The sequence below is a fragment of the Typopeltis vanoorti genome, chromosome 20 (genome assembly GCF_054136105.1).
Source record: "Typopeltis vanoorti isolate ZY-2024b chromosome 20, IOZ_Tvanoo_1.0, whole genome shotgun sequence".
In the NCBI taxonomy this organism is placed as follows: Eukaryota; Metazoa; Arthropoda; class Arachnida; order Uropygi; family Thelyphonidae; genus Typopeltis; species Typopeltis vanoorti.
Genome location: NC_143568.1, coordinates 6,525,254 through 7,010,003, shown reverse-complemented (window position 1 = coordinate 7,010,003; position 484,750 = coordinate 6,525,254). Strand labels below are relative to the sequence as shown.

The 484,750-nt window shown below is 35.9% G+C and overlaps 3 protein-coding genes across 5 annotated transcripts; 2 read left to right on the top strand and 1 right to left on the bottom strand.

The window, feature by feature from the left end:
* Positions 1-21,767: 21,767 nt before the first annotated feature.
* Positions 21,768-225,586, top strand: IFT52 (intraflagellar transport 52). Its single transcript, XM_090410486.1, has 13 exons — positions 21,768-21,838; positions 41,952-42,009; positions 42,122-42,246; positions 47,514-47,601; positions 64,561-64,690; positions 88,297-88,438; positions 107,012-107,138; positions 112,620-112,706; positions 126,236-126,304; positions 164,251-164,405; positions 187,039-187,126; positions 214,005-214,259; positions 225,404-225,586. Exons 3-13 carry the CDS (start codon positions 42,122-42,124, stop codon positions 225,446-225,448), a joined length of 1,311 nt encoding a protein of 436 aa, XP_090266612.1. The 5' UTR covers positions 21,768-21,838; positions 41,952-42,009; the 3' UTR covers positions 225,449-225,586.
* Positions 225,444-364,847, bottom strand: LOC150095212 (coiled-coil domain-containing protein 25). Its single transcript, XM_090410487.1, has 8 exons — positions 364,701-364,847; positions 355,074-355,121; positions 354,848-354,939; positions 334,233-334,308; positions 314,054-314,157; positions 285,770-285,972; positions 252,779-252,824; positions 225,444-225,606 (listed from the first exon to the last, which is right to left on the bottom strand). The coding sequence occupies exons 1-8, from the start codon at positions 364,723-364,725 to the stop codon at positions 225,574-225,576; spliced, it is 627 nt and encodes a 208-aa protein (XP_090266613.1). The 5' UTR covers positions 364,726-364,847; the 3' UTR covers positions 225,444-225,573.
* Positions 364,466-448,957, top strand: LOC150095211 (uncharacterized). 3 transcript variants are annotated; one of them, XM_090410482.1, is made up of 9 exons: positions 364,466-364,605; positions 368,448-368,502; positions 379,621-380,570; positions 385,415-385,487; positions 397,703-397,916; positions 408,861-408,979; positions 418,797-418,911; positions 438,196-438,410; positions 448,709-448,957. In XM_090410482.1, the coding sequence occupies exons 2-9, from the start codon at positions 368,456-368,458 to the stop codon at positions 448,839-448,841; spliced, it is 1,866 nt and encodes a 621-aa protein (XP_090266608.1). In that variant the 5' UTR covers positions 364,466-364,605; positions 368,448-368,455; the 3' UTR covers positions 448,842-448,957. The 3 variants fall into 3 exon arrangements, with proteins under 3 accessions (XP_090266608.1, XP_090266607.1, XP_090266609.1); XM_090410481.1 differs by lacking the exon at positions 364,466-364,605 and adding an exon at positions 364,910-365,049; XM_090410483.1 differs by lacking the exons at positions 364,466-364,605; positions 408,861-408,979; positions 418,797-418,911 and adding an exon at positions 364,927-365,049.
* Positions 448,958-484,750: the final 35,793 nt, after the last annotated feature.

Here is a 484,750-nt window from a genome sequence, read left to right as displayed (position 1 = left end):
TTCCCTCCATAGTTGTTTCTTTTTTTGCAGCTCAAGCTTAATGGTGTTATTCATCCATTTAACCCCTACTTGATTTATTATTCGGACTCTAGGTATACAGTCAGCCTTTGCTTCATGCAAGCACTTCTTAACTACCTCCCATGCACTATCAACTTCTAGTCCTTGCAGTTGTACATGCCATGGCACTGAGCCAATCAAACTCCTAAGCTTGTCATACTTTCCAGCCCGATAAATCCACATGTACCCTGTCTTAATTGAAAATTCTACACCTTTAGCCACCTCCCAAGTCAAGACCCTATGATCACTTTCACCGATTGGTGGCAATGTGGTCATATTTGTTACAGCCAAATCCTCAAATGTAATTACTAGGTCAAGCACTCTCTGACCCCTAGTATTTTCCATTACATGCTGTCGCAGATAGTTATCCCTTAATAACCGTATAAAATCCAATTCCTTCCTCCCGTGTGTCCTCTCCTCACTCCAATCAATGTGACCATAGTTGAAATCTCCCATAATAATCACCCTCCTTCCACTCATTTCTTCTATTTGCTTGTGCATACTGTCACCACCATCTTTTCCATCACCTGGTCTATAGCAGCACCCAATTGTATATTTAGTTCTGCTAGCCACAATCTCACACCAAATGGCCTCAAATGTGCTCTTTTCTCTATCCTGCAATTCAACTTCTATTCTCCTTGGCTGTAGCTCATCAGCTATCATCAACAATACTTCTCCTAATTTTAAATACTAAATTCTTGCTGTATCATTGCAGGTTAATGTTTTCTGGTTATTTAAAATGGGATGTAGCTATAATGTACGTTTCCCCCTTCTTCTTTACACCAGAACTCTGTCAAGAACAATAATGGTTGACCCACTTGGTGTTATTTTGGCATATTATTTGAATTGTAATATAACTTGCTTAAATGTATATGATTATACGTGTGTGCTGCAGATTCCACTGCTAGATCAGCTTGTACTTTTTTGATGTACTGTTTGAATCACCACATACTGACTATACTGTTTATAAGATCAGGCTAATTTCGTAGCCATCATTGCAAGAATCACTGACAAACAAATTATATAATATTAAACCAAAAAAAAAAAATCGCTCACAGTGTAATCACTGTAGAAACAGAGGAGATCTAGTCAAGCTATATGCACTCAGGTAGATGTTATCAGACTCGAACTGAATAACACTTAATTTTTCACAAAGAATTATTATTATTATTTTGGGCGACTCCAGGAGTCCTTAGACTCATCGAGGGAGGCCCTTAACATCATGTCCACACAACTATGCGATTACATTCTCACAGTATCTATCATACCTTGCCTCGTTCTCCATCATAGCACCCACAACAGACTCTGGCAGCTTATTCCACTCATTTGCCACTCTAAAAGTAAATAACCCAGCTCTAACACCCCTGCTAACCACTCTTGCCCAGCTTCTATAGCTGTCCCCTAGTTCTTCCACCACCCGTCCTGATCTCAAAAATATCCTCTGATTAATCCTATAGAATCCCTTTTAGCAATTTGAATGTCTCAATCATATCTCCCCTTTTCCGCCTATCAACTAGTTTCTGCAACCCACAAATCTTCAACCTGTTCTCATATGGTTCATTCCATAGACCTGTTATCATCTTAGTCACTCACCTCTGGATCCTCTCCACCTGCTCCCCATCAAGAAGGAACCGAGGTGACCAAATCTGGGCACAGTAGTCGAGATGACGTCTTATCAAGGCTCGGTACAAGGTACAATAACTTGCTTGTCTCTGCTCATCAAGGTATTTTTCAACAACCAAGTGAGTTGATGAGCTAATTTAGCTACTTTTGCAATGTGCCCCTAAACTTCATCTCCCTATCCACCAACACTCCCAAGTCCCTGGCCTCATCAATCTCTTGGAATACAGTTCCACCAATGTGGTATACTGCTGCTAATCTTTTCACCTCCAAAATGCATAACCTTACATTTTATCACATTAAATTGAAGTCCATTCTCCTTATCCCAGAACTCCAATCTATCTTAGTCATCCTGCAAGACTTTGACATCTTCTGCATTCACTATTGCCCTACCCAACTTTACATCATCAGCGAACAAATGAATTGTTCCACTTAGATCCTTCCCTATATCGTTAATGAACAGATTAAACAGCAGTGGTCCAAGAACAGAACCCTGCGGCACACCACTAGTCACAGGCCGTCTTTTGGGCTCTACTCCTGAATAAACCACTCTTTGATATCTCTCCATCAACCAACCACCTATCCATCTCACAAACCCTATATCCATTCCCATATGTTGTGGTTTACAGATTAGTATTCCATGTGGTATCCTGTCAAATGCCTTTTCCAGGTCCAGCAGTATCACTGTAAACCCATTTCCCTTATCCAGTTCAGCCGTCACCTTGTTACAAAACTTGAGCAAGTTACTGAAGCATGATCTACCCTTCACAAAGCCATGCTGTCTCCTGTACACTATCTCATTTTCATCAATCCATTCCTGTATTTTTCCCTTGACTACTTTCTCCAAGATCTTGACAACGACTCCTTATATGCTAATCGGTCGGTAATTTGCAACCGTAGTCTTGGATCCTCCTTTATGCAGTGAAACTATTTTCCCCTCTTTCCACAGCTTCGGGACTAAACCAGACCTGAAACTCAGATTAAACAACATGGTCAAGTGCACTGATAATTCCTTAGCTGCTTCATGCAAGACCCGTGCCGGTATACCATCCAATCCCACAGATGTGTTCACATTAAGGTTCTGTAATAGACTAGTCACCTCCACTTCATTCATCACTATTCCCATATCAACTAATGGTTCCTTCATTTTTTCAATGTCACCACCTGGATGATATGCTTTTGCAAAGTGCGCGCTCAGTAACTCAACTATATCGACTGATTCAGTGACCTCCTTACCATTGTCATTCCTTAAAATCATTTTGCCATGTACAGTTTTTTCTTGCTTGCAGCATATTGAAAGAACTGTTTGGGATTCTCTTTTGCTTGCATAGCTAGTTTCCTTTCATAATCCGATTTTGCTTTTTTTACCACACTCGTTACCTTTCTGGCCTGCACTTTGTACCGTTCGTGTGCCTGCAGGTCACCCCTTTCTTTAAATTCCCTCCACAGCTGTTTCTTTTTTTGCAGCTCAAGCTTAATGGTGTTATTCATCCATTTAACCCCTACTTGTTTTACTATTCAGACCCTAGGTATACAATCAGCCATAACCTCCTGTAAATGCTCCTTGACCACTTCCCATGCTCTATCGACGTCCAGCCCTTCCAGTTGTACATGCCATGGCACTGATCCAAGCAATCTCCTAAGCTTGTCATACTTGCCAGCACGGTAATTCCACATATACCCTGTCTTAATCGAAAATTCCACACCTTTAGCCACCTCCCAGGTCAAGACCTTATGATCACTCTCACCAATAGGTGGCAACATGGTCATATTCATTACAGTCAAATTCTCAGATGCTATTACCAAGTCAAGCACTCTCACACCCCTAGTATTTTCAATTACATGCTGTATCAGATAGTTATCCCTTAATAATTGAATAAAATCTTTTTCCTTCCTCATATTTGTCCTCTCCTCCTCCTAATCAATGTTATCATAGTAGAAATCCCCCATAATAATTACCCTCCTTCAACTCATTTCATCAATTTCCCTATGCATACTATCTCCGCCATCTATTCCATCACCTGGTCTATAGCAGCATCCAACTGTATATTTTATTCTGCCAGTCTCAATCTTGCACCAAATAGCCTCAAATGAGCTCCTTTCACTATCCTGCGATACAACTTCAATTCTCCTTGGCTGCAGTTCATCAGCTATCATCAATAATACCCCTCCCCCCATTTTATTCTCTCTGTCCCTCTTAAACACACTATAACCTACACATTCTGTCCCACTAACTATATCATCTTCCGTCAGCCATGTTTCACTAATGCCAATAACCTGTGGCCAGGAAGAGCCAATCAAGGCCAAAAATTCTTCCTTCTTGTTCCTGATACTCCTGGCATTAGTATACATGAAATGCAGTAATCCCTTAGTCCCACCCCTATATTGATGCGTTATTCTAAATGACCCATTCCCATTTTTTGTCCATAGTGCTGGCTTGGGTACATTATATACATTCTTACACTCATCTGTCTCACTGATGTCTGCATATTCATTCCCCCCCCCCTCCTTGGTAGTTCTAGTTTCTCTGGTTTTGCACATCCATTTTCACTTCATTCAGCAACACTCTTTCCAGTCTCCGCACACCAAGTCCATTCAAACTCATTCCACACGTCCACGAATTCCACACCACACCGTCTGCATAACCTGTGCATAATGTCATTTGCGATTATGGCCCTCCTTCTAAACTCCTCTCTGTCATACCGCGGCAACAGACTAACCATTCTAACTCTGTCACTCTTTTCTTTCGCTACCTTTAACAATACTTTCAAGTCCTCTCTCATAAAAAATTTATCAACTTTCAATTTGAATTAATTTATACAAACACATTTGATTATAAATTATTTTTTTATTGAGTTGCTGCATTGCTTAACTTAATTTTTGTACATGCATATTTACTTAATTTATATCTTTCTGACTATTTGATACTTTGTATACTACTATATCCTTTGCTATGGTGCATTATAGCCTTTGCTGTCCTTGCACCAATAAGCCATAAACCAGCCATATTAATGACCTTAATGCCAGCCTGGTTGACCAAGTGGTTAGCATATCTACTCTCCAGCCAAAAGAATGCAGGTTTGAATCCCACTGTAGGCATGGATGTTTGTAATTGTCTTTGAAAATACAGGTATGGTGGTGGCTAGTAAATGGCATTGGTGTAGATGATGATGGTAGTTACGGTTAGCTGTAGTTGGTGGATTGAGTGGTGGAAACAGAGTTGTGGAATGGGTGCCCTCCCTCAATGAGTCTTTGGACTCCTTGGAGGCATCACATAATAATAAATAATCATCAAATTCCTGACATATACCCTCAAGAGATGTATAGGCTATTATTATTCAGGCCTCCATGGAGTCAAAAGACTCATCACGGGAGGTCCTTCCTAGGAAACAGTCTATCAAGACTCATCGCAGGAGGTCCCTCCTAGGAAACACAGTCTATCATATTCATTGACCGTTCTCGCTCTCGCCACTCTTATCAGGCAATGCATTCCACGGTTCAACCACCCTCCATGCAAAGAAATGGCAAAAAAACCACTCCTCACCCTCTTGCTTACAGCTTTCTTTCATAACTTCCAGGGATGGCCCCTTGTCATCACTCATTCCTGCATTCAACCAAGTGAAACAACTCCCCAGTCTCAACCCTGTCACCATCTCTCAACAGTTTAAAAGTCTCAATCATATCATCTTTCTTTCTATCTACCAAACTCTGCAGTCCACATTCCCTCAGCCGATCTTCATAGCTAACATTATACAGTCCTGACACCATCTTTGTTATCTGCTTCTGTATCCTTTCCACAGTTAATTTATCCTTTTCAAAACCTGGGGACCAAACCTGAGAACAATAGCCTAAGTGTGATCTGATCAGGGTCTTATACAATGGAATGATAACTCTTTTATCTCTGCAGTCAGTGTCCTTCTCAGTATTGCAGCAATCCTCTGTTACCATCACCATTTGCCATATGTCCCCTGAATTTCAGTTTTCTATTGATCATCGCCCCAAGATCTCATGTCTCCCCTACTTCCTCCAGTACATCTCCTCAAATAGAGTATGAAGTGTCCCATCGATGTGTCCCAAATCTCAAGACCTTACATTTTGCTGCATTAAACCAACACCCTCATTCATTTGCCCATCTGTCTAGCTAATTCAAATCCTCTTGCAGGGCTACCACATCTGTACTATTACTAATAAACCTTCCCAGCTTCACATCATCCCCAAACAACTGAATATCCCCTTGCAATCCACTGACAGTGTCATTAATATAAAGGTTAAACAATATAGGTCTCAGTACTGAGCCCTGTGGGACCCCTATTTGTAACCTTCTGCCTCCTTGAAACTTCCCCACCATGCACAACTCTGATACCTATCGGACAGCCAATCCTGAATCCAGTTGACCAACCTGACACCCAAACCCCATGTGCTGCAACTTAAATATCAGCTTATCATGTGGCACCCTGTCAAATGCTTTCGCTAAATCCAAGAAAATGGCAGTATATGCTTTTCTCTCATTTACTGCTTTTGTAACTTTATTATAAAAGGCTAGCATATTACTAGAACAAGAGTGCACCTTAACAAATCCATGTTGACTCTCACAGATAACATTACCCTCATCTTCCCAATGCTGTATATGGTCCCTCATTAATTTCTCAAAGTTCTTAGTAGTTACCGATGACATACAAACTGGTCTATAATTAGACACTTCCAGTCTGCTACCACCTTTTTGCAATGGGACTATCTTACCTTCATTCCATTCCCTGGGCACCCTTCCTGTAGCCAGGTCCAAGGAGCTGTCAGTTCTTTAGCACATTCTCTCAAAACTCATGGTGAAATACCATCCAGTACCAAAGCTTTACTGACATCCAGAGTACTCAGTATGTGGATCACACTCTTCTCCTGCACCTCTACATCTCGAACCTGCCCTATCCCTCTAGTATTAAAATTTACTACTTTAGGATGAAATACTCCAATAAAGTGTTCGTTTAACAATTTCACGTTGTCTTCTGCATCAGTCACTCTATTCTCATTTTTATCCCACAATGTCATTCTTCCACAATCATTTCTCCTCCTACTGGCCACATAGCTAAAAAATTCCTTAGGATTTTCTTTGGATCTTAGGGCCAATCTCTTTTAATATTCCAGTTTCACCTTCTTTACCATACTAGTCACTCTCCTGACCTGTGTCTTATATTCTTCATTCATCTGCTCTTTACCTAGCTCTTTATATCTCTTCCATTGACACTTTTTCACATGCAGTTCCTGTTTAATATTGTTTGTCATCCATTTTACACCAAATTGTGTCCCCTTTTTCACTTGTTAAATACAGCTTACTATTGCTGCTAACAAATATTCCTTCACAATTTCCCAAGCACTATTGTGTAGTGTCTTAATGACTCCATATTGTTGTGGGGGGGGGATCGTTGGTGAATGTATCTAAACTGAGGAAAACAAGGTTCCATCAGGCTGGCAGGTGACTAGTGTGGCTAAGAAAGGAAGCAATTGTTTTTTTTCTTCTTCCAGGGTGAACTTGATTCTGGAGTGTTTGGTTGTTTAAGTGTGTTAGGAAGGAGAGGAGTGCATCTGAGCCATGTGGCCAAATAGCGAACACATCATCAACATAGCGAAGCCATATGGTTGGTTTTTGTGTCGCAGAGTTTAAGGCTTTCTCTTCAAAAGTCTCCATATAAAAGTTGACCAAGGGTGGGGAGAGTGGATAACCCATTGCTGTCCCCTCTATTTGTTTGTAGAATTTTCTTTGACAAACAAAATAGCCCGAGTTCATTATGAACTGAAATAGGGCTGTGATATCAGGAGGAAATTTAGCTTGGATTAGCTAAGGATTCTTTGAGTGGGACATTTGTGAATAGGGAGGAGACATCAAAACTGACCATTATGTCAGTGTGTTTGAGTGTAAGGTTTTCAATGCTGGCTTTGAAGTGGGCTGAGTTTTTTTGTGTGTGAAGATGTGTTGCCAGTATAGTGTGTGTGGACTTTGGCCAAATGTTTAGCTAGTTTGTATGTGGGGGAATCAAGCCATCCACTATGAGACGTAATGGCACATTTTCTTTATGTATTTTTGGGAGTCCATATATACGGGGGGGGGGGGTTAAACGGTTTTAATTTGTTAGTGACTTCTGCAGGCCAAGAAGTGACTTAAGGAGCTTGTGGAGTTTTCTAATTTGTGAGTTGGTGGGATTGTACTCAATAGGGAGGTAAGTAGTCCGATCTAACAATAAAGTATTCAGCTTACCCATGTAATACTTTTGGTTAAGCAATACTGTGGCGTTCTCTTTATCCACTTTGGTGATTATTATTTCCTTGTTTTTCTTTAATTCTTGCAGAGATTTAATTTCCTTATTGGGCATGTTGGTTTTTGGTGGTTTTGATTTGGTCAGAACACAGGCCACATCCAGTTTAATATCGTTGGCTACATGGTTTGGAAGTTTCAAATAATAATAATAATAATAATAATAATATATATATATATATATATATATATATATATATATATGGGAATAAATTTTTAACTTGGGTATATTGTATATTAGGATAACCAAGCAATTTTATATGCTTGGTTATTTTAGCTCCTAATCCCAAGTATGCAAACAATTAAGTTTGCACCTGAAACAAAGTTCAAGTCTAAAGATGGTACAACACCAGGGCAACTCATTGTAAAGGTGGTTAAAGCTTTGATCACTATTCTTAGTATTTTCCCATAATGTAAAGCACATCTCACTAGAAGATGTATACTGCAATGCATTATGGGTGGGGTCACTACCCAGACCGGTTTCGACCTTTTTTGAGGTCTCCTCAGTGAGTAGCTAGACCCTAAATACCAAGGTTTTAGTAATACAAAGCCTTATCAACTTTACCTATATAAGTTGCAACCGGGCTGGGTAGTGACCCCCGCCCATAATGCATTGCAGTATACATCTTCTAGTGAGATGTGCTTTACATTATGGGAAAATACTAAGAATAGTGATCAAAGCTTTAACCACCTTTACAATGAGTTGCCCTGGTGTTGTACCATCTTTAGACTTGAACTTTGTTTCAGGCGCAAACTTAATTGTTTGCATACTTGGGATTAGGAGCTAAAATAACCAATCATATAAAATTGCTTGGTTATCCTAATATATATATATATATATATATATATATATATATTGCTTACACTTGGATAAAGGAAGAAACCAAGAATATAATTTCTTGGCATTTTTAATTTATAGAGTAACCAAGTGAAAAAACTTTCAACAGGAATATCCATGGTTCAGTTTTCGTAAATATGATGCGCTTTGGTTGGAAAGACATGACTTCATATCCTGTCTAGGACACACATAACCATAAGGACATTTATTTGAAAGTTAGCTGTCTTCATATGAAAGTGGCAGGGATTTCCTCTCCTGTAAACTCAATCCTTTCATCTCACAAAACATGCAAACTAGCTAGATGACCTCAAGCAGTTCAAGGTACTGAGATAAACAACTTGCGATTTGCAAGTTGTTTATATATACCAGTGGTGTTCAACCTTTTTTTTTACAACACAAGCTACTTTTCTATAATAAGTTATTTGGCGATCTACTCTTATATAGATCACGTTCCCCCAACCTGATATCTGATTATGCACAAATAAACAACTAAAAAAAATACACAACTAAAAACTTTATTTGTGTATTTAAAAATTTATTTATCACTTTTAATTATTTTAATACAACAAAAAAAAAAAACCAAATATATTGGAATAAAATATTTATTTCTCTATTTTGGAAAACCAGAGTTAGAAAAAACAACAGATTGATTACAAACTCACAAGTTACATGAAATGCTGGTTGATTAAAAAAAAAAAAAAGTTAACGTGAATTTGGCATTGTTTCGTCCGCGCAATATTTTCATGGTCAAGTTGATATGAAGAAGTGGCCAATCGCAGACAATCATCCAAATGATCATTTGAAATTTGGTTTCTTAAGTGATTTTTTATGACAATCATATTTGAAAAAGTGGATTCTCACAAGTATGTCGATCCGAAATGCAACAGAATTTTTCGCACAATATCAATTAATATTGGGAATTTTTCATGTGCATACTTCCAAATGACTTCATTGCTCATTGATTTTAAATGTAACCTATTCTGAATGTTTATTATTTCAAGTTCTACTTCAGCTTGGTTTATATCAAAGAGCCCACTAATTTTATTTGAAATTTCTGTGATGTTCAAGTGTTCTTGAAATAGATTATTGATAATTATTATTATTAAACAAGACCTCATGGAGTCAAAGACTCATCTAGGAGGTCCTTTTATCTCGCACACATCTTATCATACCGCGTCTTAAACACATTCAAACTCCTTGCAGACACCACACTCTCAGGCAAGGCATTCCAATCACTCACAACTCTGCACGGAAAAAACCTGCCTCTCACTCTCCTACTCACACCCTCTTTATACAGTTTCCAGGGATGACCTCTAGTTTTCCCCTGATCTCCCACTATTCTCTGTAGAACTTCTCCACCATTGATCCTATAACAACCCCTTACCAACTTGTAGGTCTCAATCATATCTCCCCTCTTCCTTCTCTCCACTGGACTCTGCAAATTACATCTTTTCAATCTTTCCTCATACTCGACATTCCAGAGTTCAGAAACTACCTTAGTCAGTCGCCTTTGGACCCTTTTCAACATCTCTTCATCCTTCTGAAAACCAGGTGACCAAATCTGGGCATAATAGTCCATGTGTGGCCTAATCAAAGCCTTATACAATGGAACAAGAATCTCCCTACTTCTACACGTCGGTGTCCTCCGCATCATTCCCAGAAGTCTTTGTGTTGTCTTCACAATTTTGGCGATGTGTCCCCTAAATTTTAGATCCTTATCCACTATCACCCCCAGATCTCTTATTTCCTCTACTTCCAACAATATATTCTCACCAAGCATAAATTCTGCATCCCATCTTTGTTTTCCAAATTTTAAGACCTTACATTTTGCAACATTGAACTCACATCCCCATTTGCTTGCCCAATCACTCAATTTATTCAAGTCTTCTTGCAAGGCCACAACATCTTCATTACTCTTTATGGTTCATCTGGTTCATCCCAACTTTGCATCATCTGCAAACAACTGAATATCTCCATCCAAATCTTCGCCAATATCATTAATATACAAGTTAAATAGTAATGGCCCTAAAACAGACCCCTGAGGCACTCCACTAGTGACTTTCCTTTTCCTGGATATTGCACCCCCATACACAACTTGTTGATACCTCTCAGATAGCCAGTCTCCAATCCAATGCACTAATCTAATATCCAACCCCATCTGCTCTACTTTGACTGTCAACTTATCATGAGGTACTCTATCAAAAGCTTTTGTGAAATCCAAGTATATTACTGTGTATCCTTCTCCTCTGTCCAAGGAAGCAGTCACTTTATTGTAATAAGTAAGTAGATTACTAAAACATGACCTCCCTTTAGCAAATCCATGCTGTCCATCAAAGATTATACCATTGTTGTCAACCCAACTCTGGATCCTAGTTCTCACAAGCTTCTCCAACAACTTAACCACAACACCTGACACAAAGATAGGCCTATAGTTTGATGCTTGAGTTCTATAAAGATACAATCATTTCGGTTTTATTAAAATCTTTAAATCTTGAATTTATTTCTTCCTCAACTAATTCTATTTCGTGAATAAATTCTTTTAAATCATAGCGAAGCATTTCTTGATTTTGTTCAAAAAATTTTAATAAATATGGGAGATGTCTAAATTTGCAGTCATTTATATTTTTCTTTAATAAAAGTAAGTATTGTTGTTAAGTTTTTATTGAACTTAACATGTCAATTAAATTTTTATTTCTACCTTGTAACTCTAAATTTAAATTGCTTAATTTCGTACAGAAATCTACTAAAAATAATAAGTGTAACAACCATCTTTTATCACTCAACTGTGGATAAATATCTGCTGTTTCATCAAGAAAATTTTTTATATCGTTTAATACAAGAAATCTTTCTAAAAATTGACTTCTGCTGAGGTAGCGAACATTATTGTACAACAGAAGTTCCCTATCATCATCTGCCTGTAATTTATATAACTGCCATTGCAGGGCTTTTCCTCGAACAGAATTTACAATTTTAAATGTAATATCCTTTACTGCACAGTACTTGTTGGTGGATAATACGGTGGTATGTTAATATATCTGGATATTTGTCATCATTTTTACATAATGAAATGAAGGCTGATTTATTACCTATCATTGCAGGAGACCCATCAGTAGTAATAGACACAAGTTTAAAAAGCAGAAGTTTGTGTTGTTTCACAAATTCATGAAATGCCAAAAAAATGTCTTCTCCCCTAGTCCTTCACAATAATGGTACAATTTTCAAAAGTTCTTCTTTACTTGAATAATCTTGAAATGCCATGCAAATAAATACCATTAACTGAGCAGTATCATTGAAGTCGTTTGATTCATCAAATTGTAATGAAAACACAACACACTGGTGAATGTCTGACCTGGCCCTGGAAACTGTTCTCCAGCAATTGGAACTCTTCCTTTCTGCAATTTGAAAGCTTGTCTGTGGCCTAGAAGTAGTCTCTCTCTAGCGATGTTTTTCCCACCTTTTTTTTTTTCGTTGTTCCCGCGAGGAGTTTCCCGCTTCCAGAAGCTCCTTTCTGGAAGCGGGAAACTCCTCTCTCAAGCAATATGGATCCAGGCAGTCTCTCTGATGGCTACTCTGGACTGGGCAACCTCCTCTCTGACAGCAATTCTGGAACCGGGATCCCTTCTGCTTGCTTCAGTCCCTTTTTATTAGGCCTCTTTTGAGACCTCGCATGAAGTTTGGCAACCCGCAAAGAATCGGTATGAGTCTTTCATCGTAAGTTTCAAGTTCGACATGCCTTTTGCTCTCCTCCACTTTCTTTTGATCGTAAGTTGCTGGCCATCGGAAAGTTGTTTGAACTCTTTCTGACTGACTTTGGAGATATTTACACTTAGAGCCTGCAAGCCTTTCTCATACATACAAGTTTCAATAACAATCTTTCTAATGCCACCATGTACAGCTTTGGCGACAAAAACATTGCCTTTGTTTTTAACACTCTAACATATTCTTATTAAAGCAGTATATACAGTTAACTTAAAAAGAGTTATTTACAAAAACATCTAATACAAACTATACAGAGACAAACAAAGCTTATTTTTTACAATATTCACATGGGACTTAACCTAAGTAAAATATTGATGTAATGTGCTTTGGAATATTTAAGCTACAATCGAGTTTTTACACTTTGCTTATAATCGTATTCACTCGGCTCGCTTTGACTTCTACTTATCCAAATTAATTCATTTACCTGGACTTATAAGAAAATTACTGATTTGACAATTTGAATGAAAAATAAATAAACAATAGCAATACACTTAAAGTGAATTAAAAATAATACAAAATAATGATAAATAAAATATGTTTTCAGTTTTAATTAAATTTGTAACTAAGGAGGAATACACAAGAGATCGACCAAAAATCGCTCCGCAATCGACGGGTTGAACACCCTTGATATATGCTGATGTCATAATCCAAGGTTGCTTTGACTGTAATTCAAAACAACCTAATCCAACCATGAAATTCGCTTATCAAACTTGAAGAAATGAAAAGACTTGCTATTAGCAGTGGCCTTTTTATGTCACTCCCACCCACAAAAGGTTTATTTATAAGCTTATAGTACATTCATACTGTGGGTGAGCCAAGGATTTTTTTTGTTTTTTTTTATTTGTTTATATATATATATATATATATATATTCAGTATATAATTTTTTTTTTTTTTTTTTTGGTTGGAAGTTTTTTTTTTTCTTTTTGCAACAAGTGCCCTGGTGTTGTACCACCTTACCCCAGTCCTGAAGATACTTTCAGGTGCAAACTTTGTTTGCTCACACTTGGATAAAGGATTAAACTAAATTTATTATAATCTAGAAACCTTGTTTTAGAGACCAAACATGAAACTTTTTTTTTGAGCTTCTTTCAGGTCACTAATAAGCTGGATAGTAGTTCTCACATTGGATGATGAAATTCATTGTTCACCTAAACACAAACATCCACATCAACAGTGGGGTTCAAACGTTCAAGCGCTTCCGTGATGCAATCGGAAGAATGATGGTACGTTGCGCCCTTCAATTGGAAAAGGCCTAAGGTTGAGTCTCATTATGATGGGAGGAATCTTTATATGGACTTTTTCAATCGAAGGTGAGTTAGCTGATCTCATACTGAGGTAGCAGGGTTTTTTCTTCCGGAAACTTGGGTTTTTCATCCCGCTTACAGACAAATCGGCCTTTCAGTTTACAGACAAATTTACAGACAAAAAATACTAGTTGTGGTGGTTGGCAGTAGATGGCGCTGATGTAGATGATTGGTAGTAGAGGTTCAATGTAGTGGTGGAGATGGAGAGTTGTACAATAGGTGTCCTCCCGCGATGAGTCTTCGGACTCCTTGGAGGTGTCACGAATAATAATAATAATAATAAACCCATAGCCTGTTGGTTGGAGAGCAGATATGCTAACCACTCTGCCAATCAGGCCAGCCAACAAATTTCAGACCCAATAATAGAATAACAGATAATTATTACTATTATTACAGCAACCTATATGCAGTCAGTAGACTCATCATGAAAAGCCCCCTTAATCAGCAACATCTGTCTTATTGAAATGTTGAAATCCTTATCTTCTGTTGAACTTTTCTTAACATTTTAATCAGATCTACTTTCAAATATACTGCAGATGTCAACTTTTATGGTAATTTAGACTATAACCTTGTCTTTGCCCACACAGTATGTTTTCTCCATTGATCTTGTTATTCATTTCCTATGGGGTTCTTCCCCATTCCCTTAGGATGCGTTGAGCCCTCCAAATGCGAGGGATTAAGTATGTATTTTATGACTGTAGATCAGTGTGTATTCACGGGGCCAGTTTTCCTGTTCTAAGGGATGAAAAACCTGAGTTTCCAGATGAGATAAACCCTCTACCTCCTATGAGACCGACTAACTCGCCTTTAGTAAAAGAGACCAGATAAATGTTCCTCACCTCATGGACGGGAATTGAGCCTAGGTCTTTCTGACCAAAGGACTTCTTCTTCTATACTGGCTGAGCTACGGATTTTGATCCTCTAATGATGCAAAATGGAATGAACTCCATGATTTCTCCTTTCATTGGTTTTTCATTACTGTGTCTGTTCACTTGATCCAAGCAAGATAGAAATTTTCATTTCTATATTGCTCTGATAGAATAACATAATTGTAACTGTAATGAAGGCTCTTTATTCCCCCCCCCCCCACACACACACCTATTCTATTCAAGCTTAGTCTTTGTTTAAGTATGGTTCTCAATGTACTAAGGTGGTGGAAGAAAAAATTCTGCATATCATTAGTGACTACGTCCAAAACTTGGCATTCAACCTGCTGCTTGTAATAGCTGAGGGGAGGGAAACATCGATAAATCAAATCTGGTCTCCTCCTTAAATGCTCTTTGTGTCTTCTGGTGACCTGAAAAGAGCCATTTAATGCAACTTATGCCCTTCTCTGCTTTTGTGTCTTGCACACATCCAGATATTACCATTATAACATGTGGGTGTGGGAGAATGAGGTCATTCATGGGAATTTTATAAAGGACATGAGAAGGAAGTGAAAAATGTTTTTCTTTGCATGGCAAGTACTGAATTTTCAAGGCAAGGTATGACTGAGTTTTTGGCTTCCTACAAAGAGACTTCTGACTCCCTGGATGCCCGGAAAATATTACTAACATCACCTGAAAATAATTTTAATTTCCTGTATCATTCTTCTCAACTTTTGCACAGTGTCTACAGAAAATTTCTTTCTCACTGTTATCAAGAATCCTTTATTTCATATTTCCTCTTATGTTTCATAAGAAACAGAAAATCAGAAGTTTCATAGTTCATTTATATCTTTATAATTCATATTCATCTGACAACTATTTTATAGCATGAAAACAAACGCATTCAGTCCATTCCACATGTGTGTGTGTGTGTGTGTGTGTGAACGCATAAGGTAAAGTGTGTGCATGCACGCACACATGAGAAAGAGAGAGGTCCACTTACCCTCACTTTTTTAGAAATTAACGGAGAAGATCAACAGCCAATTTCTTTACATCCTTGAAACCTACTGATTGATCACCATCAATTTTGATTATTCCAAACCTTTGGATACATGGCATGTATCCAAAGGCTTGGAAAAACACAACAGAGATCCACTTACCAAGCTATCCTTTTTATGACATTCCATCTTTTTGTTGTCACTTTCCTTTCTGGTTATTTGCTACATGTCATAGATGTTTCATTCTGATTTCCCACCAGTGCTGAAGTATTCCATGGCTCTGTACTTTCACTTATCTCTATTTCTGACAAACCATGTAACGTTCATTTATTCTGGCTTTCAGTATTGTCCATAACTAATGGGCTAAACTTTAATCTCCTTGCTTTATTCCATTTGGATGAGAAAAGTATTGTGAATTGTAATAACATCAAAATGAAGACCTGTGTTATTTCTCACAATAAACACTCATCTACTTGTTACTTTGATAATACTCAGATATCAAAGGCTAGATCACATTTCTTGCACATCTTCAAGAAATTTGATATCCTTTTTCCACTCAAGACACTGCTTCTCTCTTGTAAATCTGCTAATATGATTTTCAAAAACACTAGCTGTGTTTGACCTATGCTAAGGAAACTGTTTAAATTTTTTTTTTGTTTTGTTGCTCTTTTTATTTTATTATTATTATAGTAATTCCTGATTAGTGCGTCATTTTTTTTTATACCCAAATTCGAGTGCGATACTAAAATTCGATAAGTGTACTTATATACTGTGTTTCCCCGAAAATAAGATTGGGTCTTATATTAATTTTTGCTCCAAAAGATGCATTTGGGCTTATTTTCAGGGGCTGTCTTATTTTTTCATGTACAACAATCTACATTTATTCATGTCTGATTGGTCATTCGGAAATAAGTCTGGCTTTTGGACGAGAGGTAAATGCCTATGTAAATAGATGAATTTATCTCTCGTCCAAAAGCCACCTGCTTGGGTATTTACAAATACTTAATTATAATTTATATTATCATTTGTAAATACGTGCTCCATTAATGTCAATAATATTATTTATTTATATTTAATTATATATCAGTATTATTATTTTATAATTCAACATTCGTCGTGTGTTGCAACGGACGTTCTAAATGCGTCCGTCTGGCTGACGATCTTAACTGGGGCTTATTTTTGGGGTAGGGCTTATATTACGAGCATCCTGAAAAATCATGCTAGGGCTTATTTTCAGGGAAATACGGTACATCTTAAAAATAAATGTTACAGATTTTAAAAATTTTTGATCTATACATTTTTTATGGCTAACTATTTTAAAATTTCACTTACCAGGATGAAATAATTTAATTACCGATTTGAAACATTTTACGAAGTTATTTTTTAGTGGCATACTACACTATTTCCATGTATACTGTGTTCCAAATTTATGTCGTCTGCTTTACATAGCATTTTGCTGATCATATCTCATGTAGTTGTTTTCCTTATTTTTTTTAAAATTATTTTCCTAACCTTTAATCATGAGTAAGAGATTTAGTTAGCAAAAAATAGAAGTGTGAAAATAATTCAAAAAGTAATCTGATTGGAATAAAAAACTTCCAAGATAGGACAAGAACACAAAAATGGGCGAATCAACTGCTGAATATAAAAGAGAAAGGTAAAGCTGCTTTAAATTCATCATGCATGCACTTGAAATCAAAGTATTATAATGATTGAATTAGAGAGACTTCTTTTTACATGGATCGAAGATTGTAACCAAAACCGATCCTGCTAAACACTGGCCTTATTAAATCAAAAGCATTGTTTCTTTGTAACTTGGAAAGAAAGGGCTATCAATGATGGAAAAGAATTCCACTTTAGTGCTAGGTGATTTGAGCATTTCAAAAAAAGAAATAGCCTACATAAAGTTCTAATCACAGGCAAAGCTGCAAGTGCAGATAAGGAGATATCCAGAGATTTTGAAGAAAATTGTGTAAGAAGGAGACTATTGTGATCAACAAATATTTAATGTCGGTGAAACTGGCTTTTTTTTTTTTTTTTTTTTTTTTTTGGAATTGAATGCCTTCCAAGACTTTACTAGCCAAATCGGAGAAATCTCAGCCTGGTTATAAAGTAGCAAAGTTGAATCACATTACTGCTAGCAATATGCGAGCTGTTTGGAAGCACATTCTTCCACATTGCAAATGATTTAATCACTCGCAAGCCCAAAGAGGTTTCACGGAAACAATTTGAAAATAGTTTTTGTACAATCTAAGTTATTAAGCAGCAATGCATAGAGACTGACCCTGGTGAAGAGAGAACCAGTAAAATTTGCAGAAGAGGCAATAGGGCCATACCGTCAATTGTATGAAAAAAAGAAACAGAATGCCTGCCAAACTACATTTCCTCAATTCTTGGTTTAGAAGAGCAGAATAATAAATTTATATTCTGAATATGTTTTATTATCTTTCAGCTTCATGGTTTTCCTTTAACTAGGCCCTGAGACATATCCTAATTCTTTTATAAAAAAAATTAGGGGATAAAAAAGAAATCTGAGGAACGAATTATACATTTTCTCATCATCATCATCAAATTCCTGCCATGTACCCTCAAGGGGTGTACAGGATACGATAGTACTACACGAAAAATTTACATCATTACTAACTTCCTATCTACAATTTTCCTCCAAATCAGTCTGTTATTTGTCAAGACTCCAACATTACCAGATCTTATATTTCTATCGTCTAAGGCACTTTGTACCGTATCAATCCACCTATATCTTGGTCATTTTCCTGCCAACTTGGCAGAGAACACTTGTTTTGCTAATCTTTCCTCGCCCATTCTGTTTAAGTGACCATACCACCTAAGATTAGCTCTGCTAACGCATTCCTGGATGCTGACAATGTCAAGTTCTTTCCTTATGTTCTTGTTTTAAATATGATGTTGCCATTGATGCCATCTGTTCATGCCACTAATCTTTCTCAGGATTCTCATATGTCCAGTCTCTAGTCTTTGGTCAAGTGTTTTACTTCTGACACAGCTCTCAGATCAATAAGTTAAAACTGGTTTGAACACTGTCTTGTATACAGCTAATTTAGTGTTCCGACTAATTTCTCTCTTATTCCATATGAATTTATTCAATTGACTTCTTACCATACCAGCTTTATTGATTCTGTTGTCTATTTCCATATTTAATTTACCATCTTCACTAAAAATCGTGCTTAATAGCTGAAATGTTTTACTTGTTCCAAAGGTTCTCCATTCACAACACAGTTGACATTTTCAATGATTCTGCCTATTTTCATTGTCTTTGTCTTTTTATTGCTGACCATCATACCATATTTATTACAACAGTTATTCAATTTAGTTAGAGAATCTTGCAGACTTGTAGTGGATTTATTTAGAAGTATAACATCTTCCACATAAAGCGAAGAGTTGACATTACCATCTCCAGTTCTGATATCATTTTTAATAAGACTTTCCTTCATAATGTAATCCATATAGATAATGAATAACAGAAGGGATAATTTACATCATTGTCTCACACCAGATTTAACATTAAACCAACTTTCTGTACTTCCTTCAATTCTAACTGCTGACTTGCCACTCAAATAAAGACTAAGTATTGCTTGATATAATGCCCCATTGACACCATATAACTGTAGCATATTGAATAGCTTCTCTCTTGGCACCTTGTCATATGCCTTTAATAAATCGACAAAACTTAAATCCTTGAAGATCTTTGTTATATTCCGATGCTTTCTCGAGTATTTGTCGTAAAGTGAAGATCTGATCCTGACAGCCTCTATTTGACCTGAATCCAGCTTGTTCTTCACCAAGCTTTTCTTCCACAATTCTTCTCAACCATTTCTCAAGTATACTTTCATATATCTTACCAGGAACACTCAATATGGATATTCCTCTGTAATTCTCGCATTCAGTTTTATTTCCCTTTTTTTATATATAGGTTCTATGAGAGCCCTACTCCGATCATTGGAAATTCGTCCCTCTGTCCAGGCATTCTGAACTATGCAGTGCAACCACTGTAAGACTTTTATACCACCATACTTCAGCATTTCTGGTTGAATATCATCTCCTGCTGCCTTTCCACATTTCAAGCCTTTGATGGCTTTTTCTACTTGATGTATGGATATGTATTCCTGACTGCATGCCTGGTCAGTGTTTTTTACCACTGTGCTGTCATCACTGCTTGTTTCATTTAGCAGTTTTTGAAAGTAATTACTCCATACTTCAAGGATATCTTTTCTCCCGTTTTCATTTCACCTTTATCATCTCTCTCTCTAACTCCTTTTACAGCACTCTTTCCTCCATTCTTAAGCTTCTTCAACAACCTCCAGAATATTTTGTCACCTTCTTGATATTTATTTTCTATGTTCTTGCCAAAGTCCTCATATGACTTTTGTTTAGCTAGTTTTACACACTGTTTAGCTTTCTTACATTTGTCTCTGTATTCTCTAAGAGCACAAGCTGACTTATTTGCCATTAACTTTTGATATGCTTTCTTCTTCTTTTCCTTCACTGCTTCTTTAACTTCCTGTGTCCACCATGGAGTTGTAATTTTGCTATCCTTGCAGACAACTTCACCACATGCCTCTCTAGCTGAATCAATCAGGGTTTTCTTCAAGGCTTGCCACTGAATCTCCAAGGTTTGGTTCCTGTTCTCAAACTCTTTCATTTTTCCTTCAATAATCGTTGTGTCTTTTAGTCTACAGTTCACATCTGAGAGCTGCTCAACTTTTATTTGCTTTAAAACTTTCTTACATGTTATTCTTTTCAATATCAAATTCAATTTTATCCTGCTCAAGACTAAATAGTGATCACTTTTAATTTAAAATCCTCTGTACACTCTGGTGTCGTGCACCAGGGAGTGTACAGAGGATAAAAACATCACTATCAACAATAACATATTCAATGAGACTTTTCTTATTCCTTGCCTCTTCTCTCCATGTGAATTTGTGCACATTTTTATGTTGGAACATTGTGTTAGTAATAACCAGTCTATCTCCTGAGCAGAAATCCAACAGGTATTTGCTATTATTATTAGCTTTGCTCTTTTCTCCAAATTTTCCCAAAACATTTTTGTATGTCTAACAATCACTTCCTACTCTGCTATTTAGATCCCCAACAAGGACCAACTTTTCCTTTTTCATTGTATCAGTAGCTTTCTCTAGAGCCTCAAAAAATTCCTCCACTTCAACCTTAGTAGAGCCTTCTGTGGGACCATAGGCACAAATAAGTATCATTGCCCAGTTCCCCATTCTGATATTTGCCCAAATCATTCTACTTGACACTGCCTGCCATTCAAGAAGATGAGCCTTGTATTTTGTGTTGAATACTATGGCTACTCCTTTTCCTTGATTGTCATTGCCTGAATATAAAATTTTGTATTTATTGCTCAGAAAGATCTCACCAGTTTTTGTCTTTTTTGTTTCAGTCACCCTTATTATGTCGATCTGGTACTTATCTAAATCCTCCGCTAGCTCCATTTCTTTGCCATTTAAGCTTCTTATGTTGATAGTACCGATCTTTAAATCTGATGTTGAGTTGGGGTGTGTTTTCAGATTTGTTCCAGTAGCTGACTTTTCGCTGTTTGCCCTGGTTCCCTGGCGAAAACAACTGGGCCCTTGTTTAACCGGGATACAATTTGGTCGGCTAAGTTCCCAAATTGCCAGCCCATCCTCGTTCGTTCAGTATCCAGGTAGATACCCAACAGGGTGCAACACAACAAGGTGAGGATCGGACACTAGGTCAGAAGCCCTGGTCGGTTCTCTGCACTCCTTTAAAGGCTATGTGGAGGTCTCCTCTCAGTTAGTGCATTTTCAATTAATGCGCCTGTTTTAAAGAACGCATTAGGTGCATTAATCGAGGAATTGCTATATTTAGAATAAGTGCTTAACTTTTTGAGATATAAGCATTGTTCTGTAGTATATATATTTTTTTTCTGTTTAATTTTTTTTGGAACGTGGGAGAGGTAGAGGGATTGGATTACCATTGGTAGTGAAAATTTCAAAATGCATCCTTAAAGCAGAGCAAGTCACCAGTGAAAAGGTTGGACTCAAAGATAGTTTTGTTCTGGATTTTTACTTCTGGGTATGTTGCAAAAACTATTTTTATTATGTATGTATATGCCAAATTAAAAAAAAATATATGAAAGATTTGTGAACAGAGAAGATGAATAAAAATATTGAGAGTATTAGGGTGTGTAAAAAAGTGCATGATAAATGAGAACACCATAACTAAAAGTAACCAACAAATGGATGTATTGCTATTTAATCTTGAAGCATGCCAAATAACGATTTGTATAAAACACCTATGTTTTATGCACAGTGACAGACAGATCACTTACGCATTGCATGGAAAGAATGGCTGCCCATTAGATTGGTAATAGTTGGTGGCACAAATGACTTGGAAGATGAAAAAAATGTAGGAAGTGATTTAAGAAAATTGTGAGAAGTGAAGAATAATAGTGTTGTTGGTAAAGTGGTTACTGTATTGCCCAGATATGATAATGGTGAATTGAGGAGGAGAGTAGAGATAATGAATGTTAGATGGCTTAATTGTGTGAGCCATTGAGAGTGTAGATTGTGAATACACAGAGGTAATTTTGAATAAATGTTGGAATAATTTAAGGTAGATGGACTTGACTGCATTCGAATGGATTTATTGGACATTCGAAGCAGCTACTGTTTGCTCAGATTGCAGAGATGCAATATTATTATTGCACAGGCAACTCCATGTAGACTCATCAAAGCCTCATCCAATATTTGTGCAATAGCTATAATATATAGCTTTGAACTTTCACATTCATGGCACTCACAAGACTGGCAATATGGAACTCTGGCAACCTATTCCACTCATCCACCACTCTCCAAGGAAAAAAATTTACTCCTCATGCCCTTGCTCAACTTCCAAGGATGGTCCTCTAGTTGCCCCACCACCAGACCCCTTTTCTACCCATCAACCAATTTCTGTAACTCTGGCAATATGGAACTCTGGCAACCTATTCCACTCATCCACCACTCTCCAAGGAAAAAAATTTACTCCTCATGCCCTTGCTCAACTTCCAAGGATGGTCCTCTAGTTGCCCCACCACCAGACCCCTTTTCTACCCATCAACCAATTTCTGTAACTCGCAAATCTTCAAGCATTCCCTATAAGATCTATTCCATAGAGCTGCTACCATCTTGGTCATTTGCCTCTGGATCCTCTCCACCTCTTCTCATCCCCAAGAAACCTAGTTGACCAGATCTGTGCACAGTATTCAAGATGGGGTCTTATCGGCCTTATAAAAAGCTATAATAACTTACTTATCTCGGTCTGCCCCATCTGAAACAAGTAATCGGATGAGCTGTTTTAGCCACTTTTGCAGTGTCTTCTAAACTTCGCTCACTGTCTACCAACCCTCCCAAATCCCTGGCTTCATTAATTTCTAAGAGTACAGTTCCATCAGTATGGTACACAGCTGGTAATTTTTTTCCACCCCAAAATGAAGAATTTTGCACTTTATCACATTAAACTGATATCCATTTTCTTTTTCGCATATTGCCAGTCTCTCTTTAAATCATCCTGAAAATTTCAATGTAATTTTAACTATTGCTTTACCTAATTTTGCATCACCTGCACACAACTAAATACTTCTTCTCAGATCATTTCCTATATCATTAATGTACAAATTAAATAGTAGTGACCCAAGTCCAGAGCCAGTCCATGTTGCCCTTTATATTATCTCATTCGATCTATTCCTGGATTTTTGTCTTAACCAATTTCCCCAGTAGCTTCTTACTGGACTCTACTTCTTAATAAACTACTTTCTGGTATCTCTCCATCCAGTCTTGCACTCAGGATTTAATTGATGGGTGGGGGGGCGAGTTGAGTAGATGATTTTAGAATATACACTATACATTGCATATGACCTATTACTGAGCATCTGCAATGATTGCCAATACATGAAACCCGTGATCTCCTCAGGTCCGGCTCGGGCAAACGAAGTAGCGCTTGGTCTGCCTGAGTACTATCTCTTCACCTTGTGTTCACAGTGGCCATGATTCCTGAGAGCTATAGGGTATTTCCACCTTATGGCTAACTTCTAAGTAGTATAGAAATAGAAAACACAACATAAATAAAGATATTAATTTTAATTAGAAAAAGATTTTTGGAAAATTTTCTAGTGTTTTTTTTTTTTTTTTGGTGGAGGGCCTGTGCCCCCCCCCCAGGTGCACCACTGTCTCTGTTAACTATCCTCTTATCCACTTCACTAACTTTGTCCGTCTTCATAAGATGCATTTATTTATCAGAATTAATACGCTATTCTGATATGTCAAAAGCCTTTGCAAAAGTCCAGCAGTATCATTGTATATCCATTGCCTTTATCCACCTCTGCTGTCATTGTATTATAAAAAGTAAGTTACTGAGGCATGACTTCCCCTTCACAAAATTTTCTTCCATATAGTATCCCATTCCTGGACTTTTCCCTTAACCAACTTCTCCAGTACCTTGACCAAAACTCTGGTCAAGGTACTGGAGGTAACATAATCACTCTCACCAATTCGTGGCAATATGGTCACCTTGGTTGCAGACAAAGGTTACCATATTGCCTTCATAACATTTTTGACACACTTTTTTGCCACTTGCTTTCAATCTCAAGTTAATTCACCTGTGACAATTAGTGCATTTTGCAAAAACATTGCACGTCCTCACAAAGTCGCTCAGGTTGAATTCATTGAACAGTGATGCTTTGGACAGCATTATTCCACTTTGCATTGGTACTATGTACCATGCTGTGTAACTTATGACACAAAATAATTTATATTTCATGACAAAATTAACTTGTCTAATTAACCCTACAATATAATGTACGTCCAATACAATTTCTAACTCGTATTGCTAGGTTTTTAAAACAATTTAGCCATCAGGAGCATTCTAAACATAGGAGCTGCTACTTGTCCACTTTCTTGACTGGTATGTGACAAAGATCAAAACCAGTCAATTATTCCCTAATAAAAGTAGCACTGCTACCCCACCAACTACTAGATCGAGGGAAAACACTGATGACTCAACAAAGGTCAAAACCAGTAAGTCTTGTCTTGTCAGATGTCATCTCCTTCCAGGAGGTTGACTACCATGAGCTTCCACCATGTACTGTTTTGTGCTTCACTTTTGCATTCTTCATAGGACAAAAAGGTCCCTTCCTTAATATTTCTTATCCAATCTGTTCTTTGTCTTCCTATTCATTTTCCTTGTATCATTCCTTCTAGAAGTGTTTTTTTGTAGGGATTCATGCCTTAGTATGTGACCAAGGTTGATGGTTTTCAACAGACTCCTATCTTCTCCGATCATCTCTAATATTTCTAAATTAGTTTTTCTTAGTCCTATGGACTGTAAGAATTCTTCTGAGGATCCACATCTCAAAGGCTTTTAGTTTACTTTCGCAATATTTTGATATTATCCAGGTTTCTGCTCCATATAGCAGTATTGACCGTACGTAGTATTTGAACAGCCTAATTCTTGTTTTTGTGTGAATTTCCCTTGAGGTCGTAATGTTTTTCATGCTAATGAAGTTTGATCTAGCAATTTCTATTCTTAATATTTCCTTATCACACTTTCCATTCTGTGTAATTAGTTGACCCAAATATATATAACTCTCTACTTGATCTAAATTATTTCCTCTGATCTTAATATTTATATCAGGTATTTTCCCTTTTTCTCTTGTGTTACCAGCATGGTTTTGGATTTTTTGAAGTTGAAATAAAGTCCATATTTTTCACTTAGCTTCAGTGTCTCTTCTAGTAGGTTTTGAAGATCTTTTTTATTTTCAGTTAGCAGTACCGTATCATCTGCATATCTTAAATTGTTTATATTCCTGCCTCCTATGTGACTCCTTTAAATTCTTCTAATTGCTATTTTCAGTATATAGGTTAAACAATATAGGAGGAAGAACACAGCCTTGTCTGACACCCTTCTTTATGGGAATTCCTCCAAGATTTCTCTTGATATTTTTATTGAGGCAGTTTGCTCTCAATATAGATTTATCAGTAATTTGGTATCTTTACCATCTACTCCTAATTTTCTGATGCATTTGATTGGTTGTTCATGTTGTATATTGTCAAAGGCCTTTGTGTAGTCAATAAAACATAAGTAGACTTCTTTGTGCTTCTCTAGATATCTTTCTATAATAGTTCTAATGTTGAAGAGTCCTTCTCTAGTTCCTTTATTTTCCTGAAAACCTGTGTTTCATTAATTTCCATTTTGATTGTATGTTTATTTCTTTCTAAGATGATATATAACATAACTTTTGCTATCTGACTGATCAGACTGATTGTTCTGTTTTCTTCACAATTTTTTAGGTATTGGTAGGAACATTGAGTGCTTTAAATCTTTTGGCAGGTATCCAGCTTATTTTGTATATTTTTTTTACATATGTCAGTCAGTGATCTTATAGCTTTATCATCTAAAGTAGGGATGCAGAACCCGCGGGCTGCATGCGGCCCTCCGTTGATTTGCTGGCAGCCCACTTCACCGTGTATCATTGCAACTTTAACAAGTTGCACAATAGGTAATTTTTAAAAATGGTATATGCGCAAAGCAAAGTAGCTGTGACGTCATGATTGCCTGTCTACTTACTATAATCGGTTAGTAATAATGTTAACAATTTGTCATGAGTATTTTGTTTTCGTAAGTGCGGTTGCTACAATTAATTATCACCCCTAGGAAACGGTAAAAAATAAATTCTACAATGGATGAAGCAGGGCCCAGTAGGAAATGCAAACTACAGGATGAAAAACGGCAGTTTCAGGATAGCTGGACCAAAAAATATGGGTTTGTGCAGTCATTTAATAATATCGTGTGCTTGATTTGCAAAAGTGCTGTAGCCATATCAAAAGAATACAATACAAGGATACACTATGAAAGCCTGCATTCCGCATTTTAAAATCTACCCGAAGAACTACGTAAACAAAAAATTTTATTTTTGAAACGAGAATTGACATATCAGCAATTTTACAAGTTTACAAAACCTATTCAAGATTCGGAAATCACAACAGAAATAAGTTTTGAAATATCTTGCCTTATAGCAAAAAGGTGCCGACCATTTACAGACGGAGATTTTGTTAGATTGCCTTGAGATAGCTGCTAAAAGAATTTGTCTTGAATCAGCCAAAAATGTTGAGAAAATTTAGTTAAACAGGATGACTGTGCAAAGAAGAATTACTGCAATGTCGGAAAATGTAAAGGACCAATTAACATCTTATTAAAAGAAATTTGCTTATTTTTCATTAGCTATTGATGAATCAACTGACATTACTTCCACAGCACAGTTGTTAATATTTGCACGTCGAATAACGCAAGAGTTTGAGCTAAGTGAGGAGCTGATTGGAATGAGTTCATTGTCAGATCAAACGAAAGGTAATGACATATTCACTGGAACATGTCATTACCTTTTGGAACAGGGTTCCAAAATTGATTTAGATCCGACAAAATTATCAGCTATTATGACTGATGGAGCTCCTTCCATGATAGGAGCTAATTCTGGATTGGTAACATTATTGAAACAGCATTTGGGACGGCATGATGATGAGGTGATACATTTCTGCTGTGTAATCCGCCAGTGTTCCTTAAGAAACTTGGATTTGAACATGTCAAAAGTTGTGGTTTCAACAATTAATTATATAAAATCCCGTGGCCTTAACACCGACAATTTAAAAAGTTTCTTGAAGACATTGAAAGTGAATATGGTGACTTAATTTTTTACACAGAAGTGAGGTGGCTAAGTCGTGGACAAACATTGGAGTGGTTGCTAAATTTAATTGATGAAATTGAATTCTTCATGACTGAAAAAAAACAAAAACTTCCCTGAAATAAAAAATCCGGATTGGTTATGTGACTTAGCCTTTCTGGTTGACATTACTAATCATTTAAATACGTTAAATATGCGACTTCAGGGCAAAGATCAATTGGTTACTCAAATTTACGGCCACATTTTGTCTTTTCAGTGCAAGTTAAATCAATTTCAAATCCAACTGAAGTCAGGGAATTGCATCCATTTTCCTAATTATAAGAAAGTTTCTGAAAAGTTCAATGTCAACTTCAAAACTGTGTATGTTGAAAAGATTGATAACTTGATATCGGCCTTCAAGGATTGGTTTTCTGATTTGAAAAAAGTGAAACCGTTGCTAGATTTATTTAGCAATCATTTTGCCCGAAAATGCACCTGAATCAGCACAGCTTGAACTCATCGACATTCAAAACGATGAGAGCCTGTGAAATAAATTTAACGAAGGCAATTTATTAAACTTCTATCGTTGTGTCGATAAAAACAATTATAAATGGTTGCTAGATAATGCATTAAAATGTGCAAGCCTCTTTGGCTCTACATATATTTGTGAACAAACTTTTTCAGTCATGAATATTAACAAATCGAAAAATAGGAACCGCTTGACTGATGAAAATTTAGAATCAATTTTGCGGTTGGCTACTACAAAACTCGAACCAAATGTCAAATCCATACAATGTCACACATCGGATTAAATTCACTTACTTTTTATTACCTTTTTTGTAACAATTATGATAGGTATAAATAAAATAAACAATATATGGTAGATAACGTGCAAGTTTTTTTTTGGCGGCCCTCCCATAAGTAACAGTGGAACTATGCGGCCCTCGGCCTTAACAAGTTTGTGCATCCCTGATCTAAAATCTTTAGATATTCTGCCATAATTCCATCCATTCCTGGAGCTTTTCCTGCTCTCAGTTTCCTAATTGCATTTCTTACTTCCCAGGTAAGAATAGTATGCCCTCTAAATCTTGCATTGGCTTATCTATTCTATCATGATTGTAGAGTTCCTTTTGAATAATCTACCCATCTATCCCTTATTTTGTCTTTCTCCATTAAGATGTTTCCACTGGTATCTTCAATGCAATGAGAGCCTACCCTTTTGCAAGATTTGCTAGTTAGCTCTTTAACTTTTTCAAGAGATTCTCTGGTTTTGTGCTTTTTGTTCAGAAGTTCAATTTCCTTGCATTTGTTGTTGAGCCATAGTTCTTTTGAAATCCTAAATTCTTTCCTAGGATGGGCTGGCAATTTGGGATTTAGCCGACCAAATTGTATTCTTATTGGTTAAACCAAAATAAAAAATGATGGTACAACATGACAAAATTTCATGCCGGCTGAGGCGTCGCCCGGTTAAACAAGGTCCCCGTTGTTTTCGCCAGGGAACCAGGGCGAACAGCGAAAAGTCAGCTACTGGAACAAATCTGAAAACAAACCCCAACTCAACATCACCAGAGTTAAACATCGGTACTATCAACGTAAGAAGCCTGAATGGCAAAGAAATGGAGCTAGCTGAGGAATTAGATAAGTACCAGATCGACATAATAGGGGTGACTGAAACAAAAAAGACCAAAACTGGTGAGATCTTTCTGAGCAATAAATACAAAATGTTATATTCAGGCAATGACAATCAAGGAAAAGAAGGAGTAGCTATAGTATTCAACACAAAATACGAGGCTAATCTTCTTGAATGGCAGTCAGTCTCAAGTAGAGTAATGTGGGCAAATATGAGAATGGGGAACTGGACAATGAGACTTATTTGTGCCTATGGTCCCACAGAAGGCTCTACTAAGGTAGAAGTGGAGGAATTTTTTGAGGCTTTAGAAAAAGCAACTGACACAATGAAAAAGGAAAAGTTGGTCCTTGTTGTGGATCTAAATAGCAGAGTAGGAAATGATTGTGAGACATACAAAAATATTTTGGGAAAATTTGGAGAAAAGAGCAAAGCTAATAATAATGGCAAATATCTGTTGGATTTCTGCTCAGGACATGGACTGGTTATTACTAACACCATGTTCCAACATAAAAATGTGCACAAATTCACATGGAGAGAAGAGGCTAGGAATAAGAAAAGTCTCATTGACTATGTTTACGATGGTATTTCGCCACGAGTTTTGAGAGAATGTGCTAGGGAATTGACAGTACCTTTAACGTGGCTTTTCAATGAAAGTCTGGCTTTGGCAAAGGTGCCCAGGGAATGGAAGGAAGGTAAGATAGTGCCATTGCATAAGGGTGGTAACAGACTGGAAGTGTCTAATTATAGGCCAGTCTGTGTGTCATCAGTAGTTGTTAAGATCTTGGAGAAAGTAGTGAGGGACCGTGTACAGCATTGGGCAGATGAGGGTAATGTTATCTGTGAGAATCAACATGGATTTGTGAAAGGACGCTCTTGTTTTAGCAATATGCTAGCCTTTTATAATAAAGTTACAAGAACATTAGATGAGGGAAAGGCATATACTGCAATTTTCTTAGACTTCGCGAAGGCATTTGACAGGGTGCCACATGATAAGCCGATATTTAAGTTGCAGCACATGGATCTGGATGTCAGATTGGTCAACTGGATTCAGGATTGGCTGTCTGATAGGTATCAGAGAGTTGTGTATGGTGGAGCAGTTTCCAGGAGGCAGAGGGTTACAAGTGGGGTCCCACAGGGCTCAGTACTAGGACCTATATTGTTTAACCTTTATATCAATGACATAGTCAGTGGATTGCAGGGGGATATTCAGTTGTTTGCAGATGATGCGAAGCTGGGAAGGATTATTAGTAATCGTGCAGATGTGGTAGCCCTGCAAGAGGATTTAAATAAGCTACATAGATGGGCAAATGAATGGGGATATCAGTTTAATGCAGCAAAATGTAAGGTCTTGAGGTTTGGGAAACATCGATGGGATGCTGCATACTCTATGGGAGGAGTTATACTGGAGGAAGTAGGGGAGACAAGAGATCTGGGGTTGATGATTGATAGAAACCTGAAGTTTAGGGGACATATTGCAAAGGTGGTGAAGGTAACACAGAGGATTGCTGCTATTATGAGAAGGACACTGACCTGCAGAGATAAGAGGGTTATCATTCCGTTGTATAAGTCTCTGATCAGACCACACTTGGACTATTGTTCTCAGATTTGGTCCCCAGGATTTGAATGGGATAAATAAACTGTGGAAAGGACACAAAGACGGATGACAAAGATGGTTTCAGGACTGTACAAGGATAGTTATGAGGATCGGCTGAGAGAATGTGGACTGCAGAGTTTGGTGGATAGAAGAAGGAGAGGTGATATGATTGAGACTTTTAAACTGTTGAGAGGTGGTTACAGGGTTGACACTGGAGAGTTCTTTTACTTGGTTGATCAGCGGGAAAGAGTGATGACAAGAGGCCATCCCTGGAAGTTACGAAAGGAAACTGTGAGCAGGAGGGTAAGGAGTGGTTTCTTTGTGTGGAGGGTGGTTGAGCCGTGGAATGCATTGCCTGATGGAGTGGTGGGAGCGAGAACGGTCAGTGAGTTTAAAGAGTGGTATGATAGACTTTGTGTTTCTCAGGGGGGGACCTCCCCTCAGTGAGTCTTGACAGACTTTGTCTTAGGAAGGACCTCCCTCGATGAGTCTTTTGACTCCTTGGAGGCCTGAATAATAATAATAAAATAATAATAATAATAATGTTATTGTTGATAGTGATGTTTTCTCCCTGGTGCAGGACACCAGAGTGTACAGAGGATTTGAAATTGGAAGTGATCACTATTTAGTCTTGAGCAGGATAAAATTGAATTTCATATTGAAAAGAATAACATGTAAGAAAGTTTTAAAGCGAATAAAAGTTGAGCAGCTCTCAGATGTGAACTGTAGACTAAAATACAGAAAGATTATTGAAAAGAAAATGAAAGACTTTGAGAACAGGAATCAAACCTTGGAGATTCAGTGGCAAACTCTGAAGAAAACATTGATTGATTCTGCCAGAGAGGCATGTGGTGAGGTTGTGTGCAAGGATAAAAAAATCGGAACTCCCTAGTGGACACAGGAAGTTAAAGAGGCAGTGAAGGAAAAGAAGAAAGCATATCAAAAGTTCCTGGCAAATAAGTCAGCTTTTACTCTTACAGAATACAGAGACAAATGTAAGGAAGCTAAACAGTGTGTAAAACTAGCTAAACAAAAGTCATGGGAGGACTTTGGCAAGAATATAGAAAATAAATATCAAGAAGGTGGCAAAATATTCTGGAGGTTGTTGAAGAAGCTTAGGAATGGAGGAAAGAGTGCTGTAAAAGGAGTTAGAGATGATAAAAGTGACATGAAAACTGGAGAAAAAGATATCCTTGAAGTATGGAGTAATTACTTTGAAAAACTGCTAAATGAAACAAGCAGTGATGACAGCACAGTGATAAAAAAAAAACACTGACCAGGCATGCAGTCAGGAATACATATCCATACTTGAAGTAGAAAAAGCCATCAAAGGCTTGAAATGTGGAAAGGCAGCAGGAGTAGATGATATTTGACCAGAAATGCTGAAGTATGGTGGTAGAAAAGTCTTACAGTGGCTGCACTGCATAGTTCAGAAAGCCTGGACAGAGGGACGAATTCCCGATGATTGGAGTAGAGCTCTCATAGTACATATATATAAAAAGGGAAATATAACTGAATGTGAGAATTACAGAGGTATTTCCCTACTGAGTGTTCCTGGCAAGATCTATGCAAGTATACTTGAGAAACGGTTGAGAAGAATTGTGGAAGAAAAGCTTGGTGAAGAACAAGCTGGATTCAGGTCAAATAGAGGCTGTCAGGATCAGATCTTCACTTTACGACAAATAGTCGAGAAAGCATGGGAATACAACAAAGATCTGTATTTAAGTTTTGTCGATTTGGAAAAGGCATATGACAAGGTGCCAAGAGAGAAGCTATTCAATACGCTGCAATTATATGGTGTCAATGGGGCATTATATCAAGCAATACTTAGTCTTTATTTGAGTTGTAAGTCAGCAGTTAGAATTGAAGGAAGTACAGGAAGATGGTTTAATGTTAAATCTGGTGTGAGACAAGGATGTACATTATCCCCTCTGTTATTCATTATCTATATGGATCACATTATGAAGGAATGTGGTATTAAACCTGATATCAAAATTGGAGATGTTAATGTCAGCTCTTTGCTTTATGCGGATGATGTTATACTTCTAAATAAATCCGCTACAAGTCTGCAAGATTCTCTGACTGAATTGAATAGCTGTTGTAATAGATATGGTATGAAGGTCAGCAATACAAAGACGATGAAAATAGGCAGAATCATTGAAAATGTCAACTGTGTTGTGAATGGAGAACCTGTGGAACAAGTAAAACATTTCAGCTACTTAGGCACGATTTTTAGTGAAGATGGTAAATTAAATATAGAAATAGACAACAGAATCAGCAAAACTGGTATGGTGGGAAGTCAATTGAATAAATTCATATGGAATAAGAAAGAAATTAGTCGGAACACTTAATTAGCTGTATACAAGAGAGTGTTCAAACCAGTTTTAACTTACGGATCTGAGAGCTGGGTCAGAAGTAAAACACTTGGCCAAAGACTAGAGATCGCAGATATGAGAGTCCTGAGAAAGATTAGAGGCGTGAACAGATGGCATCAATGGCAATATCATATTAAAAACGAGGATATTAGGAAAGAACTTGACATTGTCAACATCCAGGAATGGGTTAGCAGAGCTAATCTCAGGTGGTATGGTCACTTAAATAGAATGGGAGAGGAAAGATTAGCAAAACAAGTGTTCTCTGCCAGGTTGGCAGGAAAACGACCCAGAGGACGACCAAGATATAGATGGATTGATACGGTACAAAGTGCCTTAGACGATAGAAATATAAGATCTGATAATGTTGGAGTCTTGACAAGTAACAGACTGATTTGGAGGAAAATTGTAGATAGGAAGTTAGTAATGTAATTTTTTCATGTAGTACTGTCATATCCTGTACACCTCTTGAGGGTACATGGCAGGAATTTGATGATGATGATGAAATTCTTTCCTGATCTCCTTGTTTAAGTTCTTGTATTCAGGATGATTTTTGTTTCTTTCTTTCCTCCATCATTTTCAGTATTTTGTCATTCATCCAGGGTTTACTCATCTTCTCAAATTTGGAAATTGTTTATTTTACTGCCTTTTTTTTATGCCATCTTTAAATTTCTGCCATCTATCGTCAGTCTCATCTTTAGGGTAAGGATACTTGGTGGAATCAGGAACATTAATAGCAGTGGATAGTGCCAGTTCCTTTAAAAATTTATCTTATATTTCTTGATTTTTAAGGGAGCCAAGATCATTTAAGGGTTGTGGTCTGATCCAATATCAGCTCCTGGGTATGTTTTGACTTGTAAGATGTTATTTTGGAATCATTTTTTAATCATTATATAGTCAATCTGATTCCTACAGCTGTCTCTGGGACTTTTCTATGTGTAAAGTCTTCTAGGAGGGTGGCTAAATAAAGTATTTGCTATTACCAGATTGTTTTCTTCACAGAACTGTATTAACCTTTCTCCTCTTGGATTTCTATGTTCCAAGCCCTGGTTTCCCATGCAGTAAGGATACTTGGTGGAACCGGTAAGTATTGACTCTATAATTCAGTACATTCTTAAATACCTAAGGGTATTTAAGAATGTCCATACAGTGCGTTCTGAAATGCACAGCACACTCTCTTAGGTATTTAAGAATGTCCTGCATTATAGACCAAGAAGAAGATGGATGAGAGGGAGAAAGTGTTATGACAGTGCAGAGTGATGTGATTGAGAATGAAAAAGAATATGAAAAGTTATAGTAAGAGAATTGAAATGAAGGTTGGGGCGGGGGGTAAAAAAAACTAGATTGATGAGGGATGATGTTGGTGCAGTGGCCTCAAAGTGTGGGATTGTTCTGTGTCTGTATATTAACACAGGGAGTATCAGATATAAGGGAGTTGATTTTGTTGCATTGATAGGCATTTTGTGTGTCAAATATAATTGGCATCCTTGGTCAGATAAACTTGTAAGAACAGAAATGGAGGGATATAGAATTTTCTGGAAGGATAGGATTGAGAAAATTGGCAGTAGGGAGGGGATACTGTTAATGATAACAGAAAACTTTCCCTTAAGTGGTAGTGGTGGAAAATTGTAATGTATGTTAGTTTTCAGGGCAATTTATTATGAGGTTGAAATCTAATGGGATGTTTATTAGCCTGGGAATGTAGGGATGTTAATTGTGAAATGTTTATAGGAATTCATAGTAAAAAAAAAAAAAAAAAAAGCATTCTTGATGAAAATTTTTAATTATTGGATTGGAAGAGATGGGATATGAAACAAGGAACTGAATTTTGGTTTCTGAGGGATAATTACCTTTAGAAGCATATGATGGGGGGGGGTGAGGGAAATGAGGTTTTAGTCTCTCATGAATTGTTTCTAAATTTGATATCTGTACTGTCACGTTGTAAGTGATCATGAGCCACTATTTTTGCAGGTAGTCAAGCTGGGGAAAGGTTACTTTCAGGAGAGGATGTGTAAAATGATAAAGCAAGTGATTATGGGAAGTTGTGTAATCAACATTCATTGATACAGTTGATCAGTTGCTGAGAAAATAAGCTTATGTGGTATGGGAATTGATTGCATGATATGCAGTTCCTAAGGATGCTTTTGGTTCCTAAGGAGCAGAAAGAAAGTAAAATAGTGCTGCTTCACAAGCATGGTTCTGGAACAGAAGTCTGATTATCGATCAGTGTGTATATTTTCAGTTGTAATTAGGGTATTGGTGAAGTTGGTTTGAAACAAAATACAGGATTTGACGAACATAGGATTAAGTTCTCTATGATGGTCAACATGGGTTTGTGAAAGTAGCACTCTCATCACATTTTAGGATAAGGTGATGAATGTGTTGAATAAGGGACTCATATACAGCAATATTCTTGGGGCTTGCAAAGCATTTGATAGATTGCTACATACTCGTAAGTTATTGCACAGTCTAGAAATGTGGATAATAGATTGGCTCTCTGCAATATAAGCAAGTATTTGTTTGGTTGGTGTGTGCGCACACACACAGAATATAGTTGGGAATGTCTGAGGAAAGAAACAAACTCACTTATTTGTCCAAGCAATATTCTTAGCTTGGACAAATAAGTGAGTTTGTTGTTTTAATGTTAATTAATGCCAAGGTGTGTTGCACTTGGGAGTGCAGAGATACAAGACTGTGTACCATGCTGGTGGATCTGTGCTTCCGGAAGTTGATGAGATTTAGCATCTGGAAGTGATTGGTTGCAGTGACCTAGAGTTCATATTGGCATAATGCAAGTATTTCAAAGACTATCGTGATAGCAGTAAATGCACTGTAATTCATTTAATATTGAGACTTGAAGATTCTCTTTGGTTGAAATGATCTGGATTTGAAACTCATCTAGTATGTCAAGAACCTTCATAAAATTTTGTAACTGGAGACAAGTTATCCAGTTTCATACAGAGAATGGGGTTTTCTTTACTAGAAACTCAAGATATTTCATCTTGCAGAACAGGCAGCCTTGCCTGAAAAACACTGGCAATCAGTAGTCATAATATACAGACTTCACATCCTTAGTTGCATCAGCTGTAATTCCAAATGGCAATAGCAACTTTGATAATGATCACACTGACAAGAAAGGAATTGGGAAGAGATTTTGTTTTGTCATTATGTAAAGCATTGATCAGATCACACAAGGACTGTTGTGCCCAGATTTGGTCACCAAGTTTCCATTGCAATGTTGAAACTTTGGAAAGGGTCCAGAAATGAGCAACTCGAGTATTATCAGAACTCTGGAATATAGGTTATGGGAAGATGTCGAGGGAATATAGCAAAGTTATATGGTGGATAAGCAGAAAAGAGGAGAAATGATGTTTTAGCAATGCAGGTTTACTGGATGAATACAAATGGAATTATACATAGTGGAAAGTGAGAAGCCATCCCTTGAGACAGTCCGTAAAATGAAGAAAAAAGTGGGAAGTAGTTTTTTACATGGAGAGTAGTGGATGAGTGGATAGCATTGCCTGAATGTGTTGAGTGCTAAAGTGCAAATGGGTGAAAGGCTCAGCTCATATGCTGCTTGTTTTGTGATATTTGTGAGAGTTTACACTACAGAGGTAATAGTAGTAATATGTTTTTCACATTTGAGTTGATGCATCAAAATATTCTCTAAAATATTCTTGATGATGTGACTAGATAAGATGGTGAGAAGTTCCTGGTTCGTACAGAAGAGATTCATCATAGAAGATGAACATAGCAGAATAAGAGATCATTTGTAATTGTGTAAGGAGGATGCAGGGAAGTGAGGAGCAGGCCTTTTTACTTGAAGAAAGCAGTGAATGAGTGGAATGCATTGCTTGGGTGTTGTGTGTGGTGAGTGCAGAAAGTAAATTGGTTTAAGGCATTGTGATAATGAGGATCTTTCACAATGAATTGACTGCTTAAGTCCTGATAATAAAAAATGATGGAACTTTGCTCTCTTATCTATTTTTTAAAATGCTATAATTAAAAATGTTTATTTTAGCATGAGATTTTCACTGATTTACCTTAACTCAAGCAGTGTTTTTTGTTTGTTTTGCTGGTATACATAGGATTACCAAATTTACAAATCTCATAGCTGAGAATGCATATGTGATGTCAATATAGATAAAGTAAGCAAATAACATTTTAATATATCCAGAAATTTCCTTTTAGTAGCAAAAGCTTTATTTTAATTGGCTAAAATTATAACTGAGATTTAGTTGAACTTAAAGGGATAAAATATAAGGAGTATTGTATTTCAGGGAGAATAGGATAAGTGGAAGCAGCATGAGAACTGCAAACAAAAGAAGTTTATCAAGAAGGTTGGCACATTTCAGATTATCTGGTGTGACATAGTACAGTTTTTCTTACTGGCATTTAACTTCAACTATGGGAGACAGATTGAAAGAACAGTTACTGGAAAGAAATGAGCAGTGAAACTGCTAATAGCATCTGAAGATTTGGCTATAAACCAGGAAACCATTTTGCAACCAAATGAAGAAAGCGATTACACAGTTTTGACATGGGAGATGGCTAAGCATGTTGAATTTCTGTTTAAGAAGGCATATATCTAGAACTAAACTTGGATAAAGATTAAACAAAGTATATAATTTATAGTATAACCAAGTGGAGAAACTTCCAAAAACTCATCCTCCATCTTTTCATATACCTCTGTTCTTTGGAACCGCTTTCCACATTTCCTCAAAGATACTACACATGTTAATATTTTTTTGGAACAACCTTCAATTATTCCAGATACATAACAGGTTCCTAGTTTCTTTTTTAGTCCACACATAGTACTAATGTACTGTAAAGATATCTCTTGTATGGAGTTTACTCTGATTATATACAGTATAATAATAATTATACTGTATATAGGGGAGTGAGAGGCAGGTTTTTTTTGTGCAGAGTTGTGAATGATTGGAATGCCTTGCCTGAGAGTGTGGTGTCTGCAAGGAGTTTGAGTGTGTTTAAGACACGGTATGATGAGATGTGTGTGTGATAAAAGGCCCTCCCAGATGAGTCTTTGACTCCGTGAGGTCTTGGGGCGATAATAATTATTATTAAGTGATCTATGGAGTATGAAGACTTATTGTGGATGGCCAACACTAACCATCATTCACACAATGCCTATCATACTTCTCCTTAAACTCGTTCACTGACGAAGCACACAACTGTATCTGGCAGTCCATTCTCCTCTTCTAAAAAAACTCTTATGTGTTTCTATAATATTCACTCTTTTCTACCTATCCATATTTTTTACCTAGATATGTTCAATCTATACTTAATAGGAAGAATTTTACAGACAATCGCAATCCTGGTCACTTTTTTTTTTTTTTACTACTTCCTTATTCCCAATAACCCTAGATGAAGCTAAATCATTCTTATAAAGGACTGTTTCCATATTCCTGCTTATTAGTTTGTGTTTTGGTATCTAAGTGATCTTTTGAGCTATTTTTCCCACTCTAGCAATATAATAATATAATCTCTGAATTTCATCAGAAAGATGATCAGCAAGTTCATGAGCAGTACAAAGCACAAGCAAGAAAAGTGACCAGCATGAAAACATAACCAGATAATGAGAATAAATCAGCCTAAGCAGACCAGAGTTCTTTTAGTATGTAGTGACTAAATGTAAAAATGCTTAAGAGCAGATAACTTTAGTGAATACATGCAGATGGTATGAAAGTTGACAGAACCAGCAAAATCTACAAATCACTAAATATCCCCTAATCTCATCAGTTCTTGCAATCCAGTTCCATCAATATAACACACAACTTGTAATCTCCTCATTCCAAAGTGCATAGTCATATACTTTTGCACATTGCACTGCCAACCATTATCCTTTGGCTACACTATCAACCTCAGGATCTCTTCACCATTAACTATTATCTTCTCCAGTTTAGCATAATCAACAAATAGCTGACTCTCAATATAGCAAACATCATTATAACAAACTACCAAAAAAAAAGTCTAGACTAAAATCCCATAGGCACTGTACTAAAGAAATTCACTACAGTGTACTATCTCCAATAACAATTTCTGTAATTCTTACAAATTTGTTCCAGTGAGAGTCAATAACTGAATGCTGCCTCTCCTATCATTCTTGATGTCAAGAGATGCTCTTTGGCGCACTACTTGTGAGTGTCCTTTTCCTTGATTCTGCTCCACTCCATTATATACTACTCTTTAATGTTTATTTCTCTACCACTCTCTTATCTATATCACCATGAACTACTCATCTCTGTTTACTCTGAGTCTGTGTAGCTCATTTAGTATTGACAATGCCCTTTTGTTGGAAAGATCTGGCTTCAAATCGCATGAAAAAAATCAAGAATCTTCATAAGGATATTTCAGAAACTTCATTAAGGATATACTCATATGAAGATAGGAGGAATTTTTCCTCCTGGAAACTTGAGTTTTTTTCATTGTGTAAATTGACCAGAAGAACACATAAAATTAACAGATATAATACACTGGCCTCAGTTGTTTCAGCCATACCAATAGCTGCTTGCTCCAGTTTATATAATAAAGTTTAGTGCCATATTCTGTTAAATACATTTGCAAAGTTAAGTAATGTCATTTTGTTGCTGTTTCCTTTATTCAATTTTAAAGAAAATAAAGAAAAGAAAATTACCAATGTAAGACCAATCTTCAAAGTTTGGTGTTTCTTAGGAGTATAATATTCCTCTCTATCCATTCCTGAATGTTGTCCGTTATGAACTTTTCCAGTAATTTAACTACCACCCCTGATATACTGATCAATCTATAATTTGTTGGTTTTCATACCATCTGTATGCAATGATTTGAGTGATATTCACTCAATTATTTTTACATTTAGTCATTACATAGTGAAAGAACTTGGGTCTGCTTAGGCTGATTTATTTTCATTACCTGTTTTGCCTTCCTTATCATGCTGGTCACTCTTTTTGCCTCTGTTTTGCACTCCTTGTGAACTTGCTGATCATCTTTGATATTTCTTACCTGAAACACTGCAAACCATTTCTCATACACTTCTAATATGCTTCCCTTGTTTTATCTTTATGCTAAAGCGTAGTTCCTAAGCACCTCCTAAGTTTCTCATAAATTTTTTTGTTGTTGTTGTTCCCACCCATGAAAGTTTATTTGCTGCACACCTGTAGTACATTTTGTAGCACGGACAGGCTAGGGATATATCAGTGGGGTCTCGTGCTCATTTCTTGATGGTTATGCAACCTGCACTACAAAATTCTCATTAATTTTTTAACCATATGATTGCATTTTTATCGATGTGTGAAAATTCTGAGACTGTATTGCACATCAGCGCTCATCTTAATTGGTCTAGTGCAATTAATTGTAGGATGAGAAGAGGAAAAGAGGTTTTTTTTTTTGCAAAGTATAAATAACTAACTAATAAACAGCCACTAATACATTTAGTAGTTCAGTTAAAAACTATAGGGAGAGGCTAATCCAGTGAAATAATAATGTTGATCGGGTGATTTATTTAGGCAATGCAGGAATACATGCGGGTTGATGGAGCAACAAATCATCTCATAAATTTGTTGTGCATGTTATGTGTATTTCTCTGGTTATGTATATTTTGCTTGGTTTTCTAAGAATTTTCTTTTGTTTACTGAGACTCAGTATACATTTTATGCAATAATAGAATACATAATATCTGATAATTATCAGAATTAGCCACACTTTCGGGAATCCTACATTCATTAGTTGTTGTTTTTTTTTAGTGTCAGCGGCTCTTCTGTCTTATCAATCTCGCATATTCTGGTATTTTGTTGTAGACTAAAAGCTTCTTATAATACACAGAAGTATTCATTTTTATTCAGGAATAGATAAATTTTTACTGTTTGTTTCTGAAGACTAAAATAAAAACGTCTCTATACCGTTAAAAAAAAAAAAAAAAAAAAAAAAACTTTCCAACCTCGATAGATGCTATACTGCACAAGTAAGAAAAAACAATTAGCTTTGTTTATCACTAAATACAGTAAGCAGATATTTAATATCTGTGTACTATATTTAGGAACAATTAGTGTAAGACAACTAGAACAATACACTTAGTGCAAAAAATGCATCCAGCATAACTCCCGTGGGATATGCTGGATGCATGTGAATAGAACAGATTTTTTGTAGCACTAAACATAACACCTAATTAAACACATTTCTCCTAACATCTGCTTTCAAATTTTCAGTTCCAGAAAATATGTGTAGGAGATGTTTGTAATACTTCCCCTGGATACAGAAAGCACTGCATAATACACATAGATAGCACATGTGTATTCTCTACATAGCCGAAAAAGAACACTCGACTGTAGCAGTGGAGCTCAGAATCGACGTGAGAAATTCTGCTTACTTATAAATTTCCTCAAATGCAACCTGAAGTTGATTTTCTTGCACATGAATTTTAATAGGCGATGCACTGGTTTCCTGGCAGATTCTTCAGAAAATAGTACTTTCAGTTAATTTTTCAAGCGAATGTAGTCAAAAACTGGGCCATAGAAATCCTTTAAGTTTTCTAAAATACCATCAGGAAACACCTTTCTTTGCATACTGACCATATCTTTCACTACAAAAGAGTTGAAAAAATTCAAGTTCTGAAAGTGAAGAGTATATTTCTTCCATTTCCAGGCACATGCAGTCAACTATTCCCTGGTATAATATATTATGTATATGAGAATGAAGGTAAATTCTCATCATGGAAATCCTCTGAGCTCCTGTTTGTAAGATGTAATCAATTTTTTTTTTTTTTTTTTTTTTTTCTGTAAGTGAAATTTAAACAACACATTAATTCTAAACTCTGAAGAATGAGTCCAAAAAAGTTCCAATTTGACGTTATTAATATGCATACAAAGTGTAATTAAGTCATTCTTATTTTCAATTTGTAGCTTCCAAATTTTTGAAAAGACAACCATTGTTCACCTATTTGGTTATAAAATAACAAAGGTACTAATTATTCTTTCTTTTAATAATTCTATATGCAAAGTAAGCTTTTTTGACTTATTAAAAATTTACATTTATTGTTCCAGTAATGCATTTTAAGTGTTTAATTTTATAGATGGTTGACAACAAAGAAAGGAGTAATACTATTATTTTCAATTCTTCAAAGAATGAACTATTTAATGTAAATGAAGGTTACAAAACCTTGAATAGAAGGCTCAAGAACAGTTTTAAAGTGCTCAGGTAAATTAATCACTTGGCATTTATATTTATAAAATACTTAGTATCTTTAAATATTAAACACATTTTTATTTTATTTTGTATCTCAACACATGGCAAGTTGCAGCAATGTATAGGCAAGGATTATTGGAGAAGACTTATTGATATTTTTCTTCATGGGCTAGAGATTGTAGTTATTATTATTCAGACCTCCATGGAGTCAAAAGACTCATCGTGGGAGGTTGAGAGATCTTGAGGAAGGCTTACTGCTCTCGTCAAGAAGAGAAAGAACAGATACAATAGAATGAAAGAGAAAACGAGAAGTAGGTTTGCAGTAAAAGATGACCGCTGCTTGTGTTTTAACAAATTTTAATGAAAAGTGGAGAAGTGACAGATGCTAGACATAAAAACAAACAAAAAAAAAAAAACAGACAATCTGTGATATCTGGTTGAAGTGAGTCATTGAGTGAGAAATCCTCACTACGTTGAACTTACCTCTTCTGGATAACATCAGTGTGGTTAACAAAGGTGTCAGAACAAGGTTTTTTGCCTGGAGGGTGGTGAATGAGTGGAATTCATTGCCTGACTTAGTTGTGAGCTCTTCGTCTGTAAATGAATTCAAGAAGAGATATGACAGATATTGTTTTGCTAGTTTGGGTCTCCCGCGATGAGTCTACTGACTCCATGGAGATACCCGTAATAATAATAATCAAGAATTTTTAGAGGTTTTTTGGTGCATCATCATGAACAATATTTATAAGGTTGGACAGATTTGAGAGTTATAGGATGTTACTTTTCACCTATTGTTTCATATCAGGATAGGTGAAAAAAAGCATCATACTCTGAATCGACCAACACTTTTAGATGCTGAGGAAACTGCTACCAGGAAAGCCTGGAGGTAAATGCCACATACAGATTTTAAGAAGAACTCTGATTTGTGTGTTACCCAAAAGTAGGGAAAGGTGAATTGAGATCCTCATGTCAAAAAAAGAGGGCAGAGTTGCATTTTTGTAGCATTGAAGGTGACTAGATATCTTCACCCATTAAAAAATGATATGAAAGGCTGTTTCATGCACTCAAAGATCTTGAAATAATGAAATGTGGGATCAAGCAGAGAGAAGACTTGGTAATTAATTATAGGAGGAGGAAGAATGGCAGTTTGCTGAGCAGGTCTTGATACCAGACTCAAATGCTCTGGAAATATTAAAAGCAATAGTACATTTGTTTAAGTTAAGGGATATTACATCCCATATCGTTTCTTAGCCGAATAAGAAACTCAGAGTTTCATGCCAAATATAGTAGAAACTATATAAAGTTCGGCGATTCCAAGCGTAAGCAACCTGGATACTGCAGCAACTGACCCTTAAGGTAGTGCAAGCTGAGGCAACTCATGTCAAAGGTGGAGCAAGCTCCGATCACTATTCTTGATATTTACCCATAATGTGAACTTAGCTACTAGGAGCTGTATTACTGTTCTACATTATGAGAGAAGGTCACTACCCAGACCGGTTTCAACCTTTATTGAGGTCTCATCAGTGAGTAGGGACCTAGTTAATATCAAGTTTGTAGTGAACAGAACTTACAACCCTTCTATGAGTATTGCCGAGAGGTGTCCCAATAAATTATTAGATATATGAAGAGCCAAAGGCTTCAATTCGGTGACATATGACTTGTTTAAGTTAAGGGATGTTACATCCCATATCATTTCTTATATCCTATTTATATCCCGTTTCTTATCCCATATCGTAACTTAAACAAGTCATATGTCGCCGAATTGAAGCCTTTGGCTCTTCATATATCTAATAATTTATTAGGACACCTCTCGGCAATACTCATAGAAGGGTTGTAAGTTCTGTTCGCTACAAACTTGATATTAACTATGTCTACCTACTCACTGATGAGACCTCAATAAAGGTTTAAACCGGTCTGGGTAGTGACCTTCTCTCATAATGTAGAACAGTAATACAGCTCCTAGGAGCTAAGTTCACATTATGGGTAAATATCAAGAATAGCGACCGGAGCTTACTCCACCTTTGACATGAGTTGCCTCAGCTTGCACTACCTTAAGGGTCAGTTGCTGCAGTATCCAGGTATTTGCTTACGCTTGGAATTGCTGAACTTTATATAGTTTCTACTATATTTGGCTAAGAAACGATATGGGATGTAATATCCCTTAACTTAAACAAGTCATATGTCGCCGAATTGAAGCCTTTGGCTCTTCATATATATAGCAATAGTACAATTTCTCACAACATTTTTTGGCTTGTGTCCACGGTTGGCATAGACTTAAGTGTTCTTTCATCAGTATATTATCTGTGCATCAAACAAAAAAACTGTTCATTTATTTTTCTACACAGATAAATATTGTCTATCAATTGAGTGTAGGAAAGTATTAGTGACTAGTTAATGACACTAATGTTCAGAATTGTTCTGTTACTCTATCTGGTAAACTTGTGTAATCTTAACCGCGATAAAGACAGTGTTGCATTTGTTTCGGTGTTGATTTCCATATATATATATATATATATAAACTGAATCCATTTTGGTTATCACTTAAGTACTGTCCAAGTGTGAATACCATGCAATAGCTACATAAAACATATCATTATCAAAGTGATGCCTACTCCATTAGTCTGGCTTGATAACTAGCAATGAAATGGTATACACATTGAACATGGTAGATTTCAGCTTTGTGTGGTCTAATGTGTATTTTTTATGAGAGTCCACTTCTGAAAGGTTAAAAACCTGTAGTATACAAATACTGTAGATGGATGTAATGTGTTAGGTAGTCTGAGACTCCTCCACTAGCGATAAAAATACTTTGTCTCCAGATATCATTATGGTGGTTTCATGCCAGGATGAAATTCATCTACCACCCAGAGAAGATATAGTTAGTTCTTTTGTATGATATAAAAAAATTGTAAAGAACAGAAGTAAAAGTTATAGGAATGCAATTTTGGTGTGCAGTGCATTTTAAACCATCATGTATGAGATAAAGGCCAATGAAGACAAAATTTTGTTGTATAAAAGGAAAATGTAGTTTGCATGTATATTGGCAAATTAGCTCAGGGAACACACAGGACAGTCAATTATAATGGGGAAACTAATTATGTGGACACTGTATACTGGCAGGAAGAAAGCTAACATAGAGAAGAGATTTGAATGTATGCAGCTGCTCATCATCAAATTCCTAACGTACACCTCAAGGGGTGTACAGGATATTATTATAGTACTGCCTTCCTATCAACAGTTTTTTTTTTCTCCAAATTAATCTGTTACCTGTCAAACTCCAACATTATCAAATCTTATATTTCTGTCTGCTAAGGCACTTTTTACTGTGTCAATCCACCTATATCTTGGTCTTCCTCTGGGTCTTTTTCCTGCCAACCTGGCAGCAAAAACTTGTTTTGCTAATCTTTCCTCTCATTCTGTTTAGGTGACCATCACTTGAGATTAGCACTTCTAACACATTCCTGGATGCACAATCTCAAGTTCTTTCTAATATCCTCATTTTTAATATGAGGATATTAGGAAAGATACGTTCATGCCCCTAATCTTTCTCAGGACTCTCATATCTGTAAAGTTTTATTTTTAACCCGGCTCTCAGATCTATAAGTTTAAAATTGGTTTGAACAGTGTCTTGTATACAGCTAATTTAGTGTTTTGGCTAATTTCTCTCTTATTCCATATAAATTTATTCAGATGACTTCCTACCATACCAGCTTTGTTGATTTTGTTGTCTATTTTCATATTTAATTTACCATGGGACACATCGATGGGATGCTGCATGCTCTATGAGAGGAGTTAAACTGGAGGAAGTAGGAGAAACAAGAGATCTGGGTTTGATGATTGATAGAAACCTGAAATTTAGGGGACGTATTGCAAAGGTAGTGAAGGTGACATAGAGGATTGCTGCAATAATGAGAAGGACACTGACCTGCAGAGATAAAATAGTTATCATTCCGTTTTATAAGACTCTGATCAGACCACACTTAGACTATTGTTCTCAAATCTGGTCCCCAGGATTTGAAGGGGATAAATTAACTGTGTAAAGGGTACAAAGGTGGATAACAAAGATGGTGTCGGGACTGTACAATGTTAGTTATGAGGATCGGCTGAGGGAGTGTGGACTGCAGAGTTTGGTAGATAGAAGGAGGAGGGGTGATATGATTGAGACTTTTAAACTGTTGAGAGGTGGTTACAGAGTTGACACTGGGGAGTTCTTTCACTTGGTTGAACAGCGAGAAAGAGGGTGAGGAGTGGTTTCTTTGCATGGAGGGTGGTTGAACCATGGAATGCATTGCCTGATGGAGTGGTGAGAGTGAGAACGGTCAATGCATTTAAGGAGTGGTATGATAGACTTTGTGTTTCCTAGGAGGGACCTCCCTCGATGAGTCTTGATAGACTTGTGTTTCTTAGAAAGGACCTCCCACGATGAGTCTTTTGACTCCATAAAGGCCTGAATAATAATAATAATAATCTTCACTAAAAAGTAGCTGAAATGTTTGCTTGTTCTATATATTCTCTATTGATGATACAGTTGATATTTCCAATGTTTCTGCCTATTTTCATTGTTTTGTTATTGCTGATTTTCATACTGAATTTATTATAACAGTTATTCAACTTAGTGAGGGAATCTTGTAGATTTGTATTGGATTTATTTAAAAGTATAACATTATCTGCATAAAGTAAAGAACTGAGATTAACATCTCCACTTTTGATATCGGCTTAATACCACTTTCCTTCATAATGTGATCCATTTAGATAATGAAAAAGAGAAGGGATAATGTACATCCTTGTTTGACACCAGATTTAACTTCTTCCTTACTCCCTTCAGTTCTAACTGCTGACGTACAACTCAAAGACAAGTATTGCTTGATATAATGCCCCCTTGATACTACTATATAACTGCAGTGTTTTAAATAGCTTTTCTCTTGGCACCTTGTCATATGTCTTTTGCAGGTCTACAAAACTTAAATACCGATCTTTGTTATATTCCTACAATTTCTCAACTATTTGTAAAGTGAAAATTGTCATGACAGCCTCTATTTGGTCTGAATCCAGCTTTTTCTTCACTAGGCGAAAGACCCTGCTACCTCCATATGAGATGAGCCAAATCGCTTTCATGCTACTACATAAACTAATACTTAATTATATATGCAATAAAAACCAGTTTCTCTCATTATCTCCTAAAATAAATATACTAAAGATTAAATATTGTTGTATATTTCAGTTATTATGTTGATCATCACTTTTGTAGGAAATTCCTCTTATATTTTTTTTTTTATTAGCAACAAAGAAGAATTATCTGCACAAGTGCTTGCACAAGCAGCAGTCTTTGTACTACCTGGTCCAAGAGAAAAATTTACTGAAACAGAGGTAGCCTAAATTAAAGTTTACTGTTATATATATATAAATGTGTGTGTGTGTGTGTGTGTTAGTCCTAAAAATAGCTTATTTCTCTCCCCATTCAGCATGTTTGTGGCTAGTGGGATGTTGTCATACAACTAGTGAATCCATAACATTGATGATGAAATGCATTACCAAATATACATGATGGGTGCAAAACAAGTAATCTTAATGGGTAATTTAAGTTATATGAAGATTGATGGGGAAGCGGTGAAATCCGAAGAGAAATGAAATGGGATTTATTGCACTATTGTGAGATAACTTCCTAAAAAAAAATCCTATAACAGAAGGAACTTTTTTTTATGTTGGGCCAATAGGTTGGTTCATCAACTTATAATGCATTAGTACCATATATAAGAAGAGAATTGGGAAAACGAAGAACTTGTCTACATTGACTTTTGAAGGCCTGTGCATTGTATTTCTTGGGTAACACATGGGAGGAAAGACTGTTTCACAATACAGCAGCAGTAAGAATGTAGGAGAAGGAAGTGAAACTTATTCTATGATTATGGAGTTTGACTGTGAAGGGATGTTGGTGGTAGCTGCATGTGTTTCAGTGGATTTGAGAGCAAGGAGGAATTATTGATGATAGTTCTGATGAACATTTCCCATGGAAATATTTATAGGAAATGTATGTAATAGATACTTCTCACCTGTGTGAGAGTAGTTCGAATGAGTTGGTAATCATTAATCAGTCTGATTGCTCTCTTCTGGATTTCATTGAGTATTTTTAGAAAGCTCTTAGGTGCACCTACCCAGATGTGCAAGCAGCATTTCATGGATGTGCAAATTTGTGATTTGCACAGGGTTAGTAGCTGTTTGGGAGTAAAGTAATGTCCTGAACAAAAGAAGAATCCTAATTTTTTGGATGCTAAGGAGGCAATGGTTGTAATGTGTTTGTACCAAGATAGTCTTGATGTAAAAGTAAACTCAAGGGGGTGGGGAGAGAGCTCTTCTTGCATAGACATTTGGGTGTTCTCAAAGGTAAGGCTGAGTTAATAGTTCTTTTTTGTGGGAAATAAGGCTGAACTGTTTTGCAGGTGTTGAAATTGACAAGGTTTCCTAAGAAGCCCATGCCGAAGAATGGCTTAATCAGAATTTAGGCTTTCAGAGATTGTTGCTCATATGAGTTTGGTACAATGTTTAGCAAATGAGAAGGAATGTAGTGTACTGTCATTGACAAAACTGTGTATTGTGGTCACCTGGAACACGTCATTGAGATATAAGAGGAAACAAGGTGGGTGAGAGGGCAGAACCTTGTAGGACTCCAGCATTAGTTGTATAGTTCGAAGATAGGAACCATCAGCCATCACATGCAATGTATGTCCAGTGAGAAAACTGGAAAAATAGTTGCAGAAGTCACAGGACAGACACTGAACGATCGATGCTTACAATTTGGCTCTTGTGCCAGACCTGGTCGAAAGCCTTGGAGAGTACAACCATTTGGTAGTTATATAACTTTTCCATGGTGCTTATCTAGAGGTATGGCATAGGTGTGATAATAATCAACTAATAAACAATGCCATACTGGCATTGTTTATTAGTTGATTACTTTCAAGATAGTATGGAAATTGACTGTTGATGGTTATCTCCATTACTTTAGAGAGGACTGAGTTGAGTGAGATTTGGGCGATAGCTTGATTGTAAGGATATCTATCACCCTTCTTTGGAATTGGTTAGACATGGACTAGATACCGGTGGAGTAAGAGAACATAAAGAGATAACATGAATAGTAGTGAACTGTGGAGCACAAATCTTCAAGATAATAGGAGGAATACTCTTGGAATCTGGTAGACCAAATCTGGGCACAATAATCCAGATGTGGTCTTATAAAGAGATAAAAATGACTTCCTTATCCTTGCATATCAAGGTAAGGATAAGGAAGCTTTCACATCACAATTATCCTCTGAGTTGTATTTGCAACTTTTGACCTTTGACCATAAATTTCCTATCGCCTTTATGCCAAGATCCCTAGCCTCATCAGTATCTTGTAGCATAAGATACCAATGAGGGATGCTATAATATAACGTTGGAAATCTCATCGCACCAAAGTGCATAACTTTATACTTACTAGCATTAAACTGATAGCCATTTTCATTTGCCCAAATTTCCAGCCTGTTCAAATCATTTTGTAAGTGCTGGATATTAGTAGCATCCCTGATTGCCCTGCCTATCTACATCATTACCAAACAATTGCATGTCTCCTGCTAGATCCTTCCTAATGTCATTAATGTATAGATTGAACAACAATGGCCCAAGAACTGGTCCATGAGGTTCACCACTATTCACCTTATATCTTACAGATTCACACCCACTCTATACCACTTTTTGAAATCTGTCTGTCAACCATTGACTGATCCAATTCAAGAGTTTATATTCCGATCCTATATTTTCCAGTTTATGCAACAGCTTTTCGTGTGGTATCCTATCAAATGCCTTAGCAAAATCCAATATTATCATAGTGTTATAATTCCCTTTCCCTTTATCCAGCTCTGGCAGTAACATTCATATAAAATATGAACAAATTGGTAAAGCATGACCTTCCTTCAGTAAACCCATGCTGCTCCTTGCAGTGTATGGCTTGTTTGTCTACCCATTTCTGTATGCGAGTTCTTACCAACGTCTCTAAAATCTTCACTGCCACACCAGATATACTGACCTATCAGTATCTCTGGTGCGGTATCTGATACTGACCTATCAGTAGTTAGACGCATCAGTTTTTGCACCACCCTTGTACAATGGAACTATCATATATTCCTTTCATTCCTGTGGTATTATTCCTGAGCTGAGACTCAAGTTATACAAACATGTGAAAGGCCTAGCCAATTTAGCTAACTATTCCTTTAGCAAACGTACTGATGTTTCATCTGTTGAAATATCGGCACGTTTGACAAATTCTTATCCAGATTATGCAATAACTCTTGTTATTGCATAACCTGGTACCACCCTTGTACAATGGAACTATCATACATTCCTTTCATTCCTGTGGTATTATTCCTGAGCTGAGACTCAAGTTATACAAGCATGTGAAAGGCCTAGCAATTTAGCTGAATATTCCTTTAGCAAGCATGCTGATGGTCCATCTGTTGGAATATCAGCACGTTTGACAAATTCTTATCCAGGTTATGCAATAACTCTTCATCTAATGAAGTAAGTATTGTGCACCATACACCTAATTGATATATCTTAGCAAAGTGAGCACTCATTAATTGAAAAATCTCATTAATTTCTGACACTAGAGTACCATCTGCATTCAATAATGGTATTGAATGCAGATGGTACTCTGAATGCTTCTGCGTTCATTCTTTCTTTTGCTTGCGGCATAATGATAAAATTATTTTGGATTGCCTTAAGCTTGCATAGCCAATTTCTTTTCATAATCCAGTTTAATTTTCCATGCAATACTCGTTATTTTTCTGGCCTGAGCTTTATATACTTCATAACTCCTCTCACTCTTATTCTCACGATGTTCTTTCCAATCATGTTCTTTCTTGTGGAACCCCTTTGTTTAATAAGGTTGCACATCCATTTCATTCCCAACCTATTTATTCTTTGAACACTAGGGATACATTCAGATATCCCTCATTTAAGAATAAAGATAGTATTCTCCTATGTTGATCATAATTTCCAGCTTTTGTAGTTCAGCATGTAACCTATTCTAATGGGAACATCAATATTATTAGATACTTCCCCAGAAAGCAAAGCATGATCACTTGCCATCTGGTTGTAAAATGCCATATTCTTAACGGATCCCTTTCTGATGCTATGAGCAAATCCATCACTTTGTCCTCGAGTTCCTTCTTTCACATACTGCTTGAGAAAGTTTTGTTTTGCAACAATTCAATGAATTCCTCTTCATTTTTATCATGAGTTTTCTCTTCTACCCAATCAATGTTTTGAAAATTAAAGTCTCCTATAATTTCACTCGTTTAGTACCCATAATGCTAAATTGGCAATTCATTTCTTGTCCCCTGCAATTGAGTCACCAGGTCTGTAGCTACAACCTACCATATATTTCATTTTGTTAGCCTAAACGTCACACCAGATAGGCTCAAACTCACTGGTACATGGAACATTGTTACCATTTGTTACCATCATTATCTTCTTGCATTTCTACCCTAACTGGACTTAAGTCATCTAATATCAATAGTAGTACTCCTCCTTCTCTCCTATTTCTTCTGTCATTCCTAAAAATAGTATACCCATTACACTCGATCTCAGTTGCCATATCTGATTCTGATAGGTTTTACCAATTTATTTATTTCATATGGAGTTCTCCCCCTTTCCTCTCCATCATAGGACAGGTTGATCCCTCGTAATGATGACTGTAGATCTGTGTGCGTGTTCACAGGGCTGGTTTGCTTGTTCTGAGGGATGAAACCAGTTTCCAGATGCAGATGAAATAAACCCTCTACCTCTGTATGAGACCAGCTAACTTCCCCTTAGTCGAAAGAGACCAGATGAAGGTTCCTTACGTCATTGATGAGAATCGAGCCCTGGTCTTTTTGACCAAGGAGTCTATACCAACTGAGCTATGGAGTCTCTTGGTTTCACTAATGCCAACAGTCTTAGGCTACATCGTATTCAATAAAGCAATGAACTCAACCCCTTTGTTTCTGATGCTCCTGGCTTTTGTGTATAGAAATAACAAATTACCACCTAGCATATTCTTATAATTAGATATGCAATCTATTTGACCTTGTTTTAGAACTTTCTCTTTTACCTAGCCAGATGCATAGACCATGTTCAAAGCCATTCATATCGTTATCACGTTTGCATACCATAGGTGAACTTTCATACACATTATTTCCATTCCTCTCTTGAGGAACTAGTTTCCCTGACTTTATTAAGTCTCAATACTATAAGCAATATTTCCAGGCTCCTGATGCCAAATGAATTTGAAAGCAGGCCGTCCCTCTTATACAAATATTTTCTGCCATCAAGCACATTCCACAAAAAAAATCGCATCCATTTCTTCTGCACATGAAATCATTTGCTATCATTGCCCTTCTTAACTTAGTACTGTCGTATCTGAGTAGCAAACCTACAATTTTTACTCTCATATTTCTTTCTCGCTTTTTCCAACAGCCTTTCATATCCTTTCTCATACTGTATTTGTCACTACTTAAATTATTAGTACCTACCAGAACTACCATCTCTTAATTTTCTTTTCTGTTTTTCAATGATGCTTGTCATATTTTTTAAAAACTTTTGTCCCTGGGAAACTAGAAGTAGTGACTCCTACAGCAAATGCACATTTTGAGATTGAATCACCATACCATATCACCTCTTTATTTCATTGATTTTAACTGACTTTCCTTGTTGTTGTTGTTATTAATATTATGATTACCAAATTCAGTGCTTTCCTGCCTCTTCTTGTTTTGACCCTTTTATGTAAGTTTCATTAAATGTTTTACCACTTTTTCTAATTCTCTGGTTAATTTTCTAATTTCTTTTAATAGTGATATTCCAATGTCAGATTATCATCAGTGCGGCAACGTTTTTCTTCACCAGGACAAACATTCACTTCAGTAGTAAGAACTTTAACTTGATCTTTAGACACTGCCCTGCTGTGACAAACTTTCGGTGTCATTCTTAAGAGTAGTACAAACTAATATTTTTACAATTAAAAGTAAAAGACTGGTTATATTCCACTAATTAGAGTCCCACCCACGGGTCTGTGAGGTGTGGAAATACCTTCTGAATATGAATGCTGTGCCAAACAAAGCAATCTTTTGCAGCTGCCCAGTTTCTAATCCATCTAACTCGAGTGCTTCTAGATGTTTTTTTCAATGTTTTGGGGATGGCGCCTAAAGCACCTATTATGGGAACAACTTTCGTTTTCTTTTGCCAAATTTGTTCAACTTTGACTTGCAACTCACGATACTTTTAATTTTTTCAGTTTCGTTTTTGTCAATTCGGCTGTCCCCTGGTGCTAATGTTTCGATAAACTGAACGCCCTTGTTTTCACTTTTTTCAATCACTGTTATATCGGGTATATTACGTTCCAAGCTTTTATCAGTCTGGATCCCTGAGTAGTTTAGGTTTTTCATTCTCAATCACTTTTTGGTTAACTTTATCCTTCCAATAGTCTTTAGATACTTTTAAGCCCATACTTTTTTTTTATATAAATGCCAGTGAATTATCTTAACTTCATTATCATCTGATTTTGCTGCACTCACTTATAATGTGGTCTACCGTTTCTGCGCAGTAAATGCGCAATTTGTATTTACTGTCTTCTTGAATTTTTTGTATTTTGCCTTCATAACATTGGTTTTAATAGTCTGTTCTTGTTCTGCAAAAATTACAGACTCTATTTCTTTCTTTAGTGTTCCATTTCTCAACCATTGCCAGGTCAAGTTGCTGTCAGTGCTGTCCTCTATGCTGTGAAGGTATTTTCCATGCAATGCTTTATTTTTCCATCTTTCAGTTCTCACTTTTACTTGATTAGTCTTATATTCCAATTTTGTTTCCATGGTTTAAATAAACCCTCTTTCCTTACCTCAATTAGAAATTTTTCCATTGTTTGCTGCAGATAATCATTCAGATTTCGTTTTTCTTTAGTTTTACTTGTAATAATCTTCTGCCTCCTTTTTTGCATGATAGGTAGAGCCTATCAATGTCACTGCAAGGATTGAGGGTGTAAAAATAATCATAATTTAAAATTATGAATATTTTTACAAATTGTTAGTAAATTATTAGTTTTGGTTTCATAATACGTATTGTCGGCACTTGCGATGTGCCCATTATTGATGTTATTTTGTTAAAATGAAATGTAAAGCATTTAAAAAAATTTTGTACTTACTGGATTTGGATAGTTGTTGTGTTTTATAAAGACATTTTCATTATATTTTGACAAAAATAACATCAATAATGAGCACATCGCTTAAGAACGCAGACTGCAGGAATTTCGTTCTACTGAAGTTTTAATATGGGGTTTAATGGAGAGGTAGGTAGCACCTTAGTATCGATGTCAGCTGCTGATCTCAGGGTCAGGATGTTGGGCTCTGGTCCTCACATACACTCAACTCTTACTTATGGCTCCAAGAAGTTGGTAGTGCACACCAGCGGTCACACCCTGGTAAACCGCCTTGGCTGGTGGACTAAACTAAGTGAGGGTATCAGCAATATAGAACCCTGTAAATAGGGAATGTCACCTTTTATGTGCATGAAGTCTGGAATTGCCAAGATGGCAAAAGAATCAACACTGACTGATCAAGGGCATGACAGCAAGATATGCAGCACATCGAGGGCACACTCCTGACATCTAAGGGACTTGTGGCCAGCCATCGTGGAAGAGATTGGAGCCTCACCACATATTTATCCATTGTCAACCATGAAACACACCATGTCACAATATGAAGTTAGAGATGTGGTTGAGACCCCTGCAATTGCTCTTATAACTACAGGGAAGAAGAGCTTGAAACTGGGAATTGTAAGTCAAGAACTACTAAGGCAGTGTATGAAGATAATATCCCAAACCCTCCAGGGAGGATATTCTCAGATGTCCCTTGTCTGAAAACTAGGAGCAATCTCTTGAAAATAGTAACATGGAACGTCAGAACTCTACAAAGCAGGCAAATTAGATAACCTACTCCAGGAATTAGAAGTGTTGAAGGCCGATATTGCAGGTATCAGTGAAGTGAGGTGGACAGATACAGGCATAAAAAATCACACTATAATCTACTCTGGCAGTGACTTACTCCTTAATAGAGTAGTAGTATTGCAAAATCTCTACAGGGATATTGGCCCATAAATGACAGAATTATAACAGCCAAAATAACTGCACAACCATTCAACCTGTATATTATCCAAGCATATGTGCCAACTCAAGATCACCAGATGACGAGTTGGAACAATTTTATGAAGACATCCAAACTGTAATCTCCAGTGCTAAGTCAGATGATGTTATTATAATGATGGGCAACCTAAATGCAAAAGTGGGCTCAGAAAAAATCTCATTTTGCATGGGAAACCAAGGCCTTGGAATCAGAAATGAAAGAGGTGAAAGATTAATTCAATTCTGTGAAATCAATGACCTAATAATTGCCAACACACTGATTAAACATCCTCCCAGAAGACTATATACCTGGAAAAGCCCTGGGGACATCTATAGAACCCAAATTGACTATATAATAATAAGCAATATTATATATTGCTTATTATTATATCAGACCATAACCCAATGATTAGAAAAATCAAAATAAAACATAAGATACCAAGCCAACTATTCATAAGAGAAACTTATAATTCAGACTCACTTAACAACCAAGAAGTTAAAGACTGCTTTATAAAAGAATTCACAAAATCCCTTAATAAGTCTGACACCACAACTCGCACAGAAAATAGAACACCAATTGATGAAATTAACATGAACTGGCAAACATTCAAGAATAGCATCAATGAAGCAGCCAAAAATACACTCCCACAATTAAAAAGGAAAAGAAATAAACCTTGGATGAATGAAAAAATATTGATGTTGATGGAACAAAGAAAAAAGTTAAAGAACAAACCTGAATATAAAAACATGAATAAAGAAATAAAAAAAAAAAAGAATGTAGGAAAGCCAAAGAGGAATGGATTAAATATAAATGTATAGATATAGAAAACCTTGATAGAAAACACAGAAGCAGAGAAATGCATGAAAAGATCAGAGAAATGACAATAGGACAAACACAGCAAACCATGCAAGTGTCATTAGAGACTCAAGAGACCATATTCTAATGGATAAAAAAGAAATCATGGAAAGATGGATTGAATACACAAGGAAATTATATGAACAACAAAGAAATGATATTCAGACTGATTTAGAAGGACCATCTATTTTACTCTATGAAGTTGAAAATACCGTCAGAAAACTAAAACCACATAAAACTGCAGAAATAGATAACATTTTGGCAGAATTGTTGAGGGCTCTCGACGAAGGAAGACTGAATTTTCTAACAAAATTATGCAATAAAATATACGAGACTGGATTTCTACCCAAAGATATTAATCGCTAAATTTTCATTCCAATCCCAAAAAAACAAAAGCTACAAGATGTGAAGAGTTCAGGACAATCAGCCTTATCAGTCAAGTATCAAAAGTCCTATATGTTATTCTTGAAAGAAATAAACGAAAAATAAACATAGCAATAAATGATACACAAAGTGGCTTCAAGGAAAATGTAGGTACAAGAAAAGGTATTTTCAACGTCAGAACCATCATAGAAAGATATCTAGAAAAACAAAAAGATATGTACCTCTGCTTCATATATTACAAAAAGGCATTCAACAATGTCCAACATGAACAATTAATTGAAATCCTTTCAAAAATAGGCATGGATAGAAAAGACATTAGGCTATTAACTAATCTTTACTGGGAACAGACTGCATCTTTGAGAATAAATAGAGATACCTCAGAAGAATTCCCAGTTCAGAAAGGTGTGAGACATGGCTGTGTCTTTTCTCTGATTCTCTTTAACCTGTACACAGAAGAAATATCTAATAAAATTACTAACCTCAAAGGAATCACTGTGGTGGGCAGAAATATTAATAACCTAAGATATGCAGATGACACGGTTCTTCTAGCTGAAAACAAATATGACCTCAAAACTCTTATAGATGAAACCCTCAAGTATAGTGAACAGTATGGCCTCAGTTTAAACTTTAAAAAGACAAAAATCATGGTAATTTCAAGAGAAAAGAAAATGCCAAAAACATGCATCAATATAAAAGGAAATAAATTAGAAGGTGCAAAAATATATATACCTCGGACACTTGATCACAGAGAATGGCAGGACAGAAGATGAAATTAGAAAAAGGATTGAAATTGCAAGGTCAACTTTCAATAGTATGAAAAATCTACTAACATCTAGAGAATTAAATCTGAAAAGAAGACTAAGAATCTCCAATTGCTACATATGGTCTACATTATTATATGGAGTAGAGACATGGACACTCTCCAATCTGAGTGTGAAAAAAACTGGAGGCCTTTGAAATGTGGATGTTCCGAAGAATATCATGGAAAGACAAATGAAGAGGTACTAGAGATGGCAAGCATAAATAGGAGCCTGATGAAAGAAATTAAAAAGAGAAAAGTCAGATATTTTGGACATATTCTGAGACACAACTGCCTACAGAGGACACTTCTCGAAGGAACTGTTGAGGGAAAGAGGAAGACAAAGACTGGAGTGGATGAAAAATACAGAAGACTGGATCTATCTCTCATGTGAGGAATGCAGCAGAGAGGTGCAGAATAGGACACGGTGGAGACACATGGTAGTCAATCTCCTGGAGGGAGAAGACTCCTGACAGGACAGGAAGTTTTAACAGCTGACAGAGATAGAGCGTTCGGCATCAGAGTAATCAGAAAAACAAGGGAGAGCTAATGGAAGTTTAAGAACGCAGCCCAGAGGAATTTTGTTCTTATGAAGTTTTAGTTTTATGTGACAGTCGGAAGAATGTTAATACTAGATTCCGAAAGGAATTCCAAAAATGAACATTTTTTTGTTGTTATGAAAACAAGGTGTTTAGTCTTGTAGACATGATTAAGTGTATGTTAAACAATCTGGTAATAGAATGAGTCAGAGAATAGGTGATTTTAATGTTTTTGGATAAGAGATATCAGCAAATGTTTTAATACTCTCAATAAAGGGAATGTATTTAAGAACATTTTGGCTTTGCCCAATAATTTATTACGAAGTATAATTAACAAATGGAAATCTGACTATTTTCCTAAATCTCTAATCTTTTCTGCATATCTAAAAAATGTTTCTATGCTTTCATGACTCATCTGAGAATGAAGGAATTGCAAAGGTTGGATTAATTAACTTAAATTCCTTATCTTTAACTGAAGAAACTTCACTACTAGAATTACCCCCTTCACTGCATTGACTTAATCCTCATCATACATAACTAACTTTAATTCAAATTGCCTCAAGCCATATGTCTGCGATTTATTCAGTCCCTTATGCTCTTCAGTCAGGCAAATTTTGTTTTTTTGACTGTGCCAGCCCCAGACGAAATTTCCAAGAATGAGGGATTGAAACGTGGAATAACAGCAAATGAAAGCTCTCGTAACTTAAACAGAAGCTTCAAATTATCTTGCTCAACACTTAAGCTACTCGTGGCAATTTCTTATCAGCACACAGATTTTTTTTTTTTTGGAGATAGTGCATCAACGAGTATCAGATCAGTGTGTTGTTTACAAGTCATTTATTCTAACCCAGAATTGCATGTACATTTGAGAGAAATAATTACTTATTACTACCTTTCCTAATCTACCTAAATCTTGATTATCATTCACTATTTTATAAATGCAATACTCTACAACAGCGTTCAGACACAGTATTCTACATAATTAAGACAACACTTAATTCATACCTTTACACAGTTGCATATACCCATAGCACAAGAGTATCAACATATTACAGTTACTCTCAGATCCTTTTGCAAACAGTCCACTGTGTTCAGTGAAAGTTCTATTAGGATATCTCATTCCTTTGTCTTGATTAGGACGATTCTTGTTCTCTCTAGGACATTGCAGAAATACATCTCATCCTTGATGGAGTCACTGTGCGAATTCTGAATAATGCCCTTTCTTTCTCTATCTTTGTAGTTAATGATGAAACTATTCTATTGGAAAGACTCCTCTGACTTCTTTTCCATAGGTTCCTGGCCACAGGTCCAAAGACTCTAGGAACACTCAGGAACTCCGTTTCCTACTACTCACCACGTTGCTTAAATCTCCTTTCCTGTTCTTTGTCTTTACCTCTGCAATTTTCACACCTATCCACAGGAATATCTACATCACTTTTGCATGTCTTTACCAAAGTCTTTGTTCTTGATGATTTTCATCTTTCACGAGTCTCTGCGATCCTTTTATTCCATATATTTGAATTCCATATATCTGAATTCCATATATTTCCGGGATTTCAGAATTTCAAGAATTCTGAAGAAATATGATTTAACAGCCACTTATATCCCTATTCACAAAATATCCACCTGTTTCCCCTCTTCTAAAGAATAAATGCTGAACTGTGTCTCTGCCTGGTGTATATCAAGTTCCTTGTAAGTGCAATCTGTCGTACTTTGGACAAATAGGATGCTCTATAGAAAAAAAGAATACAAGAACATCAATCATACATTCTTCGTAACAAATCCGATAGACAAGCCGCAACATTCACTTGTCCAAGGATTCTCCATTGCTTCCACGAGACCTCAATAAAAGTCAAAACCGGTCTGGGTAGTGGCCCTTCCCTTAATGCATAGCATTATACATCTCCTCAAGGAGATGTGCTTTGCATTGTGGGAGATACTAAGACAAGGAGTGATGTGAGAGCTTGGTCCACCTTTATCACAAGTTGCCTCAATCCTGAAGATACTTCAGGTGCAAACTTTGTTTGCTTACACTTGGATAAAGGATTAAACTAAATTTATCATAGTCTAACCAAGTGGAAAAAACTTCCAACATCTTTCTCTGAATCCAGAGTAATTTAATAATAAGGTGAGACACCTTTTGGCAACTTGTGTAGGTAAAGATGACTTCTCCATTGCTTCCACCTTGGTATCACCACCTCTGTGTGGTCTGGCTCCCACTGACGAGACCTCAATAAAGGTTGAAACCGGTCCGGGTGGTGTCCCTTCCCTTAATGCATAGCATTATACATCTCTGCAAGGAGATGTGCTTTGCATTGTGGGAGATGCTAAGACAAGGAGTGATGAGAGCTTGGTGCACTTTTACCACAAGTTGCCTTAGTCCTGAGGATACTTCAGGCGCAAACTTTGCTTGCTTACACTTGGATAAAGGATTAAACTAAATTTATTATATCTCCTTCTACACAGATGTTGTTATCAATTCGAACACCTATGCAAAGAGAGTGCTGAGGCCTTACTTCAACGCCCTAATTTGAATCGAAATAAACTGTATATCCTTGTCAAAAATATGGAAAAGTTTAATCCGAATAACACACTGAAAGTTTTTTTAATTAGGACTTTTTAATTCTTACATTAGTCTAATGTTATCTTTAATTGAATTTATAAATTAAGATTGTTACATGAAATTGTGAATTAATACCTATAATTTATTCATCACTGATGAAATTTACCTCTTTAATACTTAGCAATGTAACATCACGTTGCTCGTTCTACTTTTGAATGATCAATTTTTTGTATTCCACCTTTAAAAAATGTTCCTATCAAGCCACTGAGGGATGGTCTGTAAGTTTCAGACTGAAATATTTGGCAAACATTAAAATATTCTTGTGTTAGCGTGTTTATAATTCTTAATTAAGTCTTTTCGTTTGGCTACCGGTAGGATCTGAAGTGATGAGCCTGTAAGTTGAATAGTTGTGGAGTAACAGTGACATTTTTCTCTCGTATTCTGTTCTATCTTGAATAACTACAGCCATCCCTTTCTCAGCTTTCATAATAATTAGGTTCTTGTTAGTTTTCAGTGCTTTTAGTTCAGAGTAAGATATATTCCACTGAGGAGGATTGGCATTAAAAAGAATTTTTGCACATTCAAATCTTTTCCTGTTAGCTGTTTTCTGGGGTAAGGATCGAATATTTATGCTATGAAAGAATTCTATTATGGGGGGTACCTTATTCAGAGCAATGGCGAAATTATGCCCTTTAATTAGATTATTCAAAATTAGGGATAGCAATGCAGAGGCAAGCAAATGTCATGTTGTTACAGGAGGACTTGAATAGATTGCATGAATGGGCAGGTAAGTGGAACTGTCAGTTCAATGGTGCAAAATGTAAGGCTTTGAAATTTGGTAAGCAGTGATTGGATGCAAAGTATATGCTTGGTGGGGGAAACTTTTAAAGGAAGTAGAGGCAGATTAGAGATCTGCGAGTAGGAATGAATAAGCATCTGAAATTCACAGCCACATTGCATATGTTGTGAAGACATCAGATGAATGCAATGATGCAGAGGACCCTGATATGCAGAAATAAAAGACATTATGATGATATTGTATAAAACTTTGATCAGGCCTCGTGGATTATTGTTAGACAGGGTACAGTGCAGATTCACAAAAGTGGTCTTTGGAATGTGGAGTATGAGAACAGATTGGAGAATGTAAATTGCAAGGCCTCATGAATAGGAGAAGTGGGGAGGGATGTGATTGTGACATATGTTACTCAGGAGTTGTTATTGGGTTGACATGTAAGAGATTTTTCATAGAATGGGGGTGGAATAAAACAAGGGGTCATCCATTGAAACTGTATAAGTAGGGTGTGGGGAAGGGAATCAGGAGTAGGTTCTTCACATGAGTGGTTTGTGAGTGGAATGCTTTGCCTGAGTGTGTTGTGAATATAGACACACTGATCTTCACTCAGAATACAAAGAACAATACGCTTAGAGATGTTTTGAAGCTTCTAATATCATCCACGATGTGATTCGATGATTGATTGTTCATCATCAATGTGGAATCGCCACTTCTCTCATCTTCTACTGACTTCCTTCAATCATGAAATTGCAACTACCACCTGAAGACATTATATTGGTTTAGAGCATCATTTCTATATGCTTTTGTACCATTTCTAGGGTTTCTGTACTAAAAAAGCCCACTTTAAAACACAATTTAATTGTGGTTCATAACTCTGACATACAAAGAAAGCACTTTTCACTTCACGTCATAACTCCTGCACTATTGAATGTTAACTGACCTCACACTTAGCACATTTGTCAACTCACTCCAGTAGTGTACATGCAAAAATTGAAATCCTAAAACTTATATGATGGACTGCACTGTGTACATTATTGGATATATACATGGGATAAACTGCAGAGGAAAACAGAATCGACAAATCTAAAATGACTTTTTTAAGAACCAAATAGCACTAGAGCTTTCTGATCCCTTGCCAAAGCTGTGGGATGCAACTTCTCTCCTTCCAGGTTTCTAATTTTCTCTTATTGTGATGGTTCAATAGTAACATCTTCTAAAGATAAGACGGATCTCTTGGCAATCTGCCTTGCCTTGTATAGATAACCAAGGCAGATCTCCTCCAACCATTTCACAAACTATCCATGGTATACCTCGTCGGAAATTTTGCTAGAAGGACATCGGAAAAATATTCAGTTGCCTTGACACTAATAATTTTCCCAGCTATGGTATTCCTTCAGTTTTACTAAAAGCACTTTCATCCATCTTGTATTATATCTTCAATCTGTCATACTCTCCTTGCATCTATCCAACAGCTTGGAAGCAATCCTTTATCCAGCCTGTTCCCAAATATGGAAATAAAAGTCAACCTTCAAGCTAATTGGCATATTGCTCTGATCTCGGTACTCTCAACAATAATGGAAAATGTCATCAACAACTAATTGCTTCACAGCTTGGAGACTTACCTATTACTTACAGATCACAAATATGCATTCTGCCATTCTCTTCACAGCAGCTCGCCTAATCCATCTTACCTGCCTTTGGACATAGGCCATGGAAAAGTTCAAGAGACATTCCAGTGGTCACTCTTGTTATTTTCAAGGCATTCAATTGAGTCTGGCATTGTGGCCTTCTTACTAAGGTACTGTCTTATGGTATTCCTTCTTCCTTTTGTGAAAGAATTGTTTGTTAGCGTCCATTTCTGGTAATTAATTGCAGCATCAAATTTTACAGTCAGTGCTGGCACACCCCAGGGTCTGTAGTTTGACCTATAGTCTTCCGCTTACACATCAATGATCTTTCCTCCCCTCCCCATCCATGACACCCAGTCCTGTTCATAGATTTGCTGATGCGAGTACTTTTTCATTTTCAAAACCTTATAGTACTTAGGCAATTCATACTTCAAAATCATCTTTAACAAATGCCTTAAATACTGCTTTCCTTCTCATTTTCTGATGGGATGAGGATAACTTGGTGAATTTTTATGCTACCATAACACAATCCTGATTTCCAGGAAGAAAGACCATTAGTTACTCTCCCTCACTTTTGGCAATATTCATCTTGCCAACAAGGATCAGTTTTCTCTTCTCGAGTTGACTTTCACATCTTAGCCTTTCATGCCACGTGCACATCTGATCCATAGACTCTTCGAACTCCGAACAGTACTTCTCTTCTGCTCATCACTTGTTACTTTATAAAGCTCAAATCTTCTTAGCCTTAGAATACTGTTCCCACAATTGGGGGGGGGGGTGCACTTCAGAATGCTTGATTGTATTCAGAAGTTAGCTGTTCTCTTAATTGATACCCCCTCCTTCAGTGACTCTTCAGTCGCTTTCCCACATATACTTTTTTTCTACATTATTTCTTTTCTATAGGTATTTCCATTAGTGCTGCTCCACTGAACTGGCTGAAGCTCTCTCTCTACTTGCTTCTAACCATTCACAAACATGTGCAACTACTGGTGAACACTCATACACAGTTCAACTCCAAACCAAATTTGAATCCTCAGCCTTCATTTCCTACACCTCTGCTCTTTGGAACAGTCTTCCCCTCATACTGTTTTCCCTGGTGATTACAATCTGCTCAACTTCAAGAAACATGTCAGCAAATCCTTTGCTTTTTCTTTGCCCACATATAACACTTTTTTATGTGTGCTGATATTTAAAAAAAAAGTTACATGACCTGTTTAGCTGAAAACTGTTAGCAAAATACTAGCAATAAAGTCTGAATTGTTTTTAAGTTTTCTTGTACACATGCAACATCACATTGGGGTAAAATGAATATTTAAAAAAAAAAAAAAATCTTCTCAGAGCTACATGTAGAATATGACTTTGTTTCATGTAGTAATAAATGAACATATTGTTATGGTGTGCACCGTTTAGTTATTTCAATAAACTAGCTGAGAATTTGCTTATATAATGAAACTTAAAATATCAATTTTTCATTGAAAGATTTGTTTATTAGCTTTATAAAATGCAGTATAAGTTTAGATAAACTAATTTACTTAGTTATACTATATATTAATTTCTATGAAAATTAATTTTCATCTCTGCTTTTAGTTTAACCACATGAGACAGTTTATTGAATCAGGAGGGAGCATTTGTGTACTTATGGGAGAAGGCGGAGAAAAGAGATTTCAAACTAATATAAATTTCCTTTTAGAAGAATATGGAATTATGGTGAATAATGGTGAGTGGCTGTTATAATATTTGAAGAAATATGTTTTGGTTTAATTTTTACTTATGAACATTTATTAATTTTAACAATACATTTTAGTTATTTAGGCATCTTAGCTAGGTTTTTGTTTTTTTATATTTTTATAATAAAAAGAAAAGATTTAATATATCAGTACAGTGAATGAATAGGAAGTATCTTTGAGTGATTAGGTCTGTTAGCTTTGTAGATTGATTTTTTGCCCTCTTGGGACTGCAATGTTTGAGAAAATACATATAAAGAAGGTAGAGGTGATCAGTGAAGTGTGTGTGGAGAAAGAGGATTGGTATTGTACTATAGTAATTTCATTATCATCAGATCTCCACAGTCACAAGACCCATTGTGTATGGGGGGGGGGGATCCTCATTGATTATTTACCATGTTATTTTACATTGCATTCCATAACCGGTGTCTTGAAACTAATCTCCAGTGAGATGGTGAAGATCTGTATTTAAGAGGATGTTATGCACTGTTTTGCTATCATTCATTAATACCGAAAAAAAACAACTTATTTCTCAGAAGGAGGATCTACTAACCCCTTTTTCTACCATTTGAAAATACCCAGATCTCTTAGTTATTTATTCCTCTTTACTCCATTGGGAGCATAGGGTCTTGACCATATATCTCCATCTGACTGTTTTGTTCTCTCTTTATCTGTATCCAGATCTTTCCAATCTTTCTGAGATCTTCTTCTACTTCTCCCTGCTAGTGTATCTTCGATCTACCTCTCTTCCTCTTTCCTTGTGAATTTCACTCTAATGCTTGTTTGACTTTGTCTTTTTTCCAGTTTTCTTAGTACATGTCGTATCCATCTCCATTTTCTCTGATTGATGTCATACATTATTGGTTTATGTTTAGTTTTTTTGACATAACTCTTTATTGTATATTTTTTCTTGCCATTTTATTTGTGGAATTCTTTTAAAACATTTATTTACAAAGTATTGCAGTTTTTTATAATTGCTTTTTTGTCGACGTTTCTGATGCATAGAGTAGAATTGATTTCATATTAAAAACCTGATTTTGTTTTTTCAACCCTATTTGCTTAGATCTCCATATTTTCCCTAACATGTTAAAACTTCTCTGTGCTCTCTGTATCTTGGATTTTATATCTTTCTCTGCTCCTCCCTGTTTATTTATTGTTGATCCTAAGTACCATCCAGTACTATGTCTTTTTGTTTATTATTATTACATAACACTTCCAGTGAGTCCAAAGACTCATCGATGGAGAGCACCTACTCTACAACTCTCCATCTCCACCACTCCACTAACCACAACTATCTTCATCTACACCAGCGCCATCTACTGCCGACCACCACCTCTATTTTCACAAATCGCAAGCATCCATGTACATTGCGGGATTTGAACCTGAAGCCTTTTGGCTGTAGAGCAGATACGCTAACCACTTGACCAACCAGGCCTGCCGAGATTTCATTTGTAATGAAAGTAAATATTATTTATTTTCGTTATTTTTGTTTTCATTTTATTAATTCTTAATCCAACAGCCAGGGCTTCTTCATTGATTTATATTGTTTTTGTCTTCATATGTTGTTATATGTGCTAGTAAACATATATCATCTGCAAAATCCAGTTTGTGTAGCTGTTCTATTCTATTTCACTGTATTCTTTTTGTGTTTTTCATGGCATTTCTTATAACCTATTCTACAACAACAAGAAATGTTGTTGGGGAGAGAATATAGCTCTGTCTAACTGCTGTTTTAATTTCAAACTTTTCTGTAAGTTCTCCATTGTGTATGATTTGTATTTTATTTTTCATAATTTTTTTTACTATGTTGATAATTTTACATAGTACAGGAAAACCCTGCTTAACAGAGTTTTCCTGTACTACACAGCTACAGTTTGTGTAGCTGTTCTATTCTATTTCACTGTATTCTTTTTGTGTTTTTCATGGCATTTCTCATAACCTAGTCTACAACAACAAGAAATATTGTTGGGGAGAGAATGTAGCTCTGTCTAACTGCTGTTTTAATTTCAAACTTTTCTGTAAGTTCTCCATTGTGTATGATTTGTATTTTATTTTTCATAATTATTTTTACTATGTTGATAATTTTACATAGTACAGGAAAACCCTGCTTAACGTGAATTCAATATGTGTGATAATCAGTTTACGTGATTGAGTGAAATGATACTGTTTCCTGCTATACGCGAGTGATCCATCAGTTAACGCTATTTTTTTTTTATGTAATGCATTTTGTTGCCAATCTGCAGCAAGCGGAAAAGCTGGAAGTCATTAAGAGACATGAAAGTAGTGCTAGTAATACAATGATTGTGCAAGACTTGGGATACAGTGAGTCTACCATTTGGACTATATTAAATAAGAACAAAGAATACAAAAAACAAGGAAAAGTTGCTACTGCTTCTTTAAGTATGCAGATCACCCGAAATGGAAACCATTTACTGATCGAGATGGAGCATCTTCTATCACTCTGGATTGAGGATTATAACTCAAAAAGAATACATCTTAGTACAGGGAATATTCAGGCAAAAGCTCTGTGTTTTTACCTCATTGAAAGAGACCAAATTTCATGGTTCGACTGTTTTGACCATTTTAAAAATTGAACTGGACTGTATAACATAAGAATAACTGTGGAATCTGCTAATGCTGATGAAGATTCTGCGGCCAAGTTTCCTGAAGAATTGCAAAGGATAATTCAGGAGGGTGATTATGATGATCATCAAATATTCAATGTCAACGAAACTGGTCTCTTTTGAAAGCATGTGGCAACAAAAACTTTCCTAGCTAATATTGAGGTATCTCAACCAGGATACAAAGTATCTAAAGATCGTCTTATGTTTTTATTAGGAGACAATGCAAAAAGCAATTTTAAATTCAAGCCTATGTTAGTTTATTCATGTGCAAAATCCAAGATCTAACGTTATTGAAGAAATTATCACAGTTGGAAAAGAACTTGGATTTAATGAACTGGATAATAAAACTGTGAGAAACTTGCTCAATTCCATTCAGAATAGTTAAGCGAGCATGATCTCCTTGAACTAGAAGAACAGTGTCCATATGAAGAAGAAAAGAAGTGCGAACAAGAAGAGAATGTTACGACTAAGAAGCTAACTACGAAAGAACTTGAGCTAGTTTTCAATCACATTGAGTATGCTAAGGAAATTTTTTTTTGATGCTGATCCTGATATGAAACGAAGCTTTGAAGTCTGCCAAAATTTTGATAAACCATTCGCCATCTATTGCAAATTGCATGACAAGATGAAAAAGTCGAGCACGATTCAAACATCTTTACTTAATTCTTTTTTTTTTTTAAAAAGTACCTCAATCAAATGTTTAGACATTAAATAAAAATTGAAGCAATTGATTTTTATTAACTTGGATGATTTTATCCTCTAATATAGCTTATACTCTAATTTTTTTTATTCTTCGAAATTTACACTAACTGATGGATGAATTAATATTATTCCTATTGTTTATTGTATTTGCTTAATGTGATTTTGTTTAGCACACATTAATTGATGGATTAATTAATCGCGTTAAGCGAAGTTTGCCTGTATACCATAATATGACATTAATTTCCATATTGCTTCTCTGTCAAAAGCTTTCTCAAAATCAACAAAGTTGATATAAATATTTGACTGCCATTATATTGATTGTTCTATCATTATTCATAATGTTGCTATTTGATCTATACATCACCTGTTGGTTCTAAATCCTTGTATTTCTCTTAGGTTTCGGTCTGTTTTTTTTCTGATATTAATCTTGTTAGTATTTTACTTGGTGTGTTTAATAATGATATTCCTCTAATTATTGCAATCAATTAAATCTCCTTTTTTGGTATTTTGATTAGTAACCCAATATTCCATTCATCTGGCCATTCTTCCTGCATCCATATTTGATTAAGAAATGGATAGAGTATATTCACCATAAAATCTATATCTGCTTATAATAATTCATTTTGTTTATCACCTATACCAGCTGCTTCTCCATTTTTACATTTTTTTAGTGCTTTTTGTATTTCACTTTTTATTTCTTTGGTATCTATTTTTAATATATTTTGTTTTCTTTGGCATTTGGATTTCTTTTTCAGGTTTTGCTCCATTCATTATCTCTGAAGTATTCTACCATCTTTCTATTTTATTATTACTGTTTATTTGATTTCCTTATTTGTCTTTTATAATATCTCTTCTTCTTTTCTTATCTGTCATTGTTCTTGTAATATTATATAAGGTTTTAGTATCACCTGTTTATTATCTGCAAATTCTGCTTTATTAATGGATTTTCAATAAACTCATCTTTTCTTTCATTTTTCTTAATCTCTTTATATATTTCTTATAAGTTGTTATTCTTATCTTGTATTATTTTTTCTTAATTTCTTTTCTTTCTTTAATTATGAGTTTCATGTGTGAAGATGTCCATTCTTTGTCTTTTCTTCTATGCACTTCTAGTATTTATTCTGTGGCTCAATGGTATATGTTATTGATACCAGTCCATATTTCTTCAATGCTTCTGAATTCATAATGTTTATTCTGTTTGGTCAGAATAACTTCATAACTATCTTTAACCTCTACTGCATATTTTCTTTTAGTTTCCATATTTTTGAGTTCGTTAATGTTATACTTTCTATTTTTTCCTATTCTTTTTGTTCATTAATCTTACTTTAATTTCTCCTATTACTAAAAAAAATGGTCTGTATAAGCATGTGCTCCTCTCATTGATCTCACGTTCAAAAGAGATTCTCTCCAATTTCTTTGTATCATAAATGATACAAAGAAAAGATTAAAAATGGATACTCCTATTACTAATTTATTTGCAATGCAGAAATCCAATAACATTTCTCCATTTTCATTTATATTTCCTATACCTTTTTTTCCCATTATCATTTCTCTATCTGTACAATCATTTCCTATTTTAGTATTTAGATCCCCCATTACTATAATTATATCTCTAGGATTTGTCATCTATTGCTTTTTTTAATTTATCATAAAATGCATATTTTTCTTTTTCATTTGCATTATTAGTTGGTGCATATTATTAAGAGATACCTCCAGGGAGTCAGGAACTTATCAAGGGAGGCCACATACTACACACACCAGCTGCTTGCACTTGCAACATCCAATGGCAATCCATTCCAATCTTGCACCACCTCTGAAAGTAAAATCTAGCCCTCACACCCTTCTTAGCAGCCTTCATTTTCAGCCTCCAAGGATGCCGTCCTTTCCCCACCCTCTATAAATTGAAAAATTTCATTTTAAATCCTGTATAACCCTTTCAGAAGTTTGTAAGTCTCAATCATACCTCCCTCTTTCTCCTGTTTGCTAGTGTCTGCAGTCTACAAATTCTCAATCTGTCTTCATAATCAGCTTCCACAATCCTGGTATCATTTTTAACACTCTCCTTTGCACTCTCTCCAATATATCAGAATCACAATGGAAACCAGGAGACAACAACAGTCCAAGTGAGGTCTTATCAATGCCTTGTAAAGAGGCAAAATAACATCCTTATCTTTTGGGTTGTATTTGCAATCTGTGTAAAATGACCCCTGAACTTCAAATTCCTATCTACTAACACTGCAAGATCCCTAATCTCATCAGTTTTTCTAGCATAATCCCACCAATATAATACGACATTAGATATCTAATCACGCCAAAGTGAATGACTTTACATTTACTGACATTGAAGTGACATCCTTTTTCCCATTCCCACAATTCCTGCCTATTCAAATCATTCTGCAAGTACTGTATATCAGCAGCATTCCTGATTACCTAACCTATCTTGGCATTATCATCAGCAAATAGCTGTATGTTGCTTGTTAAATCCTTCCCAATATCATTAATGTACAGATTGAATAACAGTGGACCAAGCACTGATCCTTGTGCATATTTTTCTTTTTCATTTGCATTATTAGTTAATGCACACCACTAGTTACCTTAAATCTTGCAGACTCGCATCCCCCTATAGTCAGCCATCCTCTAATCCATGCTAATATTTTATAATCTAAACCCATATTCTCCGATTTATTCTACCATGCTGTATTCTGTCAAAAGCCTTAACAAAATCCAAAAGTATCATAGAATGTAAGAAAGTTGCTAAAACAGGCCCTTCCCTTAGAAACCCATGTTGCTCATTGCAAAGTAGAGATTCACTGAATATGACCCATTAACCAAATTTTCCAAAATCTTCGCCACTACTTCTGAGATACTAATCAATAGTTGGATACATTGGTCTTTGCACAACCCTTGTGCAATGGAATTACCATACTATCTTTCCATTCCTGCAGAATCTTCCCTGTTCTAAGACTCATATTAAACAGCAGCCTGATGAAAGGAATAGCTGGTTCAGGTGACCACTCTTTTAGCACATCTGCTGATATCCAATCGGTCCCTTGCCGAATTCTTATTCAGTTTATACAACAGCTCTAATCCCTTGTCCTCCTACACCTGAGTTTCTTCATCTAGTGAAGAGATAGCAGTGAGCTCAATGTTGCATACACCAGGTTAATAGCTTTTTAACAAAATGGGTTGTTCAACTCATTAGTTGAACAACCTCTTCTACATCTGTAATCATCACACCATCTGTATTTAGAAGAGTTATTCCTTCTTTTACTTGCAGCATATCGATAAAATTTTTGATTGCAGAATAGCACATAGAGCCAGTTTCTTTCCATACTCAGATTTTGCTTTTCGTACAACAGTTAACTATTCTAGCTTGCTGCTTATAACTTTCATAACAGACATCATCCTTATTCACACGGTATTCCTTCCACATCATCCTTTTCTTATGAATCTCTTGCTTAATAAGATTGTAATCCATTTGACTCCTACCTTATTTATTCTTTGAACTCTCAGGACACGTTCTGATAGTGCATCACTTAAGTATTGTTTAAATGCTTCCCATGCACTGTTGATATTCTTTCCATCCAGAAACCGATCCCATTCCACTGAATTCATTATACTTCTCAATTGATCATAATTTCCTGCTTTGTAGTTCAGCATGTAACATTTTCTGAATGGAACGTTCACAAACTTAGTCACTTCCCAATTGAGCAGTGCATGATCATGTCACCAAACTGGAAGCAGAATAGTTGCATCTTTAACTTTAATATACATCTATAATTGTCACTTGATAGAATCTTGTTATAACTTGTTCTTTATGCATCTTTCTGTAATTCATTCACATTCAATAATTGCATCTCTTACTTTACTGGACATCGTTATTGCCACTCCTTTTGCATGTGTTCTACCCTCATCTATGTTTCCTGCATATATTATTGTTTCTTCTGAACTCGACTGGATCGATCTCTGTCCATTCCATCTTGTCTTGCTTATTCCCAATATTTCAATTTTGTAGTCTTTCGTTTCTTTGGCTATATTGGCTACTTTTGATGTTTCATACATAGTTCTCACATTCCAACATTCATATTGTTTTTTTTTGTTTTTTTTTGCTCGAAATAGTTTCTCTTTTGGTTTTTGTGTCTTGCTAAAATTTTCTGTTGTATTCCTCAATTCCCTATTCTCCATAAGAGTTTTCGTTAGAGAATGTCATTCTCAACAGTTTTTCTTCATTTAGTATTACATTTTGGTCAGATGTTTCTGTGGTCCTGGTTTCTGTAGCAAAGCATTTTTTACAAGGATGGTTGCTAGCGCTTTGATCAACCCTCACCTATTTACCTGGACTTGACACTGGCATCATGTGGTATAGCCACATCATGGCTAGCTTCCCAGATCTCTAGACAACATTATATTTCTCATTTTCTGATTTATACCTTTTCTGTCTTTTCTGGAATAAACACATTGTATTAGTAGCTTCCTTATCCATCCTCTGGTGTTATCTTATCTATTCAAGACACTACTTCTCACTTGTATACTTGCTTACCCTATAGAAATCCTTATCTACCAAACTTCAGCATACTATTTTCACATTTGAATTGGCGCACCTAAAATTGTTTGTGCTATCTAGACAGGGTAGTGTGGTTAATAGGTTAACCACAAAGTTAACTCTTTGTACGTCATTTGTAATTGCCTTCTCATAGATTGGTTTCTGCCCTGTACATTTTTGGTATTTTTACAGGCACTATTCTGCTGAACTGATTTCCATTCCTCTATGCCTTCTACTGGTTGATATGTTCATACTCTCTTAAACAGACATCACATCCTCCCATTATTTCATTCTTGCAATTTTATAATAGCCAGCATCAAAAAATCCTAATATTATGTTAATTATTGTTTGTCAGACCTTCAATTCTCTTCTCATCCAGTGGTTGTTTCATTGCATCAAGCCTTGATGCAGTTTAACAACAACAATCTGTTCATGTAGTTGTCTCTTCGTTACTTATGATTATCTGCTGTCTTGTTTCTTTACAAATCTTATTTCTCTAAATTTCATTGCCATGTCCAGTATCACTTCTAGTTCTTAGATGTTTTTTGCCTCTTCAGTATATCTCCACAAATAAAATATTTACATAGTTTTCCACTCTTGCATATGAAATTATCAGCCTAACAGTGTTGAAACACTAGCCTCATCGACCTACATTACCATACTGTATCCTGTTTTTGAATTCGCTTCGTAGGTCACAAAATTATTATTCTTTAAGCCTCTTTCATTTTGCATCATCCACAAATTGAATACTTCATGTTAAGCCACTGATAATCATGAACATATAATGTAAGCAGTATATTGATCCACTCGTATCATCCTGTGCCAATGCTGTTACCTATCACAGTCACTCTGCAGTCCACTAATGTCTGTTATCTAATCTTTTCCTCAAAACTAAATGTTGTATGTCTTATAAAACAATAATGGATATTCATTATTCTAATAAAATCTGACTTTTAGTGTACTACCTCTACTAGAGAATCTACAAATAAACTTAGTCTGGTGTTAATGCTTATACATTCATTTCTAACTGTAGTGTTTAAGGAAATTACAACACAAACAACTAATATTAACAATTGATATAAATTAAGTGGTTATTAAATCCAACATAATTTCAGAGCCGAATACAGAAACTATAAAAGTTTTGTATTGAAAGTTGAAGTTGACCAGAGAGCTTGCGGGAATACACACAGCGCCATACTGCGAGTTGCCCTAGCAGAGCCTAATAGCAAGTATGCATGCCAAAGTGCCCGTATATTCGCCTCCTATTGGTCCATTGATAAGGTTTCACTGGTTTCTGTTTGGGTTCCAGACCAGTGAAACCTTATCAAAATGGACTAATAGGAGGCGAATGTATGGACACTTCGGCATGAATGCTTGCTTGCTATTAGGTTCGGCTAGGGCAACTTGCAGTATGGCGGTGAGTGTATCCTGCAAGCTCTCTGGTCAACTTTCAATACGAAACTTTTATAGTTTCTGTATTCGGCTCTGAAATTATGTTGGATTTAATATCCACTTAATTTATATAATTTGCATCACTGAATTGAAGCCTTTTGGCTATTTATTTTAGTAAAAACTACAATTGAATTTATTAATATTTCTAGTATTTTGTCAAAGTTAAATTGCATCATCAGGGGACACAGTACAGGATATGTGCATGCAGGCACTACACTGAGTAATGAAGCTCAAGTGACATAATGCCCCTTATTGGGCAAAAATGTGGCTGTTGAACTGAAGTATGGAGGATGAGAGCTTCTCAACTTTGGGACAGTTTCATGCGACCAAATTTGTTGAGATTTAAATAGTTCCTTAAGTAGAAGCAGATTCAAAGAATAGTCTTTTGTATTTATATTTGCTGTGGTAAAGGAGAGTGGTCTTCTTCTTCCAGCATATCCTTTGGCAGGTGTCCAAAGCATCATCATCAGCAAGTCCCAAGTGGTGGTATGGGTGGAATTCCACTGGAAACAGATATAACCCTTATGTTCAGCAGTTCTGATGTTGGTCGTGCTGCCTGTTTGATCATAGGATAGTTTACAACTTCAAGGGAGCTGGTCATGATCATGCACTCTGCTTTCTCCCTGCCTGGCTAACTACTTCATGGAGACCTTCGAAGAGAAATCCTTAAACTCTATCCTCACATGTTCACTGTTTGGTTATGCTTTGTTGATGATGTGTTCTCCATTTCACCAATACCCTCAACATTTTTTTACATATGTAAACACTCATCATCCCAGCATTTATTTTCTTTTTCTAAGGTGAACTGAATGCTGGGATGTTGAGTAACACTTTAATTATATGCCAGCCTGATGAAACCCTAGCATTCTCTGTTTACTGAAAATCTACATAGACTGGTAGATACGTTCCCAAACAGTCTCTCCCCCCCTCCTAACTGTTTGTGATTATTAAAACTGTATAACATGACTAAATTAGTTCAGATAACAGCGTCCTCTCCACTTAACTTGACAACATTCACAAAACCAATGACTACAATTCCCATCATAAAAAAAAAAAAACACTTTCCTCCCCTCTCCAGAACAGATACCACACTGAAGCTATCACCATTCCATATATCCAGATCATATCTGAAAAACTACTTAAAATCCTGGGGGGGGGGGGGAGAACAACAGCAACCTTACAATCACACTATGGACTAGCCACAGTCCTAGATCTGCCAAGTCCCTTTGCAAGATTAAAATGGAAAATTCAGAAGCACTGATTAAAATACAAAATGATTTAACAGATCCTTTTTCCAGTAACTAAGGATCAAAACAGGATAATCTAGCTACAATACTTTTTAACTTAGCTTTGGAATACGTGTATCCAGTCGTTTCCAGTAGTTACTAAAGGCACTCTTAACAAATTAGTGCAGATTGTAGTATATACAGATGACATTAACATGTCAAGAACCAAACAGAAACAGGATGAGCCTTAAGTCTAATACAAAGTATCCTGTCATTAATAGGATTATAACTAAGAAGGGGTCTCTTGCCTGAATTGCCTTCAGTATCACAACTACTTCGTGATGCTTTGAGTCGCCTCCTAAATAAACAACTTGCTTACCATCCTTACTTTTGAAGTGACCTCCATTCCACCTGGCATCTGTAATTCCTATGATATCAATTTTATACCTCTCTATCTCTTTACAGACAATATGAAGAGTACCTGTCTGTAGACACCCATGCATCCATGTGCCTATGTAAAGTTTATCTCTAAGATTAATCCCATACCTTCTGTATTCCTGATTCACAATATCACTGACTTTTGTTGGAGACTGCAATATACTTCTTGAACAGGACCCTCTGCTTAAGCACTGAACGTTTCCCTGATTATTCTGCACAACAACTGATGAGTGTTATTGTAGGGCACAACCATATTAGGATTTTGGATGACGTCACTGGAAGAAATAAAAGTAGGGTTGCAGAGGCCCTTTTCACATATCCTAGAGATTTTGGTCCCAGTTCATCCTATGTTGGCCATGTGAGTTAGGATTTCAGCCTACTAGCTGAGGCCAATGCCTGAGAGAGAAGGCAGACTCCTACTAGATAAGATGAAAGCAAAATAGGAAAGATTTATCCCTAACCCTTGAATACTCTAATAGCATTGTGTGTGGGGGGGAGCAAGAATAAAAGAAAGGGGGGAGGGGCAGTCTACAGATAATATAACATATGTATAATACAGGACGTAAGGCATGGTCCAGCATTAGGTACCTCGGCTTTGCCACTACTGTACTCACTAAAGTGAGCCCTTGAGGGTTGATAGATATAGATAACTAATAATAAATAGCAGCTGTATGCATTGGTACCTCAATAAATAATAATAGGGAGGGGACTAATCCATCATAATGTATATTAGGAGATTCATTGAGGTGGCAGGAATACATGTGGGTTGATTGAGCAGCATATCATCTTGTACAATTTGTTATTCTTGTTATGGATATTTATTTCTATATTTTATTTATATTTTACTTTGTTTTCTAAAAATTTCCTTTTAATCACTGATCATCAGTAACCACTTTTTACCTACATAAATAATTCCCATCATCGTCAGAATAATGTCTGCGCAGTTAGCCTAGTGGCTATGCGCTTTGCAACCATATGCCTGGGGAAGGAGTGTCCTGGGTTCGATTTCTGTCGCCAACATGAGGAGATTAAGGATCTTCCTCAGCCATAGCCAAGTTAGCCGGTCTTGGGCATGAACAGCAGGGTTTTTCCCCCCAGTTTATCTGGGGTTTTTCATCCCGCAAGCAGGCAAACTGGCCCCGTGAACACACGGATCTACAGCCATAAATACTTAACCTTCTCATGAGGGGGCTCAACTCGTCCCAGTAGGGATGGGGGAGAAAAGAGAGGAAACTCTATATGAATAAATAAATAATCAGAATAATTATCCACTAATTTGAGAATACTACATTCATTACTTTTTTCTTATTATCACTGGATCTTCTGTGTTATCAATAAGAGATATCTCACATATGTTAGTCTTTTGCTGGCAATTCATAGATGCAGTCTACTTCTTATAATGCATAGCAGGATTCATTATTATTCAGGAACATGTCTCTCTTTTTCAAAGAATGGAATGAAAATGTTTATATAGAAAATAAAAAATCCTCAACAGAAACTATTCCAGAATCAAAAAAAAAAAAAAAACAAGTAGTTTTCTTGTATCACTTTATTCAGTAGAGATATATAGTTTGTACTATATTTAGCAACAATTAGTATAATTGCCTCCACTTCACTGATTTACATAAAATAGGAACATGGAATATAAGAAGTGTGTATCAAGGAAAAACCAGAACTGGTAAAGAAAGAAAATGGGAAGAACTCGAGTTAAGATTTTAGGAATCATTGAACTGAGATGGATGGGAATGGGTCCCTTTGATACTGATGTACTCCTAATTTTTTAGGAAATGACAACGTAAAGTAAATTATTAATTATAAAAGCTTTAATTAATAACTACCTATATATCAGCAATGTTACATTGCCATCTTTAGGGATCACAAAACAATGATATGTGCATGCAGGCACTCACACTAAGTAAATGAGGTTGAAGAAAGGCAACTGAAGTTGGTCTTACAATCCTCAAAGGCCCCTTATTGATAGCTGAAGTTAAATTGAAATTAAGGGATGAGAATAAATAAAAACAGTATCAGATTTTATTTGAATCTTATAAATGAAGATTTTTTCTTTTTTTTTCTTCTTCACCATAGCTCAGGCCAATAATAGTTGTAACGGTTGGTCAGTAACTTTAATGTACCATTAAAGTTACTGATCAACCATTACATGGTAAATTTACCATGTAGATTGTACTGCAGCTTGTTTCCCTGTATATAGTATATATGCTCCAGAAGATGACCTTGATATAAAGGTCAAAACGTCGAATGTGGATTTTGGTTTATATTAAACTAAAGTTTTACTCAAACACAGTAGTTGTCTCCATAATTTTCCAAAATATATTATAAATGAAGTATTTAAAGTAGAAGTCAGAAAGAAATTAAAATCTTTTGGAGAAGACAAGAAGAGAATTATTATCTGACCTTCATGGATTATATTGTTATCGTGGGAGGCACACACTATTGCACACAATGCTTATCCAACTGTGCTTTAAACTGATTCAATGTGTCTACAATCACAATACACTCAGGCAATGCATTCCACTCACCAACCACTCTCAATGCAAAGAACCTGCTCTTCACTCCTCTGCTCACACCCTCCTTAAACAGTTTCCAGTAATGGCCTCTCTCCCATTCTATGAAAAATCTCTTTCATATCAACCGAATAACAATCCCTGACTAGCTTATGTCTCAATCATATCTCCCCTCTTTCTCCTATTCACGAGGCTCTGCAACTTACATTCTCTCAATCTGTCCTCGTACTCCACATTCCAAAGACCACTGACTGCCTTTGTGAATCTTCTCTGGATTCTAACATATGCTTGTCACGATAAAAACCCGGTGACTAAATCTTTGCACAATAATCCTTATGAGGTCTGATCAAGGCCTTATACAATGGAATCATAACCTCTCTATTTCAGCTTGTCAGGGTCCTTTGCATCATCATTGCCATTACCTGATGTGATGTCTCCACAACTTGTGCAATGTGGTCCCTGAATTTCAGGTCCTTGTCTACCATCACTCCTAGATCTCTCATTTCCTCTACTTCCTTTAAAGTTTCCCCACCAAGTATACACTTGCTGGGGAAATCAAGTATACACAATCTTTGCATCCTATCGTTGCTTACCAAATCTCTAAACTTTACACTTTGCAACATTGACCTGACAGTTCCACTTACTTGCCCATTTATACAATCTATTCAAGTCCTCTTGTAAGGCCATAACATCATCTTGACTCTGCATTGCTCTCCCCAGTTTTGCATCATCTGCAAATAGCTGCATATTGCTAGTTAAAATTAGAACTGTTGGAAGAAACAATGTACAGTCATTGAAGCAGCAAGAAGGCTCTAAAGCAAAAAGAAATAAAGATTGGAAGTAATTGTCAGAAGAATCTATTTATATAGCAGAGGAAAGAAGAAAAAAATGAAACTTCACATAATCAAAGAAAGAGTTAGACAACTGAGTGCAGATTTTCAGAGACAGACAAAGAAAGATAAGGAAAAACATCTAAACAAAATGTGTAAGGAAATTGAAGAAAGCAATGTTATAATTATAGCAAGAGTTCTGCTTAGAAAAATAAATGATGTTACAGGGAAGTTTATCCTTGGATTATAAGTTATAAAATGTAATTCAGGTAAGTGTTTGATGGGAGCAGTGAAAAAAAAAGACAGAATATGTAGAAGATTTGTACAAGAAAGTTAATATTGAAGCAAAGTTTGTTGAGAAAACCCATGATAATGAAAATTGAAGTGATATCAGCAATAGTTGCCAAAAGGAAAAGCTCCTGGGGATGAAACAGTGAATATCATCACTGAAATTTGTCAGGTTTGGAAGAAAATGTACAGGCCTAGAGATTGGAAAACATCAGTATTCACCCCAATTCCAAAAAAACAAGTCAAATCAGAGATTGTGAGAATTATAGAACCATCACTTTAATTTTACATGTAAGTAAAGTTATGCTCAGAATCAACAGAAAAATCAAAAACTATGGCCTTTAAAGGACAAGATCCAGCAAGAACTAAAACAGTAATAGATAAAAAGATCTTAGAACAGGTGAATTCATTTATCTACCTAGGATGTGTGATCACATATGAAAATGAAAAAGATATAAATGTAAAAGTTGCAAAATATTTAAAAATAACAGGTGTAATTAACTCTATATTTAAACCAAACCTAGTTCAAAAACAAACCAGACTAAAAGTATACAATACATTAGCCCTACCGGTCTTAATGTATGGAAGCGAAATCTGGACAATAAAACAAAAAGACAAAGATTAACAACAGCAGAAATGAAGTTTATGAGAAAAACTGCAAAGTATACCCTATTTGATCACAAAAGAAATGAAGAAATTATGAAAGAATTAAACCAAAAACCAGTAATAGAAAAAATTAAAAACTATAAACATAAATGGATGGAACACGTTCAAAGAATGAAAAGAGAAAGATTACCAAAACAAGCCTTAAAGTACAAGCCATTAGGAAAAAGAAAACCAGGACGTCCTCTTAAACGATTCAACGATGACTTCTAAGGCCAAACAGGCCATGCTAGGCCTAAATCCTTGATATGCATGATGATGATGATGAGTAAAGTTATGCTGAAAGTGATCCAACAAAGGCTGGAGCCATAAGCAAATAGAGAAATGCCACAAGAACAGATAGGCATTGGGAGAGGTAGAGGAAGTAAAGACCAATTAGCAAACCTGAGATGGATTATGGAAAGAAAAAGAGAATTCCAAAAGGAAGTAGTCATCTGTTTTATAAGATTATAAGAAAGATTTTCATTGTGTGGAATAAATGAGATTAATGTGGAATACCTACATATCTGATTCTCTTGATAATATAGCTGTGTTACAACCAAGAAGTTTCAGTAAAAACGGTCTTTGGAGAAACAGTGTTGGAGTAGAAAAAGAGATGCTGCAGGGTTATATACTTTCATCCTATCTTTAATATTTATAGTGAATATACACACATGGACAAAGAAATTAGTGCACCAAGAAGGAAGCATAGGATTCAACTGAAATTTCATTGGTGTAATGATACAGGTGAGTGATGCACATGATGGCAAAAACAGAGCTGAAGGACAATTACAAAGGGATCTTTGGTATGCAATCCGGTCATCATCAATAGCGCGTTGCACCACCTCATGTGGCGTTACATGCTGCAATACGGTCTGGCATGGTGGCGAACAGTCGTCTGATGTTGTCCTGTGGCAGACTGGCCCACGTGTTGGATGCTGTGCTCCAAATCCCAGATATTGCGGCACGGTGGGAGTTGGTGTTTCAGCTGCTCCCAAACATGCTCGATAGGGGCCATGGAAGTGTCTGTACATGACGTAGGCAGGCCTGGGCAACCCGAGCCATGTGAGGATGGGTGTTATCCTGCTGGTATAGCGCTCCTGGTATCCCAGCCAGGAATGGGAGGACTTGGGGCCGTGGGATGTCGTCCACATACCGCTGCCCTGTCAATGCTCCATGTACCACTACGAGAGGCGATTGGCTATCATAGGCTATGGCTCCCCAGATAATACCTGCAGTGCGGGAGGTGTGGCGCTCGATAGCGAGGTCGGGATTGTGTCCTTGATCAGGGGATCCTCCATACCCGGACATGATGATCATCCATCCCCGAGAAGAAGCGGCACTCATCGCTGAAGACCACATGTCACCAGTCTGTGGCGTTCCACGTTGCTCTTGCCTGGCACTACTGCAGACGGAGTCGGCAATGGTGCAGTGTTAATGGGAGCACACATAAGGGGCACTGGAATCGTAGATTCGCCTCCACGAGCTGTCGGGAAATGGTTTGTGAACACAGAGCCCCTACATCTGCCTGTATAGTGGACTGGGTCACCATGGGATCCCTACGTGCTTGCCGCATGATCCTTCGATCCTCTCTAGCATTGGTCCTCCTGATCCAACCGGTGCCGCTTTGCCGTGTGGCAGTGCTGGAATGTGTCCACAGCTCCCAACACTGTTGTGCGGTATGGTCAGAATGGTTCATGTGCACGCCTATACGGTGCACCGACCACCCTCCAGTTTTCAGGCCAATGATCATGCCTCTGTCAAAGTTCGTAATTTGCTTAAATCGACATCTCTAGCATCTACCTGGCATTATTGTCACTCTGTACTCTAGCTTGCATCGGCCAGTGCTTTTCGCTTTAATCGGCTATCTACTACACGCCTTTATAAGGCTGCTGGTTCATGCTTGCAGCACCACTTCAGGGTGTGTGGGCATGCGCAATCACACCAAACTTGGATCATTTGCATACCACCTAGCACTCTAGCTATTTGTCTAGTTTCGCCGTTGTACCATGTTTTCTTCCAGGTGCGCTAATTTCTTTGTCTGTGTGTGTATTATGAGAATGGCTCACTTAGACAAAGATCCAACTGAAATTAAAATTTGTGGCAGAAAAATAAATAATTTAAGATATGCAAACAATACAATCCTTATAGCAGAAACTAAGGAAGATGTGGAGCAGTTGATTCTATTGATTAAGAGGAAAACTAACAAAGTTGGCTTAATTTAAACATTAGCAAAACCAAAGTGATGACTTCTGGTAGTTTAAATGAATTTATAATAGAGAGAGAGAGATCTAAAATAGAATTCATTGAAAGTTATGATTTATTGGGTCCAGAATCAAAAATGGTGATAAATATGAAAATGGAATTAAAAGAAGGATAGTCATGGGAAAAAAAAAAGCTATGCTAAACCTGACAAAAATTATGAAAAATAGAGGTGAGAGTAAGACCACGAAAGTTAGAATTGTCAAAGCAATGGAATTTCCACTAGTGATTTATGGATGTGAAAGCTGGATTATTAAGAAGAAAGATGGAAGCGAATAGATTCATTTGAATTATGGGTGTGGTGGAGCTATTAATAATCCCATGGACTGCAAGAATAACCAATAAGATTTTAGAGAATTTTATAAAGACAGAATGCTCCTTGGAGGTGATGATTGCTAAACAGAAGTTGATGTACTTTGGATATATTATTCAAGCTGATTCAAGAATCATTGGTAAAGGCAGCTATGTTTGTGAAGATTGAGGGAATGAGAAGAAGAGGAAGACCACTAAAGAGTTGGATGGACAACATAAAAAGAACTTGCCAACTTGAACTTGCATTTGCTGAAAGAAAGGACAAGAGGCCAAGCTGGATGGAGTGCTTTTGTTCACAAGATCACCAAGAGTCAGAAACGACTTGATGGCACATAACAAGTGTAATTAGAAACAACTTGAAGTACCCTTCAGAATATAAACCATATTCCCTCCCACAAACGCTATTGTTATGTCTGTTTGTTCTATGTTGTCTTTGCTATGGTTGTTGTTTGTTCGTGGCCCCCCCCTCGCTCAAATTCTTTTCCTAAAATTTTCTCTAAGCTTTGTCTATCAAATACTATGTAGGGCCCTTAGATTACCTACTCTCTAACTTGTGTGAGGCACCCCCCCCCGCCTTTTCTCAGAAGAATTTATATACTGCGCCAGCCTGAGCATATTTGAGTACAGAGTATATCTTAACCTAGGGAGGGTCACAGAAATTAGATGCCACCAATGTGGTTACAACTGATCAGAGGCTGTAGGTACAGTCGTAGCCCTTCCTTCTTAACTTACTTTGGGTATTCCCGTGTGCATATACAGATTAACAGGTTTGTAATTTTTATGAGTGGTAAGAGTCGTATACATGGTCAGATCACACACATATGATACTATAAAACATATTTAATGAATTCAAAAGTAATACAAGACATAAACATAATGTAAGCAGCACTAAGTTAAAATCATCTAAAGTTTCACTCACTCTCTCATACTTTGAATATACAATTTCTCATTTACATAGAATGTTTCCTTCAAATGGTTAAAATACTATATACAATTGATCAGGTGCTCGTTAGGCACAAAACACATCTTGTTTTCTTTTCGTATGGGTTAAACATTGGTTCTTAACAAATTCACGATTCTCGGACAGTCAGTTTAATGAGATTTAAAATGTTCTATAATCTGTTTAATCTTCAATGTTCATTTTTCGTTCTGAAACAAAATTTCTTCTGTTCACAATCATCCTAATGTTTAAGGGATAAAGAATATGTAAAGTACTTATCTATGCTGCACAGGTTTTCGGGGTTCCTTACGTCCTTCCTTCGTAGTGGAAAACTTTGTTGTTCAAGGTCTGCTACCACGTGGGTACCATGTGTATTCTTAGAGTCTTGCGCTCGCTTCTTCAAGAATTACATTGGTGCATTTTCTTTGCCGATGGCCCGCAAATTTATCTGCCGTACTCTGTTGCAATGCCTTGCCAGGACTTACGGTAGTCAACTCCAGGAACGTAGGAGTTGGACATCGTTGACCACTGAGGAGCACATGGAGAGAAAACCGGAACAAACATCTGGGGTGATCCAGATCTGTGTTGCTGCTTATATTCTCCCTTTCCAGCGCTCTCTTTTTGAGTTAGATTTTGCATATTCGGCATTTCGATTCGTCCCCGACTGGGTGACCTCATCGCACCGCCATACAGGGCTTTCCATTTTTGGGAACGCATGCCTCTAGATATTTTTCACGAACTAGCACCCATGGGCGCTTACAATATTACGGTGGCATTTGAACGACCTTTGCCCTTTCTTAGGCAGTGTACTGACATTCTTGCATGTGTAGTTATAAATCACTAGTAATCATCTTTACACATATTCTTTGATTATTTTACATTTACAATTCTAATTTAGATCTATCAAAACTTATACTAAATATTTCTTTCATCTTATTGATCATGATATTAATTCTTCTATGACATGAACTTAATTGCTGAAAAGATAAGTATGCTCTTTTAGTGGGGCATATTCTGTTAGATTCTGGATGGGTGACTTCATTGTAAGTGAGGTTGCCCACTTCAGATCTAACACTATGCTACATGCATGCAAGATGAACAGTTTTATTGTGGCATCAAAGACAGTAACTAAATACATTTGTCCTAACATCCTGTTTCAAATTTTCAATGCAGAAATACCTGGTAACAACTATTTCTAATAGTAATCATTGGGTACAGAAAGCAAATAATTTGTGTAAAGCAATTTTATAAAGCAAGTAAAGACATATATGCATATGTTACTGAAATCATTTCAAATTGCATTTGAGATGTTTGATATCATTGACAGTTTGCAAATACTAATTTTACAAATAAAATTCTAACAAAAAAATTGCAATTAAAATATGCCTGTTGGACCTAGATGCAATACCCATATACTAAAGCAAGTTTCCACAAGCACTGTCAGCATGTGTGGATGCTGCCTGACATAAGTGTGTTAACTGATGACATTCTTACACACTCTAGTCACTTTCTTATAGATGCTCTACTTCTACCTTATGATACTTTTATTGGTATATTATGGATGCTGTTCCACTGAACACAACCATCATTTCTTCACCTTTGTAAACACACAAGGAACTACTAACCAACATTCTTTCATTGTCTGACTTCAAACATACAGAACCAACTTCTCATCTGTCTTTTCATTCCATTTAGCAGTGTGAAGGAGGTTATTCTTTGGAACAACCTTCCTTACACTAGTTTTCTTAGGACTGTAACATCCAGTTGTGCAGAACATATCAACAAGGTCTTTTTTACTTAACCACTTGCCCACACTCAGCACACTTGTGCTTTGAGTTTTACAGTGTGTGTGTGTGTGTGTGTGTGTGTGTGTGTGTGTGTGTGTGTGTGTGGATAGCAAGTAAGGTTTATAAAATTAATTGTAAATGGTGTTTCCTTATAGGACTCTGCAATCTATGTTCAAGTTATTTTCTCTCTCTGAATGCAGTGTTATCAATATTCTATGCACAAAGATTTGTTTGCTAAATATCCAACTTATTTTCTTTATGCTTGTGTTCAAATAAGATATACAGGAAAACCTTGCTGAACGCAAATTGGATATGTGTGATAATCAGTTAGCGCTATTGAGTGAAATGGTACTATTTCCCGCTTTAAGCGAGTGATTAATCAGTTAACGCAATTTTTTTACATTATACAAAATTTTAATTAAGCGATTTTTTTATTGCCAGTCTTCATCAAGCAGCATAATTGTCAATGTAGTAGGCAGTTGCTGGCGACACTTAGCAGTTGACTCAAAGCTATCATCGCAAGCATTCGTGCAAACTCTCTTCTCTTGCACAATCACTTATCCTTCATTTTATTATAATGTAGTTACCTGTAAGGCTTTATTATATTCAATCACTGATATGGAAAAGAGAAAGACTGATAACAAAAGTGACAGTAATAAAAAGAGAAGAAAAGTAATTATGTTAGAGGAAAAACTGGAAGTCATAAAGAGACGTGAAAGTGGTGCTAGTAATACTATGATTGTGCAAGATCTGGGATACGAGTCTACAGTTCGGACTATATTAAATAAGAGTAATATGAAGAACAAGGAAAAGTTGCTAATGCTATAAGTACAAGGAATTTTCAGTCAAATGCTCTCTATATTTTTACATCATTGAAAGAGACCAAATTTCAAGAGGAGTGTGAAAGCTTTACTGAGATTTTAGGATGGTTTGACCTTTTTAAAAATTAAGCTGGACTATATAACATAAGAATAACTGGAATCTGCTAATGCTGATGAAGATTCTGTGGCCAAGTTTCCTGAATAATTGCAAAGGATAATTCAGGAGGGTGATTATGACGATCATCAAATATTCAATGTCAACGAAACTGGGCTCTTTTGAAAGCATATGGCAACAGAAACTTTCCTAGCTAATACTGAAGTATCTCAACCAGAATAAAAAGTATCTAAAGATCACCTTATGCATTTATTAGGAGGCAATGCAGAAAGCGATGTTAAACTCAAGCCTATGTTAGTTTATTCATGTGCAAAATCCAAGATCTAACGTTATTGAAGAAATTAGCACAGTTGGAAAAGAACTTGGATTTAATGAACTGGATAATAAAACTGTGAGAAACTTTCTCAATTCCATTCAGAATAGTTAAGCGAGCATGATCTCCTTGAACTAGAAGAACAGTGTCCATATGAAGAAGAAAAGAAGTGCGAACAAGAAGAGAATGTTATAACTAAGAAGCTAACTGCAAATGAATTTGAGCTAGTTTTCAATCGCATTGAACATGCTAAGGAAATTTTCTTTCATGCTGCTCATGATATGAAACGAAGCTTTGAAGCCCGCTGAAATCTTGATAAAGCGATTTCCAGACTATCACAAATTTCATGACAAGATGAAAAAGTCAAGCACTATTCAAACATCTTTACTTAATTGTTTTTGTAAAAAAAAAAAAAAAAAAAAAAAAAAAAGTAGCTCAATCAAACGTTTAAACATTAAATAAAAATTGAAGCAATTGATTTTTATAAACTTTCATGATTTTATTCTCTATTATGGCTTATACTATAATTTTTTTTTTTTTTTCAGATTTGTGATAGCCGATGGATGAATTATAATTATTGTTTATTGCATTTGCTTAATGCAATTTCACTTAGTGCGCATTAATTGCATTATGCGAGGCTTTCCTGTATGTAGTATATTGTAGTTGAAATAATATAAGATAAAAAAAATTAAACTTTTTGAATTTCATATTATTTTCGTAGACAGGCTTATAAGTTGGTTATGCATTACTAAATCACCTAAGGAATTGACAACGTAGATACCAATATAAATTAAATTACACTTTAATAAATAAAATATTTCTGATATTTCGGCAATGTCACATTGCCATCTTCAAAAGGAACTCAAAAAAAGCACATGCACGTAGGTACTACAACACAGTAACTGAGAATGAAGTGATGAAACTGATGTTCTCCTAAAAGTCCTGATGGTGCCCCGTAGCAGGCTTAGTAGATGTTCTTGGCTATTGGGCTGAAGGTTTGCTGATGAAAACCTCCAAAATTTGGGGCAGTCTCATACAACCAAGTTTGTTTAGGTTTGGAGAGTTTCTTAGGGCTGAGGGTGATTCCATAAATAGTCTTTCGAATTTGTATTTACTACGGTGTATTACTGTAGCTTTCTTCCACCGTATTCTGTGGCGTGTATCGAGAGCATGGTCTGCAAGACCAGAAAGGCTGTACTTGTGAAAACGGATGTAGTCTTTGTGTACCGAAATTCTGATATTTGCTGTCCTGCCTGTTTGACCAAAGTAAGAGAGTTTACAGCTGCAAGGGACTTTGTATACACCAGGTAGGTCTAGGGGAAGTGGTTGGTCTTTAGTGGAGTGGATAAGGGATGCTAATTTTCTGTATACGGTCTGTAACAGGAGGTCAAGTCATGTTTCTTTAAGATTTTGGTAATTTTTTCCGAGGTGCCTCGGATGTAGGGAATGGTGATGGATTTAGAGTAATCCTTGTTGTGGGGGGGGGGGAGGCTGTGGTTTGTAGGTTTCAATATTTTTTGGATTTTTTTTGGGGGGGGGGGGGGTAGCCATTGGCTGAGAAACTGTTGAGGATGTGATTTAGTTCAGTGGTGCCGTTGTCAATTCCTTAAGTGATTTAGTAATTCATTTTATTTTGCAAATAAGTGCTAATGACATTATCAGTTTGTAGTGCCTTTTTGTTATAAATAACTTGCAATAGTGTTCACTTTTGATTGAAATAAATACAGCAGTGCTATTTTTTTCAATGAGAAATCTGTTTTTATTTGTTTTTTTATATAGATGCTGTGGTCCGAACTGTGTATTACAAATATTTTCATCCCAAAGAAGCTTTAGTATCAAATGGAGTTTTAAATAGAGCTATTAGTCAAGCAGCTGGCAAAATGATACCTGGTCAAGGATTTGGAGAAACAAATAATGCCCAGTGAGCTTATTGAATTATGAATTTTATTTCAATTTCAAAAAAAAAAAAAATGAAGATATGGCTCATCTGAGAATCAGGCCATGTCAACATATTTATCTATATAGATTATGATAAAATTTTGTTTATCAATAGCATGCTTTGAAGAAAGTAGCCATGCAAAGTTTCTAGATCTGTCTGCTATATCTTATAAATTGGGTACTGCCATTTGTTTTAAGCATTACAAAATCTGTAAACTGTTGTCTGAAAATTGTCAAGTTCAAAAATTGCTTACTCTCTTTTCTCTCCTATAATTCTTGTCAGATCACTCTTGTACCATTACTTGAGATTAGCGTACTTTTTTTTTATGAGATAAGTGTCATGAGAGAATGAAGACAAATTTTATACTTATACATTTGACTTTCATTTATATAGTGTGTGTGTGTGTGTGTGTGTGTGTGTGTGTGTGTGTGGTGTGTGTATTTTTTTTAAAACTTGTTTAGATGAATGAAAGGAGTAATGAAACAGGTTTTCAAGTTTGGAAATAAACTTTGAAGCACTAGAAAACCTTGTACATTTCACTGTACAGATGTGCCTACTCCTCATAGATATTTCATACTGTATCCCAGCATTGGACTGCCTACTGGCTCAGTATGAATATGTTAGTAATGAATAAGTATTAATGTTTAAGAGTTATAATTAACCCCAGAAGGAAATCATCATCATTATTATTATGTGACACCTCCAGGGAGTCCAAAGACTAGTCGTGGGGGGGGGGGGGGGTGGGGGGGGGGGGGGGTGGGGGGGGGGGGGGGTGGGGGGGGGGGGGGGTGGGGGGGGGGGGGGGTGGGGGGGGGGGGGGGTGGGGGGGGGGGGGGGTGGGGGGGGGGGGGGGTGGGGGGGGGGGGGGGTGGGGGGGGGGGGGGGTGGGGGGGGGGGGGGGTGGGGGGGGGGGGGGGTGGGGGGGGGGGGGGGTGGGGGGGGGGGGGGGTGGGGGGGGGGGGGGGTGGGGGGGGGGGGGGGTGGGGGGGGGGGGGGGTGGGGGGGGGGGGGGGTGGGGGGGGGGGGGGGTGGGGGGGGGGGGGGGTGGGGGGGGGGGGGGGTGGGGGGGGGGGGGGGTGGGGGGGGGGGGGGGTGGGGGGGGGGGGGGGTGGGGGGGGGGGGGGGTGGGGGGGGGGGGGGGTGGGGGGGGGGGGGGGTGGGGGGGGGGGGGGGTGGGGGGGGGGGGGGGTGGGGGGGGGGGGGGGTGGGGGGGGGGGGGGGTGGGGGTATTGTCAATATAGCAGTTCTGCAGTGTGGCTGCTAAATGGTACATGATGAGATGGAATAATGGTAAAGCATCAGGATTCTTCCTGATTAGCTAGTAATCCTAGCTACTGCCACTTTACCAGATCATGACTGGAAGGAGTCATAGTAGATTTGTTTGTAGGGTTATCTTTTGATATCATGCATGAACCAAATACCCAGTGATTCTTGTGTGGGAAAGATATATTAGCTTTTGCACCTTCTCTTCTCCAGGTTGCATGTCCCTGTTCTGTAACGTTTTTGACATTACTGACCATAAAAATTATGATTAAAAAAATACAATAACACTGTAGATTAGGGAAAAAAATTCCCAAAAATTTAAACAAAATATGATACCCCTTCAAATATTTTCTTGTCTGCTTCATTTTGCTGTTTGTAGCTTTAAACCAAATGTCAGTGATTTGACTTAATAACAAGTTTGGTTATGATGAAGCTAAGTTGTAAACAGCTTAAGTTGTGAAGGTAAACAGCCAGTCCTGTTACTTCTCATTGAACCTCAACAATTACTGTCCACTTCAACTATCCAAATAATATTTTATATGATTTGATTGTTTCAGCAAAAAAAAAGTCAATACTTCTGCATTATCTGACATTTCATGTTCAGAAAATGCCAATCCTGAAATCCCCTCTTTGATCTACTCTGCCTCAAAAATTTCTTTTCCAAAATTTCTTTGTTGCATTCATTTATCATTTTACTCCTGATTTCTTTGATTATCTTTGGAGCTTAATTTTCTACAATCTGTCCAACCCGTGGTTTCTAGGGATTCTAATGCGCACAATTTAAAGTGGCTTTTCCCCAACTCTGCTCAATGCCCTCTCTAACCAGCTACTCTTGGAAAGATTTAGTTTCAGATCTCATCTAGAATTCAAGAAACCTTTATCAGGATTTTTCAAAGGAAGTTGAGTTATCCAATTCTCATACAAAGTATGAGGTCCCCCCCCCCCCCCCCGACTTGTATTTTTTTTTTTTTTTATTCCCAAAAATGGGTTCAGAAAACACATGCAATTAATAGATGTATCCTGCAGGCCTCATAACCTTAGTCATGCCAGCAGTAATCCTAAAAAATCATTCAATGCAATTGATCAAGTTGGAAAATTGCTATTTATTTGTTCTTAACTTTTGATGATCTTATGAACATTGGCTCTCCAACTCTCTCATCTCTTCCTTTAGTAGTTGTAATTCCATATTGCTAAGTTTCTTTGTTATCCATCCAACTCTTTCACAATCTTCCTCTTCTTCTCATACCCTCAGCCTTCTTCAATATAATTCCTTTTTCCAAAGAATGCAGCAAGTTCAGTAAGTGTGAAGTTAAAAGTAGTGGTTCTTTAATTATCACAATTTCTGGAATTTCTGACATTTTACTTTTTTTTTTTTTTGCAGGGGGGAATAAATACTGATGTTTTCCAATCTTAGGCCAGTAATATTTCTGCCATATCTATTGATAGATTTCAGATAATATATTCACTACTTTGTCCATAGCGGCTCTTAGCAGTTACACTGATGTACCATTTTCCTTTTGGAAAATTTCCTGGTACTGCTTACCCATATCACTTTACTTTTTGTTATCATTGGTTCCTCAATAAATTCTCCTTCAACATTAATATTTTTCTTATACAAATCCTCTATACACTTGTTATTCTAGTATTAAAACATGTCCTATTCAAGTATGGAGCTGGGATTGATTCATCATTCAAATCCTCTTCTATATTTCTACAGTTTTGTCTTTCTTTCTTGACAGTTCCTGCCATTATTGTTGTCATTCCTAACTTACTATAATTTTCTCTCACTCTGCATAATTTAATTTAATGCATACATCCACATTTTCATGTAGCCATGAAAATGTGGATGTATGCATTAGTGTCCAATTCACTTTCTTATTAAACAACAATTTCTCCAAATACCTAACACCCAAACTTATATGTAATCTATCCTTCAAGTGCAAATCTTTTTGACCATCAGAATCATCCCTTACTGCACATCTCTATCAATTTTTATGCAGTCTACTCATAGATGCATTTTGCAATCACAGCTTTCCACTTCAACTTACTTCTGTCATTCTGTGTCAGAACTTAGTAGTGATATTTTTTTTGCCTCACTAACAACTCTTTTGTATCTTCTTTGCATACCAGATTTATCCCTTTGAAATTATTTATTCCAGCTAAAAATATCATACCATCTAATCATTCTATTTGCTTATATATATATATATATATATATATATATATATATATATATATATATATATATATATATATATATATATATATATATATATATATATATATATATACACACACACACACACACACACACAGGGTGTTCGGGATAAATTTGACAGTTTCGTAAGGAAAAAGAAAATCTTCTTTGTATCTATTAAATTTAATGAATTGACAAAAAAACATTACAGGCAGAGTTAATTACAATACTATCAACAAGATTTACTCAAAATAACCACCATTAGCATCAATCACAGCTTCAATTCTGCTTCGGAACCTCGAACAAGCTGATGCTACAGTCTCCCTGGGAAGGGCCGCAAAAACTGTTTTAATTTTATCCATTAACTGGGCTTTTGTATTACTGGAAGTGCGATTGGTGTCTTTTTCAACTGCGCCCCATACAAAATAATCCATGGGGTTAAGGTCTGGGGAGTTTGGAGGCCAAACATTTGGACTGGTGAAGTCGTAGAAATTTTCAGACAACCATTTTTGACTTTTCCCAGAGGTGTGGCAAGGGGCCGAATCCTGCTGCCATACATACGGCCTACCATTGGCTACCCTTGTTATCCAGGGCTTGACTACAGTTAGCAACTCCACGAACAAAGCCCGAATTCCAATGCCAGGGTTCTTCAACACCTGTTCCTGCAGATTTGCGAGGAATTCTGCTGTACGAACGCAATCAGATCGTCTGCTAGGGATCTTTCTTCTTGCTACATCCTCGTAGTCACCATTGCAAGTCTCTAGTTCATGCCTGATTGTTTTTACTGTATTCAGGGAGCATTGGGCAGCAGTCGTAATATCCTTATTTTGATGGCGGGCACGAATCATCATGATACAAGTTATTCTCTTCCATGATTCAGGTGGGTTCCAGCTATCCATCCTTTCTGACATCTTGTATATGAATGAAGAAGGGTCCAAACTTTTAAATGAAGAGAAGTGTGTGTGTTAATACATGTAACTTACGGAAAAATATAATTAATTATAAATATGTCAAATTTATCCCTAACACCCTGTATATATATATATATATATATATATATATATATATATATATATATATATATATATATATCTCTTCGATCATGTCACAAATCTCTGCTCTTGTTTATTATACCATATAATTCAGGAGAGCTGGTAAGAAGATTGAATCTTAGATGAACAGACTAGAAGTTCATTTTATCAGTCTGTGTATAAAAAAAAAAAAAAGGTGGGAGTAACATTAAACAGATTTCTTTTTTGAATATCCCAGACAAGATTTCTGGAATGAAATCTTAATCTTGGCTGGAAATTTCCAGACAAGATTTCAAGAGTTCTGCAACTATACTTGAAAAAAAATATCATTTCCAGCTATGGTATAAATGGAATTTTCAGAAACCATCAGGTATTAGATATTAAACTGTGTGATGCCTGTTCCTTAAGAGGAATAATGAAATCTCTGTGGTAATAGTACCACTAGGCATTTAAGAAAAGTCTGGTTTTTCATGTGTCATAAGGTGTCAAGAAAAAAAAAAAACTATTTAAAAACACTAAAATCTTATGGTATAAATGGAATTTTCTCCAACCATCAGGTATTAGATATTAAACTGTGTGATGCCTGTTCCTTAAGAAGAATAATGAAATCTCTGTGATAATAGTACCATTAGGCATTAAACTTGCTTTGTCACATAGTGTAGAACTGCCATTTGCTTGAAGTGGCTAAAACTATATTGGACTCCATAGCAAACACTTGGTTTACTCTTGCTACACACACTTCTTCTGGCAGGAAAGATGATTCTTTTCATCGGAGTTATTAAGACATCATTGAGAGAACAGCATTTCTTCTCTTCAAGGGTACATCTTTAAAATGGTTATTATACTTGGTTATTCAGTGATGTAATCAACTTCACTGATAGATAACAATGAGTTATCAACTCATCGCTACCTATAAACCCATCAACCAAATTTGCACTTGCTACTTTCTCCCAAAGACAAACTCTCACCAATGATGCTACATGGTGTATACAAAGTACCATGTTTGTATAAATTGTCTTACTATGGACAGACAGGAAGATCTATAAAGAAACATCTCTGAACATCAAGACCACATCCTTCTCATCAAACCCCATAAATCTGGCTTTGCACAACATGGAATTGAAAACGTAATTCAATAGAATAACACTAAGCTGTTATATAATCTATATATAAACATGATGACTGAAACCGGGAACATTGAATATATAAGAAAAATATGGTCAAATCATTTTAAGACTATCTTCCACCAAGGAAACAAAACTACAATGCCAACAATAGAAGAAAATAATGATCATCCAAAAATTTTACAAGGAGAAGTTAGATATGCAATAAAACAGATGAAAAACAATAAAGCACCAGGCATTGATACTATCCCTACTGAACTGTGGTCATATGGAGGCAGCATATCAATAGAATATTAATATGCTTTTTTGGGGGAAAGGGGAAGGGTTTACTTATGGGAAAACTGGGGCAGAGGATAGTAAAAATAGCCAATGTGTTTAAAATAAGGGACACTCCTAAACAAAAACAGGCTATAATAGCTGTAATAATGATAGTGTTTAAGAGGAGTAGCATGGGAATTTTTTCAGAAACGATACCTAATGAATGTTTATATAAAGAAAGTGCTGAAGCCTTACTTCATAGACCTAATCTTAATTGAAACGACTGTCTCACTGTTCCAAAAGTTTGGAAAATTGTTATCCTCAATTGTATTAAATAAAATTGGCTGTTATATTTTAATTTAAGTAGTTTTAATTTTAAATTAGTTTTAAGCTATAAATATGCAACTGTATATGTAGAGAGAGAGATTCCAATCTAAGCACATGGACTATAATTCAGTTCGTATTGTTGCTCAAATTGTACTGACGTCTTATGATATATAAGATGAAATATTTACTTAATAAAACTTATTTACCATGGCATACACGTTGCTTTATAGTTATTCTACAAAATCCCAGATAAAAACATTAAACAGGCTTCTAAAAATTGTCGCATATTGGCCTCCTGAAGTTTTTTTTTTAAATTCAAATGTTTTAGTTCCTCACACTGTCCCCCCCCCCCCCCCGATATATGGATTGCCAAAAATTCATAAATGTAGTTGCACTCTGTCCTATAGTAAGTGTTACTGATCCCCCCCCCCCTTTTAAATTAGCAAAACATCTAGCAAAATCGTTAGTTCTACTTATTGGCCACACTAAAAAAATTCCACACATTTCAAATCTTTAATCAAGAATTTAGTTTTAAACAATGATGATGTCATTGAGGAGGCATCTCAAATAAGGATCTGCAAGGGAAGGATGTTCATAGTGCATGGGAGATAGTAAAGGGATATCTGGAAGAAGCAATATCACATTATATACCTAAGGTCAGGAGGGTAAATTCAGTTAGAGTTAGATGGATAAGTAGTATCATTAAGCATGAGCTGCAAAAAAAAAAAAAAAATGTTGTGGAGGGTATATAAAACAAAAGATAACCAGCCAACTCATGAACAGTACAAAGATGAGGTTAAAAGGAGGCGCTAGTGGGTCAAGCGCTACGAACGTGTTTTGAAGAGCTCCTGATTCAGATAAGTTTTACTAGGAATAATTAAGTATATATGCGTAAATGTTTAAGTAAGAGCAGCTGTAAACGTTGTATGCTACCGATATTATTAGTGTGGGTTTATTTTTCTTGCTTAAACTAAATACGAAAACGTTAATATTAGACCTAGTAACCTGCAGAGAAAAAAAAAAATGGCGGCGGCATTGTCATTCAATGATTTTAATTTGGATTTCAGTCGGTTCGTTAAGTGTGAGGTCTGTTATATGTATTCCTTCGACTACATAAATGATTTGTGGATGTTTAGTGCGGATGGAAGAAGGGTGTGTTCAAAATGTGACCTGAACGAGGAATTGATGAATGCGAATATGAAGTTGATGACAGAAAGTGCTAGTACCGATTGTGTCGTGAGTGCACATTTGAAAGAGGAGGATGGCGAGAAAGACAGGAGAAAAAATGTTAAAAAATCAGGAAAAAAGAAAAAGAGCGATTTGACAACCGTAACGGATGTTAAAAGGGACGAAAGTGAGGCGGAAAGAAACGAAATTGAGAGAACGAATGAAAGTAGAAATGGCGCGGTGCAGAAATCGCAAGTAAAAAAAATCGAAAGAATGAATGATAGCGAAAAAAGAATGAATGATAGCGAAAAAAGAATGACTGATGGCGAAAGTTGGACGCATGTTGGAACGAAAGTACTGAACCAAAGAAAGATGAATGACAGTAAAAGTGAGAAGAATGATAGCGAAAGTTGAACGCATGTTAGTCCGAAAGTACGGAAACAAAGGAAGATATGTGAGAGTGAAAGTGAGAAGAATGATAGTGAAAGTTGGACGTATGTTGGACCGAAAGTACGGAAACAAAGAAGGATGAATGAGAGGGAAAGTGAGAAGAGGGGGTCGAGAGTTAGAAAGTTAGAAAGATTTAATGATAGAGTGAATGTGTCGCGAGGTTCAGAAGGTGAATTGGATTGGATGAAGCAAGAAATGAAATGGATGCGGAATGAAATTAAGAGAATTCAGGTCAAAACTATTAAAATAAATCATGATGGCATGAAAGAGATAACAAAAGATGAGCGAGTGGCGTTGTATGGCGACTCCATTATTAAAGGTGTGCTAGAGGATAAAATGCACAAGGTATGTTTTCCAGGCAGTAAAATGAGTACAGTGATTGAAGCATTGAATATGAGGTGGGAACGAGCAAAAGAGTTAATTGTATTAATTGGTACGAATGATTTGAGAGAGAACAAAGAGCATGTCAAAATGAATGTCAGAAGACTGCTTGGAAAGATAAAGGAGAATAGTGTGACAGGAAGGGTGGTCAGTGTGTTGCCTAGGTGTGATTATGGTGAAATGAGGCGGAGAGCAAGGATTATGAATGATATTCTGGCTGAAATGTGTGAGGAGATGGGAGTACAGTTTGTTAATGTGTGGAATGAGTTTGAGGGACGAAGTGAGCTGTATGGGAGCGATGGACTGCATTTGAGTGGTTATGGTGTGAGTCGCTTGGAGAGACTGCTGCTGGAAGGTAGAGAAGTGAATAGAGAGAATGAATCAGATCGAGAGGGGAGTGATGTGGAAGAGCAGGAGAGTAAGACAGGAGAGATTGAAGGAGTGGAAATGAATGTGAAAGTGAGTGGTATGAGTATACAAAATGAGAGAATGGGTGTGCAAGAGGAGCAGGGAAACGGCGAGGCTCAGGGTGGACAGGGATACACAGCGTGAGAAAGGTGGATGCTCCAAGAGGAGGTGAGAGAATGTGTAGGAAGGAAAGTAATGGGATGATCAGGGATCAAAAGGAAACAGATGGAATTGCAAAGGGTTCTAAAATGAAGAAGCAGAAAGGGAAATGGCCCCAGTCCAGCATGGAGAGATCACATTGAGTGAGTGGTATCAGTGGAACTAGCTGTAGATCCAGAAATGAGTTGTTGTGTTTGTATACCAATGCTAGAAGTATAAGAAACAAGGCGGATGAAATGGTTGCACTAATTGCGTCTGTGCACCCAGAGATTGTCGGAATAAGTGAGACATGGTTAGATGAGGATGACATCCTGACAGGAATAGAGATGGAAAGGTATGATGTGTTTCGTGAGGATAGAAGGGGTAAAAAGGGAGGGGGAGTGCTATTGATGATAGAGAAAGAGTTATGTCCATACAAGGTAGAGATGCAAGAGGGAAATGGGGCCAGTGGTTTTGAGGCAGTATGGTGTGAGATAGAGGTGAATAGAATCAAATACTTGGTGGGATGTTGTTATAGACCTGGTAATGTGGATGGTGGTGATAGTGAAATGTATAGTCAAATAAGCCAAGCAAATAAGAAAAGGGTGATCATTATGGGTGATTTTAATTATGGCAATATAGACTGGAATGAAGAGATAGCAACTGGAAGTAAAGAAAATGAGTTTCTTGAGTTTTTGAGGGATAACTACCTCAGACAGTATGTAACAGAGGGCACAAGAGGATTAAGGGTCTTGGATTTGGTCATCTCATCGGAGGATGTAATTATCAATGAGGTATCAAATCATCCACCAATTGGTGAAAGTGACCATGAGGTAATTACTTGGGTGGTTGCCAGCAGTGCAAGGACCCCTGTGAAAAAAGGGTATATGTGGAACTACAAGGGGGGTGATTATGAAGAGCTCAGGAGACAGCTTGCAGGTGTAGCATGGAATGCGGAGTTAGCTGGAAAAGAGATCAATGCAGCTTGGGGGATTTTCAAAAAATATTTAGTGGATGCAATGTCTAAATGTATACCACGGGTGAGAAGGTTAAATAAGTTAGGTGTGAGATGGATGAATAAAGAGATTAAGCATGCAATACAGAGAAAAAGGGCATTGTGGAGGCAGCATAAGAGAAGTGGAAGTAACCAATTTCATGAGTTCTACAAAGACCAGGCAAGGAGAGTGACTTGGTTGGTGAGAGTAGCTAAAGAGAGGTATGAACAGCAGTTAGCTAATGAAGCTAAAAAGAATCCTAGGGAGTTCTTTCGATATGTAGCCAGCAAAAGAAAGAATGATTATGGAAGGATGACATTGATTGGAGGAAATGGTATAAAGACAGCTGTTGCAGAATGTGTGGTGGAGATACTTAATGAGCAGTTCATAAAGATCTTTCAATCTTGTGAATGTGACTTCATGGAGAGATTAAGAGCAGTTGATGATGGGGAGGAGAGACTGACTGTAAGTGAGCAAGAGGTGTTTGGGGAGTTGAGTAAACTAGATGTAAATAAGGCTGTGGGACTTGATAATATATCACCGCGCATTCTGAAGGAATGTGCCAGAGAGTTGACACCTGCCTTGACATATTTTTTTAATACGAGTCTTGCACTTGGTCAAGTCCCTAAAGAGTGGAAGGAGGGCAAGATTGTGCCACTTCATAAAGGAGGTGATCGAACTCAAGCATCAAACTATAGGCCTATCTGTGTGTCAGGTGTTGTGGTTAAGTTGTTGGAGAAGCTTGTGAGAACTAGGATCCAGAGTTGGGTTGACAACAATGGTATAATCTTTGATGGACAGCATGGATTTGCTAAAGGGAGGACGTGTTTTAGTAATCTACTTACTTATTACAATAAAGTGACTGCTTCCTTGGACAGAGGAGAAGGATACACAGTAATATACTTGGATTTTGCAAAAGCTTTTGATAGAGTACCTCATGATAAGTTGACAGTCAAACTAGAGCAGATGGGGTTGGATATTAGATTAGTGCATTGGATTGGAGACTGGCTATCTGATAGGTATCAACAAGTTGTGTATCGGGGTGCAATATCCAGGAAAAGGAAAGTCACTAGTGGAGTGCCTCAGGGATCTGTTTTAGGGCCATTACTATTTAACTTGTATATTAATGATATTGGCGAAGATTTGGATGGAGATATTCAGTTGTTTGCAGATGATGCAAAGTTGGGACGAACCATAAAGAGTAGTGAAGATGTTGTGGCCTTGCAAGAAGACTTGAATAAATTGAGTGATTGGGCAAGCAAATGGGGATGTGAGTTCAATGTTGCAAAATGTAACGTTTTAAAATTTGGAAAACAAAGATGGGATGCAGAATTTATGCTTGGTGAGAATATATTGTTGGAAGTAGAGGAAATATGAGATCTGGGAGTGATAGTGGATAAGGATCTAAAATTTAGGGGACACATCGCCAAAATTGTGAAGACAACACAAAGACTTCTGGGAATGATGAGGAGGACACTGACGTGTAGAAGTAGGGAGATTCTTGTTCCATTGTATAAGGCTTTGATTAGGCCACACATGGACTATTGTGCCCAGATTTGGTCACCTGGTTTTCAGAAGGATGAAGAGATGTTGGAAAGGGTCCAAAGGCGACTGACTAAGGTAGTCTCTGACCTCTGGAATGTCGAGTATGAGGAAAGATTGAAAAGATGTAATTTGCAGAGTCTAGTGGAGAGAAGGAAGAGGGGAGATATGATAGAGACCTACAAGTTGGTAAGGGGTTGTTATAGGATCAATGGTGGAGAAGTTCTACAGAGAATAGTGGGAGATCAGGGGAGAACCAGAGGTCATACCTGGAAACTGTATAAAGAGGGTGTGAGTAGGAGAGTGAGAGGCAGGTTTTTTTCGTGCAGAGTTGTGAATGATTGGAATGCCTTGCCTGAGAGTGTGGTGTCTGCAGGGAGTTTGAATGTGTTTAAGACCCGGTATGATGAGATGTGTGTGAGATAAAAGGACCTCCTAGATGAGTCTTTGACTCCATGAGGTCTTGTTTAATAATAATAATAATAATAAAAAAAAAATGTGACCAGCAGCGGTAAGAAAGGCAAAATCAGATTATGAGAAGAAATTAGCCAAAGAGGCAAAAGGAAATCCCAAAGAGTTTTTTGGTATGTAGCAAGTAAGAGGAAATATAACTATGGAGGTATAACTTTAATGAATGCAGATTGTAGAGAGGTAACAGATGTAGACAAAATTGTTGAGCTACTGAATGACATTTTTGGAAGGGTCCTTAGTACCTCTTATTCATTAACAGAAGTTGATGAATTGGAGGTACTTAGGGTATTGTCACTATAGTAAAAACAGTTGTCACTTAACTATGCTTTAAAAGTAGTCATTGCCTAAGCATCCTGTATGGACTAGTATTTTTTTTTTTTTTTTTTTTAATATTTTTTTTTTTAACCTCACTGAGCTCCATGCCACATGGTCAAACAGTAGTGTGACCATGGAAAGGAGGAGTAAAAGTCACATCCCACTTGGCATTGCTGTAATGCCAGAGTGAATGTCTGAAAGATGTTCCACCTGAGATGAAACTTGGATGAGATTGTGATTTGAATTACTAAGAGGTGTCACCTGAACAAGAGTACCTGGAAGGAGGACTATTTAAGAAGAGATTAAGTGTGTTGAGTGAGAAGAGGATTCTCAGGATTTCTGGTTGGAAGCTGAAGATGTGTTTTATGACACTGCTTACAGCAAAAATCTGTCTCACTTTCAGCTTGGTCAATGAAAATCATAAAAGGGAGCCATTTAGAATTGTGGACATTTAATTCACCAAGAAAGACAAGTTTGCTGTTTGTAAATTATGACCAAATGAAATTGTGCTTTGAAGATAGGAAGTTAGAGATCGGAATGATTTTCAGAATTGGGAGAACAGAAAAGGCAGCAGATGAATGAAACAAAATGTGGCAAAGAAATCTTAAGCCATAGGAGGTTGAAAAGGTGAGATTCTAAGTTAGATATTCTTTTGCAAACCATGTCAGAATGTACAAAGAAATAAGTACCTCCATTATGGCAGAAGAAGTCATAAAGATTGTAATTTGGACATTTAAAATGGGCTGTGATTGATTTAGCAGAAATTTGAGGTTCACTTGGAAACAGAATATCAGGTTCGAATGATTGAAGGTAGTGATGCACCTAATTTAAGTTATTGTTGATGGATGTTGGTAAAGTGCATATGAAAGTTTTTTTTTGTTTTGTTTTTTTAAATTTTTGAGTATATTTTATTTTCATTATTTATTTATTTATTGGAAGAGGAAAGTTTATTTTAACTTAACACTATACTTATTCAGGTTGAGTTTCATATTTATTGTTACAAAAGGTGAAGAGAAAAAGAAGGGGAACATGCAGTGGGAGATCAATACTCTAGAACATATTTCCTATACAGAGTAACCACTTTTCAAACCACATGGCTACAATAGTACTCCTTGAATACCATTACACAGCCTCCCTCCAGGCATGACTTGGCAGTGAGATTATGAGCCAATTCACCAGGATGCCTCCTAAAATCCTCATGACCATCTGGTTTGGTCCTGTGTGCTAACCGACATACAGCAGTAAAGCAGTTTATTGCTTTACTGCTGTACCCTCGAAGGTGGAAGAGGTATTGGATCTCAGCAGTATGTTTTGCATGTCCATGATGGGCATCACTCACACTACCATGTTGAAAGTTGAGGTGGTGGGTTGTCTAGGAACCAAACACGGCAATAACCAGATAATGAAAGTCATCTACTATCTCCCTTCGCTGCATAAAACTTGCTGTTTCCAGAGCCCTTTTAGTAGAAACAGGCCATACCATGGCAAGGCTGGGTTACCTTGACCTGGAGAGACTATATATTGCACATCATTGATCCATAATGGTCAATGATGTGCAAAATAATGTTTTATCCTTAATAAAACACATCAAGCTTATTTATATAAATACTAGATCCATTCTTTATGACATAGACTAATGTATAAAGTGCCTTGTGCATGTTTCTTAGAAAGCTAGAGAGATCTCTGTACATCTGTTTAAGAGTACACGAGAATACATTCACTTAATCATTAAGGCAAGTCATAACCAGCATTCCACACTTTGGATACACCTTTAGGATTAAAAAAAAAAAAATCAAAAGTTAGGGAAACTAGTTTTGGAATCAGCAGCAGTGAAATGCTTCTAGAACCTCCAGTATGTATAGCTGCATGAATGTATCTAAAATTTTGGAGACAGTCATATTATTAACCATTTCCAACCCAACAGCTGCAAACTTCTCCTTTTAACCAATATTAGAAGGTGCCAAAAGAGTATTTTATTTCATTACAGTTTGAATGCTTTCCAACAGTCATTATGGTCTGTTTTCTATGAGAAGTTGTTTATACTCTCTAAACATGCTGGTTTAAAATCCAGTGAAATATCAGCAACTATCAATATTAATGGATATAGCAGTTGCATATAGAAGAAAATTTGTGATCATCCCTAATAAAAACCATATTTTTATTGTGTTCATGCTGGGAAATGTCATGCTATACTAGTTTATATAATGAGAAAATACAGTGGAATGCGTTAATTATTATTATTACGGGTATCTCCATGGAGTTAGTAGACTCATCGTGGGAGACCCAAACTATCAAAACAATATGTATCATATCTCTTCTTGAATTCATTTACAGACGAAGAACTCACAACTAAGTCAGGTAATGCATTTTACTCATTCACCACCCTCCAGGCAAAAAACCTCGTTCTCACACCCTTATTAACCACACTTTTCCTTAATTTCCAGGGATGATCTCTTGTTCTTCCATCACTATCACACAGCTGAAACATTTTCCCTGCATCAATCTTATAAAAACCTGTTAGTAATTCAAATATTTCTATCATATCCCCTCTTCTCCACCTATCAACCAACCTCTGCAATCCACAAACTCTCAATCTATCAATGTAGAGAAAATGGTTAATGCCAGACTTCTCTGGTATTTAGAAAGCAACAGTCTTCTTTCCACTACACACTGTGGTTTTCGTAGCCACCGATCAACTTTAGACCATTTAGTTTTGTTAGAAACTTGTATAAGAGATGAATTTCTGAAGCGAGAACATCTTGTCTCTGTTTTTTTTTTTGACATGGAAAAAGCTTATGACACAACCTGGAGATATGGCATATTAAAAGACCTCTATAACCTAGGTCTCAAAGGACACCCCCCCCTCCTGTATTTATTAAAAACTTTCTGTCCAGGCGAACTTTCCAAGTCAGAGTGGGACATACGCTATCTCGACCATATCTTCAAGAATAAGGTGTTCCCCAAGGCTCTGTCTTAAGTGTAATAACCCTTTTTGCTATTAAAATCAATTCAATCATTGAACAGCTTCCTCCCACTGTAGACAATGCTCTATATGTTGATGACTTCACAATCTACTGTCACTCACGTAACATGAGGGTAATTGAAAGACAACTTCAGCAACAATTGATCATGTCTCCCCGTGGGCTCTTAATAATGGGTTTAAGTTTTCAACAGAAAAAACTGTCTGTGTACACTTCTGTCGAAAACACACTCATCACCCAGATCCTGAACTAAGAATGGGACCTACTGTTATTCCAGTAACTACAGAAACCAAGTTCTTGGGACTCATTTTTGACAGAAAACTTACATTTCTAGCACACATTCGTCAACTAAGAGAAAAGTGCAAAAGAACTTTGAACTTCCTTCGCACTCTATCCTCTACTGGGTGGGGTGCTGATCAAGCTTTGAACTTATACGTTCAAAGCTGGATTATGGGTTCCAAGTCTATGGTTCGGCAAGATAGAGTAACCTACGATGGTTGGATTCCATCCATCATCAGGATATACGGATAACTACTGGTGCCTTTCGCACCTCACCCACTCCAAGTCTCTATGTAGAAGCAAATGAACCGCCTCTATCACTTCGACGGAAACAGTTGTCTCTTAATTACGCCCTAAAAATAAAATCTCTCCCAGATCACCCTACATGGAATAGTATCTTCTCTCTGCATTGGGAAGCTCAATATCGCACACATCAAACTGCTGTACATCCTTTTGGTATGCATATTAAAGAAACTGTGCAAGCTGTTAGTATAAATGTTGACAACATTAACTACACTAAACAGCATTCCTCCATGGCAGGTTTGCACACCATCCGGCAACCTCTCACTTGTCAGCTACAGAAATCTTATACCCCATCATCCATTTACCTGCAATTGTTTAATGCACACAGAGCAGCACATGCTGATTTCTTACCCATCTACTCTGATGGTTCAAGAACAAACACAGCAGTACAGCCAACACCTCTGTTGGCTGTACTGCTGTGTTTTCTGATATTATCTCAAATCAGATCCCACCTGACTGCAGTAATTATACAGCAGAGTTGCACGCCATTCAGCTTGCACTTGTGCATATAAAAGAAAACTGCTACCAAAAGTGTATAATTTATACAGACTCATTGAGCTCTTTGCAGGCTATCTCCTCTCCTATGTATAATCCTCATCCAGTACTTTATGAAGTGCTACCCCTGCTTCACAAAATGAAAATCCTTAATTTCGATGTTCAGTTCTGCTGGATTCCCAGCCACATCGGAATGAAAGGAAATGAGGCTGCAGCTGCTAAATCAGCCCATACCTTCTCCACATACTATTTGACAGTTCCATATACAGACTACAGACAACTTATAAGATCAAAGCTAATTGCTCAGTAGGAGTTAACATGGCAAGAAACATCAACAAACAAATTATATAACATTAAACCTGAAATTAAACACTGGCATTCTAGTCAACGTACAAAGAGAAGGGAGGAGGTTGTCTTTGCTAGGCTCCACATAGGTCACAGTCACCTTATGCATTTGCATTTAGTGAGAGCTGATGACCCTCCCATATGTGGAAAATGCAGCACAAATCTCACTATTCATCATATTCTGGTAGATTGTCAAAAATTTACATGAGAGAGGAATGAAATTTTTACCTATCTAACCAAGCCATATACACTCAGGGAAATGCTAGCAGACTCAGGCAAATTGCATGATCTTTTTAATTTTTTAGAAAGAATTAATTTGTACAAACACATTTGACCGTCAATTTGTTTAGATGTAAATACTTTTGCTTATAGCAAAAGTATTTACGTATTTACTGAACTTTTATACATATATTATTTATTAGGTTAAATCTGACCAATTATGTATTACCTTGGGCCTTGATCTTGTATATTTGTATCACCCTGCTGTAATTTTGTTAATATGTAAATACCATAATGCTAAACTTAAATTTTCTGCATCAATGCTGTATAATAATTCCTTTCTGATTCTTTAAGTATTGGTATAATAATGTTTATTGTAATCTTACTAGATGTAGACACTGCTTTCCTTGACTTATTTTGTATATACATATGTTAAGCTCTAGTTATCTATGTATGTACTGCTGAAACCTCTGCAGTAATTTTGTTTATATGTAGATACTGCATCACTTAACATACATTTTGTGTATGCATCTTATTTACTACTTTATTTTTCAAATAATCATGTAGTGCTGTAGGACATCTTACCTATTTGTGTATTTTCTAGTAATTCTGTTTATATGTATCCTAAATTCCATTTTTACTGCATTGCTAAATTTAATTTTCATCCATGCATATTATATAATAATCCCTTTTTACCTATTTTTGTGCTGCTATAAAGGCATCTGTTATAATTTTACATATATGTAGATACAGCATTCCTTGGCTTAGTGTTTCATATATTATGTATTAACTATTTTTGCACTACTGTAATAACCTCTGACCTTGTGTGTTGCTGTGCCTCTGCAACAGTTCTGTTTACCTAGATATGCTGCTTTATGAAACTAGATCCTTGTACGGACATATTGTTAACAATTCTCTGTAAATGCTAATGTAAATGCTACCCTTTAGTATGGCACAGTATGACTTTTGTAGTTTTTGTGCCAAATAAACTATAAACCAACCAACCTCTTCTATTCAGAAGCTCTCAATCTTTCAATGTAGGGAGCATTTTTTACATCACTCACCAACTTAGTCATTCTCCTCTGAACCCTCTCCACAACCTCCTCATCTCCAAGGAATCCAGGTGACCAGACTTGAGCACAGTAATCCAAATGTGGAAGTATCAACATGTTATAAAGGGAAATAATAACCTCTTTATCCCGGGATGTTAGTGTGTTCCTTAATAACCAAGTAATGCTATGTGCAATCTTGGACACCTTAGCAATGTGTCCCCTGAACTTCGTCTCCCTATCCACGAACACCCCTAAGTCCCTAGCCTTATCAATCTCATGGCGTCCGTTCCATTAATGTAGTACACAGCTGGTAATCTTTAATCCCAAAATGCATAATTTTACACTTTTCCACATTGAACTGACATCCATTTCCTTTTGCCCATTTTGCCAGCTTATTTAAATCATCCTGCAAACTCTCAACATCAGCTTGATTTTTTATTGCACTACCCAACTTTGCATCATCAAGAAATGGCTTAAAGCCATTTCCTATATCACTTATGTACAAATTAAACAACGTTAATATTTCAGTGATCTATAATGATTGTTTTAAAAAGTATTTTATGAAATATTTTTTGTAACTATAATATATTTTATAAAATATATTATAAAAAGTTATATTAAATAAATAACAATTTAATAATTCAATACGACATTTTATGAATTAAAGTATTTTGTCATTTTTAGTGTTGATTTTAGAGCTGCAGCATGTAATAGATTGTCTGATTAATTAAAGTGGTTAATTCATCTTTGCGTGCAAAGTATAATTATTTCTTGATCATCAAGTTGATATATGTATACTACTACTTAATTACAGAGCACTTGCTTTCCTGTATCCATTTGGAGCCACATTAAATGTTGCAAAACCAGCAGTTGCTGTTCTCTCTACAGGAAGTGTGGCATTTCCACTTAATCGACCAGTTTGTGCTCTCCATGTTAATCAAGTAAATCAGTTTATCAAATATTAAGCTGTCAATGTTTTTATATTATATATATATGTATATAGAGTACTTTATGTGATGCAGGTAGCTTTCTTGATAAATATTTAAAAAAAAGATTTTTTTTAAAAAAATTTCTTTTTTGTTTTCTTTATATTAACCTCATACATGAGACTGATAATTAAGGGGGTAAAAAAAAGACTAATATGTTCTAAGGGCGCATTAGTATCTCTATCTGTGTGTGTGTGTGCACATGTAATTATGGGTTATGAAAAGTTGATGTAACCTATTTGTGGCCTAGAATAGCTGTAGATTTATACACCTTGAGTTAACTAGGTGAGAATGCTCTTCCAGGGAGTAGAAGTTGATGAAATGAAAGAAGGGGACTTTGAGTTTTAAGGATACTTATGTTTGAAACATAATGGATTTAATTCGCATATTGAGCAAGATGAAAAGCTAGTTTTAACATTAATTGTAATACATTTTTGTTCTGAATAATAAAAATAGACAGAGCAGAAATAGTGCATAATAATCAGTGAGGCAAGTGCTATCTGCAGAATCACTGCTGAAATTAGGATGATGAAAAATGCCTCCAAACTTTTTTTGAAATTTTTTTCCCATATTTGCAACTGCTTTATAATAGCTTGGTATTATTCCATGCTATGCTAATTGATTTATATGGTTTCACAGGTTGGTAACTCTTGATGATCCTGTAATGTTTCTTCCATAGAATGGGTAGTTTGACAAAAATAAAAAATTTCAGATGTACATGAGACCTGCACTAATATCCCCCCCCCCCCCCCCGAAGTACATTTTGACCAACTCAACTGAATGCAGGAAGTTTGATAATATGTTGATGGATTTGATCATGACTCTAAGTTGAAATCTCAAGATCTCTGCATTCAGCACAGATAAACACATAATGTATGGTGGGACTTCTTGCCCACATTAATACTCAAGAAGATTTCTGTCTTTTTGAGCCTTAGTATGGATAGGATTATACTCATCTATAATTCTTTGGGGCTGAAGTAAAGTTTCCATATTTTTTATTTATTTTCTGTCTGTAGAACAAAGACGGATATTTTCTTGAAAAATGATGCACTGAATTTGTTCCATCTTCGTTTGGCCAAAGTGCATTTTACATTTAGCAACATTGAAGTAACATCCCCATTGTTTAGCCAAAAGTAACAACCTTTTAGAGTCCTGTTGTTAAAAAAAAAAAAAAAAAAAAGTCACATCAAAGTTTCCTGATGTCCTTTTTATGAAGATTTGTTCAGCTGTGTGCTGATGATTTTGTATCATCAGCAAACAGTTGCATTCCCTTAAAGTATATCATCTGTATATAAATTAAACAATAGCAGTCCCAGAATAGAGCCCAGTTGTACCTCATGTGTCACCTTTCTCTTTCAGGATTATTCATCCCCATCCTGCTGAATTTAAACAAAAGTCTGCTATATGGTATTTTGTCAAATGGTAAAAAAATTCAGAAAAATCACTATATAAGCATCTCTTTTGGAAATACATTTGTCATCCTATTTTAAAATGAAACCAAGTTACTGAAGTGATACTTCCCCATAATAAATCGTGGTTGTTTTCTTGAAAGATTCCTATTTTCAACAATCATGCTTTATATTCTAATCAGTCTCTCTGACACCTTACACCTGATATACACAATTGTACATAAAGACAATAATCAATAAAAATTAATCATTATAATAATTATCTATAAATTATCTCAATAATTAATGCTTAGATATTTTGAAAAGGTGCTTAAATTTGACAGTATCTGAATGTCCCCATAGAGGAGTTCAAAGAACAAATGTTGTGGGAGTGAAATGGATGTGCAATCTTAAGCAAGAAATCCCTAAGAAGATGATGGGGAAGAAATATTGACAATAAGAGTGAGAGGAGTTATGAAATATATAAAGTGCAGGTCTGAGAAGTTACAGGCATTGTATGGAAAGCTAAATTGGTTTATGAAAAGAAATTGACTATGGAGGCTAAAGCAACCCAAAAGAATTTTATCATTATGTTGAAGAAATAATGAAAGTGGAAGAATAACTTGAGTGTCCATTTGTGTCAGAAATAGATTGTTCAAATAATGAATACTTCACTAAGATCTATCAATCGGGTGTACTTAATATGGCATCCAGTGCTGCTACTACATTGGATGAAAAGATGGTAGTGTGTGAGAATGATTCTAGAGTGCTTATACATAACTGGGATAAGAATATGGCAGTAGTGACATATGGGATCAGCACATGTTTAGGAATGTTTAGCCAAATATGCTTGGCTCTTGATATGTTTGTATAACTTGATTCTCAGCTCAGGAATGGAATGTATGATAGCTCTGTTGTACAAGGGTAATAAAAACCATTATCTTACTACTGACCTGTCACTATCTTTGGAGTGGTGGTGGAGATTTTAGAGAAGTCAGTAAGAATTGCATACAGGAATGGGTTGACACAGAAGCTTTACTTTGCAAAGAACATGATAGATTTACTCAAGGGAGGTCATGTTTTAGCAATTTGCTTGTATTTTATAATAATGTTATGGGCAAGTTGGTTAAAGGGAATGGATACACTGTGATACTATTAAACTGTGTTAAGGCATTTAATAAGATACCACATTGATAGGCTGTTACATAAACTGGAGAATATTTGAGTGTGTAATATAAACTATTGATAAGTGAGTGACTGAGAGACAGGTATCAAGCATAATATGGGAGGAGGGTGACTCTGCCAGATTTAAAGTGACCAGTCCTTGGGCCATTGTTCAATCTCTTCATTACTAATATTGGGAGAGACCTGACAGAAGATGTTTAATTGTAAGTGAAGGTTTCTGTGGTTTAGAAGTTCATAAGGCATATTCAAGTAATTGGACCACATTTTTTTTTTTTTTTTTTTTTTATTAAGCTAAAAGCACAATAAAGAAATAAAACCTGACAAGTTTCGTAAGTCGTTTGACTTGCATCTTCAGGGGTAAAAGGTAACTGAAAGTTAAAACAACAAAAAAGAGATTCAAATTTCATATTATACAGTTGTAGCTGTCTGTAGTTGTAGATGTTTAATTGTTTGCTGATGGTGCAAAGATAAACAAGGCAATCAAGGATGTTTCTTGATATACAGTACTTACAAAATGATTTGAATAGGCTGGAAGTGTGGGTTAATGATAATGGTTTCACTGTAACGTTATGCACTTTGGCATGATTAGATTTCCAACAGCATTTTACAAGAAACTGATGAGGTTAGGAATCTTGAAGTTATGGTGGAAAGGAATTTAAAGATTACATTGCAAAAATTACAAATACAACTCCTTATAATAAAACATGATAAGGAAATCAGTTTTCCTTACGACCACACCTGGACTACTGTATGCAGATTGTCTCTGGGGTTCAGAGGGGATCTGGAAATGGCACAAAGATTTCAGAATTATGAAATATAGATTATGAGGACAGATTGGGAATATGTAGATTTCAGACACTGGCAAAGAAGAGAAAGAGGGGTATGCCAGTAGCTTATAGAGGCTATAAACTTCTGAAAGGGTGTTATTGTTTATCAGATGATTATATTTTTCATTATGTGAAAGTTTGGAGAGGACAGGGCAGGAAGAAACTATAGAAGTTAAGTTTATGTGCAGTTTAAAAAAAAAAAAAAAAGGATTAAGAGCTGGATTAAGCTCTCTCTCTCTCTCTCTCTCTCACAGAACAGTGAGTGACTGAATGGAACAGTTTGTCTGGTGAAAGAGTGAGTGCATCTAGTGGGAATGAGCAATAGCACATTTTCTTTATGGATTTCCATATCCATAAACAAAATGTGCCATTATAAATTAGCCAAAACATTTAATTTGGCTACATTAAAAAAAAACTTGGCTCACTTTAAAGCCAGTATAGAAAACCTCATACTTCAAGACATTGACATAATGGTCAGTTTTGATGTCTCTTCTTTATTCACTAATGTCATACTCAAAGATAGCTTAGATCTCATGCAAGCCGTATATCCTCGGGATATATCAGTCCTATTTCAGTTCACCACACACTCGGGCTATTTCATTTGACAAGGAAAAATTCTACAAACAGATAGAACGGACAGCAATGGGTTCTCCACCCTGTCCAACTTCTTCATGGTCTCCATGAAGAAAAAGCCTTAAACCCTGCCCCACATAAACCCACTGTCTGGCTACGTAATGTGGATGGTGTGTTCTGGATTTGGCCACATGGCCTGGATACACCCGACAACTTCTTAATACATCTAAACAAAGAACATCCCAGGATCCAGTTTATCTTAGAAAAAGAAAACAACAGCTTCCCATTCCCAGACACTTTGATTACATGCTAAAAGAATTTTATCATTATTTTAGCTTAATGGATCTCTGCATTCTCTGTTTACAGAAAACCTACACATATAGGCAGATGCATTCACCAGCAGTTGCACTCCTCCACTCTCACAACAATATGGAATTATAAAAACCCTTTATAACAGGGCAAAATTAATCGTTTCTGATAAGTGCCCTAACTACTGATCCTGACAATATCCTTAAGACTTCTTGGCCAATGGTTGCAACCCCCAAAATATATTAAAACCCTGTAACTGCTATTCCCTTGCCTTGCCCTTCAGAGCAGAGATTACTCAAAATCTATTACCATTCCATGTATCTCCAGGATACATCTGAAAAATTAGCAAAAATCCTAAGGAAATACAATCTCATAACCACTTACAGGTCGCATAAGAAACTGGCATCTTTTATCTGCTCCACTGAAGACCAGCCACATCCCATAGACCTGCCAGGAGTATACCAGGTCCCTTGCAGTTGCAAACTGTTTTACTACAGCCAAACAGGCAGAACAGCCAATATCAGGATATCTGAACACGAAGATTACATCTGGTTCCACCAATACAGCTACTCTGGACTTGCTGACAATGCTTTGGACACCCACCACAGGATATGCTAGAAGAAAGTCGCTCTATTACACTGCAGTAAATATATATATATATATATATATATATATGAAAGGCTATTCCTCGAATCTGCTTCAGCCCTGAAAAATTTTTCAAACCTCAACAAATTTGTGAGCATGAGACTGCCCAAAATTTGGGAAGCATACATCCTAGGATCTTCAGCCCAACAAGACTACCTAGTTTTAGCCCACTAGAAGGCACTATTTTAGAACCTTAGTCCCAACTTTTGTTGCCTTTCTTCAGCCTAGTTTGTCCAATGTTAGTGCCTCCATGCACATATCATTGTTTTTTGTGATCCCTGATGATGGCAATGTAGCTTTGCCAAAATATAGGAAATTATTAACTGAAGTTTTTTATAATTAATATTTTAATATATGTTATTTTCTGAAAAATTAATGATTATATCTGCAGCCATTACTTGGTTTCTGAGCACCTGGAGGTGATCCAGATGTCACATGAATCACTGCATTTATTTAAGAATGATATCTAATTCTGTATTTGTATATCATCTATACTTTTTTTTTCCCAGAAATCTGGAGGGAAATTAGCAGTAATTGGTTCTGCTCATATGTTTTCAGATCAGTATATTGACAAAGAGGAAAATAATAAGATTAAAGTAAGTGCAGTTTTCTTTATAGTTTATTTACCTTTATGTAGTGTACAATGACCTCTGTAGGTTTGACAGTTTAGGTTTAGAATGATTTTAGAAAATCGAAGTCAGGCTAGCAATTGCTTTGACAAGAAGATATGTAATTAATAATGCCATGACACAGTTGTCGCTTATTCTTATTTATCTATAATGTGATGGTCACAACACTGGTTATGATAAATTGTAATTGGCTATGTATAAAACCAGGAAATCATTTGCATTCACTAAATTGCTGAAATTGGACAAATTCTAAATTAAAGAAGGAAATTTCTTAAAAAAACTTGATAAAAGTAATACAATAAAAGAAATTGAGTAAAAGTTAATGAAAATTTTTATAATAACAATGATAGAAACAAGCTTATGATATTTCTCTTCAGAAATATCAGAAGTCAGACTCAGCAGATAATTGCAGACTGTGTCGTGTCGACTTTTCCTTAAAATTACCTTTTCTTAACTCTTAATACACCATTGGCCATACCTCTGACTAGAATGAAACTGAGGTCTTGTGAGACAAAGAATTGCAAATGGCAGATGCCAACTTCTTTGTCTCAACTCTGGCTCTATCTCCCTTTTCAAACTCAGAGAAATTTATTTGTTTTAGCTGCGCCACTCTGAATCCTAGGATATACTGAAAATTATGACCAGGGAGTTAGAAAAAAGTCAGCGTTCACTCTTCTCAGTAAAGTTTTGTAACTTGCAATCGTGACCTTAACTTAAACTGTTTCCTGCCTTTATGTGGTTCGTTTTACTTTGTAAGCAAGTGCAGTAGTTCTAGACACAGGGCAGACAAATTTCATAATAATAACAAAACAATTTAATTACACTGATTATATCATACAAATGCAGTTATATAAGCTTGGTTAAATCATTCAATTAGAATACACATGTAAATCATCACACTCTCGTGCACATAGTTAAATAAAACACTCTTGAAATTTCATGTCTCAGAATACTAAATCTAAATTATATATCACAGAATACTAAATGTTAAAGCTTCTATCACAGAATACTAATTCTTAATTTTCAGTTACTTAGTCTCATCTCGCTATTAATTTCACATAAGATTGCTTTCTAGATTTCCCTTAACAGTCCTATCCAATTTACATTTTAGATCTTTCCCAAGATCTGAACAAACTTAAATAATTCTCTTACAAACACATATTACAAAACATTGACATATTCTCTTTTTTTATAATTGGCCACAGTTCTAGGAATGTCTTTCAATACACACACTTCAGATCTTCACTTCTAATTCACTAAATAGTAGATATAAAGTTCACCTTACCGGTTTACAGCATTTTCTCTCTGGGCCACTTCAGAATTCTTTCATCAGACTATTACCTTGACTTTCTCTCTGTTACTTCAATTGGAATTCTTCACTCTTGTTTTCCACCATTAAAATCTGCTGGGCTTTCTTTTGTCTCCGACTGGTAGTTTCTCTTTGTCATGCGATCATATTCTCCAATTATGAAGGGAACCACGTGGAGCCTCACTACCAGCCGGACGATCCATGGCACAGGAATCAGCAGCAAGAAAATGTCTCCAAAAGCCTCGTGCGTAGCGAGACTCACTTTTAAACTATGCGCCGTTTCCTTCTGTCGTCATCCGTGCATGCATCATACGCTCCTTGCTTCTCCCAGCACATAGCGCCACTCGCGGCAAACTACTAAAACTCTCGGAACTTTACATTGAATGAAGGGGGGGGGGAGCATCGTTCTACACAACAGATATACCGAAGTTGGCCATTTCATATTTGGTATAGTATTTTGATTTTCTCTTTTCCAGCAAATGGTTAGTTGTTCACATACAAATTTCCGACTAAGTAACTACTATATTTTTTAAACACTGAAATTCCACAATACTAAAATAAAATTGTACAAGACTTAATTATAATTTTATACATGTTCCTTGATTTCTGGTAGATTATTAGTTTTCTTATTTAAGCGATAATAATGTTATGTCTTCCAACATAACAACAGCATTATTATAATACTATCTTTTTATTAATATTCAGCTAGTAGTTGTGAACATTCCTATGAAATCTATTATTAACAATTACTGCATCTCTGCATGAATAGTACTAATAAAGATGGTGAATTGGAAGCACTTAGGATATTGCATAATCTCAATGCAAATATAGCCATGAGATTAGGTGGGATGTCTGTTTACATATTAGGAGAATGTACAAAGGAATTGGCATTGCCTCTGACTAGGTTTAAGTCTCAGCTCTGGGAAAGTTCCAAAGCAGTGAGAGGAATGCAAAATAATTTTGTTATATAAAGGAGGCCTATAGAATGAAATAGAAAATTATAGACACTTCAGTCACTGGTGGTGGTAAAGGTATTTAAATAGTTGGAAAGAAAGAATTCAGGACACCACATGGATAAAAATGTGATAGTCTTTATTGGGGGGGGGAGAGCACAGCTTTGTGAAGAATAGGTCATGCCTTAGTAATTTGCTCACTTTTTATAAGAGAATTATAGCTTAAGTTGGATAAAGGGGAAATGGCTACATGTTGATACTAATGGATTTTGCAAAGGTGTTTGACAGAATACTCATTCGAACTTATTATACAAATTGGAGCAAATAGAGTAGATGTAAAGCCAAAGTGTAATCTAGTATTATAGAGGAACAAAATATGGAAGAAAGCATGGAACTAGTGGTGTGCCACAGGGATTTTGTGCTCAGATGTCTGATGTTTAATTTGTATAGAAATGATACAGGAAATAATTTGAATAGAAATATTCAGCTGTTTGTTGATTATACAAATTAGAATACCTAATTTTGTATTTTAAGCAACTGACACAATGAAAAAGGAAAAGTTGGTCCTTGTTGGGGATCTAAATAGCAGAGTAGGAAATGATTGTGAGACATACAAAAATATTTTGGGAAAATTTGGAGAAAAGAACAAAGTTAATAATAATGGCAAATACCTGTTGGATTTCTGCTCAGGACATGGACTCGTTATTATTAACACAATGTTCCAACATTAATATGTGCACATATTTATGTTGGAAAGAAGAGGCAAGGAATAAGAAAAGTCTCGTTGACCATGTTATTGTTGATAGTGATGTTTTCCCATTGGTTTTCCCTCTGTACACTCTGTACTAAGAGTGTACAGAGGATTTGAAATTGGAAGTGATTAGGATAAAATTGAATTTCCTACTGAAAACAAGAACATGTAAGAAAGTTTTAAAGTGAATAAAAGTTGTGCAGCTCTCAGATGTGAACTGTAGACTAAAATACACAAACATTATTCAAGAAAAAATGAGAGTTTGAGAACAGAAACCAAACCTTGGAGAGTCAGTGGCAGTTCCTGAAGAAAACATTGATTCAGCCAGAGAGGCATGTGGTTAGGTTGTCTGCAAGGATAGAAAAATTAGAATGCCATGGTGGACACAGGAAGTTAAAGAGGCAGTGAAGGGAAAAGAAGAAAACATATCAAAAGTTCCTGAAAATAAGTCAGCTTGTGCTCTTAGAGAATACAGAGACAAATGTAAGAAAGCTAAACAAAAGTCATGAGAAGGCTTTGGTAAGAACATAGAAAATAAATATCAAGAAGGTGGCAAAATATTCTGGAGGTTGTTGAAAAAGCTCAGAAATGAAGGAAAGAATGCTGTGAAAGGAATTAGAGATGATAAAGGTGACATGAAAACTGGTGAAAAAGATATCCTTGATGTATGGAGTGATTACTTGGAAAAAGTGCTAAATGAAACAATCAGTGATGACAGCACAGTAGTAAAAAACACTCAACAGACATGCAATCAGGAATACATATCCATACTTGAAGTAAAAAAAGCCATCAAAGGCTTGAAATGTGGAAAGGCAGCAGGAGTAGATGATATTCGACCAGAAATGCTCAAGTATCGAGGTATAAAAGTCTTACAGTGGCTGCACTGCATAGTTCAGAAGACCTGGACGGAGGGACGAATTCCAGTTGAATGGAGTAGAGCTCTCAGAGTACCCATATATAAAAAAGTGAAATAAAACTGAATTTGAGAATTACAGAGGTATATCCCTATTATTATGTTGGAGGTTTAATGGACTTTTTACAGCACTCACAAAGAATTAAAATAGAATTTAATACTTCCTATATTTCGTCCTAGTCACTAGGACATCTACGGGGATTACAAAGACAATTAATGTAACATGCACACAAAAACTTACAATACTAAGCCCAACCACGTGGGTGACAATAAAGTCCTATCTAGGTGGAGCGCCCTCTAAGGGCAGTTGTAGGTGGCCTGGAATGTAAGGTGGGACCTCTGGCGATGACTGTTTCCCAAATCTTCGGAAGCTTAATGCAACCGTATTTGTTAAGATTTGGTTGGTTTTTGAGAGCTGCTGCTGCTTCTAAGAAAAGTCTCTCTTTCTTGAATTTGCTGTGGTGGAGCATTTTCCACCACAGCAAGGAGCCAATGGCGGCGTTCGTCACTGCGAGGGCGGCACGAGAAGAGGCGATTTGCTCGCGTAGTAATGCTAGTATACGCGTAGTATACAAACGTGCCAGCTTAGCATTACTACGCGAGCAAATCGCCTCTTCTCGTGCCGCCCTCGCAGTGACGAACGCCGCCATTGGCTCCTTACAAGCGGAGCTCTCCACCGTTCTTAACCCTGAACTCTGGTCGATTCTCTCTGACATTTCGGAAACTTCCGCACAGAGAGAATTTCAGAAAATAAAAAACAAACACGTCAAGAAATACAACAGCCTGGTTAAAGACAAACCACAACCACAAATTCAACCACTCCAGACAGTAATAAACCTCTCGTCCAAAAGGCTCAACGATTATGCCGTCAGCGCCCTTTGCCTCGGCCGTAATTTTGCCGTCGCCCCGAGAGAAGTGCCGGTGCTCGATGTTATGGTTAACGTCGAACGGGGGATCGGTCGCTTACCGTCGGAAGTAGCCAACAACATCAGACTCGACGTAGCCAACATCCTCGTTCACTCGTCGCCTCCAAAAAGTAACTTATCTTATTCCCAAAGCATGGCTCTCCAGAAACTACGCAAAGAAAAAAGTATCGTCATCACCAGAGCGGATAAAGGTAATGCCACAGTTGTCCTTAATACCAGCGAATACAATCGTAAAATGAACATTATCCTCCGCGATCGCGCTACCTACATCCTGCTAGAACACGACCCCACAAAAACGCAAGTTAAGAAATTAAAAATCTTACTTAAAAAAGTAACCTCCTGGCCCCCCGACGTCACGAAAAAACTTAAACCTTTCCGCTCCCGTCCCCCCCGAATATACGGTCTACCAAAAATCCACAAACCTAATTCCCCACTCAGGCCTATAGTAGATGCCACCAATGCACCGTGTTACAGACTGTCTAAACAGCTGGCCAACTCTCTGTCCCCCCTCACCGGAAATTCAGCTTCCTATATAAAAAAACTCTACTCACTTTAAAGCCCTCACAGAAAATTTAACCTTGAATAATAGACATATTAGTAAGCTTTGATATCTCCTCCTTGTTTACTAATATTCCCTTAACTGACACTTTATCTCTCTTAGAAAACGTTTTTCCCCCTGACATCTTAGATCTCTTTTCCTTTGCCATCAACTCTGGGTATTTTGCTTGGAATAACAAAATCTACAAGCAGATAGAGGGAACCGCCATGGGCTCCCCCCTCTCACCCCCCCTTGCCAATTTCTATATGGAAGATTTCGAAAAACGAGCCATAGACTCAGCCCCACTCAAACCTTCTATCTGGCTAAGATATGTAGATGATGTGTTCTCTATTTGGCCTCATGGCCCAGACACGTTAGATTCCTTCCTTGGTCATCTCAATAGCCTACATCCAAGAATCCAGTTTACTATGGAAAAGGAAAAGAACAATTGTTTACCCTTCCTAGACACCTTAGTCACGCGCCTGCCTAATGATACACTTGCCTTCACTGTATACAGAAAACCCACACACACAGGCAGATACATTCACAAACTCTCCCACCACCACCCCTCACAACAATATGGCATCATTAAAACCCTTACCAAGAGAGCCCACAATCTTTGTTCCAGTGGAACCGCCCTCACTACTGAGCTTAACCACATACACAGAACTTTCCTCTCCAATGGCTACAGCGAACACAGTATCAAAAAAATAATCAATTCCTCCCCCATTCCTCGTCCCTCTCATCAACAAGAATTTAAAAATGCCATCACCATACCCTACATCCGTGGCACTTCGGAAAAAATAGCTAAGATACTAAAAAAGTATAACCTACACACAGCATATAAGCCCTACCGCAAACTGGCTACCCTTATCCGTTCTACGAAAGATCAGCTCCCTCCTCTCTCTCTGCCTGGAGTTTACAAAGTACCCTGTTCCTGTAAGCTTGCGTACTTTGGACAGACAGGCAGATCAGCATCCATCCGCCTAGAGGAACACAAGTCGTACATCGTTAAACACAACTATGGCCATTCAGGCTTGGCTGACCATGTTTTGGACACCACCCACAGAGTATCATGGAAAAAAACCACCATGCTCCACCACAGCAAATTCAAGAAAGAGAGACTTTTCTTAGAAGCAGCAGCAGCTCTCAAAAACCAACCAAATCTTAACAAATACGGTTGCATTAAGCTTCCGAAGATTTGGGAAACAGTCATCGCCAGAGGTCCCACCTTACATTCCAGGCCACCTACAACTGCCCTTAGAGGGCGCTCCACCTAGATAGGACTTTATTGTCACCCACGTGGTTGGGCTTAGTATTGTAAGTTTTTGTGTGCATGTTACATTAATTGTCTTTGTAATCCCCGTAGATGTCCTAGTGACTAGGACGAAATATAGGAAGTATTAAATTCTATTTTAATTCTTTGTGAGTGCTGTAAAAAGTCCATTAAACCTCCAACATAATGTCCTCACAGCACTTAAGCCTCTACACAAGAGGTATATCCCTACTGAGCATTCCTGGTAAGATTTATTCAAGTATACTTGAGAAACGGTTGATAAGGATTCTGGAAGGGAAGCTTGGTGAAGAACAAACTGGATTCAGGTCAAACAGAGGCTGTCAGCATCATATTTTCACTTTAAAACAGGTAGTTGAGAAATCATGGGAATATAACAAAGATCTGTATTTAAATTATTTGGACAATAGATCAAGTGTTAACTAAAATATTTATTAAACCTACTAGTTTCACCAAACTTTAGCTGTTGGCATCTTCAGGGTACAAGCACTTAGGTTAAAAAAACATTACACAAATATGAATAACTGTAAAATTCTAATGATTATAGTTGCAAACGCATTATTCTAACGATTGTTTTTGCAACTATAATTGGTGAAACTAGTAGGTTTAATAAATATTTTAGTTAACACTTGATCTATTGTCCAAATAATTACTCTAGTTAGATGATCAAGAAAATAAATATTCATTATGATCTGTATTTAAGTTTTGTAGATCTGGAAAAGACATATGACAAGGTGCCAAGAGAGAAGCTATTCGAAATGCTACAGTTATATGGTGTCAAGTATCATGCAATACTTAGTCTTTATTTGAGTTTTAAGTCAGCAGTTAAAATTGAAGTTCAGGAAGATGGTTTAATGTTAAATCTGGTGGTGTGAGACAAGGATGTACATTATCCCCTCTGTTATTCATTATCTATATGGATCACATTACGAAGGAAAGTGGTATTAAACCTGATATCAAAATTAGAGATGTTAATCTCAGCTCTTTACTCTATGCAGATGATGTTATACTTCTAAATAAATATGCTACAAGTCTGCAAGATTCTCTGACTAAATTGAATAACTGTTGTAATAGATATGGTACGAAAGTCAGAAATAACAAGACAAAGGCAAGGAAAATAGGCAGAAGCATTGAAAATATCAACTGCATTTTGAATGGAGAACCTATATAACAAGTAAAACATTTCAGCTACTTAGGCACGATTTTTAGTAAAGATGGTAAATTAAATATGGAAATAGACAACAGATTCAACAAAGCTGGTATGGTAGGAAGTCAACTGAATAAATTTATATGGAATAAGAGAGAAATTAGTCAAAACACTAAATTAGCAGTATACAAAACAGTGTTCAAAAAAATTTTAACTTATGGATCTGAGAACTGGGTTAGAAATAAAACACACTTGACCAAAGAATACAGACCACAGATATAAGTCTTGAGAAAGATTAGAGGGGCGAACAGATAGCATCAGTGGCAATGTCATATTAAAAAGAAGGATATTAGGAAAGAATCTGATATTGTTAGCATCCAGGAATGTATTAGCAGAGCTAATCTTGGGTGTTAATCAGGTCACGTAATCAAAATTGGAGAGGAAAGATTAGTAAAATGAGTGTTCTCTGCCAGGTTGGCAAGAAAAAGACCCAGAGGATTACCAAGATATAGGTGGATTGGTACAGTAAAAAGTACCTTAGAAGATAGAAATTTAAGATTTGATAATGTTGAAGTCTTGACTGGTAACAGATTAATTTGGAGGAAAATTGTAGATAGGAAGTTAGTAATGGTATAAGTTTCACGTAGTACTATCATATATTGTACACCCCTTGAGGGTACATGTCAGGAATTTGATGATGATGAATTTATATTTCTAATTTACTAGTCAGTTTTGTGAACATATTGAATAAATTTCATGGACAAATTGAGCTGTAGAAATGAAATGGGATACATTATTTAAATTAAGGGGATATTAAATCCCATATTGTTTTAAAACCGAATAAGAAACACAAAGATTGGAATCAAAGAGTTTCATGCCGAATATAGTAACTATAAATGTATCGGCGACTACTAACGTAAGCTAAAGCACGTAGTTCAAGTACGTAGTACAAACTAGGGCAACTCATTGCAGAGGTGGAGAAAGTTCTGATTGCTATTCTTAGTATTTTCCATAATGTAAAACCCATCTCCTAGGAGATGTATGATGTTATACATTATGGTGGGAGGTCACTACCCAGACCAGTTTAGATCGTTATTGAGATCTCATCAGCGAGTAACTAGACCAAAGTATAATACTAAGGGTATAAGGGTAAATAATTTATGGGTGCACCTTTTTGACAACTCGTATAGCAGAGTATATAAGTTCTTTTCGCTATACCCTTAGTATTATACTTTGGTCTAGCTACTCACTGATGAGATCTCAATAAAGATCGAAACCGGTCTGGGTAGTGACCTCCCACCATAATGTATGACATCATACATCTCCTAGGAGATGGGTTTTGCATTATGGAAAATACTAAGAATAGCGATCAGAACTTTCTCCACCTTTGCAACTAGTTGCCCTAGTTTGTGCTACGTACTTGAACTACGTGCTTTAGCTTACGTTAGTAGTCGCCGATACGTTTATAGTTACTATATTTAGCATGAAACTCTTTGATTTCAATCTTTGAGTTTCTTATTCGGTTTTAAAACAACGTGGGATTTTATATTCCCTTAATTTAAATAATGTTTTACATTGCTGAAATGAAGCCTATTGGCTCTTTACTTTAAATAATGAAATGGGATACATTTAAATGAATTTGGTATAAGACAGTTTGAGAAAATTGTTGCTCCAAGAGAGAGTAATGACTGAAGTGAATGGAAGCAAGAGCAGGAAAGTAGTAGGAGAGTTTGTGAATGGAGTGGTGAAGAGAATAAGAGAGAAGGAACACAAGAGAAAGAAATGTGTGTGTGGGGAGGGGTTGACATGCTTATGAAATCCCATGATCAAGGATCATTGTTATAGGATATAAAATATTTTGTCCTCATTGACTAATTTAAAGGTACAGTAGATCTCTTATGTATGCTTCCCACAGTTGATTTAATATCAGACCTTGGTTTTTAATACACTGGGTTGGACATTGTATCATCTCACTAACCTCTTTAAATTTGCATACATAAGTATTCAATTCTATGTATGGGATTGTGGTGATGCATTGCCCAATAATATGGTGAGTGTGGAGATAGCGAATGCATTTAGGTCACAGTATGATGAGGTGTGTGTGTGTGGAGAAAGTGACCTTTTTCAGTGAGTCCCTTGACTCCATTGAGGTCTGATTATGATAATAATTAAGGCAATCTAGAGAACTTGCAGGATGAAGTAAATAAGTTGACATTATGGGCACAAGATAATAGATGTCGGTTTAATGTGGAAAAGTGTAAAGTTATGCATTTTGGTGAAAAGATTGGAAGCTGTATACATTAATGGAACTGTAATCTAGGAAATCGAAAAAGGGATTTTGGTGGATAGAAAATTGCAGTTCATAAGGCATATTGCAGTGGATCATGGTAGCTTCGAAGTTTACTTGGTTTGTGAAGAACACATACCAACAAGTAGAGATAAGGAAGTTATCATTTTTCTTTATAAGTCCTAGATATGCCACATCAGGATTTATTGAGCACTGGTCTGGTCACTTGGGAAGGAGGAAGTGCTGGAGAGAATATAGATGTGAGTCACCAAGATATTGAAAACTTAGTGAATAGAAGGAAGGAGGGGACATCATTGAGACATTTCAGTTGGTAAGATGTAATTATTTGATTAATGTAGATGAGATTTTTCATAGAATGGGTGGAAATAGTTTGCAAAATGCTCTCTATAACAATAGATTGAGACTTTGTTGGTTGCAAAAGTCCATTAATAGGTGGAAAAGAGGAGATATGATAAGCGTTTAAGTTATTAAAATGGTTTTAAAATACTGAAGAAATTTTTCAGTGCTGAGCTAGAGTAGGCAGAACAAGGAATTATTCCTGGAACTTTAATAAGAGTGTGGTTAGTAATGGTATGATGACTGGATTTTTCACGTGGAGAGTAGTGAACAATTGGGATAGCCTGCCAGTATTTTGTGAGTCCATTCAATCTATATGAATGCATTAAAAGAGAGGCAGGATAGATATTGTGTGGATAGTATGAGCCTTCTTACTCGATGGAGGTTTCCATGAACATGAATAATTGGTGTGTGTGTGGAAGCATCCTTCATACAGGCATGTATATTTGTACTTGTACTGGAATGCCAATATATGCTTCTAATTAAACATCATATAACTTAGGCTTCAAATATTAGGTTTAAAGTGAAATTGCTTCTAGTCATTTGCAACTTTTTCAGAAATTAGGATTCAGCTGCATCATCTAAGATGGGCTATTTCATTAGATGTCAATGCAATTAACAATTTAAATTAACAAATTAATAATTCAAAATTCATATTATAGTATCAGGTCATCCCAAAAGTAATGTCATTTTTAGCATTAAGTTTTTGAAGGGATATAAAAGATAAATCACTTGCTAATTTAATCAAGTATATATTTTCCATTTGAATCAGTAACACTCTTCTGAAAGCTTCAATAATGCTTTCTATAGTATTCAGGAGGTTTTGAGGCAAAGAAGTTGATTAGTCACAATTTCAGTGTCTCAAATGTATGTATTGTTTTTCATTAATGAAATGTTGCAAACTTTGAAATTGCTCTATAAGTGGTAATCAGAAGGGGCAAGATCAGGGGAATATGGAGGATGTGGAAGCTTTCCCAGCCAAGTTTCTCAATCTTGGTACAGGTGATTCTTGCACTATGATGGTGTGCATTATCATGATGAAAAACAACACCCTTTCAATTAACCAGAGAACACCTCTTTTCTTTCAGTTTTTCATTTAATCAATCGAATTGTTCGCAGTATATTTTCACCTTCTTTAACTTCACCGGAAGTTAAAGAGGCAGTGAAGGAAAAGAAAAAAGCATATCAAAAGTTCCTGGTGAATAAGTCACCTTGTGCTCTTTGAGAATATAGATACAAATGTAAGAAAGCTAAACGCTGTGTAAAACTAGCTAAACAAGACTTTGGTAAGAACATAGAAAATGAATATCAGGAAGGTTGCAAAATATTCTAGGGCACTGTTGAAAAAGCTCAGAAATGGAGGAAAGATTGGTGTAAAAGGAATTAGAGATGATAAAGGTGACATGAAAACTGGAGAAGAAGATATCCTCCATGTATGGAGCAATTACTTTGAAAAATTGCTAAATGAAACAAGCAGTGACAGCATTGTGGTAAAAAAAAACACTCAACAGGCATACAATCAGGAATACATATCCATACTTGAAGTACAAGAAGCCATCAAAAGCCTGAAATGTGGAAAGGCAGCAGGAGTAGATGATATTCGACCAGAAATGCTCAAGTATTGAGGTATAAAAGTCTTACAGTGGCTGCACTGCATAGTTCAGAAGACCTGGACAGAGGGATGAATTCCAGTTGATTGGAGTAGAGCTCTCAGAGTACCCATATATAAAAAAGGGAAATAAAACTGAATTTGAGAATCACGGAGGTATATCCCTACTGAGCATTCCTGGTAAGATTTATTCAAGTAAACTTGAGAAACGGTTGAGAAGGATTCTGGAAGGGAAGCTTGGTGAAGAACAAGCTGGATTCAGGTCAAACAGATGCTGTCAGCATCATATTTTCACTTTACAACAAATAGTTGAAATTGTGGGGGAAAAACCAAAGAACTATATTTAAGTTTTGTAGACCTCCAAAAGGCATACATTAAGATGCCAAGAGAAAGACTATTCAAAGCACTACAGTTATATAGTGTCAATGGGACATTATATCACTCAATGCTTAGTCTTTATTCTAGTTGTAAGTCAGCATTTAGAATTGAAGGAAGTACAGGAAGGTGGTTTAATGTTAAATCTGCTGTCAGACAAAGATGTACATTATCCTATCTGTTATTCATTATCTATATGGATCACATTATCAAAGAAAGTGGTATTAAACCCGATATAAAAATTGGAGATGTTAATATCAGCTCTTTGCTTTATGCAGATGATGTTATCCTTCTAAATAAATCTGCTGCAAGTCTTCAAGATTCCCTGACTAAATTGAATAACTGTTGTAATAGATATGGTACGAAAGTCAGAAATAACAAGACAAAGGCAAGGAAAATAGGCAGAAGCATTGAAAATATGAACTGCATCATGAATGGAGGACATATAGAACAAGTTAAACATTTCAGCTGAATTTTTTAACTTATGCAGAATTACATAAGTTAAAAAATTCAGCTAAAATGTAACAGTAATACACAATTATGATTAGGAGCAGCATACTTGACAAGTAGGTGATAATAGCAAATTTTGTGAGTCTGTAGAGATTTGAGATGTACCTAGTGCGATGAGAATGCTGAAAGAAAAAGTTTTTTGACATGGAGAACATGAAATAATTGCTGGGAAAAGTGAAAAAGAAGAGCATGGGAGTCTTTAATGCAGAGTGGATTTTTCATTTCATTCTAAATTAAGTACTGAGAGAGAGAGAGATGATTATATTATTCATCTTGGTATCAGATTGTTTCAGATGAGTCTCAGTGCATTATACTCATGTCTCAAATGCATATTTTTACATAGTAAGTGAACCTTTTATGTTGCTTGCTTGGATTGTTATATTTTGGCAAGTGCATCGTGCGATGTCATGTGAATATTTTCCAATATTTAACTTATTCTTGTGGAGATCTATTTCTCTAATTTATTTTAAAAATAACCATTAGAGATTTAGCAATGTCACAAAGATACCAATTAAATTACTTTACAGGATGTGATATTCCAATTTCTGACCAGTGATGATATCAAATTAAATGCAATAGATGCTGAAGATCCTGAGGTAAGATTTTAATTATCAATTTTATATTTATTTGTGCATTTATTATAAAATATGTAAAATTTTCAATAATCAAATAGGAATAAGTTAAGCTATTCAGATTGTTGAATTTTGTAGATGAATTCAAAATACAAGGAATGATACTTTCTTTACAGTAGAAATTTTTTGAGACATCGTCAAAGGTCTTCTTCACTGAACCCAGTGAAGGACTGTTGCCCATTCTATAAAAACCACTCGAATTATGTGAGCGGCAACCTCATTCCATTGATATATGTTTTAGGTGAGCAGAGATACATCACCTGAAAGTTAAGAAATCATCATGTTTATTAGACTTTGACAAGTTTCCTGAATTTGGTGATCAGAAGTTACAAGATATTTTCTATAGAACAGAATGCTTTACAGTTTTCTCTATATTTCAACCAAATACAGCAAGCATTACTAAACTTGACCAGCTTAGCTATTTCTGACAAGTGGTATAACTGTGTCACTCTCCATACACTTGGTATACCCCAAGTGTGTGGAAATTGACAGATCAAAAGAACCTACACTGAAGAAACAAACTAATACAATAATGAACAACATGGAAATATTTTCTTTCCATTAGCCTTGCCTATTTTATTCTAATTCTTCTGATAGTATGATTTTGCTTTATTTGTTCATGTTTTTGGACATGAACTTAAATTGTAAACTTCTTTAAAATTTTCAAATTCAGGTCTGTAGAAATTAGCCTAATTAATAGAAAGACCAATATACAAATCTTTTTGATTTTGTTTGGAAAAGTCATTAAAATAGATTAGAATCCTCATTAGTCATTCACTATTGATGGGGCATGCACAAAAAGGTCATTTCTAATATAAGTTATTCATTTTTATTATTGTAAATTATTTGATCACTTAACATTAAAATTGAGTTATATTCTTTTGGTTTATTATTCGACCATAAATATTAAAAGATTGACACAATTGTCCACAAGTAACACCAGCTATTCTGTCTGGCTTCTTCAGTACAATAATGAACAGTCTAGATGGCCATACAAAGCATAAGGTACATTCTTTTGAAAAACTATTATGTAAGAAAGCGAGAATGTTAAATCATCTAATCTTCTTAAAAAGATGTAGACAGTTCAATATCATTCCTAAGTTCTTAACTATCAAAGAGCAGATAAAATTAATAAGAGCTAAACAGATTTACTTTAAGGCTTCTTTAGCATTACTCTGTGAGAGAATCCAGCACGTCAGATATGTACTTAGTAAAATAGACCTCCAATGCTTAGAACTTTTCGAAGACATCTCTAATAACATAGATAGCAACGTTTTGGAATATTCTTGACTGCATGGTTCATAATAGTTTTAACAAAGGTTTTCTAGCCAGTAAAGAATCGTAAATTAATAAATTCAATAGACTCTATGGACACCAAAACCTAATATAACTCCTGCTGAAAAGCGTGCTCTCTCAAACCTAAAAAAAGAACAAAAATATACACAACGCAAGACTGTGTTTCCCGGATGAAAAAGTTATTTTCAACTTTTCGGACTACACATTATCAAAACCAGAATATGATATTCTAAAAAAAGGTTTCAACTTTGCTATCGTTTCAAATTACATTCCAAAGATTGATTTCATAAGCAACATAGAAAATGGACTTTCTTCATTCTCGAAAACAGTAGCAAATGATATTTGTATAAAAAGCACCGTCATCCTTTCAACCTCAAAACCATCAAAACCTAATATAACTCCTGCTGAAAAGCGTGCTCTCTCAAACCTAAAAAAGAATAAAAATATCATCATCCTAAAGGCAGATAAAGGCAATTCGACAGTTATTTTGAACACCAAAGACTATCTAATGAAGATCACTGATTTAGTTTCAGACACTGCAACCTATTGCATATTGAATGTAGATCCAACTACAAAAAATCAAAACAAGACTAATGTCCTATTATGTAATATGATGAGGTGGCCTTCGGAATTACAACCAAGTCTGAAGTCTCTACACCCATCGACGCCACGCTTATATGGTGCACCAAAAGTGCACAAAGTTGGTGTTCTGCTCCGCCCAATTGTCGACAGTAGAAATTCTCCGACATATCTACTAGCTAAATATCTAACCGGTCTTTTGAAAGATAATATAAAGAAATTGGATTCCTTCATAAAGAACTCTAAGCATTTCACGGAAAAATTAAAAGGCATCACCATCTTAAATGCAGACATACTTGCAAGTCTTGACGTAGTGTCGTTATTCACAAACATAACTGTTGAAGAAGTTATCAAGAACATAGAAAATCTCTATCCACATGACATAGTTCAGCTCTTTTGCCATATCCTCAAATCAAATTATTTTAAAGTAAACAATACTATTTATGAACAACTTGATGGCTTAGCCATGGGCAGTCCCTTGTCACCTCCCTGCGCTGATTTGTTTATGGAAAAATTAGAAGCTGATATCCTGTCCAAAGTAAATCCTAAGCTGTTGATTTGTGGAGATACGTAGATGATATATTCAGTATTTGGAAAGACACAGAAAACACCTTATTTGAGTTCCTTACAAAAATAAATTCCTTCCACCAGAAAATAAAGTTCACTTTAGAGCTGGAAAAGAACAATCAATTACTTTTTCTAGATACACTAATAAAGAAACAAGAGAATGGACAAATCCAACTCGCAATATATCGAAAACCTACAGACACTAGACGTTACCTACATTTCTAATCAGCTTACCATTATGCACAAAAACTCAGCACTATACATATGCTTAAAAATAGAGCGACCAATATTATCTCAGAAGAAAAAGATCTCCTCCTTGATAAACTCACTCTCATTTCTCAAACATTAGTAAACAATGGTCATCCACAAAATATAATCCAAAAGATTCTTCATAGGAAATCCACAGCAACTACCTCCTGTCACACAATATGCATCATATATCACCATCCTTTATGCAGGATCTGTTTCAACAAAAAAATAGCCACTCATGAGGTCTTTCAACGTCAGAGTTGCTCTTAAACCTGTCAAAACTATACGACACATCTTAAGATCTCCTAAGGACAGTAATGCCTTTTACAAATACACAGGTGTATACAACATCCCATGTTCCTGTGGGTTAAATTATATAGGCCAAACTTCAAGAAGCCTAGAAATTCGAAAAAAAGAACATATACGAGATGATAACAACAATAGAACAGACACTTCAGGATTAGCCCATCATTTTTTGATGTCTCACTACTCCATTGATTGGGATAACAGCTCCATGCCTTATATAGAAGAGGATTTTAGATGTAGAAACTTCAAAGAAGCTGCAGTTATACTCCAGACAAGAGATAATCTAAACAGAAATCAAGGTATGATACTGAAAGACATCTGGAAAAGCCTAATAAATTCACTTACCTTACCAGAATTTTATTTTGCAAAAAACTATACAGCACACTCAACAAACAATGACTGAGACTCCATGCTCATTCTTATGATGTTATGTGTCAGTTTTAATTTTACTTGATTTGACTGTGCTACTCCATTCTTTTTTTTCACTAGTAGTCAGTATTGTACTGATTTTCTTGTCTTGAAGAAGCCAGACAGAATAGCTGGCGAAACTTGTTGACAATTGTATAGATCTTTTAATATTTATGGTCGATTAATAAACCAAAAGAATATAACTCAATTTTTATTCATTTTTGTTATTTATCTTGCAGGGGCATACTTATGGAGAATATAAATATGGAAATTATAGTTTTTCATTTTGTCCAATGTTTAAGTCAGAGAAATTATATCAAAATGATATTTTAGTGACTGCTTATTGTGAAAATCATTTAATACGCCTATGAATTCATCTGGTATGAAAATTTGAAGATAAAGATATTTTAGATATCTGGGGTAATTACTTTGAAAAATTACTAAATAAAACAAGAAGTGATAGAAAATATTTTAGAGGAATGCAATCAGGAATACACGAGGTAGGGAAAACTCATCAAAAACCTAAAATGTGACAGGCAGCTGAAGTATATGATAGTCAACCAGAAATCTTCAAATATGGTATAAAAGCATTGCACTGGCTACATTGTATGATTCAGAAGGCCTGGTCAGGTGGTTGAATTTCAGATGATTGGTGCAGAACTCTAATAGTTCCTATCTATACAAAAAGAAATGAAACTAAATGTGAGAATTAGAGGAATTTCCCTACTGAGTATTCCAGGTAAAATTTATGTGAGGATACTTGTGTGAGAAGGCTAAAATTGTGGAAGGGAAGCTTGGAGAAGAACAAGCTAAGTTCAGGGCAAATGGTGATTGTCAAATCAGATTATCACCCTTAGATAAAACATTGGCCAGTGGAAGTGGTATTTGCATCCTCTGTGCTTGGCTGCCTGAAGAAAGATTTAAGATTAATTCTACTCACTGACTAGAGGAACTTTTTCTAAGTCTTTCTTTGACTGGTTCCCAGTGATGGTATCAGTGATAGAACCATGATGGTTCTCATTAAAAATGAGAGTATTAGGATATAGCTTGACATTCAACAATGTGTGAACACAACAGCTAATCTCAGGAAGTATGGTCACTTAAACATAATGTGAGAGGAAATATTATCAAAACAGGTGTTTGATGTCAGGATGCCAAGAAAAAAGCACCCAGAGAAAGCCCAAGAGCTGAATAGATCAATGATGATTTCAGTTTTTATCATATGGAATAGAGGGAGATGATCATCAATGTTTCTGATATGTACCTTAAAGAGATGTACAGGATAGATAGTACTGTATGAAAAGTTGACATCCTTATTACCTTCCAGTCACCAGTTTTCTTTCAACCTGAACTTCCAGAGTTCAAAGAAGATCTTGGATGTTGTGATTTCTTCCCACAGCATTTTGAACTACAGAAATGCTGAAATACACTATTTACACTAAATACACTCCACTTTGTTTTATTTTTCAATTATGACTAATGCCCATTTACATGATGCTGCATTTGTGCACAAGACTGTTTTGGTGACATTATGCTGCCATGAAACAACTGATATGCAGTATTTGTGAACTCAGTTTATTTATGATGTTGCCCAATGAATTATAAACTCTTTGAAACTATTATGAGCATACCTGAGTCATCCATGTTAGGTATCAGACCACTGTCTTATAGTGAATCACTTTTTTTTTTTTTTCACTTGTAGAAGGTACATAACTGACGTAAATAAAGCATTTATTTACATCAGTTATGCCAGTGAAATATTTAGCATAATTTTTGCAAGCAAAAAAGAAATGGGTAACTGTAATAACTACAGTATGTAAAAGTTGCAACATCATTGGGTGAATAACTCCTGAATAGATAAGTGATATTTTGAGTAATAATTGGTCAATTTGCATAGTATTTACATAGTATTGTTTACTTTTAGTATTTTAGCATGTCTGGGTGATTTCTGTGTGTTTGTTTTGAGTATTTTAATAGTAAATTGATAAATGAGATTATCTGTGCACATGGCTCCCATAAAGAGGAATACAAAGATGCCTTCCAGGTCACCATATTTGTCTAAAAATTTTAACTTAAAGGGTACCATTCAGCGTACCATTTGCGAAACGTATGCATTAAGGCGAGCGGTTGGAGTCTGGTTAAACAACGATAGTGGAGTGAATGTGCAAAAAGTGTAAAGAATGTGAGGATTTTAAGAGTGTTTCAAGTCGTGTGAGTCATTGTCAAAAGTGAGAATCTAGATAACAGTGATATGCGCGGTATGAATGGTGATATTTGTGAGGTAGTACCTGATAGTGGTGAGAGTGGCGTTGAAAGTGAGAATGAAGATAAACATACAGAACGATTGAATGAATCATCGGAGAATAAAAAAATGATGACACTGACGCAATGAGTGAGATCGCTCTGCTACGTGGAGCGATACATAGGGCAAATCAGCAGCTGGAGCGTTGGCAAAAATGTTTACCAAGCGTACTGACTAATAATAGACAAAATTATGATAGAAAAAATAAGGGTATGATAGTGAGTGTAAACAAAATGAAAGAGCGAGGTGTTGTATGGAGATTCCTTAGTAAGAGGTGTGTTAGTGGAGAGAATAACAAAATCGTACCAACCTGGTGTGAACATTAAGAATGTAAGCGAGTCAATTAGAATGCAAAAGCAGCGGGTGAAAGAATTGATAGTGGTAGCAGGTACAAATGATTTGAAAGGAAACAAAATGGCTATGAGTGATGATGAAGGAATTGCTTGAGGTAGCAAAAAGAGAAGAGTGAGAGAGTTAGGATGGTGAGTCTGTTGCCACAGTATGACAGTGAAGAGTATAGAAGGAGGGCTATAATTGCTAATGACTTTATGCATGAATTATGCAGTATGAGTGGTGTGGAATTTGTGGATGTGTGGAATGAGTTCGATGGGCGAAAGGATTTATATAAAATGGATGGTTTACACTTGAATGGATTTGGTGTACAGAGACTTGAAAAGGTGTTGTCGAATGTAGTGGAAGTGAATGTGCAGAATCAGGGAAAATAAAGTTATTAAGGTGGGGGGGAAAGTAGATATGCAGACTTTAGGGAGACAGTTGAGTGTGTGAATGTGTGTAATATGCCTAAGCGAGTAGGAAAGACCACGATTCAGAATGGGATAGTTAGTATGAGGCATCAAAATAGGGATGGGACAAATCGGCTTCTGCAATTCATGTATACTAATGCCAGAAGTATTAGGAACAAGAAGGAAGAATTTCTGGCCTTCGATGGCACTACCAGACCACAGGTTATTGGCATTAGTGAAACATGGCTGACAGAAGATGACACAGCTAGTGGGATTGAATGTGAGGGGTATGGTGTGTTCAGGAGTGACAGGGAGAATAAAATGGAGGGGGGGAGTGTTATTGATTATAGCTGATGAGCTACAGCCAAGAAGAATAGAAGTGGAACTGCAGGATAGAGAAAAGAGCACATTTGAGGCTATTTGGTGTGAGATTGAAATTAGCAGAACAAAATATACAGTTGGGTGCTGCTATAGACCAGGTGATGGAATAGATGGCGGAGATAGTATGCATAAGCAAATAGAAGAAATGAGCGGAAGGAGGGTAATTATTATGGGAGATTTCAACTACAGTAACATTCATTTGGAAGGAGGAGAGGACACTTGTGAGTAAGGAATTGGATTTTATGCAGTTATTAAGGGATAACTATCTGTGAAAGCATGTAATTGAAAATACTAGGGGTCAAAGAGAGTGCTTGACCTAGTAATTGCATCTGAGGATTTGACTGTAACGAATGTGACCACATTCCCACCAATTGGTGAGAGTGATCATAGGGTCTTGACTTGGGAGGTGGCTAAAGGTGTGGAATTTACAATTAAGACAGGGTACATGTGGAATTATTGGGCTGGTAAGTATGACAAGCTTAGGAGTTTGATTGGTTCGGTGCCATAGCATGTACAACTGCAAAGGCTAGAAGTTGATAGCGCATGGGTGGCAGTTAAGAAGTGTTTGCATGAAGCAATGGCTGACTGTATACCTAGAGTCCGAATAATAAATCAAGTAGGGGTTAAATGGATGAATAACACCATTAAGCTTGAGCTGCAAAAAAAGAAACAACTATGGGAGGAATTTAAGGAGAAAGGTGACCTGCAGGCACATGAACAGTATAATGTGCAGGCCAGAAGGGTAACGAGTGTGGTAAGAAAAGCAAAAAAGGATTATGAAAGAACATTGGCCATGCAACCTAAAGAGAATCCCAAACAGTTTTTTCAATATGTTGCAAGTAAAAAAAAAAATGTCTATGGCAGAATGATTTTAAAGAATGCCGATGGTAGGGAGGTAACCGAATCAGTTGATATAGTTGAATTACTGAGCAAGCACTTTGCAAGAATATATCATCCAGGTGGTGACATTGCAGAAATGAATGAACCAATAGATTATACGTAACTGGTCATTAGTTTACGGAATTAACAACACATATAAAGTATATTAATTAAAGGTAACTTTAATGAATAACTTCTATATTTCGGCAATGTCACATTGCCATCTTCAGGAACATAAAGATATGGTATGTGCACTCAGGAACTAACACAAAGCAAATGAGGAAGAAAGCAAGAAACTAATATTGTTCCTAAAGTCCTAATGGTGCCCTCTTGTGAGCTAATTTGGTAGTCTTGGCAGTTGGGCTGAAGTTCTCATAATGAAAGTCTCCCAAATTTGGGGCAGTTTCATGCACCCAAATTTGTTGAGGTTAGGAACGTTTTTTAGAGCTGCTGAAGATTCTTTGAATAATCTTTCGTATTTAAACTTGCTGCGATGAATTATTTTTGTTTTCTTCCAACGAATTTTATGGTGGGTATCTAAGGCATGGTCTGCCAGCCCAGAGCGGCTGTACTGGTGAAACCAGATGTAGTCTTGGTGTTCTGAAATCCCGATATTTGTTGTTCTGCCTGTTTGGCCAAAGTAGGATAATTTGCAGCTGCAAGGGACCTGGTATACACCAGGTAGGTCTAGGGGAAGTGGTTGGTCTTTGGTAGTGCGGATAAGGGATGCCAACTTTTTATATGGTCTGTAACAGGAAGTAAGGTCATATTTTTTGAGGATATTGGTTATTTTCTCAGAGGTGCCCTGGATGTAGGGGATGGTGATAGACTTGGTGTAATCTTTATTGTGGAGGGGGGTTGTGGTTTACAGGTTTTAGTATTTTTTGGATTTTTTTGGGGTTATAGCCATTGGCTAAGAAAGTGTTGCGGATGTGGTTTAGTTCATTAGCAGGGCCTTGTCATCTGAGCAGATTAATTTTGCCCTGTTATATAGTGTTTTTATCACCCCATATTGTTGTGAGGGGGGGGGGATTGTTGGTGAATGTATCTGCCAGTGTGGGTGGGTTTTCTGTAAACAGAGAAAACCAAAGATCCATCAAGCTGGCGGGTGATTAAAGTGTCTAGGAAGGGGAGGGTGTTGTTTTCCTCTTTTTCTAAGGTGAACTGGACTCTGGGGTGTTGGTTGTTTAAGTGTGTTAGGAAGGAGTGGAGTGTGGGTGAGCCATGTGGCCAAATAGCAAACACATCATCCACATAACGAAGCCAAATAGTGGGTTTTTGTGGGGCGGAGTTTAAGGCTTTCTCTTCAAATGTCTCCATAAAGAAATCGGCCAAGGGTGGGAAAAGTGGTGAACCCATGGCTGTCCCCTCTATCTGTTTGTAGAACTTTCCTTGCCAAACAAAATAGCCTGAGTTCATTGTGAACTGAAATAGGGCTGAGATATCGGGAGGAAATTTGGCTTGGATGAGCTCAAGGGTTTCTTTGAGTGGGACATTAGTGAATAGGGAGGAGACGTCAAAACTGACCATTATGTCAGTGTGTTGGAGTGTGAGGTTTTCTATACTGGCTTTAAAGTGGGCAGAGTTTTTTATGTGTGATGGTGTGTTGCCAGTGTAGTGTGTGAGCATTTTGGCTAAATGTTTGGCTAATTTATATGTGGGGGAATCAATGCCATCCACTATGGGACGCAATGGCACATTTTGTTTATGTATTTTTGGGAGTCCATATAATCGGGGGGGGGGGTGGGGGTCTAGAGTTATAAGGTTTGAGTTTGTTGGTGATTTCCACAGGCCAAGATGTGACTTTCTTAAGGAGTCTGTGGATAGTTCTAATCTGAGAGCTGGTCGGATTATATTCAATGGGGAGGTAAGTAGTACGGTCTAGTACTAAAGAATTTAGCTTACCTTTGTAGTCTTTTTGATTGAGTACCACAGTGGCGCTTCCCTTATCAGCTTTGGTGATTACTATATTTTTGTTGTTTTTTCAATTCTTGTAGGGCTGTATATTCGTTTTTGGATAAGTTGGATTTTAGAGGTTTGGCTTTAGTGAGAACACCGACCACATCCCGTCTTACGTTGTTGGCGATATGGTTAGGCAGGTTGCGAATTCCACGCTCTATTTGGACCATGAAGATTCCTAGACACTTTAATCACCCGCCAGCTTGATGGATCTTTGGTTTTCTCTGTTTACAGAAAACCCACCCACACTGGCAGATACATTCACCAACAATCCCCCCCCCCTCACAACAATATGGGGTGATAAAAACACTATATAACAGGGCAAAATTAATCTGCTCAGATGACAAGGCCCTGACTAATGAACTAAACCACATCCTCAACACTTTCTTAGCCAATGGCTATAACCCCCAAAAAATACTAAAACCTGTAAACCACAACCCCCCCTCCCCCCCTCCACAATAAAGATTACACCAAGTCTATCACCATCCCCTACATCCAGGGCACCTCTGAGAAAATAACCAATATCCTCAAAAAATATGACCTTACTTCCTGTTACAGACCATATAAAAAGTTGGCATCACTTATCCACACTACCAAAGACCAACCACTTCCCCTAGACCTACCTGGTGTATACCAGGTCCCTTGCAGCTGCAAATTGTCCTACTTTGGCCAAACAGGCAGAACAGCAAATATCAGGATTTCAGAACACCAAGACTACATCCGATTTCACCAGTACAGCCGCTCTGGGCTGGCAGACCATGCCTTAGATACCCACCATAAAATTCATTGGAAGAAAACAAAAATAATTCATCGCAGCAAGTTTAAATACGAAAGATTATTCAAAGAATCTTCAGCAGCTCTAAAAAAACGTTCCTAACCTCAACAAATTTGGGTGCATGAAACTGCCCCAAATTCGGGAGACTTTCATTATGAGAACTTCAGCCCAACTGCCAAGACTACCAAATTAGCCCGCAAGAGGGCACCATTAGGACTTTAGGAACAATATTAGTTTCTTGCTTTCTTCCTCATTTGCTTTGTGTTAGTTCCTGAGTGCACATACCATATCTTTATGTTCCTGAAGATGGCAATGTGACATTGCCGAAATATAGAAGTTATTCATTAAAGTTACCTTTAATTAATATACTTTATATGCGTTGTTAATTCTGTAAACTAATTACTAGTTATGTCTAACCAACGTATAAGTCTTACTACCAGAATAGATTATACGGGAATTGTGGTGAATGAAGTGGAGGTGAGTAGTCTATTGCAAAACCTCGATGTCAATAAGTTTGTGGGATTGGATGGTATACCACCTCGTGTCGTACGTGAAGCGGCTAAAGAATTATCAGTACCCTTGACCTTGTTGTTTAATTTGAGTCTCGGGTCTGGGTTAGTCCCGAGGGGGTGGAAAGAGAGGAAAATAGTTCCACTGCATAAAGGAGGTTCCAAGACTGCTGATGTAAATTGTCAACCGATTAGCATATCAGGAATCATTGTCAAAGTCTTGGAGAAATTAGTCAAGAGAAGAATATGAAAATAGGATACTGTATGGGGGACAACATGGTTTTGTGAAGGTAGATCATCCCTCAGTAACTTGCTCACGTTTTATAACACAGTGATGGCTGAACTGGATAAGTAATGGGTTTACAGTGATTCTACTGGACCTTGCCAAGGCCTTTGACAGGATACCATATGTTACTCTAATCAGTAAACTGGAGCAGATCGGGATGGATATAGGGTTGGTGAGATGGACAGGAGGGTGGTTGATGGAGAGATACCGGAGAGTGGTTTATTCAGGAGTTGAGTCCAAAAGACAGCTTGCGACTAGTGGTTTGCCGCAGAGTTCTGTTCTTGAAACACTACTATTCAATTTGTTCATTAACGATATAAGAAAGGATCTGAGAGGAAGTGTTCACTTGTTTGCTGATGATGCAAAGTTGGGTAGAGCAATTGTGAGTGCACAGGATGTCAAAATTTTGCAAGATGATTTGAATAGTTTGGAGGACTGGGCTAAGGAAAATGGATGTCAATTTAATGTGGCAAAGTGTAAGGTTATGCATTTTGGGTTTAAAAGATTAGCAGCAGTATATCACATTGGTGGAACTGAACTCCAGGAGATTTAGGAGGCCAGGGATTTGGGAGTGTTGGTGGATAGGGAGTTGAAGTTTAGGGGGCACATCGCAAAAGTGGCTAAATCAGCTCATCAAATCACTTGGCTTCTGCAAAATACTTTAACAAGTTATTATTTCTCTGTATCGAGCCTTGATAGGATCCCATCTGGACTACTGTGCCCAGATATGGGCACTAGGGTTTCTTCTTGATGGGGAAGAGGTGGAGAGGATCCAGAGAAAAGTGACCAAGATAATAGCAGGTCTGCAGAATGAACCTTATGAGAACAGGTTGAAGATTTGTGGGTTGCAAAAATTGGTTGATAGGTGGAAAAGGGGTGATATGATTGAGACATTCAAATTACTGAAGGGTTTCTATAGGATTAATCCAGAAGATATTTTTGAGAATACGACTGGTGGTGGGAGGACTAGGGGCCATACATGGAAGCTGTGCGAGAATGTGATTTAAGGAGCCTGTGAAGTTTTCTAATTTGTGAGTTGGGGGGATTGTATTCGATAGGGAGATAAGTAGCCCGATCTAATAGAATAGCATTAAGCTTACCTGTGTAGTCTTTTTGGTTCAGTACTACAGTTGCATTTCCCTTATCTGCTTTGGTGATAACTAATTATTTATTATTCCTCATTTCCTGTAGAGCTTTATATTCCTTGTTGGGTATGTTGGTTTTTGGTGGTCTTGCTTTGGAGAGGACACAAGCTACGTCCAATCTTACACTGTTGGCGATTTGATGTGGAAGGTGGCGAATTCCTCGTTTGATCTGGATCATAATATCCTCACTAGGTATTTTTCTGGGAGCAATGGGGAAGTTGTGGCCACATGAAAGCGCATTGAGTGCTCCAAGGTGACTGAAGAAAGGTTGATTACGGTGTTGGTAGCAAGTTTTGGATTGACGGTAGACTTCTTTTTTAATTTTTTTTAATTTTTTCATCTGTTGGCCTCGTATTTTTTCAAATTCTTTGTCTGCAGTGGTACCTGAGACGTCATGTAAAATTGACCAAAGTTCGTGATTTAAATGCATGAAAGCTCATCTTTGAAGGCACGAATAGCTTCGTTAATGTCCACTAAGAGAAACTGTGTGGCGATGATTTGTTTGCGAAGCAACGCGTAGCTAGTGCGGTTATATATACGGAGAACTTTTTGTGAGACAAAACGGTGCTTGAATTTTACACAGTGCAGGATTACCATATTATCCCGGCAGTGTTTCAGGAAAGTTAGATGATTTAATTGTCTAGACAGCTTCAACTTCATTTTACCGTATTGGCGGGCCTTCCGTGCGATCGTATCTTTGTCGATGATGTTGATTCTCATAGACAGGCTTATACGTTGGTTATGCATTACAAAATCACTTAAGGAATTGAACAATGTAGATACGAATATACATTCAATTACACTTTAATAAATATTTCCGATATTTTGGCAATGTCATGTTGCCATCTTCGAAAGGAACTTACAAAAAAAGCACGTGCACGTAGGCAATACAACACAGTAACTGAGAGTGAAGAGATGAAGCTTTTGTTCTCCTAAAAGTCCTGATGGTGCCCTCTAGCGGGCTAAGTAGGTGTTCTTGGCCATTGCGCTGAAGGTCTGCTGATGTAAGCCTCCCAAATTTGGGGCAGTTACCCACCCATACAGGCAGATATATTCACCAACAATCCCACCACCAGCACCCCTCACAACGATATGGAGTGGTGAAAACACTATACAACAGGGATAAACTAATCTGTTCTAACGACATAGCCCTAAACACTTTCTCAGCCAATGGCTACCTCCTCCCCCCCAAAAAAAATCCAAAAAATATTAAAACCTACAAACTACAGCCCCCCCCTCTACACAAGGATTACTCTAAATCCATCACCATTCCCTACATCCGAGGCACCTTGGAAAAAATTTCCCAAATCTTAAAAAAACATGACCTGACCATCTGTTACAGGCCTTACAGAAAATTGGCATCCCTTCTCTGCTCCACTAAAGACCAACCACTTCCCCTAGACCTACCTGGTGTATACCAAGTCCCTTGCAGTTGTAAACTGTCGTACTTTGGCCAAAAAGGCAGGACAGCGAATATCAGAATTTCTGAACACAAGGACTACATCTGGTTTCACAAGTACAGCCATTCTGGTCTTGCAGACCATGCTCTGGATACACGCCACAGAATATGGTGGAAGAAAGCTACAGTAATACACCGTAGCAAATACAAATTCGAAAAACTATGTATGGAATCAGCCTCAGCCCTAAGAAACTCCCCAAACCTCAACAAATTTGGTTGTATGCGACTGCTCCAAATTTGGGAGGCATACATCAGACAATCATCCTTCAGCCAAACAGCCAAGAACACCTACTTAGCATTCTAGAGGGCACCATCTGGACTTTTAGGAGAACAATAGCTTCATCTCTTCATTCTCAGTTACTGTATTGTATTGCCTACCTGCACGTGCCTTTTTTTTTTTGCAAGTTCCTTTTGAAGATGATAACGTGACGTTGCCGAAATATCAGATATTTATTAAAGAGTAATTTAATTTATATTCGTATCTACGTTGTTCAATTCCTTAAGTGATTTAGTAATTTTTTCTTAACTTACATGAATTACCTGAATTAAATAAAAATATATTTTTTTGTCTATTTCCATATGTTATCTATTTCCATAATTAATTTACCATCTTCACTAAAAATCGAGCCTAAGTAGCTGAAATGTTTTACTTGTTCCACAGGTTCACAATGCAGTTGACATTTTCAATGATTCTGCCTATTTTCAATGTCTTTGTCTTTTTATTGCTGACCTTCATATCATATCTATTACAACAGTTATTCAATTTAGTCAGAGAATCTTGCAGACTTGTAGCAGATTTATTTAGAAGTATAACATCGTCCGCATAAAGCAAAGAGCTGACATTAACATCTCCAATTTTGATATCATGTTTAATACCACTTTCCTTCATAATGTGATCCATATAGATAATGAATAACAGAGGGGATAATGTACATCCTTATCTCACACTAGATATAACATTAAACCATCTTCCTGTACTTCAATTCTAACTGCTGACTTACAACTCAAATAAAGACTAGGTATCGCTTGATATAATGCCCCATTGACACCATATAACTGCAGCGTATTGAATAGCTTCTCTCTTGGCACCTTGTCATATGCCTTTTACAAATCGACAAAACTTAAATACAGATCTTTGTTATATTCCCATGATTTCTCCACTATTTGTCGTAAAGTGAAGATCTGATCCTGACAGCCTCTATTTGACCTGAATCCATCTCGTTCTTCACCAAGCTTTTCTTCCACAATTCTTCTCAACCGTTTCTCAAGTATACTTGCATATATCTTACCAGGAGCATTCATTAGGAATATACCTCTGTAATTCTCACATTCAGTTTTATTTCCCTTTTTATATATGGGTACTATAAGAGCTCTACTCCAATCATCGGGAATTCGTCCCTCTGTTCAGGCATTTTGAACTATGCAGTGCAGCCACTGTAAGACTTTTATACTACCACATTTCAGCATTTCTGGTTAAATATCAACTACTCCTGCTGCCTTTCCACATTTTCAAGCCTTTGATGGCTTTTTCTACTTCAAATATGGATATGTATTAGTGAATACATGTCTGGTCAGTGTTTTTTATCACTGTGCTGTCATCAATGCTTGTTTCATTTAGCAAATTTTCAAAGTAATTACTCCATACTTCAAAGGATATCTTTTCCTCCCATTTTCATTTCACCTTTATCATCTCTCTAACTCCTTTTACAGCACTCTTTCCTCCATTTCTAAGCTTCTTCAACAACTTCCAGAATATCTTACCACCTTCTTGATATTTATTTTCTATATTCTTGCCAAAGTCCTCCCATGACTTTTGTTTAGCTAGTTTTACACGCTGTTTAGGTTTCTTGCATTTGTCCCTGTATTCTCTAAGATCACAAGCTGACTTATTTGCCAAGAACTTTTGATATGCTTTCTTCTTTTCCTTCACTGCCTCTTTAACTTCTTGTGTCCACTATGGAGTTCTAATTTTTGCTATCCTTGCAGACAACTTCACCACATGCCTCTCTAGCTGAATCAATCAGGGTTTTCTTCGAGGCTTGCCACCGAATCTCCAAGGTTTGGTTCCTGTTCTCGAACTCTTTCATTTTTTCTTCAGTAATCTTTGTGTATTTTAGTCTACAGTTCACATCTGAGAGCTGCTCAACTTTTATTCGCTTTAAAACTTTCTTACATTTCATTCTTTTCAATATGAAATTCAATTTTATCCTGCTCAAGTCTAAAAAGTGATCACTTCCAATTTCAAATCCTCTGTACACTCTGGTGTCCTTCACCAGGGAGATAACATCACTATCAACAATAACATAGTCAATGAGACTTTTCTTATTCCTAGCCTCTTGTCTCCATGTGAATTTGTGCACATTTTTATGTTGGTACATGGTGTTAGTAATAACCAGTCCATGTCCTGAGCAGAAATCCAACAGATATTTGCCATTATTATTAGCTTTTCTTTTTTCTCCAAATTTTCCCAAAACAGTTTTGTATGTCTGACAATCACTTCCTACTCTGCTATTTAGATCCCTAACAAGGACCAACTTTTCCTTTTTCATTGTGTCAGTAGCTTTCTCTAGAACCTCAAAAAATTCCTCCACTTCTACCTTAGTAGAGCCTTCTGTGGGACCATAGGCACAAATGAGTCTCATTGTCTAGTTCCCCATTGTGATATTTGCCCAAATCACTCTACTTGACACTGCTTGCCATTCAAGAAGATTAGCCTTGGATTTTGTGTTGAAATACTATGGCTACTCCTTTTCCTTGATTGCCATTGCCTGAATATAACATTTTATATTTATTGCTCAGAAAGATCTCTCCAGTTTTTGTCTTTTTTGTTTCAGTCACCCCTATTATGTTGATCTGGTACTTATCTAATTCATCCACTGGCTCCATTTCTTTGCCATTCAGGCTTCTTAATTTGATAGTACCGATCTTTAACTCTGGTGATGTTGAGTTGGAGTGTGTTTTCAGATTTGTTCCAGTAGCTGACTTTTTGCTGTTCGCCCTCGTTCCCTGGTGAAAACAATGGGGGCCTTGTTTAACCGGGTGACGCCTTAGCTGGCATTAAATTTTGTCATGTTGTACCATCATTTTGTATTTTGGTTTAACCAATAGGAATACAATTTGGTCGGGTAAATCCCAAATTGCCAACCCATCCTCATTCGTTCAGTATCCAGGTAGATACCCAACAGGGTGTACCCTTAAAAATAAAAATAAAAAAAATTTCGGAACCTAACCCGACTTTTTCTATGTGATCTGATTCTCGCATAATGCGATTTATATAATGCAGCATTTTTATGGAACCTGACATCCGCGTTATACGAGGGTTACCTGTATTTCAAAAAAGAATTTGTATTGTGTTAATTTTTTTTTTTTTTTTTTTGTCACCAAGTGAACTATTATTTAATTCTTTATATTTGCAGTGTATGTTATATTGTATTTAGCTACATCTATACCCAAGTTATGCAATTTTTTGCACCTCATGAATTAAATATTTTTGTAGGTTAATATTCAAAAATGGTATAGCATGGTTTCATAATATAATACCATGATTTTCTTGTTGAATTCAATGAAAATATTGTGGTACCTCTGCTCACTCCTACCATAAACTAAACTTTCTGCCTATATATTTTTTTTTTTTTTAATAATTATAAAGTCATGAAATGCTAAAAATAGAAGTACTTATCCCATTACACAAGAGAGATTTTTAAAAAAGGTCGTAAAATGGTAAACGTGTATATTAATTTATTGTCTTTTCTTGAAGAAAGAAACATGCAGTTTTCTCGTGGAAAGTTTATTTTTCACTTGGTTAGAGTATAATAAATTTAGTTTAATCCTTTATCCAAGTGTGAGCAAACAACGTTTGCACCTGAAAGTATCCTCAAGACTGGGGTAGGGTGGTACAACATGAGGGCACTCCTTGCAAAGGTGGATCAAGCTACCAACTTCCTATCTCAGTATCTCCCATAATGCAAAACACATCTCCTTGCGGATATGTCTAATGTTATGCATTAAGGGAAGGGCCACAACCCAGACTAGTTTTGACCTTTATTGAGATCTCTTCAGTGGGAGCCAGGCCCAAGTGGAGATACCAGGCAGAAGCATTAGCAGGTCATCTCTACCTATAGGAGTTGCCAAATGGTGTGCCACACTTTTTTAATAAATTACTCTGGATTTAGAGAAAGCTGTTGAAAGTTTATTTTACGCTTGGTTGGAGTATAATAAATTTAGTTTAATCCTTTATCCAAGTGTGAGCAAACAAAGTTTGCTCCTGAAAGTATCTTCAGGCGGTAAGGTGGTACAACAATCAAGTGAATGTGACTTCATGGAGAGATTGAGAGTAGTTGATGATGGGGGAAGAGAGACTGACTGTAAAGGAGCAAGAGGTGTATGGGGAGTTGAGTAAACTAGTTGAGTACCACCTTACCCCAGTCCTAAAGATACTTTCAGGTGCAAACTTTGTTTGCTCGCACTTGGATAAAGGATTAAACTAAATTTATTATGCAGTTTTTTCACTGATGATTATTCTTGACTTTTTTTTCCACCTTTTTGATTATTTCTTTGATTGTATCATCCCATATCTTCACTTTTTCCTGTTTATTGAATTTCTTGGTCTTTTCTAAGTTTTCATTTACTGTTGTATTTAGTATCATTTTTATATTAAACCATTCTGTTTAATATAATGGCAGGAATTTGATGATGATGATGATGTTTAATATAAATTTATTTATATTAAACAGAATTTATTTATTTTAATATTTATTTATTCAATATTTATTTTAATATAAAAATATTTAGATTTCATTTTGTTTTATTTTATCTAAATATTGGTTAACTCTTTGTTCATATAGTCATTGTATATTTGTGTTCTTTTTTTGTTCTTGTTGTTTGTAGCTATTTATCTGGTAATATTAATTTTATTTTAACGAGGAAGTGGTCACTACTTATTTCATATCCTCTCTGAACTCTAACATCTAAGGAGCAATTTGTCTTTTCATTTAAGATATAATCTGATGTTGATTTCCATCCTTTTGCTGCCCAAGTATATTTATGTATGTCTTTATGTTTATAGAAAGAATTCATTATTTTAAGGTTATTAGAAACTACAAAGTTGACCATTTTTTTACCATTCCTGTTTAGAGTATGTTCTCCATATATTCCTATATTATTATTAATTTTCCTGTTTCCAATTCTTGCATTCAAGTCGTCTTCTAATATTACATAATCATTTTTATTTATTTTATTTTATATATATTTTGTAACCAATTATAAAATTCAATATTATCTTCTCTTCATTCTTCTGGGGCATATAAACCAATTAAATAAGCTCTATCTCGGCTCTTAACATTGTTTTTATGTTCCAAGTTGCCTCTCAAATAGAAACTATATGAGTGGCAACTTGGAATGTAAGAACAATGTTTACAGCTGGTAAATTAGAGAACTTGAAGAAAAAAATGGATAAGAATAAATTGGATGTGGTTGGTCTTAAGTGAAGTTAGATGGGAAGATATAGGAGATTTTGAAAGTGATGGTTACAGAATTATATAATCCTGTAGAACACAAGGGAAAAATAGAATAGCATTTGTGTTGAATGAAAAGGTTAAAAATTCAGTACAAAAAAAAACTATATATAAAAGTGGCAACATGATCATGATTGAACTTGAAAGCAAAGCCTGTGGACATAATGTTTATACAGATATATATGCTCACAAGTGACCATGATGAAAATGAAGTTTCACCCACCACTACATTCCAGTATCCTATCTGGATGGGAGACTGGAATGCAGTGGTAGGTGAAAAGGTAGAGAAGGGAATAACAAGAAGATATGGCCTTGAGAGCCAAAAGACATAGTTTTGTAAAAGACACAAAACAATTATTGGAAATACTTGGTTCAAACTTCCAAAGAGAAGAAAATATACATGGAAAATGCCAGGAGATATTGGAAGATACCAGATTGATTATATGATAATACAAAACAGGTATAGAAACAGTGTGAAAAGGATATTAACATATCCAGGAGCTGATATTGATTCAGACCGTAATGTTACTTGTTATGGAATTAAGAATATGATTTAAGAAAATAAATAAAGGTAAAAGCAGGAAAAGGTGGAACCTAGAAAAACTCAAAGGAGATGCAGGTAAGAAATTCAGAGAAGAACTGAAAAATAAAATAAGAAACAAAGAAGGTATCATTATCTATATGGATCACATTATGAAGGAATGTGGTATTAAACCTGATATCAAAATTGGAGATGTTAATGTCAGCTCTTTGCTTTATGCGGATGATGTTATACTTCTAAATAAATCCGCTACAAGTCTGCAAGATTCTCTGACTAAATTGAATAGCTGTTGTAATAGATATGGTATGAAGGTCAGCAATGAAAAGACAAAGACAATGAAAATAGGCAGAATCATTGAAAATGTCAACTGTGTTGTGAATGGAGAACCTGTGGAACAAGTAAAACATTTCAGCTACTTAGGCACGATTTTTACTGAAGATGGTAAATTAAATATAGAAATAGACAACAGAATCAGCAAAGCTGGTATGGTGGGAAGTCAATTGAATAAATTCATATGGAATAAGAAAGAAATTAGTCGGAACACTAAATTAGCTGTATACAAGACAGTGTTCAAACCAGTTTTGACTTATGGATCTGAGAGCTTGGTCAGAAATAAAACACTTGACCAAAGACTAGAGACCACAGATATGAGAGTCCTGAGAAAGATTAGAGGCATGAACAGATGGCATCAATGGCAATATCATATTAAAAATGAGGATATTAGGAAAGAACTTGACATTGTCAGCATCCAGGAATGCGTTAGCAGAGCTAATCTCAGGTGGTATGGTCACTTAAATAGAATGGGAGAGGAAAGATTAGCAAAACAAGTGTTCTCTGCCAGGTTGGCAGGAAAACGACCCAGAGGAAGACCAAGATATAGGTGGATTGATACGGTACAAAGTGCCTTAGACGATAGAAATATAAGATCTGATAATGTTGGAGTCTTGACAAGTAACAGACTGATTTGGAGGAAAATTGTAGATAGGAAGTTAGTAATGATGTAATTTTTTCATGTAGTACTGTCATATCCTGTACACCCCTTGAGGGTACATGGCAGAAATTTGATGATGACAGAGAAGATATACCTGAAGAGACTATTGATGTTATGCAAAATGGAAATCGACTGAAAAACTTGATACATGAAACAGCCTCTGAAGAGGTTTTATGGAAAGGAAAAGAATTAAGAAGCCATGGATTACAAATGAAATAAGAAAAATGGAGGAAAGAAAAATGTAAACACTGAAGAGGGAAAATACAAAGTGTTAAATAATGAACTGATAAGAAAAGCTGATAAAGCAAGACAGGAATGATTACAAGAAGAGTGTGAAGTAATTGAAAAATGGATAAAAGGGGTGATATGATAAAATGTTTGAAAAAGCAAAAGAACTTAGAAATATTAAAAAAAAAAAAAAAGCATAAGAAATCTGTCCTTAGAAGATAAGCGAGGAAAATTAATTTATGATATTGAAATACAAAGTTGAAAGATGGAAGGAATACATTGAAGAACTTTATGCAAAAAATGAAAGACCGACAGAAATTGAATTAGAAGAGCAAAATGAAATCTCAACAGATGAAAGAGGGCCTGAAATACTAAAGAGAGAGTAGAAACAGTAATTAAGGAATTAAAAAGTGGAAAGATGGAAGGAGTGGAATACCTAGTGAAGCTTAAAACAACCGGAGGACAAAAGTATAACAGAAACATGGAAACTATGCAACCTCATTTACAAAACAGGTGTTGTGACGTCTTTCTTCTCAGTTGTGTGTTCTGGCTGTTGACTGACTCCACTTTTGAACACAAAGAAAATTTATTTTTAACTGCGCCACTCTGCATTCACATCTGTATGAAGAATACTGTGGAATCAATCATCAGCAAGCACAATGTTATATAATCTAATTCAGATTGAAACTCTCCTTAAATTATATAGCAGTCGTGGTTCTCTAGTCTTATATTACTTTCTCATTAAATAGGGTTCCCGCTTAGATTCGAACTATTAAATGAGCAGTGCAATGAAATGAAATCAGGCAAGCACAAGATTCAAAACAAAAGGAAACATTTAATACATTAACACATGAAATTACATTAATCCAAGAAGTTCTAAACATGAATAATATGATCATGAAATGAACAAGTTCTTATTGAGACAATAACTTCACTGTAGAGTACACTGAGCATGATTAGATTTTTAACATATAGACTTCTACCCTTCTTATTGTTAAAAGCTTCTAAGCACAAATATTTTTTTAGACAAGGTTAACTATTCAATATGCTTCAAATGTTGACTCTGTTTAGCTTTTCAGGATATATAAAGCACACTTCGCTAAATACACACACCAAGGAATTTCTAAAGTCCTATCAATCTATTACTGTAATTCTTAGTAAATCGGTCGCTAACTTATATCACGTTCTCTTGGAACAAGCTTCACGGAATCCTACGTTCAGAACTGAACTGTTATTATGGCAGTACGCTTCCCTTTTAGTATATTCACAAAAACATAGAAAGGATTTCCTTACCGGAACAATTGGTATACTTTGCCTATTATCACTGGTTCTCAAAAACACTTCTTTGCTTCTTAATAGCTTTCTCTTTCAGCTCACATTAGTATGAAAGAATCTTGGTTTTAGTAGCGGTTTGGTTTGCTCAGGAACACATGCCTCCTTGCTCTAAATTAGCTATCCTTCGGGTTTCCTTGGCAATCCTTGTCATGCCTCTTGTCCTTCACTATTACTGGACGAGGAAATAGAATTCCAGATACGAAGAAGAGCCAAAAAAAGATAAGTTAAACGACAGGGAGCTCCCCTTGTCTCTTCCACTCGGTTCCACTAGTTCCCGTTTCTTTCTCCTTTCTATATCAACAGCACGTCTCTTCTCTCTCATTTTTGCGCCAAAATCTGGTTCGTGTTGGCTTTGTTAACACAGCATAACAACTAGTGCCAAAATGTACTCTGGTGGATAACTTTTTAATTTCTCACAGCACTCAATTTCTGTTATGCTGGCTACGTCCTTGACAATGGTTTACACAAACTGTTTAAGTTCTGAGTTTTTGTGCACAGTTTACATAGGATATATACACTCTGCAAAGAATTAGCACAAGATAAATAACAACTATTAGAATATATATTTATTTTATAATTATGGAATATACAACAATAAGTAATAATTTGATGTTTATCTGATGAGCAAATTTGGCTTAGTGAATAGCAGATCATGTTAAATCCTGAATTAAACACTATTATATCATAATTCTCTTCATTCAGAATTTAACGCAGGAGAATGGCATAAAGATTTCAGAATATTCTTATACCAATTGAAAAGAAAAGCAATCTTACTAAGTGCAGTGAGTACAGAACTATAAGCATACTCTTGCATGCCTCTAAAGTACTGTTAAGAATATTAAATCGATGATTGAATAATACAGTGCAGTATTTTCTGGGGAATGATCAATTTAGATTTAGAAAAGACAGAGGAACTAGAGATGCAATTGGAGTAATGAGGACCATATGCAAAAGCAACATAGAAGTAAATAAAGATGTTTATATATGTTTCGTTGACCTTGAAAAAGCGTTTGACATGGTGAAATGAGAAAAGCTGATGAAAGTGTTACGCAAAATAGGTTCAGATTGGAGAGACTGAAGGTTAATAGCTGAATTATATGAAGCAGACTGCCATAATAAAGACAAAAGTAGGAAAAACTAAATGTGTGATTGGCAGAAGTGTATGACAGTGATGCTGCTTGTCATGGGCGCTCTTCAATATATTTGCAGAAGACAGAAGCATTTTATGAAGAGAAAGGAGGAATCACTATTGGAGTAAGAACAATACAAAATATTAGATTCACATATGATCAAATAATATTAGTTAATACTGAAGATGAACTACAGCAACTAATGCAAACATTTGAAAGTATATGCAATGCAAGAAATATGGTATGAAAATGAACCCAAAGAAAACAAAAGTGAGAGTCTCCAGGAAACCAGGAAGTGTCAAGGTGATGAATGGAGAAAGTGTAGAGCAAGTGAGACAATACAACTACCTTGGTAGTATAACACAAGAAAATGGAAAATGTGACATGGAAATAAAAGCAAGAATTAACAAAGAAAAATATGCATTTTATAGCAAGAAAAAATTTGTTTTTTAATAAAAATGAATAAAAATTTAAAGAAAAGGCTTATTAAGTGTTATATTTGGAGTATGACCTTGTATAGGTTAGAAACATGGACAATTGGGAAGAAAGAAGCTGAATTGTTGGAGGCATTTGAAATGTGGTTATGGAAAAAATAAAGTGGACTGAAAAAATTACTAATGAAGTATTACGAAGAGTTGAAGAAAGGAATATACTAAAGACCATAAGACAAAGAAAGCATAACTGGATAGGACATGCATTAAGAGGAGACAGCCTACTGAAGAGAATGATAGAAGGGAAAATTGAAGGAAAGTGACCAAGAGGAAAGAGGCGACTAATGATGCTTGATGATATAATGGTCACAAGAGGATATCAAGAAATGAAGGAGGAAGCAGGAGAAAGAGAATTTGCTTATATATACCGTTGGCCCTGTCAAGAGACAGAACACTAATGATGATGAACCTCTATCTTTTTTTATTCTAGCTCCTATTATTCTTTCATTCCATAATTTATAATGTTTTAACTGTTTTGAAACGGAATTATGAATCCAAATCATAACATCTGCTTGTGCTCTTTGATCTCTGTCAACTCCACTATATATTATTATCCAGGCCTCCATGGAGTCAAAAGACTCATCGAGGTCCCTCCTAGGAAACACAGCCTATCATACCACTCCTTAAACGCATTCACCATTCTCACTCTCACCACTCCATCAGGCAATGCATTCCATGGTTCAATCGCCCTCCATGCAAAGAAACCACTCCTCACCCTCTTTCTCACAGTTTCCTTTCGTAACTTCCAGGGATGGCCCCTTGTCATGATTCCTTCCTGCTGTTCAACCAAGCGAAAGAACTCCCCAGTGTCAACTCTGTAACCACCTCTCAACAGTTTAAAAGTCTCAATCATATCACCTCACCACCTTCTATCCACCAATCTCTGCAGTCTACACTCCTTCAGCCGATCCTCATAACTAACATTGCACAGTCCTGACACCATCTTTGTTATCCACCTTTGTATACCCTTTCCACAATTAATTTATCCCCTTTGCAATACGTCCCCTAAATTTCAGGTTTCTATCAGTCATCAACCCCCACATCTCTTGTCTCCCCTACTTCCTCCAGCATAACTCCTCATTATTTTCAGTTCTCATGATTCCTTTTATTTTATTTATTTTTATTTGTTTCAGTGATTACTGCTATTTGAAAATTTCTTTCATTTAATATTTGGTCTAATCTAATTATATTTCTTTATATGCTGTTCCTCTTACATTCCAGTTTGCTATATGTATTATATTTTGTTTCCATTTTCGTTTTACCTTTTCTATTCCAGGGTCATTTTCCATAGATTCATTTCGATTACCTTTCTCTGTTGGCTTAGAAGTAGATTAATGTTCTCCATGCCAGGGGTCTAGCCTGGCGATAGATAGTCCACTGGTAAAGCTGCTATCTTAAGGTTTCTGACCTAGCCTTTTTCTAAATTTAAATCTTTCCCCTTCATTATATCCTATTCCTCCTATTCCATAGGAGGAATAGGGTATGCTGAAGGGGAAAGTAGATTATAGAGTGGGACATATAGGCCACAAATGGGAAGACTCCATAGCCTTTGAATACTCTAATAGCATAAGGGTCATAAAATAAGAAGAATTAGCTGATAAGGCCTTATAGGAAAGATTAAATTGAGTGGATCTTCCTCAAAGCAGAGGAAGAGGATAGATCCAGCTAGGGGACCATGGGAGTGCCACTTCCCTTACGATCAAGATGATTGCCCTGTTGGTCCACGAGCCCTTATTCAATATATTAAACCACCCCCACCATATCTGGGCTCCCCTATCTCCCTCCCAGGAGATGCACTATAAAGGTTACTAGGTCCCCTGAAAGACACATTATCCCAAGACCCCATGGAGTCAGACTCATTTAGGAGGCCCCTTTTGTCATACATGCAGCTCATCATAATCCGTCTTAAACACAGTCAAATTCTCTGCAGACACCATGCTCTCAGGCAATGCATTCCAATCATTCACAGCTCTCCATACAAAAACCTGCTTCTCACTCCCCTGCACACACACCCTTCTTATATAGCTTCCAGGGATGACCTCTTGTTCTCTCATCATTTTATGAAAAACCTCTTCAACGTTAATCTTATAACAACCCTTACTAACTTGTATGTCTCTATCATATCATCTCTCTTCTTCCTATCCATTAGACCCCCTGCAAATTGTATTAATAAAACCTTTCTTCATATTCAACATTTCAGTGACCAGAAACTACTTTGGTCAATGATCTCTGGATCCTCTTCATCCTTTAGAAAACCAAATCTTTGCATAGTAATCCATATGTGGCCTAATCAGAGCCTATGCAATGGAACCAGAATCTCCTTACTTCTATAAGTTGGTGTCCTCTGCATCATTATCACAAATCATTTAATTTTCTTCACAATTTTGGCAATGTGTCTTCTAAATTTCAGATCCTTATCTGAAATAATTTCAGAATGGGATCTGAAAATTATTTTCAAATTATTTCAGACCCCAAGATCTCTTATTTCCTCCACCTCCAACAATATATATATATCCCCACCAAGAGTAAATTCTACATCCCATTTTTGTTTTCGAAATTTTAAAACCTTACATTTTGCAACAACTGGCATACCCATTCACTCAGTCAATTCAAGTATTCTTGTAAGGCCACATCTGCTCTATTCCTCAGTTTGTCCGAACTTTGCTTCATCTGTAAAAAATGAATATTCCCATTCAGATCTTCCCTAAATCATTATCATACAGGTTAAATGCCAATGGCCCTAAAAACAGGCCCCTGAGGCACACACTATATTGGTGTTATAGATGTTCAGAGCAGGGACATTTGCAAAAAATTGTCCTAGAAATTTATCTAGAATCACTAACTCATGTGATAGGAAAACCCATTCTTTTAAAAACACAGAATGCATGAATACTGTTCAGGTTGCATCAGATGTGAGTAAGAAACCTTTTACCAGTTTGGTTAGCTATCCTTGTAAGACTTTAATTATCTTAAATAGAGTTAACAGAGAATCATTAAATTCAATTAAATCAGAATTGCAGCATTTCCATGTAAAGTACTATTAGACACTGATGCTCATATTTCAGTGGTTACTTGGCAATTCTTTTTGCTTTTGAAAGAACTGATACATTGACCTGTGTGTCTTAGACATACAGGTCAATCTAAAGGGTATTTTTAATCAAGAGTTGCCTGTTACTCAGATAAATTCTGTAGATATATTCTTTCCTGATTTTTCTCTTACTGTGACACATGAATTATTAATTTCAAATGCTATATCAAATAATATATTCCATGTTGTCTTAGGAGAAGAATTCTTATTTTTGCATAAATATTGTTGTGATTATTCTTCTGGAATAATTTCATTACATGGAATTGAATTTTGTAAGGAGTCCACTAAGGTGTTCTACTGAAACATCAGTATACTGTCATACTAAGGATGAAACTGATGTTTATCACCTGATGAATGAAGGGTTGCACACAGATGAGAAACTCTTCCTGATGCTTTTGAATAAGGATTGCTTTTATACCAATTTTAATGTGCCACCTTTAAGTGCTTCTAAAAAAAAAAAAAAAAGGCTAGTAAATCTACAGGATTTACAGATGAAATTTAGGATTACTAATTCCATAACAATTGCTCTGCAGGATGATCCATTTTGGGGACCTATATACATAATGACCCAGAAAGGATTGATATATGATGGTTTTGTGGCTTGTAATCCAACCAGGTTAATTTTGAGTTAAGAAGGAACACACTATAAAGGATAAGAATGTGAGAAGTAATTGCAGAATAGTAGCTCCATCTAAAATGATTCCATGGATAATGAAAAACTATCATTCATGTAGTTTTAGAAGATCATTTAGGATTTGGTAAATCCATACAACATAATAAAAAAATGTTATTTTTGACTAGGACTTCACAGAGATGTGAAACAGTTATTTCAGTGTTACTATTCTTGTCAGCTGAGAAATCCTTTTAAGGATAAGGCTCCTTTGCAAACAGTTCAAATGCCTGTCAGATCTTTTGAGCATGTTTCAGATGATATATTTGATCTTGTACCTCAATCAGAAAGAGGAAATAAGCAATATATTTTTGGTGGTTGATATATTAACTAGATATCCAGAAGCTTTTGCTGTTCAAGAACAAATGGCAGATACTTTAGCAAAATATCTTATTAATGAATTATACACCCTCTGTCCAAAAATAAACCGAACTTTTCGAAAATAGAACAAGCTAGTGGTGCCACCTGTTGTATCTCTTTTGTTCTCGAAAGTGGCAACCTTCATTAGTGTTGTCAACTGTTTCTGACATTTGTTTCATTAGAAGCAGACTTATAGTACCAAGAGTGACAGTGTGTTTTGACGAACGATCGGAAAATGAATTTCAAACAGAGCTGTGATTGACTTTTGTGTTAAACTTGGTAAAAATTTTACCAAAACGCATCAAATGCTTCAAAAAGCATATGGTGATAAATGCTTATCCCATACTCAAGTTCACGAGTGGTTTAAGCGATTTCAAAGTGGTCGTGAGACACTTGAGGATGACAAAAAGCCATCCAAAAACTGGACTGAGCGAAGTTAACATCCAAAAAGTGCGCGATTTCATCAAAGAAAACCCAAAATTGTCCATGAGATTGATTGAAGATGAATTGGGGATTCCAAAATCAACTGCGCACAACATTCGTAAATTGAATTCGTGATTTGTTCCCCATAAGTTGACAGATGACCAAAAAATGTATTGAATTGAACACTTCAAAGACCTCATTAAAACTGCTCGTAAGGACTCAAACTTCCTTGAAACTAACATTACTGGTGATGAAATGTGGTGTTTTTCAGTATAAGCCCGAAACAAAGTGCCGAGTGGAGACCACCAGAAGAGGGGCATCCGATAAAAAGTCGCTTGGAGAAGTCAAAAGTAAAGACAATGCTGATTTGTTTCTACTATTCCAAGGGCATTATTCAGAAAGAATTCGTTCCACCTGGCCAAACAGTCAATGGTGAGTTTTTATCTCGAAGTTTTGAAGCAATTGATAGCGAGAATTCGTCGAATACGGCATGGATATCATGATGCAGGCAGCTGGTCACTTTTTCACGATAATGCACCGTCTCGTTGTTCGAACATTGCTAGACAGATTTTGCTCAAAATCTGTCTCGCAATGTCCTGTACTCGCTGTATTCACCTGATTTAGCACTCGGTGATTTCTTTCTCTTCCCCCGACTTTATTTGCCAATGAAAGGAAAGCGATACGACACCATTGAAAACATTCAAGCGGCAGTAACCAGGACCCTCAACAGTATCCCAAAAAATGATATTAAAAAACTCATTTAACGAATTAATTGACTGTGCCAAACGCTGTATTGAAGCTGAGGGAAAGTATATTGATTGGAATAAATGATTTGAATAATTATAATTGGCCTGTGGTTTATTTTCTATCAAAAGTTAGGTTTCTTTTTGGACAGAGGGTGTATGTGGGTACAGTTGTCCAGAAACACTGACAGACAGAGGACCAAACTTTATCTCTGAATTGTTAGTCCAAGTTTGTAAGATGTTGCATGTAAAGAAATTGTCCACAACAGCTTACAGACCCCATGTAAATGGTCTTTGTGAGAATAATAAATAATAAATCTTGAATAATGTTTGTGTATATAAGTGTGCAGTCCACATCTGAAAGCTTGCTCAAATTTGATTCATTTTAAAACTTTTCTTACACACACTTCTTTTCAATAAGAAATTTGGTTCCATCCTGCTCAAAACTCAATAGTTATCACTTCCAATTTCAGATCCTCTGTACAGTGTTGTCCTGTACTAGTGGGAAAACACACACACTTCTACAATAACGTGGCCAATGAGACTTCTTCTTGTACCTTCTGTCTAATTATCTGAATGTTTGCACATTTTTATGTTACAACATAATGTTAATAATAATTTGGTGTTTTTTTTTTTTAAATATTAATTGTTACTTACCAAAATTTTCTCTAAATTTTTTCAAAACATTTTTGTATGCCTAGTAATCATTTCCTACTCTGCTGTTTATATCGCCTATAACAGTGGTGTTCAATCTTTTTTGCAATGCGAGCTACTTTTCTATACTAAGTTATTCGATGATCTAATCTCTTATATAGATCACGTTCCTCCAACCTGATATCTGATTATGCACAACTATGCAGTTAAATGTGCTCACTCACCTCGGAGGACCCACTCTCCCAGCCCAAAAATTTTAATACAACAAATAAAACAAATATATGGGAATAAAATATTTATTTCTCTATTTTGGAAAACCAAAGTTAGAAAAAACAACAGATTGATTACAAACTCACAAGTTACAGGAAATGCTGGTTGATTTAAAAAAAAAAAAAAAAAAAAAAAAAAACTTAATGTGAAATTTGGATTGTTTGGACCTAGTAATATTTTCATAATCAGGTTGATACGAGGAAGTGGCCAATCGCAGACAATCATCCAAATGATCATTTGTAATTTAGTTTCTTAATTTATTTTTTATGACATTCATATTTGAAAAACGGATTCTGACAAGTATGTCGATCCGAAACACTACAGAGTTTTTTGCCTAATATCAGTTAATATTGTAAATTTTTCATGTGTATACTTCCAAATGACTTCATTGTTTATTGATTTTAAATGTAAACTATTCTGAATGTTTACATTTTTATTTATGATGAAATTGTGATGAAATGAAATTTCTGTGATGTTCAAGTTTTCTTGAAATGGATTATTGATAAAAGATACAATCATTTCAGTTTTATTAAAATCTTTAAATCTTGAATTTATTTTTTCCTCAACTAATTCTATTTCACGAATAAATTCTTTTAAATCACAGCGAAGCATTTCTTGATTTTGTTCAAAAAATTTTAATAACTGGGAGATGTCTAAATTCACGCTAATTTATATTTTTCTATAATTAAAATTTAATAAAAGTAAGTATTGTTGGAAACTTTTTATTGAACTTAACATGTCAATTAAATTTTTATCTCTACCTTGTAACTCTAAATTTAAATTGCTTAATTTTGTACAGAAATCTACTAAAAATGATAAGTGTAACAACCATCTTTTCACTCAATTGTGGATAAATATCTCCTTTTGTATCAATAAAATTTTTATATCGTTAATTAATACAAGAAATCTTTCTAAATAACTTCTGCTGAGCCAGCGAACATTATTGTACAACAGAAGTTTCCTCTCATCATCTGCCTGTAATTTAAATAACTGCCATTGCAGGGCTTTTCCTCAAACATAATTTACAATTTTAAATGTAATATCCAAAACATCTTTTGTGTTTAATCTTTTACTACACAGTACTTGTTGGTGGATAATACAGTGGTACATTAAAATATCTGGATATTTGTTATCGTTTTTACATAATGAAATGAAGCCTGATTTATTACCTATCATTGCAGGAGCACCATCAGTAGTAATAGACACAAGTTTAAAAAACAGAAGTTTGTGTTGTTTCACAAATTCATCAAATGCCAAAAAAATGTCTTCTTCCATAGTCCTTCTCAATAATGGTACAATTTTCAAAAGTTCTTCTTTACTTGAATAATCTTGAAATACCATGCAAATAAATACCATTAACTGAGCTGTATCAGTGAAGTCGTTTGATTCATCAAATTGTAATGAAAGCACAATACACTGGTGTTTGAATACTCAATCTGAATACTCAGTTAATGTCTAACATTAACTTGAGTATTCAGATTGGCACTTAAAATTTCAACTCTTCTCATAACCATTGTTCTGGAAAGTTGTAAATCTTTAATATTCGAAATGATTTCATTTTTATTTTTAAAATCAAAAAATGAAGATTCTGTTACTGCAAGAAACAATTCTTTTATTAACTCTCCATCAGTAAAAGGCTTTTTTTGCTTTTGCTAATAAATGAGACACTTTCAAAGATGCAATAGTGGCTGATATTGGTTTATTTATTACTTTTGAAATCATATTTTGTTGTCCAGAAAGTCTTGCCTTTAAATTTATAATTTTTGATTCGCGTATTTCGGAATTTTTGTGAAATCTTCATATTTTACATGTAGCGATCGAAACTGTCTCTCAATATTACCTCTTTCTGGAATTGCTACAGATGAATTACAAATCAAACAACAACACTTTCCATTTACCATTGTAAAGAAATAATCCATTTTCCATTCCTTGTGAAAATGATACATCTTCGATTTCTTTGATACACTCATGATTATCCTCAAATTAAAAAAAAAAAAAAAAACACTTTTAAATATTTTATTAAAATAAAAAATGTTTAGAACTTATCAGTTAGCAAATTAATTACAAAATAATGGTAAATCCAACGATAAATTTAGAGCAACTGAAACTCAACTGAAATTCTAACGGTGGGAAGTGTGTGATGTAGTTACGAGTAAACACGATTATAAACGAAACGCATGAGATGTGCTTTTCTTATAATTGTATTCACTTGACTAGCTGTTTGACTTCCACTGATCCAAATTAATTTGTTTACCCGGACTTATAAGAAAACTACTAATTTGACAATTTTAACGAAAAATAAATAAACAATAGCAATGCACTTAAAGAGAATTAAAAAATTATACAAAATAATGATAAATAAAATATTATGTTTTCAGTTTTGATTAAATTTGTAAGTAAGGAGGAATAATCAAGAGATCGACCAAAAATTGCTCCACGATCGCCGGGTTGAACACCACTGTCCTATAAGGACTAACTTTTTCTTTTTCATTGCCGACTGCCTTCCCTATAACGAGATAGAATGATATGAATTCCTCTACTTCTTCCTTATAGAACTTCTATAGGACCATAGGCGAAAGTGTCATTGTCCAGTTCACCATTCTGATATTTGCCAATATCACTCTATTGCCTGCCATTCATGAAGATTGTCTTCATATTATTGTTGAATCCTATAGGTTCCCTTCCTTTTTGCTGTTTATTATTTTTTGAATATATTATTATTATCCAGGCCTCCATGGAGTCAAAAGACTCGTCGTGGGAGGTCGTTTCTAGGAAATGCAAAGTTTATCATACCACTCCTTGAACCCATTGACCGTTCCCGCTCCAACCACTCTCTCAGGCAATGCATTCCAAGGTTCAACCACCCTCCATGCAAAGAAACCACTCCTTGCCCTCTTGCGCACAGCCTCCTCCTTTCGTAACTTCCAGGGATGGCCCCTTGTCATTGCTCCTTTCTGCCTTTCCACTAAGTGAAAGAACTCTCCAGTGTCTATCCTGTAACTGCCTCTCAACAGTTTAAAAGTCTCAATCATATCACTTCTCGTTCTATCCACCATACTCTGCAGTCCACATTCCCTCAGTTGATCCTCATAACTTATATTGTACAGTCCTGAAACCATCTTTGTTATCTGCCTCTGTACCCTTTCCACAGTTAATTTATCCCCTTCAAATCCTGGGGACCAAATCTGAGAACAATAGGCTAAGTGTGGTCTGATCAGAGTCTTATACAATGAAATAACTCTTTTATCTCTGCAGGTCATCGTCTTTCTCAGTATTGCAGCAATTTTCTGAGTTACCCTCACCATCTTTGCAATATGCTCCCTGAATTTCAGCTTTCTATCAATCATCACCCCCAGATCTCTTGTCTCCCCTACCTCCCATCAATAGATTCCAAACCTCAAGACTTTACATTTTGCTGCATTGAACCGATACCCCATTTATTTGCCCATCTGTCTAGTTTATTCAAATCCTGTTGCAGGGCTGCCACATCTGCACTATTACTGATAACCCTTCCCAGCTTCACATCATCTGCAAACAACTGTGTCCCCTTGCAATCCATTGACAATATCATTGATATAAAGGTTGAACAATATTGGTCCCAGTACTGAGCCCTGTGGAACCCCACTTGTAACCTTCTGCATCCTTGATATTCCCCCACCATACACAACTCTCTGATACCTATTAGTCAGCCAATCCTGAATCCATTTGACTAACCTGACATTTAAACCCATGGCATCAATAGCAATATCATATTAAAAACGAGGATATTAGGAAAGAACTCGATATTGTCAGCATCCAGTAATGTGTTAGCAGAACCAATCTCCGGTGGTATGGTCACTTAAACGGAATGGGTGAGGAAAGATTAGCAAAACAAGTGTTCTCTGCCAGGTTGCCAGGAAAATGACCCAGAGGAAGACCAAGATATAGGTGGATTGATACAGTACAAAGTGCCTTAGACAATAGAAATATAAGATCTGATAATGTTGGAGTCTTGACAAGTAACAGACTGATTTGGAGGAAAATTGTAGATAGGATGTTAGTAATGATGTAAATTTTTCATGTAGTGCTATCATATCCTGTACACTCCTTGAGGGTACATGTCGGGAATTTGATGATGATCCTGCTGCTGCAACTTAAATATCAGCTTATCATGTGGCACCCTGTCAAATGCCTTTTGCGAAATCCAAAAAAATGGCATTATATGCCTTTCCCCTCATCAACTGCTCTTGTCACTTTATTATAAAAGGCAATCATATTACTAAAGCAAGAGCACCCCTTAACACTGTTGATTCTCACAGATAACATTACCCTCATCTTCCCAACACTGTATGTAGTCCATCACTAATTTCTCCAAGACCTTAACAACTACTGATGACACACAAACAGGCCTATAATTAGACACTTCCAGTCTGCTACCACCCTTATGCAGCAGCAGCACTATCTTACCTTCCTTCCATTCCCTGGGTACCTTTCCCGCAGACAGGTCAACAGAACTGTCAGTTTGTGTTGGAGGCTTAATGGAAAGTATACAGCACTCAGAAAGGATTAACATAGGTTTAATACTTCCAATATTTCATCCTAGTCACTAGGACATCTTCAGGGATTACAAAAACAACTAATGTAATATGAACAAAAATATCATACAATACTAAGCCCAACCATGTGGGTGACATTAAAGTCCTATCTAGGTGGAGCATCCTCTAAGGGCGGTTGTAGGTGGCTTGGAATGTAAAGTGGGACCTCTGGTGATGAGTGTTTCCCAAATCTTCAGAAGCTTAATGCATCCGTATTTATTAAGATTTGGTTGATTTCTGAGAGCTGCTGCTGCTTCTAAGAATAGTCTCTCTTTCTTGAATTTGCTGTGGTGGAGTATGATGGTTTTCTTCCAAGAGACCCTGTGGGTGGTGTACAAGACATGGTCAGCCAAGCCTGACTGATCATAGTTGTGTTTTTACAGATGTAAGACTTGTGTTCCTCCGGGTGGATTAATGCTGATCTGTTTGTCTGTCCAAAGTACACCAGCTTACAGGAACAGGGTACTTTGTAAACTCCAGGCAGAGAGAGAGGAGGGAGCTGATCTTTAGTAGAACGGATAAGGGTAGCAAGTTTGTGGTGGGGCTTATATGCTGTGTGTGTGTAGGTTGTACTTTTTTAGAATCTTGGCTATTTTTTTGGATGTGCCATGGATGTAGGGTATGGTGATGGCATTTTTAAACTCTTGTTGAAGAGAAGGGCGGGGAGTTGGGGAGGAACTGATTATTTTTTTTGATACTGTGATCGCTGTAGCCATTGGAGAGGAAAGTGCTGTATATATGGTTAAGCTCAGTAGTGAGAGCAGTTCCACTGAAACAAAGATTGTGGGCTCTCTTGGTAAGAGTTTTAACAAGGTGACTAGGACGAAATATAGGAAGCATTAAACCTATGTTAATCCTTTCCGAGTGCTGTATACTTTCCATTAAGCCTCCAACATGATGTCCTCACAGCACTTAAGCCTCTACACACGGAGAGCTGTCAGTTCTTTAGTACATTCTCTCAAAACCTGTGGTGAAATACCATCCAGTCCAACAGCTTTACTGGTATCCAGAGTACTCAACATTTGGAACACACACCCTCCTCTAAACCCTGAACCTGTCCTATCCCTGTAGTATTAAAACCTCCTCCAGGATGAAATAATCCAATAAAGTGCTCATTGAACAACACCACTATGTCCTCTGGATCAGTTGCTCTATTCCCATTTTTATCTCGCAGTGTCATTCTTCCACAGTCATTTCTCCACCTTCTGGCCACATAGCTAAAAAATTCCCTAGGATTTTCTTTGGATCTTAGTGCTAATCTCTTCTCATATTCCAGATTTGCCTTCCTCACCATTCTGGTCACTCTCCTGGCCTGTGTCTTATATTCTTCATGTATCTGTCCTCTACCTCTCTCCTTATCTCTTCCATAATCTATTTTTCAACTATAGTTCCTGTTTGATATTATCGTTTGTCATCCACTTTACACCAAATTGTGTCTTCTTTTTCACCCATGGAATACAGCTCACTATTGCTGCTAACAAATATTCTTTCCAAATTTCCCAAGCACTAATGATATACATATTGTATTTGTTATTTAGAAATCAGCTATCAACCATTATGAATTTTGATGCAATAATAAACAATGGGGGAATACTGATTAAAATCAAGATCTAGATGGCCTGAAGTCAGTGATTTTCTAGAAGATTAAAATGTAAGCTCTGATAATATTGGAGATGTTACTTACTGATTACTTTGGAAGAAAATTCGTAATTGGGAACTGGATAAGTACCAGATCAAACAGTACCAGTTTTAACTTACAGATCTGAGAGCTTTGTTAGAAATAAAACACTTAATCAAAAACTGGATACTGCAGATATGAGTTTTTTGAGTAAAATTAAGGGAATGAACACATCATCAATGGCAGAACCATATTAAAAAATTAACATATGAGGAAGGAACATGACATTGTTAGTATTCATGAATGTGTGGGCATAGCTAATCTAAAGGTATAATCACTTAAAGAGAATGAGAGAGAAAGATTAATACAACTACCTTTTGCTAGGATGGCAGTTAAAAAAAAAAAAAAAAAAAAAGAGAGCATTATTTAGATCAATTGAAACAGAAGTTCCTTAGAAAACTGAAAGTTAAGATATGACTCTATTAGTCCTCACAGGTAATAGATTAATTGGAAGGAAAATTGTTGATATGAAGTTAGTAATGTTTTGAATTTTTTTTAGTACTACCATAATATTCTTGTGATTGACATGTACCTGTTAAGTGCTATAGCTTCTGCAACCTGTATGGGATAAAAAAAAAAATTGATCTTTATTACTATATCAGATTTGCTAAGGGTGAAAAAAATGTTGTAAATTCTGTTCTTAGTTATACCACCTACTTGAATCTCTACAGGCACTTAACATCTCTAACCATAAAATGACCTAAATTTGCTTGCAAATATGTAGTAAATTATATGTTTGGTTTGGTTCTGCACAATGTCAACACTAAACATAGGATGGTCCTTTGAAAACGTGTAGTGTATCTGTTGAAGCCAATTTTTAGCTTCAATGCTTTGCGATTCTCTAACATTGACTTAGTTTTAAACAGAATGATGCTGAAATTGTATACGTTTTTATCCCAAATAGGTGCAATTAATTCCTTAACTAGAATGGGTTTGTGTGTTAAACTTCATTTTGTTCAAGTCCAACATGAACAGATCTTTGTCTATTATACTTGTCATCTCTAGCTTATGATACCTGTCTTGAATAGGTAATCTCATTTTTATGTGTTATTTCTGTATGCTACTGTTTCATCATGGTTTCACTGAAAATGGATGGGGAGATTCTGTCAGAAATATCTAATTTTTAATTATCAATAAATATTTTTCTGTGTTTACATCTTTCTGCAGTAAGCCTTGTCCAAACTTTGGAAATTCATAAAATACATCCATCATTCTTAAATGCTAGTTCATGCAATAAATACTTATTGTATAAACTAGCATTATTGTAGTGATGAGTATTCTACTTGGCAATATTTTTAAGCTGTTTAGATGAGGGTTTATAATTATAATATGTATATGTAATAACAATCACTTATGCAAAAAACTTTGTTTTTTCCAGATATCAGATTATTTCATGATACCATCCATTGGAAAGCTCTCAGAACAACCTTTTAGTTCTCTTCAAGAAAGTGAAGAAATTCCTACTGATTACACAAAACTGTTTGATACAAAATTATTTCAGCTTGACAACAGCGTTCTACCTAAAGTAATTAAGTAAGTAGAAATTGTGACTGCAAAAAAAGTCATAAAATTTTGTAGTTATGTTATTTATTATCATTTCATAAATTAATATTATTCACTTCACTGGTGAGAATAGAAATATTCTGCATTTTGTGAACATGTATTAGTCAAAAAAAAAAAAAAAATCATTATGGGATTTTGGAAATATTATTATTACGGGCGATTCCAGGGAGTCCTTAGACTCATCAAGGGAGGCCCTAAATCATGTCAACACAGCTATACGACATTCTCACAGTATCTATCATACCTTGCCTTGAACTCGCTCACTGTCATAGCACCCACAACAGACTCTGGCAGCTTATTCCACTCATTTACCACTCTAAAAGTAAATAACCCAGCTCTAACACCCTTGCTAACCACACTCTTGCCCAGCTTCCATAGGTGTCCCCTAGTTCTCCCACCACCAGTCCTGATCTCAAAAATATCCTCAGAATTAATCTTATAGAAACCCTTTAACAATTTGAATGTTTCAATCATATCTCCCCTTTTCTGCCTATCAACTAATTTCTGCAACCCACAAATCTTCAACCTGTTCTCATAAGGTTCATTCCATAGACTTGCTATCATCTTGGTCACTCGCCTCTGGATCCTCTCCACCTCCCCATCAAGAAGAAACCTAGGTGACCAAATCTGGGCACAGTAGTCGAGATGAGGTCTTATCAAGGCTCGGTACAGAGGTACAATAACTTGCTTGTCTCTGCTCGTCAAAGTATTTTTCAACAACCAAGTGAGTTGATGAGCTGATTTAGCCACTTTTTCAATGTGCCCCCTAAACTTCATCTCCCTATCCAACAACACTCCCAAGTCCCTGGCCTCATCAATCTCCTGGAGTACAGTTCCACCAATGTGCTATACTGCTGCTAATTTTTTCACCCCAAAATGCATAACCTTACATTTTGTCACATTAAATTGACATCCATTCTCCTTAGCCCAGAACTCCAATCTATCCAAGTCGTCCTGCAAGATTTTGACATTCTTCTGCATTCACTATTGCCCTACCCAACTTTGCATCATCAGCAAACGAATGAACTGTTCCTCTTAGATCCTTCCCTATATCGTTAATGAACAAATTAAACAGCAGTGGTCCACGAACAGAACCCGGCGGCACACCACTAGTCACAGCAGTCTTTTGGACTCTACTCCTGAATAAATTACTCTCTGATATCTCTCTATCAACCACCCACCTATCCATCTCACCAACCCTATATCCATTCCCATATGTTGTAGTTTACGGATTAGAATTCCATGTGGTATCCTGTCAAATGCCTTAGTCAGGTCCAACAGTATCACTGTAAACCCATTTACCTTATCCAGTTCAGCCGTCACTGTATTATAAAACTTGAGCAAGTTACTGAGGCATGATCTACCCTTCACAAAGCCATGCTATCCCCTGTACAGTATCTCATTTTCATCAATCCATTCCTGTATTTTTTCCTTGATTACTTTCTCCAGGATCTTGACAACAACTTCTGATATGCTGATTGGTCGGTAATTTGCAACCATAGTCTTGGATCCTGCTTTATGCAGCGGAACTATTTTCCCCTCTTTTCATGCCTTTGGGATTGAACCAGACCCTAGACTCAGATTAAACAACATGGTCAAGGGCACTGATAATTCTTTAGCTGCTTCATGTAAGACGTACCAGTATACCATCCAATTCCACAGATGTATTAACATTAAGATTCTGTAATAGACTATTCACCTCCACTTCATTCATCACAATTCCCATATAAACTAATGGTTCCTTCATTTTTTCAATGTCACCACCTGGATGATATGTTCTTGCAAAGTGCTCGCTCAGTAGTTCCACTATATCGACTGATTCAGTGACCTCCTTACCATCGTCATTCCTTAAAATCATTCTGCCGTGTACAGTTTTTTTTTGCTTGCAGCATATTGAAAGAACTGTTTGGGATTCTCTTTAGCTTGCATAACTAGTTTCCTTTCATAATCCGCTTTTGCTTTTTTTACCACACTCGTTACCCTTCTGGCCTGTGCTTTATACCATTCGTGTGCCTGCAGGTCACCTTTCTCTTTAAATTTCCTCCACAGTTTCTTTGTTTTGCAGCTCAAGCTTAATGGTGTTATTCATCCATTTAACCCCTACTTGTTTTACTATTCGGACCCTAGGTATACAATCGGCCATAACCTCCTGTAAATGCTCACTGACCACTTCCCATGCTCTATCGACATCCAGCCCTTGCAGTTTTACATGCCATGGCACTGATCCAAGCAGTCTCCTAAGCTTGTCATACTTGCCAGCACGGTAATTCCACATATACTCTGTCTTAATCGAAAATTCCACACCTTTAGCCACCTCCCAGGTCTTAGAGGCTATTTGGTGTGACCTTATGATCACTCTCACCAATAGGTGGCAACATGGTCGTATTCATTACAGTCAAATTCTCAGATGCTATTACCAGGTCAAGCACTCTCAAACCCCTAGTATTTTCCATTACATGCTGTCTCAGATAGTTATCCCTTAATAATTGAATAAAATCCATTTCCTTCTTCACATGTGTCCTCTCCTCCTTCCAATCAATGTTACCATAGTTGAAATTCCCCATAATAATTACCCTCCTTCCACTCATTTCATCAATTTGTTTATGCATACTATCTCCACCATCTATTCCATCACCTGGTCTATGGCAACCCCCGAACTGCATATTTTTGTTCTGCCAGTCTCAATCTCACACTAAATAGCCTCAAATGAGCTGTTTTCACTATCCTGCAATACAACTTCAATTCTCCTTGGTTGCAGTTCATCAGCTATCATCAATAACACTCCCCCCCCCCCATTTTATTCTCTCTGTCCCTCTTAAACACACTATAACCTATACATTCTATCCCACTAACTATATCATCTTCCTTCAGCCATGTTTCACTAATGCCAATAACCTGTGGCCAGGAAGAGCCAATCAAGGCCAAAAATTCTTCCTTCTTGTTCCTAATACTCCTGGCATTAGTATACATGAAATGCAGAGGTCCCTTTGTCCCACCCCTATCTTGATGCATTATTCTAACTATCCCATTTCAATTTCTTCTTAGTACTGGCTCGGGTACATTATATACATTCTTACACTCAACTGTCTCACTGATGTCCGCATAGCCACTTCCCTCCCATCTTGGTAGTTCTAGTTTCCATGGTTCTGCACATTCACTTCCACTACATTCGACAACACCTTTTCAAGTCTCATACACCAAATCAATTCAAATGTAAACCATCCATCTTGTATAAATCCATGCACCCATCAAACTCATTCCACACGACACTGTCTGCATAACCTGCGCATAAAGTCATTTGCGATTATGGCCCTCCTTCTAAACTCCTCTCTGTCATACAGCGGCAACAGACTCACCATCCTAACTCTGTCACTCTTTTCTTTCACTACCTTTAACAATACTTTCAAGTCCTCTCTCATAAAAAATTTATCTCCTTTCAATTCATTCGTACCTGCCACAACTATCAATTCTCTCACCCTCTGTTTTTGCGCTCTAATAATCTCACTTACATCCTTAAATTTCGCACCCGGTAAGTACAATTTAGTTAAACTCCCATCTATCACTCCTCTTAATAACGAGTCACCATACAACACTCTTTTCTTCATTTCAGAAACTCTTTCACACTTATGCTTTTTTTCCTTTCAAACACATGTTTATTTCCATTAGCCGAGACACTCTGGAAAGAGTTTTGCAGGTGCTCCAAATGCTGCTGCACACTGTGTATCACTGTGTGCAACCTAGCGATCTCACTCCCTACAAATAATTCCTAGTTTTTTTCATCATTTAAACCATTTTCTCTCTGTATAGTTGCTTTCACTCTCTCTTTGATCACCACTCTCATTGCCATCTTATACAACATCGCAATTCCCTATCAAACCACTATTTTCACTTGCATTCTGGCTTTTTTCAACCATAACTATCTCACGACCTGACAAATACCTCAAATCCTCGCTTTGCTTACACTTTCTGCACATTCTCCCACCACTATCACTTTCCATCTAAACTTCAGCCTCCTTCAGGAATGCATACATCCCACACACACATCACATTGGACAAACTCCCTCACATTACAGTTTTTGAACAAAGGCATCATATTTTTGGATGCCATTATCTTGCGTCGCATTGGTGCCATGTGCTATTCTATGAAACGTATCATTAAAATACTAAGTTAAATAAAACGGAATTCACACCAAAATCACACAGACACAACAAGCTACCAAAAATAAACAATACTACGTTAAGATTTAAACCAATATTCCAATTTTCACTCAAAATTATACTTGGCTTTTGGGAGCTCTCTGAAAACACTACACCAACTTCGATTAATTTAGAGTTTTTGATTGAATATAGCTTTATATTCATATAGCTTCATAAAATATCTCTTGTTGCTTTATAGCAACATCAGATTACCTTTCATATTTAAAAAAAAAAAAAAAAAAATTTAGCGATGGCCAGTTTTGAATATATAAAAGGAAAGAATAAGCTTTAGTTTTATTATATACATAAAGATTTTACTAATGTTTTATATAAAAGAAATCTTTGCATAGTTATGGCCATTCATAAACTATTTAATTATGATTATTAGTATCAAGCAAGTAAAAGAGACTCACCTCAAATTTAGTTTTCATTTCTGTAACCTAAGAAACTTGAAAGAGAGAAGAAATATTGAATTTTCCGATGAGATTTTCATGCTAGTAAAGAACTGCAGCCTTGTTTACAAACAAGCGATGATTTTGCTTTTGTCTCATTATTATGTTATTTTCTACACCATGTAGTGTGCTTGCACAAAGTTTATATTTCTAAAGAGAAGGTTATTATACTGATATACTGCATTCCTATTGAGTTTTCTACCACTGTGCTGAAACTGCTTGCTTCATTTAACTGTCATTCAAAGTAATTACTACAGATATCTAGAATATCTTGATCTTCAGTTTTCATGTCACCTTTATCATCTCTTATTCCTTTTACAGTACTTTTTTCTCCATTTTGAAGCTTTTTCAATAGCCCCTATACAATATCTCTATGCAGTGATTGTGCATCATTTTTTTCGATACTCAAATTCGATTGTGCGCCGATATACATCGTAAAAATAAATTTTACAGATTTAAAAAATTTTCTATCTATACATTTTTATGGCTAACTATTTTAAAATATCACTCACCAGAATTTAAATCTGTAACTAAATGAAATAATTTAGTTACCTATTTAAAGCATTTTACAAAGCTATTTTTAATGGCATACTACACAATGTATACCAGGGTTTCCCAAAGTGTGTTCCACAAGAAGTTCCTGGAATTTGTCATTTTAATTTTCTAAGCATTTTTATGAATAAATATTTTATAGTGGAAATTTTCTGAGGAGAATAATATTCGAGAATATGTCAAAAAGCTTGGACCCAGAACTCCTAATAACATTTGTGTATCGTTAATTTTCACACATCGAAACCTTTCAACATTTGGGAAAGAGAATACAGCTGTTTATGATCGGTCATAAAAATTGCCTGCAAGCAGATTATAACAATCGGCAGCGTATAATATTTTTCATACAAGCGAAGTTTTTAAGCAGCAATGCAGAGGCTGACCCTGATGAATAGAGAAGCAGTAAAATTTGCATTAGAGTAGAAGCAATAGGGCCATACCGTCAGCTGTATGAAAAAAAGAAACAAAATGCCAGCAAACTACGTTAGCTCAATTCTCTGTTAGGAAGCAGAATAATTAAATATATTCAGAATATAAATTTTAAGTCTTTCAGCTTCATGATTTTTCTTTAACTAGTCCCTGAGACATACCTTAATTCTTTTATTAAAAAAATTACGGTTCAAAAAAGAAATTGAAGGAACGAATTATACTTTTTCCCATAGATTATTATATTTGATTAGTGCGTTTTCGATTAATGTGCTGCATGTTTTAAAGAATGCATTAGGCGCACTAATCGAGGGATTGCTGTATATATATATTTTGTCATACTTGCACACGTACACCTGCACATGTGGATATTTATAAAAATAATATCATTATGATCATTTATATATAAAATTTATTAATCAAAAACCAGTACATTTGTATACATATATGTTTATTATTATTATTATTCAGGCCTCCAAGGAGTCAAAAGACTCATCGAGGGAGGTCCTTCCTAAGACATAAAGTCTGTCAAGACTCATCGAGGGGAGGTCCCCCCCTAAGAAACACAAAGTCTATCATACCACTCTTTAAACTCACTGACCGTTCTCGCTCCCACCACTCCATCAGGCAATGCATTCCACAGCTCAACCACCCTCCACACAAAGAAACCACTCCTTACCCTCTTGCTCACAGTTTCCTTTCGTAACTTCCAGGGATGGCCTCTTGTCATCACTCCTTCCTGCTGATCAACCAAGCGAAAGAACTCCCCAGTGTCAACCCTGTAACCACCTCTCAACAGTTTAAAAGTCTCAATCATATCACCTCTCCTTCTTCTATCCACCAAACTCTGCAGTCCACATTCTCTCAGCCGATCCTCATAACTATCCTTGTACAGTCCGGAAACCATCTTTGTCATCTGTCTTTGCATCCTTTCCACAGTTAATTTATCCCCTTCAAATCCTGGGGACCAAATCTGAGAACAATAGTCCAAGTGTGGTCTGATCAGAGACTTATACAACGGAATGATAACCCTCTTATCTCTGCAGGTCAGTGTCCTTCTCATAATAGCAGCAATCCTCTGTGTTACCTTCACCACCTTTTCAATATGTCCCCTAAACTTCAGGTTTCTATCAATTATCAACCCCAGATCTCTTGTCTCCCCTACTTCCTCCAGTATAACTCCTCCCATAGAGTATGCAGCATCCCATCGATGTTTCCCAAACCTCAAGACCTTACATTTTGCTGCATTAAACTGACATCCCCATTCATTTGCCCATCTATCTAGCTTATTTAAATCCTCTTGCAGGGCTACCACATCTGCACTATTACTAATAATCCTTCCCAGCTTCGCATCATCTGCAAACAACTGAATATCCTCCTGCAATCCACTGGCTATGTCATTGATATAAAGGTTAAACAATATAGGTCGTAGTACTGAGCCCTGTGGGACCCCACTTGTAACCCTCTGCCTCCTGGAAACTGCTCCACTATACACAACTCTCTGATACCTATCAGACAGCCAATCGTGAATCCAGTTGACCAATCTGACATCCAGACCCATGTGCTGCAACTTAAATATCAGCTTATCATGTGGCACCCTGTCAAATGCCTTCGCCAAGTCTAAGAAAATTGCAGTATATGCCTTTCCCTCATCTAATGTTCTTGTAACTTTATTATAAAGGCTAGCATATTGCTAAAACAAGAGCGTCCTTTCACAAATCCATGTTGATTCTCACAGATAACATTACCCTCATCTGCCCAATGCTGTATACGGTCCCTCACTACTTTCTCCAAGATCTTAACAACTACTGATGACACACAGACTGGCCTATAATTAGACATTTCCAGTCTGTTACCACCCTTATGCAATGGCACTATCTTACCTTCCTTCCATTCCCTGGGCACCTTTGCCAAAGCCAGACTTTCATTGAAAAGCCAGGTTAAAGGTACTGTCAATTCCCTAGCACATTCTCTCAAAACTCATGGCGAAATACCATCCAGTCCCACAGCTTTACTGACATCCAGAGTACTCAGTATCTGAAACACACTCTCCTCCTGTACCTCCAGACCTCGAACCAGTCCTATCCCTCTAGCATTAAAACTGACTCCTCTAGGATGAAATACTCTAATAAAGTGTTCATTGAACAATTCCACTATGTCCTCTGCATCAGTCACTCTATTCCCATTTTTATCCCACAATATCATTCTTCCACAGTCATTTCTCCTCCTACTGGCTACATAGCTAAAAATTTCCCTAGGATTTTCTTTGGATCTTAGGGCCAATCTCCTCTCATATTCCAGTTTCGCTTTCCTTACCACACTAGTCACTCTTCTGGCCTGTGTTTTATATTCCTCATGCATCTCTTCACCTGTCTCCTTATATCTCTTCCATAGCCTCTTTTTCGCATGCAGTTCCTGTTTAATATTGTTTGTCATCCACTTTACTCCAAATTGCGTCCTCTTCTTCACTCGTGGTATACAACTTACCATTGCTGATAACAAATATTCTTTCACAATTTCCCACGCACTGGTGATATCCCGGCCTTCCAATTCCTCCCTCCATGAAACTTCCCGAAGTTGACGTCTAAGACTATTATAATCACCTGCCTTATAATTCCACATAAGTTCCCGTCTCTTTGATACTCCTGCATGTCTATTCATTTTCCAAGTCAACACCATATGGTCACTCTCTCCAACTGGTGGGAGAGACGTCAACTCAGTTATTATCAACTCTTCTGACGCTATAACCAAATCCAAAACTTTTGAACCTCTTGTTCCCTCTGTTACATGTTGCCTAAGACATTTGTCCCTCAAGAATTCTAGAAATTCCATTCCCCTATTGCTACATGCATCTTCCTCTCTCCAATTTATACTACTGAAGTTAAAATCTCCCATAACAATCATTCTTCTTGCACTTGCCAAACTTAGCTGTCTAAACATCTCCTGGTCCCCATCCTCTGTGCTCCTGGGTCTGTAGCAACACCCCACTAAATATCCTGTCTTGCCTACCTCTACCTCACACCATACGCTCTCAAAATCATTTGTCTCACTTCCTTCCAAATTCTCCATTCTTAGAGGACATAGGTCATCACTTATCATAAGCAGCACCCCACCACCACGGTTTCCCCTCCTAACCTGACAAAAAATGCTATACCCAGCGACTTCTATTCCTGTTGTTATATCCCCTTCTGTCAACCACGTCTCAGTGATCGCAATAATTTTTGGCCAGGCTGATGCTATCTGCGCCAACAATTCCTCTCCCTTATTCTGGATACTCCTAGCATTAGTATAAAGCTTATAAATGCCATTGTTTCTATACCCAGCATTATCCCTTCTAGACTCCACTGGGCTCAGTGTTACCTGACATTGTCTCCCTTCTTCCAAGTATCCATTCCCACAAGAGGCCACCCCTGCTATCATCCTCCCTGGGACACACTGGCTCGTTCAGAACAGCAATCTCTCCAGATGCCTACGTCCTTCCTCATTCAAATGTAAACGGTCTCTCGCATACAACTCCTCTCTTTCCTCAAACGCACTCCAAGCATCCACATATATCAGTCCTCTCTTGTCACACATTCTCGCTATTATGCCATTCAATATCACCGCTCTTCTGCTCAGCTCATCATTATCATACCTAGGCAACACGCACACTATTTTTCTTCTCTCTGTCTTCTTCCGTACAGTCTCAAGCAAAAATCTCATATCTCTTGCTGCCCGACTTACATTACCACTCAAGTCATTCATTCCTACCATCACAATCATCTCATCCACCATTTCACCTCTCTTAATTGCCATAGCCACCCTTTCTATTGTTCCTCCTGGCAAACACTCCTCACGCATCCTATCTTGAACACCACGGATCATTGAGTCGCCATACATTATACCTCTTACCATTCCCTCGCTCCTATTCTTTCCATTCTCTCCTCTTCTTTCATTCCCATACATCTCTCTCATTCCCTCTCTTCTACTGTTTCCATTCTCTCATCGTCTAGCACTCCCATACATCTCTCTCATTCCCTCTCTCCTACTGTTTCCATTTTCTCCACTTCTAGCACTTTCATATCCCTCTCTCATTCTGTCTCTCCTACTACTGTTTCCATCCGCTCGTCTTCTAGCATTCCCATACCTCTCTCTCATTCCATCTCTCCTACCGTTTCCATTCTCTCCTCTTCTAGCACTTCCATATCTCTCTCTCATTCCGTCTCTCCTACTGTTTCCATCCTCTCGTCTGCTAGCATTCCCATACCTCTCTCTCATTCCCTCTCTTCTACTGTTTCCATTCTCTCCTCTTCTAGCACCCCCATACCTCTCACTCATACTCCCTAAATTCTCTCTCTCTCCTACTCTGATTTGCCTTGCATTTATCTCTTCCATTCTCCTAATCTTATCTTTCATTCTTCTGCTCTCATTCACAAGACATTTCACCTCCTCTTTCAAGTCATCTATCTCCTTCTTCAGGTCAGTCACTCTTAATCTAAATTCACTCTCCCAAACAAAACCATTTCCTAAACTTCCACAGTCACTCACACCTTCCACACTATCAACTATTATTTTCTCATTCTCTCCTCTCATACTACTTGTCTTTCTACATTCATTCCCCGTTCCTGGAGCAACAAAGTCGGATATCGATATATCTAATGTACTTATTTCCTCCAACTGCCTGCATTTTGTGCACATACACTCTCCACTCTCTTTAACAAGCCACATATGTAATTCCCGAGATGCATACATGCCGCAAGTACTGCATGCCACAAAGTCCCTTATGATATTGCTAATAATTGAGTTCTTAAATGGCGGAAGACTTGGCGTTACGCCACTTGCGACTACTGCTGAATCCACCATCATTCCTTACTGCCGAGTAGCGTAATCTTTAATAATAATTCAATTAATAAATAAGAGGGAAAAAAAGTACAAACATCAGAACATTTAAGTACTAAATATAATTAAATAAAATGAAATATAACTAAATACAGTAACTTAGCTTCGTTTTGTCTTCCACCGTTACGTGTTCGATTCCGACATTTGTTTACTCCTAATATCTGTATAGCAAGAAAATTATTACATCTTAAATGCAAAAATTATGAAAAATTAATCTTTCGGGCTTTTGCTTTGGCAAAGTTTTGAATTAATTCATCTATATTGATTGTAGATGCAATTTCATACTCTATAGATATTATTGCTAGACCAGTGAGCCGTTCCTGAGTCATCGTAGAGCGAGTGCAAGTTTTAATTTCGAGAAACTCCTTTCTGAACTTGCTATCGATACTGGCAATGTCGAAAAATTCTGAGCAATAAACACATATGGAACACTATTTTCTAAATTATTTTTGCATATGTATGACAGGACATCTAATGAAGTATTTTCTGGAATTCACCTTGCTATTATTTGTAATTCACTACATAAATCTGTTCCATCAATATCTCTAGAATTATCATTCTAGAGATAATTTTTTCAATAAATAATTTTCCAATATCAAACATTTTTTAAGCAGTTCTGCTGAAGTAATTTTTTGAAATTCATATATATTTAAAAGAAAACCAAACTTTTCGTTAATTGTAGACATGTGCTTGAATTTTTCATCAACAGATGCAATCGCGGTATCAATAATTGGAAAATAAAAATCTACCTTAAATTTTTGTTTAAAATCTGTTATGAATTCATCCTCTGCTTCTCTAAGTCTAACTGTTTCTTGTTCAAAATTAGGCATTACATCTAAGACCTCGGTTTTTTTTTCTGCATCTGTTAACATCTTTTCAAATTCATCCTCATTTCGGATTTTCATTAAGAAATTCTTTGTATCATTAATACAATTTATGGCACCATTTATATCAAGGCTTATATTTTGAAGTTGTTTACTTGCAAAGTTTATTTCAAAAAGTATATTATTCCACATTGCTAAGGATGTGATAAATTTGAACTTCCTTAAAGTTTAAGAGTCTTGCATCTAATTTCATGGTATTTCCACTTAATTTACATAAACTATCATCTTGAGATATTTCTTGCAGTGCTTCATAAACATCGGACAAATTATATCTTAGGGGCTTTAATGAGTCCATTTTACATCACCTTTCATATTACTGGCGTTATCGTATCCTTGACCTCGTAAAATTTGTATTGGTAATGAAAATTTGTCTAGAGTTCCTAGTATTTCATTTGATAAAAATTCTCCAGTGGTATTTTTTATTTCTATTAATCCCAAAAAAGTGTTCTTTTATAGAAACCATGCTATTACTAGTGTCTACGAATTGAAGTACTATGCTCATTTGTTCCGTGTGACCAATGTCAGACATACAGTCAATAATTATGGAAAAATATTTTGTGGCAACAACAGATTCTAAAATTTTTTTTATCGCATTGGCGAAGATGTTTATTATTTCATTTTGAATATCTTTTCCAAGATAATGCACATATTTATCTTTTATTCTTTGAAGATGATCATTCATTATTGGATCAAGCTTGGCTAGAAATTCGACAAATTTCAAAAATTTCTGTTTCCATGCAAAAACAATGTTCAGTTGTTCCTCGAAATGATGAATTTTAAATAGCTAACGTCTCAACTAAAGAAAAGAGTCGTTCTAATAATTGCACCCAATGTTTCTCCTCTTTTCTAATAACTATCAAGTTCTCTTCATCAATGGTTTTCTTTTCTTTTCGAATTTCTAATTCTTTCCAGTTATGGTAATTTTCAACGTGTCTTTGACTTTTTTTCATGTGCAGCTAAAATAGAAGCATTTTTCCAGTCCCTCAATCCAGAATCAGCACGGTTAATCTGCCATTGATCAAATAATAAACAGCAGAAGCAAAATGCAGAATCCGTGGATTTTGAATACAATAACCACAAACGCTGCATTGTCTCACCGTTAAATTGTCTTAGAGTATAATGAGTCATTGAAAATCTTCTATTATTGTTATCTTTCGGAAAATCAAAATTATGAGTCTGTTCAGATCCATGTTCAACTAATAGTTGATGTAATTGATTGATATTGGAAAATTTTACAGGACACCAAGTTGCTGGATCATTATAATTTAAATTTGTAAAATCAAATCTTTTTATGATTGGATCTGTAGAACAACCAGCTTCAGAATCAACAATACTCATATGATCCGTAGATTTCTCCTTTGATGTTTTAATCCAATTTTTGGTATCTGTAGAATTCTCCTCCAATTCACTAATTGAATCTATAGACGAATTATCCAATGCATAATCTTGAAGATTTTCTTCTTGTATGCGATTACGATCTTCTCGGTAAAGATATTTTAAAAATGCACCTTCTTGTTTTTTCCAACTTTCTTCCTTTTCTGCTTTATGTTTGCAATATTGAAAACCCGTTTTTTTTTTTTTTATCCATTTTCAAAATCCAGTAACTGAAATATTTATAAATAAAAATAAACTTAATTATAAAAAATATGGACTTTAAACTATTCAGTAATTCGCAAATAAATTTTTATAATTTACTTAATGAAGTATTTATCAATTATATATACCTTATAAGTTATAACTATGTAATTTATCTATCATGCATTTACAGGGTGTTCGGGATAAATTTGACATATTTATAATTAATTATATTTTTCCGTAAGTTACATGTATTAACACACACTTCTCTTCATTTAAAAGTTTGGACCCTTCTTCATTCATATACAAGATGTCAGAAAGGATGGATAGCTGGAACCCACCTGAATCATGGAAGAGAATAACTTGTATCATGATGATTCGTGCCCGCCATCAAAATAAGGATATTACGACTGCTGCCCAATGCTCCCTGAATACAGTAAAAACAATCAGGCATGAACTAGAGACTTGCAATGGTGACTACGAGGATGTAGCAAGAAGAAAGATCCCTAGCAGACGATCTGATTGCGTTCGTACAGCAGAATTCCTCGCAAATCTGCAGGAACAGGTGTTGAAGAACCCTGGCATTGGAATTCGGGCTTTGTTCGTGGAGTTGCTAACTGTAGTCAAGCCCTGGATAACAAGGGTAGCCAATGGTAGGCCGTATGTATGGCAGCAGGATTCGGCCCCTTGCCACACCTCTGGGAAAAGTCAAAAATGGTTGTCTGAAAATTTCTACGACTTCACCAGTCCAAATGTTTGGCCTCCAAACTCCCCAGACCTTAACCCCATGGATTATTTTGTATGGGGCGCAGTTGAAAAAGACACCAATCGCACTTCCAGTAATACAAAAGCCCAGTTAATGGATAAAATTAAAACAGTTTTTGCGGCCCTTCCCAGGGAGACTGTAGCATCAGCTTGTTCGAGGTTCCGAAGCAGAATTGAAGCTGTGATCGATGCTAATGGTGGTTATTTTGAGTAAATCTTGTTGATAGTATTGTAATTAACTCTGCCTGTAATGTTTTTTTGTCAATTCATTAAATTTAATAGATACAAAGAAGATTTTCTTTTTCCTTACGAAACTGTCAAATTTATCCCGAACACCCTGTATAATCTAATAATTCAATAATATTGTTTTCTATGAACATAATTGACAAATTTCTCAAATGCATCTGACTTAATGAATTCTGTAAATATTTTTAACATGTTAAGTACAGAAAATGAGCATTCACAGCTAGCATTACAAACAGGCAGTGTCCAGGGCTGCATTTATACTTTTGGAGACCCTGGGCTCAACATCATTATGAGGTCTCAAAAATAAGCACTTTTTTTAGTTTATTGAAAATAAAAGTCAATATTTCCATGGTAACTAATTTTAATAACACGATACAACATTGGTATTTTTTGGTATGCACAAAAAAATCAATAACTAAAAGTTTTTTTTCTGGCTTTCATTTTAGCAAATATATCTATAATGTCATCATAATTAATTGAGTCCATTATATCTGATTCAGTGCATAATAACGCAGGTCACTTGTTTTATTTTGGTGCAAGTTGCTTCTTAAATAATTGTATAAGGATAAAAGTTTTTTTTTTTTAAAAAAAAGTAAAGAATTTAAATGCAATCAAATTAAGCTTGCTAATCAAGGTAAAAATAGGAACTTTATCAACTGTAAAGTTCAGATATTCTCACTAAATAAAAATTTTGAATTTACGGTAATAAAAATTGTAGCAAAAATCCATTATATTTATGGAATTACAACATGGATCTAAATATAAATATAAAACGTTTCAGTTTGCAGTAGCATGCACAGTATGCCTCCCTGGTTGACAGAATGGTTAACGTATCTGCTTTTCAACCATCCAACTTTTAGGTGAAAGGTAAATTTTGCCACCTAGTGTGAGACCACCTTACTTACTGAAAGCCTGGGATTCACATAAAAAGCATATAATATAGATATATAGGATTAATTCAGATCCAACTTTATCGCACAATTATTAAGATTTATTCAACTCCAGATTTGATTTTTTTAAGTTGCAGTAATAAGCATAATAATTCCAGCTTTAGTTAAAATGTAGAAGCAATCAATAGTAACGATAACTTGCTATGCTCGCTAACGTCCACATTTTTACTCTACATTTTACCCTAAAATAACTAGAATCTTGATGCACAAAAAAATGAACTGAAAAATCAATTTAATTTCTAAATAATAATAACCTTGAAAATCAAATGTTGTGATATAGAAATTTCTCTTACCTGCTAATTAATACAAATAGCAGCAGCACACAAGAAAAAACTCTGTTGTCTCAGAAACATGTTTCAAAATGATGGCAAGTTCAATACTCAGCGATCTGTTTCTTTCCTAACAGGATTCTGGAAAATCACAGGGTGAAATATTCTTAAGAAAGTTTTGGATTAAATTGACCATATATTTAATCTCTGGATTAAACTGCTAAGTCAGTAATTGGTCAACACAAGTCAAACATTTAGTAAGAAAAAATTTCAAGAGAAGGAGATTGGAATTTAGTAATATTGATAAGAACAATAGTCCAGATATTTAGAAGCAAAAACCATCTATGACAAAATAAAGCCAGTTTATTTAATTAAAAACACAAAAATACAACCAATTTATTAAATATATCTTTATAGAGTTCATAATTAAAAGGGGATTTTTAAAACAAAACTGGCTAAGTTATGTTGAATTATATCTGTTTGCAAATATACTCAAAATCCCTTTGACCTAATAAAAATGTAGAATGCTGATGAAACTTCATCAGCATTCTATCTGTTAAAATGCAATTTCCCCCCCCCCGCTGCCGTTAACGGTATTTGACCTACGATATCCTACGATATTTGACCCTTTTTTGCTGCACAATTAATTTATTTTACGAATTTATTGTACAAAGTACGAATTTCACATGTGCGAAAATAATCAAAACGTTTGTTTACATTGGAAATATTCTGTCAAATAATTAATTTTTTAAATAACATTTATTGAAATAAATATGACATTTTGCTTTCTTTCCTTGCAAAATAAAATTATATGGGTCGCACATTTCAATTTTAGGAATGATTTTTTTTTTTTTTTTTATTTAATGAACAACAAACGATGTTAAACTCCATTACTCTGGGTTTCCAATTGTTAGTCTTTTTAATATCAAAAATTTGTATCCAATGGTATTTTATCAGAGATGTTTTGTCTTTTGCTTAAAACTGCAACAGTACAATTACCTTGGAAAAATAACGAATTCAAACAAAAAGAAAGTGCACGTTATCTAGCAGTATTTTGTGTGTGTGTGTGGTGATAATTTTGAGAAGGGGTGGTTGAGTTAGCTATTAAAGGCGAATTAATTCTGTTACGAAAATTTTGGAAATAAAATTTCATTTTGACGCATGCACCTACACATGTTTCGAAGGATAAAGTGTAGGGAAAATATCACTACTTCAAAACTGCCGCATAATACCGAAAATATGTACATAACAGTTGACTTCATGACTGCCGTTTATTTCGATTTGCAGGGAGTGATTGGGGGAAACCAAGAAAGTTAAAATGCAAAAACCTACAGATTACATTTATAAAAATTATGCATTACATGATGTGATTCAAGATTTACATATGATTCTCTATAAAGCAAAATTTAAAAGTGCGAACCTTCGCGCAATCTGTGAACTAACCTTCGAACTAAGATTATGAATAAAAAAGAACATAATTTGGAACAGATGGAGGCTGTATTCATTTTTAGATTCAAATTTTTATGAATTTATAAAATAATTGTTTGACAAAAATAATTATCTTCAATCAAGTTCTGGGAGAATTTTAAAATGATTAGGTGATTTAAGGTGATTATTTAATGTGTTATTTAAGGTGATTAAAATAATTAGCCAAAAAATTGATAGTGACATTGATCTTCCATAGTGATACAATATGAAGTGAAGAAAGTATGAAAGGATTTCTTATTTTCCGCTGGCATTAAAAACTATAATTATACGATAAAAACAAGCAGCAAAATGAATATAACTCATAGGTATTTAGTCCGATATAACTTAGATTCTGGTTACCGATCAAACGTCAAGCTGCTACATATGCCAAGTAATCTAGTTAAGCGTTCTTATCCAGGTTTGCTGTGTCCAGCAAAGAAATGGTACGCTTGCTTACATGAATTTTATGGAATACAAGAGTTCCTGTTAGTTTTATATGTAGCAAAATCTGGTGCCCCAAAGTCTTGATGCCCATAGGCGATTGCCTAGGTTCGCCTAATGATAAAACTGGCCCTGGCTTACAGACAATCTCACCACATGCCTCTCTTATTTATCTGTGTATTTTATATATATTTCCCTCTTTATGTATATTATTATTCTCTCTATATACTTATGAGGTGAAATATTATATAAATTTCTTTTACTAACAATTATTTTTATTTTGACTCTGAGTGTCCCTATATGTTATTATATTTGCACAAAGAGTTCACTCCAATTGGTGCAATGACTTTAACTCACTCTTTCAGAATCCAACTAATCATTGACTCAATACCAAATACAAAATAAACACATTTAATAAAACTAAAACAATATATATACACTTCTAGTAATAATACATAACTATAACTACAGATTATATGGATCCAAGGCCTTATTTAAAAAATATAAACTTACTCTTAAGACAACACTTTTTTTCTTTCACAATCACAAAAAAAATGTTCATAGTCTTTTTCTCTTTCTGTTAAGGCTCTTTTCCAGAAGTTACAAGGCTCTGTACTTCATTTTCAGGATCCTTTTCATCAATCAATATAACACACATGAAGTCTTCTTGACTATATCCTGTTTTCCTTTTAGTAGTAATACTCATCAGATCAGGCACCTTTAATACCTAAAAATCTTCTTAATCAATATATTTTCTAAACTTTCACTTTCAGGCATTCTTAATACTTATAAAACTTCCTTATCAATATTTTCTCTAAGAAAAACATTCACTTTAGAATGTAAGCAACAAGTTCTCCTTTCATTCACAATACTAAATTGACAGTCTTAACTTATTTCACCATAAAAACTTAGTTTCAAGATTTCCTTTTATTCATTACTTATTTCTCCTTGAAACCTATTATTTTTACTATTCCCTTTTCGGAATACACTATGAAATTTCTTCCGACTGCCACACACACTAAAAAAAATCAAGTTCCTTCCAACTTGAATATATCTCGGCCAGTTTATAAAACTCAGTTTCAAGATTTCCTTTTATTTCTTTACTTATTCCTTCTTGAAATCTATTATTTTCACTATTCCTTTTTTGGAATACATTATGAAATTTCCTTTTGACTGCCGCACAAAAAAATCAAGTTCCTTCCAACTTGAATATATCTCGGCCAGTGTTCTAAAAAACTTCCGAACGCTCTCTTGTTTACAACTGTAACTTGGATACGCAACGCTTTCCTAGTCAGCTGTCAATCACACATCAAGTTCTCTCTGGGAGCATGCGCACTCTACAAAAGTCAGAAACTACGCACTACAATAAAATGGCTGACTCGCTGTATCCATCAGCGCTAAGAGAAAGTCTTTCACAAAACACAAAATTCAACATTTTAAAATACAACAAACTTTCTTATAAGTAACACAAATAATCAGTTTAGTAAGTACTTCAATATTTTTACTTCTTTACATGTTACTTTTAATATAACATTTTCATAACGAGCACATCACAAGTGCAGACACTGTGTGTATGAAAACAAAAACTAACAAGCATAATTAATACGTAAAAATATTCAGAATTTTTAATATGATTATTTTTACACCTCTCTGGTGAAGCATTTAATGTTTTCTTCAGGATTTGTCACTGAATCTTCAAGGTGTTCTTTTTTCAAAACTGTTTAATTTTTTCTTCAACGATTTATGTATTTGAGTCTACAGTTCACCTCTGAAAGCTGCTCAACCTTTATTTGTTTTGAAACTTACTTATACACTCTTTTTTTCAATATGAAATTCAGTTTTATCCTGCTCAAAACTAAAATAGTGATCACTTCCTGTTTCAAATCCTCTGTATACTCATGTTCTGAACCATTCAGAAAACATCACTATTAACTATAACAAAGTCAATGAGACTTTTATTTCTTGCATCTTCTCTCCACGTGAATTTTGGAACATTTTTATATTGGAACATGGAGTTTGTAATAATTAATCCATGTCCTGAACAGAATCCATTAGTCATTTATCATTAGCTTTGTGCTTTTCTCCAAATTTTCCCAAAACATTTATATATATCTGTTAATCATTTCCTATTCTGCTTTTTCATTGTGTCAGTCTTTTCTAATGCCTCAAAAAATTCTTACATTTCTTTCTTGGTTGAACCTTCTGTGGAACCATAAGCACAAAGAAGTCTCATTGTCCATTTCCCCATTCTGATATTTGCCCACATCACTGTAGTTGATATTGGCTGCCATTGAAGATTATCCTAATATTTAGTGTTGAATACTATAGCTCTCCCTTTTTCATGATTGTTATTGCCTGAACACCTTTTGTATTTGTCTCTTAAAAAGATCACAGAAATGAAATATAGGATTGATTAAACCTGTTTAATAATATGTGCTCAATTTATTCTATTAAACCTTATGTGTTACATAATTTAACTCAGAGCTTGTATTCCTAGAAGATAATAAAATAGTGTTTTATGAAATGGTGAAATGCTTAGTTTGTAGTATTTTATTCTTGAATTATTAATATATTTTTGTAAATAAGACGCCTTTGAGACTTTAATATTGATATTCTTACTGTATGCATTTGACATCTGTATAATTTTAGCAAAATTTATTATGTATGAAGTGTGTGGCCTTTTGAGGAAAATCTGTGAAGTGATATGTGGCCTTCCCTTTGCCTAAAGGTTCTCTACCCCTGTTCCTGTGAGATCTGAACAGATATTATACTGTCTGTGAAGACAGTAGAAGATCCCACTAGAGCTTCTAATTTTGAACATCTGTATAGGCAGGCAGGCACAAAATCAAAGTATTCCATTTTATGTGCTTGAAAGAGCTATTAGTAGACAACAGGAAGAATAAAATGTTTGGGTAGCTGTAGAAAGAAAAACTGCATGGTGGTATATATTGAATGCCCCATAATGGTAGTGTATTTGATGACATCTGTGCAGTATTGTCTACCCCAATATCTAGAGCTTCTAAGAGTGCTTTTGTTCAAAAACCATAAGGTCTTAAGGATCTAATCAGTGTTGTACAGATTCTTCCACCATGGGCATAAAACAGTTGGTCATGTGGAATGATCTGACAGGGATTTTATGTTGGTAAATCAGTACAGAGAACTGTTGATGATAATGCAACAAGAATGGTTTGTTTGCCATGTGTTTAATTATTTACATGTGCTGTATTTATTCCATTAAACTTGTAATGAGTTCAAAACAGCAGGTATGTCTAAATAGTCAATTGATTTAACGAAGTACATAACTTAATGGCTTATTTGAGATTGCTTATTGCTGGATAAGAAGTAGATATTTAGTTTCAGCATTGTTGTCTTTAGTTTTAGTTGGTCTTCTAGGTGAGTGTCATTTGTGATCTCAAACACGTTCTTAATTAGAACCATGTATGAAAATGTTGATTCACAACAGTCTTTTGTGCCAAAACAAGACAGCATACATTGAGCATAGTGATGCATTTTTGGATTTTGGATACAGCATTTTTCTATATTTCCATGAGATCTTTCTTACTGTTAGAGATTTGAGAATATTGTCATTGCAGAGCTCAATCAGCTCTATTTTTAAATTTTCAGGTGCACTATAGATAACAACCAGATGTGGTTGGAAAGTGAGTTTTAGTGTGTGATCATGTTTCTCGAAATCTTTAAACCTATCATTGTATTTTTCAATCAATGAGTCTAAGACACTGCTGTATTCATTAGTGTCACATATTCTTAAGATTTTATTAGTGCATCATTCAACTATATTTGCTAGGTCACAAAAATGTTAAACTGAAATTACAGGTTTGAAAAGAAGAGTTTTGAAGAAAAAAAAAGTCAGCTCCTTCCTAAATGCTTGAATGTTTTGCATATTTCATATATTGATTTAGTTTTACCTTGTAGATAAACATTTAGCTGAATTTGTTTTGACATTAAGTCACATAAAAAAATGCAGCATTTCTGTAGAAATCCTCTTTAGAAAGTTCACAAGGTTTAATTTGGTCCATGTAAAAAATTTGTAATTTGTTTTCTTAGAATGTAATATCCAGACTTAATAATTTCCTCATCAATTTGAAGCACATTGTGAAACTGGCATTGCCTTGAAGCATTTGCTCGAATATAGTTAACAATATCAATAACTTTCCTCAATGTGTCTTTTAAAAGAGTAGATTTGCCACAAAGATTTTTGTTTATCTAATAGACAATGAAATGAAATCAGGTTAATAGAATTTTGTATTTCAATTTGTAGCAATGCAACAAATCCTTCATGTTTTCCTTGCATAGAAGAAGCACCATCTGCGAGTTCACTTACTAAACACAAATTAAGCTTTGCTATTCAGCATTATCTTTAAAGGTATTAAGAATGTCATTTCCATTTGTTCTCCCCATCACAGACAGTAGTCCAATTAGTAGCTTCTCATAACATTGAAAATCTGCAGTTAAAATGTGAATAAAATAAAAGTGATACCGATTCAGTAATACCAGTGGACTCATCTAGGACAATCAAAAAATAAGTCTGTAGATCTCCTGATGATATCACTCAGATTCTGCTCCCTTATATTAAAGAGATTTCTAATGTATAGCTAAAGTTCTAAAACCTCTTAATATTGTAGTATGCTTTCTTCCTGTCAGGAAGATTTCTAGTTTCCTTCACTTAAAGACAAGCTTTGTCTACTCAAACTTCCAGGTGCCTACTAGATCTCATGCTCCTGTGGTTTGTCTTACTTTGGATAGTCTAGCAGATCTGTAGTGAAGAACACAAAGCTTACATCCAGTGCCATGATTGAAGTACACAATCCTATTTATTTTTCATGTGCCTCTAGCATCAGTCAGCTATTTCTGCCTCATGCCAGGCATGAACTTCGTGTTTGGTGTTTATTGCATCTATTGTAGTATGCCTAAAATATTGTTGCATGTCCCCTTTCTAGGAGAGCAATGGGATACACTTCCATTCTGTTAAGTTTTCACTGTTATCTTCCAATTGGACCCATTTAGCTGATTTTTGTTTGCAATCCCATACTTGTCTGACTCCTGCCATAATGGTTTGCTATATCCACATCATTATCTAAGTATTATGGTGAATTCTGTTTAGCATGGAATGTGGCTAATATTTTGGTCACAGTGTGCATAATTCTCTGACTATTTACTGATTATTTTTTGTTTGCAAGATGTGTTACCAGTTTCATGTAAATTTTAAGAATTGCCATCACTGGTTCTAACAGACCCTTAAGTACCACCTTGCAGGCATATTTGGATTTTGTAACCAGTTTTCAGAATAAGTTTACTATTCTGTTATTTGAAAATGACTTGGCCACTACTCTGTGTGTGTGTGTGTGTGTGTGTGTGTGTGTGTGTGTGTGTGTGTGTGTGTGTGTGTGTGTGTGTGTGTGTGTGTGTTGGGGGGAGGGTATTTTATTTTTTTTTATGCATCTCTGTTTTGTTTCTGCTGCTAACTTTAATATTTTGTAATATAGAGCTGTTGAAGAGTTGAATATGAAGCATGAACCTTTGAGACTTATCAGCCCACAATTTGAAACTCCTTTGCCTTTGCTGCAGCCTGCTGTAAGTATATTAAGTTAATTATAATAAATCTATTTTTTAGACATTAAAGATGTGCTAGATTTATTAAATCTGGTCTATACATTAAATTCAATAAGAATTTAATGTATAGAGAACCTCCCCCCTCACAGGATATATTTTTGCAGTACTTAATTTTTTTTTTATTATTATTTATGTGGATATCTCCTTGGAATCGAATGACTCATCACTGTTATTTGCACAGTACCTATCATACCTCTCCTTAAACTCATTCACCATTGGGACACACAACTCCCTCTGGCAATCCATTTCACTCATTCACTGCACTCTAAGTAAAGAACCTAATCCACACACTTAGACACCTTCCAGGTTTGACCCCTTGGTCTCCCCCTTACTCCTCGTGTACTGAAAAATTTCTTTTGTGTCAATCTTATACAATCATAACCTATAAGTTTCTATCATAATCCTTCTCTGCCTATTTGCTAAACAACCCACACACCTTCAGTTGATATAGGGATATAGTCTCTGAATCCTCTCTACCACTTCCTGATCCAGAAGAAACTGAGGTGACCAAATCTATGCACAGTAGTCAACATGTGGCCGAATCAGAGCCTTATAAACAGACATAATAACCTCCCTATCTTTACTGTCAGTGTGTTCTTCAACATCCAAGTAATCCTCTTGAGTTATTTTGACAGCCATCAATTTCCTGTAACCTGGTACCATCAGTATGATAAAATGTATGTAATCTTTTCATTCTGAAATGTGCATTACCTTACATTTTGCAACATTAAATTGACAACAATTGTCCTTTGGCATACTACAAATTTATTTAAATCATCCTACAGGATATATACATTTTATTCCCCAGTTTTGTAACAGCAGCAAACAACTGAATTCCCCCTCCCCTCAGATCTTCTGCTACATCATTAATGTAAAAATTAAAGTAGTGGACCTATTACAGAGTCCTAGGTCATCCCTCTAGTTGCCCTCATTCACCTTGATCCCACTCCACTATACACCATCCTCTGATGTCTGTCTATGCCACCAGCCCCATATTCATTCCCATTTACTCCAACTTATGTAATAGTTTTCCATGCAATGTTCTACCAAATACCTTTTGCAAAGTCCAACAGTATCATGATGGAGCCATTTCCTTTATACAATTCTGCTGTTACCTTATTATAAAATATGAATTAATTACTAATTCAGGACTTACTTTTTACAAGGCCATGCTTTTCCCTGGTAGATAATGATATTCCTATCCACCCATTCCTGAATTTTAACTTTAACCAAACTTTTCCAATACTTTAACCACCACTCCAGAGATACTAATTGGTCTCTAATTTGCTACTTCTGTCTTGAAGCTGCTTTTACGTAATGTAACTATCTTACCCTCTTTACACTCCCTTGGAACCTTGCCAGAGCTGAGACTGAAATTAAACAACTTTGTCAGAGGCACTGCCAGTTCTCTTGCATTCTCGTAGCATGTAGGTTGACATGTCATCCAATCTCACTGCTGTATTCACATTGATGTTTTTCAATATACTGAGTACCTCCAGTTCATCTACCTTGATTCTCATCTGCAAAATTGGGCCTGGCTCCCACTGAATCAGAGCCTTATAAACAGACATAATAACCTCCCTATCTTTACTGTCAGTGTGTTCTTCAACATCCAAGTAATCCTCTTGAGTTATTTTGACAGCCATCAATTTCCTGTAACCTGGTACCATCAGTATGATAAAATGTATGTAATCTTTTCATTCTGAAATGTGCATTACCTTACATTTTGCAACATTAAATTGACAACAATTGTCCTTTGCCCATACTACAAATTTATTTAAATCATCCTACAGGATATATACATTTTATTCCCCAGTTTTGTAACAGCAGCAAACAACTGAATTCCCCCTCCCCTCAGATCTTCTGCTACATCATTAATGTAAAAATTAAAGTAGTGGACCTATTACAGAGTCCTAGGTCATCCCTCTAGTTGCCCTCATTCACCTTGATCCCACTCCACTATACACCATCCTCTGATGTCTGTCTATGCCACCAGCCCCATATTCATTCCCATTTACTCCAACTTATGTAATAGTTTTCCATGCAATGTTCTACCAAATACCTTTTGCAAAGTCCAACAGTATCATGATGGAGCCATTTCCTTTATACAATTCTGCTCTTACCTTATTATAAAATATGAATTAATTACTAATTCAGGACTTACTTTTTACAAGGCCATGCTTTTCCCTGGTAGATAATGATATTCCTATCCACCCATTCCTGAATTTTAACTTTAACCAAACTTTTCCAATACTTTAACCACCACTCCAGAGATACTAATTGGTCTCTAATTTGCTACTTCTGTCTTGAAGCTGCTTTTACGTAATGTAACTATCTTACCCTCTTTACACTCCCTTGGAACCTTGCCAGAGCTGAGACTGAAATTAAACAACTTTGTCAGAGGCACTGCCAGTTCTCTTGCATTCTCGTAGCATGTAGGTTGACATGTCATCCAATCTCACTGCTGTATTCACATTGATGTTTTTCAATATACTGAGTACCTCCAGTTCATCTACCTTGATTCTCATCTGCAAAATTGGGCCTGGCTCCCACTGAAGAGACCTCAATAAAGGTCGAAACTAGTCTGGGTAGTGGCCCTTCCCTTAATGCATAACATTATACATATCTGCAAGGAGATGTGTTTTGCATTATGGGTGATACTGAGATAGGAGTGTTGTTAGCTTGCTCCACCTTTGCAATGAGTCACCCGGTGTTGTACTACCCAGTCCTGAAGATACTTTCAGGCGCAAACTTTGTTTGCTCACACTTGGATAAAGGATTAAACTAAATTTATTATCTGTAAAGCATGTGTGTCTCATTATTTGGGCTTATTGTCATTTGTAAAAGCAACCTTTTGACAAGTATCTCACTAAACATCAGTTAGGATTGACTTTGAAGGGTGGAGTAAGAATAGAGGACTAAAGCACTTGACACCATAAGATTCATGCAGTATGAATTATGAAAATTAACAACTTAGGAAAATAATGCATCTGACAATTCAGGGTTTTTGTTAAGTCATTTAGGAATAAATATCAATAAGGAACTAGCCCATTATGGTAAAGGCATAAACAAATAATTCATCAGTCTTATTAAACTAAATTAATAAGACTGCAGTCTTTCTTTCTCTATTGAAAATACTCAGAAATTACAAAATGATATATTAGGTTGTATTCCTGTTATGATATTTTATTGGAGGTTTACAAAAGCATAGTCAAGGGCTGGGCTAGTTGTCAGTTTTCTTGGCTGCACTAGATAGCGAGACAACAACTGACTACATCCTGGAAAGCTTCCCAGTCATTCTTATTAGAATGACTGTGAAGTTTTCTACACCTTCAGCTTTTTCTCAAATCAGAATTTAGTTTGATGTTGGCAAACATTCTATTTCACTCAATATTATAATCATGATCTTGCCAGGGCACAGATTTGTTTTCATTCTCACTTCAGGTTTTTCCTGAAGATGATGCCAAAATAGATAGCTGAATATTTGTGAAATTAATCTTCTTATTCTCATTATTAAAGTTCTTTTTCAGTAGAGAGAGAGAGCTGTACAGGTCAACATGCAGTGGAGAGATTATGAGAACTGTGTAGCTGTAATAGTGTCAGAACATTTCATGACAAAACATTTCGATGAAATTTTATCCTTCAGACAATTTTCAATTATTTTTAGCTTAAATACAAAGTCTTTCAAAAAGAATGACCCGATTTCAAATAATTTTATTTATTATATAATTTGATATATAATAATTGTATATCAAACTCTGGGCAAAGGCCATTCCCATGGTACAAGTCACATTCATTTGTGTTTTGTGGTTACAGAGATATAAAATTTTCAAATCGGGACATTCTGATCTTTGACTTTGAAACACCCTGTATAATAGTATCTCTTTAACATCCAGGAAACTTTTCTTTTTGCTCTACATGTTACTTTATCTCTGGATACCCTCTCCTTCTCTAGAAATCATAAATCCTTACTCAATCATAGTGTGCTGGTCTCATATATTAGATGATTTTTTTTTTTCCTTGCTAAGAGCTCTTTCCAAAAATTTGTGATTCATTGCAGGGGAGGGCACTTTCTTTAACTTAATGATACACTCTCACTGATTGTGATTCTCAGATGCATTTTCTCACATTTCATCTGGCATTTTTCCTACAGAATGAAAACAAACCTACACTCAGACCATTCCTAAGAAAGGTTATAAAAGTCACCCAATAAACTACTCACCGATTGCTCTCACTTCTGTTTTTTACAAACTATGGGAAAGGTCATCAATTTTCTGGATCAGCTGTGGATCTATCACTATGGATCCACAGCTGATCTTGCATTTACCATCAACCTGTGGACCCAAGTCAGGAAAACGTGTATAGAAACTTATATGGTTCCTCTCAACAATTTCAAGGCATTTGATCAGGTCAGGCAGACCATAGAATGGTATCTGAAATACCTAGTTATTTAGATTAGTAATATCTGGTTATTGAAATATCTCCTATTTAGATTAGTAATAAACTTTCTTATGTCAATATGTTCATATGAGATGAATTTGATTGCCTGTCAGTGTGGCTTCACACTGGTGGGCGATAAAATTCATTTGAAATTTGAAGTGGTTGAAAAAAGTCTGTTTGGTCTCTAGTTCAAGATTTCTAGGCTATATATAAGTAAATAATAATAATAAATTTAAAAAGATTTTATCTATTCCATAGATATGATTTAAGAAGTGTTATTGTTAAGCGATCAGTGTTAATTGCAATAAATCTGTATAGCCAATTGTTAAATGAAAGAAAAAAAAGCATAAACAATCAACTTTAGATTCATATTTTAAAGTGTCATGATGTTATCTTTGTTTAGTATGTAATATTAACTTTTTATTTAATAAAGCTTTTCTTTTTTTTCAAATAAAAGCCTTTCATTTTCTTTACGTACAAACATATTCTTATTATGGCCATAGTATTTTTACCTCTGAGAATGAAGTTTTGCTTAACAAAGTAATCTTGTGGAATGCATCCTCTTCGTTAATCGAGGTATACCTGTATACTTGGTTTAATCCTTTATCCAAGTGTAAGCAAACAAAGTTTGCGCCTGAAGTATTTTCAGGACTGGGGAAACTGCAGACATAATGCTATGCATTATGGGGAAGGGTGACTACAGAGACCGGTTTTGACCTTTATTGAGGTCTCTACAGTGTGAGCCAGACCCAAAGGTGATACTATGGTTGAAGTAATACAGAATTCATATTTTTCATATATGAATTGCCAAAAGATGTTACACTTTATTATTAAATTACTCTGGATTAGAGAAAGTTCTTGGAAGTTTTTTCACTTGGTTATACTATAAATTAAAGATACCACAAAATTATATACTTGGTTTAATCCTTTATTCAAGTGTAAGCAAACAAAGCTTGCGCCTGAAGTATTTTCAGGACTGGGCAACTCGTATAAGGAAGCTAAGACTTCGCATACTAAAGCAAGTGATGGGGATTTGTATATAGCAAAGATTGGGTTGGGTGTAAAATAGCATCTTAAATGAAAAAGATTGCTCAGTTTTTTGGATGCTGAGAAAGCTATTGATGTGATATGTTTATGCCAGGAAACACTGGAGGTAAATAATTTCAAGCATAGAGAGATCTGATCATTTCTGCTGAGTTGTGTATTACTTTTTATATTGTGTATTACTATTACTGAGTTGTGTTTTACTCTTTCCTTGCAAAAGATCTTTTTCAAGAAAAGAGGCTGGACTGGCATTTAAGGCAACCAGATTGCCATCACACCTATCGAAAAATAGTATGTAGATCAATGTTAAAGGCACTTGTTGTAGATGATCATGATATCTGGGATATCTGAGCACTGCCTGGTTTGTCAAATGAGTAGGATGAATTGAGAGTGCTGTGGATAGGATTAGTGGTGATTGAGAGTAGGTCATTTATGGTCATGAGAAAGAGGGTAAGTCATAGGACAGAGTCCTGAGGTACATGTGCATTGGTAGTGAATCTCAAAGAAAAGGAGCCATCAATTATGACATGCAGTGATTGACCAGAGAAGAAATGAGCAACCCAGATCAAACAAAGGATTGGCAGTTTGTTTAGCAGGCATCAATGCCAGACACAATCAAAAACTCTGGAAATATCAAGAGTTGACAGCACATGTTCAGAGGTTGCTGATGTAAGCTAAGAGGTCTGCTGTGGATCTTGAATGGTGGAATCCATACTATTGCTGATTAACTGGTTAGCCTCTAGGTAATAGAGAATTTGCCCATTGATGACTTGCTCAATTATTTTGGACAAGACTGAGCTGATGGCACTTACTTCATAATGCATTTTCACAATACATTTAGGAAATGTTTACACGTATATAATAAAATAAAAGTTACTTTCCTTTTTATATTATTTATTAATTTATTCGAAATTAGTGACCATTAAAAATTTCAAAAAAAAAAGTTGGATAATCTGATATCGGTGGGCTTATGGACCCAATAATAGTAAAGCCAGTGTTTTTTTTCTGGTGTAACACAGCGGAACAGCGTTCCAGCACCTATTTTTTTACAGTTTTTTCAAAAGTAATTTTTGAAATAATGTTCGCGCATACATAACACACATGTGCACGCCATTAGCATCTATGGACGACGTGTGATTGACAACATGCGGAAGATTTCCGGTAAAACACTTATTTATCAAAAAAATATCTTTATTGAATTGACGTAAATTTAACGTCATTATTTTCATATCCTTTTAGCTTTTTTTTTTTTTACTTTTTAGTGTAGAAGTCTGACCCAAGTTTGAAAATGAAAAAGATTTCCAATTACTTCTCAATCACCAGCCCCATTAATAAAAAGCCCAGAATAATAACAGACATGAAAAAATATGGAAATTATTATTATATCGGGCAACTCCAAGGAGTCGACAGAATCATCGAGAGAGGCCCTAACATCATGTCAAGAACAACTATTCGACATTCACACAGTTTCTATCATACCTCGCCTTCAATTCATTCACAGGCATAGCACCTACAACAGACTCTGGCAACTTATTCCACTCATTCACCACTCTCCCAGTAAAAAAAACTAGTTCTAACACCCCTGCTAACCACACTCTTGCCCAGCTTCCATGTATGGCTCCTAGTTCTCCCACCACCGATCCTATTCTCAGAAATATCTTCTGGATTAATCCTATAGAAACCCTTCAGTAATTTGAATGTCTCAATCATATCACCCCTTTTCTGCCTATCAACCAATTTTTGTAACCCACAAATCTTCAACCTGTTCTCATAAGGTTCATTCCACAGACCTGCTATCATCTTGGTCACTTGTCTCTGGATCCTCTCCACCTCCTCCCCATCAAGAAGAAACCTTGGTGCCCATATCTGAGCACAGTAGTCTAGATGGGGTCTTATCAAGGCTAGATATAGAGGAACAATAACTTGTTTGTCTCTGCTTGTTAAAGTATTTTTCAGCAACCAAGTGATTTGATTAGCTGTTTTGGCCACTTTTGCAATGTGCCCCCTAAACTTCATCTCCCTATCCACCAACACTCCCAAGTCCCTGGCCTGATCAATCTCCTGGAGTACAGTTCCACCAATGTGATATACTGCTGCTAATCTTTTCACTCCAAAATGCATAACCTTACACTTTGCCACATTAAATCGCCATCTATTTTCCCTAGTCCAGTCCTCCAAACTATCCAAATCATCTTGCAAAATTTTGACATCCTGTACACTCGCAATTGCTCAACCGAGCTTTGCATCATCAGCAAACAAGTGAACACTTCCTCTCAGATCCTTTCCTATATCGTTAATGAACAAATTAAACAGCAGTGGTCCAAGAACAAAACCCTGCGGCACAGCACTAGTCACAAGCCGTCTTTTGGGCTCCACTCCTGAATAAATCACTTTCTGGTATCTCTCCATCAACCACTCTCCTATCCATCTCACCAACCCTATATCCATCCCCATCTCCTCCAGTTTACTGATTAGAGTAACATGTGGTATCCTGTCAAAGGCCTTGGCAAGGTCCAGTAGAATCACTGTAAACCCATTACCCTTATCCAGTTTAGCCGTCACTGTGTTATAAAACGTGAGCAAGTTACTGAGGCATGATCTACCCTTCACAAAACCAGGTTGTCCTCCATACAGTATCCCATTTTCATCTGTCCAGTCTTGTATTCTTCTCTTGACTAATTTCTATAAGACCTTATTCTTGTTGAGAGGCTTATACGCTGGTTAGACATAATAACTAATATTTAAGGAATTGACAGCGTATACTGGAAATATAGATTAAATAAACTTTAATATACACTTTCCGATATTTCGGCGAACGTTACGTTGCCATCTTCTTGGGAACTTACTAAAAAGACACGTGCACACAAGTACTAATACAACAAATGAGACTGAGGCTAGGACGCTAGCGTTTTCCTAAAGTCCTGATGGTGCCCCCTGGCGGGCTATATTGGTAGTTCTTGGCCTTTGGGCTGAAGTTCTTTTGATAAAAGTTTCCCAAATTTGGGGCAGTTTCATGCATCCAAATTTGTTGAGGTTTGGCATGTTCCTAAGGGCCGAGGCTGATTCCATGAATAGTCTTTCATACTTGAACTTGCTGCGGTGTATTACTGTGGCTTTCTTCCATCTTATTCTGTGGCGAGTATCCAGAGCGTGGTCTGCAAGCCCAGAGTGGCTGTACTGGTGAAATCGGATGTAATCCTTGTGTTCTGAGATTCTGATATTTGCTGTCCTGCCTGTTTGGCCAAAGTAGGACAGTTTACAGCTGCAAGGGACCTGGTATACACCAGGTAGGTCTAGGGGAAGTGGTTGGTCTTTGGTGGAGCGGATAAGGGATGCCAGTTTTCTATGTGGTCTAGTCATGTTTTTTTAAGATTTTATTGATTTTTTCTGAGGTGCCTCTGATGTAGGGAATAGTGATGGATTTAGAGTAATCTTTTTTGTGAAGGGAAGGGGGTGGTGGGTTGTGGATAACTGGGTTAAGTATTTTTTGGATTTTTTGGAGGGGGTAGCCGTTGGCTGAGAAAGTGTCACGGATGTGATTTAGTTCAGTGGTTAGGGCTTGATTATTAGAACAGATTATTTTTGCCCTGTTGAATAATGTTTTAATAACTCCATATTGTTGTGAGGGGGGGGGATTGTTGGTGAATGTATCTGCCTGTATGGGTGGGTTTTCTATAAACTGAGAAAACCAAGGTACCATCAGGTTGGCGGGTGACTAGTGTGTCTAGGAAGGGGAGGTTATTGTTTTCCTCTTTTTCCAGGGTGAATTTGATTCTAGGGTGTTGGTTGTTCAAGTGTGTTAGGAAGGAGAGGAGTGAATCCGGGCCATGTGGCCAAATAGCGAAAACATCATCAACATAGCGAAGCCATATGGTAGGTTTTTGTGGGGCTGAGTTTAAGGCTTTCTCTTCAAACATCTCCATGAAGAAGTTGGCCAAGGGTGGGGAAAGTGGTGAACCCATGGCTGTCCCCTCTATCTGTTTGTAGAATTTTTCCTGCCAAACGAAATAGCCTGAGTTCATTGTAAACTGAAATAGGGCTGAGATATCGGGAGGAAATTTAGCTTGGATTAGCTCTAAGGTTTCTTTGAGAGGGACATTCGTGAATAGGGAGGAGACATCAAAACTGACCATTATGTCATTGTGTTGGAGTGTAAGGTTTCCTATACTGGCTTTGAAGTGGGCTGAGTTTTTTATGTGTGATGGTGTATTGCCAGTATAGTGTGAGAGCGCTTTGGCTAAATGCTTGGCTAGTTTGTAAGTGGGGGAATCAATGCCATCCACTATGGGACGTAATGGCATATTTTCTTTGTGTATTTTTGGGAGCCCATATATGCAGGGGGGTCTAGAGTTATAGGGTTTTAGTCTGTTAGTAATCTCCACAGGCCAAGAAGTGACCTTCTTAAGGAGCCTATGGAGTTTTCTAATTTGTGAGTTGGTGGGATTGTAATTAATGGGGAGGTAAGTGGAACGATCTCATAATAAAGCTTTGAGCTTACCTGTGTAATCTTTAAGATTAAGTACCACAGTGGCGTTTCCCTTATCCGCTTTGGTGATCACTATATTTTTGTTTCTTTTCAATTCTTGTAGTGCCTTGTATTCACTACTGGATATGTTGGATTTTGGAGGTTTTGCTTTGTTGAGAACACAGGCTACATCCAATCTGATATCGTTGGCGATGTGGTTGGGCAGTTGGCGAATCCCGCGTTCAATTTGAATCATTAATTCCTCGGCCGGTAATTTCCTAGGAGCAATGGCGAAGTTGTGACCACGTGACAGAGCGTGGAGTGCTTCTGGCCCTAAGGTAGCTGACGATAGGTTAACCACAGTGTTGGTTTGTAGTTTGGGCGCCGAGTTCTTTGTTAATTTATCAAACTTGTTGATATGTCGGCTTCGTACTCGTTCAAATTCTTTTTTAGCTGCCGTACATGAGACGTCATGTAGTACCGACCAAAGCTTGTGATTCAGCGTATGTGAAAGCTCGTTTTCCAGCGTTTACAACCGCGCTAGCCAGGCATTACTTCGGGAGCAAATTACCGCTACACGCGGTTCCCTAGCCGATATAAACATCGCTATAACAACGCTGGAAAACGAGCTTTCACATACGCTGAATCACGAGCTTTGGTCGGTACTACATGACGTCTCGTGTACGGCAGCTAAAAAAGAATTTGAACGAGTACGAAGCCGACATATCAACAAGTTTGATAAATTAACAAAGAACTCGGCGCCCAAACTACAAACCAACACTGTGGTTAACCTATCGTCAGCTTCCTTAAAGCCAGAAGCACTCCACGCTCTGTCACGTGGTCACAACTTCGCCATTGCTCCTAGGAAATTACCGGCCGAGGAATTAATGATTCAAATTGAACGCGGGATTCGCCAACTGCCCAACCACATCGCCAACGATATCAGATTGGATGTAGCCTGTGTTCTCAACAAAGCAAAACCTCCAAAATCCAACATATCCAGTAGTGAATACAAGGCACTACAAGAATTGAAAAGAAACAAAAATATAGTGATCACCAAAGCGGATAAGGGAAACGCCACTGTGGTACTTAATCTTAAAGATTACACAGGTAAGCTCAAAGCTTTATTATTAGATCGTTCCACTTACCTCCCCATTAATTACAATCCCACCAACTCACAAATTAGAAAACTCCATAGGCTCCTTAAGAAGGGTCACTTCTTGGCCTGTGGAGATTACTAACAGACTAAAACCCTATAACTCTAGACCCCCCTGCATATATGGGCTCCCAAAAATACACAAAGAAAATATGCCATTACGTCCCATAGTGGATGGCATTGATTCCCCCACTTACAAACTAGCCAAGCATTTAGCCAAAGCGCTCTCACACTATACTGGCAATACACCATCACACATAAAAAAACTCAGCCCACTTCAAAGCCAGTATAGGAAACCTTACACTCCAACACAATGACATAATGGTCAGTTTTGATGTCTCCTCCCTATTCACGAATGTCCCTCTCAAAGAAACCTTAGAGCTAATCCAAGCTAAATTTCCTCCCGATATCTCAGCCCTATTTCAGTTTACAATGAACTCAGGCTATTTCGTTTGGCAGGAAAAATTCTACAAACAGATAGAGGGGACAGCCATGGGTTCACCACTTTCCCCACCCTTGGCCAACTTCTTCATGGAGATGTTTGAAGAGAAAGCCTTAAACTCAGCCCCACAAAAACCTACCATATGGCTTTGCTATGTTGATGATGTTTTCGCTATTTGGCCACATGGCCCGGATTCACTCCTCTCCTTCCTAACACACTTGAACAACCAACACCCTAGAATCAAATTCACCCTGGAAAAAGAGGAAAACAATAACCTCCCCTTCCTAGACACACTAGTCACCCGCCAACCTGATGGTACCTTGGTTTTCTCAGTTTATAGAAAACCCACCCATACAGGCAGATACATTCACCAACAATCCCACCCCCCCCTCACAACAATATGGAGTTATTAAAACATTATTCAACAGGGCAAAAATAATCTGTTCTAATAATCAAGCCCTAACCACTGAACTAAATCACATCCGTGACACTTTCTCAGCCAACGGCTACCCCCTCCAAAAAATCCAAAAAATACTTAACCCAGTTATCCACAACCCACCACCCCCTTCCCTTCACAAAAAAGATTACTCTAAATCCATCACTATTCCCTACATCAGAGGCACCTCAGAAAAAATCAATAAAATCTTAAAAAAACATGACTAGACCACATAGAAAACTGGCATCCCTTATCCGCTCCACCAAAGACCAACCACTTCCCCTAGACCTACCTGGTGTATACCAGGTCCCTTGCAGCTGTAAACTGTCCTACTTTGGCCAAACAGGCAGGACAGCAAATATCAGAATCTCAGAACACAAGGATTACATCCGATTTCACCAGTACAGCCACTCTGGGCTTGCAGACCACGCTCTGGATACTCGCCACAGAATAAGATGGAAGAAAGCCACAGTAATACACCGCAGCAAGTTCAAGTATGAAAGACTATTCATGGAATCAGCCTCGGCCCTTAGGAACATGCCAAACCTCAACAAATTTGGATGCATGAAACTGCCCCAAATTTGGGAAACTTTTATCAAAAGAACTTCAGCCCAAAGGCCAAGAACTACCAATATAGCCCGCCAGGGGGCACCATCAGGACTTTAGGAAAACGCTAGCGTCCTAGCCTCAGTCTCATTTGTTGTATTAGTACTTGTGTGCACGTGTCTTTTTAGTAAGTTCCCAAGAAGATGGCAACGTAACGTTCGCCGAAATAACGGAAAGTGTATATTAAAGTTTATTTAATCTATATTTCCAGTATACGCTGTCAATTCCTTAAATATTAGTTATTATAAGACCTTGACAACGATGCCTATGCTAATCGGTCAGTAATTTACAACAGCAGTCTTGGAACCTCCTTTATGCAGTGGAACTATTTTCCCCTCTTTCCACCCCCTCGGAACTAACCCAGACCCGAGACTCAAATTAAACATGGTCAAGGGTACTGAGAGTTCTTTAGCCGCTTCACGTACAACACGAGCTGGTATACCATCCGATCCCACAGATGTATTGACATTGAGGTTTTGCAATAGACTACTCACCTCCACTTCATTCACCACAATTCTCGTATAATCTATTGGTTCATTTATTTCTGCAATGTCACCACCTGGAAGATATATTCTTGCAAAATGCTCACTCAGTAATTCAACTATACCAGCTGAGTTGGTTACTTTCCTACCATCGGCATTCTTTAAAATCATTCTACCATATACATTTTTTCTTTTACTTGCAACATATCAAAAAAACTGTTTAGGATTCTCCTTAGCCTGCGTGGCCAATGTTCTTTCATAATCCTTTTTTGCTTTTCTTACCACACTCGTTACCCTTCTGGCCTGCGCATTATAATGTTCATGTGCCTGCAGGTCACCTTTCTCCTTAAATTCCTCCCATAGTTGTTTCTTTTTTTGCAGCTCAAGCTTAATGGTGTTATTCATCCATTTAACCCCTACTTGATTTATTATTCGGACTCTAGGTATACAGTCAGCCATTGCTTCATGCAAACACTTCTTTACCGCCTCCCATGCACTATCAATTTCTAGCCCTTGCAGTTGTACATGCCATGGCACTGAACCAATCAAACTCCTAAGCTTGTCGTATTTACCAGCCCGATAATTCCACATGTACACCGTCTGAATTGTAAAATCTACACCTTTAGTCACCTCCCAAGTCAAAGACACTTATGATCACTCTCACCAATTGGTGGCAACGTGGTCACATTCGTTACAGCCAAATCCTCAGATGCGATTACCAGGTCAAGCACTCTCCGGCCCCTAGTATTTTCCATTACATGCTGTCGCAGATAGTTATCCCTTAATAACCGCATAAAATCCAATTTCTTCCTCCTATGTGTCCTCTCCTTCCAATCAATGCTACCATAGTTGAAATCTCCCAAAATAATTACCCTCCTTCCACTCATTTCTTCTATTTGCTTATGCATACTATCTCCATCATCTGTTCCATCACCTGGTCTATAGCAGCACCCAACTGCATATTTAGTTCTGCTAATTTCAATCTCACACTAAATACCCTCAAATGTGCTCTTTTCTCTATCCTGCAGTTCCACTTCGCTTCTTCTTGGCTGTAGCTCATCAGTTATCATCAATAACACTCGACCCCCCATTTTATTCTCCCTGTCACTCCTGAACACACCATACCCCTCACATTCAATCCCACTAGCTGTATCATCTTCTGTCAGCCATGTGTCACTAATGCCAATAACTTGTGGTCTGGAAGTGCCAACCAAGGCCAAAAATTCTTCTCTCTTGTTCCTAATACTTCTGGCATTTCTATACATGAATTGAAGAAGCCGATTTGTCCCATCCCCATTTTGATGCCTTATACTAACTATCCCATTCTGATTCGTGGTCTTTTCCACTCGCTTGGGCACATTTAAACACTCAACTGTCTCCCTAAAATCTGCAAATCTACCCCCCCACCTTAATAACTCTAGTTTCCCTGGTTCTGTAACTTCACTTCCACCACATTCGACAACATCTTTTCAAGTCTCCACACACCAAATCAAATTTAATCCATTCAAATTTAATCCATCCATTTTGTACAAATCCTTTTGCCCATCAAATTCATTCCGCACATCCACAAATTCCACACCACTCATCAAACATAATTCATGCATAAAGTCATTAGCAATTATGGCCCTCCTTCTATACTCTTCACTGTCATGCCGTGGCAACAGACTCGATCATAACTCTCTCCCTCTTTTCTTTTGCCACCTCACGCAATTCCTTCACATTGTCACTCATAGCCTTTGTATTTTCAAATCATTTGTACCCACCACCACTATCAATTCCTTCACCCGCTGTTTTTGCATCCTAATCGACTCGCTTACATTTTTTATGGTCGCACCGGGTTGGTACAATTTTGTTAAACTCTCAACTAACACACCTTGTTAATGATTGTTGTCAACATTTCAGTTGCTGGTTTACACTATGTATCACTCAGCGTAATAAAGCTATTTCACTCATTGCATGTGTCGTCATTTTTATTTTCCGATGATTCATTCAATCGTTCTGTATGCTTAACTTCATTCACTCTATCAACGCCACTCTCGCAGCTATCAGGTACTACCTCGCCAATATCTCATTCATACCTCGAATATCACTGTTATCTAGTTCCTCACTTTCAACAATGATATTACTCACACGACCTGAAACATTCTTTAAATCATCACATTCTTTACACTTTTTGCACATACAATCGTGTATGTGCAAAAAGTTGCATACATTTCGCAAACGGAATACTAAATCATCTTTTAAATCGGTTTTCAGGCAAATATGGTGATCTGGACGCCATCTTTGTGTTCCTCTTTATGGGAGCCATGAGCACAGATAATCGATCTATCAGTTTACTGTTAAAATATTAAAAAAACACGCAAAAATCACCCAGACACGTTAAACTACTAAAGTAAACAATACTATGTAATATGTAATACTTAATATATACTTAATTATTCCTAGAATAAATTATCTCAATTAGGAGCTCTTCTTAGACACGTTCACAGCACTTGGCTCACTAGTGTCCAAATAATGGTGCCAGTTGATGTTTTCGAATCATCTCAAGCTAATCTTGAGGAGCAAGGCCAAACTGAAAATGACTGGCCGAATTACTGGACATTAGATCAAAAAAATGAATGGATGTATATTTGCAAAAAGAAAGTTGGCTGTACGCCTTGCAGAAAAATTAGACCCTTTTTAATTGAAACAAAGATGGGAATGAAAATTTCCAAAGAATTGGCCGACAATGAGATTACATATTCTGGCAAAGATAGGAAGCTACAGATGAGCTCATTTTGAAAAAAAATGTTCGATCACAGAGAATCTGCTGCACACAAAGCAGTGTTAAAAATTGTCTGAAGCCGAAAAAAATATTCTTGAAAAGTTTTTTTTAAATCATTATCTCTTGAAAAAGAAATAACCGCAAAAAGTTTTCGAACTGCATGTAAAGTAGCAAAGGAAAACCAATCATTCCATAATTTTGAAAGCGAAATTGATCTGCAAGAACTGAACAGAATTGAAGTGGGTCATATTCTTCATTCAACAAATGCATGTATTAATATTGTGAATCATATAAGTGAAGAAATAAGAAAAAATGTGTTTAAAGAAGTCGTTCAATCCAAAAATATAATTTCATTGATAACTGATGAATCAACAACAATAAGCAATAAAACCATTCTCATAGTGTATATTTGATGCGGTATTGCGAAGGTGTTGGAATTAATTCACCGATAAATTTATTTTTGGACTTGATCCTTGAAAACGTAATGGCAAAAAGTGTATTTGATTCCTTACTCCAATGTTTTAACTATTATAGGAAGACAGAAGATTATTTTAAAAAATATTTAGTTTCTCTAGCATGCGATGGTGCTGTAAATGTGGAGTCAGAAAAATTCCTTCTATTATAGTTTGGCATTGTGCTAATCACAGACTAGAATTATCAGTGCTGTAAAGGAAATTTCAGGAATCAATAGATTCAAATCATTGATAAACTTTGTCCTATACCATGCTTTGCCAAAAAACAGTAGAGAGAGTTGCATTTATGTGCAGAATCACTAGAGGTTGAGCTGCTGAAAATTGGAAGAATTTTAAATACTTGATGGATGTCATCTAGTTTCCATTCAGTTTTGGCTGTATGGAATAATTTTGAATCTCTAGTGCATCATTTTGAAGATGCGATGCATGATCCTAGGAGAGATAAAAATGATAAATGTATTTATGATGGCTTAAGAAGAAAAATAACATCTACAGACTTTTTATTGGATCTAGGATTTATGTGTGACGCTCTCCAAGAATTGTCTGAATTAAGTTTGGACCTGCAAGACAGTGACATGAACCTTTACAAGGCAAATCAAAAAATAAATGCACTTGTATAAGTTTTTGCAGAAAGAAGACAGAATTTTGGACCATATTATAGATGTGCTGCAGCTGCTATATGCGATCTGCGCTTTTGTGGAGTTTTACTTCATGAAAAAGCTCCAAAAAATAATCCTCCTATTGACCCAAAAATATTTTACATCAAATTGAGAGTCAATTGTAAAAAGGTTGCTTGATAGCAAAGATGTTGAGCTAGCACTTTAGGCTCGCATGCTTGATCAAAAACATTGGCCTGAAGATATTGATGCTCAGCTAACATTCAGAGAGGCAGAAATTAGAAATTTGTCAATCAGACTGCAACTAAATGAAAGAGAAATGATTTGTGGATTCAGTGAATACATTCTCGATAAGACATACCCAGAAAAACTGTTGTGTTTGGTACATGCTCTGAATACCATTCCCATTTCATCAAATGAATGTGAACACAGATTTTCACAGATGAATTTAATTATCACTCCAACAAGAGCTTTGTTGAAGACTAAAAGTCTTCAACGAAGACTTTTCGATCTTTCAAAGTATGACTTTTCGATCCTTCAAAGTATGTTGATCTGTGGTTACTTAGAGGATGACATTCGGCTTTAGATATTAAGAGCAAAGAAAGGAGTCAAGACGATTTGTTCGACGAGAATTGGACAAAACTTTGGAAAACACTATGAACTGCTCTTAAATTATATAATGTTTTTACAAATTTACTTTACTAGGTCAAGAACTCTCTTCCCCCTAGTATTTTCCATTACATGCTGTCGCAGATAGTTGTCCCTTAATAACCGCATAAAATCCAATTCCTTCCTCCCATGTGCCCTCTCCTCTTTCTAGTCAATGTTACCATAATTGAAATCACCCATAATAATTACCCTCCTTCCACTCATTTCTTCTATTTGCCTATGCATACTATCCCCACCATCTATTCCATCACCTGGTCTATAGCAGCACCCAATTCTATATTTTGTTCTGCTAGACTCTATCTCACACCAAATAGCCTCAAATGTGCTCTTTTCTCTATCCTGCAGTTCAACTTCTATACTCCTTGGCTGCAACTCATCAGCTATCAATAACACTCCTCCCCCCCTTTTTATTCACCCTGTCACTCCTGAACACGCTATACCCGTTGCATTCAATCCCACTAGCTTTATCATCTTCTGTCAGCCATGTTTCACTAATACCAACAACCTGTGGCCCGGAAGTACCAACCAAGGCCAAATACTCCTCCTTCTTGTTCCTAATACTCCTGGCATTAGTGTACATGAATTGCAGAAGCCCATTAGTCTCATCTCTACTTTGATGCCTTATACTAACTATCCCATTCTGATTTGTTGTCCTTCATACTCGCTCAGGCATATTATACTCATTCATACACTCAACTGCCTCCCTAAAGTCTGCATATCTACTCCCCCCCCTTAATAAATCTAGTTTCCCTGAGTCTGTCCATCCACTTCATTCATCAACACTTTTTCAAGCCTCCGTACACCAATTCCATTCAAATGTAACCCATCCATCTTATATAAATCCTTTCGCCCATCGAACTTGCTCCACACATCCACAAATTCCACACCACTCTCCATGCATAACCCATGCATAAAGTCATTGGCAATTATGGCCCTCCTTCTAAACACTTCACTGTCATACCGCAGCAAAATACTCGCCATCCTAACTCCCTCACTCTTCTCTTTTGCTAACTCAAGTGATTCTCTCACATCCTCTATCATTTCCATTTTGTCTTCTTTCAAATCATTTGTTCCTGCCACGATTATCATCTCTTTCACCCTCTGTTTTTGCACTCGAATAGATTCGCTGACGTCCTTTATGTTCACACCCAGCTGGTACAATTTCGTCAAACTCTCAACTATCACGCCTCTTAATAGCGAATCTCCATACAGCACTCGCTCCTTCATTTTATTTACAATTATGAACATTCTATTATTTTTAATAACAGACTTTCACCGTTTATTAGTCGGTACGTTCAGCACACATTTTTCCATACGCTCCAGTTGCTGCTTTGCTTTGTGTATCGCTCCGCTCAACCGAGCGATTTCACTATTTGCATCTATCTCACCATATCAGTTAAATCATCCATTCGTTCTATATTTCTACCTTCATTTACACTTTCAACAACACTCTCACACCTATCTGGTACTACCTCGCAATTCCTTATCACATCGCTAATTTCTATATTCTGACTATCTTTAACGATATCACTCTCGCCACACGAAACACACTTGAGATCCTCATTCTCCTTACACTTTCTGCACATATTAATTCCACTATCACCATCTAACCAGACTCCCACCACTCTTCGCAAAGCATACATCTCACAGACAGCACATTGCAAAAACTCCTTTATATCAAAACTCTTAAACAAACATGGCGACCTGGCAGCCTTTTTTTAAATTGGTGCCATATGTATGCTATTTTATCTTAAAAATAATAATTAAAATAACACAGACTGCAACTAAAAACACACAAAAATCGCACAGACACACCAAGAAACAAAAAGCAAACAGTACTGTGTAAAATTCTAGTAAAATTGCCAATGATAACATAAAATACTACTAATCTTTTCAAGAGCTCTCGACAAGCCGACGATCATATCAGTGTGATACCTACTGTCTCCTATATGATAGACATAATGATGTGGGATCTCTTACACACAATAGGCTACAAGGCCTAGAGCACATAAATGCCACATGTTGCACTGTGATCATCATGAGCACAGCAATCTGTTGATCTTTTGAAGAGCTGGAGGCTGTTGTTGTAGTAGAATACTTTATGAGGAAAACTGTTCCAAAGAACCAACATAGATGGAATGAAAAAAAGTAACAAGTTTAGTGAGTCATCAAATAAACTGTTAAAAGGATGTTGGACAGCTGTTGCTTGTGTTACTGTAGATTTGACAAAAATAGAGACATAATGGATGCCAGTTCAGATGAACATTGCCCATGTGGAGATATCTGTAGCAGAGGCACAATGCAGAACCTGCATCAGAAAGTACTTAAGAGAGTTGGTGAGAGAGTGAACCATTGATCAACTAAACTGCCTTCTTCTGAGTAGCATCAGAAATGTTTATAGGGGCTACACCACCCCAAATATGAGAACAGTATTCCAAGAGGGAGTGGATTTTGGATTTATACGGATACAGTAGCAACAAATGAAAAGTAATGTCTTAACCAAATGGGGGAAGGTGGAGGCCAAGGATGCTAAAAAGTAATGCAATTAACCCAGAAAAGGCTAGGATTAAGTGAGTCTGGGAAGAAAGAAAAATTGGTCATGTTTAGCTATTTCTTCTATTTAAAAAAATATATAAGTATTGCACCCTTGATGATGTAAGTCTAAAGACCAAGGAATCTTGTCAGTTTTTTTTTTTTTTTTAAATAGTTTAATAAATCTAATTCTTGTTAACAAGCTAGTGATCTATAGTATACTGGAAGTCAAAGGAACATTTGGTGAACTATAGAAATACTATATATTATCTAAAAGCATAGGTAAGTCTTTATGGCTTAAAGTAAAAGTGCTAGAGAATATTTTTTACAATTACACACCAAACAAAGGACCTTCATCAACAGACTGATTTTTCTAGTTCACTGTAGGGATAATAATATTATATCTAAGATCATTAGACTTGACCATACATTGGATTCAAAGAAAGCAGATAACACTATTAAAAGAAAGAATTGTAGTTACCAGAAATACAAAAATTTATTATGATACATTCTTCTTGCACACAGAATTAGTGGTGTTGCTACACAGACTTATGAGACAACAAAGGCAGGGTTCCAGAAATCCACTTGCCCACTCGACACGGACAAGTTGTCAGAGACTGGTGGCGAGTGAAATTTTAGCCTAATTCTGAATGCTCAAAATATATTGCCATATTTTCTTCCTGTAATTTACACATTTTTCATCTTTTTCATTTTAAAACATCTCATTCATTATCAAATTATTTGATCACAGTTCACTTCCAATGAATATAAAATTAATTTCAACAAGTTATAGTACCTTATGTAATTAATAAGTTAATTCCTTCATAGACTGTCTCTGCCAAAAGTTAGTGTACATGAAGATATTTTCAATGATATATCTCACTGCTGTTTCCAAAAGTTGAAGTAATTCCAATCTATGACAATACATGTTACTAGTTATCTCTCACCCTCTGTTATAAACTTTGTCTACTCTGCATCTGCAGATTAATTTTGAAATAAATAATCAAGTATTCTCAAACAACATTTTAATTTGCATAACCTACTAGTCATCACCATTCTTATAAAAATCAAAAATATTATTCAACAAAAAGAATTAATTTAAGGAAACCGACCAACTGTAATACAAAAACAAATTTATATTCTTATTCTTTAGCCCTAAACAGGTATGCAGTTGCAATGTAGTATTGTATTGTTTTGTTTAATGTATTGATGTAAGCTTATTTTGCATGAATTAGCTTAGTCTAATTACATACTTGAACATTTTACATTATTAATAAAGCTTTGGCTGTTTAATACTTGTTGAAGGACCACGGTTATCTTGCAAAAATAACCGTGGTCCTTCAAAAGGAGACTGCATCACATTATTAATATGACATATTAATAATGTGATCCAAGACAAATGGCTCAAGGAATTCAAGTGGTTTTGCTATGAGCACGATGTATAAACAATATCCTGGGACTGATGAGAAAAATTCTAGATTGTTACAAAATTTTCGAGAATGCAAAATGGATCCTTTCAAAATTAAGGGTACATGAAACGTTCGATTTTCACAAAAATTAAAAATAAAAAAATACTGTGATATAGATGGCTAGAAATCACCAAGAAAACACACCTTTCAAAGAAAGATGGTTTCTGAAATATTTGAATATTTTGAAAATTGGAAAAAAAAAATAAAAAAATAAAAATTGGAGATGTTAATCTCAGCTCTTTACTGTATGCAAATTATGTTATACTTCTAAATAAATCTGCTACAAGTCTGCAAGATTCCTTGACTAAATTGAATAACTGTTGTAATAGATTTGGTATAAAGGTCAGCAATAACAAGACAATGAAAATAGGCAGAAGCATTGAAAATATCAACTACATTTTGAATGGAGAACCTATATAACAAGTAAAACATTTCAGCTACTTAGGCACGATTTTTAGTAAAGATGGTAAATTAAATATGGAAATAGACAACAGATTCAACAGGTATGGTAGGAAGTCAACTGAATAAATTTATATGGAATAAGAGAGAAATTAGTCAAAACACTAAATTAGCTGTATACAAGACAGTGATCAAACCAATTTTAATTTATGGATCTGAGAGCTGGGTTTGGACGCTTGACCAAAGACTAGAGACCGCAGATATGAGAGTCCTGAGAAAGATTATAGGCGTAAACAGATGGCATCAATGGCAATGTCATATTAAAAAGAAGGATATTAGGAAAGAACTTAATATTGTTAGCATTCAGGAATGTGTTAGCAGAGCTAATCTCAGATAGTATGATCACTTGAACAGAATGGGAGAGGAAAGATTAGCAAAACAAGTGTTCTTTGCCAGATTGGCAGGAAAAAAGATCCAGAGGAAGATCAAGATACAGGTGGATTGATACAGTAAAAAAGTGCCTTAGAAGATAGAAATATAACATCTGATAATGTTGAAGTCTTGACAGGTAACAGATTGATTTGGAGGAAAATGGTTTGTCGATTGGTAGAACCTCTGCTACTAATAGCACATGCAAAAAGTTAAGCAAGTTTGAGCGCTGTTAGTAGTTGAAAGGGTTCAATCGTTCAATGCTGTTGGCACACTTTCCCTCGATGAGTCTTTAGACTCCCTGGAGGTGTCACATAATAATAAAAAAAAAATTGTAGATAGGAAGTTAGTGGTGTAAGTCTTTCATGTAGTACTATGATATCCTGATATATATGACATATTCCTGATATGTACTCCCTCTGAGGGTTCATATCAGGAATATGATTGAATATTTGAAAATATCAGGTGTTCAAATTAGAAATATTTGAACACTTGAAATGTCTTTTTAATATAGCCCATTATAAAGCAAAATTTAATAAACCAGTTTAAAAACTTCAAAAGGCTCAGTAGTCAAATTATTGACATAATTGTGAAATGTAAAGAATTTGTCAGTTGTTGATGTCTCAGAAGACTGGTAATTGGTCAGCAGCCATTTGTAACAGAAGTAGCATTTACCATGCTGTGTGTGTTGGGGGGGGGGGAGAAAAATGGAGTAGTGGCAAAATTAAAGAGGTATGCCAGCTATTACAAATTATTTCACCTAATTTGAATTTGCAGTTTTAAATTCTATTAAAGATGTCAATGTCCCTTTCTTGCTGAAATTGAAACAGTGGCCTGCATGCGCGCACACTATTTACCATAATTCTTAGTATAGCTGAGTGAAAATATTTTGTGACTAGTAGATATAAGTGGAATTTCTGGAGCCCTGATCATAGGCATACTAACAACCAACAAGCTATATCATTTTTTAATAGAAAGAACTATTATATAAGCAAAATGGATATTAGATCCAGCATTATTTTAAAGCCAAATGTAGAAACTATGAAAGTTTCATGAGTTGACCAGAGAGCTTGCAGGGCTTATGACATAGGCACTGCCCAAGCATCTATATATTTGCCTTTTATTAGTCCATTTTGGTAAGGTTTCACTGCCCTGACAGCTGTTTCGAACTGTTTGTCTTTAGAGACCAGGCAGAAACCTTTAACAAGCAAAAACTTGAAAGAAAAAAAGAACCATAATTTAAACAAGCAGTTCAACTGGCTAAAACATGAAAAAGAAAAACACACAAAACATCCATGTTGATGTTTAGTGGAATAAAAATGACATATAAAGCTAATCAGTAACTAAATTTATTTGGCTAATTAAATTACTCTGCCAATATTTTTGCCTTGGTCTCCAAGGCATCTTTGCTGGCACAAAGAGAGGTATCGAGCACATGCATGCAGGCACACTATTAGGAAGGCAAATACAGACTGATCGTAACATTAAGTGCCTGTAGTCCTAACTGGTGCAGTGAATGGCACTTGTTAGGTCTTAAAATGTGAATCTCCCAGTTTTTTGGCAGTGTGATTAAACCAAATTTGTTTAAAATTGGGGAAAAGTTGTAATGCTGTGGTAGATTTTTAGAAGTAGTCTCTCTTATTTAAATCTGTTTCTGTATAGAAGGGAGGTTTTCTTCCATTGGATCCAGTGATCTGTATCTACATGGTCTGCCACTCTGGAACAACTGTAGTAGTCTAGATGAAGAATGTAGTTTGTATGTTCTTCCAGGTGGCAGTTCTTTCTGTTTTTTCTGCAAGCTTAAATTCTTCAGAAGCATGGGATACTGTGGACCCCAGGATGGTTCAGATAGTGGTGAGGATTTGTGAGCAGATAAAGATAGCTAATTTCTGGTAAGGCCGGAAGGACATCTCTATGTTATGCTTTTTAACCCCCCAACCGGCCAAGATATGTACATCCAGATAAATCTGGATACAATTCAGTAACATATATTGAATAACATTGATAGGAAGTGCAAGTTGGTCTCACTATTTCATTCACCTTGGCCGGTAGAGAGGTTAAGAATGTCGGCAACATTTTCTGAGGTACCCCCAGATGTAGGAAATGGCAATGGAAATTTTTTATTGTTTTTATTTTTTTTTACTTTAATTTATTATTATTATTTTTTTTTTGAGCAGGGGGATTGGCAGAAAACTGGTTTTCTTAATGTGTGTGTGTGTGTGGGGGGGGGAGCCATTAGCTGACAATGTGATTAATTTCAGTAGAAAGGCTATTGTGGTCTGAGCAGTGTTTCTACCTCTGCTAAGGTTCTTATAAACAAATCTGCTGGACAGATTTCTGTATACTGAAATAAGGATCCATTTGGTAGCCAGGTAACTAACGTGTCAAGGAAGGGCAGACAGTTATCGTTTTCTTTCTTTTCAATGGTGAAATAGCTCCTCAAGTGTTGGTTGTGCCAAAAACATCTTTAATGTATCATCATCACCTAGCCAAATGGAGAACACGTCATAGCATAACTAACTTGTGGGTTTGAGAGGGGAGGAATTTAGAGTTGTGTTTTCAAAATGTTCGATGTAAAGATTGGTAAGGGCTATTTCATCTGGCAAGCAAAAACCCATAAGCAGATTAAAGGCACAGCCAATAGCTGTCCATCATTCATGTGAGACATTTAGAGCATTGTGTAATATACATGTTGATTTGCTTTGCACATAACTATCATATAGTAAAGCTCAAAGGCATGTGAATGCAAAGTAAAAATAATGATAAACTTGCAGATTGGTTATAGGTGTGGTTTTTGGCACTGAACATAGACTTTATTCAGGTAAATTAAGAGGAGAGAGAGAGATAGTGCACATTGTTTTTAAACAATAATCAAATTCTAAATGTCTGGACCATAGAGTTTGCTAAACATTGTATCTTTTATGAGCCCCAAGAAAAAATTTGCATGAATTCTGCATAAAATTTAAAGATATGGATTCCACGTTGAAGATTTCTGAGGCTGACTTTTGCTCTTGCTAGATGTGTTTAGTTCTTTACTGGAATACTCACGGAACTTTGTCAGCTCATCTCATTAATTGTTGTTATAGAGTTCATGTTTCAGATGGAATTGTTTGGTATATTCAGGATTCAATGAGTGTGAAAAGTGTAATGTTGTAGATGAATTGTTTTACTATCATATGCTTTTCTTAACTAATGTACTACAACTGAAATCTGAATAAATATTGTTTATTTATGCTAATTAAATATTTCAATGACTCCAAACAACTAAACATTTATTATTATAATTAATTCATGGTATAATTTGAAGGAACGAGTTAGTAGTTCTCAGATATGATCTAGGACTGTGGCCATCGTAACAGTTTCTGCTGATGTGTAAAAAATAATAAAATAAAATAAATAAAATGAAGACTTAAATTTCTGACAACTTATAAAGGAATTCAAAATTTTACAGATCATTTTCAAAGTGCACTATGCATTTATCTTGGACCATAATTCAAGTGGCAAGGATAATGTCACATACTCCTAGCAGTGGAAGGAAATTATGGGCTTCAGCCATTCCCTTAAATAGCATCATATTCTTCTTATCAGAAGAACTCTTTTGGCTCAAGGATCAAAATTTCCTGCTCCTAACATGTACATTTTAAAATTAAAAGGCTAAGACTCAAAGAAAGTCCACTTTGCATTCATGCCTACTGACATACAATTGAATTTTGTACATTGAAATGTTGCAAATATTTGACATAAATTCAAAGCATACATTCTTATGTGCAGCAGTTTTTCTTCCAGTGTAATGATATGCAATGACTCGCACTTGTGTGAATGACTATATAGATTCACTTTACTCTTTAGAGAAACTTGTGACATTGATTATGAATTATACACACGTTTACACAAGAATATTTTAATATTTGCCAAATATTTCAGTCTGAAAATAACAGACTATCTTCAGTGGCTATATAGATTCACTGCTTTGGACTCCATTACACAATCCAGACATTCCATTTGGTTTAATTCTCTTCCTAAAACTGAAGGAACATTGAGACATCACTGCTGGCTTTGCTAATCACTAATACAGTCTGGAGATGTGGTTGTTCAGTTTTGTGTGAAACCATCATTGTTATGTTGGCAGGAGAAAATGAATTAGAGGTGATTATAGAAGAACATCTAAATTTTCAAAGTAGTGCCTGTTTTTGCTTCAGTAAAATATTTATTCTCATTACTAGGAGTGGGGAGATTAGGTGGCATCACTTTTCATTATGCTTGCATAAACACAATGGCCCCAAAATTTTTATTTAAGATAGTAGTGGTCCATAAAGTCCAACAGTGTGAGAGTTATAGTCCAACATTCTGAGAACTACTGGCCTCCTATAATTTTTCTTTTTTTCCTAATGTTACCATTACACATTTTTATTTCAGGTTTTTCCACCTTCTTTTCGTGAGTTGACTAAACCAGCTTTAGAACTTTTTGATCTTGATGAGGCATTTAGTTCTGAAAAAGCAAGATTAGCACAACTCACCAATAAATGCACAGATGCAGACCTTGAATACTATGCACGTGAATGTGGTGAAATTCTAGGAATATCGAATAGACTACCAGTGACAAAGCGTGATGCCAAACATATTTTAGAATATGTGTTTTCACAAGTAGTAGAGTTTAAGAAATTAAATCAGGTATGTGTGCTTGGCTACCATAGATTTTTTTTTCTCTGTTCACTTTTGGAATGTTAGTAATTGCTCACACATATCTGTGCTATTGAATGGGTAGCATATGTCAAGATCCAAATTTTTGTAGGAAATACATGTATATGAATATTGTAAGTCTGTATCAGAAACTATCTTAGTATTTTTACACTAAAAACTAAGAATAGCATGTTAAAAATTAAAAGTATGCATTTGTGTTTTACATGTTATACTTTTTCTGTAATGTCTGACAACCATTAGAATCTAAAAAATAATTGGGGAAAGAGATTAAAAAAAAGATGGGCAGAATATGAGGTTCCCAAAATTTGAATTAAAGATAATCATTTCTGAAGGTTGATCATTTGTGTATGGCTCATCTTCAAATAGATTCTGGTGTTTGAATTATGTGCTCTCCATATGACCAGACTATTGCAAGTCCATTACATTTATGAAGATTCCATGTTAGAGTAACAACTTTAAATATAAACCAAGATGATTAGGCAACATTGCAACTCTCATATTAAGTTAATCATTTGGAGTACATGTACTTATAAAAAGGGATAAGTCTTTAAGAATAGCATGTTAAAAATGAAAGGCAAGCATCGATATTTTATGTCCTAGTTTTCCTGTACTGTTTGACAACCATTAGCATCTTTAAAAAAAAATAATCGGGAGGGAGATTAAAAGATGTGCAGATAACACAGTATGACAGTGTTGCAATCTGAGAAACTAGTAAAAATAATAATAATATCATTAAATAAATAACCACAAAGCTCAAGTCCTGTTATTGATATGACTACTCAATTTCAATCATATTATCCTACAGTTAAAAATGTTGGTAAATGCTAACAGCATTAATGTAGCTTAATCAGTTGAAAGAGCTCAGGTTATTAAATTATTGCAGAGGAGGGGATTGCCAGAGACCTACAATCCTAACTTCTAACCTGTTGGAAACAGAGATTAAGTGGGTCGAATTGTGTGCTGTCATTACTAGATAAGGTAACTGATTAGAACTCTACAGGTATCTTTAAATTTGCATTCATACCAAGTTTTGGTACATTGTAAGAAACAGATGTGTTTCTAGTTAATTCAGTTAGTGTCCAGCACATGCAGAAAGGCCTAATTTTCCATAATTATTAAATTTAAAGTCATTTGTGTTCCTCTTTTCAGATTGGAATTGCATCCTATTTCACACACACACACACACACACATATATATATATATATATATATAATAAAAAAGGTTTAATGACTATTACCGAGAGAAAAGATGACAAGATATATTTAAAAAAAGATACTACTAGTTTACTAGTTTCGTTACATGAACATCCTCAGGTATCACATTCAAAGAAGTATATAAAAAATTACAGAGACTTAAAATTGTACTAACAGAACAAGTATAAAAAACAGTAGCATGTTTGAAAAAAATGCAAGTATGAGTTCCAAACAAACGAATACTATGCGCTGTCGCGAGTGCGCCAGTACTGAACAGAAGCAACGTGTGCGTCAGAGAGATTGTAACTCAGGCTGTTGTTGATATGAGAGGAATCTAGAGAAATTTCCCTAGATTCAACAATCTTTCTTTCGAGTTCATCGTAGCACACATGGATGTTAGCAGTTTGAGTCCAGTTTACAATGTGCTGGCGGCCTTCGTCTGAGTTATCTGAAAAGAGAACATGGCTAGAGAGAGCGCTAGCTCTAGTCCTGTTATAGGAGATATCTCTACGGTGTTCATCCAAACGTAGAAGGATGGATTTAGCAGTCTGTCCACAGTATGGCTTTCCGCAATCACATAAAATCTTGTATACTCCTGGAAACTGAGTAGGAAGATGTTTAACAGCTTCAAATACAACTACAACGTTTTAATGCTAATTATGTATAAAGACTGTCTATGTTGTTCATAGTCTTTTAACCCTCAATGTTTAGTGTTTTTTCTTTTATAATGTCACCTGAAGAAGGCTGTTACAGGCCGAAACTAGTAGTGTGTTTATATTAAAACCTTTTTAATTAAATCTCGGTTCTAGTCATTCAATTTTTTTCATAAAAATATATTATATATATATATAAAAACAGATTTTTTTTCAAATTAATTCTCAACCCTCCCCCCCCACTTTTTCCAAAACCCCGTTCCCTTTTAACACCCTAACAGAAGAAGTATGCACATCGCAGAAAGAAGACAGCTAACAACATCCAAAAAAAAGGAATGTGCGAATTTTCTTCCTCTATTATTCTGCATATACAGGGTGTTCGGGATAAATTTGACATATTTATAATTAATTATATTTTTCCGTAAGTTACATGTATTAACACACACTTCTCTTCATTTAAAAGTTTGGACCCTTCTTCATTCATATACAAGATGTCAGAAAGGATGGATAGCTGGAACCCACCTGAATCATGGAAGAGAATAACTTGTATCATGATGATTCGTGCCCGCCATCAAAATAAGGATATTACGACTGCTGCCCAATGCTCCCTGAATACAGTAAAAACAATCAGGCATGAACTAGAGACTTGCAATGGTGACTACGAGGATGTAGCAAGAAGAAAGATCCCTAGCAGACGATCTGATTGCGTTCGTACAGCAGAATTCCTCGCAAATCTGCAGGAACAGGTGTTGAAGAACCCTGGCATTGGAATTCGGGCTTTGTTCGTGGAGTTGCTAACTGTAGTCAAGCCCTGGATAACAAGGGTAGCCAATGGTAGGCCGTATGTATGGCAGCAGGATTCGGCCCCTTGCCACACCTCTGGGAAAAGTCAAAAATGGTTGTCTGAAAATTTCTACGACTTCACCAGTCCAAATGTTTGGCCTCCAAACTCCCCAGACCTTAACCCCATGGATTATTTTGTATGGGGCGCAGTTGAAAAAGACACCAATCGCACTTCCAGTAATACAAAAGCCCAGTTAATGGATAAAATTAAAACAGTTTTTGCGGCCCTTCCCAGGGAGACTGTAGCATCAGCTTGTTCGAGGTTCCGAAGCAGAATTGAAGCTGTGATCGATGCTAATGGTGGTTATTTTGAGTAAATCTTGTTGATAGTATTGTAATTAACTCTGCCTGTAATGTTTTTTTGTCAGTTCATTAAATTTAATAGATACAAAGAAGATTTTCTTTTTCCTTACGAAACTGTCAAATTTATCCCGAACACCCTGTATTTGTCTCTAAAATACATCTGTAATGCTCTAAGAATTCTGGAGTAAAAAGCCAATGACCTTTAAAAAAGGGCACTGCTAAATGAAAGTAGGCAAAATAGCCATAAAAATAATTTTGTAAGAGGAGTAACATGGGAATTTTCTCAGAAATAATACCTGTATTTTTTATGTTCTTCTAGACAGATGTTATTACATCTCCCAGTTTGATCACAATAAATTGCAGGAACTTTGTAAACATCTGGAACTGATAGAGTTACTTTTTCTGAGGCATCCAATATAAGAAACAATGATAGCAGTGCTATAGTCAACATGTTGAGAGAAACAGTTAATTTGCTGACCTTTTTTGGACAGGAAAGTGGCAGATAAAGGAGAGTTCAGCAGTAAGATCAGCTTCAGTAGAACAGAGATTGAAGGCTTTTATTAACAAGGGTTTTGATAACACCATATTGTTGAGAGGGGAGATGAAGAGAAATTTGTGTATTTATCTACCTATGTGGATGGGTTTTCTGTAAACTGAGAAAGAAATATTTTCTATAGTGAGCTGGATTATGGGGTACTGTCTGTTGAAATGGAGGAGAAAGGAGTCTAACATGTCAGCCATGTTGCTAGATAGAGAATACATCATCAATGTATCTTAACCAGATAATGATTTCAGAATAGCAGCATCAAGAGCAAGTTTTTCAAAATGCTCCATATAATAATTAGCTAGAGAGGGGAAGAGCCTATTGCTTTACCCACAATCTGTTCATAAATAGTATCTTTCCAAGCCAGAATGAATGGTAAAATTAAAAAGTCAGTGATATCTAGAAGCAAAACAAGTTTAGTAAATTTAAAGTTTTAGAAACAGGGATTAAAAAAAAGGGAAGCGACATCAAAGTTAACCATGATATTTTCTTACACTAATTTTGGATTAAAGATTTGAAATGAATGGAATTTTTAATATAGGAAGAATGACATGTAAGTGGGATAAGGAGTTGGCTAATTTAAAAGAGGGAGAGTCAGTAGCATCTACCATGGGGGGGAGAGAGATGGTTACTGGGTTTATGAATTTTTGGCAGTTTGTATATATGGAGAGAGAGAGAGAAACTGAAGTTTTATTTTTCTTCTTCTTACAGGAGGCAAGATATGACGTTTTATAGCAGCTTTTTAATGTTTTCTTCTGAGAATTAGTAGGATCATAATCTAGTGGTTTCTAAGTAATGCAGTCTCTCAGCAAAAAATTCATATTCCGATTATATTCACTGGCATTGATGACCATAGTAGAATTACCCTTGTTGGCTCTTATTATTATGCTACTGTCTTTGTGTAATTTACACACAGAGGAGTTGGCTGTTAGAAAGATTTCTTGTACGCATTGAAGCTTGAGAAAGAATGTTTGCTATGTCAAGCCTGATATTGGCAATGGTAGGAGGCAAGTTGCAAATACCATATTTTATGTGCAGCATGAAGGCTGCTGGCATCCTTGGCCCTCCTCATATATATTCAATGTACCTCAGAAATGGCTGACTTTGCAGCTGGAAAAAAAAAAAGATCTTTGCAGATTGTTATATTTCTTAATCTTAATGTGTTTCTCTTTAAGTTTTAAAAATTCTTTGTGCCAATTTATCCTGATATATTAAAGAGCGCAGTCCAAAATTCAGGATTAAGAATTAATAAGTTTTGCTTGGAGAGAGTTAATGGTGGCATTAACAGAGTAGCACCAATCTGTGTTTGCAGTAAAGCAAATTATTTATATATGAGCTGCATTTATTCCATTAAACATCATAATGAATTGAATCCAGCAGATAAGTCTAAATGGTCTATTGTTAAACCTACAATTCTTAAATAAAAATATCAATGTCAAATGAGTAGATTGAATGCAGAGTACTGCCATCACTAAAGCTGTCAGTAAGATTCATGGTGACTGATAGGTCGTTTATGAATGGTAGAAAAAGAGTATGCAATACTTTTTTTATTGCATTGGTGGCAAAGGTTGAAAAGAGGGAGTCATCCACCGTGATGTGTAGTTAATGATCTGAGAGAAAGCTCAATACCAATTACAAAGGGTGGAAGGTAGACCAAATGATGGTAATTTTAGCATGTCTCAATGCCAGAAAGTCTGGAAATGCCAACTCATTTTTCTGAACATTTTTTGGCTCGTCGATTGGTTGGTGATGTAGGCTAAGAAGTTAGCTGTGGACCTTGCAAGGTGGAATGCATCTGGTGGACCCCAGATAGTGGAGTAGAGGATTGAATTAATGGCAATTGGTCAGTAGTCTGGTGGTGGATTTCAGTTTCCCTTTTTTTGGAACAGAGCAGGAAGTCAGGTCTATCTTTGGGTGCTGTAACAGTGGTGCTTTCTGGATTTTATTTCATGTGCAAACTACAGAAAATGTAAGAGCATACATATAAATGATTAAACGCATACATTTAAAGAAATAGACATTAAAAGAATTGGGATTAAAAGCATACATTAAAAGACAAAAATGCCACTTGCATGAAATATTAAGTAAAAACATAATGTCAAATTTCACTCATCCAGTAATTAATATAATTTAAAGCTGTTTCATTACACTGCATTAAATCTTCTCGGGTACATATATTATTAATGTCTATTAAGCACCGTTGCAGAAGATGGTCCATGGTTTGTGTTTCACCACATGAGCAGATGTCATTGTCTGTGTAGCCCCATCTGGCTATATTCTGCTTTGATCTCCCTATTATATTACAGAATGAGGTCATTCAGTCTCTTCCATCTTTACCGGTCAAGATGTAAGCCAGAAGGAAGAGATTCATTTAAGTTCAGAGCCTCTGGAGATTGTTCTTGCCACATAGTTAACCTTGTAGCGTTTATGGAATCAACCAACGGTTCCACTGAGTGAATAAAACTTTTCCTTGATCTTAGCCTCTTATGTACTGCAACATGTCCATACGAAGGATGCTGTTCATCATTTAGTTGTTTCCGCTCATATCTACTCTGTGTAGTCCTTCTGATGTGAGGAGGTGCAAAACCAGAAGTGAGTATAGATGGTCAGTTTTTGTAGGCTTAAGGCAGCCGGTAATGTGTCGACATGTTTCATTAAGAACCTTATCAATAAATTTGACATGTGATGATCTTTCCCAAACAGGGCTAGCATACTCAGCTGTCGAAAAGCAGAGTGCCAGTGCAGAGGTGTGCAGTACTTGTGGATTTGCACCCCACCGAGATGATGTTAATTGGCGCAGAATATTATTACGTGTTTGAGTTTTAGCTACTGTCTTCTCTATGTGTCGCTTATAATTTAGGGTCCTATCTAGTGTAACACCTAGGTAAGTTGGATTTGGATAATTGACCAATTTCACACCATTCCATTCTATATTCAACTCTCTCTTTGCCTCCCTATTATTGAGATGGAAAAGACACATTTGAGTTTTACTGGGATTTGGTTTCAGTTGATTTTCCTTATAGTAAACTGTAAACCCTTGTGTGAGCAAACAGCTCACACAAGGGTTTCTAGCTCTTGTATGAGCTGCTTTTCAATATCATCAAAGGATTTTGCTTGATAAGCTATTGCCCGGTCATCTGCATATAAGGTTCTTGACCGTGGGTTTATAGGTTGGTCATTAGTATATATATTGAAGAGGAGGGAAGATATAGCACACTTCCCTGAGGTAGACTATTTGGATACGCTATCTGCTTTTTTCCTTGAAAATCAACAAAGAATCTTCTGCTGAACAGCAGCGACCTAAATATCTTCACTAACCGATAGCTGTCATGCTATAAATTCTGACTATAAGCTTTCTAAGATTTAGTGTGTCATATGCTGCTGTCAAATCTATAAATACGGCTCCTGTTGCTAACCCCTTTCAAAGCCATCCTCAATAAACTGTGTTAAGTTTAATACTTGTCCAGTGCATGATCTTCCTGGTCTAAATTCTGCCTGTTCTTTTATCAGCACTTTCTCTATTTCTGGACTTAGTCTGTTCAAGATTAAGCTCTCATACAGCTTCAGTGTTGTGCATAGAAGAGCTATAGGCCTGTAGTTCTTTGGATCCTCAGCAGGTTTACCCGGTTTCAGGAATAGTTATTACTTTCGTTTACCTCTATATGCTGGGTATTTTAGCAAATTCCAACAAAAGTTAAAAAATTTTAACCACTCTGTTGTCTTTTCTCCCAGATTCCTTAGTATCTCATTTCGGATATCATCTATAATAAATTTAGTTTAATCGTTTATCTAAGTGTGTGCAAACAAAGTTTGTGCCTGAAAGTATCTTCAGGACTGGGATAAAGTGGTACAACACCGGGCGACGACTCCTTGCAAAGGTGGAGCAAGCTACCAACACTCCTATCTCAGTATCTCCCATAATGCAAAACACATCTCCTTGCAGATATGCATTAAGGGAAGGGCCACTACCCAGACTAGTTTCGACCTTTTTTTGAGACCTCAATATTGAAGTAGTGGCCCTTCCCTTAATGCATAACGTTATACATATCTGCAAGGAGATGTGTGTTGCATTATGGGAGATACTGAGATAGGAGTGTTGGTAGCTTGCTCCACCTTTGCAAGGAGTCGCCCGGTGTTGTACCACTTTATCCCAGTCCTGAAGATACTTTCAGGCGCACACTTTGTTTTGCACACACTTGGATAAAGGATTAAACTAAATTTATTATAGTCTGACCAAGTGAAAATTAAACTTTAGATATCATCTATACCGGCAGCTTTTCCTGGTTTTAAGGGATTTTCTACTTCCTCTTTGGTAAATGGTGCTTCGAATAGATTCTCTGAATCCCTAACTTTTCTAATATAATCTCTAGGTATTTTTCCTTCGGTACTTGGTTTACCATTCAGAGATAGCCGAATTGCAATTTGGTTTGCATTTATATTAACTTTGGTTGCTGCTGTTGTGGGGTCACCAGATAATTTTTTGAGTAACAGCCAGGCTTTTCTGCTACTGTGTTTCATATCTAAGCTTTAAATATTCTCTGCCCAATGTTGACTTCTTTTTTTCAAACAATGCTGATATAAGTTCCTTTCCTGCATCAATTATTTCTGATGAAAATGGATCTTTATCATATAGGTCATAATATCTTTCATATATTTCCAAGTTGTGCTCTGTAAAACCTGGAATGTAATGTGCTACAACCGCTTTGGGATGTGCCTGGTAGCAGAGTCTAATAACTTTGAACTTTCCATAATTTTCTGGTCTGGGCGAAATGTCGGTCAGGTTTATGTCTAATTCTCTTAAACTGTTCTCAGTTAGCTTTTTTAAAATTAAAGCATCTTTCTTCTAAAAAGTGGGATCTCCTTAAGTCAGACTGGTGGGAAAACTTGCAGCATTATTGGTCTATGTTGTGAACTTGGGATTGGTGCAAGTACCTGTTTGATGCACAGATTAGCTATTCTATTACTAACAATGCTTTCTGGATAAAAGATATGAAGTACGGGTTAGTAGAAAGACATTGTATCCATTTGGATAGGAGGCAAGTTTTCTGCTGTTGGTCTTTATGAAGTCAATTTAGACTTACTGATGACTGTTTAGAATTTGTGTGCTTCAGCACACAGGATGAATATGAAGCTGGGGGCTCTGGTATTCTGGCTGTTGAACCAGTGCTTCAAAAGTGGGTAGAATGGAGAATGAAAACCTCCATGCCAACGAGGATCATTTTTGTGCCTTTCTCTGTACAGGTATTTGTATCATATGAGTGGAAGCAATAGGAAAGGAAGGGTAGAGATTTCAGAGGTCATCCCACTTAGTATCGTTATAGTGCCAAAGGATATTTATTTATTCGTATGGAGTTTCCTCCCTTTTTTCTCCCGCGTCCCTATTGGGGTGAGTTGAGCCCCCTCATGGGGGGGGGGGGGGTGTAAGTATTTATGGCTGTAGATCCGTGTGTGTTCACTGGGCCGGTTCGCCTGCTTGCGAGATGAAAAATGCCAGATAAACTGGAAGAAAAAACCCTACTGCCCATACTCAAGACCGGCTAACTTGGCTATGGCTGAGGAAGATCCTCAAATTCCTCGCGTCTTCGATGGGAATCGAACCTGGGACACTCCTTCCCCCAGTCATATGGTTGTGAAGCGCACAGCCACTAATCTAACTGCGCAAAGGTTGAGGTTAGGAAAAGGGCATTCAGTGAGAGATCAGATATTCACAATATTGTGTTTAAGTTAGCAAGAGGAGAGGCGATTTCTGTGATCTATCTGGAAGGAGAACTGGTTAAAGAGAGAGAGGAATAGTTGTCAGGGATTGCAATAGGTAGATGTATAATTTGCAGTAGGTCACTGCTTATAGCAAAGTCTTCTGCATCTCATCTACCTTGGTCAAAAAAAGGAGAGCCAAATGGAGTTGTGGATCATAGTTATCTCGAAAGATTACTTCATTATTTGGATAGCAGGATTTTAGAGCTACACAAAGATATCAGTGGTTTGGAAATGAGTAAATGTAGCAGATAAATATTACTACCAGAATATACTGATTGGTAAATGCTACAATGATTAAATACTTGTTTAGCATATATAGCACAATATATATATATATATTTTTTTTTTATACAAGGGTGGTCTGAAAAGTTCTCGGCCCAACAATGAAAAAACTAATTTATAATTTCAAAATTATTTTTATTTTTCAACGTAATCTCCCTTAAGACTAATACGTTTATTCCAGTGATGCTCCAGCACCATTATCCTATCCCTGTAGTGGTTTTCGGTAAGATCTGCAAAATATCTTCTACAGCTGCACTCACCTTTTGATTCTAAGAAAAATGCTGACTAGCAAGGAAGTTTTAGTTTTCGGAAGAGATAAAGTCGGAGGGAGCCAAATCTGGGGAATAGGGTGGATGTTCCAACAATTCATAGTGTAGATCCCTTAATTTTCCCATTGCCAAAACACCTTTGTGGGCAGGTGCATTGTCCTGATGAAAGATGATTTTTTTCCTTCTGGTCTTTTTTCACCTAGTCTGGTTAAAAGATTGGAATAATATTCTCCAGTTATTGTTTTACCCTTTTCAAGATAAACTGCCTTTAGCATCCCAAAATACTGATGCCATGACTTTTCCTGCTGATAGAACCAACTTTGTCTTCTTTGGCCTGAACAACCGGCTTCTCTCCAGTTTTGCTTGCTGTTTGGATTCCGTTGTGTAATAATTAATCCAAGTCTTGTTACACCATAGTAATAATTCGATGCACAAAATCAGTTTTATTCTTGTTAAAATGCTCAAAGCACTGTTCAGAGATTTTCATGCAAGTGCATTTTTGATCTGCTCTGAGCAAGCATGGCACCCATCTTGTGTAAAGCTTTTTCACATGCAATTCTTCATGCAAAATATATCCTGCACATTCTTTTGAAATGCTTAGTCTCAGCAATTTTACGCACTTTGTTACACTTTTTGGATGTCCTTCACGTGGATCATCTTCAAGGCTGGTACGGCCATGTTTTTAAACTTGGCAGCCCATTTCTTAATTGTCGAAAATAAAGGAGAAGAATGCCCATAAACTTTTATAAACTGCTTTTGGCATTAAACCTTCTTTTACAAAGAATTTTATAACCACTCGATACTGAATTTTATCTATTGCAAGGGCTACAGACAACACTTTTGCTTCAGCCAACTGTATAAAACAAACTACTTAATAGAATGGATGCTTACGACAGATGTACCAACTTAGAAAAAAAAAATCTCTTGCCGATAGTGTTGCCATCTGTGGTTGAGAGCGAGAACTTTTCACACCACCCTTGTACAAGTGGAATGTTATCATCTGCTTTTTTTTTTAAATGAAATAAATACTGATTGAGAGTATAATGTGCAGGTTGCTAACACTGATTTATTAGATACTGGTAATTAAGTTAATTGTATTATTTTGTTTTGATAATTTTTTTTTATGAAATAAAAACTACTTGTTACCAAATCACTATAGTGATTGCCAGTATAATAGGCAGGTTGCTGATTCACTAGATTGTAGTAATTGTGTTACTATTTTGTTTTGATATATATGAATTTAAAATACTTAAACTTTTCTCGTTATAGGAACAAGATGCGAACGTGGAAGTAATGAATGACACTGGAGCATGATCAACACAATTTATTGCCTCTTCTCAATGTACATTCTTTTTCAACTTTATTTATTATGAAGACATGAATTGCCTCTGTACAGAATTTTTGAATATTGTATTGTTGCCCATTTATGTAATAAAATGTTACATGAAGTCATCAGAATCGTAGTCGTTTTCCTATAATTAAAAAAAAGAAACACTTAACCCTACAAAGTACATATTTAAACTAGATGAAAAATTAGTTTAATAACCACAGCTCTACTGGATTTGAAGTCTATAGAAACTCACCTAAGCTATGAACCAAACTTAAGATGGTCTAAATTACAGTATTGAGGTCATTCACTTACCAGATGATTATGTATTAGTTATAACCCATGAGAAGCTTCTCATTAATAAAAACATTGTTTTTATTATCAGTTTAAAAAACTCATACAGGGATGGAGTGATATGCAAATTAATGTGACAATGTACATATCACTCACCCAATCTCTGCAGATGGTATTTTAAATTGATAATAAACACACAACAGCATTGATATTTCTAATTTTCAATGTTACTTTTAAAAAAAAATATTTGTGTTAGAGAAGATGAACAACAAACTGTAGTGACGTGAATCTGCTGTGTTGCCAAATTAGGGTATATTATGGGGGAAGAAGAAGATCCATGGAATCCTGATATACTCAACTTGCTAGCTACTACAGTAATATAGACGATTGTCCAAATTGGTAGAGAAATCTGCAATTTCACTCAAGAAAACACATCATTTATATAAACCTGTGGGCTCGATTATGTAAATCTGATCTCACAGGTATTATCCTTTTACCTATGCTACAGCAGCAACTGAAATAAAATGAGTACTAAACTTAAAAAAAAAAAATTTACAATGCATGACATGATATTTGGAAACATACATGATGTACCAATCAAGGATCATTAATGTTAAAGCAAGTTTGCTTTAAACATTTTTTAATTATAAAGTTATGTGCTGGTATTTAAAATTAAATACTTGGCATATAGGATCTTAAATGAACAAAAACAAAATATAGAACAGACAAAAACCAAGGAAATCTTGTCAGCTACGTTCTATCTAGATTACATTTATAAAGGAAAGTAACAATTTTTATGGATTACTTTGTCAATTTAATTGTAACAGATTTTACTTGTTTTGAACTGAATGAAATATCATTAGGTTTAAGTTCTGATTAAAGATCATGCTAAATGTTTAACTTGAAAAATAAGATTTATATATGGGAATTGTTATAATGCACTCAAAATTAATGTGCTCCAATCAAAAAGAAACTCGCTTTCTAGGTACATACAAGTTCAATAACTGTAATAAATGATATTATATATAAAAATGCCATTATGAAACTTAACAGTAATAAAAAAATATTCAAGAGAAATGCAAACAGGAGTACATGGCAATATTTGAGATAGAAAAAGGCATCAAAAACTTGAAATGTAGAAAGGCTGCAGTAGACTAGAAAATCAAATAATGAGGTATAAAAGTTTTGCATTGGCTACTCTGCATCATTCAGGGGACTCAGAAGGTTAGTTTCCAGATGATTGGAGTAGAGCTCTCATAGCTCCCATCTATAAAAAGGGGAATAAAGCTGAATATGAGAATTACAGAGGAATTTCTCTACTACTAAGTGTTCAAGATACGATTTATGCAAGAAAATTTGTGGACTAGAAACATGAAGATCAAGCTGGGTTCAAGCCAAACAAAGGTTATCAAGATCAGATATTTTTAAATAGTTGAAAAATCATCAGAATGTAAGAAAGATCTGTACTTCTAAAAGTAGAACTGGAAAAAAGGCATATGACAAGATGCCCAGCAAAAGAGCTTTTCAGAATATTAAAATTATATATTGGGAAAATGGAACATTAAAGAGAAAACAGGTAGCCCATAAGTCACATAGGAGTTTAAAATGTGAATAACTTAATTTTTTCATTTTATTTTAGGTATTCTAAGGAACATTGTGAAATTAATCATGCAAAAGTTTGCAATCAAAAAATGAACCAAAATCACACAATTTCACAAAGATCTACAGTTAATTGGGAATAACTCTCTAGATTGGATGGCTTCCAACTTCTTTCTATAGGGTGTAAGTGAACAAGTCCCAGACAATCCAACAGCTGAATGAAAACATTCACATAGAAATTAGGGTGCTGCACCCAGAAACATTAACAGGTGTTATGGAACATTGAGCAGAAAGAGCCCCATCTTTCTAAAGCCAAAAATAGAAGGCATTTGTGTAATGTGGTTTTTCCTAATAAAAGAAACCTACAGGTTCTGTATTTCATTATGACAAAAAAAAAAATAAATAAAAAATATTAAACGTTTCCCTTTGTGACTTAGGAATCACTATAGAAGAAGAAAAAAAAAAGATCAGAACCTAGCTATTTGATTTTTAGTGAAGAGGACAAATCTAGAAATAAAGCTGGCATAGAGGAAGCCAGCTGAATAAATCTATATTAGAATGAGAGAGAAATTATCCGAAACACTATACTAGCAGTATATAAGACAGCATTCAAACGAGTTTTAAGGTAAGTATCTGAGTTGGTTTAGAAAGGAGAAAAATTAGTAGCTTGAACAGATGGCATCAATAGCAGAATCATTGAAAAATGAAGATAATAGTAAGGAACTTGATAATGTTAGCATTCAGGAATGTGTGAGCAGGGCTAATCTAACATAATATGGTAACTTAAATAAAAAGGGAGAAGAAAGTTGGCAAAAAAGGTGTATTTGATGACAGGTAAAAATACCCAAAGGAGGACCAAGTGGCTAACGAATAATAGACTAATGTGGAGGAAATCTGTTTATACGATATTATTAATAATGTAACTTTAACATGTTCATGCTGTACAGTATCTGCATGTGCCTTACCACATGCATCTTGCTTCGGCAGGTGACTTTCAGAAAGTTTATATCACATAGTAGTTGCTACTTTTTTTTGGTGAGTGCAAACTGTCTTAATGATAACGAAAATCTCAAATGCAAGTCAAACTAATTTTAATTTATGTACATCTTTATTTGCTTTATATAAATCATTTCCTATCTGCACCCGATGACAGCGTTATAAACAGATATTACATGAAATAGGATATTAGAACAAATGTATTTAGTTAGATGTCATGTTTATGCTACATTAGAAGCATAGTACATTACATAAAGAATTAGATAAAATTTTAAAAATATAGAAATTGCAGTTCTTAAAGGAACAAAAGAAACAGCTAATTACAGTATCATATATATAGTGGAGTGGACAGACAAATACATACAAAAGCTGGTGTAATGATTTGGATCCATAAATCAAAGCAAAAATAACTCATTATACATATGGGAATGAAAGAATATTAGAAGTGCAATTAAAATTAAATAAAGAAAATTTAACAGTTGTTGGAGTGTATGTCCCTGAAGAAAATTATTTTTTACAGAGTTATAAGGAATATATGAAAAATTAAATAAAACAGACCATATAATTATAGCCAGAGATCTTAATGCCAGAATAAAAATGAAAAAAAATTAATAATATACAAAAATTTGGAGAACCAACAGTCAACAAAAATGGAAAGCGACTCATTGATTATATATAATTTAAAAATAATGAATATATTTTACAGACATAAAAATATACATGGTGTGCAAGAGAACAAAAATCAATAATAGACTACTTTATAAGCAAATGAAAAAAGCAGCAAACCTCTTCCTAAATGTTAAAGTCAGAAGAGGGCTAGAAATCTACACCGATCACTAGTGCAGGCAAAACTAAGGAGGTTTCCACCAAACTGGTTAAAAAAAAAATTAATTACAAAGTAAGACTACTAAATGATTAAAGTATAAGAAATTTATATACCAACAGAGGATTAACAACTACTTAGAAAAAATACATTGAGAAAGAATGGAATTATATAAAAGAAATTATTTAATCAGTAGCATATGAAAGTCTAGGAATACACAAAAAATATAAAATTACATATATATGAAACAATGAAATAAAAACAATTGAAAATAAAAAGCTGGATTTTCAAAGATAGTTAAGTGACAAAAAACAAGTAATAGCCGAAAGAGAGAGAAAGCTAGGAAAAATTTGTATCATATCTAGAAAATGACAAACAAAATAAGACCCAATGCATACACTAAAACACATGAATGCAGATATAAAAAACTGCAAATACAAATTGTGAAATAGATGTAAAAGAATTCTGGGATTACTTTACAGATCTTTGGATGGATAATACTAGCATAAAAAAAATTACACCAGAAACTTACAAAATAAATGATATTTAACATTTAAATGATATAATAACAATGACAGAATTAAAGGACAACCTAAATAAAACAAAAAATGTCAAATCAGCAGGAGAAGATGGGATAAACACCAAACTGTATAAATTTGCTGGGAAAAATTTTCAAGGATTATTAAAATTTTTAAATAAAATATGGACAAATACCAATAGAATGGAATACAAGTATAGTAATACTTATATTTAAAAATGGGGATAAAACAGAGGCTAATTACAGAGGTATTAGTTTATTGAATACATGCTACAAAATATATAGTAGAACACTTGATGAAAAACTGAAAATACACAGTGAAAAAATATTAGAATGTCAAAATGGATTTAGAAAAGGATGCAGCTTTCTGTTGAAAAATAATTATAGATAAAAAAAAAGAAGAGAATTTAATTTAGAAACTCATCTTTTGTTTATAGATTATGAAAAAACATTTGACAAAGTAAAAAAGATATTAGCTGTCCTGCCTGAAAATAGAAAATCGGCATCCCTTATCATCTCCACTAAAGACCTACCTGGTGTATACCAGGTCCCTTGCAACTGTAAGCTGTCCTACTTTGGCCAAACACACAGGACAGTGAATATCAGAATTTCGAAACACAAGGACTACATCCATTTTCACCAGTACAGCCACTCTGGGCTTGCAGACCATGCTTTGGCTACATGCCACAGAATACAGTGGAAGAAAACCACAGTAATACACCACAACAAGTTTAAATTTGAAAGACTATTCATAGAAACAGCCTCAGCCCTAAGAAACATGCCAAACCTCAACAAATTTGGATGCATGAGACTGCCCCAAATTTGGGAGACGTACATCATAAGAACTTCAGCCCAATGACCAAGAATACCTAATACCTAATTCCTCTCTTCGACCTCATTTTGCTGTTGTTAGTGCTGCGTGCACGTGTCTTAATCTTATGTTCCCATGAAGATGGCAACGTGACGCTGCCGAAATATAGGAAGTATATATTAAAGTTTATTTTAATTTATATTCCAGTTTACTGTTTGATATATTACAAAGAATAAATATACCTAATATTTTACTACATGCAATACTGAATACACACACACACACACACAAAGATAATGAAATAAATGAAAAAAAAAAACAATATAAACCAATATAAAACAATATATCTGAAAAACAATATAAACCAAGGAGTAAGACAGGGATGCCCTCTGTCTCCGACACTTTTCAATATTTACATTAATGAAATATTAATACAGTGGAACATCTTAAACAATGCAGGTATAGAAATTTCCCAGAAAATAAATACACTATTATTTGCAGATGATCAGGTAATAATAACATAAGGAAGACAATTTACAAAGAGCAATATATAATTTAGAACAGTTTGATGGTACAACATGACAACATTTCATGGCGTCACCCGGTAAAACAAGCCCCCCCCCTTGTTTTCGCCAGGGAACCAGGGCAAACAGCGAAAAGTCAGCTACTGCAACAAATCTGAAAACACACCCCAACTCAACATCACCAGAGTTAAAGATCGGTACTATCAAATTAAGAAGCCTGAATGGCAAAGAAATGGAGCCAGTGGAGGAATTAGATAAGTACCAGATCGACATAATAGGGGTGACTGAAACAAAAAAGACAAAAACTGGAGAGATCTTTCTGAGCAATAAATATAAAATGTTATATTCAGGCAATGGCAATCAAGGAAAAGGAGTAGCCATAGTATTCAACACAAAATACGAGCTAATCTTCTTGAATGGCAAGCAGTCTCAAGTAGAGTGATGTGGGCAAATATCAGAATGGGGAACTCGACAATGAGACTTATTTGTGCCTATGGTCCCACAGAAGGTTACTATGGTAGAAGTGGAGGAATTTTTTGAGCCTTTAGAAAAAACAACTGACACAATGAAATAGGAAAAGTTGGTCCTTGTTGGGGATCTAAATAGCAGAGTAGAAAATGACTGTCAGACACACAAAAATATTTTGTGAAAATTAGGAGAAAAGAGCAAAACTAATAATAATGACAAATATCTGTTGGATTTCTGCTCAGGACATGGACTGGTTATTACTAATACCATGTTCCAACATAAAAATGTGCACAAATTCACATGGAGAGAAGAGGCAAGGAATAAGAAAAGTCTCATTGAGTATGTTATTGTTGATAGTGATGTTTTCCCCCTGGTGTAGGACACCAGAGTGTACAGAGGATTTGAAATTGGAAGTGATCACTATTTAGTCTTGAGCAGGATAAAACTGAATTTCATATTGAAAAGAATGACATGTAAGAAAGTTTTAAAGCGAATAAAAGTTGAGCAGTTCTCAGATGTGAACTATAGACTAAAATACACAAAGATTATTGAAGAAAAAATGAAAGAGTTTGAGAATAGGAACCAAACCTTGGAGATTCAGGTTTGGTTCCTATTCATTGATCCATAATTTAAAGGTTTAAATGACACGAGGTAGTCCGCGAAAGCTAATGCAATAAAAGCCTTACGAAATCAAATGCCTTTAATAATACAACTTCTTAATGTAATGTGTGATGGACAAAAACAAGTTACAGTAGACTATGTAACAAATGCTCGAATGTTGCTAAAATTATTAACAAAATTTAATTTTGTCGCACTATTAATATTTTGGGATACAATATTAGGAAAGATAAATAAAGTAAATTTACTTTTACAAGGAAAAAACCACAGTCGAAAATGCTGCGAAAATGATAAAAGCTCTAAAAAATGAAATTCCACAGTATGGAAATGATTTTTTCGATTCGCTTCACAATTCGGCAAAAAGTTTAGCTGAAACAATAAATATTGAAACTTGCATTCCAGAAAAGAGATGGCGCAAAATAAAAAATATGCCTGGTAAGAAAGCTACTGATGATTTGTTTGTCATGAATAAAACTGCATTACTAAAAAAAGAAATGTATCAAGTTTTAGATCTAATATACTCATACAACTCAATGATAGATTTACTGCTTTACAAGAGCAAGCGACTTCAGTTTTTAAATGGACACGCTTTAAAAATTATGAAGCTAGATGATCTCAAACAATGCGCAGCTGACCTGGCATTGAAATATAATAGCGACTTAGATGCTCCAGAATTTGTATGTGAAATTGAGTTTCAAATATCAAGCCATGGGAGGTTTTGAAAATTTAGGCAATATCGACGCTTTTCAAATCTTGCAAAAAAATTACGAACTCTCATTACTAAACACGTATCCAAATCTAGACATAGCATTAAGAAGTTTCATAACAATGCCTGTAACAACAGCTTCCTGGGAACGTTCATTTAGCAATTGAAAATTGTACCTTCGTTCTTCTCTTGGACAAGAGCGATTGACAAACATGTCTATAATATCAATTGAAAAAGATATTACAAAAACATTAAATTATGACGATATAATAGATGTATTTGCAAATGAAAAAGCTAGAAAAATTTCTTTATAAAATATGCTGAACTTATTTATGTTTTTATTATATTATTTTATATTATACCTATGTCATGTATTTCTTTAATTTATTTGTCACTGAATATAAATAAAAATTTGTCCTTATTTAATAGATTATTTATTTATACAAATACATAATTGGATTTACAGGCAACTCATTTTGATGGGGTTAATAGCAAGTATTTATCATATTGCATTTAGTAAAATTTAACATGTTACATTTAAATTTTTCAAAATTTTTGTCATTTTTGGGTTGGGGGGGGGATGCAAGTTAGATAATCGCCACAGGCGCTTCATACCCTCATTACGGCACTGTGCAATGGTATCCAGGTGAAATGGCTGTGAGAAGGGAACAGAAAGCATTGGAAAGTGGCACTGTGATAGGTTCCTATGTTGTAGGCCTATTCGGCAGATTATTGACAAATTTGGCCATCCCAAATCAACAATCACTGATACCATACTGAAATGGAAGCCCAGGTAGTCAACTCACTGGATGTGACTATAGATGTTATGAAAAATATGTTAAAACTGCTGTTCATTGTCTGACACAATGGATGCGAGGTTCCAGGCATCGACTGGAACACGAATCTGCACAAAAACATTCAGAACTGAGCCTCACAAGTTGGTTTCTATGGTGGGACCGCAATATGTAAACCTCACATTACCTGAACCAACATGCAGTATTGTCTTCAGTTGTGTAAAGAGCATGTACAGTGGGACATGAAAGCTTCAAAAGCTAGATTATGGAGTGATGATAGCTTTGTTCAATCCAAAATATTTCCTTAAGGATGTTGAACCTTATTGTAATTATAACATAGTGAATTGCACTACATCCTCTATCAAGCAGATGGGATGGGTGTTGGTGTTGCGGATACCCGGTCAACATCTCTTACCAGAGTACATTACCCAACTATGAAATTCGGAAGTGGTGGTGTGATAGCATGGTTCAGTTTATCTAGGTGCAATGCTTTTTATTTTGTGGCATTTCTATGTAACTAATCAACATCTAGTTCAGCAAGACAATGCACCATGTCATAACGCTGCTGCTGTAACCACATAGTTTGTGGACATGAACAGCACCACACTTGACTGGCCTTTGCAAGCCCTGATCTCAACCCTATTGAATATCTGTGGGACAAACTGAAGAAGTCAAGGGACATCTACCTCACAACAGTCCAGGACCTCATATTACACATACAACATAATCAATGCCAACAGTTTGACCACACTCAATGTTGTTGCAAGGCAGAATATTGGTGAGGAAATGCAGAGACAAGCATGCAACTGGTTCTTGTGAAAACTAAAAACACAGCCAGAGAAATGTGTTAATTGTGGGGGTCCACAAACTGCCAACTACAGGAGCTGCTCATTTGTTCCACTTAACCAGAGATCTGAACTTATGCATAACATGAATCACTGAACAAAAAATCCACCACTGAAACAAATACTCCCCCATCAAGCTATACTCTTTTCATAACTTCCACTAGAGAAAACCAACACAGAAGTCACAACCTCCTAAAATACCAAATAATGTCCAATATATATAAATAATCCAACAATACACATGCATGGCAAACAAACTCCATGCAAGAAGCCAAAGAAATCATCCTCAATGGCAAGCCAAAACAGAAGGCCCATATCACTAGTTATCAATTGGAATGTCAATGACTTGAAGAATAAAATTCTAGAACCACAGGATTGTATTACCATACTAAATCAGGCAGACATCATTCTTATCAATGAAACACATATTCATTCATCCAACAAACTGAAAATCAGGAACTATCTCTTATTGTAAGGACAGACTGGATGTCAGGGACAGGCCCGATGACATACTAGATAGCAATACTGAAAAATGTAGCTCGCAACTACTATACAGGGTGGTTCAAAATTCCACATACAAACTTTGAGGGGAGGTAGAGAACACCAAAATCAACCATATTCACATAGTAAAGCATGACCAGAAATGCCACCCGAAAGTGATAGGTGGCGCTGTTCGCCAGCGCTCCAGGTGAGCAATTGGGACTTCCGCATTCAAGCTTTTCACATCGTACGAAGAACATGCGTTGTTTACGAACACTCAGATGGCAGACATGTTTAACCTGTCCATTACCGTCAGCTAACCCGTAAACGAGGTTACGGGTTAACTGACAGTAATGGACAAGCCACTGTACGAATGTATCGCGAAAGGTACCCAAACAGACGTGTACCACATCACCAAATGTTTGCGCATTTGCATCAGAATTTGTGCGACTATGGATCATTCAGGGATCGCAGGCATGATAGTGGGCGGCCACAATCGACGTGAAATCCACCGTGGACAATAATCTAGAGACAAGCACACGTGCCGTTGCCTCTGCTATAGGAGTATCTCGATCCAGTGTACCGTGCGTTTTGCACTCTGAGTCCTTACATCCATTTCATCTGCAATGGGTCCAGTTACTGATGGCCGAAGATTATCCTCGACGTGTGGAATTCGTGCAGTGGTTTCTGCAGAAAATTGCCATAGACCTGGATTTTCCAACTTGTGTTTTGTTCACGGATGAAGCTTCATTTACCCGTGAAGGGGTCTTCAATCACCACAATGCTCATGTGTGTGCCCATGAGAACCCACAAGGTGTGCGATGACATGCTGCACAACAACTCTTCGCCATTAATGTATGGGCAGGTATCGGCACTGACTGTTTAGTCAGCCCATACCTGTTACCACCCAGACTGGGCTCCTAGACGTATCGGACCTTTCTGGAAGAAGTTCTGCTGGATTTACTGAATAATGTTCCAATGACTGTGCTTCAGTATTTGGACAGGTCCTTTGGGGCTTGATGGATTGGGCATGGTGGACCTGTCGCATGGCCCCCCACACTCACCTGATTTATCGAACATTGATTTCTTTCTGTGGGGGGACCCTTAAAGCCATGGTGTACGAAATGCCTGTTGCCTCTAACATGGACCTCATGGCAAGAATCAGCATCGCCGCTGCTAATATCCGGGGAACTCCAGATATTTTCAAAAATGTATGGCAATCAATGCGTTGTCGGTGTCAGGCATGCATCACTGCTAATGGTCGTAACTTTGAGCACCTGATGTGAAACCATATTATGTATCCAACTACTACTGAACAGTTCAGTTATGCCTAATAAAGGTTTTTACACTACTTACTGCCTTGTGTTATTTCTGTATCTTTGTGTCCCTGTTAGTACCTTCTGGTGACGTTTCCTGTCATGCTTTCCTATGTGAATATGGTTGATTTTGATGTTCTCTACTTCCCCTCAAAGTTTGTACGTTGAATTTTGAACCACCCTGTATATTATATACATATACAAATGACCTCAGATCATAATCCAATTAGACACCACACATAATTTCACTGTACACAACACTACTGCCATCAGCTGGAACCAACTTCCTGCACCTTTCAAGAAAAGCTTGGACCAGTCCTGTGCATAATTACAGTTGAAGAAATAGACTACAATGACACCCCTCCTCCAAATCAGCTTCTAATTAAGATGCTAGTACCACAAAACTATGATCCCTGATCAAGCATTTAACAGGATCACAAATTTGGTTTGCTACCCACTAAAGGACATCCACAACAAGCAATGGAATATAAAACTTCAACACCTAAATACCAAAGGCCAATCCCTCTTGAAAACAACAGAAGTGCTCCGAATTAGCCACAGGCCCCTTCCTCCAACCAGTAGAGAATGAGGATTTGCATACAGTGATGCTAACAAAGCTGAAAACATTGCAGATAGCCTAGGAAAAAAACAATGCAATGACAACTACAACTATGCAAATCTAAATTTCATAGGACAAGGTACACAGTTGTGTTCACAGAGAAATCAGAAATGCTGACCTAATTTTCCCTAGACCTGTGTTTCCAGCTAAGGTGCACCAAATCATCAGAAAATTAAATACCAAAAAAAGCACCATGACCAGACAGGATCGCTAAACAAATTTATTCAAATTCCTCCCCACAAAGGCATCGTGCATCTTGTATTATATTGCAGTATTATCGCATGTGTAGTATTACATTATACATGCAATGCTACATTACTTTTCCTATATGCTGGAAAGTAGTTCTCAAGCCATGAAACGAGATGCAATTCCCTCAAAACTGTTCTGTCAGGTGTCTTCTCCCTCCAGGAGATTGACTACCATGCATCTCCACCTTGTCCTATTCTGCACCTCTCTGCTGCATTCCTCATATGAGAAATAGGTCCAGTCTTCTATATTTTTCTTCCACTCCAGTCTTTGTCTTCCTCTCTTTCCCTCAACAGTTCCTTTGAGAAGTGTCCTTTGTAGGCAGTTATGTCTCAGAATATGTCCAAAATATCTGACTTTTCTCTTTTTAATTTCTTTCATCAGGCTTCTGTTTACGCCTGCCATCTCTAGTACCTCTTCATTTGTCTTTTTCTCTTTCCATGATATTCTCATAATTCTTTGCAGCATCCACATTTCAAAGGCCTCCAGTTTTTTCACACTCAGATTGGAGAGTGTCCATGTCTCTACTCCATATAATAATGTAGATCATATGTAGCATTTGGAGATTCTTAGTCTTGTTTTCAGATTTAATTCATTAGATGTTAGTAGATTTTTCATACTGTTGAAAGTTGACCTTGCAATTTCAATCCTTTTTCTAATTTCATCTTCTGTCCTGCCATTCTCTGTGATCAAGTGTCCGAGGTATATGTATTTTTGCACCTGTTCTAATTTATTTCCTTTTATATTGATGCATATTTTTGGTTTTTTCTTTTCTCTTGAAATTATCATGATTTTTGTCTTTATAAAGTTGAAACTGAGGCCATACTGTTCGCTATACTTGAGGGTTTCATCTATAAGAGTTTTGAGGTCTCAAAATTACCATCCATTTAGCTACTTTCTTGCATAGGCAAAGTCACAGAACATGCAATCCTCTTGCAGCAGCATAAAATGCACAAATTATTATAGATGAACAGTTAGATTCAGGAAAGGCCATTCTACAACACATCGGATTTACAGCATTGATGAACACATCAACCAAGCATTCATATGGCAACAACACTCCAGTGCAATCTTCTTGGATGTGTCCAAAGCATTTGACAAGATGGCTCTATGGTCTACTTTATAAACTATTCTAAGCAAAATTCCCAACTGATGATATGATCATCATAGCCAGATCACTTCATCTGCAACTAGTTACCAAGCAACTCCAAATTTCCGCCAAAACTTGAAAAATGGTTTGCCAAGTGGCGAATCTCCATCAATCTCAATGCTCAAGTCCAGCAATGGTTTGAGCAATCAGCAAATACAGTTATTATGACTCTATATATGCTTAAAAAGACAGCTTACTTTACTCCAACAGAGTAAATTATTTAGAAGCAAATCAATATCGATATAGCATCTTCAACCCTCAGAAAAGGCCAAGCTGCTGTAGCACTAGCTGCCACTAAGTGGGAGATGAGTTTCATTGCCCAGCATAACATTTGCTTATTGGAGATTTGAAGCAAACAAACTGTTTGATCCAAAGTTTTTGTTCAATATTTATTTTTTCCTGAAAGTTTCTTATAACGTGCAATGTGAGCTGCATTTTCAGAGTTAAGCTGCACAATATAAAGACCAAATATTTATTTTAGAGAGTACAGTTCAGAAATAATTAATTCACAAATTGGCTGCTATATAAAACACTGGACTGAACCTATTGGCAATGCTTTAGCAGGATTCTGTTCTGTGTGCTAGAAGAAAGTAGTATATATCTAAGAAATACCATCAAATATATGTTTGTATAGAAGCTGCATATATTTCTCTGTAAGTACAACTCCATATGGAAGAAAACTCCTTTCCTCCATATTCCTCTCTATTTCAGTTCATTATAAACAATGACCATGAAAATCAAGCAAAAAGAAAGATGACATACAAGAGATGCAAATTACAAAATGTTCCAGATTCACTATGCACATATTGTCTCAATTCCAATCTGCTAAATCATGATCAACAGCTAGATTTAGCTGTTGATCATGATTTAAGTGCTACTCATCTCACTTTTCACAATTTACATGCATATTTAAAACTTACTATCTCTTCATGATCTTCTTTGGCTATAATCTTTTTACCTTATTCTGTCAAATTATTTTGCTGTTTCTATTCTCTGCCAATATCACCAATCCCTCTGAATTTTTCCAGTCCTACTAACAAATTCATCTTTCTTGGAAATTTTAGTGTTCAAGACTCAAACTTGGCTTTCCAACTGTACGCTTCAGCCCATTTCCTACCACTGATACACAAATTGTTAACATGCCTAACACAATCAAATGACTCATCATAAATATTACTAGAATCACCTATGTTTAATTTTAATGTCTTCATTTCTAACCCCCCCCCCAGCTAAGTCATTGTGAATACAGTTATAGAAAAACATTAAAAAGAACAACAATTCAATTGAAAGTGTGTGATATTATGTGCACTACTGGCTACAGGAGAACAGCTCCCTCTGCATTAATACATATTCAAGATAAATTACAATAAATTAATTTAGTTAATAAATTCTTCTTCCTCTTGTGCCTTTTCCCACCTATTTGGGGTCAGCTTTCTACATGATGCAACTTTACACATGCAATCCCAACTGACCTGGCACAGAGCCTGGTAGTGGGTGTTTGCAGGGGCAGTTTGGCCTGTTCTGAGGGATGAAAAAACAGTTTCCAGGAAGGGGAAAAAACCCTCTACCTCCATATGAGACTGGCTAACTCACCTTTAGTCGAAAAAAGACCAGAAATGATAAATAACAGTGAAGATAATGTACACCCTTATCTCACACATTGATATTTTAATATCGAATCATCTATCTCCCTGTGCCTCCTATAATTCTAACTGCTGACTTACAACTGAAATGTATACAATGTATTGTGTGTGTGTGTGTGTGTGAAAATAAGTGAAACAAAAGTTTCATGAAACTAGTTTCTTACTCTATGTAATACTTTGTTTTTATGGAATAATACCAAAAATAATTTTCCTAGCATGTCCTTTCAACAGCTTTTCTCTTGGCACCTATTTCCACAAAAATTTCTTAACACAGAAAAAAAAGAACCAAAAGTTACAATAGCTGAAAAAAAATTCAGCTATTGTAAAAATGGCTACAATAGAACATTAATAATAATAATATAAAATAAAAAAAAATCCTCAATCCTATCTCAGCCTCCAAAACAATCAGATGAACAGAAAAACAAGACTTTAGAGGAGCAATGATTCTCCCATACATACAATCAGCCACATCTGCCACTAACCAGGTGTCTAAAAGATCAGCTGTAGTTGTGGTTTACACTGCATAGGAAGACAGAAATGTTTGGAGAGGTATACCAATCAAAACACTTCAAGCAGTTTGAGAACAAAAGAAGGCACAGATCAGGATTGGCATCACATACAACTGAAACGAAACATTAAGTATTATGGCAACAAATAAAAATGCTCCATACAGGTTACTGTTTGTTGTTTTTCTCAAGAGCATTCAAAAAGTCAGTTGAAATGATGAAATATCCTTTACAAAAAACAAGGGATGATTTTACATCATCCCTTGGTGTTCACTAATTCACGACACCCACATATTTACCAGTAGTAGTATACATCAGTCCATGAATGAATAAAATAACATACCAAATGGACACTTTCCATGTTACTAATGTTCAAATATTTTGCTATAGTTATTAGCTGTTATTACCTGCTTTCTTTCTTTTTTTTTTTTTTTTTTACTTTATTCACATAATTATCCCGATGATGTGAAACAAATATTTCATGAGAGTAGTTTCTTAATCCATGTAATACTTTATTTTTATGGAATAATAACAAAAATCACATTCCTAGCATGTTCTTTCTCCACAGAAACTAATGCAATGACAACAAAATTAAGAAACAGATTCTCGTTATATTCCCATTATTTCTCAACTATGTCTTGAAGTGAAAATGTGATCTTGACAGCCTATAATTGGTCTGAACCCAGCTTGTTCTTCTCCAAATTTCTCTTCCATAATTTCCTTAGCTTCTTCTCAAGAATTCTTGCATTAATCTTAGCAGATAAATTCCACTGTAATCCTTATATTCAGTTTTATTTTTGTTTCTAGAAGCAGGTAATATGGGAGCTCTACTCCAATCATTATGAATGCAAACATATGCATATAACTTCTGGATATAACAGTGCAGCAAATGTAGAACTTTTATACTTCTGTATTTGGGTATTTCTGGTTGAATATCATCTACTCCAGCTGCCCTTCCACATTTGATGATTTTTATGACTTTAACTTCTAGGATTGATATTCTTGATTGCATTCTTCTTGCATATTTTCTATCAATGTCTCTTACTCTGTTTAATTTAACAGTCTTTTAATTACTCCAGACATCAAGAATATCTTTATCTTCAGTTTTCATGTTATCTTTATCATATTGGATTACTTTTATAGTACTATTTCTTCTATTTCTAAGCTTCTTCAATAGCATCTAGAACATTTGGCCACCTTCTTGATATTTATCTTCTGTACTCTTACCAAATTCTTCCTGTGACTTTTGTTTAGCTGCTGTTACACATTTGGGTTTCTTACATTCTTCTCTGTAATCTCTCAAAGCACATGTGTATACAAACTTTTGATATATGCGGTCTTATTTTCCACAAATGCCTCTAACTTCCTGAATCCACCATGTAATGCTGGTTTTTCTATCCCTACAGAAAACTTCACTACATGCTTCGAAGGCTGAATCAGTCAATGTTTTGTTCAGGGTATGCCACTGAGTCCCCAAGGTTTGATTCTTGTTGCAAACTCTTTCAGTTTTTCTTAAAACTGAAAGAGTTTTCTTTTTCTTTTTTTTATTTGTATATTTGGGTACAGAGCTTCATTTTCTTTTCAACATGATATTCAATTTTATCCTGCTCAAAACTAAATGTTCGCTTCCTATTTCAAATCATCTGCATAATCTCATGTTCTGAAAACAGAACAAAAACCGGTGTTGACACAATACTGCATTTATTGTAAAATCAATAAGGAGTTGGCCCACCTTTGGCCACAATTACATTATGCACTCTCCTTGGCACACTTTCAATGAGATGCCAGTAACTAGTTGCAGGTATATTTTTCCATTCCTCCTGCAAAGCAGTGATCAGTTCAGACACAGAAGTTGGACGTGTCATTCTAACTCAAATCCGACATTCAGATTCATCCCAAAGGGCCTCTATAGGATTGAGGTTGGGACCTCGAGCTTGCCACTCCAAATTCTAGGAAGCACGCCATTGTCTAGAATGTTCCAGCACTTCTTGACATTCATGTTTCCATCCACAACCACCAACAGTCCGAGTCCATACCACGAGGAACATCCCCAGACCATGACACTGCCACCACCAAATTTAACAGTTGGGATGACATGCCCAGCAATGAACATCGAATTTAAAAACTGTGTAGTGTGATTCGACCCAGCCAAGGTGTAGGAGTCGAGAAAAGACACCGTTGAAGCCTTGCCGGTCCCAAGCCTAGAGAAAGGGGGAGGGTTAGCAAGGGGGCCAACCACCCCTCCTGTAAAAATACCTCTGGTTATGAAACAAGCATCACAGACGCCTCGGAATTCAGACGCTTTTACGACAATGATTATTAATCGTTTTGGGACCTGGAACATACCGTTACGTCTTCACTTTTCATAATTTATCTATTTTATTCACTCTATAGGGCCTCAAAGGTTATCTACTAACTTGATTCCTGTGAGACGTCCCCTTTTTAACTCAGGCAAATTTGTCTGATTAATTGCTGTGCCAGCCTAAGTCTAAGGATAGAAGTATCTTATCCTAAGGAAAGTTCACAGAGATCAAGTGTCACCAATATTATTAAATTAGATCAGGGAGCTGTGGATACCTTAGCTTTGCAGTCGTAGCCCTTTTCTCTTAATTTTCTTTGGGTATTCCCTGCATGCATATTTTTGATATTTTAATGAGTGGTGACACTTGATCTCTGTGAACTTTCCTTAGGATAAGATACTTCTATCCTTAGACTTAGGCTGGCGCAGCAAATTAATCAAACAAATTTGCCTGAGTTAAAAAGGGGATGTCTCACAGGAATCGAGTTAGTAGATATCCTTTGAGGCCCTATAGAGTGAATAAAATAGATAAATTACGAAAAGTGAAGACATAAAAATACGCAGTTAGATGAAAGAAGGTGCTCTTTTTAATGTGACGAATGTCTTACGACAGTATAAAATTGGACTGTGTGCTGTACAAGAGGTGCGTTGGCCAGGTCAATGCACCTCTTGTTATTATGCAGCTCGACCCGCAATCAGGGGTATACGCTTTACTGTGGTGATGACAGATGACAAAGAGTCCTCGGAACTGCATTTTTAGTTATGATAAATTTTTGTGATTTTAGATTTTAAACCTGTTAACAATCAGCAGTGCACTATTAGAGTTAAGGGACGCTTTCAAAATGTATCTATTGTGAACTGTTATGTGCCTATGGAGGAGAGCTCGGAGGAAGCTAAAGATTGTTTTTATGAAGTGCTTGAGCATACCTGTGCTAATCTACTGTCTTATGACGTCAAGTTAGTGGTGGAAGATTTCAATGCAAAGCTGGGAAGAGAGCGTGCATGGCGCCCTTTCATGGGTAGTGAGAGTCTACATGAGGAATGCAACGATAACGGGACCAGACTTCTGAGTTTCGCCTCAGCCATGGGATGCTTTGTAAAGAGCACTACGTTCGTGCATAAAGACGTCCACAAGCAGATCTGGAGATCGCCAGAAAGTAAAACAGCTAACCAAATAGACCATGAACTAGTGTATTGGCGTCACCACAGCTCCATTTCGGACACGAGGAGTTTCAGAGGAGCAGACAGAGATAGCAACCACTACCTGTTAGCCTAAGATTTCAGGCACAGAATCGTGGTTCAGAAGCCTTCGTGTCCTACCACATTACCTGTATGGGACGTGGACAAGTTGAAAACAGCAGAAGGCAAGCAAGCTTTCCAGTTAGAGCTGCAGAATCGTTTTGAGGAACTACAGGAGGAGAGTGATCCAGATGGGATGTGGAATACCATCAAAGATACGATCGTGTCAGCTGCCTCGAGAACTGTGGGAAAGAGAAAGAGAAGAAGAAAAGCATGGTTTAATAGAGTATGAAGAAGCTGTAGCGAAATGAAGGGAAGCACTATTGAACTATCTAGCAGACAGCAGGAAGAAGGCTGCATATGAGAGGATGAGAAGAGTGGTGAATGCAGGAAAAAGCAAAAATATCTTAATGAGAAGGTGGCCAGTATAGAGAGAAATAGGGTGACGAATAATGGGCAGGAAATGTATCGGACGATCAAAACCATGCGAGGCCCAGACACAAGCAGCAACCATAAGAGATGAGAGTGGAAATCTTCTAACAAACTCAAAAGATGCCCTCGTTCAGTGGCGTAAATATTTTGAGAACTTGCTAAATGTCAATGTTAGAATGGCAATACCGGAGAACCATACTCCTTACTAACTGCTGAACCACATATTGAAGAGCCGATGCTTAGTGAGATTACTCGTGCTGTCTGCATGCTGAAAAATAATAAGGCTCCAGGAGTGGACTGCATTCCAACGGAGCTTATGAAGAATGGCAGGGACGTCCTGCTGGAGCAGTTGCACTGGCTCATCTTGTTGCTCTGGCGAGAAGAACGGCTGCCGGACAAGTGGAAGGAGTCGCTCATCACCCCTGTATAGAAGAAAGGAGATAAGTCTCAATGCGACAACTATAGGGGTACCTCACCGTTGATGACTGGCTACAAGGTGCTGTCTAACATCATGTTAATGTGCCTCACACCATATGCAAAAGAGTGTCTTGGTGACTACCAGATGTGCTTTAGGAGGAACCGTTCTACAACAGACCACCTCTTCACGCTGCACCAAGTTTTTTAAAAGTGCTGGGAATATAACCGGGAAGTCCATAATATTTTCATACTTTTCTAAAGCCTATGACTCAATTATATGTTGAAAAATGTGGCAGGTGTTAGAAGAACTGGGAATTCCTCAAAAACTTCGAAAAATGGTGCAGTGTGTGTGTGTGTGGCTGGTTCGAGAGCAAGAGTGAAAGCAGAAGGTGACCTGTCGGACCCGTTTCAAGTACAGACTGGCATGAAGCAGGGTGATGGGCTTTCTCCGATTCTCTTCAATTTAGTGCTGGAAAAAGTAATTAGAAGTACACAGCAAGTGGTGGGTGGAGTTGACATGGGGGTGCAAGTCAGGATGCTTGGCTATGCGGACGACCTGAACATCATGGCACATCAACGAGACGACGCAGTGGCATTGGTTACTGCCATTGAGGAAGCTGCAGAAGACGTTGGCCTGAAGATAAATGCCGAGAAGATGAAGTACCTTTTCATGAGTTGCCATGCTGCTCAATATCTAGAGGAAGCTGCTCAGTTTGCGAGGGTGACGGAATTTAGATACCTGGGGTCTATCGTGACTGAAGACAAAGTCTAAGCCGATGTCGAGAGTTGGGTGGTGGCCTACTACCAAGTGCATCCCCTTTTTGCCTCGCGTATACTGTCTTGGACTAAAAAGGTGAGCATACAAGCCTCTGATTAGACCGGTTCTCCTCTATGGTACTGAAGCATGGACTCTCATGGTGAGGCAAGCCTACCTGAGAGTATTTGAGAACAAGTTGCTGCGACATATCTATGGAGAGGTCATGGCAGAGCCTGGTGTCATGGAAGGAGTCTAGAGGAGGCGGGCTAATGCTACCATACATGCTTTGTACAACTCAGCAGACGTCTTGATGGAGCTGCGAGCCCATCAAGCATCTTCAGTGGCTGGGGCCCCTGCATCGTATGGGCGCCGAAAGGACTGTGAAGCAAGTGTGGGAGGCCTGACCCCGAACAGGGAGGTCACCAGGGAGACCAAGAAGGAGATGGGCAGATCAAGAGGAGGACCTGCAGGTTGTCGGGCTGGAGACCGAAACGCGGCGAATAGTAGCAGAGGACCATGCCCAGTGGCGTCACATGGTACTTTAGGCCAAAAGTCCCACCAGGCTGATAGTGCCTAGATAAGTCAAAGTAAGTCAAGTAGCGTGATTTGTCACTCGATACCACATTTCCACTAGTCTATTTTCCATCGATGATGCTCTTTGCACAAAGCAAGTTGCTTACTGGCATTCATACAAGTTATTAACGGCTTATATGCAGCAGCTCGGCCGTGGATATTTAACTTGTGCAGTTTCTTACAAACTGTCTTTATGCATACATTCACCCCTGTTGACTGCTGCAATTCCTTGTTGATTTGTGCAGAGGAATGATGGCACACACGGATGCCACATTTCAGAGCAGTCTTGTCCCTTTCCATCAATTTACATAGCCTTCCTGAATGTTTCTTAAGACTACCATCTTGGTAGTCTTAAGTCCCTCACATTTCCATTTACTGATAATGTCTTGAGCAGATGACAGTGGGTGTTGCAATTTTTCTGCAATCACAAGTGCAGACAGGTTGCTGATATGACACCCTATAATAACACCTTGTTGGAAGTCAGTGAGCATAAACATACGTGGCTATGTCTCACTAGTAGACAATATACAGTACTGTATGATGTTAAAGGAGCTCACCCACAGTTTTAAAGGAATTCTGACACAAGTGATCTATTGCAATGTTCTATTTTTGTTGCAAAATGGGGTACCCAGACACTTTTTTCCACATAGGATATATGCCTGGTATTAATTTCCCACTTTGCCGTTTGTATCTCCAACAAAGACCTTTTTTTTTTCTTTTCCTGTGGGACTATAGGTAGAAATAAGTTGCTATCCAATTTTCCATTTTGATGTTTGCCCACATCACTACTTGATACTGCCTACCATCCATAAAGATTATAATCTTAAGTTTAGTGTTGTAATATAGCTATTCTTTCCTTTTCTTGATCATTACTGACTGAATGTAACATCTTGGATTTGCACTTAGAAGAATCATGAAATTTTGGTAGTACCAATTATATTGACTCAGTACTTCTTCCGGTTCCACTTCTTTTCCATTGAGACCTCTTATGCTGATGCCGTGTCCCTTATTCAAACCATGATTTTCTAAGACGTGTGCAAAGGCTGTTCAAGAGAAGAATAAAAATATATTGTAATTGTTATTCACTGAAGTTCTCACAGTCTATATTATAATTCAAAATATCAGGAAACAAATTATCAACATATCCAAATATGATTATGAAAGGGGCAAATGCAGGAAACTTGCATCAAATTCCCATTGCAACCATTCTTTCCATGCTTTATCACTGGAAAGCATGGTCATAGCTAGTGGCCCTAAATTTTGACCACCTCTCTTTCCATCTTTTTTTACATGAGGATTTCTATGCATCATTACACACAAACCAAAATCTGAATTTTTACTTCTCCTCCCATTCATACATTTCTGACTCACAGAAATTTCTTCGATTCTTCATCAGAAAAATCTTACCTAGTCTGGATATTTAAAAAAAGAAAGGCCTTTTCCAGATATTTTGACAATTGGTACTCTAAAATATCTCCTATTTCACTGGTGTGTATTCTTGAAGTTTTTGAATTAGTCTATATCCAACTCATGAAGGGCATTTTTACTATTAAATTGTTGTTCTATTACAGCCACTTCAATTTTTTGTCATGTAGTATACAAATTCATTCAACTTTTATGCTACTTGGAAACCTCAGAAATAATCAACAGCCACAAATATAATGCTACTGCCCACCTTGGGATAAATACGATCAAATCGTTTGGAAAAATGTCAAGTGGCTTATTTGATATGTTATTATATGTCATCTGGATTGTAAAACTATCTCTCCATATTTTCTATCATCACATGTAATATGATGATAGTCAAGTGATTTATCCTCAATTGTAATTTTGCTAGGGATGCTACAGGACTGTTCTATCACCCAATCTATAGTTTTTACTAATGACTCAATTAATAAACCTCGGCTCTTTATTTAGTAATTTCTGATAAACTTTTTTTTTTTTATTTCACCAGTAGCAATACTCACAATCTACTTATATCTCACAAAAAATAGTTCTTTTCTTCTAGTCTTAGCAGTGACAATTTCCAATCATCTTACTTTCTTAAAATAAAAGAATTACTTCTTAGGATAACTAATGTTTTGTGCCATAAGCAGATTAAAAGCATTGCCTTGTTAACATCCAAAAATTTTGTTCTATCTCTTGTCTCAAGTGGTATTAGGCTTTTCTGACCAGCTAGCTCGATGCAAATTGCAAAGCCAGTGAATACTGTTAACTGAAAATAAAAATAATAAATTTAGTTTAATTCTTTATCCAAGTGTGAGCAAAACTGACAACTAGCCCAGCCCTTGACTATGCTTTTGTAAACCTCCAATAAAACATCATAACAGAATACAACCACTAATATATCATTTTGTATTTTGTTATTTCTGAGTATTTTGAAAGAAAGACTGCGGTCTTATTAATTTAGTTTAATAAGACTGATGCATTCTTTGTTAATGCCTTTACCATAATGGGCTAGATCCTTATTGATATTTATTCCTAAATGACTCGACAAAAACCCTGAATTGTCGGATGCATTATTTTCCTAAGTTGTTAATTTTCATAATTCATACTGCATGAATCTTATGGTGTCAAGTGCTTTAGTCCTCTATTCTTACTCCACCCTTCAAAGTCAATCCTAACTGATGTTTAGTGAGATACTTGTCAAAAGGTTGCTTTTACAAATGACAATAAACCCAAATAATGAGATGCACATGCTTTACAGATAATAAATAACAGATAATAACATCACTCCTATCTCAGCATCTCCCATAATGTACAACACTTGGATAAAGGATTAAACTAAATTTATTATAGTCTAACCAAGTGAAAAATAAACTTTCAATATCTTTCTTTAAATCCAGAGTAATTTAATAAAAAAGGTGGCACACCGTTTGGCAACTCCTATAGGTAGAGATGACCTTGCTAATGCTTTTGCCTGGTATCTCCACTTCGGCCAGGCTCCAGCTGAAGAGACCTCAATAAAGGTCGAAACTAGTCTGGGTAGTTGCCCTTCCCTTAATGCATAACATTATACATATCATACAAGGAGATGTGTTTTGCATTATGGGAGATACTGAGATAGGAGTGATGTTATCTTGCTCCACCTTTGCAACAAGTTGCCTGGTGTTGTACCACCTTACCCCAGTCCTGAAGATACTTTCAGGTGCAAACTTTGTTTGCTCACACTTGGATAAAGGATTAAACTAAATTTATTATAGTCTAACCAAGTGAAAAATAAACTTTCAAGAAAATAAAAATACTTAACTCAGTACAAAAGAAACAATTAGGTTGGTTACTCACACATCTTTCAGCAATTCGTGCCAGTATCTTTTTAATACAGATTCAGATTCTGCTGCTTACATTTTTATGAAATTTCCAGAATCACTGTTCATCAGTATTTACATTCATAACAGCCCCACTCTCCTTTAAATTTGTCAAGATGTACAGTAGCTATTCAATACTCAATAAGAGTTTATATATTTCCTAAAGAGTATGATTAGTAAGTTTTCGAATCAAGTGCTAGTAAACATCTTTCTCCCCTCCACTGTGCTAGCATACTAGATTGAATGACTGTGTGGGAGTCCAATTAAAAAAAAAGTTCAGTTTCTAATTTAAAATTTCACATTTCCTTTTAAATAGTACAGTGCTGCTTGTAACAGAATTGTGTTCCAAGCAATTAATCTATATAAGGCAGTAGTTGCAAATATTAGATGGAGCTGCCCTTCGACCATATGTGTGCCAACCTCCTTTTACATTTGCCAACATGGCACCACAGCTCTGAGTTGTGGTTGTTGGACAGGATTCGATTAAAAATATATCCACCTATATTAAAAGAAATGAACAATTTTGAGGTACAGATTATGAAATGTGCTAAAATTCCATTTGGTATAAGTGAATGTTTTTGAATTTTGGTTGCTTGTAATGGTGAGCTTCATATAACACTGCTACTAGCCAGGATTTTTTTCTCTAATTAGCGTAATTAGTGTTATTCCTATAGTGATCTTTTCATTGTACAGTCACAAAAGAAGCTGCATATAGCTACCTGTTATTTCATTGGCACGTATTCTGAACATGAGAGAAATACATCACTGTGAATCAGATGAAAAAAGAAAGAAAAAAAAAAAATCACTTCACCATTCATGATCTCAGCAAACAAATGACATCGCTACTATTTTACAATTAGCAAAACCAGAACCTTTTTTCACATGGGATCTCAACTGCTGATCTCAAAACTATGGTCCACTGCAGTTCAACTTTTGCATTTGGACATCCCACATCAGAGAATATCCAACCAAGGATCAATCATGTGTCCCCTCTCTCAAAAACTAATCCCAACAAATAAACCAAACAAAGCACAATATACAAACCATGGCAGAATCCCTAAAAAAAAAAAAAACTTTCATCCATGACAAACTTCAACATAAATGACATCCATGATTACTTACAGATGGGGTGCTAAAAGGTCAACGCTGTATAAATGAGAGTAGACCTCCACATTGCCTTTAAAGGAAAGCGGAGAACTGACTAGAGCTTCTGATCTAATGTCCAATCCTCACCTTCTTGTGGTGCATCCTGTTAGGTATCTACCTGTAAACTGAATGAATGAGGATTGCCTGGCAATTTTGGATTTAGCCAACCAAATTGTATTCTTATTGGCTTAAACCAAAATACAAAATGATGGTACAACATGACAGAATTTCATGCTGGCTGGGACATAACACGATTAAACAAGGTCCCTATTGTTTTCACCAAGGAACCAGGTCGAACAGCGAAAAGTCAGCTACTGGAAGAAAAGCGAAAACACACCCCAACTCAACATCACCAGAGTTAAAGATCGATATTATCAACACAAGAAGCCTGAATGGCAAAGAAATGGAGCTAGCTGAGGAATTGGATAAGTACTAGATCGATATAATAGAGGTGACTGGAAAAAAAAAAAAAAAAAAAACTGGTGAGATCTTTTTGAGCAATAAATACGAAATATTATATTCAGGCAATGACAATCAAGGTAAAGAAGGAGTAGCCATAGTATTCAACACTAAACATGAGGCTAATCTTCTTGAATGGCAGGCAGTCTCAAGTAGAGTGATGTGGGCAAATATCAGAATAGGGAACTGGACAATGAGACTTATTTGTGCCTATGGTCCCACAGAAGGTTCTACTAAGATAGAAGTGGAGAAATTTTTTGAGGCTTTAGAGAAAGCAACTGACACAATGAAAAAGGAAAAGTTGGTCCTTATTGGAGATCTAAATAGCAGAATAAGAAATGATTGTCAGACATACAAAAATGTTCTGGGAAAATTTGGAGAAAAGAGCAAAGCTAATAATAATGGCAAATATCTGTTGGATTTCTGCTCAGAACATGGGCTGGTTATTACTAACACTGTGTTCCAACATAAAAATGTGCACAAATTCACATAGAGAGAAGAGGCAAGGAATAAGAAAAGTCTCATCGACTATGTTATTGTTGATAGTGATATTTTCTCTCTGGTGCAGGACACTATAGTGAACAGAGGATTTGAAATTGGAAGTGATCACCATTTAAGTCTTGAGCAAGATAAAATTGAATTTCATATTGAAAAGGACATGTAAGAAAGTTTTAAAGCAAATAAAAATTCAGCAGCTTTCAGATGTGAACTGTAGACTAAAATATACAAACGTTATTCAAGAAAAAACGAAAGAGTTTAAGAACAGGAACCAAACCTTGGAGATTCAGTGGCAAGCCCTGAAGAAAACACTGATTGATTCAGCCAGAGAGGCATGTGGTGAGGTTGTCTGCAAGGATTGAAAAATCAGAACTCCATGTTGGACATAGGAAGTTAAAGAGGCAGTGAAAGAAAAGAAGAAAGCATATCTCATGACACCTTCTTTATCTCCTCTAACTACTGTAGATAAAGCAAATCACCTTCCAACTATATAAAAATAAATAAATAAACCACCCGCTGTATGTCTCCTCTGGCCTTTCGCCAGAGGAGATGAAGAAATCCTGAGTAGCTTAGATGACAATAGGTCGGCCAGGCGTGATGTTATCCTTCCAACTGTGCTCAACATTTACACAAAATTAACATCCATCCTTTGAATGAATTTATGGTTTTTACAGTCTTTTATGACCATTCTAACATCTACTCTGACTCTTACACAACTGAAATAACTTATTTTATGCAACATCAGAGAGTGTCAAATAAGAACTTTAGATTTTTTGTAAGTTACAATTTAAATTGTTTCACTCAATCATTGTGTATAAACTGTAACATTGTTTTGCTTTGAGGATGCCGATTTGAAATCCAGCAAAATATAAGTCGATAATCCAATCAATAGCCTTTTATAATTTAGTACTTTGTTTGGTATTTGTAATACTGTTAAAAAAGTTACATCAATACTAATAATGTCACTACCAGTCTGTTTTCTGCAATAACTTTGGAAAGCAGTTAGATTTCATCAGATCCCCCACATTTATCCTAATTATGTTCGATATTTTTTACATTCCACAGAATGTTTTTTTTTTTTTTTACTTTAAATAGGTTGTCCAATTCATTCAGAACCATGTGTTTCACTTCAATGGTTTTATTTATTTCTTTATATTTTTTCCCTTTAGTTATTACTTTTAATTCATTGTTAAAAGAAATAAGACATACATACCTGATTAGACTGCATGTTCTCAGATTTCATAAGTGATGAATAATTCCTATTAAAAAAAAATAGTATGCGTATGCGTGTATATATATATATAAAATTAAAATTTAACTGACTAGAAACTGAGAAAGTATAAAAAAAAACTTTAATAAATCGTGAATAGTTTCATCGGTGTTCCGACTTCTTCAGGTGAGTAAGAAATAACATAAGACATAAAAATAACAAGGTAAAAAACATAGACTTTCCAGCTTAATAAAAAAAGCAGAATAGTAACAGTCATATTTGAATAGGTGACCACGTGCTACTGTTGACATGAGTTGAATGTGTGTGACAGCTAATTATAGAGCGCCACTGTTGGATTACTGCGCTATGGGAATCAGGCAAATTGTAGCTTAGATTGCTGTTCAACTTATTCATTCAACTTACCTGAAAGTTGAATGAATTAAGCCTCTTTCCACTTTGAAATGTTATACTAATGAATGTTACAAATGATATTGTATCTTTATATAGTTTTTGTTATAAATTAAGATATTTCAGAAATCAAATGTTTTGAGGTCTAATATTGCCATTAATTTTTTCCTATCTGTGGAATCAAACAGTTGGCTGCAATCTATACAACAATAATATTAACACCAGCTAATAATACTGTGTAATATAAATGTCATGAAGATCTACAGCACATCTTCCAATCCTTAATCCCTTGTATTCTATATATATATATATATATATATATATATATATATATTTAACTGAAGTTTTCTAATTTCATTTATAAATGAGAATATACTGCAAGATAAAGAGATGGTCTAACTGAGTATTTGAGTTCATTACATCAGCATCAATAAACTTCGTTTCTCAAATAAATCTGTAATTCTATATTGACTAAAAAAGCCTTTATCTTTACTAAATGAGAAAAATAATTATACAAAATGCTGACTTTATCCATCAATAATTTGTACATGTACAAGCTACTCTTCAACTCTGCTGTATCAACACATTAGCACACCCAAATTCATCACCTGCTGTGTGCAATGCATTATACAGCAATTTGTTTTTCCATTATTTCAGTAGCCTTTCTGGCCCAGATGATGTGAGCTTATCTCCAAAATAATATCTATTTTCTGACCTGAAAGTGCAGAGTCGTTTAATCAAATGCCTATATCCTCCCAGAAGACAATATTATACATGTTCTCATTACAAATTTAACATAAATAACATCACATTTGCTTACAGCAGCACCAGCTATACATTAATTCTGTATTTTAATCATTTTTGCAATATCTGTCATCATCATCAAATACATCAAATTCCTGATAAGTATCCTCAAGGGATGTACAGGCTAGTATGATAATAATAATAATAATGTAAATTCTTCATATAGTGCTAATTTGCTAACAAAATTTCTCCCAAACTAGCGTATCATCTGCCAGAGCTCAAGTATCATCAGATCTTATGTCTTCTAAAGCACTTCTTAATGCATCAATCCACCTTAATCTTCCACTCAATATTTTTCCTGCAATCAAACACCTGTTTTGCCAACCTTTCCTTTACTATTCCATTTAAGTGATCATATCCACAGAGATTAGCTCTACTCAAAAGTTCTGAATGCTAACACTCTCAAGTTCTTTCCTAATATCTTCATCTTTAATATGATTCTGCCATTGATGCAATCAACTCTTCCCTAATTTTTTTTTTTTTATAACTCTCATATCTGTGTTCTCCAGTCTTTAATTAAATGTTTTATTTCTAACTCAGCTCCCAGATCCAAAAGAGAAAACTGGTATGAATTAAACTTGACAAGAAACTATATTCTTGTTTAATCCTTTATCCAAATTTGAGCACACAAAGTTTGCACATGAAGTAGTTTTTTGGTTTGAAAACTGTCTTGTATACAGATAGTTTACTGTTTTGACTGATTTATTCGTATTCCATAAAAATTTATTTAGTTGACTCTTCACAATAGCAGCTTTGCTTATTCGATTGTCTATTTCATATTTAGCTTGCACTAGAAATTATGCTTGCTGAAATGTTTTATTTGCTCTGTAGGTTTCGTATTCAGGATGCACTTGTGTTTTTAATGTTCCTGCTTATTTTCATAGTTTGCTTTTTACAGCTGATCTTATTATCAAATCTGTTAAGCAATTATTCAATTTAGTTATGGAATAACTAAATTGAATAATTGCTGAAGACTTGTAAAGGATTTATTTAAAAGGATAACATCTGCATTAAAGCAAAGAGAGCTAAGTTAGATATCTTCAATTTTGGTATCAAGCATTATTCCACTTTCTTTTATAACGTAATCCACATAAATGAAGAACAAGATTCAAAAAGTGTTGCACCCTTGTTGTATACCCGATTTTATATGAAACCATCTTCCTGTATTTCTTTCAATTCTAACTGCTAACCTTATAACTTAAACATAGACTATGCGATTGCTTTGTATAATGCTTTACAAATGTTTTGAAAATAAGCCTCTTGGCACATTGTCATATGTCTTTTCCAGCACTAGAAAACTTAAATCCTTATAATATTTCAATGATTTTGAGCATTTCTAGTGTTCTATTGCACTCTCCAGCTGCCTTTCACATTTTAGGTTTTGACTGCCTTTTCTACCTCAGGTGCTGATATGCATTCCTGATTGCATACCTCTCGATTGCATATTTTCTTACACTGTTCTGTCACCTCATTTCGTTTAATGATCTTTCACAGTAATTACACAGACATCCAGAATAACTGTCCTTAGTTTTGATATCACCTTTATCAACTGATTCCTTTCGATTTCTGAGTTTTTTATCAATAGTTCAAACATTTTGCCATCTTCCTGATATTTATCTCTATATTCTTAAAGTCATTCTGTGACTTTTGTTTAGCTACTTTTTACATGTTGTTTTTCTTTCTTACATTTTTCTCTATATACTCTCCTGGAGAACTTGCTGAATTTAGCCTTATAATTGATTTTGCAATGAAAAAAGCTTTGCAAGGGAAGGGCTAGGCCTACACGGTTGAAAAATCTTAGCTACATGTATCCAAATCAAACAAAAGTTACTGAAAATATCCTTGATATGTGAAAATATAAAGAGAAATTTAAAATATTTTCCACTGATGTTTTTAGCAAGTTGGTATGCTCTGCAGAAATCAGAACTAAGTCATTAAAAGCAGGAAAATATAAGAATATCTACCATAGTAGGATCCAAGTTTGACTACTCAAAAATCGCTGCTTAAGAAGTCAAGTTCAAAACCAATACTGTGATCAATGGCTTTGCACAGAGATATGGTGTATTACCAAATAAAAAGGAAGATAGCACAAAGGACAAAATGAAAATAATGCCTCCCATTTTTCTGTTTATTTTTCTTTTGATTCAAGCATAGCAGAAAGCATTACACATCACACAAAGTGTATAGTCTCCAATCCCCCCCCCCAGTGAAAAGTGCAAAAAAGTCACATGAACACAGAACATGATTAATTCAAATTGGCAGCTGTTATGGGAGTATTGTAGGAAGCAGAGAGTGGTGACTGAATTCCATACTGTTGAAGATGCAAATCCATAGAAATGCAAACCTGCCTAAAAACAATGTATGGAGATGGTACTTCTGAGCAGACAGTGAAAAAGGGACAAGCGTGGCATTAATGTGCTGATCAAGTAAGGATAATTACATAATTCTCAAATTGTGCAATAGCTGATAACACAAAACCAGCAGTGGTAATGATGACCATCATTATAGATCTTAGCTACAAGATCTGCACACAATGGATCCCAAAAATGCTGAGCAATGAACAAAAACAAGTCAGGAAAGTCATCTGTATGGAACTTCTTTACCACTTAGAGAATAGAGGAGAAGTTCTCCTGTCCCACATAGTCACAGGTGATGACACAGGGTTCACAATTACAACCCTGAAATGAAGGGAGTCAACGAGCATCATCTCAGATCACCGCACAAGAAAAAATTCAAAACACAAAGTCATGGCAACTATGTTCTAGGGCAAAGATGGGGCCTTGCTTGTGGACTTTTCTGAAGAGACTCCACAATCAATTCAGAACAATAACAAGGAGATAAATCGAAGAAACTCAGCCTTAGAGTCTCGCCCACTAGAAATAAAACTGAGGTTGTCTTCCACGACACTGTTCTCACACAAGCTTGTGCACAAGAATGCAATGGCAACATTTCATTGGACTGATCTTTCCCATATCTCCAGATCTGGTATCCTCTGAAAACCACCTGTTTGGCCTGAAGGATGCACCCAAAGGATACCATTTTGTAGACAATGAGCAGCTAAAGCAAGTCTTCGTGAAGTAGAATTCTCTGTCAGAATTCTGAAAGAGTAAAGTATGCCATTCAATTAGGAATGCCAAATGTATAAGGAATGATAGATTACTGAAAAATGACTGAATACTCAACAATGATGGAAGATTAATCCATATAAAAGCCACTGCCAAATAAATTGTGCTTTCTAAGAAAAAAAATAAATCAAAATAAATATATAGCATTACTTTTGTACTATTATTATTATTACGTGACACCACCAAGGAGTCCAAAGCCTCATCGAGGTAGGACACCTACTTCAAACTCTCCTTCTCCACCACTTGATGCACCAACTACAGCAAACTGACACTACCATCATCACCTACACCAATGCCCACCAGTATTTTTTTTTTGTCTGTAAATTGCATGTGTTCTTGAGGCCGATGAAAAACCCAAATTTATGGGAGTAAAAACCCTGCTACCTCTGTATGAAGTCAGCTAACTAACCTTCAACTGAAAAAGCCTATATAAAGATTCCTCTCGTTGCAACAAGAATCAAACTTGGACTTTTTCCAATTGAAGAGCACAACGTACAGTCATTCTTCCAATTGCTACAGAGACGATTGGCACTTGAGCACTATCCCTCAACATCTTTGGAGTTACTTGATGAAAGTAACATGCATTATCTGTAAACACTTGGAGTACTTTCCTGAACGTTGAATGGCTACTTTTCACTATAAAAAGACTCATGTGGCAAAATTTGTGAACCTGCTAAACAAACATCCTCACAGATGCCAAAGAAGAAAAAAACTTCTAGCTATTTTCAGATTTACAATTATAAATCAGTAATTAATTTGATGAAGTTAACAAAATTTTATTACCTTATTCAACTATATTAGGAATGGTGCTAAAGCACCATTCCTAATATTAAGTTCTCCTGAAAAGCTGCTACTTTATTTGCAACTCTCCAGAAGAACTTAAATAAGCTGGATATATGTGAGTGAGTGAATTAATGGAGATACCACTATAATGTTGCTAAGCTTTTTGAACTCCAAGATCTACAGATGCATATTCTGTTAGTGAAACTGTACTGAAAGTGGAGGCAAGGAATCTTGGAATAATGGTGGATAGAGAAAGCAAAAATGGATGCAGCAGTCAATCACATAAAATTTTGATCAGGTCATATTTACTCAATTGCACTAAGATACTGTTCACAGGAATATGTAACAATTTAGAGTAGGTGATTTTAAAAAAAAATGATATCAGAACTGGAATGGCATCTATGTGGATAGATTGAGGACATATACAGTTTTAGAAGATTAATATTATTGAGACATACGCTGTCTCCAGTATCTATGGTAGATACTGGAGAGAATGTTTAAAGAATATAAACAAAGTGAAGCAACAAGGGAGCCATCTTCTGAAAATGCACAAGAGTGGGGAATAAGGAAATAAGAAGTTTTTTGGCATGGAAAGTGGAAGGTATAAAAGTGAATGAATGAGCAAGGATTGGCAACATGCTTTAGCAACATTTCTCATTTAGACAATAATAAAAACAAAGAAAAGAAAGCAAAGAAATAGGATGCTGCAGTCACATCTAATTCCAAGGACAGAAAAACTAACACTATTCATCTTCACATGTAATTTCTTATGAAAACGAGTCTTAAGTATTTTGTGAAATATATATCTATTAAGAATAATTTCTTAATGTTGGGATTCGTGGATATTTGTTTGTCATATAAGAGATTAACAAAACAAGACTAACAGTGTACTATTATTTTTGTGGCTATTTAGCCTATTTTTGTTTAGGAGTACCCCTTTTTTTTTATAAATGTCATTGGCTTTTTTACTCAAATTTTAGGACATTACTGATGTTTTATATGGGCAGATATATATGAAGAATATATAGGAAGAAAAAAACTGGACATACCTTTGTGGGATGTTGTTGGCTGTCTTTTTTTTTAGTGGCATCCCGGTGTATGGCTGAATGTGTGTGTGTGGGGGGGGGGGCAGTTGGAAAAGTGGGGTTTGAGAGATGTTGGAGAATTATTGGTGAGGCAAGAGGTATGTGAACTTTTTTGAACCTTTTTTAAAAAACCCATTTTTTTATATATTTTTTAAATTATTAAAGGTGGGCAGGAATACTTTGAGATGGGGGTGAACACTAAATTTTCTATGTTCACCCCCAAAAATTTCTATTATATGTTCATCCCCATCCCAAAGTATTCTCTACCCACCTTTAATAATTTAAAAAATATAAAACCCGGGTTTTTCAAAAAAGTTCACATACCTCTTGTCTCACCAATAATTCTCCAACATCTTTCAATGTCACTTTTCCGACCCCCCCCCTTCGGCATTCAGTCATACTTCCTTCCTTCAACAATGCATGTATATCACCATATGCTGGGATGCCACTGAAAAAGAACACAGCCAGCAACATCCCACAAAGGTATGTCCAGTTTTTTCTTCGTATATATTTTTCATACTTCTGTCCATATAAAACATCAGTAATGCCCTAAAATTTGAGTAAAAAGCCAATGACATTATAAAAAAGGGGTACTCATAAACAAAAATAGGCTAAATAGCCATAAAAATAATATTTACTTAGAGGAATAACATGGGAATTTTCCCAGAAATAATACCTATATATTAACAGCGTACTTTTTTTTTTAATTCTATAACTCTATGATTTTAACCATACAGTGGTGCCTTGGTTAACGATGGTAATCCATTCCAGGATTACCGTCGTTATCCAAGGCGCGATTCCCCATAAGATTTAAATGAAAATCGATTAATTTGTTCCAGCTCCAAAGAAGAAAAAGAAAATTGATGTAGAAAAACTGAAAGACCCGAACATAAATAAGAGTGCCAAGACACAGCTTAACCTGCGATTACAACAGATTAACATAGAAGAAAATAAAAGTGTGGAATCTCTTCGGAATAGCTTAAAGAATGCCATCGTAACAACAAGTATTGAAGAAGTAGGTTATGTGAATAATATAAAACAACAGGAATGGATGACAGATGAGATTCTTTCTCTTATTGATACAAGAAGAATGTACAAAAACAAAGACCTAGCCAGGTATACAGAAACACATAACATCATCAAGAAAAAAATAAAAGAAGCCAAGGAAAATTGGATGAAAAATTTATGTACTGAAATTGAACTGCTTCAGAAGAAACATGATAATTTCAATCTGTATAAGAAAATCAACGAAATTTCCGAAAAACTGAGGAAAAAGCAAATAGTCTCTCTAAGAGACGAAAATGGAAAAATAGTTCTAGAAGAAGAGAATAAAGCACAGATTTGGATAAAATATGTAACAAAACTTTTCAATGATACTAGACAGAAGCCTATAAATATAAAAGATAACATTCAAGGACCAGCAATCATGAAATGCGAAATAAAGAATGCTATACGAAGAAGTAAAACAGGAAAAGCCAGTGGACCAGATGGTGTGCAAACAGAATTTTTAAAATTAATAGAACCAGATAACATCAAACTTCTTGAAAAACTATTTAATGAAATATATGAAAGTGATGAATTTCCATCGGATTGGCTCAAATCTACATTTATAACTATCCCAAAGAAACCCAAAGCGAATTCCTGTGGTGACTTCCGACTTATTAGTCTAATGAGCCAAACATTAAAAATATTTTTGAAAGTAATTCAGAATCGCATTTATAGAAAAAGTGAAGAAACTCTAAGTGAAACACAATTCGGCTTTCGGAATGGTTTTGGTACTAGAGAGGCCCTTTTCTGTACCCAAATATTGATACAAAAATGCATAGAAAAACAGAAATCTGTCTTTATGTGTTTCATAGATTTTGAAAAAGCATTCGACAAAGTCAGACACACTAACTTAATAGAAGTCCTTCAACAAACAAGGCTTGACGAACAAGACATAAGACTAATAACAAATCTGTATTGGAATCAGTCAGCTACCGTTCAATTAGACAACATTACCACCAGTGATATTAACATCAAAAGAGGAGTGAGACAAGGATGTGTGCTCTCACCACTCCTGTTCAACATATACGCAGAGGTAATCTTTAAAAAAGCATTGGAAGAATGTCCAGAGGGAATCACAATAAATGGAAAGATTGTTAACAACCTACGATATGCAGATGACACCGTGCTAATTGCAGATAACATTATGGATCTCCAAAAACTCATTGACAGAGTATACATAGAAAGCTAAAGAATGGGAATAAATATAAACATCAACAAGACAAAATACATGCTCATCAGCAAACATCCAGCCTCATCAATGAAACTGACACTCAATGGGAAAAATATTGATCAAGTGTCAAGATATAAATATCTTGGTTGTTGGCTTAATGAACGGTGGGATCCAGAAATAGATATAAAGACAAGGATTGAAGTTGCACGGCAGTCCTTCATGAAAATGAGAACACTATTCTGCAATAAAGACCTAAACATGGAAGTCAGATGCCGAATGCTGAAATGTTACGTGTGGTCTATTCTGCTCTATGGAGTTGAAACATGGACATTGAAGGCGACAACCATCAAGAAAATCGAAGCCTTTGAGATGTGGCTATACAGAAGAATGCTAAAGATATCATGGACAGAAAAAATTACAAATGAAGAGGTCTTAAAATCCATTGGCAAAGCTAAACATCTTGTACAAATAATCAAGAAACGAAAAACATCATATCTTGGCCACATCATGAGAAACAGCAAACACCAACTTCTACAAACTATTTTGGTAGGAAGAATTGATGGCAAAGGAACTAGAGGAAGAAAAAGAATATCATTGTTTGACAACATCAAGACGTGGACAAGAAAGAGCAGTGCACAACTGCTCAGATTAGCACAAGACCGCAGTTTGTTCGCCAAGATGGTCGCTGACCTTCGATAGAAGATAGCACAATAAGAAGAAGAAGAAGTTCCAGCTCCTCCCCACAACCATAGTACATATTAAAAATGCAGATAAAACTCATTTAAAATGTCATAAAAATATGGTAAATATAATTTATTTATTATACAGTACAGTATATGTATTTGCTACAAAAAAATTAACATTAATAAAATGAATTGTTCATGAAAACAGTTTTTAATTATCAATTTTCACCAGAAGGACAATTGGGCTCACTTCGGAGTTTGACAAATGGACCTGTAAAAAAAACATGTCTAGGGTTGTTTGCTTCTGTCTCTTTTTTAAAATGTTTCTAAAAAACTGCATGGACTTTTCATTAAATAGATCTGCAGTTCTAATAACCTCAGATTTGTTTGGATTCCATTTCATAACAACATTTTGAACTTCCTCCCACTTTGCCAAAACATTTTTGATTTCATCAGTCATAATCTGTTCTTTCTCTCCATCCTCATCTTCAGATGAAATTTTCATTTCCTTTTCTTCACATTGCTGCTTGAAAAGTTCTTTTAGCTCGTCAGTAGTCAGATCTTGGTCATGCATCTCCAATAATTCTTCAACATCTTCTTCCTCTACTTCCAAGTTAAGATCATGAGCAGTTGCCACAATATCCTTTACCAATTTGTATCCTTCATCTGAAGTTTCTTCATTACCAAAGGAAGGACACCATTTCCTCCATGCTGCTTTGAGACATTTCATTGTTACTTCTTGCCAAGCCTTTACAATTAGCCTAATTGCTATGACAATGTTGAATTCTTCTTTCCAAAATTTTCTTAGGTTATGTTGGTAGCCTCGCACATTTCAAAGCACATGGTAAAAAGTGCCCTTATGTAAAGTTTTTTAAAATTTGCAATTATCAGCTGATCCATAGTTGAATCAGAGATGTAGTCTTGGGAGGAAGAAAAATCACCTTGATAAAATCTAATTCCTCTGGTAGCTCTTCTTGTATGCCCGTTGGATGGCCAGGTGCATTATCAAGATTAAAATGGCTTTTAGAGGCAGATTGTTTTGCTCAAGATAGGCTTTGACAGTTTGTGTTTTTTCTTCTTTTGTGATATGTCCTGTTGGGCATTTTCTTCCAAAATAACCCAGTCTCATCACAATTGAAGACTTGAGGTAGGTATTCTCCTTCTTCTAAAATTCTTGTAAAGCTATTGACAACTTTATCTGCTGCTGCTTTGTCAGCACTAGCTGCCTCTCCATGTCTGACCACACTATGAATTCCTGTTCTTTTTTTAAAGTTGTCAAACCAACCTCTGCTACCTTTGAAATCATCATCATCTACCTCAGAACTTGATCCCAAAGTCTTCTTTTTCAAATCTTGATAAATCTATTTAGCTTTCTGACAGATTGCATTTTGAGATGTAGTATCACCCACCATTTCTCTTTCTTTGATCCAAATTAGTAATAGATTTTCCATTTGCTCAAAAAGAAGTCCTCTGACATTCAACCTTGAAGTTCCCTTAGCAACCTTAGCTACCATAAGTTCTTCTTTCTTAGCCAAAATGGTTGATATTGTAGAATGACTGGTTTCATATATTCGAGCTAGCTGCATAACTTTCACACCTTCATAATGTTTTGCTATTATTTCTTTCTTCTGTTCAATAGAGAAAATTTTTCTGTTTTTTTTTCCCACACTAGCTTTCTTTTTGGGACCCATTTTGTCACACGGTAAAAAATGTACTCAATAATAAAAAAAAAAGATACGCAAAATATGGTATTATTACAAATTGTACAACACTAAGACAAGGGATACAAAGAACATATCGCCACCTGAAAATAAAAATTCAAAAAAAAAAACTTTTTGAAATAAAAGTTAACAGTTAAATTCGAAACCTGCAATTTTTGACTTAGTGCATTTTGCTTGTAAGGTGACGATATTAGATACAGCACTTACCGTAACATACACTGATTAGCAGCTTATAGATACAACGATTATTATACAGATGAGATTTGATTTTGCCTTTTGATGGCGAATGAACAGTGACACGCACCTGCCGATTTATTGTCTATATGAACCAACACATAAAAAATAAATGCTTAAATACTCATTTTCATCATAAAATGCATTTATAACCACAAATTTTAAAATAAAGCACAGTATACTACAAGAAAAGTAACAATAAACGGAAAATGTAAACAGCTGGCTATGATGGGTCAAACATATCTGAGCTTCACAGCTATGCTGCGTGGCTGTTCTCTATTCGACAATGTCTTCCCGCGCGTGACTGAGTGCGACCGGAAAATTCCGGTTTTTTAGATCGGATAGAGGTTCACATAATCGAGGGTTGTTAACCAAGTACGTTGTTATCTGAGACGTTGTTAACCAAGGCACCACTGTATCATATACCTATACAACTTTAACAGTCTGCAGTAGAAATACATTTTACAGTATAGTTTGGGTTCAGAAATACTGTCCTAATCTACTCAACCATCAAATTTTGCTGACTTGTCCACTATCTGCAGATAAGTAAGAAAGTAACACTTTACATTCATCAAATGACAGAGCAATCCTGATGATATGCATCAAACACATGATTGATTCAAAAGGCCTGCACCCACCAAGCAGCACTTCAAGAATGTTAATACACACTGTATGATGACTTCATGAAATGTGCATGTAGAGCAGTATGACAACCCCCCACAATCTATGTCTCTGAATACCGTTTTAGTTTCATGAATACACTAAACTCACTGTAGCAAACATAGGTTCGGTCTTTAATTTAGGGAGAAAAAATTGATCCCACCAAACTTTGTTCTCAGGAAATGAAGAAAGTGAGAGAAAACACAGCAAAGGAAATGGAAGGAAACAGAATACAAAGGATTGTTTGATTTTGTGATTAGTGTACATTCTTGTACACAGCTAGTTTAGTGTTTTAACAAATTTCTCTCTTATTCCAGATTTTCATACCAAATTTATTACAGCAATTATTCAATTCAGTTGAGTAATCCTGCAGCCTTGTAGTAATGGATTTATTTAAAAGTATAATATCATCTGGATACAGTAAAGATCTGAGATTAACATCACCAATTTTGATATCAGGATTAATGCCATTTTCTTTTATACCTATTATCATACATGATACACATAGGATCACAGTAGAGATTTAGCAGCAAACTATCTTCTGTACTTCCTTGAATTTTAACTACTGACTTACTGGACTACTTGATATAATGTCCCATTCACACCATATAACTGTAGCATTTTGAACAGTTTTTTGCTTGGCATCTTGTCATATGCCTTTTCTAGGATCTATGAAACTTAAACACAGGACCTTGTTATATTCTCATTTTTCAACTCTGGCTTAGAGTGAAATCTGATCCTAGAAACTTCTATTTGGCCTCAACCCAGCTTGTTCTTCTCCAGGTTTTCCCTTCCACAATTTTTCTTAGCGTTTTCTATCAGAACACTCAGTATAGAAATTCCCTGCAATACTCACTCAGTTTTATTTCTCTTTTTATAGATTGGTACTATGAGAAATCTACTTGAGTCATCTGGAATTCTATCCTCTGACCAAGTCTTCTAAATTATGCAATGTAGCCACTGTAAAACTTTTATACCTCCATATTTCAACATTTCTGGTAGAATGTCATCTACTCCAGTTACCTTTCGACATTTCAGGTTTTTGATGGCTTTATCTACCTCAAATACTGATATGTACTCCTGACTGCAATCCTCTTGAATGTTTTCTGCCATAGTACTATTATTTCTTGTTTAATTTAGCAATCTTTCAAAGTAATCACTCCAGACATCTAGCATATCTATCTTCAGTCTTCATGGCACCTTTATCATCTGTTTCCTTTTACAGTAATCTTTCCTCCATTTCTAAGTTTTTTCAATAGCCTCCAGAATATTTTGCCATATTCCTGATGTTTATTTTCTCTGTTCTTTCCAAAGTCTACCAACAAGGCTGTTTGACTATTTCTGCATAGTGCTTTGCTTACTTACATTTTTTCAATGTATTCTCTCTCTCTCTCAGAGAGAAAAAGTTGACTTAATTGCTACAACTTTTTGATACTCTATCTTCTTTTCTTTGACCACCTCTTTCTGTAACCATTATGGAATTCCAATTTTTCTATCTTTGCAGGCAAACCTCATCACATGCATTTCTCACTGAATCAATCACAATTTTCTTTAGGGTCTACCACTAATCTGAAAAGTTTGGTTCTTGTTTTCAAATTTCCATTTTTTTTCCCCTTGAATAATCATATATTTGTATAAACTGAGTATATAATTCAACTGTGAAAGTTACTCAACTTTTGATTCGTTTTAAAACATTTTTTATATTGAATTTTTTCTATTGAATATGATATTCAATTTTTATTCTACTTAAAACTAAAATGGTGATTAAATATAATTTCAAATCCACTATATACTCATGTCCTGAATCAGCATGAAGATACTACTATCAACATAGTGAATAATATTTTCTTATTTCTGATATCTTCTATCCATCTGAATTTCTCCATATCTTTACGTTGGAACAAGATATTAGTAATGACTAGTCCATGTCGTGAACAAAAATATCAGCAAGTACTTATCATTATTATAATTTCTGCTATTTTCTCAAGATTGTCTCAAAACATTTATCTCTCTGGTAATCACTTTCTCCAACAAGGATCAATCTTTCCATTTTTCTTTGATGCCTTCTCTAATGCAACAAGAAATTCCTCCAAATCTTCTGTGCTGAACTATAGCTATTGTTAAATTATAATATTTTACATAAATATAAAGCGCTAATAAGCTTCATATCGGCAATGAAAACATTACTTAAATTAAGGGGATATTAAATCCCACATAGTTTTAAAACCGAATAAGAAACTCAAAGATTGGAATCAGAGAGTTTCTTGCCGAATATAGTTAACTATAAAGTATCGGCGGCACTAGCGTTAGCAAATGCAAGTGATCCTAGTATACGTAGTACAATACCAGGGCAGCTCGTTGCAAAGGTGGAGAAGTTCAGATTGCTATTCTTAGGTATTTTCCATAATGTAAAAACACATTTCCTAGGAAATGTATGCTGTTATTACATTATGGAGGGAGGTCACTACCCAGACCGGTTTCAGCCTTTATTGAGGCTTCATCAGTGAGTAGCTAGACCTGATAATACCAAAGTGTATAGCGAAAAGAACTTATACTCTGCGAACGAGTTATCCAAACAGGTGCAACCATTAAGTTACATAAAGTATTGTACTACGTACTAGGATCACTTGCATTTGCTAACGCTAGTGCCGCCGATACTTTATAGTTTACTATATTCGGCAAGAAACTCTCCGATTCCAATCTTTGAGTTTCTTATTCGGTTTTAAAACTATGTGGGATTTAATATCCCCTTAATTTAAGTAATATAATATTTTATTATAATATAATTTTTTATTTGACATAGATTATGCCATTGTTATATTCTATTATATCTATTATCAACCTGGTATTTCCATCAACTGCACCTTTATTATTCTTTACACGTGCAGCTTAGGCCTAACTCACATCTTCTACTTTACTCAGTCATAACAATCTGCTAAAGATAGATCTCTCTCTCTCTCTCTCTCTCTCTCTATTAATCCCTAATAATCTTCTTTGTGTTCCTGCTGCTCGTGAATGACCTTTGTTATTAGTCTATCCAGGATAACAACTCTCACACTGTGAAATTAGAAAAATTTATTTGTTTATCAACTGTGCCATTCTAATTTGTAAATAGAGCTTGAGAATTATTGTATGGAACATAGCCAAGATCAAATTTAATACACAATCTCTTATACCTAGTCGTGGCAATTTTTTTTAATCAAACAAGCTCGCAGGTTTGCTAATTCTGTTTTGGAGACAGTACATTGGCAATAGATCAGGCAAGATAAATACACAAACAAAACAATTTATTTTGATCTTAGAATGAAACTACAAATCACAATGTAAGAGGGGGAAAATCTCTTTCTCAACCTAGTCATAGACACATTTAGTGCAACATACAATTAACTTTCTCTTACATAACACTTGCTTGACCTTTTATATTATTAACTCATCTAAATTTAACATACAGTTATTCCTTATGTACTAACATTGCTAATCTCCATTCATTCTATATACAAAACTTGCATTCGTTTCCCTTCATTAACAAAACTGGTTACTTAACTAATTATTAACAATTTTCTCTAAGCACTATCATTACATACATAAAATCCAACAGTAAGCTTTAAAAACATTAACAAAACTTATGCTTGCTTACAATATACTTCACCAATACAGTTCAGTTAACATGAACAATTCTTCAGACTTGTTCATGTCCATATTGACTGTTAACTCAAGATATGGCAGTTCTTGACACTTGTAGTTGCCAGGAATTTTAGATAGATTCTTCCATGGAAAACAGGAATTGAACTGCCAATGTCTTCCGCTACACCCATGGATAGCTGCACGCTTCGAGCACATCGCTGGAATCTGGCTGGGGTTCTTGAAGGCAAGGCCATATTAACAAAATACAGTCTTGCCTTCACCACTACCCTGTCCAGAAAAAGGGACCAATACCAGAAACCTCCAAACTCAGGAAAGACAGCAATCGAGTGACCAGTGAGGATCTTCCAAATCCTATGTTCTCTATATTCCTATCTTTTCGAGCCCTTTCAGCACCCTTAAATATCTTGCCTCATTCTCTGTAACCACATAATTGTTGCCAAGATCACCCACTGGCACAGTGCCATCACAATGGCAGGCACCGTGCAAGACATAAAATCGTGGGTACATATGTTCGCAAGATCTTACGAACGTCTGTTTATGCACAGTCATTGATATAATCTCCACTAATTCTCTTTCCTTCATTTTACAAACAACTTAGTAAAGCATATTTTTATGGACATACAATTCCTACATAATGTCATATAATTTTTTCAACAATTATAAAAATGGAAACTTCTGTAAAATCGAACTCAAAAAATTAAATATTTAATTTCTTGCAAGAGATTTTATACTACTCCTTTTCACTGACTGTTAATACTTTAAAATACCAATGTCAATCTGGTATTTATTCAATTCTTCAGCTAGTTTCATTTCTTTTCCACTGATACCTCTTATGTCATCATCATCAAATTCCTGCCATGTACCCTCAAGGGGTGTACACAATATGATAGTACTACATGAAAAAATTTACATCATTACTAACTTCCTATCTACAATTTTCCTCCAAATCAGTCTGTTACTTGTCAAAACTCTATTATCAGATCTTATATTTCTATCATCTAAGGCACTTTGTACCATATCAATCCACCTATATCTTGGTCTTCCTCTGGGTCGTTTTACTGCCAACCTGGCAGAGAACACTTGTTTTGCTAATCTTTCCTCACCCATTCTGCTGTTTAAGTGACCATATCACCAGCTTAGCTCTGCTAACGCATTCCTGGATGCTGACAATGTCAAGTTCTTTCCTAATATCCTTGTTTTTAATATGATATTGCCATTGATGCCATCTGTTTACGCCTATAATCTTTCTCAGGACTCTCATATCTGCGGTCTCTAGTCTTTGGTCAAGCGTTTTACTTCTGACCCAGCTCTCAGATCCATAAATTAAAATTGGTTTGAGCACTGTCTTGTATACAGCTAATTTAGTGTTCTGACTAATTTCTCTCTTATTCCATATGAATTTATTCAATTGACTTCCTACCATACCAGCTTTCTTGATTCTGTTGTCTATCTCCATAATTAGTTTACCATTTTCACTTAAAAGCGTGCGTAAGTTGCAGAAATGTTTTACTTGTTCCATAGGTTCTCCATTCACAACACAGTTGACATTTTCAATGATTCTGCCTATTTTCATTGTCTTTGTCTTTTTATTGCTGACCTTCATACTCTTGTGACCTATTCTTCTTATTCTATTCTATTAACCTTCTTATACTTTATATCCTGCCGGCTGCACTATTTATGTTGTGTCCCATTTTACGATTTTTATTCTATTTTATAATTTCCGCTTATCTATGTACTTCTATTATCTACGCACGAGATATCACCAAAATTCTACTAATACTTAAATTATTTCTCCCCTTAGTACCCCTAATATTTGTATTTATACTGCGCCTTTTGGGATATTTAGTTTAAGATATTATATTCAAAAACAAGGAGAAAGAACTCAAATATGTCCGAAAGTGAAACAATGTTGCAGTCGTGACACTTTATCTCATTTCTTAACATTAATTTCCCGCGTGATTAGGTTCGTAATTTTTCAAGTGGTGCATTGGACAGCAATTTCAGACAACTCTTTTATCATTGAATAAAGGTTTATTAAATTCCTCAACATGGTACAAATCAATTTTTTGTGATTACTCAATTTAATGCTAAACTAAATACTTACAAACTAACATTAGCTTATTACAAGTAAATAGGCTATGATCCTATAATGAGTATTACGATCATGCTGCCATACACATTCAATACATAAATTCATTTGACATGGACAAATAAGATTAATTCACACTATTTAACTATTCAAACTTAAGTAGATTAACTAAACCTCTTACTACACTAACACATATTTAGTATTAGTAGAATTTTGGTGATATCTCGTGCGTAGATAATAGAAAAACATAGATAAGCGGAAATTATAAAATAGAATAAAAATCTTAAAATGGGACACAACATAAATGGCGCAGCCGGTTGGATATAAAGTATAAGAAGGTTAATAGAATAGAATAAGAAGAATAGGTCACAACATAAATGGTGCAGTTGACAGGATGTAGTTTAGCTAATTAAATCTTAATTATGAGCTGTTTACAACAAGTTGGTTTTGGTAGCAGATCAGACAACTAAGAGGTAGAAATTTAGTTAAGTTTTGTTGAGAATTTTAGAGAGTTAACTAGTGTAAATTGGATGCAAGTATGAATGAACCCTCCAGTAGTTTAAGCATGGACAACAGCGAATTTTTTCGTTATATTAACCCACAGCAGGTGTTCCCACAATTTTCGGGCGAGGAGACTGATGACGTTCTAAATTTTTTTAGTTACATAGAAGAGCTTAGAAGAGTTGGAGGATGGACTGATTTTCAGTTGCTAGTCCTACTCCGAAGTAAACTGGTGGGAAAGGCTAAAGCTTTCCTGTATTCTTCCCCCATTCTCAAGGAAACCCTGGATTACTCCCGATTTAAGACAATCCTAATTTCTGAGTTCTCAAAACTGGGAAGCTTAGGACCTAACTTATGGAAGCTCCAGAGGTGCTCTCAGAAGGAAAAGGAAAGTGTGGCTGAGTTCCATAACAGGTTACTGACGATAGCTAGTACCCTAAGTGTCTGTAGTGAAGAGAAACCTCACTTGGACTGGGCCATTTTTCAACAATTCAGACAGGGAGTCAAACCTGAGTTGAAGGAAACCGCATTCGATAAGAGATTATCCAATTTAAGAGAATGTTACGATGCTGTAAAGGAACGCGAACAATTGCTCGGAGACCTCCGTCCCGCACATGTTCATGAGTCAATAAACATAGTTGAAGAGAAGGGCAATTCTGAAAAGGGGCAAGAACATAATAAAGAGAGCAAGACTACTAATGATCAAAAGGATAGTGAGGGAGAAAGAGAAAAGTCAGTCAACGTTAATCAAGTAACTGAAAATGAATTAAGCATCCATAAACAAGTAGGACTAACAGACATAGACGTACGTTCTATAATAAAACAAGAGTGGAACAGTTACAACAGCCCTTAATAGACCGTCTTGATGCTGCACTGAAGCAGCTGGCGGCAGTAACGGAAAGGTCCTCTAAATCAGATATATCTCAGACAGAGAGGACTAATGAGATGGTAAGACAAGAGGTCGAACAATTACAACAGCCGATGATGAACCGTCTTGATGCTGTACTGAAACAGCTGGCGGCAGTCACAGATAAGACTTCGAAATCATCTATCCCTCAATCAGAAAAGATTAATGAATTAATCAGACTAGAAGTAGAAACATTTCAACAGCCTATGTTGAACTGTCTGGATGATGTAATGCAAAAGTTGGCGGCAGTGACAGAAAGGAAACCCGAAGTGTGTCTACCCCAAACACAGAGAAATAATGAAGAAGGAGACAGAAGGGAGCCTCCTAGATGCTTTAATTGTAACAAGATAGGGCACCTAGCTCGTAACTGTTTTAGTAATAGGAGACCCTCCATGAAAAATAATAGAAATGAGTCGAAGTTTGGGCGAACTCCTCATAATTATGAAGATAGGCAAAGAAATCATGAACAACAAAGAAAGTCGAAAATGATAATTAAGGGTAAGATACAAGGTTTGCATTGTGATATAATGCTAGATACGGGTTCCCAGGCCTCTGTCATAACGGAACATTATTTTCAAGGAATAAAATCCCGTGTATGGCGAGGCATTTCTAAATTAAAGAGACCGATCAGATTATCGGGGATATCGACCTCAAATGTTTATGTAAATAAGAAGGTTAGAGTGAAAATATACTTACCTGAGTTTAATATGTATGTTTGGTAGGAGTTGTTGGTCCTCCCTAGGACATCTCGCCCAAGCTCACAAATCATCTTGGGAATAAGATTTCTAGAGAAGTATAATTTCTCATGCAACTTTTCTCGTAATGAAATGTTCCTTATGGGAAGAAAGCAGTCAGGTAAAGAGAGAAATAATAAGGGAAGGAAGGTTAGGGAATCACACCAAGGCAGGATGAAGAATGAGACTAACATCGTACAACGTGTACAGTCTAAGAGGGATAATGAAGTATGTATTGATAACCAGACTGATTCTTCATTAACTTCAACATCCGAAGACAACAGCCAGACGGAGACTTACCTCATAACTAATGTCAAAGTAGTAGATAATCAAAGTGTAGAGGAAAGGAAATTAGGAGAAAGTAGTCAGGAAAAAATCGCTGTGAACTTAATTGAGAGATTTGAAAGATCTAGAGGTTACTTTAAATACTCAAGGTGGAACATGAACAGGAGACGTGAAGTAAATGTACAATCTAAGTGGCAGTTTATTTATGCCGACTTCTTATGTTTTATATTCAAGCTTAGAAGGGCAATAAGTGAGTTATTAGTTTGGGATTTACCTCTTGCTATGAAGGCTGCACACATACTCACAGATTGTGCAAGATTTGTGAATAATTCAAATGAAAATGGAATTAGGTCCAATACATTACAAGATAGTAGTGTAGTAAAATGTGTTCAGAAGGATAAGGCACAGAGTAACATGAAATACATATTAAGTTCGACAGAGATAAGAGAAGGATGCACAGCCAGTGACAGAAGAAAAAAGTATGTCCAATCTAGATATGACCTAAGGCCTAGAGAGAATGGAAAGTTCATCCCCAGAAAGAACCGTATATAAGAGAAAAGGAACACTTCAAAAAAAAAAAAAAAAGGAAAAATTTCTCTTAAAGAAATTTTTTGTTTAAAGGGGAGACCTTTGTTACACCTGATATCTTAAGAATGTAGAATTCTCAGCTATCATGGTGTAACATGAAGAATAAATAAAATAAATTAAAAACCCAGCATAAAAGATAATAGTTGAATTAATTGAAAGATTCTTGCATCCAATAAAATATATAAAAAAAAATAAAGGTTTTTGTTAAACTAACTAACAAAAGAAAGAATATATTAATATTGTGATATGATTTAAATGAGAAAAGTTAAATAAATAAGACAGAAAAGGATTAGTCAGAAGAGATGGTATGTGAGAGGCTAGAGATTAAGTTATTAAGTAAGTTCATAGAAAATTTTTGGAAAGGGGATTAAATTAGAGGCTAGCAAAGGAAAACAATAGACTATCACTCAGGGCTGATTCCCGGATTGAGACATCATTACGGGCTTGCCGATCAAAGGACATTTGGCAGAAAAACGCCACCCTAATTGGTCGGTGAAGTAAAAACAAGTAGGGGTGGAGAAAAGAAGTTAGAAAAAGTGCCGTTAGGAGAACAGGTATAAAAGGGTTGGAACCCCCCCCCCCCCCCATGAGGCTTTTTTGGTTTTGGTTTTGATTCCGTTCCAGGAGAGTCCTTCGTGAGCTCTTTCGTAGGAATTTCACGGTGTTTTCCTGAGTGGCGAGATAGGGGTTATATCTCCACGTCACAACACAAAACAAAAGTGGGCAGAATTTCGGTTCCATATTTCCTATGTGAGATGCGAAGAATGCCATATAGTCGAGGAAAAGAAAGCATATTCTTTGTGTTCCAACTTCAGTGACAACTACGAAAAACGGAGAACTGTAAAGAAATAGATGTCCATGTCGCGAGTTGCACAGCCAATATATAGATGATTCAGAGTGTGTCTAAGCATAGTCCAACTCAAAAGGGAACATAGGAGAAGCAGATTATCGGTGAGGTTATATCAAGATAGTTCAATCAGAAGAAGAAGGTAAAGGCCCATATGAAAAACCCAAGAAAGAAAGGTACTGTAAAATATATCTAATGTTAACTAAAATTTGTCTGTGATAAGTATCATTATTCTAATACGGAACTGTTGAAGTGACCAAGCAAAATTTATACTAGGACTTTAGTATCTGACAGAACATATTAAAAGTAAGCTGACCAGTGTTAATGTTATGTGAAAATTTAAGTGTCCTGAGAATTTTGCATGTCTATTGTAATGTATTGGAAAGTTAAAATGTCATAGTTGTGTGTTGGTGCAGAAAAAGGTTTAGTTAATCTACTTAAGTTTGAATAATACTAGTTATGTGTTAGTTTATCTTAATTTGTCCATGTCAAATGAATTTACGTGTTGAATGTGTATGGCAGCATGATCGTAATACTAGTTATGTGTTAGTGCAGTAAATGGTTTAGTTAATCTGCTTAAATTTGAACAGTTGAATAATATGAATTAAGTAATTACGTGTCCTGAGAATTTTGCATGTCTATTGTAAAGTATAGGAAAGTTGAAATGTCGTAGTTGTGTGTTAGTGCAGTAAAAGGTTCAGTTAATCTACTTAAGTTTGAATAGTTCAATAGTGTGAATTAATCTTATTTGTCCATGTCAAGTGAATTTATGTGTTGAATTGTTATGGCGGCATGATCGTAATACTCATTATAGGATCATAGCCTAATAACTTGTAATAAGCTAATGTTAGTTTGTAAGTATTTAGTTTAGCATTAAATTGAGTAATCATAAAAAATTGAATTGTACCATGTTGAGGAATTTAATAAACCTTTGTTCAATGATAAAAGAGTTGTCTGAAATTGCTGTCCAATGCACCACTTGAAAAATACGAACCTAATCACAAGGGAAATTAATGTTAAGAAACGAGATAAAGTATCACGACTGTAACATTGTTTCACTTTCAGACATATTTGAGTTCTTCCTCCTTGTTTTTGAATATAATATCTTAAACTAAATATCCCAAAAGATGCAGTATAAATACAAATATTAGGGGTACTAAGGGGAGAAATAATTTAAGTATTAGTAGAATTTTTGGTGATATCTTGTGCGTAGATAATAGAAGAACATAGATAAGCGGAAATTATAAAATAGAATAAAAATGGGACACAACAATACCATATCTATTACAAAAGTTATTCAATTTAGTCAGAGAATCTTGCAGACCTGTAGCGGATATATTTAGAAGTATAACATCGTCCACATAAAGCAAAGAGCCGACATTAACATTTCCAATTTTGATATCATGTTTAATACCACTTTCCTTCATAATGTGATCCATATAGATAATGAATAAAAGAGGGGATAATGTACATCCTTGTCTCACTCTGGATTTAACATTTAACCATCTTCCTGTACTTCCTTCAATTCTAACTGCTGACTTACAACTCAAATAAAGACTAAGTATTGCTTGATATAATGCCTCATTGACACCATATAACTGTAGCGTATTGAATAGCTTCTCTCTTTGTACCTTGTCATATGCCTTTTTCAAATAGACGAAACTTAAATACAAATCTTTGCTATATTCCCATGATTTCTCCACTATTTGTCGTAAAGTGAAGATCTGATCCTGACAGCCTCTATTTGACCTAAATCCAGATCGTTCTTCACCAAGCTTTTCTTCCACAATTCTTCTCAACAGTTTCTCAAGTATACTTGCATATATCTTACCAGGAACACTCGGTAGGGAAATACCTCTGTAATTCTCACTTTCAGTTTTATTTCCCTTTTTATATATAGGTACTATGAGAGCTCTACTCCAAACATCTGGAATTTGTCCCTCTGTCCTAGCCTTCTGAACTCCGGATTTAACATTAAACCATCTTCCATTGTAAGACTTTTATACCTCCATACGTGAGCATTTCTGGTCAAATATCAATTACTCCTGCTGCCTTTCCACATTTCAGGCTTTTGATGGCTTTTTCTACTTCGAGTAATGATAAGTATTTTATGTATTCCTGACGGCATGCCTGGTCAGTGTTTTTTACCACTGTGCTGTCATCACTGCTTGTTTCACTTAGCAATTTTTCAAAGTAATTACTCCATACGTCAAAGATATCTTTTTCTCCTGTCACTTTTATCATTTCTAATTCCTTTTATAGCACTCTTTTCTTTATTCCTAAGCTTCTTCAACAACCTCCAGAATATTTTGCCACCTTCTTGATATTTATTTTCTATGTTCTTGCCAAAGTCCTCCCATGACTTTTGTTTAGCTAGTTTTACACACTGTTTATTACATTTGTCTCTATATTCTCTAAGAGCACAAGCTGACTTATTTGCCAGGAACTTCTGATATGCTTTCTTCTTTTCCTTCACTGCCTCTTTAACTTCCTGAGTCCATCATGGAGTTCTAATTTTTCTATCCTTGCAGACAACTTCACCACATACCTCTCTAGCTGAATCAATCAGGGAGTTCTTCAAGGCTTGCATCCTGTTCTCAAACTCTTTCATTTTTCCTTGAATAATTTTTGTGTATTTTAGTCTACAGTTCACATCTGAGAGCTGGTCAACTTTTATTTGCTTTAAAACTTTCTAACATTCAATATGAAATTCAATTTTATCCTGCTCAAGATTAAATAGTGATCACTTCCAATTTGAAATCCTCTGTACACTCTGGTGTCCTGCACCAGGGAGAAAATATCACCATCAACAATAACATAGTCAATGAGACTTTTCTTATTCCTTGCCTCTTCTCTCCATGTGAATTTGTGCACATTTTTATGTTGGAACATGTTGTTAGTAATAACCAGTCCATGTCCTGAGCAGAAATCCAACAGATATTTGCCATTATTATTAGCTTTGCTCTTTTCTCGAAATTTTTCCAAAATATTTTTGTATGTCTGACAATCATTTCTTACTCTGCTATTTAGATCCCCAACAAGGACCAACTTTTCCTTTTACATTGTGTCAGTAGCTTTCTCTAGAGCATCAAAAAATTCCTCCACTTCTACGTTGGTAGAACCTTCTGTGGGACCATAGGCACAAATAAGTCTCATTGTCCAGTTCCCCATTCATATATTGGCCACATCACTAGACTGCCTGCCATTTGAGAAGATTAGCCTCGTATTTAGTGTTGAATACTATGGCTACTCCTTCTTTTCCTTGATTGTCATTGCCTGACTATAACATTTTGTATTTATTGCTCAGAAAGATCTCACCAGTTTGTCTTTTCTGTTTCAGTCACCCCTATTATGTCGATCTGGTACTTATCTAATTCCTCAGCTAGCTCCATTTCTTTGCCATTCAGGCTTCTTGTGTTGATAGTATCGATCTTTAACTCTGGTGATGTTGAGTTAGGGTGTGTTTTCAGATTTCTTCCAGTAGCTGACTTTTCACTGTTTGCCCTGGTTCCCTGGTGAAAACAATAGGGGCCTTGTTTAACCGGGCGATGCCCCAGCCGACATGAAATTTTGTTATGTTATACCATCATTTTGTATTTTGGTTTAACCAATAAGAATACAATTTGGTTGGCTAAATCCCAAATTGCCAGCCCATTCTCATTTGTTCAGTATCCAGGTAGATACCCAACAGGGTGCACCACAAGAAGGTGAAGATAGGACATTAGGTCAGAAGCCCAGGTCAGTTCTCTGCATTCCTTTAAAGGCTATGTGGAGGTCTCCTCTCAGTTATATAGCTTTGACCCTTAAGCACTCCTCTTATGTTGATGGTACCAATCTTAAACTCTGCTGATGCTGAAGTGGGGTTGTTCCAGTAGTTGACGATTCACAGTTTGCTCTGGTTCCGATGGAAATAAAGAAAGTTTCATTTAACCAGATGATGGCCCCAGCTGGCATAAATTTCTATCATGTTGTAGCATCAATTTATTTTTGTTTCAACAAAAAATTAGAATTGCAATATACAGTGATCAGTCTTTTATGTAGCTTATTTTATTCCAGCAATACCTTTCCTTTCAAACCAAAGGACACATCACATTATTCCAAATATGCCTGTAGAGGAACTCTGCAGAGTTCACTAGATTTTCTTCTCCACTTGTTTCTTTTATGTTTGCATTTTCAATATTAACACACCAGTTATCTATCAAAATGCATAAGTTACTAGACACACGATTATTTATCTGTTAACACTTGTCAGTGTTAACAGATAAATAATCGTGTGTCTAGTAACTTATGCATGTCATCTATATTTTGTCTGAGAGCTGTCTGAAGAATCGATTGTGGTTACTATTGTAGCGATAGGACTGGTTAACCCATATTACTCTCGTGAGCTAACGCGTGTAAACTAATTGTGTTTAATTAAGGTATTGTATCATAATATTGTGTTCAGACAGATGAGAAATTTTAGTCAATTGTTAACATTTGCGAGGATATCCTTTTATCGTATGTGTGGAGTCTTTTGTGACGGCATTATCACCCTTCCCACATAGAATTTTATAACCCATCATTTGTGTTTTGCTAGTTGCTTTGTATTGCCTCAGCTTAGTATTGAATTAAGTATTAATGATTTTTAATGTATTATATTGTGCTTATGTATAATAAACTTTTGCTCATTGAAAACTCAGTTGTCTGAAATTGCCATTCAATGCACCGCTTGTAATAACGTACAAATCTAGCCGCGCGGAGGGGGGGTTAAGTTGCGAATTCAAGGTCACGACTGCATAATTGTTTCACACACCTAAACATATTTAAGAAATTGCTTCTTGTTTTGATTTTCTTTCATAAACTAAATGTTTTAGGATACTAAGGGGAGCAAGAGCTTAGATACTGTGTATTTGGGCACATATAGTAAGAAATTTGTTACAAACAAGAAAAAATATAAACTTGTAAGAGGAATTAACAATTATAGGACGGTAAAAGGGGGACACACAACAACAGCAATTTTTTAAATAGAACTAAAAATGGTCAGGACACAGGGTCCTTTAAGTTCCAGTAGGTCTAGGACTCAAAGTGTTAATGAGTAGTGTTTGACAAGGAAATGACAAGCAGACGAATATAGCTGGCTTACTGAGTGTGCAAGGGTCTATCATCCAGGTGAAGAAACTGCAGTGACAGACATGACAGGAACTGATGCAGAAACAGAGGTTCATGAATTGAAAGTACTTGCCAAATCTCGGTGCAAATATGGCCATGAGATTAGATGGGATATTAGTCACTATATTATGAAATTGAGCAAAGGAATCACATTGTCCCTAACTAGGGAAACTTGGAGCCTCAGCTCTGGTAAAGTCCAAAGGAAGCTGAAGGAAGAAAAAAATAGTGATGAAAGAAAAAAAATGATAAAATGATGACAAAGGACAAAAAAATGACCACTCAGCATCACTCTTTTCCTCAAACTCCTGCATTGATGATCAATGGAAATTGCCTCCTACAATACTGGATTCCAAGTACCACATGCCTCCTATAGTTTGACAAAAAGACATTGAAAATTACTAAATAACTTTGACACTAAAACATCTCCTGGTCTTGATGGCATCTCTCCATTTGTTCTCGAACATTGTGCTCTAGAGCTAACACTTGTTTCTGTATCATTTCTAAAGATCTAATGTACACAGCTGGTACTTATCCCAACATGTAGAATATCAATAACATATCCAGCTTATTCCTAAAAAGGCAGATAGAAGTCTACCATCAACCTGCCAATACTTAAGTCTTCTTCAAAATAATGGAGAAAATCATTAATGCCAACTTCTCCATCACCTCGAGGTCCTCAATCAATCAACAGCCAACAGTATAGATTCCACCATTTACGATCCACTACTGACCTCTTAGCTTACACCACCCACTAATGGACATATGCAATGAAAAAGTTTGGCAAAACTTGAACATTTCCAGAGATTTTGATCACATCTGACATTGAGGCCTACAACAAACAGCCATCCATTGATCAACCTGTCATCCTCTGTAACCAGATTGCTACTCTCTCATTCACTGCATCTCATGGTTGATTGCTTCCTCTCTTCCAGCTTCACCACCAACTGGCAAACCATCATTTGTCCACTTTCTGTTGCACCTGCTGCCCAACATCCCTTTTACTATGCAACTGCAAACACATAACTTGCTTTTCTTCTTCCTTTTTTATTTCATCTACTTCTGTCCTCTGGAAAAGCCTACTGCAAGAAGTATTTCCAAACCAACTACAACCTGCAACTCTTCAAAAAGAATGTCAAACTTCTGAGTCTTCACCTGCACTCCACACATGGCACTGATGTGTTTATAGGTCCTTTGACCTGTCTTGTATGGGATCAATATAATATTATATATATATATATATATATTTTTTTTTTTTTACTTCATTACGATCAGTACAGATTCGAGAAATAGTTTACCATTTTTCAAAGACTACTGTTTGTATTTTTACGTTTTCCTTATTTCAGGTGCTACTGAAATATTAAAAACATTAAAGTTTTCAGTAGCACCACTATTCAGTTTGTAGTCTATCATTCTAGAATTCAGCCATTTCTTTTGTTTTGTTTTTATATTTTCTGTATCTCGATTCCAGTTACATAGTCCTCTTTTCTGTTCCATCTTTGCATTATTAATATAGGTAATTAACAGTAGCAACCTATAAAGCAACAATTTTGCAACTTTGATTATAGGTATTTTCCATATATTTTTAGTCATCATGACTAAAATCAAATGTTTGCAATTACCGTATTTTTTTTTAATATCTGATCCACACACGAAAGGCTATAAGACCTATAGCAAATTAGTGCAATGTGTGGGCAAGAGGAATAGAGGAAAGGCAGGATCTGTTCACATTTTGCTTGAGCAGCTGTGGGTTGTAACCTTTGGGGAAGGCAGGGATGGGAGAGACTGTTCCAAAGGACAGAAGTAGATGGACTGAAAGAGGAGGCAGTGAAGTTGGTTTGGTGAGTTTCAAGATGAACTGTAAAAGGGTGCTGGTTAGCAGTGGCTCTTGTTATAATGATTTTGGAGGAATTAATAGTGGCCGATTCAGCAGAGCACTTTCCATGAAAACATCTGTAGAATAAGCACAAGGCAGAAACTAAATGTCTGTGTGTGTGTGTGAGAGAGAGAGAGAGAGAAAAAGAGAGTTTGAAGGGGGTTTGTGAGAAAGGGATCATTAATTAGCCGGATTGCCCTCCTCTGGATAGAATCAAGCAATCTTATAGAGGATTTTGGTGCACCATCCCAAATAAGGGAGCAGTATTTTATGGCTGGATGGATTTGGGCTTTGTTATAGAGCTAGCAGCTAAGAGGGTGTGAAGTAGTGTCTTGTGTGAAAAAGTACACAAAAGGTTTTTGGCAGCTGCAGAAGCTATAGTTGAAATATGGTTGTACCAGGAAAGATCAGAGGTGCACATCAGCCGAAGAAGAGAAATCTGATTGTGTTTGGATATCTCAGTATTACAAAAGGTAAGTGGAAGGATGCAAGCATTTTCTTGCAAGAGATCACAGACAAAACTGAGTTTTGATGGCACTGAAGTTCACAAAGTTGACCTTGTTTCACTGGGATTTAGCTGGCGATCTGAGTTCAGGTCCCTGGTCATGGTAGATATAGTAATCAGAATTCCACAGAATATCAACTTTTTAACTTTTGCACACACAAAATAACTTCTATTTCAAGAAAGAACCTTATAAAAGGGAGTGACTTGGGCAATTTAAAGTATTTTTCATATTTTCCTTCTATCTATTTTCATGTGAGACTAACATGAGGGCACTGGACACCCAGAATGGTTTGAAGACTTGTGTTTATTTCTGTGAGCTTGCTCTTTTTTGCTAGTCATCTTTTTTAATGATCTGATTCTGTGGATAGCATCAAGGTATAGTCTACCAGACCTGACTGTCCAGTTGTAGATGTCTTTTTTTTGCATTCCACTGACCAGTATCCATTCTTCCAAATGGATACTGGTCAATCTTCCAATGTGCCTTTTATACGTGCACCAGGCTGCTGCTATTCTATGCATTGGAAAATGCCAAAAAAAAGAAACCTAAAAAAATATAAATCAATCTATGCACTGCTTTCAAACAACACTTCAAACTGACTGCTCCCCTAAAGATTTATATGCCTTCCTCTTGCATATAAATTTCACAGCCAGAACTATGGACATTCACATCAAGCAGACTGCACCTCACACAGAATCAAATGGGAGAAAATTGCTATTCTTATTCATGTCTGTCTGTGTTCACTGGGCATCTACAGATGCCGTATGGTCACTCCGATGCTCGATGATGTTCCACACTAGGCTTCGCCATGTAGTCCTGTTGTGTGCCCTTCTGGCAGCCTCAACTCTCTGAAGATCAGTCACTCCACACACGCCATCCATCCATCTCATTGAAGGTCTACCCCTGCCTCTTTTTCCAGGAACTTTACCTTCTATTACTGTTCTGAGAAGTCCTCCTCCCATCCTTTCTATGTGTCCAAAATATTTTAACTTTCTTCTGTCAATATCCTTAAGGAGCCTTAAAGTTCTACTAATCTTTTCTAACACCCATTCATTTGTACTCCTTTCAGTGTATGATATCCTCAACAGCCTTCTGTAACACCACATCTCAAAAGCAGATATCCGTTTCTTATCTGACTTCTTTAGGTTCCAAGTCTCGCATCCATAAGTCGTTGTTGGAAAAACAACTGCATCTAAAATCCTCAACTTTGTTCCCATGGAGATAGATCCATCCTTCCAGATTTTAGACAGGTCTCTGACTGTTGTTTTAGCCATTCCTAACCATTTTCTGACATCTTCTGAACAGCAATTCTTCACATTAATGGATCCCAGGTACTCAAACTTGCTAACTTCCTCAATTCTTTCTCCATTAAGATACATTTGTTTCTCAAGAGCTCCTGTTTGTTTTTCCTTTGAGAACCATGATCTTTGTCTTGCTAGAATTGAGTTGAAGTCCTCTATTATTACTGATCTTGTTAACTTTGTCAAGAATTAGTCCTAGTGCTTCCATGTCATTACAAAGGAGTACTGCATCATCAGCGTACCTCAGATTACTGATCAATCTACCTCCTTTCGTAATTCCTGTCCTGAGCTCATCCAATGCTTCACGCATGATGTCCTCTGCATATATATACTAAACAAGTGAGGAGAAAGTAAACATCCTTGTCTAACTCCTTTTCCAACTTGAATCCAGTCAGTCAATCCAACACCTGTTCTTATTGTAACTTCTTGTTCCTTATACAAGTTGGCTATCAACCTGATAGTGTGTTGAGGAAAACCCATTCTTTTCATTACTTCCCACAGTTTCACATGCTCAACACAGTCAAAAGCTTTAGAGTAGTCTAAGAAACACATTACCAGAGGGAGTCTGAATTCTTTATATTTTTCTATGATCTGTCTAAGGCAAATCTCTGGTGCCCCTACCTTTCCTAAAACCTGCTTGTTCCTCAGGCATCTCTGCCTCAATTTTGGCCTCAATCCTATTTAGCATGATCTTTAATAAAATTTTGCTTGCATGAGATATCAAACTAATAGTTCTATAATTCTTGCATGCCTTCATATCACCTTTCTTGTGTAGTGGTATGAAAACTGACTTCTTCCAGTCTCTAGGCCATGATCCTGTCTCCCATATCCTTGTAATCAATCTATGAAATGCTCTTATCCCTCCATCCCCTGTGGCTTTAATTAACTCTGCTGGGATTTCATCTGCACCTGGGGGCCTTATTGCTGTTGAGCTGCTTAACTGCTCTTTCAACTTCATGCCTAATTGGAGGAGGTTCCAAATTAAAATTTTCTTGGTGGGAGGACTCCACATTTTCTTTATCCACTCTGCTGTACAGTTCCTCACAGTATTCTTTCCATCTGTTTTTGATTTCCAACTCTTCTGTTAGTAATGATCTATTCCTGTCTTTGATGACATTCAATTTAGGCTTGAACTTGTGCTTTAAGTCACAAACTAAATAAAACATCCTTTTATAATTATGCCTTCTCATCTGGAACTCTATTTCTTCACATTTATTAGTATAGAACTTTTCCTTATCCTGCTTGATGGCTCTTCTGATTTCTCTATATAATCTCTTCTATTCTTCAGTCTCTGTGTTTTTCCAACCGCCTTGTTTTGATTAGTTCCCATGTTGAATCTGATATCCATGGGTCTGTTGGTTTTCTTATTGGGCTCAGATACGTCTTTGCTGTATCCTGTATTATCATCTTGACTCCTTCCCAAAGCATTTCTGGTGAGATTTCCTCATTGGTCTCCAAAAAATCATCCAGCCGAGTTGATGTTTCTTCTGTGAATCCACTAGGAATTACTCTAACATCCAATCTAGTGGAATGTGCCTGACCTGGAAGTTTTCGGAGTCTTAGTCTTACTTTGGCTCTTACCAGCTGATGGTCAGTACCACAATCTGCTCCAGGACAAGTATGCACATTCTTATTCATAGCAATTTTAAATGTGAGAAGTGTTTTAACACTTGCATCTACCCTTAAGAAACCAACCCAATTTAAATAAATATGGGAAACTAATTCTTAACCATTCTTGAAATTGAATTGTAACAGCCACAGAAGCAACCCAAAGAAATCAACCCAAAGAAAAGTGAAATTTAATAGACAGTCTATTAAATTTCTTTGATTCATGCCAAAGTTTTGGGAACCCTTCATCATTTATTATTGAGGGAAAAGAAATCAGATAGCCAGGATTTTGCTCTTGAGCCAAAGTGAGTAAGAAAGTCAAAGGATTCTATCAATGCTAGGAGTTTTACCTGTTTTAGTTAGAAATAAAAAAAATAAAATAATTAATTAAGCAGTTTTATTATGAGTTCACTGAAGTTCTCCTTGTAAGACTGGTATGAGACCAATATTTAGTTATATGTGAAGAAATAATTCTTTATCCCCCACCACCACAAAAGGATAGTATATACAATAAAATAAATTCCTAAACACCAATACTAAACAAGTGATTTACAATTAATTCCACAATTGTCTACCTCGAATCCATGTGCTCTCCAGCGAATTTGTCTCTGCTTATGATTAAAAGTCCTGCAAATGCTGTGGGACCAATTTATTCATCTGTAGTATCATATTATAAATGATTCTCAAACTGTATATGGGATTTGAATCTGAATTTTTCTCACCAAATGACATATCATTCTGATGGTGCTAACTGATATGCTAATGGTAAACAAAAACTATGATTAACAGAACCAAATTAGAACAGTCCATAGCACTCTAAGGTTTTTCTTAGGCTGAGAAGGAGAGAGGAGGAAAATTACTAAATTCTGTGAACTTAGTAACAGAATATTATGTGAAATAAGAGAAACAATTTATTTTAGTAATCATATCTTAATAATTTACGATAAAGATATGTTTTTGTTTGTATAATATTAAAAATGTATATATGAAAATGAAGATAAAACAAATATATGAAAATATATGAAATATATGAAAATATATGAAATATATGAAAATGAAGATAAAATAAATTTAGACTAATATCCTGAATTTTACAATTACATGAACATCTCATCAAATCCTTACCTCATAAAAGACACAGAGGTATATATATATAAATATCTTAAATGCAAATACTTCTTTACTCCTCAGATAAGAATCCACTTCAGAAATTCTTATATTCCAATAAATGTGCAATAACTTACCTTAATTCTTCTAATGCGTGTTTCTCTTTAGCTTCTTGCTTCTCCTTTTCTTTTTGTGCTTTTTGCTTCATCTTTTCATCATCTCTATCTTTTTTGTCTCTTTCTTCCCTTTCCCTCCTAAAATCTACAGTTTTCTCTGTTTTTGTCTTGTTTAGTCGATTTACAATTTCATTAATCCTCTTTTCAACCCGCATGATTCGGACCTAAGATTATTAAAAAAAAAAAAAAAAACCTTAAAACAGAATTTCTCAATTTTGGGATAGGAGATCCAATATAAAATTTCATTCCTTTTGCAAGACCTCCACCAAAAAATATCCTACCCTTGCAAGTTTATATCACAGCAATAACATATATGAAACACTTAATGCAGGCATTTAAAATTTCTATATATTATTTATATTCAATGATACTACAACACTGAATGTTTATATAATTAACACACACACACACATTTACTAAAGGTGAAATTTTTAATTTTTAAAAAACTAAGTCGATGAAAAAATTTCCCTAGTAGTAATGACAAAACCAATGACAGGAGAGCTCGCAAACCCATAGTTGAGAAACAATGCTTTATGATATTAACTCGTTTAGAATTACACCATCTAGTCAGAAAATATTACATTAGCTCATTCAATTTCAATGAAGCTTTCTGGATGGAAAGACCTGGATTTGAAACTTGTCTAGGATGCAAAAGAACCATTATTAAGGATTTTCAATTGAATGCAAGTCAGTCTCAGATGGATTTAAGCACTTAAGGTTATGAAAATCTAGGTAGATAGGTACTGGAATTTAAGGATATATAAGTACCACAGATGCACCTATGTCCAGGTGAAATGGCTGCAAGAAGAGAACTGACAGAGTTTGAAAGTGGCGCTGTAATAGGATGCAATGTTGTAAGCCTACCTGTTCAGCGACAAATTGGGCCATCCCAAGTCAGCAATCAGTGATACTATACTGAGATGAAAGTTCAGGGAATCAAATGCAAGTACTACCCGCAGTGAACAACCATAGGTCCACTGTGGGTAGTATGTGACCATAGGATGCTACGAAGAATAATATGTAGAAACCGACATTCATCAGCTGGTACGTTGAATGTGGAATCCTAGGCATCAACTGGAACATGAATCTGCACAAAAGCATTCAGAACTGAGGCTCACAACATGGGTTTCCATGGTAGGACCTCAATATGCAAGCACCACATTACCCAAACCAACATGCGCAGTCTTCAGTGGTGCAAAGAGCATGCACAGTGGAATGTGGAAGCTTGGAAAGCTGTGTTACAGAGTGACGAATCATGATATACACCCTCTACCAAACACATGGACAAATGTGGATGTGGGAGATGTGGGTGAACATCTCTTACCAGAATGTATAACCCCAAGTGCAAAATTTGGAGGTGGCAGTGTGATGGGATGGTCCTGCTTTTCCTTGTTTGGCCTCAGACATCTCTGTTTGCCATGAACAACATTCTGGATAATGCAATGCTTCCCACTTTGCAGTTTCTATAGAACTGATCACTGTCTCTTTCAGCAAGACAATGCACCATGTCATAAGGCTGCTATTGTAACTGCATGGTCTGTGGACATGAATGCCACCACAATTGACTGGCCTCCTCTCACCCTAATCTCAACTCTATTAAACATCTGTGAGATGAAATGAAGCATTGGGTGATGTCAATGGACATCTACCCCACAACAGTTCAGGACCTCGTTGCATTCTTACAGGAAGAATAGTCCACAATTCCCATTGTTCGCTATCATATTCTTGTGGAAAGAATGCCCCAGATTGCTGCAGTCATCACAGCAAAAAGAGGTCCTACATCTTATTAAAGTGGGCGCCATGGCTGTTTGTTCCTCACACTATGGTGTCCGTTAACTTCAAGCAGTGTGTGTGTGTGTGTGTGTGTGTTAAATTTTGCAAGACTCCATTATAGCTGTGCTTTTAACTGCTGATTTATCCTTCTGACACTAGAAATGTGGCACAGCTATCTTCATAAAATCTTTGAAGAGAGTTATTTCTTTTTCCTTTACCACCTTGGCAAATTTTGAGCGATCCTCAGCCACTCTGAACAGTCTCTAAGAGCTCATGCCAGTCAACTGCCAGCCAAGATTTTCTTCGTCTTCCTTGTCCTCTTCTTCCATTTATCTTCTCTTTTATAATCAATTGAAATATCTTATATTTTTCATTTCGAAGTAGGTGACCAAGATATGCCATTTTCCTTCTTTTTATGGTAGCTAAAAGTTCACGTGATTTCTTCATTTGTTCCAGTACTTGATTGGATGTTTTTGTGTCCATGGGATTTTTAACATTCATCCATATAACCACATTTCAAAGGCTTCAAGTGTTTTTTTTATTGATGTCTACAAGGTCCAAGTTTCTGCACCATACAGCAGTACAGACTATGCATAGCATTTAATCATGTGTACTCGAAGCTCTAAATTTAAATTGCAGTTACACTGGTCTCCACAGAGCCCTGATCTCAATCCTATTGAACATTGTGAGATGAAATGAAGAATTGGGTGAGGTCAATGGACATCTATCCCATAACAGTTCAGGACCTCGTTACATTCTTAAAGCAAGAATTGTTGATTTCATCAGGAGAAAATTTTTTCTTGCCATTTCAATTCTAACTTCTATTTCCATTTCTGGATTGCATTCTTCATTTAACCGGCATCTGAGATATTTAAACTTTGTCACTCTTTCTATTTCTATTCACTTTCACCTACTGGAGGTAACTGTCAAGTCATTTATGGTTACCTCCTCTAATATTACCATGAAATCCAATACTATGGATCTGTTAGCAACTTGTTCATTTTAAGATAATATGTGTTTCAGACATGCTAGAAGTTCAACCTGTATATGTTACAACAATGATTAATTTATCCCTAATCTCTAAACATCAAATATTTTGAAAAGAAAAATTCATTTCATCCTCGGTGATATTAAGGTAAGAACATGCAGCATTTCTTTAAGTCTTCTAAGGCAAGGGCTGCATGCCATAAATAATGTGCTCCATTGTTCAGATCCTTTTAAATGGACCAAAAACACACTCTCATGCGTAAAATATATAACACTTGTAAATCACATGCGCACGCACACACACTCATCCCCTGTGTGTGTGATGGAAAAAAAATTGTTTAAATGACAAAAATTTTCCACACCTTTCTCATAGATAACCAACAATTCAAGTTAGGGAAGAGTAAACAGCTTCAGAAGGTAAGCAGGGTTTGGTGAGATGGTGTCCTAATTTTCTCTATATATATAGCAGCCAGTCCGTGTGGTTAGCCTAGTGGCTGTGCGCTTCGCAACCATATGCCTGGGGAAGGAGTGTCCTGGGTTTCCATTCCTGTTGGAGACATGAGTAGTTTAAAGATCTTTCTCAGCCATAGCCAAGTTAGCTGGTCTTGTGTATGGACAGCAGGGTTTTTCCCATAGTTTATCCTGGGGTTTTTCTTCCCACAAAGCAGGTAAACCGGCCCTGTGAACACATGCTTTGACAGACATGGGATACTACCGGGAATAAAGTGCAACCAACCTATTCCACGGGATTATCAGTTAAAAGCTTACGCGATAAAATGTGTAGGCCTGTGCGAAAGATTAACATACGATACAACCAGTTTGACCAAAACAAGAAGGAATGGGGGGGAATATACTCACGTGATAACATAGTAAAAGAAGAAAAGCTTATATGTCCTTGTTACAGGAAGTGAAATATTGTGTTAAATTATGGTATTAATGAGGAAAACAAAGTTTACTAAAAATACGAACTCCAAAATTATATTTCAGACAAACTGTCCATCATCAGTAATATACTTAATATATCTTAAATATTTACATGTAAAGGTAGGTTGCAGATCTGTTGTATAGAGCTGACAAGGATGACTACAGAAGAAACAGTACGTAGAAAGGCCAGGAAGGGAAATTTATTTTCTTATTCCACAAATGAAGACTGATTTTTGAAAGAAGGTAATCATTTCACATCTGAATGAGGTCCAACATTGATAAACAAAAAAACATCATCTAACTTTTCAACAGTAGCTTAGCTTGTATTCTATTCTAGATTGACTTTATCTAATAATTAAGTTTCTTTATCCAGCTCTTAGTTGGAATGTGGCAGGATCACCTAATTCATTTTTTACATCAGCCTATCCAATATCTTAATGCCATGGGTGGAATAACAATCAGATAATCTGCATACTCTAGTCTAGAAACCAAACATGGAACTTTTTTTTTGAGCACTAACTTGCCTCCATGGTTGATAAACGAAGTGATTACCATGATATCTGGAAGAAGGTACTTTGGAGGCAGCACAAGATGAATAATGGTAATAATCAGTTGCATGAAGAGTATGGAGAGCAGGTCAGAGAAATGTCTCAGTTGGTAAGGACAAAAAGCACAGTATGGTCGGAAATTGGCAAATCAGGTCAAGAACAGACATCATGAGTTTTTTCAATATATGGCAAGTAGAAAGAAGAATGACTAATGGTAAGATGCTGTTAATGGAAGGAAGTGGGAGATTGATGATTGCTGCAGAGGACATAGTCAAGGTATTCAGTGAGAAGTTCATCAGGATGTTTCATCCTCAGTGCGAATCAGAAGCTAAAGTATAGAGAATGAAATGAGAGAAGACTTAATGGTGAGTAAGCAAGAGGTATATGAGGAGTTAAATAAGCTAGATGTCAATAAGGCAATAGGACTTGATGACATATCACTACATGTCTTAAGATAAGTATCAGCAAGTTTTGTATGAGGACACTATCTCAAAAGAGGAGAGTGATGAGGAATCAAGCAGATGCCATGGCCTTACAAGAGGAGTTGAATAGATTGTATGAGGGAACAAGAGAAGGGAATCCAGAGGAGACGGACTAAGATCATAACTGGTCTTTGGGATATGATGACACATTGAAGTAATGCAGTTTGCAAAGCCTTGTGAATAGAAGGAAGAGGGGGATATGACTGAGACATTTAAGTTGGTAAAGGGTTGTTATTACAAGGTTAATGTGGGAAAAATTTTTTGTAGAATGGTGGATGGGGTTAGAACAAGGGAACATGCCTGGAAGTTGTATAAGGAGGGTGCAAGAAGGGACATATACAGCAGGTCAAGGAGAGTGGTTGGTCAGTGGAATGCCTTGCCTGACATTGTGGTGAATGCAGACATTGAGTTAAAGCACAGTTTGATGAGCATTGTATATAACAGTGTTTGCCTCTTGCGATGGATCTTGAGTCCATGGAGGTCTGGTGTTAAATATTACACAGAAGTGCCTGTGCAGCCCAGTGGAAGTGGCATGTGCTGTCCATAGTGCTAGAATGCCCAAAGAAAGAGCAGTGAAAGTTATATTCTAGTCGCTGACTAGTGGAACTTTTACTAAGCTTTTTTTGACCAGTTCCTGAGTTAGCCGATCTCTGGCATGGGCAAGTGGTTTTTTCCTCCCAGAAACTCTGATTTTAATTTCCGTAAACTCAAGTGAATCAACTGTAGAAAACCCACACTATTTTCAGACAGTAAAACACAGCGGGAGGATTAGGGACCATGAAATGGCAGCACTTCTTAGTCATCTCTCTTCACAGGATGCCATGTATAATTAGTGATAGTCTTGGGGCAGCTATCTCTGGCTACTGGTGGAGACTGAACTTCCCCCTCAGTCTCTAAAAGTTAGATAGCACAAAAATGGTCTTGCCTACTCTCCCTATATTGGAATAAAAAGGCATTAGCTGATTTTTTTTTTTAAATAATAAAATCTAATATCAACAAATCGCTGCATGCACTATGAATGTGCCAACCAACAATAGGTTGTGGGTTCAAATGTCAAGCATGGAATGGATGTTTACAAATGTATTAAGTTAAAGATAAAATTCATCACCTGGTGTAAGACCATCAACCTACTTGCTGGAAGCATGATGTGGCGTGAAAAAGTTCTAGGGAAGAGTTTCTGTTTATCCAACCCTCATTCCCACTTATGATGCTAATCTGCTGAAATAAACCTAATCAGGCTTCAAATAAGCCTGATTAGGTTTATTTCAAGAATGAGATTATTATCATTTAAAGAAAAGAGGGAGAGACACATTTCTGAACGTGACAGAAAAGACTGAACATAAAAGTTCATAAAACAGCAATAGCTACGACTATACAAGCGAACAGCCATGTAATTATTTCAGCAGATTATGAGAAAAAGCCAATTCTAAATTACACGAAAAATATATGTATGAGTTATAATATATATATATATATATATATACACATGAAACTTTATTTCAATAAAAAACTTAATGCTATTCAACTTTTTTTCCCCTTCATTCCTTGCTAACCTAACAATACATTTAAATAAAATAAAAAATAAATAAAAAAAATTCAGCAACCTTTATTTCTGGATAATGAAAACGAAATACCATTAGCAATTTCATGAAATGCACTGTACCTTAAAGTAACATAAGTAATTAGGATATCAAATACCTAACTGAGTCAGGGAAACATGATCATGTTATCTGCAAGGAAAGAAAAAAAATATGAACAGCTGGACACAAATTGATTCATGAAAAGAAGAAATAATACAGAAAACATCTTGCTAGTAATTCAGTATATGCATTTAGAGAATATGGAAAAAAATGTAAGAAAAGGTAGGTTATGTGCAAAAGTAGTATACTAAGAGTCATGGGAAGATTTTAAAAAGAATACAGAAGATAAATATCATGAAAGTGGAAAAATGTTTTGAAGACAATTGCAAAAGCTAAGAAATGGAGAAAAGATGCCACAAAAGGCATCTCAGTGAGATTCAAAAAAGTACATCTACATGGCTGGTGTAATTAATTTGAAAAATTGTTAAATTAAATGACAAAGTGATGGAACAGTGATAGGATGTACCCAGCAGGAATACAGTATAACCAGAATACATTTCAATACTAGAATCTTGTAGCCTCTGTAGCTTAGATGGTAACAATAATACCATGTTTTTATCTCCTCTAGTGGAAAGACCTGGGTTCAAAAAATTCCATCTACCATTAGGTTGTCTGTCTTTGCAAAAACAAAAGACAGACAACCTAATGTTTTTTTTGTGTGTGAAGGTGAAGAAATCAAGCTTATACAGAAACAGCAGAGTTCTTCACAGAAACACAAGTTTTTCATCTTGCAAGACATGGCCTGCAATTTGTATTGCAGTTGACAGATGTAGCAGTCTATGCAGACTGGATTAACTGTTCAATCATAGCTTTAAATAATTTCTATGAAGCAAAGCTACTTGGCCCTGACAAGCCAATGTGCCTAATACATGAAGAGAAAGATGATACAAAGTAGAAAAACCTGAAATCTGTAAAGGCAGCTGGAGTGAAATGTCTGAAATGCTTAAATATTCAGCCTATGCTGCATAATTCAAATTCTGGATGATCAGAGTAATGCTCTTATTGCACCAATTTATAAAAATGGGATATATACAAGGTGTGTTCAAAAAAAAAAGACTGAACTTTTGCTCATTTTACATTTTAAGCACTGTCCCCTCTACTGTCAATACACCATTCCCAATGTTTCTTCCATTGTTGGAATGCTTCCTAGAACACACTTTCTGTGATGGCATGCAGTTCTCTTATTGCATTTTCCTGAATATCCCTCTATGGTTTGGAAACAACATCCTTTCAGAGTGGTTTTAAGTTTAGTATAACTCTTTATTTACCATCTGACTAAGTGGTACAAATTCATAATGGACAACACCTTTCCAATCAAAAAACAACCAACCAACCTCGCCTTGATCTTTGACCAACTCATCCATGCTTTTTTTTTGCTTGAGGAGACCTTTCCCCACTCGCTGCGACGATTATATCTTGATTTCAATAACATAGCCATAAACCAAGGGTCGGCAACCATTTTGGATTGAAGAGCCATTTTTAAAATTATATCTATTAAAAAAAAATTAGGGAGCCGCACGCAGTGATGAGCAACCAATAGTCCGTGGGTTGTATGCAACCCTCTCAGGTTTTTTGTGCAGTCCATGGTGTTCGTTTTGTACGGCAGAATTAGTATTTTAATTAAAAATCTATTTTATGAATGTTGATTTTTACATGTGGATTTATTTGTGCAGATTAAAAAATTAAAATATAGCTAAATAATGGAAAATAAATTAATTCTTTCTTATCAAAGAAAAAATTCTTTATGCGGATCAAACAGAGTATTTGATTTACTATTTAATTGCTCATCACTACTTTAAATTTAGAAACTGCATTGAAAAATATTATAATTAAATTAGTTATTCAGTTTTTTTTTTTTTTTTTTTTTTTTTTTTACAGTAACACGTTATCATACTTATAAAACACAGGGGCGGCATGTCACACAAAATTATATATTTTTAAATATTAAAACAAAGATTTGCTCCTCCTTACAAAAACATATGTATAAAATCCAATAACATGTCTATTTCTTTATTTTTTTTTTTTTAATTTAAAATATCTTCTTAGTGCGACTTTTGCTGTTGAACTTCTTGGGATAGTTTCTCAATATGCGGCGAATACACCATAATTTTCATTTTCAAACATGACAAAAGACTCATGTTGTTTAGTAGGTTTCTCAACTTACTTTTAATAAAAATCTTATTAGAAAATATTTGCTCACAGAAATATGTCAATCCGAAAATCGATAGAAGTCCAAATGCATATGTTTGAAATCACCGAATGTAAGTGTCCAGTAAACAATTGCACGTGTCAAATACAATCTGATCTTGCTTTTTAAGATCTTCTATTTCAGACCACATTTTTGTATTGCAAAGGTAGATCCAGGTCAGCTTTAAGATTTCTAAATTTTGAATTCCATAAATCATGTGTTTTCAGGTCCTCTAACTGAAGTTGAACTGCAGCCTCATCAATTCCAGCAAAAGGTGAAAAATTTAATTTGGCAGGATTAATTTCAAGTGGTCGTAATAAAAATAACATAGTTGCCTTGTTCTTCCTAAATTCCTCAAATCTCCCATTAAATGCAGATCCCATATTTACCACAATTTCTTTGTAGTAAATATGGGATCTGAAAAAGGTTAAATTTATGGAATTATTTTCAGCTTGTTATTGTTGATATTTCTTCAATGTAGGAAAATGTAATAATGTGCCTTTTTCCAAGTCTGTCGCAAACAAATATAATTTTTGTTCAAACGAAATCACTTCTAAAAGCAAACTGCTGTATTTCCCTTTCCCTGTAGTTTCTTATTTACTGCGTTTAAATGAGAAGTCATATCCACATAAAGTAGAATTTTTGTAAACTGTAAATAGAATGTAAAGAAGGATTATTGCGTATGATTTCAAAGAGTTCAAACATGAAAGTATTAAATTTTTCAGCATCACATGTACTATTTTCAATTGTAAAACATCCTTGACTTAATGTAAAATGTCCTTAATTTATTGCAAATGCCAAATTTAGGGGTTTTAGTTTCTAATTTAATAAATAACATTCATTTTGCATTACTCAAAAATAGATTGCTTTATAACGAAAAGAGCCGCAATTATTCATTCAGAGCCTCATGCGGCTCCGGAACCACAGGTTGCCATAAACCTACATCTCATCTCCTGCTATGATGTTCATAAGAAAGTTTTCATTACCATTTGCATTGGCAAGCAGTTACTGATTTCAACACAGTTCTCTTTCTGATCGTCAGTCAACAAATGCACACAAATTTTGCAGATTATGCAATACATCTGAAGTTTTTCAGTAAAACTGCAAACTGAAGCAATTGAAACATCTCTGTAAAATTTGTACCAAGTCTGAAGCAAATGTTCTTCAAGCTCTTTCATTGTCACTAATTTGACGAACAGTTTGTGCATGTGCCCACTTCAACGGATATAACTCGATGACTATGCTCATAGCAGAATGGGGCAAATGGTAGTTTGTTGTCAAAACCTGCCGCTAGGTGCACTCAGTAGCCGTAGTGCGCTATTTAATAAGTTCGGTCTTTTTGCGAAACCCCCCCCCCTATAAAACAATGTAAGAATACAAAAAATGTCTCCAGAGAGATTTTACTTTTAAGAATGACTGTCTGAAACTAGGTAAGTTTAAGACAGTTGTTATTGATAAGATTTAGTGTATGGGCTTCACAACTTTCTTGATATAGTTCTTAAACTAAAAAACTAACTGGTGTAGAAATAGTGAATAAAGTGTAGATAGCCAAATCAGACCATGATGTTCTAGACAAGCCTCAACTGAAAACATCCTATCTGCTTGTATTAACAAAGCTGCACAAGCATGGAATTCTATGAACTCATCATCAAATTCCTGCCATGTACCCTCAAGGGGTGTACAGGATATGACAGTACTACATGAAAAAATTACATCATTACTAACTTCCTATCTACAATTTTCCTCCAAATCAGTCTGTTACTTGTCAAGACTCCAACATTATCAGATCTTATATTTCTATCGTCTAAGGCACTATGAACTCTAGGACAAGAAATTAGGGGATATTTATCTTTCGGAGGGTCTAGGAAGGAATTTAATTTCCAAATGGAATTTGGAATTCCAGATACAAATTCTAGATGAAAAGAAACTAGAAGATCGATTTGGTGAAGAAGTTTCACAATTTTTTCAAACACTCCCTTCATACATGGAATGGAAATTCAAGAAACCAATCCTAAAAGAGAATTTGAATGCAGATCATAATTATTATTTTATTCATAATTTTGGTGTTGTGTCCATTGGAGATGGATGTAGCTCTGATAAAAGACAGTTCTCTATTTCAAAGTGAACAAGTAAAACATAGTTTATTAAGTGCATGATGAAACAAAGTTTTAATAACACCATCTTTCTAACAGCAGTGTAAAATCTTGTATAGAAGGAATTTTTGATACAAAATCTTTATATACTGATTTTACTGGAGAACGAAAATCCATACAAAATACTTGTACAGGTATCCCTTGCTTGGCGCTGTTTTGCTTAACGTGGGATTTGATTAACGCTGCAAAACTAATTGTGGCAATCCCTTGATATACGCAGAAAGAGTTTTGATTAATGCGCCTTTAACCCTGTGGAAATCTCAGCTGATCTGACAGATACATGCAAAATGCTTAATATAAATACTCTTACAAAATTCAGGGTATAGCTTGGAGGTCATGAGTAGCTGTGCATTCATATGTTATATTCCGCACTGTTTTTTTGCTGTCAGTTTGGTTTAACACATGTTATGTAACGGTTTGTGATATTTGATAGTAAATTGTATGAGAGCTATCCCGACCTCCAATATCAGTATAGTATGGTTTAGTTGTTTTTATTCTTTGTTCAATAATTTCTAGATTGTAACTGAAAATAAATAAACCATCATGTATTACTGAAATATAGCCAAAGGCTTATTTATCATATATGTCCTCTAGGAGATGTGCTTTACATTATGGAAAATACTAAGAAAAGTGATCTGGAGCTTATTCCACCTTTACTACGAGTCACCCATAAGGTTGCTTATGCTTGTCCACCGAAACTTTTAGTTTCTATATATTCAACACGAAACTCTTGTAGTTTCTATATTCGGCTATGAAATAATGGCAGATTCAATATCCACTTAATTTGTACCATCATGTATTATATTTGCAGTGTTTTTTCTTTATGTTTTATTGCTTGTTTGCCGAGGTCTGGAAAGTAATTTTGCTTATCGTAGAATTTATGCCGATAAGAAAAAACTAAAACTGTTCAAATGACTCTTCATAACTTCTTTTGATAAAAAAATTGCAGTAAATAATGTAAGTACAAGTATTTATTAAACATTTACTTTGCATTCATTTTTATGTTTCCTAAAAGAGTACAACATAAAACGAATTCTTAATACAGTAATCGATCACAGACGACTTGATTAACGCAATTTCAACATACGCGGTGACATCAAGGGATTAATTAACAGCGTTAACAGACGGATATCTATAGTTAATATTTTTTCAACAGTGTATTATGTCAGATGGTAAATTAATATTCGTGTGTAGAGGCTTAAGTGCTGTGAGGACATCATGTTGGAAGCTTAATGGATTTTTTTACAACACTCAAAAAGAATTAAAATAGAATTTAATACTTCCTATATTTCGTCCCAGTGACTAGGACATCTATGGGGATTACAAAAACAATTAAGGTAACATGCACACAAATATCATACAATACTAAGCCCAACCACGTGGGTGACACTAAAGTCTTATCTAGGTGGAGCACCCTCTAAGGGCGGTAGTAGGTGGCCTGGAATGTAAGGTGGGAACTCTGGTGATGAGTGTTTCCCAAATCTTCAGAAGCTTAATGCAACCATATTTATTAAGATTTGGTTGGTTTCTGAGAGCTGCTACTGCTCCTAAGAAAAGTCTCTCTCTCTTTCTTGAATTTGCTGTGGTGGAGCATGGTGGTTTTCTTCCATGATACCCTGTGGGTGATGTCCAAAACATGGTCTGCCAAGCCTGAATGGTCATAGTTGTGTTTACAGATGTAAGACTTGTGTTCATCCAGGCAGATGGATGCTGATCTGCCTGTCTGTCCAAAGTACGCCAGCTTACAGGAACAGGGTACTTTGTAAACTCCAGGCAGAGAGAGAGGAGGGAGCTGATCTTTCGTAGAACGGATAAGGATAGCAAGTTTGCGGTGGGGCTTATATGCTGTGTGTAGGTTGTACTATATTAGTATCGTGGCTATTTTTTCGGATGTGCCACAAAGTTCAAGGTTAAGAACGGTGGAGAGCTCTCCACCGTTCTTAACCCTGAACTTTGGTCGATTCTCTCTGGAATTTCGGAAACTTCCGCACAGAGAGAATTTCAAAAAATAAAAAATAAACACGTCAAGAAATATAGCAACCTAGTCAAAGACAAACCACAACCACAAATTCAACCGCTCCAGACAGTAGTAAACCTCTCTTTCAAAAGGCTCAACGACGATTCCGTCAGCGCCCTTTGCCTCGGTCGTAATTTTGCTGTCGCTCCGAAGGAAGTGCCGGTGCTCGATGTAATGGTTAACATCGAACGCTTACCGTCGGAGATAGCCAACAACATCAGACTTGAAGTAGCCAACATCCTCGCTCATTCTTCGCCTCCAAAAAGTAACTTATCATATGCCCAAAGCACAGCTCTCCTGAAACTATGGAAAGAAAAAAGTATCGTCATCACCAGAGCAGATAAGGGTAATGCCACAGTCATTCTTAATACCAGTGAATACAATATCGTAAAATGAACATTATCCTCCGCGATCGCACTACCTACATCCCGCTAGAACACGACCCCACAAAAACACAAGTTAAGAAACTAAAAATCTTACTCAAAAAAAGTAACCTCCTGGCCCCCTGACGTCACGAAAAAACTTAAACCTTTCTGCTCCCAGCCCCCCTGAATATACGGTTTACCAAAAATCCACAAACCCAATTCCCCACTCTGACCTATAGTAGATGCCACCAATGCACCTTGCTACAGACTGTCTAAACAGCTGGCCAACTCTCTGAACCCCCTCTCACCGGAAGGTCCACTTCCTATATAAAAAACTTGACCCACTTTAAAGCCCTCGCAGAAAATTTAACCCTAAGTAATGCAGACATATTGGTAAGCTTTGATATCTCCTCTTCGTTTACCAATATTCCCTTAACTGACACCTTATCTCTCTTAGAAAACGTTTTTCCCTCTGACATCTTAGATCTCTTTTCCTTTGCCTTTAACTCTGGGTATTTCTCTTGGAAGAACAAAATCTACAAGCAGATAGAGGGAACCGCCATGGGTTCTCCCCTCTCACCCCCCCCTTGCCAATTTCTATATGGAAGATTTCGAAAAACGAGCCATAGACTCAGCCCCACTCAAACCTTCTACCTGGCTAAGATATGCAGATGATGTGTTCTCTATTTGGCCTCATGTTCCAGACACGTTAGACTCCTTCCTCAGTCATCTCAATAGCCTACATCCACGAATACAGTTTACTATGGAAAAGAACAATTGTTTACCCTTCCTAGACACCTTAGTCACACGCCAGCCTAATGATACACTTGCCTTCACTGTATACAGAAAACCCACACACACACAGGCAGATACATTCACAAACTCTCCCACCACCACCCCTCTCAACAATATGGCATTATTAAAACTCTTACCAAGAGAGCCCACAATCTTTGTTCCAGTGGAACTGCCCTCACTACTGAGCTTAACCACATACACAGCACTTTCCTCTCCAATGGCTATAGCAAACACAGCATCAAAAAAATAATCAGTTCCTCCCCCATTCCCTGTCCTTCTCGTGAACAAGATTTTAAAAATGCCATCGGCATACCCTACATCTGCGGCATCCGAAAAAATAGCCAAGATACTAAAAAAGTACAACCTACACACAGCATATAAGCCCCACCGCAAACTTATCCGTTCTACGAAAGATCAGCTCCCTCCTCTCTCTCTGCATGGAGTTTACAAAGTACCCCGTTCCTGTAAGCTGGCATACTTTGGACAGACAAGCAGATCAGCATCCATCCACCTGGAGGAACACAAGTCTTACATCTGTAAACACAACTATGGCCATTCAGGCTTGGCAGACCATGTTTTGGACTACCCACAGGGTATCATGGAAGAAAACCACCATGCTCCACCACAGCAAATTCAAGAAAGAGAGAGAGACTTTTCTTAGAAGCAGTAGATTCAAATTCAAGAAAGAGACTTTTCTTAGAAGCAGTAGCAGCTCTCAGAAACCAACCAAATCTTAATAAATACGGTTGCATTAAGCTTTCGAAGATTTGGGAAACACTCATCACCAGAGGTCCCACCTTGCATTCAAGGCCACCTACTACTGCCCTTAGAGGGTGCTCCACCTAGATAGGACTTTACTGTCACCCACGTATTGTATGATATTTGTGTGCATGTTACATTAATTGTTTTTGTAATCCCAGTAGATGTCCTAGTGACTAGGATGAAATATAGGAAATATTAAATTCTATTTTAATTCTTTTTGAGTGTTGTAAAAAATCCATTAAGCCTCCAATATGAGGTAAATTAATAGATGTTTAATTAACAATTTTTTTCTTTATATAATATGGTAATATATTAGAATGAGCTGTTAAATTATGTAACCGCCCAAATTGTAAAACAAAAAAATGACTCAAACGGGATTAAGAATGAGGCTATCGCTACTCGTGAAGGTCAACGAAATACGGGGTTTCCCCACCTTAACTCAGCAAACTCAGGATGGCTGGAAAAACCTCTAAGAAAATCCGGGCGATGGAAACGATAGGAGTTCCAAGGTCAGCAGAGCAGAATAAAAGGGGGATGAATCGACGAAAAAGAGGCTCTTTTTCAGTTCCAGCTCTCGCTACGAGAAGTTCCAGTGTGCCCAGAAGTTCTATGGACAAGGATCCATATCCCGCTGACAGAAATCCAACGATGAAGGAGATTCGTTTTAGCAGTAAAGACTAACTGTTCCAGAATTCCAGCCTCTAAAGTTCCTGACAAACTCCATTTGGAAATATCATCGATATCGCAAAAAGTGCCCGTCAGTGAATATTACCGGAAGGTGGAAAAAAGTGTCAATGATCTCAAGGATGTAGTATATGGAACTGGATGACTAATTAGCAAGTAAGACTTTTGTGTAGCACTTTCCTAGGTGTGAAATTCATGGCAAAGATTACCGATTTTTTTGTTTGTTAACTTTAAGGGCCATAGTAAAGACAGACGGCCGCTTGTTATAGCAATTGTGAAGTAGTTAGCAGAGTAACGAGGAATTAGTTAATGTTGATATATGTGAGAGGTTTAGTATGCTAAATAATCTTTATAAATTATAATTTACAAATATGTTTTCCCATGTATACCTGAGTTTGTCTGAGTAAGAGATTGAATTTTACCACTCACGAAAATATCGAACCTATGTTTAGAGGAAAAAAGGGGAATTTAAGATTGTCAATGCCATGACTGTATACTGAGAACCCAATCTACCTAACTACTTAATCTATATAAGGTATTACTTGAATTCTGGGAAAGTTTCTTCAGATAAGAATTTCTAGCCTAGAATTCTGACTGGCGCAGCATAAACAAATAAATTTCGTCAGAGCTCGAAGAGAGAAATGGCCCCAGAAAGTCAGTTTAGAAGCCAGATCTCAGTAGGCACAAGGAGAACAATAGAGGTAAAATACGTAAGAAAACAACGACGTAACATAATACTGTGTTCTTGAAGAATGCCAGTGGAGACCCCTAATAAATGCAATTAAAAAAAAAAGCCAAGCGAGATGGCTGGGACACCAGCTTAGACATTCACCTTCTCCTACATTCAATGCTCTTGCTCTCTGCAGAGCAACTAATGGACACAGAAGATGAAGAAAACACTGGCAATATATAAGCAAACCTTTTTTGAAGATGATGCTCAGGCACCTTCTAACATTTACCATTTGGAACGAAACAGAGGAGCTTGTCTCGTTTTCATCTAAAAGAATATCTCCATGAGTTTTTGTTATGCGAATATTTCTGTATATATATTAAAATTAACAGCAGAAGAGTTACCTGTAGGCAAGCCAGTGACTTAGAAAGTTGCCCAACAGTTAGCTAAGTGTTTTTTTTTTTTTTTTTTTTAGGGAGGGGAGTCTACTATCAATTACAGCTTAAGGGGTATTGTATTTATGAATTTTAGGGGCCCCAAATATGTGGTGATTTAATATCTTTTTTTCCAATAATTTATTTATTTATTTTTTTCTTTTGAGACATAGCAGAGTCCCAATCAGTAATTTGGTAAGCCATTTATAAAATCTCACATTTTTATTTATTATTTATTTTTGTAGTCTTAACGATTTAAAATAACAGGTGTAATTACCTGTATCTATTTTTTTTTTTTTTTTTAAGGGCAGATATTTGATCAGCATGCTTGCTATACCGATTTGAAAATTATACTAGCTATTGTACGAAGCAGATTGTGTATATCCGATATCCCTTCTCTATTACACAACAGAAAAGTTAATACTGCAACTAAGAGCACTAGCAGCTTCTGGTAAGAATGCCCATGAAAATAAATTTATATCCAAGTGATGTGATGAAGTTGCAGTTTGAGCATAGTACACTGTTGGAAGAATTCAAAATTCTCCCATACCTCCATTTTACTTTTATGTGTGTGTGTATATCCCCCCCCCACACACATACACACACCGAAGCTTTTGGTATGTGATCTAAGACAGACAACAGTTCAAGATTTAAGATGTTTATCAGTTCATAAAAGGCAATAGCTATATTTTGGTAAGCTCTTTGTGAGTAGCACGAATTTACTCACATGAATACAATATGCTTTAGGTGAATGAAACTTTTCCTCTAGTTTTAGGAAAAAAAAGAATCCTATATTTATTCTTGTATTGTTTTAAGAATACTAACCTACCGTCTTGTCAATTTAGTTTCCACTTATCAAATAGTTACTTTGTATATATTATCATTCCCAGGAGGATCATCAGCCTTGTCCTATTCTATCTTAATTTACACTCATGGGTAAACCTAAACATTTTACTGTGCAGTCATTCGGAAATGAAATCCTACAGAATAGGTTGGTTACTCCTTATTCCTGGAGGTGTCCTATGTCTGTTAAACCGTTTGTTCACGGGGCCAGTTTGCCTGTTCTGAAGGATGAAAAACCAGAGTTTCTGAGTGAAAAAACCTCCTACTTCTGTATGAGACCGGCTAACTCACCTTTAGTCGAAAGAGACCAGATAAAAGTTCCTCACGTCACTGATGGGAATCGAACCCAGGTCTTTCTGACCAAAGGGCTTCATCTATACTGACTGAGTTACAGAGGCTCTATCAGTCTTGTAGGTATTAAAACACAAATAATACATCATAAAAAGATACTTATTAACTGGCTTATATTTCACTAGATTTCAATCTAGCAGATTTTAGATCTTAAGATCCACTTCTATACAACATAACATTAAGACTTAGTCTTCCATCCATTACTATTTCAACAGTTTTATTTCCTGTATTCATTGTCATGTTGATTATAATAAGCAGCTGTGATCTGAAGGTGCTAATTTGAAATCCAATGAAATATATGCCAGTTAATAAATATCTTTTAATGATTTATTATTTTTTTGCATTTGAAATACCATTAGAAATAAAAAAAAAAAAAGTGAATAATGACTAATACTAAGCCTGTCTACAGGAGAAAAGGTAATGAAAATTGGATGACTAAATAATGTGTTATGCACAACACAAAAAAAAAAAAAAAAAAAACAGCAATGCCTTAGAAACTTTCATGCAGATGCATATAAACATCACTTACACAGCATTTATGCAAAATACTTTGTCACATTCATCACCATGTGTTCAAAGGAACTATATAAGACTGCTGATCAGTGGCAACTTGCCCATAAGGGCTGCACCCCCCCCCCCTCCAGTATAAAATGAAAGTTTGTTTTATTATCGCCGTTCTTAAATTTTTATATATTTAAATTATTTTCTTGTTTGTAATACAGTATCGCTTGATAGTATTTTATATAATTCATTTTGTACAAATACTTGGATTTTGCAAGTCAATGTGCTTTGTGGGCTAGGGCTAGTATCAGTACTGGCTAGTGCTACCACGGCTGATGGTCAGTAATCTTCAGTGCTGATAACAATGGGAAAAACAAAGGATCTTTTGGAGTTCAATAAAGGGTTTACTGTGGGTGCTCATCTAGCTGGACCCATGATTTTGAAAACAGCAGAGCTGACTGGTTTCTTAAAAAGTGAGATATCCTAGGTGCTTAATCAGCAGCAAGATAACTCACGTTACTTGTCTAAAAAGCATAACTGTGGTCTAAGACAGTCTATTAGGAACGAGATCAGTTATCTGAGAAGTCTTGTACAGACAAATAGAACTTCCTGTGTGCAGCAATTGACTGAAGCATTTAATGACATGCCGTTCCTGACCCATATATTACTGAACTATGTACAGGGAGTAGAAGAGGATCAGGTGCATGCCTATATGGAAACCTATTTCTGTGAAGAACTGGAAAGTTTATCTAGAGTAGTGTTAGGAACACTGTGACTGGACACTAAAAAAAAAGTGATGTAGTCCAATGGGTCACAGTACACCTTGTTCTGTACCGACAGTAGGCAGAGAGTTTGGCAGAAGCCTCATGAAGAAATGGATCCAGCTTGCCTTGTAAATGCAACTCAAGGGTCTGGAGGCTGTGTCGTGGCATGGAGTATATTCTGTTGGTATAAAACGGGTACCCTGACATTGCTGGAATGTCCGGTGTCCTCCAAAGAATAACTGAAGATTGTTGCCAATTAAGTCATTCCTGCAATATTGACTTTTTACCTAGTAGGTTATATTTTTTTCATGGATGATAATGCTACTGTTCGGCAGTGGTTCAGCAAGCATGAAAGGTACTTCCACCATCTTCCCTGGCCATCACAAGAGCTCAGATGTGAACTCCACTGAAATGTATGGGATATGTTTAAAAAAAAAAAACAGATCCAGGAGCAAAGTCCTCTTCCATCAAATATGAGCCAGATCCACAACACTGTGGAATCTATGCTAAACTAAATATGTGCTTCAATTCAAACTAAACGAGGTCCAAACATGGTATTAAATAAAAGCTTATAATTCAGTGGCTTGTATATATATATTAAATTTATGATCAAATCTGTTTGTGTAAATTCATGTTTTGCAAAAAGTTAAAACTTTATGCACTTTGTCCTAGTGCATCAGTCTATCAGATAAGTAAAAACTACTTCTTAAGTGAAGTGATCTCCCTCCACAAGAACATGGAACATGGCAAGTTGAGTGTTACTTTGTTCACATATAGGTGAGGCATCAGTCCCTCAATAGATAAGAATGTATTGAAGTCTGCTGAATGGAGAGATGAAGTATTGGTAGGCTAGACTATTTTACTTTACTCTTATTAACTGTCAGTAGAAAGTTTTACTGTTGGTTACAATTAAAAATTAAGAGTGCATTGTGTATGTTAAAATGGCTGATGGAAGATTTGGAGTATGTGACTTTCTTACCTGGCACAGCATGAGACTACATGGTACAAATCTGCTATGGAGGAATACTATCAAGTTCCATGAATTCGATGTCAAAATCCATGCTAGTAGCTGGCATAATCTTTCATAGGTATAACAAACTAACAAATGACAGACTAATGTGCAAAATACTAAACTTCACAACACAGGGAAAAACATATTAGTTCATGCTTACACAATGCCTATTTTTAAGATAGTTAAGTGACAATTGTTTCTGTCAAAGTAACAGAGCTGATTCGATTACTTCAATGTAAAGACTTTGAATGGGCAATGTGCACCAGTAGCACTTTGTGGAACATGAACAACTGCAAGATAAAGCAAAGAACACTAATCAGCACACCATTTTAGAAGATGGTGTATGAAGAATATTTGATGCTCTCTTGCACTTTTTAATATTAGTTTACTGATTATGGATATTATTTCTGGGAAAACTCCCATGTTACTCCTCTTAACAACTATTATATTTACAGCTATTTTGCCTGCTTCTGTTTAGGAGTGCCCCTGTTTAAATGTCATTGGCTTTTTACTCACGGATTCTTAGGGCATTGTAGATGTATATTTACCAATATATGTAGTATATTTACAAATATATGTAGCATAAAGGAAGAGAAATTTACACATACTTTTTTCTGGGTGTTGTGGCTTTTCTTCTTTCTGTGATGTCCAAACTACTGTGTGTGTGTGGGGGGGGGGGGGGTAGGCAATGTGGGAGAATTAAATAGAAATGGAAAAAACCCGGGTTTTTTGAATAATATATATATACACATACATATATATTATATTATTAGGGATGGACAGAGCATTTTTTTATATTTATATAGGGTGGGAAAGGGTGAATAGAAATGGAAAAAACCCGGGTTTTTTGAATAATATATATATACACATACATATATATTATATTATTAGGGATGGACAGAGCATTTTTTTATATTTATATAGGGTGGGAAAGTATTGAGAACCCATAAAGAGATAAAATCAATTGCTTGTTGAAGACATCTTTCAATGACCCTCATGTTACAAGAATAACAGAAAATTGTAATTCTTGTAACATATAGTACTACCTACAGAGTGAAGAAAGTTCATACTTTGATGACAAAACGTATCATGCTTGTGTAATAGCTTGTGTTGGAACTTTTCTGGATTTTGGGAAGGTAATGGTAACTGACTTATTTCATGGACCTGGAACCTCCTCCTCCTCAGTAAGTATTCTGTTGTAAAGTAAAAGAAGCTAATCCATAGAAAATCTTGAGAGACATTTTATCATCACAGTGGATACCATCAACCCCTTCAGCACTAGCATGAGAGAGAGCGAGTCTTTTCAGTTCTTCCTTAATGAATGTCTGATTGTATGGCTCTAGCTCATATGTAGACAAGTTAAGCCACTCTTTCTCTTATCATTCTTTCAATATCAAAAATTCAGGACAATGCTGTAGCTGGAATTCTAGCAAAGCTTCCTCATACTGCTTTGGTTCAACAGTGATGCATCCAGTATGTTCCAGGGTAAACAAACGGTGTGCTCTATTACGTAGCTTCCATTTTCTGAATTTTATCCTATACAACTTTTGTGCTGGTTGCATAACTGATAAATGAAATCAACTCAATCCAGAAAGTTGGTAAGCATATGAAAGAATGTATGTCTACTATTAAAAAGAGAGAGGTCATTATAGACTGGCATCTATTCAACAGTCAAGAATCAACCATTCATGTTGCCACTAACCCATAGAGTATTATGGCAACTAAAAATCAACCATAAGAAGTATGGGCTAAAGCAGTCCCAATATGAGATTAAGGTCAATCTGAGTTTACTTTGAATCCAATGTTAAATAAATGGAACATACTGTAATAAGAAATCCCACTGAGATGTGGATGGCTACCACTTCCACAGTGGTGTTAAGTAACACTAAAAAAAAGGAGTATGACTTCTCAAAAGGACAGCACCTTCTCCATGAGCATGTCCATTTATAGTTTCGTTCTTATGTAAAGCAGTTATCTGCATTAAGATGGAGCCCTCACCGAGTTTGCAATGTCTCTTGCAAACAGAAACAGATAGGTTTATGTTTCAGCAGAAGAACCTTGATATCATTGACAGTTGCAGAATCCATGAGAGTTCCACTGTAAGATTTTTCCTATTCTTTTAGAATTTGTAGAACAATCCGATTTCCAAGAAGTAAAGGGCAGCCAGGGTTCATCTCTTTCTCTGGAAAAAATGTTTAACACATCATCTGAAATGTCAGAGTTAGTTCTTGTTACTTTACATTTGGGGAATACAGAAGTATCCATTTTTTTCTGTGGTGAGCATGTGGTGATTTTTCTTCTAGTGATGCTCTTGTTATAATTTTCTTGAGAAGTGGATTCTCATTCACTGGAATCATTTTAGTTCTTTCAGAAGTAAGACTGTAATAGGTCAGGCAATTACTGCATGCCAATGAAAAGTATTCACAATTATATACTTCAGGTATACTGAAATTATCAAATTATGAAATTATCAATATAGACATACAGTTTTATATTGCTTTGGCATTTTCTTAAATTCCCCTTCTCAATGCAAAATGATGTTAGGAAGGTTCTAGTGGCTTGCTTCCTCTTTGCATCCTGATATGAGATATTTTGTTCATTTATTATCTTTTGTATATCTCTTTTCTATCCTTCTACTTTGTCATGAGAGTAGGCTGGATAGTACTTCCTCAACTGACACAGGTTGCATCGCAGAGCAAGATTTACCATCAGGCACAGATGTTACAAACATCACAGCCAATTTGAGAATGTTCATATTTTTGAAGCAACTTAGTGAATTAGATATGCAGAGCCTAAAAGGACAATGGAGATCCTGCTTTTACCAGTGTTGGAGGTTTAGATGTATCAAAAGTAAGGATGACATTCTTGAAAATCCTTACATATCACTCCTTGATCTTTAAGCTCTAAACATACCTCTTCATCCATAACATGAAGCCTTAAGAATAGCTGAGTGTTTTTATGGGATGTTATCATAACTGCTATTCTTCCCCTCCCAATTCACTGATGTTGCTTATTGTTTTTCTGAGTGTTGCTGACATGTTTCAAGCAAGAATATTACCTGAATGTAGATATTCACTGGAACTGGCTGTTTTGGGAGATCCTGCTAGTATCCTAACTTTTCTTGAATAAAGAAGAGAAGTCACATTTTTCCCCATTAGCTTTTCACCTGGCATGGATAATGAGAAAAACTGTGGCACCAGACATCTCTGCAAACCGAGTCATACATTGATGTCCACTATCTGACAAGCAATAAGCATGCTCAGAAATGGAATGCCAGGATAACCCAGGAAACTATTCCAACACTGCAGCAAGACTTGGGTCCTCTCCCTAGATCATGAAGAAAGAATTACTGCAACACCATTGAGCCTTGCAGGCAAAGCCCAATCCAAATGATCTTGCCAAGCTATTCAGAAACTTTCTGTATTGCAGAAGCAGGTACCAAAGTAATGCAATACTACCATGATGTGTTTCAGTGTTGATGGATTTTGTTACATTGCATGCCAAACACAGCAGCAAAGCAGTAGATTCGAGTTATGTTGATCTAGAACAGTGGTCTCCAAACGTTTTGCCGTGAGGGCCACATTGGGTACTTTAGCACTGTTCAGCGGGCCATAGTAAAAAAAAAAAAAACTCTAGAACTAGATATACGAGTTTTATTGAAAGCAGATAAAAACTGATTACAGAGTATGTGAGATTAAATTATCATATATTAATGACAACGAACACTATCAGCAAATTCTCATATTTTTATCACAAATTATAATAAAACCATTAATGTGAATGACGTAACTGTGTTTGTGTTTTTTAAATCTTATTAAACTCAGGTTCAAATTTTGAAGTGCTAATTTTACAAGTAGCGATTTCAAATGTTCATGAGATAAATTTGCCCTGTATTTTGACTTGATATATTTCATTCGGGAAAAGTTGTTCATAAAGATACGTTGTCCCAAAAATAAAGATAAATTTACAAATAAATCTCTTCAAATTTTCTTGTAAAATTCAAATTTTTTTTTTCTTCGTTAGTCCATTTTAACTGACCTTTTACAATCAGAAAGGCCGTAACTTGGATTACGGTTACTTTTTGCTATTAGAGAATATATTTTGAACACAATTTTAATTAATGCATTTGAAATCTATCAACACCCCATGTTTTTTTTGCAGATTCTTATTGAAAAATTAGTCCAATTGGCAGGCCGGATAAAATCATATCGCAGGCCACATCTGATCTGTGAGCCGTAGTTTAGAGACCCCTGATCTAGAACATAGTAAAAAAAATTTTTTTTTAAAAATCAGGAGAAGTAGAGTTAAGTATACAAGAACTACAGAAAAATAGGGAGAATGAAAGGGTCAGTACTATCAATGGGAGGTCCCTTCTGCCACAAACATGTATCCACATGAAGAGAAACGAGTTAAAAAAAAAAATTGATGAATAAAGAATGAGATCACAGATACGAGTTTGAAAGGCAAATCGTGGGAATAACATAGATATCATGTATGGTAAACCTATTAAAAAATAAGGATATTAGGATAGGAACTGACATTAATAATGTTCAAGAATGCTGTTTCAAGAAAAATTAGTGGAGTGAACAGATAGAGTTCTGAGAAAAAAAAATGACGGGAGAGAACTGATGGCATCAATGACAAATCATATTAAAAATATGAATTAGGAAGGAATTTGACATTAGCATTAAGGAATATGATTGGCTCTATTCAGAGAATAGAACCAATCTTAAACAGATTGGAAAAGACAATGTTAGCAAAACTGATGTGTGATGCAAGGATAGTAAGAAAATGACCAAAATTTAGGTGAAGTGATGAAGCAAGGAGTGTCTGAGAAAACCAAAATATAGCAGATGACAATACTAGCATCCTGGCATACAAAAGATTGAACTGGAAAAATACTATGACAGAAAGTTTGTAATAATGTAAACTTTTCATGCAGTACTATCATAGTATTCTGCATTTCCCTTGGGGTACATATATCAGAAATAAGACGAATGCAAAACTAGAGCAAATGCATAATGAACAGGTCACTTCAACAAAATGAGAGATGAAAAAAAAAAGTAACTAAAAATAGGAACAACTGAAAACATAATCTGCATCATGAATGGAGAACCTACAGAACAAGTAAAACATTACAGCTACTCAGGCACAATTTTTAGTGAAGATGGCAAACTAAACATGGAAATAGAAAACCAAATTAGGAAAGCTATGGTGGGGCATCAAGTGAATAAATTTATGTGAATAAGAGAAATCTGTCAAATGCTATATACAGGACAGTGTTCAAACCAATTCTTTCTTATGGATCTGAGAGATGGGTTAGAATTAAAACATTTACATGGGTTATAAACATATCAAAGAATAGAGACCACAGATATAAGAGGGGTTGGAGAAAAATTCAGAGAATAAACAGAAATCATCAATGGCAGCATCATATTAAAAAAAAAAAGAATATTAGAAAAAGCCCCCGATTGTTAGCATTCAGGAACGTGTTAGCAGAGATAATCTCATGTCTTATGGTCACTTAAACAGAATCAAAGAGAAAAGGTTAGCAAAACTTTTTTTTTTTTAAGGATGGCAGGAAAGACCAAGATTTAGGTGGATGGATGTAGAATGAAGTTTCTTAGAATACTGAAATATTATTCCAAGGAGGGAGGGAGAAAGAGAGAGAGATCTGATTCGGTCTAGAGATTTTTTTTTATATTACTCTGTAGGATAGGCAAGTTCCCTTTTGCAAGATAAAAATGCAAGACTGCATTTTGGCAGCAAGGTGACAAGGTTATCCTTACCCCACTAAAAGATGGTATGGAGATTACTGTTTCACGCACTGGCTGCAGATGATGAGTTTAGAGATGTTTGAGCTCTACATGTCTTGCTAAATGAGTAGAATAAATATTGCACTACTGTCAGCAAAGCTATGGATAAAAAAGTGATTGAAAGTAGATTATTTATATGTAAGGGAAGGAGGATAGAAGACAAAACAAACCCTTGAGGCACTCCTACACTGGTAGAAAAGCTTGAAGCCATCCATCATGACACAGAATGACCAGAGAGAAAGCTTACTAACCATTTACAAGGGTCTACTGGAAAATCGAAGGATGACAATTTCCTGAACAGGAATTCAAAAACTTTTCCATGTCATATTGTCCAGTGATCGGTGATGTAGACTAAAATGTTGGATTAGAATGACAGAATCTAGGCTTCGAGGCAGCAGAGAAGTTCAATGTTGATGACTTTTCTCCATTATTCTGGAGAGGATTGAAGTGATACATGCATGCTTCAGGTGTCTTTTTTGCTGTAAACCATAGGAGGTATTATGGTGCTCAGTTTCTCGAATCGCAGTTATATCTTCAGGCACAGCAACAGTGGTGTCATCCAAAGGAAAAAGAGAAGTACAGGTGAATGGCAAATGAGTTGTATCCAATGACTTTTACAAGAGAGGACACAGATGTCATTTGAACAGGAGGCAAGTTTTTTTGCTGTTGACGATTTGGATTTGATAATGGTTGTTTTATATAATGATGTGATTTTGTTTATATACACTATCCAAAATTTATGAAAAAAGGAGTGCAGAGAACTCTCAAAAAGAGTCCTGAGATATTCCAGTACTGTTGGACAAGTGCAGAGGATATAGACATCCATCCACTTTCTCACACATTATGATATAGAAGAAATAGGATATTGTTTAAGTGAAGCAGAGGAGACCAAAGGACTGTAGCTTGCTCAATAAGCATAGTGTATTGGAAACATCAGCATAGACAGCTCCAGATAACCAAACCTCTCGGTTTGGTTATCTGGAGCAACATCCAGAGCCAGATGACACAAGGAGGGTCTCCTGCAAAATACCTGTGGCAAGATCCATACTAGAAATTAGTGATCAAGTGAGCAGCTTCGAGCAGTGCAAAAGTTCAATGTTGATGGTATTTCTCCATTGTTTTGGAAATAGCTGTACTGAAAGCAATCACTTTGTAGATTTGCTCTTGCTTTTGGGATAATCTAAATATTGGTCAATTTACAAGCTAAAAGGGTATGATAACAAGGTGATTAGGATTTATTAAAGGTATACAATACGGATTAGTTCTACACACAGGTTTTATGTACAACCCGCATTTTGAACAGCAGCCATTTGGGTCTCTGAATTTGCTCTAGATATCTCTTTCAGGAAATAAGTATAAAGGTAAGAGATTTTTCTCATTCATCAATGCATAAGAGAAGCATGATGAATGAGAAGGCATGATCAAGCTATAAATCTACGAGTGGCTGGATGTTTGCCAAATCATTCTTGGAGATCTTTAATTTACCTTTTGCTGATGTTGCAGAAGTCATCATCATCATACGTAACAAGGATTTAGGCCTAGTATGGCCTGTTTCGGCCTTAGAAATCATCGTTGAATCGTTTAAGAGGACGTCCTGGTTTTCTTTTTCCTAATGGCTTGTACTTTAAGGCTTGTTTTGGTAATCTTTCTGTTTTCATTCTTTGAACGTGTTCCATCCAACTATGTTTGCAGAAGTTATTGACCTATATTAATCCCACATGTGGGCTAAGTATTAGATCATTTAAGAACTGTGTTCTAGAAATCAAACATGATCTTTTCTACACTATTTCAGTATCCACATAAGCAAAGTGATTGTTTCATACTAGGCGGTGAACACCATTTATCACTTCAAGGCTTTCACAAACATTCATACAACAAGAGAATTCAAAACAACATTTTATTGGTTGCAAAATAGAGATACAATTCCCTCAAAATCCTAGGCTAGCATATCAGTATGCCACCAATCAAAAGGTCATATTTTGATTTCTGAGCATTTTTTTTTTATAACTATTGTGTCTTGGTACACAATAAGAAGAAAAATGAATTATTCGGTACAAATATGTTCATTTTTTAAGTTGCCATATTCCTCTTGGATTTGCCTTGCCAGTAATAAACTCTTAAAAACACATGCAGCCGCCTCTAACTATGACAGATGCGTTAAAGATGACCGGAACACTGAGCAAATAGTTGGCTATAGCAATTATTTTAGCATAGCATTGTGCCTAATGAGACCTTACTCTGAGTTTTCATTATTATATTGATAATAATGAACAACATCTCTTCTCTCTCCTTATCACAATAACCTAGAGATACTGAAAGTGTGTGAATCAGACTGAGAAAAATATGACACCCTTTAAAGTACTGCTATTAACAATTTGTTTTCTAGTTCAAAGGACAGTATTACATGATATAATGAAAGTGAAGCTATAATTGCACTGAATGCAACTGTTTAAATACTTCCATATGCATTTACCAATATGTACAATAGAGAGAACCTGCTAGATAGTAAAAATTCAGAGATCATAAAAAAGCTCACCTCTTTTTGATTATGAAAACCGACTTGTCCGATTTCCATGTTTTGTGTTTTTTTCAAATTGCTCCAAGCAGTATACACAATATCTACATTATTCATTTTATTTCCTAAAGGAATAATTAAAAATAAATTGAAAATGTCTGATTAAACAACAGAACCAACAAGGCATCGTAACTTTAATAAAATGCATCTTTTCATACTTTATTCTTTAGTGTTACATAGTTATTAAGCTTTATATGTTATTCAGCAAATTCTGAGTAGGTTTCCAAATCTTAATTAATCATGAATTTTCAAACAAAAAGGATCACATACAATCTATTTGGAGTTGTGCCTGAAAATATTTCAATATTTTCTCTTTATTCATTCTTTCTCAGGTTTCTTGTGAAAACAAAAAATATAAGCAACTAATGAAACCACTTTCCGATATTAAGATTAAGATTAACCAATATTTAATATTTGTGTCAAAACATGTGCGTGTGTCACACACACACACAGATTGGCCAGTTCATTATGTTTATTTACCTAACAAAGATGCAAATGCTTCTCCTCTCTGTAATCATTAGAAAAGCCTTGATTGGTCAAGAGATGGACTGAACCCTTTGCCAAAATCATTCCATAGGTCTGCTAGCCCAAGTGAATGCAACTACATCCTATAATTGCCTCAGGCTGAAAAACAGTAGATCTCAATCACAAACAAAAGACATTCAATTCATTACATCCTTCAGATGCTCAAATGGATCTGAAGGATGTAATGGATCTCAAATAAGATCCAGTGAGTGAGCAAGAGTGAAATATTGTGTTTTTCCTATGCATGTTTCCATGCATAAGAAAATCATGTCACATCATCACCAATGCAGCTGGATCCATTAATTTTATCATAACAGGCTTCCCCTCCTCAAATGTCATGCTTATACATTGAGAAACAGTAGCTACTTCTTTTTAGTAAATAAGAGTGGAACATGGTGAGATTTGGTTGGAGACCTATTCTATGTTCAGCATTTTCTTCTAATCATGTAAGAACTAGAGCAAGCACTGGTTGCTTTAGTTATACTGTTCAACTTCAAACATAGTGAAAGAACTTCTCATCTTCCTTCATAACATCTACTTATGTTCTTTAGAGCAATCTCCCCCATACTGTTTTTTCCATTAAGTACAACCTCCAACTCTTTCATTTCGTACTGTTGTGTTATTAATCACATTACCTTTCCTGTTCAAGGTTGTGACATATATATAGAATTGTGAATGGGCTAAGGATTAGATAATTCTGAAATTCTATCCACTTGATCAACCATGCTGTCCTTTAGTTGCTATATATTCCCACCTGTTAATTCCAATGCAGTCTGCAATCCAATATGCTTGAGAGACCATTAATGTATTGCAGTGGAATACATTAATAAATTGTACTCTGTTAGTCAGCACATTTCTTGTAATTCCCTCCCCCTGCAACACACACATACTAGCCTATTACATCGAGAAGGTGTCTTTAGTTACAGAGATGCCAATGCTGGATGTTTTGCCTAATCACGTTTGGTACACTTTCGACTGCATAAACATCCTAATCATATCACACTCAAAGTTCCAGCAAAAAATAAGATACCCATGGGAAAAATGATATCTTCCTAATTAAAGGAAATGGCAGAACTATTAGGGAGTCAGTGGCCTTCCTTGCCTGGTGAAATGTCACAACATTGATTAAAACTTCTGAAGGGTTGGTATTGTGTCACATTTCCAGAACAGTAATGTTCCAGCATCTATTCCTCATCCTCTCCATCTTCTTACACATACTGCAATAACTTTCAGAGCATGGCAAACATACTGAAACTAACCAAAATTGGTAACCTATCTAAAGACTTCCTGAGAAACTAACACATAATCCTGATACCACCAGTCTGATAGACCAACTATGTCTAAAGGAATTACAAATAATATGCGTCTAATAATCTTTGATCTCAAGTTCCTTATGCCATATGCTGCTTTTGAATGTAAATTGCCAGAAAGAAAGTTGTCATGCAACAGCTCAATAAATTCAGCTTTATTCTTTCTATGAGATGTGCTGAATGAGTTCCTACTGAAGTTCATGAATTCTCTCCATATAGCTGTATTAATGGTCTTCCACTGTCATAGAAGGACACTGGAATGTCCAGGTCTCCTGTGGATCTGGACATTTCAGTGAATTGCATCCCAAAGTTCAATAAAAGTTCATATAATCTGGCATTCGCATTTTCACCACATCCTCAAAATGTGCCAGCAGTACTTCCTGGGAATTCCAAAAGACTAAGCATAAGCTTTCCCACTGATGGCCTTACTCAGGAGTGAACTGCTACATGTGAAACACTTCTCACCATAAACAGGATACAGCTCTTTGTTATTAACGACTGCACTACAGTTTTCCTCTTCTTTTGTTATTTTCTAGTTTTAATATAAAATGCAATTTTATACAGTATTTCCCATATGATTACTCTCAACAGCTGCATTTTCTGATGTGACTGACATCATTTGCGAGGAAAGTCGCTTCACGAATCATGAAAATTGAGTACTTTTACAGTCTACATTACAGATCTTAAAAAACAGCATTGGTTCTAAGAGAGTTAAGCTGAGTCTTTTCAAAGTTTGCTATACAAGAGGGAGGGGTCTGAAAAGTTTTAATAATCACAAGAAAGAACATACGAGGAAATAAGAATATAAGAACATAAGTTACCTTCATAACTCTGCTACTAGCATGTTCTTTCTTGTGGTTATATCAGTTGCTTTACTATAATTTGGTTTTAGATGTTCATCAAAACTCCCCCCCCCCCCCATAGTAATGTTCAATTAAAGCATGGATCCGTCATAGTTTACTTATCATAGTTTACTTTTTTTCAATGGAAAATAGAAGATTATATTTAAACAATTGAATTTGAAACCAAATGCCAAGAAATAAATTCTGTGATGCTCTTTTACACTATTGTGTATAGAAACATGAAACTTACAATACAACACACCCAGCAAAACAGAACAACAACAACAAAAAAAAAAACATGGATCTAACATGAAAACAGAATGGACTGGTTACTTTCAATAGTCTTTAATTCATTCTTAAAATGACTGCCAGAAAAACCAACTACAAAACTAACTAGCTCTATTATGGGCACAGGATGATCTATTGAGACAACTGTCAGAAGTATTGACAATTTAAAGCAGGGGTTTTCAACCTTTCAGACAGTGCGGGTCGCATTAAAAATTTCAATGAAGCCAGTGGGCAACTAAGCTATACTGTGGTATTTAGAATTGTAAGATGCTTTCAGATCACAAGGAACGCTGTGCATTTGATACTTTACATAAAATCCTATAAAAATAAACAAACTCAGGTTCATGATAAGTAAACAATTAATACTCGAAAAAAGATAATTTAATGAAGAAAACATTCCTTTTTTACAATGTCAATGGGAAACGTGGCAATGCTTTTCCTTGACCAGCTTGTCGATGTCGGCATCAATGTTGGAAGTTGCTATGCACAGAGTATTCTCAAGATGTTGGTCCATAATCTGAGTTCTTGTCTTGGACTTTACATGCTTTATTCCGGAGAAGAACTGCTCACATAAGTATGCGCTTCCTAATGAAGCGCACATCTTCAAAGCATACCAGCGAAGATTAGAGAATGTGTCCTCAGAAATGTAGTCTTTGTAAAATGTAAGCAAGGGCACACTGAATAATTTTATTCTCAAAGAAGAGTTGTTTTGGAGTTCAAGCAGCTCCATTTGTACTGAGCCTGGAATTTCGGCAGCGTTGACACTGAATGGCATTGAAAATAAATCTAAAGAAGACTTTTGGTTACGAAAATCACTAAATCTCTCTTCGAACTCATTTCGCAACATGGCTAATTTTGTAGCGTATTCATCAAGAGACGAATAGTTGGACCAAGCAAGAAGCTGAAAATGAGAAGTCTTTTTTTTGCGAGTTGTGCTTCCCAAAGTTTGAGCTTGGCCATAAACAGAACGTGCACCAGTTGATCTTTGGATTGTAGCCACACATTTAGGTCATTCATATGCAACGAGATGTTGGTCACAAAGGCAAAGGCTGTCATCCACTTCAAATCGTTGAATTCTGCAATTGGCTTCCCCTTGGTTTGCATGAACTACTGTATTTCGCTCCTTAAGTCAAAACTCTTTTAAGAACCTTCTCCTTCAGATGGTGGATAAATTCCATCAGCTGGTATGAGACTACTACCCTGCTCATTCGAGGCCTGAGGAGGAGGTCTGCAAAAGTGTCATATTTAGTCTCTAGTAACACAAACTTTTCATGGACAGAATTTCCATTAAAAAAAAAATACATTTCTGTTTCTGGTATATGCTTTCTATATACTTTGAAAACAAATCAGTGTGGAAACTGAAATGCAGTTTATTTTAAAATACATTTATGTTCTCAAGATAGCTTTAGAATTCACAGTGTATCCACTGAAAGAAAAATAAAGTAAATGATAATAAATTAAGATGACAGATCTTAATTTATTATCATTTACTTGATGACATACTTAATTTGAATGAGTGCAAGACCCATAAAGCTACAAGTTTTATAAAATATAGCAAACCAAATCATTCTGAATAAATTATGAATTAATCCAGCATCAGCATTTAAGATGAATAATTATAACAGGATATTTCATACATCTTAGAAAGATTCTTTCAGAATTTCTCTTACGCCCTTCAGCGTAAGTTGTTTATATTGCTGGTTTGTAGTAATTTTCAACTTTATCAGCAAAAGCATTAAGATTCACTTCAACCTCTATCTCACAGATGCAGTGTCAACAATATGGCATTATGAAAACCAACCAATAGAGTTCTAGTTCACTCACTGAACTAGATCTAGTTCCACTGGAACACAGTCTTTGTTCCAGTGGAATCTCCCTTTCAACCACATACACACCTTCCTTTCCAATGGCTACAGCAATTATTACAGTTCCTTTCCTATTCCACAGCTATCAAAAGGATTTCAGAAATGCCATCACCATCCCTTAATCCATGGCACATCAATAAAAATAGCCAGGTTCTTAAAAAAGTACAGCCTCTACACAACTTTAAGCCTCCACTGTAAACTTGCTACCATTATCTGTTCTAGCAAAGATCAGCTGCCTCCTCTCTCAGGGTCTGGAGAATATGAAATTTCCTGTTCCTGCAAGCTGGCTTACTTCAGACAGATAGGTAGATCAGCAACCATCCATTTAGAAGAACACAAATCATACATCTGCAATCATGACTATGGTCAATCTGGCCTTGCAGATCATGTTTTGGATACAACCCACAGAATCCCCTGGAGAAAAACCACCACGTTCCATCACAGTAAATTCAAAAACTGTTTTTAGAATCTGCAATGGTACTCAGAAATCAATCGAATTTAAATAAATACAGTTGCATAAAACTTCCCAAAATGAGGGAAACATTAATTATCAGAGGTCCCACTTTAGATCCTAGGCCACCTACAAACACCCATAGAGGGCACATGTGTGCCACCTAGATAGGACTTTAGATTTACCCACATGTTTCACTTAGTATTGTGTTATATTTGAGTGTGTATTACAAGAGTTATTTGTAATCCCTGAAGATGTCTCAGTAACCAAGACGAAATATTGGAACCATTAAAATTAGTTTTTAATCCTTTCTCAGTGCTGTAAATATTCCATTAAACCTCCAACGATGTCCTCCCAGCACTTAAGCCTCAACACACAGATGATGTTCACATGTTTGGGATGGTGCACTTAAAATCCTTGATGCTGTCCAGAGGTTACTCGTTGATGATCCCTCGCTTAAAGATTCACTTCAACCTCTATCTCACAGATGCAGTGTCAAGCACCATGTTTATTCAACAGATACTTCCATGGTCATTGTTCTAGCAAATTAACAACCATCATTCCTTCACTTTCAGTTGCACCTTCTCCTCTTCCTCTTTTATTCCATCACCTCTGTCCTCTGGAATAGCCTTCCTCGTGAAGTATTTGCAAATAATTACAACTTGCAGGTCTTCAAAAAAAAAAAAAAAAAACATCTATCTTAGTCCTCATCTGCATCCCACACATGGCACTGACATGCTTATAGGTCTTGACCTCTTGTGTATGGGATCTATATAAAAAGCTTCACACACACACACACAAAATTTCTGTTTTATACTTTCAATTCATTCATATTCAACCTAACATCTAAGAAACATACACACACAAATAATCCTGTTTTTACATGGTTTTGAAATAACACGATCGACAAAAATAACGTAATCCTGTTAAGTATGCATGTAATTTTTTCAGTATTTAATTTTTTTTTTTTTTTTTCAAATATAAGTTTATTATTTTTGTAACAAAATTTATTGGGTTGGCAAATAAGTTCGTTCAGTTTATGCGTTAGTACAAGTTTACGCTGCTTTGCCTGTCCCTATTGTTGCGATACCGTGCAATGCTATTACGCAGTTGAAAGGCAACATTTCACATAACCCTTCAGTCAATTCTCGTTCGGCCTACTTCAGTTGCGTGTGTGTAACATATTTTTAGAAATAGAAGAAAATAACATACATTACCAGCATATTTTGCTTTTTTATTTCAAAAAAAGGCAAACGAGCTGTGGAGGCCCATAAAAACATACAGAGATGAACAAGTTGTTGTTCCTCTGTATCGAGCCTTGATAAGACCCCATCTGGACTTCTGTGCCCAGCTATGGGCACCAGGGTTTCTTCGTGATGGGGAGGAAGTGGAGAGGGTCCAGAGACGAGTGACCAAGATGATAGCAGGTCTGTGGAATGAACCTTATGAGAATAGGTTGAAGATTTGTGGGTTGCAGAAATTGGACGATAGGCGAAGGAGGAGTGATATGATTGAGACATTCAAATTACTGAAGGGTTTTTATAAGATTGATCCAGAAGATATTTTTGAAAATATGACTGGTGGTGGGAGGACTAGGGGCCATGCATGGAAGCTGGGCAAGAGCGTGGTTGACAAGGGTGTTAGAGCTAGGTTCTTTACTTGGAGAGTGGTAAATGAGTGGAATAAGCTTCCAGAGTCTGTTGTGGGTGCTACGACCGTGAATGAGTTCAAGGCAAGGTATGATAGATACTGTGTGAATGTTGAATAGTTGTTCTTGACATGATGTTAGGGCCTCCCTCGATGAGTCTGTCGACTCCTTGGAGTTTCCCAGAACAATAATAATAATAAATATGCAGCATATATGTGGATGGTGCTTTAACAGAATACGTATGCCAAAAGTGACTTGCCAAATTCCGTTCTGGAGATTTCGACGTCAGTGATGCATGCCAGTTGCCCGACCAAGGTTGATTCAAGTGTTGTGAAAGATATCGTCGACAAAATTCCATCACAAACAGTGCGGTAATGAACATATCCCATGCAAGCATTGAAAACCATTTGCACAAGCTGGGATATGTTTCAAAACTCAATGTTTGGGTGCTGCATGAATTGACTGCTCGTATATCCATCTGTGATTTGCTGCGACGTCGCCAAGAAAATGACCCATTTTTGAAGGCGGATGATTACAGGAGATGAAAATTGGGTCTTGTATGATAATGTGGTATGTAAAAGATCATGGAGGCACAAGAGCGAACCGCCACAAACAACCTCGAAAACGGGATTACACCCAAAGAAGATCATGCTCACTGTGTGGTAGGATTATAAAGGTGTTGTCCACTACGAAGTGTTACTGTCAGGCAGAACGATTAATTCAACTGTCTATTGCTCACAGTTAACGCGACTGGCCTGTACAATTAGCACAAAACGCCCTGCATTGGCAAATCGGAAAGGAGTTGTCATTCACCACGACAATGCCAGACCCCACACATCGTTAACAACCTGGAGTAAATTGTTAGGTCTTGGCTGGGATGTTTTGCTGCATCCTCCGTATTCACCGGACCTAGCACCTTCCGATTACCACTTATTCCGATCATTGCAAAATTCTCTGAATGGAAAAACCTTCGCTAACGAGCAGGCTGTCAAAGAACACCTGAATCAGTTTTTCTCCAGTAAACCTCAGGAGTTTTATGAACGCGGCATAATGAAGTTGGTGGACAGATGGCAAGAGGTCATTGATAAAGAGGGTCAATATATAACTGACTAGTATGTATTATATATATTAAATAAGATGTGTTTCATTCCACTCTGAAAAACTGAACGAACTTATTTGCCAACCCAATATTATTTTTTTGATATGTTCTTTGCATATCGTGTTCATATTACATATTTTCATATGATGTTCAACTAAATTCAAAAATGAAAATTTATAAGAAATTTCCAAGTCTGTTTTCTGAGTTATGTTAATTGATTTCTAGCACTATTATAATCAAATTGAAAAAATAAACTTGAATTTTTTAATATTAAGGTAAGTTACAATTTTAGAACACGATTTATTTAACTAATCGAAAATATTTTCTGCTTTCTTTAGAAATAAAAATAGAAATCTTAGACTGGCTGCAAAAAGTGATTATAATTAAATTTTAGCATTATATATTTAATTACCGTTTCTGATCACAAGATCATCACTTTTTTTGGCTTCTTTTCTTTAGTCTGAGTGCATTTTTGTATTCATAAAACAACAAGGCAATAGTTGCAGTGATTACTATTCATTTTAAAGAGTTGAAAAATAAAATAGGTAGGGTTGGGTGAAAGTTCCACATCTGTTGGCAAAAGTTTTAATTGAAATGAAGCTATGATCAGAACAATTAAACAAAATGAAAATGTTATATGGCATTTGTAATCTTTGTTACAAAACTAAGCATTAAGTTGTCTTCATACTAGAGATATATAAAATATGGAAAAGATGCTGCTAACATGGATTGAAGTTTACACCCAAAAACGCATGCCAGTAGACACCAATACTATTATTTGCTTTTTTTTTTTTTTTTTTTTTTTTTTTTACATAAAATATAGATGGATATGCTCAAATGAACAAAATTTGTGTTTCTTTTACCAAGATTACTAATTTTTGAAGTTTCTTTGAAGTTGTGGAGGCTATCTAATATTTTTTATATATACAGTACATACTGAATGTCATTGTTTTACACAATATTCTATGGAACATATATACAGGTAAAAACAGGATTGGATGTATATATGTTACTGGCAAAGTGTGAAAAGCAGGCATTCTATAGAATGACTAGGCGTTTTTTGGCAAAGTATGAAATGTCTGTTTTTTTAATATTTTACATACTTTCCTTAAGTATTGTATAAAATGACAAATACTATTTAGGATATATTTTCATTTTGAAGTTTTAAATTTTGCCGCCATGGGAGGTTAGGTTAGGTTTTGAAGTTTTAAAATTTCTGCCATGGGTAGATTAAGTTAGATTAGGTTAGGTGCTGGCAGTTGTTATGAGTGTCAGACGATAGTTTTTACCAACTTGGAACTGATTAGATTAGGTTTTGAAGTTTTAAATTTTGCCACCATGGGAAAGTTAGGACAGGTTAGGTTAGGGGCAGGCAGTTGTTGTGAATGTGACAGACTATGGATTTTACCAACTTGGAACTGCTGAAGGAATGTTAAACCAACTTTATGCCAGATCACAAATCATTTTATGTCTCAAGGACTTACTGAGAGTTGGAGACGTTCCTTACCACGAAATAGCTCTCCGGTCAGCCACTTCCGCTCAGGCCACGAGAAGCGGCCAAGGGTTTGTGAGGTGTACTTGCAAGACCAAGTGCCAAAATTTGAAGTGCTTTTGTATGAAAAAGGCAGCTAAGTGCAATTCAAAATGCCATTCCAAAATGTCTCCAATTCTAATTAAGTCCTTGGGAAATAAAGCGAATTGTGATCTGGCATAGAGTTGGTTTAAAATTCCTTCAGCAATTCCAAGACGGTAAAAACCGTCTGTCACATTCATAACGACGGCCAGCACCTAACCTAACCTAACTTAACCTACCCATGGCAGCAAATTTTAAAACTTCAAAACCTAACCTAATCTCCCATGCCGGCAAAATTTAAAACTTCAAAATGAAAATATATCCGAAATAGTATTTGTCATTCTATACAATGCCTAGGGAAAGTACGTAAAATATTAAAAAAACAGACATTTCATACTTTGCCAAAAAACACCAAGGCATTCTATAGAAAGCCTGCTTTTCATACTTTGCCGGTAACATATACATATAATTTTTTTTTTTTTTTCACTTGGTTATACTATAAATTAAAGATGCCAAAAATTATATTCTTGGTTTAATCCTTATTCCAAGTAAAGCAAACAATGCATGTGTGTGTGAAGTATCTTCATCACAACTGGACTAATTGTATATAGAGGCTAATGACTTCACATCAATTGCTTAGTATCCCATAATGCAAAGAAATCCTCTTTCAAATGTGTATAATGTGAGACATTATAGAAAGGGCCACCAACTAGATTGGTTTCAACCTTTACTGAAGTCTGTTAAAATGCAGAGATACCTCTCCAAAAACTGAGTGACCCTAAAGGATCACTACTAAACTCATCACTCCTGACCTGAATTGCTCCAGGACAGGAAACTCTGTGGTGGCTCCACCAGTGACAAGCAAAAACCAGCCAGCAAGCAGAACCCCACCTCAGGAAGCAAGCTACCGTCATCAGTAGGAGCAAGACCCAGAAGAGATACCAATGGTGAAGTAATGCAAATCATATATTATCCATATACAAGTAGTTAAAAGTGGATGCTTAAGGGTCAAAGCTGTATAACTGAGAGGAGACCTCCACATAGCCTTTAAAGGAATGCGGAGAACCGACCAGGGCTTCTGACCTAATGTCCAATCCTCGCCTTCTCGTGGTGCACCCTGTTGGGTATCTACCTGGATACTGAACGAACGAGGATGGGCTGGCAATTTGGGATTTAGCCGACAAATTGAATTCCTATTGGTTAAACCAAAATACAAAATGATGGTACAAAATGACAAAATTTCATGCTGGCTGGGGTGTCACCCGATTAAACAAGGCACCCGTTGTTTTTGCCAGGGAACCAGGGCGAACAGCGAAAAGTCAGCTACTGGAACAAACCTGAAAACACACCCCAACTCAACATCACCAGAGTTAAAGATCAGTACTATCAACATAAGAAGCCTGAATGGCAAAGAAATGGAGCTAGCAGAGGAATTAGATAAGTACCAGATCGACATAACAGGGGTGACTAAAACAAAAACTAAAACAAAAAAGACAACCATCCTTTCTATAAATATGCTGAAGTTTATAATATTCCATGCGCTTGTGGCTCTAGTTACATCGGACAGACTTCGAGAAGTCTCGAAATCAGGCAAAAGGAACACATTGGCTATGTCAAAACCAACAAACTGGATATTTCTGGCCTATCATCTCATTTCTCTACAACTAACCATGTCATCGAGTGGAACAAAGCTGTTCTCCATAGAAGAAAATTACCATTCAAGAATTTTCAAAGCAGCGGCCACAGTCGCCCGTTCTACTGTCAACCTTAACAGAAATTAAGGCCTAATACTCCCAGAGATATGGAAAACTCTAATCAGTACTTTAAAAACGGAAGAAATGAACTTTAATACAAATTACAGAAAGTTCCTTAGGAACAGCTAGCTAACCTTGTACACATGATACGTATTTCACTCATGTTCGATACTATTCTATTTGTAATTATTCTAGTCAGTTTTTTTACAGTTATTTTTGTCAGTTTTGCAGTTACACATAATTGTGAGATTGTTTAAACTTACAAGTACCCTGAAGATGTCAACAGTTAAAGTGTGGCGAAACTAGTTGGTTCAGTTTAATAATAAAATTGATCAACACTTGATCTGCAACCAAAGAGAGAAAATTAGTCGGAACACTAAATTAGCTGTATACAAGACAGTATTCAAGGCCAATTTTAACTTATGGATCTGAGAGCTGGGTCAGAAGTAAAACACTTGATCAAAGACTAGGGACCGCAGATATGAGAGTCCTGAGAAAGATTAGAGGTGTGAACAGATAGCATCAATGGCAATATCATATTAAAAACAAGGATATTAGGAAAGAACTTGATATTGTCAGCATCCAGGAGTGCGTTAGCAGAGCTAATCTCAGGTGGTATGGTCACTTAAACAGAATGGGCGAGGAAAGATTAGAAAAACAAGTGTTCTCTGCCAGCTTGGCAGGAAAACGACCCAGAGGAAGACCAAGATATAGGTGGATTGATACGGTACAAAGTGCCTTAGACATGTAACAGATAACAGACTGATTTGGAGGAAAATTGTAGATAGGAAGTTAGTAATGATGTAAATTTTTCATGTAGTACTATCATATCCTGTACACCCCTTAAGGGCACATGGCAGGAATTTGATGATGAAGTAGTTAAAAGGTGGCACACCTTATTCTCAAGATAATCTGGATTAGAGATAGATGTTAAAAGATTTTTTTTACTTGGTTATATTACAAATTAAAGATGTTAAGAAATTATATACTTAGCTCCCACTGATGAGACCTCAATAAAGATCAAAACCTGCCTGGGTAGTGGCCCTTCCTATAATAATTAGTATTAAACATGTCTGAAAGTGTATGTGCATTGCATTATGGAATACTAAGGCAATTGATGTGAAGTCATTAGCCTCTATATACAAGTAGCCCAGCTGTGAAGATACTTCGTGAGCAAACATTTGATTGCACCTGGAAAAAGGATTAACCCAAGAATATGATTTCTTGTTATCTTTAATTTATATATCACTATCTAATTTTTTTTAAATTAAATTCTCACTGTCCAACAATTCGGATTCGGAATGTCATCACCTTCAGGTGTAACAATATATCACAAGATAAAAATGACTAGTACATTTAGCTAACTTACTCATTACAATCAAATGAATCATTAGTGTGAAACTCTGAACTAGTTAAATCAGCATTTCCATTCATTGGCCTGCAGCAAATACTGACTAATGCTAATGGGTGGCAAAAGCATACTTTAAGATTCATAACTTATTTAACAGCATCACAAAACCAAATAAACTAAATTATAAAAAAAGATACTTATTAGCTCCTGGATTATACTTCACTTGATTTCAAACCAGCATCTTCAGAACACACTACGTTACAGTTAACATGCAACAATGAGCAAGTGAAACAATTGTAACAGACAAAAGACTAAAGTCCTAATTTGGTGTCCTCTAATGTAAAAAAAAAGTATCACAACTATGTAGGAGTTGATCTCAAGACAAGTCTCTCAAATGTTTTGGCAAATTAATGCAACCACATTTTTTCCGATTAGGAACATGCTTCGCAGCCATGGCTGACTCTGAAAATAATCTTTCTGACTTCAATATAGAACACTGGTTTTCTTCAATCTAATACTGTGTGAAGGAGTCTCCAAAGCATGGTCTGCCAGTCCAGACTTGCCATAATAATGGTAACAAATGTATTTTTATGTTCTCCAAGGTGGATGTTAACAGATCTTCCTGTCTGTCTATAATAGACAGAGTCATAGTCACTTGGAACTTAACTTCATGCACTACAGCAGTGCTTCCCAAACTTATGGATGCCAAGGCAACCTTTGGAAAAATTAAAATGTTCCACGGCCCCCATCGAAAAAAAAATCGTAATAGACATATACAGGTATCCCAAAATTCACGCAAGAAGTAATTTTGATAGAAAACACAGGTTTTTAATTAAAAATTGCAATTTCTTATTGATTCATAAAGTATACAGTATAGGGTTATGCATGGAATAGCATATCGGGTAAATGGCCTCCACGGCCTTTGCTGGCACATATGCACTCTTTTGTCGAAATTTTCCATGACCGTTTTGCATAAATGTGGCTGAATTTCATTGATACAGCACTCAATTTCCTCCTTCAAGGCATGGGTGGTCTTCGAAATGGTAGACTTCGAAAAACCCCAAAGAAAAAAAGTCCAACGGCATTAAGTCACATGATCTGGGTGGCCAATTCTGATCACCAAAATGGGAAATTACACAACCAGGAAATGACTCGTGCAGTAATTGAATTGTTTCTCAGGCTGTATGGCATGTGACACCGTCTTGCTGAAACCACATGTCGTCCACATCCATATCTTGCAATTTAGGCACAAAAAAATGGATTATCATGTCGTGAAAGCGAGCACCATTAACTGTTATTGCCTTACCAGCCGCATTTTCGAAGAAGAATGGACCGATGATGCCTCCAGCCCAAAATCCGCACCAAACAGTGACACGTTGTGGATGCATTTGTTTCTCAACAATCACTTGTGGATTTTCTGAACTCCAAATGCGACAATTTTGTCGATTAACGAAGCCATCAAGATGAAAATGAGCCTCATTGCTGAAGATGATTTCGTTCGAAAAATAAGCATCCACTTGTTGTTGTTCCATGATCCATTCAACGAATTCTCTTCGCTGTGTGTGGTCATTTTTGTATAGAGGCTTAAGTGATGTGAGGACATTATGTTGGAGGTTTTAATGGATTTTTTACAACACTCAAAAAGAATTAAAATAGAATTTAATACTTCCTATATTTCGTCCTAGTCACTAGGACATCTATGGTGATTACAAAAACAATTAAGGTAACATGCACACAAAAACTTACGATACTAAGCCCAACCACGTGGGTGACACCAAAGTCCTATCTAGGTGGAGCACCCTCTAAGGGCGGTAGTAGGTGGCCTGGAATGTAAGGTGGGATCTCTGGTGATGAGTGTTTCCCAAATCTTCAGAAGCTTAATACAACCATATTTATTAAGATTTGGTTGGTTACTGAGAGCTGCTGCTGCTTCTAAGAAAAGTCTCTCTTTCTTGAATTTGCTGTGGTGGAGCATGGTGGTTTTCTTCCATGATACTCTGTGGGTGGTGTCCAAAACATGGTCAGCCAAGCCCGAATGGCCATAGTTGTGTTTAACGATGTACGACTTGTGTTCCTCCAGGCGGATTGATGCTGATCTGCCTGTCTGTCCAAAGTACGCAAGCTTACAGGAACAGGGTACTTTGTAAACTCCAGGCAGAGAGAGAGGAGGGAGCTGATCTCTCATAGAACGGATAAGGGTAGCAAGTTTGCGGTAGGGCTTATATGCTGTGTGTAGGTTATACTTTTTTAGAATCTTGGCTATTTTTTCGGATGTGCCATGGATGTAGGGTATGGTGATGGCATTTTTAAAATCTTGTTGACGAGAGGGAAGGGGAATGGGGGAGGAATTGATTATTTTTTTGATACTGTGTTCACTGTAGCCATTGGAGAGGAAAGTTCTGTGTATGTGGTTGGGCTCAGTAGTGAGGGCGGTTCCACTGGAACAAAGATTGTGGGCTCTCTTGGTAAGAGTTTTAATGATGCCATATTGTTGCGAGGGGTGGTGGTGGTGGGAGAGTTTGTGAATGTATCTGCCTGTGTGTGTGTGTGTGTGTGGGTTTTCTGTATACAGTGAAGGAAAGTGTATCATTAGGCAGGCGTGTGACTAAGGTGTCTAGGAAGGGTAAACAATTGTTCTTTTCCTATTCCTTGGTAATGGAATTACCCTGGAACATTTAATATTCCAGGGTAATGCCACAGTCGTTCTTAATACCAGCGAATACAATCGTAAAATGAACATTATCCTCCGCGATCGCGCTACCTACCCGCTAGAACACGACCCCACAAAAACACAAGTTAAGAAATTAAAAATCTTACTCAAAATAAGTAACCTCCCGGCCCCCTGACGTCACGAAAAAACTTAAACCTTTCTGCTCCCGGCCCCCCCGAATATACGGTTTACCAAAAATCCACAAACACAATTCCCCACTCAGGCCTATAGTAGATGCCATCAATGCACCTTGTTACAGACTGTCTAAACAGCTGGCCAACTCTCTGTCCCCCTTCACCGGAAATTACGCTTCCTATATAAAAAACTCGACGCACTTTAAAGCCCTCACAGAAAATTTAACCTTGAATAATACAGACATATTAGTAAACTTTGATATCTCCTCTTTGTTTACCAATATTCCCTTAACTGATTATCTCTCTTAGAAAACGTTTTTCCCTCTGACATCTTAGATCTCTTTTCCTTTGCCATCAACTCTGGGTATTTCTCTTGGAAGAACAAAATCTACAAGCAGATAGAAGGAACCGCCATGGGTTCCCCCCTCTCACCCCCCCTTGCCAATTTCTATATGGAAGATTTCAAAAAACGAGCCATAGACTCAGCCCCACTCAAACCTTCTATCTGGCTAAGATATGTAGATGATGTGTTCTCGATTTGGCCTCATGGCCCAGACACGTTAGACTCCTTCCTCAGTCATCTCAATAGCCTACATCCAAGAATCCAGTTTACTATGGAAAAGGAAAAGAACAATTGTTTACCCTTCCTAGACACCTTAGTCACACGCCTGCCTAATGATACACTTTCCTTCACTGTATACAGAAAACCCACAGACACATTCACAAACTCTCCCACCACAACCCCTCGCAACAATATGGCATCATTAAAACTCTTACCAAGAGAGCCCACAATCTTTGTTCCAGTGGAACCGCCCTCACTACTGAGCCCAACCACATACACAGAACTTTCCTCTCCAATGGCTACAGCAAACACAGTATCAAAAAAATAATCAATTCCTCCCCCATTCCCCATCCCTCTTGTCAACAAGATTTTAAAAATGCCATCACCATAACCTACATCTGTGGCACTTCGGAAAAAATAGCCAAGATACTAAAAAAGTATAACCTACACACAGCATATAAGCCCTACCGCAAACTTGCTACCCTTATCCGTTCTATGAAAGATCAGCTCCCTCCTCTCTCTCTGCCTGGAGTTTACAAAGTACCCTGTTCCTGTAAGCTTGCATACTTTGGACAGACAGGCAGATCAGCATCCATCCGCCTAGAGGAACACAAGTCGTACATCGTTAAACATAACTATGGCCATTCAGGCTTGGCTGACCATGTTTTGGACACCACCCACAGAGTATCATGGAAGAAAACCACCATGCTCCACCACAGCAAATTCAAGAAAGAGAGACTTTTCTTAGAAGCAGCAGCAGCTCTCAGTAACCAACCAAATCTTAATAAATATGGTTGTATTAAGCTTCTGAAGATTTGGGAAACACTCATCACCAGAGGTCCCACCTTACATTCCAGGTCACCTACTACCGCCCTTAGAGGGTGCTCCACCTAGATAGGACTTTAGTGTCACCCACGTGGTTGGGCTTAGTATCGTAAGTTTTTGTGTGCATGTTACCTTAATTGTTTTTGTAATCACCGTAGATGTCCTAGTGACTAGGACGAAATATAGGAAGTATTAAATTCTATTGTAATTCTTTTTGAGTGTTGTAAAAAATCCATTAAACCTCCAACATAATGTGTGTGGTCAGTAGGCTTCAGTTCTTGAGTCAATTGAACTTTGTAAGCATAAAGATGCAAATTTTTCGTGAGAATACGCTGTAGAGAGCTTCTCGAAATGCTCAATTCAAGACCATGGTGCCGAATTGATGTTCCTGGACTCTCAGCAACACTCTCGTGAACTGCTTCGATGTTTTCTGTTGAATGACTTGTTGAAGGATGGCCAGAGTGTATAAGATCACTAATTGATCCAGTTTCCTTGAATTTTTTATTTATCTTTTCACAGTTGATGAAGTTAAATCACTATTCCGACCATATTTTGTATACAAAAATTGCAAACTGTAGCTGCCAAACCTTCATTATTTTTAAAATATTGCTCAACAATGAAAATGCGTTGTTCTTTCGTGTAGCGCTCCATTTTTAATAACCCTGAACTGTCAGCTGTCACACGGTCTTTTTTTTCTTGTTGGCAATACTTTACCGCACAAATGGCGCTAAATTTAAATCTTGCATGAATTTTGGAACACCCTTTATTATTATAATATTTATATTCAATACAATTTATATTCAAGATTTTGCGTTTGTAATCTTTTTTGTGTTTCTTATCAGTACCTTTGAAATGAAACTTATATGAATAAGCATATATTTACTAATATCCATTAATCGCCGAAATACGCAAGATGCGAAATTTGTGAACCAACACCAATGTGCGATTTTTTCTGTTAAAAAAAAAAAAGACGTGTTTTTTTAAGATAAAAAAACAAATCTACTTAGTCTGAAAACATTTTAAATTTGTTTTCATTATTTCATCCCTCCCCCTCTCAACAAAACGTACAGCCGCGGCCCACAGTTTGGGAAGCGCTGCACTACAGGATATGCTAGGGGGTGGAATTTATCCTTAGGAGAGCAGATCAGAGTTGCTAATTGAACATGTGGTTTGAATGCGGTGCAATGGTTATATTTTATTAGTATGACTATCTTTTCAGAAGTACCTAAGATGTAGGGAATAGGAATAGTGGCATTTTGTTCTTGTGTTTGATGATGGGGTGAAGTAAGAAGGCCATGTAATATTTTATCTATTTTGTAGACACTGTAGCCATTGGCTAGAAGAGTATGGTGAACATATTTAAGTTCAGTGGAAAGAGCTGCATCATTAGATTTGTTAGATATCTTCCTGTTAGTGTTTCCATTTATAGAAAGCCAACACATACATAGGAAGATACCTACATAAACAATCATGTCATCCAGCACAGTAAGGTATTCTAAAAACACTTACACACAGAATAAGCTATTTGATCTAATAATGCAGCTCTTTCCACTGAATTTAAATATCTTTGCCATATTCGAGCCACATGTCAAATTAGCAACTCTGATCTGCTCTCCTAAAAGCAAGTTCCAGCCCCTAGCATATCCTGTAGTGTTAAGTTCCAGATGACTGCAACATGGCCTACCATGGATAGACAGGAAGATCTGTTAACATCTGCCTTGGAGACCATAAAAAATACATTTGTTACCATTATTATGACACATCTGGACTGGCAGACCACACTTTGGACACTTTTTAACAGAGGATTAGATGGAAGAAAAACAAATGTGCTATATACAAGTTGTTAAAAATCAGAAAGATTATTTTTGGAGTCAGCCATGGCTACAAAGTATTCTCCCATCCTGAATAAGTATGGTTGCATTAATTTGGGAGACTTATTTTGAGATCATAAAAAAGCTTAAGAGATACTTAAAAAAGCAGTGGAAGAATGTCCAGAGGGAATCACAATAAATGTAAAGATTGTTAACAACCTACGATATGCAGATGACACCGTGCTAATTGCAGATAACATTATGGATCTCCAAAAACTCATTGACAGAGTATACATAGAAAGCCAAAGAATGGGAATAAATATAAACATCAACAAGACAAAATACATGCTCATCAGCAAACGTCTAGCCTCATCAATGAAACTGACACTCAATGGGAAAAATATTGATCAAGTGTCAAGATATAAATATCTTGGTTGTTGGCTTAATGAACGGTGGGATCCAGAAATAGATATAAAGACAAGGATTGAAGTTGCACGGCAGTCCTTCATGAAAATGAGAACACTATTCTGCAATAAAGACCTAAACATGGAAGTCAGATGCCGAATGCTGAAATGTTACGTGTGGTCTATTCTGCTCTATGGAGTTGAAACATGGACATTAAAGGCGACAACCATCAAGAAAATTGAAGCCTTTGAGATGTGGCTATACAGAAGAATGCTAAAGATATCATGGACAGAAAAAATTACCAATGAAGAGGTCTTAAAATCCACTGGCAAAGCTAAACATCTTGTACAAATAATCAAGAAACGAAAAACATATCTTGGCCACATCATGAAAAACAGCAAATACCAACTTCTACAAACTATTTTGGTAGGAAGAATTGATGGAAAAGGAACTAGAGGAAGAAAAAGAATATCATGGTTTGACAACATCAAGACATGGACAGGAAAGAGCAGTGCACAACTGCTCAGATTAGTACAAGACCGCAGTTTGTTCACCAAGATGGTCACTGACCTTCGATAGAAGATAGCACAATAAGAAGAAGATTTTGAGATCAACTCTTACAGAGCCATAATACTTTTTTTTTTTTTACAACATTAGAGTGTCAAATTAGGACTTTAGATCTTTTGTCTGTTAAATTGGAATTGTTTCACTTACTCATTGCTACGTGTTAACTGTAACGTTTAGTGTGCTCTGAAGATGTTGGTTTGAAATCCAGTAAAATATAAGCCAGTTAATAAATGGCTTTTTTTTTTTTTTAATAATTTAGTTTACTTGATGTTGTACTATTATTAAAATAAGATATGAATAACATTCAACACCTAAGCTTCTCTACTAGATACTTAAAGGTTGACATTTTAAACTGAGATATGACTAGCAGCAAAAATGTCAGCTTTTTTTTTTATTATTATTGCTAACTCAACTGCATACCTTGAATGCTATTGGCTTTCACTAGCTGAGCACAGTCCTCAAGCACACTGGTGGCAATATCATCCAAAGTCTGGCCCTATCAGAAAACAAAATCAATTATGAGTAATTTTATTATTATTATTATTATTGAATCATGTGGAATTATCGAATTGAACCACTATTGATTCACACAAAATTTTATGTAATTCCTCTTCTTTAAGAAAAGCACATAAAGAAGAGGAATTACATAAAATTTTAAATAAAAAAAAAACACACAAATCACAATTGTTACAAAAAAAAAAAAACGTTGAGTAGCATCTTGAATTTGGGAATTAGCAATCATGGTAAGCCAGAGTATCCAATCCTTTGCCATTCTATTGATTTCATAATAGGTCTTGCTACCTATCCATTTCTTTACATCATCAACCCAAGAAGTTCTTGGTCTACCAGCTCTTTTTCCCTCCAGTATTTCCAGAGTCGTTTTCCCTGCTGATCCTCTCGAAAGAAACTTAAAGGAACAAAATATATCATATACAGTGAAGTGGATAAACAATTATATGCAAAAGCTGGTGTAATGATTTTGATCCATAAATCAATTAAAGCAAAAATAACCCATTATATATACTGGAGTGAAAGAAAATTAGAAGTACAATAAAATTAAATAAAGCAAATTAACAGTTGAAAAAGAAGAAAATTATGACCTTTATAAAACGGTTGCAATAAGAAAAAAAAAATAAAACAGATAATATAATTATCTCTAGCTATAGCTGGAGATCTTAATGCCAGAATAGGAATGGAAAAAAATTAAAATGACAGAAAAATTTGACGTATCAACAATAAACAAAGGGAGAATGGCTCATTGATCATAGATAATAATTTAAAAATAATGACTACATTCTATAAACATAAAAATACATAAATATACATGGTGTGGATGAGAACAAAAATCAATATTAGACTACTTTATAGTGACTGAAAAAGCCTATATGTTAAAGTTGGGAGAGGACTAGAAATATAGATCACTATTCAAGTGCAGTCAAAATTAAGGTTTCCACCAAACTGGTTACATAAAACACCTAATAAATAAATAAATAAATAAAGCAACTACAGAAACAAAATCTAATTACAAAGTAAGACTACTAAACAGTTGAAGTATAAGAAATTTATACAACAGAGGATTAATAACTGTTCAAAAAAAATACCAGAAAGCATGTAATAATATGAAAGAATTATAACACTGACAGCATATGAGCCAATGAAATAAAAAAAAAAAATTGAAAATAAAAAGCGGGTCTTTAATATAAAAAGATAAACAAAGCTTTATTTTATTTTTATAGAGCACCCCTGAATCAGAATTTTTTTTTTTTTTTTTTTACTGCAGCTCTTTTTAAATTAAGAAAGTATTAAAAAATATTAATGAAACGATCACACATTGGTATTACTGTCCACATTTGCTGAATTTGGCAATTACAATCTCTAGACATTTCTCTAGAAAAGTATACAAAATAAGACCTAATGTCCATAAAATACTTAAATTTATGAATGCAGACATAAAAGAAAATGGAAATATAAATTAAGAAATATATTTAAAAGAATTCTTACATTACTTTACAGATCTTTGAACAGATAATACTTAAATAAAACAAAAAAACTTACAAAATTATTTAGATGATATAATAACAATGGAAATATTAAAGGACAACCTAAGTAAAATAAATAAAAATAATAATAAATCATTAGAAGAAGATGGGATAAACTGCAAATTGTATAAATTTGCTGGAAAAAAATTTCATCAGAGATTATAAAAATGTTTAAATAAAATATATACAAATGGACAAATAACAAAAGAATGAAATACAAGTGTAATAATACCAATATATAATATAAAAAAAAAAGAGGGGGGGAAGAAACCTGCTAATCATAGAGGTATATATTAAATACATTACTAAATATATAGCAGAATAATATAGTGAGAGAGCGAGCAAAGGAGTTGATGGTTTTAATAGGTAAGAATGACATGACAGAGGACAAAGAGCACGTCAGAATGGATATCAGGAGGCTGCTTAGATAGATAAAAGAGAATAGTGTGACAGGAAGGGCAGTAAGCATGTTGCCTAGGTATGACTGTGGTGAGATGAGGCAGAGAGCAAGGATTATGAATTATATGTTGGCTGAAATGTGCGAGAAGAGGGGGAGTACAATTTGTTAATGTGTGGAATGAGTTTGAAGAATGAAGTGAACTGTATGGGAGCGATGGACTGCATCTGAGTGGTTATGGTGTAAGTCGCTTGGAGAGACTGCTGCTGCTGTAAGGTACAGAAGCGAGTACAGAGAATGAATCAGATCAAGTGGGAAGTGATGTGGAAGAGCAGAAGAGTAAGACAGGAGAGATTGAAGAGGTGGTTATGAATGAGGAAGCGAGTGTCATGAGTATAGAAATGAGATAATGGGTGTGCAAGAGGAACAGGAACATGGGGAGGCTCAGGGTGAACAGGGGTACACAGCGTGAAAAAGGTGGATGCTCCAAGAGGACGTTAGAGCATGTATAGACAGGAAAGGAATGGGATGACCTGGGATCAAGAGGAAACAGTTGGAAATGAAGAGTGTTCTAAAATGAATAAGCAGAAAGGGAAATGTCCCTAGTCGAGCATGGAGAGATCACATCGGGTGAGTAGTATCAGTGGAACTAGCTGTAGATCCAGAAATGAGCTGTTGTGTTTGTATACAAATGCTAAAAGTATAAGAAACAAGGTAGATGAAATGATTGCATTAATTGCATCTATTCACCCAAAAATTGTTGGAATAAGTGAGACATGGTTAGATGAGGACGACATCCTGACAGGAATAGAGATGGAAGGATATGATGTGTTTCGCAAAGATAGAAAGGGTAAAAAGGGAAGGGTAATGCTATTGATGATAGAGAAAGAGTTATGTCCATACAAAGTAGAGATGCAAGAGGAAATGTTGTTATAGACCAGGAAATGTGGATGGTAGTGACTATGAAATGTATAATCAAATTAGCCAAGCAAAAAATTGCCCATAATGCAATTTTTTGCATTATGGGCAATTTTAATTATGGCAATATAGACTGGAATGATGAGATAGCAACTGGAAGTAAAGAAAATGAGTTTGAGTTTTTGAGGAATAACTACCTCAGACAGTATGTAACAGAGGGCACATGAGGATTGAGGGTATTGGAATTGGTCATCTTATCAGAGGATGTAATTATAAATGAAGTGTCAAATCACCCACCAATTGATGAGAGTGACCATGAGGTGATTACCTGAGTGGTTGCCAGCAGTGTGAGAACCTCTGTAAGAAAAGGGTATATGTGGAACTACGGGGGGGGGGGGGGATTATGAAGAACTCAGGATACAGCTTGCAGGTGTAGCATGGAATGAGGAGTTAGCTGGAAAAGAGATCAATGCAGCTTGGGGGATTTTCAAAAACTATCTAGTACAGCACTTCCCAAACTGTGGGCCGTTCCCCCCCCCTTGGGGGCCATTAGTTTTGTTGAGGGGGAGGGCGTGAAATAATGAAAACAAATTTAAGACTAGGTGTGCCATGTCAAATGTGTATGTAATATGTCAAAAATGTAATATTTGCATTTGATTTTTGCAATATCTGCTGTGTATGTTTTGTATTGAATATAAATACAATAAATATTATAATAATGTCTATATTGTGATTTTTCCCCCAAGGGGAGGTGAAATATTTTAATTTTTCCAAGGGGGCCTTTACATCCATAAGTTTGGGAAGCACTGATCAGTAGATGCAATGTCTAAATGTATTCCAAGGGTGAGAAGTTAAATAAGGTAGGTGTGAAATGGATGAATAAAGAGATTAAACATGCAATACAGAGAAAAAAGGCATTGTGGAGGCAGCATAAGAGAAGTGGAAATAACCAATTCCATGAGGTCTACAAAGACCAAGCAAGGAGGGTGACTTGGTTGGTGGGGATAGCTAAAGAGAGCTATGAACAGCAGTTAGCTAATGAAGCCAAAAAGAATCCTGAGGAGGTCTTTCGATATATAGCCAGCAAAAGAAAGAATGATTACGGAAGGATGACATCGATTGGAGAAAATGGTATAAAGACAGCTGTTGCAGAAGGTGTGGTGGAGATACTTAATGAGCAGTTTATAAAGGTCTTTCAATCTTGTGAATATGACTTCATGGAGAGATTGAGGGCAGTTAATCATGGGGAGGAGAGAGTGAACTGTAAGCGAGAATGGGTGTATGGGGGAGTTGAGCAAACCTGATGTTAATAAGGCTGTGGGACTTGATAATATATCACCAAGTATTCTGAAGGAATATGCCAGGGAGTTGATGCCGGCCTTGACATATTTTTTTAATACAAGTCTTGCACTGGGTCAAGTTACTAAGGAATGGAAAGCGGGCAAGATTGTGCCACTTCATGGAGGGAGGTGATAGAGCTCAGACATCAAACTACAGGCCTATCTGTGTGTCGGGTGTTGTGGCTGAGTTGTTGGAGAAGCTTGTGAGAACTGGGATCCAGATTTGGGTTGACAACAAATGTGTTGTCTTTGATGGACAGCATGGATTTGCTAGAGAGAGAGAGGTCATGTTTTAGTAATCTACTTACTTATTACAATAAGGTGACTGCTTCCATGGACAGAGGAGAAGTATACATAGTAATATACTTAGATTTCACAAAGGCTTTTGATGGATTACCACATGATAAGTTGATAGTCAAACTAGAGCAGATGGGGTTGGATATTAGATTGGTGCATTGGACTGGGGACTGGCTATCTGATGTGATGAGTATCAACAGCTTGTGTATGGGGGAGCGATATCCAGAAAAAGGAAAGTTACTAGTGGTGTGCTTGGGGATCTGTTTTAGGGCCATTGCTGTTTAACTTGTATAATATATTAATGATATTGGAGAAGCATCAGAGTGACCATACGGCATCTGTTGATGCCCAGTGAACATAGAGATAGGAGAAAATTTGGATGGAGATATTCAGTTGTTTGCAGATGATGCAGTCAGGATGGGTTACGAGGAGTGGAGAAGATGTGGCCTTACAAGAAGACTTGAATAAATTGAGTGATTGGGCACAGGAATGTAGGTTCAATGTTGTAAAATGTGGGGTTTTAAAATTTGGAAAACAAAAATGGGATGCGGAATTTATGCTTGGTGGGAATGTATTGTCGGAGGTGGAGGAAATAAGAGTTCTGGGGATGATAGTGAATAAGGATCTGAAATTTAGGGGACACATAGCCAAAATTGTGAAGACAACACAAAGGCTTTTGGGAATGATACGGAGGACACTGACTTATAGAAGTAGGGAGATTCTTGTTCCATCGTATAAGGCTTTGATTAGGCGGCACATGAACTATTGTACCCAGATTTGGTCACCTGGTTTTCAGAAGGATGAAGAGATGTTTGAAAGGGTGCAGAGGCAACTGATTAAGGAAGTTTCTAACCTCTGGAATGTCGAGTATGAGTAAAGATTGAGAAGATGCAGCTTGCATAGTCTGGTGGACAGGAGGAAGAAGCGGGGATATATGATGGTGACCTACAGGTTAATAGGGAGTTGTTTTGGGATCAATGCTGGAGAGGTTCTACAGAAAATAGTGGGAGATCAGGGGAGAACCAAAGGTCATCCCTGGAGGCTGTATAAGGAGAGTGTGAGAAGCAGGTTTTTTTTCATACAGAGTTGTGAATGATTGAATGCCTTTCCTGAGAGTGTGGTGTCTGAAGAGAATTTGAGTGTTTAAAGCACAGTATGATGAGCTGCATGTATGATAAAAGGACCTCCTAGACGAGTCTTTGACTCCATGGGGTCTTGGATAATAATAATAATTAATGAAAAAATATTACAATATCAATACATTTAGAAAAGAATACTCTACAATGAATGCCCCATTTTGTTTAAAACTTTACACGTAAAGTTTTAAATTTTATTGCAAATTTAAAATTTAAATTTTATATCAGTGGGCTACTTCAGTGATACTGAAGTAGCCCAGTCAAACTATTTGATACATTATAAAGAATAAATATACCTAATATTTTATTACAGGCAACTTTGAACATATGCAAAGATAATGGAATAAAAATAAATGAAATATCTGAAAAGCAATCTATAAACTAAGGAGTAAGACAGGGATGTCCTCTGCCTCCAACACTTTTTAATAACATTAATTAAATACTAATACAGTGGAACACTTTGCATAGATGTAAAAATTTCCCAGAATAATAAAATAAATATTATTGTAATAAATAATATTTATATTAAATAAATAATATCTTAAATAAATAATATATAAAGAATAATAAATAAATATTATAAATCAGATAAGAAAGAATTTACAAAGAACAATATACAATTTAAACATCATCATATAAAATTCTGGAATGAAAATTGATAAAACTAAATCAATGGCATTTTGTGGATAAACTCATTAGAAGTAAAACAGTTAATAATACAGAAAGACCCCAAGATACATAAATCCATACTTAAGTAACAAATTCCCTTAAGAAATGTACATGATATTTATAGACAGTGCTTATGCACAAATTGACACTCAGTCCCACATGCTGAATTGTCCCAGTTCCTACATGTCGCTTGCTGTGAATGCACCTATATAGTGTTGTGCTTATTTTCATGTGATTTCTAAATATTATTCACAATGGCCGGTGATAAACATGCCCTTGAATCAACGTGGAGATGAAATTAGAGATAATAAAGAAATATAATGGTGGACTAAGCTTATCAAGTATGGCTTGTGAACTCAGTTTGGCAGTATCGACAATAAATACCATAGTAAAGGATACCTTGCACATCAAAGAACATGTTAAAGGAATAGCCAGCATGAAAACAATAACAAAAAAAATATGAAGGTACACTAACAAAGATGGAAAAATTGCTTACAATATGGATGGAAGACCAGATCCAGAAATGTGTTCCTTTGAGCCGTATGACATAAAGGCAAGAAGTTTATTTGAGGCCCTTAAGGAAAAATATCCCGAGGGAACACAGTCACTTGATGCAAGCAAAGGTTGGTTTATACATTTTAAAAATTCATGCTGGCTTTCATAATGTGCTTGTACCTAGCAATGCTGGTTGAAGTAATGCAGAAGAACTTTATCCAAGGTCGAAGTAATGCAGAAGTTATATTTTCCATATACAAGTAGTCAAATGCATAGCAGCACAGTGTGAAGATACTTCACACACAAACATTGTTTGCTTACACTTGGATAAATGATTAAACCAAGAATATAATTTCTTGGCATCTTTAATTTATGGACCTTCATGGATTGTAGCCACTTCAGAAAATTTTTGGCTGCTTCAGTATCACTGCAGCAGCCAAAAATTTTCTGAAGTGGCTACAATCCATGAAGGTCCATAAATTAAAGATGCCAAGAAATTATATTCTTGGTTTAATCATTTATCCAAGTGTAAGCAAACAATGTTTGTGTGTGAAGTATCTTCACACTGTGCTGCTATGCATTTGACTACTTGTATATGGAAAATATAATTTCTGCATTACTTCAACCTTGGTATCTTTTGTGGGTCTGATTCCTCCTGATGAGAATTGCTGGGTAGTGGCCCTTCCCATAATGCATAGGATTATACACAGCCAAAAGGGTGTGGGCTTTGCATTATGGGATACTAAGGCAATTGATGTGAGGTCATTAGCCTCAAGTAGCCCAGTCATGAAGTAGCTTCAAGTGCAAACATTGTTTGCTTACACTTGGACAAAGGATTAAACCAAGAATATAATTTTTTGGCATCTTTAATTTATAGCATAACCATGTGAAAAAAACTTTCAACATCTGATGAAGGTGCCTATTTGCCTGAGCAAATATTTAATATGGATAAAGGGCCTGTTTTATCAAAAATGCCATCTTGCACCTATATTTACATTGAGGACGCAAAGCATTGAAAAAAAAAAAAAGGGGTAACACTTTTGCTTGGTGGAAATGCATCTGGAACATGCAAGTTGAAACACTACTTGTTCGCAACTCTGAATACCCACAAGCATTAAAAGGCATCACTAAAGCAATACTCCCATTCTATTATTGAACCAATCAGAAACCATGGATGCCTCTAGCATTATTTGAAGACTAGTTTATCAACTGCTTTATAATGCAATGAAAATGACAAACTCCTTAAGATACTGCTTAGATAATTCTCCCAGCACTCCTGTCCATTTGGATGATTTCCATCACAATGTAAAAGTTGTCTGTCTTCCATCCAACACTACATCAGGCAAGGAATACTATTTAAGGAGAATATATGCCCAAGCAATTGAAGCACTGGATACAAATCCTGAAATAACACTTGGGGAATTCTGGAAATCTTAAAATGTTTACATACAATAAAGAACATTGCAAAAGCTTGGGAAGATGTTACTCAAATATGTTTGAAATTAGTGTGGAAAAAAATCTGTCTGCAATTTGTTCCCGACAACCAAAGTTTCAAAAAGGACAAAACATTTGAGGAAGTCAGTGAAAAAAAAAATTGTAGAACTTGAAAAACAACTGGAAATAGAAGTCGATGAATATGATGTGGAGGAACTTATAAAATTGCACGATGAACAGTTATCAAATGCTGATCTCACTGAACTGGAAGCTGCTAAAGTTGCAGATGAAGAAATACATGAAATCTCAGAACCAGAATTAGAAAAGAGATGGCTGAAGAATTTCGAGAATTGACTTCCTGTTCGGCTCAGTATGAGAAAATGAATCCAAACAAGTCTCATTTTCTTCAAGTGCAAAGATGGCTGAAGACACCTTTGACTGCATAAAGATCTTGTGACAGATTTTTAAAGCTAGCAACCAACTAACAGGCAACAATATATACTTCTTTTTTTTTTTTTTTTTTTTATTAAAATGTAATCTTAATACTGATAGAGCATTTTGAACTGTATTTTTTGGTTGATTATTCTTGATTTCTTCTTTTATCCATAGAATGAGTTTGGATTATTGAAAGCCACAACTTAAAAAAAGATACTGAGCAGTGACAATTTTCTGTTAATAAATTGTGTTGCCAGCATGAATGTGGGGTCAAATTGTAAAATATACTGTATTTGGTGTGTTCAGTTTTTAAACATTGTCCTAACTAGATATAGTGTAAATGTAAAATGTATGCATCTTTTACATATTTAATACAGGATATTTATCATTGTTTTTATTATTTAATATTTCTGCATTGCATTACATGTTTATTTTCTGCATATGCATTTGACATGACAAAGTCTATTATGAAAAGGAAAGGGATTGGGGGGGGGGAGGGGAACGACTTCTTGGCTAGCTATTCAAAAAGTCAAGTTAACAGGATATGAACCTGCTCATAAATAAATTACAAAAATATTACCAACAAATTATGATTAGTCAGTCAAGCAAAACATGTACCCTAAGAGCAGTTAGCAAACACTCAGGATTACTAATTCACAGTAGTATTTACATAATAATGGCCCATTTGGTGATCTTGACAGATTTTATATGCATTTCTTATAGCTAGATATGAAAACTGTTTATTGTGTACATACACACCTTATTAAAATAACAATTGAAACTTAGTAAATAAAATTTTGATCTGTTTATCATAAAACTTTTCAAAATTAATTGTTATCACTGCAAAAATTAAGATACAAGAAACCCTTTAAGTTCTGTGATTACTTCTCTCAAAAACTTCGATTACTAACTAAATCAAAAGTAGCTAATAAATTATTAGCGACATGAAACCAATGAAAACAGTTTAGCTACTGTTGAAATGCCTCAATAAGCGAAGACTGGTTTATTCTCAATGAACAGTTCTCTAAATTGAATAAAAAGTATCAGCATTTAGAGGTTATTAGTATCATAGCATTAGATAGATATTCCAGCAGTGTTACACATCATTATTTTCACTGTTTCATAACAGGTACAATTGATGAAACATGTAGAAAGATTTTAGTATATATATGCATTAGAATCTCTCTTAACCAGCAACAACTGGACTTGGCCGATTCCAGATACGAGATTTTGCCAGATAATTAAATATATATTTCGAGAACTTACCTTTCATGTTTTGTGATGCCATCTGTAGAAATCGCAGCATGCAAAATTTTTGGTCGCGTTTTTCGATCTGCCAGCCATTATATTATCACATGACATATGACAGTGTTGCCAGAATGCAAGCCCATTGTATGTGTATATATATATATATATATATATATATATATTTTTTTTTTTTTTATCTTGTAGGCTTAAATTTTGGGTTTAAATTTAGACCTTCGAAAGTCATTGTTTTGGTAGTGCCTGTTACGAGAGATTTCACTGTATATATATAAAAATCCACAGATTCAAAATATGTTAATTTATTTAATGTGTTATATTCTTGTATTAATATTCTTGTGTTATTATTTATTAATTAATAACACAAGAATAATAAGAATTAATATGTATTTAAATTATTTGCTAATATTTTGCTGGTATTATATCCAACATCTTCAGAGAACAAAAAATAGTTTATTTTGAAAATCAACAATTTATTTACAGTGAGAACATTTTAAAAAATTGTAATGAACAACATGAGTAACTAAAGTTCCAATTGGCTCCATCTATTATTGGATAAAGAAAGAGAAAACAAGTATTCATTTGAAATGAAATATGTGATATGAGATACGAGGTGATATGAAAGAGAAAAAAAGCAGGGTAGTGATGCTTGCAAATGGAGAAGTGAATATCATGAATGAAATAAATGCAAGAGTGGAAGCACAACACAAACAGGAAAATGGGAGGGGGGGGGGACACTTTATGAAATGTGGATGTTGAATTCAGGTGACTGTGTGTGTGGACAAAAACAGATCAAGATGTGCTGAGATGAGAGGGATGAGTTTGGGTATGAGGAAAGTTGTAGATTTGGTGGTAATATAAAGGAAGAGAGATAGGGTAGCATCAAAATACAAGCAAGATAGATCCCAACACCCAATCGCTGACAGTATAAACAGTCTAACATACAAACTTACTAAATATTTGGCTAAATTACTAGTCCCCTCACAGGTAATTCTTCCTCTTTTGCTAAAAATTCTGTTCGCCTAAATAGTATATTAAAACACCATATTTTAAAAAGTTCAGACATAATGATTAGTTTCAATATTACTTCACTATTTACTAATGTACCATTAATTGAAACCCTGGATTTGCTAAAGTCACACTTCCCCCAGATATATTTGAATTATTCAAATTTATAGCACAGGCTGGTTATTTTGTATGGAAAGGGAAAATATACAAACAACCAGATAGGCGAGCTATGCCCCCCACCTCTTTCCCTTCTTTAGACAATCTCTACATAGAACACTTAGAAAACCAAGCAATGAATACAGTCACTCTCAAACCAGTGGTTTGGCTGCATTATGTTGTTGGTGTGGGCTATTTGGATATAATCCAGACACAGATACATTTTTAGTGCATTTAAATAGGCCACACCCTAAAATCCATTTCACAATGGAACAGGATGCCAATGTCCATCTTCCCTTTCTAGATGCATTAGTCACACACCATCCTGATGGTTCACTAACTTTTTCCGTTTCCCCATAAGTAACAAAGGGGTTTAAAATGAGAATGACATTTTTTTTTAATTATTAATTTTTTCATTTTATTTTTTTCAGGTATTCTAAGGAACATATGGGAAATTAATCATGGAAAAGTTCGCATTCCAAAAACAAATCAAAATCGTGCAATTTTATTTTGAAAAATCAGCATTTGATTATTCTATGATTCAATGCTTGATTGAACATTTCAGGCAAGAAAGTTACATAAATGACTTGCGATGATCCAGGAGACCCCCATTCAGCCAGGACAGAAGGAAAACATTCAAATGTGTGTGGAACAGCATTGAAAAACTGGGAATACTGACCCGAAGATGTTCTGGCTAGCTGGATGTGTCTCAGATATCACCGAAGCACATTTTAAACTTTAATCTTTTTCTGATAATCTAAATTTTTTAGGATTATCAGAAATGCGTAAATTTTGCCGTCTGCTTTCAACAATTAGCTAGAGAAGAAAATGACTTCATCCACAATCTGATTATGTCTGATGAGGCTCACTCTCACCTCAATGGTTTCACAAACAAACAGAACTGCAGGATTTGGGGTCATCAAGCCTTACTTGTTTCAAGATGACAACAGTAATGCAGTGACAGTCACTGGGGAGCATGATTGAAAATTTTGTATCACCTGCAGCAAAGGACACCAAGATGTGGTTTCAGCAAGATAGAGCTACTGCCCACACTGCTATAGCCACAATGGAACTCCTAAGGCACATTTTTGGCAAACAAATAATTTTGCAAAGATCTGATTAACTGGCCATCACATTCTCTAGATCTGATGGCACCAAACTAACTTCTTCCTATAAGGTTACCTGAAGGAAAAGATGTATGTGAACAAACCTCAGCCAATCCAACAGCTGAAGGAGAAGAACATTCATGCATAAATTATGGTGCTACAGCCAGAAACATTAACAGATGTCATGGAACATGCCATAAAAAGGACCCATCTTGTAGCTGAAAATGGAAGGCATTTATGTGATTAGGTTTTGATCACTAATAAAAAATCTCCAGGTTCTGTATTTCATTATAAAAAAAAAAAAAATACTCTCTGTCTGCAGTTCTTTCTTTTATGGTATATTTCTTGAAAACTTATGTAAACATCCAGTTATTATTCTCAAAGATATAAAATGCACAGATTTAAAAATGATAATAGATTTAACGTACAAGGGTGAAGTGATCATTTTGTAGGACCAACTTTCTATGCTATTTGGTGCTGCTAAAAGTCTGAATGTTCAGATCTGTACAGAAATTGCACATTGGGATACTTCCAATATTGACATTCAGGAGAAGAATGAACTTGACTCAAGTAACCAGGCCTTGTTACCTGCTGAGGTGCAACCAAAAAAAACACCACACAGAATTGCCACCATTAATTAAGAGGAAGACCTTGGAGTAGATATCTTCATGGTTCTAACAGTAATGGCATGCATACATACATAGTTTATTCACAATATCATACAATGTGAAAAGGGAAAAGAGATTTATATTAAAAATTAAATATTGCAAATTATGGTCTTCCAAGTCTCTCTATCTTGAGCTAACTGGTAGATGTCAGATGGAGTTTTGCAGTTCAGTCTACTAATAGTTTCACATATGCGTTGCCAAAATTGTTTGTATGGTCTTCCTCTACTGCAGTTGCCATCTTCTGGTTTGTACAGGATGAGGGATTCCAAAAAGGGCAAGACTTCAGGATGTCTGAGTTGATGCCCAAGCCATCTGAGTTGTAGTTTTTTTTTTTACTATATTGACAAGTTGTTCTTGCTTAGCTAGATTTAGCACAGCAAAGTTAGTGACACGGTCCATCCAAGTGTATCCAAGGATCAGTCTGAGACATGTAGTTCCAAAAGGAACTAATTAGATCTGTAGTTTTTTTGGTGCTTATTGTCCAGGTTTGAGAACCATACAAAAAGATGGATCTACTGGTTGCATGGTATACTCTTAATTTTGTCTTTAATGATATTAATGATGATTTCCAGATGGGGTGAAGTTTGTTATGGAAGACTAGAGCCAATTGTTTACGTTTTCTGATATCATTTTTCTGTATTGCTTATGTACGATCCAAGGTACTGGAAGTCCTTTACTCTTTCTAAGGGTTTATTGTTGATATGAAATATAAAGTTTTCACAACCTATTGAGAATACTTTGGGCTTTTGGATGTTGATCTGCAGGCCAATAAGTTTAGCCTGTGCCTCTAGTAGACTGAGATGATTTTGTGCATTTGTTAGTTCTGTATCAATAAGTACAACATCATCAGCAAAGCTAAGATCAGTTATTTGCATGGTATGAGTGAATGTTTTAATGTTAAAACCAAGATCTTCTGTGTTGATAGTCCGGAAGATGTAGTCCAAGCATATTAAAAACAAATAAGGTGCTAGTACATCACCTTGCAGGACTCCTGTTGTCACTGGAAATGATTCAGATGTTTCTGTTTTAAAGATTACTGTAGCATTGTAATCTTTATAAGGCACTGAGATTGCTTGTATAAAAGTTTTGAGGGTAGACCATAGAAGCTGAGTATTTTAAACATTGCTTCTCTATTGATGGACTCAAAAGCTTTTTTGAAGTCTATAAAGGTTAAAATGACAAGTTTTTATCACGTGAACCTTCTATGCTTCTTCTGATGCAATGTATCTGCTCTATTGTAAATCGTTTTTTTTTTTTTTATAGAAATCTAGCTTGGTTTTTCCTTAAAAGTGATGTTATGTAAGGTTCATTCTATTGAGAATCATTCTATTGTAGATTTTAACTGTGGTTGATAGCAAAGTAATACCTCTGTAGTTATCCGTTCTATTAAGACTGTCCTTTTTGGGTATAGGGACAATAAGGCTTTGTTTCCATTGTTGAGATATTATTCTAGTGTTTAAAGCTTGATTCATTATGGCAAGGAGATTGCAATATGTATTATACCCAGCATTTCTGAAAGCTTCTGTTCTAATTTCGTCAATCCCTGGGAACTTTCCTGCTTTGGTTTGATCTATTGCTATTTTCAGTTCCATTTCAGCGAAGTCTTCACAATTTATTGGTAGAGTAGTGGTTAGATACAGGTCTGCTAGCAGACTTGAATGTTTGGGATTATCAACATTCAGTAATTCAGAAAATAGTTTCTCCATTCTTTCATCGAGTTCGAATTTACTGATAGCTGTCTACCGTTTTTGCCATGTGCGACAATATTTCCACTTCTTTTTGTGGGCAATGATTATTCTGTGGTCAGAGTTTAGTTCAACCGTGTTATATGCTCGACAGTTCTTGATTAATCTAATCCACTTTCCATTGATTAGTATGTGGTCTATTTGGGAATGAGAATCATTTGGATGTTCCCAGGTCCATAGGAACATCCAAATGGATGGGGAAATTTGGTTTGGTGATTACCATGTTATAGCTATTGCAGAAGTTCATAAGGGAATGTCCATTGTTATTTATGGTTTCATGATAAGTGTATTTACCTACGTTTTTAGTAGTATTGGCATTTACCAATTTGAACATTAAAATCACTACCAATGAGGGTGGCATTGTGAACTGGGATGTTCATGACAGTTTCAGAAAGATCTTTATAATAGGTGTCTTTGTCTTTTAGTGCAGTGCTTCCCATACTTATGGATTCAAAGGCCCCCTTTGAAAAACTTAAAATATTTCACGGTCTCCTTCGAAAAAAAAATCGTAATATAGACATATATTATTATAATATTTATTGTATTTATATTCAATACAATTTATATTCAAGATTTTGCATTTGTAATCTTTTAATCAATTTGTAATCAATTACTTTGAAATGAAGCTTATATGAATAAGCATATATTTACCAATATTCATTAATTGCCGAAATATGCAAGCAAAATTTGTGAACCAACACCAAGGTGTGATTTTTTCCATTAAAATATAAAAAAGAACAAAAAAGAAATAATAAAAATTAAATATGCTTCTTTTAAGATTAAAAAAAATCTACTTATTCTTAAAACATTTTAAATTTGTTTTCATTATTTCACAGCCCTCTCAACAAAACTTATGGTCCCCAAGGGGGCTGCGGCCCACAGTTTGGGAAGTGCTGTTCTAGTGGAGCACGTTCTGTAGGAGCATATGTGGATATTATTGTCAGTTTTGGGTTACTTATGGTTATGAGGAGAATTCTTTCAGACACTTTTTCAATTGATGTTACTTTTTCTGCTAGTTCCTTCTTGAGCATTTTTCCAACCCCTCCAGTACCATCATTGTTTGCCGAGTTATAAATAAATTTCCATTTTTTGTCAGCTGATGATGTTTCATTTACTTCATGATTGTCAGTTCTTCATCTATGTTCTTGTATACATATAATGTCAATGTTGACTTTTTCTGCTCCTGTAAGTAGCTCAAAAATTTTTCCAGTTTTGTTAAGTGTCCGTGTGTTATATGTTGAGAAGATGAAAGTAAATTTCCATAATTTTTGATCACACTTTCTTGTACCTTTATTCAACCAAGAACTTCCTGCAAGGCTTTGATCCTTGGTATGCATAGTAACTGTATCAGCAGTAGAGGCACAAGTCTGTGTGGAAGTAGTTGATATTATCTTGCTTCCTTTCATAATCATTAAATATCCCCATATTGGGTGATTGGCCTAATATGTTTTACCAGTCACGTTAGCCTACTGGGAATTTATCCAGGGTCTCCAGGGGCACCACGAGGAGGTGTGACTTGGATTTTTACCCCCTGTTGAGTAATGGCATAAAGACTAATATATCATCAAGAATAAATGAACTAGACACACCAGAAGATACTAACAGGCCAGTAAAGTTGTTCACAAGAAAAGGAAGGTCAGAGCTGTCAGAAACCGACTATCCACTAAGTGAGGTTTCTGTTTCTCATTCAAATATATATCCTAGTCCAGTTAAAACCTTAGCTCCATCTGTGCAGAGTTCAGTGTTGGTAAAAGAATCGCAACAAAGTGAAGATACAGTGATAGAAATGGAGGAATAACAGGCAGTGACAACATCTTTCGACAGTTTGCTCCAAGATCCGATGTTAATTCCAGTAACGAATATGACTCCTATTCTTAATATGTTGGGTTAATCGAAACTCATCCAAAACTCACAAAAAAAAGATATTGAACCTGGTGTCTCACTCTTATTACCTGGAACTGTAGTTTTGCTTTTTGCCAGTGCTTCACACCAAGACAGTAGTAGTTCCATGATGATGATGTCTTGGAATATATCCAAGCCTACTGCTGTCTGGCGAAACATTCATAAAATACATAATCATCAACACCCACTACAAGGTCAGAATGTCACTCAAGAGAAGATAATTAATTATCCATGTCACAACATCAGTGCGAGGTCTGCTGCAGATGCTGCACAACCAAAAATAACCAAAAGCATAATATTAAACAACATGAAAATATCAGACATGAATCTGCATGTTATCATATGTTGGATCTGAACATGAAAGCAGAGCCGATGAAGATGATTCAAGAGATGAAGTGCATGTAAAATGAAATAAAAAGAATTAGACATATATGGAAGAGTGAAAAAGAGTGGAAGGAAAGATGGCTATGCGAAAGACCTAATGAATGATTCGAGAGTGGCTCTATGGAGAATCCATTATTAGAGGTGTGGTGAATGAGGAGGTGCATAAGGTTTGTTTTGCTGGTGGTAGAATGAGCACAGTGATTGAAGCATTGAATATGAGGAATAGGAGAGCAAGAGTTACTGGTTGTAGTAGGGAGAAATGATTTGGATGGGAATAAGAAAAGGTTGGATTGGATATTAGGAGATTATTAAAGAAAGTAAAAGATAACAGTGTGGTAGGAAAGGTAGTCAGTATGTGTTGCCAAGGTATGACAGTGATGAATAGAAACAGCAAGCAAAGATTATGAATGACATGCAAGTGCAGTTATGTGAGGAGAAAGGAGTGCTTCTGTGAATGTGTAGGATGAATGGAACTGTATAAAGAAGATAGGCTGCATTTAAATGGTTTGGGTGTGAGTTGGCTGGAGAGGATTGTTGCTGGCAGGAGAGGTAACGTGTAATGAATAGATCTGAGGTGGTTCGAGGTGATATGAAAGAGCAAAAAAGCAGGTTAGGGAGGCTTGCAAATGGAGAAGTGAATATCATGAATGAAGTAAATTAGAGAGTGGAAGCACAACACAAACAGGGAAATGGAGGGAGTCAGGATAGATGGGGAAGACATTTAATGAAATGTGGATGCTGAATTTAGAGGTAAATGTGTAAGGGGGACAAAAACAGATTGATGCACTGAGATGGGAGGGATGAGTTTGGGTGTAAGGAAAGTTGTAGATTTGGTGGTAATATAAAGGAAGGGACTGGGAAAGGTATTGAAGAGTCACATCGGAGAAGTGATGTTCATAGGACTTGTAGAAGCAGAAATGATTTCTTACCAGAAGTATTCGAAATAAGGGGAGTAAAATTGTTGCATTGCTTGAGTTTATTCACCACAAAATTGTTGGTATAAGCAAGACATAGTTATATGCAGATGACATTATGAGAGGAATAAAGATGAACAGATACCATATTTTTTGTAAAGACAGACAGGGAAGAAAGGGAGGAGGAGTACTGTTGATGGTAGAAGATGTGTTCATCTAAGGTGGATTTGGAAGGTGCAAATAGTGGTCACAGTTTTGAGGCAGTATGGTGCAAGATGAGATAAACAAGATGAAATATTTAGTTAGGTGTTGCTATAGGCTTAGTAATATGGAGGGTAATGAAAAGGAAATGTATAGACAAATTAGCCTGGCTAGCAAGAAATGAATGATCATTATGGGTGACTAATTATGGTAATACAGACTGAAATCAAGAAACTGCATCTGAAGGCAAAGAAAATGAATTTGTGGAATTTATGAAAGACATTTACCTTAGGCAGCACATAACAGAGGGTACACGAGGACCAAAAGTATTGGATCTGATCGTATCATCAGATGATATTATAAATGGGATGTCAAATCTTCCACCAGTTGGTGACAGTGACCAAGAGGCGATCCTTTGCAGGGTGACCAGTTCACTCGAGGAAGTCTGTTAGAAAGGGATATATGTGGAATTATAAGGTTGGTAATTATGAAAAGCTCAGGAAACAGCTTGCAGCAATAAATTGGAAAGAGGAACTGGATGGAAAGGATATCAAATGCTGCTTGGGCCCAACTGAAGAACTATTTAGTGGAGGCAGTATCAAAACATATTCCAAAGGTTAAGAGGGTGGTAAATAAAGCAGGTATGAAATAGATGAATCAAGAGATGAGGTATGCAATCTGGAAGAAGCATAAGATGAGTAGTTATAACAACCCAGTTGCATGACAAGTACAAAGAGCAGGCAAGGAAGATGACTCACTTAATAAGGGTAGCAAAGTGCAGTATGAGTAGCAGTTTGCTAATGTAGCTAAAAAAAATCCTAAGGAATTTTTTTGGTATGTGGTCAGTAGAAGAAAGAATGATTATAAAAGGATGGGATTGATTGGTGAAAACGGAGAAACAAGAACCACTGCATAGGATATTGTTAAGATATTTAATAAGTAATTCATAAAGATATTTCATTCTTATGAATGTGGCATCATGCAGAACTTGAATGCAATGGGAAAGGAGGTGGAACTGTTAGTAAGTGAGAAGGAGATAAGGAATTGAAGACTTTATGTAAATAAGGCTGTAGGAGTTTATATATTTCATCACGTCTTGAGGGAATGCTCCGGAGAGTTAACAGCTTTTACATATCGTTTTAATATCAGTCTTGCACTGGGTCAAGTTCCAAAGGAGTGAAAGAAGATAAAATTATTCCAATTCATAACGAAGCTGTAAGAGGCTTTGAATTATACACCAGTCTATGCATCTGGAGTTGTGGTTAAAAGTGTTAGAGAGGTTAGTTAGGACCAAGATTCAGAATTGGGTTGAGAACAGAGAAACTCTTTGGTGATGGAAGATCATGTTTTGCCAATCTGCTTATTTTTCATAATAAAGTGACCAATGCATTGGATAAGGGGTATTGCATACACAGTGATATTTAGATTTTGCAAAGGCCTTTGTTAAACTGCTACACGATAAGCTGGTACTTAAATTGGAATGGATGGGGCTGAACAGTAGATTAGTTTGTTGGATATTGGAGATCGCTGTCTGAAAAGTATCAGCGAGTTGTCTATGGAGGAGCGATATCCGAGAAGAGAAAAGTTACTAGTGGTGTATCCCAAGGGTCTGTTTTGGGTCCATTTCTGTTTAATTTGTATGTAAATGGTATTGGGAGAGATCTGAATGGTGATATGTGGTTGTTTGCAGATGATGCAAAGTTCGGGGAGAGCTATCAGGAGTAGAGTGGATGCTGTGGTTTGCAAGAGGACTTGAATACATTGGCTGAATGGATCAATTCAATGTTGCAAAGTGTAAGGTTTTGAAATTGGAAGCAGAAATGGAATGCAGAGTACACAATCGGTGGAAATACCTGGGAAGCGGTAGAGGAGATGAGAGATCTGGGAGTGATTATGGACATGGACCTAAAATTGTGAGCACAGCACAGTGGTTAATGGGAATGATGCGGAGGGCACTGACTTGTAGAAGTAAGGATGTTATGGTTCCCTTCTATAAGGCTTTGATCAGGCCACATATGGATTATTGTGCACAGATTTGGTCACCTGGTTTTCAAAAACCATGAAGACGAATTGGAAAAGGTTCAGAGACGATTGACTAAAGTGATTTTTGTCTCTGGAATGTTGAGTATGAAAACAGATTGACAAAATGCAATTTGCAGAAATTGATGGATAGAAGGAGGAGAGGGGAATGTTAAGAGATTAATTACCAGATTAATGTTGGGGAAATTTTGCAGAGAATGGATTACTGTGGGGAGAGAACAAGAATTCATCCCTGGAAGCTGTATAAGGAGAGTGTGAGCAGGGATGAAGAGCAGGTTTTTGAATGGAGAGTGGCAAGTAATTGGAATACAGAACCCAAGAGTGTGGTGAGCACAGAGACAGTGAACATATTTATGCATGTGGTAAGATAAACTGTGTGTGTGTGTGACAGTGGACCTTCTGCAATGAGTCTGACTCCGTGGAGGTATAATAATAAAAACAACAATAATAATATAATATTTTATTTAATTATATTTTAAAGAACTCACTCTTGATAAGCGGAGATAAACATGGGCAGAAGACACTTTATCTACATGGAACCAAACATCTTCAGGCCATCCCCATTTAATCAAATCTTCATCTAAAATATATGTAAATTTATCTAAATTCATATAAATAAATTTATTTTAATTTATTAAATACTGGAACAGTAACAGCATACATAGTGGGAATGAAAATATTTTTTGTAAAGTAAAAAATGTGAAAAGCTCTTACTTTCATATTTATCAACTCCCATAAAAATAGTCATAGGTGGTGACACAACTAGGAAATAAAAAAAAATAATAATAAAAAAAAAAATATATATATATACACACACAATCAGATTAATTAGATTTGCATTAAAAACTTAAAAGTTATATAGAAGTTATGGAGATGAGAAGTCAAAAAATAAATAAATAAGGTATTAGTCAGGTTTAAGTGAAAAGTGTGAGCTGAGATATCTCAGAAAAACAAGGGTTTCAGAAGAATACCACATGAAACACTTATTCTTCCTTTCCATGTTATCCCCATAAGCCAAAACATACCAAATAATTACAATTTAAAAACAGCTTGCAAAATACTAGAAAATATCTTTTCTTATTCATCCTGTAAAACAGTGTTTTTCAAAGTGTGGCACGCAAAAGGTCTTTGGGGGTATGTGGCAATTTTCGGCTATGCATCATTAACGCATGGAATCATTAAGAAAAAAATAATTATTTTAAACATATATATTTCTCAATAAATTATATATTATGCATGAATTTTCCTACTCAAATTGTGAGTTACTATTGCCACGACGTTCACGTCCGGGCGATAGTAGCTCGCTCCCTGCAGTAAACAACACGCCTTCCCAACAGTGTCACTATACTGAAGACGCAAGAAAAACGAGTAGTTTTATTGTATCACTGAATAAAGGTACAGAGACATCTGCAGTCTGTGTAATATATTTCTCAATAAACAGTGCAATTAGAGACAACTGGCATAAAAATGGCACCAGCTAATAAAACACATCTCCCCTCCAACAGAAACTGCTGCATATTACAGCAAAACCATATGTTGCAGGTGCAACATATGCTTTTGCTTGACACCACCCTGTTGTGAATATGTTAAAACTAAGAACTATATAGTGAATGTGTTTCAGATATTATGGAATTTGGTTGAAGAGAATTAGCATTTCAACCCAACTGTTGGCTTGCCTTTCTCTTTCGTTCACACAATCTTTTGTTAATACTGCACCAATCATATGCATTTCTTCATAGCTGCTCTATCTCTACTGGCCTACCATTGCTGTCTGTTTCACGCTCTGCTTTTACTTCTCAACAATTCATCGTGGGAAAATTGATCACAGGGAAAATTCGCTGAAAACATTATTCACTAGAAAATAGAAGTCAGTCTGGTTTAACACGTGTTATGTAGAGGGGGTGTGTGATATTTGATAATGAACTGTATCTGAGAGATACCGCAAACTCCGATGTCAGTATAGTATTGATTTAGTTTTTTTTATTTATTTATTTACTGTTGAAAATGGCTGGAAAAATATATCGACAGGATAATCCATCAGATGTTGAAGAGATTCAGCGAATGTTACTCGAGTCCGATGATGAGAATGATAGAATGTGAAAATTTACTATCAAATATCAAAATGATATTTGATAGTAAATTGTATCTGAGAGATACCACGAACTCCGATTTCTGTAAAGTATTGGTTTAGTTGGGTTTATTTTTATGTTTCTTTTTTCAATAATTTCTAGATTGTAAAAATAAATAAACCATGTATTATATTTGTAGTGTTTTTGTTGTTTTTTTAAGTTTTATCACATTTCAGCACATATTAGTAATGAATGTATCTCTCGGATATGCGACATAAGCTGCAATTTTTTAGACCGACCTCCGCAAGGTTAACCTCCAAACTAGCCAGGACGTATATATGTCCAGCAAACCCTGGATACGTATCAGACCACCTGTTGAAAAAAACATTGATATCAAGTGCATTTGACTGTCATATCCATTAGAAGGTGCGATAATCCTTCACGCTGACGAGAACACTTAACCAGATTCTAATGGATATGTTCAGTTACCTATTGCCAGAAACACAGTTGCTTGCCGTTTGCTCAGTAACTGGAATCTAAATTATATTACCAACAAGTTGCATTTACTTTTGCTACTTGTTTCATCATATAATTACAGGTTTTTAATGCCAGTGCAAATAAGGGATCCTTTCATATTTCTTCACTTAAGATTATATGTATCACTCTGGAAAACAATGCCACTATCATTTTTTTTTTGCTAATTATCTTAGTCGCCAATACATTTTATTCTCCCAGAACTTGATTCAAGATAATTATTTTTGTGAAATAATTATTTTATAAATTCATAAAAATCCAAATCTTAAAATAAATACAGCCTCCATCTGTTACAAATTGTTTTCTTTATTTTTTATTCATAATCTTAGTTAGAAAATTAGTTCACAAACTGCATGAAGGTTCACTCTTTTACGATATTACTTTATAGATAATCATACGTAAATCTTAAATCATATCACATAATGTAATCTGTAGTTATTTGCACTTCGACTTTCTTGGTTTCCAGGAATTGCTCATTACATATTGAAATGAACAGTTATTATGAAGTAAACTGTTATGTACATATTTTCTGCTAATTTTGATATTATGCAGCAATTTTCAAGTAGTGATACTTTCTGTAAAAATATATGATTTTTGTGTTCTTTAAAATTCTTATTTAAATATTGTACTTCAATATTCAATATTTCTTCTCTTTGCTTATTTAACTTAAACTTAACTTTAACAGTCATAACTCCGAGTGTAATCTCGCTGCTTGAAATAGTCTATCATCTTTTAATCCTTTCAGTCTATCAATTAACTCCCCCCCCCTCTCTCAAGGTCATGACTATGCTACTTCAAGTGTACGTATTTTAGAATTTAGGAATTGCCTCCTGCTGGAGCCAATTCCTTTGTCCAAATAGCTGGCTTTTTCTCACACTGATCTCTGAAAATTTATTTGTATTTACGACTGCACCATCAGAGATCGCATAGAGGAATTTTATATCTTTCCTGTACATGCAAGAAAACACCCAGCAAAACACGGAATTATCTCTAATAAATTCTCTAAGTCAAGCAATGTTTTAAATCTACTATTCGTCAGTTGTGACTACTTTTACTCTTAAGGTCACACAGGTTCTATCTTTTTATAAGAAGTGCACTGGTCAGGCAGAATCACGCAAGTTATTTGACAAACAAAACAATTTATTCAAGCTAAATAAAGATACATATAAAGGGTAACACTACACATACTAAAATAATCCAACTCAAATTCACTCAATAAAATGACATGGAAATAATATAAAATTCATGTGTCTGGTTCTCCACTAGATTAATTAAACATTTCTTGCTTAAGCTCAATGACTACTGCAATAAATACATTCACATATAAATCAGACACGGAAGCAGACGTGTATACACTTTACATTAATTTAACTCAGACTATAATTATTATCAAGCTTAACTACTTTCACACACAATTCCCTCTTCAATATATAACCTTACCTAATTCCTCAAAAAACAAAATTTTATTTTAACAAAACCGTCTTTCCTGCTGTTCTTTATGCTAACAAACTAAAAAAATCAGCAATCTTTGCCATAAATTTCACATCTAGGAAAGTCCTAAACAAAAGTCTTACTTGCTACTTTGTCATCCAGTTCATTACACAAGATCCTAGAGATCATTGACACCTTCTACTTTCCAGTAAAATTCACACATGGGCACTTTTTACAACATCGATATACTTCACACACGGAGATCGTCAAGGAACTTAGCGGTGGGAACTCTGGAATAGACAGTAACTGCTAATACGAACCTCCTATCATCATCGGGCTTCGGCTGGCAGGACGTGGATCCAGTCCTTGGAACGGCAGGACACACTGGAAACTCCTCGTAGCGAGAGCAGGAACAGAAAGCCTGAACTGAAAAGCCTTGCTCAAAAAGCCCTTTTCCTTCGATTCTTCCCCCTTTTATTCTGCTCTCCCGACCTTGGAACTCCTACAGATTGAATTGCCTGGATTTTCTTGAAGGGGTGTTCTCAGCCACCCAGCACTCGCTGAGTTAAGTCAGGGAAACTCCGTACTTCGTTGACCTTTGCGAGTTGCGATAGCTTCAAGTCTTACATTTTAAATCCCGTCTGATTATTTCTTTGTCTGTACAATTTTCTTATTACAATTTATCATTTTTTTTTTCAGGTTTATTACAGCAAAATTAGTTAAGTATTAATCAAATTACAAGTATGTTATATTATTTTTAATTCCCAAGTAAAATCGGTATAGAAAAAATTTTATTCTAAAATCCTTCTATACAAGATTTTACATTTCCCTACAGTTTATCATTAGAAATATGTATAGGTGCATGCATCAAAATGAAATTTTATTTCCAAAATTTTCATAATAGAATTAAAATTGTATTTCATCTTTGATGGCTCACATCCCCCCCCCCCACCTTCCAAACTATCACACACACAAATACTGCTAGGTAACATATGTGCATCTTCTTTTTATTCGAATTCGTTATTTTTCCAAAGTAATTGTACCAGATAACTTTTAATATTCCAATACTGAATTGTGAATATTTATTCCTGATAAATATAAATCATTGAATTATGTGATATTGGCAAAATGCATTGCCATGCACGTATTCATACAGCTGGCGACAATATTATCAAACAAATTAACCAACATAATCATGAGGGTAACATGGCACGAGTTGAAGCAACTTAATGGGATTAAAGATTGAGCCCATACAATTAACGATGGGACTCATTGAATTATCACAGAAGTATACACAAAAATATCTCCTGCCATCATCGGCCAAATGCCTCTGTAAAAAAGTCTAGTCGAAGAACCCGAAATCAAGCAGGACAGGTACCACCAAATCCAAATTCGTTAAGTAATTTAATTATTCCACCTATATATAAAAATTGTTTGGACTCTCCCGGTACAGACAGAAGTGGAAAGAGTTCATTCGGCTTCATCATCATCCACATAGATGATGGAAGAGAGAAGAAGAAGATATAAAAAAATCACCTATGGAAATGATCAGTTCCTTTTTCATGACAGCAATGATGGCTGATATTTTCTACTAAACGAAATCTACAGTTATTGTTCCAATCGACAACATGGTATGTAGATGGCACTTTTAAAACTACTCCACCTCTTTTTGAGCAGCTGTACACAATTTGTGGCATTTTAAACGATAACGTGATTCCTGCTGTTTATGCATCGATGCCTTGAAGAAATGAAATGAAGATACATACCGTAGAGTTAGGAACACGTTAAAAAATTTGGAACCAAATTTAATCATAACAGATTTTGAAGCGGCTTCCATAAATGCGTTCCGTGAAGCATTTCCAAATAGTCAGCAAAAAAGGTTGCTTTTTGCTGACTATTTGGAATGAATGTTGTATATATATTGCGAAATATACACAACATTCAAGCAAATGGCCTTCAACAACAATAAGAAGCTGATTCCGAATTTGCAATAAAAATGCCCATGATATCAGCAATTGCTTGTGTGCCATCTACAAATGTTGTATGTGCTTTTGAAGAGTTAAGTGAAAATAATGACTATCTTGCTGAAGCTCAGTCTGTTCTGCACTACGTAGAAGACACCTGGATTAGCAAACCTGATCATCAATCACTTTGTCAACCTCGCTTTGCCCATGCCTTATGGAATTGTTACGATGCTGCTCTGGAAGGGTTACCAAAAACAAACAACTCATGTGAAGGGTGGTATCGTGCATTCAGCAACTAACTGGTGCTTGTCATCTGGCAATATCAAAGTTTCTAAAATCTTTGAAGGATGAGCAACATTTCAATGAGGGGAAAATAGAGCAACATACAGCTGGCAACCAACCTCCTCCTCTCTGGTGTTCTTCGAGATGCAGAAAGATAGACTTTTCAGTTTGGCCATAATATGGCTTCCCATAATCGCATACAATTCTGTAGGCACCTGAAAACTGAAGATGGTGATGATTTTCTTCGGGGTGGCTTAGGATTGACCGGAGGTTTGGTAAAGTGGAGAAACACGTTTTGATATTGAACCTCTTCAAAATTCTTGCCAGTTTAGGGAAGAGGGAACTGATGTAAGGTAAGGAGATGTAGGTTCTGGGGTTAGTAGAAACCTCAGTGGTATGTTGATCATGGCGGTATAGTAGTTTGTTAATACTTTTCAAAGAGTAACCATTATTTATGAAGGTCCTATTAAGATGTTTCGGTTCATTTTTGATCTCTTCTTCATCTAATAATATGGAACTGGCATGATGAGCGAGAGTGGATATGATCCTAATTTTTGGTAAATAGTGGTGAGAGGACGCATGCGAGTATCTATCTGTATGTGTAGGTTTTTCTGAAGATTGAGATTTTTAAAGTATCAGACATCTTGGTAAGTTTGATGTCAAGAAAGGCTAGAGAACCGTTTACTTTAAGTTTAGGTTTCAGCGTAGCAGAAGAAATGGCTTTTTCTTCGAAATCTTCAAGAAAAATGTTTGCTAGTACTGGAGACAGTGGACCACCCATGGTTAATCCGCTATTTTGTTTGTAAATCTTGTCATCAAACCTGGAGTAGCCTGAATTAATGCAATGTGAAAGTAAAGAGAATATCTTTTTTGAAATCTCGTTTCTAAGAAGAACAAGAACATCTTGGGTGGGTATATTAGTAAAGAGCGATACTACGTCGAAGCTTGCATTATATCTGAATTGTTGAGTTAGAGGGTTTTTTTTTTATCTTGGTAACAAAGTCAGCTGAATTTTTGATGAAAGAAGATTTCCTTGTGAGGCCTTACAAGGAGGTAACGAGATATTTCGACAAGTTATATGTGGGGGAGTCGATACTTTCAACTAAGGGCCTTAAAGGAGTATTTTTTTTTACATATCTTTGGAAGGTTGTACAATCAAGTTGAGAGATACTTACTCTCAACTTGAGAGAGACCCCATAAGAGAGATACATAATGGAAAGGTATGATGTGTTTCGTGAGGATAGAAGGGGTAAAAAGGGAGGGGGAGTGCTATTGATGATAGAGAAAGAGTTATGTAGAGATGCAAGAGGGAAATGGGACCAGTGGTTTTGAGGCAGTATGGTGTGAGATAGAGGTGAATAGAATCAAATACTTGGTGGGATGTTGTTATAGACCTGGTAATGTGGATAGTGGTGATAGTGAAATGTATAGTCAAATAAGCCAAGCAAATAAGAAAAGGGTGATCATTATGGGTGATTTTAATTATGGCAATATAGACCGGAATGAAGAGATAGCAAATGGAAGTAAAGAAAATGAGTTTCTTGAGTTTTTGAGGGATAACTACCTCAGACAGTATGTAACAGAGGGCACAAGAGGATTAAGGGTCTTGGATTTGGTCATCTCATCGGAGGATGTAATTATCAATGAGGTATCAAATCATCCACCAATTGGTGAAAGTGACCATGAGGTGATTACTTGGGTGGTTGCCAGCAGTGCAAGGACCCCTGTGAAAAAAGGGTATATGTGGAACTACAAGGGGGGGGGATTATGAAGAGCTCAGGAGACAGCTTGCAAGGGTAGCATGCAATGAGGAGTTAGCTGGAAAAGAGATCAATGCAGCTTGGGGGATTTTCAAAAAATATTTAGTAGATGCAATGTCTAAATGTATACCATGGGTGAGAAGGTTAAATAAGGTAGGTGTGAGATGGATGAATAAAGAGATTAAGCATGCAATACAGAGAAAAAGGGCATTGTGGAGGCAGCATAAGAGAAGTGGAAGTAACCAATTTCATGAGGTCTACAAAGACCAGGCAAGGAGGGTGACTTGGTTGGTGACAGTAGCTAAAGAGAGGTATGAACAGCAGTTAGCTAATGAAGCTAAAAAGAATCCTAGGGAGTGCAATTTGGTCTCACTATTTCATCCACCTCAGATGGTAGGGAGGTTAAAGGCATCTCTGAATGTTTGGCAAAAATTATGAAAAAATATCAACTCATTGCTATTATAAACCCATCATCCAATATCACAACTTGCTACCTTCTCCAAAAGATAAACTCTCACCAATGAAGCTACCTGGTGTATATAAAGTAGAATGTTCGTATAACTTGTCTTACTATGGACAAACAGGAAGACATAAATAAACATATCTCTGAACATCAAGACCACATCTGTCTTATCAAATCCCACAAATCTGAGTTCTTTTATCCCCCCCCCCCAGCTCATCCAGGAGACCAAAGATGAGCTGGCAGTGAGGAATAGAAAAAGACATCAGAAAGCTTGGCAAGATCTGGACACAGACAAAGAGAGAAGCACAAAAGTCAGATCTCCATCTGACTTTTGTGCTCTGTGGTCAAAGCCTTATGCTCCCAGTAGAGTGAAGGGGAATAAGTATGTCCCCTATTTCTGTTAAACCTACAAAAACATCTACCGCTCACCTCCACCACTACCACAACTAGTATTTTTTGTCTGTAAATTGCGTGTGTTCTGAAGGGCCGATTTGTCTTATTTGTCACATGTAATACATCTTAACAGATGTATTACATGTGACCGATGTTGAACATCCACTGAAATAACATATGTATTAATTAATTTTTAAATGATGTTGCTACTAGTTCTAGTTTAAGTCATGTAAGCAAATATATTTTATCTTGCATTAATAAATACATCTAACTGTTAAGTGATTTTTCCTCACCATTATGTGTGTGAGTGTGTGTGTGTGTATATACACACACACACAGTGAGGCAAAAGGGGGGGGGGGAATGTTAACTAGATCATAAACCAATGATTCCAGGTTTGATAGCCTTTGTCAAGCCTTGGCATGATCTTCCCTTTTAACAAATGGCATCATGCAATATGTAGTTGGGATAGCTGCAGTGGATGAAGATATAGAGGATGAAAGTTGGAGTTGAAGATATAGAGGATGATAGCCTTGGCATAATCTTCCCTTTTTTACAAATGGCATCATGCATATGTAGTTGGGATAGTTGCAGTGGATGAAGATATAGAGGATGAAAGTCGGAGTTACATATAGCAGATTTCTTTTTTTTTATGCCTGTAAGTATCTGTGTACATCATTATTATTATTATTATTATTATTATTATTTGACACCTCCAGGGAGTCCAAAGACTCATCGAGGGAGAGTGTGCCAACAGCATCGAACGATTGGTCCCCTTCCAACTACTAACCGCGCTCAAACTTACTTAACTGAGCCATTAGTAGCAGAGGCTCTACCAATCGACCAACCTTTCCAAGATGTTTCTTTCCTGATTTGATCTTTTCGAAAATGTTCTGTTGTGTGTGTGTGGGGGGGGGAGGAATGGAGAATAACGGAAAGTCACTGAGAGTATGCTAAATGCACCATTGATAGTTTTAATTATGGAATCACCGAGTATGCGATGTGTTTTTTAACGGGCAGCATTATTCCTGCCTCATTCTTTAACTCGCATTTGTTTCTACGCCCGTTATATAAACAGCAAAAGTAACCGTAAAGTGTATGAAAATCTTGACATTTTAGAAAAAGGGTTAAATTTTCTAAACTGTTAAGCCGTTCCACCCCCCCCCCTCCTCACACGCATCAATTCCCAAGAAAAACAGATTTTCGGTTGACGAACGAACTTTATTCACCACTTCAGTCCATCGCTAATTCCTCACAAACTGATCATATGTTATATTTTAATGCAGGTGAATTTAAAAAATAAATTGCTTCCCTCGATGAGTCTTGACTTCAGGAGGTGTATAATAATAATCGTATGTGAAGTTCAAATTACCTTACTTGTATACTACTTATTGACAGCTTATTAACTACAACTTATCAATAGTTGGAAGCCCGATTTCTTACTTACCATTACTTGTAAAATGCAACACCATTCTAATTACACAATTAAAATACGTTGGCAATTTTGAGGAATCCAAATATTAATACAACTTGAATTAAGCCACTGCTTGGTAAGCTTTCTTAAATATACGCACGTTTTCATCAAAGAACAACTCCAAATTGCCATTGCACTGTATTAATGCGCCTCTAGCACCAATACGGTTTTATCCAATATTTCTATACAGGTAGAAAGCGGGAATGTTAACATCTGTCATGAGTGGAGGTTACGTTTAATGTGTGGTTGTAAGAATCTAAAATCAATATTTCTCAAAGGAATGAAATATTAGAATTGTAAAAATCTGTTATTGTAAGTTTAGGTATGTTAGTAAGTTTATTTATTTTGTTTATGATTCATATATATATATATATATATTGGAAAAAAACAGCTAGCCCACCAAAAATTTTTAATACTAATATCTCAAAAGTGAGGTATAACTTTAAAAAAAAAGTATATTGTGTATTATATTATGCTTGAACTGGTACATGCCCACGAATGAGTATTCCTTAAAATACGTCGGCACTTTTGAGGCACCCTAATATTAATTCAACCTGGATTAATGGCAGATGATTATTACAATAGGTCTCTCCATGGAGTCAGAAGACTCATTGCGGGAGACACACTAGCCATTATTCACACAATACCTGTCATGCCGCTTCTTAAATTTTTAATACTGATATCTCAAAAGTGAGGCATAACTTTAAAAAAAAAAAAAAAGGGTATTATATTATGCTTGAACTGGCAGATGTCTACAGATGAGTTTTCCTCAAGTCCTTTAATCTGCCCAAGGTCTAATTATGAGACCAGTTACCATTTATATATAGCCTGCTCCTCCCATATATAGCAAATGGTAAATTATTATTATTATTACAATGGGTGTCTCCATGAAATCAAGGCTTATTGCAAGAGACCCTATGTGATACACTAGCCATTATTCACACAATATCTGTTATGACTTTTCTTAAACTCATTCACAGATGAAGCACTCGCCTTCACCTTTGGCAATGCATTCCACCCATTCCCTGCCCTCCAAGCTAAAAATATAGTCCTAACACCCTTGTTAACCACATTGTTACACAACTTCTAGGGGTGACCCCCCCCTTGTTCTCATTCCCCTTCAGCACTATACCAAAAAAAAGTCATCGGTGTCAGTCCTATAAAACTCCTTTAATAACATATATGCTTCTATCATATGATATTATATTTTTTTTCATTTTATTAATTTATTTTTATTAATATATATACCAGCACTGCCCACACAAGAATACATTAAAAAAAAAAAAAAAGCAGCTCTGTAAATTAAAAAAAAAAAAAAAAAACAGATAAGTATTCTCATTATCTTGATTACTAAAATTGGAAGTCCAAGCAACACAGTAGTATACCAGGTGTCAAATATGGCATCTGTAAGATCCCAGATAGCCACTGCTTCATATGGTAAGAAGGTAATGTATAAATGAAGTTTCCAGGATAAAGCTGACAGGAACCTTTGAAACAAATCAATTCATTATACCTGACAAATTTTTGTATTAATTCATATGAATGCAGTGCTTGGAAAGAAGTCAAAGTCAATGGAACCCCCCCCCTCCATCGGCAAGGTGCAGCATGCTGTAATGACTCACATGTTTGTAGCCAGTATAAATTGGAGGAATGTGCTCCCAAGTCAATGCAACTGTGTCTGAGTGAAATGGCAGCGAGAAGGGAACTAATGGAGTTCAAAAGAGGCATTGTGATAGGATGCCATGTTGCAGGCCTATCTGTTTGGCAAATTGTTGACAAATTGGACTATCCCAGGTCGACAATCAATGATACCATACTGAGATAGAAGCATAGACAGTCAACTGCAAGTGCTACTTGCAGTGGACAACCCACCACGCTCACCAAACGTGACCATATGGTGCTATGAAGAATAACATATAAAAACTGTCATTCATCAGCCGACATATTGAATGCAGAATTCCAGGCATCAAATGGAACACGAATCTGCACATTCAGAACCGAGGCTCACAACTTGAGTTTCCATAGTAGGACAACAATATGCAATCCACACATTATCTGAACCAACACACAGTATCATCTTCAGTTGTGTAAAGAGCATGTACAGTGGGATGTGGAAGCTTGGAAAGCTGTGTTATGGAGTGACAAATCATGCTACACCCTTTACTAAGCAGATGGATGGGTGTGGCAGATGCCCAGTGAATTTCTCTTACCAGAGTGCATAATCCCAACTATGAAATTTGGAGGTACCAGTGTGATGGTATAGTCCTGGTTTGGCCTCAGACCTTTGTGGTGCCATGAACATCGAACTCTGAGAAGTATCTGAACATTCTGGACAATGTATTACTTCCCACTTTGTGGCTTTTCTACAGAACTGACCATTGTCTCTTTCAGCAAGACAATGTAACGTATCATATGCTAACCACTGGCCTGGTTGGCCGAGTGGTTAGTGTATCTGCTCTCCAGCCAAAAGGCTGCGGGTTCGAATCCTGCTGTTTGCATGGATGTCTGTGATTGTCTGTGAAAGTACTAGTGGTAGTTGGCAGTAGATGGCGTTGCTGTTAGATGATGAAGGTTGGTGGAGTAGTGAGATGTAGAGTTGTAGAGTAGATGCCCTTTGTTGATGAGTCTTTGGACTCCCTGGAGGTGTTAAATAATAATAATAATAAGGCTGCTGCTGTAACTGCATGGTTTGTGGACATGAATGTCACCACGCTTGACCAGCTTCCACAGAGCCCCGATCTCAACCCTATTGAGCATCTGTGGGATGAACAGGAGCATTGGGCGTGGTCAAGGGACGTTCACCCCGTAACAGTCCAGGACCTCATTATGCACCTACTGGAATGGTCCAAAATTCCCATTGATCACTATCATATGCTTGTAAAAATATGCCCTGTAGAATTGCTGCAGTCATCACAGCAAAAGGTCCTATATTTTATTAAGATGGGCTCCATGACTGTGTGCTCCTCATCCTATGGTGTTCATTAACTTCTTTTCAAGCGGTGTATATGACCGATTTTTATCCTTTCATAAAAAATATAAAAAAAATAGTGCATTTTGAAAACAACTCATTTGTGAAGGTTATGTGTACTGTTTCTGCTGTTCTTATTAAAAAGAAATTTTCTATGAATGATATGTCACTGATTGTATACATCCTCCTCCAGTGAGTCTGTTGATTCCATGAAGATCTCTTAATAATAAGAATGATACATAATGATATGTTTCATAGTTTCCACCCCCCCACACACACACACGTGTGTGTGTGTGTATGTGTAATAAGAATATTGAAGTGGTAACTTGCTTTGAAAGAGGGAAATGTTGTTGACATTGTTCATATTGAAAGTTTTTATAATTAAGAGAATGTATTTAGTTTTGTCTTTCAAAATAGTTTTTTGCATTTTACTAGAAGTGTACAAATATCACTAATTAAATATTGTATTTCAGAATATTGTTACAGTTCCTTAAACTATTTATGTATATTGTGCTCAGAAAAAAACAACTTCATAAACTTCATAAAAATTGACTACTGTAAAATATATTCTGAAAATTGCAGCATTGTTGTATTATTTTTTATTTATTTATTTATTAAAGTTGCATTTCATTATTATATCAGTCTTTTTTTTTTCAATGATAAGAATATTCAATTTATAATTTTCTTAAATTTTTGCACATTTTACAGTAATTTTTATTTATTTATTTTTATTTATCTTTTTTTATTTGTAGGAAGATTTATGATGCAGTCTACTCCAAGAAAAAGAAAATATTTTTCTCGTGCAATGTGAGTTAGAATATTTCAAAGTACTTTGTTTGTTGGTTTGTTGTTTATTTATTTATTTTATCATAAGGCAAAGACATAGTAAAAGTATTAGTCATAGCCCATACTTGTACATTGGCAGTCTGGTATGGATGCTTAGATGCTCATTGTCTCTCATGTTGTTTAGAAGCAAAAATATGTCTAGGATCATAATTATTTATATATGTGTGTGTGTGTGTGTTTGTTGATCACATATGCAGGCAGTCCAAAGACCTATTTTTTGAAGAGTTGCAGGTTTAGCTGATTGAAAATACTTCTTGTCTTAGGCTGTTCCAGAGGATGGTGGTAGATGGAATAAAAGAGGAAGAAGAAATGCAGGTTTAGTGTGTTTACAGTTATACAGTAAAGGTGGGTGGAGGCAGCTGCTACTGTGGTATTAATAGGTGCAACATAAAGTGGAGGAACGATAGTTGCCAGTTCATTGGAGCAATGACCATTGAAGTGAGAGTAGAATAGCACAGAGCTGAAACACTGCATCTGTGAGATACAGTTTAAAGTAAATCTGTAAGAAAAGGATTGTCTATGAGCTGAATTGTTCTCCTTTGAACAGCATCATGAATTTTTAGAGAAGTTTTAGGTGCTCCACTCCAATTATGTGAGAAGTATTCTAAGCATAAGCAGATTTGGGATTTGTATATTGCTAAGAGTTATTTGGATGTAAAATAGCATCTTGAATGCCTAGTTTTTTGGATGCTGAAGAAGCTATTGTTGTGATATGTTTGTGTCAGGAGAGGCTGGAGGAGAATGTTAGTCCAAGCAGAGAGACCTGATTTTACCTGACAATTTGTGTATTACTGAGGGTAAGGGAATGCAACCTAAGGCTGGGATATCTGTGCACTGCATGGTTTGTCAAATGAGTAGAATGAATAGAGAGTACTATCATCATGCAGAGGTTTCTGTGATTAAGAAGTTCAATCGAATTATTCAGTTTTGTGACCACATTTTTATTAAAAAAGACTTTTTTTTAAAACTAAACAAGTACTAAAAAACAAACCCAACGAGTTTCGTTATTGGTAAAGAAGATTTTGGAAAAGTTGGTTAGGGACTCGCATTCAGAAATGGGTTTACAGAGAACCTGTACTTTGCAATGAACAGCATTGGTTTACTAAGGGAAGGTCATGTTTAAGCTACTTGTTCACATTCTATTATAATAATAATGTGACCGTTGAGTTACATAAGGGGAATAGATGCACCATAAGACATTTGGATTTTGCTAAGTCTTTTAATAGAATACAGCATGGGAGACTTGCATAAATTTTAAAATAGGAATTTGATTATAAAATATTGGTATGGATAAGAGGATGGTTGACTGACATAAGTGGCATATAGGGATGTGAATCTTCAAGATTTAAGGTAACCAGTGGTGTACCACAAGAATCAGGTCCCTGGTCTGTTGTTATTCATCTATAGTCCGTGCGATTAGCCTAGTGGCTGTGCACTTCGCAACCATATGACTGGGAAAGAAGCGTCCCAGGTTCGATTCCCGTCGAAGACGTGAGGAATTTGAGGATCTTCCTCAGCCATAGCCAAGTTAGCCGGTCTTGGGCGTGGGCAGTAGGGTTTTTTCCATCTGTTTATTTGGCGTTTTTCATCCCACAAGCAGGCAAACCCTTTGAACACACACAGATCTACAGCCATAAATACTTAACCCCCCCCCCCCCAATGAGGGGCTCAACTCATCCCAATAGGGACAGGAGAGAAAAAGGAGGATACTCCATATGAATAAATAAATAAATTCATCTATACATTAATGACATTGGAAAGGACTTGGCATGTGACATACATCTATTTGCTGATAATACAAAGATAGACAGGGTAATCAGGAGTGTGGCTGATAAACGGTACTTGCAAAATGATTTAAATAGGCTGGAATTTTGAGCATGTGAAAATGGTTGCAAGTTCAATATTATTAAATGTAAAGTTATATAGGTATTATTTCTGGGAAAATTCCCATGTTACTCCTCTTAAAAAACTATTATTTATACTGCTATTTTAGCCTGTTTCCATTTAGGAGTGTCCCTTATTTTAAATACATTGGCTTTGTACTCAAGAATTTTTTTTTAGGGCATTAAGTGTATTTTAGAAGTAAATATATGCAAAGTTAATATGCAAATATATGTAAAGTTATATGCTTTGGTGGTTTTTCCCCCCTCTGATGCACACATGAAAGGCTACATGACCTATAGCAGATTAGTATGGTGTGTGAGCAAGAAGAATCTGTTCACATTTTGCTTGAACAGCTGAGGATTGTAATCTTTGGGGAAGGCAAAGTGGGAGAGACTGTTCCAAAGGACAGAAATAGATGGAATGAAAGAGGAGGCAGTGAAGTTCATTTGGTGAGTTTCAAAATGGACTGTAAAAAGGGTGTTGGTTAGCAGTGGCTCTTGTTTTAATGATTTTGAGGAGAGTGGAGATTGACCACTATTAATAATAGTGGCCAATTCAGCAGAGCACTGTCCATGAAAGTATCTCTAAAAGATGTACAAGGCAGAAACTGAATGTCTGTGAGAGAGAGGGATCATTAATTAGCCTGATTGCCCTCTTCTGGACAAAATCAAGTAATCTTAGAGAGGATTTTGGAGTACCACCCCAAATGTGGGAGCAATATTTCATGGCTGGGTAGATTGGGCTTTGTATACAGTTAGTGTTTTGTGCAAAAAAAGTATACAGCTGCAAAAAAAAGTTTTTTGGCAGCTGTGGAAGCTATAGTTGAAATGTGGTTTTCTAGAAAAATCGAACGTGCAGATCAGTCCAAGAAGAGAAATCTGATTGTGCTTGATATCTCTTGATATTACTGAAGGTAAGGGGAAGAGATGCGAGCTGTTGCACGAGATCAGACAGGACTGAGTTTTGGTGGCACTGAAATTTATAAGGTTGTCTTTGTCCCACCGAGATATAGCTAGGAGATCTGAGTTCAGGTCTCTGGTGGTAGATCTTGAGGATTCTAATACTTGAGCACTACAGGGTTTGTCAAATGAAAAGGAGGAATGGAGTATACTGTCATCAGCAAAGCTATGGATAGGATTGGAAGTCTGAGAGAGCAGGTCATTTATATACAAGAGGAAGAGAATGGGTGAAAGAACAGAACCCTGGTGAGCTCCTGCGTTGGTGGGGAAATCTGAGTAGAGTAAACCGTCCACTATGAGATGTAGTGAGTGATCAGTGAGAAAGTTGGCAATCCAGTTGCAGAGTGAGAATGTCAATTTGTTAAGTAGGCCCCTATGCCAAACCTGATCGAAGTTTAAGGATCAAATAGCAAAGATTGCAAAGACAACTTAGAGGATAATTGCAATGCTGAAACAAACCTTGACATGTAAAGATAAGGTCTTTTGCATCTTTACAAGGCCTTGATAAGACTTCACTTGGATTATTGTTCATAGGTCTGGTCTCCTTGTTTTTGTGATGATTCTGATACAGTGGAGAGAGAGAGAGAGAGTGTGCAATAGAGAGTGTTAAAAATTATATCCGGATTTCGGAATCGCTGGAAGAAGGCCACTCTATTACACCGCAGCAAATACAAGTATGAAAGACTATACATCGAATCTGCCTCAGCTTTCCAAACCTCAACAAATTTGGGTGCACGAGACTGCCCCAAATTTGGGAAGCATACATTTTAAGAACATTAGCCCAACAGCCAAGATAACCCAATTTAGTCCACTATGGGGTACTGTTTAGGACTCTAGGCCTGATTTCTGTTGCCTTTATTCAGCCTCATTTGCTCAGTGTTAGTGCCTGCGTGCATGTCGTTTTTTGTGATCACTGATGATGGCAATCTAACATTGCTGCAATATAGGAAGGTATTAATTAAAGTCTTTTATAATTAATATTCTAGTATACATTGTTATTTCCTAAGTATATAGATGGATGGGATTATATGTAAAAGTTCAGAATTTACTTTTACATTTTTCTTAAGCATAAAAGGGACTCTGCATAAAATAATAATAATAAATTGTATAGTAATGGTTACAACCAGACATGAAATCAATACAATAATAAGTTAAAAAATTTTGTATGCATCCCATATATATACACGTGCACACACACACATGCCCGCAAGTAATGTGAAAGGTCATCATACGTTGCGCTTTTGCACAGGTGTACAAATTTTACCACATAAGCTTCCATAACCGATAATCCTGCGGAATAGTTGGTTGCTCCTTATTCCTGGTAGTATCCCATGTCTGTCAACGCGAGCCAGTTTGCCTGCTTTGCAGAAGAAAAAATCCCAGGCTAAACTGGGGAAAAAACCCTGCTGTCCACTTCCAAGACCGGCTAACTTGGCTATGGCTGAGGAAGATCCTTAAGCTCCTCACGTTGTTGATGGGAATGGAACCTAGAACACTCCTTCCCCAGGCATATGGTTGCAAAGCGCATAGCCACTCGGCTAACTGCACAGTATATGAAAGGTACCTCAGAAAATAAAAAATCATTGGAATCCTTAAAAAAAAATACAAACTGCTATCATAATTCTGACCACAGAAAAATCTCATAAGTCTATCCTGTTACTTTACTCAAAAACAGGCTGTACAAAATCAGAATGCAGGCTGAAACACCAACATTATATCAAGTTCTTGAATTACAGAGAATCAAGATTATCAGTCTTCAGTATTAAACACTCACCACAACATTAGTGTTAGTATGAAGCTTACTTGTGCTGCTGCTGTGTTGCAGCACAAGTATGCTTCATAGAACAAAATGTTGATTGATAATTCCCCCACTTTCTTCTATATCTGTTAAAACACATGCAACAGCTATTCGGCACCCCTCACAGTTCATTTCATCTCCAAAAACATAGCAAACCATTTTTTTTTTTCCTCTCATTTATTCCTTCTACTACTTATGTATTTCCTGAAGAGTATAATTTACAGATCTTCAAATCCAAAGTTATCAAGTTTCTTTTTGACTAGAGACTCAAGAAACATGTCAGAGATACCATAAATCAAAGTTCCTCCAAAGTAAATAAACAATAAGCCTCTGTAACAGTTGACATGAATGACAAGTACTCCAACTTGCTTAATATCAGGACTTTAAAGATCTTTATTAAGAAGTTTAGATTCCTGATATTATGATATTTTCTCTGGAAATCAAACTCATTTACCAGTTCATTTGCATAAGTCATCAGGGTTTCATACTTATTAAGGTTCTAAATGAAAGACTTCAGTAATTGGGTAAAGAGCTAATGACATTGTAAAAAAAGGGGCACTCCTAAATGAAAGTAGGCTATATTAGCCATTAAAATAATAGAAACATTAAACAAATAACTACAAATAACTAAAGATTCTAGTTACACATTTTAGACGTAATATAAATCAGATGCATTAATTCTAGCTAGGACTCTAGGTTCTTTGTCCATTAGCAATTGACAACTTAACTTTGATTATTTGAGATCAGGCATTAATCTGTATGCTCTGATTAAATGTGGATATTTTTATTTTCAATTTATATCAAACCCAAATGCAAGTGCCACACAATTTATATCATAGCAGTATCATGTTTAGGCAAAGGATAATGAGGGAAGAATGAATATGTTGAACATTTCTTAAACATCTGGAGGTCATGTGTAAAACTCAATGTTGCTTAAAAATACCAAAGCGCTTTACATCAATTTTTACTAAGGTCCAGTCTCATGAGAAATGTTACAAAAATAATGTTGTTTGTCTCTATTTATTGTATGTTAAATATTAATGTAAATAACTCTATGGGAATTGATTGTATTTACAATTTTAACTAAAGTTTCTAGAATTTCAAAAACAAAGGCAATGCTTTGCCATCGGAACTTTGTGTAATGTATAATAGCTATGTGTAAGAGCACAAGAAAATTGTTTATGATTAAGTGTGTGAGAAAGTTGCTTGTAAGCTCTGCGCATGAACACCTTCAAAGCTAGTATCAAAGAGGTCCGCTAGTTTCAGAGAAGTTTCCACTGCCCGAAAAAACAAGGAAAAAAGAGCACAAGGAGGAGAAGGAAGAACAGGCCGGCCTTAACAAAAGGATCTAGTAGAACTGCTGATTTCTTCGGGTTTACAACCCTTGGTGCTAGGTCCTGAGAAGGCAAAAATAAAAGAGGACTGAGCCTGACATCGGGGGAGTTTCCGGCAGAGAACCAGAGGCAGTTGAGAGGAGGTGAGGTCCAGTTGCTGACAGAAGGAAAGGCGAAGTGCTGTTACTGAAGAGAGGCAGTCGGCAGAGAACCAGAAGCATACTGACCCAGAGAAACAGACTTTACTGCGAACTGACAAAAGAAAAAAAAATCGGGAAGTCAACCGAAGCCAAAAGCCGCAGAACGATCTTCAAGCCTGTATGCTGAAACTTCTTGCCTGAGCTTTTGAGTACCAGGGAAATTGCAGGCCAAAAACCACTAATACACTGATGAAACACCCCCTGAAGCAAGGCCTGAGATGAAAGAAAAATCACAGAGACTTTGATGCAGGACCTATGGAAGGTGTCATGACAAAGAGCCTCCGTGTGTCCAACCTTTAATGTGCATTCTTTTTGTAATCTAGGCATTATATCATAGATGGACTGATAAGAAATAGTAATAAGAAATATCTATAAGAGAGTCCTCTGATTTGTTGTTAACTGGAATATAAATTGTAAGATAACTTGCCATAACTAGCTAATCTCTTGAGTCCTCTGAGTTGTTAACTGGAATTTTAATTGTAAGATAACTTGCCATAGCTAGTTAATCTCTTCATGAGTAAATTAGTCTAGGCAATTTGGTTTTCTTAAGCAGAGAAGTAACAGAGTAAATATATTGTTTAGTCATTTAATATTGAAAAGAGAAAGTTTGTTTCTTTATACCAAAAGGATAGGTAGAGAGAGAAGAGTAACCTCCCTATCACTTATTTAATATACTTTATTTTAAATGTAAATAAATGTGTTTTAATTATATGTCTATAGAGTGCCGCCTGATTGTTTATTTTACACTGCACTGTTCCTAAAAAAAAATATCGGACTTGTGAGCAGGAAACCAAGTGAGATAGCCGAAACGTATAGTTAAGTGCAAATAGACCACGACTGTTTGTGTAAAGTTTTACTGAAGGAATTTGTGTTAGAGAAAGAGAGAGAGAAATCAACCGGCCGTATTACTGAGTTTTATGCCAATTAAAAGATATTAGTGGTGCAGTCTCAGTAAAATAAATTTTCTAGTATCCATAGGCATAAGACTCATAGTGTGAAAGGTAGATAAACATAGTACACAATAGTATAAGCAAGAAAGATTACGAGAGAGAAATCATGCACTGCTAATTAGAATAACGGTATTTCAAATGCGCAGTAACCAAGCAGTCTTTATAAATAGCAAGAAATAGTAACACGCACAGTTTACACATAGATGTTAGAGGTGGGGAAAACAGTATGGGGAAGACTATTCCAAAGAACAGAAGTAGAAGGAATAAAAGAAAAGGATCAAAAATCAGTTCAGTAATTGATTCAGTGTTTGATGTTTACGCTATGCGTATATTTTTTAATTTATTGATGAAAGGGGTCACTGTGGATCTTGCTATCTCCGTGAAAGTAGTTATTCAAGCTTAATATTGTTTTTATACTTATTGACATATAATAATGATTTGTTTAGTTAATCCTTCTTAAAGTCCTGATGATGTCATTGACATAGATAACGAAATGTTGAGTCAAATAGAAAATCATAGTTATTCTCTTTTACTTTTGTGAATCTCAAAATCTTTAAGGATTATGAGTCTTTTTTAAATAAATAAAAAAAATTAAACAGAAGATGCCATTATCAGTTACATATTTTAAAAAAAAAGCAAAATTAAAAAATACAGACTAAATAAAAATAGTGTTGCTGATCACTGTACTTTTTGTGACTGGTGAAGGAAACTAAATAGTTTGATTGGATGGTTATGAGTATTTCTGATAATTTAATTTTCTGGATATCCAGTTTCATATTGTTCTGTAACAGTGTATGTCAGAATTGATTAAATGTTTGCTAAGAGTAGAAATGCACATTTCTTAGATTTTATGGCAATAAATCAGGAACAGCTTTTTTTTTTTAAATCACTTTTTTTTTCTTAATTTCAGATATTAATGTTTATGTATTTTATTTTATATTATTTGATGGAGTTCTTTCATCTTCTGGCCTTAATATTTTCTTTTGACAAAGTATCCACTCTGAAACAGTTTTAATTTGCTGCAGTAATCATAAATTTTTTTCTTGTTGCTCTATTGCACAAAAGGTGTAAATGATGTGTTGAAGTATAATCATTGTTATACCTCAATTTCATTAAATTATTGTTAGCTCATAGCTGTTATTTTTTAGGAAATTGCAATGTATACTAAATATTAATTATAATCACTTTAATTGATACTTCCTTTATTTCAGCAACATTACAGTACCATCATCAGGGATCACAACGTAATGATATGTGCATGCATGCGCTATTGCTGGATAAATGAGGCTGAAGAAATGCAACCAAATTCGTGCCTGGAATCCTAAATGGCACTTCCCTAGTGAGCTAAATTGGGTGGTCTTGGCCATTGGGCTGAAGAACTATGGATGAGTGCTTCTTAAATTTGAGGCAGTTTCATGCACTCAAATTTGTCGAGGTTTGGAAAGTTTCTCAGGGCTGAGGCAGATTCCAAGAATAGTCTCTCATATTAGTATTTGTTATGGTGCAAAAGAGTGGCCTTCTTCCAGCATATCCCGTGGGTGTCCAAAGCATGGTCAGCAAGTCCAAAGCAGCTTAATGGTGAAAATGGGTGTAGTCCATGCATTCAGAAATTCTGATATTGGCTGTAGTAGGACAGTTTGCAATTGTAAGGGACCTAGTAGACACCAAATAGGTCTAGGAAATGTGGCTGGTCTTTGGTGGATCGGATAAGGCTTGCCAATTTTTTATATGGTCTGTAAGTTGTTTTAAGGTTGTATTTCTATAGGATTTTTGTCAATTTTTCAGTTGTGCCCCGATATATATGGAATGATTAATATTTGTGTAATCCCTGCTCTGCAGGGCCCAGGGAAGGGAGTTGGAATTTACGGGGTTTAATATTTTGTGGGGGGGTCGTAGCCATTGTCTAAGAAAGTGTTGAGAATGTAGTCAAGTTCAGTAGTTAAGGCACTGCTATTAGAAGTGATTAATTTTACCCTGTTATATAGGGTTTTTATAATCCTGCATTGTTGGGAGGGGTGAGCGACTGTTGGTGAATGTATCTACCAGTGTGTGTAGATTTTCTGTAAACAGAGAATGCCAGGGATCCATCAGGGTGGTATGTAATCAGAGTGGTTAGGAAGAGGAGACTGTTGTTCTTGTTTTCCTGTTCTAAAGTAAACTGGATCCTGGAATGTTGATTGTTTAGATGAGTTAAGAAAATTCTGAGCGTATCCAGGCCAAATGGCCTGGACTCTCGACTATGTAGATGAATACATCGTCTGCATAGCATAGCCAAACAGTGGGTTTTATGTGGGACAGAGTTTAAGGCTTTTTCTTCAAAAGTCTCCATGAAGAAGTTGGCCAGGAGTAGAGAAAGTGAAGAACCCATGGCTGTCCCTACCCCCCCCCCTTCTGTTTGCAGAATTTTTCCTTGCCAAACAAAATAACCAGAGTTCATGGGGAACTGAAACTGGGCTGAGATATTAGGAGGAAATTTAGCTTGGATAAGATCTAGGGCATCTTTGAGTGGGAGATTCGTGAATAGAGAAGAAAAATCAAAATTGGCCATTATGTCAGTTTGTTGGAGTGTAAGGTTTTCTGTAGTGGCTTCAAAGTAGGCTGAGGAGGAAGGAGTGTTGCCAGTATATTGTGAGAGCACTTGGGCTAAATATTTGACTAATTGCCTCCGTAGCGCAATTGGAAGAACGATGGTACATTGCACCTTTCGATTGGAAAAGGCCTGGGTTCGATTCCCATCATGATGGGATGAATCTTTATATGGACTTTTTTAATTGAAGGTGAATTAGTCGATATCATGCGGAGGTAGCAGGGTTTTTTTCTCCTGGAAACTCGGGTTTTTCATCCCGCATACAGGCAAATCGGCCCTTCAGAACACACGCAATTTTCAGACAAAAAATATTTGTGGTGGTTGGGGGTGGTAGATTGCGCTGATGTAGTTGATTGGTAGTAGTGGAGACAGAGAGTTGTACAGTGGGTATTTTCCCGCGATGAGTCTTTGGACTCCTTGGAGGTTTCACGAATAATAATAATAATAATTTGTACATAGGAGAATCAATGCCTTCTATAATGGGACATTTTGTTTATGGAATTTTTGCTAGGCCATATGTCCATGGAACTAGAGTTATACAGTTTTAGTTTATTTTTGACTTCCTCATGCCAAGAGGTGCCCTTTTTTTAAAGAGCCTGTGAAGTGTTCTGATCTATGTATTGTTAGGATCATATTCTAAAGGAAGTACATAAATGACATAGTTATGAATATCCAATGTATAAGTCTTTTAACCAGAATTATTGATAGCTCATGAAGAATTAGTTTTTTGAGATGTTCATTTCTTTGTTTTTTTCCAGTATTTTTACTTGGTTTTAGTACATGTCTTGAAAGGTCCATTTAATTCACTGAGGATTGAGGACCATGTGTGATGAGGGCTGTAAGGAATCTTTGTGTGTGTATTTTTTCCCTTTGTTCATGGAAACTTGCTGTGAAAACTGTAGACATTGGCATATTTGCCAGTGCTCATAATAGTACTTTTTTAGATGCTGCTTGTTGAACAAAGACAGGCATCTTATGTGTACTTTTCATGAAAAGAATTCCAAGCCTGCATCAAAACAGAAAGTAAATGCTAATATTCTGAAAAAAACTTAGGTGGGAAAAGTTTTTGCTGTCTGTGAAGCATACATTAAACTTTTATAATTTTTATAGTATGCAAAAAGACATTTTAATTCTTGTAAAAATTGTAAAAACTTGACAAATATGAGTGTTTATTATTATTATTAAGCAGAACAATTGTAATAATTACAGACAAATTATGCTTTACATATAAGATAAAATTTAGAAAGTTTTGGAACTTCTAGGATAGATAGAAATTACTTCAGGTGTATTTCATTTTCTTATCATATTTTTGCAAGTTTAATTGTTTCTCTTAACAGGGATTTAATAAAATTTTTATCCTATTTCAGAGATGAAGATTGTGGACTGGTGAAAACTAAGCATCCTTTAAGAAACCTAGAAAATGATTTGACCTTTCTTGATGAATTAGACCTTTTCTCCGGAGATGAAAATGTAGATGCTGCCATCGAACAAAATTTAAAACTTTCTGTTTCAAACTTTTATTGTAAAAAAAGGCCATATTTCAATCCTTTAGAAAGAAAAAAATTGGGTTTGAGTAAAATTTCTAGTTCTTTTGAAATGAAACAAAAGATTATCAGAAAAAGGAAATTAAAACTTAAAGCTATATCTAAATATCCTAAAAATAACATGGTAGGTAAAAGTAAATTGAAATGTTTCTCAAAGAATGGAATGTCAAATGCTGTTCATGGAGAGATTACATCCAATACTACACCTGTTATAATAAAGTTATCTTCTAGTACTGTTATGGAGAACTCACTGAATTCATCCAATAAATTCTTTACCTCTAGAAGCGGAAGTGAACTAAAAAAGGTACTGACATGTGAAGCATGGAGAAAGGAATTCCATCGAGAATTCAAATCTGGAGTTGCAGCTGTGTTGTATAAATCCAAACAAAATTCTAAACTGATTTCTGGATTGGACTCTATTCCTAAACAGAACACTCTGCTTTATCCTGTTCCAGACACTAGTTTGGAACCAAATATGTTCAGTCCTGATTCCAAGGAAAATAAATATAATACTAACAAAGAGATTGTTTCTGAAGATGCCTATTCAAGTGCTCCTCAGTTAAAAGACAACCAAATTACTGCCAATAAGGCTTTTAATGTACATCCAAGAGATACAAATACTATACATCATGGGAAGTTGAATATTTTAAAAGTGCAGAATAGTTCAGAAATGCAAAATGAAATAAATTTCCAAATAGCCACTAAGGATATAGAAAATAGAGCAGATGATATTCTTACTAAAAAATATTCTACTCAGAAGGAACTAACTCCAGGTAAGTATATAGATAATCTGAATGATTACATCATTCTGTAATATTGTTTTAAATATTTTGCTGCATTTTTTAATCACATGAGAAAAATTATCTGGAACAGAATTTTAGTAGTAAACTGCTAAGAGTATCAAAGTGGCAGTGATGCCACCTACTGAAAAAGAAATCACAGTTTAACTCTTTCTCTTGGGTGAACAGTTCAAAAGTGCAAGCATAGTTTTCTATTCCAGCACATTAACAATAGATGTGTTGAAAGAGCCAGGCGTATGCACATCTGCATAGTGTAAAAGCCATAGGAAGCAATGCAAGGTCTTCAACAAAAACTGTCTAGTTTGTTGAAGACTGACATTATATTACCTGTTCTCATTATCTCGAGACTCGGTTAATTAGTGATCACGAATATGGATTCTGCAATTCTCATTCTGCAGCTGATCTCCTCTCTAACCTTATCTGCCTTTGCACACAGGCCACAGAAGGATTTGGAGAAACTCATATGGTTGCTCTTGATATTTCCAAGGGATTTGATTGAGCCTGACGTCATAGCCTTATGGTCTCTCTCTCCTATCCTTTGAGCAGATTGCCAGCATCCTCTCTGATCATTCATTACTTATTATGGTGAATAGTTCCATCTCATTTGATTTTTCTATCATTGCTAGAGTACCCCAAGCTCTATGCTTCTACTTGCATTCTTTCTCCCATTCATCAGTGATCTTCTCTCACTATTGTCCAATTCTATTTAGAGTTTTCTGATGAATATACTATTCCTCTTCATTTATAAAATCTTTATAGTGCTCAGACTTAATCTTCAAGTTTTCTATGACCAATGTTTTAAATTCTGATCTCCTAGCCATTATCAGATGGAGTGTAGATAGTTTAGTGAATTTTAATGGTACCAATACACAGTCGTTTTAGTTCTTGGAAGAAAGACCATGCCTTACTCTCCCTCACTTTTGATAATATCTGCTTGCCAACTGAGATCAGTTCTCTGGTGTTTGACTTTCACATCTATCTTGTCTTAGCATTAACACATCTTGTTCATAACCTATTCAGCCTCCAAAAAAGATTGGTATACTTTTTTGTTCTGAACAGTACTTCTGTTTTTCTCAATTCCTAATGTGTTCCCAAATCTCGGGTCCCTCACCGAAAACCTTTCATTCCTTTCTGTCTTGATTGTATCCAGAAGGAGCTATTCACTTAATAGATGATCCTCCTCTCCTGACTCCCTCCAATCTCTTCCCCATAATTGCTCTGTTTCAAGTATTTCTGAAAAACTGGCCACCACCACCATACCTCCATTTTCCTCTAATCATGTACAAACATGGACACCATCCACATACAGTTCCACTCCACTCACTGAGTGGAGTGGAACTGTATACTCCTGTCCTTTGGAACAGTCTTTCCCATATGATTTTTTCCCACCGAACCAACTTCTCATCCTCTTCCTTTATCCAGTATACTCCTGTCCTTTGGAACAGTCTTTCCCATATGATTTTTTCCCAATGAATACAACCCCTCTCTCTCTCTTCAACAGATTCCTTTTTCCCTCTCTAATCACTTGTCCATACATGGCACTGTCATGTTATCAATCTTGAGACCTCATGTAGGGGATTAATATTTAAAAAAATAAAATAAAATTATCACCTGTGAAACACCACCACTTCCCTGTTTATATAATGGAAACAAGAAGTGTCTATTGTCATATCTTACCTTCACATTAACAGTTCCAGTTTCTGTCTATCCCCTCTTCACATATGCAGTGAGAATACCCTCTTAGCTATACTCAGCATACTGTAATTAACTAGAGAACCATGATTTCCTCTATTTGATATACAGTAATAAATGGTTCTCCGTATTAGGCACTACATAGTCATCTTCTTCTTTAGCATGGTGAGCCCTCTAAGAGCCTTTGGTGTATATTCCAACTTCTTTCATTCCTTTCCGTCTTGAGCGTTTTCATTTCAGTCCTGAATTCCCATCTCAGCTAAGTCTTTTAGGATATTATCCTCTCAAGGCACCCACAGTATCTCTAGGTTGCTTTCTATCAGGCTTCATCTCGAATGCCTGTTTATCCATTCTCTCCTAACCCGTTATTTCCACATGTCCAAACCATCTCAATCTGCATGTTCTAATTGCATCAACCAGAAGTTGATGAAATCAATCCTTCTGAATCCACTTTTGAATATAAAGGATGGCATTTACCCTTTTAGCTTTACACCTGTTATATGGATGATAAGAAACAATGATACATATTATATGCATGTCAGATGTTTCTTTCATTTCTTATTTCTATTATCAGATGATGTATCTATGAAATCTGTATTTGAGTGTGTGAGACCCTGGAATGGAAAGTTTGAGAATGATGAATTCAGGCTTAAAGGGATTTGTTTTAGTTCCACCCCAGAGATCTCTGCCCACCAAGGAGCCACATGTTGATACCTGCTCAGAAGGGGAAAAACAAGGTTACCCTGGATGCTATACCAACACTTCAACAATCCCTGGTCCCTCTCTCAGGACCATGCAGAAGGAGACTTACTGCAACAAGCCCATAGCAATTGATCCTAGCAAGGACTGCCTTTCTTGCTGAAGCAGAGACCAAAATAATGCAAAGGCTACCAGTATTCTGCTTTTCCGATGTCCACAGGTTGCACTGCATGGCAAACGTGGCAGGATGTTCGATCTCAGTGAGAGTGATCCAATGCCCACATTGAGGGATTTGATTAAAATTACTTAACTATTATGAAAATTAAATGAAACATTGTTGTCATTTAAAGAAATGAAATCAAAATGTTCAAACTACTGTCTGAACAGATGAACAGTAGGGCAAACCAACTTGATAAACAAGGTAAGGTGATTTTTAGCCAAAAAAATAAAAATGAAGGAGATTCTAGGTTGCATGCTCTGCCACGAGATATCATAGTGAAGTTATTGCATGTATTTAACCTGCCAGGTGGAAACATTTCATCTGAATATGATAGATAGCTGAGCAGTGTGATTAGTTTTATTCAGCTGATAGTTGGGTTTCTCCTAAGAAGCGAATATGTGGATTTTTGTTAATATGAGATGGAAATAGATATTGCTGAAGTTGAAATTGAAGCCATATATATATATAGAGTCCATCAAAAAAATGTATACACACTTCAGCTAAAGAAAAACCTGTATAAAAATTGTAATACTAAATTTATACAGACATCAAGGGATGAATACAAGTTACCTTTGACTTCTACAGTTACACAAGGTGCTCAAAGTGGTTACCATCAGCATCCAGGCTTATTATTACAGTGAACTACTACTTGGGCAACATTGGCCAGTGTTCAGTGGGATTGCCGTGCATGTTGTTTCAGTTTCTTTTCAAAGAGCCACCAGTGTAGCTGGTTTTCTACAATACACTACATCCTTAAGAGTTCCCCATAGGTAGAAGTCCAAGTGTGTTAAATCAGGAGAATGGGGGGGGGGGGAACTCAACTGCACCTCTTCGTCCTATCCATTGACCCCACAAACTCTCATCAAGGTAAGCTCTCATGTCTCGGTGGTAGTGCACCATCTTGTTGGAAGAGAAATTGATCCTTCCCATGAAGTGCATGAATGGCAGGTAAAATGGATGTGCGTAGCATGTCTAGGTACACTTGACCAGTAACAGTACCTTCAAAGAAGAATGGTCCTAATAAACCCCTAAATGACAATCCACACCAGACATTGAGCTCTGGTAAATTGACTGCCTTGTCCACATGAACAACTGGATTTTCTTGAGTCCAGTAAACACAATTATGTCGATTCACTGTTCCATTAAACTTAAATTGTGCTTCATCAAACCAGATCATCTTCCTCACAAACTCCTCACTCTCATCTGCTATGTGTTGAAACCACTCACAATATCACATTCTTCGATCAGGATCGTCTTCATTCATTGCATGTAATAATCTTGGGTTGTAACCTTTCCATTTAGCTGCTTTAAGAACGTGCTGTATGCTTGCAATGTTAATTCCTGTCTCACGTGCACATTGTCTTGTAGACTTCTGTGGCAAGCGTGTAAACTGTTTCAACACCATAGTCGATGAAGCAGGACTTGTTGCTGTGTGAGGCCTCCTGGATCTTCCCTTGTACACATCGCACATGGTTCCACGGGTCTCAAACTTATCACGAATGCATGCAGTTGTCAGGAGTGTTGGAGGTTGTGTTGCAAACTCATGCCTCTGTTGTTGAACTTCAACAACATTCTGGAATTTGAAATACCACTTTAAAATGGTCTTGCATTCCTCAAACAACAATTGTTTGACTGTCCCACCGGTTACGTGATGATGGTAGTGTTCATGTGAATAACGACATCCTTTGAGAGAACATCATACTACACATTGCTACCGTAATTCAATCCAACTTCGAAAACAGTCCACAGGTGACACTGTTAAAGTATGTATACATTTTTTTGACGGACTCTGTATTTATTGAGTATATCCCAAGAGTTTAGGGGCTTTACATTATATATATATATATATATATATATATATATATATATATACACTACATTTTATTCATATATATATACATACACACACACAATATATAATTTTTTTTTCCCCTACATGTAATCTCTTATCATTCATATGCCTTTTTTGTTATCAATTAAAATAAAATGAAACTGGAAGATATATAGGTAATAATGCATTCTTTGCTAAACCAGGTCATTCATGTATATAAAAATTAGCCTCAACAAATCTTGTTTGTTTTTGTAATTTCAGAAATAGTCATATTTTTCCATTGTGTTAGTTAAGGCATAAGTTAAACTGTTATTAATATGCAACATTTTGCTAAAGAGTAAACTAATATTTATATTAATATTGAATTTATTCTAGGTGAAAACCCAAAATGTTATCCTCTTTTTCATATGGCCTATTTTCCAAAACCAAAAAGCATTCTCCCAAAAAGGTGCAGTTTTTTTCTTTAAAATTCAACTAATTTTAACTGAATTTTTTTATGTGTTTGTTTGATTCCACCCCCCCCCCCCCCCCCGAAAAAAAAAAAAAGAAAAAAAGAAAAAAAAAACCTAAGGAATTATTGCAGTTAATCATAAAAATGTGCATTTTGTGAAAGCATTCTTGTATAGTGGCATTTTTAATTTATCAGAATCTAGAGGTTTTTTTTTTTTTTGTCTATTTTCTTGAAGTTCAGCCAGCTCTGTTTCAAATAATTCTAAATTATGCAGTATAGACAGTGGATTATATAAGCATAATCTATTGTCTACATAATGTGCTGTAGGTTTCCCATCATGAAACCTGGAACTTCATAGAAGTGTCATGTAATAATAAAAATAAATAAAAGTTATTAATTAATATACCTGACAAATGATTTTGAGTGCAGGAATGACTGTGAAGAAATATCCACCCCTGTGGTAGGCTAGTATGAATGCAGGAATGATTGTGAAGAGCTGGGTACAATTTCCGAGGTTTCAAACCTGGATGGACAGGTAATGACATTTAAAGATAAGTGTGGGCCTACATGAATGCCTGAAGTATCAGAAATAGAGGAGAGGAATTTTTAGCATTATCATCAGCGAGCCTGGTTGTCAGAGAATGATGTAGTTACAGGGATAAAATATAACGGATATTGTATTTTCAGAGAAGATAGAGGAATTAGGGCAGGGGTACTATTAATGATAGCTGAAGAACTTCAACCAGCAAAAATAAGGAAGACTGTAAATCTGAGGAAATGGTTCATTTGAGGCTGTCTGGCATGATATAGAGGCCAGTGGGACAAAATATATTGTTGGTTGCTGCTATAGACCTGGGGGAGTCAAGAAAAAAATGTGGATGACATTCATCAGCAGATTAGCACAATGATGCAGACCAAGTAATTATCATGGGAGACTTCAACTATGGGAATATAGATTGGAAGAAGAAATATCACATGTCAAAATGGAAATGGAATATATACAGTTACTGAGGGATAATTACCTGAAACAGCACATGACAGATGGGACCAGGGATTTGAGAGTGTTGGATCTGGTAATAGCATCAGAAGATCTATCTAACTGCAGTAGCAACTCTACCTCCAATCAGGGAAAGTGACCATGCAGTCTTGTCCTGTGAGATTGCTCAACATGTGGAATTTTCAGTCAAGAAGTGGTTTATGTGGAACTTCAAAGGTGGCGATTATGACAAACTTAAGAGCTAACTTGGAGCAGTGCCATGGCTTAAGAAGCTACATGGAATGAATGTAGCTTCTTATGCTACGATTAGCACTAAGTAAAGTTATCTTTTCATATGCATTCTTTCTCTTATTTGCTACATAGTGAAAAAACGTTTTTGGATTTACTTTGGCCTTCTTAGCTCATTTTCTCTCAAAATCTGATTTACCCTTTCTTACCATACTTGTTATCCTTCTTGTTTGTGCTTTAGCTCACAAGTCTGCTGAACACCTTTTGTGTTTATATTCCTTCTACAATGCTTTCTTTTTTCTGGGTATGTAGTATCAGACTTGCTCACTCAGACAATCCCTGACCGCACAATGAATTTTTGTCATTGTGCACGACATCTCCCTTATGTCTGTAACAGTTCTTCATGGATTTTCACAATATCTGATTTTAATTGTGAAGTACTGCAATATATATTTAGAAACCTGTTATGAATTCTGAAAAAACTATTGACTTATTCATTTCATATAGACATGATTTTATAAAGTATGTAATTATGTATAAGACATTGTTATTATGACATGATTACAAACAATCTTAAGTTACTGAATACATCACCAGCTATTACCTCTGTTCATAGGAAAAACCTGCCTTCTCTATCAGTGTTTTTGAAAATCTGTAAACAATAATTTTTTTGTTTATTTGTTTTTAATAATATTGAACCTATACATGATAGGTTGGTTAGTCAACCTATAGTCCATTAGTATCACTGGGCTGCGAAAGGAGAAACTTGTTTACGTTTGATTTAAAAGCCTATATCTAGTATTGCTTGTGAAGTGTGTGTGTTTCAAGTTGTACTGTGACAGGATGTTGGGTGTCACTTGCATGTATTCCAACAGATTAGTAGAGTGGAGGAATTATTGATGCTATTTCATGGGAAAGTGACCATGATTGCCATGGAAATATTTATGGAACATACGTATTGCAGAAACACCAAACACCTGTGTAAAAGTGGGTAGAGTGAATTGGTAAGAGATGAGTTATTAATCATTCCGATTGCTCTATTCTGTATTTTTAGGGAGCTCTTAGAGGCCCATACCCAAATGTGGTGGACCCTGAGTGTGTACCTGTTGAAAGTTTTTTCACTTGGTCGTACTATAAATTAAAGATGCCAAGAAATTATATTCTTGGTTTCATCCTTTATCCAAGTGTAAGCAAACAAAGTTTGCTTCACAACTGGGCCACAAGTAACCCAGTCATGAAGATACTTCACATGCAAACGGTCTGGCTCCCACTGATGAGACTTCAGTAAATGTAACCAGTCTTGGTAGTGGTCCTTCCCATAATGCATGGCATTATACATGTCCATAAGGATATGTGCCTTGCATTAACGGATACTAAGGTAATTGATGCAAAGTTATTAGTCCCTGTATACGATTAGTATATTCCCGTTCATGGAGTTATACCAATCACAGTAATTCCACCACAAAACTCTGAACGTTTCTTAAGGAGTAATATCAGACCACCTCAATGTTCCAAATAAGGAGAATTGCTCCAAATTAAAAGATCAAGGAGTGACATCCATAAGAATTCTCATATATAGTATCCTAGTATCTAGTACTAGATTGTATCCTAGTACCAACCAGGAATGTCAGCTTCACATTTAATGCCTGAAAACCACCAACATCAGTGAAAGTGCCCTGTTTGGCTGTACATCCAAAACCCTTTGTACTTTAAATATTAGAATGCAGGAACACTCGGACTTCCTGATGTGAGTCTGTTATCTCTGCCCAGTGTGGCAGTAAAGAGCATGAAAATAAAGCTAAGTGCAAAATATCCAAATGCACTAATTGTGAGAGAGAACATCTAGTATACTGCCAAAGGTAGTAGGATGAAAAGGAGATTCAAAAAGATCAAGACCAGGTAGAACATACTGTATCTGATAGTAAAACTCTGTTACACTGAGATTGTAACAGTTAAAAAAAACTTTATCTAAGGGACATTAAGTGCATGACTGTCCCTTAGATAAAGAGTTTTTCACAATTACATCATCCCTAAATGGTCATTTACTCACATTCTCAGTAGAGATTGTGAATAAATCATAGAACAGATCAGAAAAAATATTAATATGACCTCACTTCTGGAGGCATATACCAAAAATGATTCCACTACATTAAACCTTGCTAGCTAGAAAAATAATGGATCATGCACCCCAAAGAATAAATGACATACCTCTAGATCCACTAATAAATAGGATGATACCTCTGCTCTCCCCATTCCCCAGAGGAAACTGAAATGTAAAAATGCTGGTATTCTGGATGGAGTGGAATTTGATGACATCATTTTTTTCCTAAGAAGTTTGAGACAAAATCCATAAATTGAAGGGCAGATATTCTACTCACCACTTCTTCAGTCCTGAGCAAAATAGATGCACAATTTCAGACACTCTCAGGGAGACTTTTGCAAAAACATCAGCAACCAACAACCTCCTCATATATCCCTGAAATTCACATAATCAACCTAGCCAAACCACTGGTTTGAGAGTGGCTGCATTCATAGTTCCGTTTTCTTAGTGTTCTATGTAGAAATTGGCTAAATAGAGAGGGGGGGGGGACATTGCTGTCCTATCTAGTTGTTTGTATCTATTCCCCTTCCATGCAAAATAACCTGCATGTACTGTAAATTTAAATGATTGAAATATATCTGGGAGGAAATGTGAATTTAGCAAATCAGTGGTTACAGTTAACGGTACATTCATAAATAGTGAAGAATTATCTCAACAAATTATTATGTCTGAACTTTTTAAGATTTGGTTTGCTAATATACTTTTTAGGCGAACAGAATTTTTAATGAAGGATGAAGAATTATTTGTGGGGTGTGTGGGAGGGGAGTAGTAATTTAGCTAAATGTTTAACAAGTTTATATATGGAACTATTTATACTGTCCATAATTGGGCATAGAGGTGAAACTTGTTTGGGAATTTTTGATGCTCCATGTATTCTGGGTGTTTTAACATGAAAAGGCTTGAGTTTGTTAACCGTTTCTTTTGGCCAGGAAGTGAATTTCTTCAATAATTTGTGAACTTTATTCTTTTGAGAGTTAGTAGGATCACAATCTATGATTAGATATGTAGCCTGATCTTGTAAATGTATGTGCATTTTTATTTTAATATTCTGTTACTCATCACCATAATTGCATTACCTTTATCTGCTTTTATTATTACAATATCTGTTCCAGTGACAATGCTTTTACCACTGAACTCACTTGCATCACACCTTCTTAACCATTGGCTATAATCCACCATAGAATAAAAAAAATACTATATGCCCAGAAATCTCCTCTATTGCCTATTACACAAAACTACAGCAAATACATTTCATACATTCAAGGCACATCTGGAAAGATAGCTAGAGTGCTTAATAAATATCAGCTATGCACCATATTTAAATCATATGTCAAATGAACAACTCTCGTCCATTCACCTAAGGACAAAGTCTCTTCTTTATCACGTCCAGGAGTATATGAAGTGCCCTGTTCTTGTGACTTGGCTTACTATGGACAGTTGGGAAGATCTTGGAGAACATAAAAAATACATTTGGCATTATAGTTATGGCAAGTTATGTTTAGCAGACTATGTCATAGATACCCCTTCATACCAAATGGAAGAAAACAAAAGTGCTACAGAGAAGTCATTATAAGTCGGAGAGAGAGAATGTTTTGGAATCAGCTGTGTTGCAAATCAGTATACCATTAAATAAGCTAGCATGTACTGTAAGTGTACTGAAGTTTGATCAGTCTGTCATAGGCAATCAAAGTTGTAACTGAAGTATTTCAAACATTATATTGAGAGAAATGAACTATCTTTTTCATATCTGTACTTAATAGTATCATGTGACTGACTGGAGATTGGTAGAACAGAAGCACTCTGTAACATCTGTTGTCATTCCACTCTCGCTTCATGTAACCATCAATACTTTTTTGTGTATTCACTTTAATGATATGATGAGATTCTCGTCATGAAATATAGGTATGTTGGATTAAATACACTTCTCTAAATGTACTTACAGAGACCTCTCTCTCTCTGTCCATGATACAAGCGGCTGAATGAGTAAAGAATTCTAAGTACCTGAATACAAAAGAATAGAAAATTTATCCTTCAGAAAGTGCAGGAACAAGTTTCATTATGATTTTTATTATAATTTGTTAATATGGTTTTTCAGTTATTCCATTCTCTTTCAAGTAAACTTAAATCCATGTTTTAATTATCTTTAGTCATAAAAGATTCCTCAGGATTAGTATTATGATTATTTATTTTTTTTTTTATGTTGCTTCCACCCATGAAAGGGTGTCTGCAAACCTATAGTACATTTTGTACTGTGGGTGAGTAATAAGGATTTGTTTTCTCCTATTCTTATATTTTTTTAATTTCTTCTTTACATTGCCTGGAAACCCTGCTCTAGAGACTAAACAATGGACTTTTTCAAGCCACTTCAGGTCTCCAGTAAGCAGGCGGTGGTCTCACATCGGGTGATGAAATTCATTTGCCACCTAAAGAAAATCACAAACATCCATGGCAGGATTTGAATCCACTGCCTGTTGGTCAGAGAGCAGGTATGCTAACCACTCATCCAACCAGGCCAGCAATTTAATTTTAAATCATCTTGGGAATATTCTCAATTTACTTTGTAATAAATAATGATCTGATTCTATTTCTACTCCTCTAAATACTCTGTTATCTAGTTTCATGTTCTCTGTTTTCCTGTTTATATAGTCTATTATACATATTAGGTTTCTTGTCTCTCAAGTAAATTTAGGGTAATTTTTATGCATCAGAAACATGTTAGTAATTTATAAGATATTACATGTAGAGAAATCTCTCTGTGTCTGCTTTTGTTTTCTCTTATGTTTATACCACATGGAATGTGCTTCATTGATTACACCAAAGCATTTGACTGTGTCAGATGGGAGGACCTGTGGAAAGTACTAAGTAAAATGGGCATCCCAGAACACATGACACATCTTTTAAAACAACTCTACGAGAGGAATCAGACTGCAGTGAAGATGGATGGAAAAACATCTCACTGGTTCAACATCGAGAAAGGTGGGAGACAAGGACGCATACTCTCCCCGGATCTATACAATCTTTATGGAGAATGCATTATGAGAAAGGACTTAACAGACACGATAGTGGTTTCTCAGTTGGTTGCAAAAAGATAAATAATCTTAGGTTATGCTGACAATATCTCTTATTGCTAACAGCAAAGGAGAACTGGAGTCTCTGATTAAAAGAGTTGAATGGGAAAGCTTGAAATATGGTTTAAGAATTAACTGTGATAAAACAATATACATGGCCATAGATGAAAATGACAATTTTGCCCACAATTTCCCACCTAAAGACATTGGCTTCGAGAAGGTGGATGAATTCATTTACCTTCGAGCTCTAATAAGCACCAAGAGTAGACATCAATCAGAAATTAAAAGAATTACCATGGTAAGGTCAGCAATGGTGCAATTGCAGAAATTATGGAAACACAGAAACATTTCTATCACCACTAAATCAAGACTGGTCAGTAGCTTGGCGTTTTCGATTTTCATTTATTGTGCTGAATCTTGGACACTCAGTAAAAAAAATATGGACAAGATGTGGTGCTGGATGAGGATGTCAAGAGTCTCCTGGATGGACAAGAGGTCTAATGAAAGTATAATAAGTCAACTAAAAATCAAGAGGTGACTATGTGACATTGTAAATGAAAAAATTCTCAAATATTTCACTCATGTTTTTTCAAGACGTGAAATTGACAACCTGGAAAAACTTATCATCCAGGGAAAAGTAGAATGACAAAAAAAAAAAAAAAAAGAGGAAGACCAAGATGGTTGGACCAGATTAAAAAGATCACTAGACTTTGGAGTTGTCCACTGCTGCAACAAAAGACAGAAAGAAATGGAGAGACATTGTGACTAGGGTCATGAGTCCTCAGACATGAGGAGACTGAGCAAGAAGGAATGCTCTCTACTCTGTCATTGAAATCTTCATCATTACAAGATAATCCTTTTTTGGCTTTTTTTTTGTAAATCTGAATAGAAGGGACATCATGTTCTTCTCTTCCTTCCTATGGTTCATAGAGATCAATAGTAGTCAGGAATTATTTATAATCTTAATTATAGAATTCTTTTTGCTCCAGTATTAATGTACAATATTTTTCTAAATTGATTTATGAATAAAAAATCAATACTCTTGCTGTTGCTCTTTATTTTTAACATTGCTATAGATACAGATATGATTAGCCATTTCATATGCTTTTTTTTTTTTTTTGTCATTACTGTTAATTCAGTATTTCTTTCTGTTAGAGTTTAGTCTAGTTCTTGGTATTTGTGATGAATGTTTCTGATATGCAAAGTAGGAACATTACTACTGTTTTATTAATCTTGAATGGGGAACTCTTTCAACAAAAGAGTCACTCATACAAATTCTAACGGGAAGCACAACACTGAATAAGAACATACTTGTGTTCCTAGCAATCAAGTGCATTTTATCAGAAAACATGTCATGTTTAACATAGAAAATGACATAATAAGTCTGAAATTTGAATATGTCATCTGAAACTATACTATTGAAATAATATGTTTGGATTATGTATAATATTATTTTAAATATTAGTATTAAAACTGTGTCCTATGCAAGAAAGTAAACGTACTGCCAACAAAAGTCCAAAGGTTGCTAACCACCATCGGTGACATAGCGCCTGAAGCTAGGGTATTCATAGAAGGCGAAGGGGCACGCGTTCCCCGAAAGGAGCAGACACCGTAAGGCGGCGGAATGACATCACCTCGTCAGGACGAATAGGGAAGCTCTGGTGAATAAGATTCCAGCATGGAAAGGGGGATAAATACGATTACACAGGTATGGTATCCCCCATTTTTTCTGTTCCTCTTTCCCTCGTGCAGACGGCGATGACCAGTATCAACTCTCCCGTGGCTGACTAATGCAAGGCTATGCACAAGACGACGGCAGATCCCAAATGTGGGCCATCGGTGAAACTGTGCCGATGAAAGACAGCAAAAGAATCCCCTTTGAAGAGGATCAAGTTAAGCGGTAGCGACTTACGTGATAAGCGAATGTCCAGCAAGAAAGAGTGGCCATTTTAAAACGAGCACGTGACCTCCACGTGGTAGCAGTTTGCAGCAGCGGTGATATCCCATAACAAAGGACGGACAAAAGGTTCCCAACGTCAACACTGCAGAGTGGTAAAGTAGTGTGACTTTTCTTGCTTTATAATGATAAGATTTTTGTGAAAGGGAAGAAATAAGAACCTGGCTGAAGGAAGGAGAACTTTAATGATAATACATGTTCAGGGACTCTCTAACCTTATTGGTATCCGGAGAGTTCATCGAAAAACAGTTTACCGAAAGACAATTCATCGAAAATCAGTTTATTGAACAACAATTAATCAAAAAAGCAATTCATCGAAAGACAATTCCCCGAAAAAGCAATTCACCAATGAGCAGTTAATCGGAAAGACAATTCATCGAAACGCAATTGATCAAAAAACAACAATTCATCGAAAATACAGTTCACCGAAAAATGAATTATAAGGCATGTGGAAAAACCTTCAATTTTTTTGTGTGCAATTTTTTTTTTGTTTGTTTGTTTTGGATTATTTTGAGAGGTATATATCTTTTTATTATCCTACTATTTATCCTACTTCGTTCGGAAAGCGATTTTTTGGCAGGGCATACTGGTTGCAGTGAATGATATCCACTGAGTCGGATATAGTTGAGATGTTAAAAGAACATTTCATAAAGGGATTTCATCCTCGTGAAAATTTTTAGCTCATATTCTAACCGTTGATGAAACATGGCTTCGTCACTATGACCCAGAGAACAAACAACAGTCAATGGAGTGGAGATACCAAGGTTCTCCATGGCCAAAGAAGTTTCGAACCAAACAGTCAGCAGGGAAAGTTCTTGCCATTGTCTTTTAGGATATGGATGATGTAATCCTTACCTTACCTTACCTCAAGAAAGGTGAAACTGTTACAGCAGCTCTGCTGTAACAGTTTCACCTTTCCTGAAGGAATTGAAGGGGGTACTAAAGGAAAAACAGTGCGAGAAAATAAGCAGAGGCATTTGGCTTTTGCAGGACAATGCACCTGCTTATGAAATCCAACAGACAATATACAACTTGGGATTTCAATATCTACCTCAAACATCATATTCACCAGGACTGGCCCCAGGGCCAGCCCTAGAAATTTTGTCGCCACGTGCAGTAGCATATTTTTCCGCCCCTTCCCCTTAAAAAAAAACTCTTTTAATGACATCTTAAAAGCCATGATATTAATCTAGGCTTCAACATCTCTGATCATAAATTCTAAATAGCAGCATTTAGAATTTATAGCATCCTACGTTTATCAAGGATGTCAAGTGCCTTTATCAGGGCGTTTAACCTGAAGGTGAGTTAGCCTGTCTCATACGAGAATGGAAGGTTTTTCCTCTCTGAAACTTGGTTTTTTTCTTGCTGAAAAACAAGCGAACCGAATTGGAAAAACACGCAGGGATTTAAGGCCAGTTGCTTCTTCCTTAATTCAAAACAACTCAACCCAATTCCAATTTCCTTTAGCACTGTGTTTTCTAACTGTGATCTGCCGACCACTGGCATCCTTCAAAAGTCGAATAAGACTTCCAACCGCTGCTCATCTAAATATAACACCAAATGAGTATGATTCTAAAAGGTTTACAGGTTTGTTTTTAAGACTCTTTATTCATCATTCCTTACTTTATTATTTTCCTTTTCTAGAGAATATTTTAATCTTTATTTTTTTTTTTTAACAAACTGCACCGATCACCTCCTCAAAACCCAGAAATATACCCACACATATACTCATTAGTATTCTTAGCCTATTCCTTCCCTTATTAACTGCAATTACTTGCTTTCGAGGTTATTCGGGAGATAAGTGCACGTGTCACTCCTGTCATTGAGGAATAACAGAAACAAGAATAAATAAATAAAAAACATGATTGAAAAATCTTCAGGAATGAATTTTTTTCAAGTTTTCCAATATTTTTACTCTGAATTCCTGTATATTTTATTATTATATTGTGAAAAATATTTACATCAAAGAATCAATTTATTATTATTAGTAGTAGTAGTAGTAGTAATATTAATGATTAATACTATTTTCCCTCATCCTCCTCAATATAATGATTGTTGGTATAGCAATGCTGCTTTACTAAGGAATAATTACAGAACAATAGGGGTTCTTATTGTCTTTCTTGTCCGATTTGCCTACTTCCAGGAGGATAAGCCTAGTCATCTCAGTATTTGGCCTACTAACTTACGTTCAGTAAATTTATTTATTTATTACATTTATTAATGAAAAAATTTTATTTGGATTCCGTATTTGAAACTTTTACAAAAAAATGTCAAACTGTTCCAGTTTGACATTTTTTTGTAGCCCCAAATATAGCTGGAAACTGTTCCAGTTTCCAGCTATATTTGGGGCTACAAAGAAAAGTGTCCAAATAACTCGCAAACTTAGTAGAATTTGCAGAAGTTTTCAGAACAAGAAGCTGAATGCACGGTTCAGTTTTAGTTCGTAATGGATATCTTTTATCATGACATTTCCGTAAAGAAGTTCCTAAATGATATTAGCAATTTCGCTCTGGATGGATCAAATTTAATGAAATTTTTAATTTCAATCGACTAGACTTATTGTGACAAAATTTGGTAGGACGAATTTTTTAGCCTATTCCTCCCCTTATTAACTGCATTACGTGTTTTCGAGGTTATTCGGGAGATAAGTGCATGTGGTACTCCTGTCTTCCCTACAGATAAATCGCTAACTGTACAATGAAGCAGGATGTACACTTACATTAAATGTTATAAAATGCAAGAAAATAATTATTACGTTTTAATGCTCACTTCCATATGTTGTCTGTATCATGGGTAACGTACCGCATTGTTACTGAACATTTTCAACAATAGTTTGCAAGAAAAATGACTTTTCGATGAATTATGAAAGAATTCATCGAAAAATTTTAGGTGAATTGTTTTTTCGATGAATTGCCATTCGTTAAATTGTCGTTCGGCGAATTGCTTTTTCGATGAATTGCATTCGATTAATTGTTTTTCAGTGAATTTGCCTGTAACCAACCTTATTATACTAGTAGTCTGAGAACCCAAGTATTGTATGGTTCCAAAATTATTATAAAGGGATTGTTTGATAATAATTCATAAGTTCGACACTATTCTAGTTCCTATTCTTGTACCATATGCGTACCAAATTGTATGTGAATAATATGCTAATTATTAGTAGATGAATTGTATATAATAGCGAATTATATGCCTAAAGTGTGAACGTTGTGCGTGTGATTTAGATCATTCCTTTAGTATTGCTTTGCTTGAGGTAGAATGCTAACCTCGTATTGTATCTAATATATTGTAATCCTTTTAGCCATATAATAAATATGTTTTCTTATGTAAGCCTGTGTGTGATCTAAGCATGAGACTGACTTCAACCAATCATTAAATTTCGGATCTACGTGTAAGGGGAATATACAAACAGTTCTAGAGTTAATAGGCCATGACTGCAAAGTTAAGATATCTATAGCTTCCTAATTTACTTTACAAATCTTGGTGACACTTAATTCTGGGAAACTTCCCTAGGACAAGAAATTTCTGTTCTTAGGCTCTGGCTGGTGCAGCAAATCAAACAAATTTTGTCAGAGTCCGGAAAGGGAACGGCCCCAGAGAACTAGTTTATAGATAATCTTAGAAGGCACTAGAGTGATAACAATAGATAAAATAACAGAAAGTAACATTACAATCCCCTGTTTCACTATAATTTTAGATTATTTATGGTAATCCATGATGGTTATTTCTTTAATTCCTCTGGAATTACAGAATAACACATATGACAATGAATATATATATATATACTCCAGAGATGATACAAAATGAAAATATATAGCAGCTGAGTTAAAATGCATGTGTGTTTATATATATTTAATGTAGGATGATGAAATCAAGTTCAGCCCAACTAAGATTGCTTAGAAAGGGCAATTTTAAATATGACAAGAAAGAACAACTGATTATTGATGCTGGACAGAAAGAAATAGGACCTAAACAGTGCCTGACATGTAATATGCTATATACTATTGCCGATCCACAGGATGAGAAAACCCATTTTTGTTATCATGAAATGTTTCTTTCAAACCTGAAGTTTCTGGTCAGTGATATTTTCTTGATTTTTTTTTTTTTTTTTTTTAAATTTTAGTTTTAGTTGTGTCATGTTTGCAATTTTAGTCATTTTTCGTTATTTCTTTACTCTAATGAATGTCATCATATTTGTTTATAAAGATTTTATATCCTGCTCATAAATTTTCAGTGATATGATTTATATCATATCACTGAAATTAATCTTACTTATTAAGAACAACAGCTGACACACAGTTTGCTCTTGTTGTTATTAAAGGTGCTCATAGAAATTAATTATTATTCTTTTTATATATATATATATATATAGTGATTCCATACATGAGAGGTCTAACGACAAGATGCACATCAGTGCTATGTCTGGGATGTAGGTGAGGACTCAGAAATTTACTGACATTTATTTTGAAGAATTGCAGGTTGTTGAAGAAGGCTGTTCCAGAGGACAGAGGTAGTGGCATAAAAGAGGAAACTGAAAAGCAAGTTTACAGTGTTTACAGCTGTACAGTAAAGAGTGGGGGGGGGGGGGAAGAGGTGCTGGGCAGTTGCTGCTCTTGTATTAACAGGTGCAACATAAAGTGGAGGAATGATGGTTACCAGGTCAATGGAGCAGTGACCATTGAAGTATCTGTAAAACAGATAGAGCTGAAACATTGTGTGTGAGAGATAGAGGTTGAAGCGAATCTGTAAGAGAGGAATCATCGTGAGCTGAATTGCTCTCCTCTGAACAACATCAAGAAGTTTTAGGTACTCCACCCCAAACATGTGAGCATTATTCTAAGGATGGGTGGATTTAAATATAGTTAAGATATTTAAATCCACCCATCCTTAGATTTATAGAGTTGATTGAATGTAAAATAACATCATCAACAAAAGAGAATGCCTGGTGTTTTGGATGTTGAGAAATTATTGATGGATAGGCTTGTGCCAAAAGAGACTAGAGATAGATGTGAGTCCAAGCAGAGAGAGATCTGATTGTATGTTGGCAATTTGTATATTACCAAGGGTAAGGGAATGTGAACTAAGATTTATTTTGCGAGAGAAGAGGCAAGACTGAGTTTTAGTGGCATTGAACGTGATCAGATTATCCTCACCCCATTGAAGGATAGTATGTAGACCAAATTTAAAGGCACTAACTATAGATGATCTTGACACCTGGGACGAATGGAGAGTACCTGTTTAGAGAAGAATCTCTGAATTAGAGAAGAAATTATTAATTGCCATTTGTTTTGAGATTATCTCTATAAAGATTGTTTTTTTTTTATTCCGAGTGTTATACGCAAGGGTTCAATTCCGATTGGTGCAATGACTTTTAACTGTTTCTTTTTTCTAAAAGAAAAGAATCTGGAAAATCACTGACTCAAGACCAAATACAAAAAATATAAGCATTTAATAAAACTAAAACAATATATACACTTTAAATCAAGTAGATAACTACAAAATACTGGATCCAAGGTCTTCTAAAATAAATCTACACTTTGGAGATGTTCTTATCCAAAAATATTAAAATCACCCATTTTCTGACTCATTCTATTACTAGATTGCTTAACATATACTTAATTACGTCTACCAGACTCAAAACACCTTGTTTTCACAATAACAAAAATGTTCATTGTCAATTTCCTTGTTAGGGTCTTTTCCGAAAATATAAAATTCTCTTCTTCTTTTCCATAGGATCCTTTCTTATCAACCTTATATAGCAGACAATATTATTCCTCCTGTCTCACCGAAGTATTTCTTACCTCTTGACACACAATTTACTCATTTTTGTACCAGAGAAAAAAGTTTCTACTACTTTATAAACAACATCTCTAAGATGTGCTAATTCCATCGCTTTTTCCAGTAGAAATAATAAGTATATCTGGCGTCCTTAAGACAAATGAAACTTTCCAATCAAAATTTCCTTGAACATTCCTGTAGAACATACACTGCAATATCTTCTTTTATAAACTAAACATTTGTTGACAGTCTCAACTCCTCCAGTTTAAAGACTCACAGTTCTACTATTCCTTTTCGGAATCTACTATTAATATTCTTCAGACGGTCACCTAAAAACTAAATAAACTTCAAGAGAACAAAATTCCTCCAGTCTGCATTCTTAAACTTCCATTAGCTCACTTTTTTTTTTTGTGTGTGTGTGTGTGTGTGTGTGTGTGTGTGTGTGTTACCTCAGTACCGAACGCTCTCTCTGTCAGCTGTTAATTATGCATCCAACTCCTCAACGAGCATGCACACTCCATGATGGCAAGCAAGAAGTTTGGTATAATAGCTGGCATGTCTCCATTAACATAATGAGAATGTCTTTTCAAAACACAACTCTAGATAATTTTAAACTACAATAAAATTTCTGAAAGTAACACAACTATCCAAAATTCAGTAGGTACATACATTTTTTAAATGCTTTACATTTCATTTTGACAAAATAACATCAGTAATGGGCACATCACAAGTGCTGACAATATGTGTTATGAAACCAAAACTAATAATGTATTAACATAGACAATTTGTAAAAATATTCATAATTTTAAATTATGATTATTTTTACAGTACTCATCTGCAGTGCTAGGGATAGGATTATTTGTGATTTAGGGTAGGCAGTTTATGTACAGAATAAAGAGGATAGGAGATAGGACAGAGCCTGAGGTACTCTGCATTGGTGGTGCATCTTGAAGAGAAGAAGCTTGCAACTCACTTATGCAGAAATGGTAGGTAAACCAAATGATGGCAGTTTGTTTAGGAGATGCTAGATACAGTCAAAGCTCTGTAAATGTCAAGAGCGACAGCAGAAGTTCCTCCAAACCTTTCTGTGTTTAATGGTTGGTGATGTAAGCTAAGATGCCAGCTATGGATCTTGAATGGCGAAATCCATTCTGGTGGTCACCGATTAATTGCTGAACCTCTGACCAATAGATAAATTAGCTATTGGCTACTTATTTCCATTGTTTTGGAGAGGACTGAGGTGATGACAATTGGTTGGTAGTTGGATGTAGACTTCTACCTCCTTTTTTTTGGAATAGGCTGGATATGTGAATCCTTCCACACATTGGGATAAGTAGTACCAGTTATGTATAATAGATTATATAGACAATACATGGCAAGTGTTAGCTCTGGAGCACAGTATTCGAGAACAATTGGAGAGATGCCTTCAAGTCCAAGAGATCTTTAAGTGCTCAACTTATTTAGAAATTTTCTAATGTCTTATTGTCGAAAAACTGCAAGAGGCAGCTTTTGGTGTGGTAGGAGGTGATTTCCCTTTGTCATCAATGTAGGAGTTCAAGAAAAAGAGTAATGCTAGGAAGTTAGCTTTATCTTTGAGTGAAGTAATAGATCTGTCATAGGGATGAAAGAAAGGTCAAAGAGCAGGTGAGCAGAAATTGCTTCCAATGGTATATTAGCAAGGGATCAGAAGGTTGGACTTCCATTTTGAAAAGAGACAAATTTTCTGCTTTTGTCCTTTATGAAATCAGATTTAGATCTGCTGATGAGTAATTTGCATTTGTTGCCTGCTTAGGCAATGTATAAAGCTGGAGTTGTTAATGTGAGCCACCTACAGTAAGTTGAATTTATTTCTTCAACCGCTTTGATGCACTTTCTGTTGAACCAGGGCTTGGAAAGCAGAGGATTTGGGGTAGAATGGGGGATAAAAGCTTTCATGCTGATGAGGATCATTTCTGTGACTTATTTGGAGAGCAGGTGTTAGGGTCTGATTAGCTGAGACAATAGACCATGGAAAGAGGGTAGAAGTTCCAAAGGTCATTTCATTTGATGCCAATGCCAGAGGATGTGAGGTTGGATGTGACTTGAAGAAGGGCATTCTGTGAGAGGAGACTTGCATAAGATTGTGGTCTAAATTGGCAAGAGGGGAGATAACCTCTTTATTTGGAAGGAAAGCTGGTTAAAATGACATCCAAAATATTGGGTGAGTAAAGAGAGTTCATCAGGAATTTGTATAGGTAGGTGAACAATGTGCTTTAGGTCATTGCTTATAAGAGATTTCTGCCTCTCATCCAGTTTTGTCACTGGTGTTGAAAAAGGGAATCAAGTTGGAATTATGGATTAATATTGAGGTTGACTAGGAAGATGACTTCACAATTTGGATGCTCGGAATGCAGATGGTCCAGTTTCATGGGGTGAATTGTGAACAGGAGAATGGTAAATGCAGCAGATGAATATTACTAAATGAGACAAGGAAACCTTGAGCCATAGGAGGTTGAAAACAGTGGTTTCTAGATTAGCCACTCTCTAGCATGCAGTGTCTGATCTCACAAATACAAGTGCCACTTTAGTGGTGAAAGAAATTGTGAAGTGTGTAATTTGGACATCAGAAGCATGCAGCAATAGTGGATATAGATGCTATTTGCATTTCTTTTAAGAGTGAGGTGCCTGGTCTGGATGACTGTTGAGTGATTGTGAATGTCATTTATGTTGGTGAAGTGGATCTGAAAATTTTTAATTATGAGATTCTGGCATCGTTTGTATGTAGTGATTGTTGCATTGTGTATTTTTTTTATTGGAATTAGTTTATGAAGAAGATCCTTTTTTGTCACATTGTCACTGTCATCACTTGAAACATTCATCATAGTTTGTGCATGAGTAGATAGAAGGATAGCTTGGGAATGTGCAGTGAGAGGAGATAGACTTTTGAACATGACATCCATACAAAAAAAAAAAAGTGGCCAGTCTCTTGCTGTAATGTGATAAGTGTTTATTCTGAGGTAATAATGATAAATGTGTTTAACAATGTCATTTATTAGAAAAATCTCTTTATATCAAAACTGTTGAACCATTATTGTAGATGCCGGCCTTGTTGGCTGAGTAGTTAGCAGATCCGCTCTTCAGCCAAAAGGTTGCAGGTTCGAATCCTGCTGTGGGCATGGATGTTTGTGATTGTCTGTGGAAATGCTAGTGGTGGTGATGGACGGTAGATGGTGTGGGTGTAGTTGCAGTTAGTTTGTGCATTGAGTGATGGAGACAAAGTTGTAGAGTAGATGCCCTCTCTCGACGAGTCCTTGGACTCCCTGGAGGTGTCATGTAATAATAATAATGATGCAATTTGGTGTATTTCATCAATGAGATAGATGCTTAAATTTGTTTGATTTACTCCCTTTTGTGATTAGTGGCTGTGATATTCAGTCATTTTAGAATGTTGTAGTTTATTAGATATTGCATATTTAATTAAATATTATTAAAAATTATTTGGCATTGGTCACTTAAGAATATTCATTGGTACACTTCTGTTTAAGTGCAAAGTTCTGTTTCAGTCTATGATAGACTGAAACAGAGATAGATGCTTAAATTTGTTTCAGTCTATCAAGTTTATTGAATTCCTTCTTTTTAAATAAAGACCCATTGTGGGTTCCAACCATAAAACACAATTTGTTAATAATGTTTTCTACTCAAAATAATGGTAGTTATATATTATTATGTTTTAATGATAATGGTAAGTATTTACTGGACTTCTTTTCAGGACATGGACTGGTCATTACTAACACCGTGATTCAACATAAAGATGTGCATAAGTTCACATGGAGAGAAGACACAAGAAATAAGAAAAGCCTCACTATGTCTTTGTTGATAGTAATATCATAGTGTTGGTTCAGGATACAAGGGTGTACAGAGGATTCAAAATTGGAAGTGACCATTACTTAGTACTAAGCAGGATAAAAATGGATGTCACATTGAAATGAATAGTTTGAAGAAAGTTTTAAAAAGATTTAAAGTTCAGCAGCTTTTACGGGTAAATTCTAGACTTAACTGTGCAAACATTATTGAAGAAAATTTGAAGCAGTTTGAAAACAAGAATATTAAACTCTGGAGTCTCAGTGGCAAATTCTGAAGAAGTCATCGATTCAGCTAGGGAGGTATGTGGTGAAGTTATATGCAAGAATAGAAAAATATGAATACCATGGTGGACACAAGAAGTTAAAGAAGTACTTTTGGAAAAGAAAGCAAACCAAAAGTTCCTAATCAAATAAGTTGGCAGATGCCTTAAAAGAATACAGAGAAAAATGTAAGTGAGCTACACTATGTGTGAAAGTAACTAAACAAAAGTCATCTTAAGATTTTAGTAAGAGTATGGAAAATAAAAATCAGAATGGTGGCAAAATGTTCTGGAGGCTATTGAAGAAGCTTAGAAATGGAGGAAAGAGTACTGTAAAAGGAATCAAAGATGATAAGGTGGCATTAAAACTGAAGATAAAGATATCCTAAATGTATGGAGTAATTACTTTGAAAGACTGTTAAACGAGCCAAGCAATGACAGAACCATACTAGAAAATCTTCAAGAGGAATATCAATACTTGAGGTAGAAAAAGCCTTTAAAAACTTGAAATATGGAATGGCAGCTGAAGTAGATGATATTTGACTAGAAATGCTTAAGTATGGAAGTATAAAAGTTTTGCAGTGGCTAAACTGCATAATTCAGAGGGCATGGACAGACGGTTGAATTCTCAATGATTGGAGTAGAGCTCTCCTAGTACCTATTTATTTATTTCATATGGGATTGCCCCATCCCTTAGGATAGGTTGATCCTTCCTAATGAGGGATTAAGTATGTATTTTATGACTATAGATCTGTGTGTGTTCATGGGGGGGTTGCCTGTTATGGGGGGGAACGAGTTTCTGGGTGACAAAATCCTCTACCTCTGTATGAGACTGGCTAACTCACCTTTAGTCAAAAGAGACCAGATAAAGGTTGCTCATGTCTTGGGCAGGAATCAAAGGAGAGTAGGATGTCATGAGCAAGACATAAAAAAGGAAGAACAGAGCGGAAAGAGGGGGGGGAATAACCTGGTGTTGAACGGAGTACGAAGGACTGAGAACTGCTCTGTATTTTGACTTATCTTTCTTCGAGCCCTTATTCTTTTATAAATTCCTATCGCCTTGCAGAAGGATAGCATTGGACAGAAGGATAATAAGAATAAGTAAGAAATATTGAAAGTTAGGCAATTACGAGCAAGAAGATAAATTCTCCTGAGTTAACTAATCAGTTACTGAAACCCAGGATTCTATAATATTTGTGTGCTCTCAAAGTGAAAGTATTCAAGAACTAAGGAGTGTTTCTAGGATTCTTGATGATGAGGAAGCTATACTGTTTATACCAGTAAGGATATCTTTTCTATGTCTCATGAGAAGTAGCGAAGCTTGATTCTGGAGAACATGATATAGTTCATATTACTGAAATTAACAGTCAGGGTTGAATGTGTGATATAGTGAAGCATTTCCTCATAAACGTAATATATGAAATATCTCTGGATTAATAGTTCATATTTGAATGTGTGATATTGTGAAGCCTGTTACGTAAGAATGCAATGTAAAATTGAGACTGAACTTTCTGAGAACTGTTGTGTTAAATTGATAAAACTTTGAAGTGCTAAATGAATGTCTGATGACTTGTGCTTTGTGATTTTTCTAAATAGTTAAACTGAGTTGATATTTAAGTACATTGAATGATAACTTTGTTCAGAGTGAAATAGTGTTTGGAATCTTTGATAATAGGAAGAGTGGAATATGTATGCATAAATTCTAATCGTAATTGATATACTCAGCTGAGTAAATTACTAATGTCTTAATGAGAACTTATTTATTCTTAATTGTATTATCCATACTAGAAATCCTTGTTTTAATGTAAATTTATGTGTTAAAGCATTAAATATTTTATTTGAGTTGAATCTTGTGTTTGCCTGGGTTCTTTCATTGCACTGCTCATTAAAATAGTTCGAATCTTAACGGGAACCCTATATATAATAAAGAGAATTTCGGCCTGAATTAAGTTAATAACTATATGGTGCTAACTGATGGTTGATTTCACAACGTTGCTTATGCAAATTAGAACATAGAGTGGTGCAGTTAAAAATAAATTTTCTCTGTGTTTGAATGTGAAGTCAGTTAACAGCTAGAATATACAACGGAGTAGAAAATAGGATCCAACAGTAACTCATTGCATGAGCTTAATTTATTTTCACAAATTAAATGTAATTTAATTTCTGTAGTTATTTTATAAAAGAGTAGTAAATATATTTCATAATGAAGTGAACAAATGCAGTTCCCAATTTAAAAAAAAAAAGAGAGAGTTCTAATTATAGAAATCAACAGTAATGATGATGTATTGATTTATGTCAGTTTTTCAAAAACTGATTGGGGACATTACTGTATATCTTGTCCCAGCCATATTTGCACCCTTATATAAAAAAAAAAAATTAATTAAATAAAATAAAATAAAAAAAATCAACAATATTAGTCATGCCATCTGAATGCAGAAAGGTAAGATGAAAGGACTAATTGTCTTGGTTTGCACTAATGATCTGAAAGGTGAGAAGTATTCTATGAGGCAGGATGTGAAGGAGTAGTTGGAAGAAGCAAAAACAAAGAGTAAGAAGGTGAAGATTGTAAGTCTCCTGCCATGCTGTGATAAAGGCAAATTGAGGAGGAGGTTGATAGCAAGTTGTGCAGAAGAAATGATATAGGATTTTTGGATCTATTAGTTTCACAGAAAGAAGAGTATAATGTTGACAGACTGCATCTAAATGGTTTTGGTGTTAGATGTCCACAGAGACAGAGAGCTTTGTTCAGTGAGCATGCTTAAGTACAAATTCAGGAAAACGTGAATGACCAACAAGTGGAATCTAATCTCTCAAGCAAAAATATTGAATAGGGTAATCAGTTCAGGAAGTAAAGGTGGTTGGGGGCCTAACAGGATGCTGCCATTTCTATGTACTAATGCCAAAGTATCAGGGAAAAGAGGGAGGAGTTTTTGATATTGGTTAGTGCGACCTTGCCAAAAGTTACAGACATGAGACAAATTTGGCTAACAGCAGATGTAGTTACAGGGATAGAATGTGAAGGGTTTAGTGGAGAGGGGTACTGCTGATGATAGCAGACGAATTGCAGCAAAAAAGAATTGGTGACATGCAGGAGGCTGGCTGTTCATTTGAAGCAGTCTGGTGTGGGATCAAGGTCAATGAGACAAAATATACAGTTGGTTGCCGCTATTATCCAGGGATGATCTGGAAGACATGCATCAGCAAATTAATCCAATGAGTGCAGGTTGAGTGATTATTATGGGAGACTTCAACTATAGAGATATATAGATGTTAAGGAAGAAAAATATGACAGGAAGTTAATGGAATTTATACACCTGCTGAGAGAGAGAATTACTTGAGGCAGCTTGAGGATCAGAAGACTGTCTATAACCAAGGTGGCCACATTGACAATGATTGGGGAAAATTACCTTGACTTGGGAGATTGTAAAATATGAGAAATATTCTGTCAATAGGGGATATACAGGGTGTTCGGGATAAATTTGACAGTTTCGTAAGGAAAAAGAAAATCTTCTTTGTATCTATTAAATTTAATGAATTGACAAAAAAACATTACAGGCAGAGTTAATTACAATACTATCAACAAGATTTACTCAAAATAACCACCATTATTAGCATCGATCACAGCTTCAATTCTGCTTCGGAACCTCGAACAAGCTGATGCTACAGTCTCCCTGGGAAGGGCCGCAAAAACTGTTTTAATTTTATCCATTAACTGGGCTTTTGTATTACTGGAAGTGCGATTGGTGTCTTTTTCAACTGCGCCCCATACAAAATAATCCATGGGGTTAAGGTCTGGGGAGTTTGGAGGCCAAACATTTGGACTGGTGAAGTCGTAGAAATTTTCAGACAACCATTTTTGACTTTTCCCAGAGGTGTGGCAAGGGGCCGAATCCTGCTGCCATACATACGGCCTACCATTGGCTACCCTTGTTATCCAGGGCTTGACTACAGTTAGCAACTCCACGAACAAAGCCCGAATTCCAATGCCAGGGTTCTTCAACACCTGTTCCTGCAGATTTGCGAGGAATTCTGCTGTACGAACGCAATCAGATCGTCTGCTAGGGATCTTTCTTCTTGCTACATCCTCGTAGTCACCATTGCAAGTCTCTAGTTCATGCCTGATTGTTTTTACTGTATTCAGGGAGCATTGGGCAGCAGTCGTAATATCCTTATTTTGATGGCGGGCACGAATCATCATGATACAAGTTATTCTCTTCCATGATTCAGGTGGGTTCCAGCTATCCATCCTTTCTGACATCTTGTATATGAATGAAGAAGGGTCCAAACTTTTAAATGAAGAGAAGTGTGTGTTAATACATGTAACTTACGGAAAAATATAATTAATTATAAATATGTCAAATTTATCCCGAACACCCTGTATGTGGAACTTCAAAGAGCCATAAGTTGAAATTGTTGGAAAACACATCATGGGGATAGCTGTTCCAGAGGACAGAGATGTAATAAATGAGAAAGAGGAGAAGCAGGGTTTAATGCGTTTAAAGTTGTACTGAAAAGGAATCTTGACAGCTGATGCTCTTGTTTTAACAGACCTAACAGCAAGTGGAGGAATGATGTTTATCAGTTCACTATAGAAGAGACACAGAGCAGTGAGTGGAACAGTTTGTCTGATGAAGTGGTGAGTGCATCTAGTGTGAATGAGTTTAAGAGAGGGTATGACAACTAGTATGGATGATGTCAGTCTTCCTCAATGAGACCTTGACACCGTGGAGGTTCTAATAATAATAATATTTGGTGTCTAGTAGGGTTTTTTGATTATCCAGCCCTTAGTCCATCTGTGGTACTAATACTAAAGATTTACAAGCTATCATAGATGAATTCATATTAAAAAAAAAAAAATCTTTTTAGCCAACTCACTACATTGATGTCCTGTAGATTTCCAGTCTTTTTGCATGTGGATCAGAAGATTGGTGGAGGCTAGATAACTTCCTGTTTCCTATCCTCTGGACTGATATCCTTACTAATTAGATAATAGATGAACTTCTTTAGTGATTTTTAATATTTAGAATAAAATTTATAATGAATTAACACAATTAAAATTTTGTTTACATTTTTTTTTCAATAATAAATATGTAAATTTCAATAGTGATTGGTTAATGCAAATTGAATTATATAATGTAGGGTTGGAAGAAAGAGCGTGTAGTTGCAGAATATCCTGATGGTCATACAATCATAGTTTATCCTTCTGATCCAAAGTTCATGTTAAAAAAGATAGAAGATGTCTTAGAAATTGTAGACAGGTAACGTTGAGTATACTTAATATAGAATTGTTGTAAAGCCAATAATGTACACAGAGAATTAAAAATAATAATAATACAGGTATACCCTGCTAATTTTATTAGCTAGGTATTATTCATCTACTACTTCCAAATACTATTATGGAGTTAAACCACAGGAGAAGGATAATTGAGTACCATCAGTGCACCAGCTTATGTTATGAGTTAAGACCAAAAAAAAAAAAATATATATATATATATATATAAATAGCATATTGTATAGTTCACCCACAGATTAGAGATCCTTCGACACTTCTGTGCATGTCAGAAAAAGGAGAATCCATTCCGATAATAGGGTAATTAGTCCGTATTGTGGGATTATTATTATTATTATTACGGGTCTCTCCGTGGAGTCAGTAGACTCATCGTGGGAGACCCAAACTAGCAAAACAATATCTGTCATATCTCTTCTTGAATTCATTTACAGACGAAGAGCTCACAACTAAGTCAGGCAATGAATTCCACTCATTCATCACCCTACAGGCAAAAAACCTTGTTCTGACACCTTTGTTAACCACACTCTTCTTTAATTTACAGGGATGACCTCTTGTTCTTCCATCACTATCACACAGCTGAAACATTTCCCCTGCATCAATCCTATAAAAACCTTTCAGTAATTTAAATGTTTCTATCATATCCCCTCTTCTTCACCTATCAACCAATCTCTGCAATCCATAAGCTTTCAATCTATCAATGTAGGGAGCATTTTTTACATCACTCACCAACTTGGTCACTCTTCTGAACCCTCTCCACAGCCTCCTCATCTCCAAGGAATCCAGGTGACCAGACCTGAGCACAGTAATCTAAATGTGGAAGTATCAACACTTTATAAAGGGGAATAATAACCTCTTTATCTCTGGATGTCAGTGTGTTCCTCAACAACCAAGTAATCCTATGTGCAATCTTGGACACCTTAGCAATGTGTCCTCTGAACTTCATCTCCCTATCTATCAACATCCCTAAGTCCCTAGCCTCATCAATCTCTTGGAGTACCTTTCCATCAATGTAGCACACAGCTGGTAATCTTTTAATCCCAAAATGCATGACACAGGATGAGTTGTTTATTATTACAGGTCGGAAAATTAACTTCTCTTTTATGATTATTGTAGTTAACTATGTTGCTTGTATACCAGTTGGAAAATTTTACCTTAAAGCACGTGATTTCGCGTGTTGGCGACCAATTCGTACATCCTTCATTTCTTTCTCCCCTTCAGCATGAATCGACTATTCTTGGCAAGACGCCAAGCAGAGACTTACAAAGGGTGGGCGAACTATAGTTATGCCATTTAACAAAGCTTCAGCCAAATTAGACCATAGAGGAAAATTGAAGCAAAATTGTTTGGCTTGGTTACCTGATAGGATAGCCTTCTTTCTAACCAGTAGACTAGGTTTGAATCCTGCCATTAGTATGGATATTTGTGGATTCTCTGTAGGTGGAAGATGAATTTCACTATGCAGTGTGAGGCCACTACCCCACTTATCGGAAACTTGAAATGGCTTAAAAAAAAAGGTTCCATATTTGGTCTCTAGAGCAAGGGTTCCAGATTATATAAAAAATAAAAATTTGTGTATAAAATTATGAAATTAAACAATCTTAGCTGACCTATAGTACTAATGTATTGTAGATTTACAACCTTACGTGGATTAGATATATAAAATTACCATGTATGTGGACAGCTGATAGAAATCAGCTGTCCATGAAATATGAAAATTAATAAAAACAATTGCAAGAACAAATCTTAAATATGAAACAATTAAGTCTATCTGTATTCCTAGTGATATTATGTGAACTGTCTAAATTCATTATTTTTCAGTAAAGAAAGCAACCATCATCATCAAATTCCTGATTTATATATTTAATTTTTTTATATTTATATATTTATTGATTTTTCTTTCAGGATTCCAGTATTGGCAGTCATATATTTTGGTCCTAAAAGGCACTTCTAACTACACTAATCCACCAAGATCTTGGACTACTCTGGATCTTTTTTCTGCCATCCCGGGCATCAGAAATACTAGATTTGCTGAACTTCCCTCCCTCATTCAGGAATGTGTGAGCAAAGAATGTTAAATTCCTTCCTAGTATCTTCATTTTTAATATGATTCTGTCATCAATATCATCTTTTCACCCCCTTCCCATAATTTTTCCTCAGAACTTTCATATCTGTGTAATCTAGGCTTTGACCAACTGTTTCATTTCTAACCCAGCTCTAAGATCCATAAGTTAAAATTGGTTTGAACACAAATATATGAGATTAAAACCTCCTTATTTTGATATTAGGATTAATGCTACTTTCTTTCATAAAGTGAACCATCTTTCTGTACCTCCCTCATTTCTAGCCACTTACTTACTCCTTAAATCATCATCATCATTTATTTATAATTTTGCAATTATAAATAGGGAACCAATCAAAACAAATAAGTAATCTGTGTACACTAAGATAGGACTTGGAGGTTGTTATGATGTGAAGGAAAACCAGGCTTCTCTGTCATATGCTAATTGATGGATCTCTGATGCAGAGAGTTGGGGGAAAATGGGGAGAATATTGCTGATGTATTTCCAATATGGAGTTCGGGGTTTGCCTCTTTTTCTTCTTCCATCTGTAGGGGTGTAGATGAGGACCAGAGCATCAAAGGGTTCAGAGGATGGATGTCTAAGTTAGCAGCCGAGCCATTTTATTTGGTTTTTTTGAACAGTGCTGACTAGAGGATCTTGCTGGGTTTCATCTAATATAGTAGAGTTGGGAATGTGGTCTTCCCAGGAGTAATCCAGGATATTTCTTAGACAAGTAGTTCGAAAGCTATTTATAATATTTGTCGCTGCTTTTGTTGAGATGTTCCAGGTCTAGGAGCCATACAGAAAGATAGACTGGCTGGTGCACTTGTAAAGATGAATCTTTGTCTCCTTTGAGACAAAGGTTCATTTTTCAAGCAATATCAAGCAATATATGGACCGTATATTGCTTGATACAATGTCCTGTTTACATCTTATAAGGTTTTTGAATAACTTTTTTTTGCCATCTTATTATATATCTTTTTCAAATATACAAAACTTAAATATGAATCCTTGTTATATTCCTATGATTTTTCAACCATTTGTCATAAAATGAAAACCTGATTCTTACAACCTCTATTTTACTTGAACCCAGCTTGTTCTTCACCAGGTATCCTTTCCACAATTTTTCTTAACCTCTTCTCAAGGATGCTTGCATAAATCTTACTTGGCATACTCAGGACATAAATCAGTCTGTAATTCTCACATTCAGTTTTATTTCCCATTTTTATAGGTGGGTAATAGGAGAGCTCTGCAATAATCTTTGGAATATGTTCTTCCAACCAGGTCTTTTGAATCATCATTCAGTGCAGCCACTGTAAATGTCATTACTCCAACTGCCTTTCACATTTCAGGTTTTTGATTGTTTTTTTCTGCCTCAAATATATTTATGTACTCCTTATTACATTCCTTTTTAATATTTTCTACTGTTAAATATTTATTTAAGGTAGTTTATGCTCAATTGGTTATTCTTGATTTAATCCTTTCTTATTTTAACCTCACTCAATTTAAGTCCTACAGCTGCTCTATTGTTATCTCGCTGTTTACCCTTGATTATATCTTGTTCTACCACTAAATAGCCCTCCTTCTAATCTACTGTCATGCCCCTGAAATATTAATTCAGATTTATATCCTCTTCGGATATTAGAAAAATTTATATTATGCTGCGCCAGCCAACATCCTATAACAGAGGAGACTCTTGTTCAGGGAAATAATTCTAAATTCAAAAGAGATACACACAATAATTAATCTCACGCTAGCGCTGTGCAGATTCAGTTATTAGTCGTGACTCAAATCTCACTTAAGCAATTATATCTAAATTCCTTCCTGCCAAAAGGTTCTATTTCATAAGTGGTGGTTTGAATTCGTAATCAGGCATAAACTCAGGTATAAGGTACAAAACATGTTTATTGGAAAAACATAAAACATTTACAGTTAAGAAAATTCAAATACTCAATAGATCAAAATTCACTCTAAGTTAAGGTTCATCCAAATCACAATGAATCTGAGTATGCTAAATCCTTCAATTACAAAAGGATAAAATTAAGTGTAAACATAATATTACTAGGATATAATTCCTTTCACAAGTTATTCACAGAACACGCATTGATCATTTTCATTAATAGTCTATCAATAACTATCTTAATTCTAAATTTCATTAAGCAAGCCTAGCCATTCTCAATCAAAATACTGCCTATCAACAATTCTTGTTTCTTCCACAGGGTCTTAATTAATTCAATCAAATTCTCACTTAAAAGTTCTCTACTAGTGTCCTTTAGTTTACAGTATACACAAATTTTCTATTCTTCTAAGCGATTTTTAACATAGAATGAAAATCTTTACATTACTGGATCCTTTCAGACTTCGTGCCACCATCTCATGTAGATCTGGATTACCTTACTGTATATTCATTGGCCGTCTTTGCACCTGGCGATGCACTACGCTTCTAATCATTTCCAACTGTAGCGGGCTGTCTATCGCCCCACAGGAAACTTTCTCTAATGGGACATTCTGCTAAGGCTCGATTCTGCATAGGCCGTCATATCGCGATCAGCTCCGCTTTGAAATCTTCAAGCATTCTCAGGAAAAGAATCCATCATCACCGTAGTCGATCCATCGCTCTCTCACGACTCCCCGGACAAACCTCCTAAAAACTCGAATCCAGGAACCGAAAAAGAAAAAAAAGGCCTGTAAAATGGCACGCTTCGTCTTTTATTCACCCTTTTCGGGCGCCCTCCATTCGATGTGGTTTTCACTTACGAACCCCATCGTTCATGCCCCTTGGGTGATCCTACACTCTCCCTAATCTGTTAGGTTACATTATTCCAGGTAGCCATTTTGATGTCATTTTCCATGTAGGTATAGCCTCCATCGCTATGCTCGACTCATACAGATTATACGTGATTATTCCGGATTACTATTTATAATTTTTCTCAGAATTTCGTAATGTACTAGACAGCTTAATGGGAATTACAAATAACTTAACAATTCCCTTACACAATTCTTACTATTTTGATACAAAATTCTCTGCTTCTCATTTCAGTTATGCAGGAATAACTCTCCTTATATGGCACACATGGACTACACATTATTACATAACATAAAATAATACTTCATAATTATTAGCTGATGTGCAGATATCTATCTCCTTAATTAGTAGTATTTATCATGTTAAATCCTGAATAAAGAATTTGCTTGTAAAACTCTCTATTCAGGATCTAACACTACCATCATTCTGACTTGTAGTTTCATTTAACAGTCTTTCAAGTAATTATTCCAGACATCTAGAATATCTGTTTCTTCACTTGTTTCTTGTCATGATTCCTTTTACAGTACTCTTCCCTCCATTTCTAAGCTTTTTCATTAGTCTCCAGAACAATTTTCCACCATCCTCATATTTATTTGATATTTTTTTATGTCTTCCATGACTTTTGTTTAGCTACTTTTACACATTGCTTCACTTTCTTATATTTTGCTCTGTATTCTTTCAGAGCACTTGATGGCTTTAAACTTTTTTTTTCTTTTCCTTGCTTGTCGCTTTAACTCCTGAGTTCATCACGAAGTCTTGAGTTTTCTTTCCTTGTAAATATTTCTCCACGTGCCTTTTTGGCTGAATTAGCGTTTCTTCAGAGGCTGCCAATGAATCTCCAAGGTTTGATTCTTTTTAACACCATTCTTTTTTTTTTTATTTGCATGGTATTTATTTTTATCCTTTTTAAAAGTAAATGGTGAATCAATTCCTATTTCAAATTATTCTAAAAACACTTGTATCCTGAACCAAGGGGTAAACTATCATAATCAAAAATAACATAGTGAAGGAGACTTTTTTATTTTCTCTCTCTCTCTGTGAATTTGTGAACATCTTTATGTTGTGTCATGGTATTAATAATGCAGAAATCCAGTAGGTACTTATGATTATTATTAGCTTTACTCTTTTCTCCAGATTTTCCCAAAACATTTCTGTATGTCTGGTATTTATTTTCTGTTCTGCTGTATAGATCTCCAAGGACCAACTTTTCCTTTTTCTGTATATCACCTGCCACTTCTGTAATGATTAAAAAAATGTAAAGTATAAATCATTTTAAGAGTACTTTCTGTGGGACAGTAATCACATATATCTTATTGCCCATTTTCCCATTTTCAGTTGACCATATCACTATACTTGAAACTGCCTGCCATTCAAGAAGATTATATTTTTAACTTTGAATACTGTTGCTCATACAAAATATACACAAGCAAATATGCAATATATAATACTATTGTGGTATAATAATTTCCTGGTATATAATGATATACCAGAAAAGAAAGTTTTGTGATCATATGAAAACTTTTTTATTACTGAGTTACTTAGACTCATTTGTCATTTTCAAAAAAGTTTTATTGATACTATCAAGGAAAAAAGTATTCTTTATGGATTCTCCAAATTTGGTAAGACCATTCTAATTATTTTTTCATGATATTTTAATTATTTTTTTCATGACATTCGAGAGAATGATTGAAAAGCTGTTTCTAATCTTGAATGGAATGGAACAGAAATTATTGAAAGTGTTCAGATCTCATATCTGCTTTCTTCAGAAGAACTGCAGTATTGCAGCTTAGTTTGGCATCGAATTTATTCTCATTTGCATAAAATGCTTAAGAGCCTGCTGTTAGCATGTTTTATTACACATGTATTAGCCAAGATATTGATTTTTTTTTTAATTTTGTAATGAATTGATGTGTGTGTTATTTTGCCCTATGAATATGTTTGTATATATTTTTATTTATTATTTTTAATATTGATTGCATACACAACTGGACAGAGGATCCATAAGCACATCAGTGCTGTGTCTGGGATGTAGGTCAGGACTCAAATAGAAGTTCATTGACTTGTTTTTCTTTTTTTTTTGAAGAGTTGCAGGTTATAATTGTTTGGAAATACTTCTTGTGGTAGACTGTTCCAGTGGACAGAGGTAGATGGAATAAAAGAAGAAGAAGAAAAACAGGTTTGGTGTTTTTGCATTTGCAAAGTAAAGAGATTCTGGGTAACTCCTAATTTTATATTAAATGTGCAACAGAAAGTGGAGAAATGATGGTTGCCAGTTCAGTGGAGCAATGACCATTGAATTGTGTCTGTGAGATAGAGATTGGAGTGAATCTGTAAGAGAGGGATTGTCTGTGAATCTCATTGCTCACCTCTGCACAGCATTATGAATTTTCAGAGAAGTTTGAAGTGCTCCACTCCAAACATGTGAGCATTATTCTAAACATGGGCAGATTAGGAATTTATATATAGTTAGGTGTTAAATAGCATCTTCAGTGAAAGAGAATGTCTAGTTTTTTGGATGCTGAGGAAGCTATTGATGGATGTGTTTGTGCCAGGAGAAACTAGAGACATCTGATCTTGAATCCAATTAGAGAGATCTGATCTTGTTGGTGATTTGTGTATTACTGAGGATTGCATAGATTGATGTTTAAGGTACTAGTTGTAGATGATCTTGATGCTTGATATATCTGCACACTGCTTGGTTTCTCAAATGACTATGATGAATGGAGAATACTATCATCTTCAAAACTGTTGACAGGATTAGTGGTGATTGAGAGTAGGTCATTTGAGTTAATGAGAAAGAGGTAGGTGGTAGGACAGTCATGAGGCACTCCTGCCATTGTTGGTAAAGCTTTAAGAGGGGGAGCCATCAACTATGACATACAGTAAATGATCATAGAAGAAGCCCACTAAGTGGGTGGCAGGTAGTGCAAAGGATGACAGGTTGTTTAGAAGGCCTCAATGGTAGATGCAATTCAAAGCTCTGTAAATGTCAGGATAATAGATTGTAGATATGACACAGGATGGATATTAGCTCTGAAACACAACGTTTGAGAACAAATGGAGAGATACCATCTGGACTAGGAGACTTTTTTTTAGTGTGTCCAAGTTATTTAGTAATTTTCTGATTTCTTTTTGTGTATATACTACAGGAGGCATACAATGCTCAGATTCTGGTATGGTAAGAAATGATTTCCCTTTTTCACTTGTGCAAGAGTTTGAGGAAAAGAGTGATGCTAGGAGGTCAGCTTTATCTTTGGATGAAGTAACAGTGGTGCCATCAGGATGAGAGAGAGAGGTGGAAATGCAAGTGAGCAGACGTTGTGTCCAATGGTCTTAGCAAGGGACCAGAAGGCACATCTTTTGTTTGGTCAGGAGGCACTTTTTTTTTTCTTTTTTTTTTATGAAGTCAAATTTAGATCTGCTGATCAGTGTTTTTTGTTGCATGATTTAGTATAGGTTGAAACTGGAGTTCCTGATTCGAAGCACATATGATGAGCTGAATTTTTTTTTTTTTTCCCTACCTCTCTGATACACTTTCTGTTGAACCAGCACTTGGAGAGCAGACAAGTATTCTTAGTAGAATGGGGATGAAGGCCTTCAGTCTGGTAAGGATCATTGTCTGATTCTTCATAGAATCAGACAATGGAAGGGAGGAACATTCTGGAAGTCATCCCATTTCCACCTTTGTAGTTCCAGAGGATGTGAGATCGGTCATGGCTTGAGGAAAGGCATTCTGTGAGAGGACTCTTACATAAGATAGTTGTCTAAGCTGTCAAGAGGGAAGATCACCTCTATTGTATATTTGGAAGGAAATGTGGAAGAAGTTAAAAACAGATCCAAAATATCGGGTGAATGAAGAGAATTTATCAGGAATTTCTGTAGGCAGATGAACAATTTGCTTTAGGTCATTGCTTATGGCAGAGATTTCTGCCTCACATCCAGTTTGGTCAGTGGTGTTGGAAAAGAGGAGCAAGTTGGAATTATGAACATTGAGGTTGCCTAGTAAAATGACTTTACTATTTGGATGCCTGGATTGCAGATGGTCGAGTTTTATGGAGTGGAATGTGAAGAGGTGTGAGTAGTTGTCAGATGTTGGAGAACGGTAAATGTAGCAGATGATAGGTGAGACAAGAAACCTTGAGCCAGAGGAGGTCAAAAGCATGGGATTCTAAATTAGCCACTCTCTGGCATGCAGTGTCTGATCTCACAAGGACACAGATGCTACTCTTGTGGAGAAAGGAATTGTGAAGTTTAGACAGTAGTGGATGCAGATGCTATTTGGGCTTTTGTCAAAAGTAGGATGTCTGGTCTGGATGATTATAAGTGATGATGAATGTCATTATGTTAGTGTTAATGCTACAGATATTAGTAAAGTGGAAAGTGAATTTTTAATAGCCAATCAGAGAGATAGCTGGCCCAGGGCTATCACTGATTCATCAGTACACAGTGCAGAAGGCATCAAGCTAGTGCCGCCATCTCGTAGTCTCTAACCCTAACACAATATTTTTAATGTCTGAAAATAGCATGGGTTCGACGGTCGATTTTCTTGAGTTTACGGGACGAAAAACCCGAGTTTCCAGGAAAACTCTCTAGCCCATGCCAGAGAATGACTAACTCGGGAACTTTTATTTTTACTACTTCATAAATGCACTGTGAATACAGGCACAAACCTTAATCTTGACTGAATTTAATTGGGAGATTTTTCAGCATAGCATCTAATTGTTTTAGTGCTACAACCAAATTATTACCAAAGAAAAACAAAAGTTATGTAACATACCATAGTAATTTTTTTTTTTTCATTTTCTTATGTTTTTATCATTAATTTCATACATTGCTAAATCACAGTTTTAAAACTTGTTTCTTTTCTTCTTTTTATAAATTTAGATGATTTTTGAGAATTTTTTCTTAATTTTATTTAGGGACTTGGGATTCCCTGTTGGTAATTTTTCTAAACAGTCTGATGCAGCCTATATTATGTTTATATCACGTGACAAGAAAATAACTGGATGCCTTGTAGCTGAAAGTATCATCCAGGTAGAGTAGAGTAAAACCAGTATAATCCTATATAATATATAATTTCTCTTATGTAATTCATATATATGTCATGTTGTTGTTTAGAAGAGGAAATTAACAACTTCATTTAGTTGTTAAATTATTAAACCAATATTTTGCCTTGGTCACAAAGGCATATTAGTCTTCTAAAGCACAAAAATGTGCACTCAGGCACACCAGCAGGAAGGCAATCATAGGCAGCATTTGTACAAGGTTGGATCTTGCTCATCCCATCCATTCTAGACTATTAGATGTGTATCTGCTTCTGTATAATAGGGAGGGATGTTTTTCCATTGGATCCAGTGAGTGTATCAATGACTGGTCTGCCCCAGAACATCTGCAGTTAGATAATGGATATAATTCCTGTATTCATCAAGCAGGATATTGGCTGTTCTTCCACTTTGTAAGTGCCAGGTTTGATATTTTAAAAAGAACTGCAGTTCTGTATGTTCCACATTGTAACCAGATGGTTTATGTCTACTTAGAGAAAATTTGCAAAGCTTATTATTGCACATTAATTAGTGCTGCAGTTAGCAGATAAGCCATCACATCCTTCTACTTAAGCCACATGGAATTGCATACCACTTCGTACCTTCAGTAAGAAAGATGTTGTTGTATAACAAGTATTATAACAATCTCACACAATTACTATATCATGACAACTTTGTTTCCAAATTGGTTTAGTATTTAAAAGGTCTCCGATTTGATCATATCTTTTTTCTCCAATACTTTTGCTAACCTTTCATCTCTTATTCTGTTATTTGACTATATCATCTTAGATTGTTCTGCTTACACATTTTAAAATTAATGTCAACAACTTTTAATATCTTTATTTTAAATATGAAAATTATTTTATTTAACTTTACTTTATTTTATTTAAAAAAGTCTTCAAGCCTTTGAGATGTGGTTATACAGACGAATGTTAAAAATCCCACGGACAGCAAAAACGTCCAATCAGGAAGTACTGGAACAAATGGGGAAATCACGTGAACTTTTAGATACCATAAAAAGAAGGAAAACTGCATATCTTGGTCACCTACTTCGTAATGAAAAATATCAGATACTTCAACTGATTATAAAAGGGAAGATAAATGGAAGAAGAGGACAAGGAAGACGAAGAAAATCTTGGCTGGCAGATATCAGACAGTGGACTGGTATGAACTCTGAGAGACTGCTCAGAATAGCTGAGAATTGCTCAAAATTTACCAAGGTGCTCGCCGACCTCCGATAGGAGACGGCACTCAAAGAAGAAGATTTTAAATATGGTTTGGCATATAATCCAACACTCCAGTATGTAGGTTAAAACAAATTGGAACTATCCCACTTGCATATTGCTAGTTTGGCTGATATATCTCTTATTTCATGTATGTTCAGATAGCTTCCCACCATATCTAATTTGTTTATTCTGTTATCCATTTCTGTATATACTTTGCTATCTCATCATCAAATTCCTGCCTTGTACCCTCAAGGAGTGTACAGGATATGATAGTACTACATGAAAAATTTACATCATTACTAACTTCCTATCTACAATTTTCTCTAAATCAGTCTGTTACTTGTCAAGGCTCCAACATTATCAGATCTTATATTTCTGTCATCTAAGACACTTTGTACCGTATTAATTCACCATTATCTTGGTCTTCCTCTGGGTCGTTTTCCTGCCAACCTGGCAGAGAACACTTGTTTTGCTAATATTTCATTGCCCATTCTGTTTAAGTGACCATACCACCTGAAATTAGCTCTGCTAACGCATTCCTGAATGCTGACAATGTCAGGTTCTATCCTACTACCCTCATTTTTAATATGATATTGCAATTGATGTTTACGCCTCTAATCTTTCTCAGGACTCATATCTGCGGTCTCTAGTTTTTGGTCAAGTATTTTAATTCTGACCCAGCTCTCAGATCTATAAGTTAAAACTGGTTTGAACACTGTCTTGTATACAGCTAATTTAGTGTTCCGACTAATTTCTCTCTTATTCCATATGAATTTACTCAGTTGAATTCCTACCATACCAGATTTGTTGATTCTGTTGTCTATTTCCGTATTTAATTTACCATCTTCACCAAAAATCGTGCCTAAGTAGCTGAAATGTTTTACTTGTTCCATAGGTTCTCCGTTCACAACGCAGTTGACATTTTCAACGATTCTACCTGTTTTCATTATCTTTGTCTTTTTATTGCTGACCTTCATACCATATCTATTACAACAGTTATTCAATTTAGTCAGGGAATCTTGCAGACTTGTAGCAGATTTATTTAGAAGTATAACATCGTCTGCATAAAGCAAAGAACTGACATTAACTTCTCCAATTTATTTTGATATCATGTTTAATACCACATTCCTTCGTAATGTGATCCGTATAGATAATGAGTAACAGAGAGGATAGTGTACATCCTTGTCTCACACCAGATTTAACATTAAACCATCCTCCTGTACTTCCTTCAATTCTAACTGCTGAATTACAACTAAAATAATGACTAAGTATTGCTTGATATAATTCCCCATTGACATCATTTAACTGTAGCGTATTGAATACTTCTCTTTTGGCAACTTGTCATATGCCTTTTCCAGATCGACAAAACTTAAATACAGATCTTTGTTATATCTTAATGATTTCTCAACTATTTGTCATAAAGTGAAGATCTGATCTTGACAGCCTCTATTTGGCCAGAATTCAGCTTGTTCTTCCCCAAGCATTTCTTCCACAATTCTTCTCAACCGTTTCTCAAGTATACTTGCATAAATCTTACCTCTACTCCAATCATTGGGAATTCGTCCCTCTGTCAAGGCCTTCTGAACTATGCAATGTAGCCACTGTAAGACTTTTCTACCACCATACTTCAGCATTTCTGGTTAAATATCATCTACTCCTGCTGCCATTCCACATTTCAAGCCTTTGATGGCTTTTTCTACTTCAAGTATGGATATGTATTCCTGAATGTATGCCTGCTGAGTGTTTTTTACCACTGTGCTATCACTGCTTGTTTCATTTAGCAATTTTTCGAAGTAATGACTCCATACTTCGAGGATATCTTTTTTTCTCCTGTTTTCATATCACCTTTATCATCTCTGACTCTTTTTACAGCATTCTTTCCTCCATTTCCAAGCCTCTTCAACAACCTCCAGAATGTCTTACCACCTTCTTGATATTTATATATTTATTTTCTATGTTCTTGCCAAAGTCCTCCCATGACTTTTGTTTAGCCAGTTTTACACAGTGTTTAGCTTTCTTACATTGGTCTCTGTATTCTCTAAGAGCACAAGCTGACTTATTTGTCAGGAACTTTTGATATGCTTTCTTCTTTTCCTTTACTGCCTCTTTAACTTCCTTGTCCATCATGGAGTTCTGATTTTTCTATCCTTGCAGATAACCTCACCATATGCCTCTCTGGCTGAATCAATCAGGGTTTTCTTTAAGGTTTGGTACCTGTTCTCAAACTCTTTCATTTTTTGTTCAATAATCTTTCTGTATTTTACTCTCCAATTCACATCTGAGAGCTGCTCAACTTTTATTCGCTTTAAAACTTTCTTACATGTTATTCTTTTCAATATGAAATTCAATTTTAACTGTTCAAGACTAAGTAATGATCACTTCCAATTTCAATTCCTCTGGTGTCCTGCAGAAATGAGAAAATATCAATATCAACAATAACATAGTCAATGAGACTTTTCTTATTCTTTGCTTCTTCTCTCCATGTGAATTTGTGCACATTTTTATGTTGCAACATTGTGTTAGTAAGAACCAGTCCATGTCCTGAGCAGAAATCCAACAGATATTTGCCATTATTATTAGCTTTGCTCTTTTCTCCAAATTTTCCCAAAATATTTTTGTATGTCTGACAATCATTTCCTACTCTGCTATTTAGATCCCCAACAAGGAAAAACTTTTCCTTTTTCATTGTGTCAGTTGCTTTCTCTAAAGCTTCAAAAAATTCCTCCACTTCTACCTTAGTAGAACCTTCTGTGGGGCCATAGGCACAAATAAGTCTCATTGTCCAGTTCCCCATTCTGATATTTGCCAACATCACTCTACTTGAGACTGCCTGCCATTCAAGAAGATTAGCCTCGTATTTAGTGTTGAATACTATGGCTACTCCTTCTTTTCCTTGATTGTCATTGCCTGAATATAGCATTTTGTATTTATTGCTCAGAAAGATGTCACCAGTGTTTGTCTTTTTTGTTTCAGTCACCCCTATTATGTCGATCTGGTATCTAATTCCTCAGCTAGCTCCATTTCTTTGTCATTCAGACTTCTTCTTATTATTATTAGTCACCTCCAGGCAGTCCAAAGACTCATCTAGGGAGGGCATGTACTCTACAACTCTGCCTTCATCACTCACAATCCACTAACGACATCTACTACCGCCACTGGTATTTCCACAGACAATCGCAAACATCTATGCCCATGGCGAGATTCAAACCCGCAGCCTCTTGGCTGGAGAGCGGGCACGTTAACCACTCGGACAGCCAGGCTGGCATGGTACTGATCTTTAACTCTGGTGATGTTGAGTTGGGGTGTGTTTTCATATTTGTTCCAGTAGCTGACTTTTCGCTGTTCATCCAGGTTCCCTGCTGAAAACAACGGGTGCCTTATTTAACCGTGTGACGCCCCAGCCTGCATGCAATTTTGTCATGTTATACCATCATTTTGTATTTTGGTTTAAGCCAATAAGAATACAATTTGGTTGGCTAAATCCCAAATTGTCAGCCCATTCTCGTTCGTTCCGTATCCAGGTAGATACCCAACAGGGTGCACCACGAGAAGGCGAGGATTGGACATTAGGTCGGAAGCCCTGGTCGGTTCTTCTCATTCCTTTAAAGGCTATGTGGAGGTCTCCTCTCAGTTATACAGCTTTGACCCTTAAGCATCCCTTTGCTATCTTTACTGAAAAATTGTGCCTAAATATTTAAAAGTATAAACTCATTCTATATATTTCACTATCGAGAATGCACTCTATGTTTTCTTTTCTGTATCTGTTTTTTTTTAATACCAGATTTGCCACAGCAATTATTTAATGTGGCTTAAAACTCGTGAAGATTTTCAGCTTTTAAGAGGATAACATCACCTGTATAAAGAAATAAACTTAATATCAGTTATTAAATTTCTGGTATTGAGACCACATTTCTAAACATAAAACAAGTTTATTAAACTAAACGATATAAACTGACAAGTTTCTTGAGTCAGACTTACATCATCAAGGATACAATATTTGTATAAAAGACTGGAAAAAATTAATTGCACAAAGCAGATATCAGAAATTTAAAACTAGTGCATACAAACAAAATGACCAGAAAAAAAAAACTGTTTGTATTAATTACTGTATACACATTGGAACATGTGTGTACAGTAATTAATACAACAGTTATTTAGTTATTGCTGTCACGTTCTGTGGTATGATTCGTGTCATAACCCAGTTCCAGTTGTTTGTTACATTTTTGAGGAAAGCAGACCAATAACCTTGGTTTTTATTACATTGTGTGGGGATATGGGAATTTCTGAGGCTTCTTTAAACATGGTTGGCATTTCTGAAATTCACATGTTAACACAGGAAAAAGAGTGAATAATATTTATTCAAAAGCTATATATTTCAACCTGAAAATTACAGGTCATCATTAGTGGCAAAAGGTAGTTGAATACAAAGTTGAACATGAACAATGTATTAATTTGAAACAGTGAAATGTCATGATGCTATACATAAAACAACTCAAAGGGGTAACTGAAGAAGCAGTGAATTATTAGTTATTACCTGTATTGTTACTTAAAAAGCCTTTAATGTTGTGTGATTAGAATAAGATTCTAATATCTTTGATAGTGAGAGGCAGTTGTTCCAATTCAAGTTCATATAATGAAGTAAGTCTTCAGCACTTATTTAAATAAACGTTCTGACTTATAGCAACAACAATGGAGTAAGTGAATTTCAGAACATAGGATATTATGGTCTGTATCTATTCCATGTTGTGCTAGGCCAGATTTCTCAGATTTCCTATTGAGGATATAAGACTGGTGTTTTGTATTCTTTTCTCCACTGAACATCGTTTGTCTGAATTAAGAAAGCTGATAATCACAAAGAACTTAGTAGATGCCAGAAAGAGTAAGACTACAGCATTTATCTTATCAAGCCCTTTCCACTGGATATAATGAAAGTATTTGATTTTGTATTCACTCTAGTTATTTTCTGTGTTAAAATAGAATCTGCAGACAAATTGAAGGATCCACCATGGGGAGTCCACTCTCTCCCAATCTCGCAAACTTCTATTTGAAACATTTAGAAGATAATTATAAAAGAACTTCATCCTTTTCTCATCCATACATCCTCAGCCTTTGTTTTAGGTACGTTATATAGATGACGTGGTCTGGCCCCACAATGAAGATACATTACCTACCTTTCTAGCAAACATAACAATCTACATGCACAAATTAATTTCACTATGGACATAGAAAAAAGGAAACCATTTATCCTTCTTAGATATCCTACTCTTCCACTTATCATCAGGGGAACTATGGCGAGTGTTTTGAGTAATCAATGATGAGGTGACGAATGCAACATCATTTTCTCAATGTGGGGCATACACCCCACATTGAGAAACACTGCTTTAACCTCTCTACTAGCCGAGGTGGATGAAATAGTGAGACAACTTGCACTTCTTATCCATGTTATTCAATAGGTGTTACAGATTCATATCCAGAATTATCTGAACGTAGAATTACCTCAATGTCCTGGCCAGTTGAGGTGTTAATATCATTTAATTTGAATTTTAGGTTTAATACTGTTTTCTTTAATGATGGTACTGTACAACCCTGTTTTACACCCAGTGTAAATGCTGATTTACAACTTATATAAATTTCAAGAATCACAACTGTTTATCATACAGATTTAATGTTTTAGCAGTGTTTTTACTTCAATACCTTATTACATTATTTTCAAAATCAATGATCAATGAAATAGAATTTGCTATTTCATCTAGTAGATGAAATAGCAAATGCTATTTGGCCTAAATCTAGTTTTATCACTTTTTTCTTTGACAGTTTTTCTAAATCTTTCCTCAGAAGAAGCTACTTAGTAAGGAAAGTATTTCCTCTTTTTGTTTTTTTTCCATAAATTGATACAATGGGAGCTCTACTCTGTTCATCTAGGATTCCAACTTTTAACCGATCCTGGATTATATGTAGCCACTAAAACTTTTATGCCTCCATATTTCAGCATTTTATATCAAACGTCATCTACTCCAGCTGCTTTTCTACATTTCAGGTTTTGTATGGTTTTTTAACCTAAAATATTGATATATATACATATATTTCTGGCTGCATTCCTTCTGAATGTTTTCTATCATTTGCTACATATTAATTTTTCAAAATAATTACTCACAATATCAAGACCTTATCTTCAGTTTTAATATTCCCTTTGATTATGATTCCTTTGTGGTACTCTTCCCTCCATTTCTAAATAGCCTCCAAAACATTTTGCAACCTTTGTAATATTTATTTTCCATATTCTTTCCAAACACCTTCCTGTAACCTTTTTTAATTACCTTAAACCATCCTGAGGACAACAGTCAACAATAGCATAATTTATGTATCACTTTTTCATGAATTTGTACAATTTTTCTGTTGGGATTATGTTGGTAATGACTAGTTTTTGTGAACAGAAATCTAGCCGTTTATTTATTTATTTATTTTTTTTTATTCTGATCACTCAAGTTGAAATTGGCTACCATTCATGAGTTTTCTTCATGTTTGTTTAAATACTACAGCTACTCCCTCCTTTCCTCAATCCCTAGTCACCAAGTAAATAACCAAGTATGGGTAACATTTAGAAAGACTACAGTGCTTTTGAACTTGTCGATTTCAGCAACACCAATTACATTGATGTGATATTTCTGTAATTCCTATTCTAGTTCCAGTTATTTCCGTAATGCTGCTTTATGTTGTTAGTATCTAGTTTCCGTTCTCTGAGGTAAAGATTATTCCACTAGCTGACTTTTCACAGTCTGCCTAAATGAAAAAAACAGGGTGTTGCTTCCAATAATCTCGATTTCTATTGTCACCATCATGTATATGCAATGTCAACCAATATAGAACACAATTTTATTGAATCAGTTCTCCATACCTTTATTGTTTGTTCAGAAATTAAGTTGACACCTAATAGGTCTTACCACAAGAGGGTGGGGTATTGGATATGCACAGGTCTCCTCCCAGTTATCTAGTGTTAGATCCTGAATACAGAGCTTTACAAGTAAATTCTTTATTCAGGATTTAACATGACAAACTACTACTTATTAAGGAGATATCTGCTCATCGGCTAATAATTATAAAGTGTTGTTTTATGTCTTGTAATAATGTATAGTCCATGTGTGCGATATAGTCAGAGTTATTGTTAGGTTATTTGTAATTCCCAAGTAAGCTGTCTAGTACTTAGCGAAATTCCGAGAAAAGTTTATAATAGTAATCCAGAATAATCGCGTATAATCGGTACGAGTCGAGCGTAGAAATGGAGGTTATACCTACGCGGAAATATGACGTCAGAGCGCCTACCTAGAATAATGTAACCGGACAGGTTAGCGAGAGTGTAGGATCACCCAAGGGGCATGAACGATGGGGTTCGTGGGTGAAAACCGGATTGAATAGAGGGCGCCCGAATAGGGTGAATAAAAGACAAAGCACGCCATTTTAAGGGGGCTTTTTTGACCTTTTGATCTTGGAGTGCTGGATTCGAGTTTTAGGGGCAGTTGGTCGGAGGATTCTTGAGAGGGCGGTGGGTCTTCTACAGTAATGACGGATGGCAGGTTCTTTTCTTGAGAATGCTTGAAGAATTTCAAGCAGAGCTGATTGCGATATGACGGCCCATGTGGAATCGAGCCTTAGCAGGATGTCCCATTAGAGAAAGTTTCCTGCGGAGCGGTAGACAGCATGCAACAGTCGGAAACGATTAGAAGAAAAAGCGTAGTACATTGCCAGGCGCAAAGACAGCCGAAGAATATGCAGTACGGTAATCCAGACCTACATGAGATGACAGCATGAAATCTGAAAGGATCCGGTAATGTAAGAGTTTTCGTTCTATGTTAAAAATTTGTTTAGAAGAACAAGAAATTTGTGTGTGTTGTAACTAAAGGACACTAGTAGAGAACTTTTAGTGAGAATTTGACTGAATTAATTAAGCCCTTGTGGAACAAAGAAGAGTTGTTAAATAGGCAGTGATTTGTGAATGGCTAGACTTGCTTAAATGAAATTTAGAATTAAGGTAATCATTGATAGAGTATTAATGAAAGTGTTCAATAAGTATTCTGTGAGAAATTTGTGAAAGGAGTTATATAGTAGTAGTATTATGCTTAAACCTAATCCTTTCATAATTGAAGGATTTAATTTGCTCTGATTCATTGTGATTTAGTATAACCCTTAACTTAGAGTGAATTTTGATCCATTGAGTATTTAAACTTAAATAACTGTAAAATGTTTTATGTTTTTCCAATAAACATGCTTTGTACCTTATACCTGAGTTATGCCTGATTACGAATTCAAACCACCACTTATGAAATTGAACTTTTTTGGCGGGAAGGAATTTAGATATAATTGTTTAAGTGAGATTCGGTCTATGACTGCTAACTGAATCTGCACAACGCTAGCATGAGATAAATTATTGTGTGTATCCTTTTAAATTTTGAATTATTTCCCTGAACAAGAGTCTCTTCTGTTATAGGATATTGGCTGGCGCAGCGAAATATAAATTTTGCCAATATCCGAAGAGGAAATAAATCTGGATTAGTATTTCAGGAGCACGACAATAGATTAGAAGGAGAGTTATTATAGAGGTAGAATAAGATATAATATAGAGAGATAGCGACATAACAATAGAGTAGCCAGTAGGGCTTTGATTGTACAAAGTTTTGAGTAAGCAAAAGGATAGATTCTAGAGACAGTAAATTAATGTATAATAAGATTGAACTTACAACTTACGAATAACATTATATGAAAGTAAGGATATAACAATAACACAGCCGACGACAGATTACAGATTTAACACTAGCTTTGATCTTGAAATGATTTTATTACAGTAATGTAACACTTATAAACAACTTATTTTCTGTAGCTCCCACCCACAAAAGTTTGTAAATGTATAGTACATTAGTACCATGCCATGTGTGGGCTAGGTTTTTATTCTTTTTTATATTTTTATTTACTCATTTATTTTTTGCATAATCAAGAAACCATGCTTTAGAGACCAAACATAGAAATATTTTCAAACCACTTCAAGCCTCCAATAAGTGAGATGATGGTTTCACACCAAATGATGAAATTCATCTCACCTAAAATTGAGCTCTTTCAACATTGAGAGAATAGGCCTGCTAACACATCATTCATGTTACAGCAAGTATCTTCTTAGAATCTGAATTTTGCAATGGATTAAATGCTTTAATAATAATAATGTCATCCTCATAAATGAGATACTATATTTACTTTTAGAAATTTTTAATATGTTTCAGGTTTCCTTAACTTGACTAATGAATGTCACTACCATGAATGGAGTTGTTAACAAACTATGGAAAGTCTCCATATCATCACTATTCTAAATGAAATTCACTATAACAAACAGTTCTTTTGGTACTTACAAGTTCACCTTAAGAGACAAATGTATAAATACAGGGTGTTTATTAAAGACTTACACATGCTTTTACACCATCCTTTAATTATGCGGCCAAAAAAAACTGATGAGAGCTATATTTTTCTCTCATAGTGTGGTGCATGACGGGAATGACTTGTCTTTTGAGGTAGTGAGTACTGAGCTGTAAATTGGTGAGGAAAATACTTTCCCCACCAAATTTCACTATAATGAAGCTGGTGCTATAGCAATGTACAAAATTAATTACTTCAGCAAAATTAGTAGGTGAACTCAAATTTGTAAATTGACCATTGATCTTCCATTATTTATATATTACAAGATTATTAATTATAATTATACTAGTTCTTCTGATCAGCAGTGCACAAGCAAGACAAAATCATAATATTAAAATGGTATTTATATGAGGGTGGTCTGAAAAGTTCTCAGCCTAACAATGAAAAATCGAATTTATAATTTCAAAATTATTTTTATTTTTCAACATAATCTCCCTTAAGACTAATACATTTATTCCAGCGATGCTCCAGAGCCATTATCCCTTCCCTGTAGTGGTTCTCAGTAAGATCTGCAAAATACCCCTCTACAGCTACAATCACCTCTTGATTCGAAGAAAAACGCTGACCAGTGAGGAAGAGTTTTAGTTTTGGAAAGAGATAGAAGTCAGAGGGAGTGAAATCTGGGGAATAGGCTGGATGTTCCAGCAATTCATAGTGCAGATCTCTTAATTTTCCCATTGCCAAAACACATTTGTGGGCAGGTGCATTGTCCTGATGAAAGATGATTTTTTTTCTTCTGCAAACCAGATCTTTTCTCATGAATTTTTTTGTTTAGTCTGGTTAAAAGATCGAAATAATATTCTCCGGTTATTGTTTTACCATTTTCAAGATAATTAATAAACAAATTGAAGTAGAAAAAGCCTGAAATGTGGAAAGGCAGCAGGAGTAGATGATATTCGACTAAAAATGCTTAAGTATGGAGGTATAAAAGACTTACAGTGGCTGCACTGCATAGTTCAGAAGGCCTGGACAGAGGGATGAATTCCAGATGATTGGAATAGAGCTCTCATAGTACCCATATATAAAAAGGGAAATAAAACTGAATCTGAGAATTACAGAGGTATTTCTCTACTGAGTGTTCCTGGTATGATTTATGCAAGTATACTTTAGAAACGGTTGAGAAGGATTGTGGAAGACAAGATTGGTGAAGAACAAGCTGGATTCAGGCCAAAAGGTTGTCAGGATCAAATTTTCACTTTACTTCAGATAGTTGAGAAATCATGGGAATATAACAAAGATCTGTATTTAATCCTTTCTTTTAAGCTTACACGGTGATTTAAATGCATTTTTGAAAATTATGGAGATAACTACCATGTTTGAATAAAAACTTTAGTTTAATATAACTAAAATCTACATTCGGCTTTCGACCTTTATGTCAAGGTCATCTTCTGGAGCATACAACTATACACAGAAAACAAGCTACACTACAATCAAACTGGTTTGTTAAAGTTACTGACCAACCGCTACAACAATTGTTGGCCTGACCTCTAGTGGGGAAAAAAAAAAAAATTATACATCAACACTAGAGTCCTATTATTAGTGTTATCTGTTGGTTGTAGACATACATTGGGTGCAACAACAAGTCTATGTATCTATCTATATACATATATGAACATCATGATTATATATGTACATTCCAGCCAGTTGGTATATGGAATGGTTTCTAATACTAGTTGAAGATTGACTAGAGTCCTGACTTATGCTGGATCTTATATATTAGGTGGGCTGAATGTGTGCCATCCAGATCCATGGAATTTTCATGCCATCTTTGTTGTTGATATTTGGGTGGTTTATCAGGATTTCACAGGCTTCCTTAAATTTCCTTTCATACCAGGTTTTTGTGGTATAAAGAGTGGGTGCTTTTCCAGTTGATTTGATGTAAGGTGTTGAGCGCGTGATCTGAGAGGCCTGCTTCACCATAATGGTTATATTTAATGTGTATAATGTGTCCTTTCTTGCATATAGGGATTGTCCGTCCTGTTTCACCAATGTACGGTAAGTTACAGGTGTAGCAGATGCAATAGACTCCAGGATGTGCTAATGGGAGGAGAGGATCCTTAGAGGAGCTGAATGTGGTTTTAAGTGTAGTGGGTGGTTTAAAGTTGGCATTGAGGTTATAATGTTGTATTTATGAGGTTATAATTGAATGTAGATTTTAGTTATATTAAACTAAAGTTTTTATTCAAACATGGTAGTTGTCTCCATAATTTTCAAAAATGCATCTGTATTTAAGTTTTGTCGATCTGGAAAAGGCATATGACAAGGTGCCAAGAGAGAAGCTATTCAAAACGCTACAGTTATATGGTGTCAATGGGACATTATATCAAGCAATACTTACTCTTTATTAGAGTTGTAAGTCAGCAGTTAGAATTGAAGGAAGTACAGGAAGGTGGTTTAATGTTAAATCTGGTGTCAGACAAGTATGTACTTTATCCCCTCTGTTATTCATTATCTATATGGATCACATTATGAAGGAAAGTGGTATTAAACCTGATATCAAAATTGGAGATGTTAATGTCAGCTCTTTGCTTTATGCAGATGATGTTATACTTCTAAATAAATCTGCTACAAGTTTGCGAAATTCCCTGACTAAATTGAATAACTGTTGTAGTAGATATGGTATGAAGGTCAGCAATAACAAGACAAAGACAATGAGAATAGGCAGAAACATTAAATATTAACTGCATTGTAAATGGAGAACTTATAGAACAAATAAAGCATCTAAGCTACCTAGTCCCAATTTTTAGTAAAAATGGTAAATTAAATATGGAAATATACAACAGAATCAACAAAGTTGGTGTGGTAGGAAGTGAACCGAGTAAATTTATATGGAATAAGAGGGAAATTAGTCAAAACACTAAATTTGCTTATACAAGACAATGTTCAAACCAATTTTAACTTATAGATCTGAGAGCTGGGTTAGAAAAAAAAAGCACTTGCCCAAAGACTAGAGATCACAGATATGGGAGTCCTGAGAAAGGTTAGGGGTAATGAACAGATGGCATCAGTAGCAATATCATATTAAGAACTTGACATTGTTAGCATCCAGGAATGTGTTAGCAGAGCTAATCTCAGCAAGTACCTTAGAAGACAGAAATATAAGATATGATACTGTTGGAGTCTTGACAGGTAACAGATTGATGTTAATTCTGTTCAGAAATATTTGATTAGACTTTTGACTTAGACAAATCAGTGGTGTGTAATTTTGTTATTAATAAGTTCTAGGTGTTTCATTTTGGAATGCAAAAATATAAGGCTGTGTACTACATTGATGGCACTGTACTGCAGGATGGGAATGAGATTCAATATCTGGTGATGGTGGTGATGGTTGACAGTATGCTGGGTTTAGAAGGCATATTGCAAGTGCTGCTCTGATAAGAAGTCCACTAACATGGGGATAAAGTGGTGGTTATGCCACTGTATAAAGCACTGATCAAATCACGCTTGGACTATTGTGCTCAGATTTGGTTACTTGGTTTTTCGTTATGATGTAGAAACATTGGAGAGGGTCCAGAGACAAGTGATCAAAGCTTTGGAATGTTTGCTATGTGGAGGGAGAGGTTGAAGGAATGTGGATTGCAGAATATCGTGAACAGTTGGTAAAGAGGTGATATGATAGAGAGGTTTAAGTTAGTAAGAGGATTTTATCAGGTTAATCCAGAGGCAATTATAAACATATTCATCATATTCAATGTGATGAATATGTTGTCAGTTGTATGAACCTCTCAATATTCTGCTGCAGAGAATGTGAGGGCTAGTGCAGAAGACCTTAGGACTTCTGCACAAAATTAACAATGATATTGTTAATTTTGTCCATTGAGTGTATGAAAACAAATAATAGTAAACAAAGTAAACACATAAATAAAAAAAAAAAAATAAAAAAAAAACTGCAAGGATCAAAGCAAGATAATGGTCAAAGTTCTATTCTTTCTAGCTTTGATCCTTGCAGTTTTTTTTTATTTTTATTTATTTATGTGTTTACTTTGTTTACTATTATTTGTTTTCATACACTCAATGGACAAAATTAACAATACCATTGTTAATTTTGTGCAGAAGTCCTAAGGTCTTCTGCACTAGCCCTCACATTCTCTGCAGCAGAATATTGTGCCCCTGTCTGGGAAAGAAGTGCACACACTAACATTATAGACACCCAGATAAACTCTACCATGCGCACAATTAGTGAGAAGCACCCCTCTATCCCTGGCTACCTGTCCTATCTAACATTGCTCCAGCAAACATATGGAGAAGACAAGCCTCGATTAAAGAATTAAGTAAAGCAGTGAGCAACCTACTCCTGCCCCTGCACCAGACTTTCATAAATCCTCCTAGTCTTCATCTAAATTCTTGAAAGCTTTTCTGGTCCATGGACGAACTCTCTTCGGCTGCCCTGCCATTAATACCTAACATGTGGAGAGGGTCCAACACTCTCCCAACAAACAGCTTCCTGGTAGAAGATCCCTGTGCTTTGCAGCCAGGTTTTGCTCTTCCTAAGAAGATTTGGTCATCAATCAACAGGATCAGAACTAACTAGGGCAGATGTGGCTACCTACTAATAGGGGGCTTTTAGACTCTACTACAGAAACAGCCAGCAATCCACTATTGAACAACATTGTACTTCCTATTTATAAATCAAAGAGAAGGTTAGCAATATTCAAGTTATCCTATGAGTTATTTGGCCATTTTTGCAGTATGCCCTCTAAACATCATCAGTATCATGCATTCAGTTCAATAAATATAGTACACATAGTTTGTAAATTTTTCATCCCAGAGTACATAATCTTATATTTTGTCACATTAAACAGATAGCCATTATCCTTTGCCCATACTGCCAGCCTATTTAAATCATCATGAAGGATCTTTATATCGCCTTTATTAAGTGCTCTACCCAGTTTTACATCATCAACAAGCAACTGGATATTTCCTCTTTATCATTGATGTACAAATTAAATACTAGCAATGAAATATAGAGCCCTGTAACCTATCACCTGCCTGCCTTCTGATTTAAATACTATTTGTATGTCCATCAGCTATTCTCTTATCCATCTCCATTTGCTCTGATATATGGAACCAAGTCCCACACTGTATCCTGACAAATGTCTTTACAGTGTCCAGCTATCATCATGTACCCATTTCCTTTATCCAACTAATCTGTTCACTTTATTATAAAAAGTGAGTAAATTACTAAGACATGACCAACCCTTCAAAAAAACCATGTTTCTTTGTCTCTCCCTCTCCCCACCACCTAGAATACTATATTCTTATCCATTCATTCCTGCATCCTGACTTGACCAACTTCTGTATCTTAATGACCACTCCCAAGATACTGATCAGTCCGTGATTTGCTACCTCTGTGTTAGTCTCCCTTATGTAACAGAACTATTTTTCCTTCTTTCCATTCCCTTAGGAAAGCTAAGACTTAAACAGCCTGGTCAGATCCACATTCTCGTAATACATGAGACAATATTTTGTGATTAAAGAAGTGTAGGAATGTTTTGCAGCACTGAAAATGCAGCTGAATAAAAAAGTTGGTCCTTGTTGGAGATCTAAACCACAGAGCAGGAAATGATTACCAGACATAGAGACATGTTTGGGAAAAATTTGGAGAAAAAGAACAAAGTTAATAATAACGGTACCTACTGGATTTCTGTTCAGGACATGAGCTATTATTAACACCATGTTTCAACATAAAAATATGCTCAAATTCTCATGGAGAGAAGATGCAAAAAAATAAGAAAAATCTCATTGACTATGCTATTATTGATAGTGATGTTTTCTCACTGGTTCAGAACACAAGAGTATACAGAGGATTTGAAATTGGAAGCGATTACCATTTAGTTTTGAGCAGAATAAAATTGAATACCATATTGAAAAGAAGTGGATGTAAGAATGTTTTGAAACAAATCAAAGTTGAACAGCTTTCAGAAGTGAAACTGTATACTCAAAAACACAAGCATTATTCAAGAAAAAATGAAAGAGTTTGAAAACGAGTACTAAACCTTGGAGATTCAGTGGCAAATCCAGAAGAAAACATTGACTGATTCCTTGCATAATATTCTATACCATTTATATTTTATCTCTGTATTATCTTCCATCGACTAAGTCTTGCTAATGTGTGTAACTTCTGGTCATGTTTAACTAACCAGTGTCAAAAACTTATCCCCATTATTTACTGAATCATGCTTTGGGCATCATTACATAAACTGCAATGTCCTTGAGCACACAACCAGACTTATACCACATATTGCTCACTGACTTCAAGGATATCTATACATATACACTTGTTGCACTTTCAGTCTCTTATTCAACTACATTTTCTTCAAACATCTAACTCCAAATCCATTCAAGTGCATTCCATCACTCATATATATGTCCTTCCATCCATGACATTCACTCCACAAATTGCACTCCATTCTTCCTGCACAACTGGGTATTGACTGATTTTCATTTGCAATCGTATACTGCTGTTGTACTAGCAGTATAATCATATTGCCAGTACTTATTGTACTGCCACTGCAAACCTAACAATTTTTATTATCTGACCCTTATTTTTTGTTTGTTTCATCATTACTTCTCACATACCAGGCTTGTCACGTACTGGGTCATTCATTCTTGCCAAAACAGACTTCTCTCTCACTTTTCCCTCTGTGCTTCCTTTAAACCTCACTAACATCTTTACACCTTCTGGGAAACACAATTTTGTCACACTGTCAGCTAGCATTTCTCATTATAAAATATCCATAAAAAAATTTTGTCCTTATCCTCCCTCTTTCACTCTCTTTTCTTACTTTTGCTTCTCTGTCACATATGTATATTATGGTCAATGTGTCTTATTTGTTATCTGATAAGAAATGTTATTGTCCATGGACTATACAGCTAAAGTTGGTATGTTTTTATTTATTTGTATGGGGTTCCATTTCTCCACTGTCCCTTAGGACTGGTTGAGCCCTCCTAATGGTGGATTAAGTATGTATTTTATGACTGTAGATCTATGTGTTCGTGGGCCGGTTTGCCTGTTCCGAGGGATGAAAAACCCAAGTTTGTGGGTGTAAAAACCCTCCACCTCCTTATGAGACCAGCTAACCCACCTCTAGTCGAAAGAGACAGATAAAGGTTCCTCGCGTCATGGATGGGAATCGAATCCAGGTTTTTCCAACCAAAGGGCTTCATCTATACCAACTGTGCTACAGAGGCTCTAGTTGGTATGTTATTCCCAACTATGAGTTAGCTTTGATTTCTCTATAAATACTATGCATATTCTGTTCTCATCTATGCATTTCAAACTTTTTTTTAACCTTTAAAATGATTTTCAAAACAAAGAGACTTTTTTGGCAGCAATAAAAACTTCAAGTTTATAAATTTATTCAGTCTTTTAATTTGTAGTTGTCCTCTGTATCTCTTTAAAGCAGCATATGATGGCAGTATGTAGTGAAGTCAGCTGCCCTCGTTATTTAAAAAAAAAAAAAAGTCATAAATTTACTTTGCTACTAAAGTTTTATTGTTTGCATATGCTAGGATAAAATATGTATAGAAACAAGAATATAATTTGTTGTCAAGTATTATGTACCATAAGTCATACACATGTTGGCTGCTGACTTTATGCAGATGTATATAAACATGACGTCATCTATGCAAAATACTTAGTCACATGTGTCCCCATGTGTTCTAAGCAACTATTTAAGAATGCTATGGGTCAGTAATCATCAATAATGCTGATCACAATGGGGAAAAAAGGGATCTTTTGAAATTCAATAAAGAGCTTATTATCGGTGGCCTTTTGGCTGGAGTCACGATTTTGAAAACAGCACAGCCAACTGGTTTCTCAAAAGGTGAGATATCCGAGTGTTTAAGCAGTAGAAAAATAGCCCACATTGCTTGTCTCGGAGGTGTAACTGTAGTCCTAGGAGAGTTTCAGAAACAAGATCAGTGTCTTCTGAGAAGGCTTGTACAGACAAAACCTTCAGTGTGTCGAAAGTTCATCCACAGTGATGTCAGGTACACCGTGACTGGAAAAAAGTCATGGCAGGAGCCCCATGAAGCAAGAATCCAGCTTGTCTTGTAAACACAACTCAAGGTTCTGGAGGTAGTGTCATGACATTGCATGTTCTGTTGGTATGGAATGGATCCCCTAATATTTCTGGAAGGTTGGGTATCCTCCAAAGAATATCTGAACATTTTGCCTATCAAGCCATTCCTGCAATGTTGACTTTTTATCAGCAGGTGATGATTGTTTTTGATGACAGTGCTACTATCCATTGCACGAGAATTGTTCAGCAGTGGTTCATTGAGCATAACAGAGACTTCCATCATCTTCCCTGGCCACCACAAAGCCCAGATCTGAACCCCGTTGAGAATGTATGGGGCATATTAGAAAAACAGATCCAGAAGCAAATCTGAGCCAGTTAAAGGAATCTCTGGTGAATGCTTCATGTGTTGTAGATGTAAATGCAATCCAACACCTTGTGGAATCTATGCCAAACCACATGTGCTGTAATGAGGTCCAACACAACATTAAATAAAAGTTTCTAATTCAGTGGCCAGCATGTGTATTAAGATGATTTTTTTTAATTGAATTTAGTATTTTTTTTATCTTTTAGGCATATCGTGTAGTGGTGGAAACTAAAATAAGTTCGGTGACAAGCATAGGTGTATCAAAAGAACCAGATGTTGAAAAGCATAGGGAAAATTCTGTTTTAGGGTTGTGGTGCTCCAGCTCTGAGCCTGTGAAAGCGTTGTGTGGAATCAGCAAAATATGGACATCACCAAGTTACCGCCGTTCTAGAATTGCTACTAGAATGGTGGATTCCTTAAGGTAGTTTTCAAGTAAAGAATCTAATATTATTATAATTTGAAGAATACATAAGTGTTAAGATTGATATACAACTTTTATTTTTAAAACAGTTACATGTAAGAACATGATGTAAATATATATATATATTTATGTATGTATCAGTGCTCTTAATTTCTAAGCAAGAGTAGGTGACATAGAATTTGTTGTTTTGTTTTTCTTTGATCTGATATTGAAGCTTTTTTGGAATGTGAAGTATTCTGCATTAAACAAAGTTAAATAATTTGATGATGTGTGGAAGAAATTCTTTCTGAATAATTTCAGAATATCCAACAGCATATTGAAAAGAAAGACTACAATCAAACTTATTAAAATGTCAGAAGATTAGAGAACATTAGAAGTCTTGTTTTTAAAGTCTTCAGAGTTTTGATGTGAGAAGAATTGTATGCATGTTCTGATGGACAAGAAAGATTAATGGCTAAAAAAGTTATGGGCTTAGAGAATAATCTTTCTAAAATATGTGGGAGAAAGTGCAAGTAATTCCTGTTTATTGATAATTAAAAATGGATAATTCAGTCTAAACAAGCTCTATGCATATATATACCTTTTATGCTAACTGAACTCTTCTGAAATCAGTTATGTAAAGCCAAAAGCTATTAGTATTCATTGAGCAACATATTGCTTCTCTCACCTCTGGATTTGCAGCATCCTTTTCTATTGAATTTTCTGACATTACTTTTTTTTACATCCCACAATTATTGAGGGAGCAGAACACCATTTTAGCTCTATTCTTGACAATAAGAGGACAACTGCCAACATCTCAGGCTACCCACTAACATATTGTAGGGTCTGTTTTTTGCTAAAGGATATGATTATGCAGTTTCTGCAAAAATTTGCTACTTTCGGATTTCTATAGAATTGACAGGACCTACAGAACACCCCTTATTATACTGCTAGCAAAATTGGGTTTGATGTTGCTCACGTTCTTTACAAATCAAGCCATGTTGTTCTAGTTTATGCAAGAAGTCTTATGCATAAACTGGTAGGTTCTACTTATAAACTGGCAAAATGTCTATCCTTAGCCTTGTTTCTAGCCCTTTAAGCCTTTGTAATTCTCCTTTGCATATCAAAAACTTTCAAAACAGATTTCAAATATGCTGATTTCTCCTGATATTATAATTAGTCTAGAAACATTTTCACTATTTTGGAAATATTTTATTATGTGACACACTCTTAAAATATTAAAGATTTTCCTCAAAGCATTGCCGAATTATGTAACTGTGGTTAACACAGGATACTTCACACTGTCCTAAAGTGTATATAATCAGATCAGTTATAATTTTTTTTAATATATAGTGAAACCTGTGGGCTATCCATAACTATAGAATAACACTTTGTTGTTGTTATGTTCCGTCGAGTCATTTTCAACTCCTGGTGATTCCATGAACATACATCCTCCATTCAGATCTGTCCCTTGCCATATCTTTCAAAATTTCCAAGCACATTCCTTCTTTAACTCCATCCACCCATCTAATTCTTGGTCTTCCTCTTCTCCTGCTTCCATCAACTTTAGCAAGCATCATCTTCTCCAGACTGTCATTTACTCACATAATATGTCCGAAGTATGACAATTTTTGCTTCATGATCATAGCTTCGAGGGAGCAATCTGGCTTTATTCTGTCTATCACTGATTTATTGGTTTGCTTTGCTTTGCAGTCCGTGGTATTCTTAGTAAGCATCTCCAAACCCATAATTCAAATCCATCTATCTTCCTTCGTTCACTTTTTCTCAGGGTCCAACTTTCACATCCATACAGTACCACAGGGAATACCATTTGCTTTCACGATTCTGATTTTTGTTGCAAGGAGGCTAATATCTTTATCTTTAAAGATCTTGCTTAAATTTGTCATCTGTCTTTCCGAGTAATAATCTTCTTCTAACTTCTTCAGTACAATAACCATCTTGATCAATTCAGGATCCTAGGAGCACAAAGTTGTTAACTGCTTCCATTTTCTCCCCATCTATCTCAAAATCATTAAGTTCATATGTTGCCATAACTTTTATCTTTTTGAGGTTAAGTTTAAGACCATATTTAGCACTTTCTTCTTTAACTTTCATAATAAGTTCCTTCAAATCTTCTTTACATTCTGCTAGCAAGGTGGTATCATCTGCATACCTCAAATTATTAGTATTTCTTCCACCAATTTTAATTCCAACTAGAGAGTCCTCTAGCCTTGCCATTCTTAAAATGTATTCACTGCACAAGTTAAACAGATACAGAGATAAAATACATCCTTGTTGCACCCCTTTACCTATTGTGAAATACTGAGTTTCTCCAAGATCTGTTCGGACAGTAGCTTCTTGTTCATAATAAAGATTCCTCAGAAGGATAATGAAATGCTCTGGTACTCCATGATCTACAGAGTCAAAGGCCTTGCTATAGTCAAGGAAACAAAGGTAGACATTGTGTGATTTTCTTTCTTGACTACTTGTATAAGAAACTATAACACATTTTAGGAATGTTAGTCAAGTGAGTAATATTTATTATCCTACTAGTTTTACCGATTTTTGCTATCGGTAAATTGTATCTTCAGGGATACAATTGGTAAGCGATATGAAGTTAACAGACTAGGTTTTAACTGACGGTTCTAATTCATACAAAATTAGTACAGTGCGAGACAATGCGCGTGTCTTGGGCACATGATTTATTTGTTACGAGACATTTCTTTGATGTTTAATGATCTAATTAAAGTTTTCCAAATTTCCGGTAGGATTAGACCTTGATTCTTATTTAGATTTCCTGTTGAACAGGTGACCATAGCAGCATTCCTTGAAGGTTCTAGAATGGTAGTTCTCTTCTATATAGGGCATATGACTCTTATCCCACTCAATAAGATGGTTAGTAGAGGCAAAGTGGGAAGACAGGCCTGAGATATCTTGTCTGTTGTTTCTAACATAGCCTATGTGCTCCTGTCTTGTTTTGAAGCTTCTAAGGGTCTGACCAATGTAATTAACACCACAGGAACAAGGTATATTATATACTCCAGAGTAATTAAAATGAAAAGCCAAACGGCTAGTTTTCTGGCAACTTAATAGATATTAAAGGGATAAAAATCCTATGTTGTTATATAGCCAGTAAGTGAAACTCAAGATCGAGAACTACGATCTATGAGTTTCAATGCCGAAAAACTATTGGCGAAGGCAATAGTTTTTCGGAGCAAAGGTGGAGCAAGATCCCTCACTTTTTTTGATATTCTCTCATAATGTAAAACACAGCTCCTAGGAGATGTAATACTGTCATTACATTATGAGGAGAGGTCACTATGAGAGAATATCAAAAATAGTGAGGGAGCTTGCTCCACCTTTGCTTCGAATTGCCTTCGCCGATAGTTTTTCGGCATTGAAACTCATAGATCGTAGTTCTCGATCTTGAGTTTCACTTACTGGCTGTATAACAACATAGGATTTTTATCCCTTTAATATACTCCAGAGTACTTGTAGAATGGATGAGGGTCTTTCGGTGATCTTAACAATTTCTGAATAGTATTGACCGGCTTGAATGCTATTCTAATATTGTGTGGTTTTAGAAGGATAGCCAATTTTTTTGGGGAATGCTGCTGACAAATGGAATAGTTATAGTACTGATGTATTGGGTGTCATCACATTGTCTTTGTGATATATCTGAAAAGAGAATCTTGTTGCAGAGTCTTTTAGGATAACCATTTAAGGATAGCTCTCTGGATATTGTAGTTAATTCTTCTTGTAAGTCATCTTGGTCTGTGGTGTACTGTATAGCTCTTTTCTTAAGCATATGGATGATGCTAAGTTTCTGGGATATATGATGTGACGCGTTGAAATGGAGGTAACATCCAGTATTCGTAAGTTTTCTATACACAAGAAGGTTGATACTGTTATTGGTTTGTTTCTTTATTAGGATGTCTAGGAATGGAAGTTTTTCATCTTTTTCAATTTCTGATGTGAATTTGATGGTATGGCGGAAACTATTGATTTGGTTGAGATAATCCATTAGTTTTTCTTTCTTATGATTCCAAATGATAAAGATGTCATCTACATATCTGTACCAAGTTTTAGGTTTAGGGATAATTTGAGATAAGATTTATCTTCTAGGTCTTCTATAAATAAGTCAGCACAAGAAGGAGAGAGGGGGCTACTCATGGCTAATCCGGTAAGTTGTTTGTAGACGGTTTTTTGCCAAGCGAAATAGTTCAAAGTTAAACAATGATTGAACAATGTGGTGATGTTTCTTGGGAACAAGTTGTCTAAGATGTTGATGAATTCCACAACTGGAATGTTGGTCAACTTAGATGTAACGTCAAGGCTTGTTAGCATATCATCTTGAGAGATAGGGATGTTTTTAATTTTTCAATAAAATGTTGTGAGTTTTTGATATAAGTATTCGAGTTGTGGATGTGCTGTTGTAAAATCTTGGCTAGATATTTAGACAATTGGTAAGTTGGAGAATAGATTCCATCAACTATTGGACGTAATGATGTACCTTCTTTATGTATTTTAGGAACACCATACAATCTTGGAGTCAACGGGTGCATGGATTTTAGCTTTCTTATTAAGTCCATAGGCCACTTTGTCATTCTACGTAACAATTCATTGGTGTTGTTATGGTTTTTTGTGTAGGATCTGTACTGAGAACGTCATAGACAGACATGTCTGATAATAGATTGTTAATTTTTTCTTCGTAATCTTTTGTATTCAAGATAACAGTATTATTGCCTTTGTCTGCTTTAAGTATGATGATGATGTCTTTATTATTCTTTAATTTGAGTAGTGTTCTTCTTTCCGTTTGGTTAGAGTTGGTGTTAGGAGATCTTGATGGAGCAGAGAGGATTATGCTGTTTTTAATCGTACGTCATTAGCTGTTGGGTGTGGTAGCAATGAGATGGCTTTTTCTAAGTTGCAGATCTATTTTAGGAATAGCAGTAGGTTTTAAGGCAAAATTGAATCCTTTTTTGAGAATTGAGATCTCAGGTTTTGTTAAAATGTGTTTAGATAGGTTCATTATCACTTGGTTATCTGGTAGAGACGGTTTAGAGTTAATGTAATTATCATATAGCAAGTTGAATTTATCAATTTGCATCTTCTTGCTGGAACTGAAGGTTTTGGCATAACTGTTGTAAATCATATTATCTAAAAGTTGCCAGGTATCTACGTCAAGGTTATTAGAGATGTCTGTGAATAAATCATAGCATGGAGAGTCTATTTGGCTGAGGAAGGCTCTCGTATGGCTTCTTTCCCGGAGAAGGGTGAATGAAGTTTTATGGTAAATAATATTAGCTTTTTTTGTTTTAAAATGTTGTTTGAGACAAAGAAATTTTGGGATAACGTTGTTGTCTCAACACCATTTTAAACCTTCTTTTAAAAGGTAGACATTCTTTTGATATACCTGTGCTCTTTCTATTATCCATCTCACATTGGCGATTTGATCTCTTGTTCCTCTGCCTTTTCAAAATCCTGTCTGTTCATCTGGCATTTCTCTTGAATGGTTCCGGTCTTTTCTGAATGATCTTAAGTAAGACTTACTTGCATGAGAAATCAGTGCTACAGTTCTGTAATTTTTGCATTCTTTTGCATTGCCTTTCTTCAATAAAGGTATATAATCTGATTTTTTCCATTCCCTAGGCCATTTAGTTGTGATCCAAATTCGCTGACATAGAGCTGTTAAAATTTTAACTGCCACTTCTCCCAATTGAGAAGAGGCAGTTAAAATTTGAGTAGCTCAATAGGTATTCCATCTCCTCCTGGTGCTTTCTTACTGGATAGCTGTTTCAGTGCCCACCTCACTTCACTCTCCAGTGGTACTGTCTCCTGTGTATAATCCTGCTCTTCAAATTTCTCAGTAATTTTAGAGTCCTTTCTGTAAAGGGTTTCTGTATACTCTTTCCATCTTTCTTTGATGTCTGCAGCTTCTGTAAGATATCCTTTGTGTTTACTTTTCAGTATTGTCACCTTGACACTAAACTTCCCTGATCTTTTTGAAATGATCTCTTGTTTTTCCTTTCTTGTTTTGGTCTTCTATTTGTTGGTATTCCTGGTTAAAATATTTTTGCTTGTCTCTTCTGGCTTGTCATTGAAACTCTGCATTCAAATGCCGTACTTTCTGCAAATTTCCTGTGGCCTTCATTTTCCTCCTTTCCTGAGCAGTTTTGATGGCATCTTCTGACAGCCATTTAAACTTCTTCTTACAAACTGTTGGAATATTCTTCTTTGCTTCTGTTTTAATTATATCTTTAATTTCTTCCCATAGTTCATCTGGTTCTCTTTCACACAAATTGAGTGTGTTGAATCTGTTCTGTATACTAATATTGTATTCAGCTGATCATATCTGATCGATATTTGTGTTGTTTTCAGCTTCTGTAATTTCACATGTATCATAGCCACTAATAACTCATGGTCTGTTCCACAGTCTGCACCTGGAAAAGTCTTGACAGACTGAATTGCACTTCTCCATCTTCTTTATCCAAGTATATAGTCAATTTGAGTTCTGTATTGTCCATCAGGTGTTAGAAAGAAACAAAGAATTCTCTGCACAAAACTCAACTAGTCTCTTCCCTGCAGTGTTACAAATACCTAAACCAAAATGACTTGTTATTCCTTGTTCCTCAGTCTCTGCCACTTTTGCATTCCAATCTCCGATAAGTAGCCATTGTTGCAGAATAACACTTTGCCACAGTAAATAACTTTTTTATTATGTAAATATTTCGTCTTATGTATCATAAGAGTGTTTAATTAATTTTTGGGTTTTTTATTGGATTATATCCATTTAGTAAGGCTGTTTCTTTGGTAATTTCCAATTCTTGTTTTAGAGATTTTTCAGAAGAACAAATCTTGTGTGCTCTGGATACTAAAGAGTTTATGATGCCATATTTTTGAGATGGGTGGTGATCTGATGTATTATAACCTGAAAAAGTTGATTTTCAGTAAACAGAAGTGGATCCATCTTGTTTACGCTGGATGTATACATCAAGAAAGGAAATACCTTTCGGTGATTCTTTTCCTAGTGTGAACTTCATACAAGAATGCAGGGTGTTGATTTTAGAAATGAGGAGAGTTTTGGTTCTGTATGACTCCAAACTGCAAAGACATCATCAACGTAGCATAGCCAAATGGTTGGTTTTGGGTCAGGAGTGAAAATTCTGTCTTCTAGGTATTCAAGAAAAAAGTTGGCTAAGTTAGGTGATAAAGATGAACACACTGCCGTTGCTTCCTCTTTGTGTGTGTGTGCGCGTGCACCATCATGTTGTACCATCATGTGCATTTGTGCTAAGCACAAACCAGAATAAAAATGAATACCACACTGAAAAGAACAGCATGTAAGAAAGTTTTAAAAAGAATTAAAGTTGAGTAGCTTTTACAAGTAAATTGTAGACTCAACTATACAAACATTATGGAAGAAAATTTGTAGCCGTTCGAATACAAGAACCAAACTTTGGAGTCTCAGTGGCCAACTCTGAAGAAAACATTGATTGATTCAGCTAAGGAGGTATATGGTGAAATTGTTCACAAGGATAGAAAAATAAGAACACCATGGTGGACACAAGAAGTTAAAGAAGCAGTCCAGGAAAAAGAAGAAAGCATACCTAAAGTTTCTAGCGAACAAGTCAGCAGATGCCCTAAAAGAATACAGAGAAAAATGTAAGCAAGCTGAGCCACACTATCTTCCAATAATTGTCTGGACACTTTAGCAATTTACACTTGATACCAGCAGGTGAACCCTAATATCGGATATATCCATCTTTGGCTTTGATCACCTCCTGCACTCTTTGAGGGAGGCTTTCTACCAATGTGCGACAGACATTGTGTGGAATTTGTCTCCATTCCTTCATCAAAGCAGCACCGAGTTCAGCAACAGATCAAGGATGTGCTGCTCTGGACCTCAATTGTTCCAATTCATCCCACTGGTGTTTGATTGGGTTGATGTCAGGACTTTGCACAGGCCAGGGCAGTCATTTAATACTCATCTCTTCATGCCATTCCATAACAGCTGCAGCTTTGTGGCATGGGACATTGTCATCTTGATAGTAATGTGGGTCTGTTCCATAAAAACTCCACAGCGTAGGCAGCACCTGATTATCCAGTACAGGGGTTGGCAAACTGCGGCTCACGAGCTACATGTGGCTCTAAAATAAAATTTTCAATACTTGGAATAGTCTTCCGGACTCATATCATGAGTTGAAAAAATTTTCATTTGGTGCTCTCAGTATCTTCGAGTCTACATATTTATGTGAGCAATCGTTTTCTAACATGAATTATATCAAATGTAAATTGAGAAGCCAAATTACTGATGCCAACTTGGAATCGTGCCTTAAATTAAAAACGTCTAGTTACAATCCAGACATACAGAACGTTCTAAGGAAATGCAAGCTCATTGCTCACACTGATTAAAAGTAGTGAGAGCAATTTTTTGTGTGATTTTTTCTTCATTTAATAAAATAAATTTACTATAATATTACTTTAAATTTTCCTTATTTGTAAAAATATATTGGTGGCTCTCGAATAATTTTTAAGTTGTTGTGAGGGACAGGTTTGGCTCTTCAGTCTCAAAAGTTTGCCAACCCCTGATCCAGTATATCAAGGTACTGAGCTGCCTTCTTGGAATCATGGACAGTGACCAGTGGTCCCACTCCAAACCAGCTGAATGCACCCCACACCATTACTCCTCCACCGCCAAATTTTACTGTGGGTACAACACACTGTGGTAAAAAGCATTCACCAGGCTGCCTACACACCTAGCCATCAGACTGAAAACAGGTGAACCTTGATTCATCACTCCAGATCACCATTTTTCACTGGTCAATTGTCCAGTTCACATGCTCTTTGCACCAGGCCAGATGAGTCGCCTTGTGTGTTGTTGTTGTGATTTTCGGCTTGTCTGCCGCTGCTCTTCCGTGGAAACTGAGTAAATGGAGTGCCCAGTATTAGTGCTCACTGTGGTGATACTGGTGTTCTGGAATTCATCATGGATGGTCCGTGCTGATTGCAGCCAGTTTTTGCATACCACCCGTTTTAACGCTCTCCTGTCCCTGTCAGTCATTTTCAGCAGTCGCCCTGGGTGTTTTTCTGCACTAGTGATGCCAGAACGTCTCAATTTGTTGATTTTGGATGATCCAGTTAAGCAGCAATGGTACATATGGACACGCCACCAATGTGACAGCCAACGATGACACCTCTCTTGAAGTCACCGAGTTCACGTCGTGTTGACATACCACCTGTATTCAATTGCTGTGATGAAATACTGCTTCATACTATCTGTACACTGGTTTTTATGTTATTAACAACCGAGATGATAAAGGTGACATGAAAACTGAATAAGGCTATCCTAGATGTCTGGAGTAATTACTTTGAAAGACTATTAAATGAACCAAGCAGTAATAGAATCATACTAGAAAATTTTTAAGAGGAATGCAAAGAAGAGTACATATCAATACTTGAAAAGAAAAAGCCTTCAAAAACTTGAAATGTGGAAAGGCAGCTGCAATAGATGATATTCAACTAGAATGCTTAAGTATGGCTGTATAAAAGTTTTGCTTTGGCTACACTTGCATAATTTAGAGGGCCTGGACAGAAGATCAGATTCGTAATAATTGGAGTAAAGAGTTCTCATAGTACCCACCTATTAAAAAGGGAATAAAGCTGAATGCGAAAATTACAGAGGGGTTTCTCTACTGAGTGTTCCAGGTAAAATTTATGCAAGCACACTTAAAAAGAGGTTGAGAAAGATTGTGGAAGAGAAACTTGGAGAACTCTTACCATCTGTTGATAATAGACAAGGCTGGTGTTAAGAAGTCAGTCATGTACTATGACAGTGTATACAAATGAACTGGCTATTGTGTATAAACTAAAAATGACTCTAAATTCATTTCTCATTATAATGAATGATTGTGCTATGAAACAATGATATTGAAAAATGCACCACTTTGATGATTCACTCAGATAATTTCCATACTTGATAGGAGGAAGCATGTTGATAACTCTTACTAATATTACTAATTGAGTTATACTGTATATAGTGTTTTATGATGTGTTAAAATATCAAAATTCTAAATAATAATAAATAAATAAAAAAGTCATCATTTATATTTATGCATAGTATAGTAGTAGTAGTAGGAGAGAGGATGAGGGAGAAAATAGGTAGGAAAAGGGAAGAGAGAGAGAGAGAGAGAGAGGTGGTAATATTTTCTCTGCTTATAAGTAGAAACAAAAAATTTTAAATGTAGTTTGGCTATTTTTTTCATATCAACAGAATTATCCTAACATTAAAAATATTTTTCCTTTAATCTTTCAAATAGGTCAAGTTTCATCTATGGCCATTATCTCTCTTTGGATGAAGTTGCTTTCTCTGATCCCTCACTAGATGGTAAAGCATTTGCAGCAAGTTATACAGGAACTTGTCATTTTCTAGTATATAACAAATGTGGATGAATATTTTGATTCTGAATTTAAATATAACAATTTCCAGTTTCCTTAAATATTAGTTCCAAAGTTTACCTTTTAATGTTTGTGAATAAATAAAAAATAAAAATTAAAAAAAACTGTTATTTATATGCTTCTTTGTTTTATAAATGAAAATTACTTGGATAAAAACTCATCATCATCATCAAATTCCTGACATGTACCCTCAAGGGGCATACAGGATATGATAGTACTACATGAAAAATTTACATCATTATTAACTTCCTATCTACAATTTTCCTCCAAATCAGTCTATTACTTTCAAGACTCCAATATTATCATTATCAGATCTTATATTTCTATCGTCTAAGGCACATTGTACCGTATCAATCCACCTATATCTTGGTCTTCCTCTGGGTCGTTTTGCTGCCATCCTGGCAGAGAACACTTGTTTTGCTAATCTTTCCTCGCCCATTCTGTTTAAGTGACCATACCACCTGAGATTAGCTCTGCTAACGCATTCCTGGATGCTGACAATGTCAAGTTCTTTCCTAATATCCTCTTTTAATATGATATTGCCATTGATGCCATCTGTTCACGCCTCTAATCTTTCTCAGGACTCTCATATCTGTGGTCTCTAGTCTTTGGTCAAGTGTTTTACTTCTGACCCAGCTCTCAGATCCATAAGTTAAAACTGGTTTGAACACTGTCTTGTATACAGCTAATTTAGTGTTCCAACTAATTTCTCTCTTATTCCATATGAATTTATTTAATTGACTTCCCACCATACCAGCTTTGCTGATTCTGTTGTCTATTTCTGTATTTAATTTACCATCTTCACTAAAAATCGTGCCTAAGTAGCTGAAATGTTTTACTTGTTCCACAGGTTCTCCCTTCACAACACAGTTGACATTTTCAATGATTCTGCCTATTTTCATTGTCTTTGTCTTTTTATTGCTGACCTTCATACCAATCTATTACAACAGTTATTCAATTTAGTCAGAGAATCTTGCAGACTTGTAGCAGACTTATTTAGAAGTATAACATATACTTCTAAATAAATAACTTCTTGCATGCTTAATATAGCAAGTGCATTTAAGCGTTCTTCGCACAATTCTTTATCAATTTTAATTTGCTAAAAGAATGCTTTGCACTTGTTATAGTAACTGGTAACGTAAAGAAAATTTTCAATACAGTTAGTACATTTGGAAATAGTTCATTATAACTATTATTTAATATATATTGCAATATGTCTTGCATGTTATTTACATTTTTTTGGTCCAAGATCAATTCTTATAACAAATCTATTTCCTGGATTAAGTCTTCATTTACATCTTTACTATAATATTTTACAAAATCCCTTGAGCGGTTTTCTAGTTCATTTTTTTCTAATGTTTTTATATCAGTGATTAATTTAAAATAAGAAATAACATTGGGTATATTTTTAAATCTCTCATCTATTTGTACAATAACAGTATCAATCACAACGTTGAAAAAGTGACATCTAAATTCCTCTACCGGTTTAGTAAAACTTCATCTTCTGCTAGTTCAGAAAATAATCTTTTTCTTCTTCGAATTCTTTTTTCAGGGAAGTCTTCGGAAATATTCAAGTTTCGTGCTATCATTTTTGCGTTGTCTAAAAATGTGTAAATTTTGATTTTAAATTTTGGATTTCATTTTTAATTTTATTCACTAAATTAAAAGCAGAGTCAAGAACAATTGTTTTTGCTTGAAATAGTTTGTTGATACTATTAATTTTTGACAATATTGTAAACCACACTGATAAGCTTAAAATAAACGGCATTTCTTGTAATGAATCTAGTATACTTTTAGCTTCAGATACTGCTGTGTTATCGTTAATTGCACCAATAAATTCTTCTACGGCATTATAAGTTTGTCCAAATGTGTATACACTGCTTTGACTGTGTCTATTTTGGCTTCCCATCGAGTATCACATAATGGTTTAAGCAGAATATTTAAATGCTTTTGTATAATTTTCCACCTTTTTGTAGATGCAGAAAATATGCAGTATAAACGTTGCAATATTCCGAAAATTTTTTTACAATATATACTACTGGAAGCAGCATCACAAATTATCAAATTAAAGGAATGTGATAAGCGAGGTACATAAATTGCATGAGGGTTTAAACTAATTATTCTAGATTGTACACCTTTATATGTTCACTTCATATTGCTACCGTTATTGTATGCTTGCCCTCTACAATTCATAATATCTAAATCAAGCTCACCTATTCTTTTTAAAAGCAAATTTGCTAGTCCTTCACCAGTCACATCAGTTACTTCAATAAATCCTATAAGTGACTCATTTATAATTAATTTTTTGTCTACAAAATTTACATATCTAATAATTATTGAAGTTTGTTCCTTGTGAGAAATATCAGGAGTACAATCTATTTGGATACTGTAATTGGATACTTTTGTATCGTCTTTAATTTTATTAATGACTTCATTATCTAATGCAGCAATAATTTCCTCTTGAAATCTTTGCATCAAATGATGCACAATTCTTTTTTTCGTATCTTTAATTCTGTTTACATGATCCATTTGCACAGGATCATATGATCATATTTACTTAATAATTCTATTAAACTTAAAAAATTTCCATTATTCAGCATTCCTATTTTTTCATGGGATCCTCGAAATGACAGATTATTACTTGCTAAAAATAGAATAACATCTACAATTCTTTGGAATAGTCATTTTAGACGTTCCGTTTCTTTATTTATATTAATTTGATTTGTTCTGTCAACAGTCAAACATAAATTAAGCCTGTTTAGTAATTCTTGCCAAGCGATAAAAGAATTAAAGTGACCAACAGAAAGCTCATGATCTCGAATTACAGATGACAGTTTTCTCCATTTATTAAAACCATATATAAATCATGTTGATTGGTATTTTCCTCTTCTTTTGGAAAATAATACACAACAAAAGCAAAATACTGAGTCTTGAACTTTTGAGTAAACTAACCAGCTGTGAAGCTGAGTTTCACCATTTGGCATTTTTTTTAAATAGTATGATGTAGAAAATGATCTACCTTCAACATTCTTAAGGAATGCGTCTTGATGATGTTGTTTAGGTGCGGTCGTAACACAAAATAATCTAAATTTATCAGTTATAATATTTGGCCACAAACCTGGATCATTTATATTCACTTGATCACTATCGTTATTATTGTTTTCTTCGCTATTTGCTGTATCCAAAATGTTTGTATAATCAGACACATCTTTTTCGATGAATCCCACAGTTTCTACATTTTCATTGAAAAGTTGTGTAGCTTGATTGGAGTTTTCTTCTTCAGTTGAAGTTTGAATCGCAACTGCTGAAGTCATAGCAATTTCGTTGTCAGATTTATTTTGTAGCCATGAAAACAAATCTACTTGTGACTTGAGATTTTCCTTTTTTGACACCTAAGGGATACTTTCTTGGCATGGACATTATGGGTTAGGCTTTGCCTGTCGAATAAGTAAATAATATTAAATATTTTTATCCCATGAATTAACAAAAAGTTAATTATGTACATACTTTTTACAATATTACAAAATTTTAGAAACACTCAAGGAATGTGTTTATTTTTTTTCGTTTGTTTACTTCAGTACATCAGTTTCACCCTTATCTATCACTATTAACTAAGTTGAAATTAATGTAGTTGAGATCTAATCACGTGCAGACAACATTTCATAATTCTGAATATTGATAATACATTTCACATAGTTTTAAAAATTACTTACCGTATTTACTGGAATATAACTGGTCCTTGCGTATAACTCGCACCCCTGATTTTGCTTTGCAAAAAAAGAAATTGAAAAGTTTCGCATTACCTCGCACAGAAAAAAATAAGTTTAATCATGTTCACCTCATGGCAATAGTGACTCGCTTCCCATGGCAAACCACACGCCTTCCATACTAGCCAATATGTCTGCAGACGCCAGTAAAAGCAGTTCGTTTTATTGCATCACTGAATAAGGTACAAACATTTGCAGTCTGTGTAATATATTTCTCAACAAATAGTGCAATTAGAGACAGCTGGGATAAAGGCACTAACTAATGAATCGCATATCCCTTCCCCCAAAAACTATGCTATTTAGCCACGAGCAAAACCATATGCTGCACTGGCAAACACTAAAAACTAGATGTCTGGGAGTCTGTCCCTCCAGCTCAAATGCAGAGCAACAATAAAAATCAAGAGAAAGTGTTAAAATTCGTAATCGTGTTAAAGCTAGGCAATATATAGTGAATATTGTTATGGTACTTTCAGATATTGAATTTGGTTGAAGAGAATTAGCATTTCAATTCAAAAATTGTCTGCTGACTTTTATCTTTTACTCATGCAATCTTTTTTTAATACCACACCAATCATATATGCACATATCTTTACTGGCCTAGTACCATAGCTGTCTGTTCATTAGTCATTCGTGAAGGATTGTTCATTAAGTATCTTAAGTCTTGTAAATTACTGCTAATTTTTGCTTGAAATAATGGGAAAGCAGATGGTGCTATTTGGGTAGGATGCACACAAGGAAACTGCTCTCTAGGCAGGATATAGCAATTGCAATATATGTGGGGATTTTACGAAAAAACTGAAAACTTTAGTTTCCGAAAATCAGTGTAAAGGGAATTTGCTTTTATATCTAATAAGTAAAACATATTAATTGACAATAAATACTTCCAATCCATATTTTAATGATTTATGATTTAATAAAATCCAAATTGTTACACCTGATATCTTAGGAATATAGTATTCTCAGCCATCATGGTGTAACATGAAGAATAAATATCATAAATTAAAACCCCTGCATAAAAAAAAAAAATGAATTAGTTAATGGAAAATTTCTTGCATCCAGTAATATGTATAAAACATAAGGGTTGTTGTTAAAGTAGCTGATAAAGGAAGGAATGTATTAATATTGTAATATGACTTAAAATAAGGAATTCTAACTAAATAAGTAGCTAACAAAGGAAAGTATAGATTAATATTGTAATACGATTAAAAATGAGAGAGTTAAGTAAGTAAGTAGAAAGGGGTGAGTCATAAAATACGTTATGCGAGAGATTAAGTTATTAAGTAGAATTCATAGAAAAAGTTTGAAAGGGGATTAAGTCAGGCTAGCACAAGAAAAGCAAAGCTATTGCTTAGGGCCGATCCCCGGATTGAAACATTGAGAACGGGCTTGTCGATCAAATGACGTTTGGCGAGAAAACGCCACCCTAATTGGTCGATGATTAAAAAACAAGTAGAAGGAGGAGAAAGGAAGTAAGAAAAGGTGCCATTAGGGGAGCAGCTATAAAAGGGTTGGTAACCCCCTGGGGGAGGCTTTTTTTTTTGGATAGTCGCTTTTGGCCTTGGAGTTTGGTTTTGGTTCCGGTGGAGTTCACGGGGTTTTCCTGAGTGGCGACAGGGGTGATATCTCCTCGTCACAACACGGAAACGAAAGTGAGCGGGATTTCGATTCCCGTTTTCCCGAGTAGGAAGCAAAGGAAAAATTTCCATAGAGTCCTAGAAAAGGAGGGATCTTCTTCGTTTCGACGCTAGTGATAACTACGCAAAGCAGAAAACTGTAAAGAGATCGATGTCCTCGTTGCTGATAATAGAGCAAATATATGTGTGTTAAAGTATTCCAGAGTTACGAGAAGTTATACCAAAGGTTCATTTGGAAAAGAATAAAGGCCCATACGAAAAGCTCAAGAAAGATACTGTAAATCATAACCTATGTAAGCTAGAAATTTGTCTGTGAAAAGTATCATGATTCCAATATAGAACTGTTGAAGTTATACTAGGACTATAGTATATGATAGAATGTGTTATGTGTAGATTGACTAGTGTTAAAGATTTGTGAATGATTAAGAGTCCTAAGGTATTTTTGCATGTCTATTATATTGCACAAGATATTTAAATGACATAATTGTGTGTTAGTGCAAATAACGGTATAACGGAATATGTGAATTAAGTAATTACGTATCCTAAGGATTGAATGCCTAATGTAATGTATAAAATAATTGAAATGTCACAAGTATGTGTTAGCAGTGAATAACTTGTTAATCTACTTCAGTATGAAAAATCAGATAGTGTGAATTGATCTAATTTGTTCACATCAGGTGAATTTATGAATTAATGTGTATGGTGGCATAATCACAAATAGCCATATTGCTTGTAATGATTTAATGTTAGTCTATAAGTATTTTAGTTTAGTATTTGAATTGTACCATGTTTAGAAACTTAATAAACCTTTTGTTCAATGATAAAAGAGTTGTCTGATATTGCTAATCCAATGCACCGCTTAAAATCATCGTACCTAATCACGCAGGAAAATTTAATGTTGAGGAAAGAGATTAAGAGTCACGACTGCAATAATATTTAAATACTAAGAGATATATTCAAGATTGACTTTCTCCCTATTTATGACAACATAAATGGTGCAGTTGATAACCACTTGAAAATATTGTACTTAGTCATGCGGAAAATTTAAGTTGAGAATCGAGTTAAGTGTCACGACTGCAATAGTTACACTTTCAGATATATTTGAGTTCTTTCTCTTTTTTATGTATGTAATATCCTAAACTAAATATCCCAAAAGGCGCAGTATAAATACAAATATTAGGAGTACTACGGGGAGTAATAACTTACATATTGGTATAAGTTTTGGTAAAATCTCGGGCATAGAAGTTAGAAGAATATAGATAAAAGGAATTTATAAGATTAGAGTAGAAATCGTAAATTGGGACACAACAAAATACACTTTAGAAAACGGGTATGTTCTTTACGAAACATTGAAAGATATATCAAATGATGGTAAAGGAGTCATGGCACGTCTGGATGCGTGACGAATAATGCAACAACTGAACTGGACAAAACTTGTACATCAGTATATCGCGGAAATATATTGATGGCTTGGAAATAGGATGTTTGTTTCTAATTTTCTTATTACTTATTATTATGAAACAGTCGGTAGAGTTTAATTAATTATTGCATTTTTATTTGGTATAGCTGTACTTAATAAAATTGTATTATATTAAGTTAAAATATGTGTCAGCGAAGATGTTTGAAATGTATTTTTTTATTTAATTATTTTTTAAGATGAGCCCTGGGTTGCGTGCTGGGAAAAAAAAAAAAAAAAAAAGTTATTGGCGTGCCACATTTGGCAAGCATGTTAAGGGTTGTCTACCCCTGCTCTTTACTAACCATATATAAAGAATATAATAAATATTTTTTCGATGGTTTCGATAATGAGCCAAATGATATAAATGTGTAACAGATTAGAAAAAAACTAATAATGAACCGGGCATTTTAGGGTAAAAATGAAATCGTGTTTGTTAATTTTTATACACTGTATAAACACATCAAAAGGGTTAAGCAAAAACCCTAATATAATAGAGACACACAGAGATATTATTATTACCGGGGGCCCAAAAATCCTGTCGATGAAATCCCTTTAGTTATAAGCAAAATTAGAAGAAGAAAAAAGATAAATAAAAAATGAAAAACACGTTTCCGCAAATGTGTACCAACTGTGCCCACTCAATCGTGGGGACCGGGTGCGTTGCACCCACTGCACCCCCCAGATGGCCGGCCCTGCTCACTACTTTGTTATTATTATTATTGTTGTTGCTGTGAACAGCAGCAGCAGTAGTAGTAGTAGTAGCAAGACCTTTGTGGAGTCCTCTAATTCATTGCAGATAGCCCAACCTAGATTTCATGTTAAAATTATTATTTTTGAATACTTTGACTTCAGCTCCCACTTAAGCAAAGAAGTTCATTTCTTCCCACCTGCCTGAGAGGAGTCATAAACCACTTCTAAGCCTCCTTGCTTTAATTCTTTGCACAACGTCTACGCTTGCTTCTTGTCAGAAGATAAAACATTATCATATATTCTAACAAAAGTGCTAATGCAGTACTTCACATTAATCAGCATGTACACCTTAATCAAATCATCTCTCTTACATATTTTTATTGAATGCTATAAACCACACTAATGTGTTCTTTGTCATTCTTTTGAAATTTCTTTATCATCTCTTCAAGTTGAAAATAGGGAACACTAGCTTTGTATAGTAATCCAAATGAGATATTTCTGTGTGTTATACAAAGATATTGCAGCCTCCTTATCCTTGCTGATCTGTTATCTTATCATAGATAATCCTCTGTGACTGTTTTACAATCCTCATTTCTTGAATCTTAGATGCTTGCTTGTATTAATACTTCAGATTTACAGTAATAAATGACAGACAGACACATCATTCCATTTAACTAACAGGAAGCAGATAGGTAATTTAAGTGAAGCTTATATAATTTGGTTAAGTGTGTATATAAAGAGCTCATTGTGCTTGGCTGAACAAAGGGTTTATTTTATTATTATTTTTTTTTTTAGTGTATCACTGAAAATATGTAGAATGGTCTTCAGCTCAGGTTGTAGAAATGGTGAATTTATTTAACTTTAAGAATTAGGTAGTTGTTATAGCTGAAGAATAGGTTATATAAAGTTTATATATAATGATTATCTACATTAGCACCAAACATGTCCAAAATTTTTGTTATCTGTTTGTGTATAAATAAATATAATACTAAAACATTTTAAAAAATGGGAGTGGATGAGGAAGAAAGCTGTTGATAAATGCATACAATATAACCAATAAGTGGGATGGTGAATCTCATGTTACATATTGGTTTGAACACAGTGGTGAGTTTCTTTTGAGTGGTTGCTTGTACTGTCTAGTACAAATATGAATTTTTCAAACCATTCCATCCTAGATGGACTTGAGTATCCTATAGCAAGTTTTTATACTTGTTCAGAAAGCAAATTATTCTTGACAAGTATCAGCAACAAAAGTTTGCACATGAAGAATCTTCATGACAAGACTACGTGTAATGTAGAGCCTGTTGACTTTTCATCTCATCACATTATTATTATCATGTATATAGTAATATACATGTCCAAAATGAAGACAAAGACTTACTGTGCATTATGACTCCTTTTGAACATGTATATTACTATACATTATAGAAAGGGTCTCTACCCAGACTAGTTTCAATGTTTATTGAAATGAAAAAGTGAAGGTTGAGATTGTTTTAAATTACCAAAGCAGCTAAGGCTATGAGGCCAATTATTATGTATGTTAATTGTGTGTGTTCTTCTGGACAGTTTTGTTAATTTCAAAGAATGAATAACACATTGAAAGTATAGGAGAGAAGGAAAGCTTAGTTAGGAGAAAGAAAAGATAGACAGGTAGCAGGAGAGGTAGAAAAAAGGTAGCCCACCCCACCTTTCTGAAAATCTAATATCTCATAGGATGTGTCTTTAAATTTAAAAATCAGCACTTAACAATAAAATTGCCCCTAATTTATTGTTGGCATGTTGGCACTGATTCTAGGCACACTATTCCTGTGGTCCACACAAATTTGCTGTAGTAGGAGTTACTGTTGGTTTTCAAATCCACAATTTTTCTTAACTTTCAATAACTGATATTGTAATTTGTTAATTATAAATATTAAAATTCTTTTTGCACTTCTAACTGGTGAAGGATGCTGCAAAAAAAAGGGGGGGAGGAGGGCTTTTCTAATGATGTGAGTAATGGAATGCTCAATACCCAATTTGTTTCAGTATGCAGAGCAAGAACAACAACTGTTGAATGCATGTTTTGCAGTTTGCAGTTAACAAATGTCACAGATTGGATCTTCTTTGTTAAAGTACCTTCATTGATGACATTTACTTATAAGGGGACCATAGACAATTCTCCAAACAAGATCCCTCGTGCTAGGATATCCTTCATCTTCATTAAGTTATTGGACAGTCTCATTGTTATTGTCAAACTGCGGAAGGTTATAGCAGAAAAGGGTGAATATTTTTTTACACTGTTCTGCTGTTATTGATGGATAACAGCAAATTCAGTTTCCACATAATTAGACAGATAACTTAAGAGAATTTTTTTCACTAAAAAATATACCCTTATATATAATACATAATAGCCTATGCAGCTCTGTGGAAATAGCGTTTGCATCCTTACCTTTAAGTTGCCTGAAGAAAGACTGTTGTAAATTTGATTCTAGTTGCCAACTAGAGGAACTTTTTCTAAGCCTTTCTTTGACAGTTCCTAAATTAATCTCCAGCATGGAGAAGTATAGTTTTTCTCCTAGAAAGTTGTTTTGAATTAATCCCATCAATAGAGAAAATGAACTGCAGAATTCATACTATTTCAGGCAATAATTGTGATATATCGTTTTAGGGACCACAAGATGTCAGCTGTTGTCTGCCATACTCTCTCCTCCCTGGATGCCAGTTAGATAGCTTTGGGCCAACTAACTGTGCTAATCGACTAAGAATTGAGATTGGTCCAGTCAGTCTTCAAAAGTTAGCTAGGGCTAAACAGCCATGCCCATTCCCTTTGGAGAATAAAGGCATTAATGTATTTATGTGTTTATATAAATATACATTTTACACTGCTTGATAAATTAACAAAACAGTTAAGAAAATGTGCTGTAACTTATGCAATTTGTGATGAAGCAGGATAAAATTTGGTATGTTGTTGGTGTACAACAGAATAATAATGAAATGAGGAGACAGCAAGAAATGTCGGACAGGTATAAGGAATATTACATAGGGATGTATAAGAATTACTGAAAAGATTGTGTTACAGAACTCAGCATGATGTGCTCAAAAATGTGGTTATATAATATCAGTACAGTACGTGATCCCCTCTCTAATGACTAAACAGGCCTGACAAGTGGACTATTCTTGATATAACCCATGTTATGTCAAGAACATGAAGAGGGGTGTAGCCATTGATCATTATTTCACCTACAAGAATGCTGCCTCTATAAAGACCCTTTTCTCTGATGGAGGGAAGGTACTGCATTCCTCATTCTCTCCAAATCAAACATCTAAAATCCCTTTGCAGGCTAAAACAAGACTTATCAGAGAACAGAACTGTAACCCCCATTTGTGAGGGGTGCAAGTTACATGTTCACGGCACCAGTTTTGATGATCTCTGCAGTGGTTTGTGATTAATGTGATACAAACTACTGAATTGAGCCTTCTTAACACAATCCAGTTGGAAATGTTTTCATCTATGGCTAGAGCAACCTCAAGAGATAGTGACAGGATGTTGTAGGTTTCTGTCTTTTAGAGCCAAATAGTAATCTGTTCTGGTTGATGTAGTTCTTAGCAACTTTGGCCAGCTCTGTTGTAATGGCTTGTCTTCTGAAACTGCATCCATTGTGCAAAGATGATATTTCATGACATATTAAGCTAACATGCCACCTGTAATTACTCTGCCATCTCAAAAATTGTCTAACATAATGATAGCTTGCTATCTTGAAGGTACTGGAGATATGGCTAACCTAACATATAGGTTGCAACCACATCACTTCACTTCATTCCCATCTGCACGTTGCATTGTGTGTAGACATGTTGGTAGACAATTTCTGTTGGATACTCAGAATTTGCATGCCAGAATGCTTATTATATCAAATATTCATCTTCTAAGATACATAAAAATAAAATATTGGTGAAAAACATTTTGTTATTATATTAATTTTGTTAATCAATATATTTTGTAAAAGAATACATATATACTACAGTAAATCATGGGGGCTTCTATTATTATTATTATTATTGTTGTTGTTGTTGTTGTTGTTGAAGGACAAACAATTGGAATGAGATCAAGCTGAATAGCCATACTCTGTGCATTCTTCCCTGACACATGTATTAAGGAATGCAAGAAAACTTTCATGTGTGAATTTCTAAAAATGACCACCATAATGGTCACATTTATGCATGGCAGGAAAAAATTACATGGGCTAAAATTGCACTGCAAAAATTACACATGGAAGAAATTACACATAGATAAAAATACACAAGTAAGAAATTACACATAAAATAAAATTTACCAAAAGTACAAAATTTATAACCAGCAAGGGGTAAATCACGTGCAGATTTGGGCAAGGGGATTAGGGAGACTATACAGTATCCATGTCCAATATGATTCAGGCTTTGCTTTTCCTTGTCTACTGGCTCTTCTACCAGGGAAAAAGGAAGAAATATATGTGAAGATGCTAAACATGTTACTGGAGAAAATTCTTCAAGCTCGACCACGAAAAATTTTGACCGATTTTGAAACAGCAGCAATGAATGCTTTCCGTACTGTGTTTGAAAACATTGAAATTGGTGGCTGCTTTTTTCACTTATCACAATCTTATACGCAAAGTAAATGAATGTGGACTAAAATCTCTATATGAATCCAATCAGTTATATGCAGTACACATTAAAATGTTACAATAACTTGCACTTTTACCAGAAGAAGTGTTAGAAACATTTTTAGAAGTTGCTGATCTGTTCTCTAATTTAGACGAATATAATGAACAAATCGAGCAAGTTCTCTTTTACTTTGAACATACATACAGGGTGTTCGGGATAAATTTGACATATTTATAATTAATTATATTTTTCCGTAAGTATTAACACACACTTCTCTTCATTTAAAAGTTTGGACCCTTCTTCATTCATATACAAGATGTCAGAAAGGATGGATAGCTGGAACCCACCTGAATCATGGAAGAGAATAACTTGTATCATGATGATTCGTGCCCGCCATCAAAATAAGGATATTACGACTGCTGCCCAATGCTCCCTGAATACAGTAAAAACAATCAGGCATGAACTAGAGACTTGCAATGGTGACTACGAGGATGTAGCAAGAAGAAAGATCCCTAGCAGACGATCTGATTGCGTTCGTACAGCAGAATTCCTCGCAAATCTGCAGGAACAAGTGTTGAAGAACCCTGGCATTGGAATTCGGGCTTTGTTCGTGGAGTTGCTAACTGTAGTCAAGCCCTGGATAACAAGGGTAGCCAATGGTAGGCCGTATGTATGGCAGCAGGATTCGGCCCCTTGCCACACCTCTGGGAAAAGTCAAAAATGGTTGTCTGAAAATTTCTACGACTTCACCAGTCCAAATGTTTGGCCTCCAAACTCCCCAGACCTTAACCCCATGGATTATTTTGTATGGGGCGCAGTTGAAAAAGACACCAATCGCACTTCCAGTAATACAAAAGCCCAGTTAATGGATAAAATTAAAACAGTTTTTGCGGCCCTTCCCAGGGAGACTGTAGCATCAGCTTGTTCGAGGTTCCGAAGCAGAATTGAAGCTGTGATCGATGCTAATGGTGATTATTTTGAGTAAATCTTGTTGATAGTATTGTAATTAACTCTGCCTGTAATGTTTTTTTGTCAATTCATTAAATTTAATAGATACAAAGAAGATTTTCTTTTTCCTTACGAAACTGTCAAATTTATCCCGAACACCCTGTATATATTTGAGGTCGACAGCTCAGGAAAGCACTTATAGACGACCTCTATTCAATATTCAATATTTCTACTTGGTACCATAGACACTCTGCAGCCAACTGTATAGCTAGAACTACAAATTGTATCGAAAGATGGCACTATGGACTTCAATTGCTCTTTCAACTGTTTGGAAATTTTTGGATAACATTGTTAAAGAATTATCTTTACAACATACAAACTATTTGCAGCATTTAACTGGTCAACAAAACCCAGGATGTAGTAGGTACATTTTGTTAAAACAACGTATTTCAAATATTGTAGAAAATTACTACTCTAATAGATGATTGGAATTTTTATGTTGTATAGCTTATATGACTTAGTGTTTGTTTTTTTATTATTTTTTAAAATAAAAGTAGTTTTTGCAATATTAAGAAAGTTTGTGTTTAATTTGACAACAAAATACCAATAATATTTTAATCGAATTAAGGTCAATAGGTAGGTCTTATAAAGTATTACAAAATTAACAGAACTCAATAAATATAAAATTCATCATAAAAATTCTTAAGTAAAAAACTTCAGTGTGAATATTCAAATTTGTGTAATTTTTTCTTAGTGTAATTTTATCTATATGTAATTTCATCCTTGTGTAATTTTAACATGTAACCAGGAAAACATCTATGGAAATCTGATATCTATGTGGAATGATGCAGTTTCTTGAAAGTTCCTAGCAAGTAAGTTGTCAGATTTTCTGAGAGAATACAAAAAAAAAAACTTAAGAAAAGCAATGTGTACGAGTAGATAAACAACGTCATTTGATAACTTGGGTAAGAATGCAAAAGATAAATATCAGGAAGGTGACAAAGTTTCTGGAGGCTATTGAAAGCATACATATAGAGGAAAGTATAGAAGAAATCATATTAACAAAGGTGAACATGAAAACTCAAAGATCAAGTTAAAATTATTCTAAATGTCTGTAGTAGTTAATTTGAAAGATTGTTGAATGGAACAAGAATTGATAGAAGTGTGGTAGAAAATAATCAAGATGAATGCAATGAGAAGTACATAAAAATATTTGAGGTAACATAAAGGTAAAGTATTTGAGGCCTGAAATCTGGAAATACACTGCTGAAGACCAGAAATGCTCAAATATGGAGGTATAAATTAAACATATCCATAGTGCAGTTGGAATGACAAGATTGTGCCCTTCAACTAGAAAAGACCACAGTTTCAATTTTGGTATGAAGAGACAAATCATTACATGGGCTTTTCCAGTTGAGAATAAGTTAGCCAGAACTCAGTTTTTCACCTGCATACAGACAAAGTCAGCCAGAGAACATATGCAACTAACAGGAACAAATGCTATTGTTGGCCAGCGGATGCCATAGATGATAGAGCATAAATGGAGGATTAAGTGAAATTGATGGTGTTTTATGTGTATATATATATAATATAGTGCCTTCCTGTGATGAGTCCTTTGAGGTGTCAAATAAAAGTTACATTGCCCCCTCAAAACAGCTGAATGATTGAAGTAGAGCTTTCATAGTATCCATTATAAGAGGAATCTCCTTATTAAATGTTCCAGTAAATTTTATCCAAGCACACTTGAGAAAAGCCTGAAAAAAAACTGTGGAAGAGAAACATGGAACACAGAAAAAGAAAGCTTCAACTAAACTGTAGTTAAACAAGGTTTAATCACAGGTTGTCAGGATCAGAGAGTATAACGGTAAATTTTGTAGATCTGGAATTGGCATATGTCAAGAGAAAAGCTCTTCAAAATGATAGTTATGTCATAAATGGAGCATTATTATTGGGCATTACATAATCTATATTTGAATTGTAAGTCAGCAGTTAGAATTGAAGTAAATACAGGAAGATGGTTTGATATAAAATCAGTTATAAGACATTGAAGCATGCTATCTCCATTGTTTATCATTTGTATGGATCAAATTATGAAGGAAATGGCATTAGGCTGTTATCAAAATTGTATGCTAATTTAAGCCCTTTACTTTATGCAGATGAAGTTATACTCTAAAATAAATCCAGTACAAGTCTGTAGGATTCATTAACTAAATTGAATAACTGATGTAACAAATTTAAGAAAATCAGCAAGAAAGATCAAAAAATCAAAAATAGGAAGGAACAGTTTTACTTGTTTTACCATCAGCTACATCCTGGATGGAAAACCAATAGAACATGTAAAACATTTCAGCTCTGTAGATGACATATTGAACATGGAAATGACAACAGAATAAGAAAAGCTGGTCTAGTAGAGAGCCAACTAAATTATTATGGATAAGAGCTGAGCTCAAGACTTCAAACCAGTTTTGATTTATTGCTCTTAGAGCAGGGTTAGAAATAAAATGCAATCAATGACTAATGACCACAGATAGAGTTCTGAGAAAAATTAGGGGAGTCACTAGTTAGCATCAGTGGCAGAATCAGGAAAATTAGCAAAACAGGTTTTGCCAGGACAGAAAGACCAAGATCTATGTGGTGGATACAATTAGAAGTGCCTTAGTAGGCTAAAATGTAAGAGTTGACAATATTGGTGTCTCAACAGATAACAAACTAACAGAATATGTTAGTAATCTGTGGTGGCTGGTGAAAATTTTAAGTGGGGGTGCTGCATAGACAAAAAAAAAATTCTTTTTTTCCTAATCAGTAAACAATTTATTAATAAATAAATTTACATATTAAAAATATTTCACCTCATTTTTTTTTTTTTTTAATAAATAAATTTACATATTAAAAATATTTCACCTCATCACGAACAAACACTAATAATAAAAGTTTCGTATCTCAGAAATAACTTGCGCAAGCATATGATGCACTGTCCAAACGATCAGTTTGAATGACTTGTAATGTGCAAACGAATATCGGTGAGTCTGGCTGCATTTGGCCAAACGCGATAATTCTGACACTGCATTAGATTGCGGTGTATTTGTTTTGTGTAACGATAGTTGAAAATATGATTTGCAAGAAATAGTTCACCCTCACCACGAGCACGCACCAATAATAAAAGTTTCGTATCTCACAGAAATATAACGCGCGCAAGCATACGATGCACTGTCCAAACGAGCAGTGTTGGAATTCGTTTGCACTTGCACGTGTGACGTGCAAGTGCAAACGAATATCAGCGAGTCTGGCTGCAGTTGGTCAAACGTGATAATTCCGACACTGCGTTAGATCGGTGTATTTGTTTCGTAATGTAAAGCGTTAATCGAACAATTCAAATTATTAACTGTTCAATCACTGTCGAAACATAAGCTGTAACCTTTAACATGTATTGCATTTATATAATGTAAGCATTGTTATTATTTATAAACACAAAATTTAAATTTTTCATTTTTCCCTTGGGGGGTCGCAATGCTTATGTACGGGCCCCACTGTTAGTAATACTAAACTTTTTCATGTAGCACTATCATAGTATCTCTACATCCCTTGAGAATAAATATCAAGAATTTGATAATGGTGATGTAGTTTTTAGTACCACAGAAGAATGAATACCTGACAATATTTGAATCAAAATAACAGTATAATTAGAAGGAAAACTTTGATAGGCTGCTGCTAATAATGGAAAATCATATATCAGTCATAGTACTCTGTATAACGAATTTGATGAATAAAACTTTTATTTATTGAAAGCTTGAGCCCACGATTGTTGAAGGATAGAAACTGACCATCTATCTTCAAAAACGTATATATTGTTAAAAGAGCTTTATCTACTTCCTTTGGGGAATAAAAAGCGTTAAGTGATTTATGTTTTATAATATTTATATAAAATTAGTGTCATCTGTACAAATGTGTTTAATTGCGGTTCACTAGAGCGGAGGGTAAGGATTGCACGTGCACTTTGAATAGAGGGGCATGAGCAACAAAAACATGATGCAAATGCCTGTACAGTACACTTTGCAGATCTCAGAAGGATTTATCAATCACTTGATTGCCTACAAAGTTCAAAAGACGTATCTCATTAGGAAACAAAACAAACTACAAAGGGTGTTACACTTTGTTCAAGGTACAAAATAAGTTTCTCTTTGTGACATGAAAAAATCGAATTAATTAAAATTAAATGCATTCAGAAGGTAAGGCATTCTCTTATGGATAACTGCATGTGCTTTTTTTTTTTCTTCTTTTTTTTTTTGATACCAAGAAAAGAAGATTTTTTACTACCGCGCACTTTACTTTTTACTGTATTTCATGAAGTATATTCAACTAGAATCGTCAAGATCCCTTTTTTTTTTCACACAGAAATTATATGAAAGGTAAATCTCATGTTTCATTTTCTATTTCGTATTAGCCTTAACCTATAAAGTCCAAGTATTTGACATTCTAGAAACCTGGTATTGCTTATTATTATGCAAACACTTCCGGGAATCAAGTCTCATCAAGAGAGGAATAGTAAGATACATTCTAACAGAAGTAATTTTTATCATATCTCATCTTAAATTGGTTCAACGTTTGCACACTCACCACCTCATTTGGCAATAAATTCCACTCTCCGTGCAAAAAAAGTCATGCTGCACTCTCTTATGCACCACACCTTTATACAACTTCCAAGAATGACCTCTTGTTTCCAGGGCTGTCCCTTGCAATTGCACGTCGGTAGAGCCGGCCCTGCTTGTCTCTATCCCCTTCTCTCCCTTTAAAAAATATCCTGGATATCTATTTGATAGGCACCCCTTAACAATTTATATGTCTCACTTATATCGTTCCTCTTCCACCTATTGACTAGAGTCTCTAATTTCCATTCTCTCAACCTGTCTTCATAGTATTCCACAATCCCGATATTGCTTTTGTGATGTGCGTCTGAACTTTTCAGAGCTTGCTTCTCACCTAGGAATGCAGGTGACCAAATCGATGTTCAGTAGCTCAGATGTGGTCTAATCAAACCCTTGTACAGCAGAATGACCAATCCTTATCTCTACTTGTCAGTGTTTTTATCACCTTTGCAATATGTTCCCTGAACTTCAATTCTTTATCCACCAAGATCCCTTCCTTCCTCCACCTCCTGTAATACGTCTCCAATATTATCGTGGGGGTGCTGCAACTTTCGAAATATACACACACACTGTAAGTACATATCGGTACACAATAAATAACAGAAAAAACTCACGTAGAAAGATTATTTATTAGTATAATTTTCGCCTGTGTGTCACAGGCATCTTCAGTACATTTTTCAGTACGACACACAGGCGAAAATTATACTAATAAATAATCTTTCTACGTGAGTTTTTTCCGTTATTTATTGTGTACCGATATGTCTACTCACGGTTTACCTCTTTTAAACGTACTGTAAGTACAGTTTACACGTGTTTGGATAAAATATCAAAATTATGGTAAAAATTAAAAAAAAAAATTAAACATGAAACAATATTGTTTTTTATCGATAAAATTATACAGTTTATAATTCAGAATTACTTAAAAATAAAATCCGTCATCATAACCCCAATAAAAACTATAACAAATGTTATGTCTTTAATTGTAATATCCAAATGTTTAAAGAGACGGAGTAAATACGATAAGTACAATGAACACTCTACTACTGGCGCAAACTGCATATAAACAACAGAGGAACTGTGCGACGGAGAGCCGCATTACACTAATAGCTCGCATCTCACTACGACGTGCATATGCTTGTGCGCGTAGTAATATGACACTGTGACAAACACAGTGCTGCTAGCGTCCTTCGCCCTCCCAAGTGCTACAAGATGGATTTTTATTATTTTTTATACAAAATAAGAGAATTGTATAGGATTGTTGATGATAAAATTAAATATTACAAACAAATATAAATCTTCTGGTTCCCATCTGCCATACGGCCGCGGGAGGGTAGCTAAATGCTACCATTCTAAGGAGAGATTATTATGAGCAATGTGGTTTCCCGTTGCCTTCCTTGCCGTTAGTATTTATGACTGTAACCTGTGTGTTCCCGGGGCCGGTTTGCCTGCTTGCGGGATGAAAAGCCCCAGATAAACTGGCAGAAAAAACCCTGCTGCCCACGCCCAAGACCGGCTAACTTGGCTATGGCAGATCCTTAAGCTCCTCACGTCGTGGACGGGAATCGAACCTAGGACACTCCTTCCCCAGGCATATGGTTGCGAAGCGCACAGCCACTAGGCTAACCGCGCGGGCAAATATAAATAAATTAATGAATATATTTATATATCGAGAAAAATTGGGGGTGCTGCAGTTCTGCGGTGCTTATGCACGAGCCGCCCCTGCTTTTTTGAGATCTAAAGCGCAAAACCTTACATTTACTGGTGTTAAATCGACATCCACACTTGTTAGCCCACATGGCCACTTTATTCAAATTGCTCTGAAGCACCAAGTATGTCTGCATTATTGCTAATAACTTTTCTCAACTTAGTATCATCCGCAAACAGCTGAATATCAGCTTGCAGACCACTCACAAAATATCATTAACAAACAAATTAAACAGCATTGGTCCTAGAACAGACCACTGGTAACTCTCCTCCTGCAAGATATGGCACCTCTATACACCCCTGTTTGATATCAATTAGGAAGCCAATTTGCTATCCAATTAACCAACTGATTTTCCACTCCCATTTGCTGTAACTTATACACCAGTCTATTATATGGTAGCCTATCAACTGCCTTTGTAAAATCCAGAAGTATCACTGTATATGAATCACCCTTATCCAAAACTGTGGTCACCTTATTATAAAAGATAAGTTTGTAAAGCAAGACCTTCCTTTAGCAACCCCATAACCTCTATATGCAGAATCCTTTCTTTTTCCACTTAATTCTGTATTCTATTCCTAACCAATCTCCAAGACCTTAACAACCATTTCAGAAATGCAAGCTGTTCTCTAATTTGAAACATCTTTTTTGTTTCCACCATTATGCAATGGAACAGTCTTGCCTTTCCACTCATTAGGGATTGTTGAGGACACTAGACTCTCATTAAACAACCATGTCAGTGGAATTGTCAGGTTCCCCAGCGCATTTTTTCAAAACATGTGAAACCCCATCTGGTCCAATAGCTTTAATCACATCAAGATGACTTAAAAAAACATAGAATTCAAGGAACTAGGTTGAATTATTGCTTCCTCAACTTCCTGTTTCCTGAGAATAGCATCATTACTATCAGTATAAAAAACTTTAGGAAAATAATCATTGAACAATCACAATAACTACTTCTTGGTCACTCTTGCACCATCTCTATCTTCCCATAATCATTCTTTCTCTTGCTAGCTGCATAACAGAAAAACTACCTGGGATTTTTCTTAGCCTGTGTTGCTAGACTCCTCTCATAATCTAATTTCATTTCTTGTTATACTTGTCACTCTTCTTGTGAACTTTATGGATTGCGTGTAACTTCACATCTTCTAAGTTTATATTTTCTCCATAATCTTCTCTTCTGCAATTTCTGCATAATTTCACTATCCATCCAATTAACCTGTTTTGTTAATCCTTTTTGATTTAGGCACACAGTCTGTTATTGCCATCATCAAATACTTAACTATGACGCAGGCCATATTAATCTCTTTTCATTTAAGTTCTTTTTTCCATAGAATGCCTTCAAGCTGTTTTCTGAGTTTTCCACAATCTCCTGCCCTATAGTTCCACATGTATCCTTTTACTCTGCATGCTTTCGTACGTCCTAGGTCAGGACTATGTGATCACTGTCACTAATTGGTGACAATGTTGATATGTTGTTAACAATTACGTTAACCAAATTTATTACTAAATTCAGTACATTTTGTCAACGGGTTCCTTCCATCACTAACTGTATGAGAATGATCCCTTAAGAACTCAAATTCTGTTTCCTTTTTCCCATAAACTAGTTCTTTTCAAATTATATTTCGAAAATTGAAATCCCCATTATTATAAAGCTTTTTTTTACTAGCTAAACTAATTTGCCAATACATTTCTTTCTCATCTTGTTCATTATTACCAGGTCTGTCTTCTTCTTCTTCAACCTTTTAGTTCTTTCCACCTGCTGGACGAAGGTCTCCCCCCATGGTTTTCCAGATCACTCGGTTTTCTGCCTCTCCTATCCATCTCACTCCTGCAATTTGTTCCAGTTCATCCCTTTACCTTCTTCTCGGTCTTCCTCTTTGTCTTGCTCCATCCATTGGTCTCCGCTCTGTTGTTTTTCTAGTCCATCTCCCATCACTGCATCTGGCAATATGGCCAGCCCATCTCCACTTAGACTGTCTAATGTATTTTACAATATCCATGACACCTGTTTGAGATCTTATCCAGGTATTTGTCTTCCTATCTCTTAATGTTATTTTTAGCATACTTCTTTCCATATGATGTTGTGTTGTTCTCAGCTTTTTGTTTAGGGCTTCTGTTAAAGTTCATGATACTTCTCCATATGTTAGGACAGGAAGTATGCACTGGTCGAAAACTTTCTTTTTAGACTCGTGGGGATATCACTTCTGAATATGTCTCTCATTTTCCCATAAGCCATTCATCCAAGGTGAATTCTTCGTTCAATCTCTTTTCTTTGGCACTTCTCAGAGAATAACAATTGGCCCAAATATACATATGAAGTAACTTGTTCTTTTTTCATGGTTTTCAACTTTGACAGTTCTATGGTTAATATATTTATTCATCATTATTTTTGTTTTTTTCTCTATATTTATTTTTAATCCAATTACTCTGGAGGCTTCATTTAGCTGATTTAGCCCTTCTTCAAGATTATCTACTATTAGGACATTATCATCAGCAAATTTCTGATGATGCAGCCTTTCCTCATTTATGTTTATTCCTTTTGTTTCCAATCAAGGCTTCTAAAGACCTCCTTTAGTGCAGCTGTAAATAATTTGGGAGATGCGGTGTCGCCTTGCTGGATGCCTTTTTGTATTGGAAACTTTTCACTGTTTTTATATAATTTAATTACAGAAGAAGAGCCTGTGTAGCTCAGTGGATGTGGCGTTTGCCAACCACGGCGCTTGGCCGCACGAAGGAAGACTTGGTTTCGAGTCTAGTCGGCGACTAGAGGAAATTTTTCTAAGCCTTTTTTCGACCGGTTCCCGAGTTAGTCGATCTCTGGCAGCAAGCAGGTTTTTCCTCCCGGAAACTCGGGTTTTTCGTCCTGTAAACTCAAGAAAATCGACCGTAGAACCCACATTATTTCAGACATTAAATATATTGTGTTAGGGTTAGGGACCACAAGATGGCGGCACATTTGAGCCGTCTCTCTTCACTGAGTACCGCTTAATCAGTGATAGCTTTGGGCCATCTATCTCTGATTGGTACCAGTGGAGATTGAACTGCCCACTCAGTCTCCAAAAGTTAGATAGGGCTAAATGGCCTCGCCTACTCCCCGTATACGGGAATAAAAAGGCGTTAGCTTATTTTTTTTTTTGATAATTACAGAAGTTGCATTATTGTAAATATGTTTTAGTGTTTCAATATATGGCTTCTCAGTTCCCTGGGTTTCAAGTGCTTTTAGTGTTGCAGATGTTTTAACTGAATCAAATGCTTTTTCGTAGCCTATATAGGCCAGACATACGGATTTATTGTATTCAATTGATTTTTCAATGAGCTGTCTTAATGTGTGAATATGGTCCAAAGTATTGTAATTCTTTCTAAATCCAGCTTGTTCACAGGATTGCATTCCCTCTAGTTAGATTTTATTCTATTATTTATAATTTTTGTGAAAACTTTATATATGGTGGGGAGTAGGCTTATAGGCCTGTAGTTTATAATTTCTTCCTTATTGTCCTTTTTAAAAATTAATATTAAAGTGAATTGTTCCAACTTTTTCGAATTTTTCTCTTTTTTAGGCATTTATTAAAGAGTTTAGTCAGCTGTTTGATGACAGGGCTTCCTCCCAGATTTAAGACGTCTATCATAATTCCATCTTCTCCTGGAGCCTTTCCATTCTTTATTTCTCGCAGTGCCATTTCCACTTCGCCTTGTAAGATCTCAGGGGCATCATGTTCTTCCTCACAAGAATAATTCATAGATGATTCTCGGATGTCCTTTATACTGAACTGTATGAAGACAAAGTCTTCATACAGTTCAGTATAAAATTCCTGAATTCTTTTGATTATTGCATCTCTATTTTTTATAAGTTCATTTTTCTCTCTTACGCAGCTGTTCCCTTTGTTCCAACTGATAATGTTCGTCTTAGGACCTTCATATTATTATTGGTTTCTATTATTTCTTTAATTTTTTTAGTATTATATGATCTAAGTTCATGTTTCATCCTTTTATGTATAGTTTTACGAATTTCTACATATTCTATTTTATTGGTGTCATTCAAATATCTTTTCATATCTCTTCTTTTCTTCATCAGATCAAAGGTTTCCTGTCTTAGTTTTTCCTCTCTTTGGTGCCTTTTTACACCTCCTATTTCTAGTGCACAATTCAAGATAGATTTTGTTAATATTTCATTAGCATCATCGATGGTAGTAGCTGTGTTTTTTTTTTAATTTTTTTAACTTTTAATTATATATTAAGCACTTCGGTATTATTTATTATATATCTTCTGTTGAAGAGGATTAAATCTATTTCATTGTAAGTTTGTCCATTTGGGCTTCTCTAAGTCCATTTGATTTTCTTCTTGAAAAAGCTGTTCGTAATAAAGAGGTTATTTTCTTCTGCGAATTTAATATGTTTTTCTCCTCTTTCATTCCTCTGTCCAAATCCAAATTTACCGATGGAGTTCAGATAGTCATCTCTGCTTCCAATCTTGGCATTAAAGTCACCCATTATAATTATGTAGAATATTTTAGAATTATTTAATGTGGATTCAATCCAATGTTTCATAGAAATCTTCTATCTATTCATCTGGATGGTCCGTAGCTGAGTCTGTAATACACACTAAATATTTCTAGTAGCATTGATTTCACACCAGACACTTTTAAAATCACTCTCATTTTAACCCCCTACTTCCACCTACCTACATGGACACAACTCATTTGTTATCATCACTAATACACTCCCTCCTTTTTTTATAATTTCTGTTCTGTCTTCTCTAAAAATACTATACCCATTAGCTTCAATTCCAGTCAACCATGTTTCTATACCTATTAGCAGTGGTCGGATTCAGCCGGTTCGGCAGAACCATTACCTAATTTTTTGTTGAGTTCGGCGAACCGGTTGTTAAAATGGCATTTGTAATCAGAGTTCTCTTTAAGGTGGGCGCCTTGGCAGCTGCCCAATGCGGAAATCACAAACTTTCATTCCTTACTCTTTTTTTTAAACGTTCATCTTCGCAACAGCGTATTCTAAGCGTCCTTAGTAATGCTCATTCCGTCCACAAGTGAAAAAAAATGAGACGGAACTCAAAAAAAAAAAAAAAAATCAGCTAACGCCTATTTGTTCCTGTAGTGGCCAACTATGCTTGTAATATTTATTTATTCATTTCATAAAACTCGTTATACCTTTGATGAAATACTACATTTTTATTTTTATAAATCATCGTCTCCATCTTGTTTTACATGATTCTATAAAGAAAATAAAGCAAGCAAATCATTTAAAAATATTTATTGATAAGATGTATACTATTTTTCATCAATCCAATAAGAACCAAATTAAACTTTCCAAAATATCCGAACAATTTGGAATTGAAATTATAAAGATTGGTAGAGTTTTAGGGCTAAGATGGGCTGCCTGTAGTTTAAGGTCACCCCCTAGCTATGTGGCGCGCTTATCCAGCGCTACATCACTATTTTTATTCAAATAAAAAGTACTTAGGTATGGCTGTCCATCTTGAAAATATTTATTTTATAACTGATTTGGCATTGATGATTGATATTTTAAACGAAATTTCTCTTCTTTCAAATGCACTCAAGCAAGAAATATAGACATAATAAATGCTGAAAAACTCGTGATAAGATCTATTAAAGCATTTCAAATGCTTGGAAAGGAAAAAGGTCCATACGAAAAAAAGTTGATGAATTAATTACTTCAGAAATCTTCAAAAATATAAAATTTATAGAAAAGCGTCGATTTCTCGGGCTTCCTCGGGAACGACTTTTAGAAAACATCGTAAAGAATTTGAAAATAATGATAATAATAATAATAATAATAATAATAATAATGGATTGTGAACATTTAAAAGCAAGTTGTATCCAATTTTAAGATAGGAATAAATTACAATTTCTCAATTTTTTGGAGCCAGATTACTGGAATATTGAAGAAGTACTAGTTCCATGGAAAGCAGCTGAAGAACAATTGCTCATATTTAGTGACATTTTTAATTACCAAATTGATATTAATGATTATCGAGATTTCGTGGAAAACGTTTTAAAAAATTCCCAGAATTATGCAATTCCTGAAAGTGTTCAAAGGGCTAAAAATATTGTCAGAACAATTGCTGTTAAGTCCAGCAGAAGCGGAAAAGGGTTTTTCAAAGATGAATATAATATGTTCAGAGAAGTCGCCTAACTGTTTCTAATATATCAAACACAAGGACTATTAGTCTAATCGGCCTGCTTCTAAAGGAATGAGATACTACACCTACAGTGAAAAGATAGTTTAAAGGATAAATCACACAGCCGATGATGCTCGGATAAAAGCGAAGAAAATTGCAAGTGAGGACGCCAATCAAGAAGCAATATGCAAATATCTTAAATAACATTTTTATTGTTTTTTGTCAGGTATTATTTAATATTTTTTCATTAATATTTTACAACTTTTTCTTATAACATAATCTAGTTTTGTGTACCTCTTTAATTGTTCTTATTTAAGTATTAACTGTATGAAATAAATAATAAACTATCTTTCGGTATTCGTTTTTTTATACTTAAAACGCTCATTACGGCAGAGAAGCGGTTGTTAAATTATTTGAATCTCACCATTCCTATTAGCTGAGGCTAGATTGTAATAACACGCTATAAACTCTTCGGACTTATTCCTTATACCTCTCACATTGGTATATAAACTGAGAAGCGTGTTTTTAAGCTTTACCCTTGATTTTCCATTTTCCCTCGTCTAATACCCTCACATTTTCATTAAAAACTAACTTCTGTAAACGTTTAATCCCATACTTATTTAAATGTAGACGACCATCAGCATATAATTCTTTCCTCTCATCAAACTCATGCCATACATCCACATACTCAAGCCTTCTCTTCTCACACATTCTAGCTGCCATTTCATTCATCATTAATGCCCTTCTTCTCAATTCACTTTCAAATCTAGGCAGCATACTGACTGTCCTAGCACTCTTACTCTTAAATCTAATAGTCTCCAACATCTCCCTCAAATCCCTTGCCACACGATTTACGCTGCTTCTCAAATCATTCTAACCAGCCACCACAATCATTTCATCCATATTCTCACCTCTCTTTATAGCTCTAGTCGCAAACTCTCAAGTACCTCCAGACCAACATTCTTTAGAGACATCTCCTCGTTTTACTCCACGAATCATCGAATCTCCTAGCATTATTTTCTTAAATTTTCCCTCCACCTTCCCCCCCCCCGTCTATCCATCTCTATCAAATTCATCCTTTCCATTCCATTTCCCAAGGATCTCTTATCCAAATCCCGAATCTCACTCTGTGCTATGATAGAGTGGTTAATTTAATTTAAGCCTCTCTGCATTGTGTGCTATGGTTGTATTCTCTGGTCAGCTTGTCTATTTTGCAAGATAAAAACTAGTTACTGGGGGTGAGGATGCTTCCAACTTGGTGTGAGCCCAGATGACTTACTTTCATTTCTTCATCTGCTGTGAGTTAATGCAGACGAATTATGTTTTGAAGAGGAAAATGCCTCCTAAAAGCAAGTTATTATAGAAGGGGGAGGGGACTGTTATCGAAATCAGATCATGCTTTGACAACATGTACAATATATTCATTGGATTGGGTTACTATTTCCTCATATCGTTTTCCCATCAAGAAGAATGGGTGCATTTGCTAGAAATCTAATCATTGATTCCTCACGCACTGATAAAATAAACAAATTATATTGTATTTCATGGGAGGGGCGGGGTTTCTTTTTTTACGACTGCGAATTCCTTTCCTCGCTATAGTTGTCGACAGAGCTACTTGACAGTGCTAAAATAACCTGGAGTCAGAAAACTGAGGACTGGTCAAAAATTCTTTACCAAAGGAGACGGGAAAATTCAGTCGAAGGAAAGTAATGCTTTCGTGATCATCACTCTACCGGTAAGCATTCAAAATAATCTGCAACAATATTTGATTATAAGTGTTTCAGACGGACAGCATCTATAAACTCAAGCCATTCGTTCACTATTAATTTTTGTCAATCGGATTTATCAATGCTTTTTGGATGTATTTGGTAGGAGTGCTGCACAATATTTGAGCCAACAACTGCTATCCTTTATTTCTGGAGCAGTTACTCCAGTAGATCACAATCTGGACGTGAATCAATTTACTCTTAAAATTCGCAGTCGATGTCACGGAATTCACTTGCCTCTATCTCTGTCCGTTCATTCTACGCACAAAAAAGAAAAAAAAAATACAATTTTAGCATTTTTATTGGTAAACAATCATCAGCTTACGACTGGGTTCCGTTCAGAAAACCTCTCGTTACGTTGAAAAGGTCGCAGATCCGAAGTCACTCTAGGAACAATAAGAATATGTTAGAGCTTAATATGACTAAATACTAAAATATATAGCTGTGTTTTGTTATAATTAAATTGATTTTATGCTTCGATTATGGTGAAATAAATCCACTAACGCCATTAATTCTCTATAGGGATAGGCAAGGTCGTTTTAGACTTTTGCATACTGAGATGGCAGTTCAGTCCCCACGCCAGTCAGAGATATCTGGCTCAAAACTATGACTAAGTATAAACGGCTTCAACTGAGGAAGAAAAGGGCGCCATTTTGTGGCTCCTAACTAATACACTGAAATAGTGTGGGTTCTACAGTCAATTTTCTTTAGTTTATGGAACGAACCACCCAAGATTCCAGGAGAGAAAAAAACAGCTGCTCATGCTTGCTATGAACTAACTTACGAAGTGAGAACTGAGAACGGCTTTCTTCAGACAGCCTATCACAATTGATGCAAATGTGGAAGATATCCTCCACAAGATTACACAGTCCTTGTGAAATAGTGTGTAAAAATTATTATTATTATTAAGAGAGACCTTCAGGGACTTATCAATGGATGTCACATATTACACACTCCATGTGTCATGCTGTTCTTGAATTCATTCACACTACTTGCTCACATAACATACAATAGCAATCCATTTCAATCACACACCATTCTACGAGAGAAAAATCTAGCTCTCACCCCTTTTATTATTATTATTATTATTTTTATTATTATTATGTAACACCTTCAGAGAGACCGAAGACTCATCGAGAGAGAGAGGGCACCTACTCTACAACTCTCTGTCTCCACCACTCAATCCACCAACTACAATAAACCGCAACTACCATCATCATCTACACCAACGCCATCTACCGCCCATCATCACTACTAATATTTTCACAGCCAATCGCAAACATTCATGCCCACAGAGGGATTCGAACCTGAAGCTTTTTGGCTGGAGAGCGGATACGCTGACTGCTCGGCCATCCAGGCCACCATTCTTGATGACATTCATTCTCAACTTCTGAGTATGCCCTCTCATCCTTTCCCCACCCTCCATAAAATAAAAAAATTTATTATTCGTATCCTGTATAACCCTTTCAGAGGTTTGTAAGTCTCAATCATATTAACCCCCTTTTTCCTGTTTGCTCTCTAGTATCTGCAGTCTACAAATTCTCAATAAATATATTCATAATTAGTGTTCCACAATCTTAATATCATTTTAACACTCTTCACTATATCAGAATCACCAGGAGATCAGACCCGCAGGCAATAATTCAAATGCACTTATCGAAGAATTGTAAAGAGAAAAAATTACTTCCTTATCTTTACATGGCAAGGTTCCTTTCATCACTGCAATTATCCTCAGAGTTGTATATGCAATCTTTACTATTTAATTGAACTTCAACTATCTGCCTTCTAAAACTCCAAGATCCCTATCCTGATCAGTTTCTTCTAACATAACCCCATCAATAAAATATGACATTTGATATCTAATCACACCAAAATGAATGACTGAATTTAGAAACACTGAGCAGATAGCCATTTTCACGTTCCCACCATTCCTGCCTATTCAAATCAAGTATCAGCCACATTCTTGATTACTCTGCCTATCTTTGCATTATCATCAAATAATTATTATTATTATTATTATTCCAGATACCTCCAAGGAGTCCGAAGACTCATCGTGGGAGGACACCTACAACTGTCTCTACACCTAACCTCTACTACGAATCATCTCCATCAACGCCATCTACCGCCCACTTCCAACACCACCACAACTAGTAATTTTTGTCTGTAAATTGCGTGTGTTCTGAAGGGCCGATTTGTATGTATGCGGGATGAAAAACCCGAGTTTCCGTGAGAAAAAACCCTGCTACCTCCATATGAGATCAGCTAACTCACCTTCGATTGAAATCGACCAGATAAAGATTCCTCCAGTCGCGACGAGAATCGAACTTAGGCCTATTCCAATCAAAGGGCGCAATGTACCGTCGTTCTTCCAATTGCGCTACGGAGGCGCTAATGTTGCCTGAAAAATTCTTACCAATGTTAATAATGTATAGATTAAACCAAGGAGTGATTCTTGTGACACAGCACTGGTTACCTTAAATCTTGCAGACCGGCATCCCTCATTTAGCACTTTTTGATATCTGTCAGTTAGTCATTATCCATACCAATATTATATAATCCAATATCGTTCTCCAATTTATACGACAATGTTCCATGCTGTATTCTGTCTAAAGCCTTAGGAAAATCCAAAAGTATTATGGTGTGGTCATTCCCGTTGTCTAACTCAATGGTAACGTTATTGTAGATCTGAGCAAGTTGCTCCATTTCTTAATAAACCCATACTGTCCATTGCAAAGTAGAGATTCTCTGTCAACCCATTAATGAATGTGAGCCCTGACCAACTTTTCCAAAATCTTGACCACCACTCCAGATATACTGATAGGTCGATAATTGGATATATCAATCATTGTGATACCTTTCATCAGGATTACCATGCATCCTTGACACTCCTGTAGAATCTTCTGTGTTCTGAGACTCAAATTATATAGCCCAGTCAAAGGAAAATTATAACATACAATACCTGTTACTGTACTGTACTGTAATAATAATGAAATATGCGTGTACAGTGTGATTATAGAAAAATATAATGGAGTAGATAAACACGGACCACGAGTAATTCTCCAATGCTGCTGCTTAACTCCTTCATTAACAATAAATTCTTCAAATTCAGAAATTGCAAAAAAGCGTTCTGAGAATCACTTACCTCTTGCAAAACTTGTTGAAAGTCTAGTTTCGTGTTTGTGGGTTAGGTGACACCAAGAGTCCTTATCTTAAAAAAATGTTACGTTACGTCCAACTTACTTAGTGTGCACAGTTTACCTTTTCACTTCTGTATTAATTGATCTGTAAAATTAATTGCAGCTTACATCCTCTGCATATTTTGTTAAATCTCTCCAAGTTAGGGTACATTTCTTTAAACAACCGAATTGCGTTATTAACCGAGGAAAATAGTTTGGCAGTTTTTTCATTACAAACTATTTTGGGCGGAGCGGCTTCGTCTTCATTGTCTGTTTCTTCTTCAACATTCTATGCTTCTAGCGCTATAAGGTTTTCATTTGCGAGTTTTTCTTTCACAGATTTCCCCAACTGCTATACTTCTTTCTCAATTTCCAAATGTTTAATTGGCAGCACTGTTTTCTCAACTCTTGTATGGCATTGTCAAATCGTGTATGTATGACTATTTATTTTCAACAGCTTCTTCCAAATATCATTAATACAACCTGCAGTTAGCTGCATCTATATTCTTTGTAAAGCGCGAGATATTATATTCCTTCTAGAAGTTTCTGAGAATTTTCTCACTTTCAGTAAAATAAAATCAATAATATAAGAAAAAGTATTTCTTAAATAATGTCTTGAAGGCAGCAATAGCACCCTAGTACAGGGATGTCCGAAGTAAGATGGTATTCAGCGACTGTCTTTATTGTATAGCCGTCATTAGTGAATGGTCGTACGTCGCGTAAAATGAACGGACAGAGATGGAAGCAAGTGAATTCCGTGATTTCGACTGCGAATTTTAAGAGTAAATTGGTTCACGTTCAGATTATGATCTACAGGAGTAACTGCTCCAAAAATAAAGGATAGCAGTTGTTGGTTCAAATATTGTGCAGCACTCCTACCAATTACATCCAAAAAGCATTGATAAATCCGATTAACAAAAATTAATAGTGAACGAATGGCTTCAGTTTATGGATGCTGTCTGTCTGAAACACTTATAATCAAATATTGATTATTTTGAATGCTTACCGGTAGAGTGATGATCACGAAAGCATTACTTTCCTTCGACTGAATTTTCCCGTCTCCTTTGGTAAAGAATTTTTGACCAGTTCTCAGTTTTCTGACTCCAGGTTATTTTAGCACTGTCAAGTAGCTCTGTCGACAACTATAGCGAGGAAAGGAATTCGCAGTCGTAAAAAAAGAAACCCCGCCCCTCCCATGAAATATAATATAATTTGTTTATTTTATCAGTGCGTGAGGAATCAATGATTAGATTTCTAGCAAATGGCCCAATTGGGCCCATTCTTCTTGATGGGAAGACGATGTGAGGAGATAGTAAGCCAATCCAATACATATATATACTGTACATGTTGTCAAAGCATGATCTGATTTCGATAATATCCCCTCCCCCTTCTAGAATAACTTGCTTTCAGGAGGCATTTTCCTCTTCAAAACATGATTCGTCTGACTTAACTCACAGCAGATGAAGAAATGAAAGTAAGTCATCTGGGCTCACACCAAGTTGGAAGCATCCTCACCCCCAGTAACTAGTTTTTATCTTGCAAAATAGACAAGCTGACCAGAGAATACAGCCATAGCACACAATGCAGACAGGCTTAAATTAAATTAACCACTCTATCATATCATAGCACAGAGTGAGATTCGGGATTTGGATAAGAGATCCTTGGGAAATGGAATGGAAAGGATGAATTTGATAGACAGGGGAGGAAAAAGATGGAGAGAAAATTTAAGAAAATAATTCTAGGAGATTCGATGATTCGTGGAGTAAAACGCGGAAATGTCTCTAAAGAATGTTGGTCGGGAGGTACTTGAGAGTTTGCGACTAGAGCTATAAAGAGAGGTTATAATATGGATGAAATGATGTGGTGGCTGGGTAGAATGATTTGAGAAGCAGCGTAAATCGTGTGGCAAGGGATTTGAGGGAGATGTTGGAGACTATTTGATTTAAGAGTAAGAGTGCTAGGATAGTCAGTATGCTGCCTAGATTTGAGAGTGAATTGAGAAGAAGATGGCAGCTAGAATGTGTGGGAAGAGAAGGCTTGAGTATGTGGATGTATGGGATGAGTTTGATGAGAGGAAGGAATTATATGCTGATGGTCGTCTACATTTAAATAAGTAGGGGAATAAATATTTACAGAAGTTAGTTTTTAATGAAATTTGGGGATATTAGACGAGGGTTATTAGGAGGGAATGAGAATGGCTGTTAGAAATTACATTGACAGGTAGGCGGGGGAAAATGGAAAATCAAAGGTAAAGCTTAAAAATACGCTCCTCAGTTTATATACCAATGCGAGAAGTATTAGAGATAAGTAGATGGATGTTTTTTCACTTGGCAATGCTACCCATTATATATTTGGTTTAATCCTTTATCCAAGTGTAAGCAAACAAAGTTTGCACCTGAAGTATTAAAAACCTTCCATCAACTTATCTCTAATCCAGAGAAGTTTAATAATAAGGTGTGACACCTTTTGGCAACTTGTAAATGGAAATATGACTTTTCCATTAACTCCACCTTATTATCACCACCTCTAGGTCTGACTCCCACTGATGAGACCTCAATAAAGGGCAAAACCGGTCTGGATAGTGGCCCCTCCCTTAATGCATAGCATTATACATGTTTGCAAGGAGATGTGCTTTGCATTATGGGAGGTACTAAGACAAGTGATGAGAACTTATACCACCTTTACCACGAGTTGCCCCAGTCCTGAAGATACTTCAGGCACAAACTTTGTTTGCTTACACTGGTTAAAGGATTAAACCAAATATATCATTGGTAGCATCCAAGTGAAAAAACCTCCATAAAAAAAGATAACTATTTGAAAAGATGTGTTGCTTATCTAGAAAGGGCAGAAAGTTTTTGATTCTTTTTATTAAATATTCATATAATATAATAGCTGAGCCCTTCCGCTTCGCAGAGGTTAACTTATACTACCAGAAGTTCACTTCAGGGTATTTGATGATGGTGCTTACTTCACGGTGTAGAACAGTAGACATGTTGCAACATTCATCATCCTGGACAAAATTAAATTCTCAAGACTGCTAACTCGAGGACATGCTACATATAATTGCTCGTGTCAAAACATTTACCTTAAATCTAAACCTAGATATCTAAAATTTGTCATTGGGCTTTATTAATCGTCATTGCAAAGCAATTGTAACAGTTTGCATGTAAATGGATAATCCGAAGGAATGAGGGGGTATCCCAGTAATGAAGACAATTTCACCGATAATAGAACCTGTAAATATTACAGCTTCTACTCTAATGATTTTACTTTAAGCCTGGTTCCATTACAAAGATTTGGGGAAAGGTGGAGATTTTGGAGCACTATAATAGGAACACCTATTTTCAATTTAATTTCATGACCAGGCAACAATCCAGGTGGATTAAGCGAATTTATAACTTCCGTGGAAAATGAACTGCATCATCTACATCCACAGGAGTATCTACTAATTTGTAAACACTAACAGATCTATTAATCCTATAGAGAACCAACTAGTTCATTATTGACACACACTCTATCTCCCTGAATCAAGAAGGTAATTAATTTTCTATTATGTTCTCAATAGATGGGTAGACACTGCACAACAATTTGTCTGCAATACTGACAATTTTCCTAATATCTCGGTGTGTTAAAATAAATTTTTCCCTCTCTTTGTTGTACTTCCCCATTGCCAATTATTAACGATTTTGAGAAGGAATGTGCATTAGAGTTTGAATGTAGGTGAACATGCATATTGGTTTTGAGAAAAAACTTCTCTATATTATGCCATAGAAGCGATTTCTTAAGGCATTCACTTGTCCGTCCTGGTTCCCTTCACCCATTCTTCGATTGTCTCTTATATTCCTCAGTGTTCTGTCGACTGCTTCAACCGATGTTTTATGGAGCATTATACATTCATCCCAATCAAAGATCTTCAGTAATAATTTAGACAAATTACTTTATTTTGATATATTGCACATAAGTGTCATTAGTAGGCTGGACATACGTACCGGTTTGAAAGGGTTATTATACCGTTTTTTTTTTTTTTTTCATATTTCCACGCCGTCCCGTCGTTTTAATAAAAATGTCAGTTTTGTCCCGTTTTTAATAAAACTTAATATTGGTCAATCATTAATTATTATTCATAACCTATAATCGTATATCAATATCATGGGTAATTGTATAACCTTGGAATCGCATTGTTCCGTACTAAATATCGATATCTGCACTGATTTATTTTCATTTGCAGTGATTAATATTCTTATTTTCAGAGAAAATAAGAAATATACGTTGGGAACACTTGTGCTACAGCAGAACAGACTTGCTGCGTCTGTTCTGCTGTAGAGTTAGTTTTTGTTTTGCATTTATGCTAACCGGTGGTTTTGTTATTTAATGCCAATGGTTTAAATTTCGTATTTTTTTTAAAGCTTTAAGCCTATCCTCGCAACGTCAGAGGTGAAACTGTTTTAATGACGATCTCCAGAAAGAATTGAAATTTATTAAACTGGACAGGCTGTGTAGCGATGGAACAAAAGTGGTATGCCAACATTGTAATGTCAATTTTCCCCTTTGCTCATGGAGGTAAAAAGCAACAACCAACATCCACACAGCCAGAAACATAAGGATGCTGAAAAGACTCTGGCTTCAGTTAAAAACATCAGCTCGTTTATGATGAGACGTGGCGATAGGGATAAAATTGCAGAAAGCGAAGCTCTTGTTGCTTATCATACTGTGCGTTAAGGCCCAAGTTTTCGAGCAAATGACTGCTTGTCGACATTGTTAAATAAAATATGAACCAAAATTTCTTCTGCACGTGCCAAATCAGAAGCAACAATTAGCAACGTTTTATCACCATACATATTGGGCAAAGTTATAGAGGATTTGATAAAACAAAAAGCACTAGTCAGTTTCGATACATCAAATAAAAAAAAGACATCAAACTTTTTCGTCGTTGTGCGGTACTTTTTGCAAAATTCTGGTGTTCAAGACAAAATTATAGACTTCCTTACCTGAAATACAGTCCCCCTCTACGTCTACTTAAATTTTTGTATGGGTTCTGTCACTGAAGAATAATGGTAAGCTCAATATTTTTATGTAATAAAATTTTATATATAGTCTTAGATTTTCATGAATGCAGAATATTACATAACTCCTGTCCCGTTTTTGTCTCAAGGAAATATGGTCAGCCTAGTCATTTGTAAGTAGAATCAGCAGTTCGATCACCGTGCGATAAAATAGCAGTTATACCTGAGGATGCCACAGACAGAGCGATTTTACCTTGGCTTCTCAACTTAGCTAATAAATTTGATCAATATGTTTTCCCAGTACTACCTGGATTATCCAAAAAAACAATTTCCCTGATTGA

Coding starts and splice junctions, on each gene's coding strand:
- IFT52 (XM_090410486.1), top strand. CDS start 42,122: ATGGTTGACAACAAAGAAAGGAGTAATACTATTATTTTCAATTCTTCA. Junction 47,602..64,560: donor AAAAATTTACTGAAACAGAG/GTAGCCTAAATT, acceptor CTCTGCTTTTAG/TTTAACCACATGAGACAGTT. Junction 187,127..214,004: donor TGCCTTTGCTGCAGCCTGCT/GTAAGTATATTA, acceptor TTTTTATTTCAG/GTTTTTCCACCTTCTTTTCG.
- LOC150095212 (XM_090410487.1), bottom strand. CDS start 364,725: ATGGTGTTGCATTTTACAAGTAATG. Junction 355,122..364,700: donor GTTGCATTTTACAAGTAATG/GTAAGTAAGAAA, acceptor TTTATTTCCTAG/TTGTGTCACCACCTATGACT. Junction 285,973..314,053: donor GTTTTCATAATCAAAAAGAG/GTGAGCTTTTTT, acceptor TAATAATCTTAG/GTCCGAATCATGCGGGTTGA.
- LOC150095211 (XM_090410482.1), top strand. CDS start 368,456: ATGATGCAGTCTACTCCAAGAAAAAGAAAATATTTTTCTCGTGCAAT. Junction 385,488..397,702: donor AAAAGCATTCTCCCAAAAAG/GTGCAGTTTTTT, acceptor TATTTAATGTAG/GATGATGAAATCAAGTTCAG. Junction 418,912..438,195: donor TAGCTGAAAGTATCATCCAG/GTAGAGTAGAGT, acceptor TTTATCTTTTAG/GCATATCGTGTAGTGGTGGA.